Source organism: Malaya genurostris, chromosome 2 (genome assembly GCF_030247185.1).
Source record: "Malaya genurostris strain Urasoe2022 chromosome 2, Malgen_1.1, whole genome shotgun sequence".
Lineage (NCBI taxonomy): Eukaryota > Metazoa > Arthropoda > Insecta > Diptera > Culicidae > Malaya > Malaya genurostris.
In genome coordinates, this window is record NC_080571.1 from 295,693,492 (window position 1) to 296,179,175 (window position 485,684).

Consider the following 485,684-nt stretch of genomic DNA (forward strand, 5'->3'; position numbering starts at 1 on the left):
ATCTCATTATAACCGGTTCGCCCGCAGAGGGGGTGGCACTCAAATGCCATGTCAAAACTCGTAACAAAAATTTTTCCGACCAACTTTTCACTATTCATCGCTTCATTGTGTTCGCGTTTCAATTTCAGCTATCGGCTCGTGTTGCACCGACCGATGCCGCATCCTGTCGCAGCTTCCCACCCGGTCCGTACCGTGTTTCCGCATCCGACGAGGGCGCCAGAGAATGCCTCGGCGAATAGAATGCCTGCTCGCCTCGGTGGTTCCATCTGGAATTAATTCCCCGGTGGTGGTGCTTAGCCTGTCGCGGCTGCCGAACAGGGTTTCATTTCCGTCCATAATAGAATTCAATTATATTTTCACATTTATTCATTTCAGTTGCGTGTTATCTCACTGCGAACAGGATTTCCAATTAAACTGAAGTTGAGACTCTGTTGCCGATGGTCGAGGGGTGCACTGATGGTGCTGTTCACAGCAGTCAACGGGAATTTTAACATGGATCTTAACAGAATTCTTTTAATCGTTGAAATGGTGTATGTTTTTAAACCAGCCCGATGTGCCAAGCATTTTTTTGCTGATTACAGCTATTAACTTCTACACATTTGATATTTTATGGTATGACTAATTTGACACGTTGGGATGATAGATCCTCGTGTTACAAAATGCTCTTTATCCAATGTCTTTCGGGAATCAATCGGAACGACACTTGGTGAAGAGTTAGCCATTCTCTATACAATGAGCTGAATGGATTTCGTTGATCTACGCAGCTAATTTGACACACCGCTATGGAAATGTTAAGTAAAGAATATGTTATCAATACTATGCTTACGCTTGTTTAGGCTAGTCCTTTGAACTCTTGATAAAATTGGCCAATTTAAACTCGTCAGTTTTGATTTCCTTCGTACATTAATACAAGCTACTCGCCTGATAAGGTAGTAAAAGCAAAGCTTTGATATTATATTCCCTACTGACACTAGTAATTCTTACAGGTCGGGCCTCGAACATACGACAACTGGCTTGTAAGACCTGCCCACTCAACAAGCGGTTATATTTTGTTGGTCGTTGAACGTTTGTTGAATGGCATATTCCACGAAATAATCGTTCAGTTTGCTGGGATAGTTTATTGTTGTTTTTTCTCCTACAAAAATAGAGTAAAAATTAGTGTGTTACCTTAATATAGAAAGAAAATTTGTTGTTATTCTACGTGAAGTAGAAGTATTGTACAGGTATGTAGTGTTAGTTTAAACCAAATAAGTGGAAAAAACTTCGGGATTTCTCCAGTAAAACTAGTCCAACGGGGCTCCAACTCCTCATTTTAAGAATGGCACAACAACGAACCTCTGTCTGCCGAGTTTGTTGAAGGCAAAAAATGGCGCTCGGTTCAACGGTCTGTTTCAAAATCGGCAAACAAAGGTCCCGTGTTGGACTCCCGTTGAACAATTGATGGGACGTTCATTAGACCAACGATGCAACGAATTAGACCAACGAAGGACCACCGCTGAGCTTTTTTTTTTTTCTAAAAGGGCTGCTTTGAACCGCCAACCCGGGCAAAATATTTGAATAAAGTCAATTCCACGGTCATCAACACAATATTAGTGTGTGGAAAGCGTGTGTCAACAGCTACCAAATCTACGGATGGTGAGAAAATCGGAAGCCCCAAAATCTCGAGAAGTGTGCCAGAGTACTAGCGCGGAAATTGTATACGAAGATGTTGAGGAAGTTTGATGGCGTGGTGTAGAATTAAGAAACCAACTACAAGACTGACTTGCAACGGGCTTCAAGGGCGATAATATTATATCGAAACTGGTGGAAGCTAAGTGGCAGAGATTATCAAACAAATTAACACGTCGGTCAAAAAGTACTCGGTCTGACAAAAAATACATGTATTTTTGCCTTTCTCATATAGAAAGGCTATACAATCACTGTGAAAATCCACTTTTGAACCGAGGCCCGGAGGGCCGAATGTAATATACGTTTCGACTCTGGTCGATGAACTGAGCAAATGCCTGTGAGTGTGTGTATGTATGCATGTATGTGTGTATGTGACAAATAATGTCACTCGATTTTCTCAGAGATGGCTGAGCCGATTTTCACAAACTCAGATTCAAATGAAAGGTTTTATGGTTCCATAGACCCTTTTGAATTTTATCCCAATCTGACTTCCGGTTCCGGAATTACAGGGTGATATGCAGCAAAAAATGAAACAGACTGCTATTGATTTTTATCGCGATCCGACTTCTGGTTCCGGAATTACAGCGTGATATGTGCAAATCTATTACGAAATGCGCACTCAATTTTCTCGGAAATCTCGCAACCGATTTTTACAAACTTAGATGCAAATAAAAGTTTTTTTTATATCGTTTATTTATACCCGGCTTTAACACTAATAAAAGTTCATAATTTTTTTAAAAAGGGCTCGAAAAGTTGATCTAGATCCGACTTCTGGTTCCGGTATTACAGCGCGATTTTTCATTTTCATGAGTATCTTTTCACAAATGATGGCGAAACAAGGTGCGAATTTTTATAAAAAATTACTGGTAATATCATTTAGTTGGCAGATCTTTTCAGGTAGTGGTTATATAAACCTACTTTGGGAGTACTATCCCCGGTTTCCGTTTCCGAAAGCACCGGTAATAGTGAAGAAAAACTACAAAAACGAAACCCACTTCGAACGGTTAAACCGATTTTCACAAATCATGATTCAAATTAAAGCTTTCGTTGTCCCAAAAGATACTTGCAATTTTTTTCAGATTTAACTTCCGGCTCCGAAATTAGATGGCGGTGAGTGTCAAAACTTTCAATCTGTCATACAAAATTATGTAAAACCGGCCACGACCACCACCTAGCACACAGAGTGCTTTGTTCAATTTTGTATAGCGTGCAGGGTCTATATTAACTTGATATAACTGTTTACTAATTGAAAAGGTTATGGTAGCTTATACCCAAAGAAAGTTTTTGATTTTATTCAAGTTTGAAAGAAAAAATCTTGACAGGATCTTCTCGTGATGTTACTGAAAATATGAGTAGTATGAGAAAGGCATCATTACATCACTAGGTGGATTAAAATAGGTTTTAATGTAAGAAAGGCTGTAATCATTGTCTCACGTTTCAAAATGTTATTTTTCAACTCAACAGTTTACTTTACTTACTTCTGTCTGGTCGAAGTTTTCCTTCATACTTAACAGTAGGCCTATAAACTTGGTATAACTATTGATGGATTAGTAGATAGTAGATTCTTCAACACACAAAAATCTTTTACCGTTTATCGCATATCGACTCAAAACAGCACATGAAATTGATGAACACACTTGTTAAAACTTGAAATGATTTTACGACGATTTTGACGATTTTGACGATTTACGACGACCCTTGCTTTGCCTCGTACATTGAAATACAGTTTAGGGTGACAACTTTCACTATGACGTTTACTGTAATTTTTACCAACAATAGTTTCACGGAAAGGTTTGTTAAATTTAGCGATGTTGCAATTTTTAAACCTTACCACGTCGAATTCTCCTAACTTAATTTCCATCCTTCTGCAGCAATTCTCGTAAATTTTAACATTAAACAAGGAGCGCTTCCCAACCAAAAAACATTATTCAAACACTTCCAAACCCGACCGCTAAGAGCAGGGCCGTTGAAAGAAGTGGGTACGGTGGGTAACGAAAAATAATAGTAATATTAGTATCATTTATAACAATAAGAATAATTTTATTGTAACTGAGAATAATAAATAAAACCAGAATTATAAAATGCTAGTACTCAAGGTAAAGCAAGGATGTGAAGATATACAACAAAAAGGTGAGGCGTGACAATGGTCATTTGAGCAAGCAGAAATCTTTTAGTGACTTAACTTTTACCTCCAACCAAAGGGGTCGAGTTTAAGCATCTCATTCATGCAAATCACTCGAGTCTCTGATATGCCGGAAAGTACCGAAAAAGGTCTTTTACCATTTACTATACGAACCGGTAAAAGAAAAGTTATCAGTTTCTATTTGCAACAGCATTCTTATATACATTGAGTTCTTCACTGTATGGATATTTTTCTCAATCTCTATACAGCTAATTGAACATCAGAATGAAAGGTTTGTTCGAACTATTGCTTATGCCCTCAGAGTCACAAAGTGCTGGCTGTTTAGCCTAGGCTGTAAGCGGTATTCAGTAGCGCTGCACTCACCGCTACCTGATGGAAACCCCTCATGCTATTTTTACTTTTTCACTATTAGGAAAATAGTGAAGAATTAATTGTGTACGAGAATGCAGCCGCAAGTAGAAAGAAACAACTTCTGATAACTATTCTTTTGTCGGTTCGGATAGTAAGTGGTAAAAGACCTTTATCGGTACTTTCCGGCATACCAGAGACTCGAGTGATTTGCATAGATGAGATGCTTAAGTTCAACTCCTCTTGCGAAAATTAAGTTAGTAAAAGATATCAGTTTGCTAAAATCAACCTTGTCACATCTCGCCTTTCCATTTTTATCTACACATAAATGAAATCACTCAAAATCTTTTGACGTAGGATTGCGTCTTTGTTTTCTATACCGGGGTACAAATTCAAAATATAGAAGTAAAACCATATAGACAGTAGTTAGGTTTTGAAACCAAACACGAACAATGTCTCCAATGCTCTCCCTGTTTTTCAAACCATCGTCATTCCTCTAATTGATGTGACGGTTTCGTATAAATAAGTTCACGGTTTCCATATGATTTATGCTCTTCAATGAGTGCATCGCATTTGAGAAAATTACTCACAGAAAACCAAATTCAGTGTCGAATCGACTTGCACTCTGTGCGGTTCGATACTGCCGTAGAGAAGGTTGCTTCCACATCGTCCAAAAAGTTCAGGAACTACCTGGGAAAACAACATTTCTTGAGCAAAATTTCTTTATTTATTATCTAAATTTTTTATGTGATACTTATAGAATGATTTGTCCATGGCCTCAAAATAGGCTTCAGTTGCGGCGATGACTCTCTCAGATCATCAAATGACAAGTAGCAGCTGGGGCTAGGTTATTGAGAATATGGTGGGTGAAGAAACAGATCGGTGCCCAATACGTTCAATTTGGCCATTATATCATTGACTTGTGACACGGTGCATTGTCTTGGTTAAAGATGATTTTTTCTGCTTCATATGGCCGTTTTTTACGATTTCATACTTCAAACGCATTAATAACTCCTAACGCATTAATAACTAAAAACTTTTGTTGGTACTTCCTTTTCAAGATGATCGACGTTAATTATACCTCGAGCATCTATAAACTGACGCCATACTTGTTGCAGCTACCTGTTGCGTTTTCCCCGTCTAAATGTTGAAACAACTCCGGAGAATAAAGATAGATCCATGTTTTGTCCACTGTTTCATACCAACGCAAGAAATCCTTTTTATTGCGACTAAACAGTGCCGACCAGCTCTCTGGATTGTTGATGCGTTGTTGCTTTTGATAGATTGTGAGCGAACGATGCATCTATTTGGAAAAGATTTTTGTCATGCCCAGATTTTCGCATACGATCATAAAAGCACTTCCAGTTCAGTCGGACTTTGATTTTGTGTTCATCCATGACGATTATCAAAACTTGCTCACATTTTTTCGGATGATCGCTTAATTTGGTCACGTTAAAATCAGAATACCACAAATCTTTGTTTTTAATCTGAGTGCGGGTAACACTTTTTAAACCATTGCTGGATTGCCCGGTTTTTTTCTTATAGAAAGCAATGTTTTATCAATAAACGGAATTCGTTATTTTTAAGTTTTCGTAAATCAAAAAGTAACGTCACTTATATGTCGGTAAGTTTAGTGTTTGTGGTGCGATTGACGTGAAAATTTGACAGTTGTCTTCTGAACGATGATGATAGTTTGACATTACAAACGTCATCTCAGTCGGTTCCGGGACTTTTTTTTAACAATGTGCTATGCACATCAGCGGCTGGATTTGTTTTGTGCACCGTTCGATTCGCCCGGGTTTGCGGTTCAATGCATACGGCGCTGGTCTTATAAGCTAGTTGCCATATGTTCGAGCTCCGACGTAGAATGATTCATAGTGTCAGTAGGATCGTAGTACTTGCCATAAAATGATACTGTATGCTAAGAATAAGTCTGTTGAAACAGAAAGGCCAAATTCCACAGAAGGAATGTAGTGCCAAGACATTGCTTTCAATTCATGCGAGACATCTTTCACCATCAAACCCAACCAACTAAACGATCAGGGTAACCAAAATTCTCAAAAAAATTATTTCGAAAATTTGCAAACACAAATAAGTTTATACGGAACCTAAAAGACTGCTGACTTAATATTCCAAACAGATATTGGCAGAAATTTTGTAGTTTGATATTGTATTTAACCCTTAAATGCACAATTTTGTTTTACAACAAAATATCGAAAACGCTTCAAGCTTCGAATTTACGCGTCGCATGCAAAGTTATATCGAAACAAAATATTATTTAAAAATCGACTAAATAATCCTTCAAAATAGTGGGTCGTTCTCCCCGGTACGAATAATTACCCACCTGGGCTTAATATGTTTCACCGGCTCTGGCTAAGAGAGTTATTTTTACTAAAATCGAGGAAGATCCAGACAGCAGATTCAAAGCGACATTTGTTGTGATTTGAATAAGTTCAACTGTTCAGCAAATAGAATTGCTACATAACTAATAATGGAATAAATCAAAGTCTGTTTCGCTGGGGTCGATTTGCACGAAAACCGATTTTTGGGGTCATAAAAGATGCCAATATAAGAAGCGTATCATCAACACAGACGTGCTGTTTAACACTAGAAAGCCTGGAGTTTAGTATATACATATATTGTCCAAAAGCATTCAAAATAACTGAAAGAGAAAGGCCATGAAACTGTTATAGAATAACTAATACGTAAAGAAATTTATTTGAATAAACAAGTTATGTTCTACAAAAAGTTATAAAATTTTATGCAATTGTTTCATTGCGTACATATTGTTTTTCTAATTGGAATCGAAAAGCAGTCAAAATTACTTGCTTGTTCAATCTGCAAACTTTTACCAACATTGAAATGTTCAATCAAAGTAAGGAGAAGTTTTCAGATGCCAAGTTAACTGTACAGACCTTGTTTCAATTGGCAAGTGTTTTTTATCAATAGAAGGAAACCTTGGGATAGGATTTTCCCAATAATTTGGATATAGGATCTAAGATTTATTTTGAAAACGGGATCTCTAACACAAATAGTTATGGAATGTCTGATTTAATTTATGATTCAATCTGGTATAAGTTTTTTTCTCTTTCAGTTGATACTAAGGTCACTGTCTCATAAATCGGGTGTCAATATTTTTATTTACATACAACATATTACAGATTTTAATCAGATGATCATGAAAGTAATAATTCTTTAGTAAGTTTTTTATCATTTGATCATTACAATTGTTAGTATGGTGGAATAGTCAGAAAAATCGTTTCCTCAATCAGTAACAAATAAAACTCTGGCTCTGGCTCAAATAGCTTCTGCTACACGCTCATATTTTCTTAACTTCCATTGACTTTCCCCCCGGTACACAGTGCTAAACGTGTGAAGAAGATTCTGCGCTTATTTCCAGCTTTCCGGGATTTCATGTTTGTGGAAAGGGGAAACATTTCGCTTTTCTCATGCTATTTTTTCTTCATTCGTTAAAAACGATTGGCATTGGAATATATGGTTCAATATGGCTTTTTCCTGCCCAGACCACCAGCTCAGTCATCGAGCAATAATTGTCGAATTTCGGATAACACCAGGAACCTACATACAACCGACAAAGCGGATAAAGTGATTACACTCTATTAATTCGATGAAACACCAGTTCGCCAATGCTGAGTGCCGAGATTGCCTGATATTTATCCCTCCGAATGTCTGGTTGCATAAACCGTTTCTGTTGGATTCGGTAGAACTGTCAGAGCAACAGGGGAAGTGAAATCACCACAAACTATTTATTATTAGGGTAACAATTGCTTGTTGATATTTGATGTTTATTTATCACACTTAGCGCCGGTTCGGAAACTGACACGGGAAGTCATCGAATAGGGGGAAAGATTTTACCCAGAACGGCCGATGAGGATGAAAAGGGTCTTTTTACTGTTGGCAAAATTATTTAACTTCTGAGCAGTTTATCCGCCGATAATCTCTACACGAAGTGTTAAATGTCAAGAGACATCGTAGACAAACGAGTGGCTGAAGGCCGAGCGCGGGTGCGAAAGGCGGTACTGCGAAGAAGGCACTCTTGAACGGTACGTGGTACGGTCGGCTTACAACAAATTGAATCGTGATCCCAGTACGCTTGGATGATCGTTAGCGTTGGACATGGGACAGTGCTACTTGAAGTGGAATTAGGCAATCATTGGAATGACATGAGAAAATCTTGGATTTCAATTTGTTCGGTTCCCGACTCGGTAAAATATGACTTCATATTCATTCGGAATATGAAAAACTCTATGAATTAGATGATAGTACATCGCAGCATCAAGATAGATGGAATCATCTAAATATTGTGAATATGCGAAAAACTACATTTTAAAGTAGCTTTTGTAGCATTTCGTTAAAAATGTTTAACAAAAAACATAATTGATGGCAAACTGCAATATTCGATGGTTTCAAATTGATTAAATTATAGCTCAAATATTATGCCCCAAGAGAAATAGTCAATTATACTGCGAGTAATCTTTTCTTTCCCGCAAAAATTGCTGCACTCTTCTGATACAAAGTCTAACATGACAACACGCACAGCATGTCTGGTTGGAGTCTGCGTCCCGGCATATTTAATGGTATAAAGTTGCTCATAATTTGCTTCTATATCGTTTTGCACTCGCAAGACGTTCAATTATATGCTAATTATCATCCCACGAAAACAGACCAGTTTTTGCGTACCGTGCATCTTTTCGGCAGTTTCAAGTGGACATTCTGCCGAATAAAAGTACGGCTAAATCAAAGTAATTGGAATGCCTCGCGGCAGTCGTTTGTTTTTAACGCTCTTCAGCCGCACATGGGCTTAAGCTGAAATTTTAGCCGGAGTTTAGAAGTTAGCTTCCAGGCAAAGCCGTTTGGATGCGCTTCTTTCTGCATCATACAAAGGCGCGATTAAACGCAATCAGCCGCACCGCAACACTTTCGTACGATCGGCCCCTCGAACTGTTGGGACACCAATCATCAGATGCCGTAGCTGTCCACATCAGTTGCGGGAGGCAAACGAGGACACATCCTGCCGAACTGAAAACAAACGGCGTTCGAGACCCGCCAATTTACGCTATGCATTTCAAATCATGTTCGTGTGTTTTTAAGGGCCAAAGCTAAGGAAAAAGCTATCATCATGGTTTTACGGAATACCATCATCTAACGTTGCATGTAGTTGATAATACAAAATTCCAATTAATTCTTGTGCAGCAAATTGTTGGATTAGGGATAGACATTAGAAGGTAGAATGCGAAACATTTGTTTATAGCTGGGGGGAACAGGAAATTAGGTTAAAGTACTACGCTCGCTAAGTAGCTTAAATGCGAATAGTTCATTGAATTGTATGAACAAATTGAAATATGTTTTGAACAGTTTAAAACCTTAGATAGAATTTTTAATAAATTAATGGATTTCACAGCAGAAACAAAATATTCAAAATCAGATTTGTGGATTTCTATATACTCCATTATATTTTGATAACAGAATGTGTATCTCGAGCACAGAAATGTTTTTTTAACAAAACAAAATTTTTGTTTCATTTGCCTCAAAATACTTTCAAAAATTACTTTTTTGAGCGGTTAGTGGGATGAACTGAATCGATTTAAAAAGAAAAAAAAATCCATTTTTAATCCACCTTGCGGTGTAATGATGCCTTTCTTATATCTATCATTCTATCATATATAATACTGTGGTTAATTTTCTTCGATTCTTGGAGGATTAACCGGAATCGTTTTGTTTGCCCGTCTACTGATAGGGATTACCGATTGGAGCTGTTTTGATATCGATTTATATTTTTTCGTAGGTGTTTTGTTTCAGCCCTTTAAGTGATTGTAGAAAATTTTCAACACACTTTATCCTATAATTCCGAAACTGGAAGTCGGACCCAGATGAAATTCAGAAGTCTTGTATAGAATCATAAGACCATTATTTTAAATTTTAGTTTCTAAAAATCGGTCACAACATCTTTAAGAAAAGTTATTACGCTTATTTCCATTTGTTGCACATTTCACCCCATAACTCCGGAACCGGAAGTCCTGGCCAAACAAAATTTTTTATGAGATCACAAGACCTTTCATTTGAATCTAAGTTTGTGAAAATCTCTGAGAAAAGTTGGAGCACTTATTTTAACATTTTTTGGCACATTTTAACCCATATTTCCGGATGTCGGACCTAAATAATATTCAGAAATTTAGTATGGGATTACAAGACCTTTCATTCGAATTTGAATTTGTAAAAATCGGTTTCTCCGCTTCTAAGAAATTGGAGTGATTTCCGGTTTAAGGTACATGATCATTTTTTTTCGATACTTCCGGCGTTGTCAAAATCTGAAACGAAGATCCGGTTACTCAAAATCAATGTATTTGGTCATCAACTAACCAAAACTGTCCAATTCAAGAATTATGCGGCTATTAAATACATTCATTTGATTGAATTTTTCCATGTCATGTACACAAACACGCTTCTTTTTTTATACCTATCAGTTTGTAATTCCGGAACCGGAAGTCGAAATTTGATAGGATTATATGGAGTTGTAAGAACTTACATTCGATCTTACTTTTGCATGTGCCCATTCACCATAAACTTTGCTGTATATATGGGAGCGGGTCATTTCGCCGAAAGTCGTTTCGCCGAATGCTATTTTGCCGAATGGGTTGTTTCGTCGAAAGGGTTATTTCGCCGAAAAAACCATTTCGCCGAAAGGGTCATTTTTTTAGGATCAAAAATATTTCTTTGCTTTAAATCTCCGCATGTGGCGCAGCCACATAACCGAAGCCAAGATGGCTCGGCGGCACAAAGCCGCCGAGGCGACGCCAGCTGAGTTGGCCGCCGACCCGGAAGCGGCGGCATCTTGCATACAAACCTGTAACCGCCTCGTTTGCCCGGTCTACTCAAAGCTGTTTTGCCTTTCTCTATAGAATTAGGTATTAGAATTGCTGGAAAACCCGACTTTTGAATGGAGCCTCGGAGACCCATAGTGTTGTATACCATTCGACTCAATTCGACGAGATCTGAAAATGTCTGTGTGTGTACACTTTTCGAAGATATTTATACGCGCTCAATTTTCTCAGAGATGGCTGAACCGATTTTAACAAACTTATACTCGTTTGAAATCTACTGTCGGCCCATTGATCAAGTTCAAAGATCAAATGGCTGTGACTTTTGGTTCCGGAGATATGATTGTATAAGTGACGTAACCGACAAAACGCGTTGTATTTTTACGCGCTCGATTTTCTCAGAGATGTTTGAACCGACTTTAACAAACTTATGCTCGTTTGAAAGCTACTATTGGACCATTGATGAAGTTCGAAGACCAAATGGCTGTGACTTTTGGTTCCTGAGATATAATAGTATAAGTGACTTAACCGTTGTTTTTTACCGTTCTAATGTATATAAGAGTGTCAATATTTTGGGATGACCTCTAATTTCGTAAAGCGCTATTGTTCAAAAGTTTTAGCACCTTGAAAAAAGTCCTCATGGAAAATTTGAGCTAAATCGGACATGGGTGCTGCCCAGCGGTTAAAGTTTGACAATTTTCGATCTTGAAAAAGCACCATAGGGGGAGTACATGAAATTTCCGAAATCGAAATTTTTTTTGATGTCAAAAATCTTAAAATTGCATGAATTGTCGAGATTTAGTGTTATTTAAAAAAATCGAAAAACTCGACTTTCTGAGACTTAGAAAAATTTTGATATTTTGTTGTCCTAACTAAAAAGTCGATTTTTTCAAAAAAAAAAAATTTTTTTTCGGGATGACACTAAATTTCGAAATTTCACGCAATTATAAGGCTTTTGGCATCAAAATTTTTTTTTCGATTTTGAAAATTTCATGTATATATGAAAATTCCACCTAGTGGACTAAGAAGAGTTTTTTTAGATTAGCATCACTCTCCTCATACAAATAGGCAACGCAAATGTCAAGCACTAGGTTGGAAAAATGATGCCGACTGTGTGACATAATCACTGAAGAATGCTTTTGTGAACTACTCTAATCAATCTGAATCAATTGGTGTTAAAATTAGTGTCCGAAATTATTTAATAAAAGTATGAAATATATTTTCATGAGACTGTTATGAAAGAAGAGAAATGCATTATCACACCATTAAGACGGTTTTTTTTACTTCAGTTAGGTCCGAACGAGTGGTAGCGAGGTCGGATAGCATACGAATAAAACGATGTGGCGAAGCCGCATTAGATATTTTTCCATCTGCACTCAGTTATCGGAAAATTCCGCAAACAATTGCCTGATAGCTACACTAATAAAGTCAACAAGTTATTGAGGGAATTCCGTTCTGAACCTACAAAAATTATTCAAGTTTCTGGATCATATCAGAAGTACGATTGTAGGTCAACAAAACGGGAGTAAACATAATCATTTTTTATTTATCTTCTTTTATCAATTCCAATTGCGATATTAACACTAATGACGAATTCGGCAAAATTACCCTTTCGGTGAAATGGCTTTCGGAGAAATTACTCTTTCGGCGAAATGGCTTTCGGCGAAACGGCTTTCGGCGAAATGACCCTGATCCATATATGTGTAGTTTATAAATCGTTTATAGGAGCGATAAGAGAAAGTGTGTAGTTTATAAATCGTTTATAGGAGCGATAAGAGATAAGTAACCGTCGTTACAAATTCCGAATTGCTACCAGATTCCGGAACGCACACGACTGGCAACACCGATCTCAATGCGTATTGGATCATCCGCCAAAATTGGTAGGAGCGAGCTATAATGGGAAAGGTACAGCTAAAAAAAACCCACCGAGAAGATCAGAATCGATTACCGCAAAGGTCCCTTGGACCAAAGTGAAGACCGAAGTCAAGAAAAAAGGAGAATGGTCTAGTAAAACAGTGTTGATCATGCGGCGGGAATCGATTCTTTGGTGATACGCAACTCTCGGGTCCATCGTCTAAGGCCCAACACCCCAAAACCGATAAAGGACGAGAGTGAGTGCCCAGCCTCCGGTCGATGCAGGCGTGAAACGACTACCAACGTATAGGAACAGAAGCAGATAGGTGCCCCTGAGGTTAAGTTAAGTGTGTGCCCCTGAGGTTAGGTTAAGTAAGTCTCATTACGTTACATTACGCTTGTGAAATTTAGATTTCATTTTGCACATTTTACCCCGTAACTCACGAACCGGAAGTCGGATCCATATGAAATTCAATAGCAATATGTAGGATTATAATAACTTCAATTGGAATCTTCGTTGAGCAGAGTCGAGACCGCTCTGAGAAAATCGACTGCCCTTTTCCTCCTTCTTTTGTACATTTTGCCCCGTTACTCCCGAATCGGAAGTCCGATCTGGGTAAAATTTAATAGCAACGAGTAAAGTCTGACATCAAAATTAGAACACATTGAAAACTGATTATGATAGCAACATCAGAATGAAATCCTAATATGATATCGACTCATCAAATTTTCAATTAATATCATATTATGTTATCATTTTACTGTATAAAGGCAAATGTTTTGTGAAATTAAAAATATGGAAATATTAAAATCAACAACTTAGTGAATCCATTGAAATTAAGCAAATTTCAAATGAAAACACAAAAATACAAAAATAAGTTTCAATGGAAGAATCATTCCTTCAATACTATGTTGCCCTTTACAAAAATGCTTTGACATCCTGCCGAGATCCTGCAGTTGACCGCAACCATAACCGCGAAGAAATGAATTTTTTCAACATTTTTTTCTGTTTTACGCCTATAATACTTCTTCTTTTTAGCCACGGGAATATTGATGTACATCTGGGAAGCATTGGATAAATTGGCGATCATCGGTACGACGTTTGTTTGAAGGTCAATCTGAATAGTAGCTTTCGCATTCCCATCTCGCTGATCGTCTGAAGGAGCTTATTTCATAATTTGATATTAGAAATATATTTGACATCATCGATTTCCTTCTAGATACGTTAAGTATCCGGTCCTGTAACAATTTTTGCGTCGGGGACCTGGATGGCGAAAATAATATACTCACCAAACCCGTTCTGAAAATACCTTTATCCTTATTATTAACTTTTTATCCAACAGTATGGAAAAAATCATTGTTTACGAAGTTCGAACATCGAACATTGAATGTCTCAGGTTTCAAAATCTAGAGCTAATTCTTAATAATACTTCAGTGGCTTAGAGGAACCACCAAGAAAATATATGTGTTTAATTTGTATATTCTTAAGTAGTCCACAAACTGTCGAAGACACTCTTCAAAACAATTCTCATTCCTAGTTTTAAATGCTTAGAACTTCATATACTCACTAACGCTACACAGCAAAAAATTATGAAATTTACAGGTGACGTAAATACATATATGACGCAATTCAGAAGAAGGTAATTCGTAAAATGATTGAATTTCACAAGAATGATTTAAATGTACGTCAAACATACCCCACTTTTAAGGCAGACGTGTAATCTTACATGTTTCAGCAGTTAAAAATATATCGAAATGCATTAAACTTGTGTTCGATTACCTGTAAAATTGAGTCATTTATGATGCTCGAATATGTCGGTCTCAGAAGACGTAAATTTACACGATTTTTTCTAGGTGTGTAGATACTATGAAAAGAATTTTATCAATCATCTAATAGAACATCTAATGGAACTTTAATACACTTTTCTAAAGAAACCGTCTAACTGATGCTCGAAATTTATAAGTCTATACAAGAACTAAAAATTTACTGAAGAGATTCTAGTTCTATTTGTGGTCAGAAGCGAGATAATCGTTCATTGTCCCAATTAGTCGAAAAAACAAATGATCTGGGATATGTACCTTATTGCCGGATTCCTAATTCACGTTCCCTGTGTTGTAGAAGAATTCACTGTAAAACGTTCGGTCTTCAGAGCCTCTAGATTCGTATTTCAAAGTGATTACATGTTCGAGTTGTGTGAGATCAAGTAGATAACTCAATTTAATGTTATAATGTTTGAATGCCTCAGCTTTGGATATGAGAAGGACAAAGAGAACATTTCCATACTGTGCTCAAAAAGCCACACTGCTATTCAAGGTGGATGCGGGATGGAAGCGACGCAACGAGTGTGCATTGACAGAAACTACCTGCATACAACTTTGTGAAACAACACTACTTGTCATATGACCAAACATTTGCCATCTACTTACAGTTAGCGCTTACAGTCCATAGCAATCGCAAAAAGTTCGCAATCAAATCACCTAAGTTCGAAACCGGATTCTTTCCGCGTTAGTGTGGGGAGATTGCATGAAATCCTCTTTTTCTTGCTTGCGACTAATATGGAGAATGCATACAATTGTGAAGGTTCACAAAAGGGAAACATTGATCTGAATTGACGAACAAATCATACAATCAATGTGCATTTTTTCATGTAAATTGACAAAGCTGTCGACCCAAGTTGATGGAAATAAGCTTACGACAACATTTGTATTAACTGAATCGTTATTCTATAGTACGAGTGTAGTTATGATGATTTCATATTAAAATTTTTATAACGAAGAGGGAGTAGCAAGTGTTTCAACCATGGAAGCCTAAGGTATTGTAGATCGGATGTGACGAGGAACGTTAATTCAAATACCTAACAAGCACATTTGCTTTTTAAAACTCATAGGTTACTAAGAAGGTATTTATAGAGAGAAAGGTGTTTTAAATGTTCCTAGCAAAAGGAATCAAACTTAAAACTGACCCGATTCTTCGAGAATACCATGAAAATTATGATTATTGTGAAATGTACGTATTGTTCAATCGGGCTGCCGTTTACGTTGTATTTCACTACGATCTGAGTATTTCAATGGGCAGGACAATTTCTAGAATTTTTTTGCGGCCTTGCCTTCACGAAACATTTCTGAGCACCGCCGGGTAATTCAGCTAGTATTTATTACAGGTCTCAACTAGGAAACATCCATTTAACGAAAACTTTATCTAACAAGGTTTCAACCAACGAATTCGGTCTGTAATTTAGTAAATGCGTGTGAACGGCCAAGTGACAAATCCAATATTCACCCTCATTCTTGTTTACGTCCGTATCCGCAATACGACGAACGGGTACTTTCGAACGAATACGAATAAGCCATTCTTGTTTTCACTCGAATGAATTCGAATGCGACTCGTTTGCCACAAAATATTCAAATATCAGTAAACTTCTTAAAATAAATGCTAAGCCTTGATGTAATCAGTCCAATTCATGTGATTAACCATATGCGAAACGCTAGAATGTATGCCATTTTAGTTTCAAACGAAACGTGTATTCGAACATCATTCGTACGAACGAAATGTCTCATTCCCGTTTACGGACGAATAGACGAAATGCCGTGGTTTCGATTCGTCAGTTTAAAGTTGCGAATCAACCGTTCGAACACATTGAAAAAAGTTTAACCGATCTCTAACAAAATTATTTTCGAATCTAAAGGTGATTTGTAATCAAATCATAAGTTTGTGTTTTGCATAAATCATTTAGAAAGCATAGCAGTATAGTAAAATGCTGTTTTTTTCTGGGGAGCCTTTGAATATATGCGAGGTTCAAAGTTTTATACGCATCAATTTTGCATCTATTAAGTACCTTTTGGAAAATACGCCATGGGTAAACATGCTTTATTTTATATTAAATGCATGATTTTACCAATGAAATAAATATGTAGGCTATCGAAAACATGACAAAATTGCAAGAAAAATGCAACATATTTTACGCAGATACTACAGATCGGACTGCTATTTCAAATGCTTTTTTTACTTTGCACGAAGTTTAATTTTAAATTTCATTAACCGACTTGAATAAAATTGGTCCTGAGTACGATATTTATTTATTATGTAGCATTCGTCACTTCCTTGATGCTTGCAATCTTCCTTTAAAAACTACCTGCACTACCGATCCTTCTTTTGCACAGGAATCGCGTACGTACACGTTCGAGTGAAAACAAGAATGGCTTGTTCGCATTCGTTCGAAAGCATGTGTTCGTCGTATGGTCGATACGGACGTAAGCAAACATGATGATACAAAATCAGTGAAAAAAACAAGTCAAATAACAAATGATATCAAAGATTTTTATTTACAACTCAAATCTATACCAGAACTGATAGTTTAAAGTTGGATGGGCGTTGTTTTTATGCATGTACGATGTTTAAAAGTGTGATTGATTCGAACGTAAACGGGAATACGAATTTGCTTTACTTTCGAACGTATCGCATACGGCCGTAAACAAGAATGAGGGTGATTCTCTAATTGTCTCAACCCAAAAAGACACATTGATTGAAGAATACTGATTGATTGAATTATAATGCTAAAGTATTATAGAACTAGATATCTATTATCGAAGTAAAAACTTTTTTGGTAAACATCAGATTTAAGCAGTCGATGAAGCTCCAACTTAAGACTTTTGCGGCCACGAAATATTTTTGAGCACCGCCGGGTAATTCAGCTAGTATTTATTACATGTTCTAATTAGGAAATATACAACTTACGAAAACTCCATCTAACAAGGCTCCAACTAACGAAGTCCGGCTGTAATTTAGCACATGCGTTAAGTGAACGGCCAAGTGACATATTCAATATTTTCTAGTTGCCTCAACCCAAAAAGAAACATTGAAGGGCGCTTTTACAAAGCAATGTTATATTACGATCACCCTATTCAGTAAAATCATATTTTAAGGCTATTTTGATGACATTATTAATGTCGTTTTCGCTTGAGAAAACTGAAACTGACCCAGGGTAGTTCCATCAAACAAACACTTTTCACGAAACTGTGTTGATTTCGCACTTAGCAACGGGGCTTTGAGCAAACCTGATATAAAAACCAGGTTCGAAACTGATTCGATTTTCAGTTCCACAATGTTGAAACTAGGTTCGAAACTGGCTTCAAATAAACGGTTTGACAGCAGTTAGAGTTGGAACTGGGTTAGGTTTGGCATCAAGAGAAAACGACATAAGACAACATGTTTTACCTTTTTTATATATATATATAAAAAATAGGTACAGAATTCGCTCAAACTTTAGAAAATTCCTCCGAGGCCCGGAGGGCCGAGTGTCATATACCAATCGATTCAGCTCGACGAACTGAGCAAATGTCCGTGTGTGTGTGTGTGTGTGTGTGTGTGTGTGTGTGTGTGTGTGTGTGTGTGTGTGTGTGTGTGTGTGTCAACTAAGAGGTCGAGATCTCAGAGATGGCTGGACCGATTTTGATCAAACTAGTCGCAAATGAAAGGTCTCCCCGCCACCCAGAACGCTATTGAATGGTTTTGAGATCGGATGTTTACTTTTTGAGTTATACGAAGTTTTATGTCAAAATTTTTAGTTTTTTGACAGTATCCGTCACACTTGACCTTGAAAACAGAATATACTTAGATTCCACAAGGTAACAGCTATCCAACAAGTCATAGATTGTTAAAATCCATCCATTTTCAACGGAGATATCGACATTTTTGTATAAGCGACTTTTGCCCCTATTCCAGCAGTAGGAGTTTTGAGCGCTATATTATAAAGCAATGCTTGGGAGCAACGTGAAACGCGATTTTTTATACTGTTACATACAATTGTTTCTAAGTATCAAAAAGACTGTGTACAGCATCTTTTTTATGACATTTTGCCTCGGACCGATTTTGGCACGGTTCGTTTTTGGCAACATAATCGTTCGAATATGGCATATGTAAACCAGATGCTATCAACATTTTTGAGTTGAAAGTAATTCCATAATTATATTGATTTAATGTACTTACAGCAATAAATGCTGGAAGAACAAAACTTCCATATACCATACGACTCAGATCGTCGAGATCAGCAAATGCGTATATGACAAATAATTCCACTCAATTTTCTCGGAGATGGCTAAACCGTTTTCTACAAACTCAGACTCATATGAAAAGTAGTATACTCAAAAACTAAGTTCCTGAATTACGTTTGGATCCTACTTCTGATTGCGGAACCACAGGATGATATGTGAACCGAAATTAAAATAATGCAATTCACTGAACCGATCTTAAATTCAAATGAAATCTAAGAATCATGTATGATTCCAATGAGAGGTCTTTAAAACACATAAATTAATAAGGTTTATCGGGTTGGCAGATTTGGATAGTCGATTTCCAAATAAATTTAATTCAATTTAAGCGGTATTCGTTTTTGGATTCGGAATGTACCCCCAAATTTGAATTCGCACTACAATTTCTTAAAGATGTCTACACACTCCTCAGGTGAACTTAACTGATTTCGGCTACACCGATTTTAGAATTCAGGTTTCAGTATCGAATCGTTTCTCAAAGCTCAATCATTTTCTCAAAAAGGCCAAATCGAACATCAAAAACAAAAATTCAAATTAAAGGACTTAAGGTCCCATGCAAAATTGGTGAATTTTATCCTATTCTGGAATTACAGATGATGAGTTTTAAAAATTCATACCGATATATAAAATGTAAATTGTTTTGCATATTAATTTATGGCCATTCGAATCATTTTGGGTTATGCTAGTTCCAGCTCTGGAAGTACCATAAATAATGACGAAAAACTCTAAAGTAGAACTTACTTCGACATTTCATGGAATGTTCAATCGATTGTCACACGTTAAGGATGAAATTCGATACGATTTCGACATTACAGGGTAATGAGTGATTAAAATCTCAATTTGCCGCCTAAAACGATGATAATTAAAAAAATGAGAACTAAAACACCTAAGAATATCCATGCAAAAAACATATGCGGATTGATAAAAAAAGGTATCGTCTCACTGCTAGGTGGATTAATCACGTTTTTACTATATGGTTTACATAGTATTACCGTAGGAAAGTATTCATTATCATAATATCTCGAAAATTTCACGGAGTAATACAACGAAGATGAATCAAAATGCTAAAAATATTTTAGTATGTCCCAGTTGAAGTAAAACTAAAATCAGCAAACTATTTCTAAATTGTGAAATTGTTTTACCAATTGGTTTTCCTAGAGATAGATATCGAAATTTAGCAGTCGACGAAGCTCTAATTTAAGACTTGCGAAGCGAAGTAGGTAGGTGTGAAAAAATACCACAGAGGCAGAACTAGAACCGGCAACCTTTCCCAATTTTGTAAAATAAACTAGGGGAAAGCGGGAATTTTCGAACCACACTCTTTTTACCTTTTTTTATATATATAAAAAATAGGTATAGAATTCGCTCAAACTTTCGAAAATTTTTCCGAGGCCCGGAGGGCCGAATGACATATACCAATCGATTCAGCTCGACGAACTGAGCAAATGTCTGTGTGTGTGTGTGTGTGTGTGTGTGTGTGTGTGTGTGTGTGTGTGTGTGTGTGTGTGTGTGTGTGTGTGTGTGTGTGTGTGTGTGTGTATGTGTGTGTGTCTGTATGTGTGTTGTCAACTAAGAGGTCGAGATCTCAGAGATGGCTGGGCCGATTTTGATCAAACTAGTTGCAAATGAAAGGTCTCCCCGTCACCCAAAACGCTATTGAATGGTTTTGAGATCGGATATTTACGTTTTGAGTTATACGAAGTTTTATGTCAAAATTTTCAGTTTTTGACAGTATCTGTCACAATTGACCTTGAAAACAAAATATATTTTCAGACTTAGATTCAGCACGATAATACCTATCCAACAAGCCATAGATTGTTAAAATCCGTCCATTTTTAACGGAGATATCGAAATTTTTGTGTAAACGACTTTTCCCGCTATTCCAGCAGTAGGAGTTTTGAGCGCTGTATGACAAAGCAATGCTAGGGAGCAACGGAAAACACGATTTTTTATTCTGTTACATACAATTGTTTCTAAGTACCAAAAAGACTGTGTACAGCATCCTTTTCCATGACAATTTGCCTTGGACCGATTTTAGCACGGTTCGTTTTTGGCAACATAATCTTTCGAATATGACATACGTGAACCAGATGATGGCAGATTTTTTTTAATTATATTGTTTTAAACTACTTACAGCAATAAATGCTGGAAGAACATAACATCCATAAACCATTCGAATCAGTTCGTCGAGATCAGCAAATGCGTGTGTGACAAATAATTTCACTCAATTTTCTCGGAAAATTCCTTTTCTACAAATTCAGATTCATACGAAAAGCCGTATGCTCCCAAACAAAGTTCCTGAATTATGTTTGGTTCCGACCTCTGGTTCCGGAACTACAGGATGATATATGAAACGAAATCAAAATTGTGTAACTCATTCTACTCGTAGATGGCTGAACCGATCTAAGATTCAAATGAATTCTAAAAATCATCTAAGATTCAAATGAAAAGTTTCAAGATTTTATAAAACATTTTGCTCTTCAGCCAGATCCAACATCCGGTTTCGGGGATACAGGGTGATTGGTATAAAAATGTCTATTCCACATAAATTAATCAGGTTTATCGGGTTAGCAGATTTGGATAGCCGATAAAAAAAATTAACTTTTTGTCGATTCAGAAGGCACCTAAAAATTAAATTCGTGCTATGATTTCTTAAAGATGTCTTCACTGATTTTCAAATATTTTGAAACAAATGTAAACTATACAGCTATTCAGGTGAATTTATCTGACTTCGGCCATACCGATTTTAGAATTCCGGTTCCAGTATATAATCGTTTCTCAAAGCTCAATCGTTTTCTCAAAAAAAGCCTAATCAAATATCAGAAACAAAAATTCAAATTAAAATAAACTTATATACAAAATTAATTAATTTTATCCAATTATGACTTCCGGTTCTCGAATTACATGATGATGAATTTTTAAAATTCAAACCGATATAGAAGATGGGATTGAGCTTCAAAGTTGGACTCAAAACTGTTGTAATTTATTCGTCATATGGCCATACGAATCGGTTTGGGTTATGCTGGTTCCTGAATACCGGCTCTGGAAGTATCTTAAATTACCGTAAACTCTAAAGTGGAACTTACATATCATGGCATCTTTAATCGATTATCACACTTCTAGATTTAAATTCGATCCGATTTGCAGTTTCGACATTACAGAGTAATGAGTGATTAAAATCTCAAATTGTCGCCTAAAACGATGGTCATTAAAATAATGTCATGAAAACTTAAACACCGAAGAATATTCATGCAAAAAACACATGCATATTGGTAAAAAAGGTATCATCTCACTGCTAGGTGGATTAAACACGTTTTTATTATTAAACAACATAATCATTGAGGCACACTTTTCAAGCTCAAAAATGCCGAGGGCAGAAACCACACTTTGATCGTTCCCTTGAAAATTGTAATTTTTCAAAATTGGATAAATTGAAGTTAAACTAAAAGCAAAATGACACGTTTCAGGATTTTTATACTACAATTTAATTTCAAAGTTATAAGGATTATAAAACATATTTGATTCCGTCGTATTAAAAACTCAATTTTCGAACCGCTTCGTAATTTGAAACAATTTGAACAAATATTGATGTCAAAAAACATTTAATTAATAATAAAGACAAAAAGTTAGTTCGTTCACGAACTAACAGTAGCATTTAGGTGAACAACACCTAGAAATTCCGTTTTTGAGATGTAATATCTTTCAAAAAATGATTGCGAAAACTCAACCTCCTCTAATTTTTTTGTCATCCGTAGGTATCAACTGACTACTATATTTTAATAAATTTTTTTTTGTAAAAATTTCTATCAAATGTAATATCTTTGAAAAATCTTTCCGTAATAATTTAATGTGATGATATGAGAAAGACGAAAAAACAACAACAACCTGTTCCAACAAACTGAACGAGTATTTCATTCATGTCGTTTTCGCTTGAGAAAACTGAAACTGACCCTCGGTAGTTTAATCCATGAAACTGTGTTGATTTCGCAATTAGCAACGGGGGTTTTGGGAAAACCTTGTATAAAAACCAGGTTCGAAACTGACTCGATTTTCAGTTCAACAATGTTGAAACTAGTTTCTAAACTGGCTTCAAACAAACGGTTTGACATCAGTTAGAGTGGAAACTGGGTTAGGTTTGGCATCAAGCGAAGACGACATTAGTCAAACAAACGCTCAACATCGAACAAGATCTAATCGCTTTCTCAGCAACACGATTTAAAGCCGCTGATTGTGTTGGTCGCCACCTTTCCGACTATAGCGGCGGCGTTTTGCAAGCAAACCTGTAATCCACCCGTTTTCTCAGTCTACTCAACATTAAGAGCTATTCTGAGTTAAAAGCTAAGCCGCAGAAAAACGCTGTCCCGGCCGCGTAAAGCCGCCAAGGTGATGAAGTCCGAGTCAACCAAAGATCGATCGGGAGCGGCGGACTCTTGCATACCAACTTGTAATTGGCTCGTTTTCCCGGTCTACTAAAAGCTAGTTTCTATGCTATAGTTAGAAAAATGATTCGTATGTACCAATAAATCATTATTTCATGAACCGATTTAGTACCGTGGTCCCAGAATTAGGTTCAGCAGAACACGAATGCACAGAATTACAGGTTCACTGCTGATCCTTTGCACACCGTCACTTGCAGTGAAAAAACGCTGCATGAAATCTTGCCACCGAAAATCGGCTGGCGTGCATCACTTGGCCTCCTTTCCATATTTAGGATTCCCCTGCAGCCAAACGTCTGTAGTCTGACAGATCATTCTTCACTCGAGACGAATATTTCGTTGTATTACAAAAATAAGTAAATGAATGAACAATTGTTAAATGCCTACGGCAATGTTCAATTGTTACGGTATTCAAGAGCCGGGCGATATTTAGTAACGGGTTAAGAAGAGAAGGCGTTTTCCCAGTTTACTTGCGAGCGCTGATGGTTGGAAAACGCCTGAAACTATGTTCACGTTGTCACGCATCATTTTATGAGCAAGCGTGTACCGCTTAGCGTAAGTACACGGATGTTGAATTGCACTACTGGCTAGTTATTTGTTAAACGAGGTGAGTATGATGTATTGACAAGTGTAAAGGTCTAAATATCCACAAAAGAAAGTGAAATTCGATGATTTTCTACATACCTTCTGGTCCTAATGACATGACATTTGGAGCAGTAATTTTTCTTGAGACAAAAAACTGGAACACAAAATATACCGAACAGCAAGGACCAAATGAATTCGTTCTGGCACGAGAGTACAAAAAAAAACAGCAGATGAAATTATTAAAAGCAGTGTGCCCGATGGGACCGAATGAGCCAAAACATTAGGGACAAAGAGCATCAGGTAAAGTTGTTCCTTTCGGGTTACATTAGGATAATTGCTACGTTGTTGCAGCATTACCTGTGACTGCCAGAGACGGTTGATATCTTCCCTCAAACACTTTTTGTATTTTTGCTGTGTGTCGTTACACAGTCAAGAGAGGATCAATCAGCAGCAGAAATGCGAGTCAATGTTCTGTTTCTTCTGATTTCTAATAGAGTAGCCCAGTGAGAAAGAGACGGAGTCATTTCACAAAAGAAATCGTCGAATTAAATATTTATCACGTTGAATAATCGTGGATGAAAACTGTATCTAATTGGAAGATTTCCGGGAGTATGTTTCTTGCTTTCGACGTGGGTTTGTCATGCCTAATGGAAAAAGCCTGAACGGAAATGGAAAGACAACTCCCATTTAATGTGTAGCGGATTGGGAGGCTAAGCCATAAGCACAGGTGAAAAATTCGACACATGAAATTATCCAACCGTCAATCAAGTAGCATATCGATGCCTTTTGTACGCTTAGCAAAATACTGCCTCTGAAGAAGCTCCTGTTCACATTCAGTATATTGGCCTACTGCATCTATTCATAACTTAGTGGACAAGGTATCAAAATATCCAGCACTGAGGGAAAAACTTTTAAACTAGGAGTTGAAGATACATGAGCCCAATACAAATTGTTATCATTAGCTTTTTCACGAATAAACGCTTTCCATTGATACATTTGATGAGTTTCACATATTTTATCAAACTCGGGTAACCTTCCTCAGTCCTGGGGCTCTCCGCATTTGATTGTTAATAACTATTTCCCTGATTTTTTTCAGGAATGAAATAAATTTTCACATATGTGCCCAAAACGCACATGATAAAGTAAATCGTTGATTTAAAAGTGCAGAAATACCCTCACTCATTGGTTGTCCGCTTCCAGTAAATTGAAACAAATGGCTTTTTGTCAGGAAATTACAAGAAGCAAAACGTAAGTAACTGTACGTTGCACGTACAGTTTACTCGATGAAAGATGAAACAGTTTTAGTTTTTAAGTATGAAAATAAATTCATTTGACAGATATGGTTTATACCAATGAGGTTAGTAATGTTTTCTGAGTTACTGAATTATTATCAATTGGTTCACTAAAAATTTGCGAAACTGCCCGCATACGCATAGCTGTCAGACGGCTGACTAAAAGCTGCCAGCGACCAAAATATGGCTGGCAGCCCTTCTGGTGATCGACTGCTTCGCCACTGCCAGACATTTTACACATCGAAATCTTTGACATTTTCAGCGAAGGTGAAAAATGAAAACGCTCGGCTAACTAAGATACAGATGACTATGTTTTGTCAAATTGGATTTGACAACCGTCACTGAATCAATTTTGGTAGCCGTCTGGTGGCCATGGCTGCCCAGGTAGCCAAACGGCCGAGCGGGTGTTTCTGAATTGGGAAAAGCTAGTACATTTCAAAGCTCACGAATAGTGTTGTTAAAAAGGAGGATATAAAAATGTAAAACTATGCATTTTCTGGTTTTGTGTGTAAATTGACATATATCAAAATTAAACCTGCACACCAAAAAAATTTAAATTTACTGGTGACTTAATCCCTCATACGATGTAATTTATAAAGATCTAATTTGTCAAATGACGGAAAAGTTTATTTGTAATGAATTAGCAGATCATAACGGTGTTTTGTCTTTTTGATACTTGTTTCGTTATAAACGAGACCAGATAAATATCAGAATTAGCTACGATAATTACTTTCTGTTTTAAACTTGTTATTGGTTCGAGTTTTCGCATCGCTATAACAGCAGAATTGAACAATTTCCAAACTACTTTTTCTGTGGTATTGATTCTTAGAGCCGAGGCAAACATATTGTATACGATTTCATCACAATTCGTTGATTGAAAGTCGAATAATCGGTAAGATAACATGGTGAATCTACTAAAATATAAAGTCCAATCAGCTAGTTGAAGTTTCTGGACACAGCATGATATTTCACCTAAATAAATTATATGCTAACATGAATATAAAAGAGATATATAAACAGATATTTCTACTTATAGGACGAATGTTGTACACAGATAAAAATATTTTGTGATTTTACATTTATTTTCATGCATATATTTGGAGCAGGCAATTGAATGGAAATTTACATTACAAAACGAAGCGGTTTGTAAGTATATAGTCTTGTTCAATGAAAAAATAAATGAATTTTTTAATGTAATTTTACATCAATCATGAATTTTTAATGTAATTTTACATCAATTTTTAATGTAATTTTACATCAATTTAAATCAGATTTTCGTTTCAACTGATGTCTATTTCATAGTACATGTCGTGTAAGTTTCATCTTGTCTTTTTGTGTAGTATTTTTGGATATTTAATTCTTCATGGGTATGACAGATAAAATATGTCCTTGAAATCGCTCGTACTTTCTACTAATAAATTTGAATCAATTTCTAAAGCTACTGCATCCAGTACATTCGCGGAAGAGATAATAGAGATAGAAATCAAAATATAAGGGCGACCGGGACGAAAATGTCCACTCGCAATAATTCGAACACTAAATGTCATATTCCATAGGCCAAGTCCTCAATACGTGGGCCCGACCATTAGCTACAATTGGCTTAGATTTCCAATTATTTCACTTATACCGTTTTCGTATATTGATCAGAGCAGCCCGAGAGCTGACCCAGAGTCGCCAAAACAACTTTTGATGAGTTTGTTTTAGCAACCTGAGGTCGCTCTAGATCGGACTCCAATCGCGTAGTTTTGCTCTGAAAATTTTCTCGGGCCGCACCACGCATCCATGCGAGTTTGTTTATTTTTTCTTTTTTATATGAGTTGTTGTTTAGGGCGCGTACCACGTGTTCGTTTTACTCGGAGTCAGAGTCGCCCGCGTGTAGGCTCTAAAACGAAAACGGTATTAGTTATGCCTCAGTAATCGATGAGTGCGAAAGTGTCGATTTTTTCGTCAAAAATAAAAATTTTTAACTCTAGAGTTTTTGGACTATCGAATATATTTCATGAAACAAATCATAATTGGTAAGTGTTTTTAGCTAACTTTAATGCGCTGAATCGAATGTTAGTATATGTTTTTAAGATAGAAAATGACTACTTTTTGATGGGCATACTGACCATTAGACTCGGTCTGAGTCGTAATTCTATTGTTGTTTTTCGCAAAAACTTGCTGATCTTATGGATCTCAACATTATTTCGAGCACATACAAACACATCAGTCCAATAATTACCAAATTTCGTAATTTTAATTTTAAGATGAAATAATATGTTTCATGTACGAAACAATTGTTGGATAATAATAAGACCAAAAAAATCATTTACGCATAATATTTGGTCATGTCTGATTGTTTCCAGCGTCAAAATGTGACTGACCATTTTCGCCCCACCCATTTTGAGATTTTCGATTCCGAGATTGGTGCACTCCGAGCCAGATTGCACCTGTATAGGTAGGGATATGTACCTTAAACAAAATGTGTTTTTAACGGAAGGTTATTTCTTTCGAGTTAAAACTATTTTTTGTGCAACTTCTGAAAATTCTTCGGCGAACCGAACTTTTTGGCCTTTGTGAGTGTTTTCCTAAATTCATATAAGGTTAAAAACTAGAACAAACTGTTTCGCGCCCTCTCATTTTGCTACTAACGCAGAAGTCGGTAGTACTCAGATTGCGCCGTTCTGTTGATCAAAAGTCATTATAGAAACACGGGTTTCAACATGAGATAGGAATTCTTGTGCAATTAGTTCATTCAAAGGATATTTTTATTAGGGTACACTGCGTACCTAAGACTAGTGCCCTATGCACTTTCTTATAATTACTCAAAACTAGGACTTCTTATAATTACTCAAAACTAGGATAATGTGATCAATTATTATAAATATAAGTTTCAGCATATACACAGTAAATGTGGTCGGTGAGCTATCCCAGACAGCATTTTTGTTGAAACTTGTTATCGATTTGAGTGAGCCCTCAGTTATCTCAAGCTTTGACGGCCAGGAAAAGAGATGGTATGTCATGTGGAGCTTTAATTGTGGATAAAGTAATGTGTCATTAGCTACAGATGTGAGAATCTTCCCGGTCCAAACTATTTCGTATTTATTCTATGTTCCTAACAACTTTTCAATTTTAGTAATAGAAAATTTGGCTGGTGTTCCAAGAAATCATTGTGCAACCCAAGTAGCAAATGAAGCTTATTGAAATTCCAAGATGTTCTACAATTGATTTAGAATAAATTATGTAAATTATGCGCAGAAAGATTTTGGAGCATATTAAAATGGGTTGTGCATCTAACAAAATCAACGTAGTTTGCAATTGGTTAAAGTCGACGACATAAGATTTGGGAGAATACCTTGAAGGTGGCGTTCAGCAGAGTGATCGCGCGGTAATTGCAGCAATCCAGCTTGTCACCCTTTTTGTAGATGGGACACACGATTCCTTCCATCCATTCCTCCGGTAAAATCTCGTCCTCCCCGTGCAGTGCTTTCAATAGTGCATTACCACCATGTTTCAAAAGCTCGCTTGGGAGGACCGGCAGTCTATCGTCCTCCGCACGCGTTCCCAAGTTCGTTACCGCGCCGCCACTTTCGTATTCCGCCACATCGTCATTGAGGTACTTGTCGAAATACTGCCGCCACCTCTCGATCACCTCATAGTCGTTCGTGAGAAGATTCCAGTTGGTGCATGTCGGTCTGTGGCACATGGCCTCTGCGCGAACGGTGCACCTTCTCTTTTTTTTTTTTTTGTTTCGATTATAGAGGCTTTAACATTAATGTCATTCGCCTCTTCGGGCCAGAAAAACTTTCTGACCCTATGTGCGGGGTTGGGAATCGAACCCAGGCGGGCGGCGTGAAAGGCATCGACTTACCCATCACGCTATACCCGTCCCCTGTGGTGCACCTTCTCGTAGAACTTAATGTTGAAAACACATTAATTCAAAAGCGCTTGAAAAATTCACCATATGAATGCAGATCGTTGTCAATTTTCTTTTCACAAATAGAAGAACGATCAATACAATATTTAGAGTTATCATTTTTTTCATATATAAAATGTTTTTCATCGTTGATGTTCGTGAAATGAGCAGTTGTTTTGAAAGTCAAATGTGGAACAAATTTATTTTGAAATTATGTTTATGTTTTTGTAAGCATCAATGCATCTCTTGTTTACATTTTGTAGTAATTTTCTTGAGTTTCCAATAGGAAGCCGCTTGTAAAAACAGAAGAAACAAAGAGAAACTGTCACTTACTCTTACGGCCTTCTGAAGAATCAACCGAAAATTGTTTTGTCGTGAATACGACTTACTTTACTATGGAGCACCGTTTCAAAATATACCCTGGGAAAAAATTTCATCGTAAATATCTCTTGTTGTATTTGAGGACAACAACATAATTTTTTCACCATATCATCGGAAATATATTTCAATGGAAAATTTTCAGTACTATGAGATATCTAAAAATAAGTCAAAGTTGAAATTTCCTAAAATGTTTGGTATGAATTAGCATTAAGGTAAAGTTCAGTACAAAGAAAAGGCACCCAAAATTTCAAACACTTGACTTGAACGAATCATCGCACGAAGCGAATCGTGCAAAACCGACGCATAGAAATATGGAATATTTTCAGTATAGTAAAACACACACTAACTATGGATGGTCATAAATCAATTGTTTTATAAATGATTTTTCCGCCTTTAGCGAAATTGTTCATTCTTTGGCATATATTCTTCAAAATCTTTGGCATGAGCTGTGCACGGCTCATTCGCTTTATAAGCAAGAGATAGAATGCTGAGTGTTATACTTCTGATTGACTGATCACCTATACATCTATGTAGTTCCTTGAAAACTCTTCAATATTCAGATAAATGATAGGTCCCAGGCAATTTGAGTATTAAAAATTCGGCTATTCATAACAATACACTACAACTGTATGAGTTAACGAATCCGATCAGTTGTTATGAATCTCACAAAATGAAAATTTTCTTATGAATTTCAAATTTTTAAATTGAAAAAATCCAAAACGAAGTAAATTTTAAGATGAAGTTTTATTGAATACTCTTATTTTAAATTGATACTCATACATTGCTATATGTTTCAGATATAACAATTTACCAAACATGTTCCGATACTTCCCAAAAGGTGAACACACAAAAATACGAACATTTTGCGTTATAAACTGAAAATATTTGGTTTCATTTGATTTTTGAGCATTTTATTGATAGTATTGTGAAAAATACAATTATTTCAAATTTTTGGTAAGAGTCGGCATAAATGTATTTTTATTATGTTTGTTTACTTTTTTTTATAAAAAATAGGTATAGAATTCACTCAGACCAAAGAAAATTTTTCAGAAGTTTAGAAAATAATGTCTGTTTTATTCATATTCACGTCATCAAGTTACAGTTTGTTACATAAGAGCGTGGTCACTGTTGTGAGAAAATGAAAAGACTCAACACAAAAATACTTTTGAATATTGTTTTATTAGATCAAAAACTAACATGCAAATACATTAATAGCAAGTCCAATCTCTTTCAGCGTTAATAATGGCTTGACTCATTCGAGGCATACTTTGAGCAAGGTTTTGTGCGTATTCTCCAGAAAACGACCTACAAATTTTGTGAATTTGGCGAGCAAGCTGCTACAAATTGTGTGGTCGATTCTTCCCAAGCTCCATCTCCATTTGAGCCCAAACGTTCTCAATTGGATTGGCATCGGGTGGCTGAGAGGGCTTGGGTCCTTTTGGGACCTTTCGGGGCTGCTTCGAAGCGGGAAGCGTACGCGGTATTCATTTTGGAAAAATGCTGAGATCGAATTGTAAGCAATAGTCAGCTGATTTATTCTCGCGTTGCATTAAGGATACTACTACCCTCTGTTTTTTAAAAAAAACACACCATTCTACTTTACCGATCGCGAGTCATAGCGACCACGCTCTTATGTAACTGACTATAATCTCTGACATTACCCACCCGTTTTCTTTCGCTGATTTTATTACTGCATTGGTACTACATGAGAATTTCTTTAAAAAGTTTTATAATCGATTTTTTATACGGTCATATAACAATAAACGTAAAATGTTTTTGGAGATTATTTAAGAGAATTTTACAATTGATTTTCCAAGTAAACATGAACGTTTGTAAGACATATATATATATATATATATATATATATATATATATATATATATATATATATATATATATATATATATATATATATATATATATATATATATATATATATATATATACATATATATATATATATATATATATATATATATATATATATATATATATATATATATATATATTTCAACATAACTCATATACGAGGTCTGTTCAAAAAGTTCCCGAATTTTTTTAATTGCGCGCGTCTGGAGAGTCCGGTGGTCAAAATTTTTTTTTATTGTGTTGGTACATATATCCCTAATGTATGGTGAAATTTTCAGCTATATTCATTGTTTACATTCTGTCTTGTAGCGGCTGGTGTTGACGTGTTTTTTTAAGCTCGGCGATTTTTGTTAGTTTAAACAATGGAAGAATTGAAGAGTCAAAGAATTTGTATTAAATTTTGCGTCAAAAATGAAATAAAGTGTAACCAAGTGTGCGAAATGATACAGAGAGCCTACAGTGAGTCTGCTATGAAAAAAACGAGTGTTTACGAGTGGTATAAGCGTTTCCAAGATGGCCGCGAAGACTTTGAAGACGACGAACGCTCCGGTCGACCCAGCACGTCAATAATCGATGAAAATGTGGGAAAAGTGGAAAAAATGATTATGGATGATCGCCGAATCACTATTGGAGAAGTTGCTGATGAAGTTGGCATATCAGTTGGCTCATGCTATCATATTTTTTCAAATGTTTTGGGCATGAAACGAGTGGCAGCAAAATTCGTTCCAAAACTGCTGAATTTTGATAAAAAAAACAAGACTTTAATCATGCCCCAACCTCCTTATTCACCAGATATCGCTCCGTGTGATTTTTTCCTGTTCCCAAAGTTGAAGAGACCCATGAAAGGACAGCGTTTTTCATCGATTGAAGAGATAAAGGCAGAATCGCTGAGAGTGCTACAGAGCATTACAAAAAGTGACTATCAGGGGTGTTTCGAAGACTGGAAAAAACGCTGGCATAAGTGTATTATATCTAGGGGGGATTACTTTGAAGGGGACCATATAGATGTAGACGAATAAATAAATATTTTTTTAGAAAAATGAGAATTCCGGGTACTTTTTGAACAGACCTCGTAGTTGCATATTTAATTTCTCTCTAGCAAATATGACTAATTGTCGAACATACGAGATTGTTCATGATATAAGGCGAGCTACACAGTTGTTATTCGTAACAACGGAAGAACTTAAAGAAAAAGTGCACTTTTTGAATAATACAACAGTTACCCGAATAGTAATGTGAACTAATCAGTATAAAAATACAGGACAGCAACCTAACGTGCTACTTGGGAATCCTTAATGGCTCGATGAAAAGAAACTGTGTCACTTCATTACGAACGTCAATTTAAGTTTGATCAGTTGAAATAGAATATTTGGTCAAAGTATTATTATTGCGGTCATTTATTCCTACCAGCCACATCATAATCCAGTTCAAAACACACTCTCGGTTTGCGTATTTACACACCTTCAAACCATGACTGTATTTGAACTTTCGACGTCAATTGCAATCAGTTACCGGCTTAAATCGTTAATCCCAGCTTCACACTTGATCAAACTTACAACAGCTTTTGTTTTCCATACTATACACAAGCAGAAGCAAGAGAACCATCTCATCCCTGTATGCCAGAAGAAACTCACCATAGCAGTTGATGTGAATGAAACGGCACCAGTTCGGCTCGAAAGGCGGAGCGTAAAGTTGCTACACCAATAGCATGAACCGTGCGGTGCAGTGCGTGCTAACGCCGATGGTATAGGTGAAACGGTACGAAAGACGACAGAATGCATAACCTATAGCACGCGACATGGGCCTGGGGCTCTTGTTGCTTACGCTAACCGAAGCTGGAAGCGTTTCGTTTTCCGGAAGCAGGTCACGAGACTGAATACGTGCGCTTCGGTGGTGGAATGCCACTGTGCCACCCCTTGACACCACCGAAGCATTGTGAGACATAGTTAGTAACCCCGTTCATAGAGCTTAACCGTCACTGAAATGAGCACAATTAGTTCAGTAACAGTATTAATTTTTTTTATCGCTATGGGCATTATTTTTTTTGGAAACGCATGGGCATTCTTTTACTACCCATAGTGAAATACGATAAGACCGGTACCAATTTAAATATTATGTCCTTTGAATAGTGTTCTGTTTCACTGTGCTATTTCCAGCTAGGCAGAGAAGCTTCCTTCCGTTGAGAAATGATTATCCCGAAGGAGTTCAACCGTTGCTCCAAGAAGTAGAGCTTTAGCACATTTATGTTGTTTCAGTTGATGGTGATAATGATGACGACAATGACGCGATGGCGGCACCGATGCCTGCGGTCCTTGTCAATGTCGGTGAGTCGTTAAATTAATTTAGCGAGGGGGCTTTTATGGGTTGTGCTCGGTTGGGGAAAACGCTCAGTTAAAACCCGAAAATTGATTGCTTGGATGTGAACGAGAGATAAGAAGTTTTCATAGCTCTATTTAGGGAATGTTTTTGTGCGGGAGCAGATGAGTAATGCTTGATTGAAATATTTAATGGGTCTATCTGTAATAGTATGGTATGGAACTGTAGCAAAGTAGCTTGATAGGCATTTCAGGGTAAGTAGAAATATGAAATTCTTGAATAGGGGTTGTAAGTTGTGCTCCTTCATACTGTGGCTCGGATAGCTTAGCAGTGCTCCGTGACCTATTCTTACACATTTCATTTATTCGAAGATAATCTTCCTTGAGATGAATTGGAGCTCGCTAAGAAATTGTATATATTTCCGGAAGTATAGTTATCCAAGATCAGAATTAATATCACTCTGTAAAATAGACCTAGTGAATTAAAATTTATCATTAATTTTTCTCCTCGGTTTTAACCATTAGGTCTGGTGTGGGTTTGAGATTATTTAAGGCATTAAACAAAACGGCCCCAATTCATGGAACGAAAGTCCAAAGCACTTTCAGATTAGGGGAAAAACTCGATAATCTGTCAATATTGCATACCGAAAACGAAAACTGAATGAATAAAAGAATTTTACAGGAAGATAAAAAAAATAGAGACACGTTTGTCTAAAGTATGAATGATAACGAGTGTTATGATTCCCTTACTTAGGATGTGGTCGTCCTCAACCTTTTTGGCAAACAACGGGGCGTTGAGTATAGGCCTGCATTGGCCCCGTTTAGGTTAGGTTACAATGTAAGGTAAGCTGAGTTACAACATTTTTCACAGAAAAAAATATTTGAACCTCCCCACTGTGCCCCTTCCTACCTTGCTTACCTTGCCGACATTTGCAAATAAGTATGCATTATTTGATCACAAATTAATATAACAGTAAGGTTCTACGCTACATTGATTCAGTGAGGAGTGCACTTTGACACTATATAAATAGTTCAGGTGCAAAACACCAATGCGATTACTCACTTGTGTTTTAATAACTAGCAAAGCGGTTATTATAGGCTATGAATCTTGCTTAGTATTCCACAACTCTGTAATGCGTGATCAGAATGTACTGTAGCGTCTAAAATTATATCACGTCACTTTTTCAGCAAAAGCTCATGCTGCAGTAGCTCCCCACTTTGCCCCACATTCCCCTAAGTCTGAAACAAAAGTTGTGTTTCGTCAGTTGTGTTTCGTCTATCTTTTTCATTTTACCTCTATCTTTCGGCAAGTAGAGACATTTGATATTTTTAATTTTTAGAATCAGACACGAATACGAACTGTGCGCAAGTGTGACAGCTTGTTTTCGCATTTTTGAAAGCAAAGAATACGACGCTAATTGAAGACAATTTACTATTGCGTGATTCTACTAAAATGTAATAATAACTTGCTTTCCAAAATTAATAAATATTAAATTCCACTTCATGAATTTGTATGAGTTTATTTATTTCACTTTTACATATTATGAGTTGCTCATAAATAGTGCATCGCACGCAATTACGTGTAAAATTGTGTGGTATGGAAATGTTTTTGCTTGAAATCATATTGAACAAAAAAAAACTAAAATTGATACCGACCGCAACTTGATCCAAGAATTATTGAATCACAAAGTACGTCCGTTAATGGGTTGAGTCCCAGAGGCGTATATCTCCTACACAGAAAGAAATAATGAAATTTACACGAGATGTAAATCAATAGTAACATGGAATAGACATGGGTTGAATCGAAATTTTGATTGAAAACCTTCATCGATGCAAAACTAAATTGAATTGCATTGAATTTTCAATGAATATAACTGTATCTTCTAATTAACGCTTATTTTACGATTAAATTGTATTGCAACGTACAGAATTGTAAAGTAATTTTATGTTTAATTACCTGCTCCAAATATGTGCATGAAAATAGATGTAAATTCACAAAATACTTTTATCTGTGTAGATAGATAATTGGTACATTCATATAGTTAAAATTGCTAACCGAGTGCACAGTACAGTTGGTGCTTGTGACATTCGTTCGAATGAGACATACAGTAAAATTCATACATTCGTATGTGTCCATGCATCTGTGGTTCAGTCGGTTGGCGGACACAATTTCAGATCTAATGATTCTTGATTCTAGTCACGTACGCTTTGATATATTTTTAGATTTAATGTAATTGAAATTCGAGCCTCTTAATTTTACATGTACTTGAATATGAAATTTCTCAATCAATTTTCTCGAAAAAAGTATTTTTGTTTTATTTGTATTGATTTGTTAGATAATTGATGAAGTTTTTTCCACTATAGCTCAAGATGGAAAAAATAATGGACCAAGAAGTTGTATCCGTCAAGATAACTAAATTTTTGAAGATCTTTCAAATATTCAAAATCTTAAATTGTAAAGATGTTAAAAAAATGTTTTTAGCTGCTTCCGTTCTAAAGATACAGCGAATAATGTCTACAGAAAATCTAAAAATTTTGATCGTACTCTAATATGTTTTTTATTAACTTAGAAGCCTAAGCCTGAAAAAGTAGATAATTTTTTGATTTACTATAAAGTTACGACAATTTTTTACTTCAATGATTGTAATAACACTGTGATATAACAGAGTAACTTTTTGTGGTAAAATGTTGCGTAATGGAATATACATTGAAAGAAATTTTATCCGTTGTTTTAAAGTTTCAAATAAAAAAAATTTTCTCCAAAAATATTTCTGCGATTATTAGGTTAATTTGTATGGTGTAGCGCAAAACTAGGATTGTTTTTGCACACTTGGTCAAAATAAGAAAATTATGGATATTATAAGTTTACAAAACATTGAAATCACGAAATCATAGCAATCAAATAACGAATAGTTTATGAATAGACTTTAGATAATGCCATTCGATATTCAGATCGAAAATTAAAATTTAAGTTCAGCTGTAGGAGTATGGCGAATCCCAGTTGTCATACCTGTTGTTTTCTTCCAGTATGCATGCTAGTATATGTTTTGCGGTACGTCAGAAACGTACCAAAACTAATTTTAATAAATATTTGAAAGATTGCGATCAAAATAAAGATATTCTTTTTACAGTGTATACATTCCCTATGTAACATTGCCGAAGATACCAAATTAATCGAATATAACATTACCGAAGATACTTTATGAGATAAAGTTTTATTTTAGTTATGACGAACTGATGATGTAAATTGTGATTTCTGTTGAAACCGCTCATTACTTACCCTTATTACTGATGAAAACGCCCCCTTCCTTTTTCATGCATTATAGATTTTCTAAACAAAAGTTTTATCACTAACACTATTTTTTCCTACAATCTTTCTGCTATGCAAGTTTGGCAGTTGTCGTTTGCTGTAAAATATGAAAAAAATCTGAAAATATCATTAGTCGGCTTTTCGATGTTAGGTTTTGCTTCGACTAATTATCCATAATTTCTCTAATATACTAATTTTCTCAAAACAGTCATTTTACGGACATTTCAAGGGGCATAATGCATCATTGTTGTAGGCAGGGCCGGTGAAAGAGGTGGGTACGGTGGGTAGTACTACCCACCCGAAAATTCCTAAGGTGTGTAATTACCCACCTGCAGTTTCAAGCGAAAAACTATGGTAATATTTGTGTTGTTTATGCAAATAAGAATATTTTTATTGTAACTCGAAATAATAAATGAAATCAAAAATATAGAATGCTAGTACTCAAGGTAAAGTCAGGATTTGAAAATATACAACAGTAAGGTGAGACGTGACAAGGTTCATTTGAGCAAGCAGAAGTCGTTTAGTAACTTAACATCCACCTTCTAGTAGAGGAGCCAAGCTTGAGCATCTCATCAATGGAAATGAAACCGTACTCAACCATTTTTAACTGATTTTCGATATCATTATACATACTGCTTGGAAATGCATTAATATTGATATTATATAGATATAGAAACTTCAATTTTTTAACGAACCATGTCAATGTCCAGCTCTCTGGATCGTTGATGCGTTGTTACTTTTGTTGTATAGTGAGCGAACATGGCACCCATTTGTAAAAGACTATTTTGATGCCCAGATTTTCGCGTAAGATCGAAAAAGCATATTCTGTTGATGTGCTTGTTATCTCAGCATACCTAATCTCACGAGCTTTGATTTTGCGTTCATTACGATTAACAAAACTTGCCTAATTTTTTCCGGATGACAGAAATCTTTGTTTTTAATGGATCCGAGTGCGAGTAACACTTCTCAACTGATTGCTGAGTGCTGGACTTTCCCTTTAAGAAGAAATATTTTACCAATACAAGGATTTCGTTATTTCCATGTTTTCGTAAATTAAAAAATAACGTAACAAACGTAAAAGTAACTTATATTTAGGTAGGCTTAGTGTTTGTGGAACGATTGACGTAAACATTTAACACATGTCATCTGAAGGTTGCTACTTTCGAAAAATAAGGTTTGTTTGACATCACAAACGTCATCTTTAAGTCAGTCCCGGGACTCTTTGAACAATGTGTTATGTGATTTGTTTCGTGCGCCGCTCGATACGCACGGGACATATTTTGATCGAAAATCAGCTGTTTCTTCGTATCCGAGGAAATTCTCGATGGTTTCGATCATGGGTTGGCGGTTCAATGCATAGGGCGCTGGTCTTACAAGCCAATTGTCGTATGTTCGAGTCCCGACCTGGAAGGTTTCTCATGGCGTTTTGCATTGAAAAACACTGGTGGCCAGAGTTGCCAGTTTATTTTTTCAAAAATCTGTCTCTGATTCAAAAATTTATCTGCATTTGTCTGGATTTACAAAAAAAGGTCTCACCACCTATCGTGTAGAGGCCAAAAGCCGTAAAGAACTGGGAAATCTGACAAAATCTGGGAAAATCAGCAAAAGATCTGGTTAGTTAAAGTGTCTGGCTCTGGAATGTATAACCAAGGCATTACTTTTCGATTATAAAGTACTAAATGAACGAGCTCAGCACCTTCCATCAGTGATTTTGAAACTAGTTATGTAGTCCTACGTCAACAGCTCGAACAACCCGACATTAGTTTTATGTCGTATGCGCAATTTTGTTTCAAGACAAAATACCAAAAACGCTCCAGATTTCGAATTTTCGCGTCTCATGCAAAGTTCTACCGAAATAAAATTTTAATAAATTAATACTTCGAAATGTCGTTCCCCCCGGTACGAAAAATTACCCACCTGAGCTTAACATGTTTCACCGGCCCTGGTTGTAGGGTATAATTTCTCTGGTTGTGTGACGTACCACTGATTTGTTGTGAGGAATATTATACGACTACTGGGGTATTATGTCCAAGGCAAGCGAAAAAGCTGAGAATGTGGTCGTTTTGGAAAATATATGTTATATATGTTATATATGTTTATATCAATCAATCTTTATCACTTCTACCAGAATCATTGAACATTATGTTCCTCAGTCGTATTGCAATGAAATACTCACATTTCGAAGAATATATATTAACACGTTTAGAAATATCTAAATATTTACTTAAGGAGGAAATATTATAACACTTTACCTTAACCGAAAGTTCGGATATACACAGAAGAATGCAAACTCAGAAGTTCACGCGGAACTTGTTCTGTACTTTTAAGTTGTCAAAAGTTTCACGTGTACTTCAATACAGAGAAAAATTGTTCACGCGGATCTGAAGTTGAACTTCTTGTGAATTTGGTTTTTTCGTTGTGAAATTTTCAATTGTTTGGGTATAGACTTGAAGATCATCCATCTAACCAACTAACAAATTACCATGCTTCTTCATCGATTAAAGCAATGTGGCACGTGATTTATTTATAATGAAAATAAATGACAATGAATACAAACTTAATATTTATTCTTGAAAACATCATTCGAGTTTTTCAAAGAGTACATTGAAAGAATACTTATTCAGTCGGCTTGAATTGAATTAGTTGTGACCATCATTGATGGAGATTAAATGGAGACGCATAGTCGGTTCTTTAAAGAACCAAAGATATAGGGGAAAATGGGGTAAAGCGCATCCCCGAGGCAAAATGCACCTATAGATTTTCTCAGAATTTACCAATTTTTTTCACAATAGATTACTATAAAATTTTGGTAGTGATGGTTCAATCACATCTGCATAAATAACCAAAAAACTTTTAAGTCTCTGTTATAAGTAATTTTTTATGTTCGTTCCATAGTAATTTCATAGAGCGAGAAAGACGATTTTAATGAAGTAACCAGTGAACATCTTTGTCAATGCTTCGTTTTTCTATAATTAGTTCTAATAAAAACGATGTATTTGCAACTGTAAGGCCGAATCGTAAAAGTTATCGTCCCATGTTTTAAGGGCAAAATGACCCGAATTGTGTGGGGCAAAATGCTTAAGAATTCACTTACAAAAATTGTGTATAGGTTATCAATTTAATTAATAATAGTGAACAATCTTCCATCTGGCAAAAATTTCCGCCAAGGAAAGGCTGAAACTTTCTTTAAATAAGAAGATGTGATGGTGTCTTTTACCCCGATGTTATCATGAGGTTTGCTCCGTTTTTTATGGATGCTCACCCGTTAAGACCATCCTGCCTCTATGTTCAGATAACCGTAACTTCACGTAATTTAAAATGTATATTTTTCTTGTTTTCCACGATCGGGCGTCTTGCCCCGCATATATTTCAATGGACAATTTTCAAGTGTTTTGAAAAATAAGATGTGTTATGCATTTTTCAATCCATTCAGCGAGTATTTTTTCGTAATTATGAGAAATAATGGTGACGGAAGGTAGTCATGCATGGAACTCTCACGTGTTATTCTCTTTATTTAAGATATAGAACCATTTCCTTAGGGGGTGCATTTTACACCATTTAACTCTAATACACGAAATAAACAGTTTTTGATAGTCTCCCAATACACCCAATCATGCGCACATTAGGTTCGTTGCGATTATAAAATAAACGTCTTCGAGGCTAATTGCGAAATATCCAATTGTTTCGGAGGTTCTAAGTCTCATGTCGCATGGATAGGTACACATAGGTCCCGTACATAGGGTTAGAAACGAAGGGGATGACACTTAAAAACTTCACTTTAAACCCTAAAGGATAAATCGTCTTTTTTCTGTGGTGCATTTTCTTACTGCCGCTTGTTCATCTTTACTGTGCATAGTAACGGATGGTTCTGGATCGGTTGTCTTTTGCTGAGTTTTTTCGGGCTAGAAACATTACCGTGGTGATTTGTACGTTGTTTATAGTAATATTTACTTGTGTAAATTAAGCTTATTAGAAGAATCACGACTGGGCTGAATATTCACAGCTTAGGAAATATTAGCTAGAAACTTGATCCAATTTGGTTTATTTCAGATGAGCAGAGAGCAATATCCCAACATTGACATCGAGACAACGCTTTTGTTCAGTGCCTATAATTACACAGCTCATCTGGAAAAGTTACTCCAGATTACCAATGAGCTGGAAAATCGAACCAGTATCATATACAGCTTCAATTCCTGGCTTCTAGCATTTCAAGACTTTCATAATGAAGAGTTTAGAAAAGAGATACTTAACAATATATACTTCCGGCCTTATCAAAATTTCTTTTCAGTCATGCCACTATTAAATCAATTTCAAATTCGACACGAAATAAAAGTGAGGATCTCCGGTACCAAACATCACAGTCAGTACAATCGAATTTAAGTTGTGTCCAAACAGAGAACGATGAGAGCTCATTCCAGCTAAACATGCGGTGGAAAATATACTTGACGGTAACAATAAGTCTACCGGGAATTAGTACAACACCCTGGTGAACGGCCTAAATGTCAGAATTGAAATTGAATAAAATCAATACATAATTCAAACTCTCTGTGCGAAAAATGGGTTACCGACGAAACAATAAATATGAAAATCTACCGGAACATTGCCATTTCTATGATCGGTGTGATTATATGCTCAAACTAATCGTCAATATCGAAAATTTATCTAAAAATTTCAGAATAGCTCTTAAATCTTAAATGGATGATCTTCAAAAGGTCTAAAATCATTATAATAGAGTAACATTCATGCCATAAACTAATATAAGGCACTTTTGTTACATCTTCAAGCTCTTAGGAAATTTTGCGCTAAGGAACTTAAGATCATGACGGTTTCACCAATTCGAAACCAATATCAATTTACTCTCAGCAAATAGTTAAAAATAGTATGACCGTCAGAGGAACAGGGACAGAGATATAATTGGTTAAACTTTCAAAGGGTCACAATAAATTGAAAAATTAAATATTATCCATCTTCACGTTCCCAGCTACTGAATTCAACGTTTCATTTTTTTTCAATCTGCTGACGATTTTATGTTGACACTCAGTGATTGTCAAGAACAGTAACAAACACTTTTGAAGAGATCGCATGTTCTTTGACTTTCTTTTCCACGGTTAGCAACGCTTTCAAACGGATCGATATAGATGTTTGGTTATATGTAGTTTTTTGCGCTTTCCATTTACTTTTTGTGTTGTAATTGAAAAAACCAGATCTGTCGTCCTCCTAGGTTAGAAAGCTTTTCTGGCCCGAAGAGGCGAATGATCTAAAGGTTTCAACCTCTCTAATTGAAACAAAACAAAAAAAACTTCACTTGAACAGTAGACTATTGCAGACAAAAATGGTAAAAGTGAAACATTTGGTATTTAGAGATTTATAACTTAGTTCCTGTTAAATGGATAAATTGATATATCGACGGATGCTCAGTACTAGAAAAATCATTACGGAGACTGAGCACTACCAGAACCTTTTTCCTCGAGTAGTGCTCAACAGTTCATCCTGTTCTAGTTTTTTTACCATACTTCTTGATAATAATACCTAGTATTAAGAAAAGAGGGAGTATTCAAAAACTGATATTAATAACTCATGGGAAAGATAGTACCTAATATTATTGAGATCTCTGGTGACCAAATTCTGTGCGATGTTGAATACTTAATGAGGTTCCTATTGTTATTGTTTTTATAAAAATTGAGATTATTACAGGATGCACAATAAATGTGTTTCGACTGAAATAAGCCAAAAAACTCTTACAAAACGTTAGTATTCAAGGATTATAGTTTGGAATACAATTAGAATTAATGTTGGGAAGGAATCCTGAAAACAAAACGTTTCCTCCGTTTGAGACACCCAATCAAAACAAGTTCGAAATTCCCATGAAATTCACCGAAAAGCAAGTGGAAAAGATGCTACTCATATCGCCATGCTAATGATGCGAACCGATGTACCGATCGCAGCATAAACGCCGTCACACGTCGAACCTTCTATGCATGCTCGGAAGGGCTTGTAGAGTCATGCCCCGTCCCACAATCTACCACACGCCGGCACACTAGATCTCAAGCAAACCGAGGGGATGCAACTCTATTTGTCATGCTATAGGCCTATCGCGTCGTCTCGCTCCGGCGCCCGGTTGCACTCGTTCCGTTTCATCCAGCGTAGAGCATATAGCTGGCACGGTGTTCGGCTCGCGCGCTGCCTCTTTTGTGGTGTGTGGTTTCGCTTCGCCTACCGGTGCCCTGCCGCGCGCACTAACTGTGACTGTGCCCGCGCCTGGTGGGTGCCACCACCATGTGCTCTGTTCTCGGTCCGTACGCTTTCCAGTCGAGATTGTGAAACGGAACGTTTCGTTCGCTTGATGCCTTGCTGGTTTTGCGCTACCGTTGCGCTGTTTCGCTACTCCTTCCGATTCCCGACTGAGGAGGATTTACGTTTCAAGCGGGCACTGCTGAGTAGCGTTCCGGTGACGATAGATGTGCGTGTAGTGCTCATGTTTGTTTTCAATTAGCAATATCGGTGCGTCGGTGACTGTGACTGCTACCGGTGGACACTTTCATTGAAATTTGGAAAGCTGTGTACATGATTGCTGCGTTTAATCAAACAAACAGACAGTAAAATTGTTTAAGGAGATTTTGAACAAGGGATTGGAAAAAAATTCGTATGTGCCTATGCTAACAAAGCTAGTAGAAAAATGTTTTGCTGAAGAAGAAAAGCATACTGTTCTAACATGAGGATAATAGTTGCGCTGCAAATTTTACATGAACTGTGACTTGTGTTTGTGAATTATTAGTATAAAATCCAATTTTGTGATTCAGAATTATTCAGATTTGCTGGTAAGCATAACTTTTATATATTTTCCAAGAAAATCATCATCAATTACGTGAATTTTAGCTTAATGGATTTAGTGATAAATTGAAATATTAATTTCGTGCGAATATAATAACCGTAGTTCAATATTGAATTTTTTGGTACACAGAATGATTGTTATAGATGATTGATTCTATGAATTAGAAATACGAATCGTCATACACTATTGAACGTGAACTGAAATCCGTTTACTTGTTGTAATATAGAATAGTATCTGCATCGAGTAGTAGTTTTAGTTGATATAATCAACAATACCTCGTTATTTTATGACTCAAGCTTGAGTGGAAATATTCTACAATAGGCGTTTTACCTTACTTGACTAAATATTAATTTTCGTTGTACTTGTACTCATTTTGTAAAATCGATATTTCTTGGGAAAAATTGTGTGTCTAACTAATTTATGAACTTAAAGTTGCCCTGAAGATGAAGGAATAATCTTTGAAAAGTTGTCAGCTAACGAAAAATAAATGTTTGCCGCGAAATCGCAATCGATTAACTAGCTCTAAGTGGCACTAAGTGAAACGTAGAGCAACGCTTTTTCCACATTTACTAATGAATTCACATTTTGTCAAGCTATAATTCAAAATAAAGAATATATGGATATAACGAAGTCAATGTCCGTATGTATGTATTAATTGAAATACTTACACTTATTTCATTATTTGAATCTGTCCTCGGTTTCACAGAAACAGAAGTATGGTACATGCTTCACGTAAACTTGGAAAAGATGTTGTAATAGAGAAAAAAATCGGTTTTCACATTGATTGTACAACCTTTCTATGTGAGATTTCTGTATTTCTGTCTCTGCCTGGAGCGATTACAAGTGAAGCGAAGATAGGAGCAATTATTCAACAACCATGTTTTAAAATAACTCCTTAGAAAACAAACCGGATTCATTCAGTATTAGAACAGAAAACTTGTTTGAATGCACAAAATTACCGATGATTTCTTTATTTAATACACATCCATGAGTGTTACTGATATACTACTTCAATATTTTAAAACTGATTTAGATGAGAATACAAACCCAAATTGATTAAGGTTGGAAATGGGCAATTGTAATTAAAATTGCTACGCATCAGACGCTTCTATAAAGTTCGAAGGTGTTACAGTTTGAAAACATGGAAAAGCTATTTTAAAAGATTTCAAAAATATAGTCCTGGTGTCAATTGAAAGGTACTTGTATAGAAGTATAGATCTTATAAGATGCACCAAAACGGAGCGTCGTATTTCACACTATATTATGTTTAAGAATATGTGAAATTGTGTGATTTGAAACCAAATGAAATAAATACAAAAGATCGACAGCAACAACGCGACTGGAACCGAGAAATATTAGATCACGAAGCATGCCAGTTAATCAACAGAAGCACATATCAGTTTGATGGATAATTAATACATATAAATCCATACAGTGGCCCTTGGTTACCGAGTGTAAATTACATTCGGAGCCTGTAAAATACTGTACGAGTGGAATATTGCATCATTTGCTATTGAATTGTTATGAGTTGCATCGTTTGTAGAATTATGTCACCTGTAAAATTTATATTTTTTTCTGTGTAGGATCGTTAATTTTTGAACATATCGTTCAAAAAATTGGTTAAAAAATAAAAATGTTTTTCAAACAGCTCTTTTTAAGTGCATAAGAAACTATTTTTGCTGTTAATTTATTCCATAAAACACAGTTCATTCTCAAGTTCTTTGTTAAATTGCATCGATTACCGTCGGTAAATTTCAATGCAAATAGAATAGAACTGTTACAAATCTTCTTTTGTTAATTTTTTTGTTGTGTAAAACAAAGTAATGTAACTTTGCTTCGGTTACCTTATAGAATTTGTTATTTTAGCGGCTGCATTTCTTTTTTCGTAAAAGATTTTGTAACTGATCTTTCAAACGAAGTTGAAAATGTATAACTTTTTATTCTAAACCAGATGTCGGCAACTTGCGGCTCGCGAGCTACATACGACTTTTTGGAAATGATGCTATGACATAGGATAGTTCCAGGTGCAAATCTGCGAATGTACGCCAATCCTGCGTTTTTTCAAAGATTCTGTTCTAATACGGTTGATGTATTTGCAATCAAATAAAATAATCTTTAAATTTATCGTTTATTGTCTTATTTTGGCAAAATGCTTAGGACATCGCATCAAAAAATTATGTATGTCTTCAAATTAATGATTAATAATGAAACATCTTCTTCAGGAAAGTATTCTTTGCACGAATTGACTGAAACAATTTTTAAACTTGAAGGAGAAACTTATCGGGGGTGCGTTTAATCCCGTTGTTGGCAATCATTCTGTTTCTTTGTTCAAATATCTGTGAATTCACGTAATGTAAAACGTATATTTTTCATGTTTTTTTCATGATCGAGCGTTCTGCCTCGTATTTTGAAGAATAAGTATTTTATGTTTTATTTTTGGTTAACGTTTGATGAAAAAATGAGCTGCCGAGTGACAGTGGAATTTTACTTCAAGTTGCTAATGCATAGATGAGTCGAAGACGTAACGAGAACAATATTGAAATTGATGATGTGCTCTTGTCATAAACCTCTAAAAACTCACTATTCAATAATTCAAGACAAAAATTGAAATTGAAAAAAACGTAATTAATCTACCTAGAAGTGAGATGATTTCTTTATTTATTACATCGATTTATTTATTATATGGCATATGGCTGGCTTCAGCTTTTAGTGTTTTGAATAATTGATCAATTTCTTGTTACCGAATTCAAACAGTTCCAGCAATCTAAATCGGATGAGTTGTATTGCTTATTGTGTATAACTGTTATTTAATTAATTAACATGCCATATGAATACACTATAGTTGGAAAGCTTTCACATAGGGAAAGGAGCCCACCTTGAAAATAAAATCGAAAAATATTTACAAGACAAAAAATAAATCTAGCTACTCTGAAAGTAGGCTGGTATATAAATAAAATTGAAGTTGAAAAAACTTTAAATAAATAGATAAGTAAAAGCGGCCCGCAGTATAAGCAATTTACTTAAGGAAGTCGTTTAGTGTGATGGCCGTTCTCTAATGGTCATTTAGGTTTTGTGCTAGGACAGATAATCAATTTCATTGGCTTGGACGTGTCGAAGACAAAATGTTAAACCAATGAAATTTTTTATGTTCCCTAACATAAAACTAAGGAAAAACTTTGCTCTTCGGTGCAAACACTAAAAGTGTATTGCAATCAGAAAAAAATTACGTTAGCTTAGCGGGTTAAGTTGAGCTGCTGGATTACATAACAGTTCATCATGAACCGTTAGGCACTGACGAGTCGAAGACGAAACGTAAAGCCAATGACGTTTTCTAATCCTATTTTGAGGAATTTGTTTTCGAAAAATAATTGAAATAAAATAATTGTTAAATATATCTGTTTGGGATAAATTTAAACAAATTTGTGAAATTGTTTTAGGTTGTTACACAGCATTTTATCGGATGATTACAATCAAAACCAAAAAACCATATACAATTTAATTCGCGAGGCTTGAAACTCTGCACAGAATTAAAATAAGGAAACAATTTGATATATAATTAATTTTTAGGCTGCAGAAAAATTTTCGATTTCTCTCCTTTCTGGGGACTAAATGAGTGCAAAAAACTAACGAAGCAATCTTAATTCTTTAAATTCTACTTGAAGCTGTAAATGCGCAAAAGATACTGAAACAATGCGTTTAAGACTTGTTGCACATAATTTATCTACTTCGGTTCTCGCGTACCACTTCAAATCAGGAAAATTTTGTTTATTTAACCTACTTCTCGTATACATGTTTTAAACGTTATTCATGATTATAATATATTTTTATATTTTATTTATCTTTTTATTTGTATTGTCTTTTATTGAATTCATCACGTGAATGTGTATTTTTCGGAAAATGTTAAAAAGTCTGTTTTTACATTCCTTTTGTGGAATTTGTTCATTCTTTTTCAACAGACATCGCAGCCCCATCTTATCAAAGTTGTGTTCGCCATATGCCTAAGGATGGAACCAAGCTAAGAACCGCTGTCATTTGAAAGTTTCCAAGCTAAATTAAATTTGTCACAGCTATTTTCGAAAGTATGCTTTTACAAAATATGTGATAAAAAGTAACCTCAAGGTTAAAATTTCTATTATTGAAACAAACAAACAAAATCTGAATCGTACAATATTTTTAAAAATGTAAAAGTTCCTTAATAAGAAAAGACTCAAATTATCCTATATGAACAGTACTCGAAAATTGTAACCATCAATAATTCGTAGGACTGCTCAGGCATTGAGCTACACTGGAGGTGCGAATAAACACCTTTTCAGAAGCAAAACCATAGGAAAGGTTTCATTTTTAGTTCAATTTAGACAATTTCAATCTTGTATCCGTGGAAAATTCTTTCGAAACTGTGTGGTTGAATTTATCATTTGCAAATCGTAGAAAGTAAAAAAAAATATAAGTATGCATGGATTATTGCTTGATGAAATCAGGAGGATAATAGAACTAATGATAGACTCTTTTCGACACGAATCATATTCAAATTCTTTACCTGTGCGTCTGTATACTTACAGGCCGGTAGCTGTTAGTTTAGTTGATTATGTTGTTGTAAACAATGGTGAAAGTAGTTGTAAAAATAATCATAACAAAAAGTTCAATATTCAGTAAGTCTTTATTTTTTATACTGTGATGCCGTAATATAAGTATATTTCATTCACCATGGAAAAAAAAATCATGATCGAAACAACAGAAAAACAAAACGCAACTATGCAAAGAAAATTTAAAACTAATGCTCGTTCCACTGAGGTCGAAACATAAGCGCCGGCACTTCTAGCCGTCCGCGACTGACCGGACAGCGAGCAGAGCAATTTGCATAATTATGTACGTGTAAACAACCCTCCGTATTATATGCTAATCCAGACACTTTTCGGGTGGCTTTTTTCACTGCAGCCACGAAAGCATCTCTGTTGCATTCCTGGTAAACTTTGTTTGGTGCGTTTTCCACATATTACCCGTTGGCAAATCAGTTTTCTGTATGCCTCCCAACATTTTTGAAAACATGCACCGTAATTATTCTGGCAGTTATTACCAGCAGCACCCATGGCAGCACACTTTCCGGATTAGGCGTTCTAGCCTGAAATAAATCACAAGAAAGAATCATAATTTACTGCTTTTACTTAGAAATTGATGCATGGCGAGGTGTTGCTAATGAATCGATCCGCACCACCAAAGAAAGTCCCATTTGCTTAAACGCTACTCAAACTTAATGCCAGTCGATTTGCGTTGGGCACTGGAAATAAAAAAAAACTCGTTCAAGATCTTCTGATAAACACTCAAGTGACGATATAATATAGCAATATTCTCGAAAAGGGTGAATTCCTATGCTAAGCCGGTTCAATATTACGTATCAATAGTCATGATTTTACTACACGCGTCATGTACCGTGGGTTCCTTTCTGGGGATTGGCTGTGGCAGAAGGATTTGTTGTTCCCCAGATTTACCATGCCTTCGTATGCTACGGATTGTTGACGAAGTAAGGAATCGTTTATGCAAGAATTTGGAAAATCTGCATCAATAAGTGTGATTTATCGTGGAGAAAGTCGTAATGTTCGCTTGGGTTCGGTGTTATTTTATGGACTTTGTAAATCATGCCCCAGCGTCCTGGATTATAAATCGACAGGAACGTAGGTATGCAGCATTAGCATACAAAGAATAATATTTGTTCATTATTCGAAGAGCGCCGTGCTACCAAAACATAGATATCCGTTACGTGGATTTTTTGTTTCTATATAGAATAAATCAAATTGGAGGCACTGGACAGAAGACAAACTTTCAAATGTTCAACTATTTACTGGTATAAATTTTATAACTTAATCCACATCAAAGCTATGACATCATCCATGCTTTTCCGAATTGAGTCACCACTGGGTCAGTTTCATCGAGAAACAAAAAGCGATTTAAAAACAACGTCTGATTTGCACGCTACATGCTCAAACACATTGTTATTAGCAAGCGACGGTGGCGAATCATTTTCGTCACCTTTTTTTGCTGCACCGTTGCACAGTGGGGAAAAAACGATCAAAAACGCGACTTTGCTCAATAATTTTATAAAAACCTAAGCAAATATTTTCAAAGTAAGTATTTCTTATGCAAATTTTTCCGTAGAATCGATTTATGATAGTTAGAACATCCGCAAAATTCACTATCATGCCCGTTTTGCTCTAATTCCTCTTTTTTCTGACTTTACTTCGAAAACTAACTGTGAAACTCGGAAGGTATTCCTGATATGCTCATAAGTTATATAAATGGATTGATTTTAATAAGATTGACCACAAATAACTATATTCTGTTTTACCCCCAGTCATCTTCTTCCATGAATTTACAGAAAAAAAAGTTCTACTGATCGGTGTTTGGACTAATTATGGTTAAACAAGACAGTTATATGTTTCGCATATAATCTCAAATAATAATTAACATATAGTCTCCATGATCGCATGCGTCGTGCTATATCGTTTTACCCCAATTTTCCCACAAATATAATTTTATGTTGAATTCAGATTTACAATCCCGAAGCAGATCCAATATGACCTACCAATATTGGTTCATATCACGTACAAAACATCTGTAATCCAATCAAACACAATGGGAATGACAGTACTAGCCTGTTTACCCCGTTTTACCCCAATTTATTTCATAAGTCGTATTTCTGGTTAAACTTTCTTTCGCATACCGAAAGCAGGCTGATTGCGGTTGATAAAAATCGATTGATATTACGAAGAAAGCCCTAAAAATAAGATTACAGATGGATTCAATGGCCGCATGAATCTTGTTATACCGTTTTACCCCAATTTATCCTTTAACTGAGCCTTTTTATTTTGCTCCACATTTGGAAAATAGTTCGTAATATACATCGATTTTCATCAACCGCAATCATCCTGCTTTCGGTATGCGAAAGAAAGTTTAACCAGAAATACGACTTATGAAATAAATTGGGGTAAAACGGTATAACAAGATTCGTGCGGTCGTTGAATTCATTTGTAATCCTATTTTTAGGGCTTTCTTCGTAATATCAGTTGATTTTCAACAACCGCAATTATCCTGCTTTCGGTATGCGAAAGGAAGTTTAACCAGAAATACGACTTATGAAATAAATTGGGGTAAAACGGTATAACAAGATTCGTGCGGTCGTTGAATTCATTTGTAATCCTATTTTAAGGGCTTTCTTCGTAATATCAATTGATTTTTATCAACCGCAATCATCCTGCTTTCGGTATGCGAAAGGAAGTTTAACCAGAAATACGACTTATGAAATAAATGCGGTCGTTGAATTCATTTGTAATCCTATTTTAAGGGCTTTCTTCGTAATATCAATTGATTTTAATCAACCGCAATCATCCTGCTTTCGGCATGCGAAAGGAAGTTTAACCAGAAATACGACTTATGAAATAAATTGGGGTAAAACGGGGTAAACAGGCTAGTACTGTCATTCACATTATGTTTAATTGGATCACAGATGTTTTGCACGTAATATGAACCAATATTGATATATCGTATTGGATCTGCTTTTGGATTGTAGATCATATTTCAACTTAATATTATAACTAGAAAAGAATTGGGGTAAAACGGTACAATGAGTTTTCTGCTGTCAATAAAACTATATGCAATCGATTTGTTAGACTTTTTTACATCGGAAACACTCTATTGGCTCTTCTGCAAGTTCTTCGGTTTCATGTTATATAGTTAAGCTTGAATACGATGCAGTATAAAAAGGGAACTTGGGGTAAAATGAACATGATAGCGTTTCGTGCGGTCCTTCTAAATACATGGAATCGATTTTACTGACCATTTTACATCAAAAAAGTGCTTTGTGGTCAGCTGTATCATGCCTCCAAAAAAATCGTCGCGTTTTTGGTCCATTTTTCCCCACTGTGCGTTGGTTGTTTCTCGGTGTTTTAGGAGCGTCGCGTAATGAAGGGTGAATAAACAGGCGAGGAAATCCGTTGAAATCACTGAAAAGGCAACTCGAACATAAAGTTATTTTAATTAAGATAATTTCATATTTTATTCATGGTGAATGTTTGAATAAAATTTAGACACGTGCTAGAGGTGGAGTGGAAAAGTTGTGTGGGTTGTCATGCTAACAAAATGCAAGGATTGAACTTGTTTTCGAAAAATATTCGGTCCAATTTTTCTCAATAAATCTCATTTTTTACTATTGATAAAAATTGACGTTCACTAAAGAATCTTCAGAAATTAACAACATGCACTATGAACTTTGATGAACTCCAGGCAGTACTCAACAAAAAACAAATTGGAAAACGACTGGAGAGTAAAATAGCAAAATAGAAAACTGACGAGTATATACTTTCAACTCAAACTCGTAACCTTCTCCAATACATATAGTTATATCAATTTAGCTACAGTAAATGTGATGAATTATAAAAAAGTCTGCATTATCTGCTATTTTGTTCATCCATCATTTTCCAATCTGGCTTGGTTTTGATGACAGAAACTCTTTTCTGAAAGCAATTTTCTAACTTCACATTCAATGGCATCGGTGAGAATGTGGCGAAAGGCCGTGTCATTAGTCCACGGCTACATAGTGCTTGCTCAATCAAAATCTACTTCGTAAATTTGTTAGAAAATACAATCTTTTTGTGTTATCGTAATTGATTTGGATTCCGGAGGATGATGCAATTCATTACATGTTGGTTTTGTCGCATTCTAAAATACGCTCATGGTAAATTATTTTATTATGAATTCGGTTGAATATTTTCGTTTTTTGGGTTCGGATTTCATGATTAATTTCAACAAGAGAATCTGTTTTGAAAAAACTTTCTCACTATTCTTATCAGAAGGTTAAATAAATTACTAAGGGAGTTCTGACATATAAAATTCTTAAAGGGCTCTTGAATCTTACCTGAATATAGATATATGTATTTCTATTCTATTTTATATCACTTATTAAAATCGGATTTACAAAAAAAAAAACAAATATTCTGACTCTAAAGTCAGATTCTATATAAATTATTTGTTATAGCAGGGCGTCAAGTTTTAAGACTGTATCTCTTTTTCCGGCATGCAGGATTTTACAAAAAAATTGAAATCAACAGTCATTCCATTCGAAAAAGTTTCCATTTTCTTCGTGCTCATTGAGATATCTTGATATTTGGCGCCTGACTGTATTCATTCTACATTTTATGTGTGAATCTTTATAGTTCGGTTTAGCCCTCCGGTTTCTGAAGAGTTGGGCATTGGGTGCCCAACTTGTTTTAGAAATTGATGCATATTTTTCCAAATCACAAATTTAAAATTGTAACTGAATATTGAAGCTACACAGCGGTATAGATAACTGGGTTAAAAGAATGTTTTTCACAGTGTCCTGTTATGTCTCGGTTTCCCCTATCGAAAGTATCTGTTGTAGCATGAGAGGTATTATATTGGTGTTATTTGTGTTTATCATAATTTAGTGCTTCAGAAAATGGATATTATAGCCTCACTCACACTCATGAAATAGACAGCTTATTGGACAAAATATGACTTATTGGAGCATAATGATCGAAGATAGAGTGGATCATCAAATCCTCTGGTAATTTTGAACATAAAACCAAGTTGTCCGTGGGCTTTTTCTACTATCATAGACTGAAGGTATCGAAAAGACAGTTTTGAATCAAGTAAGATACCGAGATCTTTCACACATTCAAACCCTATCTAATACATAATTTCCGATGACGTAGTTGAAGGTGAAAACCTCTCGGCTTGTTTTACGATGGAATGAAATCACAACACATTTTTCGTTGTTCACTGTCATGTGGTTATCGGTACACCATTCGATAAATCGAGATAATCGCGATTGAAGCAGATAGCACTCTGCTAGACTCTCAACTACAACATATATTTTAAAATCCTCAGCATATAACAACGTACAACTTCCAGTAAAGATCGATGTGACATCATTGACGAAAGAAGCGAACAAAATGGATTCAAGATTACTACCTTGGGGTACATCGGAAAAATTACAGAATTTGTCTGAAAGTAAGTCGCCAATTTTCACTGCGGTCTTTGAGATATGATTCAAGACAACAACAAAATCTTGGGGGAAACCCGAGCTTGGCTAATGTCATGGTTAATTCGATCAAAACCTGCCTTCAAGTATGTGTAGATTGTATCAACTTGAAATCCTTTCGCAATGTTGTCAATGCAGAACGTCGCAAATACCATGAGGTTGGTTGAGACCGATCGACCAGAGATGAAACCGTGCTGTTTAGGAGAAATAAAGCTACGGAAGTTGAACATAATCGCTTCATTTACGATTAATTCAAATAATTTTGAAGCAGCGCAGAGCGATGTTATTCCACGATAGTTCACAATTTCACGTTCCTGTTCTTTTTACCATTTTTTTATAAATATAAAAAATAGGTATAGAATTCGCTCAAACTTTAGAAAAATTTTCCGAGGCCCGGATGGCCGAATGTCATATACCAATCGATTCAACTCGACGAACTCAGCAAATGTCAGTGTGTGTTTGTATGTGTGTTGTCAACTAAGAGGAAAAGCATCAGTATTTTTTATGTTTTTTTTTATTTGCTCACTACACTAGCCTTAGCGTTAAAAAAGAAACAAATATATACTGGCAAACATTATAATAGAAAAATAAAATTAATTTTAATACAAAGCCCTCTAGGATTCTATTTATTCTCGTTTTAAAGTGCAATTGATTATCAAGAATAAAGTGGTATCCAAGTGGAAGAGATTTCCTTTAAAGGGGCGGATAGGGTCTAACACTTTTGAAAAATCATTTATTTTTTTCTTAATATTTTCTTATAGTAAAACATTTCAAGAATATTCTGAAAAATTCGGAAAAAAACATTGCAAGTTATGGGCCTTTATCTTTGCTTATCTCATACTGCGAAGAAGTAAGAGCTCGGCACATAGACCCAAGACTTCTGCTTCGACCGACTTAAAAACTTGACAAAACATTCTTGAAATGTTTCATTATAACAAATTATAAAAGAAAAAATAAGATTTTTTTGGAAATATTAGACCCTAAGAGCTCTCTTGAGTAATAAATTATTTCCATAGATTTTAGAGACAAAAAACATTAAACGCTTTTTGCTCAAAAGCAGGGTTCGAAAGTCCGTGTCCATCTTCATTCAAAAACCACTGCACCAATTTTGTTCAAATTTTGCACACACTTTCTACATATAAAAAACCAGACCCCAACGTTTTCCTTTTCGTTGTTTGTTACTTTGGGGACATTTTACAGCATCAAAATGGTGGATTTTTTCGTGAAAAATCGTAGTTTTCACTTTGAACAACCACCAAAAATTCAAAAATTCAAACAAAAATCAAACAGAAACGTTGGGGTCTAATCTGACTATGATGCGTTCATTCTGACTATGATGCGTTCATTTGTTCACTTCAGATTAGTTTGTGCTGAGATACAGTGGACACCGCAAATCATGATTTTTCAGAAGCGTCTTCAAAAATACCTCTTCTCCGACTTATTTGTCAATATTTTTCCACGAAAAATTTACAAAATGTTGTTCGAATGATGCTTTTTGTCATGAAAAACATTTGAATTTATTTTGTTAAACGATAATTCTGAAAAAAATCGCAAAAATGATGATTTTTCATTACTTAGACCCTAGCGAAGACCTTTTCATCACCCCAATTCTGCACTTTGATCGAACTGGAATATTTTGACCGAAAGTAAAAATTTAAATTCTGTAATTCGATTGAGTGATGCTTTTGTATGAAAAACTCGAATTCGATCGAAATACAGTATCCAAATATCGTATCCGATTTAAATAATCCGATTCGAACGAAATACAGAGTCGGAGTGAATATAAACAGAAATCTGTGAATGGGAAAAAGTCTCAGTATGAGACTTAGATTAGTCTCCACACCTCGAAAAAATCTTGTGATTTTACATCTTATAAAGCAAAGTCTTGGCATTACATTCCTTTTGTGGAATTTGGCCTTTCTGTTTCAACAGACTTCGCAGCCGATTCTTAGTGTACAGAATCATTGCATGGCTAGTACTATGGATCCTACTGACACTAAGAATTCTTCCAGGTCGGGGCTCGAAGATACGACAACTGGTTTGTAAGACCAGCGTCCTATACATTGAACCGCCAACCTGGGTCAACATCTTTACATCTTATAAGATGCGCATAAATAGAGCGTTGCAGTTCACGTAAATTTACGTACAAGAACATGTACATGAAGTTCAATTAAATAGAAAAAAATACTGTTGGCGAAAACGTCGACTTGAACCGAGAATCATTGGATCACAAAGATCGTCCGTTAATCGACTCATCCACAGAAGGACACACCGGCTTGGCTGGTAAGTGGTGCATATAAATTCATGAAATTGCACTCGTAACCAGTAGAATTCAGTCTTATCTAACATTAAGTCATTGAATAAGGAAGTTTTCGTCATTTGACAAATTAGATTTTAATGAATTGCATCATATGCGAGATAAGGTCACTTGCAAAATGAATATTTTTAGAGTGTTAATAAAATAAAAACAAACATTTGTTATTTGAGAGTCTTGCTGGGGTTTATTTCGCGTATATTTCAATGGATGAACATTTTTTTTCAACATGTTGTCACGTTTTTTTTTTTATTCAATAATATAATATAATATTAAGGCACACTGCTTAAGCTCTAAGATGCCAAGGGTATTTACTAATCTTAATTATCGTCTAACTTAAAACTAGAGTAGTATCATTATGTAATATAGTATCTGGCGATCGGTAGTGGCCGGTGAATTGAATTTAGGATGAGATGATTCCAGATGGCGATGGTAATTTTCTATTTTGGCCGCATTCTTCGGTCCGTGTGGGTCCGCGGGAAACACCCCCAGGCTACGAAGGCCCGGCGGGTGGCCCGCATGCTGGTCATTGACTGGAGCGGTCTTCCGGTGATGGTGATGTTACGGAAGAGAATGAAAAAAAGAAGTAAATATTGTGGGAAACGGGGTAAAAAGGGGGTGTGGGAACAAAATGTTTGGAAACGACGAAGATCTAATTAGTTGCCATCGAGATGGAGAAGAAACAGGGAAGGGGGAACGAAAAAGTTAGTGACAAAAAAAAAGATCTTGTTAATTCCAATGAAGATGGTGAACAGGGACGGGGATCGAGAGCATCGGGCGGATGTTAGTGTCGAACCTGTAGGTGGAGATTATATTTTCTGAGCGAGGAATAACACATTACACTTGTATATCAATGTGTTTAAGGTACTGGTATATGAGAAGCATATATGAACTATCCCGACTCGCCAACACATCCCGAACCGGCACCTCAGGCGGTCTACCTCGGGCCCTGAGGGATTCCAGTAGCTTCGACCTGGCGTCACGATACTCTACGCACGACCACACGACATGCTCGATGTCCTGATAACCGTCGCCACAGGTGCAGAGCCCGTTCTCCACGATCCCGATACGCCGGAGATGTGCGTTGAATGTATAGTGATTTGACATGAGCCGTGACATAACGCGAATGAAATCACGACTCATGTTCATCCCCTTGAACCAAGGTTTCGTCGATACCTTAGGGATAATGGAGTGTAGCCATCGTCCCAGTTCGTCATTCGTCCATGAAGTTTGCCAACTTTCGAGAGTTTTCTGACGAGAAATACTGAAAAATTCATTGAAGCAGATTGGTCTTTCATAAATATCACCTTCCAATGCGCCCACTTTAGCCAATAAGTCTGCCTTTTCATTGCCCGGAATGGAACAATGCGAAGGGACCCAGACTAACGATATTAAATAAGACCGTTCAGATAAAGTTCTCAAATGTTCCCGTAATTTCTCCAAGAAATATGGGGGATACTTTCCTGGCTTCATTGCCCGGAGAGCTTCTATTGAACTTAGACTGTCCGTGACAATGAAGTAATGGTCTTTGGGCATGGTTTCAATGATCTCGAGGGTGTACTGAATAGCAGCTAATTCTGCGACGTAAACTGAAGCCGGATCACTGAGTTTGTAAGAAGCGGTGATGTTTTGATTGAAGATGCCGAAGCCTGTGGACTCGTTGATGTTTGATCCGTCAGTGTAAAACACCTTTTCACAGTTGACTGTTCTAAATTTATTATAAAAAATATTTGGGGCCACTTGAGGGCGCACGTGATCCGGAATTCCACGAATTTCTTCTCTCATGGATGTGTCGAAAAACACAGTAGAATCAGAAGTATCCAAGGAATGAGCACGGTTGGAAACAAACGAAGAAGGATTAATATTCTGAGCCATGTAATCAAAATACAAGGACATAAAACGGGTTTGAGAGTTAAGCTCAACTAACCTTTCGAAGTTTTCAATCACCAGAGGATTCAAAATGTCGCATCGAATGAGCAAACGATATGAGAGATCCCAGAACCGGTTTTTCAGTGGAAGAACGCCCGCCAGCACTTCGAGGCTCATCGTATGAGTCGATTGCATGCAACCCAAGGCAATACGCAAACAACGATACTGAATTCTTTCCAGCTTGATGAAATGAGTGTTCGCCACTGATCGGAAGCAGAAGCATCCATATTCCATAACGGACAATATCGTTGTTTGGTACAACCTGATCAGGTCTCCTGGGTGGGCACCCCACCATGATCCGGTTATTGTACGAAGAAAGTTGATTCTCTGCTGGCATTTTTGTTTCAGATACCTAATGTGACATCCCCAGGTGCCTTTGGAGTCGAACCAGACCCCGAGATATTTAAATGTGAAGGCCTGAGCTATCGTTTCACCCCCTAATTGAAGCTGTAATTGTGCTGGTTCTCGCTTCCTCGAAAATACAACCAGCTCAGTTTTCTCCGTAGAGAACTCGATACCCATTTGAAGAGCCCATGATGATAAGTTGTCGAGAGTATCTTGTAATGGTCCTTGGAGATCGGCAGCTTTGGGTCCTATAATAGACACAACGCTGTCGTCGGCAAGTTGTCTTAGCGTGCAAGATGTGTTGATACATTCATCGATATTACTTACGTAAAAATTGTATAAAAGGGGGCTTAAGCATGAGCCCTGAGGAAGACCCATGTAGCTGAATCGTATTGTCGACAAATCACCATGCGCAAAGTACATGTGTTTCTCAGACAATAGATTATGTAAAAAGTTGTTCAAAACTGGCGAAAGACCATGCTGATGCAACTTCTCAGATAGGATATTTATAGAAACTGAGTCAAAAGCCCCCTTGATGTCTAGGAAAACTGACGCCATTTGTTCTTTACGAGCAAATGCCATTTGAATTTCTGTTGAGAGCAACGCAAGACAATCGTTCGTTCCTTTGCCCCTGCGGAAACCAAATTGTGTATCTGAAAGTAAACCATTAGTTTCGACCCAATTGTCTAGACGAAACAGAATCATTTTTTCGAACAATTTCCGGATACAGGAAAGCATAGCAATCGGCCGATACGAATTGTGATCGGAGGCTGGTTTCCCTGGTTTTTGAATGGCGATAACTCTGACTTGTCTCCAGTCGTGTGGGACAATATTACCCGTGAGGAACTTGTTAAATAAATTCAGCAAGCGCCTTTTGGCGGGGTCAGGCAGATTTTTCAACAAGTTGAATTTTATTCTGTCTAATCCCGGGGCTTTATTGTTACATGACAAAAGTGCAAGTGAAAGCTCTACCATCGAAAACGGTGATTCGTTTGTATTTGGTGTCGCGGCGCGGGTGATCTTCTGTTCCGGAACAGAGTCTGGGCATACTTTTTTAGCGAAATCGAATATCCAGCGGTTGGAGTATTCCTCGCTTTCATTCGTGGTGTTATGATTGCGCATTCGTCGGGCTGTGTTCCAAAGAGTGCTCATAGATGTTTCTTTCGTTAAGCCGTCTATAAACCGACGCCAGTAACCGCGTTTCTTGGCTCTAATCAAGTTCTTAGTTTTAACGCCTAACGCCGCGTAATTCCGGTAATTATCAGGTGTTCCATTTTTTCTGAATTTTTTATACGCGGAGGCTCTCTCCGCGTTTAAATTTGTGCACTCTTTGTCCCACCACGGGTTGGGAGGACGGATGTTAGTTTTTGCGCCGGGTACACGTTTCGTCTGAGCTTGAATCGCAGTATCGAGAATCAAGCCAGCCAAAAACGTGTACTCTTCCTCCGGAGGAAGTTGTTGAGTTCTTTCCAGTTTCTCAGATATCGAAGTCGCATAGCTATTCCAATCAATATTTCGTGTGAGGTCATACGAAACATTGATTGTCTTCGATGGTTTTAAGCCGCTGGTGATTGATATTACGATCGGTAGATGATCACTACCGTGGGGGTCAGGAATTACCTCCCACGTGCAATCCAACCGTAGCGATGTCGAGCAAAGGGATAAATCCAGCGCACTTGGTCTTGCTGGTGGTGCAGGAATCCGTGTCATTTCTCCCGTATTCAAGATTGTCATATTGAAGTTGTCGCAAATATCATGGATCATAGCTGATCTGTTATCATCGTGAAGACAGCCCCATCCCGTACCGTGTGAGTTAAAGTCTCCTAAAACCAACGTCGATGCGGGAAGGAGCTCTATGATATTACTGAGCCGCCGATGCCCAACCAAGGCTCTAGGGGGAATGTAGATGGAAGCAATACAAAGGTCCTTACCTTTGATTGTAACATGACATGCGACAACTTCAATACCTGGTATCGAGGGGAGGTTAATTCGATAAAAAGAATAGCACTTTTTGATCCCTAAAAGTACTCCTCCATAGGGATCATCTCGATCCAGGCGAATAATGTTAAAATCGTGGAAGTTTAAGGATATTTCAGAAGTTAGCCAAGTTTCGCACAATGCAAATGCGTCACATTTCAGATTATTTACTAGAAATTTGAAAGAATCTATTTTTGGGATGATACTTCTGCAATTCCACTGTAAAACAGTGATTAGATCCGTGACCTCGGTGGATGATTTAGCCATCGAAGGATACAATCGCTGAGAGAAGGGGCCAACTTGCAGTCAACTGCTTCAAATATGTTTTTACTGTTGGCATGAAAGCAATTAAAATGCTTCTAAGAGGGTCTGAAATATTGAAAGTTGTAAAAATCCAGTCCACAACATCAGAGAACTTGATAAGTCCAGCACCTAGTTGGTTCTCTGGTAGATTTTCTGGAACGCTTGGGGATTTTTTAGTCCCTGGAAGTCGTGGGAATTCCATCTCGGAATTGAGTTTTCCGAGACCAGGAGCTTTTTGCTTCGGTGTTGTGTCCCGATTCCCGTTAGCTGTAACTTTTCGAAGCCCTTCGGAAGACACCTTCGAACCCTTACTAGGTAGCTTATGAGAGGATTTATTTATTCTTTTCCTACAGCTATGAGGGATCGCCGAAGATGGACCTTCCAAAGGGTCGTCAGAATCGCTCTCGTCAGTTGACAAGCAGGCATATGGGTTCGTTGTCTGTTTAGGAGGGGTGGCACTTTTAAGCATCTCTGCGAAAGAACGCTTGGAGTGCTCCTTTAGGGAACGCTTCATTCGATCACCTCGCAGTTTGTAAGCGGGACAATCAGAGAGGTCATGCGGACCCTCCTTACAGTAGAGACACTTTTCAGCATCCTTACCGCAAGAGCCGTCCGCATGAGCTTCCCCACAGTTAGCACAACGTGGCTTATTGCTGCAATGGGTAGCTGTATGCCCCAGTTGTTTGCAATTAGTACAGTTCATTACTCGGGGTACGAATAGGCGAACAGGCAAACGAACCCGGTCCAAGAGGATGTAGTTGGGCAAAGCAGAACCGGCGAAGGTCACACGATAAGAGTCTGATTGGGGATAGGACTTTGTTCCATCCCCGGCGATCGATACTGAATGCAATCGCTTGCAATCCAGTATCTTGACATTCTTAAGTGAGGGGTCTTTAAAACAACCCGCCCCGTACTTAAGAACGTCCTCGCAAGTCAAACTCGAATCGGTGACCACACCGTCGATTTCTACTTCGCGAGCTGGCACGTAGACGCGGTACTCCCGCGTAAAAGGATCATTTTGAACGAGCTCATTAGCCTGTTTTGAACTGGTAAACAGGACCCTGAGCTTGTCTGGACGTATCTTATCAAAACTTTTTATAGTATTGTATCGCGAGGACAGGTCCCGCGATATTTTTAAAATATTTAATTTTTTTTCTTTCGATTTGGTCCGGAAATAGACCGCATAAGGACCGGCCGGTAGTGCGAGCCCATCCGGATAGCTCTTTATGCGAGACTTTTTATAGTCAAGGGAAGTCTCCATTTGATCATCGGGAACGGGGGGGTCAGAATTTAGACTAGACATGTTGCGGAGCTACCTCCGCACAGAAATAAGTGAATCGGGGAGAAATAGAACAGTCGAATGCAGGAAGGAAAAAAAAAACTAAATAATGATACTTAACTTAAATCCAACGGGGGCCACCAAGGCCTAGCCCTCGTCGATCGGCGTATCGCCGCTGCGATGGTGTGCAAAAAACCTCCGAGAGGAAAAAGCACACTCTTTTTTAATCCGCACAGTGATATCACGTACACCGCTGGGCCTGTTTTGATCGATCGAACAATCACCGGCTAACGGTACTGTTTCGATCGTCCGCTCACAACAATACACTGCTTCAGTATATAATGTGCATAAAACCTCTCACAGGAAAAAGCACTATTGTCTATTACACAATAGCGATCTAGTTTTGATCGTCCGGTCACTTTATCACACACGGCACTGGTTTTCAACGCTTTCGCAGTAAACACAAAGCACGTCCGTTCACTCGGAAGGTTGAAACGGCAATGATATGTTGTCACGTTATCACTGAAGCATCACTTAAATATATATATTGGAGAAGCCAAGTGAAAGAAAAACTAACAGAAAAGATGAATTTTTGGAAAAAGATACGCTCAGAGACAGGACTCGAACCTGCGTTCTTATGCATTCCGTGCATACGCGCTACCATTTCGCCACTCTGATCTTGCTTTAGCCACACTAAAACTCACAGACATGGTTAGCAACGTACATCGAACATGGTCTACATCCTGGCCGTCACCCGACCGACACCTTATATCCAAACATCTTCTCTATCCATCAAACACTAGTCCTCTCGCTTTATACCTATTTCTCCGATCAAGCATTGAGTAGGAGAGTGTATTTATAATCGCTTGTCACCTTCTTTAATGGTGCCAGTCGCTGGCTGGACATCGTCAGCGACAGACCCATATGAAGGTTGTATTGATTGTCTGCCCTTTCCTACCAGAAGCAGATTGTTACGGAAAATCAAACCGCAATTGTTTTTAACGATTTATTAATTTTTAGTTTGACGTAAAGCCGCCATGACTATGTTCAGTTTTTGCAATGACTGAGCGGAAATATATATTGGAGAAGCCAAGTGAAAGAAAAACTAACAGAAAAGATGAATTTTTGGAAAAAGATACGCTCAGAGACAGGACTCGAACCTGCGTTCTTATGCATTCCGTGCATACGCGCTACCATTTCGCCAAAACTGAACATAGTCATGGCGGCTTTACGTCAAACTAAAAATTAATAAATCGTTAAAAACAATTGCGGTTTGATTTTCCGTAACAATCTGCTTCTGGTAGGAAAGGGCAGACAATCAATACAACCTTCATATGGGTCTGTCGCTGACGATGTCCAGCCAGCGACTGGCACCATTAAAGAAGGTGACAAGCGATTATAAATACACTCTCCTACTCAATGCTTGATCGGAGAAATAGGTATAAAGCGAGAGGACTAGTGTTTGATGGATAGAGAAGATGTTTGGATATAAGGTGTCGGTCGGGTGACGGCCAGGATGTAGACCATGTTCGATGTACGTTGCTAACCATGTCTGTGAGTTTTAGTGTGGCTAAAGCAAGATCAGAGTGGCGAAATGGTAGCGCGTATGCACGGAATGCATAAGAACGCAGGTTCGAGTCCTGTCTCTGAGCGTATCTTTTTCCAAAAATTCATCTTTTCTGTTAGTTTTTCTTTCACTTGGCTTCTCCAATATATATTTCCGCTCAGTCATTGCAAAAACTGAACACAGTCATGGCGGCTTTACGTCAAACTAAAAATTAATAAATCGACTCAAATATAGCTTAATTTGTCCTGAACACCACAATATGAAAAATAATAGAATGAATCATAACAATACAATACTGGAGCTTTTTGTCCGCAGGTGTAATTCGCTTGAAAAATCAGAATATTTCTGTTGAAGTTTTCAGCGAAATCGAATTTATATCTGTAGGGTATATCTCTCAAATTTTTGTTTTTATTTTATTTATTTTATATTGTTTTTTGACGCTGTGATGCTGCCGAACGGTAGTTTTCCGCTTACGGAAACATTTGAGGACACTGCACACGGTAGATTGAGCCAAATTCAACGAATTCACAATTTCTCATATTTATGCGCATTAGTAATCTGATTTTTGAACCGAATCAGTCTGTCGAGATAAAAAACTGTATGTAAACTTGTTGTGCACTCACTTATCCCAAAGATCGATTGATCGATTTCATTGAACTTATATTCAAATGAAAAGTCCTGTGGTCCCAAATCAAATTCATAAATTTTAGCCAAATCCGACTCCAGGTTCCAAAAATACTGAGTGATATGTATTAAAAAAACTATTCTTAAACCACCTAGTGGTGTAATGATGCCTTTCTAATATTAATCATACTATCATATATATTCTTTGAATTATGAAAGCCGTTTATAATGACCGATTGAAAGAGTTTTGATATCATTTTAGAAATTTTTTTTACGTTTTTAGTTTCGCCTCTTTAAATGATGGTAGACAATTTTTAACACACTCTACCCTATAATTTCGGAATCGGAAGTCGGATCCGGATGAAATTCGGGAATCCCGTATGGGACTACAGGACCTTTCATTTGAACCTAAATTTGTGAACCATCGCTGTGAACAGAGATAGAGAATAAAAAAAATATGGCCAATATTTCTGGTGCATACGGAATCAGAAACCGGGAACCATGTGAACCTGAATCGGTTTGTTTGGTTGTCTACTAATTGGATTACACACCTAGAAAAAATCGTGTGAATTTACGTCTTCTGAGACTGACATAAACGAGCATCAAAAATGACTCATTTTCATAGTAGATCCAATACATATTTAATGCATTCTGACATATTTTTAAGTGCTGAAGCATGTAAATTTACACGTCTGCTTCAAAAGTAGTGTGTGTTTGACACATATGTAAATCATACTTGTAAAATTCAGTCATTTTACAAATTACGTTCTTATGATTTGAGTCATATGCGGATTTACGTCACCGATAAATATCATAAATTTTTGCTGTATAGTTTTGAGACTGTTTAGTTTATTTTTCGTATTTTGTTTTGGCCCCTTAAAGTGATAGTATAAAATTTTTATCACATTTTCCGTTATAATTCCGGAATCGGAAACAAATAAAATTTAGAAGTTTTGTATAGGACGATAGAAGCATTCCGCCAACAGACATTTTACCATTGAAAGAGAAGAACTTCCTAAACAATTTACTGTCACCGTTGGAAACAATCCCTAGGAGCGCTGTAAAAAATAAGCAATGCGTCCAGATAGCTAGGGTTTGGAACTTTATGACGTTTTGTATCGATGGCAATATTGTTTAACTTTAATTCTCAGCAAAACGATTGAACGAATGAACAATGTAACAATTTTATACAAACGAAGATTGAAAAATCTTTAATATAGCCATTTTAATTCAGTTTAAAACTGAAAAGTGTTTCATGTAAAATTTCTCCATACAATTCATTAGTACGTGGACCGTATGGACGGGTGGTTTTGATCAAAACTAAGAAAACCGGATAATTATTCTGAAACAAAAAAATGCACTTTTACGTCACTCTTATTTTCGAATAAATTCGTAAAATCGTATTTTTGTGTTACTCGAAAATAAAAACAGCAACCCTAATGCCGATTTATTATCTCTTTGTGTGAGTTTCTTTTGACTTTATTGTTATAGGTTACATGAAAGGTGATGATCCCACTCATTGTGAATTGCCCGCTTCTATTGCAAATTGAAGTGCTTAGGGCACATAATCGTACTTACTTTTCTTTACGTTTCGTCTGTTATGCACTAACGAGTCTAAGACGAAACGTAAAGAAAAGTATTAAAATTTTAATGTTTATTGTTTTTTTAAACAACATTTTTATGAATAGGTTCAAGTGTCTCAAAACTGCGTTCAGTTTTGTTTAAACAAATTTTATGCTCACGCTCGCGTAAAATGTTGGAAGTTCTTAGATAACTTCTAACATTAATACAATTAACTGCACTAACTAGAAAATACTCTTGCGACTTTTGCTTTGTAGTGTTGAGTACAACAAAAAAACAGATAGGAAAGGTAATTAGTATTTGAAAGAATTGTATTTGACACTACTGACTCTCTGAATAAAACTTGAGCATTGAGTTGAAATCGGTTACGTGCAAGGCAACAATGTTTCCCAGCAACATTATTCCACACTCCCGTTTCTTTGTTGGATTCCAACCATATCGGCAATTTCGATCAAACCTCCCAAGCCTTGGACACGATGCACGCATGGGAAGACATTATTCACACCGGTGCATTTCGCGACAATTAGCGCCTACATCGGGTCGTTTGCTTAGCCGTTGTGACCATCAAATCGCGAACGTCGTCGTCCTCGTCGAGGAGACCTATTATATTTTCGCGCTGTGCTAATCGTGGACGCCATCACGTTTTCCCATCACCAGCGGTGAAGCCTTAACGGCTCCAGTCATGTTCTGGCGATGGTAGGCACCTAGCGACCGGTCAGCACTCAGTCCAGGTTGCAATGGAATCGCGCGCGCATATCGAAACGCAAAACAAGTGTTTATTACAAATCACTTTTTGAATACATTAATATTTATTAACAGCGTCGTTTGGTAAAGACCACTTTTTGCCGACTGCTGTTGCTGGTGCTGCCGTGGCGTAGCGAGAGTGTCCCTCCCCATGGGACGCTCGCTGCTGTGGACATGCACATGGTAGATTCACAAGGAAAGCGGACTCCAGTTGGGTCATGCTAGGTGCCGTCTAAGCGAGAGTCTCTCTCTCTCTCTCTCTCTCTCTCTCACGTGGATCATGAATTGGTTCATAATGCTATGCGCTTAGGACTTCCAGCATTCAACGGGGAGGGATTGCGGGTTGTATCGTGGTTGGTTTAGCACCTTATTAATCTGTAAAAGCAACGTATGAGCTGAAATCGTTCCAACATGATACCACCCCGATGTCTGGATGATGGTTACCGATCCGTATTTTTCGAAACATTTTATAAAACTTTATTGGCAGCGAGTAGTTACTGGCTCTATGTGTTACCGTAGTCTTCGGATAGCGACCATTGCGGAGAGTTTCAGTCGCTAGGAGTCTAACCAAGATCGTGACAATTAGATTGAAACGGTTTAATTGATTAAATTAAATGTCACTCCGATGGGCAGGCAAAGATTAGTTTGCCCGAGAAGGTAAACAGCTTACTGAGGTACGGTTGACGTCGCGAAAAGCTTTGCAGAAATTGCACATTGAAAGTTTTCGTTGCTGCCTCAAATAAGGGTGGCTGACAAAAATAAGTTCAACTGATTTATTGAATTAGATCATTAACTATGAGAATTTTACTTGCGTCGCCGTCGGTTCACCAGTGCGTCAGCAGCCACGCCACGGGTTAGATTTAAAAACATATTTAAATTTTAAAAATCAAGTGCAACGACGAATCAATGGACTAAAACGCGATAAGAGAGCCAATTAAGCAACAAGCTCTTTGCTTGGAGAAACAACAAAAATTTGCCCAAATTGTCTATTACAATCTAGTTGAGACACCATTTATGAAATATGTTTGTCTGGAGGAGGTATGCTTCTGCTTAATGAACTGGAAAAAGTTCAGTTTATATAGAACTCTCAGGTATCTGAAGTGAAAAAATCTATCGCTAGTTTCGTAATCATCGGTCCCAACAAATGCATGGAACATATTCAGACTCATACCTTTAAATTTATTTTGTAGAGTACGCAAACTGTAATTTTTTATCCACTAAAACTATACATTTACCTCAATTACACACATAATATTCGCTCTGTTCCGGTGAACCGAAACAGTAGCCCATCAGAAGGGGTCTGTTGCTTATTAATAAGCGCACCGCGGGTCGAACAGTATATTAAAATTAATTGAAAAGATCTCTGCCCAATTCTCGCCTGTCCGCTTCCCACCAGCTTTGCACGGTGTCGAAAATTTACCTTTCTTCGGGCATCTTCGGCTCCATCGTGCAGACACCCTTTCGCTTCTGCATACGGTAGTACGCTCGTCAGGAATCAATCGTTATCTGATTCCGTCGCATTAATTTCATTATTTATACATCCATCCTTTTTCTTTATTTTATTCACACAGACAACCCTCCCGGGCTCCCGGGTACGAGTTTTACGCTCTTCCGATGTGATCGAAAATATCTCGATTTTCTGAATGAAGCTGGAAGCAGATAGTCTGACAAAGACATGCCCATATCGCAAAATCGATTTCCCGGCGCTGCTGGACCTGATCATGCCACACAGTTTCGACTGGGATCCATCAATCCACGATACACGTTGGCAGTTCTGCACCGTTGGGTAGGGTTTGCGTGGATACAAAGGCTAATCGCCAACAGCGGAGCAGTGAGATATCGTCTTGTTAGGGGACCAAAAATTTGTCGTATATTTTTATAATGACCACACAAACTGAATTTCTCCTCTCTCGTGCCGAATTTACGATTGGATCCGAATCTGTCAGTGGACGGGTCGGATCGGGTTAGCAGTCTTCTTCTGTTTGTTTCGGATTCCGTTGACATTACGATTTAACAGTCGTTTTTGAAAGTGCCATTACTAATTGGGATGTGGTCAATTAAATAAGCTCCTGCGAGTCGTACGACTCATTTCGAAGAAGTCACCCGTTGTTGTCATCATTATAAGATCCAAGTTAGTGAGCTACACAACCCGTTTGGTTATCAAAAGAGTGATTATTCAAAAAATAGGCTTTCAGTTATCTAGGATTACAACACATGCATGAGTCCATCCTCACATTGAATGTACAGCTACGTTTCAGAGAAAACTCCGATATCAATGTATCTAGGGTTATTGTACCAATTGTTAGTTTTCCGCCTCGTTATTTTTCCAATTATTCGACTTTCAATCAATGAATTGTGAATAAATCGGTTACAATATCTTTGCTACAACTCTAAGAAGCGATACCGCCGAAAAAAAATGTTCAAAAATTTTGCGATACTGCTGTTAAGGCGACGAGGAATCTCGAAGCGAATGCAGTCATTTTCATCTTACTCTTCCCCTCACCCTAACCCTCAGAGACAGTAGATCTCACTCTAACTAATGGTTTTCGCATATGAAATGACTACTGAAGCTGAGATGAATGGGGGTACCGTTACCCTACGGTGTACAATTAACTGAAAAACTGTGTTCTTTGTTTAGTAGGTCCAGTGTAATATGATCTGTTTATTTTCATTTAAATCTAATGAAAACGGTTAATACAGAAGGAGTAAAATTAGGTCAGTTTTGACAATGCTACATTTTACATGATAAAATGATTCTTTACATCGTAGAAGCACTCGACTGGAAAGATCTACCCTATGTGGCGTATTCACCATATTTTGTTCCTTCTGATTGCCACTTGTTTGCGTTGATAGGTCACATGTCAATTGTTTCACAGAAAGTGATTGTGATTGAAACATTTGTTGAATATTGCACGAAATTTGTATTAGAAATTGTGTTCGGTTCTGATGTTGATAAAAAACTCATTATAACAAATCGGTTGCTCAGATTTGCTACTTAGTATTAGATTAGTATTTGACAACGCCGATGTGTTGCTACACAGAATAAAATTATGAATTTTAAGGAGTGTATCGAAAATATGCTATCCACAAATTTTTCTTTCAAATTCTGATAAAAAACGATATTTTATTCAAACTAAAAGTTGATCCTTTATTGTACGAGGTTAAACTTGAGCATAATGAAAACTGGATTTTCGAACTTTTGATCGAACGCTCTTCATCAAGTTTCGGACAAGTGTTGCTTTGCTTTTTTTAGACGCTTGAGCCCATTTTTTTTTGAACTACTGCATGTTCTTAGCTGCCTTACCAGTCTTCTTGAAGACCCTCTTCACGATTGCCTAGTAACGTTCGATGGGTCGAAGGCGAGGGCAATTTGGTGGATTGATATTTTTCTCAACGAAATTAATACCCTTTTCCACAAGCCAATTGAGAGTGGCTTTGGCATAGTGACTCGACGCTAAATTCGGCCAAAACAGTGGAGGTGTACTATGCTTCTTATATAAAGGCAGCAATCTCTTCTGGAGACACTCAGATCGATAGATTTCTGCATTTATAGTTCCGGTAGTGTAAAAAATGGTTGACTTCAAACCACAGGAACATATTACTTGCCATACCAGTACCTTTCGACCGCATTTCCCCACTTGAATCGACCTGTCCGCATCGCTCACACTCTCCCCAACCACGACAGTAAAATATTGTGGACCTGGAAGGGTTTTTGAATCCTCCTGTACATAATTTCTCATCGTCCATGTAAACGCATGCATCCGGATACTGCAAAAAACGCGAATACAATTTCCGGGCCCTTGTTGCTGCTCGCTTCTTCTGTTCTACACTTTGTTTCGAGATTTTCTTCTTCTTGTTGGTCTTCAGGTGATTTCGCCTCTTGATACGCTAGATAATTCCGACACTCGATCCTGCTTTTTTTGGCCAAACCACGTATTGACAATGATTTGTTCTTCATGATTAGAGATACCACTTTCTGGTCCAGTTTCGAGTGGGAAGAACCGGGTTTTCTGCCTCTTCCTGATAGCGCATCCAAACAATAGTGTTCCCCAAACTTATTAATGATGGTTTTAACACTGGCATGATGAATTCCAAACCGCTTCGCCAATTTTCGCATAGTAATATCCTTCTCACTTAGCCATATGTCCTGAACCTTATATTTCACTTCCTTTTCAATACGCGACATTTCAAAAAGCGTAATTTCCACCGCACAAACAAGTAAACAAACGAAAGCTGACAGCCAAACACACAGCATGCTGTGATCTGAGCATAAAAAACCATCACAAATACATGCGTACAACACAAATGTATGTGGATAGCTTGTTTTCGATACATTCCTTACAGGTGACATAATTCTACAAACGATAAAATTCATAACTACTTAACGTTCCAAATGACGCAGTATTACGCTCGTGCAGAATTTTATAAACTCCGAGTATAATTTCCACTCGGCTACCAAGTGCCGCTGTATGGATTTATATGTTTCGATTATCCACCAAGAAAATATGGACATCTGTGATTCAGACGATTAACCGACGTGCTTTGCGATCAAATGTTTCTCGGTTCAAGTTGCGTTGTTGCTATCGATTTTTAGTTTTTCCAGCCATGTAATTTTCAAATCACTTGATTATACATGTTCTTGAATATTAATTTATGTGAAAAACGACGCTCCATTTATGTGCATCTTAAAAAATGTAAAATCACAAGATTTTTTCGAACTGTGTACTTCGTTATTCAGAACCCAAAACTTATTGAATGAAGTAATGCGTATAAAAGGCGCTTTCTGACAGAAATATAAAATTATATAACATAACACGAATCGTGGGGTCATTGAACCTATCTGTTGTTTACTTTATAGAGTTTTTTTTTACATAAACGGGCTAAGTGCTCTAGTATTGTCATATCAATTGTGTGTACTTGGATCGCAAGAGTTATCAACGTAATTTGGACTAATCTCGATTTGAAATATTTGTCCTGCTTCAGAATTGTTGATCAACGTTCAACTGAATACTATAACAAGAGATAAAATGGGAAAGTAGGATACAAAAAGTTTGGTTTGGTCATTAAAGCTATCTGCAATCGATTTTTTTAAAATTTGAAACATACAAAAAAACTCCATTTGTTTCTGTAAGTATTTCGGTTTAATGTTGAACAGTGAAACTTAAATACAATCCAGCACAAAAAGAACACATGGAATCAATTTAACGTGCCATTTTACATGAAAATGCTTGTTTCTAAAAAACGTTTTTGGTGTACCACTGTGTACTGCATTTATTTTAATATTATGAAGAAAGTTATGCTAATGCTTAGACATATGGAGTGAAATATATTTGTGAACATGTAAGTGACCTAACGGCTGCAAAGTGATCTTTTTGACGTTACATACAAGAAACGCTTTTAAAGTCCGTTAATTTTTTATTACAAGCTGGTGTCTTTGCTGCATGAAAACCCGTGCCAAACACAATAACAGTTTCCAACATCTTGAGATGTGACACATCGAACAATTAGGAAATTTTTCTACCTTACTCGATCTGATGCTCAGATTTGGCACTATTCGAAATCAAAAGGACTAATAATTTTTTTCGGAAATTTTAGCACCCTTTTTCATGACGTTTCCATTTTAGCGTGGTTCGTTTTTGGCAACATACGCGTTCATATATAACATATGTATAAGAAAGATGGCAGTATTTTCAAATTTAAAAGAATTTCATACTTATATTGAATTATACTGCTTGCAACAATAATTGCTGAAAGAACACAACTTCTTACACCCTTATACCATTCGAAGAAGCTTCTACAAACTTAGACGCATATGAACGGTCCTATGCTCCCATATAAGGTTTCTGAATTTCATTTGGATCCGACTTCCGATTCCGGAACTACAGGAGGACATTTGTAATGAAATAAAAATAATGTCACTCATTTTGCTAGTAGATGGCTGAACCGATTTCGTCCATCTAACATTCAAATAAACGGTATTAAGACTACTTGTTTTTCAATCAGATTCGACTTCCGGTTCAGGGAATACAGGGTGATTGGTGTAAAAATTTCACAAAGATTTATCGGGTTTATCGAGTCCACAGATTTTGAGATACGACGACCAAATAAACTTATTTCAGTTTTAACGGTATTAGATTTTCGATCCCGGAAGGCACCAATAATTTAATGTGGAACGCAATACGATTTCTCTAAGATGGCTACACTGATTTTCAAAAAAATTCATCAAGATAAGGTTTGTATAATTTGACCAGAATCGATACTTTTTTAAGACCATAGAAACTCGGCAGTTCAATTTGAACCGCTAAGCAGACGTAAAGTTTTTTTTACCAAACTTGCGTCGTCGTCGAAAACACGTTTTCGTTCGGCACGTAAGGAAAGACATTGCACTCCGTTGCAAAACAAAAAGTGTTCTGTAAATAGCAGAAACTTTACGTCTGCTTAGCGGTTCAAATTGAACTGCCGAATTTAGCACTAAGCAGTTCAATTTGAACTGCTCTGCACTGATGAGTCAAAGACGAAACGTAGAAATAATAATAACGATTATGTGCCCCAGCACAAAATTTGGCTAACCCCTAAATGATTAACCATATATTAGATATGATTATATGGGGGGTGGATGTAGCAAGTGCCTTTAAAAAGGGTGGGTGTAATGTTTGTAACGGCATAACTCCGGACCTACTTAACGGATTTCTATCAAACCTAGCACATGTACTTCTTGCTCTTCAGAGATGGTCATAAGCGCATTTTTATGGGGGAGGGAGCCTAGCAAGGGTCATAAACAAGGAGGGGCATGAAAAAGTACATATAACTTGACGAAAATCGATATTTTTTAAGATCTTAGAAACATTTTGCATACAGTAGATATGATTTAATAAGGGATGGATGTAGCAAATGCCTTTAAAAAGGGGGGTGTAATGTTTGTAATTGCATAACTACTTAACGGATTTCTTAGATATGATTATAAGGATATTCTGTGGGGAGAGGGTGTAGTGAGTGCCTCTAAAAAAGGGAGTGTAATGTTCGTAACGGCATAACTCCGAAACTATTGCACGAATTGCTATAAATTTCTTGCTCTTCAGAAATAGTCATAAAGGTATTTTTATAGGGGAGGAGGAGTTTGACAAGAATCGATAATTTTTGAAAACGATGCAAATATTTTCTATACCTTTGATATGATATATTTGGGGGGTGGATGTAGCAAGTGCCTTTAAAAGGGGGATGTAACGGCATAACTCCGAAACTACTGAACGGATTGCTTTTTGCTCTTCAGAGATGATCATTAGAATATTTTCAGGGGGGAGAACGGTGAACGACCACAATGGTTATTATAAGTTATTCTATAGTACGAATGTAGTTACGATGTTGAACAGACTTTCGTTATAAAATAATCATTATCAGATGGAAAACTTTGAGGAATTACGTGGAAATAATGATTTCATAAAAATTCATTCAATCGGGTTGTCGTCTAAGTTGTGTTTCATTGCAATCAGAGTACCGATGGGGAGGACAATTTCTAGAATTTTTTTCGGCCTTGCCTTCACGAAACATTTCCGAGCAACGCCGGGTAAATCAGCTAGTGTTTTTATAACTTACTTTAAGTAAGTCACGTAGTATTCACAGTATAAACGAATTGCCTTTTTTTGTCGAAAATATTCCTATGAAAATTTTCCCAAGCCGCTAAACCGACTTTTTCAAATTTTATTTTTCAAGATAACATGTTGGCCGCTATGCAGATTCCTTTCTTATGGTATTCGCAAAATTATTTATGGACATGTCTCGAGTGCCCATAATATATCAATTCACTTAAACTGTGAAATATAATAATAGTTATCTAGAAAGCTTCTGATTTGGCAAGCAATTTGCAGCTATAAGCTATAAGCTCTACTTTACATCACGAATGAAAATATGAACTAGTGGCTTTACAAGAAAAAGTAACTAGAAAATCCATCCTCAAGTTACACAAAATCTCGCTTGGTTGACAAATATTGGGTAATTATAAAGCTGAATCTAAAGAATACTAAAAATGTGATGCAGGATTTATCAAATGTGCAAATAGTAATAAAATAAACTTAGAAACAGATTGTAATAGAGCAACATTTTTCTGTTCGGCTTTGAACATATTGCATAGCTCTATATTATTAAAAATCAACTACTAATCCCCACCCAATTCTCATCAGTCAAGTGTAGCAACACAAGTTCGTCATCTCTCGGTGTAAATCTTGCTTAAATGTTTCCTGTTTCATATTCGCATTTTACGGGGTTTTCTCGTGGCCTTCCCACCGTGTGTTTAATTTGAAGAAGATTTTCAGATTTCGATAACAGCTTTTCGTATGGAATCGGCGAAGCCTTATGCTGAGCTTTGCTTCGGTCGGGTTCTTATGAAACATTTACTTTTAAGCACTTCCATCGGTACTGGGATGAGATGGATAGATTATGAGATAGAGGCCTTGGTGCGAATATCTGACAAACGTCGAATCATTTACATTTCCGATACTTCGCAACCCTGATCGATGGCCTCGCTGAGTGCGATCGTGTGTGGGTACCGTATTTAACGAACGAATATTCCAGCTAAGTCATAATATTTTACGGGCTGACATGTTGTTTCCTCAAATCAATAAATTTCAGATAAATAAAACTTTATCTAATCTTTATTGTTCATCCTGTATGCTCATCGTTCTGGAAAACACTTGAAATCTCACAGTGGATTTTCTGCTCCTGCCTGTTACCAAAGCATACCTGCGAAGATTGAATGGCTTCTGATCTTTAATTTTACTCTCTTCCTCCTTTCATCATCGTTACGACGTTCTACTTTATTACGGAAAGAACTATGAAACCGGCTCTTATCGACCTCGCACTAATAGACAATAATTGTTTGTTTGGATTTACATACAGATCATTTATCATTGTGGGTCGGTTGGACCGCCTCGGAGGTACGCCGGTTTCACGCTGAGCTCTAATCATGGCCTCGAGATTGATCGGATGAATTAATGAAAGATGGATTAGGAGAGACATATATGGCGCTACTGGTCAGTAGACGGTTCCTGTGGACCCCCGGGTGCCGGTTGCATTACGTACGCATCGGGAGATCCGGTCCGATGGAGGGCGTTTGGATTTATGGGGACATGAGCCGTTTTAATTAATAATAATTGGATAATGCAATTTGTGGGAATGCATGGAAATTGGTTATGTTTTGAGTGGAAAGGAAATTGATTCAAATTATTTCACGTGACGTGCAAATGAAAAAATCGTTTTATTTAACTGTTGTTGTTTTTGACCATGACAACATCCCATTAGGCTTCTGGCGTAAACAGTTTATTTAAATTGCTCTTTTAGAAAACCAGCCAAAAGTACAAGCATGCCATTCTGATTTAATTTATTTAAATCGTCCATCGATAGTATGGCTGTCGGTTGTTTTTAATTGCTATACATTTTAACCCCAGTTCAATTGAAAGCCATTAAGGTTGTGACCAAATCGTAATGGTTGCTTTTATGCTCGGACTGGCTGGAAATTTAGATCTGAGCTCGGGATGAAGAGAATCGGTCGAGCTGTGGTAAATGAAGCCATTAGCAGTGTTTCGTAGTAATTATGGAAACCAAAAATTTGTTATGAAAAACACAAATGCCGAACCATGCAATCCATAGCTCTCTATAAAAATGGCAACTTGCAATTGTAATCTGATGTCGGAAGTGTTCAGTAGCCAGACGCTACAGACGGGAAGCTACTCATTATATCGTGTTTATGAAGTTATGTTGTATGTTAATATCATTAAAAGATAATTAAACCGATAAACAAGCAAGCCAAATAACATTTTCCAGTCACCGAACACCGCTCTTTGCAAGGCGTTGAGTGAATGGCGACCACTTGGCAAAAGTTACCTTGAATCGAACATGGAAATGATGTAAAACGTGCCAGTTTCAGCCGTAATAGTTATCCCAGGAACAAAAAGACATACTCCCAATGTCACAATGAAGATACCGCTTCAGGCATCCAGAATCAGACAAGAAGATAAACATTTACGATTTTCTACGCGTTTATATCATTTTATAAGCCCGCTTGTTAATTTCATCATTTGGTCAGAGTTTAACGTAGTTGGTTAGTTGATGATCATCCTTGCTCGTCGTTTCGGTACTACTCATCTTCTGTTTCCTGTTCGGTAAGCCCGGGTCTCAAACAATCTCCAACTCCAGAGACAGCTCCACATGCAATTCACCTTTAATTGTTTTTTGGTCTCCTGGTTTTGTTGTCTGGTGTGTAAGGTTCGTATACAGTTTATTTTCATTCATAAAATTAATGTTCGGGCTGTCGTCATTTCATTAAATGAAAAAGGAAGATTTGTTTTAACTTGATTTTTTTGTTTCGAGCTACTTTGAAACTTTTTACGAGCTCGAGCTGTGTCAACTTACATCTCCACTTGAGACGCTGTTGCTGCTGCTAGCCTGGCGTCCTGGTCTTGAATGAAATTTTATTTTACACTAATTCGAGGAAACAGATACAAGGTTATAGGATGGCAAAAACATCGAGATAGATACACCTGATACCAAGAGCACTAGCATCGGTCATAGCCCTGAGACTTGGCACTCATTCAGTTTCCTGTTAGAATTTTGTTTTCACCAGTAAAAGTGTGAACAATTGCTACTGCTTTACTCTTGCGGTGTTAGAGTTCAGATTTAACTGTCTTGCCGTCAACAGCAACATCATCTTTTACTTGTTCCGGTCAAAGGTTGACGAGGCTGTACTGAGACCACTTATATTTAAAGAAATAGCACTCATTATTAATGAGCTCCCAGATGTGAAATAACAAATATTGCGTTTAACTATCAGCTACTTTTTAAATTCGCTGACATGGGGACGGGTATAGCGTGATGGGTAAGTCGATGCCTTTCACGCAGCCCGCCTGGGTTCGATTCCCAACCCCGCACATAGGGTCAGAAAGTTTTTCTGGCCCGAAGAGGCGAATGACATTAATGTTAAAGCCTCTATAATTGAAACAAAAAAAAAAATTCGCTGACAAAAGAACAGTAGCAAATTAAGATGCTATTCCGCGTGAAAGATGTTATGTTATGTACGAATTAAGCTATTGTACAATAAATGACACAAAAGTGTGGTAAAGATTAGAATAATCACTGGGGAAGCAGGTAGAGAATATTGCACAACCGACCTCTCGCTAAAGGAATGTAGTGATCTAGACAATTTTTGTTACTATAGCTTATTTGTGACTAGTTTGTAACAAAAAAAAGTCATTGTTGCTTACATCTAATCACTTGCCTGACTCAAAAAGCACAGTTTTGACTAGTGACTAGCGATATATTGGAGACCGGTTAAAAGTTAGTTGTCGTTATATTGCAATGCCATGATTAAATGAATTATATATCCAAAAACATGAAAATAACTTGTTTCCAAAGAAAATAGTTGAATCTTAGTCATCAACGACATTGTAAACATGTTCCAGAATGCTTTTCTGTCCATGATAAAAAGCAGCATATTATTTGAAGTTACAAATTTGAGTTTTAATTACCAGTTTTTTGAAGCACCTTCTATTAAAATCTGTTTATAAAGACATGAAAAACTGACTTTGAAATAACCCTACTCTCCAAATGCTCAAAATTAATCCACGTACACTGATTTTTTATTAGTTAATATTTTAAATTCATATAAAATTAAAATTATTATATTGTCGCGATCGATGTGCAATCCATATAGGGGAATGTCGTCAGGGTTGGGCCATTGCTTTTTCTTTTATACGACACATGCTGCCATCAGTGTTATATCGTGCAAGTATTGTTCTCAATGGCAGCAAACTTTTCAGTGCATTGTTTGTCACGGAGAATGTTTTGTTAAAGTTTTGTACATTTTTCTTGTTTTCGGTTATCCTAAAAGTTTCGGAAAAACAGCGCTTGTTGTCTAGGCTGGGCAACTTGTGTAGTCAGGGTTGGGTCACATAACTTTTTTTTTCGTGTGATGTGATAGTAGTATTGAGACCATTTTCTGCTTGTTTTCAGAACTTTTCGCAATAAGCGTACATCTGAAATGGGTAAATTCAATGTGATCGACGTTTCTCGGGCTATCAAGTCTGTAATGTTGGAAAATGAATCCATGAGAGCTGCTGCAGAGCGGCACAATGTGTCACGTTCAACTTTGAGGTGAGAAATTGAGCGAACTGTTACAGAAGAGAATTCGCAACACTGTATTACAGTTTTGAATACCCACAGAGTTGACCCGAACGGGAAAGCAGCTTGTTCTACTGATACGCACGAAGAAGTAGCCAGTTCTTCTCTGCTTTCGACGTCTTCGTTTCATGATTCTACTTTTTCTACGATTAGGGGAAAGTCTTATAAAGCGCCCCTGCTAGCCAAAATGCCCCCTTTCCTTTCTTAAGCATTGAAGACTTTTCTGAACCAAAGTTTTATCATTAACACTATCTTTTCGTAGGATCTTTCTGCTATGCAAGTTTGGTGGTTGTCGTTTGCAGGAAAGTATGAAAAAACTAAAAAATTCATTTAGCAGCTTTTCGATGTAAAGTTTTGCTTCGACTAAAAATATATTTTATCCGCTATTTCTTTGACATACTGATTATCTCAAAACAGTAACTTTATGGACATTTCAAGAAGCATAATGCATCATTGTTGTAGGATAAAATGTCTTTTGTTGTGTGTCATGCCATTGATTTGTTGTGGACATATTTTACGGCTGCTGGGGCATTATGTCTGAGGCGAGCGAAAAAAACTAAGAATGTGGCCGTTTTGGAAAATGTGTTTATATCAATCAATTCTCATCTTTTCTATTGGAGTCATTGAAAATTATGTTCCTCATCCGTATTGCAATGAAATACATACATTCTCGAGGAAAATATATCAATACACTTGGAAATATCTCAATGTTTTCTTAAGGGGGGCATATTATAACACTTTACCCTATGTCATTGGTCGAACCTCTGCAAGCGACCGCGCCAACGCTTAAATCTAATCAGAGACGCCACCCGAAGAAGAGTTGCGTGAAAAACTATAAAAGTGCGACACCTGGAAGACGCCTCAAAAACAACAAACCTCTTTTGATGATTATGAGGATTAAGACTTATGAATCATTTGTTTGTAACCGATGCCCTAAAACTCTTATTGATAGCATATAAAAACTGTTTAATGTTCAATTAAAATAACAATAAATAGTTCCATATTTGTTCATTTAAAATGAGTGTAGTACATATTTCGTCCAGAATCACTAGTGGCCTAACCTAGACTGCATTAAAATTATTTCTTTTATTCTAATAAATATTTTTTATAATGCGCAGCAAGTCAATCTAATTAGAAGTTTTTTATGATAGTCCAAACTTTCAAAAAAGACATCAATATTGAGAATATATCAATATAAACAAAAGATACAGGGCATATTCAAAAAGTGGTCCAACCTAGACGACATTCCCCTATTGTATTCGCCATTTTTATGGCAGTGCATAAAGAAAAAGTAGTAGTAGCTTCGAAGAAAGTAACATTCTTGTTTTATTTTTGTTTTAAATATGTCTTGCGACTCCATTATGTATTCGCAATATTCAAGTAAACACAAAATGTTCTACGTTTCATTTTCGTTATATTTATGTTGTGAAAACCAACCGACAGCAGTCTGGATTAATGCATAAATTGTAGGTTGTAATCTTGTTACTGCTATATCAATTCACGGGGCTACTCCGTTTGGCATAAGGTCGTTTGGCATGAAGGGTGACGGCGGGTCTTCGGCCGTCTTCACTTGAATTATCCATGACGAACAGAATATTGTGCTTGCAGTTTTAAAAAAAACTTATAAAACCGATACGCTGAGGAAGGTGTAAATAACATTCCGAAATACGTATCTGTATTATAACGTTTGATGCACTTTTGTGGAAATAGTGACTGTGAAAATAGTGACTTTGTGAGAGTGTAATGAAGTTTTGGGCCTAAGTTAGAAGATTGTTTCATTTTTGCAATGCACCTTGTGATTCCGGAACCGGAAGTCAGATCCAGATAAAATTCAGAAATTCTATAAAGGACTGTTTCATTTAATTCTAAGTTTGAAAAAAGCGGTTGCGAAGAAATGTGAGTTAGTATAGTTTTGAAGATTTTGACCTTTTTGCTGGTAATACCGGCACCGGATTTGTGTGGTTTTCAGGTTAAAAGAGCTGTAAACTAGAAGAATTAATTTACTATTTTTGAAAAATTAGATAATTTTCACATATTTTTATATAAAGGCAAACCTTCTAATTTTTAGTTTTTTTCATTCATAACCCTGTAATTCCGGAACCAGGAGTCAAACCTAAACCAAAACTAAAATATTTTTATGAGACAATAGTACCTTTCATTTGAGCCCAAATTTGTTATAATCGGTACAGGCACTTCAGAGATAAGTGAGAGCATATTTTGAGCAAATTTTTCGCATATGTTCCATTGTCATTCTGGAACCGGAAGTCAGATCCATACCAAATTAAAAAAATCCTACTGTACAATTGGACCAACCTTTCATTTGAGTCTGAGTTTGTGAAAATCGGTTCAGCTATCTCGGAAAGAAGCGAGAGCATAATTTTCTCTCTCTCTCTTTCTCACACACACACGTACACATGTACACACACATATATACACATATACACACAAGCATTTTGCGTACTCGACGAACTGAGTCGAATGATATATGACAATCGGTCCTCTGGGCCTCAGGTAAAAAGTTGGTTTTTATAATGATTGGTATGCAATGCCTTTCTATATGAGAAAGGCGATAAATACTTTTTGGTAAGAGATCTTCCCCGATTGATTACACTAAGGTCTCATTTCATACGGTTTTTTTATACACGGCCTTTTTTACACGGATTCCAGAATTAACACGGTTTTCATTTACGCGGTTTTCGCAATCAACACGGTTCCTGATGTAAACTCGCACAACTATGTCGTTTTTTCAGAAAAAAAATTACAAATGGACAGGTATTCTGTAAGAAAACGATTATGGGAGCTAATTTAAAGTTTGAAAGTCAACTAAAATCATTCATTCAACAATTCACGGGAGTTTTGACTGTCGTTCCATAAAATTATGAATCAGTTTTCAGATCTTGAATCCCTGTCGTAAATAACACGACAACGTCTCCTCCGCCCAGTTGTGGTGTATGATATATAGTCAGCATGGTCTTTGATATTATCGAAAATTTCGTAGAGCTCAAGAACTTGTCGGATTTACTAGCCTCTTCAACTCTTCATCATATCGAGCAGAACAGAATTTTATACTAATTTGAATTATATAGCTCTAGCAGTAAAATGGTCTACGCCGATGGAATGAGTTACTTCAGCACGACTCATAGTAATACCTTTTCTAATTTGATCCGAATTCATCTCTATAGATTCTTCCCCTCCAATTCTGCGTACTCTTCATCCAATACCCATGTCTTCCCACTCAGCTTAGTTAAAAATGATTACACTGTGGTCTCTTTTTACGCGAGGGAGACGTACGTGAAACGTCCAGATCTAGTGTAATTTAAAAAAAATGTGAAAATCGACTTTGGGACATATAAAAATTTTGAGACTTCCAAAATCGAAATTTTTTTTAATGCCGAAAAAAAATCGCGTAACTCCGGAAATCCGCGTAAAAAGAAACCCTTAAAAAACCGCGTAAAAAGAGACCTTAGTGTAAGACCGTTAGTGTTTACTACACATCGCACCTTCGGAATTGAAAAGAACTTTTTCTCTTGCTTTATTTGTAGTGAAAGTGTTTATGGGTGGTATTACCAGTACTTTTTAGTAGAACGTTCTAATTTGTACCAACGTATTATCGTTTTTTTGAAAACTCGTAATTCATCATACAACAGGCATGAGCCATTTAGATTAATTTGCCTACCAGACAACGCGACTCTTAAGTTTTCTAATTTTAACTTGTCATTCGTGCTAAAAAAATAAAACAAAACCTTGTCATCCAATGTATTTTATCAAGAATGATAAGACCCTTTTCGTATCTTACGACTGGTTTTTAGATTTCAGTTTTTATTATGTAACATTTTATCAAAAACAAAACAAACAAATAATCAAATCTACGGTTTTTGGAATTATTACGTTAAGTTTTCCACGCGGTTTTTTGCACGGTTTCCGCAATCAACCCTTCCACGACCATAAGATGTGCAGGACGAAATATGTCAGTACGAGACAATATTTTTGCTATTGGGCGTGTAAATTAAGAGAATATCACCAGAAAAACATAGCAGGGTGCAAAAGTTTCCTATAATTTCATGGGAAATATTGTTCCCTATGATTCTTAGAAATAAATAAAAGAATAGTTGGGTTTATTATATCGTAATTTAGTTTATTGCTTTAATTGCTTTAATTATCAGAATGGTAAAATAAATAGTTAGTTATGGCATTCTGCGAAACGATTTTATGTACTTGTGGACGTTGCTCATAACACATTTATTATGTGTTCTATTTTTATACGTCATTTTGCACAAACTTTTTTAGTTCAATAAAGATTGATAGTTTTTTTTTACTTATTCGTTCAGAAACACATTTGTCGAATTGAAAATAAGTTTTCTTTAACATTCAGTACATGAAATTTCCGAAATAGAAAAAAATTTTGATGCCAAAAGGCTTAGAATTGCATGGAACGTCTAGGTTTAGTGTCATATCGAAAAAATTTTTTTTTGAAAAAATCGACTTTTTGGGACTATCATTTCAATTGATTTTTTCAAAAAAATTTTTTTTCGAGATAACACTAAATCTTGACGTTTCATGCAGTTTTGAGACTTTTGGAGCGAAGGAATGTAGAAAAATTCTCTCGCGGTTCATGCATTGAGAGACTCGAATTCTTGTAGCATCTTCTACCGGATTGAAAATGTTGTATACAATATAGATAGCAATATAGCAGCTTCTGTCAAATTTTCGGCAATCACCTACAGTGGATTTATTAGTAATTGAAGAATCTATAACGATTTTTTTAGAAGGGAAACATATTTCCCTTGAGCGTTAAGGGGTTAACACGGTTTTTGTACATGGTACGTGTAAAAAGAGACCTTAGTGTATTTTCGAATAAATTTGCATAAAGCAAGCATTTTGGAAAATTTTCTGGTACTTATCCTGTAATGTTCGGCTTAAACGCATTAATTAAAGTTACAGAGGTTTCGCATTCCATCGTGTTTGAGACCATCGAATTCTCTTTGAACTCATACTAACAAACCGATACAAACGGGAAGGAAGATTTGAGAATGGATTTATTAAAGGTTAAACAAGGGCTTTTCTAGGAAGGGTCAAATATCATGACTGATTTGAAAATCGAATGCGAATTCAAAGGGTTGGTTACGAGTGTTTTGAAATTTCAATATTGATCAAACTTATTTTGGAAACACTAATTTAAACCATTTGCACCACACTTTATCTCATGTTATCCGAACCACTCGCGAAATTCCTTTTCAATAGAAACGTTTGTCTTTTGTTTAGATTGTATTAAACGCACTTCGTGTCAAAATGTTCCAAAATCGATTTAGCATATTTTTTATGGACCAAACTATTTTTACCGTTTTCATTCAATTGAATATAATCGAGAAATGGTAAATCCTACTTTCATAAAGTCATATAAAACTATTGAAAATAATCCAAATTGACTTCTACACTGCAAAACCGATTTTAAAAGGAGATGAACTTCGTCTTCTTTGTCCACATGATACTTAGCAAAATTGATCGCTGCTGTGCATCGCTAATCAAGATGCTGCTGTAGAATTGATAACGTGACCGAACACATCGTGGATCAAACCTTACAATCATTCACTCACTAACCTGTAGTATAAACTTTTTGTACAGTTTTCAGTACAGTTTCCTACGCAAAGAAACCACCCCTCTGTGGTTGACAGTCTGAGCTGCTGTCAACACCGTGTTAGGACTACGATGACGGTTGCCAGAAGTATCATCCAACGTACGTACGGTAGCCCGACGATAGTTCTGACCGATCTAGAACGAATAGGTATGACATATAGCGATATGGCGTTTAAAAACGCAGCTCCCTTTTACAAAACACCTGATTATGCAACACGGGCAACCGAAAGGGCACTGTGAAAATATTATAATTCCGTTAATTAACGCCTTTTAAGGCGCATAAATTAACATAACTAACCGCACCGGCCGAGGGTGTCAAAACACATCGGCTTACGACTGACGGATTTAGGAGCTAAGGTTTCGTTCTTAATGTTCTAGAAAATATGCGTACCCGCTCATAAAAGGTGAGTGAGTTTCGTCATTTTGGGTGGCTTACCATATTTCTGTTTGCTATTTTGGTGTTGGAATGAAACGAACCATAGTTCACGATTTTGTACGCTTTAACGCTTCCAGCCGACACCTTTGCGAGGAATTAAGATTCTAGCTGAGAAAACGGTGCGTGTTTAGTTTTCGGCACGAGTAGAATTCTAATCAGGTCCTGGAGATTGTTGTTTGTTTTCTGTTTTGGAAGGTATACAACACCATGACCGTCAATATCGCAAAACCCTTCGCGAAAGAAGAACAGAAAGCATGACTCGACATCCTGAACTTGCTCCGGGCAAGAATCCTGTACAGTTTCTTGATCTCGGGGGCATTGGGTACGAGTAGTTTTAGTAATTACCGTGCTTGTCAGTTCAATTTCATTGGGGTGTTTGGTTGGTTCGCGGTGTGGAAATAATTTTATTATTAGCACCATGCGGAGTTCGCATTAGTGGTTCCGCTGTTACGCCCACACGAAGTGTACACAATTTCAACGGTCTTTTAGGGGCTCATTAACACAATTGCTGATTTTCCGCAACGTTATACTTGTGAAACGGTTCTGACGGCGACGTGTACGCAGATTTGGCTTACAAATTCGCAATTTAGCACGAATCGCACGCTCGTTTACGTGCTGCTCGATTCGGTTAGGTATAAAGAATGGGATTGTCTTAATTTTACTCATATTTCTTCGAACAAATATGCTGAAGCATGTCATAAACTGGATTGCTAGGTGAATATACGAACCTAATCAAGTTTTTTGTCAATAAAAGTTTGTTTGTTCAGCAGGATTAGGGCGCTAAGCTGGTGCCTATTAAATCAGCCGTATATGAAAATGTATACGAATTTCTTAGCGGTTCCGCCGAATGAAAACCTGAGCAAATAGCATTAATATACAGGAAAACCATAAAAACTGAAGCCTAGGCAAACCGCGTAAATCCTTTTTTCGGCTTTGACCAGATTAGGAAACCCATCAGCAAACAGTTTCAAGTTTCACCTTTTATGATTGATTTACTCTAATTAATCATGCACAGGTCAACTGACCCGTGAATGACGAACGAATGGTCACTGGGCCCGTTATTTGGTGCGTATTTAGATCAGGACATGGTTATGCAAATTGTCGTCGGCCTTTTACGGACCGCTGCACAAGCCGTGAGCCATTCGAAGGTGCTGCTGCCGAGTGTTCCACGGATATCACCGGCAAGGATATGGTTGTTGAACCTTGACTCTTCATTAATATTTATCACCCACTGGGATTTTCTAGCTTTATGCATATCGTGAGCCTAATCAAGACTGGGCCCAACTCGCCTGGAAAGGAAAATGCGTTTTCATGGTGACCGAAACTAAAAGGCGTACTTCTGGTGGTGTCGGAAATGTTTGTCGATCAACGCGCATTGAGTGATGCGAATGGAACTGAAATTTGAATTGAGCGCAGCGGTGGGTTGCTTCATTCGTTAGGATAAATTTTACTTAAAATAATAATCATATTACACTCATATAAAATATTAGAGAGAAATACATGCCTATATAAGATTTCATTAACGTCTCTTACAGCGTTTTCACCAGGCAATAATAACACTAAGTATATTGATTATTTGACTTTGAGCTTCACTGCAATGACAAGTCGAAGACGGAACGTAAAGAAAATTTTGCTAAACGAGCAATTCCGTTTCATACGATTTAGAATTGATCCTATTCTGTTCTCAATACCAGGCCACCGTTCGAACTCAGAATCACGGTACCACCAGGTGCGGCATAGTTCAAAACCCGCTCAGAGCGTTGAAAACCTAATGATACCCATCAAATATCCATTTGAATAAATTAAATCAATTTACCATGCGTCCCCTCCTCACTGTAGTTGTTCAAGTATTCTGATAATAATGTTTCCCTTACATTTTGCTGTTTTGTGCTTTTTTCTCTCTTTCAGATAACCCCCACCGACGGGTTTTTCGATTACAGCAAGTACCCCATAAGTACTCTCGGTGCAGCAGAAGAAATGCCACACACCGGTAAGTGAAAACGATCGTTAGATTATCATCATAATTTTACTGGGTTAACTTGGCGGTCTCGCTCGGTTGCTTCGTGATATCGATATCAGAGCCACAGTGCAAGGCCGGAATCCGAATGCCGAAACCAATGCCGGTGAAGCGATTCGATGGCAGAGTTCAAATTAACAACGCTTGGAGGCGAGCGCCATTTCTCGCCCTGCTGGCTCTACCGCGTTTACTCCTAATCTTTTTTTAGCGCGATCGCCTTCCTAGATTACAGACTGGGTCCATAAAGAATGCTTTTCTATGCCTTCCTTAATACGATTTTAATATTGGTTTAGTGAGTTTTCGATTTGGTCCTCTCTTGCTGGTGTCGGGGGAGCTTCTGGTCGCTGCCGATGGGAATCGACCATAGCGTTCTCATGGTATGATTACAATCAACACAGAAGTAAAAACGAGTGAGCGAGGACCTGCCAACTCGCAACTGACGACGCCGGTAACCACGCTACTGCCGGCAACGGTGATGATGGTCATCATAATTGTGAAGTGGCTGCCTTAAAGTGCGCTTAAAGTCCGTGGAGAAATATGTTGTTGTTTCACCTTGCTCGCGGTACGTGGTTCATTAGGGCTCGATTGGATTTGCACTATGGGCTAGTGAGCAGACGAAATTCAATTGGGGAATAATCTCAGTAATATTTTTCAGTGATTAAACTTTTTCCGAATTATTCACTTACTCGGAAACTAATTTGGAATGAATACAATATGCTATCATTAATGCAACAACAATGATTTCATTAATACCAAGAACTTAAAGAAATCATTAGCAATGATTTTATGCGTTGGAAAGCTACAACAATAACTAATAAAAATTGATAGAATAACATTTTTTACACCATTGAATTCTACTATAGGTATATCACGTAACTATACACATTCAGTATGTATCTCACAACACTTTTAATAAAAATTGGTTTTGAACGGTACCATTACCGACCACCGACAATAAAATAATTCTAAAATTGTTGTTGCACTTACTTAACGGAAGGACGACGACTCATTTGACTCTGCCATGAGTGTCGAGAGATTAGTGATTGATACCGTTAATTGATTTTAGATTTGCTTTATGCAAGCAATTCAACCATTGGGTCAGTTTTGTCGTTTGGTGTGATTTTAATCTTCGAGCACACAGGTAGTACGTGAAAAAGTCATGCAATGTCTAATATATTTGTTATATTTCCTGGTTTACTTCCATTTCCACCTAGCTTTTCGGTTCAAATGATGTTTCACGCAATCTAAAAATTCGAGTTAAACAATATTCCTCAACCGGTCCAGTGGAAAGAGCTTGAAGAATTAGTGTGTGTCTGATATATTTAATCAGAAAAATCTTCCCGATATAGAAGATTTCCTAATTGATTTGGGATGGTATGCCCGAAATATTCGTTATTTAAGAAGAGACAATGCCTGTTGGGGATCGGGTCATTCCGCCTAAAGTCGTTTCGCCGCATTAGATATTTTTTCATTTTCACTTAATAAACGGAAAATACGACATACATTTGCCTGGTAGATACACCTATGCAATTGCTTTGATGCTTAGTAGCTAATAGTCAACAAGTTTTCTTGGGAACTCCGTTCTTTATTTTAAATCAATTCTAATTACGGTTTTAAGACGATTTCAGGATTCGGCGAAATGACCCTTTCGGCGAAATAGCATTTGGCGAAGTGGATTTTGGCAAAATGACCATGATCCGCCTGTTGAATTAACCGTATCGTATATTTGTCGATTGGCTGGTTACGGGTAAAAATCTGTGGCCTGTACCATGATTTTTCAATCATGAAATCATAAACCATGTCTTCTCATGAAATTTCATGAGCAAAATGATTGATATCATGAAAATTTTCATTAAAGGTGTGTTATTGTTCATGATATCAATTGTTTTGATCATGAAATTATGACTTATTATTCATGATAGGCATGATTCATGATTTCATGATTTTTAATCATGGTTCCGGGAATAAATTTTTATCCGTGTACAATTGCTGTTTTTGGTAGGACTGAAATAAATATTATCCTTGCAAATTTTAGATGTAAATACGCTTTACTTTTCTATTAAGCATTTTCAAAATTCGTCCGGTACAAGAATGAGCAGAACCTAATCGTGAATATCTCGAGTTGAAATAAACGTAGCAACATAATTCTTTCTCCACGCAATCAGAAATGTGATCAGCAATTTGTAATTAAATTTTCAACAGTGTGAGATAGCCATTAGTAACTCAAAAATTTTATTTTCGTCAACTTTTGGAAATAATGAGGAAAATTCATCACGTTTGCTTGCCTTTCTCGTACCTGAGACGACGATTTTGAGGTAATCGGAACAATATCAGCCCCAATATTCTACTGGATGAGTAAAAAAGGTAAAATTTGATCGAAACTTGTTCATTTTTTCTGGTGCCTTAAACGGAACTGGAACCGATCTTCCGCCAACGTCAGTAACTCAGCAGTCGCCGTAAACCAGCAGCAGCAGCCCAAGTAGCAATTAAAACTTGTTAAAATTGACATGTTTCACAATTGCTACAGAACGGTTATTCATGTCAGATATGTTCGACAAATGATTTTACATTTTTTTGTAACAAATGTGAAAATCATTCATATTACTGCTTGTGAAACCAAATCAAAAACCTAAAAGGATTGAATTCCACATCAGTTTATTTAACTGATTCTACAATAAGTTCATTTGAGCAATTTCATTTTCGGTTTCTACTCAGCAAACATTACTGCTATGAAACATATCAAACAAGAAACTTGTTGCACATCATACAAGCAAACTGCGCTTTTTCAATCGCACAATCGTTGCGAGAAGAGTGAAGAAATACAATGCGAGACCAATGTTTGCTATTTGGGAGGGAACTGAATTTTTTATTAAATTCTAGATTTAAATTCAAAAACTGAATTCTGGTCCACCTGAAATCTGAACTTAATTTCAAGTTGAGAATTTGACTTCAGCTTCAGAATTCAGTTCCTGATTACAGGTTCAGAGCTTCAATTTTAGAATTCAGTTCTTGAACTAACATTCTGAAAGTCCTAAAAATGAGTTTACTTTCATAACTCTAGAACTTAATATTTATGACCTGCAATGGCTTTACAAAATTGTTAATAAGTGTTGGTTACAATGAAGAATACTACCGCTGATTAATTCCAGAAATTTAGTAAGGAAAACCGTTTATTCAGCACGGACGGAGAGACCTGTTCAACTTAAGATTGTTTTATTAAAGGTGGATGGATTTGTGTATGAATGATAGATTTTGCGTATCGGAAACTGTTAATTGTACAAGAACGGAGTCCAAGAAGAAGTTGTAAATCGAAGAAAAACAGCCAGAATATTTTGTTGAAAATTCGAAAATTAACTAAAATTTTATAATTTTATTTCAAATTTTTTTTTATTGGGTACCTAAACGAACCCAATCTTGCCGCTTTGTCAATCTCTGTAATTGATCTGCTATTTAGTTTAATCTGGCTTCGAGCACTGTTTCTCGATTTACCTAGGTTTATACGCAACATTTTGTAAACGTTTACTAAATCAATTAAGAGGATAACCGGTTTTGGCAAAGTGCAAATTCATGTTTTTACTTATGTTTACATTTCGTTTTCGACTCTCAGATCATTCACAGTTTGTGTCAAACTGCTAATGACACATCGCAGTTGAACATAAACCGCTGGGCAATCGTAAAGATAATGCTACTTGTGAAACACTTTAATTTTGTGTATAAGTACTATGTCTTTACTGATTTACCGAACGTAAACCAATGGTAACTTTCAGGTCGTCAACATCAAGCTGTTCGTATGCAAGTCAAAATGGATTATGGTCGAGGTCAGGTGACTTCATCTGTTCCCGAAGCATAGGAAAAAGGGGTCAAAAACGTCGGAATGAAACTCGCACTGATTTCTCAGATATTGCTTGACCTATTTCACGAACTTAAATTCAATTGATAGGTGTTATTATCCCGTATGACATTTAATTTCATAGAGATCCAACTTCTAGGTCCAAGGTACATGGTTATGAGTGTTAAAAATTTCAAACTAGAAGTAACGATGTTCAAAACTGTTTCAATTTCAGAATCTTGTTAGTTGCCTCGGTTCTGGAAGTAGCGGTCAAAAATTCCATTTCTTAACGTTTACTGCCATGCAATTTCTGTCACACATGTCTAGGGCCTTCTTAATTAACATTTATAGCGCACAACAATCCACTAGACTTGTGATGACAGATTTTGAGAGGTGGTCCAAGATAGTTTCCTTACTCTTGATTAGTGAAGAACAGGAAACATCTTCTAAATTTATAGGTCATATTAATTGATGACTATACAAATATTTATGCACGCTAATACTTGCTTTTCTCAATGATGTGTTTTAGTCTTGTTGAGACATAGAGCCACCTAAGCTAGTTTTGAATTTGATCAGTATCTAATGGGGAAAACAAATTGAAAATAAGACATGCGAATGTAACCAGTCACGTTCCCAGAGGCGAAGGGACGGGTGTGGGGGTCCGAGGGGCCCTGGCCACTCCCGAAATCAAAAACAGATATATAATTATTTAGAAGGTCTCAGACATGTGTTACTGAAATAACAAGACAGTAAACGTAACGAAAAGTAATACAATAGCAGTTCCGGTGAAAAAGTTTAAAATGCTTGTTAAAAACACGCGTAAAAGGCACACCGTGAATTAGGTACATCAGTAATCTTCAGTTAGATTATTCTTTTTATCTTTGGGCCCCTCCCGAAATGAAATCCTGGGCACGGGCCTGAATGTAACAATGTAATGAAAACCACGAAAGCGTTACCGCAGAGACGAGACTCGAATCCGTAGCTAGCTCCTAACCGGGGAAATGATTTTGCCAATTAAACTACCCTGGATATGAAAACACACGAAGAAATAGCATAATTGACTTACATTTCTGTTTTGAAGAAGTCCTCTCAGAGAGTACTATGACAATCTCAGAGAACAGACATCATGATCTTTCCGACCCATTGAGTCTCCTTTGAGGTACTTGTGCCGCTTGGAAGAACTCGTTCTAACTTCAGTCCATTGCCGGTTAATTCTGCTCCGGCGTATAATAATGGATCCAACCAAACATGTATTCGAAGTGCACTTGCGTTTGTTTTTTTTTTGTCTTGAACAAGTATGTGCGGGATCCAGAGTCAGGATATCTTTCTTATCTGCAGAATCTTCCTCAATTATGGCATACTAGCACACCTTTTTTCCGGTCATCTAGTACCAGTTTATGTATTTTTATTATTATTGTCGTTTATTGTACCCCCGGTTTTATTCTCCATTTTATGTAGTTTTGACACTATCAACTGCAGTGGAGTCTCGTCCATCGCGAAACTCTTAAAACCGCTGTCCAAACATTTTTATTTTTTCTGTTTCTGATTTCGGGAGAAACCAGGGCCCCTCGGGCCTCCCATCTGGGTACGTGCCTGAGTTTATCTATGAATTATGAGTTATTAGTTTTATGACGCCGTATTCTAATGCGATAATTTAGTGTAGAACTCGAATTCTGAAATCAGTATAATGAACTAAAACCTTAGAAATCATACTCTAATGAAAAGCACCGCAAATCGCTTTCAAAGAAATTATATTCAGCAAAATTACTGGACAGAGCCTACATGTTTTCAAAATTATGACATCTGAGTTCGCGTGCAGAAAACCTAGCCCGCATCGAAAAACGGTAATGTTCTGACACGATTTATCGAACAACCAACTGTTGGATATGTGATTCAACAATATGAAGATCAGAAAAATGTAAAAACGAACAATGAGATAGTGACCACGGACAAAATATCGCGTGGAAGCAAAAATAAGCGTTTCACGTTTTTTTAAATAAATTTAAAGATAATTACTTAAGCTGATTCAACGAGTTTTGTGCTAGAAGGTAATCAAAAAAGCAGTAGAAACACCTTGCCGAAAGTTGTATGAACTACATTTCAAATTACTTCAAAAAGTTCTGGAATCTTTCCAGAATCACAGTTACATACAAAAAAAAAGTTCTTGGTTCCGTCTTATTTAAACATGATGGACGAAGTGAAATCTAAAGAAATTCAATAGAGAAATGCTGAAGATCCTAAAATTTTGGTTTTAGTGACTAGTAGCTACAAAAAAAACGTTGACAAAAACTTCGTGCTAAGACTAAAGGATAGATTGAAAAGAAAAGTACACTCAGCAGCAGCTGAAACTGAATCTGAATAATTGAATACAGTATTGTGTAGTGAACAATAGACCTCGAAAATGAGTGAACCAAACGAACAAAAGCTACCGCCGACACGAAAGAATACAATTGTTGTTGACTTCAGGCACTGCAAAATTCGACCTTCGATACGAGAACTTGAAGGTTTGCTTAAGGAGCAAATGCAGCTGGACATCAAAAGTGTGCATTTACTTCAATGCAATAAGACGAATAATGTTGTTTACATCCAGTTTTATAAAGAGTTGGATGCAATTCAATTCGCAAAAGACAATAACAATGTGCACTATGTGGAACACGAGAACATTAGGTACAACATTCCAGTATATATGAGTGCTATAGAAGTGCGTGTGCATGATCTTCACTCGAGCGCCACCGATTATTATATTCGCAAAACTATGTCCCAATACGGAGAGATTCTCTCTATCGAAAAAGAAAAGTGGGAGAATTTTTTCCCCGGTATTCTAAATGGCGTACGTGTATTACGCATACACTTGAAGAAGCCTATACCTTCTTATGTGATTTTCGGTCAAGATACAAGAATTCCGTGCAAATCACTTGTTACCTATGACAATCAGATGGCCACATGTCAGTATTGTCAAAAAGCTGTTCACTACGGTAAGCCATGCGATAAACTGGACAAGGAGACAACTACACCAAAGGACAACAGTGCTTCCGTCACACCAACCCAAAGCAATCCCAGTACACCTGTGACAGTCACCAACAACAGTGAAGCATCCACTTCAACGAAACCATCCAACGTATCCCCTATAGAACAAAGTGCATTAACTGCAGTGAACAACTTACCATCCAACCAACCAGCAACTGCAAACAATGTACAACAAGGCTCATCTCCAGCAACTAGCAATGAAACCAACAACAATACCATCGATGTGGCAATGGATGACGGGACGAACCACGAACGAAGTGCCCCTCAATCCTCGCAGTAGGGAAATGGAAGCTCCTCTCCCCCAAGAAAAAGGGTGACAACGAGATCCAACTCAAAAAAAAATTTATTTAAAAAATCGGCTCAATCGGCCACGCAAATAGGCCTGAATAAAAAATATCTTTTAAATAAAAAAAAATTACGATAATTAAAATAAAATACATAAATGATTGCACAGTTAGTGCCACGCCAGATTAAAAATGTATTTTAATAAAAATACCTATAAAACTGATATCACTGTAAATGGAAATTTAGCCTTACCATGGTGACCGTTAATTTTCTGATAAATAACTATACTTCGTTGATATGGAAACTGATTTATTATGAATTCGTTGGGAAAAGGGGAAACTGCGAGTAGAGCGAGTAGAAGTATTCGGTCTAGTATGAAAATTTTAAATATTCTATCTAAGTTCAAAACTTGAAACACGTGTGTCTTACTTTGGTTACGACACCCTGTAGTCTTGGAATCATAAGCCGGACTAAATTCTATAACATGCCGTAAGATCGTATTAAAAATTCGGAGAAAATTTATCGTTTGACATTGACAAAACACACATTTACACACACACACACACATTTACTGATATCGATCAACTGAGTTGAACGGTATATGGGTTGTAAAGTCGTTTTTCACAGTAGTTTTCGAAAAAGTTTACCGAGATAGTACTAAAACCTGCATCATTTTTCTAACCCCTTTGTCAACTCAGCAACTCTGCTATTTTAGGAACACGTTTCAGAAAGCAATCCGATAAAATTTCACTGAACACGTCCATAATACCTTGCACGGCCGGCTAAAGCACAGCTTATATCACTTTTTTGTATCTGTTTTATTCATTGCATTTTTTTCAACTTTTACTGGTTGACCTCGCTTTACAAGCCACCATGAACAGGTATCATGAACCAAAAATTTTACTTCGCTAGAAACACATCAAGCTACCAATTGACATTTGTCATCAGTGAGCAGACGACCGACTACTATAAAGGTCTAATCAAACGGACTGACTTTTTTTGGTTTCCGTAATGATGTAGAGACAAAAGAGTTCATAACACAGTCCAGAATAGTGAGTGTAGCGTGATTTGTGAAATTAGGTCTGCCAGCTGGGAGTAAAATGGGTCGAACATGAGCAGATCATCGATTAGCAGAAGGTAATAGATTGGAGTTCTATCGAGGTGGTGTACTTAAGAAAAATCAGTTTCTCACTGTTTCATTCATCTACTATTTTCTCTCGATTTGTTTTTCGTTAGGTAGCAATAGAGTAGACTCTTTGCTGCAAACAGTAGTTGGAACAAAGTTCAGATAACGCAGCGTGATGAGCTATACCGCAAAAAAGGTGGGAAAATTCTTTAAATATATTCATTTTTGCCTTTTTCCATTGCATCCCACTGTTCAGCACTCGTGATTCCCACATTACCGTTTGCTAGTGGCCGTACGCAGTCTGCAACCGATCGATAATCGGTGCGATCCACGTCAGAGTAAGGCTATCATCAATATCAATTGCATTTCATGGCGCTTTGCCTAATACGTACGGGAGGTTTCCGAGTTATCTTTCTTGCATTATCCTTAATGTTATCCGCTAGCAGCAACCTGTGAGGTGAGCGAGCATATTAAAATGAGATTTCAATAACTTCCCGGCAACTTGCCGCTCCTCGTCCCGATTGTTTGATCTTGCAGTGAACTGGTTGAAATTAATAAATGATAGAGTAAAAGGCTATGATCGTTGAACCGCTTCTTTCTGTTGCTGGTGGACATCCGACACAGTTTTGTATCACAATGTTTAGTGTATCCATTACACAGGATAATAGACCCGAGCCAATAAAGTTTCATTTTGACCTCTCCACAAAGCCATATGGTCTTGAAACAACAAGCGGATAACAATTTCCAGCGAACGGGCGTTGAAATTACTCAGTTTAGTTGATCATAATATGAAACTCATTAAAAATGATCCAACCAGCAAGTACAGAAAGCGTTTGGAAGCTGTTACTGGATTGTTTCAGAGGACCAAAAAATTCCGGAGCTCGTTTTGCTTTTAATGTGGCATCAACAGTTTGTTCTGGGAGTTTGAGTCGTTTCGCTTCCATCTTAATTAGGGAAATAAACGATGTTGGGAATATTTGATTCCCGTGTTTCAGGTAATGAATAATTTAATTTGATTGCCGAAGCCCAAGGCTAGATATGGATTAACTGCCAATTACGCTACGCTTTCGGCTTGGGTTTCAAACTCTACGAGATTGGCCAGTTGGGAGATGGCATCTTTACACCTTCTCGAAACGGTTCCCACTTGATTGGGTTACTGCATGTCGATAGGGCGATTATTTTTATTTTGTGTGTGTTCGTTTTGTCTGTCGATTGAATTCGTCCGAACTGGAAGTGCTGTATGCGGTGCGGGTTCCATGATTAGTTGCAGCCATCTACGAACATAGCAAAAAGTTCACGATGAATTAATTCCCGGCTTCAATCACGCTGCTGGACATAAACTGACAAAACCACACCAGCACCATATCATTTGATTGGCATTTTTTGTTCCTAATTGCACGGGTTTACAATACAGTATTTCTCCAAGCTCCAAGCTAACAGTAGTCAGAAGAAAAATCCGTGAAGGTGAATTCCTTCGAGTTGTTGAAACATACCATCATTCCACGCAACTCTGATGACCGATTCGGATTGTTGGCCATTCCATTGGCTCACATACACATTCGTCATTTTCTCACCCAAACCAGCCAACGCCCATCGGTGCGTTGTGCATCAGTGGCAGCAACAGCGGCGTTGCATAAATCTATTTCCCAGTCAATTAATTGTCCGAGGTGGAAAAACTGGCAACCGAACGACTGTCGACGACGACGACGACAACCGGCGGAGAATGAAGAGTATTACTGGCCTGGCTTTGAAGGCGGCTGGGGGGAAGCAAAAAGATACGACCAGGTCCAAGATTTATATCGGGTGTAGGAATGAATAATGTTCCGTTTATAGTTTTTCGCTTCCACGCATTTTACCACCGCAAATGTTGCTGCTGATGTGCGCTGATGGCGCAGAACCGATGATACTGTTCAGTCGCTTAGGAAAAACCATCCAATTTAAAGTGATTTCTCATCACCTTCGCGACTCGACGCTGGATGCAACGGATCTTCGTGACGATCTCGCTGCCACGGCAGAATCTGCCAAACATTTCGATTGCTTTTTGTTCGCGCGCATAAAATTCTTGAAATTATTACAACTTGTATTATGAGACAGATAAAAAATTAACTAATCTGTAAATATAATTTTTATATTTTCGCCCCGTCTCGGTTGTGTTGGGAGTTGAGCTGGGGAAGCAGTGCGGCTGGTGATCGAACCGAAGCTATTCGGGGTACGTGAGCAACGGAACGGTCATGATCATCGCCAGGACTGCCAGTAGCGATCATAGCAAAAAGGTGACGAACTCGGAGAGCATGAAGAAACTGAATACGGGAGTTGTGCTCATCGGGAACCGGTATCGGCGAAATGCGGTTTGCCTGCAATAGGGTGGCTACTTCTGCACTTGCAACGGTACGTCAAATAACTGCATAATATATCTTATAGAGCTACACGGATGGGTTGTGCTTTGGTACCGAAAGAAGGTTACAGTTCTAGGATGTAACAATGGTTTCCAATTTGGTATTCATACGGAATGGAGATCCATGGCACGAAATTTTCTTATTAAATATGTTTTGCTTCTTCTGATAGTCACTTGGTAAATTGATAACAGTTTGCCAAATATTATTCTTAACTTACCACAAGATCCACCATCGGTGTTTGGCCGTTGGTTTCAAAACTTTGACCGAGAAAAACCTAATTTATTCATGCCGATCATAAAATAAAAACTCCCAACTGCATGAAGCACTTTAAGCCGAAGCTCATGGCAGACGAATAGACTGCAACAGTAGTCGGCTCAGGAAAACAACAAAGGACAACAATGCTCGCCATGGCTGTTGGCGTGGTGCGCTGGTCCACATTACATCCGAAAATGAAATAAGTGTCTTACCAAACCACCTCATCCGCATCAATCACGGGTATTTTTCTTACCGGCTGACAGTGCAGTGTTATTGGGGCAGTCCAGAAAGGAGAAAACAGGGGGAAAAAACGTTCTACTACTGACAAGATGCTGTGGAAAAATCGCCCTAATTGAATAATAATCGCAGAACCGGTACGAACAGCAATGTTAAAATCATGCTTCTTATTCTACCAAACTGACGTTATTTAGCAAAGATTCAGAATCATAACAGTGTCTTGTGAGAGGAAAAAAAACGCACTTATAAATGAAAGCGGAAAGCGATGGTGCTTAGTAAAGCCGAAAAATAAAAATGAAATCCCACAAACAAACCGACATTCGGATGAGTACAGTTTGCACAAAAAAAAGGTGGATGCATGAAATTGTTTCTCTGGAAAGTTTGTGAACCTGAAATCATCCGGTTCCTGTCTCACTGAAGAAAGCAGCCGGGAATTTATGGAATTAATTTTTATTGCTTCATTAGGTGAATTCGATGAACATTTATAATGACTTATTTATTTCTCGGTTCCTTGTTTCAGTTCAGTTGTTTGGTAATGAAGATTTTTAACAAGTGAGCAAATATTTCACCTGCTTTAGCTGTGGTGGCGATTCAATCAAGCTTCGAAGAAGAATGTTAAGTGTCATTTAGAAAATGTACTGATAAACTTATCAGTGCTAATAAAATACAATTTACATGAACGGCTAGATGTAAACGTTAAGATAACACGTTGATGAGTACTTGCAGCGAATGAGGATGGTAATTATTCTCAACACAGCTATTAATTATCTCTTATTACGTAGTCACGTGCCAACAAATTACCTTCCTTGGAGCAGACAAAATTATTGTTCTTGTACCACTGAATCCGGCTGCAACCAGCTGTCCTTCCATGCTTCGGCAACTGGAGCAACGTGCAATCCACGGTCGACTGTAGCCATTCCGCCAGAACACGTATATCTTCTTCGGTGCGCTTCTTCATTTAACAGACGCTCCCGACTCGGTATCAGTGGGTTTTTCAATGAACATTGCATTTGCGCAATGAGCGCACTGGGCGTGTGATAATTTGAAACCCCATTATGCCATTCTTCCCACCTTCCATCGTTCGTCACATTATTGGTTTGCCAGAGAAGAGCAGCAATGGTGCCACTGCCGGTGTCTGTCGGAGCTAACAAACACCGGTCTGGGAGTGGTAAACGAAAGCAAACAAAACCCACCCAGCAGCCGGTGCAGAGGAGATTTTTTCTCCCTTTCTAATTACGTGCCGACATGCGCCCTGGAAATCGATGGCGATGACAAGACAATGAGCATGCGGAAAGTGAATGACAAAAATCACCCGGGAAATTTGGCTTACCGCCCGAACGAGGTAATGGAGAAGATGCTTCTGGCGTTGGCCAAATTGAGTAATGAGTGAAGGTTTCTGAATGATTTTCTACGGGAAGTGTTGCAGACTTACTTTGAAATTTTCCAGCGATCTTCCAAAAATCTCTTGAGGTATATTTTCAATAATCTGTACGTCAAACCTGTTATTTCCTGCTTTTCAATTAAATACAAAATAATTTTAAATAGATAAACAACAGTTTTTGTCGCAACTTTTCTTTAATTTTGGATCAGAGAAGTTACGGGTTCGAGTCCCGTCTCTGCGGTAACCTTTTTCGCTAAATTTTCATATCGTTGCTGCATCCGTCAATCTTTTTTCCAACTTGTTCTCTTTGTTAGACCTTGATAAAATACATAAAGCTAGCTCAAGACGACTCGACGTCTGGACAGAAAACAAAACGTTGTTTTTATTTCTGAAGTACTTCACTTTATATTTGAGCAATCCACATCTTCAGATTGATTAAGAAAAACTGATTTAGGTTTGCGCGTACATTTACTTCGAAAGGAACATTTAAATATGACCAAATTAAACTCATATATGACTAGATTCACTCATTACGAATTTTCGATCGTACGCAAACCAGTAAAGAGTAGATCTTTGCATAGTAGACCCCATCATTCATGGGAAAGAATAAAGACTGTCTCAGGAAGTATGGACGCAACCAAAATCCGCTGCCATTTCGCAATGGTTCTGAATTTTTATGGCTGCGTCCTGTTGTTTACACTCTTCTCTAACCACTTCTGCAGTTGTTTATTCGTTTTCATTAGTTTGTTTCGAAATGCGTGGACATTCAGCAGAACAACGTCGAAAAATTGTGTACAAATGGTGCACAGAACGCGGACTGTCGCTGAGAAAGATAGCAAAAATGAAAGGAGTAAGTGAAAAAGCCGTGCGAAATGCAATCAGGAAGTTTGGTGAGGATAACAACAGAATATTTTTCTCAACATTTGCTACTTAGCCATTGTAGACTAGCTGGCGCACCTTCTTGCGAACGTTCCTCATTAAATTCCGTACAGACTTCTTGGCGACATGTTTTGACACTTTCTTCCAATCTTTTTCGAACTGTGGAATGGTTTCGGCTGCCGAGACATGTTTCCTTAGATGTGCCTTCGTTAATGCCCAAAATTCCTCAATTGGTCAAAGTTGTGGGCAATTTCATGGTGGATTCATGTCTTTTGGGACGAAAGTGACATTTTTGGTAGTATACCATTCTATCGTTGATTTCGAGTAGTGGCAAGAAGCAAGATCTGGCCAGAAGACAACATGATCCTTGCGGTTTCGAATCATGGATAGATGTCGTTTTTGTAAACATTCCTTGATGTATATTTCGCTGTTCATTGAAGCAGTGGTGATGAAGGGTTTCGAAATCTTACCGCAGCTACAAATTGCTTGCCATACCATAGCTTTCTTACCAAATTTTTCGACTTCAATCGATGTCTCGGACTGGTGTAACACTTGCCCTTCTCGCGCCGTATAATATTGTGGTCCCGGCAAGGATTTGTAATCGAGTTTCACGTAGGTTTCGTCGTCCATGATTATGCAGTTCAAATTTCCAGCAAGAATCGTATTGTACAGCTTTCGAACCCTCGGCCTGATCGATGCTTCTTGTTTCGGACTACGTTTTGGTTGTTTCTGCTTCTTAAAGGTTCGAATATTCAAACGTTCTTTAGCACGAAAAACATTTGACTTCGAAGTGCCCAATTTTTTGGTCACATCCCGAACTGAAACCTCCTTCTTTTGCTCGAACACCTTCAGTATACGTTTATCCAACTGAGAGTTAGCAGGACCTTTTTTCGGTTTATCCTCAAAGGTCTTATCCTCACCGATCTTCCTGATTGCATTTCGCACGGCTTTTTCACTTACTCCTTCCATATTTGCTATCTTTCTCAGTGACAGTACACAATATTTCGACGTTGTTCTGCTGAATATCCACGCATTTCGAAACAAACTAATGAAAACGAATAAACAACTTCACAAGTGGTTAGAGAAGAGTGTATGTAAACAACAGGGTGCAGCCATAAAAATTGACAGATTCTGAACCATTGCGAAATGGCAGCGGTTTTTGGTTGCGTCCATACTTTCTGGGACAGTCTTTAGCACGATTTTTAGTAAGGAGAAGTATAATAAGATTGTAAATAAGAAAAATGTGAAATATCTCTAAGGAACGATCTCACCAGTATCTCTCTTTTCCTAGTCGCAATGCTTTAAACAATGCGAGATAATACACAACTACCGAGAAAATGAAATGAAATAAATACTCTCGGATTGATTAGCTGCAGACCAATTTTAGATCTTCACCTTGAGTTACACAAATGACTTGTAAATTCCATATAAATCTGACACACATTCCATATAAATCTGATAACACAAATCTGATAACACCGACAATGATGTGATATGATGGCGCTACGATCGGTTGATGTGGTTTTATTTTGGGCAGTAAATTCGCATCGGCTGACATTTGGGCAGTAAATTCGCAGTTTCCGTCGCTTGAGCATTTTTTAAATTTTATTTTATTCAACAAATAACACTTTTAACACTTTTCACTAATCAACACACTTGCTACAACTGTACTATAACTCAAAATAACTGTTTTGATCAATTACTTTACAATAACTTGCCTTATGCACATTGAAATTAGACTTTTTTGAGGGCAACACCCAGGCAGCGCATTGCACTCCCAGTGATGCCAAGTCTTCTCCATACAATATACAATGACGGATTTTTCAAATAAATGGAAAATGAAATTATTATACAAACAAAAGTTCAAATAAAATGATTTGTGATTCCACAACCTGCCGTTGAATTATTAGTTCAAAAATTGTGCAGAAGAATGAACAAAGAGTACTCAGTGTTTTCAAAGTTGACTGAATCGATTTTCTCAAAAATCAAATATATTTCTATAAGGCTAAGAAGAAAAACATATATACTAGTCCCCAGCCCGATTTCACGAGCGCAGTTTTAGGCGTAACGACGAAAAGAGGTGCAAATTTCTGGAAACTGAACAACAATCTCTCTTTGTTTGAAGAATTATTATTAATAATTATTAAATGGTTATATTCGATCCCGTTCACATCGAAAGAAATGTGTAGCGGCCTAGCGAATGACAAAATGTGATGTACATATTATAGATTGCACATTTGGGTTCCTGCTAAATGATTCATTAAAATGAGATACTAAACCTATATATTTTACTTGAACAAACCATGTCAGTCCTAAACCATTAAATTGTAATGCATTATTATTGTTTGGTTAGAGAAAACAAGCTCTGGGTATGTTATATGAGATATCGAAATAACCTGTTTAATGACTTTTCATTAATGATATGTTCATTTCCAGTGTCCTATCAACAGCAGAAAATATCTATCTTTTTCTATATTTATGAGATTAAATGCACGAAATATTCAATAACGCACGGAGTGAAATGTTACATATTCTGGATCGCCGTAGCCAGGACTCTAAAAGTATTGCGAATATCGATTGAATGTATCATCATTATTTCAGAAATTATATTGTTAGTTCTAGTGTAAATTGAACCTTGCAGAATGTTCATCAAAAATAGACTTTCGGTTGATTCAATGAAGATATTGAGAGTAATTAAAAATATTTGATTACATCGAAAGAAAAACAAAAACTCATTTTTGCTCATTTGGTGACAGTGCAAATTTTTGGTTTCAAGATTTTTTATTATATGTGTCATATCAAGATATCAGCTCGACGAAGTGAGCAAATATCTTTGTATATGTGTGTGTGTGTGTGTGTGTGTGTGAATTTCATTTGGATCCGACTTCCGGTTCAAAAATTACAATTAAGATTCAAATTAAAGGTCTTATGGTCGAATACAAAGTTTCTGAATATCATTTGGATGCGATTTCCGGTTCCGAAATAACAGGGTGATATGCACCAAAAATGTGAAAATAATGTCACGCACTTCTCTCAGAGAAGACATAGTGCTTAGTGTAAAAATGTCTATTTCAAGATTATTTTTTTCATAAGCTACTTCTTGACATTGGCAAGTGATTTTCTTTAGTTTGCAGACCATGAGAGTTATTTAGTTACACTAAATAAACCATTGATAGTCCCATAAATAATTTGCTGAATTTTATCCAAGTTCGACTACCGGTACATTTTTTTTCCAAAATTCAAATCGTCATAGAGAATCGTAAATAAATTTGTAGTTCATATGAGTGTATGGTTGAATGAACCGATTGTCACTATGCCGATATCCAGCTTTTCGGTTCCGGAAGTACCGACAATAGTAATCAAATGTGATAAAATGGAGCTCACTTCACTTACTCACATATGATTGAACAGATTTTCACTTATTCAAATTCAAATGTAGTATATCAATGTAGTAGTATTATGCAATATAAATCTTCAAAACTTATTTAAATTTTAGTATTTCGGGCAATTTCTGCTGTGATATATAGGAGAAAATGAATAATATGAGACAGGCAGCATTACCCCACTAGGTGGATTGAAACAGGTTTACTTGCACGATATTATGCACCATAATTTACGATATTACTTCTAGAAAAAATATTTGTTAGCAACTGCACCAAATGAAACAATTATAAACTCACTCATGATAGTTGTCACCCAAGGCATCCGCCTTGGAGGTAGGGATGGTACTCGGAAGGCAAAGTATCGATACCTAGGGTATCGGGATACCGAAATTTTGGGAATCGATACAAGGTATCAAAAGGCAATAAAGTATCGATACCAGTAAGTATCAATTGATACTTGTACAGCAATCATTTCAAAATAAAATAAATGAATGAATTCGCGACTTTTGGTCCATGTCAAAGATTATCCGCATGCCACTTTGTGTTGGAGCCATGGTGATTTTACATTTCACATATCAACGATTTTGTTTTAGGCTTTGTTAAGACGTAAAGCCGTCTTGAGCTAGTTTTAATATGATCAGTATCTAACGGGGAAACAGATTGGAAAACCGACATGTGAACACAATGATGTAATGAAAACCGCGAAAATGTTACCGCAGAGACGGGACTCGAACCCGTAGCTAACTCCTAACCGGGGAAATTGTTTTACCAATTATCGTGCGGCAAGAACAGATGGGTAGAAATAGACTCGTGATCATTGTATGTGTTTCTGTTGAATTTGTTTCCGTCGATACGGGACTGTAAGTGAATACCGTAGTGGCTAAGTAGAGCGAAGCATGCTTAGTTTCGTCCAATCAATTGGACTTTCTCTTCATGTGTTTTCATATGCAGGGTAGTTTAATTGGTAAAACGATTTCCCCGGTTAGGAGTTAGCTACGGGTTCGAGTCCCGTCTCTGCGGTAACATTTTCGCGGTTTTCATTACATCATTGTGTTCACATGTCGGTTTTCCAATCTGTTTCCCCGTTAGATACTGATCATATTTCACATATTTTCGCAAAAATTTTCAAGTCATAACCTTTATGTCGATACATGAATACTACACTAAATGCCAATTCCTATTGCCATTACGACGGTACCGAGGACGGGCTGAACGGAAGCACCAGGCTCGCGCATATATTGGTATGACGTTGACTAGCCGTCGTTGGAATTAGTTCTCGACAATCTAGCGTCATCCCACAGGAGCACTGAAATAAAACGGCAACGAGTGTGAAAAATTGAAATGATTGAATCCTCAGTGAATATGGCCTTTATGAGCGTGTTTTCTCTCATTGCACTCGCTTTCAGTGCACCTGTGGGACGAAGCGAGATTGTCGGGAACGAATTTCAACGACGGCTAATCCACGTCATACCAATACATGCGCGAGCTTGGCGCTTCATCGAAGTCGAAAAAAAGAGAGGTGGGTTATGTCAGAAACATAACCGGATGGCATGAATACGAATAAAATGAATTCTGTACCTAAGTTCTGAAACTCAATTTAGATGCTAGATTCTGGGACTGAATTCTGAAGAATTGAATTCTGAAGAATTGAATTCTGAATCTCGATTGTTGAACTCATCACTGAAGCTGAGATCTGTAACTGAATTTGAGACAATTTTCAAAATCGGATCCAGAGTTTATCTTCGAAACTGAGTTGTATAATCCAGATCCGGAATATAGTTCAGAAATCTTCAGAATCTAGTCTCTGAATTTAGTTACACTTCTAGAATTGTAAAAGTGAGGTTTGGATCCTAATTCAAAGCCAGCATTCTCTAACTGACACCTGGTTCTGGAAAGCATTTTAGAAAAGAATTCTGGAAATAAATGAATTTTATTTCAAAATTCATATTCAAGTCCAAAAATTTCTTTTCCAAATTTTAACTCCAAAGTCTAGAACCAAGATCCTAATCTATGTTCCAGATTTCTGATCCATAAACCAGGCTTAGAATAAAATTCTTAAATTTAGTCCAAGTTCCAGAATTCTAGATTTCAATTCTGGCCTTGGATTCCGGACTAGGAACTAAATAATAGATCTGGATTATGAAAATGAAAAATAAAATCTGGTCTTGGATTTTGAAACCAAATTTCAGAACTGAACTCTAGAATTGGATTCTTGACCTGGACTCCGATCTGAACTGAATGAAACAACTACGCAGACTAGATTAAAAGAGGCATCAAATTTTTATCATTTTCACTTATATGAAATTTTAATTTCGAGTTATTTGTGGTTATATTACCGAAAATTTTATCACAAATTGCTGATCATATCTTCATCAAATTATGATGATACGTTGACTATAACACAGAAATATCCATGATAAAAATCACTCTTCCAGAGGGTAAATTTTGAAATGGCGCCCCATAGTAAAGTAAGACGTATTCACGTCAAAAAATATTCCATCGGTGACGGATATAGCGTGATGGGTTAGTCGATGCCTTTTACTCAGCCCACCTGGGTTCGATTCTCAACCCCGCACATAGGGTTAGAAAGTTTTTCTGACCCGAAGTGGCAAATGACCTTAAGGTTAAAGCCTCTATAATTGAAACCAAACAAATATTCTGTAGTAATGGGGATTGACTTCAATCTGTTGCGATACTGTAAGTATCGATATTAACAGTATCGCTCTGATGTAATATCGATACCAAAAATACCCGATTCTTGAAAGAAAGTATCTATACTTCAAAGTATCGACTCGGTACATTCCCTACTTGGAGGATGTCTTGGGTCAAATATCAACAAATTTTTTAGATAAATTTTAATGTATAAATTACAAAAGAATCTGTTTACAGAAATTTCATATTGAAGGTAAGAAAATATACTAAAATACCAGAGTGCAAAATTTTCAAATACCTCTTATTTACAGTTATAAAAACTGTCAAGTGAAATATGGCATCAAGACTTGCCCAAGATATACCGACTGTCCCCTACATGCTTTGTTATGCCACTCGTACTGCGTTAACCAACCGATATTGGGTAGGATGAATCGATCTTAATTCGATCGTCAGAAAGAGAACAACGGAGTTATCACTGAATTAGTTACGTTAGAAAAAAAACCTACCAACCTTCCATGTTAGGTTGCAAAAACTTGGCACAACATTCCGTGTAAACCGTGTCGGCTCGATTAGCCAAACGCACATCTTAGTCCCAAATAGGTCTGCCGTTTGAGTTTGCATTTTTTATGATTCCGGTGATACCACCGCCGACTGACGTATTCGTATACCGAAGGCGAACCGAAGAATGAATTCTTTCGCGCCAATAAAGCATTTTGAGTGTTTGGCTGAAACTGTTAAAACGTGTAATAGTTGTCAGCCTAAAAAAGCAAACATACGATTAATTAATATGCTCATTTGGCCGCAGTCGGCGTTTCCGAGCAGGGCTACTGCAGGCAAGGGGTCGATTGAGGTGCGGCTACCAGGCGAAGGTTTCGTGAGTGGATTTTTCAAAATGGTAAGAAATTAAAATTCGCCTTCGTGTTTTTTTTTTCGTTGTTTACGATCTCACTCGTAGGTTGACTGGATGGGGCGAAATATGGTGCGCGAGAAAAAAAGAGGTGTGTTTGGGCGTCCTCATCATTCCGAGCAGCGGAAAACGCGAAACCATGTATGAGTGTTTATACGGTCCACTTTTGAATGCTGGGTGCCATTAGTCATTTTTCTGCGGAAAGTAAGCATCGCCACACAGCAAAACCGCTCGGTAGTCAGTGGCGGTTCGCAAAGGCAGGTTTTACGCTTGCCATTATAGGTTTATGTCAGTCCTGTCGGAAACCTTTTCTTATGTTCATCTTTACGATCCGCCGGGTTTCGTGTGTTCCGATTGGTTACTTGGTCTTTGCTTTACGAGTTTGAATAGATACTTTACCAACCGATGCCTTTCTCGAGAACAGCTCAGCCGTTTAATTACTGCGTCGAATGCTCTCTTTACTACCCGAGATATCTTTTGATTTTCCAAATTGTCTTGGTACATCGGTCTGATTCCACCAAAAAATAATGAAGCTTGGAAAGCATGCAAATAAAATTCGGAAGCTGATTCCTGCTACGGCATAAATATATGTCGAATGGAAGACGGAGTTTGGAATGCACGGTTGGAGCAAATCGTCCGTAAAATCGTGAACCATTCATCAGACAGTATTTTTCGAAAAAAAAATTTTGTTCACTACCAAATGTGATGACCAAATTAAGGTATTTTTGATTCTGAATGTAATCTGTGGCATAGTATTTTTGCTTCATGCATCATCAATTTCATCTTAAAACTTCAAAATCTGTGTGGAACCGAACGTCGTCTTAGAGTCACGCTGACCTGGCACCGTGTAACAGTAAGCATTAGGGCAACGATTTGGCTCGAGACTTAGGAACCGAAAAGCTATGATTATCTTCTATTCCCTTTTTCGATTACACAACCTGCTCCCTATAATTTCGACTTGTGCTGGTCCCAGCCTGATTTCGCAGTCTTAGCATAACAGGAGTGCTTCGCCTAATGCACCTCAAAGAGAGCCGGTTCCAACGGCAAGTGTGGACAAACCTGCGTAGAAAAAGTTGACGGAATGCAACGTCGATGGCACACACGCGTCGTCCATATTCGATAGCCCCGTTGGCATCAATCCGTCTCATCCGTCTTCGGCGGAGGCTTCTCTACCGCAACTGAGCAATCAATTATTTCGGTTGATTGTGCCTCGAATGCATAGTTGCGTTCCCTGTTACTCGTGTCCATCAGCCGTCATCGGTGCGGAATGATATCCCGACAATCAAAGGCGAGATTAGACGTCTGATATATATATGTACACGTATGGAGCTAGGACCGCAATTATTCGATCCGAAAAGGACACAACGAAATTGCATCTGCCTCGGTTCGGTTCCGACTGCAGGGCATCACGCCGTCTAATGATATCGTCTCCGTTCGGTCGAATGGTTGTCGTCATTAGCCTACCGGCTATAAAGCGGTTATAAATTAGTATAAACGAACGCGAAAATGACGGCATGTGATGAAGCTTTTGTTGAGTTCTACGCAACCACAGTGCGAATACGTGAGGTATAGGCTGATGATGAGAGTCTTTTTATTGATGAACTATGTTTTTATTGACATGATAATAAATTGTCGATTTTTGTTGTGGCAAATCGATGGCATCCATAAAAGTATTGCGACGGTGTTTGAAAATGTTTTACAAAGTTGCTTGGCTAGTTATCCTTATGGATTCACATCAATAATTCTATATGAAGCTTATTTTATCTCTAAATTTTCCTAATCTGCTTATTTAGAATTGGGGATGGAGCATTACGAGTCATTGCCAATACTCTCCAAAACTAGAAACTCATTGGGAAGTAGGCGTTTCATTGAAAACAACCAGTGTAAGTTATTTATAGGTTTGGCTAATAGTTATTTTTGTGCTTTGGGCAACGTAACCGATTTCACTATTCTTTACGTTTCGTCTTCGACTTGTCAGTGCAGAGCAGGCCAAAATAAACTGCTTAATGCAAAAACTTAGACAGTTCAATTTGAACCGCTAAGCAGACGTAAAGTTAACGCTATTTGCGAAACACTTTTTTGTATTCCGCCGAAGCGCAATGTCTTTTCTGACGTTCCGACTGAAACGGATTGGTGACTGAACTCGTTTCCTTCGGGACGTCAGAAAAGACATCGCGCTTCGGCGCAATACAAAAAAGTGTCTAAGTTTTTATATTAAGCTGTTCAATTTGAACGGCCTAATGGTTCAACAAAATAAATTTCGAGAACACTTCTTAGATATCATGATTTGCGGTGTCCACTAGAGATGGGAAAAACAGAGTTCTATTAAAAGAACTGGTTCCCGAGAGCTGTTCGTTCGTTCTTTTCATAGTTTTCTAGATTTTTGAGAGACCAAAAAAGGCTCTTTGAACTAAAGAATTACCGTTCTCAAAAAAAGAACTATTGGTCATTTACCGAACCATTGGTTATTTTACCTTTCGCAACGAATTGCCCTTCTCCAGTACCACTCAGCGCAGACAAATCAGAAGTCAACAAATCAAAGCAGAATAGTTGAAGTAGATGTTTTCTAAACCCCAATTCCAAAACTTTTGGTGGTTATTTGAAGTCAAAGGTGCGATTTTTCACGAAAACAACCGCCATTTTGTAGTTGTAAAACCTCCCCAAAATAACAAAAAAAAACGAAAAAGAAAACATTGGGGTCTGGTATTTTACATGTAGAAAGTGTGTTCCAAATTTGAAAAAAAATTGTGAAGTAGTTTTCGAATAACGATGGAAACGGACCTTCAAAACCTGCTTTCAAGAAAAACCGCATTTATTGTAAATTTTCTCAGAGATGGCTGAACAGATTTTAACAAACTTATGCTCGTTTGAAAGCTACTGTCGGGCCATTGAACAAATTCAAAGATCAAATGGCTGTGACTTTTGGTTCCGGAGATATAATGGTATAAGTGACGTAACCGACAAAACACGTTGTTTTCTACCGCTCTAATGTATATAAGGGTGCCAATATTTTTTGATCACCTCTAATTTCGTAAAGCGCTTTTTTTCAAAAGTTTAAGCACCTCGAAAAAAGTCCTCATGCAAAATTTGAGCTAAATCGGACATGGGTAAGAGGTGCTGCCCAGCGGTTAAAGTTTGAAAATTTTCGAAATCGAAAATTTTTTTTTTGATGCCAAAAATCTTAAAATTGCATGAAACGTCGAGATTTAGTGTTATCTGAAAAAAAATTTTTTTTGAAAAAATCGACTTTCTGGGAAAAATTTTAATATTTTTACTAAGTCGATATTTTCGAAAAAATTGTTTTTCGAGATGACACTATATCTCGACGTTTCTTTCAATTCTAAGACTTTTGGCATCAAAAATTTTTTTTCGATTTCGAAAATTTCATGTGGTGATTTTTCAAGATATATGAAAATTTTACTAAGTGGACTAAGAAGGGTTTTATTAGATTAGCATCACTCTTCTCATACAAACAGGTTACGCAAATGTAAAGCACTAATTTGGAAAAATGATGCTGACTGTGTGACATACACACTGAAGCATGCTTTTGTGAACTACTCGAATCAATCTGAATCAATTGGTGTCAAAATTAGTATCCGAAATTATTTAGTAAAAGTATGAAATATATTTTCATGAGACTGTTATGAAAGAAGAGAATGGCATTATCATACCACTAGATGGATTAAGAAGGGGTTTTTTTCACATTTTATTGTAGTTTAACATTACAAAAATATTGTAAAAATATTCAGTGTAAGTTACCAAAAATATTTTTTTGCTTACTTTTTTAGAAAAAAAAATTAAATGCGTTTTTCAGAAAAAATTTTTTTTCGAAGCATGTGAACACGATCCTGCAAAATCTACTGAACCGATTCTTTTCAAACTTGTAACATACCTTCATGGTATAAAATGTCTCCCCCCACGTTTTTGAAATTTTTTCATTTTCATATTATGGTATTTTTGCCTTTCTCATATAAAAAGGTTATGCAATCACTGTGAAAACCGACTTTTGAACCGAGGCCCGGAGGGCCGAGTGTCATATACCATTCGACTCAGTTCGTCGAGTACGCAAAATGTCTGTGTGTATGTATGTGTGTGTGTGTGTGTGTGTGTGTGTGTGTGTGTGTGTGTGTGTGTGTGTGTGTGTGTGTGTGTGTGTGTGTGTGTGTGTTTATGTAACGTTGTTTTGCACTAACTTTTCTCAGAGATGGCTGAACCGATTTTCACAAACTTAGATTCAAACAAAAGGTCTTGAAATCCCATAAAAAAATCCTGAATATTATTTGGATCCGTCTTCCCGTTCGGGAGTTATGGGGTAAAATGTGCAAAAATAGAAAATATGTGTTCTAACTTTTCTCATAGATGGCGCGACCGATTTTCACAAACTTAGATTCAAATTTAAGATCCTGTAGTCCCATACGTAATTCCTGAATTTTATGCGGATCCGACTTCTGGATCCGGAAATATAGGGTAAAGTGGGTTAAAAATTGTATACCATCACTGAAAATGAGGAAAAACCTTTAAAAAAATCGACCTCAAATCTTTTCCAATTGATAGTTTTTATCAGTAGATGGTCAAATAAACCGATTTCAGTTATTCTTTTAAGAATCGAAGAGAATTATTTTGAAGAATACCACAGTATTATACATGATAGTATGATTGATATGAGAAAGGCATCATTACACCACTAGGTGGATTAAAACGGGTTTTCCATCTCAAAATTGGCGGAAAATCGCTTTTTTTGCTTAAATATGCCACGAACTGTAAAAAAATGAAATAATAACTTAAGAACGACGGTGCGGGGTGAAATAATTCGCTCTTTAAGGAAATTTAAGAACATTTTTAATTTCAGATAATTTCACGCCGAGTTATCGTGTTCACCGCGCAACGTGACTCTCAAAAGAGGTTTTGGGGTATGCTCTGTTACCGCCTTAATTTTCAATAATAATATACGGAAATTTAACTAAATATTCTTTAAATAAGGCTTTATATTGTAAAAAAAGTTTGAAAAAAATTGCTTAAGCTGTTTCTCCGTAAAAAAAAGTAAAAACAAAGTGTTTTTCGATTCAAATTATACCTTACATCCCCTTTAAAAATGTTCAACAACATGTATCTCAGAAAATGTTTGTCCGATCTTCGACAATGCTTTAGGTAATTAAGGAAAGAGTATCGACTGTAAACAAAGAACCATTGTTGTATAGTTATTGCATTTTGAAAATTGCACTTATTAATCATTATTTTCAAAACTGTCACGTTGAATTGTTTATATTTCTATATGTTGTAACTAACAACTGATTTAGTTTAGTGCATTATGGGCTATGACGAAGAAATTATAAGCAAAAAAGTTAGTGTTTTTCATGTAACGAAGAACTTTTGGTAACTGTTGAATTTTTTTTCGATTATTTTTCGACCCGATTATAAGAAGGAACGTCAAATCTTGATTGAAAAAGACTTACGAGAAACTTAGGAGTAAATTTTCTTGACAGAATAAATATATTGTGTCTGTCAGCTGAAAATTTTCATTTTATAAGGTTTTGTAAAAATGTATGTTGTGTAAAGTTTCATATTTTTTTTAAATTTTAGTAAGTAAACGTGCATGAGAAAATGTCATTAGTGTGTAAGCTCAAAAACATTTTACAAACTTGCTGTTTAGCATGCCATGACTATTGCGGTTGGCACCCCTGGCTGTTATTTTCTGAAGCTTACGTTTGTTGTCGCAATGCTCAGATTGTCTATAACCAGAGTGACGACAGTTGTTCGTCCGGAATGACGAGCAAACGAGCTGTCAAATACAATGCGAAGCTAACAAAACTGCCTACATTTCGGATTAAATATTTTGTATTGTTGCCAACATTACGGATGAGATATCTTCACTTTGGTTATAGGCACTCTAGTTGTGACGCCGTTGTTAAGAATAAATATATAATTTCTCGTAAAAAATAGGATTCATTAGGCGTATACGCAACATACGTACGCCGTTCTTGTACTTTGGTAACATCAAGTTTCATTTGATCTGCCGTGCCCATTGTTCTTGAAATGTAATTCTCACATCACTCAAAGATTTTGGAACAGTTGCAGTTATTATTGACACAGTAATGAAGTCTCAAGCAAATTTGAAGCTGTTTTAAAAATATTCCGTTAGGTTCAGACAACAGGTTCAAAGAATCATGCATTACCGTCCGAAATTGGTAATGAATCTTTCACCGTTGTTTTCTTCCGACGGATATGCTTCTTGAACACTCGGAGAAGTTTTTTTTCTCAATACCTTAATTGATTCTCACCAAGGATCTAAAACATGGGCACGCAAGGCAACGAAAAAATGTATCATAACCAGCTCACGTAAAACATCCTGAATTCTGCATCACGGCATCCTTCCAAATAACCACGCCAATGCAAGTGGCCAGTATTACCCAATCGGCATTCCTGCACAGTGTATCCCGTAAGGTTTGCAGAAGAACACTCGCACCGCATTCCGGGGAGCAACCATGCAAGTGACATAGTCGGTCAGACACGGTGATATTATGAAGCATAAACATATTTCCGAGCTAAAACATACGACCGTCTCGAATTCGATCGCGCCAGATCTCGTCGCCACCGACAGGCCATGAAGCGTTAAGCAAGACATCATAATTATACGTCCCATCAATCAATTCTCGCACAGCACACATTTTTATGATGAACGGAACCGGCTGCCTACTTCCCATTTTTTTTTGTCTGCACTCACCTGCTCCGGTATCTCGTGCTCCCTCTCTGCTTTTTATCTTGTGGATGTTCCGAATATGTTTTCATACTTTTATGCGACAAGATTTTCGTTCCCGTTCGATTATGACAAACAGTTTGGAGCACTCAACTCTTATCGAATCCGAATCGAAAATGTGTCGTTAAATTGATTTAAAAACCAGATCCGTTCCTTTGTTTGCTAATTTCTTAACAGTTTTTTGTCCTGAACACGGCTCTCGACGGTCCTTCTGCTTGCGTAGACCGCAAAGCATGTTATTACGAATCATTTGACGAGGGGTGATTTATAATGGCAGGCCCGGAACGAAGGACGCGTCAGCAGCATCACTTTCGGTCGTGACCAACGAGCGAAACGTATTAATGAGGTGCAGAAATGGTCGATGAGATTTTTCTTTTTTTTCACACAGAGGCTGCTATCGAATCGAATGATGACAGACATGTAATGTTTGCGGCGGTGTGCAAGTTGGATATCGAATGTAGGTGTGCTAATCGGAGTTAGTGATATGCCTTGAAATATAGATATGTAGAAGAAAAAGTACTGTAACGTTGACGTAAAAGAATTATTTTAGGAAAAATTCTTGCCCAAGTCTATTGCTCGATAATTTTTTTTAAATCAATTAATAATCCAAGGTTTACAAAAAATCAAGGGAAACAGTTCCAAATCTTGAATGAATTATAGAGCCCGCTGAAAGGCATTTATGATGAATATTATCAATAGAAACTTTTTCAGCAGATAGTTTTGAAACTATTTTACCTGCAGCAGATGCTTTCATTTTACTATTTAGAAAGGGTTAGTGTGCATTAAGTTCACTGGTCGTGTTTTCGTCGTCGCTGTCATTGTTGCCGGAAGTGATCTTATGAGTTTTTGTTTTTTTTTTCATTCGTTTCGTCTTTATAAATGTCAATCATAATGATGATTTAGGTGTTGAGAAAAATGTTTCGCTTCCACTTGTATGTATCTTTTTAAAACCAATTATTACCTGACTCTGATTCGGAATAGAAATTTTTAATAAACTTTTAGTAAAACCGTTAACCAACGCTTGAAAACAATAATGATTGATCGTACTCGTGTAAAATAGTGCCGGCAGCATAGTTCGATATTTTACTATTGTTCACATCACTACCCTATTTGAGGTGATGGCACGAACTGCAAACATGTATTATCACTCAGTTCGTGCTTGCATCTCACCTAACACAGTCGAAAATCGTTTGCGGTCGAAGCAAAAGAAACAAAGACAATACAGTGCAGTGAACAATAGAGTGTACGGAATGGTCAAATACGATTTAACAAAGCCTGAAACTTGGCCTGCTAGACCGAATTCAATTTGTATAGATTTCAGGCGTTGCAAAGTTAGACCAGCAGCAAATGAAATTGAAATCTTACTTAAAAAACGAATGCATCTAGACGCTAATAATGTAAGTGAGATTCAATTCAACAAGGCGTCTAACTGTGTGTATATTATTTTTAAACGTGAAAGCGATGCAATTGCATTCGCTTCGGTTAACAACGAGGTGCACAGCGTTGAGTGTGACAACATTAAATACAAAATTTCTGTGCACATGGTGGACAATGCCATACAAGTACGCGTGCATGACCTTCCCCCGCAGGCCACCGATCAGTCCGTTCGGGAGATCATGTCGCAGTACGGTGAAGTTCTCTCCATCGAAAGAGAAGTATGGCGGAATTTTTCCCCGGCATCCGGAATGGCGTGCGAATGGTACGTGTGCAACTACGTAAGGCAATTCCATCTTACATCATTTGTGGTCAAGGTGGGACACATCCATGTAAAACGCTGATTACCTATGAAAATCAGCTGGTTGCATGTCAGTTTTGTGAACAACCTGCACACTACGGTAAACCTTGCACTGAAACTGCGAAAAGAACATCTTCAACCAAAGACAAGGTCAACCGTTCAACAACGAAAACTAGTGAGCGTAGTACTCCTGTTTTACCATCAAACCAACAAACAACTGCAACCAATATACAACAAAGCGCTTCTACAGCAACTAGCAACGAGCTTAAGACTGCGAACAACAAGGAAAATGAATAGAAGACGGAAATCAACAACAAAACCACCGATGCGGCTGTGGAGGACGAGACGAGCCACGAACAAAGTGCCCCTCAACACTCGCAGGAGGGAAATGGAAGCTCTTCTCCTCCTAGAAAAAGAGTGACAACGAGATCCACTTATAAAAAAAATTATTTATTTAAAAATTCGGCTAATTCGGCTAGGTAAAGCGTGTAGGCCTGAATAAAAATATCTTTTGAATAAAAATGTATTATCACTGTTAAGTTAGTTATCATTCCATATTATATGTTTCGTACTGCTGTTTTCGTCATCACTAAACGAAAAAAAATAAATATGCGCCTTTGTTTTCCCCAGAAGCAAGGAAACTTGTAACTGTAAATCTTATCCATCACGTTAAACCGCTCTTTCATCGAGCTTCCCTGTAGAGGTGGAGATATCACATTTTGAAAGAGCCTAATTGAGGAAAGCGTCCATATACTTACATTTTGTGAAGTTCGTGAGGTTTTGATTTGATAATATTTTCAGTGTGTTCTAATATCGCAAGTAGTTTTTACATTTATAAACAGATGTTGGATTCAATTTCTTAGGTTACTTGCAATACCTAAACGGATAACCAGACTGAAAAAGTGAATGAATGACAATTCACAGAATGCATAAGATACACGGAATGAACAACAATGCCGGTTCAAATTTCTCCTTTGTACTTTAATTCAAAAAGTTTTTTTTTGTTTCGATTATAGAGGTTTTAACCATAATGTCATTTGCCTCTTCGGACCAGAAAAACTTACTGACCATATGTACGGGGTTGGAAATCGAACCCAGTCGGGCTGCGTGAAAGGTATCGACTTACCCATCACGCTATACCCTCTCCCGGCAAACAATGTGCTCTTTGGATGATTTTTTTGTCTCTGAAACTTTAATATTTGTAAATTGTTATTCGTTAGTTTTTTTCGGTAAAGCAAATTAAGTTAGTGTATGCCGATTGAAATAATCACATAATTTTCTCTCAGCAGCTCGTTAGGTAAAGACATTCGAGAGTTTTTGCTTCACTTCTACCGTATTTTTTGTTGAAATTTCAATATTCATTTTTATTTCGGCAATGCAATCGCTGTGAAAACCGAGCTTACAACCGAGTGTACTATACCATTTGACTCAGTTCACAAAATGTCAATCTCAATCAATTTTATCAGAGATGGCTAAACCGACTTTCACAAACTCACAAATAGAAGATCTTATGGTCCCATAAACTACTATTAAATGTTATCTCAATTCGACTTCCGGTTCCGAAATTACATGGTGATATGCGAAAAAAAAGGAAAAAAAATAGGCACTAACGTTTCTCAGAGATGGCTGAACCGATTTTCACAAATTTATTTTGAAATGAAAGGTCTTATGGCCCCTAACAAAGTTCCTGAATATCATTTTGATCCGACTTCTGGTTCCGGAATTACATGGTAATATGTGCAGATCTATGAGAAAATGCGTGCTCAATTTCCTCGGAAATTTCTCAACCGATTTGCACGAACCAAGATGAAAATAAAAGGTCCTGAATTTTTTTAAAAAGTCCCAGAAAAGTTGATCCAAAGCCGAACTTTGGTTCCGGTATTACAGTACAATTTGTTAAAAATTTCATGAGTATTTTTTCACAAGCGATAGCAAAACGTGGTGCACATATTCATAAAACTTACTGCTAAATCCATCTAGTTGGAAAATCTTGTTAGTTAGTGAATATAGAAAAAAATACCTTGGGACTATTAGTCTCCGTTTTCCGCTTCCGAATAGTGAAGAAAAGCTCCAAAAACGGAACTCACTTCGATTTCTCAGCAACGGTTAAGCCGATTTTCACAAAACATGATTTCAATTATAATTTAAATTAAGATGTAAAATCAATGGTATATTTTTTAGGGGTTATCGAGTTCCAATACTGTGTAATACAGCGCTATATTTATTATTAAATTTCTAAGAAACTACTCATGATTGTAGAAGCCATAAATGTCTGGTTTAACCTTTCTCATAAAGAAAGGATATTCGATTACTGTGAAAACCGACTTTTGAACCGAGGCCATATACCATTCGATTCATTTCGACGAACTGATCAAATTTCTGTATGACTAAAATATGCACTCAATTTTCTCCGTGATGGCTCAACTGATTTTTTAAGCTCGCTTTTCTCCGAGATGGCTCTACCGATTTACTCATACTTAGATTCTTTTTTTTTCTGATTGATTATGGACCTTTTAACCGACTGGTAAATCGGCCTCAATGTAGATTCAAATTAAAGATCTTACGTTTATTTACAAAGCTTCTCAATTTGGTGTAAAATAGGAAAACATTATTCTTAATTGGACTTAAAACTATTCCAATTTTTAAGTCAAGTCATGTTGTTTGCCATACAAACCGACTTCGACTTATCCGGTCTCCGAAAAGCGGCTTCGGAATTATCCAAAATTGGAATAAAAAAAGTGCAAAGTGCAAAAATATCCAAAACGGAGCTCACTCATTTTTCTCCAACATGGCTCAACCGACTTTCACAAACAAATATCCACAGGAATATTGCTGAGATTACAAGTCACATGAGAAAGGCATCATTACATCACTAGGTGGATTAAAACAGGTTTTTATATTAAAATGCCTGTATCTTAAATCAATAGAACTGTTACCGTGAGTAGCTTTTTGTGAGAAAAGCTTCGGAGTAGTAGCGTTTATGATTGTATCGAACGAGAAACGAGAGCAAAACAATAGTTTTACTTGCCATGTATTGGGTTTTTCCAAAGAAATCATACAACTAGTAAATATTCAGTCTGAACCATCTACCATCTGAACCATTTGGATCTATCATTTTTTTTCGAGACTTCCGTATCCGGGAACGAAGATTCGGTGTACTCAAAATCAATTTAGTTGGGCATCAATATAGTTTGGCATCAACTAATTAAACCTGTTAAATTGAAGCCATATACGGCTAGTTGAAAGAATTTTACCCGAAATTTTCAATGTCATGCATGAAAACACGCTCTTGAAAAGAAAATTTTCATACTTACCAGCCTGTAGTTCCGAATCCGAATGTAGCATTCGGATTAAATTTTATAGAGTTCTAAAGACTGTCTCAGAAAGTATGGACGCTACCAAAAACCGCTGCCATTTCGCAATGGTTCAAAATCTGTCAATTTTTATGGCTGCGTCCTGTTGTTTACACTCTTCTCTAACCACTTGTGCAGTTGTTTATTCGTTTTCATTAGTTTGTTTCGAAATGCGTGGACATTCAGCAGAACAACGTCAAAAAATTGTGTACAAATGGTGCACAGAACGCGGACTGTCACTGAGAAAGATAGCAAAAAATGGAAGGAGTAAGTGAAAAAGCCGTGCGAAATGCAATCAGGAAGTTTGGTGAGGATAACACCTTTGAGGATAAACCGAAAACGGGTCGAAGAAAAGGTCCTGCTAACCCTCAGTCGGATAAACGTATACTGAAGGCGTTCGAGCAAAAGAAGGAGGTTTCAGTTCGGGATGTGGCCAAAAAAGTGGTCACTTCGAAGTTAAATGTTCTTCGTGCTAAAGAACGTTTGAATCTTCGAACCTATGAGAAGCAGAAACAACCAAAACGTAGTCCGAAACAAGAAGCATCGATCAGGCCGAGGGTTCGAAAGCTGTACAATACGATTCTAGCTGTAAATTTGAACTGTATAATCATGGACGACGAAACCTACGTGAAACTCGATTACAAATCCTTGCGGGACCACAATATTATACGGTGCGAGAAGGGCAAGTGTTAAACCAGTCCGAGACGTCGATTGAAGTCGAAAAATTTGGTAAGAAAGCTATGGTCTGGCAAGCAATTTGTAACTGCGGTAAGATTTCGAAACCCTTCATCACCACTGCTTCAATGAACAGCGAAATATACATCGAGGAATGTTTACATAAACGACTTCTACTAATGATTCGAAGCCACAAGGATCCTGTTGTCTTCTGGCCAGATCTTGCTTTATATCACTACTCGAAATCAACGGTAGAATGGTATACTACCAAAAATGTCCCAAAAGACATGAATCCACCAAATTGCCCCCAACTTCGACTAATTGAGGAATTTTGGGCATTAACGAAGGCACATCTTAGGAAACATGTCTCGTCAGCCGAAACCATTCAACAGTTCGAAAAAGATTGGAAAAAAGTGCCCAAACTTGTCGCCAAGAAGTCTGTACGGAATTTAATGAGGAACATTCGCAAGAAGGTGCGCCAGCTAGTCTACAATGGCTAAGTAGCAAATGTTGAGAATAATATTCTGTTGTTGTTGTCTAATATTATCAGTATATGGAATAAAATTCGAATATCTAAGGTAACGGTTCCCTATTTCATCTGAGCTCCTATTTCCATCTCATCCCTTCACCTCATTACTTTGAATATGAATAATATTTTATAACGTAACTGAACCAAACTGTGAAATGTTTAAAAATGAATATTTAAGCTATTGTCACACTTTTCCTTTGGAAGAAATGGTTTTAAATTCTTCGGTGATCGTTTTTTTTTTCAATCAAAACAAACTCACTTTTCGATTTAGGACACATTTTCGTCTCAAAATTTACAGTTTACAGTTACTTTCTGAATATCGACTAAACGATTCGTCTCAAAACATGGTCAATGTTCCGCCCAATTACACTACTATTGAATGCTGGATGACTTTATAATTAGTAATGTTCACTTGCCACTTGTTTAATTAACGATTAAAAACTTCAAAAACTACCCGACAAGTAATAAAAGTCTTCAAAAATATGAGATGAAAGTTTTTCACTTAGTTTACTTGATTGCGCTTTCTTTTCGCAAAGTTGTCAAGTTTTCTCAAAATGTTACAAAACAAAAATTGATTTTCTTCTTCACATTATCATAAAAAAATATGTTTTTGGTATCCGTAACATTAGTTTAATTACATTATTGATATTAATATTTCGATAAAACTGTTTCGGCGTCGAATATTACCAGAAAAAGCGTGTTAAATACTAATCAAATAACCATAGTGGCAAATCTAGTAGCACTGGTTTCATTCCGCTATATGTCAACATAACGCTGTTAAGTGTGTGTGTTTCATCGGTTGTGCACAGAGATGCCAGATAATTTCATAGAAAATATGTCTTGCTTTGCATAAAAAGTCAAAACAAGTTTAAAATTTTAATATATAATTGTTTGTCAGTGTTCATCATCGATTTTCTGCTCAAAAGATTTCCATTTTAACATGTGATTTGTCCTTTGATTAATAAACTTTTAATGAATCACTGCAATCAAATACTAATAGATACTCAGAGAGAAAAGTCTATTTTTTTACTTCTCATTTTTTTTGAACCTATGCAAATCTGTATTAAATTTAGAAAATCTGTATAAAACCTGTACTTTGGTTTAAATCAGTATGCGAACGCAAAAATCTATTCAATAGAGATAAATCTGTGAAAATGGTATCTCTGGCTCTGCCTTTTTTTTTTAGAAGGGTTAATGTCTAAATATGTGTTGTCTCATAGTTGGCATTAGGCCGTTTTTAAGAAGAATTCTGGCATTTTGAACCTGCGAGTGTAATAGTGCAATATTTTGTTTTGATTGCTGTCGCCATTGCTAATTTATAGGATGAGTAAAGGATCAACGATAGGATGGATAAAAATCCATTGATATGAAATTAGGAGCGGAGTAGTGAACACATCATAAGTGTTTTTAGCTGTTATGAATATTAGTTGAATTTTGAAGAAATGTGGATCAATTCTCAATGTGGAGCAAGGCGAATGAAGCAGAAATATGAAATATTTATAGTGATTTTAGTAGCTAAATCGGGGTATTGAGGCAACGTCCTTACAAATGAGATGAAATAGGGAGCCCTTACCCTAACACTTGTGAATTATTCACAGCGAAATCAAAGTGCGTCCATACTTTTTGGGACCGTCTTTATGGGATTATAAGACCTTTCATTTGAACGTAGGCTTGTGAAAATTGGTTGAGTGGTCTTTGAATTAATCGAGTGCACTTCTTTTTACTTTTTTGCCCATTTTATCCCGTTACTCCGGAACCGGAAGCCGGATCAGGATGAAAGTCAATAGTATGTTATGGTATTTTTTAATCTAAATTGAAGGAAATCGGCTGAGCGGTCTTTGAGAAAATGGAGTGAACTTTTTTTCGTCTTTTCACACAACCATCTCCGAGAAAATCTAGTGCACATTTTTTTCCTTGTGCCTTGTGTCGTTATGGTTAACATTATTTCAAAATGAATACTTATTTTATAAAAGAACCGACACTTCGGACAATTTGCCAACTCGAACAACAAAGAACTTGGAACCGTGTTTCTACAAAAATTACCTCTAATATCTAATAACAACAAACTGATAAAACGTTTTATTAAACCATTATCTTCCTGGAATGATCTCGATAACAGAACACTGCAAAATGCATGTTTCTAAATTCAGGGTTGCTGCTCACTTATTTACTGACTCATTCTATAGGATACGGAAAAGGTTGAACAGTGAGATAGCCTTTGAATATATACAGAATTCAAAGCCTGGTCGCATCTGCACTACGTCTTTCATGATAGAAGTACGGTTTCCCTTTGGCGACAAGTCATTTCTCGGTGGCTCAAAAAATCAACCGCGATGCAGCAATTTTGAATTACCGCTGTCCTACCGGGATATAATTATGTGCGAGCCGTCTAATATGACGGGATGTTTGGATACTTCGGGGCTATTTTCTGTCAGCGCGGTCCGTGAAGGTTTGAGCACGAGTTTGCATCCATTATGAAGGTATCAATCGTAAGTCGGTTTGGTGGCGCGTGCAACGCATCAATCCACATATATTGACGCGTCTAATTATGGACTTCGTTGTTGATAAGTAGTATGTAGTTCCTTGCAGATTTCACAACCGATGTTCGGAGTCGTGAAAACTGCACACGTTGATCAACTCCAATATCGAGTTGGTGTAAATTGCAACGGGAAATCAATTAACCCGGACTTTTTCGATGCTAACTTTTCATTTAGGATAGGATATTATTATGGGAGTGAAAGAAGTACTTCTCGTGATTATAAGAATAAAATTGATCAAGATTGGCAACTAAAAGAGAATCCTCTCTTTAGGTATTTCATTTCATGTATTTCGTGTTGACCACTTCTACTAAGTATGTATTAAAAAACGTTTTGAGGCCGAATAATTTCATGGCATGGAACATCTCATAAATAATTTGAATTTCAAATTTTTGCATGGACAATTTTCTCACCGTTTGTTCCAGATTGATCGAAATGGCTACACAGAAACGTGTGCTAAAATCAGCTAATGTGTCCGAGTTTACTGTAGGATGCCGAACATATCGAACTGAAACGAAACTGAAAACATTCCGCAATGTATAAATGATATGAATTAAACATTGCCTCGTCGGATGGAGGATGAGAAAAAAATTTGATCATGTTTTCTTCTTGAGGAACTTGCTTGGCGTATGTTTGAGTCCTTTTGAACTTTGGCATCACCGTTTCAGTTCGCGTAGCAAACTGCAGAAAGTGTCACTAAAATGAGCACAAGAAGGCCACAGCCAAACAATTAGTTCCCAAACTGATTAATTTTTCTCGCTTATCATTAATTACCAGCCAATAAATGCCACTTAAATTGGCGAAGCGCTAATCGATGGACTCAGCGTTGAAATTCCATAACGAAAATTATCATTTTTTTCATTACAAAAAAAAAACGCCGACTTCGCAAACTGTTTCCTTTGCTGCACATGAAAGCATACAAACAAACAGAACGCTTTTAATTCCGAACTTGTACAAGCTAATTATTGACCACTTTGTTTCCTTCTGTTGCTCTCAATTTTCAGGTCAAGCAGGTGTCAATCAACTCGGAGGCGTTTTCGTCAACGGCAGACCCCTACCGGACATTGTTCGTCGGCGGATAGTGGAACTAGCACTGATGGGTGTTCGACCCTGTGACATTTCCCGACAGCTTCTGGTATCCCACGGTAAGTTCGAACGTTTGCTAATTCAGATCATCATCCACCATGAATAAATTTCTGACAGTACCCCCTGTTTACTCCCGCGGCATTTGCAGGTTGTGTATCAAAAATCCTCACCCGGTTCTACGAAACCGGCTCAATTCGACCGGGGTCGATTGGGGGCAGCAAAACTAAGGTAAGCACTAATTACTGAACGGTTCGAAAATAGGACCGCTTTGGCTATCGAATCAATGGAATCTTAATTAGTCCACTAATCATCGCCCTACCGGGCTTGAGGACGAGTGAAAACAACGGTGAACGTTTAATCAAAATATAAATTTCTAGCCTGGTACGGACCATTAATGAACTGTGAACAAAGCGCGAATGAAACGATGGGACGCATCATGCGACTGACAGCTTTCAGGGCTGCCACCCACCGAATATAGGCAACTGCCACTGTACCTGATGGAGAGGGTGAAATCTAATGTTCGAATGTACATACCACGATCTTTGCGTGCTGCAAACGATTTTGTCCAACCGAAAGTGGCCGGGGTGCGTGATCCGTTCAGTACGATCCGAATAGTGTTAAACGTATACAAAAGTATCGGTTCTTCTTTATGTTTGAGGTATCTAAACAGAAACGATTGTGTATGAGGGATCTAACGCTGGCGATAAGGAATATTGACTATAATTAGTTTTTACGCGACTCAATATGTCACTGTGAGGTTCAATTAAAGGTATGGGTGGGAGTAGGACAGAGATAGAGAAAGAGAGCAGTGAATGTTGCATGAGTTTGGATAATGGTTTATGGCAATCACTGGGCATTTCATTCCATAGCAGGTAACCGATTGTAGTTGGGAAAATTATGAGCGGAGAAATGCCAAAAGTTTTCTATAATATTCACAAGCAAATAAAAATAACAGAAGAAAATAGTGAATGAATAGAGTTTTGAGCAAGAATCGAGTTAAATTTTGAGATATTATTCTCTAAGGCAAAACAAATTTGAATTTTACATTTTTACATTACTCTAGCGGGTGAGACTGTATGAATTTAAATGCACCTTTTATCAACCAAGCAGATGTGTGCTTCTGTGGCTAAGTCGATTAACAGACGCACATTGTGAACCAATGATTCTCGGTTCAAGTCGCGGCGGTCGCTATCAGTATTCAATGTTTGAATTTCAATGAATTTCATATTATGTAATTTTAGACACAATATTAAATGTTATTCCACGTAAATTTGCGTGAACTGCGACGCTCCATTTATGTGCATCTAATAAGATGTAAAATTACAGAATTTTCTCGAAGTGTGCAAGAATAGTTTTCCAAATTGATTGCAATAAATTTGTTGAAAGACATAGTCAAAATTTTAGAAAACATTGCTCATTTTTATTTAAGATAATACAAGGTTCTTTACAAAGTGTGATAAAAAAGTTAATTTCGAGGCAATCTCGAACAAGATCATGGTGTCTTACGGTTCATTCATATTTACCAGGTGTGCCAGTGATAATGTGGGTTTTTTTTGGATGGAAATATATGTTGATTGTAAGTGATAGGCTCAAGATACTTACTGTCCGCTATTTGGTGAAACTTCTTTCTGTCATCCTCATAACTAGTGAAATGCAGCTCAGCAAGTGCGTGTGACACCCATGAAAACAAACGGTGGTCGGAAGGGGCCAGTTTCGGGAAGTATGGCCTGTGTGGTAAAATTTCCCTTCCGAATGACGTTTTTGGTCGCTTGTACAGTGCGTTCGGGAGCATTTCCGTGCTAAAAATAATTCTCTCGTGTTTTGTAGAACTCGTAGCAAAACCCTTTGGATCATGCAGAGAAAGCAAAATTTCGCTCACTGTTTTTCGCTTTTCTCTGCTGTCTATCATTCAGCTCATGTGGATGCCAATTTCCATTGACATGCAGACAATCTTGTCGACTAACGTTTGAACTGTCCGCCATTTCGTTTAACAATGCTTACAATTCGGCATCTTTGCCTTCCACACTGTGACTCCCACTTTGAAAACCCTTAAAGTAACATTCACAAATCACGACCTGTAGAGATTGCAGATCCAGCATTATTAACTGGCACATCTGGTTGTCACATGTTACAAATTTCAGCGCGATTTAGCCATGTGTTTTGTTTCTATAATCTTTTTGCCTTTCTCATATATAAAGGTTATGCAATCACTTTTGAACAGAGACCCGGAGGGCCGAGTGTCATACACCATTCGACTCAGTTCGTCGAGTACGCAAAATGTGTGTGTGTGTGTGTGTGTGTGTGTGTGTGTATGTGTGTGTGTATTTGGATCCAACTTCCGGTTCCGGAGTTATTGGGTAAAATGTGCAAAAAATTGAGAAAATAAGTGTTCTAACTTTTCTCATAGATGGCACGACCGATTTTCACAAACTTTGGTTCAAATGAAAGATCCTGTGGTCCCATGCGTAGTTCCTGAATTTTATGCGGATCCGACTTCCGGATCCGGAAATATAGGGTAAAGTGTGTTAAAAATTGTATACCATCACTGAAAATGGGGAAAAACCTTTAAAAAAAACCTAAATCGACCTCAAATCTTTTCCAATTGATAGTTTTTATCAGTAGACGGTCAAACAAACCGATTTCGGTTATTCTTTTAAAAATCGAAGAAAATTATTTTGAAGAATACTACAGTATTATATATGATAGTATGATTGATATGAGAAAGGCATCATTACATTATTAGGTTATTAATCTTTTTTTTTTGTTTATGAATTTTGAATAGTGCTGAGTATAGAATAACAAGAGTTCCGATATCTCATAAAAAATATATTTTGAGAGGCAAAACAGTGAAGGAAAAAATTGGCTAGTGTTGTTTCAGATTACACCGAATAATATTGGTTTATTGATGGCCGAAACTCCAAAAAGTAAAGTCTTGGCATTACATTCGTTTTGTGTAATTTGGCCTTTCTGTTTCAACAGACTTCTACGATTCTACTGACACCAAGAATCCTTTCGGGTCAGGGCTCGAACATACGACGACTGGTTTGTAAGACAAGTGTACTATACATTGAACCGTCAACCTGGGGCCCGTAACTCCAGTGCCCAATATTACTGTGCATTATTCGCAAAAAATTGCCTCCAATGAAGAGATGATCAAATTTTGTTTATACTAGACGATGAGCTGCCACACTAGAGCATCGCAATTATGGCTAAAATAAACGACCTATTACTTCTCCATTCATCATATTTGCTCGAGTTGGCTCCTTCTGATTATTAGTATTGCCCCTTGTAGTATTGTAACAGATTTAAAGATTTTTTTTTTCATTTTCGCATGACATTTTAGAACTCATTACATTGTCTTTTTTTCCCTTTATGGGCTACTCTAGCCGAGGGGGGTGGTTACAACGATCCGCACTTTCAATACCGGACGAACTAGGCTATGGTGCCCAAATGAACACTAGTAACGAAGGAGGAAATCCTCCAGCATGTAACCCAAGCGACAGATTCCTTTACGGCTATCAATTTGCAACTAAAGATACGAATATCTTCTATTGCAAGTTCACCAGAGAGTTTGTCACTTGGGCAGGAAGTGTGTGCTTCACCCTGTAACCAGTCAATCATTGAGTCGTGCGTCTGTATCGTATTGGTATTTTGTCATCCTACCAGCTGCTTCTGTGTCTTAAATGTCCTCGTCGATGAAACTTTGCAAAATTTCGCATTGTATCCGCTTCGGTCTTGGCCCTGCTTTTCTATATAGTCTTTTATGTCTAAAGCGGTACTTACGATTATTACTTTGAAGTTCCCTAATCAATGTAGATATGTTTGGTCTACTAACACTATCCAATCTAATCTATTCTGATTGTTTCTATCTTTGTCGAAGTTACGTTACATTTCCTTTTCCCAATTGCATCGCTTTTTTGACTATACCGGAGAAACCTGTTAATATCACAAGCTAATAGATTATCAAGAATAAAGGAATAATAATAATAATAATAATAATAATAATAATAATAATAATAATAATAATAATAATAATAATAATAATAATAATAATAATAATAATAATAATAATAATAATAATAATAATAATAATAATAATAATAATAATAATAATAATAATAATAATAATAATAATAATAATAATAATAATAATAATAATAATAATAATAATAATAATAGTAATAGTAATAATAATAATAATAATAATATTGATAATAATAAAAGTGATAGTAAAAATCGTAGTGCATTTTACTTACCAAAAGTTAGGTAATTACATAAAATATCTATTTTTCTTCATTTTCTTGAGAACATTCTAGGGTCTTTTTCTTGGTCTTAAATCTTCGATGATAATCCTTTACTTCAACAGGCTTGTTTTTCGTCAAGAAATTAAAAAATAAAAATAAAATACAATCAGGTGTTAGTAAGCTTGTTAAAAGTATATAATTTAAGGATGCGCATTTAACACTAGATTGCCCAGGAAAGTCACAATATGTAAACAATGGAAGGATTAAAATTCTGTGAACTTTTTTAATTCTTTATATAACGATGTATGCACTAAGGCACACTGCACTAGCTTTTATTTATTCTGTCACAGTTTTTTTTTTTTTTTTTTTTTTTTTTTTTTAATAACTATTTATTGGAATATGAGTTAAAATTAAATTATTAAGATTTAAATTGGGTGTTCAGCCACAAGTGGTGACTTTTCAGCCCTGTTATATATATATGATTTGGTTATTACCATGAAGACATCATTTGCTTCCGCAATTCTGAGATTTTTGTGTAGGGAAAATTCTAAACCTACTTGTATTGTGTAATGGGGAAAAGGAACTTATATACTAACTTACTAACTAATACAGAGAGCGAATCGATTCAATTGAAGATTGCATCGATTTTTGTCGGAATTTGCTTATAATATTATGTGACATTACATCTAATGGTTCTATATTTGTGAGTCTGTGTAACTCATTTGTACTAAACCAGGGAGGACGCTTCAGAATCATTTTCAGAATTTTATTCTGAATCCTTTGAAGCGTTTTCTTCCTGGTGGAACAACAGCTTGACCAAATTGGTACCGCATAAAGCATGGCTGGTCTGAAAATTTGTTTATAAATTAACAATTTGTTTTTTAGACAGAGCTTAGAATTTCTGTTTATAAGAGGATATAAACATTTAATATATTTATTACACTTTGCCTGGATTCCTTCAATGTGATCCTTGAAAGTGAGTTTTTTGTCATACGTTAAACCTAAGTATTTAGCTTGATCAGACCATGTCAATTCCAAGCCATTCAATTTGAGAATGTGATTATTGGTTGGTTTAAGAAAAGAAGCTCTTGGCTTGTGAGGAAAGATAATTAATTGCGTTTTTGCTGCATTTGGTTTAATTTTCCATTTTGACAGATAATCACTGAAAATATTTAAACTTCTTTGTAGGCGACTGCAAATCACTCTTAGATTTCTACCTGTGGCTAACAGACTTGTGTCGTCACAGAATAGCGATTTCTGACAACCAACGGGTAGATTTGGAAGATCAGAAGTGAAAATATTATACAAGATTGGAGCTACACTCGAACCCTGCGGAACACCGGCTCGTACGGGTAGCAATTCAGATTTACAATTCTGATAGCTAACCTGAAGAGTACGATCAGTTAAATAATTTTGAATCATTTTGATCAAATAAATAGGAAACTGGAAATCAGACATTTTTGCTATTAAACCTTTGTGCCAAACACTGTCGAATGCTTTTTCTATGTCTAGAAAAGCAACTCCAGTGGATAACCCAGAAGATTTATTTGATTTTATCATGTTCGTTACTCTGACAAGTTGATGAGTAGTTGAATGTTCATGACGAAATCCAAACTGCTCTGGTAAAAAAATTGAATTCTCATTTATATGAGTCATCATTCTTAACAAGATAATTTTTTCAAAAAGTTTACTGATAGAAGAAAGTAAGCTAATTGGGCGATAACTTGATGTTTCTGCTGGGTTTTTATCAGGTTTTAGGATAGGAATTACTTTAGCGTTTTTCCATCTTTTTGGGAAGTAAGCTAATGAAAAACACTTGTTGAAAATTTTAACCAGGAGTCTCAAGGCAACATCGGGAAGATTTTTAATAAGAATATTAAAAATTCCATCATTACCAGGAGCCTTCATGTTTTTGAGTTTCCTAATAATTGATTTAATTTCATCAAAATTCGTCTCAATAATGTCATCGTGTGATAACACTTGGGTTGAAATATGATCATACTTCAGTGAGACTTCATTTTCAATAGGACTCACAACGTTTAAATTAAAATTGTGGACACTCTCGAACTGCTGAGCAAGTTTTTGAGCTTTTTCACCATTTGTAAGAAGTATTTGATTTCCTTCCTTGAGAGCAGGAATTGGTTTCTGAGGTTTCTTAAGAACCTTAGAAAGTTTCCAGAAAGGTTTAGAATATGGTTTAATTTGTTCAACTTCTTTAGCGAAATTTTCATTTCGCAAAAGAGTAAATCTATGTTTAATTTCTTTTTGTAAATCCTTAACTATGTTTTTCATAGCAGGATCACGAGAACGTTGATATTGTCGTCGACGAACATTCTTCAACCGAATGAGCAGTTGAAGATTGTCATCGATGATAGGAGAATTTAATTTAGTTTGAGCTTTGGGAACTGAAAGATTTCTAGCTTCGATAATATAATGATTCAAATTATCAATTGCTGTGTCGATGTCCGCAGAATTTTCTAAAATAGTTTCATGATCCACATGATTTTCAATGTGAGATCTGTAATCCAACCAATTAGCTCTATGATAGTTGAAAATAGAACTAATTGGATTAATTATAGCTTCGTTGGAAAGTCTGAATGTTACAGGAAGATGATCTGAGTCAAAATCAGCATGAGTGATCGGTTCACTACAAATGTGACTTTGATCTGTTAGAACCAGATCAATTGTAGACGGGTTTTTCACGGAAGAGAAACAAGTAGGATTACTGGGATGAAGAACTGTAAAGTAACCAGCTGAGAGTTGATTATGAAGTATTTTACCATTACTGTTATTTTGCCTACAATTCCACTGGACATGCTTAGCATTTAAGTCCCCTATTACGAAAAATTTCGATCGATATCTTGTAAGTTTTTGCAAATCGCCTTTAAAGAAATTTAATTGTTCGCCGGTGCATTGGAATGGCAAATATGCTCCAGCGATGAAATAAATTCCATGAATGGTTTCAACTTCGATTCCCAAGCTTTCAATAACTTTAGTATTGAAAGAAGGTAAAATTCGATGTTTAATTTGCCGTTGGACAAAAATGGCAACTCCACCACCAATTCCAGTAAACCTGTCAAATCGATGAACCACATAATGTGGATTACTTTTCAATTTTACATTTGGTTTAAGAAAAGTTTCTGTCACAATGGCAATATGAATTTTGTGAACTTTGAGAAAATTATAAAATTCATCTTCACTCGATTTCAAAGATCGAGCATTCCAATTTAAAATATTCAAATAATTATTTAACATCACTGTTAAATTTTAAATTCATTATAATATTATTTGCAAATTTCCATCCGATTTGAAATGCTTCAAAAAGTGATGAAGTCGAATTCATTTGGATGATCATTTGAAAAAGTTGATCTTGTAGGTAGATCATTTTATTTTCAGTTATATCGCCTAAATCGACTTCATTTAAAGAAGCGAATGGCATTGAAGAAATATTTGTAGGTAGACTGCCATTAGAAGAAGATGATTTGGCCGGTCTACCTATTAATAAATTGTTTTCGTTAGAAGAAGAACTGCAAGGCGGTCCTGTGTTTTGATTATTTACATTAGAAGAAATAGGAGATAGATTTCTACCTAATATACCAGCATAACTGACATTAGAAGAAGATGATGACGAGGTCGATCTACCTGTCAATAAATTGTTTTCGTTAGAAGACGAATTGGCAGGTGCCTTAGAAGAATTTTCAGGTATATTCTGTAAATTTAAGGTCGTTGATTTGACTTGTTGTCTAAGCGAACGAGCGTTTAAAATTTTTTCCCTGACAGGACATTTCAAATAATTGGATTTATGATTTCCATTGCAATTTGAACATGAAAATTTATCAGTGGTTTCATTCGTTGGACAATCGTCTTTCGAATGCGATTTACCACAATTCAAACACCGTATATCCATATGACAATTTTTGGTTCCATGACCGAAGCCTTGGCAACGACGACATTGCGTTAAGTTTGCAATACGATTATGCCGTTTATAATGTTCCCAATGAATTTTGATGTGGGAAATGAAACGTACTTTTTCTAAAGTTTTCAAATTGTTTACATCACTTCGATTGAAGTGTATTAGGTAAAGTTCATGGGAAATTCCAGAGCGTGGTTTAGAAGTACCATTTGCTCTTTTTTTCATAAGTATTACTTGGGAAGGGGCAAAACCAAGCAATTCTTTTAGTTCATTTTTAATTTCATCAATACTTTGATCATTTGATAAGCCTTTCAAGACAGCCTTGAAGGGTCTGTCTGATTTTATATCATATGAATAAAATTTATGAAGTTTTTCGGACAAATATCGAATAAGACGTTCGTAATCTTCCAATCCATCCACCAAGACTCGACATTCTCCTCTTCGTCCGATTTGAAATGATACTTTTACTTCCGGGAGAAAAGTAGAAAGCTCAGTACGGAATGCTTTGAAGTCGGAAATCATCACCGTCACAGGTGGCATAGATTGATGTTTCTTCCCAGAACGACAAGCGTCCATTTTGGGAATTTTTGAAGAATTTTCTTCTATGTCGCTACAATCGGATTCAGGAAGAATCTCGTAAATATTGTTAGACGGCATAGGATCAACGGAAGGGCAATCCGTCCGTTGTCTTTTATTTTTACATTCAGATTCTATAAGATCGTGAATGTTATTAGAAAAATGTTGAATAACGGATTGTGATTTATTCCGTATTGAATTATTTTTAGCCTTAGGCTTGTTGCCTTTCCGGTTGGACGCAGGCATTTTTGAAATTAATGAAATTTTAAATTAAATTAACTAGGCTAAATTAGTCTTCGATTAGACTCCTAGCTAGCCTTAAAAAAGGCTGATTAATTTCTTAGTCACTCTAATATCACTCTTTGTATCACTTAGTCACTCTAATATCACTCTTTGTATCACTTAGTCACTTAGTTAGTGATTCAGGTAGCCTTGAAAAAGACTGAATCCTTGAATCAATGAAACTCTAGGTAGCCAGAAAAAAATTCCAGGAGCCAAGAGCTATACTCGTGCGGTGCGAACGACTGTTCAACACCGACTGAGTCACAGTTTTAATTATTGACTTTCTTTCTTCTAATAATTTTGACTGCTTTTTAGCAATTTAGGTCTAAACTAAGTTTTGGGCCTTTTAGTGTTGAGCACGCATCCAGGAAACAAGGACTATATGTATTTCGTGAAAAAATACATGGTGTGATTGTATGAAATGGTCCACGTGAACCGTTCTTTTCCAAAAACACACATCTCACACTCTCAGTTAGAAGGTGACATCTGTGTCCAAGTTGGAGAAATCTAAATACATTCAAACCTTTCCCAATTTGAGAGTGTATTTACACCTGATCAATCAGTTTCGCCGTCATTGCAACTTATAAACATTAGTACCGATACCGAACCGGATCGGAAAGGATTGAGAGTTCCTTAACGGTTCATAAGATGTCACTTTACTCCTATTCCTGATAACAATAGTCCTCCTTTTTGAATTAAATTCACCAGTTTAGGACGACTATTATATATTGATATTCATGCCAACTAGATCAAGCTAATTCAAATTGGTGACCAATTCCAGGCATAAGAATGCTCGAAACCATCCAATGACCTATTGTCAATTTCAAGCAGTATTAGTCCTGTCCACTCCGAGATCGATGCAGATAATAATAATAATTTTCATCTTTTTACTTTTATAAGCGAACGATCGATCGATCTCGGTATGGTCTGACTTTGTCAATACGAAGTATAAATTGACTCCCACCCCCATCCGCCAAAGGGGGGTACACGCCCTGTAGCTCATCATCCAAAGCCTACACTCTAAAAAAATTTGAATTTTACAGGTGACTTAATCCCTCATACGATGTAATTCATAAAGACCTAATTTGTCAAATGACGGAAAATTTTATTTGTAATGACTTAATGTTAGATGGTCTTGAATTTTACTGGTTTCGACTGTAACTTGCGTTCTACTAGCAAGTGCGACTGTATGAATTTAAATGCACTTTTTACCGGCCAAGCAGATGCATGCTTCTGTGGCTCAGTCGATTATCAGACGAACTTGCTATCCAATGATTCTCGGTTCAAGTCGCGGTGGGTTGCTAAAAAATTCTTTTTTTTTTTATTTCAATGAATTTCATGTCATGGAGTTTTAGACACAATATTAAATGTTCTTCCACGTAAAATTGCGTGAATTGCGACGCTCCATTTATGTGCATTTAATAAGATGTAAAAATTTTTAAGTGTGTAGGGTTTTTATAACTCATTACATTGTTATCGAAATTGAAATATAGGTTTATGAAACCGTTCATTTATGCCGATATTCCCGGAAGCGGAAGCACATAGGGAAAGTCATTTTTTTCTGGTCAACAACTAACAAGACATCTTAATTGTAGCAATTTTAGCACAATTTTGAAGAGTTCTGGTTCTCTTCTGGACAAATTACACCGAGTTTTAATGTATTTAGTTGCTCCTGCATAGTTCATTTCTAGTCCCTTAGGGTGTATGCAAAGGAACACGGCCTCGAAGCGTTTTGCATAAATCGCACTCATCGCGATTTTAATTTTTTTCCTGAGGGAGGATTGATTTTTTTGCTCCAATTTTTGCTCCAATTGATTTTCCGTACTTTAAAGTAAATAAAAACAAATTTCCAAAACGGAATTTATGGCCCTTTTAATTGATTACACTTCGAGTGCCATACTCTGCAAGTCTTTTGTTCGATGGAGGACTAATTCAGGGTTGGTATTCATAGCGAAAATTTTAAAAATATTCTTAATTATAGGTCGCGTAGAATCGGAAGAGCACCCATCGGGTTGCATACTTTCGTGTAGATGTGTAAATATGTCCAATATCGTAAAGCAATCCAATATTAGGTTTAAGTATCGAAGGAAGTTAAATATGTGATACGAACTAGTAAGTAGTGAGGCACATAAATTTTGCACAAAAGGCAACAAAACATCAAAGAATTCTCGAAAGTCCACTACTCAGATTATTATAATTAAAACAGTAGCTAATAAAGTACCCTTTTCTGTACTCAATTTTCGCTGCCATATTTCGTATGAAAATTATATAAAAATTTAGACAGTAAATCTTGGGTTGGTTCTACCGTAAATCAATGTGATGGAAACATCAAACCCAATCGTATGTTTTGTTATATGCAAAATTTAGTATTAATTACCTATCCTACTATGAAGTTATATGTGCTTCGTAAAAATGCTTTTTTTAACCATTAATGTTGGCCAAAGAACTAACGAAGTGAATTTCGTTTATGCTTCTCGAAATCCTCGACAGGCAGTGTAATGAAAACGCAATTCCCCGACCTTTTTCTACGCTACTGAGTTCAACTTTCCCATGCGGTTCTCAAGGCTTAGCCATCCATCGCAAACCACGGTGTCATTCGTTTACCGAGAGCGATTGTGCTTTTTTTTCCACCGCATTAAATGTTCGGTGCTTCCTTCCATTTGGCGGGTGAATTATGACCTATGTTCGTGCAAGATCATCTGGACAAGATACCGACCGACCTGCCAACCCCAAGTCAGTGAGATTGTTGGGAAAATTTTGTATTCCGCTAGTAGGTACTCGGAGCTGGGAGGAGTTACGGTTGTATTTGGTACTCTGAGTAATGGTCTCCGGTACTGAGACACACTGCTATACGCCCAACCCCACTTGCACGAGTAACCGACAGTAGCTCAGGGCAAGCGAGACGACACTAGTTTCGTGCGGAACATATGTAAAGGTCGTTAAACAGATAAACGATGATGTGTGCAACATAAATCATAGCTGCGCATAGGTCGTGTTGTGGTTTGTTGCTCCGCTCGACACAGGAAGTTGATGATCTCTTTTATTTTGAGGTATTCTTCGAACATGGAAAAGCTGACAAAACGGTTAGTAAATTTAAATTAAATTTTACGATGTTTATCTGGTCGCTGATCGGGGATCGGTGGCTCTTCGCCGGGACTTGACGCGCTCTGCCCGTGGGGTGGCATGGGCGCAGTCTTGGGGGTCAATGTGGTGTGAACATCGCTACAACCAGGGTGGTAAATGCAAATGAAGCGATGGATGAACGAGATTAGCATTGGTAACATTTGCATAAATTAGCGGGGTCCGGATCCTTGTGGCTGGATCGAATCTTTCGATATTTGTTCGTGTGTATGTATGTGTGTGTGTGTGTGTACGTGAGTCAGCGTTTTGGGTGCTACTGACGGTATTGTTCACAGCACAGTCATCGGCTAAATTCACCTGTTCTGCTCACGGGAAACAGGCTGTTTTTTTCATATGTTTTGTCTGGAAAATAATGATGCGAAATTAGAAGCCGTGGGGTCTCCTTTTTCGGAGTGCTAATCGGTTCTGGATGCGGTCGTTGGCAAACTGAGATAGATCAGAGATGAGTTACGGAGTATTTATCATTCTGTTCATTAATAGGTTGTTGATGGCATGGATTTTTTGTGCTTCGAGACATCTTTCGAGACAACAAGTGATTCGCACACTTGTTCGTTTTCAACACGTAAAACATTGGCCGTTTACCACAATCCTCTCCAAAACAAAACTAGTTATTACTGCAACGAGTAAAGTTTTTGAGACCTGCCGAGTTCAGAAAAACCGACCAGTGTAGAAAAACTAGGACAAAGTTTTTTCTCAAATTGCAAAAAAAAATCTTCAAGGTTTTTAGTTCCATTTACAATATCGGAAAATAACAATTGTTGAATAAAGGTAAACCTTTTTGCTCTACTACTGAAAAATAAAAGTGAATTTCATTTTTGAGCACAGAAATCGGTACTTCTGGAATCGGAAACTGGGAACCAGCATAGGCCAAGGCCATTAGCTAACAAGCCCCTATAAATTAGAACAGTTTTTGGCACCATTTTTGAAAGATTTTACGTATTTAGCATCGCCCCTTATGGTACATTATGCGTGATGACTAATTCAGAAAATGGTATTCAGGTTGGTAGATCACTCGTCTCATTGCATACTTCCGTGTGGACGTATAAAAACACACGAAGTGAAGCGATGCAAAGCGAAATTTGACAGATTGTGAGTAGTCCGCGACAAAGTTTCGTTCATTTGATTCCAGGTTAAAAATGACAGTCAGCGTAAGCACTATTTGATTAGTCACTAGTTGCTAGTTGCAATGCATAGTGTTTACTCGATTATACATGTCATTTTTTTACAGGAATCAAATGAGATCTGTCAAGTTTCGCATCCCATCACGTATCGCCTTCACTGTGTTTTTGCCAAGGGATGTCGAGTTTTTCGAATTACTCGATTATTCAGTAATCCAATGTAATTTTCAGAACCCATCGATTAAATTTTAAATGGATTATTTCGATTAAATTTTACATTTACGTTCGATTGTTATTATTGGGATTTTCGAATTTTTCGGTCATTCTTATAATCGAATATCATTTTTAAACTAATCGAATAAATTTCAACCGATGAATGGGGTTATAAATCGATTACTAAATGAATCGATCGATATTCCGACATTCCTAGTTTCGCCCTTAGGTTTTTGGCAGAAGGCAAACGTCACGTGGAGCGTCAAGACGCGCCTGACAGAGTGAACACGATACGCTAACAGTACTTCGTATTGAACGAAACAGCCGTGCATCGCTCCGCACTCTGCGCTTACTCTAGCAAATGTCTTAGGTTGCTGACAGAGTGGAAGAGTCACGCGAAGCGTCGAGACGCGCCTACGAGCTAGTTCCATTTGATGAAAGCAAACCTGTCAGAGTGAATGCGATGCGATAACAGTACATCGCATAGAATCGCTTCGTTTCGGTACGCATTCCGCGGTCACTCTGACATCAACCGGGACGCGGTACGTAACGCGAAAGATTTCCAATCCCGACCAAAATTATCGCGTAGATTTTTCTAGTTTTTCGTACCATTTTCATTTAAAAATTTATGAAAATTTAATAGACTCTTTTCATCGAGATAGCACGAAATATTATCAAAGCTCGTTTAATTCACTTTCATTGATTGTACTTGCCAGTAATTTCTAATGTTTTCCAAACCTCTTGGCAGCACTTGTTCACAAGAGCTCATTTCCGATAGTTGCGAGATTGTTGATCCCAAAGCGCATTTCGTTGCAAAACTGCAACGATTCGCGCTTATGAGCTTGTTTGATTCATTTAAAGCAAACATGTAAGGTTGCCGTCAGGGTGAACGCGATTTGCGAAGCGAAGTGGAGCGTTATGATGCGATGCATTGTTATCGCATCGCCTTTACTATGACATGTTTGCTTCGGTTTAATGTAAAAAGCTCGTACGCGCGTCTAGACGCTAGAGCACTCTGAGTGTGCATCGCATCAAAACCCTTCGCCTCGATTCGCAAATCGCATTCACTCTGACAGCAACCTTTCAATGCTGTCAAAATAAGCACAGAATACGAAACGAAATTAAGTTTTGCCTGGTTTTTGTACTCCGGAAGCAACCTTATTCTGCAGAACAGTTTTCGAAACCCAACACGCCTGAATTTGATTACGAAGTTCGTTCATATTTTTGATGAAAATTTGCGGCAATCAAATCAAAGAAATACGCAAATATTTGGTAAGTCCAATTTATTTCACAAAAAGTGCACATTAGAATTTTGTTGGTCAATCAGCAAAAACTTTTCTATTATCTCGAAAATAAATCATGAATGGCCGAGTTGTCAATAATTGATCGGAAAATGAATATTGCGCTTTTTGAAATTGTGAACACAAAAGCTAGAATTGAAAAGGTTGTTTTTTTTTGTTTAGATTATAGAGGTTTTAACCTTGAGGTCATTCGCCTCTTCGGGTGTGCGGGATTGGGAATCGAACCCAGGTGGGTTGCGTGAAAGGCATCGACTTACCCATCACGCTATATCGCGCACTTAGCCAAGAACGAGGTACGAGTGCTAAAGTTTAATAATACAGTTTATACAATTTTGTAGGAATATTAAACCCTACATTTTTTGGCAGTTGTGTTTTTCTGAGACTTGTTTAATTTCTTTCGTTGGCGTACGGGACAATTGTTAATAATTAGGTTTTCAAAAGCGGAGAAAAGTATCTGTAACTATTCAATCCTTTTAAAGCTTTTTCTCTACTTCTTAAAATTTTGGTGCGATCTAGCTCAACATCACCTTAAAATTTATTTAAATCTTTTTATGCTTTTATGACGCATAAAAACCATTGAAATATGATCTAGAATTAAATACAGTAATCACATTAGTAATTTTAAACATATTAAACTACTTTCAAACCTGATAATTGGAATAATAATTTAGACTTTAATTAAATTTAATTCCGAAAGATATTTTAATAGACATTATTGAACTTAATTATCTTAATTATCTGATTGCTGTACAATTTGATTAAAATGAAAGGTTCGTCATCAATAGCCAGTAGTAACTTGTAGGATAAACAGTGGGTTGCAAGCGCATACGTTTAATCAATACAGCAAACGACTTTGAATCTGTTATATAAAATACATAACATTCAATAGGTGGAATCCCTCGGCTGCAGGTAGAAAGTTTCTATGCAAAAATCAACACATTTGCTCTTAAAGCACCGGCTAAAATTATATCCGGTTATCCCAATCAATTTTTTTTGTCCGGATCTTGCACTAAAAGTAGCTTTAAAAGTTTTCTACTCTGGAAAGTTCAAGTCCGATTTTTACACATAACTTGTTAATTCGATTTTCGTACTTAAAACTACCTAGAAGGTTGCACTAATCAGCCGTTTATATAACGCTCAATCACATTTTTAAATCTGCTATTTTTTAAACAGTATCACACACAGAGATATTCTTTATAAAAAGCTTTGGAAATTAAGGTTTCATTCATATCCATTCATGTTAACCAGAATATGTGTATTAGGCCGCAAAAAACTTTTTTTGTTGTTGAGTCACGATGGAAAAATCTAAAATTGTAGTGGTCTAAAACTATAACCAAAATGGAACGGGTGTCGATCGATTTTCACGAACTTAGATTCAAAACAAAGTTATTATGATAGTAGCATTTGGCGCAGCGTTTGAATGGTGCGTTTCAATTGGCGTAGCTAAATCCCGCCCTCCTGTTACTTCTGTGTATGATATTTAAGGTAAATACGTTAATATTAATCAGCTGCATAGCGCGCTTTGTGATTGGACATGATTTTCTTATCATTATAATTGTTCTTCATCGCAGCATGTATGTTAATATTATAAGCTGATTTGCCTTTTTCATATAGAAAGGTTATGCAATCACTGTGAAAAACGACTTTTGATCCGAGGCCGAGGGCCGAGTTTTGTATACCACTCGACTCAGTTCGGCGAGTACGCAAAATGTGTGTGTGTAACGTTTTTTTGCACTAACTTTTCTCGGAGATGGCTGAACCGATTTTCACAAACTTAGATTCAAATGAAAGGCTTGGGGTCTCATATAAAATTCCTGAATATTATTTGGATTCGACTTCCGGTTCCGGAGTTATGGCGCGACAGATTTTCACAAACTCAAATGAAAGGTCCTGTGGTCCCATACGTAATTCCTGAATTTCATCCGGATCCGACTTCCGGGTTCGGAAATATAGGGTAAAGTGTGTTTAAAATTGTATACCATCACTGAAAAGAGCGAAAAACCGTAAAAAAATTTTGCCTGAACACGCATAAACAAGCTTTGTTTTGTTTACTTTTTGACAATTAACAATATTAGAAAAAATCTAAGTGGAACTCGATGCAATTTTATTGGGCCTTTTCAAAGTTAGTTTTAATTATTAAAAATCCGAAAACTTATCAAAAGTTCAACACATATTTAAAAAAATGATGTTTATAACTCTACCAGGAAAGAACAAATCTATGCATTACCTTCAACAGAATTATGGGATTTTATATTTTCTGCAATTATTCCAAACAAAGCATGCAAAAGAAAATATCTCGAAACAAGTTATGAATAAAAAACCGATTTTAAGAGAGTTGCCATGAAAACGCTTTGTATATCCGAAACAGTGCGACCTAGACTTTTGGTATATTTGACAAAGTAAATTATTTTCAATAGTTCTAAAACTTTGTAGAAGAAAAAAAAATTCGATCTCTCCAGAAATAAAAGTTATGGTTATATATTTTGTCAGGTAGGCCATGAATAATTAGGGATAGAATCAAATTACGCGGTATATATTTGTAAATAATTTCTTAAAAGCATCTATATGCATTAAAAGAACGGTTTGGCAGCTACTGATTCATGTTCACGTTTTTATTGATTCGAACCACTGTGCGACGTACGAAAAAACTCTCCTGACGAGCTTAAACTTAATGATATCGAATAAAAATGAGAGCTAATAAGTTTTGACATTTACGTCACTTATACCAATATATCACAGGAACCGTAAATGACAGCCATTTGATCTTCAAACCTGTTTAAAGAACACAGAGTAGCATTGTTGAAATATTGATTCCGAATCAGACAGTGATACTAATAACGTTAAAGACATTTTTAAATTCTAAGTAAAACCGAAATTTATCTTATCAAAAAACATTCGTTTCAAAATTCATTATAGTAGGAAATATGTGATACGAAAAGAAAATACTGACTATTTTTATTTACTGTGAATCAAAAAATTTGCTTGTTTTCACTCCTGGTCCAAATCGATATTAACTGAAGTGGGTTTGTGTTGTTTCATAATGAACTGCAATCATGCTTCAGCAGAGCTTGTTCGGTTATTCTATGGAGTAATTGGTTTTAAATGTGTTGTCAAATTTTGACCGAACATTCAGAACACATAACTAGTAACTGTAGTAAATTATTTGGTTTGTTTGGTTTATAGATTTAATCTGAATTTCGAATAAAATATTAGCCAAACAAAATTTTATAGGAGAAGGATGAGATTTTGACTAAAATATTATTTTTTTTAAACATACCACGTTTTTGTGTATGTACAATTACAGGTAGTGAATTATTAGGTGATACGTAATCATTATATAATATAGCTTATCATATAACAACTGGAAGAATGCTTCATCACTTCACGATAAAAAAAACATGTAAAATAGTATGGTATGGTAGAATATATGTTTATTACGTAAAATGATTGATGTTTAGACAAGTGCAATCGTTTGTACTGCCATCAAACAACAACAAAATCATGCGAAATCTTATCAGCATATTGAAATATATTGCTTTATACAGCATTACAGCTTTTCGATACGGCTCGTAAATGTGTTTATGTTCCCATAACTGGCGGCACGTAAATTACCCAGATTTCGTCCTGTTGTTGGCCACGCTTTCCACCGACGACAAACGTAGCCAGACAGTCTAGTTCGGCTGCCGCTTATTGATTGTACATGCAAAGCTAATAAACCTGGTTGAGCCCACCCCATCCGAAATTTGAATGCGAGCTGAATGAAGGAAAAAAAACTAACAAACCCGCAGGTGCAAAGTACCATAAAGGTGTGATAAAACCCCTGCTTTCGGTTGGAAACACAATGTAAATAAATCACGTCATACACGCGACGCTTGCTTCGGCAGAGGTTTCGGATCATGTAGTCGAGTTTATTTCGTTTAATCATCTAACCAGTGTAATGTAGTGAGCTGCACTTCGGGTGTAATGAATAATTTTCATATTTAGTTTAATGTCCACACTATTACGGTGACCATCAATCATTGTAGCTACCTGTGGGGCGGGAAGTCGACAAACAGCGAACCGCTGCTCGAAGTGTACCCTGCTTCAGATTGGTTCCGTGGCACAGCACACCGCGGGAGTATGCAACAGGCATGCACACGGGTGCCAAGCAATAACGCAGCATGTGTCTAACAATAATCGCACCAAGTAGGTAGTATTTCCACCATAGGCAGCCACCATAGGGTTGCTATAGTTGATAAGTGATAATTATGAGCTCTTGTTGGGGAGTTGATTTACAACGCTTACGGTAGCTTCCGTTTGTTTGTATCGAAGGGGGTTAAATTGGTAGTCGATATTGAGCCGCAAATATTTGAACAAGTGGGCTGAAATTGAGCCGATGTGTTGAGTATCCTCCTAGGAACAATCGTACAAAATTAGTTTTATGGATCGTAATCTCAACTTTCATCTGAAAAAATATATGGAAAAATTAACAAATTATTCACATACTTTGAAAAAATCGTGAAAGGTTACGTTCCGAAAAAGGAATAGAAATAAAATATGAGCATATTGCTCAAACCAAAAACTCCCGAAATGTAAAATAAAATCTTTTAACCATTTGTGATACTTGAAAAAATCTGTGTAAATTGTGGAAAATATGTCTAAATATATGAGAAGCGCAAAAGAATTGCTGATGATGTTCATTTGAACTGATTCTCCGCTAAATGTTGAAACAATAATATGCGATTCAGACGATCCGTCTTCTTCCGTAACCCTCTCCGGAAGGTCAGCGTCTGTCAAAATTAGTTCAATAATTTCTTTACCGGAACGTTCACACGTGCCGGCCGGCAAGCGGTTCCGCAACGGTGACGTTGTGTGTGAATGTCTCCTTAAGAATGTATTCAACTAATTTTTACGGTGACGGTAACGGATGTTGACTGTGACGGAAGGTGTCGGACCGTCTGAATCGTACGCAAAGTAGGCGGATTCGATGTGGTGAAATTCGGCGGAATGCGCGCTTTACGATTTTCACCAATCATTCAACAACTGGATCGATTTCCGAAAAATAAAAGAACACTCAATTTTATGTTATTACATTTAAAACATCTAAGTATGCTTGGAGTTTTTAATTTTTGCTTTGTGAAGCCGTAATTTGGTTACTGTTTCCTTACATGGAGATGTTTTAAAAATTGAGAAACAGTATTTAAAGCGAATTTTTACAAAATATATGATTTTGAGATTCAAAACTATAAAATTTCAGAAGAAATCGTTGTGATTCAAAACGAATTTGCAAAATTTTCGCCATTTTCTTTATGTCTCGAGTGCGCTGTTTCGTGCAGTACTGGTGTGGAAAATACACGGTGGGCTTACTGCTATATATCGTGAGCAAAATCACATGAGAAACAATGAATCGAAATAGTAGAAAATTGGGTTTTGTTATCGAAATGATAGCATAATGCATACAAAAAATTATAAAATGTTATTAAAAAATCAGTTTCCGCACTATTGTGGATTGCATTGTATTTGCGGAAATGTCAAAAAGTTTTATCTCGCGTCTTCCATTATAAGTAGAATTTCAAGACCTAAACCGACAGCAAAATGTAGCGTATATAAAATATACAAAAAGCATAAAGATGCTTTTTTAGTATGAGAATAATAATTCTGATGTTTTCATCTTTGTTAGTGTTAGTTACTGCAGTGCAAGAACTGAGAAGGACGTTAGAGTTAGTCCAAACAATGCTTGGTGTGTATGTGTAAATAGATGGTTTTCCATGGTTGTAAAAAGGAACACGTTCAAAAAACACAAACAGTTGAAAAATTAAAAAAAAAGGCACGCGAGGGCAGCCGACTCGTTTCAATAAGAGGCGCAAATTGGTTACAGTTCCATCCCCAAACCAATAGTAGCTTTCAAACAAGTCTAGGCTTGGTAAAATTGGTTAAGATACATTCGAGAAAATTAGGCGAAGGGAAAAATCTCTGAACAGTGCAGACACAGACATCAAATAATATCAAAAAATACGTATACTTATTTAGAATATATAGAAAAGCTTGTATCAAGTTTTGGAACAGTAATAATATAATATTATACATTATTAGTATATTATATTATATATATTATTAGAAGCAAAACGTATCGAAAGCCTATTGTGCTCAATCACCAAAAACTATTCCACTTTTATATGTGTCGGTTTTACTTCATCTGCTTCTTCATCTGTGTGAAGATTCGTTCAACTCTAGCGGCCAGTTTTTGGCGCGCAATCCCTGGTATTGAGTTTCATCTTGACGTTTGGATCCAAGCAAGCCATGTCAGACTTAAAAATTTTCGCAGGGCGGTTTGAAGAAGTCTGCGCACTTGAAATCAACTTTCTAAGTTCGGTTATCAGAGCAGTGGTCCAGACAATGATAAAAGTCTGTAGGTACTAATACATGTCAGTAAAACCTTCGAAAACTCGCAAAATATTAATAAAAAAGCAAAGGTCATGGAAATATCAGCAGTTCTCATAAGAAATCTGCAAATTTGCAGATAAATTTATAGATTTGGCTTTCCTGTTAGGAACTGAACTAGTAATAAGGACATGTTCGGGAGCGTTTCAGATATGACAGATATAGGGTAACGGCTCTCTATTTCATCTGAGCTCCTAATTCCATCTCATCACTTCATCTCATTACTTTAAACATGAATCACATGTTTCAACGTAACTGAACCAAAGTGTGAAATATATAAAAATGTTTATATAAGCTTTCGTCACACTTTCCCATTACAAAAATGGTTTAAAATCCTTCAGCGATAGTTTTTTTCACTGAAAAATAGACTCACTTTCCAATTTCGGAAACATTTGCGTCTCAAGTTTTACAGTTCGTCATGTTTCTGAATATTTACTTATTGATTCGTCGCAAAACGTGATCACTATTTTACATAATTACACCACTATTCGATGTTGTATGACTTCATAATTAGTAATGTTCACTTTTCATTTGTTTTATCAACGGTTGAAAACTTCTAAAATTACCCGCTAGACAATAAAAATCTTCAAAACTATGAGATGAAAGTTTGCACTTAATTCACTTGATTGCACTTTGTTTTCATCTCATTTCGTATCGCAAGATTGCCAAGTTTTCTCATGATGCTATGAAATTTTTTTTTCTTTTTTAGATTACCATCAGCAAGTGTTTTTGATATCCGTCACATTGGTTTAATTATATTTTTGATATTTATAGTTCAATAAAACTGTTTCGGCTTCGAATATTAGTAGAAAGTGCGTGTTAAATACCACTGAAATTACCAGCACAGACTAACAGACAGACCACTCAAACCAGATTCTTCCATCATTTTAATGGCCATTTCAAATATTCCTTTAGTTGGGACAGTACTCGCATATGTCATGATGGCGCCACGTTACCCTATCAAAAACATCCTGTCTGTCATTTAGACTGTGTTTATTTTTTTTATTTACCAACAGAGTTGCCATTCATACAGAATTACCTGTAATGTATTGATTTGTATACGTCCATGCAAATTTCATGCAGGATACAGATTTAATACATATTGCCAAAACTATATACAGAATTGTGCCTACTTCTCATCCTCCAACGCAATACAAAATCGAACTTGTTTTGTTACAATATTTACTTGCTTCTGGTCTTCCGCCACTTAATTTCAGGTGAAAACTACCAACACAATAAAAAAATAGTCTAGATGAACAACGTTGAGTCAATTAAAAGGTTACCTTCCAACATCGCGAAAATGTTAAATATATTATCAACGTAATCCAAAAATTTATTGTGACGATTAATTTTCAAATATTATGATGAAATTAGGCATCCCTGCAAGCAGCTGATCGGTGTTGACAAAACGAGGGGAAACCAACTAGTAAAAAAAAATTTCAGAACACAAGGGTTGTACCGATAGTAAATAGTTCGCGCAGTACAATATAGGTGGAACTAGTGCATCACGAAAAATTATTTTTATAAGAATTTACTCATACTGTCATGTCTGTTACCAGTATGACCAATCTAGTAGCACTGGTTTCATTCCAATATGTGTCAACATAACGCTGTTAAGTGTGTGTGTGTTTTATCGGCTGTGGATCTGATATTTTTATATTTTCAAAAGGAGCAATCCAGATTGAACTTTCAATAAAATTTTAAATGTAAAACGAAAGGAAACGAAAACGACCGAATAATTTTCGACTTTCTAAACTGGTTCTAAAAATATTGTTTGTTGTCTCACATTTAGAATTGGGTCCTTTTAAGAAGAATTCTAATATTTTGGATCTGAGAGTGTGATAGTGCATCATTTTGTTTCGATTGCTATCGCAATTTGCTACTTAGTAGGATGAATATAGGACCAAAGATAAGATGGATAAAAATCCATTGAGATGAAATTAGGAACAGAGTAGTGAATATTTCAGAAGTGTTTTCCGCTGGTTTTTGAAGATAAGTTTAATTTCTAAGAAATGTGAATCGATTCTCAATATGGAGCAAGGCAAATTAAGTAGAAATATGAAATAATCATAGTGATTTTAGTGGCTAAATCAGGTTTTTTAGGTAACGTCCTCACAAATGAGATGGAATAGGGAGCAGTTACCCTATTAAAAAGTTTATAAAATTTAAAATTATCAATATATTTCAATTCATTGTCATAATACTTTATTATTGATTTGCAATCATTTAAGCACATTTGATTGGTCGTCATTCACACCACTTAGCTTTTATTTGTTTCGTCTTTGCCTTATCAGTACATTAGCAGTTTATAATATACAAAAATGGAAGAACAAATGTTCATGGTGAAGAGCGAAGTGGAAGGTTCAGTACGCAATTCGATGAAATTGTTTCTGTGGTGAATCATAGAATGATACCTGATCACCGGTTGACGATAAGTACTCTAGCTGATGAATTTCATAACCTTAGATGCACTACAGTCAGAGCTGCAATTTGTCAGTCACGTCGAATGACTGTGATAAACTGACTGAAATCATCATTAACTGTAATCTGTACTGTAGAAGTGACTGTCAAATGAGATACACGATAGTTCTATGACCAAGTAGAATTATACTCAATCAAAGACATGCGACTTTTTTTTGTTTTTTCTCTCATTCTTTTATATCATGTTGAGGAGAAAAAATAAAAGAGAGTACTAATAAAAACATAAATTGATAAAGTTCATTATTTTTTGCAAAAAGTCATCGGCTTTAATGTTAATTGGAGTAAATATAAACATAGGTCACTTTTTATACTGCCCGTCAAGCAGTAACAGAAGAAATGAAGATAATGTCAAATGCTTCTGCCATTAATAATTGCAAGCGTCCTCACGAGTGGAATACCGAGAGAATTTTGGACTTGACATCCCGGCTCTCAGACACTCCATACAGGATGATTTTTAAAGCCTGGTTGGCAACAGTCCAATAACATAAGCTATCCAATCTTTATCGTACAATGTGGCTAGTTGATAGTGACAGATATCAGTTCTGACTACAGTCTAAACACTGTTGAAAACTGGTTCAACTTACTGGCGACGAGGTTCTCAGCAGTTGTACCGGTACAAGAATGCAAGGAAGCGGTCAGCGATTATGTGGTAAAATGTAATCTATTTGTAGAAATCTAAATGTTATAATCAAACCTATTTCATATGATTTTGTTCAACAAAGAAATAGCATTACTTCCCGAATTACTTGGATTAAATAAAATCAAAACCATTACTTCAATTAAATAAAGTCAAACTTGACTTGAGTATTCCAACAATTTCAATACAAAGTACAATAGTTGCTCAGGTTTCGCCAAGCAGCCAGATCGAAATCCGATTCGCTTGTATATTTTTCACTACTTCATTGTACCGATCATAATTGCATAAAATCAAATTACATCCCCCAATCAAAGGTGTTAATCTTTTTATAAAAAATAGAAAAAAAAACATGAAGAGAAAATGTTAACCATTACCATACCGAATGAAGGCAGTGATTGGGAATGGTTTGCTATTGCATTTGCCTTCTGGCCACAGTTGCTTTGCGAATCAGAGAACCCATATATATTTTACTTGCTAGTCGAAGGCAGTCTAGCAGGTATCCGACGGCAACGTATAATTATTATAATAAAATAATTTCCAGTGTTTTCCAGCGATTCGATTCAATATTTTCGTTCTGTGTCTCACCGCGAAGCATTGTAACTGACTGGAACAACTCCCCCTTCCTTTCGGAGTTGGCAAAGTTTATTCGAATGTGTCGAACAGTACCAGACCGACTGACGACCATAAAACTCGGTGGGAAGAGGTTGAATCTGAGAGCACTGTGTTGACGGGGTATCTAACCTTTTTTTTCTCTGGTCAAGTGCCATAAAACACAAAAGGATACAATTAAAATAATTTGTACGATGAATTTACATTCAGTATGGTTCATTTCGTGTGGAAAGGATGGAGTCCTATTCTGAACATGTTTGTCCCAATCGTAACTTATAACGACGACAACATGATCGTTTTAGGTGTCGCCTTTGTCGGTCAAACTGTCCAAGTGGTTAATTACAAGCAGTGCAACAACAGGCGATTGATCAATTAAACATTACTACAAGTACGACAGTACGACTTCAGAACGGTCCTCGGGGCAAACCTAGTCGTGGCGATTAAAATTATTATTTCCATTTAATTATACTTGTCACCTCGGTTGGGAATTGAACCTATTTTGGTGAACCTTGCCTTCCTTATCTGTGCTAGGAATTATTTCACGACCACTGGATTTATTGGAAGTCACATTATTGGGGTGTGATATCAGTTCAGAAACCGATAAGGCGTTTTATTGCTGCCCGTCATTGCTTGAAGCAGTTTTCCTGGTCAAAGTTCAGTCTACCATAGTACCGGGTCAGTCTATTCCTTACACAGTTTCCATTTAATTATGATAGCATTAAAAGCTTTCCCCAATTAAATGTATCCGTGAAAATTCTGCTATACTTTTAGGATCCTATTTCCAGATTAGAGATGGTAATTTCACGCAAGTGACTGGAGTCGCTTCCAATTGCGCCAGCTCTTTTTTGGAAAGCACTAATTTTTGCCGTCGAAAGTTGTTGCCGTTATTTTACAGCTACAAGTTACGATTTATGTCACCTCTTAGCATTCGAATTTCAATGGGATATATTAGACACGCAAGTTTCTTGTAGGCGCTGTACCTTTTGGCAATATACGACACGTGTTGGATCCATCATATGAGTGTTATGGTTTGTTAAATTTAATGTTATGTTATGTGTTTTAATTGTTTATTATAAAGGTGTAGGTTTTTACTTTTTTACGGAAAATTGTACAATTTAAAAAAAATGTTATTGTATTACTGAATCTCGTGGTTACCCTTTTCCTTGGGGGAGCGAATTAAGGGGGACAATGGTTCACTATTCACGTCCTTGTCCATTGGTTCAGTGTCACTGCTGTTAGTGGAATTATCATGGCGCTTTTCCCTATCTTATTGTTGTTAGTTGTCCTGACGTTGGGTTCGTTTAAAGCTGTAGAAGATGTACCTTGTTGTACATTAGTTGTAGATGATGGTTTCGTCGATGAGAGTGTTGTATTGTTTTAGATGACTGTTGCAGATTTACTGGTGTCAATGCGTTAAAACTGTTTGAAATGTATTGAGATCTGTTTCAAAGTATTAATAATGAAAACTGAAAGAGAACACAATTAATTTATGTTTATTTTGTAAATGATATTTCAGTTATCATGACTGGTGTACCTTTCATCCATTACTTACTTACTTTACTTTAATGGTGCGCATCCCGTTTTCGGAACATGACCGAACGAGTTGTAGCTTTCCAGAATACTAGATCTTCAGCCGCCGCTTTGTAATCCCGCTGTGTGTGCATCCTCTTCGATTGCGCACAGCCAGCGAGTGCGAGGTCTACCCCGCAGTCGACGACCTCTCTCAGGTTCATTCCTTTTTCGTTTTTCTTGGCGTTTATTTATTTTATTTCGGTATGCCGCCTTACCAGGGCTTCGATACCTAGTCTTATGATGGGGCTGCCACCTTTGTTATAGCTAACGAGACACCACATTTCATCTTCAGCCGTCCGGTCCGGGTCAGACGCTGTTTTGAGCCGCCGCTGACATGGGGAAATATACGTTTCATCTATTATCTTGAACCAATTCGAATGTTTACATTGAAAGCCACTCGCTCAATTGTAAGAGATATTTTATTTCAAGAGATCAGCTGATTGGAAAAGAAACGAATGAACAACTGAATGCTACCCGTTCTGTACGTCAGCGAAGATTGTGTGTTAGAATGTGAAGTTTACTGCAGTAGAGTGATCGTCAATGTGTGCCACATTCATTTTTAATTGAATTGAATGAAGTTTTACAGCACTGACTGTGGTTGTTTGGGTACGGTAGAGAGAACGTACCGTGGTTCTGAAGTGTAGATGACTTCTTGTTTAGTTTCTCGCCAACCTTCCGTAGTGAACATCTTTCTAACTATATTTACATGTAGCCAGCTGATGATCGTAGGTGGCAATTGATGTACATGGAAATCATGCGCCCTGATCGAAAATTTAGAAGGTATTGCTTTCTCCAAGTTCATGCGTAACAAACGTACATCAATGAGTATACATTTAACAGTTTTTATCGACTTTAAGGACTCGGTATGAATGCGGAGGAAGATTTGCTTTAGTTTAACAACATTTCTTTGACATTGAACTTTAAGAAAAAATCCATATCTTTAGAACAATTTATGAAATGTGGAGAATAATTTAATTTCAGTGCATTACAACGCATTCAATGGTAAATATCATGTTGAATTTGTTAGAATTTAGTATGTAATTTCGGAAACCGATTTTTTTATGCCAGATGTCTTGGAAATGCGTTACGTCGAGATTATCAGAAATAATATTATTTGCAAAAAATAGCTTGTGACTTGTGTGAAAACACTTTTCGATCTCGGAAATACGTACAGTGGAGTCTTATTCAACGCGGATTCCTTCTTCCCAGTATCTCATGTTGCCGGATCCCTCATTTTGCATTTATTGCTGCAGGAAATACTCATTTTGTAGCATTTGATTTTGGATTTTGAAACGAGTAAAATCATCATTTTTTGGACTCTTCAAACTTCTTTCGACTTAGTTTTTCAGAGCTTTTAGGGAGTATCGATAAACCGGAACTCACCATCTTGTATTAAAAACAGATTATTATGTTCGTTTTATTTTACCCCAGTTCTGATCTCCAAATAAACTAATTTCAGTTAAACTATTTCACGATCTCCAGTTCTAGGAATAGTCATTAAAAACTAGCAAATGAAACTCTCTCCGATTTTCCAAAGTTATTCGAACCGATTTCCACCAGATTTAAATAAAAGATCCTGCAGAACGTTGAATTGATCACCGCATCGTCATTCGTTTATTTTCTCCACTTCTCGAAATTTGTTCGAATATCTTTTTTTCGATGATCACTGGAATTCATTCTTCGCAACGCATTCTTCATACAACTATGGTACTAATACAGATGAAACCTCTTAATTTATTTGCTTCGAAGACAGCTCGAACGATAATCGCGAATTGAGATTTGACGATTATCACTGCATGAATATTCGTTCCTCCTTCACTTATAGTCATTCGGGGGTTTGTTTTATGTGAATATCAACTGTAAAGAATAAGCCATCATGCGAGTAGCGAAGCAGCGTCGGCTTCGTTCGCACTTGATTGTATGAACAAGCCCGAATATCAGAAACGAACGTAAGAACTGAAACTGTTTCAACTTGTAGTTCTCGTTACTTGATGGCAAAACATCGTAGTATTTATTGCCTTTCTCATATAGAAAGGTTATGCAATCACTGTGAAAACCGACTTTTGAACCGAGGCCCGGAGGGCCGAGTGTCATATACCATTCGACTCAGTTCGTCGAGTACGCAAAATGTCTGTGTGTGTATGTGTGTGTGTGTGTATGTGCGTCTGTGTGTATGTAACGTTTTTTTGCACTAACTTTTCTCGGAGATGGCTGAACCGATTTTAACAAACTTAGATTCAAATGAAAGGTCTTGAGGTCCCATAAAAAATTCCTGAATATTATTTGGATCCGATTTCCGGTTCGGGAGTTATGGGGCAAAATGTGCAAAAAAAAGAAAATATGTTTTCTAACTTTTCTCATAGATGGCGCGACCGATTTTCTCAAACTCAGGTTCAAATGAAAGGTCCTGTGGTACCCTGCGTAATTCCTGAATTTCATGCGGATCCGACTTGCGGATCTGGAAATATAGGGTAAAGTGGGTTAAAATTGTATACCATCTCTGAAAATGGGGAAAAATCTTAAACAATTTTCTAAATCGACCTCAAATCTTTTCCAATTGATAGTTTTTATCAGTAGACGGTCAAACAAACCGATTTCGGTTATTCTTTTAAGAATCGAAGAAAATTATTGTGAAGAATACCACAGTATTATATACGATAGTATGATTGATATGAGAAAGGCATCATTACACCACTAGGTGGATTAAAACAGGTTTTTTTTTGACGTGAAAACATCTTACTTTACTATGAGTGCACCTTTTCAAAATTAACCCTGTGGAAAAATGGATAGAATTTAATCGTGAATATTTCGAATTGTACTGAACGCCAAAGGCTTAGTTCTTTCTTCAGGCTATCATAAATGTGATCAATTTATGATAAAGTTTTGAATAGTGGAGATAACCATAAATATCTAAAAAATTATGCTTTCTCAAACTTTTGAAAATAATGAGGAAAATTCATCACACTTGCTTGCCTGTCTCGAACCCACGACGACGGCTTTGAGAGAGTCATGCACATCTCATTCTTGATACTCAACTGAACGAGTATAAAAGATAAACCATAATCTAAAAGCGATCATTTCTTCTTGTGCTTTGAGCGGAACTGGACGACGATAAGGACCTCAAACGCCTCAAACGTTCAGGTCGCGCTCTGCTCACGGACGTCGTGGCGAGCAGTCGCCTTCAACCAGAAACAACAAATTATCAGCAATCGCATTCAGCTTCTTGATACTGGATCAGGATGGATTCTGAATTTAATATCAGCTTTCGAATCTAGTTTCAGACTTCAGTTTCACAATTCAGTCCAGATTCAGAATTTAAAACTATGACTGTGAATCTGAATTCTATTTTAGAATTCAGGGTTAGTTTCTTGACTAGATTTTAGAGCTGAATTTAGATCCTTAAGGCTAGGCTCTTCTGGACAATTAAAAAAAATCGCAAAATTAATTTGCTAGAAAATACTTTTAAGAATGATATATAATTAGTCTCAAGTGTGTACGTGATCGTGAAATGGGTGAAAAAAATAGGGAAACGGTGCGTGACGATTAGTCGCGAATAAAAGCTTTGTTCCACTTTCTCTCAAAACAACATTTTTTTCAACTGGGTGTCATTCGTATTTAAAAACTATTGCACGTATCAAAACAAATCAATCGGCACTTTACTTGTTAGGTGTCTTTCTATGGTCGAAACCATAACCAAAAATATTAATGGTCATTTAAAAATGTTATTAACAATTAAAAGTGCAAAAAAAGGATCGATAATCGAAAAATGGCCGCCATTTTGTTTTTTCTCGGTGGACATTTTTTATTATAGTTCCGCCAATTAGATACATAAGATGAAATTGCTTTGCTTTTGGCTTTCTAATGATTGGTTTCCAAGAAATGATGACACCCACCAGCAAATAGAACGAGTTTGAACAGTTGTTTTCAGAACCGAAAAACTAGAAATCTGTACAAAATAATACTGTCCTTTCATCTGTGAAAAATTAGTAATTTAAAGTATACTTTTTAAATATTGTTTAAACAATAAGTAGAATTTAAAAAAAAACGTTTTGTTGGAAGTGCCTGGCCTTAACTATTATTCGGAATCCGCATCCAAAATTCTGTTTTAGGGTTTAAACTTTCAAATTCATGAATAAAATTCAGGATACGTATCTTACATCTGGACTCTGGAACTAAATGTTAGATCTGAACATCGAACCTGAACTGACTTCTGTAACCGAATTCAATTCCTGAATTCTGTTTCAGTAATCAATTCCTAGATTTAGTTTCAAAATTCATTTCCAGAATTCAGAATCTGCATTGGAACTAAATTCGGAACCTGGATTCTGGAAATGTGTTCAGTTCCATAACTCTAGAACTAGATCCATGACCTGAATTCTAGATCTGGATTCCGAATCTGAATTTTGCAACTGAATTCGGAGACTGTCCCGAATTGAGTTCTTGAATCCAATTCCAAGATTTTGTTATGGTCCAGAATGTTGGTGTAGATAAATGATAGCGAAAAGTACTCAACAGTTTTAAACATCGTATAAATTTCGCAAATCGGTTCATTTTAGAACCATAAATAAAATCCAAAAGGATTGTGCGAAGTTTTTTTTTGTATAATAAAACTTTTATTCTGGCCTTTTTGCGTAAAAGCTGGCTTACATTTTTTGTTACTTAAATTTTTTTTTGCTATTGGATCTCGTTGTCACCCTTTTTCGGGGGGGAGATGAGTTTCCATTTCCATCCAACGAGGATCGGGGGTCACTTCGTCTGCGGCTTATCTCATCATCCATTGCTTCATCGTCGGTGTTGTGTGTGATTTCCGTTTTCTTTTCGTTTTCCTTGTTGATCGTAGCCTTGGGCTCGTTGGGATTTGCTGTAGATGTGCCTTGTTGTACATTGGTTGCAGTTGCTGGTTGGTTGGAGGGTAAGTTGTTAACTGCAGCTGGTGTACTTTGTTCTATAGGGGATACTGATGGTTTCGTTGAAGGGGATGCTTCATTGTTGTTGGTGGCTGTCACAGGTGTACTGGGGTTGCTTGGGGTTGGTGTGAAGGAAGCACCGTTGTCCTTGGGTGTAGTTGTCTCCTTGTCCAGTTTATCACATGGCTTACCGTAGTGAATAGCTTTTTGGAAATATTGACATGTGGCCATCTGATTGTCATAGGTAACAAGTGATTTGCACGGAATTCTTGTATCTTGACCAAAAATCACATAAGAAGGTATAGGCTTCTTCAAGTGTATGCGCAATAAACGTACGCCATTTAGAATGCCGGGGAAAAAAATCTTCCACTTTTCTTTTTCGATAGAGAGAATCTCTCCGTATTGGGACATAGTATTGCGAACATAGGAATCGGTGACGCTTGAGGGAAGATCATGCACACGCACTTCTATAGCGCTATCCTCCATATATACTGGAATATTGTACTTAATGTTCTCGTGCTCCACATAGTGCACATTGTTATTGTCTTTAGCGAATTGAATTGCATCCAACTCTTTATAAAACTGGATGTAAACAACATTAACTTATTACATTGAAGTAAATGCACACGTTTAATGTCAAGATGCATTTGCTCCTTAAGCAAACCTTCAAGTTGTCGTATCGAAGGTCAAATTTTGCACTGCCTGAAGTCAACAACAATTGTATTCTTTCGTGTCGGCGGTAGCTTTTGTTCGTTTGGTTCACTCATGTCGAGGTCGTTCTATTGTTCACTACACAAAACTGTACTTGGTATCTTCTGTCCCGAACGTGAGCGGTTTTGTTATATCGACTGACTTGGATGAGATGTACGAGCGAACTGATTGTGCGAAGTTTTCCTCTACTGATTATCTAAATTTGAAACAAACTGTATTTGATTGTCAATAATCCTTACTTAAATATAGATCCTCCGTTACATTTTTGGAAGCGAAACAGTACAAGTTGCTAAATTCACACAATCTATTAATACGAATGATAATATATATTCGGAAGTGTGGAAGAAGCACGCGCAATTTTCTCAGGGATGGCTTACCCGATTTCAACCAGCTTAGGCTCGTTTGAAAGCTATTGTTAGGCTATTGATCAAGTTCGAAGTTCAAATGGCTGTAACTTTTGTTTCCGGAGATATGATTATATAAGTGACGTAACCGACAAAACGCGTTGTTTTTTTACTATGTAATTTTCTCAGAGATGTCTGAACCGATTTTATCAAGCTTAGGCCCGTTTGAAAGCTATTATTGAGTCATTCATCAGGTTTGAATATCAAATGACTGCGATGAGTATGATTAATGGTCGATAAAATTGTGTACACGAATCTTTTCGTGTCATTTTGCCGAAATCCAAATTTATCATTTAACTTAAAATATCGTACAAATAAAACGATTAAATTGTGGCTCTTCATCGAGTTATTTATTTGCTTTTATACCTCATCTCATAAACGCACCTACATGAACGAAGCCAAAATTACGTTGGCTGAATTGGCTGCCGATCATCCGTCGGAAGTATTGGCCTCTTGCATACAAATCCTATAACTGCCTTGTCGACCTGGCCTATTCAGAGCTTTCCTGAATATTGCATTCTAAGGATTAAATTTCAATTCCATGGTGTAATGCCAATTTGAAAACAACGTCAATTATCTGGCAAGATATCTCAAAGCTATATCATATCGAGTGTGCTAACATCAGCTTTGATGCGAAAAAGTAATTGTTTCACGTGTTAGACTTTAAAAAAATTATCAAATATAAAATCTGATATCACGATTTACACTCTTCGTAGAAGGTTGAATGTCATACTAATTACAATTTTAAAGCACATTTCGTTCTGGTAACATTGTTACGGAAATAAGAAGCATATTTATAGCTGCAATTTTCCAAACGAACCAACGGGACAAATTTAATGGAGTAGGCAAACCATCAAGCGGCCTTACTCGCAGTAACCACGCGATAAGGCTCGGTATTTATGATTGCTTTTCCCCGAAATCCACTAGCGGCCGGTGTACGAGAGGCGATGAATGATTACTCGCACGCTTGTTGGAAAATTTGTCGTTGCAAACCATAATTGAAAAGTGTCGAAACTGTACGATTAGCGTCTTTTGTACTGGCAAAACGGTCACGAACTGCAGATCCGCTTAGTGTATAGCGTGAGCTACGACCAGGATCCGGTCATAAATTTAACGGTTCATTTTTCTTCCAATCTCGTTTCAGCAAGTTGCCACCCCGACGGTAGTGAAGAAAATTCTACGTTTCAAACAGGAAAATCCGGGCATGTTTGCGTGGGAAATTCGCGACCAACTACTCGCCCAACGGATATGTGATCCCAACACGATACCGTCGGTTAGTTCCGTCAATCGGATACTCCGAAATGGTGGTCTCTGGACGGATGATATGACGTCAAATGGTGAGTTTCCAATTCTGATACAAGTACTCATTAGAGAGTAATTTGATTTTTTCGTCTTTAGCTGACTTTGAAATTGAAAGTTAACAAAGCGACAACCATTAAAGAATTCTAATTATATTTGCATAATTAATCATTTTTGTTGAGCTGTGGGGTGCTGGGAGCGGTATCGTGTCCAAAAGACTGTAATCTTCCGAGTGCACATTAGTGTCATCAGGTTGCAGTTTTTGCGTATTTTTTTCTGTCTCCTTTGGTTAGGTCAGTCAAAAAGGACGACTTCTCGTCGAGTCAGGCGCGATTCCAGCGACATGACCACACAAGTCTCACTTTGTCCGAAGGGGGCTGGATGTAGGATGTAATGAGTAATTGCACTCATATGTCTTACTTACACGTGCCTACCTGTGTCTGCTCTCCCAGCAACCCGACAAGATAATGAACATGTTTGCAGAAGCATATTTGCTCATTGTGTTGAGCATACACTTTCGGTACTGAGACCACGAGCTATTATCATCATCATGCCGGAGCCACCTTTAGGAGGCCAAACGGTGCAACTGGAGGGTAATTGTACAATCTGTTAATTGCTTTCCCGGCTGTAGAACGGAGCCGATGATTGGGAGTCACAAAAAATGAAAACTACTTCACACAGCAGGTCGTTTCCGTTCTTCCTGTTCATGCACCCGTTGCAGAGAATTCGACTTTGGCAGGATCAAAAAGGAAGAAAAGCTGATGATGGTGTGAAAAGAAGGTGCGAAATCGGCGTTCACAAGTCTTTCATCTTCGAGATATGTTATGCAAATTTTTGATTAATGGCTCACAAACATTAACAGAAGTTTTACGAAACAGGTGATGAAAAATCGGGGCATGTCTGAGTTTGCTATTTTTTGTTCCTTTAGTGGAGTAGTGTTTAGTACTAATGAATTACAAATGTGAGCGGATTGAAATTATTTCAGTCCGAGCCGAGGTGCCGAGATATCTGAGCTGACTTCCTGTTTCGATCCAGACTCTACACTTGCAACCTTTAATTTACAAATTTTGCTACTTCAAATTACTTCAAATCGTTTTTAATTCAGAAACCTATATTTGTACACAATTGTTGTTCAACAAAAATTTTTAGAAAATCGATTGGACACTCTAAACCAATCTTATACTGAAAAGAAGTTGGATGTTTTTCCAAGAATTAGAATTATAGGTTGTTTTTGAAAAAATAGAATAATAAAGAACATTTGATGTTATGTGATTTAGGGGATAACTATATTTTGTGCTAAGGGCTGATTTTAGTTATACACTGATGAGTCTAATGTCGTTTTTTCATTGAAACCACTCGTGGAGTGTTTTGCTCGATTTGGACACTTTTCGTGCATTCAGAAAAGGTGCATTATTTTTCAATGATTTGCACCGCACGTTTAAAATTCAGTTTCGGAAAAATTCGCGGGAAACTATTTTGCACCCGTTTCAGCGCGAAAAACTGGCAACGAGCAAGGCAAAACTGATTTCAACCAAACGACATAAGGTTGCAGATCAGAGTGCAAGCGTCACACGAAGCGTCAAGACGCGCGTGCGAGTTAGTTCCATTTCATCAAAGCAAACCTGTCAGACTAAACGCGATGCGGTAGAAGTGCATCTCATGAAAACGCTTCGTATCGCTTCACAAATTGCGTTCTCTCTGACAGCCAGATATGTAGGTAAAACTTTCAAATATCTTCAGGCAGGGTTGATAATGTCTGTAAACTCGAAAAAAAATCTGCGGACTTGAGTTCTCTATACAATAAACAGATGTACGGAATCGGTTAAACGAGAAAAAATAGTAAAGGCCGTGGCGTTATTTGAAAGTGTGTAAAGTTTGACGAACGTCTGCGAAAAGCATTATTTTCAAAAGTCTGCAGACCTGGCATCTCTGCTGGCAGTAATCTATCACTCAAAACAATAATCATGTTATAGTTACGTGAAAAGTTATGTGAATATTTTCCACCCTACTTTTCACGTAGGTTTTGATGGACTGGCATTTAAAAGCTATTTAATGCATAATCCAGTAAAAGCTACGTGTTTCATAGGTAAAATGTAGTGTACTGTTTACATCACATTTACTTATCAGTTCATATCAAATTTAGGTACCAGAGAATTACTATTTTATAAATTGGTTGAACTCAAAAGGGAAATATTTCAGATTTTTATATAAATCTAAGAAATGAGAAGTACAATGAAAAATAAATCATTTATTTCAGAAAATTAGCATAGAATTTCAATGGCTGAAAATAAAAAGCAACTAATAACGTCGTGAGATCTCGAATCGACAAGCCTCCAGAAATTGTTTTTGTTGTCACTGCCATCCAACCGAAGCCAAAGTCGAGATCCAAGAACTCCCACAACACTACCGATGCAGGTTGAGGTCCAGTGTCTCTAGCTTCATACCGATTTTGAACTTGTTTTTTGGTGGGCCAACAGCCTTTTTGAAGCATTCGGCAGGAGCGGGCACATTTCCGGACTCACGCAGGCAGTCGAACACATGGAAACTTCCACGTCACGTAAAATATTCAATTTGACATTTGAAATCATTTTACGTGATTTTTCAAGTGAATCGAACGTGAATTTTTATTTGACTGTAAAGTTACTGGCACACTCAAAAAAATCCACACGTTAACCTTATGTGAAAAAACACGTAGATTCCAAAAATGGCTTTGCCATCGGAGTTTACGTGATCTTCTTAACAACCAGCGGATCATGATTGAATATGAAATGAACCATATGTCAGAATTATTGCTGTTGTCAAATATATTTTATGTGTCACGCACTTACTTGAATTAATTTTGTCATGTTCATTTTGTGCTCGCAATATGGCGTCAGTTGAAAAACCTAGAACAAATAACATAGGCCAAATCCCTTTTAACCTTTTTTTTTAGGGTAAATAATTGCTCATTGATTTTATCGACAGTTATGAAGTCTAGCTAATTTTTATTATACTTTCAGATCTAATATTAGTACCAAGCAGAAGTATAATTTATAAGCGAATGTACCATTTAATGAGTTTACTAAATGGCTCTGCGAATCCAATCCTCAACAACTTATTTGCATGACCTATTGGTATTACGCGAATTCTGTTCTCCAAAAATACGAAACTGAAACACAGTTCAATTTTGTTTTTTTTTCTACAGCGGAGGCAATACCTCTAGATTGTGTTCCAGCACATCAATCACATCTTGAACTACTAGTTCCAGCTGAATGCATTCCTTAAAGGGAACTATGTTTGCTTCAGTTTAGCTGCTCCGGAAAAAGGATTTAGAACAATTCATTCTGTATTTTTGATATTTTTCGCAAGTGATTCAACAGAAACGAATTTAAAAGTAAAATTTTCAGAATACCTGCTTGCGAACAAAATTTATCGCAATGTTATGTCCAACAGACTATGTAATCTATTAGTTTTTAATACCAATATACATTATTAAGATTCAATATAGAACTTTATAGTAACAATTACATGAAAATAATGTGACTATTAAGTAAAAGTCTGTTAAAAAGTAAGTTCAGATGAAATAAATTTTACAGCACAATTTAAATGAGCTTTGTATAAATTTCACAAAAGTATTCTATAGAATCTACGAAAAAAGTGACGTAGATATTACGTGATACAATTGTGGACTAAGAGTTCATTAGTTCATTCTGTGCTATCTTTACTTCACATAAGTATTACAAGAAAAGTTCTATGGATAAAAATCACATACGTTTTCACGTAGCATTGAAGTGACAATTTTTCTGAGTGCAGAGTGCAAATGTCGAGACGCGCGAGCGAGCTACACGGAATCACAAAACTACCTATCTTTGAGTACTTTACACCCTAAGACACGTGACAACTGGCTTCTTATTCTTCCTTCCGAATCATCCTTCTCGTCATTTTCGCCCTGTAGAATAAATACCAACGTATCGGCTACAGTGTAGCCATATTTACAGATTTTTTAATAACTTTATGCTAAGAAAAAACTATTTATTAAATTTAATTTTTTAGACTCGGTTTTTGATTTGAAATAAACATGAGAAATGTGTTGGTGATTGCATTTTATTATTATATATTAATGCTTAAAAACAATTAATTGAGCTTTGATGACAAAACACGAATTATCTCATATTGAACGCAAAATTGAATCCATTGTTGACGTATTACCGGATCTTTTGAAAACCGGAAAAAGTCAAGTTTGGATAGAAATGCACAGTGTGACCACATTGTGAAACACAACAGCTCATTCTTCTCGTAAAACTAAACACACTTTCGAGTTTACACTAATTTAACAAATCTTTTTTGGTTACACTTTAATTCACCAAAAAGAAAAACGGCTTGATGCTGATTTTAATTACACAGTGCTGCCACTATAAACATTCATTACAAATGAGTTTGGAAAAAAGTGAAATATCCTCTGAAAATTTTCATTTTCATTGGTGAGCTAAAATTATACATTTTTATTAACTTGTTTTCTGATTTTCTTTATACTTGGCATCATTGCTCGTGTACCCTGCAAAAGTTTTTTCTTTTCTCAATGCGCGGGTAGCAACATCAAAATCAGCCAATCAGAAACTGGTCCATTTTGGAACAAAAGCAGCCCCCCCAGTTGTCAGGTCTTGTCTTAGTTTACACCTATTGTCGGGGATGGAGCGAGCAAATGGAAAAAATATAAAATCTTGGACCTTAGACTTTAGACGTTGCCGTTCTTGAGATTTTTTGAAATGTTATTTAAAGAACTCAGGTTTATGTAGAATTTTACCATTGTTTTTGAAATCGATGCTACTCTAGTTTAAGAGTAGCATCGATTGTACCAAAATGGTGTCTAAGTAGATGTTTTAGGAAATCAAATGAGTGCTTAAAAAATGTATAAAAAACTTTGTATAATACATATGAATATAAACGAACTTTATAAATTGAATGTACAAAATCGCATCTTTGAAATTTTTTGCAATATTTTTATTTTAAACATGATGCTAGAAGCAATTTAGTATTATTTTTGGAAGTGATTTTTTAGAATTTAAAATGTTGCCGATAAAACGATTTCGAGGCATTGAAAAATCGTTAAATTCTTTATGTTGAATAGTTATACAAACAATAAAATGCATAACAGTTCAACACGAATTGTTATGTACTGTCGAGTCGGAGACGAAAAATAAACTTTATAAATAAAATATTTGTTCAAAGCTGAGGAGTAATAAATTTGCTTATAATGAACTAGGAGTAATCATTTTCGAGATATCTAGACATGAAATTCATAGTACATAGATTTTTGATGAATTGTTCAATATTATCAAGTTATTGGTATTTGCCGATTAAATTTAGAATATGTGTGTTTGTAGACTTCGTAAAACGATGTATTTTTATGTCTAAATAAAATAACATGAAGGGCAAATTTATAGCTCTTGAGTTGGAGAATAGTGGAGAATATTTTACAACAAGAAGTTTCGCAAATACCAATAAATTGTTTCAGTAGAAACTTCATCAATTTAAAGAAGCACTTATCAATTTCACGTCGAATGTTGTGTTTAATGTTAGGTTCAATAAAAAAAATATAGCAATAAAAAAGATGAATATATGCGATGTTCGCTTCTATAATCCCACTGTTTCGTGTATCCCGAGATACAACTCATACATCGAATTAATTCACCCGTATCTTACCGTTATACGAGCGATGATCAAACAATTGATCAAGTGCGCCTTCTTGAAGGGTTATTATCACCATCGATGATAGGCAGAGATCAGTGCATGACTACCTACGATCGAAAGGACATCGCGTCCTATTTTACTGTGTTCTAGTTTAAGTTCAAATGTTTTAATATAAGTTGAAAGTTTAATATAAATTTACAGTAAATAAGTTTACGGTCTGCATGAAATAAATGTGTGTTAATACAAGCATGTTGTATTAAATTGCGAACTGTGAGTACAGCATCGCTCGCGTGCAGCGGCAGCTGGGTGTCATCGCTGCGATCGAGCAAACAATAGGTACGGCGCGAAGCATTTGTTGGTTGCCTGCCGGACAATTTGTCCATATCTCTCCTCGGCTATCGACATGGTCCTTCGAACCGGATAGACGTCAATAGGAATCATCCGTCTACCCGGCATATGCTTTTCGCATAACTCAAAATAGTATGGCGGACGCGCCATTGTAGAATAACAAGTACAAGGCATTCATAATGCCTCACTAAGGACTAAACTTCTTCTTCATCACGAGTCGCACTAAGAGCAATTTACATTAATTTGGGCTCACCATTCCTTTCGATCGAGCACACCATTTGTCGGCCATTTTGAAGGTTCTGGGCGTTTCGGAAGACGGATCTAATTCTTAAAAAACAACAGTTTATTCAAGGCATCCATTGGCCTCAATCAGGTAATTGAGGTTCCATTTTAACTATTTATTGTTTCGGTCTACGCGGTCTTTCGCTTGTAGGTGATTGTGCAACGAAATGTCGGCGATAGAACGCAAACTGCGTTCACTGAAAAATCGAAAACGCAGCATAATCACATCATTTACGGAAATCACTTCTTTCGTCACAAATTATCAAGAAGAGCGAGACACTGTAGAGGTATCGGTCCGGCTAGAAAATTTTGTTGCATTGTGGAATGAATTCAACCAGGTACAGGGCGAGTTAGAAGGCACGGAAGAAAACGAGGAAATCCTAGAAGCCTACTTGAAGGAACGTACAGAATTTGAAAAGGCGTACTATCGCGTTAAAGGCAAGCTTCTACTGTACAGCAAACCCAGCATGAACTCTCAAAACCCTCAACGATCGATGCCAGAACCAACCCATCAAATACCCCATGTTAAATTGCCCGACGTAAGATTACCCGTGTTTAGTGGAGACTTTGAAACATGGTTGAATTTTCATGATCTGTTCATATCACTTGTTCATTCCTCTACACACTTATCTACAATACAGAAGTTTTACTATTTGCGCTCTTCATTAACTGGTGAGGCGCTCAAACTAATACAAACAATTCCCATATGCAATGAACAATACCCAGTTGCGTGGAAAATGCTTGAGGAGCACTTTTCCAATCCTCGTCGTCTGAAGCGTACTTACTTGCAGTCTTTATTTGACTTTCCCTGCATGAAACGAGAAGCATCATTGGAGTTGCATTCCTTAATTGAAAAATTCGAGGCGAACGTAAAAATTCTGAAGCAGCTGGGCGAACGTACGGAACATTGGGATGTGTTGCTCATTCATTTTCTGAGCACTCGTTTGGATACAATTACAAGGCGAGATTGGGAGGAATATGCCGAGATGAATCAAACGACGAAATTCAGTCAGTTGATAGAATTTCTTCAACGTCGAGTCAATGTTCTGCAAACGGTGGTTCTCAAATCTGGAGACACGCTGTCACAAATAGTCACAAAAAAACTAACTTCACAACGCACTGGTTACCATGGAACTATACAAGGAAACATGCGTAATTGTCCAGTTTGTAGTGGATCGCATTCCATCTATCAATGTGAGACGTTTTCGCAGTATACAGCACATGAAAGGGAGCAGTTCGTTCGTCGCAACCAATTATGCAGAAACTGTTTACGCCGTGGACATATGGCGAGGGCTTGTTCCTCTGAAGGTAGCTGCCGCAAATGCCGCGGACGTCATCATACCCAATTATGCCCATCCCAAGGAATGGAAGGCAGTAGCCAAACAGCAACTATCACACCACAGCTCAACCAGTCGGATGCATCAAAACTTCCAAACCATCCTATTGGAGTTTCATCAACACCAGCTACTCATACAGGTGTGGTTAGCTGCAATGCAAGTAGTAATTTAAGAAACAGGATTCTGTTAGCAACAGCTATAATCATCCTTGTTGACGACAAGGGAAGCGAGTATCCAGTTAGAGCACTACTAGATTCGGGAAGTGAATGCTGCTTTGCTAGCGAAAGCATTTGTCAGCGAATGAGCGTTCGTCGAAGTAGGGTTGATCTCCCTATTGCAGGTATAGGACAATCATCTACATCAGTACAGTTTAAATTTAGATCGACGATAAAGTCCCGAATTTCAACATATTGCGATGTGATAGATTTGTTCGTGCTTCCCAAGGTGACAGTCGATCTACCGTCTCTAGCTATTGATGCCTCTAAATGGGTCATTCCGTCTGGAATTCAACTGGCGGATCCTTCCTTTTATGAACCAGGGACAGTTGACGTTGTGTTAGGTGCAGAAGTATTCTTCGATCTCTTCACTGTGGCAGGTCGAATTCCATTGGGTGAGACTTTGCCATGCCTTATAAATTCAGTCTTTGGCTGGGTCGTCACCGGAAGGATGGAAATTGTCGTCAATCATTCCCCCGTAGCTTGTAACGTTGCTACTCTGTCAGATATACATCGTGCAATGGAAAAATTTTGGATCATTGAAGATGACGCATCGCCAGCATACTCAATACAGGAAACGCTTTGCGAAAATCACTTTCGAGACACTGTTTCCCGCGACATCGATGGTCGATATTGCGTTCGTCTTCCACTGAAATGCGAAGAACTGAGCAAATTGGGAGATAATAAACAAACAGCATTTCATCGATTTCGTCTCATCGAGCGTCGATTAGGTCGCGATGCTAGGCTTGCTAGTCAATATCGCGAATTTATGGAGGAGTACATACGGCTCGGGCATATGAAGCGCATTAGTCCAGTACAAGCAGAAACAAAACCATCATTCTTCTTACCACACCATCCTGTAATTCGAGAAGCAAGCAGTACGACCAAGCTTCGGGTCGTGTTTGATGCATCATGCAAGAGTGAAACAGGACTATCACTTAACGACGTCATGCTAGTAGGACCAATTATTCAAGAAGATTTGCGTTCCATTATCATGCGATCTCGTATACATCCGATAATGCTGGTTGCAGATGTTGCAAAAATGTTTCGGCAAGTTCGACTGCATGAGGAAGATACGCCGTTACAAAGAATTTTCTGGCGTTCGTCACCGGCTGAATCAATCGAAATTTATGAGTTGAAAACGGTAACCTACGGAACCGCTGCTGCTCCGTACCTAGCAACACGAGTCCTTCAACAGCTGGCGAAGGATGAACAACTGAAGTATCCTATCGCAGCCAAAGCCACGTGTGAGGATTTTTATGTGGACGACTTTCTCTCAGGTGGAAAAAACGTCGAAGAGGCCATTGAACTGCGTACTCAAATGGAAGCAATGTTTGGTTCAGCTGGATTACAGCTTCGAAAGTGGGCCAGTAATTCTTTGGGCGCACTAGAAGGTATACCAGAAGATAATCGAGCGCTGAAACAGACTGTCGAGTTTAGCAAGGATCAGACCATTAAATCACTTGGATTACATTGGGAACCACAAGCAGATTGTCTGAAATATTATTTTGAAACGCCTTGCTTTGATTCTTCTACAGCTATTACCAAACGTACTACACTCTCCTGCATAGCGAAATTGTTCGACCCACTAGGTTTAGTGAGTCCGGTAATAGTAATTGCAAAAATCTTCATGCAGGCACTGTGGAGCTTGAAGAACGAAAACAGTAAATTGATCGATTGGGATCAAGAACTTCCAGAAAATATGAAAAATAAGTGGATCTCATATTGCTCTCAGTTACCCCTATTACTAGAACTACGCATCGAAAGGCTGATTGTACTTCCCAACACAACTATCTTCGAACTTCATATTTTTTCAGACGCTTCCGAGCTCGCATATGGCTCTTGTGCCTACATTCGTTCGATGAATGCAGCAGGAGAGATAAAAATAGCACTTCTAACATCGCGATCTCGAGTAGCACCTATTAAACAGCAGTCCATCCCACGTCTTGAGCTCTGTGGGGCTCTGCTATCTGCAGAATTGTACGAGAAGATTTCGAAGTCGTTGCGTACTACAGTGAGAACATATTTCTGGGTAGACTCAACAACAGTCCTAAGTTGGTTGAAATCTCCTCCATCGACGTGGTCAACGTTTGTCGCTAACCGAGTGTCGAAGATTCAGCATGCCACACAGAACTGCGAATGGAATCACGTAGCAGGAGCGGAAAATCCAGCGGATATCGTTTCCAGAGGGCTTCCGGCAGATGATAACTTGAAGTGTGAACTTTGGTGGCAAGGATCGCCGTGGCTTAAGAAGCATAAGGAATTTTGGCCTGTTCAAATCTTTGAAAGAGTAGACAGTTCAGATACTATGAACGAGGCGCGAAGATCCATGTTGGCAGCAACTTCTCTGTCAGTTTCATTCATTGAAGAGTATACCTCTCGATTTTCGGATTATCAGCGTCTTCTTCGTACAACAGCTTATTGTCAGCGTTTCGCTAAAAACCTTCGATCGGAAAAGAAGGAACGAATGTTTTCAACCCTCACGACATCGGAAATCAGAGACGCAGAGCTAACACTCGTTCGGCTGGTTCAACGGGATAGTTTCCCTGCAGAATGGAAGTCATTGCAGGAAACACAGACAGTAGCTTCAAATTCTCGTCTCCGTTGGTTTCATCCGATAATAGGAACAGATAACGTTATTCGTATCGGTGGGCGGCTGGATCGCGCCACCGTTTCGTTCGATTCCAAACATCAGATCCTGCTGCCAGGATCTCACCAATTCTCCAAGCTATTAATTTGTTGCTACCATCAACGTTTGCTGCACGCAGCTGTGCAGCTCTTGACAAACACCATTAGGCTTCGATTCTGGATTCTAGGAGGTCGTAGTGTAGTGCGTCGTATTATACACGCATGTGTAACCTGTTTTCGAGCCAAGCCGAAGTTAGTCGAGCAATTTATGTCCGAGCTTCCGTCTTCAAGAGTAACCGCATCAAGACCGTTCTCCACAGTTGGAATTGATTTTTGGGGACCTATACATCTCAAACCTAGACACCGACGTGATGCACCACCGAAGGCATATGTTGCAGTGTTTGTCTGCTTCTCCACGAAAGCCACTCATTTAGAGCTAGTCGTTGACCTTACTACAGTCAAGTTTCTGCAAGCCTTTCGTCGCTTCGTTTCAAGAAGAGGGTTATGTTCTGATGTTTGGACTGATAACGGAAGGAATTTCGTCGGTGCAGCCAACGACATCCGACGGTTGATTCGTGCGAAGGAATTTAAACATAGTATGGCCCGAGAATGTTCTGACTGCGGAATACGTTGGCATTTCAACCCTCCAAGAGGCTCTCACTTTGGCGGCCTCTGGGAGGCAGCCATAAACTCGGCTCAAAAACATTTTGTCCGAGTGCTGGGTGACAGGAAACTCGACTTTGACGATATGGAGACACTTTTAACGCAGATTGAATGTTGCCTTAATTCACGTCCTCTTACAAAACTTTACGAAGATCCATCAGATCTGCAGGCTCTAACACCTGGGCATTTTTTAATCGGAACTGCGCTCAATTCTGTTCCTGACAACAACTACGACTCAATTCCGTTTAATAGGCTACATCAATGGCAGCAAATTCAAAAAATTCTGCAAGACATCTGGAAGCGATGGCACGTTGAGTATCTTGCAACACTCCAACCACGCACAAAATGGTACAAACCACCTGTGAAACTACAAATCGATCAACTTGTCATTATTCTAGAAGAGAACCTTCCACCGATGCGTTGGCCAATGGCGCGTGTCCGTGAACTGCATCCTGGTAAAGACGGCGTTGTTCGCGTTGTGACACTCCAGACTGCAAATGGCATCATCACACGTCCCGCTGCAAAGATTTGCATTCTCCCGATCGAGACAACTGAATCAACATCATCAATGAAGACATCATGCTAACGCTCAAGCTAATTCATCATAGTCAACTACGACGGTTTCTGCGAGGCAGATCAACACTTCGATGTTTCCGAGGAACGGATCAACATAGCGTCAACCTACAACCACACGTCTTTCAACGGAAATCGACTAAATGTTCAAGGCCCTCCAAATATAGAGTCCACGCGGGATGAGCTACAGGAAGGCCATAGTCCACGATAAATTTACCATAACGAAGATGGATCCATACAACGTCAATAATCGGTTCAGAGATTGTTATTTCTGCGGGGGCAATATGTTCGCTTCTATAATCCCACTGTTTCGTGTATCCCGAGATACAACTCATACATCGAATTAATTCACCCGTATCTTACCGTTATACGAGCGATGATCAAACAATTGATCAAGTGCGCCTTCTTGAAGGGTTATTATCACCATCGATGATAGGCAGAGATCAGTGCATGACTACCTACGATCGAAAGGACATCGCGTCCTATTTTACTGTGTTCTAGTTTAAGTTCAAATGTTTTAATATAAGTTGAAAGTTTAATATAAATTTACAATAAATAAGTTTACGGTCTGCATGAAATAAATGTGTGTTAATACAAGCATGTTGTATTAAATTGCGAACTGTGAGTACAGCATCGCTCGCGTGCAGCGGCAGCTGGGTGTCATCGCTGCGATCGAGCAAACAATAGGTACGGCGCGAAGCATTTGTTGGTTGCCTGCCGGACAATTTCTCCATATCTCTCCTCGGCTATCGACATGCGATATTTTTAGAAATGGGAAAGTTTTACTATTCTTGAAAAATCTTAGATTTTTTTAACAGTATACAATTTTTAGAGCTCTCACCTGATTTCCTATTACATTTTCTCAAACAACATTTTGCTTATAATTATAGTTTTTGAACTACAATGATATTAAGAAAGTCCATACCAAAATACATGACTTCTTTTCAAAAGTAAGTCTTGAGTTAATTCTGTCTCTCCATCCGACCAGTTTCATCAAAATCTGACAACTTGTTACCCATTTTTGAAATAACTTATAAGTCACGGTTAGGGCCCATAGTGCAATAGCCGCAACTTTCCTTGCAGAAGAGCTCCTGACAGACCGTCATCGATGACAAGCTGTTAACTGTGCCTCTATAAGAGATGCATTTACGGCACAATGATACTGATTATCCAAAGTTTCACTAAACAGAAATCATATCTCGCAAGTTGCTTACGCAAGCTTCAATTTCCAACTACGGTAGTCCTTCTCTGTAACATAAATTGAAAACTTGTTTCTGGTCACAGTTATGAAAACCGTGAAAATTCAGTTCAAAAGTTTATCTTGTATTATGAAATCTGATCAAAACAGACGTGCACGAGGCATTACACGTGGTATATAAATCATTAAAGTTGAGTGTCAACAGCTTACTTACTGACTTACTTACTTACTTCATCATTGTTTTTTGTTATATACTATGAAATCAATAAATTTATCCGTTTTTTTGCAGAATATGTTAAAAAATAAAGGGTGTATTCGGTTAAAATTGCTTACTGAAAAACTTTTCTTACTTTAGAACCGTACCAGCTAAAAACCTGACAATCTGAGTAAATTTTACTCATAGGGTTGTTCGAAAACCGTCCAAACCTGTCAATTGGAGATATTGCTCGAATGTGTCAGTCGGTTTTGTCTTGAAAAAAGTAGGGTTACATGTTTACAGAGTGCAAAAAATCTCAAACAGAAATGAAAAGCAAAACATCGCTGCTAAAACCCATGCTTGGGAACTTTACTTGTAGTTGGTCGCCAAAGGGGCTGAGTATCATGAAGCTAATAAAATGATTAAACAAGTGCTTTCAGGCAGTTAATATCAACAAAATCCTCGTAAACCCAATCAATTGGGCAAAGGAGCCTGCAAGCGTTAGAAGTGATGTATTTTATGTGCTTCTTAACTGTCAATTAAACATCTAACGCTCCTTAATAGAAATCTGGAGATTTTTGCTCCAGAACAGTTTTTGGATGTATTATTATCGAATTTGACCGTCGAACGTTGGTGACTAAAACAGATATCCAATTTTGCAATACTAATTTTGCACTAGTTAGAAATAATGATCTTTAGCGACTACAAGAATTCGGAGACCTCGAGGTTTTCAGTTATGTCGAACAGGTTTAAAACATCCGCAAACGATAGCTTAATGCATTTTGTCGAGGGATTCTAGTCATTCAAACAAAAAAAAAAAAGAAGAAGAGGTCCTCGATAACCACCCGGAGAAGCTTTAGAACCGACAGCGAATGGTGATGTAATGCAGTCTCCAATCTCCACTATAATTTCTCACAGCCAGTTATGTACCAGTGAATTCAGTCATAAAAAGAGCCTGTAAATCAAAGTTTTTTTTTTTAAATTTTGATACCATCATTTGTTGGCTGATTTTTCTGAATAGTAATTCCAATTCCAGAAATTAACAACAGAAAGGGTGGCAAAATCATGATCGATTTTTTTCGATATACACGGAAAATCCAGCGATCGCAAAACAACTAAAATGTTAGTCGTTTTTCTAAATTTGATTGGCTAAAATTTGGTACAACAAAACGATTATTGTTTTAACTAAACTGTCATTTTTTATTTATCGTACTGGCAGTTTAGCAATGACATCCAGCAAAGACACGCACCACATACGAGTAATGAAACGTTACAATTGAGCATACCTACCTCATTGAAACGTTTCATTTTCCGTCTAGGGTGTATGTCCTAGACGGAAAATGAAACGTTTCAATGAGGTATCACTCGTGCAACTGAACAATGGAACACTCCCTGCAAAGTTACCTGAATGCATGAAAGCAAAACTTATCTCAGTTGTTTCAACCTTCAGTAATTTGAATTTAAGATGCCTATAGCAAAAAATATTTTTATATTGTTAGTCTCTTCGGGGGGCAGCTAATCGTTCACAATTTAAACTACGAAATTTGGCCTAAGTGGCTGCTGATAGTTTTAACATTAAACTCACATATGATATAGAAAGGCAGATTATAATTCCGAAGATGGCATTAACAAGCAAAGTATTCACAGGTAATAAAGTAATTTTTACTCCACTTGCAGGATGGCTCGTTGAAGAGCACACGGAGAACCATTCGATCATAAAATTGCGATATCGCAGTTTTTGATTTTTGCGATAGTTGATTTAACTAATTTCTTTTTGATTCAACCAATATGGTTTTTGATTTGCATATATTCAAGTAAATGAAAAATATGTTGTTTTGATTGCTGTCAAATGCCGGAGACAGTTAGTTGAAAGCAAAACAATAATCGCAATGCAAAACCAACAACTTTTTTAGTAGAAATCTGTTTGGTGAAATTGTGTCCATTCGATTTGAGAAATTTATGATTCCATAACAAGTGTTTATCTAACAGCGGTGTTGTGATAAAGTTAACCTTGTTTGAGATGAAAAAGATTTGGCGACAAATTAGAAAATGTTAATGAATGATAATCTCGTAATCTTTCAGGTATGCGCAAAAATTTTATGCTTCAAATTCGATCATTGATTTACTTCCAGCAGACTGTTTTACTTCCAGCTGTTTGATACCGATGATGATGTTCATGCAAATTTTCGCAAATCAATAACATTGTTCGAGTTGATTCAACTATTTACAATGTCTAAAACAAATAAAACCGTTATTTTTCAACTAACAGAATGTTGTTCCAATAACAACACCAGTTATTTCAACTAAAATATTTGTTGAAATTGAAAGGTATGTGTCCTCACTAAGTGACAGCATTTTTTTTTTCAAACAGTTAAGTTAGTTGTTTCAACCATCGTTTCTGCTAATCGAAAAACAAAAATGACAGTTTAGTTAAAACAACAATCGATTATTTGTACCAAATTTTAACCAATCGAATTCAGAAAATCAACTAATATTCTGGTTGAAATGGGATCGCGGGTGGTTCCGTGCATTGCTAAATCTCTTTTCAAGAATGTAGCTGATAAGCCAAATGCTAGAGGTGCACTTTCATGAAAAGGCAAATACTGTCGCTTCACTTCAGCAATAATTTTTAAGCGTTAAGCGTAGTTAATTACATTGACATGAACTGTCCGAAAACACATAACTCGCAAATGAAATTAAAACATTTATACTGTAGGAATATCTATCCAGCAGTGATGGCAGTTCACTAGAGTGATACACCAGTGTGTAAGTTTCATTTCTACACTGCACATGCATTCGGTGGGCTCCACACAAAAAGGAAAGCGCATTTCTTCTCAGTGTCCATTAGACAGACTTTGAGTGCGTGCTTGTGTTGAAAGAAGCTGGTGCGAGAGAACCACCTTCTCTTCTCATGAATCGCTCTCACGAGCTCTCGCCTTATTACACCCAAGTGATCACTGGCGCGTGATGGTGAGTGAGCACTTCTTTGAACTTCAATTAATAGAGAATAGATCTGACCTTGCTATGAAAAACTTGCAAGAAAAAACGAAAATTCAAGGATAATTTTTTTTTGCTGATTTTGCGTGCCCCACGCTTTTTCTACGCAAACCATACATCAGAGTGCTCACCGGCATGTACACCTCAGTGAAAATATCTGCGTCCACCTGAGAGAATTGAGCACTAGCACTTTGGTGCGTTTCAGTGCTGGAGGTAAAAGAAAATAAACACGAGCACTCATGATGCGTGTTATGGAAATCTACCGATAACCGATTTCGTTGCATTTTGACGATTTGGAAGCACTAAATGAAATACAAATTATTTCGCAACGATGGTAATTCAATCTATAAACGGCATAATGTTAGTTTTGTGAAGTCTTCTAAGTTTCACACATAATATGATCAACTTTGCAATGATCTGAAGAAAATCGGCTTCAGTTTGAATGTGTGTGATAATTGTGAAAGATCACAAAAACACTCATTTTGCAGAACTATTTTTGATAACACTTGCAAAATCCTCCGATTTTTTTAGGCAGTTTTGCCCTGCAGATAGATAAAAGTTTTTCAATGGTCTGTATATTTTTGGTTTTGGCAAATTTTTCAAATTTTCCATTGAAATTTTCCCAAAACCCCCCTTGCTCATGGTACTTGGACGATGGTCTTTAAGAACACAGTACTCAATAGATTTGCCTCAAAAAAGATACATTAGATCTTTAAGATATGTTTGTGTTGCTATTTTTTAGGAATTATTGTGGAACAAAGTAAGTTACTAGGGTTTCAGTCTTGTGTCGAATTGGAATTTCCAACCGGTCTGCCATATTGAAGACGTGCGCAAAGTTTAATCAAAATCGAAATACGGGAAGTTACCTATTTCTGAAATTTCTCATTAAATTCTTCCAGTTTATCGATTTCATTTGATGATGACAGAACAAATTCATATCGGTTCCCTGTTTCTGAAGGTTTACAAGATTGATGTGTGTCTTTTTAATACAATTTCTATATATGAGGAAGGTTTCAATAAACGAGTATATGAATTAATACATTCAGACAACAATTTTAAATCGTCTTAATTTCACCCAACCTTTTTCTCTCGTTTCAGAGCAAATGATGCGTGACTCATCCCACTCTTCATCTTACATGACGTCCAAATCAATGACACACCCGCTCTCGTACAGTCAAACTCTGGAGCAACACCATGCCCTGCTCACCCAGTACCGCTACAACATGGCATCGGCAGTGTCCCCCGGTGGCAAACCAATCCATCCCCATCCCTATCCGCCAAACCAGATGGGCGGAAACCCACCGGTTCAGAAAACGGCGGCCGTGAACATCATCCAACACGAAGGGATAACTCCAACCAAAACGGATCCTGCCAAACACCAGTTACCGGTGCAAGTTTCTCCCAAGGACGAATCGAAAAGCGAACCATCATCCTCGGCAAGCACACCAGCGACGCTATCGTCCCAGATGTCGTACCTGCCGAAGCACTGGATCTGGAATACCAGTTTGTTCTACGCGGCAAATCGAGGAGTGGTGGCTGGAGCTGACTCGACGGCAGCCGCTTTCCCGCATGGGTACTTCACCTATGCTAATCCTTTTGCCTCATCGGGAGGATTCAGCATTCAGCGGGACGGGTACAGAAATGATGGCACAAGTTCTAACACCAGTTCATCGCCAGTGCAAATCACCGACGTAAATTCGGATGACTCGTCGGATAATCATGACGATCTTAGAGTAAGCAACATTTTCCGTTCCTACTATTTTCCACAGTACTCATTGTTTGTTTTTTTTTTCAGTCAAGCATGTCGAAGAAGCGCAATCCGTACTCGATTGAAGAGTTGCTCAAAAAACCCGAAAAACGCCAAAAACTTGATTCAGTAACGATAACCTGTGTGTCGCAGCAGAACCGTGACGATTTCCACTCCCCATCGACTTCGCCCTCGAAATCGGCCTCACCTCCGTTGTCCCACTATCCCGTCGTTTCGACCGAGGGATGCCTGATCAAGTCCAAATCGGATAGCGTCAGCGAGAACAGTGTGAATATTGAAATATGTGATTAAGCAAGCTGTACATTCCCTTACTTGCCATCTAATCCTTAGTGTCTGTTAAACTAGTGTCGTACGTACTGTTATCTTAGGAGAATCTCTCTGTACATAGCGCTATCATTATCATTAGTCCTAATTGCCTAGAATAAGTCTAATTTATTAACAAAAATTCTTGAAGAAAACACTAAACGTACTGTTCATGAAGCGTCATCCTCTGAAAAGACTCGTCTAGAGATAGTAAGAAAAGAGTAGCAATCAGAAAAGAATGATTTGAAAGCAAACTAATTGTTCCAATAAACAGCCGAAGCGAATTACTGTAATAAATTACAAAGTAAATGTTTTCTTTTTTTTTCTCGTTCTTCCCTGCTCTTTGGAAGTCCATATCGATCGTCAGTCACACGGCAGCGTGTAATTATTGGCGAAAGGAAGGACCGGTTTGTGATCCGCTTCTACCTCGATGAGTCGTCGATGTTGATGATGATCTGGCTGTGATTATCTCGGTGCGATCTACGGCTCGGCTTCCAGGCCTATGCTCAGGCCGAAGAAAATGACCGCCGATATTTAATTAACCGGGACTGAACTTTACGATTTCGGGATCGATGTTTTATTGAATTGTGCGAAACGGATAACGTTTAAACGAATAAATTGTTCATCATTATCGGGTGCAGTTCGTTTGCTGCGAACAGCGTCGTTAATTGTGTTGTCGAGTAGGAATATCAGTTGTATTAATATTTCTTTTTCTAACGATCATCGAATCATCGAATGATGAATTGGCTAACACACTTTGTACTGGGCCAGTTTGCTAAGCTGTCTTAGATAATGGCTAAACATACTCATAACGGTTTTATTGAAATTAGGCATTAGTAAAAATATACTTGTTGTTGGGTGTTTGAGCTAGTTGCAAAACAATATGTTCAATATAGGATCTATGATTTTTTGTAGTCTGCAACCTATAATAACTTCAAAATTTGAATTTTTGAGTGGTTATGGAAATGAAACTAAGTAGTCTTAAGAAAAGAAATGATAGGTTCCTTTTGATTCCACAGCGAAAAAACTATTTCGTTATGATACTAACTAAATAGTAAACGACCAGATACCGGTATTTCGAAACGCTTTTTGCTTTCTTCATCAGTGTCTTTATAAATCTGTTGAAGAAAATTTACTGTGCTGTGTCTTGTGTAGTAATGTAGGTAGATCAATTTCGATCGTCTGAGCGAAGTGGTTGAAAAAGCCTTTGCACAAATGTATCTAGTCTCAACGAGGCTAACAGATTAAATAAGTTACTTTCGAAGTCTAAGGATTTTAATGTCAGCTTCTTAAGAACATCAGATGATGACTTCCGTGATTCGCAGCGATCTCTACGCTCGACGAGTCTACTTCAACCAAGATTTCATCGTACTACTTTCGGACTACATGAACCAATGACAGAATGTATACGTGAATTTTCCAAAGTTGAGCATCTGTTCGAATTTGGGGAACCATCGCATAAGTTTGCACAAAAGTTATCAAGTGTTTCTTTTTTATAAATTGACCGTTTGTACCTTTTTCCTTTCATTTAGACTATTATTTGGTGAGCACTTGTCTGATGAAGGTGATGTACACGGAGAACCCTTCGATCATAAAATTGCGATATCACAGTTTTTTATTTTTGCGATAGTTGATTTAACTAATTTCTTTTTGATTCAACCAATATGGTTTTTGATTTGCATATATTCAAGTAGTTGAAAAATATGTTGTTTTGAATGCTGTCAAATGCCGGAGACAGTTGAAAGCGAAACAATAATCGCAATGGAAAATCAACAACTTTTTTAGTTGAAATCTGTTCGCGTCGCTTCAAAATGTCAATGAACACAACATCGATGATTAAAGCGTTTGGTGAAATTGTGTCCATTCGATTTGAGAAATTTATGATTCCATAACAAGTGTTTATCTAACAGCGGTGTTGTGATACAGTTACCCTTGTTTAAGATGAAAAAGATTTGATGACAAATTAGAAAATGTTAATGAATGATCATCTCGTAATCTTTCAGGTATGGGCAAAAATTTTATGCTTCAAATTCGATCATTGATTTACTTCCAGCAGGCTGTTTTACTTCCAGCTGTTTGATACCGACGATGATGTTCATGCATTAGCAGTAAAACGCTTTTTGACATGAATTTAATTTATAAAAGTAACAGGAGCGAAGGGTTTCAAACACACAGAACGCGCTGCGATTGAATGACGCGTTTGAATTACCGTCGCAAAATTCTAATTCCCAGCGGTTAATGCACCCAAGCTTATATAAATTGACTAAAATTATCAGTGCATAACTTTAGTTCAACCGTTTGAAGGCATCATCTTTCAATACTCATTTTAGGCAAATTTAATAATTTCGCTAATTTACTCGCCCCATTGGGCACTCTTGCTGATTAAAAACGTTTTTTTACATCAATCATTTCCGATCGAATCAGAAGTATTGTTTTAGAATTTAGATCTTTACTGATCTCGACTTGACATGATCATGATCATACACAAATCAAAATCACTTAGAGATCAGATCAGTTCTGATTTCGTAATGATAATTTATTCCTTGGTTAAGATCACTTGAAATCAGCAGTGATCAGTGATTTTCCCAGCCCTAAGGATATTACATGTCAACATAAAATACGGTTTATATTTTAACAACGATATTTATTTCATGAATCTCAACATACCGAACTTATTTCAAAAAGATCATGACGTGTATCAGTAAGTATATTTGGATTATTTTCGTAAATCAATAACATTGTTCAAGTTTATTCAACTATTTGCAATGTCTAAAACAAATAAAACCTATTTATTTTTCAACTAACAGAATTTTGTTTCAATAACACCACCAGTTATTCAACTAAAATATTTGTTGAAATTGAAAGGTATGTGTCCTCACTAATTGACAGCAATTTTTTTTATCAAACAATTAAATTAGTTGTTTCAACCATCGTTTCTTCTAATCTAAAAACAAAAATGACAGTTTAGTCAAAACAACAATCGATTAGTTGTACCAAATTTTAACCAATCGAATTCAGAAAATCAACTAATATTCTGGTTGAAATGGGATCTCGGGTGGTTCCGTGTAAAGTCGGTTTCAACATCAATTATTTTTTACTGCAGGGTGTAAAGTTATCCGTGTTCTGAATCGGCAAGATGGTTCTCCGAATTCAAAAAAACTCTTCGACAGTTGTAATAGTGCGGATCATTGATGTAAACGGTTCGTAAAGTCAGACTACCTAGAACAGTTATCCAAGTAGAGATTTCAATTTGTGGAAGAAATTCAACGGTTATCTTAAAAACCAATAAACAAGTAGCAATTCTCCTATAGAGACGCTTCGGGCAGCCCAGTAATCCCTTATGGGTTCTTGCGTTCGAGCTTTCATACAATAGTAATTCATGCGTGCAAAGTCGTGCGCAACGGTGATTTTTAACGGATTTTCACTTGTATGATTTACACAGCTTTTTTGAAATTTTTTTTACTAGGTTGGATGTCTGTTCTCTGTGGTAGTACGATGGAAGCGAAGTACGAGGAAGGATCCATGACGCAGAAATCTGAATGGCACTCGGATGCATAACGATGACAGTAGATTAAGGAAAAATTGAAACCAACAGACAATCCATTCGAGCACGGTTTCATTTTTTTTGTGCTAATTAAGTTATGATATGCTCTACTGTATTAAATATTCATTTTTTGTATAAAACATTATAGTCCATTTTAGCCTCGCGGTTTTTAAATTTTGAGTTAGTCACTTCATCGTGATTTGGCACAAAAGCTAATGCATTTTTTCTTAGTCAGAAATTGGTATTTTGTAGCTGTAAGTTGAAGCTACATAACGGTATAGATAAATTGGGTTAAAATCTATGGGACTATGAGACCTTTTTTTTGAGCTCAAGTTTGTGAAAATCGATCAAGCCATCTCTGAGAAAAATGAGTGACATTATTTGACACACACATACACTTAGTACAAATTTTACAATGAACTGTCAACTATCGAGCAACATTCAAATTCAAACATTCAAGGGTTTTTGTCTGGTGCACAATTTTTTTTAATTTCTTCACTCTGCTATATAAATAGAATAAACTTTACATCTGCTGAGTTGTTTAAATTATATTGGGGGCTTAAGTTGTTTAAATTTGAACTACTTTAAGTACTGATGAACCGAAGGCGAAAGGAGAAGAAATCGATTGAAATTTATTTATTTTACATTTTGCAGAAAAAAATCATAAGCATTATGATTATGAACTGCTTATTTATTTATATTTAGTTTCATAAAGACAATATTTATATTGTTTTAATAATTTTGCATTTCACATACTGCTTCCTCCGTGTGCTATGTATTGTATGACTTTAGATTGCTTTTAACAAATCAACCTATTCGTAAAAATCTGTTAAATACTCAAGTAAGTTTTTTTGCTTGTAAGGTTAAACAGCAAAGGAATCAAAGTTTACAATAATCAAACAAGTTCAACGGATCTCCTGAAACCGTTCATCACGAAATATATTATTATTTTATGGCAAACAGTACCTAATTCCCTTAGCAGAGATGTCTATCTCTTCTGTGTGACGAAGAGCAAGCAAAATTTCTCCCCTCGCACTGACAACTTCAACGAGAGCTCTTCTCTTTCACATTTATACACCACTGTTGTGTAAAGTGTGCACGCATCATGAGTGCGTTTGTTTATTTCCTTTTACCTCTTCCACTGAATCGCACCAAAGTGCTAAATCAGCAAAATAAAACAATTTATTGTAAAATTTTCGGTTTTCCTTGCAAATTTTTCATAGCAAGGCCAGATCTACTCTCTATTAATTGAAGTTCACAGAAGTGTTCGCTCACCATCACGCGCCAGTGGTCACTTGGGTGTATTTAGCCGAGAGCGCGTGTGAGCGATTCATGCGAAGAGAATGTGTTTCACTCGCGCCAGCTGCTTTAACCACAAGCACACACTCAAATGCTGTCTATTCGACACTGAGAAGAAGTGCGCTTTCCTCTTTGTGCGGTGCTTCGTCTTTTTCATCCTCGGTTTGGCAAAAATCTGACTCTAGCGTGTATCACTCTGGTGAAATGCCATCTCTGTCCCTTAGTTAAACAAATATATGGTCTTGTTTAATCGTTCAATACTGTTCAGGTATTTTGAACTAAACGCTAATTATTATTGACCATTATTTACCGAGTAACAATTTTAATTTTAATAAATACTTGTTGCAGTCTTCAGTTTCATGTCATAAATTAATACACTGAGGTCTCTTTTTACGCGGGTGATGCGTACCGCATAAAAAAACCGCGTAACTTTGGAAATCCGCGTGAATAAAACCTCCAAACTAATGAAAAAAAAAAAATTATTGATGCCAAATATCTTAGAAATGTATGAAACATCCAGATCTAGTGTAATCTAAAAAAAACGGCGTAACTTTGGAAATCCGCGTAAAAAGTGATCCCAGTGTATTTTTTTTCCTATTTGCATTTTGAAATTTTGCATTTTGAAAATGAAATTGGTTTAATTAACAAGTTTATTAGCCAAAAACCCATGAGAAGTGTCAAAGCAAAACAATCCATTAAAAAGGACAGTCTTGTTGAAACTGCTTGCAAATTGTTTTGATGTGTTTCGCATGTGTTACGATATATCCATATAAAAATTTCTGATTCGATTTGTAAAAATGACGTAAACTCTTAGTGGAAAGTGTATTTATTCAGAATTTGTGCGCATTTGAAGCGATTGTGCGAAATAATGTTTTTACGCGGAACAATGAAGTGAGTTTCGAATGTTGCACTCTAATTGTATATGTCAAATGATGTTTTTTGTATCCTTCAACCTTCCGGGCTACGCCGTCCGGTGTGCTACTTGTATTCGGTTTTTGTTTTCCGAGTGCTCAAAGTTTTCAGTGAGAGAGTCGATTTCGCGAAGTCGAATGAAGAAAGCAGCGATTTAGAAAAAAAAATTTCAAAAAGAAGTTTATGTTTCGCTTATGTCTTTTTCTCCAATACAACATCGTATCAAAGACATCATATTAACAAGATATCCAGCTCTCACATTTCCCGAACAAATCATTGGCAACATCCTTTTTTGCGAGCATGGTGCCCTCAGGCGAGTTCGCATCGAATCTCGTACATAGAAGTAGGGGAGAGAAATGTCAAATTCGTGCGCGCCAAAACAGCAGCACTGCGCACCCATACAATTGACATGATATGTTGAATGAGATGCCGTACGATGGCGTTGCTGAACTGAATATTGAGATCGCTTTAAGCTGACAGGGTCTGATCGTATTTATACCTGTCAATATAGAAAAGACTACCGCGACTGAAATATTTTTCGGTAGTAGTGTACCATCTAGTGGCTAGTAGTCATTACGGTGTTAACGTTTTTTCGGTGACAGTGCGCCATATAGCTACAAATTGCAGAAGCCAATTCAACCATTTATGTTGGTTGAAAACAACGTTTTATCTCTCTAATTCAACTAAAAAATTAGTTGAATGGAAATGTAGTGTGCCTTAGCTAAGAAATGACAGCACGTTGAATTGGTGAATTCAACTAAAAAAAAAGACATTTCAACAAATATTTTATTATTATTAAGGGAATCAGAAATAAAAAATCTAAATTAGCAAAAGTAAAATATTTTTAGTTGTCTCAAAAAATAACTAGCTAAAATCAGAAAATCAACTAATTTTTTCGCCAAAATGCTGATTTCGGTCTTTCCGTGTTCCAATGAGGCATCGATTATTGCTATCATAAAACAAGTAGTCATTGCTGAATTAATTACAAAACCAAATAAGTACACGACGGCATAACGATGACGTTTCCAAAAAAACGAAGCGTCATGTGTGGCCTTTCTATTAAATTATTAATGAAAAATGGCTACATTCAAGAACCGTTTGATTAAAAGCTCAACTGCGGAGCAATCTCGTGTGCAAGAAATGTTGAAAGGAACTTAGCGAATGCGAGGATGCGAGTCCAGACTAAATTTGAGTTACTGAAGCGCTACTCAAGCGAGAAGTGGAGAGTAGCAGAATCATTGTAGTTTTATCTGTTTTGAACGCGTTTTTTGGAAAAATGCTTTATAGGCCATCTGCGCAGCTACGGAAGCGCCACCATGTGGCCCATAGCGTCTCCAGCGCGGTGCGCTGCATCGAGCGTATGAAATGTCCAACAAAGTGTGATAGCTTACAACGTTTACAATGGTCTTTATTTTCTTCATTTACATAAAAGCAACCTGAATTTTGAACACGTCTGTTCGCATTATCTGCAAAAACCAGATTTTTTTGGTGAGTTTTCACAATATTTTTGTAAATATAAAAAATTAGGTAAAGGATTCGCTCGAATTTTGGGAAAATTAGCCGATGCCCGAAAGGCCAACCGATTAAGCTCGACGAACTGAGCAAATGACCGTGTGTGTGGTTAGTTTTATGTTGTTCACAAAGAGGTCAAGATCTCAGAGATGGCGAGACTAGTCGCGAATGAAAGGTCTTCTCGTCAGCCAGTGCGCAACTGATTGGTTTTGCGATTTGATGTTTACTTTTTAAGTTATACATAGTTAGATGTCAAAATTTTCAGTTTTTTGTAATTGCAAGTTTCAACCCATAGATTGTAAAAATCCATTCACTTTTAACAGAGTGCTCAGTGGTCCCAACCACATCAAAATACGTTTTCTGTTTGAGTTTCAGAGGTTGATTTTAGGGCTTCATTGCATTCAAAAAAACTTTTGTCTGGTCTTTTGTCTTCTTCTTTGAATAAAATCAAAGTTTTCATTAATCCACTTAGAAGTGAGTTATAAGTTTTAATTTGCATACATTGCGTGGTAGTGAATTCAAACCTTTTTAAGAATGATAGAACATGTTACTACAAGAAAATATGCCGAACACATAGGCCCTCTAAAATGCATCGGTGTCGATATAAGGAGCATAATTGATATGAGGCTCCCAAAATGTAGTTTTTTCATCATAACTTTCCTAAACACACAGACGAAAAAGGGAATTGAGGGAACCACGTGGTCGATTCACAATTTATACGCGACCCACTGTGCCTTAAATAAATATGAAAATACACTTTTAGAAATGAGTGTCTCAAGATTCGTTACTAAACGTAGCACTCTAATATGCGTTAGTTGTTCCTTAGTTGTTCCCAAAACCTGGTGGGAGGTGTAAAAATGTTCCTTCATTATTTCTATCTGAAACAAACGATAAAGAACGAGTCTAAAAGAAAACAATCACTGGTAGATAAAAACTGACTCGTCATTTAAGTTACTTATATCATCATATCTCTGAAACTGGGAAACTGGTAAGGATAGCCACTTGATCTTCAAACTTCACCAATAACTCAATAGTAGCTCTCAAACGAATCTAAGTTTGTTTCAATTGGTTCAGCCTTCTACACACACAAACACACATACACACACAGAGAAACATTTTCTGATCTCGTCGAGCTGGTCGTCTGATCGAGCTCGACCAAAGTCATTTTTTCAGCAATTCTATTACCCTTTATTGAAGAAGGCAGAAACATTGATGGAAAAATATTCAAATGTATGTAGTGAGATTAAATGTGGTTAATCGTTTTTGTACACGAGTGTCCTTAATCGACAAGAAGTAAAAATGCCTATAAAACGGGATAATCCTAAATTTCGCGTTATAGCGAGCTATTGGTGCGCAAAACAGTTCCCTGGAGAAACCGGTTGTCATTTCGATCTTCCTTATTTTATTCCCTTCCTCAACGATTTATGACGAAAACTAGAAAATTTTACGGTTTGAATGAGATTTTCAATAACCGTGCTCATACTTCATCTGATTATGCAAATAATATTAATTAAAATAGTCGAGTTTTGCTTATAAAACCATGGTTAAAGATATTAAAGAGTACCGCGCTGACGACGCCATCCCTCACAAGGTGTCGCTTTAATCGCTATTTCGAGATATGCAGTTAGCCTATTGAACAATCCAATCAGCGAGGTCACCACGAGATAGCGTTATGGTGATTGTTTTGACATATCCCATGTATTTAGAACAATTTTTGACGAATTTTTCAATTTACTTGAGTTTGGAAGAATGCAGATGGCAAAACCTTACAAATATGGGTAAGAAAAACGATTATTCACGTGTTGTCATCAAACATATGATTTCAAATTGTCCTATACTCTTGACAATCTAGGATGAAATTTGAAATTTTCAGTTCACATACAGATTTGATTTAGATGATAAAACATGAGTAAATAGACTAGTCATAAAACTTTTGATCATAATTTATCAATTAAACTCAAAATCCAACCCAAAAAACAAAGAATATCCCAGATATGAAAACAGTACCCAACCTCACTTCTTCGAATTTGGTGTTTCATGTTACGATTTCTCCATAAATATCAATCACACATACCACGGAAAGTTACTGAATCATAATTGATCGATTTTTTTTACAAAATTTTTACACGTTTTTGTATGTTAGTATTCGATTCATAAGCAAAAATAATAAAAACCCTGCATTTTGTTCGAATCTTCAAGCAAAATCGGAAAATTATCACCATCGCTTAGTTCAAAGCTCGCCACTCGGGCAGCGTTGCGATCGCAAAAGAGTTGGTTGGATTCTTCAATACTTAGCGCTCGGATCCGTATTATTATATTTTATATTTTTGAACAGTATTTTCGACCTTAATACTGTGTACTGTTTTTTCCGCTAAAGTGCACAGTATTTTTGCATAGAAATATACTGTATTTTATAGCAACCAAAAATATTTACATAACTAGCAGTGTCGGAGAACTTCGTTCCTCAAAAAATCTGGATCATATTATTTCTTGCAATTGTGAATCCTGCCGAATTTAAGCGATATTCAGACTGTAGAATCATCAAAGGATCTAAGTTCAATCGTATATCAATCCGAATAGCTATAAAAATTGTTGAAATAACCGATGGATTCGCAGCAAAAGGCTGATGTCCAGATTATCAAACGATTCATTCCACATTCTTCTAAAATAATTACATCGATAACGTTGTTTTGAAGTCATTGTTTTATGTGGGGGCATCACAGTAATAAAAACTGGATCTCACTTCGATCTCTCAAACATGGCTGAACCAATTTTCGCAAGTTTAGATTCAAATACATCAGACCGATCCCGTAGGATCGGTTTTCGATGGAATCGTAAAAGAGGTCGATTTCTTCTGGGGTTCAAAATAAAGAGAAATGTTTTTACTCTGGAATATATCTCAGGAAGATAAGAAAAGTTTTTATTTCCGAAGTTCAATGCTTTGAATTGGAACATGAATTCAGTTTGTTTTGACCACTGGAATCTTACCTCTGAACTCAATACTCCATCGAACCCGCTTGAAAAGGAATTCCGGTCATCAATTTAAATCAAAACATCGAGAAATATTTTAATATTTCCATTTATTCTAACATTAAAATACACATATAACTTAAAATCATCAACAAACTTGGTCTGTTCAGCAAGAGTTTGAATATACTGGAAGCAATTGTCCATAAACCATAGGATCAACGTTCGGTATTCACCTACGCAAGTACCCGGCTAGTCCGGAGACCGAAAGGCAATTCGTTTCCGTGCACTTCTAGTTTATTCAAACTCTATTAGGACAAAGCTATTATTCTCCATTATTTTAACTGCGCAGAAAAAAATGTGCCATCCGTTATGGTTATGATTTCTATAGCCTTTCTTCTGGTTTGTTTTCATAAGTCAATTATTTCTTACAGCCGAACGGTTCAGCTGAACAGAGTTTCAGACAGTTATTTTTTGTTTCGTTCCTGTACGAAACATGGCACAACGTAACAATTTTAGTGTATATGCTTAATCTAGTTAATCACTAATCGCTACAATCGCTAGAATCTAGATTTTGAAAATTATTGTACAATCTGCTAACCTAGACAACCAACTGTATTGTTTGGAACGGATCAACCACTCCAAGAAGAGTTGACCAGTATTGCTTATTACTGCTTCTTCCGAAAAAAGAAAAACCACTAACAGTTGTTTTGTTTTTAAGTAGAGAATTGCTGTTGATTATGTACATTGTGCAGGCCGATTTTGCTTACATATTTACAGGAGTGTTACAATTTTTACGTCATATGAATAGTACGCGGTTCTTAATAACAGAAAACTAAAAATCCAACGAATCTTGCTGGTAATACATGCTTGATGAGGAGAGATTCCAAAAGTCGATATAAGTAGGCGAAGGGGCATACGTTTCTATTATGTTTTGAGAAGTAGGTCATAAAAATATTCGTTGTTTCATTGTCATTGTTAGTTTTTTTTTTCGTTTGAAATCGAGTAATTACCTAACGGCTATTCGCTATTGCCATTCTTTTGAACCGTAATCAGTGAAACATAAATGTTATACAAGATTTGACATTTAATTAAAGGTAATATCACAGGTCTTTTATGAAATATATAAAATAAAGACATTCTTTAAAATTTTGATCATGCAACTCTAAAATGCTGACTACACACAGCTGCTGTAAATGATTTTAAAATAAATTTCACATTGATATTCGTCTTACACTCTTCTTCTTCCGTTCGTATCCCGTAATTGAAACGTTTCGAAACCATTCGAACAGCCTACTAAGCCATAAAATAAGTACTACCTATCCGGTCACTAGCTAGCTATATCAGTTTAAATACCATCTCTGTTATATACGATTCACATTTATGTACAATTGACACGTGGTCACCTTAATTTTGCCATGGAATACTGCTACTGGAACCAGGAACAGTGACCAATTTTTCGTTATAGGCACATTTGATTTATCCACTATTGCTTACATATTTGATTTCTACAACTTTTCGTAATGAAGGCACTATTGATAGAAACACAATTTGAACTTTTGTAAATTAAAATTGCCAATGCTCGTTGGAATTTGCTCTGTTCGATGCATCCGCATTCTGTTGATTGGTTGATTATCTATTTCGCTAAAAGATAAGTCAGTTCTGTACAATTTGAACCGCTGCGTGGGATAGACCGGATCACCGTTACACGGTGGTTTCGTTTCGGTGCAATGGTAGCAATTCCCGCTGTAAATCGTTGTAGTACTCGTGCTCGGAGGTGGTCTCCGTTTCCGTCGGAGACAGCGGGATCCCAAGGGTTTGCGTTGGTGGCGCAGCATGAGGCTCGTGAAGCGTAGTGTGCTGCAATTGAATAGCTTCTGCTTTGTTGGCGTTGTTAACCACAGGGTTATTGTTGTTGTTGTTATTGTTGTTGTTTGCGTTGTTATTAATTGTCGTAGTGTTAGGATTGCTGGTGCCTATGTTAACGGTGCCGTTGATGCTTGGGGGTAAACTAGTAACAGGACTGGAGGGGATGATACAGATGCCACTGGCACTCGGGCCGACTGGCGGAGGAGTTGGAAGCCCGGTGCTCACGTTACTACCGGTTGATCCCATCAGGTACTCTGGATTGTCAATACTAGCGGGAACACCGATCAAATCCATATAACCGGGCACCGACGGTGCTTGACTTTGGCAAGTTGGCATCAGATAATCATCTTCGTCCAATGGCAGATTCAGTCGAATGCCTCCCACACCGACTTCACGGGCATTGCTGTCCGATTCTTCGTCCGGTTTGAGTGCATTTTTGCTGTAGCGCATGGCTTTCGGTTTCTCCTCGCTTGATTCCATCGACGTAGGAGGAAGCATCAGGACTGGTCTCGTCTTCGGTTGAAGGTATTCTTCAGCTTCGACGATCGTTCCCGGAAGATCTGCTGCCGGGGCAAGTGTGCGAATCAAGTCCTTCTCGTCCTGATTGGTGTACGATGGCAGTCTCATAAATTTATCTCCTGGGATCATAAGGTACCGGCCTGGATCCCTAGCCATTTCGGCAAATCCTTCAGCCAAACTTTTGAAAGTAGGTCGTGCGTCGGCATCCACCATCCAGCAAGCCAACAAGATACAATAGATATCCAGCGTACAGCCAGAAGGCTGTTGAAGCCTCTCGCCATTTTCGATCAGTTGAGGAACATTTTTCGCCGATACATTCTCCCATGGTCTGGCTCCGTACGTTAGCAATTCCCAGATAGTAACCCCGAACGACCAAACATCACTCTTGCTAGTGAACACGCGGTGTCGGATACTCTCCAGAGCAAGCCATTTGATGGGCATCTTTCCTCCGGCTGCACGGTACTCATCCGAGTCGTAATCCAACAGTTTAGCCAAACCAAAGTCAGTGATCTTCACGCAGGATGGATTGTGCACCAGAACATTACGAGCAGCCAGATCCCGATGAACCAGTCTTCGTTCCTCTAGATAAGCCATACCACGAGCAATTTGCGTCGACCAGTTTAGCAAAGCCTTCGAGCCAATTTTGTCCTTATTGTTCCGGACGTACTCGAGCAGACATCCCAAAGGCATAAGTTGCGTTATCAACATCAACTGTGAAGTCATGCAAACAGCCAACAGCTTCAACAAGTGCGGATGTTCGACCGATGCCATAATATAGGCCTCATCCAAAAATTCCTTACTCGATTCGGCTCCGGACATTTCAATCAGAATCTTGATCGCAACTGGCACCTTGACACTCTCACCTTCTGGCATCCAAACACCTTTGAAAACACGTCCGAAAGCTCCCATTCCTAGGACGCCTCCCCGACGAATCTCTGCCTCTTTGATGATTCTCAGTTTGGTCAAATTTGGACCAACATTAGTTGGTCGAAGAGGCTCGGAATCTTCACAGCCGGCTAAAGCCATTGTCATTTTGACAGCTTCCTTCTTGTTCTTCTGTTTGCAGTACAGGAAAAGCATACAGACTGTCAAAATCGACAGAACAACGATAATCAAAGCTACTAGCATATAAATTGGCGTAGTGGAAGCCTCGAGTCGGAACCCATTTTGGACCTGATCTGCCGAGCAGTACGGTACGGTCTTGCTCGGTTCCACCGGGAAGTGTTTGTATGGGTGACTAGCCGGGCAACTCGAGGTACAGTTAAATGCGGTCGAGTTATCGAACGGTTCACCGTCGTACAGTTTCAGATTGCGACAGTCATTGCACTGATCCTCTCCGGATCCCCGACAGCCCCGGCACTCGGAATGGCAGGGCAAACATTCACGGGTTTCCTCATTGACGTAGTGATCGATCGGACATTCGTCTTCGCACTGCTCGCCCCGTTTGTAGCTGGCACATTCCTGACAGACCTGTTCGTGGAAGCCATATTGGGTGCATTTCTTGCAGCGCGGGTGACACTTGCGACAAACCGACTTGCCGGACAGTTGCTTCAGTGGTCCTTCGTCCTGTTCGACTCGTTCGCTGTAGTAGCCGTCTGGAAAAAAAGAGGAAGAAAGAAGATACGGTTTAAACATTTGTTCGCTTGAATCGACGATTATACACAATGTGGAAGAACCAGCACTTTCATTTGCAAGTCAAGTTACATCAGAAACACCGTTACTTTAATCAATCTAGTTTTGCCTTTCTCTATAGAAAGGTATTAGAATTGCTGGAAAAACCGACTTTCGAACGGAGCCTCGGAGACCCATAGTGTTATATACCATTCGACTCAGTTCGACGAGATCGGAAAATGTCTGTGTGTATGTATGTACGTGTGTGTGTGTGTGTGTGTGTGTGTATGTATGTACGTGTGTGTGTGTGTGTGTGTGTGTGTGTGTGTGTGTGTGTGTGTGTGTGTGTGTGTGTGTGTGTGTGTGTGTGTGTGTGTGTGTGTGTGTGTGTGTGTGTGTGTGTGTGTGTGTGTGTGTGTGTGTGTGTGTGTGTGTGTGTGTGTGTGTGCACCTTTAGAAGATATTTGAACGCGCTCAATTTTCTCAGAGATGACTGAACCGATTTTAACAAACTTGGGCTCGTTTGAAAGCTACTGTCGGGCCATTGATCAAGTTCGAAGAAATGGCTGAGACTTTTGGTTCCGGAGATATGATTGTATAAGTGACGTAACCGACAAAACACGTTGATTTTTACCGCTCTTATATATATAAGGGTGCCAAAATTTTGAGATCACCTCTATTTTCGTTAAGTTCTAGTGCTCAAAAGTTTAAGCACCTCGTAAAAAGCCTTCATGCTAAATTTGAGCTAAATCGGACATGCTTAAGGGGTGCTGCCCGGTGGTAAAGGTTTGACAATTTTCGATCTTGAAAAAGCACCATAGGGGGGAGTACATGAAATTTCTAAAAATTTTTTTGATGCCTAAACTCTTAAAACTGTATAAAACATCGAAATGTAGTGTAATCTAAAAAAAAAATTTTAAAATATCAACTTTCTGGGATTTTGATATTTTTTCTAAGTCCCAAAAAGTCAATTTTTTCAAAAAATTTTTTTCGAGATGACACTAAATCTCGACGTTTCATGCAATTCTAAGCCTTTTGGCATCAAAATTTTTTTTTCGATTTCGAAAATTTCATGTACCCTATGGTGATTTTTCAAGATATATGAAAATTCCACTAAGTGGACTAAGAAGGCTTTTTTTAGATTAGCATCACTGTTCTCATACAAATAGGCAACGCAAATGTAAAGCACTAGTTTGGAAAATTGATGCTGACTGTGTGACATAAACACTGAAGCATGCTTTTGTGAACTACTTGAATCAATCTGAATCAATTGGTGTCAAATTATTGTCCGAAATTATTTAATAAAAGTATGAAATATATTTTCATGAGACTGTTATGAAAGAAGAGAAAGGCATTATCACACCACTAGGTGGATTAAGAAGGGTTTTTTTTATTGAAATAAAGCATGTGTAGTTTGTATTTAGGTTGCTACGCTAGCAAGCCATGAATTTCACACCACCTGTTTATACTTCATCATCGGGTTAATGGCAGTAAGCTCTGCTCTCTGAGAGCACCGGTTCAATATATCAATATAAATTAGAGATGGGAAAAATCGACAATAATCGGTTATCGATAATATCGATACTGTGCAGTCCGATATCGATATTATCGATAAATATCGATAATTTTGTCAGTCGAATGGTATGTAAAGAGCCGATTTTCAAAGTGATTACATAGACTTCATATATGAGAAAGGCAAAAACTCCTCTTCTTAATTTAACTAGTGATGTGATAATTCCTTTCTCTACACTGAAAATCATTTCTAACTATTGTTTGAGTAGAAATCACTCATTGTCGAGCTCTTCTATAAGCTACCCAAAATTAATTCACATCTTAAAATTAGCTTCCAAACAAGACTTAACTTGTTAAACTTGGTTATCATATCGACATACTTGAATATACATATATTTTCAGATCTCGTCGAGCAGAGTCGAATGGTATACAACACTTGGGGTCTCCACAGCTACGATCAGAAATCGGTTTTCCAGCAATTTTGTATATTGTAATTTTCACTGTCGGTTAGAAAAGATTGCGATGTCATTCGCATCGATTCAACCCCTTCGAGACCACGAGCCAGAAAAAAAATTCAAATAGACCGTTACAATGACAAATTCCTATTAGCAGAATAATTATTAAGTAAACTTCAATCATAATGAATTCATTTTGATAATACGTATGTGATCTACCATCGGCTAGAACTGGCCCGGATTTTTAAGCGTGTTTTATTTATTTGACATAATGATTATTCTGTGCTTAGTATGTTTCCTTTTCATTCATATTTTGTATTAATCTATGCCTTGATCTTCAAAACCTCGTTCTTTATTCGAAACATTGTCGATTTTAACTATAAAAATAAACTATTACAAAAAAATTGTAAATCTTCCACTCCAAAAAGTTGGTCGTCTTTGACAGATATATATTTGTTGATGCTTTCAATCAACAATGAAATAATACTGGTCGCTAAGGATTATTACCAGTTGAAACTGCAATTGACCTCGATTAATTTTTCTTGTGGCTCTAATGCTAGTTAATTTAAATACAACAGACAGCGAAGAGGTTAAAACAACTGTCCAATGCTCTGGCAGAGATGTCAGGTAAAATTTTGTACGTCCGCGTACTAGAAATGCTCCTATGCGAGCTCAAAATTTAAAATTATGACTAGAAAAACCAAACAAATACCCTACAGTAAAAGCCATTCAAATGGACGTATGTTTATAAAAACTTAGAAAATCTGCAAAAAGTCTGCTTGATTGCAAACTCTGCTAACAAACGAAATTGCAAATTTACATACCAATCTGCAAACCTGGCATCCATGGTTCTGACGCTCATTATTTCGCTATTCTGCGGCGATTCCATCGCATTCTATGTCCAGCTGAAAACTACTATATTTCAATAGAGAACGACAAACAATTGTTGTACTATCTCTAATTCTAACAGAACTATGATGTTTATTAACACATCGTGTTTACTCGTGTCAGTCACGTACCCAGAGGGGGGGCCCGAGGGGCCCGGGCTCCTCCCGAAATCAAAAACAGATATATAATTATTTAGAAGGTCTAAGACAAGTGTTGCAGAAATAACAAGACAGTGAACGTAAAGAAATGTAACACAATAACAGTTTCAGTGGAAAAGTTTAAAGTGTCTGTTAAAAACACCCGTAAAAGGCACACCGAGAATTAGGTGCATAAGCAAACTTCAGTAACATTAATTTTTATCTTTGGGCCCCTCCCGAAACGAAATCCTGGGTACGGGCCTGACTCGTGTACTTTTTATGGACACATGCCCAGGGAACACCAACATGTGTTCAAGCTTATTTTTATAGGGTCCCAAAAATTGTTGAACTTTCTTAAAAACGAGAGGAAAATCAGTTTGAGACTCCTTAAAATTAAATCGTTGCATTTTCCTCCCGTTTTAAGAAGGTTCCAAAAATATTTAGGGAACAAGATATCTCGAAAATGCGTAGGATTTTTCTTGTAGACGCTCTCGGATTACTCACTGTACCATCTTATACTCCGACTAAAATTGCTGGTTGCAATAATTCAGAGTTCGTACTAAATTTCACGTTTAGTACTGAATAAATTTTTTCGCCCATTCAGGTTTGATTCGGAATTAATATAATTAATTACATGCAGATTAGTTTTAGCATTTTATATACGATTCAGTGTCGACAGAATTCAGTGCACAGGTGCCAACATTCCTCCACACGTTTTAAGGTGTGATTTCACACTTGTGCTGCTCAGTACCGACACGAAACGGTGACAGATGTGGCGTGGAATCCATCCGTATACGGTTCCGAAACTGAACCGGATCGGAATGGTTTGAAAAGTCCTTAAACCAAGTAACGTAGAAAATACGAGCTTGGTTTCATCTTACTGTTCGATGTAGTTTTCACTGAATCAAAACATATCCGCTCTGTATGCACATTTAAATGTACCGAAGAAATTGTAAATAGTTCGTACAATTTTGATCATTAACTCCAATAAGCCATATCTGCAAGAATCGTTTAGCTTTAACTCATTAGCGGCTCTTACACGTGACAATATTATTGTCAATCCAAAGTATAGTCAATACCGTCAATCCAATTGGCTTCGTTCCTTGTGACTGCATTTTTCGAAAAAAATCTAGCGTTTAGAGCTTTAAATATTGCAACTGAATATTGAAATAAGAGTTCATTGCACATATTAAACAGTTTCCATATTGATGAGCAGCTTTGATTTGTTGACAATATTTTCATCAATCCGGTGAAGTTTCCCTAACAGGATCAAAAATATTGTCAAGACTCCTTGTATTGACTGTAGTGTGTGTCTCATGTAAGGGCCGCTATTGGTGTAACACGCTGGTGAAACAATTGAAATTCCGGAAATCGTAGCAAGCGATGATTGTTTCAACTGACTTTCAACAGCCTCCATTAAGTAATGTAATGTATCATATTACTCATATTCTCATATAATAAATATGATGCATTCTTCAAAATACTTTGCTTCGATTCTTGAATAAAAAAAGAATGTGTCATTGGTAATCAACTAGCATAAGCAAAAAAATTGAAACAGTTTTGAACAATGTAAACAGAAGTTTTTCGCATCGTCGCTCCAAATGATTTAATGGTTTTTAATTTTAAACACACTTGAACCCTGCAATTCTGGAACCGAAAGTTGGATCCGGGTGGGGTCTATAAGACCCTTTGCGCCTAAATTTGTGAGAATTGGCCTCTGATAAAATGAAGGGAGCTTCTTTTTGAAGCTTTTAAACACTATTCTTAGTACTTCCGGGATCGAGATCTGAGCACCGTTATATTGGAAATCGGTTCGTTCGATTATCAACTAACGTAATCTACAAAATGAATCAGTTTTGAGTTAGATTTAGCAGAATTTCTACGTATTTTGCATAGTCACTCCAAATGACATTCTTCAACTAGACGAACCGAGTCGAATGGTAAATGCTTTCAGCCGCATTTTAGGAAAACAATTTTTTTCAGTCGAATATCATTCTTTTCTATGAGTCTATAGACTTTCATCAATCAGAGAAAGGGAAAAAGAAAATCATAGAAAAAATACGCATAACTTTAAAAATTCTCATACAAAAACCGTAAAGTAATGAATAAATATTTTTTGTGCAGGTGTCATAGAAAATTCATGAAACATCGAGATCTTGAGAAAATATCCATCTTGAGTTTTTTTTTAAATCAACCCCTAAGTTGATTTAAAAAAAAAACTCAAGATAACTCCAGATTTTTAAAAAGAAAAAAGAAAACCGCATGCTTTATAAAATTCGCATTAAAAACCATATTAGAATCAACAGCATGAAAAGATACTCGAGTGTATAACCAAAATTTTGAACAGGCTTTTCAATGTAAAAAAATAGATTAAGATAAATGTGATAGAATGTGAATTTGTTCCATCCCAGGTCGATGTTTCAGAATATAAGATACTGATCTCGCGTGACAGCGGTTGTATGTCCAAACTTCGACTAGGCAGGTTTCTTAGTGTTAGTAAACTTGCAGTAGGCGGTCATGCAATTGGTGTGTACAACATTGAAGTGTAAAGTGCATTGAAACGTAAAGAAAAGAAAGCTCGAAATCGTAAAAGTCGTCGGAGAATCCCAACATGAATTTTCCAAAAACTCTGATTTGGCAAGAAATTTTCAATTGCTACAAAACCAAAGTTAATGTCGGAAGCAAAACTTTGAATATTAGAAAATAAGTTCTGATTTAATAGCATTCTGCTTATTAAGAAGTCATATAACAGGCCTGGCCAGGAATATAACAGCGAGGTGAATTGTGCAAAAAAAAAACATTTTCTTTCGCCAACTCGCAGGTAGTTCCGTCACAGGAAAAAATTGTAGGGTCATCATTTCATATTTTACCTAGGTTTATTTGTCGGATAGTAGCACTATGTAAATACAGTACACTCAAATGGCTTTGTCATCGGAGTTTACGTGATCTTCTTAACAACCAGCGGATCATGATTGAATATGAAATGAACCATATGTCAGAATTATTGCTGTTGTCACATATATTTTATGTGTCACGCACTTACTTGAATTCATTTTGTCATGTTTATTTTGTGCTCGCAATAGGGCGTCAGTTGAAAAACCTAGAACAAACAACATAAGCCAAATCCCTTTTGACCCTTCTACGGTATTTATCACAGTGATTTTAGGGTAAATAATTGCTCATTGATTTTATCGACAGTTATGAAGTCTAGCTAATTTTTATTATACTTTCAGATCTAATATTAGTACCAAGCAGAAGTATAATTAATAAGCGAATGTACCATTTAGTGAGTTTAGTACAACTTATTTGCATGACCAATTGGCATTGCGCGAATTCTGTGCTCTAAAAATACGAAACTGAAACACAATTTAATTTTGTTTTTTTTCTACAGCGGAGTTCAAAAGGCAAAACCTCTAGATTGTGTTCCAGCACATCAATCACATCTTGAACTACTAGTTCCATCTGAATGCATTCCTTAAAGGGAACAATTCTTGCTTCAGTTTAGCTGCTCCGGAGAAAGGATTCAGAACAATGCATTCTGTATTTTCGATATTTTTCGCAAGTGATTCAACAGAAACGAATTTAAAAGTAAAATTTTCAGAATATCTGCTTGCGAACAAAATTTATCGCAATGTTATGTCCAACAGACTATGTAATCCATTAGTTTTTAATACCAATATACATTCTTAAGATTCAATTGAGAACTTTATAGTAACAATTGTGACTATTAAGTAAAATTCTGGTAAAAAGTAAGTTCAAATGAAATATATTTTACAGCACAATTTAAATGAACTTTGCATAAATTTCACAAAAGTATTCTATAGAATCAACGAAAAAAGTTACGTAGATATTACGTGATACAAATGTGGACTAAGAGTTTATGAGTTCATTCTGTGCTATCTATACTTCACATAAGTATTACAAGAAAAGTTATATAGATAAAACTCACATACGTTTTCATGTAGCATTGAAGTGAGGATTTTCATGAGTGTAGAAATTATTTAATGTTAGCACTCAAATGAAGGGATGCATGAGCTCGCGTTTATTCCCTGTTGTGCTTTGACTTTTGGAATAGAGGCAATGTTTTCAAGCAGTTATTTCAAGAAAAAAGAAAACCATCCCTTACCTGGACATGGTTCATCCTTCATCAGACACCGTTCCACGGTTCCGTCACTACGCATAATCGCCCGATCACACGAGATACAACCGCCCGGAGCGATGGTGTCCCGCGGTCCGGTACATCCCAGACAGGTCTTGTGACATGCAACGCACGTTCCGTTCAGATTGTATTTGGTGCCAGAGCATTCCGAAACGCAAAACTTGCCATCCTTCACGTTCACACACGATCCACAGTTGTCGGCGTTTGGACCATAACAGGAATCCGAACACTCCTGGTGGCAATCGCCGCAGGTCTTGGAGTTGACTTGATAGATTCTGGAAATGAAATAAGAAATGTGTTAGCTTAATACTCGTGATTCGGATGCTATTTGAAATCTGGAACTTACTTCGGTAGACTCTTGCAGCTGTCGAGACATTTGCCCTTGTAGACGAAGTTTTTACATTCCAAACACTGTTCCGGTCCTTTTCCCCAACAACCAGCACTGGTGCACTGCTCATCGCAGAACATTCCTTCTTTTTCTGTTGGAGAAAGATACACACGTTATTCTGATATTTCAACCGATTAAAAACCAAAAAAAAAAAGAACTTACGACAAACGGTTTGGTTTCGATTGGACATGATCACACTTTCATGATCAGCAGACTTCTTGATCTTGGACCAGTCGATGCCCTGTGCATAGCACAGGTGATCGTTCTCCAGGATGACGATGGCTCCGGAATTGACTCGCTTGAGTGATTTCAGCTCCAGAGAACGAAGGGACGTCTGCAATCGAAGTCATTTTGTTAACACCATTGTTTGCTATTCAAATCACACGGCTGTCGAAATTACCTTCACAATATACACGGACGCGAACAGATTCTCCTTTAGCTGACGGCCACCGACAACCTCCAGATGTCTGAAGTAGGAAAGATTCTTGAAGTCCGGATGATATCCCTGAATGTTGATGAATCCACTGATTTCTTTCAACGTGGAAAACACCTCCAACCGATCCGGATGTATTTTGATGTAGCGCGGTCCGAAGGAGAAGTTCGAAAACACCTGCTGATACCCGTCGAATGTCTGGTCCAGGATTTCCAACGATCCCTCGATGATGGTGCAGTCTTTGTACTTATCGATATTTCCTGAGTGTACGATTCCTTCTCCCTGGCAGGTTTTCGGGCAAGCACCGCTGCATGGAACACACTCACCATTCTGGGCCATTTTGTTCGGCGGACAGGTCCGTACGCATGCTCCGTTATCCTTGAGCAGATGTTCCGGGCAGTTACGAACGCACGTTGCCCCGTAAGCATACTTGCCCTCTGGATTCGGTTCCCAGAGATAGTTGGTTGGGTTGTATCTGAAAATGGGGAGGGGTGAAACCGTTTAGCGAATTCCATTGAGAGAGCCTCGTCGTCTATGACCTACCTTTGCATGGGTGGGCATTCCTGTTTGCATACACCATCGTCATAGAAATTCTTACAAGCTAAGCAGTCTTTTTGGGTAGGACCAGTGCAGCCACCGGCACAGAATAGATGGCAGCACTCGCGGGGTTTCGATCCGAAGCAACGACCCTGGGAACACTGAGGAGAACAGTTCAATTTGCTAAACTTTTGACAGTTGTGAGCTCCCTCGCCCCAACATCCAGCTTCGCAGCTGTGGTGGCACGACGGGCAGTCCCGTTCGGGCGAGGTGAAGTTGTACGTGTACCGGTACTGGGCTTTCGAGTCTGATGAAGAAAAAAAACCCGATTAGGTGATGACAATTTTCCCAACTGTTTCGCTGTCACTCACCCGATAGAACCTCATCCCAGTTGATGGTTTTCACGTGACAAAGATTGTAGTTGTTGAAGATTCCCGCCGACCCACTCAGTATATCCCGCAGTGCCGGCATCTCCAGGGTGTTCATCTGTGAAAACGACACAAACAGACCGAACTCATCCTCCCACTTGTTCAGCTTGAACGTCGTCCGGCCACGGATGATCTGCAGCCGGGGTAGGATAACTTGCGGAATGTCCACGTGACTGATCAGCACGTAGCCGGTTACCTCCCGGATGTGCTGCAAGAAGCCCAGATCGTACGAGGTGTTCTGGATCCAGGTGATCTCCAGGTTCCCATCCACGTAGGTACAGTTGGTGTACCGATCGCGCAGGTTCTTGTAGTGGTACTCGCGATTCGACGGAACCGACATGCGACCGTTCGTTCCGATGCAGACTGAAAAAAGATGGAGGATGAAGAAACATGTAATAAAGATTGCTTCTAAATACTAGATGGATTTCTCAACAAACAGTTATTGACGCATTTGCATACGCAATTAGTAACTCTACCGAACGATCGCCCTCGGGAGAAAAGCTGGCTTACGTTCGATTTAAAGAATGTGGCATTTAATTATTGGTAATTATTCGCTTACGCCCGCCAGCCAAGTTGATCGTTTTATTTTTCGCGAACGAACGATATTTTCTTTTCGTTTTCAACAACAACTTGCGAATGTACTAAGAGTTAATCGATTGCCGCGGTATAGTTGTGGTTTGTTTTTCGAACTGAAATGAAATTTCGTATACAAATATTTTACTTGCGCAACGAAGCGTCGCGTTTCGGAATGACATTTCGATGTTGAAGTCGAAGTTATGTTAATGAGTAATGGCGCGGATGATCAATAAAATCAGAGGGAACGCCTGCGGCTAACCAGTGCGGCTAGCCGAACAAACAGCGAGGGTCATTTTTGATGGAAAAGATAATGTTGCTTCCATCAAATCGATGGACACTGATGAGGTTCATGCCGAGGCGGAGGTTGTGGGTAGTGAACGAATTATGATTGTGATTAGAAACGCATCGTTTGCTATGATCGAGAGCCCGAGTGGGAGGATCTAATGAAGGCGAACAGAAACTGCCATCGGTAATTGGAATCATTTCCGCGAAATACTGGTCTATTCTGCTGCTTCTCAAACGTTTCGAGCAAATAATTTACGCCTTTCACCAACGGAATCAACCATTTCGTCGAAAATCGAACGTTAATCACAAACAAAAACGAAGGAGAAAACGATAATCCTAGCACACGAACTCCAGAAGCCAAACGTCGAACGGAACCAAACGAAAGAGACTCCGAGAAAAAACACTTAACCAAAAGTTAAGATTCGGAATCAATCATGAGCAAATCTAAAGAAGGTCAAATTATATGGCTATGAACGTGCGTCGATCGATTCCGTTGGAGGTTCTTTCCCTCCTACCCGTGAACTCAAGAAAGAAACAAAATCAGACTCGATGGCACGAAAGGTGAAGTGAAGGAAGAGAGAGAGAGAGAGAAAATTTAAACATTTCGCCTAATTCGTATCCCGTCTCAAAGTTTGCATGCAGCAGCCGGAGGTGATCGGTGGTCAGTCAGTCAGTCAGTAGTCGCGGTGGAAAGATTTGTTCCCGGCATTTGACCGCCCGATGGCTTGGGAAGGTCCACCGAGACGTAGAAGCGAATCGACAGCAACCCTATCATTATTGTTTATCGAGAACCAGAGTGCCAGAGCTACCAGCAGTGGGCAGCTTCTGAAAGCGTGTAATTAAATTAAAATATATCTAAGCGAACTTGCCACTCGAAGGACGCGCACGAGAATGATAAGCACTTATGGGTAGGTTCCCGAAAAGCGCGGATCCTAACCATTTCCCGGTAATTGATGACTGACTAAACGTAGCACGTCGGGTGCCCTCAAAGAAGTAGAGTTACCAATTTCGAGGCGTTAAGTGCTTCTGTAGTTGCACCTACTAGTTTGACTAGCCTGGTGACGTTTCAACCAAGGGGGGTTGGTCACTAAACGAAGTGATTGTTCAGTGCAAACGAAAGCTGTCAAAGTTTTCGGAGCCTTGAAAACGTTTCGGTTCTAATTTTCATTGTCCAACAGCACAAAGCACCGAATCAATCGTCGCAGTTGAGTTCAAGCCTGAGGGTGTGGCAATTAACTGAAAGGAAATCAATCGATTAAATTGGGGGTTGTTCGCATGAGTCTTGAAGTTGAATGTGGACTTGATCATTATGGGGTTTTTTGAATACAAACTAACAGTTCTGTGCCAAATGTACAAAGTCATGCATTTTTCATTTCATTTTTCAAGCTAGTTTTCATCACTCCAGTGAATAGCAGGTCAAATTGTACTAGTTGTGCAACTTAGCAGTGCAACCTAAATCAATGCGAATACGCTAATTGCTCTTTAGTGCCATAACGAAGGAGAAATCAAATAACATTTTCTAATTTGTAGTCAAATAGGAAAAAAAACTTTTACGTTTTTTCAGCGGTTCATGATGGACTACTAAGTGGCAAAAAAATTGCTGTTAGATCATTCCAAGGTGCATTTCTCGTTTCATTTAATTGTGCATAATTAGTCATCTTAAAATTTATTACAGTAACTTAATTAGGCTGCATGAAGAAACTACGAACTTTTGAGTTTACTCCAACCATTAGAGTCTGTACAGACTTCTCTGCAACCGATTAAGCAATCAATTTTTACCTATTTTTATAAATATAAAAAATAGGTATAGAATTCGCTCAAACTTTAGAAAAATTTCCCGAAATTTCGATTCAGCTCGACGAACTGAACAAATGTCCGTGTGTGTGTGTGTGTGTGTGCGTGGGAGTGTATGTGTGTGTGTGTCTGTATGTGTGTTGTCAACTAAGAGGTCGAGATCTCAGAGACGGCTGAACCGATTTTGATCAAACTAGTCGTAAATGAAAGGTCTCCCCGTCACCCAGAACGCTATTGAATGGTTTAGAGATCGGATGTTTAATTTTTGAGTTATACGAAGTTTTATGTCGAAATTTTCAGTTTTTTGACAGTATCTGTCACAATTGACCTTGAAAACAGAATATGTTTTCAGACATAGATTCCGCACGCTAATAGCTATCCAACAAGCCATAGATTGTTAAAATCCGTCCATTCTTAACGGAGATATCGAAATTTTTGTGCAAGCGACTTTTTCCCCTATTCCAGCAGTAGAAGTTTTGAGCGCTGTCTGGCAAAAAAATTATTGGAAGCAATATAAAACACGATTTTTTATACTGTTACATACATTTGTTTCTAAGTACCCAAAAGACTGTGTACAGCATCCTTTTTCATGACAATTTGCCTCGGAACGATTTTAGCACGGTTCGTTTTTGGCAACATAATCATTCGAATATGCCATATGTAAACCAGATTATGGCAGAATTTTCGAATTGAAAGTAATTCCATAATTATATTTGTTTAAACTTCTTACAGCAATAAATGCTGGAAGAACATAACTTCCATATACCATACGACTCAGTTCGTCGAGATTAGCAAATGCGTGTGTGACAAATAATTTCACTCAATTTTATCGGTGATGACTAAACCGTTTTCTAAAACCTAAGATTCATATGAAAAGTCGCATTCTCCCAAAAAACGCTCCTGAATTATGTTTGGATCCGACTTCTGATTGCGGAACCACAGAATGATATGTGAAACGAAATTAAAATAATTAGAATTCATTTTTCTCGTAGATGGCTGAACCGATCTAAGATTCAAATGAAATCAAAAAATCATCTATGATTCAAATGAGAGATCTTAAAACCCTATAAAACATCTTACTTTTTAGTCAAATCCGACTTCTGGTTTAGGAGATACAGGGTGATGGGTGATGTAAAAAAATGTCCATTTCACATAAATTAATCATTATTATTATTATATCGTTTATTTAAATTAATCAGGTTTATCGGGTTTGCAGATTTGGATAGTCGATTACCAAATAAATTTATTTCAGTTTAAGCGGTATTCGTTTTTTTGATTCGGAATGTACCCCCAAATTATAATTCTACAATTTCTCAAAGATATCTACACACTTCTCAGGTGAATTTAACTAATTTCGGCTACAGAATTCCGGTTCCAGTATCGAATCGTTTCTCAAAGCTCAATCATTTTCTCAAAAAGGCCAAATCGAACTTCAAAAACAAAAATTCAAATTAAAGGACTTAAGGTCCCATACAAAATTGATGAATTTTATCTTATTCTGGAATTACAGGATGATGAGTTTTTAAAATTCATACCGATATAGAAGATGTAAATTGTTTGGCGTATTAATTTATGGCCATACGAATTATTTTGGGTTATGCTAGTTCCTGAATACCGGCTCTGGAAGTACCATAAATAGTGACGAAAAACTCTAAAGTGGAACTTACTTCGACATCTCATGGAATGTTCAATCGATTGTCACACGTTAAGATTGAAATTCGATACGATTTGCAGCTTTGACATTACAGGGTAATGAGTGATTGAAATCTCAATTTGTCGTTTAAAACGACGATAATTAAAATAATGTCATGAGAACTAAAACACCGAAGAATATCCTTGCAAAAAACACATGCAGATTGAAAAAAAAGGTATCATCTCACTGCTAGGTGGATTAATCACGTTTTTTTATAGTTGTAGACACTTCGGGCAGTTAGGTGGATTCGCCTCTGTCGGTATAAACTGGACTCCATTAGCTTTAAACCATTCCAAATTTTTTTGGCGTAGATGCCAAAGCATGCCAGAATAGCGAGGAAGCGTCATGGTTGCGTAGGAATGTAAATAATCACTTCTTTATGCATTTTTCATAACCCGGGTTGGCGGTTCAATGCATGGGGCGCTGGTCTTACAAGCTAGTGGTCGTATGTTCCAGTCCCGACCTGGAAGGATTCTTATTGTCAGTAGGATTCAATGATCCTGTACGCTATAATTCGGCTACGAAGTCTTTTGAAACAGAAAGGCCAAATTCCACAAAAGGAATGTAATGCCAAGACTTTGTTAGATACTTTTCACGGTATATTACCTTGATTTTAGTTTCAGTAGTGCTAAAGTTTTTACTTGAACGACCACACCTGCATTGCATATTGCTTATCAAACCAAATATTTTTTGGGAAGCATGAATTTTTTTTCATCCTGAAATGCTTCTCTACTCCGTTCCGTTGCATGGCAGTTTAAAAAGCCATTCAGGGAAACTACTGAAAGTCTTGCAGCACATAAGTATCATTGCCCATTATCATACAGGAATACTTGGTCAAATATTCGCGATACAACTTGCGAGTCCGGATTTTAGCCGTCACAATCTGTTTATCATTACGGTTCGGTACAGTTTTCACCTTGAACGAATTCATACCTTACAGGTGCTTGGAAGTAGGCACGAAAAAAATCTTGTATCATCTACAATATTTGCTCATGCTCATGCTCATGCTCATGCCCATGCGGCTCTTCAGTGCTTAAAGCAGTTCAAACTGAACTGCCATCTGCTATTGAACTTCTTTAAGCACTGACGAGCCAAAGGTGAAACGCGATCAAATAGAAATAAAATATGTGCTTTTTGCACAAACCAACAAAAACCCCTAAATGTTCTAGATGTTTTTTCTAAGGGAGGGCTTAGACTCGACTCTGACCAGCCCCTGAGTCGCCTGAGCCTGTTGAAGCAATGGAGAAGATTATCTTCGAAATTGCAACAAATGTAAATGTTCATGATATTTTCAGCAAAGTTAGACCCTTTCGACGAAGCGACCAATACGATAAAAATGACTTGAACGGGCTTTCAGCGAAACGACGAATATTTAAGAACTTTTTCTGAAGCAGTGAAGCGATTTTCTGACTGTCCGCCTGAAATAGATCTAGATTTTTTTTTAATGTAGAGATGATGAGAGCAAAATATTCCTTAATTTTCTTGAGCGACTCCTTTGCGAATGCGAACAGATTCGGGCAAATGATTCTAGTTTTGTTTAATGATTCCACAGATTCAGCAGCTTTTAAGTCAATAGTGGAATAAAACTAATATTTTTGTCGATTAATTAAATGTTAGTTGGTTTGACGTAAAGTTCCCATAACTAAGGTCAGTTTTTGCAATGACTGAGTGGAAGCATATATTGGAGAAGCCAAATGAATGAAAAATTTATAGAAAAGATGATTTTTGGAAAAAGATACGCTCAGACACAGGACTCGAACCTGCGTTCTTATGCATTCCGTGCATACGCGCTACCATTTCGCCACCCTAAGCCTTGTGATAGAAACAGTTCCAACACAAGATTAGGCATGATAAAGCGTACATCGAACATGGTCTACATCCTAGCCGTCTCACGACCGGTACCATACATCCAAACATCTTATTTGTTCATCAAGCACTAGTCTTCTTGCGCTATATTCATTTTCCGCTCAAGCACTGACTAGGAGAGTTGCTTGTCACCGTTTTTATTGGTGCCAATATTTTTGTTTAAGCATTTAACTTTTCGACGCTATTGGTATGCGTCTTCCTCAGGAGAATCCTTCTTTTTCCTGAACAAGACGCTGAATAACTCAACATTTGAAGAAAAAATGCAGTCGGAAGATCTTCAAATGGTATTCAAAGAAAGATGATTGTAATTGACTGAACAGTTTGTAATTGTGAAGGCTAACAAAATTGAAGGAGTAGCCTGTTCCTTTACAAAACCAACTAACTATAATTATGAGAACTATGAAAGTTTTTACATAATGGGGACGGGTATAGTATGATAGGTAAGTCGATGCCTTTCACGTAGCCCATCTGGGTTCAATTCCCAACCCCATCAGAAAGTTTTTCTAACCCGAAGAGGCGAATGACCTTAATGTTTAAACCGCTATAATCGAAACAAATAAAAACCGCTTTGAACCGCTTCTGCATGTTTGCTCAGCGAGAGCATGTTCACTGTATACTTCCACTAAAATATGATGACTTTCTGCAATTCTTTTCTTCATGTTAAAGTAATAAAGTAACACACCTCGCTAAAATGACTTTTCAAACACAAGCATAAACATGCTTTATATACAAACAAATCAACAAATGATACGAAAACAATATAGAAATATCATTAACTGGTAAAGATGCGCTATGAGAGCAGGTTTTGAGCTAACGCCATCTTTCGTGAAACACTACGAATGAATTCCAACACCGGATAGTGTGCATAATTCGTAATTTATCGTACATTAGGTGAAATAAGTATCAAATTTTTCGAAAGATTTTGTCAATAACTCACAAATGAACTTTCATCGGTTAGTCAAAATTCCGATTGTTTATCAACTTCTGATTTCGGGCATAACCTCTACCTAACGATGTGTTGATGACAAATCGTACTGAATCCGAGCGAATCAAATTCATCCCAATCGAAACGGAACCTATCGCCATCGATCGCCAAACAAAGCCATCCTCGAAACCAAGTCGACGTTTCCCAAACGAAAACGAGTGTTTAATTTCTGGAGTACCATCTCAATGCCGCTCGGTTCCAATTTAGTGCTTTGTTTACGACCTCATTTGGTCAACAAGCGGTCCTTGTGTGTGTGTGTGTCTGAGCGTACCCCGCACGACTGTCAGTTCACACCGACAGGAACCCGTGATCGCACTTCCCCACGTCTGCGCCTTTTGAAGAGTTTCGCTATGATGATGCATGCGGGGATCGGTCAGGCATTCGCGTGGCGTCTGTCAAAACTTCACAGAACGGCTCATTTGCTGAGACACCACCCCTGCGATAGCGATGACGACGACGACGACAACGGCACGAGTGGGTGGGTGAGTGAATGTGGGCAGCCAAATTTTACCATAGTCCTCTCAAGCACGAAACGGCGATGCGTAGGATTTCCTCGATCTGGGCGGAACAAGCCTCGCGCAAGTTTGGGGCCCACGTGTAGCACCAAAATGCTTTTACCACCTTGCGAGATTTGACTTCGATACTACCGGAGGAGGGCGCCACCATCTGGTCAATCGGGCTGCGTGAATTCGAGAGCACCCGTCGAATTGTCTCAAGATTGATGATTAAGGCGATTACCGGAATCGGAGCGGCCGGGGAAGTGCCACGGCCATCGTCACTGTCGCTTAACCGATATGCAGAAGTAAGTGGATGAAACGAAAAATTTAGTCCACTTTGCTGCACCGATCGCGACCACTTCGATTAGGTGATTAATATTAATTTATGTAATCTTGCCATGAAAGACACTTCGCACCAAGTCCGACTGAACCCGCGCGGCCATTATCTTAGGACTCCGTACTCAACCGTCACCCCCTAAGCCGACGTGTGAAAAGGAGAAAGGAGCAAAAGTGCAATTTATCAGAAATTTATATAAAAATCAAACCACTTTACCGTCGGTGGCGGAGGACAGTTGAAAAGTTGATTGCTTTTCTTGCTGCTGCTGCTGCTGCTGTGCTGCCATTAACGGGTTTTAAAGCTGGATTCCGCAAAAGACGGCACGCGATTGCGGAAAAACTCGACTAGAATAGTAATAAAAAGGCACGTGCCATGTGCTGAATTAGCCTTTTTTGAGATGTATCTTGAATCTGTAATCAATTCGGTTAAATCGGTGAGTAGATAATGTGGCGATGTTTCAGGAATCCAAACGTGAAAATCGAATCACGGAACCAATGACTTAAATGCGCACAAACGACGAACCCGGGAGCCATTTTTCTGTAAAAGATCTTATCTGCGACTAGATTATGTCGCCGCGTTTTTTCTATACTATCGCACAAGCGCCCTCTTAGCGTGTCTCACGAACAGCTATTTTTTTTTTCTCTTGTTTTTCCTCAAGTACTCAAGTAGCGCAATCACTGAAGGACGTCAATTCTGCCATTAATTATCGAATCGGTCGCACACGCGGCCGATGTCTTAGCAACCAATCGTCACCGCAGCTGGCCTACTCGGACCGTCGTCGTCTTGTGGAGTCTGTAGCTATCGGGGAGAGCTTGTGGTTCATAATCGAATGCGACACGTGCGATGACGATGACGGCTTCCTAGTTGCAAGCCGCCATCTGGGAACAAACTGTCCCCAGGGAACACTTCGCGGACAAGCTAATCGTTTTTGCATTTAACGCACGGATGGATCCAATTGATTTGACTACTGCCTTCAAAAATCGCCGATCAAATCGACAGCGTAAGCGGAATGAAATGTGAAGTTCGTACGTCATAACGTTTAAGCAACGCCGTAACGAGATATTCAACAGCAACTCGCTCGCTGATGGCACACGGCCTTTCTTCTCTGCACTCGAGAAGAGAAAGCGATTTATCATCGTGTCAGTTGGACAACAATCCCCGCGTACATTCTTCTGCACAACGACGGCCGCTTGTTCGATTCTCGTTAAATGTTTTATTTATCTAAACTAACCAGGCACTACCGTGTGCTTTGGACCTACGAAGCACTGAACAGTAACACACCGGCCACAGTGCCACAGTACAAAATGTATAACTTAATAACTAGCTTTTTTTTCTCTAGCTTTTCGTTGGTTGGGTTCGATCGAGGCTGTCTATCAACTCCGGTACGCACAACACGTCTGTTATATGAATTTATAATGAGTGCTACATGGGATGAGAGGTGAATATCAATTCCCGGCAGACCCAGCAGAGTGCAGCCTACCGGTAGCTTGCCGACTGCCGATCGGTTGGGCTAGAAATTTCGGGCCATGTAAGGATCGATGTTTAGCGAAATAATGGCAACTGATTTGGTATGTAACACACATGTCCGCTGGTGTAACATTGATGGATCTCATTCCGCTACTGATGACGGTTTATTACACGTGAAACGTGAGAGGGATCGGTTGATTAGATTTTTGACACCTGCTGTGTTTTTTTTTTGAGGGTTTTCTTCCGCGGAATGGGGCCGTCAGCCCATGGTGGAATGTGTATTTGAGTTGGTTTTCACGGGTTATTTGACGTGGATTTGCTGATGATCTGAACATGTAAACTGTTTTTTTGGTGACCGCCATGTTACCAAAATTGGAAATAATAATAATAATAATAATTGTCAAACGAATTCATTCCTATCTTAAAATTATATGCAGTGTTGGTGATTGCGGAAAATTTCACAGAAACTGCTATATTGCTATCTATATTGTATACAACATTTTCAATCCGGTAGAAGATGCTACAAGAACTCGAATCTCTCAATGCATGAACCGCGAGAGAATTTTTCTACATTCCTTCGCTCCACTTCATACTCTGAGTATTTCTCGGCCCTTAAAAAAAATTACAGTCTGATAATGATCGTTGCTGTGTGGAATTTCCCAAGAGACAATCGCAAGTTGACAATTATTGCAGAAAATCGAATCGATGATTCAACTTGACGATTTTCATACTAGGTTGCAATATTTCAAAACCCTTGTGTGGAGCATTCACATACATTTTCATAGACACAACTTATACAAAGATTATATGCACATAGTTAGAATATGCGGCAATAGTAAAATGATTCTATCGCAATTATCAACTGCCTGTATAGAATCGGATCGCGAAACGATAATAAGCGACCGTTTGTTGCTTCAGAGGAGATCCCCACAGCGGCGTGCAAACCTTTGATTCTCAGAAATGTCATCGAGAGAAATTTGCTCTCGCACTGGTGTCGATTCTATGTTAAATGAGCCATGCCGGGTTTTTGTTGTTGCGATGATTTCGAACTCTCTTTTATGGCACTGATTCAATCGTTGAAGAGTTGCCAAAGAACGTTCTTTGATACGATAAAAGCCATCCTTGATTATATGTTCGTTTTGAGTTGAATTATTGAATATTTTCATAGTGCATTTAGCAATCTCTAGTATGAAAAAGCACACAAAACCCTACACACAGCACATAACTAACAGCATATAACACAAAAACACAAAAACACAAAAACACAAAAACACAAAAACACAAAAACACAAAAACACAAAAACACAAAAACACAAAAACACAAAAACACAAAAACACAAAAACACAAAAACACAAAAACACAAAAACACAAAAACACAAAAACACAAAAACACAAAAACACAAAAACACAAAAACACAAAAACACAAAAACACAAAAACACAAAAACACAAAAACACAAAAACACAAAAACACAAAAACACCAAAACACAAAAACACAAAAACACAAAAACACAAAAACACAAAAATACAAAAACACAAAAACACGAAAATACAAAAACATGACACAAAAAAGTTTTTCCAATTTCATTAAGTTCAATTAATCCAGTAGTTCTATCGTCAAATAATATACTGTTAAATAAACTGCATCAGAATCAGACAAGATAGATTCATATGATATTATTCTAACCTGAATGTTTGAATATCAAATAGCTGAAAAATTCGTCTTCAATAAATATTTAGTTCTCGCTTTGATATTACAATGTCAGAATTTTATATTTCGTTGTTATTTTCTCATGCAGACTTTGTTATGATTTTTGATATTTTACCTTTTATTTCAAATTAAACAATGTTAACTTCTACCCAAGGATGGCTTTTATCGTATCAAAGAACGCTCTCTAGCACAACTCTTCACACGGTTCAATCAGTGCCATCAAAGAGAGACGGATATCATCGCAGCAACAAAAAAAAACGGCATGTTTCATTTATCATAGAATGAATACCAGTGCGAGAGCGAATTTTTTCTCGATGACCTGTCTGACAATCAAAGGCTCCCACGCTGCTGTTGGTATTCTATCTGAAGCAACAAACGGTCGCTTAAGGAGTGTATCGAAAAGTAGTTAGATTATTGAATAAAAAAGCGAAAAAAAAACATTTTGACATCAGTTTTCGATATATTGTAGAAAAATTACATTTTTATGCATTTCACTGATTATATTGAAGAAAATCCTAGTTTCTGTGAAACGCTCGCACTTTGGACTTGACATTCTTCATTAAATTCTGCACAGTTACTTTTGTGACTTTCCTGGTGGCAGCTGTCCAGTTTTTTTTAACTCATGCATGTTTTGGGACACTGTTCCTTCCTTCCGAAAGTGCCGCTTGACAATTGCCCAATACCTTTCAATTGGCCGAAGATCCGGGCAGTTCGGTGGGTTGATGTCCTTTTCCGCGAATTGTATATTATTTTTTTAAAAATCACTTTAGAACAGAGTTGGCGTAGTTGGCTGAAGCCAAATCCAGCCAGAAGAGAGGAGGAGCCTTATGCTTTCTGTACAGTGGCAGCATTCTCTTCTTCAAACATTCTCCCTCGTACACCTTGGCGTTAATTGTGCCCTTCGTGAAGAAAATCGACGACCGCAAACCACAGGTACAAATCGCTTGCCAGACCAACACTTTCTGCCCAAACTTTTCCATCGCCACCGTGGTGTTAGCGTCGTCCAGGTCCTGGTACACCGATTTCGTATAATATTGCGGTCCGGGCAGCGCTCGAGAGTTTTCCTTGGCGTAGGTTTCGTCGTCGATCAGGATGCATCCGTCTTTATTCTGTAGAATCCGGTTATACAGTTTTCGCGCTCTTGTTTTGGCCTGAACTTGCTGTACCAGGGACTTTTTCGGCACCTTCTGTTTCTTGTACGTTTTCAGGGAGTTCCGAACTTTGATCCGTTGAATCATCCCGATGCTGGTGTTGAACTTCTTGGCCCAATCCCGCGTCGACGCCGATGGGGTTTTTCTGATGTACTCAACCACTTTTAAGTCCCGGCCGGGCTGGCTGGCCAATCGATTGCGCAGCTGTTATTGACATGTGAACAAACATGTCATCGCAAAACACGCTGCAAAAAATTAAGCCATTTCAGAGTAATAACTGTTTGAATGTTGCTAATTACTTATCGATACACTCCTTATTCTCGTTTCGCGATCCGATTCTATACAGGCAGTTGATAATTGCGATAGAATCATTTTACTATTTCCGCTTATTCTAATTATGTGCATATAACCTTTGTATAAGTTGTGTCTATGAAAATGTATGTGAATGCTCCACACAAGGGTTTTGAAATATTGCAACCTAGTATGAGAATCATCAAGTCGAATCATCGATTCGATTTTCTGCGATAATTGTCAACTTGCCATTTTCTCTTGGTAAATTCCACACAGCACCGATCATTATCAGACTGTACATTTTTTCAAGGGCCGTAAAATACTCAGAGTATGAAGTGGAGCGAAGAAATGTAGAAAAATTCTGTCACGATCCATGCATTGAGAGACACGAGTTCTTATAGCATCTTCTACCGGATTGAAAATGTTGTATACAATATAGATAAATATCGAGCAGCTTCTGTCAAATTATCAGCAAACACCAACACTGCTTCTACCATTAAGATGTTCAGAGAATATCCCTTAATTGTAGCTCCGCATACATAGACTCAACCATGTATGGAGAACCAAAAACCATAATCTTCATAATAGACTGAGCAATTTTTGTGACGACATCAAACAACTCAAATCAACCTTTATAGCATAATAAAAGAAAGCAAAATCATATTACCACCACTAGCAGCAGTGATGCTAGATGTAGATATTAAGGAATGAGCTATTGTTTGGATTTTGTGTCGGTTTTCCTTTGATAACGTTTTCTACAAATGTCGGATTGTTTTGCGGTCTTTGAAGGTTTTCCTCCTCGATAAATTTCCTACGAAAACCACACATGCACTGATTTTCAGAGCTTATAGGTTGATCTCCAGCCGATTTTTTTTAAGTGAATTTCTCCATACTAAATCCCATTACAAACTCGGGCGCGAAAATATAGTTTCTTAGATCAAGCTAAAATTTTGCATGGTGCTTATGGGACCCAAAAGGAACAGGAAAAGTTTGGTGGGCCTGAAATCAATATTTTGTCCCACCCTACTGTCCAAGTTTTCATGGCAACGTTCTATTGTTTACACTTTACACTTTTCTCTCACCACCTGTGTAGCCGTTTATTTGTTTCTATCAATTTGTTTCAAAATGTATCAAAAGAACAATGTAAAAATGTTGAGCACAAATGGTGTACAGAGCCCGGACTATCATTGAGAAAGATTGCAAAACTGAAAGTGAAGATAATACAGTGGAAGATAAGTCGAAAATGGGTATAAAATGGTTGTTCTCGTATGGATATCCCCATACTAAAGGCGCTCAAAATAGAAGAAAGAGGTTTTGGTGCGGGATGTAACTATGAAAGTTGGCACATTTAAGTCAAATGTTCTTTGTGTCTAAAAACATTTAAATCTTCGAGCCCATAGAAAGCCGAAGCTGTTAAAACTCAGTCCGAAACAAGAAGCATCGATTTGGTCCAGAGTTTGAAAGTTGTACGATGCGATATTTGCAGGAATTTTCGAACTATATAATCATGGTCGGCGAAGCCTACGTAAAATTCGAATACAAATCATCGCCGAGGCCACAAGATTTTAGAGCAAGTATTGAACCAACGCGAGACGTTTATTCAAATTGAAACTTTGGCTAGGAACGTTATTCTCTGGCAAGATATTTGCGGCTGCGGTAAGATCTTTCAACTCTTCATCACAATTGTTTCGATACAAGGTGATTCGACAAAGAAAAAATTCGATTGTCTTCTGGCCAGATTTTGCTTCCTTCCACTACACGAAATTAATGGTAGAATGGAATGGAGCTTCCCTTTCAAGCCTATGCCTACTACAATTTGAGTACAAAAATCTAATCAAATGTTGGAATCTTAAAGAAGAAAATCCTGAGACAAGATATTGAAATAACGCCATAAACGTTCCGCAGAACCGGAACCCACAGACGGAGACAAAATATGATTAGTTTCTCAGAACGTCGTGAATTCCGGATGAAGCGACAAAAGCGACCATAAACCTCAAAAAAACATTACTATATTTTGCACTCATGATGGTGACGGTTATTTTTTACTCCTTTCTAGTATCGTCACGTCACGTCTCCGCCAGCCGGTATTGAGGCATGGTTTAACGGCAACCGCGAATCGGTCATCCCGAGTCAGGGCAATAAATTCCATAAAACGAAACATCAACCACGTTCACCATCTGCCATCGATCATGTCGGGATGAGTAAGTGAGTCAGTGAGTGAGTGAGTGTTGTTTGCTGGTTTGGTTCTGTGTTTTGCGTTTCGAGGCTTCCGAACCTTCTACCGAGAGCGCTTTACATCCAATCTATCATTCCTGACGCTTTACGCTGGCCTGTTCTGGAAATTCCTCCGGCTGCTGCTGCTGCTGCTGGTGAGGACTCGAGGTAACACATAAACGGAACTGTTTCTAGTTTTGCCTTCGCACAAGTGCCTTTGCTGATGTTGACTGGAGAAGCCTCAAGCGCGTTCGCGGTTCGAAGCTCCAGTCGACTAGTTTTATCCTAATAGCGGAACGAAGACAGAAAAAAAATCATAACCAATCTTTCGGCTTGGCAGCCGAAATAACTTCTTTAGAGAAGCTGCTTTTATCATTAGTTTCTTTTTTGTTTGGCCTGAATAGGCAGGGAATTTTGTATGGAACCCGCTTGGATTATTCTTCGGTCACCGCTCCCCACACCACTGGGTTGGCAGGCGGGGGGAGAAAAAGAGTAAGATAGAGGGATCTCTTAATAGCAGCACCACTAGCGCTTGCTACCCGTCATGCGAGCCATTTTCGGACCGACCGACCGACCGACCTTCGATGATAAATGAATACGATTATATTGGAACTGAATTTTGAACGGTGAAAATTTTCGGGCCCCTTTCGCACCCGATCTCACACCGTTCGGGGGTTTCGTCGTACTCCATTTGAAGAGGGGGTGCGAAATAATTTATCATTATAAGGCTCACATTTGAGTTTATGAATCTCATTGTTAGGAGATGTGTTTTGTAATTTGTTATGGCTCGGCTGTGAGTGCATTAACACCTTCGATATCCGGGAGGAATGATTTAATTGGTTTTTGATTGTTGTCAAGCCTTTTGATTCTATCCACACCAAGAAACGAAATTGCTTGATTTTATTTGGAAAAAAAATCCACCAAATTGAATAAATATTCTTTAACGACGGTGGCGGCCACGTTCTGGCTTCTCCGGTGACATGAAACCAACATTCCATGGATAATATTTTCCTACACGTGTGATAAAAATCTCCATCGACTGGACCACAGCCGCTTCCAGCAACGGCTCCAGGAAAGATCATTTTACAGCAACAGCAGCCCACATTTGTCACGTCTCCGTGGCTCGTTTAGCCCATCCTTCGTTCGCTTGAAATGGCTCTTTTTATAGTACGATTTCCAAGAATTCTTTCCCACTGGTTCGAGTTTCTACGTTTACGGCGCGAGGAACTTTTCGACTAATTAAAAATTGTCTTTTTTTCGGTGCGGAAAGCAACGAAAATGAATTCTGGAACGGGTGGAGGTAGAAAAAAGAAACTCATTTGTATGAATTTTATGCGCCATGAGCTATTAGGATAAAGTGGCATTAGTTATAATTAATTCTTTATAAATATTTCGTTTCGGTTCTGCGCGAGGAACTGGTTCCAAACTTTGGAGCTTCGATAAGAGAAACTGGCAGTGGACCCACCGCCCGTCCAATAAACAAACAGCCACGGCCAACTTCGATTGAGATTAAAATATTCCGAGGAACGTTTTGTTTTCGCCCCTCGCCTCGGCAGCCAGCCGCAAGACAGGCCAGTGACTAATTTTGTTTTATTGACATTTTAATTTTTTGCTCTAAACGGGCGGCGACATTAGGCATTTGGGCATCATGGAAAAAATAATCAAACATCTTACACATCTGTGCGGTTGGGCCGGTTTTGTTGTTGCTCACGTGAAACGATGAACTTCAAGGAGGACTATTAATCACGTCCGGATGATTGTGACGAGCCTAATGCGACACGTCAGGATGGACAAATGCCTGCCCGATGGTGACGATTCAACGACTTGCACGGGTGACATGCCAACACAACTCTGTAATGGGCACAAGCTGCCGAACCCGCCCCGCCTGAAGACCATGTGCCGTTGAGTTATTTTGTGTGATTATACATTCTAGTTTTTTTTCTCTGGTGGCCACACACTGTACCTTGACGAAAGTCAATGGATTTTATTTGCTTAGTAATTTGTTTAAATTAAATCGATAGATTGACGCGTGAGTGTATGTAATTTTTTTTGTTACTGCTGATCTTCTCCATTGGACCAGTAATCGGGACAGGAGAAATAGGCATGCAGACGCGCGAAGGCATTTATTCAAATCATGTCCATTGAACGAAGCAAAACCTGCCTCCGGTAAAAAAATAAAGTGTTCGAAATAACTGTTCATTATGGTTTGGGAATAGTTTGGTACAGTCAAGCTGTGAAAACGAGGACAAACAATAAGGATGCTTTGTTCTGTTGTCAGCAACATCGATAGGTAGTTGGTAGCAACATCGTGTGAAATCAGCATGGCCTACTTGAAACTGTAGGACCAAACTCAGTTTGGTTTCCAACAAGTTTTTATGCGAAATAGAACATTTTTTATTCATAGGACTTAAATACGATTCAGACGGTTCGTTACTTTATTTCCTACCAATTTCTAGGACGATTGAAAACCAACTCTTCGCAGCAGACGATACCCAAATCTTAAACTCAGTTCATAAAAATGGGGACCTTTTGCCGCACGTGTCGTACTCCATAGACTGGGTCCCTCTCGACTATTATTTGTTTTCATCGATGTTTCGCGCACTTGCTGAAGAAGTAAAAAATTGCTGAATGACTGGATCGCTTCTACAGATCAACAGATCTTTTCACGTGGTACTCGTGAGTCTGTGGAAAGACGTAAAACTTGCATACCTTTCGAAGTCAACTTTGAATGAAGTATGTTGAATCTATTACTTCTAATAAACATCTAACCTTATTTAAAAATCCCCGCATTAAGGTCTGAGGACAGAGGGTCGCGTGTTGAGTTTTAAATCGACCGCGTGGCTCGCTCAATTTCCTTTGCGCATCGTATTTCTCTTGTACTCTCTCGTATATGAGCAAACTGTACCGGGTTGCCAGCAAACATTGTATTATTTTGATGAGAAGTTTTATCACATTAATCTATCGTATGGATTGGACATTGCATGATTCCAATAAACAATGAAAAAATATTCAACTTTCACAAAAATTGAATGTCTGTGTGTTTGGCAGCTTTGTCGAGCCAATTTTATTTCTCTCTCCTTTGTCAGAATGCTATCAGGAAACCAAAGCAAAAAAATGACGGATGCATTGAAACTGACTTTATTTCACAGAAAAATACAAGGCTTTGTTTTTATCGCGATAACATATATGTTTTTATGTACTAATCGCATCTAAACTAAATTATCTAGACTTTGTCACGGTAGATTTATGATACAAGCCTTCAAAGCCGAGATATTCGATGAACAAGTAGAGGTATGCATTTCCGAGCGTTCTATTTATCTGCAGTTCTTCAGTCAGAAAAAAATACAACACGACCGCTAAACTCAATGAATCATTCTGAAAATTTCACAGAATATTCTCAACTTAATTTCGAAGACATTGTCAGGTGGGTTTTTCTATATTCTGCACCGTTTCCAAGAAAATTTAATTTAAAACGGGAAAATAGCAAAAAACCTACCACTTTACGGTTCTGTCCTCAGCCCTTAAGGTCTGAGGCCAGTGTGTTTTAAAGTGTTTTAGACGGCTATGTTCACACTCCAAATCTGATTTTCTCAAAAACGGTGACGAACCCAACCCAAAACCCAACTGAAAAGCTTTTAGAAAATTAGTTTAGATTATTCTGTGAAAATCTGAATATCTCGCCTTCAAAGGCATGCATCAAAAATCTATCCTTACAATGTCTTGATAATTTAATTTAGATGAGATTAGTGCATAAAAACATATATGTTGTCGCGATAATAATGAAGTGAATGTTAGTTGTGTGAAGGTAAGTCGATTTCTATGCACGCGCCATTTTTTCTGCTCCAGTGTCCTGGTAACGTAACGAAAAATGAGAGAGAAATAAAATCGGCTCAGCAAGGCTGCCAAACAAGCGGTAGCTTTATTGGATGGAGACACATTTTATGCTCATATATGTCAATACCATTCGACCGATTGATGTAGTAAAACTTGAAACCGAAAATATCGAATTTTTTCTGACCACCCGGCCAATCGAGAGTCATTTTGCACATATGCGAGAGAGCATGGAGAGAAATGTAATACGCAGAGCGAGACATGTGGTCGATTCAAAACTTATACGCGAACTACTGGCCTTAATTTGAAACAGTTGGTGTTTTAATAAATTTATTGATACCAGTGATTGAAAAAGTTGCATTCGATATATTTATTTTGGATTTGTTTCATAAAGCGTAAAAATTTTGTTGGTACAAAATACAAACGATAAAAAAGTTTTGTCGTGAATACGACTTACTTTACTATGGGGTGCCTTTTCAAAAATTACCCTATGAGAGAGTGACAGGTTTTTGATCGTGAATATCTCTTGTTGTATCTAACGAATCAACATAATTTTTGCTACATGTCATCGGAAATATGATCACAATTTTATGATAAAATTTTCAGTTGTGTGACATAATCTCAAATAGGTAAAAATTAAACTGTTTTGAAATGTTTGGTATAACCGAGTATCAAAGCGAATAATTCATAAGGCGCGTTTGCCTTTCGCGTATTTTTAAAGCTCATAGCTCAGTGATCTGTGAGAGAATTTATATAATTTAACTACTAATAGAAACGAAATTTTTCAACTTAAACGTGTATAGCAAAATCATTGAAGTATTTCAATAGCACACTATTGAAAAACCTGTCTCATTTGACCCATGTCAACACAAGCCAATCCGAACGCGTTCTGAGGAAGAGAACAAAATATCTGCTGCTGTACAACAAATCGTTCGAGAAAAATGTTCCGAACAGTGCTTAATATCGTAGTGAGTTCCACAAGTTGGTCCTTCTGAAAGGCAGGAATGAATCCCGTACAGCATCCTGATAGTTTCATTCAATGAAATGCAAATCCAAAATTAAATAATCGACATTAAAATTCTATATGCTGCTATTTTTATAGCCGTTAGAACCGCCCATTATTGAAAAAGTTACAAACGAAATCACGTAAAAAGAAACCTCTTAATAAAAATTGGATCAGTTTGGATTCTGTCGCCACTGCGAGCAAATGTATGGTTCGTTTGCAAAGCCAGTTTCGCTTCCGACAAGAGCGATGACGTCACAGCTGCCAGTCATTTGCATTGGTGAAAAAAACAACGGTGGAGAGCATCACACAAAATCAGCCTTTCTAATAGGTCTAAAAGTTTTCTAAAGAACTATTAGGATTTGTTGTTCGCAAATCGAAGGTAAATATCCTCAGTTTAGTGCAAATCTATAACAGTTTGGTTAGATTTGCGCACTTTTCACTGAAATTCACAGTAATCGAGATCAAGTGAAGCCTTCTTTGTTTTTGAGAAAAATGTAAAAAAGGGGAGTGCTTGCATAATTCATACAATTGATCAACTAATTGATATTCGGAAGTGTTAAAAAACATGTCAGTTGTTTTCGTATTCACGACATCCAATTATGTCTCTGACATTACCCACCCGCCTTTTATGACTACGGGTGATTGTATTAGTTTCAGCTCCAGCAGACATTTGTGTAGTATTCCCGGGTTGGCGGTTCAATGCACAGGACGCTGGCCTTACAAGCCAGTTGTCGTATGTTTGAGCCCCGACCTGGAAGGATTTTTAGTGTCAGTAGGATCCATAGTATTAGCCAGGCAATGATTCTGTACACTAAGAATCGACTGCGAACTCTGTTGAAACAGAAAGGCTAAATTTCACAAAAGGAATGTTTGCCTGTGTAGTATTCGTTTGGGAGCAGGGAACAGACCCATGAGATATTTTGGATACTGTTAAAAAGGCGATTAACAAAAGTTCCTATGAAAAATACACTAGAAAAATATGAATTTAACTGTTGATCTAATAGATTATAATGCCATAAAAATTTGTCATATTACTGGATGTCACAAGATTAACAAATTGACTTTGTGATAAAATCATTCCAGGTTCAAGTCTCCTCTGTCGCCATAATTTCAGAGAATTTCATGTCATTGAATTTTCTAAACATACAATAATACATTTTCAGCAGCAGAAGATTACACACATATATCTTATTAGAATACAAACTTTACAGATATTTTTACTGTACGCATAGATGGGAAAACGATTGCGGAAATAAACAAAGGAAAGTGTGTTCTCGAGACTGCAAACCGTGACGTCAGAATTTTCTACAAATTTGCGAGACCTGAGTAACGAAATAAGTCAACTCAGCCAGCTATCACTTGACACAGCAACCTGTTTACCTAACAATCCGAATTCTATGGTCGAGTTGGACATTCTAGAGGAGTTGAAGTCTTTATCAACAAATATTGCTGGAATCCAAATTGCTGTATCATCATCATCATCGACACCTGACTCATGCCCCAGTTTGGATGACGAATTGAACTGTAAAAAACCCGACTATTCTGGATGGCGTTTATTAGGCACCAAAAAAGTATGGAAAGCAGATTGGAGTGAGTACGACGCACGCCAATCTAGGTTCCGACGTCAGCAAAATGAGGCTGACAAGTCAAGAAGGCGCAAAAAGCGAAATTCAACAAAAAATTACAATAACAGATCCAATATTCTTTCAACGCATCATTCATCTACAAAACGATATTGTAATAACATTATTAGTCACAACATGAATAATAATAGCAATAACAATAATAACAACAACTATAATAACAACAACTACAACAACAGCCGAAATAATCTTCCACCTGATAGAATACTTCTTGCTGCAGCTAAGGATCGATTTTCGGGACCACCAACAAATTACAGACCTACAATTAATTTTCAAAGAGGACCGACGATTAATCCTTATCGAGAGCACAACCTGCAACTAACGATGCCGAATCAAATGTCTGCTGAATGTTCGTCAACTGATACGTGCGTGGCGTGTCGTGCTCAACATTCGTGTTTTCGACAATTTTGACGCATTACCCAGAAGAAGAGAATAATGACAATATTATCATAAGTCAACAATCATGTTCAATAAGATCTCCTCATCTAGCGTCGTCGACAGAAATCGTAGCATATTGTCAAAATTTTAACCGTATGAAGAGCGCACTTAAGATTAATGAAATCCATAAAAATATTTTAGGATGTTCGTATGGAATTATTCTAGCAACCGAAACTAGTTGGGATGATAGCGTTAACAGCACGGAAGTCTTCGGAAACATTTACAACGTTTTTAGAAACGATCGTGAGCTCCATACATCTGATAAAAAATCGGGGGGAGGTGTTCTCATTGCTGTTTTAGCAGAATTTGACGCCGAAATGATAACCACTACGAAATTTAAAGAATTTGAACACGTATGGGTAAGAATTCATTTAGCAGGTGAAACACATATTTTTGTTTCAGTATATTTTCCTCCTAACAATGCCCAAAAAGCCACATATGAAAAGTTTTTGCATGTTGCTGATGAAATAATTACTAAGCTTCCATCGGAAGTTAAAGTTCATATATATGGAGACTTTAATCAGCGCAATATCGACTTTATTCAAGACGCTGAAAATGATAACATTTTACTACCTCTCGTTGGGGAGAATGAAACACTTCATTACTTATTCGACAAAATATCTGGTTTAGGTCTTAATCAAATTAATCATGTAAAAAATCAGCAGAACTGTTATTTAGATTTTTTATTTACTAATATTCACGATGATTTTTGTGTAATAGAATCACCAACTCCATTGTGGAAAAATGAAGTTTTTCATACAGCAATCGAATTCTCAATATTTATACATCAGATTAATAGACCCGACGACTACGAGTATGAGAAGATTTTCGATTACCACTCAGCAAATTATGATAGTATTAGTCGTAAGCTACGAGAAATAGATTGGCAAGAACTCCTTAGAAACGAAGGAAATGTCGAAATTTCAGTCGATATTTTCTACGCACGGCTGTACGACATAATAAATGAACATGTCCCATTAAAGAAAATTAGGCGACAAAATAATTCAAAGTATCCTGTTTGGTATAACGAGCATATTAGAAATTTAAGAAATCGAAAACAAAAAGCTCATAAAAAGTACAAAAGAGAAAATAATAGTGCTAATTTATCGAATTACATACACATCTGTGACCAACTAAGTTTAGCAATTGATACTGCATTCAAAGAGTATAACTCAAGAACTGAACAGGAAATAAAGTCTTGCCCAAAAAAATTCTTTAGTTATGTTAGAAACAAATTGAAATCAGAAAACTTTCCGTCAAGAATGTATTTACAGGAAAACATTGGTAATAACTCACAAGAAATTTGTAATCTTTTCGCTAAATTTTTTCAACAAATCTATACGAAGTTTTCTGAAGATGACCGCGATCGTGAATATTTTAATTTCTTTCCAGAGTTTACTGATGATATTAATGTAAATCAAATCGAAGTGCTAGACATAATAGATGCCCTAAACAAATTGGATGTCTCTAAAAGTGCCGGACCTGATGGGATTCCACCCATATTTATGAAAAAATTAGCATTAGATCTTGCAACCCCTTTGTGCTGGCTTTTTAATAATTCGCTTCAGTCTGGAGTTTTTCCAGATACGTGGAAAAACTCTTTTCTTATACCAATTTTCAAAAATGGGAAAAAAGCAGACATATACAACTATCGCGGGATTGCTATTCTTTCTTGCATTCCGAAGCTCTTTGAAGCGATCGTTAATGACAAACTGTTTAGTCAAATAAAAAATAGAATTACTCACATGCAACATGGATTTTTCAAAGGACGTTCCACTACTACTAATTTGCTTGAATTCGTCCACTATACCCTGACCGCTATGGACAAGGGAAATTACATTGAAGCTCTTTATACAGATTTCAGCAAAGCATTCGATCGTGTTGACATACCCATGCTTATGTTCAAATTACAGAAATTGGGAATCTTACCAGGTCTTCTTAAATGGTTGGAATCTTATCTAACAAATCGTCAACAAATTGTAAAATTTAAGGGTAAAAAGTCGAGCCCCATTCACGTCAGTTCCGGGGTCCCCCAGGGATCTCATTTAGGTCCTCTTTTATTTATCTTGTTTGTAAACGACATTTCCTTTCTTTTAAAAAAAATTAAAATTCTAATATACGCAGACGATATAAAACTATTTTTAGAAATAGAGAAAAGTGAGGATGCCAAGGTTTATCGAGAAGAAATTCTTTCTTTTTATACATGGTGTAACAAAAGTCTTCTTCAACTAAATGTGAAAAAATGCAGTAGAATAACATTCAGTAAAAAACGAAATACACCTGACTTGATACTTACTCTTGGAAGTCAAACAGTTCAAAAATGCGAAAGAATTAGGGACTACTAGGGAATAATACTAGATTCTAAAATGACTTTTGTTGACCATTATAATACAATCATAAACAGAGCCAATAACATGCTAGGATTCATAAAACGATTTTGTTACTGTTTTCACGATCCGTATACAATTAAAACATTATACATTGCCTATGTTCGGTCAGTACTAGAATACTGTAGCTTAGTTTGGTCACCTTGCTTAATCACATGGGAAGATCGAATTGAATCAGTTCAAAAACAATTTTTGTTATTTGCACTTCGTAAATTAGGTTGGACAAGACTTCCTCTTCCATCCTATAAAGCTCGCTGTATGCTGATCAGTATTCAAACATTAAAAGAACGCAGAGAATTTTCAATGGTCTCATTTGTAAATGACATTGTCTCGAATCGCGTAGATTCCAGTCAACTCCTGTCCAAACTAAATTTTTACATACCATCTCGGCCTTTAAGAAATCGAAATATTTTTATTACAAACCACCAGCGAACAAACTATGCAAAAAATGGGCCAATAAATCAATTGATGGCTGTATACAACAAGCATTCAGAAGCAGTCGATTTCACTATGTCAAAAAACAAACTAAAGCAATATTTCAGTTCTATTCGGTAAGCCAATTATAATTATTTAACTCATAATAAATTATACATTATTTAGTGATCTATTTAAAATAGTTTACTAATTTAAAACGATTATTGTAATTATCCTTATGGTCTACTTTTGATTGACGACAAATAAATAAATAAATAAATAAATAAATAAATAAAAACAACATCTACAATAGCAGCATGAGCTTAGCATGTACTGAATATTCACATGTTTGTGTATGTTACGGCTTGTTGATTTTGAATACTAACGCGAGCGACTCTTATGTTTCGAACATGGGACATTCTTTTACAAACCGTACGTCCGAAACAAGTTCACATTCACGCGAAAGACCGCAACTAGGTTAAAGCCAGGTGTAAATAAAGCAATATCAATAATAATTACAAGTTCAATTTTGAAATTCAGTGCACGCTTGTTGGAACGCTTGTTTGAAGGCGTCCATGTTTAGTAACGTTCCAACAATCGCGCGCCGAATGTTCAATTTGCAGAAATATGTCATTTTAGTTGACAAATCAACGTATACAACTGTATTTTTTCAATTTTTTTCGTTGAGGTTTTTTTCGTTAAGGTTATTTAAAAAAAAATTAAAAAATAAATCATAATAACAAAAAAGTTTGTGTAAAAAAAATGGGACGGGTATAGCTTGATGTACTAGTCGATGCCTTTCATGCAGCCCACTTGGGTTCGATTCCCAACCCTGCAGCGAATGATCTTAAGATTGAAACCTCTATAATCGAAACAAAAAAAAAGATAATAAATTTCAAAGACAAAGTATTCTTGAATTTTATCAAAACTTTAGGAAATTATTGCGACGAAGAAATGCCTTTTTATCGGAAATTCTGATACACGTGTCAACGAAATTTATGTGAAGATGCTACAAAAAAAATTGATGAGATTTTAAAATTCAAATAGTATGTTTCCTCGAAACCCGTACAATTTGTAAAAAAATGTCCCATATGTGTCATTTTATACAAATTTATGATTGAAATATGCGAAATATTTGTATTTTTTTTGACTGAATGAAGTTTTTGATACACGGTTGTTTTCAACTATGTTCTGTTCATATACGGTGTCTTCAATAAACCTCCCTCAGGCATTGCTAATAATGTATAGTTCTTTTGCACTAGAATTTATGATAACTTCAGTTGTTTTGTTTATTTTTAAGTTTTAAAAATTAAAAGTGGGTTTAGTGTGCTGGGCGGAACGCTGGTTAGTTGAATTAGATTTTATTTTCCACCTTCCCTTACAAAGTCAAAAGGTTTCACTGATTATCAACATTTGAATATGATAATTTTTTTGTTTAATAACGCAAAATCTTTGCTTAGTTTTATTTTTTAGAAATACCAATTAAAAAATAGAGCTTGAATTTGACCGACCAGCCCTGGTTGCATCTCCGTTACTGATCGGGATCAGCTGATATTTTATAGAGAATTTTTAAATGATCATTCCTGGGGTTGACAAATCATCCCTCATGATTTGTGCAAATTATAGTCTAGAAGGACGAGAAATAACGTAAAATGATTTTTACGATTCGTCTTTGACTCATCAGTGCAGAGCAGTTCAAATTGAACTGCTTAGTGCTGAACTTTACGTCTGCTTAGCGGTTCAAATGGAACTCCCGAGTTTAGCACTAAGCAGTTCAATTTGAACTGCTCTGCACTGATGAGTCGAAGACGAAACGTAAAAATAATAAAAACGGTTATGTGCCCTAGCACAAAATTTGGCTAACCCCTAAATGTACGTAAAATGAGAAAATGAATCTTGCAAAATCAGAAAGAATTGTTTTCGAAAAATTTAGAATTAATATTAGAACAAAATGTTGGTTAAACGAAGTTATGGTTTAGTACAAAAATCTCAAGAATTGAAATAATGAAAGAATCTGGTAATCGAATGTAGAAAAAGAGAAACGACATGGAAGCTTTGTGGAAATATCATTTAAAAAACGGAGAGTATAATGATAAATAGATGAAGTTGTCAAAAAAAAAAATCTTGCGAAATGATGAAGCACAGGGAACTCCTTTGTTTTATAGGGTGTTACGATCAAACATTGGTCAACCTAATCTTGACATCACACCGAAAAAAATTTTAATAACACAGGTGACTTAATTCCTCATACGATGTAATTCATAAAGACCTAATTTTTCAAAGGACGGAAAATTTCATTTGTAATGAGTTAATGTTCGATTAGCTTGAACTTTCATGGTTTCGACTGTAACTTGCATTCCGCTAGCAGGTGCGACTGTATGAATTTAAATGCACATTTTACCACACATTTAGAAAAATTTACATCTTATTAGATGCACATGAAAGGAGCGTCACGATTAACTTACATTTACAATTCAAAGCATGTAAAGATAAGTCATATCATTAACTGCACAGTTAATTCAGCTCAATCTTATATTGATACAGACGCAAAATTTATTTTTACATGCTAGTAGATGTAATATTGTGTCATTACCGAAGAAAGCATAAATTTCATTTTTTCTAATTTGAGATGAATAATTCTATGCTTCAAGTTTGAGATGAATAAAAGTCAGTACTAGAATATGGTTCTATAGATCAAAAGCAATATTTCTATTCTAAAAGCAATAAATTTATTTATTCTACAGAAAATCTCGAAATATTTCAGTTGGGATTCGATGAATTCAGGTTTCTGTCTAATTGCGTTGTTTCAATGATTTCGTTTAAAATAACTATTTTTGTATGAGTAAAAAAACGTTTTACTTTCCTAAAAATTATAGAATCCAAGTGTAGCCACATGATAAAAAACACGCTTCTGGAAGTATTCTTTCAGTTTTTGTAACAAATACCACTGATCAGAGTCGAGACAAACCTTGAGCAATATTGGAAATCGGGACTATGGCACAGCCGTAGTCCAATCCTAGAACTCCAACACCCCGGAATCGTGATTAGTTCTAGCAAAACACGCGTCAATCTCATTTTGCAAAGAGTTCGAATTTGTATGCACCATAAACAAACTAGCCTCGGTCATGACGCAGTGAATAAGCGAACGATTTCAATGCTGGCCTGCGAAAGAAACCCCTCCCGCATTGGCGGCAGTAACAACCTCCTAATGACCACCCACTTTCTGGATCGCTGCACAGCGGTTGTCTCGTTCCAAGCTAGCGCGCCCCGCTGATGGCAGTGGCAAAGTGTGATTTAATAACCGAATTTAAAACTATTCACCATCCAAACAAGTCGGATCCTATCGGAGCTTGCTGAGCTGTGCAGAAAAGAGGTTCCAAATTGAATTATTATTGTACTGCTTGACAGCCATGATGCGAGCCACGCTAGAGCCGGTGCCAGGTCGGCCGGTCAGCTCCAATGATTGCTGCGATGTGCTTCACCCAGTTTCGAAGTGGGCGATTTTTTCCCCTTAAACAAATCCACCATCACTTTTCCGCTTGTCTTGCAGCGTTAAGCTGATTTGGAGAGGTCTATTCGAAATCATTTTAGCGGCCAAAACGGACAGTGAGTGAGGGCCATTTCTGGAGTTGTTTTATATTTCGGTGAAATTGATACGACGTGCCGTTCCATCGTTACACGCTAAATGTCATCAAAAGTAGCGGAAAAGTAGATTTTCTCGAGTACCCCCATCTCATCAGTAGACATACAAGAAACTGGCTAGGTAATCCGATTAGTTCGTTTATTTATTACCGTTTCATTTAAGCTGGTTCAAAGATCCGCAACAATCCGGAGCCCACTTCCAATTATGATCAATTGTGCGTGTGCAACGGAATGTTTGATAAAACTCCCCCTTTCTTCAGCTATCTACCGCTACTACCACAAGACGAGTCATAAATCTCAAACCGACTTGTTTTAAATTCCCTCCGGAAAGCCAGGAGAAAAACGATACTTATGTAAATTATATTATCGAAATGGGATTTTGAGAGTTCGATAAGCGTCTCGAATGCACCATAAATCACGACTGAAATTAGAGGAGATGATAGCCGGCCACCCAAAGTCGATTGTCATTTGAGCAGCAGCACTCATCTGCTACACGGCGGATGAACATTTTCAAAAAAATAAAAATTAAACATTTCGCAAAACGAATCGATCATCACGGCTGGAAACGTTCCACCATTGTTTCAGGGGGGCTTCAAGAAGGCCGCCCATTCGCCAGAGACAGCGAGCCCCCATATGTGCTGGCCGGGAAGCGAATACTTTCACTTGCTGCTGCGCAGATTATCGAGCGAACGTTTTTTTTTTCTTGTTTTTCTCACCCGAGTTAGTTATGGCCACCAGGTCATCAAGTGAGTATATCAAACAGCACAAATTGTCTGTTTTCTCATGGTACTCTTCGGATGACCTCCGGTGGTTTCATTGAAAAAAAAAAGCGGAAAAAAACAAAATCGTGATGTGCAATACTGGACAATTACTTAATCACTATAAAGCTGTTTTTTTACTTCATGGCACATGTAAAGTTGGGGTAGAAGTAAAAGTTTGTGAGAGAATAAGAAATATTTTTTACATATTATAGTAAACCATTCGAGGAAAATAGTTCGACTTATAATTAAAAATCAATTGATTTCGCATCATAAACTAATGGAACTTAGATGAATGTTTCACCTCAGCATGATTGAACTACCTTGCATATGAAAACACATGAAGAGAAAGTCTAATTGACTAGTAGAACCAAGCATGCTTCGCTGTACTTGGCCACTCACAGTGTATACATGCATGTTTGTTAATTTTCTTATGAAAAATCATTTTTGAAGTAAATTTGGCTTTCAAAAAGCAGAAACTAAAAAAAACTACTATTTACATATTCCTATAAAATTAAACTCAACATTAAACGTTCACGCATAAAATAAAATGAATTGTGATATTTTGCATGCTGCAAAATAACATAGTTTGGTGGTAGAACATACTCACATTGTAAGCATAACATTTTTTGTTATAATTCATAACGATGAGAGATGATTAGTACGACCGAACAAACATTTTGCATTAATTATGGTTTCGGCTTTAGCGGTCTGTTAAATAAGAACGGCTGTTATATACTGCCCGACGTTTCGACCACTGGTTATGGTCTTTTTCAAGGGAATTTGTTGGGCATACGATTTTAGACGAGGAACGATAAGATGTTTCCCTTGAAAAAGACCATAACCAGTGGTCGAAACGTCGGGCGGTATATAACAGCCGTTCTTATTTAACAGACCCCTAAAGACGAAACCATAATTAATGCATTCATAACGATCATTTTCCTCAAAATTCTAAATATCTGGATTCACTACATAATAAAAAATAAATCTGGATACAACACACATTGGAATATGCAAAATATGAAAAAAATCTTTTCTTTGCACAAATTATTTCTACTCTACACATGGACCGAAATGATGACAGCACCAAGAGAAAAAATATTGATATAATAGTTTATTCGTTGAAGCTATATTTCACGAAAAGTAGAATGTAGCCAAAAAGCAACAGTATGCATTTAGGGGTTAATTATTCGGTCTAGTTATGAGCCAATGTATCGATCTAACAAAACTTGTTACATTTTTGTATTCTACCTCTGAAATGGGAAACTTTTTTCATTGATATTCTGCATTCAACATTGTTATACATCGAGAAAACTCCAATAGTCGGTTCTTTTCGAGACCAACAAATCGTTTCCAAACAACAAATTATTAAGTCTCAGTTCGGTTTTACATCTCATCCAAGTCAGTCGATAAAACAAAACCGCTTTCGTTCGGGACGGAAGAAACCAAGTACAGTATTGTGTAGTGAACAATAGAACGACCTCGAAATGAGTGAGCCAAACGAACAAAAGCTACCGCCGACACGAAAGAATACAATTGTTGTTGACTTCAGGCAGTGCAAAATTCGACCTTCGATACGAGAACTTGAAGGTTTGCTTAGGGAGCAAATGCATCTTGACATTAAACGTGTGCATTTACTTCAATGAAATAAGACGAATGTTGTTTACATCCAGTTTTATAAAGAGTTGGATGCAATTCAATTCGCAAAAGATAATAACAATGTGCACTATGTGGAGCACGAAAACATTAGGTACAACATTCCAGTATATATCGATGATAGTGCTATTGAAGCGCGTGTGCATGATCTTCACTCAAGCGTCACCGATTCTTATATTCGCAAAGTATAGATAAAAATCATAGAAAGTAGTAATACTAAACAACAACACACTTGGAAAATATCGTAAAGATAGGCCGGAGTTATGAATCTGGGCATACGCGATACAATTGGATCATTCTAAACCGTGCATAAAATACGTAAGAACAACACAAGTTTCGCAATATATAGCGAAAACGTTGAAATTTTTACTTAGTCTGAGCAGTTCTGCAAAAATATAAACACACCGATGATTTTAGAGAAAAACGCTGACGAATTTTCGAGTGAAATTATTACCAATGTCTTTGAGATATTATTACTTTTAACCAGCGTTGCCATTATTCCAGATTTATCTGGCAAATGATTTTTTTCGTTTCGACAGACACTCTAACAAACCAGATCTTTTGCTAGATTTTACAAATTTTACCCGATTTTGTTGGATCTCACCCTAGATCGATACTCTTTAGGCCTCTAGACGATAGGTGGTGAGACCTTTTGTTTGCTCACTGAAAATGAAGCCCGGTCAAAATTTCCTTGTATAGACAAATCCAGATAAAACAAAGACAAATCAGATTTTTGAAAAAACATGGCAACACTGCTTTTTTCCCTGGTTTCAATTATTTGGTAATTTGTCGGAGTGTGTTTTATCAATGCTCAGGCGGGAACATGAATTGAGATTACGTATAGAACGAAAGAAAACGAAAAATACTTGTACAATGGTCTGTTGCATTCTATTAAATGCATGGATTCCATTAGAATCTAGGTTCAAGTCCAACATCGGAACATTTTTTTTCCAAAATAAACATTTCTATTCGTTTTCATTCATTCATTTTCAGTCTCTGTCATTTCTCGGAACTGCTAGTAATTTAATTACAGTAAATATTTTTTTCCTGATTAAATCTGGATTAGCCTACTGAGATTACTGATTTTTTCACATTTTCCCATGAATTGTTTTTGTTTACTCTTTCGAAGTTCTATGATTTCACTCATCTATGATAATCATACCGTTTGAAATCATTTCTTTTTGGGCGTCATCCGCTAGGGTGGATTTGAACAACTATCATAGATGCCTAAGGTGTTGAGTATGGAAATACTAATCGATTAAATCGATAGGAATTTGGTTGCAATTGGTGGATGATTATTTCTAATATAATTGATATTGTTATAACTACACAAAATGACTTTTTATTTATATTACTTATCGATTCCAATTTACTGAATAACTGCATCCGATTGAAATATTTGTGATCCTTACCTGTAAAGAAAAAAAACGAAAGAATACGTTAGAATGGTTTCAATATACTGAAAATTAAATACTAAAAATTTTAAAACTGCTTCATAAATTCATAGATATTTTCTCGACTCATTCTACAATCAGTAACATTGCGTACAGTTGAGATACATTCAAAAATGTGAGTTCTTACTTGGATCATGGGCCTGAATTGATTGAGCTGACTTGTCACGTAGAGAATGATTGTTTCTACAGTTAATTGTAACATGAAAAACCAACCGGGATTGGATCACATTGATTTATTTGGTAGATTGAAGAAGTCCAAAAATTAATAACCAATTAGTTATTCTGCCAATCATAATCGTCCACGGTAAGCATGGAAACGAACAAAGAGAGATAAAGGGGACTTACACCCGATTCTGGTTATTCAGAGTCAGTATAACGTCGGGAATTCGTCCGGAGCAATCAATGTAACTATTGAACCATACAATGATAATGAGATAAGAATTTTCTTTTTTTTCATAATAAACTTTGAACAGCCGGTTGCCAAGACTGGTCGACATGACTTCTGAATAGTCGCTAGATTGAGGAATGAAGATATTTTTTGTTGACAGTACGGATAGCGTTCACTAGCAGAACTCCGCATTGGTCTCGTGGGTTCTCGTTTCTCGATATTACAACTGGCAACATACCCTACTAGCGATTAAGAGAACGCATGTTCAAATCCCGCTCGAGTGTATATATTTTATCTCAACGTCTTCCTAACATTATTAGGAAGTTTTTTAGCCATCAATGTTGCACAAGAAGAAGTGGAAATTTACGCTAACAACTTAGTAGTTAAAGTTTGGACAGACTTATAAGACACTGATGATGATATCTGTATTATGTGTAGAGTTCATAACGAAATAGTTTTTTCATAGTGGAATCCAAAAGGAACCTATCATTCTTTTTCAAGACGGTTTTATTCCGTAGTATTAAGCAAATTAGCTACAGATTTTTCCAGCGATGTCAGTGAAAATAGAAAACTATGCAACAGATTCAGTCGCCACTTTGGAGTACCTCAAAGAAGTAATTCTGGATCATTTACTTTTTCACTTTACCTCAAAGATCTGAAATTTTTGGTGAAATATTCCGAACTATCGTTCATCAATTCTTTCAAATCATTCAAATCTGATGAAAAACAGACAGCATCTGCAAACCAGGTAACTTTTTGTCATATCTAGATGGAGCGGGAACATCTGTCCTTTCTTCCTAGGTAGCGCTGGATGGGATGCGAATAATCCTTAAAAAATCCGTTATTACCGATTTTACGAGAAAAACGACTATTTGTTTCCCATGTTAGAGACGGCTTCTAACGGTGTCTAACTCGAAACGGGCGACAGAAAAAAAACTTCATCGCTAGATTCGAAATCGTATTTTTGGTAAAGCACGACTATTATGGGTAAGTGAAGTCTTTTTCTTCGTTCATAGAGATTTGAATCTTGAGGTTATTTACCTTCCGGTTCAGGAAAATGTACTTCTTTTTGGCAAATTGTTTTATACGAGTTACCCTATCTTACCTTTGCTAAGACGACAGATATCAAAATTGTGTAAGATTTGATGCCTGCAATCCGAATTGACGTACGACGAAATTGAAAGATAATTAACATTTTTTGACAAAAATTAGTCGGAATGGAGGTGTTTTTTTGTTTGTTTTTCAATTATAGAGGTTTTGACCTTGAGGAGTTGCTAATCGAACCCTGGTCAGGGAATGAAGGTGTTTTATTGTTTTCTTTTTTCATATCACTAATTTTTGCGAAAGTTTCTGGAGCTCATCCGAACATCGTCGAAATGATGCAGAAGAATGATGTTAGCACATTAGTGGCAGTTTGCCAAATCCATACCTAAATACCACTGGATCATGGCAACCGTTAAAAAAACACGATTATCCAGATGATCTTTTTTTACAACAACACGGTTATCCAGATGATCTTTTTAAATAACTTCGTAACGTCGTGTTCTTGTCAAGTGGCGGGATATTATACTCTTTGGTATAATCTTGTTCATAAATCAAGATACCGGAAAAAATCCATCCACTTATTCTTTTAGACAAAAAAAAACCGTATTCCGACGGGCATTTTCCATATGCTCAACACTCAATAGATCATTATTTTCTGCAACGAATCTAATTTCTTCCGCATCGCTCTGGACAAGGAACTGTTAACCTTGTTCAATTCGATTTCATGTATTTTACTTATATCAGGGTGGCAAGTGAATTAGCGATTTCAATTTCCCGGATTTTTCCCGGTTTTCCCGGTGCGCAAGACTAAAAATTCCCGGTTTTTTTTACATGTCCAAGAAACATCGAGAGTTGAGAAATAAGTATTTTTCGGGTATTTCCTTGGAACTACGATTAAAACTCTCATCCACAGTTTGTCCAAACGTTAATCTTCTGAACTAACAGTACCATCCAGTCCAATGTATTCCATCTTTATTTTGTCTTTTACTTCGCCAGTAACTTCGATGTAGCAATAGTATTCAAACAAGAAACATATCTCTCCGACGGTGATGAAAATGATTAGTCTTGCATTTCATGAAGGAATGAAGCATCAAAATTCTTGCAATTTTCTTGAAAAATCAACACAATTTCTTTAAACTTCTTCGAAGATTATTGCTGGTGTTTTGTAGTTTTCCAGAAATATCATCAGTTATTTGAAAGCCTAATGATGAAAAATTAAATTTAAAGTCTTACAATTAAAACTAAAATAATTATTTTTCGAACTATTCAATCTTTTTCAAGACTACCACTGAATCAGTCTTTTAAAGACTATCTGGAAAATCAGTCCTTCTTAAAACTTATGCAAGTTAGGAGTGAATTCTAGAAATCGGCAAAACCGTTCATTTCAAAGAACTATTGAAAACTTGATAGTTGTACCGAAAGAATTAGTTCTATTGAACCGTTCTTTCGTTTTTCTGAAACTTTGTATGTTTTTTCGAAAATAATATGAGAGCTACAAATTATATTTTGTAGTAGACAGATTCAATAATAATGAAGTCTTTTAGCATGTGTTCTACCAATAATCATTCTCTTTTGTATACATTTTTAAAGTTCGCGAACTTCTACCAGATTCCTCAAACCAGCAAACGTTTCGAAAGAATATTCTATTGAGAAGAATAGAGAGCTATCATTCTTCAGTAAAGAACTCCAGTTTACTCAACCTTCGAGGAGAGCTAGTTCTTTTGGACCGGTCGCGGACTGACCATCTCTAGTGTATTCCTTTTTTAGTCTGGTATAGTAAAAGGTTAGAAATTAAAAATGAATGAACTAAAGCACAACACTCCTCCCGCAAACCCGATTCATTCTAACAACCAGTGACGTCTCGTGACTAAATTTACGGGTTGTGCACTGCTTATATGGTATGATATCAGAACCGTTACGACGTTGCAACTGAGACAGCAATTTGTTTTCAACTACCATAAGCATAAGCCACTGAAGTCTCTCCTGAATGTGCACATACAAGTTCTCACAGAGTTGACAGTTTGACCAGTTGTGCAGAGCACGAGGTGCACATGAGGACCTTTGCTAGCAACATATACGATATCCTTTCAGAGTTGGGTTTTGGCGAGAGAACAAAATCCTTCTAGAATTCTTAAAATGTACGCTTGTCAAAAAAAAAATGTTACTTTTACCATTATGCAAATGACAGTTCCTCTTTATTTCGATTATTACGGTCCTATAGGCAATCCTTCTATCTTACACTTTGCATAGAATAACGACTGAAACTATCAACTTTCGATTTTGCACTTGGAATCTTTTTTTATTTGTCAAGATTTAATACAAATCCAGCAGAAGCTTCCAAATTATCCTTATTTTTCATTATGAGCATTCATTGTGCTGTTACTGATGGCAACTAAGAAAGCTCTTATTGATTTAAAATTGCTGAGGTGTTGGCTCAATTTTCAATGGATTGTGCATCATTGAACCTGTGAGGGACAATAAGAAGTTTCAAAACTTGTACTGAACTCCTAGTTCAAACACAAAATGGCTTTTATCTTTTCTTTTGTTGTATCAGGAAAGTCATGATGCTGAAAATCGTTACTAAGATTAGGACTAGTAAATTTTTTTCCTGATTTGCACTAAAATTCCCGACTTTTTCCCGGTTTTCCCGATTTTCCCGGTCACTTGCCACCCTGTTATATGCAGGTGCATTCGTTTATGTAGTTAAACTTCGCTTTCTTTTACTGTTGGTCAAATTCAGCAACGCTTGAAATCAATCGTGATCGTCAAATCCTCCACGTCGGTGCCCTCTGTCTTTTAAAAATGCTTGCCTTATCTTGTTATTTTGGTCTGCCATTCCGACCGTAAGCGAATGATGACTGTATCGAACTAGATTCGGAAGTGAACTGACTGTTTTTAACATTTTTACGTTCTTTATTGGACAACATGACAATGAATTCGCTCTGTTTAATCTCAGTTTTCAGACTTAATTCTAAACCAATACCGGCAAAAGCACGGAGAAAACAACAGTTTTCCCAATCCCATCCGAAAAAAAACTTGCTCAAGTCCATTCAACATAGAATGTGACTGATTTGCCGATTTGCTCCGAAAAAGTGGCAATTATTTTCATTAATACTCAACAGTAAAAGCTTCCTAATCTCGTTTGAAATCAGAGAAATTGAACAACTTGGATCTCGAAAGGACCAGATAACGATTCCAAAGAATAAGTTTTATGTGAAAAATGCATACATTAGTGCACGGTTTCAAATTCCAGAAGAGAACCGAAACAGTGGTATTTTACATATTTCCGGCAATCGACCAACTAATTAGAGTAATTATTTACGCTCGTAACTAGGAAGTAATTGTGTCATTTTTATTCGTATCCGCGTCATCCAGCTATGCCCTTGACACTACCCACCAACCTTTTCTGGTCAATTTGAATAAAACCATTCTGAACATTCGCTGCGTAGTAGACCATGACTATTACAATTACACCGACGCCTGGAAGATGCCGCCATTATACGATTACGGGACAGGGAAAGAGCTCGTTCGTTTCACCGAAAATCTGACGAAAACAAGTACGACACTCGAGCCAATACCCGCCGTTAGTTCATTGCCCAAAATAGAACAGTTCGACAGGTCTGTGGCGCGGAAAATTTAATCCAGTTCGACAAAACATCGAACTCAAGCGGCGCACATAAAATCAAATCCGTCCAAGCCGTCGATTCACCTACCTGCTCGGTCGCGTACTAAACAAATGAGCCTGCCGGGACTTAAAAATAATCTACTTAAATGAAACCCGATACAACCCGAATAGCGGGCACCCAGCGCGATGTTCGGCTTGTGGGGCTTAAACTTATTGTTTCTCTTCGTTTTGCTGCCACAACCGTTTGCTGGGTAAGGGTTCTCTTGGCGATAAATTTGGGCCGAATCCGGATATTTTTGGTGGCAGATAAAAATATCAACTGCCCGAACGAACGAACGACCGAGTGGACTGAGTCGGCCGCCGGGTGGCTTTGCATATTAAATATTGCTGCTAAGTTTTGTGCGTACCATTTCGATAAAATATATTCAGATGAAATTCTTTAACAGTGTTCCGGAAGTCACTTTTGTCATTAACCTACTTGAAGGTCGAAATATATATATATATATATATATATATATATATATATATATATATATATATATATATATATATATATATATATATATATATATATATATATATATATATATATATATATATATATATATATATATATATATATATATATATATATATATATATATATATATATATATATATATATATATATATATATATATGTACGCCATAGCGTTACGATGGGTACTCAGGAAGTTTCGATGACCATTTCAATGGGCCGTGATAAGAGCATGTTCGTTTTTTTTTGTTTTCATGCTCCTTCTGTGACCCATCGTAAAACCGAAAACATTCATACTTCCGATAAAATCCGAAAACAAGACGCCGCCAGTTTAGTGTGTCCTAAGTGGTTGTCGGTTCCAGTGAAATTAAAAAGAAAAAAAAACGAAAAATGAAACCAGCACGTTGTAATTTGAAAGCAAAAAAAAAGGAAATGAAACACATCCTTTTGGACTCGGTCCGGCGGGCGGGGTTCGTCGCATGTGTTTGCCTGGGTAACGGTTATTGATAAAACGAAAATCGGTGCAGGTCGGTTGATTGTGACAGGAACTGGCACAAACTACTACTCTAATTGTAGAAGCAATTGGCACGGTGGAACCCACGGGGTGTGGTTTCCTGTTTCCTTTCCCGTTCGGTCCGGAATGTCGATTCGATCGGTAGCCGATAATGATGTAAAGAGACGAGATCGGTTCAATTGTAGAGATATGACAGATCCGTATGATTGTGCAAAACAGACGAGAGACGGCACGCGGCAGGTAACCTTCACATATCGATAATGACAACTGGCAACTGACAGTTGTGTATTATTATTTATATCCGGAGTCGGAGCCGGAGCCGAAGCGCGTGGACGATGGGAGATCGATTGCCAGTCGCTTGGAAGTGGTTCGACGACAAGACCGGGCCTAGGAACGCGAGCCGCCACGTCTTCTGCCTTGTCGGGAGGTGGGCACCCAGCGTAAACCTGCTGGCCAAATGGGTGGCAAAATAATTAACCAACCCCGTCGACTGGTTCTAGCATGCGAACCAGATTGAGCCGTAATTACATCAATTTGAAATATTACTCCGGCTTTGCAGTGAAAAGGCTTCGAGTGGAATGTAAATTGCAGTTGCCAAATGGGCTCAGCTTGAGAGGACTGCGGGTGCCACATGCGATGTCTGTGTGTGTATGCATTTACTTATTAATAACATTTTTTTTATTTGCTATTTCACTAACAAATGGCAACCAACCGATGTGAAAAGATTTACTAGTGACGGCTGCTGCGAATGCTGCTGCTACTGACGCAGTCGATTCCAAGGCTCAAGAAATGCAAAATCACTTTCCGAGCAAAAAAAAACAGCAACCTCCAATCACTTAAAACTCCGGTAGCTCGCGCCATCATGACGGAACCGAAGTGGCGTTTTGTGGTTGCGGAATGCGATGTTTTGCCGATTTTGTGAAACTTTTAAGCTGAAGTTTCGCTACTCTCTGGGGCGATTTCAAGTGCGCTATCGGTGTTTGCTACTAGCAGCAAGTGTTTTTCTCGAGGACCTCTTCTCGTCGATCGGCAATGGCGTCCATATTGTCTGCCTGCTGTTATTTTGTTTCAAGCTATTCTAGGAATTCCGATGATGATGAACAACGTGTCAGAATGGAAAATGAGGTAAGACAAATGGACGATCCAATCCGACACCCTTGCCTGTGTCAATTTAATTTGCATATTTACTCACTCGTACCACTCGTCAGCAGCAAAGGTTGGCACGGTAGTGACACAACACAAAGGACGGTATCTTCTCGGTTTGCTCTCGTGATGCTAGTGGAGGTGTTAACTTCTGGAAACCGATACTGATAGATGTTACGAAATTACTCCAACTGATTCAAGTGGTGCCTAGTGGGTAATTCGTAATAACGTGGCAATGTTTTGAGAGCTGTTTTGAGATGAGTGAGAAGATGAGGTTGGCACACCATAAAACCGTTCAGCTATCACGACCGACTCAATGAAAAAAAACAATCTTCCAAACCTGCTAATCACCGTCAATAAAACTGTCCCGACAACAATAATAACAATAATTTGCGATAAAACATGTCGAACGTTTTTCATCGAAACCAAAACCAGATCGAAATGCCCATCGCCCAGACGAGGGCACTATTAAATTTGGTCGCTGACTTCAAAGTTTTCCGACCGAACCGGGTGGTGGTGGTGCTGGTGGCCTTCGATTGCAACTTCGGCAGAACACGAATCAATGCAATGTCGGTTCCCTGATGGGACCCACAAATCGCACGACGAGTACCGCGGAAAAATCAATAAATTCCTTTCGGTACTTTTTCTTGCTTTTCCCCTGACGATCGTCATGCGGAGGGGAGGGAACTCCCGTCCCGAAAGCTTGGGAAGATCATTTGGAAGCAATGTTTAAATGATGTTAATCGTTTTTATTTCTCTCTGTGTGTGCTTAGCCTTCCGCACCGTGGCATTCCACAGCTGCACCGATGCCGTCCGAACTGAGGCGGTTTTGGTGCGATTGAAAGTGGAATTTTTCTTCAGTTTTTTTTTCGTTTTCCAAACGTTCAGCAAAACCCAGAATCTTTCTATGATTGTTTCACCGAAATTGTACCAAACTCTCATCAAAAATTCTTAAAATTAAACCATATTTTTCGGCTGGCATCAGATTTCCACAGCAGTTTTTTTTCTGTTTTTGTATTTCTTCCATTTCTTCCGTGCCACCCCGGATCGGTATCTCTTTCCAATTAATATCGATCCGAAGAACCCTTCTTCTGCAAAAGCACAAACAACCGCATTTATTGTCCACTTGTCATTTTGGGTTTGACTCTTGTCGAAACGAAACGGCCGGCGGAACGATGATAATCGGCTTGGAAAGTTATTTGGTTACACGACAAACGAAGGAAAGGAACGATTGAACCAGGAGAAGAAAAAAAAAGCGATTGTCCACTTTGTGGGTGATTCGAGAATCGGTGCAAAGTGGAATTATTTGGAAGCCGGTGTTTAATTTTTTGTTTCAAAGAAACTAATCACCTCTTTGTGCATTTACCGAACGAAACGACTAATGAGGAGGGCCCGGTTTTGCCGCAATTCGGTGTCCTCTCAGGCAACGAAACAACTCTGGAGCACAGCCCAAAAACTGGTGACAAGTAGAAAGGGTCGGATTAAAATTGATTCCGAACGCTAAAAGCATCCTTCCCATTCCTTCCCTTCTGCGAGCTCAAGCTCAAGTAAACCTTAAATGGTTGGTCACGATTTTTTTTTGAAGGTAAACTACGACAAAGGAAGAATGGCACTGGTTTGGCAATTGCGCACAGTTGTTTGTGAGTTGCGGAAACATAGAGAGTTGGGAACGGTGTCATCAAAAACACAGAATTGATTATTTAGAGCAGACGAAAAGAAACATGATGTCGTTATGATTACAGAACCACGAAAAAACTTGTTGCGGCATCTCATGAAATTATGAATACAATTCGTGATCTTCGAAGTCAAATGTTCTTCGTGCTAAAGAACGTTTGAATCTTCGAACCTATAAAAAGCAGAAACAACCAAAACGTAGTCCGAAACAAGAAGCATCGATCAGGCCGAGGGTACGAAAGCTGTACAATACGATTCTTGCTGGAAATTTGAACTGCATAATCATGGACGACGAAACCTACGTGAAACTCGCTTACAAATCCTTGCCGGGACCACAATATTATACGGTGCGAGAAGGGCAAGTGTTAAACCAGTCCGAGACATCGTTCGAAGTCGAAAAATTTGGTAAGAAAGCTATGGTCTGGCAGGCAATTTGTAGCTGCGGTAAGATTTCGAAACCCTTCATCACCACTGCTTCAATGAACAGCGAAATATAGATCAAGGAATGTTTACAAAAACGACTTCTACCCATGATTCGAAGCCACAAGGATCCTGTTATCTTCTGGCCAGATCTTACTTCTTGCCACTACTCGAAATCAACGGTAGAATGGTATACTACCAAAAATGTCACTTTCGTCCCAAAAGACATGAATCCACCAAATTGCCCACAACTTCGACCAATTGAGGAATTTTGGGCATTAACGAAGGCACATCTTAGGAAACATGTCTCGGCAGCCGAAACCATTCAACAGTTCGAAAAAGATTGGAAAAAAGTGTCAAAACTTGTCGTCAAGAAGTCTGTACGGAATTTAATGAGTAACGTTCGCAAGAAGGTGCGCCAGCTAGTCTAAAATGGCTAAGTAGCAAATGTTGAGAATAATATTCTGTTGTTGTAGTCTAATATTATCAGTATATCGAATAAAATTTGAATATCTAACACTTGTGAATTATTTACAGCGAAATCAAAGTGCGTCCATACTTTCTGGGACAGTCTTTAGTTTACACCAGAGAAAGTTTTTGATTCTATTCAAGTTTGAAAATAAATCTTGATAGAATCTTCTAGTGATGTTTTCGAAAATATAGGTAATTTGAGAAAGGCATCATTACACCACTAGGTGAATTAAGACAGGTTTTGTCAATTGAACTACTCTGAGTGTGATGAAATACAACTCAGAAAGCAACCTAATAGTGCAGAGCTTCGTGCATTTCCGAACTTTTTACGACAAGTGCATGATTCAATTTTCAGTATCTTTTTTAGTGTCTTTTGAGAGCACCAGCTTCCTTATCAACGTTATGATTAAGGTTGATATGCAATAGTAACGCTGACGATTGTGATCTCGGTACAATATTTATGGTAAATCATTCTGCTTAGGGTGACTTAATTTTAATTCTGTCTGGAAAATTAGTTTACTCGACTAGTTACAAGCATTAGACAGTTGCCTCGGGTTGGCGGTTCAATGCATATGGCGCTGGTTTAACAACCAGTTGTCATATTTTCGAGCCCCGACCTGGAAGGATTTGTAGTGTCAATAAAATAGTTGCACTAGCCGCGCCATGGCTCTCTAGACTAAGAACCGGCTGCGAGGTACGTCGAAACAAAAGGTATGTAATACCAAGACTTTGCTTGGATTAGTTAGAGAAGCAAACCGCCTGCGCTTGTTCTGTTTTAGTTCGCAGTTTTTGGGTAAACCGGATAAACGAATAAATCTCAACAGATATGAGGTCAACGTGTCGAATCAAAAATAAAAAGTCGAATAAAAAAAGTTGAATTTCAATCTTAGGACACTTTAAAGTTGCTTACTTGTTCTTCGGGACACATCAGAAAGCAACCTCGAAATTGTATAATTAAATCATTCCAATTCCTCAAAGTATAAGTGGTCACTAATTACAACCCATAAGCAACGCCTCGCTCCCATAAGCAACGCTTTGCGCTCGCTAGTAATAAACTGTGGAGGCGCTTGGTTCGATACAATAAACCACTCCATTTGTTTTGCCATTGGCTGTTTTGAAACGCAAATTCTTCTGTGCACTTAAAGAAAATAATTCAGCGAAGTAGCTCATATGTGATTGTGTTATGAAACGCAATTCTGTGGTGTTTCCATGCAACATAAAATGCATATGTGACTCTCTAATGGAAGTGTTAGGATAGCCATAAAAATCATATGTTTAGCATACATTTTTTTTTTTGAATTTTACTACACGTTTTACCTGAGTGTATGACGTTCGCACAAAGCAATCATACTCTCATTCAGTTCGATTGATTGACACCCCCTCGTGCTCATTAATACATCACATTAGTTCATTGTCAAAGAAGCGTGACACTCATATTCACACTCGCAGACGGTTGGGTGGGAAGACGACAAACAAACTTTCAGTGGTCAATCTACGATTGCCGATCTTATATAATTCAACCGCAAAGCTGGGACACCCGCAGGGAACTCGGGCAGCCTCAATACGCAGAGCACTGGGATTACCGCACTGCCGTACATGGGTAACTGATTTCCATAATATATAAGCCAAACACTATCATTACCATCCATTGAATTGGCTGGGGTGGGGCTGTGAGAAACGGGGTGCTGCAGCAGCGGCATCAATAATAGCAAGCGGTAGTACGAGTGAAAACTCCCACGCTTTCGCTAGTTCTGCTCTACCGGTATTGAGGTATTGTGTATGGAAAAGCCAACATATGCTTGGCAATTTTTCCTACTACCACAAACAGCTAATGCTGCGAGACAGTGAGTGAGTGAAGACACACAATAACAGCAGTTTGCTTGCCCGTTCTGAGCCATGATTCCACCATCGAAAACAAAAGCAATAAAATATTAAATATTCTACTCGCGTCAGTCCACAACAACAGAGCAGACCAGGGGGCCGGGAGGCAGTCAGTCAGTCAGTCAATCGTTCCAGTACCAGATGGCGACATCATTCTGCAATCGACAATCGAACCGCCGCCCGCGATGAATTGCTTCACCAGCGCGACAAGTGAATGGTTTCCTAACTTCGGAAGACCGAATAAGGAAAGGATTCGTTCCTGTTTTTTTTTTCTGTGGCAGTTGATTTGCATTTCTGGTGACATCGAGCGTGTGATAAGCGACGAACCTCCGACGAATTCAATCGTCGTCGCGGTTCACGCAGTAGGCGCACTGCGGTCGCCTGTGACATCTTTGTTTACCATGCGAGATAACCCACGACAGCCGCCACTCTCTGCGGATCGCGTTGCGTGCGTGGGCGATTGTTTGGAGTTTCGCTTTCCGCTAGCAGCGTAAAATCGACGGTGAAGTTGTTTTGCTCGCGTGCCACCCAATCCACAAAACACCCACATCCGTATGCGAACGATGCTTGCTTGCCTGCTTGCGCCTCTGTGTACCCGCTTAGCCGACCCGCGCCAGGATTGAACCATGGGAGACAATAGTGTGAAGTACGATGTTGGAGCCCGCTATGCGCTGCAGCGCGCTCACCGAACTCCACAGATGGGAGTTCCGTCTGATGACGAAAAGGGGTGTTTGACTAATGTTCAGGGGTGTAATCATGGCATGTTGACGGTCGAATAAACTTAAACCAGTTCTACAAAGCAGAACCAACTACACTCCAGAACCGCAATCACAATGCACTCTTGTTTGTCACTGTTTTCTGTGTTTCATTTTCACTTCCAACATGAAAAAGGTTCGAGATTATTAATTTTACCTCAATAGAAGAACTACACGAAAGCCCAGGAAACAAGGCTGTTGTCTGCGCCCACAAAACGCCAAATACCAAATACTCCGCCATGGAACGCACCTGGAGACCTAAAATGACACGAAGACCATTGAATCAAAACGTACACATGATTCGATTAAGCCAGGGAAAGCAAAGCACAACCATTAGTCCGACATCTGCGGCGCGTGGCCTTCTGGAAACCATAAGCAGCCATCAGAAGGAAATCAATTGCCAATTGCACACCACAGATGTTGCTTGTGCTAACTAAGGTAAAATATCGAAATTAGCCCATCGCTTAAATCACGATTCTTCGGTACTGCGCGTTTGCTTCCACTAGTCATAGTTGGGCACTGCCTCTCGAAGATAATTAACGATCCAATTGATTTGTTTTCCAGCAACCACTAAAAACTGTTTTCCAATTTAGACCACGGCATGCTTCGATGCTGCCAGTAAATTTGTGAGATTTTAATTTTCTCCCGTGCGTCTGTTTCTCTCCGTCTTTTTTTTTTCTTCAACCAGGACCGAAAGCATCGTTATAATAATTTGAACGTTAACTGACCACGGCTCCATCCCGTGCCCGCGCGGTGACGGTGCTGAATAGACCCTAGCTAGCTTTGGGACATGGGAATAAAAAAAAAGACATTTGAATATTTCACCTCTAGCTGTGAGAGCGAGCAGTTTACCGATGGGATCAATTATGTATTTAAATTAAATTATGCGTTTGATTCTTGTTTTCAGGTCTTACGACTTGAGCGTTTCTTATTTTTTTCCCTTTCTCCTCTATGCGAATGAATCGACTGATGACATGGCAGCTGCTGGCCATTCTTTTGTGACTGTCCCAGCGAGAGTTTCTTGTCCCGCATCTACGAACGAACTAATCAACCGAATTCCAGCAGGTTTGACGAACGGTGGATTCTTTTTCCGGGTGGGGTGGGCGTTTTTATTGGGCGCATCCCAATCGCAGTTTGCGGTATAATTGTTCGACACTAGTGGGCGGAGGCAATATTGACACTCTTTGAAATAGGAAACATATTTTCACTTACGGAATTTACGAGGCTTTGTTGAGCCCCAAATTGAAGTTTGGTCGAATAGTTTTAGCATAAAATTTTGGAAGTTATTAGAAGTTATATATTTTTGTTGATTGAAAGACAATAGTTTGGTTAGGACAAACTTCTTTCTATTTTCTCGTAGTCGTTGACATCTTTGCTCAATCTAGTACCATAAATCGAATAAACATATGGCGTTTTCGTTTTTAATTTGCACTACACCGGTGCAGTGCTACACTGAGGCATGAATAAACGAACAAAAATGACGAAAACATAAACAGTAACCATTGACTACAATAAACGATTCCATTGCACAGAGCTACACCAAACTTTTGATGAGTGCTACACCAGTGGCATCGGTGCAGAAAAAGTGTAGCACTGGTGTAGTGCAATTGGTAAAAACGAACGGTTTCAGTGCAGCTTTCGCTACACCAGTGTAGTGCAATTTAAAAACGAAAACGACAATAGATTTCTCACTGTACGGTGACACTAACAGCACCTCTAGTGAGAAACGGGTGTACTTTTTTCCATTAGCTACTGTGGTTGTGTTAAATGCGCAGGCAACTTTATGCATGCATTTTAGGAGCATTTACGCACCCATTCTCCACCAGACGGTGCTTTTACTGTCACGGATTGCTCAACTACATTAGTATTACACTGGGAAATCTATGTTTATTTGATTTATGATTAGAGGTAACATTTTTATCATTTTGTGTGTTATAAAGCTAGAAAATGTTTCTTTTCAGTTTCCTTCAATGACGCAAGACAGTTGGTATAACTCACTGCATACTATACAGAATCCTGAATAGTTGAAAATTTGGTAGTAGTTTTTCAATTTACCTGCCATTAAAAGTATCTGGAATCATTTCCATGGACAGTGATGGAACTGGTAAGCGAACAAAATTATCATTGCATTTGATTTTTTTCTTGCGAAGCATTTCTCTTTCAGCATAGTATTAATTACGGATCATTGAATACAAGAATATTTCGTTTCAGTAACACCGGAGCTTTCACTTCCATTGTAATTTTGACTCAAATTGTTGAAAAGCATTAGTCGAATGATTGGTTATCTTGTTAACAATTGTAAATACAGCGAGTAATAACAAGTGACCCGCAGGTCAGGGTCATTTCGCCTATGACCGCTTCACCGAATGTCGTTTCCCCGCATAATTCAAAAATCTTAAAATTCAGCCAGCTAGGTCGTAGAATATAGCTTTGGGTGAACTGGGCAAAACGAGCAAATATGTTCAGATGTGATTTGATTTCGGCGAGTTTGACGATAAGACATTGTCTGCGAATGGTTGTCTTGCCTTAAAAAAGCTCTCGATGAAATGGCATTTGGCGAAATGATTTTCGCCAAAATGGCTTTCGGATAATTGGTTTGCGGGTTATATTTCAAATCCTTGCAGGGTGTCTTTAGAGCCAGTGCCGTAGTTGTTCAAATTTCATTGGTTAGTCGCTGACTTTGTGGATGGGGCGCCTTGATTTCCGTGGTACAGGGGCGCATTGCAATTGACTGAAGTTAGATTTGTATAACGGGGTTTGTTGTTTCTTCACCTTCGTATTTTTATATACAACAGTTATATAGTTCTAATATCAGACTTATTTGTTGCGAGCGGGGCGCCGTATTTTCCTCAACAACTCCTTTTTAACTCTTTTGTAAGTTTCCTAAAGCTCTATAATTGCCACACAAATCAACCATGAAGACTCATTTGCAACAGACATAAACGTTATCATAATCTGAATGTTAATGTTTCTAAGTACCCAGGTGTCGAGATTTCCACTTTCTGTATTTATCATTCTTTCAAATGATTGGAACAATCATTTGTGTGGTTTTGAGATAGAGTTCAAAATCTACTTCTTCAAAACTGAGTCTTTTTATATATCCAGGCTTTTGATTACATTGAAAACATCTTGCTGCGCAAGTTACGAAATTTCTATTGATGATTTCCATATAGAAAAGAAAAAGTATCTGTCACGATCAGTTCCAGTTTGTGTCATGTGTGCGTTTGAGATATTCATGTTATTTCAATGTAACTTAATTTAGTTACCGCGCGTGTTTGACGTGAATCATCAAAAAATGTACTGAAACCAATTGCCAATTGGACTAAACCTATGCTACACTTTTTGCACCGATACCACTTCGTAGTTTGAAAGAAACCTGTAAATTGAATTGTATCAGATGGTTAACAAGTATCCCTCAGAAATAACTTAAAAATGTTCGTGTGATTTGAAAAAAATGATGCAAGAAATTAATCGAAATAAAAAAGATAAGCTCGATTGATAACAACTAGGATTTTAACTAAGAACCATTTGATTACAGAACGTCCGCCTATTCATTAAGCCACAGAAACACATATCTGCAGGTCAGGTAAATCGTTTATATAACTTCACACAGTCTTACTAGTTGCTCGTGTGGAAACGATAAGTGAAATTTACGCGCTAAACATGTTGATTTCAATCAATCATGATGGAAAATACAGCTGATAGAAAGAAAAATGAGAATTATCTATTTTAAGGTTTATTCTGCATAAATTAAAAGACAATAAATTTTATACTAATATGCGAATAGATTTTTTGAAATTTATGTTACATTTAATGGAAAATTGTCTAAGGCAGATTTCCGTTGTCACTGTTTGTGAAATTCCACTTTATTAACACAGAAAGAAATTGTAAATGCTACGCTGTATGCGTTTAGAGGTATCAATTATTCACTAAGCAGATATGTGCTTCTGTGGCTCGGTCGATTATCTGGCGCGCTTTGAGATCTGATGCTTGTTTGTTCAAGTCGGCGGAGTTGCTATCGATATTTTGTTTTTTATTTCATTCGTTTTCAAATCACATAATTCTACATGTTCTTGCATATAAATTTGATTGAAACATGACGTTTCATTTATGTGCATCTTATAAGATGTAAAATCACAAGATTTTTTTTGAACTGAGAAATTTTCAGATATTTTTACTGTATAAATAACGCAAAAATATTTTAAAATTCATAAAATCGAAGAATACGGCTTTTGGTTTGTGGATATTCTTTCAACTCGCTATACAATTTGTATTTTCGAAACAAGTTAGACAAGTAAGTTATTGTAATTAATGTCATATTAATCTCGTGTGGTCTACCGTAAAATTTTACCGTTACAATTATGCAAGTAACGCATTGAAATCGTAGAGCGACCACAATCGAAAACAACAATTTAAATTTATGTTAACCTGACATAACTGTTCACAAATTGAAAAGTTGGTAGTTTATACCGAAGAAAGTTTTTGATTTTACTCAAGTTAAAAAAAACGAAACTTGCTAGAATTTTCTAGTAATGTTTTGGAAAATATAAGTAATATGAAAAAGGCATCATAACACCACTAGGTTTTTCTTCAATTTTCACATATTATCCTCTAACTCCGGAACCGAAATTCAGTTCCGGATGAAATTCAATAACAAGCTAAGGGACCATAAGATCTTTCATTTGAATCTAAGTTGGTGAAAATCGGTTCAGCCATCTCTGAAAAAGTGATTGCGGTGATGACGATACCTCAAACCTGTTTTAATCCACCTAGTGGTGTAATGATGCCTTTCTCATACCAATCATACTAGCATATATAATTCTGCAGTATTCTTCAAAATAATTTTCTTCAATTCTTGAAAGAATAACCAAATACGGTTTGTTTGACCGTCTACTGATAAAACTATCAATTGGAGAAAATTTGAGGTAGATTTAGAAATATGTTTACGGTTTTTCGCCCTTTTTTCAGTGATTGTATACAATTTTTAACATACTTTACCATATATTTCCGGATCCGGAAGTCTTCTTGGTAAGGCAATTTATCAGAAACCAAAGAATAAAGAACGCAACAGCTGTTTCAACGAATTGTATTTAGCCATGAACTAACAAGACCTGCAAATTGATTTTGCGTATCTTTGCACTGTCACTTTCAATTAAAATATTCATGGAAATTGAAATATTTTATCCCGAAATCCGTCGTTAGATTCAGATAAAATTCAATTGAAATTTCAGTTAAACTGTTATAATACTTTTCGTTTGAATAGAAATTTATGCAAATTAGCCAAGGAATTATTATGAAAAATTATTCAAATATTTTGACACACACCTACACGAACATTTTGCCATCTAGACTAATTCAAATGATATGGGGCAGTTGAGCCAATAGTCGTCTCATTAGTAAGGACATCACAGTATTTATCCGATTACTCAGTCTTCAGCACACATATGATGCATTCGAAGCCAATATTTTCGCCAATGCAGCCATAATAGCTTCACTCCTAGCTGCAGTAGTACTTTTCTAAAAAAAACTTGATCCTGCTGCTGCACGCTAAACGAACCAATCACACAGATAGGTGAAACTATTCTCCAATTAGTCATTATCCGCTCCTAACGCTAAGATTTCGTCCCGCGATAGGCACCCGCGTAATATTCCTGCGTTCGACCGAGCGATCTGGCAGCTGCATCAGCAAACAACAGTCCCGGCCATTTCTCCACTGGTCGTTTAATGACTGACATTCGTGGAATTCCACTGGCCGATCCGATCTCAGCAATCAGCCTGTCAGCAATCCGAAAAAAAATCAACCTTCCACGGAGTCGCAATCGGAACAGCTTCATCTAGTTCGGTGGCGGCTGCCACGATTCAAAGTTCCCGCCCCGTCCGCGAGATCAGATCAGACCGGTCCCGTGGTGGCAGCATTACCGCAGCAGGAAAATTACTATCATTACACTTTTCCATGGTGCATGGCATGAAATTGCATCGATTCCAATCTGTTCCGACTACCGATGACGGTGTGGTGATCTACCGCTTTCTGCAGTCATGAAGTGTGCGCAGAACCGACAGAATGCACTGCCACCAAATGGTTCTAATTACGCGACTCAGAGCATAATCTTTGTTTGAAACTTTTTTTTTTACGCTGGCGCTCGATCAGGCAGACAGCGAGAACCGATCACCGGTTTTTTTTTGGATTCAGACCATAACGACCATAAGTCGTCCATAAGATCCGCCGTTACCTAGCTGCTGCACAGGAGTTATGGCGTCCGTGAGGAGCTGACCTCGTGCGAGAAATTTAACGACCTAGTGTTAAATCTCGAGCGAGTCAGCAATTAGGCGAAGGCATTCGCATCACATTCACACATTTTACTATGCTCCGCTGTACCAGCTCTGGGTGTCTTCGGGGTTTAATCAGCCGTTACTCTCCGAGCGGGGAACTGTATAATTTTCAAAACATACAGTCTTCTTCTGCTGCCACTTTTTTTTTTCTAGCCAAACCTAAAAGTCAAGAGTCTGCTTCGTAGAAACCAGACATAAAAAGGTAACATTTACCTTTTATTCTATTTCTTTTAGCCTTTTTTTTCGTTCGGATAGATCTCTGGCTCTGGAGGAGTTCGACCAGAAAAACAAAAAAACATAACGAAGAAAACCGATCGCGACTAAAAAGACTATAGACCAGAGAGGGTCCGGAGCCCGTCCACTTGGCACCAACACCGTGTCAGCGCTTGCAAGCCAGTGGGGAACCTGTCCTCTCGAAAGCTTACCTGGTGCGGCGGCGGCGGCGACGGCAGCGGCATCGGCATCCGAAGTGTACTGCTATGTGCACCAACACCACCAACACCAAGGGAAGCTTCAATCGAATCGGACGATTACATGCAAGTTTGGGTTCAAAACAAAACCTCGATCCCGTACTGGTATGGGTTGCATGCTCGTGTGGATGAAGTGCAGGCGAAAATATGCTGCGTATACAACAATAGCGCTACCCAACGGGCCTCGGGCAGGCTGGTTGGAAGCCCGACCGAAGAACACGATGATGCTGCAGAAACCGAAAACGAACTAGATGAACAGATCATCAGAAATGATTTTAATATTCCGAACATTATATTTATGTTTTAAAAGCATTTACACGCAAGAAGCGAATAGATCGACCCACCTCCCGCTGACCCACAGGCCTTTTCTGGAGTTTTTTCTACCAAAGGTCGGTGGCAGCCGAAGTGATTCTGTTTTTCTTTTTTTTTTTTGACTCTCACTCTCCGGTTGTAGGATGATGTTTCTGGGATGAGATTTGGCATTTCTTCTGATTTGAATCGAAGCGATGAGTTGGCGGTGGAACTGACCGCAATCAGAGGATAAACTTTGCCTTTTGGGTAGTCATTTTCGTGTGCGAATTTTACATATAATAGAACGTTGCAAATAAAGTGTGCACAGCAAACCATCCGGCTAAGCTAAGTCAATGACCACCGCGACCAAGGCAGCAAAAAGGTCCAACAACATCCATTAAACAGCAAGATTTACTGCACAATCTCGCAACTTCATCGTGATACTTGAGACTCGAAAACTCTCCCTCATAGCCCCGAGCGAGACGCGCCATCCAACGCCAACCTTTCCCCCCGACTGAATTTGTTTCTGTCTGTCTGTTTTTTTTGCTATCCTGGCCACTTCGTGCTTGAGGCTGGAGGTGTCTTATGCCTTTCTTGTGTAGCAGCAGCAGCAGCAGCAACAACAGCACCGCATAATGACCACAATATGCAGAGCCCAATGTCTCCTTGACCGGTGGTACTCCCGGACGAGTTCTCGGAAAGTCAAGATGCACGCCCGATAATGCATAAAAATTAATGAGCGTTCCCCGCCGTTGCTCTTCCCGGCGGTTCCCCGTGTGTTTCCGTAGTAAATAATTATAATTATCACCCCACTTAATGCTACATTTCGCCATTATTAATTACCGATGACGATGACATTGAGGACCCCGAAAAATCCGGAGAAAGAGCAGAGCGTGATTTGCTGCATAGCAACGAGTCGCAGTAGCCCGCAACCTGGTCGCCCTGGAGAGCTCGTGCCGGTTTTAATCAATTCAGATCGCGACGCGCGTAATTGTCATCGGCAAAGCAGTCAGGCGCCAGGAACGAGTTTAGTTTTTTTCCCCCTCTGTTCATCATATTCACTCGGCAAACCTGCCAGTAGTAAGATTTTCCTGGTGTGGCGCAGCTGTTCCAGCGGTATCGGCGTTTATCGGCGAATCGGTGCAACAGCATCGGGAAGAGGTACCACCGGAGCGACGGATGCGTCCAGTTGAGGAAGATAAAATATGTAATTGTTATTTACTTGCTCGTTTGAAAAGCAATTACCTTCATGAACAGAACGCTACTTTTCCAATCGTCATCCAATCGCGCCAATCCCGTGTGCTTGCAGCAGACGTGAGGAATTGGCGAATTCAATGGAGCTAGTCAAGGTCTGTGTGCTGTTTGACTTGGACGATTATGTTCAGAACCTTTTGTTCCTAGTCCAGTCGTGCCAGCAGTTGCTTTCTCATCGAAAATCTTTCCAATGGAGCTGGTCAGAGAGTGTCCATCGGTAAATCACGTTTTTGAGGGGGAAATTTGACAGCTTTCAATCAACGGTGACCTCGGAGATGCGCACCCGGCATAAACAGTGGAATGGAGATGAAGGACCGATCGATCGAAGGTAAGCAAGCTAGACCGTGAAATCTGCCGGACCGGCAGGATGGATCCGACGAAGGGAAAGTCGTGAGTTCGTGATCGGCCCTGAATAGTCGACTACGTCAACATGCAATTAGGCGGTTTGGTAGGGGCTTAAAGTCCGACTAGCGTCTAGCGCACTAGTTGGTGGAGATTTTACCAAGTTCTTTTTATTTTTTTTTGTTTCGTTCCTTTCGTCAGGTACCCTGCCATTAGCTGTTGGGTTGATTGATAATTGAATACTAGTTTTACATGGCACTAGCCGAGCGGAGCATTTTCGAGTACAGCAGCAAGCATCTCTGCTCTACTTCGGTGTTGCTTGACTCACGACTTCTCGAGACCGGTTCGTACAAAGTAAACAGTGTGCAATCGGTTTCCTGGTTTCTCCACGAACTGAGTTGATTTCTAATCACGATTACAAAGTTTCGGGATCATGTCAAGCTCGTTGGTCAAGATTTTGTTTCGGAAAAATTACGCCGACCAAGATTTCAGTAATCCGTAAAACAAAATAGCAATTTTGTTTTGCTGAAATTGCTTCCCTTGACAAATACTTTTGGCACAGTAATAAAAATCACTACTGAAAAATACTACGCAGACCACAGTGGATGTATAAATAATTGTACCAATAGTCATCTCATTATTAGAGTCGCAATATTATTTTTCCGATTACTCGACTTTCTATCAACACATTGTGACAAAATCGAATACAATATCATAGCTTCGACTCTAAGAATCAATACCAAAGAAAAAATAGTGCGAAAATTGTTCAATAATGTTGTCATTATGACGCGATCTTACCCTTAAGGTCAATCTATCGAACAGAGACAGCAGATCTCACTGTAACTAATGGTTTTCGTATAGGAAATGACTACTGGAGCCGTTATCCTATTCGAATGGCAAGAAAAGAGGAGGAAGATAGGAATTGTTGATACTTCACCTACTTCCCGGAAGGACGACGACTCATAAACCACAAATGATTTCGGTGTCACTATAAGGAAATGTTCACCTCTCGAGTGACCAACTTTGCATGATATGGACCTCATAAGTTTGTTACATAATTTATCTATCGAAAATAGAGAGAACATGATAAAATTTTCAACAGGAGAAATAGAAACACTTCTTTTCACGTTCATTCATATCCGTATCATATCTCTGAGTGAGGCAAACAGGTTACCTAAAGAACAGCATGAACGATTTATAAAAATGTTATATCGAATTAAAGCTTATTAAATGTTAAATAAAACACCGTTTTTTTTGCCACTTAAGAATTGCAAACTTTGTTGTTTTTCTAAAAATCATTAAAATAAACGGCGAATTCAAAAACAATATAAAAACATTCAATATTATTTGTTCCAGAACCAATTCCTGACGCTCGACAATGTTGTTTGAGTTTATGTATGGGGCAACAATATGCACTCAATTATTTTGGAAATGTTTGGATCGATTTCAACAAACTTAGATAAAAAGTTTTATGGAATGAAAGGTTTAAGCGAGAAACATAAAATTGTTAATATTATTTTAATCCGATTTTCGATTCCGTAAGTACAAAGTTCGAACAAGTTTCAAGAATATTTCTATATGAGTTGTCATCTGGAAGAAAGCAAATTCGTCTATATAGGTTTGTAGATTTTTTTAGTTTTCAAATCTTCCAAGTTGATGATAAAATAAACGGATCCGAAAATATTGGAAATAGCAGTCGAAGATTTGAGTTCTTGAAGAAAGCTGCCCGTAAAAAAAATAAACCATTGATTTTACAGCATAAACAATTGATTCACTACCACTTCTATGGGTTCCAATACAAGATTACCCGTAAAAAAATAAACCATTAATTTTACAGCATAAACAATTGGTTCACAATTAGATCTATGGTTTACTATACATTTTATTGTATCTTGACATGATTTCCAACCATTCAATATATTGTTTCTACGATTCACAATTGAATTTATTGTACACGTGGTGGTTCAAACAGTATACAAACTGTACATTTTATTGTTTTCCAAGAAAACATGTATGAGAAAATTTTATGATTTGCATTGTTACGATACTTAACAACCTATACATTCTATTGTAAAAAGCATGTTCACAGTTAATTGAATAGTGTATAATAATATATGAAAATATTTTTCAATGATCAAAGCAAAATTGTGGAAGTTTTAGTAACAACAAATCGTATTGTTTTTCTACAATATGTTTTATTCGGGTATTTTCATTTCCAACGATTCAATATATCGTTTCAACGATTCCACAATTGAATTTATTGTACACGTGGTGTTTAAAATAATATGCAAATTGTACACTTTATTGTTTTCCAAGAAAACATGTATGAGAAAATTTTATGATTTGCATTGCTACGATACTTAACAACCTATAAATTCTATTGTAAAAAGCATGTTCACAATTGATTGAATAGTGTATAACAATACATTAAAATCTTTTTCTTTTGTCAAAGCAAAATTGTGACAGGTTTTGTAACAGCAAATCGTATTGTTTTTCTACAATATTTTTATTCGGGTGAACCGAAGTTCAATAGCCTAAATTCAAACGAAAGGTCTTATACCCGAATAAAAAATATTGTAGAAAAACAATACGACAACAATACAATACAAATGAAAATATCTTTTAAACTCTCCCAATGCATGTTGGTTGATGGCAATATAAACTTACAACGACTATACCCATTCCGGAGTTTAGTTCCGGAAATATCAGAAGTAATAGTCTAAGATTTTCATATAAACTTGTTTGGGGTTTGAGCAATTAGTGGACAGACTTCTAAACTGATACACTGAGGATGAATGCAAATAACATTTTAAATACTGGTATCTATCTGTCACTATTACGATATTAATCTTCGATATTTCCAATCCAACACGAAAACCTTCTTGTCTCGACTAAGTCCAATAATGATAAAGATGCAGATGTCAAATGTAGCAAACGATTGCTGTGATGGAAATGCACTGATTGCTAATGCCCCGTTTACACTTCTGCTGGCTGCCAGCATGCTGGTGTCAGTTTACTTCCCTCTTAGGAAAAAAACGTTCAACGGTGGTCCTTCGTTGGTCTAATACTTTGGATCATTGGACCACAGTTGAACGTTTTTTCCTAAGAGGGCAGTACACTGACACCAGCATGCTGGCAGCCAGCAGAAGTGTAAACGGGACATAAACGAGGCGAAACGTGGTAAGTAAGTTGTGGTCTAGAACCACACATCCTTCATCATCTCCAAATAAAGTAGACGTCGCGGCTCATGTCCAAATTTTTTTCTCGGCGGTCGTCCCGATCCGCACTAGAACTCCTCACGGCCGTCCCGATCCGCACTAGAACTCCTCACGGCCGTCCCGGTCCGCGTCCAAATTTTTCTCAGTGGTCGTCCCGATCCGCACTAAAACTCCTAACAACCGTCCCGATCCGCACTAGAACTCCTCACGGCCGTCCCGGTCCGCGTCCACATTTTTTTCAGCGGTTGTCCCGATCCGCACTAAACCTCCTTCCGAATCGTGGCCGCGTTTTCCCACGTATAAATTAGGTTGCATTCATTTGTTTACCTATTCTCTTTTTGTGCTTTTCTTGAGAAAAAATTCATCCGTCAACTTGCTATGACGAACAAACTAACTGTTGTCTCCTGGCAGGATCGCCATTATGTGATTTCTGAATTCCTGAAATCTTCGATATTTCCAATCCAACACGAAAACCTTCTTGTCTCTACTAAATCCAATAATGATAATGATGCAGATGTCAAATGTAGCAAACGGTTGCTGTGATGGAAATGCACTGATTGCTAATTGTCACGGAAACGAGGTGAAACGTGGTAACTAAGTTGTGGTCTAGAACCACACAAGTATTATAACGAAATAGTTGAAAAATCTTCATAGTGGAGAGTTCAAGGAAACTTTCGATTTGTTTGCAAAACCGGTTCAGACAGACATGATTATTCAACTAAATAGATTAAAACAAGTTTTGTTTTGCATTTTTTTTTCAGATCGTTTATTTGATATGGCACATAGCTTTAGCTCAGAGATGCCAAAGTCTGTATTGTATTTTTTCGTACAATATAATTACAATTATTATTTTACATATATACATACACATACAAGGTTGGTGGGAGAGTTAAAGAGTGGGGAATACAATTATGGTTAAACTATAGAAAATTTAAGGTTGTTTTGCATTTGTTGGTGTTAATTGTTTGAATAGTTTAAAAAAATCTAGCTCTGTGTGAGTTCCGCCTGAATTAAAGAGTCGTTGTCATTGCGTCAAGTAGATGAAGCATCAACATATTCTCTCTTCTTTATCCTTCTCTATAAACGATGAAAATGTAAGCGGCCGATGAATACGCTGTTCAGATGTTCAATCTGAGTTGGAATGGTATCAATTCCAAAATTACATGAGCAATTAAAATTGATTAGTTAAAAAAAGTATGTATGCGAAAGATCGAAAAGATCGAATGGTTATTGTAGGATCCATTGACCCATGTTGCTATCACCGAAAGCGTTTCTACGTTTTCTCATCATGCTGCATCTTGGGAAAGGAAAGCTTCTCAACAATAGTCCGATATATATTATCGTGTATTTAATGCTCTGGGCAGCCAGCTACCGAGAATATTTTCAAGTGTTATCAGTTTTATCGATTTTTATTCTTCTAGTTTTCTGACATGACAATGCATCAACGACCGCACGATGGAGCTCGAAATTTATTGATTAAGGGCTGAGGCCAGTGTGTTTTAGGGCGTTTTAAGGGACTATTTTCACGCTTTAAATCTGATTTTCTCAGAAACGGTGACGAATATCAAAAAACCCAACTGACAATCTCTTAGAAAATTAGTTTAGATTATTCTGTGAAAATTTTAGAATGATTGTTTGAGTTTAGTGATCGGGAAAGTCTTTTTTCTGAAGGAAGAATTGCATAGCTGAAAACGGCAACTTTTAACTTGTTCATTGAATATCTCACTTTCAAATGCATGGATCAAAAATCTATCCTGACAATGTCTAGATAATTTAATTTAGATGCGATTAGTGCATAAAAACTTATATGTTGTCGCGATGAAAATGAAGTGAATGTTATTTTTGTAATGGTAAGTCCATTTCTATGGCGGCACCATTTTAGTTCCCTGGTAACGTGACGAAACATGAGAGAGAAATAAAATTGGCTCAAAAAGGCTGCCAAACAAGCGGCAGCTTTCCTGGATTTTATGTGATGTAGTCAAACTTGTAACCGAAAATATCAAAACTTTCTTGGCCACCCGGCCACATCGAAAGTCATTTTGCACATTTGCGAGAGCTTTCTTGGATTTTATGTGATGTAGTCAAACTTGTAACCGAAAACATCAAAACTTTCTTGGCCACCCGGCCACATCAAGAGTCATTTTGCACATTTGCGAGAGAGCATGGAGAGAAATGTAATACGCACAGCGAGCCACGTGGTTTTACGCGACCTACTAGCCTCAGCCCTTAAATATGTGCATCAACTGAACAATCTCACGCTTCATCAAAATTAAATAAAACATCAACATTTAGTGGAAAAGAGTTTATTCTGCGATTAAAAGTAGTTATTCCGCATTAATATTATACAGAAAAAGCATGGACCAATTACCACATAAGTTACTAAACCAGAACAGTCTCTCTATGTCAGTTCGCTTTCGTGTCTCGCTCGATGCAATCATAAGTCGTGTATGATGACGATATAATGACAGTTTTTCGATAAGCAATTCTAGCGAACAAAAAACAATGGTACTGCAATTAAAATAAATCACCATTGATTTCAAGTATTGTTGCGTTCGTCCTATGGTAAAAGAGATCGATGTTTTGATAGAAGAGAAAATACCACCTAATGTAAAGAAGTTTTGAGAAATTCAACAAAACAGATTTAGCTGGGCAAAGATAGTGCAGAAAAATGCAAGCGAAAAATATTACTTGAAAAAGCTTAACGAATAATTGGTATGACTCTTATCATTATTATTGCATTCGTTGAACCGAATCCCCTTAAATTACATTTGCAGTAAATAAAATGAAGATTATATGTACACAAATAGAAATAATCATGTTAATGAAATAATTTACGGCTTTTGGGACCGACATAAATGAGCATCCAAAATAACTCTACTTTAAAGGAAATATAACTTATATTTAATTCATTCTGACATACTTTTAAGTGCTAAAGCATGTAAATTTACACATATGTTTGAAATGCGGGGTATGTTCGACGTATATTGATATCATTATTGTGAAATTCAGTCGTTTCACGGATTACGTTGTATGAATTGTGTCATATGTAGATTTGCGTCACCTTTATATTTTATAATTTTTTGCTGTGTAACATATTATAGCAAAAATAAGGACAAAATGTATGTAATGACGTATTGGTTTTTCGATTGAATATGGTTCGGTCGAATCCTAGTTACACACTTAAAAAAAACCCTGTGATTTTACATCTTATTAGATGCACATAAATGTAGTGTCACAGTTCACGCAAATTTACGTCGAAGAACATTTAATATTGTGTCCAAAACTCGCCGCGACTTGAACCGAGAATCATTGGATCGCAAGTACGTCTGTTAATCGACTGAGCCACAGAAGCATACATCTGCTTGGTTGGTAAAAGGTACAGTTAAATTCATACAGTCGCACCTGCTAACAGAATGCAAGTTACAGTCGGAACCACTAAAATTCAACTTATTCTAACATTAAGTCATTACAAATAAAATTTGACAAATTAGATCTTTATGAATTACATCGTATGAGGAATTAAGTCACCTGTAAAATTCAAAATTTATTGGAGTGTATCTTTGATTTTGCTAGCGTTATTGGGAATACGAATGGAGTACGATCGAAAAAATGATATGTCGTTATTCAGAATAAGGGTGAATGTCTCTTGTCAATAGGATCTTGGGCTAGCCAATCAATGGTTCTGTATGCTAAGAATAGGCTGCGAAAACTATCGAAATAGATTGGTCAAATTCATTAAATAGAATGTAATAGCAAAATTTTACTTTGCTTTCCTTGCAGATTCTTTACCCTTTACTTTTTACGGTTTATTTTTTCAACCAACAAATTTAGTGCTTACAAACGAAAATCATTCTCACTACTAAGTGGTAAAATCAGTTTAATTGAAACTGCCATGAAGAAATTGGATGGTTGTTTGAAATATTACTGCTTCATCGAACTCCGTTCCGTTACTTCTCCATATCATTTGAAATTTTGATGCAGTTGAAGATAATTCAGTTTAGTCGGATAATGAAACAAGTTGCATTCGCAGCTCAATTGATACTGGTAGGCAGTAATACGTCGAAGACGAAGAGTACGAAAAAAAGCCGATGGGGGTTATTCAAAGCAATCGAAGTGTTCTGATGCTTATCAAGGTTCCAGTTCTTTTTTCAGATAACGATTCAGTCATAATTGAATGCTCATAAGTTGATCGATTTAAGTTGATTATGATACACCCTCTGGAATCTGGCACTCAATATCACAGAAAGTTAAACAAAAATGTTATTTGTTGATCAAACCGGTTCGTTCGATTTTTAGGAGGGGATCGAATATTCTGTCTCCAACATTTTCGTTTATTTGTATGAAATAGTTCTTGATCAATCTATTAGATAAAATTTAACTAATTTTAACCTTTTAAGCGCAAATGTATTCAATGTGTGTCGTTCATTTATTCCACACTACGCACAACCGAAATGGTTACGACACAGAGATAAGACATGATTAATTGCTACGCTTCATGTTGATAAATGTCAAACCACTCGGAAGCAGCCCGAGTGTCTGGCCGCTCAATACTAATCTACCGATTGCAGCAAAACCACAATCAAATGGACACCATAAAAAGCTTCAGATATGATGTTTTTTTAAATTATTTTTCTCACGTTTATTCAGCGGTCGGTTTTTATCATTCCTAACGGGATATTTGAAGGGATAACGCAAAAGTGGAACCCTGATTTTAAAAATACATGCCACCACCAAATTACCATTTATGGCAATAGCGCCAGCAGATGCTGATTAGCATTCTAAATTGCTCGAACCATTAGCATAATTTGTTTTTAACATTTTACAACCCTCATAAATGGCCGTATCGGCTGCGGAGAGTGGGGGATAAATCCGGGTTCTTTCGTTTGTGCAAAAGCCGGTGCTGCAGCGTGGAAACTCTCGCAACGGTGTCCGATATCGGCACTTGGGAATCATCCTCGCAGCCATCTTCCATATTGTGTCCATCCCAGTTGCAATGAAGATTGACTCCCTGCAACCAACCAGCAGAGGAATGAGAAAGGCAAAAAATATGCTTATCCGAAAACACAATGAGCCACTTTTTCCCGGAACCCTTTGTTTTTACTCCAATTTATATCATTAATCTAGAGTGAAGCACGATCAACCCGGTCGAAAGTTCGGCTCGGAGCAAAGTTGCACCGAACCGAACCTCGCTAGAATTATAGAGTTCGCACGCAATCCGTCCATGGACCGCCGAACGAAGTCTGACTCTCAAAGCCCCTAGAGCCCAGGCATAACATCACGGTCCCTATAATTTATCTGGCATCTTGAAGCCCATTCCCATTGCCATCGCTTTCCGCCCTGCCGCTGAGTCGTCGCGGCAGCTCTAATCGAAAAGGAGAGAGAGTAAAAAACACACAAAAATTCGCGAGCGAGCGAGCGAACCAACCAGGGCACCCAAGGAAACCTGCCTTTCGAATAAAACACAAACTTTACGATTAAACACGATTCGCACGTATTGGAGAGCGCGAATCGGGCGGCGAGCTGAGCAGCCTCGGTCATGCAAAACAATGATCGAAGGATCGAAGGTGGACGAAGCGGGAATCTTTGAAAATAGCTATCGGGCAAGCGTGATCTTTGATGCTCGCCCAGGACCCCAGAACGTTCCCCGGAGGCTGCCGAAACGAAGGAAGGACGCCACCATTCGCCACAATAATAGCTTTTGTTTGGGTTTCTTTGTCTTACGAGTGGTGTGAGCTTGGTGCGCTACATCTCTGGATATTGGAACCTGTGTGCAAGTCCCCCCCCCCCCCCGCCGGCTTCATTTGGGTGCTGCCAAAGTCTCATTACTGTTAGCTGAATCTAGATACCGTTCGGTTTTCATTTTTTTCGTTGCTGTTGTGGAAATCTCCTCTTCGTGACCGCAGGCAGTCACAGTGTACTTGACGATGGTAGTGTAGTTTCAGGTACCGGCACGAAGAAGTTCCAAGTTCCAAAAGGCCCGCCTCTGAACTGAACTGAAGGTCCCGGCAAAGCAGCCTGCATATCGATCCCGTTTTCCGGGACGAGGAAAGTAATAAAAAGAGAGTGGGATCAGCTTCGGTTACAGGTTAATAAGTTGATCTTATTGGTTTTTGTATCGGCCTCAGTTGGACAATTTGAACTGAAGCCACTTACGAAACCGGTAAATTCTACGGACGCAGGATTTCTCGTTTCAGATAAACATCAAGATGAAAACCCTGGGCACCAATCGCGGTCTGCCCATTGGAGCTAGACAATATCCAGCTCGGGTCCGTGATCAGGGGCAGCGCAAATTCGTCATCCTCCAACATTTCCAACCAACAGCGCAACGGTCATCAAATGCACAAACAGGCGATACACGGTGCCTTACGCGGATTTTGCGTCGCACGCTCGTTTGCAAACAGCAAATCCAAAACCGGCCACTGGATTGCTGCTGACCTCGGAATGCCGTTTCTTCGAATCATGCTTTTTTTTTTATTTTTTTTTGTTTGTTTCGTCGCTTTGGTCATCGTCATCGTTGAATTTTGCTGCTACGGCTGCTGCGGCTGTTGTTGTTGTTGTTGTTGTGGTTGTTATTGTTGTTATGGTCCACAGTACGTTTCCCGTTCAGCATCACACAGATGCTCAAGTTGCGGTATGAGGATCTGTTTTATTTTTCTCACAAAATACCTTAACTCACACATATGTGACCGGATCGGAACCCTCGAAACCGCAAACCGAGACGATTCAAACGGTTGTTTTGGTTTTCTCGCATTAGGACGACGTGGTGAGCAATCGAAGCAAGCGAGCTGTGGGGAATTTGACGTTTCTGGAGGTTCTCTCCTTCGCTCACTCGCCAGGAGCACAACAAATCCAAGACAGTCGCTGTGATGATTAATGCCAAATGAATTAACCTTTCGGCGAGGTGCGGAGTGTATCTGGTCTGGTGAGTCAAATCGTAAAAAAGGTGAAGCCGTTGTAAGATTTTGCGAATAATGTTTGATTGATGCTGATGGTGTGGTGTGTCTGGAGAATCAGAAAAGGTGTCATTTCGCGAGAAATCGTGGCATGAATCATTAAAATGGGCAGCTTACGAAGAGATTGATATTAGTGGTGGTGGCCGAACAGCGACCTAGAGCTGAAATCAGTGTTCCGTGAGAGTAATAAAAATTTGACGACCCTTGAGAAAAGTCATCTGAAGGTCCAGACAGCCGAAATGTTTAATGGGCGAGGCACGACGAGAAAAGTCCGGAGTTGCTTCCTTGTTTCTTGGATTACTGAGAAATATATTTCATTGTTATTGAAAATAACATTATGTATTTTTCAATCTTTCAGATACTGGACAGGTTTAGCTGGATGAATTGTGATTATGTGAGCCACTTTGACGTGATTGCCTTGTGGGTGAACCCATGGAAAATAAACTTTGGGTTTGCTTGCCGGCTCAAGTTTGATTGACAATAATTTTAAAATGTGGACCCAAATTCCGACCGATTGGATTGTGTTTGTGGAAATGTTGCTCTGTCGAACCGATTCCTTCATACATAGTGGTGCGACAAGGCAGTCCATGTATGTACTACAACAGGCAAGTGACGTACGAAAGTATGCTGGCCGCATGTCGCTTCACATGAAAAAATCCATTCACTGTGGACATCTTTCTAAATAGATAGTTTCCCAAGTAGCATACTTTGTTTGTGTATTGTACGTTGAAATTTATGTGAAACAAGTTTTGCTTATTATTTTTACGTTTCGTTTTTGACTCATCAGTGCAGAGCAGTTCAAATTGAACTGCTCTGCACTGATGAGTCAAAGACGAAACGTAAAAATAATAAAAACGGTTATGTGCCTTAGCACAAAATTTGGCTAACCCCTAAATGAAGTTTTGCTTGCTGAAAAAACATGTATTGATCCTTTTGTATGACCGAAAAAGCGCAGTTTAACGTTTGATGTAGAACAAGTTCCTCAGTTTGTTACTAGTTCTTAAACATTTCCCAAGAACATTTATTTAGGTTGACAAAACTTGATTCAACACGTATTTAGGATGTTTTGAATGATGAAATAAACGATTTTATCTGAATGTGACCGATTTTGACTTTTAAAGTTGAAGATGTTTCTGAAGTAGTTCGGAATGCTAAAATCCAATTACAAACATCAGAAAAACCTGGTATCTGGTGGTGAAACCTGGTACCGACAATCAAAACACGTTTTGATTTTCAAGACATGTTTTTTTCTAGTAGAATTGACAATATATCAATGGTAATCAAATGGTGAGGTAACCAAGTGTTTACAAGCTTTTCTTCATAGTTAGTTAAAATTTACTCAGACTCTTCGCTTTCGATTTGATTTGTTACAAGGTTTCTTCTATAACATTCCTGGCATTATTCATAAAAGCTACGAGCGAGTTCCAAAAAATATTTTCTTTATCACATCCTAGAATGATTAAATATCTAAAAATCTTACAAAGCACGATCCTTTGAGTAAAAATAATCTTCAAAGTACAAATTAGTTCAGACGGTTACCAATAGATGAGCTTTGGCTGTTATGAATATTTAACAGCAACAGCTGATATCGATAGTTTCAAGAGATTATACATCTGTCATTAATATTTACATTATATTGTTTCCAGTTTTTTTAAACTTGTTTTTCACAGTGTTAATTATGAGCAATTTTGTGTTAACCAAACAGCATGTTCGTTGCACTTCGGTGCAAATGAAAAAAAGTGTTCAGTAAGTAACAGAAACTTTATGTCTGTCTAGCAGTTTATTTTGAACTGCTAGGTTCAACATAAACTGTTATGTACTGACGAGTCGAAGATGAAAGTTTTCTATTTTAATTGAAAAAAATGTGCAGCTGAAGCGCATCAAATGCTTGTGGATGTTTATGGTGGTAGTGCTCCAACTGATAAATTGTGCAAGTAATGGTTTTTTTTTAGATTTCAGTGTTGAAGACAGGCCTCGCTCTGGACCACAAAAAAATCGAAGACAAACATGTAATGTTTGAATCCATTTGATGCAAACATTGCATTAAGGCGGGGCTGATCGATGGAACGATGGCTTCGGTGAACAGATTTCTTTGTACACGAAATTGGTTGAAACTCGTTGAGTCGAGTTTTAACGAAATATATGGAATCTTTTTTTTCTGTAAACCGCTGCTAGGCAGTGGAGCTTGAGATAGGTTGAACACATCGAACTTTTCTTTGCGAAATCGTATTAACGGTCGGCTACCATTTCAGATGCTGGCCCTTATTACCGTTCTCACTTCCACTTTCACCTTCACTTCACTTACATGTCACTTCACTTGATTTTCCCTATTACCAGTATCACGCATTGTGAAGTGATCACTGCAGTGGAAAAACTCATTTTTTCAACGAAATGTTGGTGGCGTGATGTTCATAATGACATCAAGTTCATTCAAATAATGACTTTTGTCTTTGAAGCGATTTCCGTGCTAAGGACCTACATTCACTTCACTCGATTTTCACCGTGAAGTGATACCGATAATAAGGGTCCCAGCACTTCACTTGGTTTTCATCGTGTAGTGATACCCGAAATAAGGGCCGCTGTTTTTGTTTTGATAGTAGAGATTTTACCATTGTAGTCATTGGACTATCAGACTAAAAAAAAATGCCTGGCCTTATGTGCGGAGTTTTGGTTTGAACCAGTGATGTCCGAGCTCAGCACACGAGCTGCTCTATACCTGCACTGTGTGCCTATTAAGCTCGTGTGCTGTGCTTTTCAAACCAGACTCATGAGCGTGTGCTATTCGTGTAGTCCACCTGCTGACAAGAGACAATACAAGAGCGGACACTGTGTGCTTAAAATTTATATTATATTATTAAATAAAGAAAAAAAACCAACACTCAAGTCAGCACATGAGCCAGCTCACGAGCTAGCTCCCCATTCCAGCTCATGAGCCAGCATAGCGAGCTGGTTCTTCGAAGTATTCGACTCTCGATCTAGTAGCAACACGGCACACGAGCGTGTGCTTCAAACTTCGTGTGCGTGTTTTTGGAAAGGTACAGCACACGGACTGTAAGCGAGCTGGCTCGTGTGCTGGGCCATCACTGGTTTGAACCCAAGTAGGTTGCGTGAAAGTCGATTGTCTTACCCATCACACTATGCTCGACCCCCAATGCAGTTGCTCATTTACCTTACTGTTGCTAGAAACTTCCAAGAGAGCATATTTCATAAGAGTAATGGTAAAGCGAGGCAAACATTTGGATGACTATCTTGAAATAACCCTGTTTGGGTCTGCATGAAACTTTTTACAAAAAAAATTTGCATTAGCCTTTACACGATCCGAAGATGTTTACAAGATCCCAGCTGCTAGAAGTTCGAAACCTCTGCTTAGTGCAAATACCATTTTTCAGGTGAAGTAACTTTGCGAGTGTGAGTACCAGTGAAGCGTGCCTGGTTGGGAAACAGTACCGATTTCAATAAGTTAATATTTGCGGAGTGCCTTTTAGAGCAGAGATTGACGCAGAATTCGAATGCAACGAAAATACTCGAAATTTTCCAAAAGAAGTCATAAGGCTCGCTTGATTTTAACCTGATAACAGAAATGGGTCCATGAAGGAGACAAAGACTCGAAACATCGGTACCGCCTCCGTAGTGCCATACAATCTTAAAATCGAAAAAAAGGTAAAACTACTACCATCACAATTGTTTCATTTCGATCAATATTGAAAATGCAAGTTCTACCAAACTCTCTTATGTAGATTTCTAGTAAAAAAGATCCATCATTATTTATTTTCGTTTGGATTAAGGTTGTCGTAATTAATTTTAGATTTCAAATCAAGATTTAAAACAATAAAAAGACGAATATTTATAGTATTTAACTGTCTTCTCATTAGTCGAACCACCGCAATGTTCTGCTGATTGAAGTATGCGCACAGTAAATACTAGCCATAGTTTTCAGATAACATTTTTTTGTTAATGTAAAGATATTATCAACACGACTAAGATAATTTTATTGGGTGCGTCATCGTGCGGTTTGCTTATTGGTACCATGAATTTTAAACCGAATTGCATCGTTGAAAAGTCGAAAATTGTTTTAAGGCCAAAAAGTTTTCGTAGTTCTCAGGAAAAAAAAACATGATTTGGCAAGCTATTCGCAGTCGCAGTGTGAAGAGCAAAATCTTCATAACCACATATACTATAGTTAATCAGCAGATTTATGTTAATTAATGTTTTCAAAAAAAAAAAAAGGCTAGTGCCAGCACAGGCGCCTGTTTGTGTGTCTTGCCATTATAATGAAGAAAGGGTATGCAGGAAACAACAGCAACATTGTACCAAATGACTGCAATCTTCCGAACACTCCACAAATTCATCCAACAGAAAGATATTGAGCCATTGTGAAACGAATCCTTGGGAAATCGAAACCCAAGTAGCAAACACTGTTTTTGTAAAAAAAAATCCTGTATATTTAGGTCCTCTGAGAGCTGTGCACAAAATGACACATTTTTACAGTAGATTTCACACAAGTTTCATGCTTTCTGATATATTTTTAGGTTCTGAAACGCACTTGCGCGAAATGCGATATATGTTAATATTTTGGTTGTTCTAATAAAATTCAGCCATTTGACGTTCTTTTGAATTGTGTCGTATGGAGATATCTGTTACCTGTATATTGAATACCTTTTTGCTGTATATTTCCCGTAACTTTTGCGCAATTGGAAAAGCGCAATTTGTTTATGTGATGTACTAAATTTCTGGCTTTTTAAATATTTCCAGAAAAAAAACTGTGCAACCTACCAAGTGCCATTAAAAGTTTTGTATATTTAAAGTTGTAATATTTGCTAATGTCGGGAGGTTGGTTAGAAAACCCGATTTAGAACATAACCTATTTAGGTTTTGGGATAATCTCAACAAGCAGTGAATGAATACGAATGGTAAGCCTTATAAACTTATCATCATAGATTTTATAACTTAAATCTTGGACAATCGGAAACGTCGAAGACTAAAAAATTATCGCAGTTTAGCGATAAGGAATTTTGAATTATAAATCAATTGCACTTTGATACGATGCCAACTGAACAACTCGTCCTCGTCCCGCTCTGTCGAAAGGAAGAACTGTGAATCCACACGTTACACACGGTAGTTCCAAGCTGCTTGACGGGTAAAATATGCAGCCCAACTACTGTGGATCAAGATCACAATATTAACGCTATCGATTGTATTGGAATTTTTAACGATTTTACGAGTTGCGCGAAGCGAGTTCCCGCCACAGAATGTTTACCATCTCATCGTACGTGCGTCCGCTGTTGGCCAATGGAAAACCACGGCAACGACGACGACTACGTAGATGACAAACGATGGTAACCAAAAAGGGGAAAGCGCGTATGTTTACCTGATAAAATATATATGCTTTTGTTTACCTTCAGTGATACGTAAGTTTTCTGGACAAACAGCTTAACTGAACTCTGCTGGGACAGTATAAATCTACCGAAATTGACGCGTCGATAGGCTGTTTCACGAATGGAACAAGACGGGGCCAGAGGTGGATTTAGAGGACATACAGGTTTCGCGCCGTGATAAGACGGGTTTTTTATTTACACAAGTTTTTTTTATTTTTCTTGTAAAAAAATATACTCCGATTGTGCAAACAACGAAATGTCTTGTTTGTTCGTTTTACTGTTTTGATAAAAAATGTATCCTTTTCCAGCAAAAAAAAAACAGACTTACTTTTGCCTTTGACGAACTCCGAGTTCTTTTCCTCCAGTCGTTTGAGTTGAGCTTCGCGTTCCATCTGTAGCCGCTGCTGCCGATTCCGGTAGGCTTCGTAGCCAGGTGTCCGTTCCCGGGCATGGGATATAGTGGCTAGCACACTAATGACCAGAACCGTTGGCAGCAGCAAACCCGCTGCTAAACTCGTGTTGTATCCTTTCATACTGTCCGCATCACCACCGACTCACCGCAGGAACTGTTCTAGGAACTGGTTCCCCGAGACCGCATTATTAACTATTGCTAATTCCTTGCCGAAGACTAACTCAGACACGCGGAAAAATCGTGAACTATCACTTCCGCGAATTAACACTTGTATGACGCAATGAAGCTCTTCTTGGCTGATTTCTTTTCTGCACACTGACTTTGGAACGAAATATCACGAATCATTTGCACATTCTCTATGTTTTGACCAGCACTCGACGATGCCGCACTCTTCCCAGTAACCACTGAAGCGTTGAACGGGGCAAATGCTAACATAAACATCCAATTGGTCACAGAATGACCGTAGCACACTGCCGACCACCGGTTAACTGGTGCCACTCGTTGATCCCCGGGTTCAGAACTTTACCCTTCCACAGCAACTGCCCGTATGCGTTCCTTGCTGTTGCTACTGCAAAGGGCAGCCCCACCAAAACGTGTCACACGAGCGATTCTGATTTTACGACTTATTTTAATTTCCACACAAGCACGATCAACAACTGCCACTGGCGAGCTGTTCGATTATTCCGTTCGGTACAAGCACTTATTCGATAATACACGTTCCTAATCGCGATCAGTTGTTCCGTTTGGTTCCAGTAGATTCCTTATGATTCGTTTTATTTTCGCGAAACGAATTATCACCTATGTAACAATAATTTTACTCTCAGATTTTCCAAGCCTCCCAAGAAACGACGTAGATTTACCAAAACAATATTTTGTTCTACAACTCTAACGGTTCGGCGCGAAAATTTTTACGATCACTTCTACGCATCACCCACAAACGGAAGCAATACAAAAACAATAGAACAATCAGAAACGTAGCGAAAATCCGGACGCGCCTGCGCACCTTCTAGCATTGTAACTCGTACTAAAAGCTAAACAGCGCTAAATGTTCGCGCAAACTACTCTCGTGGGTCTCTCCAGCAACTTCGAGAAGAAAAAGACTATTTTGCTGTGGCAGTAATATGAAAAAAAAATAACACCAATACACCGGCGTCGTCATCGTTCTTGGGTTGGTCGTTGTCGTGAGTCGATCAGGAGCCCACTCTCCGCCAAGATCACGACGAAAGAAAACCTAAGAAGGTGTTCTTCCTGTACCAGTATTAGTCGAAGTCGATCCAGTTACGCAGGTGAGCGAGAGAGAGAGAGAGAGAGTGTGTGTGTGTGCATGCGGGCGGTCGGACAGGTCAGGCTGTGCAAGTAGCTGGGACGGGTGTGGAGAATGAGGCAAGGTGTAATAAGATACGAACTGGAAATGAAAAGCACACGTTGAAAAATACCTTTCGGGACCCCGTGTGTCGTGTTTTTGTGGATCACGAAGGATGAAAGAGTGGAGAGGAAAAGGTATGAGGCGCACAACGAGTGAAGCCGACTGTGGCTGTGGCTATCGGCTGAAGAGATTTCTGGTTGCGTACAGGGTGCAGCGGAAAAGACGTCGTCGGTTTTTAAAAGTGATCGTGATTGATTCTCACACAAATGTTACCAATGCCTGCAAGAAGCATTTCACGTGAGAGTATTTCATGAATCAATTAATATTCAAAAATATTCTCAATTTTTTTCATATAAATATATTTCAACATAATCGGATAATTTAAAGGCAATTGTAAAACACTTGACAGCTCAAATATTATTAGAACTATGCTTCTAGTAGAGTTAAATAACTGACAATGGTTTTAAATAAATTCGTACTACGATTTCGGTTTTCAATCAATTTTACAGTCTTGCATGATTGAGAATGTCTCAGCGTTCTCTTTTTTTAAATTTATGGAGAAGACAATAAAATGTTCCAATTTGAAAAACTCATGAATCCATTGATGCAAATATGGTTTTTTGGCGGGGCCGTCCGAATTAAACGAAAAATGTAAAGCTTAATTGTGAAATAATGTTTAAAACTTTTCTATTGTATCGGAAACTAGAAATTTCTTCCATCTATATAGATGTTTATTAACTGCAAGGAACGGATATAGCCGCATAAAAAAAACCGCATAACTCTGAAAATTCGCATAATAAAACCGCATAACTCTGAAACTTCGCATAAAAAAACCGCATTACTCTGAAGCTTCGCATAAAAAAACCGCAGAAGGGGAACCGCATAACTCTGAAAATTCGCATAAAAAAAACCACATAATTCTGAAACTTCGCATAAAAAAACCGCATAACTCTGAAAATCCGCATAAAAAAAGTCGCGTAAAAAAACCGCATAAAAAAGACCTCAGTGTATATGCGTTTCATGCGGTCCACCTAGGTTTGATTGCTAATCCCGAAAAAAAGTATCAGAAAGTTTCTCTGGTCCGAAGAGGCGAATGACCTCAAGGTTAAAACCTCTATACTCGAAGCAAAACAAAAAATACCAACTAGAATGAAGCATAAGAGTGTTTTGCATCGACCGGAACAACTGGTTGACGAGACAGAATTACTGATAAATTAGTATCCCAAGTAGTTTTAGTCATTGCCACAACATGCAGCCGAACATTGTCGTGATGGAAAATTACGATCCCGATTTTGATCGCATACACCTAACTCGATTTCCTTTTCCAAAAAATTAGACAAGGTTTGTCTAGTGCAATGTCTGAACTGAAGTGTCGTATGTAAATATACATATAACATATAGAATATATATCGGTATATACTGGCCGATTCCAGTAATGGTTCTTTATAAGATAGCACAAATTACCCATCTTAATATAATTTATGTTACATTTTCGATACGTGTATGCACTTCAGTGTAAACTCATAAAGCGTTCTGCTAGTAGCAGAAACTTCATACCATAGAAACAATAAAAACGGTTATGTGCCCTAGCACAAAATTTGGCTAACCCCTAAATGTTCATACCTGCTTAAAGGTTTATGTAGCTCTGCTGAGTGGCATACCAGTTTAACATAAGCTGTTATGCACTGACGATTCGAAGATGAAAAAATACAATTTATCAAAATGGTTATGTGACCTGTGCACAAAAATTGTTTAACCTGAATATTGTTTGCGTTTCGTCATAGACTCATCAGTGCATGCTTAATGCAAAACTCGGCAGTTCAATTTGAACCACTAAGCAGACGTAAAGTTTCTGATAATTGTAGAATACTTTTTGTTTAGCACCGAAGTGTCATGTCTAAACTGACGTGCCGAACGAAAACGGATTAGCGACGTCAACTGGCCGATTTAGGTTTGATCATTCAGGGCTAATTTTGTGCTTAGGGCACATAACCGTTTTGAATATTGTTCACGTTTCGTCTTAGACTCATCAGTGCATAGCAGGTCAATTTGACCTATAAATGACCTTTTATAATCATTCTTAAAAAGGAACTTAAATTATCGTTAAATGTTAATACTTATTTTAAAAACGTGCTTAAACCACCTATCAGTGAGATGATACCTTTTTTTATCAATTCGCATAGGTGTTTTTCATGAATATTCTTCGGTTTTCATGATATTATTTTAATGACCATCGTTTTAAGCTCCAATTTGACATTTTAATCACTCATTACTCTATCTAAAAAGGTTACAATCGATTAAACTTTTCATGATATGTCGAAGTGAGTTCCACTTTAGAATTTACGGTAATTTAAGGTACTTCCAGAGCCGGTATTCAGGAACCAGCATAAACCAAACCGATTCGAATGGCCATATGACGAATAAATTGCAATAGTTTTGAGTCCAACTTTCAAGCTTTTCGGGATTATCATCTTGTATATCGGTTTGAATTTTAAAAATTCATCCTCCTGTAATTCCAGAATCGGAAGTCAGCATTGAATAAAATTAATTAATTTTGTGTGGGACTATAAGTTTATTTTAATTTGATTTTTTTTCTGAAATTCGATTTGGCTTTATTTGAGAAAACGATTGAGCTTTGAGAAACGATTCGATACTGGAGCCGGAATTCGAAAATCGGTGTAGCCGAAGTCAGACAAATTCACCTGATCAGTTTACATTTGTTTCAATATCTTTGAGAAATCGTAGTACGAGTTAAATTGTTGGGTGCCTTCCGAATCGAAAACTGAATACCACTAAAACTGAAATAAGTTTATTTGGTGGTCGACTATTCAAATCAGCAAATCTTAGATGATTCTTAGATATCATTTGAATCTTAGATCGGTTCAGCCATCTACGAGGAAAATAAGTTACACAATTTTAATTTCGTTTCACATATACAAGGTGAGATGAAAAAACTGCAACCAACTTCAGACTGCTGTCATTTCTAAACCGCTCGTCCCACAGCTGTCAGATTTATTCTAGTGACAGCTCATTATATTATTTACAAGCGCACAAAAGCATTTTGGTGGGAATTTTTCAGAAAAAAAGTTATTTGTGATGGAATTCAAGTGTGATAGTGTGATTGCTTTGCATTTGGCTGGAAAACCACAAGTGGCTATTGTTAGAGCCCTCCAGCATTTAAAAGTGAATAAATCTTTTGTGTCTCGTACCATCGCTCGTTACCGTGATACTGGTAGCGTAGCCCGACGTCAAGGAAGTGGACGAAAAAAAACAGCAACATCGGCAGAAATGGTTCGAAAAGTGAAGAAGCGAATTGAACGAAATCCGCGTCGCAGTGGCCGAAAAATGGCTCGTGAGCTGAACATATCGCAATATGCCATTCGGCAAATATTGAAAAATGAGCTTGGACTGAAGCCATTGAAGTTCCAAAAAGTGCAAGATCTTACTGATGCGCAAAAAAAAGTTAGACTCGAAAAAGCTAAAGAGTTGCTTCGCTTGGCCGAAAGTGGTGAACTGCCGAATTTGGTTTTCTCCGATGAGAAACCATTCGTTATCCAGCAGTTTGTAAACAAACAAAATGATCGTGTTTACTTGCCAGAGAGGTCAGCTGAAAATTTGCAACTTCGGTTGGCCACCAGAACTCAAAAGCCGGCCATGGTGATGGTGTGGGCCGCCATAACAGCCGATGGTCGCTCGCCGCTCGTATTCATCGACCGTGGGGTCAAAATAAATGCGCAAATCTATCGCGAAAATATTTTGGAGGGAGTTCTGAAGCCCTGGGCACGCAAACATTTCGGCCGCAGACCTTGGACATTCCAACAGGACTCAGCACCATCGCACTCAGCACGCGCCACCCAAGAATGGTTAAGAAATGAGGTTCCTCGCTTCATTTCCACCGCACAATGGCCACCAAAATCTCCGGATGCCAATCCGTTGGACTATTGTGCCTGGGGTATTTTGGAAAGCAAGGTTGGCACTAAAAAATACCAAAGTGTCGATCATCTCAAGCAAGCGCTTCGCCGAGAATGGGACAAAATACCGCAGAGCCACTTTCGGGCAGCGTGTGATGGTTTCATTGGCCGTTTGAAGGCCATAGTTCGTGCCAAAGGTGGCCAATTCGAACAAATCTAAACCGATTCTCAAATTTGATGTTATTTCCGACATTTTTTGCTTTCATTCAATAAAATTTAAAAAAAAATGAAAAAATTATGGCGTTTTACTTTGTTGCAGTTTTTTCATCTCACCTTGTAATCCTGTAGTTCCGGAACCAGAAGTCGGATCCAAACATAATTCAGGAACCTTGTTTAGGAGCATACGAATTTTCATATGAATCTGAGTTTGTAGAAAACGGTTGAGTCATCTTCGAAAATAAGGTAAAAAATTGAGTGAAATTATTTGTCACATATGCATTTGCTGATCTCGACGAACTGATTTAAATTGTATATAGGTGTTTTGTTCTTCCAGCATTTATTGCTGTAAGCAGTTTAAATCAATATAATTATGAAATTGTTTAGAATTCGGAAGTACTGCCATCTTTCCAATATGTCATATTCGAACGATTATGTTGCCAAAAACGAACCGTGCTAAAATTGGTCCGAGGCAAAATGTCATGAAAAATAATGCTGTTCACAGTCTTTTTGGTACTTAGAAACTATTGTATGTAACAGTATAAAAAATCGTGTTTTACGTTGCTCTCAAGCCTTTCTTTGCCATACAGCGCTCAGAACTTCTACTGCTGGAATATGGGGGAAAAGTCGCTTACACAAAAAATTCGAGATCTCCGTTAAAAATGGACGGATTTTAACAATCTATGGCTTGTTGGATAGCTATTACCGTGCGGAATCTAAGTCTGAAAACTTATTCTGTTTTCAAGGTCAATTGTGACAGATACTGTCAAAAAACTGAAAATTTTGACATAAAACTTCGTATAACTCAAAAAGTAAACATCCGATCTCAAAACCATACAATAGCGTTCTGGGTGACGGGGAGACCTTTCATTTGCGACTAGTTTGATCAAAATCGGTCCAGCCATCTCTGAGATCTCGACCTCTTAGTTGACAACACACATACAGACACACACACATACACACACAGATATTTGCTCTGTTCGTCGAGCTGAATTGATTGGTATATGACATTCGGCCCTCCGGGCCTCGGAAAATTTTTCGAAAGTTTGAGCGAATTCTATAGCTATTTTTTATATATATAAAAAAAGGTAAAAACTGTATAAATTGAAGATCATTTAAAAATTTTATTTTTCGTCGCGAGTCGAATCGGTGTCTCTTTTCGTAGGCAATTACTCTTTTGCCATACTGAAGACGTGGCCAAAGTTCCATCCAAATCGTTCGTGATTTTTCCTCTATTGTTGCTGTTAATTTCAGGAACTGCTTTGTTGCAAAACGAAAAAGCAGTTTTCTCCTCTGTCGTCGATTAGAATTTGGAATAAAAAATTATCAATCGATTTTGAAGGTTTTTATGAACCAAATGGTAAGGAAAAGGAAAAAATTCCAAGCGGTCGCGAAGAAAAGTGTTTGTGCGGATTTTCCATAATGGCTATTTTTGTATTGACCGTAAGTAGAATCTTAAAAAGGAAAGCTGCGAAAATATTAGGAATACAAATATGTTTCGGGGCGATTTTTTCCAAAATTTGAAGCTGACAAATAATGATTACAAATTCATTATTATATATGGGGCATTTCACGCAAAATCAGCCACCCAAAATTTTTTTTTCATCTAACTATTTTTTTCAGTAAAGTACTCGAAAATATTCGACACGTATTTTTTTATTTCAATATGGCACGTGAATTTTAGAGATATGATTTTTTTTAAATTTCGCCTTTAAAAAGAGCCTTTTTTCAACAGCCTATACTTTAAAATCTAATAAAGATACAAAAATTCGTCCAAGACATGAAATGTGCGTCTTTTCCTTAGCTTTCAAATAAGCGATTCCATAAAACAACCTTTAAAGTAAATAGAATGAAAAAAAGTTAATAATTAATAAACATAAATTTCAAACTTGGGCCTAATTTTTTTTGTTGAAAAAAGAAGCCTTAGAGACTTAATTCAATCTTGACAAAGTTTCAGAGTGTAAAGATCAATACTTTCGGAGCAGTGAATTTCTCAATTACGACCCGCACGTGCGGAGCGTACCGCAGCGCAATTCGCTCGGATACGGGCTTAACTTGTCGACACATGTCGCGCCACAGATCGAATCCTAACTTTGTCAGTTTATTGTTAGCAACGTTTCAGGCAAAAAGCGAGTAAAATTGGGACAAAGGATTTACGTGAGTAATAAAATAATGGCACCAATATCCCAAATGTATGCAATTATATGTTGGTACATACTTGCGATACGGATTTTGATATTAAAGCATACATTCTCTTCGCCAAGCTTGTGTTCAAGTTTTGTATGCAAGTAGTTATATTTATAGCGTTAAGTTTCTCTACCATTCTGCGATTTCGGTTGAAGCGATAAACTATTTCTCATTATTAATCGAGTTTATATTATATAAATTAGAAATTATTCTTACGCACTCGAAATTTACCCTGAGGTAGTTGTCAATTTCTCAGGCGAAACGACATAACATGGAATTTCATCCGAGCTTGCATGACACAAGATCAGAGCATATCAATTAAAGCCTCAAATCGTTTTATGGCACTTTTTGCTCTGCTGTCTAGCAACAACCTACCTCTAGTATGCTACGCGTAGGACTGAAACGTTAGCTATAATTTCGCTTCTATTTATAGATTCGCGTGCTTCCAGCAGCTTCGCTTTTGCATCAATTGACCAATCAGAGCGATGCTTTCCCTTTGATATATCGCTTACTCCTTCAAAACCGTCGTATATGGCAGGGAAATCCGATATGCCGGAGATTTTTAGCTGACAAAATAGGACACTGCTCGCTACTAATCAAAATTTCAATCATTTATAATTGAAAATACGTGGCTTCATACATTCAACTCGAATCTTAGAAATATTTCCAATCAAATAATGACATAATATTAATAATTGATACAAAATATACTGAGCTGTAAGTGTTTAAAACCAGACCACATTTCTACGTGTATTTTTCCTTGAGTTTCTAATTTGCACCCCTATATAGAAAATAAAGATGTGTTCCACATCAAAAATATTGTTGTTTACGCTTCAGCTGAACGAGACATATTGATTCTGAAACTGTATGACAGGAGCTTTCCAACCCACATAGAAGTGATTTGCAAATCAAAACAAATTTTGATATTAAAATCAAACATCTCAATGGTAGAAACTAGCATTATTTAGTTCGAAATAAGAGTTAAAAATAATTTTAGTATCAAAGCCAGAACAAAACAAGCAAAACGAATTTTTGGGTTATTTGATATTTTAGAACACAATAATATAATAAGCATTTATCTTGTTTATCTTATAACTAACTTTGATGCTAAACAAATATTGTACAATTTCGCGATTCATTTGATGAAATATCAAGAAAATATCAAGTATCGCGATGACAGCACAGAAAAATCAAGACGTGATATGATGGCGAAATTTGTTATTGTTTTGATCTTTGTTTGCCATTTACATCCACCCGGGAATGCATATTGCATATGCATGTCAATCACTGGAGTAAAAATGGAGTAACACCATCTGTTAGAAAACGGCACCTACTAGGATTGACAACAACGCTGCGATGACAATGGCCATGTACGCAGATAAAGAAAAAATCTATGTTAATGGTATTAGATCCGAGGTGAAATCGGAGGAGATATAATTGACGAGCTTTTATAATTTGGGATATTGACTGTAAATACAAATACAGATGTTCTTGAGTTAGCGTAACCTTATGAAAATCGTTGAAAGTACCTGATGCTTCGTCCGGCTATGAATCGACTGATGCAGTGAAGAAATTTGTATGAATATTGCACTGTTAGCTCTGTTCAGTTGGAATTCAGATGCTTTCATTCTGCCGAGATTTAGTTTTCATTCAGCAAAACATCAATTTAGGCTGTGAACCATTTCGTGGTTAATTTTAACTTTTGGTTGAAATCTGACACTCGAGTGGTTATTTTGATGTTGTTCAAAAATAACCCTGCTCGAAATCATGGTTATTTTCGACAGATCGATGGTTATTTTCCGTCACTGAATAAAATCTTACAAAGAAAATTCTAATATTAATTCTTTAGTCATCTTTCCATTCGTCAAATTTTTAAATGGGCAACAGTCTTAGTTAAATTGAACTACTCGACACAAAATAACCACTCAAGTGTCAGATGTTAACCAAAAGTTAAAATTAACCGCGAAATGATTCACAGCCTTAATGTACTGTTGGTCGAAATCGGCTACGCTTGAAACTTGGTTGTTTTTTTTTGTCAATTCGCCATTTTCGATATTGTACAGTTATTTACACCACTAGCTGGTTCGTAGGTAAAGTCTTGGTATTACATTCCTTTTGTGGCATTTTACCAATCTGCGTTAATAAACTTCGCAGTCGATTATCAGTGTACAGAATCATTGCATGATTCGTGCTACGATCCTATTTACAAAATCCTTCCAGCACGAGGTTCGAACATACGACAAACTAGCTTGTAAAACCAGACACCTATGCATTGAGCTGTCATACTCTAGCTTGTTTGAGGTAATTGAATTTCGATTTTGCATTTAGCCAAGAACGAGGTACGAGTGCTCCAGTTCAATAACATTTATACAATTTGTAATAATATTAAACCTTACCCTGTTTTCTGAAACTTGTTTAATTACTTTCCTTGGCGAACGGCACAATTGTTAATAATCAGGTTTTCAAAAGCGGGAAAAAGTATCTGTGACTATTCAATCATTCTAAAGCTTTTTGCCTTTCTCATATAGAAAGGTTATGCAATCACTGTGAAAACCGACTTTTGAACCGAGACCCGGAGAACCGAATGTCATATACCATTCGACTCAGTTCGTCGAGTACGCAAAATGTCTGTGTGTGTTTATGTGGGTATGTGTGTATGTAACGTTTTTTTGCACTAACTTTTCTCGGAGATGGCTGAACCGATTTTCACAAACTTATGTTCAAATGAAAGGTCTTGTGGTCCCATACAAAATTCCTAAATATTATTTGAATCCGACTTCCGGTTCCGGAGTTATGGGGTAAAATGTGCAAAAAAATGAAAATATGTTTTCTAGCTTTTCTCATAGATGGCGCGACCGATTTTCATAAACTTAGGTTCAAATGAAAGGTCCTTCATCCTTATCCGACTTCCGGATCCGGAAATATAAGGTAAAGTGTGTTAAAAATTGTATACCATCACTAAAAAGGGCGAAAAATCGTAAAAAGTTTTCTAAATCGATCTCAAATCTTCTCCAATTAATAGTTTTTATCAGTAGATGGTCAAACAAACCGATTTCGGTTATTCTTTTTAGGAATCGAAGAAAACTTGATTGATATGAGAAAGGCATCATTACACCACTAGGTGGATTAAAACAGGTTTTTATCTTAACATCATCTTAAGATTCATTTAAAATTGTTTGCGTGGTCATACATAAAAACTATTCAAATACTATCTAGAATTAAATATAGTTATCTCGTTAGTAATTTTAATTATATTAAACTACTTTTCGAACCTAATAATATCGATAATTGGTGTAAATTTTTACACTTGAATGAATTTTGATTCCGAAAAATATTTAAATAGATATATATTATCGAACCTAATTCGTCAAGATAAAAATATTTAATTTTTATACAATTAGATTTAATGAAAGGTTCGTCATCAATATCCAGTATTCAAAAATCTTTTAGATCTCAAAGAACTTGTAGGTTAAATAGTGGGTTGAAATCTGTTAGATAAAATACATAAAATTCAAAATGTGGAATGAATCCCGCAGCCGAGGGAAACACGTAGAAAGTTTCCATTCAAAAATCAACACATTTGCTCTGAAAGTACCGGCTAAGATTTTATCCGGTTATACCATTCAAAGTTTTTTCCCGGTTGTTGCATTGAAAATGACTTTAAACGTTTTCTGCTCTGGAAAGTTCTAGTCCGTTTTTGGCACACAAAATATAAATTAGGTTTTCGTATTCAAAACTACTTAAAGGGGCCGGTCCGGCGAACGACCAAAATTAGGATAAAACCGGGTATAAATACATGATATAAAAAAACTTGAAGGGTTTTAACGATAAGTTGCACTTATTAGCTATTCATATTACGCTCTGCTATGTTTCAAACAGTATCACACACAGGGTTTTTTTGAAAAAAAGCTTTAAAAATAAAAGTTTCATTCATGTCTATTCATGTTAACTTGAATATGTTATGTGTATTAGGCCGAAGAAAACTTTTTTGTTGTTGTCCCTCATTTGAATCAAGATTTAAAAAAATAAAATTATAGTGGGCTATACTTCCAAAATGGAACTGGTAACGATCGATTTTCACGAACTTAGATTCAAAGTTTGAATGGTGCGTTTGATTTAATGTAGCGAAATCCTGCACTCCTGTTACTTCTGTGTATGATATTCAAGCTAAATAGGGTAATATTGATCAGCTGCATCGCACGCACAAAGATTGGACATGTTTTTCTTATTATTATAATTATTATACATCGCAGCATGTTTCAGCTGTTTTTTTTTTATGATATTACTCCACTACAACGGTATTGCTGAAAAAAAATTCAAATACATCACAACGCATGGAATTTCGATGAGACCGACGAAATAAACTTACCCAACGAGCCCAAAATTATTGATATCGGATAATCCATATCCGATAAAATTGAGTGATATTCAGCTTTGACGTTTACGTCACTTATACCATTATACCATCGGAGTGACAGGCATTTTAACTTCAAACTTGTTTAATGAACACAGAGTAGTAATTAAACGAGCCTAACTTTGTTGAAATGTTGATTCCGAACTAGACAGTAATACTGATAACGATGAAGTTATTTTTAAATTCTAAATAATACCAAAATTTATCTTATTAAAAATAATTCGTTTCAAAATTTATTATAAAATCTACAATAAATATGTGATATGAAAAAATAATACTGACTTTTTTTTTATTTACTGTGAATCAAAAAATTAGCTTATTTCCACCCTTGAATTGAACTGTAGTTAGAATACAAACATGCTAACATCGAGAAGTTGATTAAAGATGGCAAGCTGAGGTGGGCTGGACATGTAGTGCGAACGGTGAAACGGATGCTGGTGGTTGATGGAGGCTTTAGTCGTCGGATTAATCGATTATCAAAGATTTATTTTGCTAATATCAAGTTTTCTAAATGCGAAACATAAATTCATCTTCATATTCTAAAATATTGCACAATGAGATAAATTAGATTGATTATATAAGAATGTTTCAATTTAAAAAACGCAGTGTTTCTTTCGCACCCTGTTCTAGCGTTCCGAGTCATGAGGAAATATTTGTACGGCTTAACCCCACGAAGAAAAAAAAAGCCAAACAGCTTATACTCGATCAGCGTTACGAAAACCACCGCTCGGCGCTGTACAGCGTAGACACGCGGGCCCAGCCGCATCATACCAGGTAAATATGATGCCTCGTGCGGTTCTTCACCACAACACTCGTTGCACTCGAAGCTTTTTTTATTTGGGATCGTTTGCGTTGTATGCGTCAAACGAAACGCTCACAACCACAACGCAACCCATACATTGAACCACCATCCAGCTATAGTCAACCTATAAGCTACACCAAAAAAGCACAGTAGCAGCATGATGGCCGGCTAGCTTAAGATTACACAGCATTCCCACACAGCTGCACTTGGAGGTCCTCGATCATCTTGAACGGAACGGCGATGTTGTGAACGAGCGCGGGTTTCGAGAGATCGCATGATCTCTTGCGTTTAACTCTCCCAAAACGAGCTTTCGTGTGTAAACCACTCGGCTTAAGTTGATTTTTTTTCTCTCTTAAGAATAGGTTAAATTGCAAACAGCCAACTTCAATTCATTAGCCTAAAATCGTATTTATATGAAATTAAGCAATCAACTAGAACACAAAACCTCGCGGATAGTGCGTGATTCGATCCCATTACGACACAAGCGCTCTCGAGCTTTTCGGATCATTTTGCGAGACAACACATGATCTACCTCCCTCCCACCGCACAGGTCACAAGACCCATTAACCGGAGCATATGTGTACGAGCGGGGTCTCTTGTTTTTATGATGTTTTGCTTTTGTTTTCCGTGCAGCCTTTTACCTTCTTGTTCCATTTTGCACTCTTCTGGAGTTGATGGCCGTTGGCTGCCAGCGAACCGAGCAGCAGAAGCAGCATCATGTACGAGTATCGTACAACACAGTAAAGTAAGTACATTGGCTCGTGTGCGCGCTCGCTGGATTACTCTGTCCCATCATCATCGCCATCATTATCATCAGCATCATTACCGTCGAGGCAGTTCCAGTTCCAAGCGGCGGAGGTGGACGCAGGGTATAGCGTTTTTCGTCCGGTTCGGAATGCAACCATCGGACAGGAGAGGAGCTTCGAATAGTAGAATAGACCAAGGAGAAAAGGTTTAATTTTTGCACAAAGATGAAACGTGCAAGCGCAGAAGATAGCGATCGGAATTTCGGAGCAAACATAAATGCCCCGAAAACGACTTTCCTTCTGCTTGGAAGCGCAGTTGATTTTGATTTTTTTTCGTTAGCTCTGAACAATTAATCCTACGAGTTGTTCCACGAGTTTTCAAGCCAATCCCATATTTACCATCGACTGTAAGTCCGTCTATTTGCAGAGCAACGGAAATATTTGCTTACCGCTGCTGAAGCTTGGCGACAGTTTTTGCATGGTTTAGCAGAAACGGTCACAATATTTGCGAAACGTTAAGCTAGACAGTGCAATTGCAATGCACAGTTCTGCGAAATCGAATACGGCACAGTAGAAACAGCTTGTTGTAGAAGTTCAGCGGAACTTGGTTGCAAATGAAATTTGCAATAACCGAAGAAAAAGTGCGAAATAAAAAGTGCTATGAACATGGAGGGTACGTTGATTTTTTACTATAGGGCTGAATAATCGAATATCAATTTTAAACAAAGTTAATACAATTTCGAAACATGATTACTAATTATAAAGTCGCTTGTTGAAAGTTATTCATTTTAAAATTGACTTCAATATTTAAAGTAAAGAGTTTTCATGATACAATTTTTTGAGATTGGTGAGGCGGGGTGCGGATATAGCCCAACGAGCCTGCCATGGATGAAAAACGCTATCCTTTCTGTACTATAATACAATGATTTTGATTCAAAACTAGACGAGATAGCGCTATGTGTTTTTTTAACTCTTGGCTTAGGACTTCTCCAATATTGTCAAAATCCGATTTTTGTTTCGAATATTTAGGTAGCATTTGTCAGTATTCCACATAAACCTAACTGTGTCTACGCGCAATATGTTTTCGGAAATTATTCACAAATTAAACATCTTGCGCACTGTTTCTTGATAGACTGTTTTTGCTGCTTCATTGATCATTTTAACTGAAATAAAAATCGTTATCGATTCTTTGTGAATTACTCGTAGATTCTCAAAGAAATCGATTTATTGCATTTCTCTGATTATCAACAATGTTAATGACATGTTCCTCAAATTCAGAAGAGGAATTCTTGTTGACTGGAAGAAGCTCTGTTCAAATAGTAGCGTCTATGCTATGCGAAAGGGAGCAGCTCATGGCGCCGAAAGTCGTTTTGCCGAATGCTATTTTACCGAAAGTCTTCTGCCCAAAGGGTAATTTTGACTGGTCTACTCAAAGCTCTTTGCTTTAGTTAGGTTCGAGCGAGCGGTAGCAAACAAAAACGAAACGAAGCCGCATTAGATATTTTTTCATTTGCACTCAATTAACGGAAAATACTGAAAAAACTTGCCTGGTAATAGATAGACCAAAGCAAATTCTTTGATGCTTAGTAGCCAATAAAATCAACAAGTTTTTTTCTTTGGAAATTCCGTTCTGAGGATCATGAATTAATCTATAAAATTTAATTAACACTCCTAATACCAAGCCTCAAAAAGTTACGCGAAGCACCAAGCCTCAAAAAAAGTTGGAACGGTTACTTTGAGCTGTCATAGCTCAGCTGTTTTTCAACGGATCTCAATAAATTTTACACCCTCGAATTTTGTACAGTTCGCAGATTATTTGAAGTATGACAATCGGTTAGGAAAAATCAATGAAAATGTGATTTTTCCCGTTCCAAGCTTTTTTTCACGAACAAAATATGCCCTATCTGCATTTATGCGGCACCAGCATTGTGAATAGAATTTTGAGAACTTCAACTTTCTCGCGTCATATTTTTGTTGTTAATCAACCGATCTTCGAAATTTGTTCACCATTGGAATGGTACTAGTTTCAGAAATAAAATGCACTGAAACATACGTAAAATAAAGTTGTCTACCCAAAGTTAAAGAGAAAACTGTAAACAGAAGACCACAAAAAGATATGATTTTTTACAATGATCGTAAATATCTCTGAATTCAAAGCGATGACCTATATGTTTTTATACATTATTCGATTGATAGTCAACCCAGCTACAATTTATGCTAAGCTGACGTTTTTGCACCATCAAAAACAACCTGAAAATATACAGTGTAAATGTGAATATTGACAAATATTACAACAAAATTATTTTTAACATAGTTATAAATCAGATTGTTTTGATGAATAAAATTATATATTCTCTCAAAAAAACTAAAAAAATTGGTAGAAATACATTCAATTTCTATCAGCGGAAATATATTGCCTAAAAATTTCAAGCCAGAACAGTTACGTTATTGACTAATATAATTTATTATTTTTTATATTTTGAAATCAATTTATTTACAATTTACTCAAAAATGGAGGCTTCGATTTTTTTTTGATTTTTGTGCTGTACTAAAGAATGAACACATAAATCTAAATAATTTTTATGTACATATAAAATAAACTCAATTGATATCTACTACAATTTTGAACTTGTCCAACATTTTCGTAGAATCTAAAAAAACAGTGCAGGATCGGAAATTTTAAAATTTCTGTTATGCCTTCAACGTTCCAGTATACACTCTAACTTCAATTTACGCGCAAAGTCGTGAGTGCGTAAATTAAATTTCGCGTAAATTGAGATTTTATTGTATCAAAATATGTTTTCATACTTCTATCGTTTGCAATCAATAGAAACTATAATTCTTAGAGACTCATAATTTGAATTTCACCAATCGAAGTCGGTTCGAGAAAAGTGACTGGGATATTTTAATAATCTTCACCCTGTAATTCCGCAACCGTCAAACAATCCATATCTGAGGAAAGTGAGTGAGATCCATTTTGGAATAAATGAACACTTTGAATTCATGAATTTATTTGAACCTAATTTTGGTAAAATCTGCCACGCCATTCTGAGCAAAGTAATGAAATAATTTGAAATTGTAATTTTTATACTAATCACCTTGTAATTCCGGAACCGGAAGTTGAATCGAAATGAAATTCAGGAACTTTGTATAAGACATTTAAACCTTCCATTTGAATCCAAGTTTTTGAAAATCGGTTCAGCCATCTCTGAGAAAAGTGAGTACAAAAAATGTTACATACATACATACACACACACACATACACACACATACACACATACAGACATTTTGCGTACTCGAGGAACTGAGTCGAATGGAATATGACACTCGGCCCTCCGGGTCTCGGTTCAAAAGTTGGTTTTCACAGTGGTTGCATAACCTTTCCATATGAGAAAGGCAAAAAGTTTTTAAAATTTCTGTATTTATGCCGTTTGTTTTTAGATTCTCCTTAAGAACATTGAGTTTAATTTGTTATAAATAATCGTGAGTATTAATAACAATAATTAAGTGAATGAAAAGTGTATGTCACCGCTTTAATTTCTAAGCATTTTGTAAAAATAAGTAAAATTTGAAATTTTTTTTGTTTGTCATTTATTTCTAGATGCTTTTAAATATTTAAAAAACTGCAATTTTAGCCCTATTTGTAACTGGTTTTATTAGCAATCCAATTATGTATGAAAACATATAGGTCGTCACTTTGAATTCAGAGATATTTACGACCATTGTAAAAAATCCCATCTTTTTTGTGGTCTTCTGTTTACAGTTTTCTCTATAACTTTAGGTAGGCAACTCTATTTTACGTATGTTTTAGTGCGTTTTATTTCTGAAACTAGTACCATTCCAATGGTGAACAAATTTCGAAGATCGGTTGACTAACAACAAAGTTATGACGCGAGAAAGTTGAAGTTCTCAATATTCAGTCGCGACGTTGATGCCAAAGGAAACAAAATTAGATAGCAGATAGGGCATTTTATGCGCCTGGAAAAAACTGGAACGGGAAAAATCGCATTTTCATTGATTTTTCCTAACCGATTGTCAATAATGATATACTTAAAATAATCTACGAACTGCACAAAATTTATTGAGATCCGTTGAAAAACAGCTTAGCTATGACAGCTCAAAGTTACCGTTCCAACTTTTTTTCGAGCTTGGTATTTGAAGTATTAAGATAGTATTCTGGATTGAACGTGGGAAAATGGACCAATCCGTTCTTTTTAATATGAGATATTTCAGAAGTTCGATTGTAGGTTAACAAAACGGGTGTGAACACTATCAACTTTCATATGTCGAAATGTTCTATTCGGTGAAATGGCGAAATGCAAAGTGAACTCATGTATGCGAAACTGTCGTCTCTGTTAGGAAAAGCCATGATAACCAAAATAAATTCGTTTAACGTGTACGCGATTCACCAATAATACAATTTGGATCATCCGAAAATTCTGTATGCTAGAATGCAAGCGTCACGGAATTTAGCTTGGAAAGAATACAGAATGAGAAATAAAAAGTGAATTCTTTTTTAATGCAAGACTTCAAAGGATTCACCAACGACCCAATAAATAAACAACAACAGCTGATTAAAAATTGTAATCATTAAAAATAATTCTAAAAAGCGGTGCACATCAATATATAGTAAATAGCTGAACTTTTATTTATGTGACATAGTACTGCGTGTAGCAGCTAAAATCATGGAATCCTTCTCCTTTCTCGAACAAATATGGTGTTCCTCAGGGTAGTAACCTGGGTCATATGTTGTTTGTGTTGTTCTACAACGACACTATTTTGTTTCGTGGTGCTGGATGTAGATTGGGTTAGGCTGAAGATCACTAGAATGACGTTTGGAATCTCTAAAATGGCGTAGAAAAATTCAACAAGGTTTACTTTTAGCTATTGCTATCAATAACAGTATTAATTTCCCAAAGATTTCGTTATTTCTTGTCTTTCATACATCTTAACTATCTCTTTCCTCAGCCAATCTACTTCAACCAAGGTTTCACCGAACTACAATCGGATTAAGTGATCGTTAAACATTTTAATAAGGGTGATCTTTTTGGCAACACTGTTTTTGACAGATCATGAATCGACTTACAACGTCTAACATTTGGTGAATGGGAGCTGGCAAATTTGGAGGAAGATCCACTTTTTTATAGAAAAATTGTTTTTAGCGACGAAGCTCATTTCTGGTTAAATGGACATGTCAACAAGCCAAATTGCCGCATCTGGAGTGAAAGCCAACCAAAAGCATTGGTAGAGCTACCAATGCATCACAAAAAAGTCACTGTTTGGTGTGGATTATGGACCGGTGACATCATTGGACTTCACTTCTTCAAAGGCGACGATGGGCGGAACTTTACTGTGAATGGTGAGCGCTACTGTTTGATTATTGACGATTTTCGTTGCCCAAATGGAAGAATTGGACATGCATGACATATGGTTTCAACAAGACGGTGCCACATCACATATGGCACGCGAAACGATGACCAAATTGAGAGCCGCTTTCGGTGATCGATTTATCTCACGTTTTGGGCCCGTCAATTGGCCGCCTAGGTCTTGTGGTTTTACACCTTTGAATTATTTCTTGTGGGGTCATGTCGAAGCCCATGTCTACAAGGATAACCCAGCAACGATTGACCCACTGGAAGCCAATATTGAAGCATTTAGGGGTAGATGGGGTAAAATGCACTCCCTAAGGAAGTGTAGCTATATCTTAACTATAGAGAATAACACGGAAGAGTTTCATGCATGACTATCTTCCGTAATCATTATTTCTCAAAATTACGTACAAATACTCGTTGAATACATTGCAAAATACATGAAATATCTTATTTTCTAAACCCCTTTAAAATGGGTTATTGAAATATATGCAGGGCATGACGCCGATCGTGGAAAACATGAAAAATACACATTCTAAATTACGCGAAGTGACGATTATCTGAACATAGAGGCAGGATGATCTTAAACAACGAGTAAACATCCATCAAAACAACAGATTAAAGTTCATGACAACCACGGGGCAATATGCACCCTCATAAAGCTTCTTCCTCTTCTTTAAAAAAAAGTTTTAAACTTTTCGTTGATGAAATATTTGCCAAGTGGAAGATTGTTCACTATTATTCATTAAATTGATAACTTATGGATAATTGTTGTAAGCGAATTCTTGAGCATTTTGCCTCACACAATTCGGGTCGTTTTGCCTTCAAAAATATGAGATGATAAATTTGACGATTTTTCTAAAAAATATCAAATACATCGTCTGTATTAGAACTAATTTTAGAAACCCGAATGATTGACAAAGAAGTTCACTGGTTACAAAATTAAAATCGTCTTCCTCACCCTAGAAAATTACTATGGAACGAACATCAAAAATTACTTATAACAGAGATATAATAGTTTTTTTTAAAGTTCTCCAAATATGATTGAACCATCGCTACCAAAAGTTTATTGTAATCTGTTGTTATGGCGGACTTTCAGTTTGATTAAAATTTCAGTGAAAACAATTGGTAACTTTTGAGAAAAGCAAAAGGTGCATTATGGATCGGGGATTCGTTTTACCCCATCTTCCCCTATTCGTAAAATACCGGCCGATATGTTGGAAAGTGTGTGACAAAATTGGATCTTGCGCATTGGACATCTAAAGCGGAGCCGAGTGCCACATTTTCATGAAATCATCTTCAAACATTAAATTGTATTGATCGTTCTCAGTGGCGTCTCGTGACAAAATTCACGGGTTGTGCACTGAATTTGTGGTATAATACGGATATAACAGTTCGTTGTAATTGAAAACTAAAGATTGAGAAATGGATATTCGCTTGTATATTGCGATATAATGAAATAACTATATACTTCTGAATGGGAACTTATTCCGTAACATCGATACATAAGGAGAATTCGGTTCTCTGTATGTCGAACAAATCTGTCAATAACTTCATCAATAAAGCCGCTGCGACGTTGCAACTGAAACAGCAATTTGTTTTCAACTGCTATAAGCATAAGGTGTGCACACAAGTTCGCACTGAGCCAAAAGTGGCAGAGAGAGCAACAAATCTCAGAGCTGAGCTGAGTGATTCCTTTCCTTCTGTGCAGTAACTTATGTGCACGAAAAAGACACTAACGCTGCGACAAGAGATACTAATTTTAATTTGGATGTATATGAAATCTATGTAAATACACGCAGCTTCGGTGCTGTCAAAGTACTCGAATTCAGAAAGAATGTGTGCATATTGTGCTGTGGAAAAAAATCGCGACCTGATTTCATCGAATAAATAGAGAATCTAAAATATAATTGAATGCGGATGGGAATACAGTTAATTCATTCAATTTGATCGGTTGTACAGTGCACGAGGTGCACATGAGGACAAGACGCCACTGATCGTTCTATAGATTCCTACAAATATTTCAGCAAGTTTATCAAATTTTGTGTTTTTTTAATTAAATCCTATACCTCCTAAAAATCACCCTTTAATATTAGAATACCTTCCAAAGTTGAGCATTGAATGTTTGCACAGAAATGATCAGCTGTGTTTATAAATCTGAAGCTTTCAAACGTAACTTTCAACATCGAAGCCACATTTGAATATAATTTCATAACTACCTAGCTCACAAGTCCCATAATAAGTCTAGTAATGATGGGAAAAAGCCATATCATAAATATCCACATATAATCGGCAATAGCATCAATATCAATCACATTAATCGAGCTACTCTGAAATAAATAATAGACCGTTTCAACTAAAACGGCACGGAATTGGTTAATTTAATCAAACGCTCTATGTATTTTGTTTTACAAGTAAAGTAGATTTGAATTGAAATATTTCCGTTGTGCAAAAGCGACGTGCTTGTGTTGGTCACGCAATGTCAATCATGAAATATTCTGTATTTTGTCTGCGATTACCGAAGAGTTCCACTATGAGACCGATTCCCTAGACCGCAAACAGAAATAGTAATATTCAACGGACCCAAATTACCTCGCGGTAATTTTTCTGTTGAACAAGCAGATATGATATCACTCTTCAAAATAATTAATAAAGATCAGCAAACTGATTTATTCATTGGATCGATTCCACGAGTTACCATGGTCAGTAATTTTCAGAATACTAAATGAACTCAAACAACACTTAAATGAAGGCGATTTGATTCAATCTGTTTTTGGTGAACACCATAATCCATCCAAGCCGGCTTTGCTTTTTTACACTGGAATAAATAATTGGATAGCGTGTTTACTTATCCTATCGGGCCGCAAATCGCACCAAAAAATTTTGTTTTGCCCTAGTCTCGCTGCTGATCGCTAGAGCTAAGAAGCTAAAATTTCCGTACAGTGAGAAACATTAATCCGTGGCGTAAATATTACGACAAACAGTATGCAACTGCGGGGCCTACGACGATAGCGCAAACTGTCGTGAGCCGTTCGCCGGCATCGCCGCTTCACCCCCTCCAACCCGAGTCACCTTTAACAAACAGTCTTTCGTCGAACATTGTGTCACTTAATTGAACCGTTTCGCGCGCTCGGTTGTTTGAGGTTCGTAGGAATATACGTAAATCCACTATGCAAATATTTGTGATTTATTTCTGCTATTTTTTTACGACTGTAACAGTCGACATTTTCTTGAAAAAAAGATTCAATATTGATAAAAAAACACGCACTTTGGGTTCTCCTTCGGTTCGGGGATCTACGCTGGAAGCAATCGCAAACGAAACGAGATTGGAGAGTGCCGCTTTTGCGAATTATTGCTCAGACCGCGGGGAACTACGTGTGGAATAAATATGCTACGGATTTTTCTTAACTCTCATTATTGATCAATCGAAATAAAAAAAGTCACCGACAAAGATTGCAATTTTGTCCATTTTGAAGAGACGAATATATTAGAATGTGTTGATCAGTTGGAATTAGTGGATTAAGTTGTAGTGATGTGCTGAAAAAGCAGTTTAATTTTGAACTGTTATGCACTGATTAATCGAGCATGAGACGTAGAAAACGTAGTTTCTGTTAAGAACCAACATAACAGATAAATCGGTTGAATTCTTAACAATTTTATTTATAAACGTAGGAAGTTGAATGATCATTCAAATTTTGGTTCGAATATGCATTAAATTTTTTTCCGACAGATTAGTCTGACCGAGGAAAATATTGTTTGAATATTTATATAGTTTGCAATCATTGCTATAATCAACTTGTTCGTTTTTTTAAATCTGGTTGCCCAAATTAATCGAAAGCTTTTCTTTCAAATTACGGGAGATAAATTCTATCCGATTCCAAATCTAAAAGTTGCCCTAAAGATATCTCTACTATCGATACGACTAAAGGCTTTTATAAAGAGGTACAAAAGCCAGTTTCCAAAATAACCTTAACGGTAACCAGACTTTTAGTTGCTTGTGAGTATTCAAAGTTTTGTCCTTTAAAAAGTACACGTTCTTTTTAATATTTACTGAACTCTGTATGACAAAAACGGTGTTTTTTTTTTTATTTCAGCTCAAAAACAACAATCAAATTAATTTTCGATTCCCTTCACTGAAACCAGGACAGTGATCTGCCAAGTGCAAGTAGTAGTCAGATGGCTCCAATCCTGGATAATAGGACAAATGAGGAAGAATTTGCCATACACTTTCATTTAGTTAGGTCTTCATCGAAGCAGCATCAAATGACCGAGCGTAGTCGTCATGGAGAATTACGGTCCGTTGTCATATTTCGATCATTTTTATTTCTATGTTCGTTTTGAAAGGTTTAACATATCTCAATTTCAGTTCTTGTGGCGTCCAGTTTTGAAGCATTAATCAATCTAAATCAATCTAATCAATTCATAATTCCGATACTTTCAGGAGTAGGGAAGGGGCTACGACGCTCCTATCATGTTGCACGTTCTTTTTCCGAGTGACGTAGATCTTCATTCCGAGACCTTTTGTCTTTTGAAATTATCAAATACCAGAGCACCCAAAACCATCTCATAGAATGCTAATTCGCCGAAACTCGTTTCACCCGAAAGTCACTTCATCGAACGCCGTTTATCGAAAGGTCCATTTCGTGGAATCATAAAATTGTTTAGAAATCCGTATTTAAATTAACTCGATTTTCTAGGAGATGATTGGACCAATTTTCACTCATAGCCTACTAATAAATTTGGTTCAGAACGAACTTCCGGTTCCGGAGTAAGGAAGCAAAATGTGCAAAAAGAATTTTAAAAAAATCTGCACTTAATTTTCTCAAAGGTTATCGAATTGATTTTTACAAGGTTAATTTAAAATGATAGGCCCTACAGTCCCATAATATAACCTATTGATTTTTTGGATCCGGATTTCGGTTCCAGAGTGACGAGTGTGCAAAACGATCCACAATCTTGGGCCCATAGAAATCCAAGAATAGAACGCTCTTGGATTTTAACTAGATACGACTCTTGGTGCCGGAATTACAGACTGATAAGCCAAAAAAATTAGGTTCAAGAATGTGTTTCTATACATGATGCTGAAAACTGAACAAGCCGTATAATTTTTTAATTGTACAGGTGTGGATAGTTGATAACCAATAAATTTGATCTCGGGTATCTCGGGCCTGTGTTCCCGATTCCAGAAAAAGAGTTCAAAAACTCCTAAACGTAACTCACTTCATTTTCTCAGAAATGGCTAAAACGATTTTCACCAACTTAGACACAAGTTTTATGGTCCCCTAGGTTACCATTGAATTTTATCCGGATCAAACTTCCGGTTCCGGAATTACAGTGAAGTTTATTTAAAATTAGGTTTGGAACTGTTTTAATTTGTTGGTAATGCTAGTTGCCGACTAAATGAAGCGACTTTGAGTCTACCGGATACAAGTTATCAGTTCCGGGAGTGAGTTGAACCGAACTTGAACGCAAATGGAAGCTCTTATGGTCCCATGAGTAGCTATTGAAGTTTGTTTGGATCCAATTACCTTTAGAGTGACGATGCGAACTAAAAACGTAAGAATCATTTTAAATTTAGTGCAAAACGATGTCATTTCATAAGAAGTATTTTTTTGCTTTTGTTCAAGAGTCACTGATAATAGTTTTGAAGAGTCCCTTAGTGATACGAGAAAGGTATCTTTATAAGGAGTGTATAGAAAACAAGCTATCCACATACATTTGTGTTGTACGCATGTATTTGTGGTGATTTTTTTCTATGCTCAGATCACAGCATTCTGTGCGTTTGGCTGTCAGCTTTCGTTGGTTTATTTGTTCCATCAGTGCCATTTCGCAATGGTTCAGAATCTGTCAATTTTTATTGCTGCCTTCTGTTGTTTACACTCTTCTCTAACCACTTGTGCAGTTGTTTATCCGTTTTCATTAGTTTGTTTCGAAATGCGTGGACTTTCAGCAGAACAACGTCGCAAAATTGTGTACAAATGGTGCACAGAACGCGGACTGTCACTGAGAAAGATAACAAAAATGGAAGAAGTAAGTGAAAAAGCCGTGCGGAATGCAATCAGGAAGTTCGGTGAGGATAACACCTTTAAGGATAAACCGAAAACAGGTCGAAAAAAAGATTCTGCTAACCCTCAGTTGGATAAACGTATACTGAAGGCGTTCGAGCAAAAGAAGGAGGTTTCAGTTCGGAATGTGGCCAAAAAAGTGGGCACTTCGAAGTCAAATGTTCTTCGTGCTAAAGAACGTTTGAATCTTCGAACCTTTAAGAAGCAGGAACAACCAAAACGTAGTCCGAAACAAGAAGCATCGATCAGGCCGAGGGTTTGAAAGCTGTACAATACGATTCTTGCTGGAAATTTGAACTGCATAATCATGGATGACGAAACCTACGTGAAACTCGATTATAAATCCTTGCCGGGACCACACTATTATACAGTGCGAGAAGAGCAAGTGTTAAACCAGTCCGAGACATCGATTAAAGTCGATAAATTTGGTAAGAAAGCTATGGTCTGGCAAGCAATTTGTAGCTACGGAAAGATTTCGAAACCCTTCATCACCACTGCTTTAAAGAACAGTGAAATATACATCAAGGAATGTTTACAAAAACGACTTCCAGCCATGATTCGAAGCCACAAGGATTGTGTTGTGTTCTGGACAGATCTTGCTTCTTGCCACTACTCGAAATCAACGGTAGAATGGTATACTACCAAAAATGTCACTTTCGTTCCAAAAGACATGAATCCACCAAATTGCCCACAACTTCGACCAATTGAGGAATTTTGGGCATTAACGAAGGCACATCTTAGGAAACATGTTTCGGTAGCCGAAACCATTCAACAGTTCGAAAAAGATTGGAAAAAAGTGTCAAAACTTGTCGCCAAGAAGTCTGTACCGAATTCAGTGAGGAACGTTCGCAAGAAGGTGCGCCAGCTAGTCTACAATGGCTAAGTAGCAAATGTTGAGAATAATATTCTGTTGTTGTAGTCTAATATTATCAGTATAACGAATTAAATTTGAATATCCAACACTTGTGAATTATTTACAGCGAAATCAAAGTGCGTCCATACTTTCTGGATGAGTCTTTATGAAAGAAAAAATTGTGGATAGCTTATTTTCGATACACTCCTTATATGCGCGGCTGGGAATCGAATCCAGGTGGGTTGCGTGAAAGGCATCGACTTACCCATCACGCTATACCGGTCCCCTAAATGTCACGATTTAAACAATTACGCCGGAACGCAATGTCGTTTCTGACGGCTAGGACTGAAACAAAACTTTGTGAAAATCACTCATACAATACTTTTTTGCAGGATTTGTCATTATTCAACTTCGGCGACTTCGGATCATTGTTTTCTTGGTGGACCCAATTTCCGTAATATGATCAAAAACAACAGAACAGGGCTTTCCGACAAAGCTAATCAGACTGATTCGTGCGACGCTCGATAGATCGGAATCAAGCGTCAAGATAGCTGATACGACAGCCGATGCCTTCATGACGTTAGATGGATTGAAGCATGGCGATGCGCTCTCAAATCTGTTGTTCAATGTAGCGCTCGAGGGTGCCATACGTAGATCCGGCGTGCAAAGAAACGGAACCATCATCAATAAGTCTCACATGCTTCTTGGTTTTGCGGACGACATTATTATTATTGGTGTGGATCGTAGAGCTGTGGAAGAGGCTTTTGTGCCCTTCAAGCAAGAAGCTGCGGGAATATGGTTGACGATAAACTCTATCAAGACTAAGTACATGGTGGCTGGTAGAGGACGAGGCAGCCCAAACGGTGTAGGACCTGAGATGGAGATTGAAGGGGTACTATACAAGTTTGTTGACGAGTTCAGGTATATCTTGGAACACCAGTGACATGCGATAATAATATTCGCCGCGAGGTAAAAAGGCGTGTTGCAGCTGCTAATAGTGCTTTCCAGGGGCTCCGTAACCATCTGAAGTCTCGCAGCTTGCAAACACGCACAAAGCTTGCTTTATACAAGGCGTTGATACCGCCTGTTGTCCTATACGGCCACGAAGCATGGTCGTTGAAGGACACAGATGTTAGAGTACTCGGCGTCAAAAAAGAGAATGGAGAATAGCGCAGACGCATGAAACATGAGCTGTACCAAGTATATAAAGATGCGGACATTGGAAGGCTAATAAAACACGGCAGATTACAGTAGGCTGGACATGTAGCAACAATGCCAGACGAGATAATGGCCTACGTAATGTTCATCAGAGAACCTGGGAGAGGTCGTCCACTGCAGGGTACACCTCGGACTAGCTGGCTGTGCGCAATCGAAGAGGATGCACGCGCAGCGGGAGTACAGAGCGACTGGAGAACGGCGGCTCAAGATCGAGTATCCTGGAAAGCTACAATTCGTTCGGTCATGTTCCGAAGACGGGATGTACACTATTAAAGTAAAGTGAGTAAGTACGATCAACATATCTTCTAGGCCGACTTTATAAGGATTTTACCGGATTTGCGCCAGTGCACCGAACGAAAACGGTACTGTTTCCTAACCAGACCCGGTTCATTCGAACCCACTACCAAATCAATGTTTCTTTATCCGGAGAATTTCAATTTGGTTGTTTTCAATCGATTGATATTCTTATACTATTGAGGTATTTTTCCATATCCACCGGCTGCGCTAAGGAGAGGTTCCTGGCTTGGGAAACGTTATTACGTGATACATCATTAGGGCTAAACTTTTTGATTGTTCATTTGATTTCTGTATGAAATTCTAGTCTACTAGGTTTCTGTTTCCTTTTCTGTGGGATTAAGATTCAAACCCAATCGGGCTACGTTCAAAACGTTTGTTTTATTGCTAACGTATTTCGTATTGGATATTGGATTTCGCCTGAATGGTTCATTCGAACAAATGACCGTTCCAACTTGCTACAAAACGCCTATCGAAAGAATGATCCACCAGATTGAGATTTTTGGAACATATTTTTTAAATACAACTTAACGACGACTTTTTATAGGGTTTGCATAATTTTTACACTAGCTAATAAAGTGAAAATTGAAAAAAATACTACAAGCATTATGTGAGCTTAGCGCAGGACCGCACAGAACAAAAAAGTAGACCTTCCCAGACCGCCATCCGGAACACGGCCTCTATGCAAAACGGAGGATCAACTCGAGCTGCGAAACCTTTTTAGCATATGTTTAAGCCGTTGGATGTTTTCCGCACGAGGAGTGTAAAATTCGATTGAACCAGCGGGATAGCTTGCTCGAAGCGACCCCCGATTCCCCCGGACGGTGCCAGTGCGAAAGGTAATTAAAATTCTTGGCGGAATTTATTTCAACACTTTAATAAAATAAAACTTTTATTATATGAAAGCCGCGGCTGATTAAATACGTCACGGTTCCCAGAAGGGGTGGGGGGGAGGTGAAAGCACGAGCTTTGAGGCGAAAGAGAAAAAAAAACACTTCGCATCTCCACGACGTTTGAGTTGAGAGTGGAAACTGCTGTCGGTGGAATCTGCCGGCTGCTAACACACACATTAATTCATTAGGCCGAACGACGAGGCCGGCAGTAAAGTATCGAAATTAATATTAGCAGACGCTGGTTTTTTGCAGCTCTGCCACGGGTGGAAACCGCACAAGAACTCCGACCACATCCAGAAAGGCTGCAAAGAAGCAAGCACCTTTGCCTGAATCATCATCGTCGTGTGTGCGCCCGGCCCCGTTCACGACCTCATATCGTGATGCGCCGGCTGTCGGCGATCCAAAAGGTTTAAATAACGATTCCTCGCTAAATGTTACGTTTGTCAATTTGTGACCAAAACGAGACGCGACAACGGGCTTGGCTGGCTGCCGGGAAGGACTAAATGTTTACAGGGTATTTTTTGCTGTTGTTGCTGTCGGTACGAGGGGCTTTGGCATAAGACTGAAATCTGATTTCAGTAAGGTTTAAAAAAAATAATTAGAAGAAAGCTTCATAGCTTTCCTCAAGTTGTTAGGTTTAAAAGAAGAAATGCTACGGATTTATGAAAAAAACTTAACGTTGTCTGAAATTGGGCCCCTTGCCCCTTGAAAAGTTGTTCTTATGCCAAAATATGGAACATGGTTCGATCTAACGAATCAGAAGCCGTAAGTCACGCAGAATACCCGCCCATGAATATGCTCTACGCTAGAAAGTACAAACCGTGCCGTGTCTAACGAGCAAACAAAACAACATCAGAAGTGATGGAGCGGATGGATGAATTTATAATTAAGTTTTGTAGTTTTGCTAAGACGCGAGTCGCAACTTTTTTTTTCTTCACTTTTTGACAGAAATGGCGATATTTACCTAAAAGAAATACGATTATTGGCGATTCGTTGCCGGATCACTCGCCAGGCCGCTCCGGTGGTGGTATCGAATGACAAACGAGATTCTTTTTTTCATTATCCTTTTACTGCAATGCGGTGAATTTTCAGCGTTTGTTTATTCGGCTAATTAAAATTTTATCAATAAAGCTTGAATTTCACAGTTGTCAGATCATCGACATTTTAATAGGCAAGTTTTTAAAATATATGCAAAACCATGCGGAGATGCCTGATGGCATAACCTTTTCGTTTTGTTGAAGAAGTGTCCTTTATAATCGTTGCACGGAAATTGTGTTATACTCACGATGCATTTATTTTGAAGAATATTTCTGGTTTTGATAGAAAAACACTTCTTTTGCAATCTATCACAGAAGTCGATTAACGGCAGCTGTATCGGTTTTCATTTTATTAATGAAGGTACCATAAAATTTTAGTGGTTGGTCAACCTACAAATGATGAACCGCGGTTTGGATTCCAAATTCTTTGGCTGTTTGCAAAAACTTAAATCAAACGTACCGATTTTTATCCTTTCCTTTCTCACCTTCATTCCAATCAATGTTTTTTTTTATTTCTAAACAGGAAAGCCAAGCCGAAGAAGGGTGCGGTTACCCTATTACCATAAGACATTATCCACGGAATTAGCACAACAATCCGCAGACAGAGCTACAAAAGCGATGAATAAGCCATTATCACCTTCTTGGATCGAATATGTCATCTTCGAATTCATGTGTTTTCGGTATGCCCGCTCTCATCTGTGGTCTCCCGCTGTTTCCATGAATGTTGGACTTGGCGTCATATAAAAACAATAAAACATAGTTCACCGGCTGGATTTGGGTGCTACACTCTTCTGTAATGCTGCTCAGTTTCTTCAAATGAGCTGTGACGCACAAAAACCCATATACCAGATATATGAAGATCAGTGTTCACTAGATGGCGCCGAATAATTGATGTTGTGCTGTTGCAGGTCTGTCACATATACTTTTCTTCTATTGTTTTGACATCTGTCGAGTATTTCGCAAGAAAGAATGGATTTGCAGCCGTACTTTGACGATTCGACGCAGCCACACAGCGAGATTTTCGCTTGTAGTCAAGTGAAAATAAAGTCCATTGGACTATAAACGAAAATTAACTGGCAATATAGCCTTAGTTGCTGTGCCATCAATTCGGCGTCATCTCAAGTGAGGTGACGCCAACCAGAAAAGAAGAAGAAGAAGAAGAAGAAGACATCTGTCAACAATATCAATTGGTCTAAATATGATCAATTTTGTGCCAAATAACAATGTTGATTTTGTGTTATCATTTGAAGAAATCCGCTACCTAATCTCATCGAATGCTAGAGAAGGCTTCCGATTCTCATGCTTTTTCGGAAGCAACGAGCAAATGATGGTTTCGACTCTTCTAAAGTAAAGGTTTTGATGTGAGGAACGAGGAACGTGTAAAAACTGCAAACAATTGGCTGATGCATAATGTAGCGGATGATGTGGGAAACTGAGAGCCCCATGAATTCAACGAAAGACAGTAAGAAAACCGTCGAACCATATGTGAAATGCTACCTAAAAGGCATAAAAGGAAGTCGTTTTTACATTGGATGAAAAATGGATCTATTCTAAGAATCCTCAGTGCAAAATATCATGCGTTTACTCCATGTGAAGCATCAAAATCGACTGTAAAACCGACTGAGTAATCGAAAAATGCTCTCTTTCTCTCTTATAGTTTGGAACTAACATTCGATTGTTAAACTATTCGAATAATTCGGAAAATCCACTACTAATAATCGAATGATTAATCGAACAATACATTGATGAAATTAAATTAATTCTATGAAACTAACTATCCACGATATAGCATTCAACTAAAAACTATCCCAGAAAGTATGGACGCACTTTGATTTCACTGTAAATAATTCACAATAAAACACACCAAAAAAAATTGAATAATACAGATGACTTAATTCCTCATACGATGTAATTCACGAAGACCTAATTCGTCAAATGACGGAAAAATTCATTGGTATTGACTTAATGTTAGATTAGTTTGAATTTTACTGGTTGCGACTGTTACTTGCATTATTCTAGCAGGGGCGACTGTATGAATTTGAATGCAGCTTTTACCAACCAAGCAGATGTATGCTTCTGTGGCTCAGTCGATTAACAGACGTACAAGCGATCCAATGATTCTCGGTTCAAATCGCGGCGGTTGCTATCAGTGTTCTTTTTTTATTTCAACGAATTTCATGTCATGGAGTTTTAGACACAATATTAAATGTTCTTCCACATGAATTTGCGTGAACTGCTACGCTCCATTTATGTGCATCTAATAAGATGTAAAATCACAGGGATTTTTTTAAGTGTGTACTGTTGGATTAAAGGTGGGGCATAATGTCCGCAGAGTGACTGTTATGAGAAAATTCATATATCAAAGAAATGTCTTTCTTTCCCTGGGGTTTTTATAGTAGTTTTGTAGAAAAGTCTTGAATACTTAAGAAAGGAAGGGTGTTTTGGCCAGTAGAGGCGCTTTTTAACACTTTCCCTTACATTTGGAAATATCACAACATTTTCTTAAGGGGGCATATTATAACACTTTACCCTATTAATTTTAATACTATAAAGAATACGCATTTTGCTTATTTTTTAACTTTTTTCATGTTGATTATAATTCATCACATTCAATGCTTTTCATTCCAAGAAAGTGGCTCCTCCTGAAGAACGATTGAATTATAAACAGTTCCATAAATTTAACAGTTTTGACTTTCTTTAGTGTTAGCTAATCTCCGATCCGGTAATTCTTCAACACAGTCTGATGCAATTCTGTACAACATTATTCGTTTACTTACGTATCATTTCTTGCTTTTGACAACAGACCAGACAAAAACAACGATTTTGGAAAGATTCCTGTAGAATTATTTACCTGAAATGAAATAAGAAAACACAAATTAGATGATGTCTTCTGAGACCGACGTATATGAGCGTCAGAAATGACTCAAATTCACTTCGTTTCTAACTTATATTTTATGCATTCTGACATGTTTTTCAATGCTAAAACGTGTGAATTAATACGTCTGCATGAAAGGCAGGGTATTGACGTATATTTGTATTATTCTTGTAAAATTAAGTCATATCACGAATTACGTTCTTATGAAATGTGTCATATGTGGATTTGTGTCACCTATAAATTTCATAACTATTAGAAAAGTTTACATCCTAACAGATTCACATAGAAGGAACGTCGCGATTCACTTACATTCACAATTCCAATTCAAAACATGTCATGATAAGTCATATCTTCAACTGCACAGTTAATTTAGCTGAAGCTTACATCGATACAGACGCAAAGTTTATTTTTACATGTTAGAAGATGTAATATTATGTCATCACCGTAGGAATTACGGCATACTTGAATTTCCGTCATGTGTAAATTTCATTTTTTTTTCTTAGAGTGTAACTAATCTTTATTCCGAAACATATAATCAATAAAAATTGATAATTTAATGATGAACAGAGGTTAGGTAAAGTGGGGTGAGACGCCGCAAAATTAATATAAAAAGAACGGGAAATATCGAACTAAATTTTGTTAAAACACTACAATAAAATGTTCTATTTTTGTTATTCATTTACCATTTTCACATAATGTAGGATCAAAAAAAGAAAATAAATAAAAATGACTTCTGTCCTTCATTGACTCATTTCATGGCTGTTTCTAATCTTTCGGCTGACCACATATTTCACAAAATATCAGCCTTCCTTTTATATTGGGTTTGCATTCTGCATGCTGAAAATAAGAAATATAACAAGCATTTTACGTCACGCCTTTCTTATTGAAAAGAGCGGCATATCTCCCATAGCAGATAGAAAATAAATCGCTATACCTTTTGTTATTGTCTCACAAGGTGAATCCAGATTGACGCAAACAGCTCTAGAGCCCACTTCTATACATTCTTAGACAAAACGCTTGACGTAAATTCAAATATGCTGTAATTTCTTCGATGATGACACAATATAATGGATATATTAACATGTAAAATATGTAATAATTTCTGTATCTGTATCGATGTAAACTTCAGTTAGATTAACTGTGAAGTTAAACATAAGACTTATCTTTACATGCTTTGAATTGTGAATGTATGTGAATCATTACGTGCATCTATTAAGATGTAAATTTTTCTAAGTATGTACCTACAAACTCGAAAAAATAACTGTGATTTCGAAAATATTTGTGTAGTCCTACGTCAACAGTTTGAGCAACCCCGTATGAATGTCCCTTGCAATAAAAAAAAAACATAATTTTAAACATTTGGTTGCGGTTAATTATCACGTATTTCCACTGTGCCGTTTTTATTTGATAGTTCGATTTGATACACACATACAAACATATGCACAAATTAAAACGGTACTCGACATAAGTTGAGAGCCTGCTATTGTGATTTAGACAAGACAGCAGATGTCATTTGGATTGTTTGTTGTTTTTGGCTCGGTTTTGGCTACACTGTCGAGTGAGCCAGCAACATGGTAGAAGATAATAATAGAGTAATTGAGCAGTAAAATTTATACTTTGTACGAAACAGGTGATTTTATTACGGGAGACAAATGTGGGAGATGCAAATTTTTCCCAACTTCACAAAAGCTGTCTAACAAAGAATTCGGAAATTCGAGGAATAACTTGGAAGAGGGTCCATAAAGTTATACGACTCGGGTGGAAGAGCATCAGGTGACGTGAAAACTTTCGAAGACAGCACCAGCCAGAAGAATCGGAGAAGAAGAAGCTAATAAAAAAAGGCATCATGTTTTCTGTTGGCGACTTCTTCGATGCCACGACACCAATCGACCTGAGCTGCCAGTAAGGGCTGGGTGCTGCGGCAATTACGAAAAGTTTGTGTGTGTGTGCCGTAAACACTTGCCTGAGACTAATTAGCAACGAACGGAGCAGGTAAATTATACGATTCCGAAAGGATTTAGTTCATGCCTCTGATAACAGGCACTTTTTCGTGCAGAATCTCAGGTAACAGGTGTCTGAAGAAACCGAGCAAACACACTCAGATCGAAGTCTTGCATTGGAACGCGCCGCACAAACCGAGCACGAGGCAGTAGCAAAGTTGGCAATTTTTCAAGCAAAAAATAATAACAAGCCGCGCCGGATGTTATGAAAGGTTGTCAGCACTCGGCGTGCGCACCTGACAATTACTATTGGCGAACTTTTACGACACCGCGATTCGAATTTGCTTTGCTAAACAACCGGCGGTGGACACAGCAAGTTTCAGCATAAAATCGGTGCAATCGCGCAATTATTGAAGTCCCGTTACTCCACCCGAATCGGGTTCGGAAATTTGCGACTTTGTCGATTGCACATCATACATCACTCAGCAGGACACCAGACACGGTCAGAGATTCTGAATATTCTCGGTTCCTTGGTTTCAGTTTCGAGGGAACATAATGATAAATTTTCACTCTTTTTGCGGCCCCTTTCCGAACGGAAGGTAATTCGAGCCTCACGCGCGCGATTTAATTTTCGCCACAAGCAAAATTCCGAAACCGAAAGAAAAATAACACTCTTCGATAGCAGCAACTTTAATTAAAACTGGACTCTTATCTTTCAATCTGCACCACTTTTTTTCCTGCTAATATTTTAAAAGGCCCCGCACCATCCGTTCATGCTTTGGGGCTATGGAATCAGTTTTGGTGTTCTCTAGACCAGCAAATGATGTTTTCACGCTTCAGATTAATGATTCGATTGAGTGAAATAGTGTGTTAGGAAGGGAGCCCCATCTTTCGGGACTTTTGCACACTGCATGGCATGATGGACTTGCGCCGATTTAATGGTCATAGATGGTAGGTCGAGGATGAAAGATGATGCTTCGGATGACCTCATCGAAAAGCTGTTGGAGTCAATCACTGCTTTTGTTTGCCGATCTTGGAGAAACGTTGCTGTTATTGAAAGGTTTTTTTTTGTTGTTGGTGGAATAACGATGGTAGCCGATTGTTTGGTTTTGTAGGACAATGATTTTCCAAATTTGTCGGATTGTTTGGTAGGTTGGTTGGTTGGTTGGTCTACGGACATTAACCTAACCTTTGATTGTGAAGAGTGACCAGATATTTCACGGAAAATTTACCATTCATTAGGAACTACATGAATCTATACTAACAGGTGTAAGGGAATTTACAGCCTACTACTGCAGCTTCCTTATAAAATAAAAAAAATTCTTTTGAGCTTCTTAGTTGATGAACGGTGAGATACATTTCGTAGATAGTAGTTATTTTTTTTATTCAATAATATAAGTTTAAAGACACACTGCCAATTTTGCGAAACTTAGGTTCAAATGAAAGGTCTTGTGGTCCCCTGCAGAATTTCTGAATTTCATTGGGATCTGACTCCCGGTTCCGACATTATAGGGTAAAGTGTGTTGAACATTTTACACCATCACTTAAAGGGGCAAAACAAAAAACGTGAAAATTTTTCTAAAATGTCCTAAAAACTACACCAATCAGTAGTTATTATCAGTGCATTAGTAGTCTATGTTGAACTGTTATGCCACCTAGCAGTTAAAGACTTGAAGTTAATGCTACTCGCAATACACTGTTTATATTTGCAACGATGTGCAATGTCTTTCATGACGTGCCGAACGAAAACATTAGTTTCGATTTCCGAAGTTATGCGATTTTTGTATGCGGATTATTTCAAGAATTGTCAAGATAATTTGTAATTTACGGATCTTGAAAGTAAGTTAAGGCCATCGTCCAGGTACCATGCGCGCGGGTGGTTTTAGAAAATTTTTAATGGAAATTTTGAAAACATTTGCCAAAACCAAAAACATACAGACCTTTGAAAAGCTTTTATCTATCTGCATCTATTTTTTTCGGAGGATTTTCCGAGTCTTATCAGAAATAGCTTTGAAAAATGAGTGTTTTTGTGATCTTTCACAATTATCAAAAATAATGCGATGATATTATTTTTTTTTTCATTTAGAACCCGACTGGTAGATATGTATGTCGGATTCGAGTATGATACGGGTGCCGATTTTTTTTATTGTCAATTGTACGTGTTAAAAAATTGTTTCGGGAGTTTTTCTCGGGTTCGGATAAAGATCTTAATTTTTTTATTGGATACGGGTCGGGTTCGGGTCCCGTACATGTAAAAGTTTTTAATTTTCGATTGTCTGACCACAGCTGCATATTGCATGCCAAACAAATTATTTTGGGGACACTTGGCTTTTTCCTTCATCCTTGTGCTTCTCTATGCCGTTCCGTTGCATGGCAGTATGAAAACGCCTTCCGAAAAGCTACTTGAGCTATTCCAGCTCATACGGTTTTTTTCATACTGCAGGAAAACTTTGGTAAATGTTCATGATACAACTTGCGAACTCGGGTTATAGTCGTCAAAACAAAGCCTTGAGTTGAGCAAAGCAAACCGGTTTGAGCCGACACATTCTGTTTAACATTACGGTTCGGTGCAGTTTTCACCTTGAACGACTTCATGTCTAGCCGGTGCTAGAAAGTATGCACGAAAGTTGGAGAAATTTTTGTTTTTCTAGCCACAGTACGTACCAAAAGACGTGGCCTGTTCTGCAAGAATTATTTCATCTTCGCGCTCTTCTGGTGATTCATGAGATTCGTTTTTGTCCCGCTTCTTGGTTGTGTCAAACGTGCATCGAAAGATTTACGAACGTTATGGACAGTGTTTGCAAGAAAACCAAGCTTTTTTGCAAGTTTTCTTTCCGACAAATCCGGAATTTCATTGCGTCCACATTCAATTGCTTTCCGCACTTGTTTTTCTTCCGACGCCATCTTCGATCTAAAAGCCAAATATTTATTTTACATGAATGAACAAACATACGTTCGTCAGTGTGAGAAATATTTCACACGGTGATGAAATATTTCCAGATATATAAATATTTAGGGGTGTCCAAATTTTGTCACGAATTCGTGATTTTAATGTTTTATATACTTATAGTATTTTTGTCCATTTCATGTTTTTCTAATTACATGTGAAAGCGAACACAGATAAAAATATTTTGTGAATTTATATCTATTTTCATGCACATATTTGGAGCTGGTAATTAAACATAAAGTTACTTGACAATTCCGTAGGTTTCAATATAATTTAATCGCAAAACTAAGCGTTAATTTTAAGATACAGTTATATTCATTGAAAATTCAATGCAATCCAATTTATTTCTGCATCGATGAAGGTTTTCAATCAAAATTTCGATTCAACCCATGTCTATTCCATGTTACTATTGATTTACATGCCGTGTAAATTTCATTATTTCTTTCTGTGAAGTTACATACTTCTGTTTTTTTCTTTCTGTTTAACGATCCTTCTTCGATTCATCAGTGCATTGGCAGTTTTTGTAGAAATGCGACAACTTTTCCGGACTTTCTTTACATGACCTTTTCAATACTCTACTTGACAACTTCAGCGGTCATTTTCATCCACAATTTATGAAAAATTCTGGGTTACTGTTCTAATCAATCACAGTTTCTGCTTAACAATTGCCCAATATTTCTTTATAATTTATAATAGGAAATTGAGTGAATTGTGGCACCTCCCGATGAATTCCACCCTGTTGTCACAGCGCCTTTGCGGTGTCTCTTGGCTGTAGTGGCAGTTAGCCAAATCTTACCGAGGTTCTTGAAAATCTCAGTTTCCTTGGTAGAAGGTCTCTGAATGGTACAATTTCGTTAGTTATGCATTAAAACTTGTTGAGCTTCGAACTTGTAGATTTGTAGGTAACGAAAACTTGAGTTTTTGCACGCAGCTACAGATTGCTTGCCCGATTATATATTTTCTCAGTAACTAATCAGTAACAACAATTTTATAACTGTTGGTGACATTTCCTCAAGCCGTGGTAACATAGAAGTTTTTTTTTCTGGCAATCGAATATTACTTACCGAACATTTTGGCACAAAATTCTCATATTTTCGTGTTTTCGTTTCTACGCAAATATACAATAGATTTTTTCACTAATCATACACAATCGTCGACCACTTTTTTCCTACTATCATTACTCGAGTAGAGATATTTGAGATTTTCGTTTTGTTCCATTTTGACGCTTGATACAGTATGAAAGTCAAATTTGTTGCATTATCTTCCATTCAAGCTTTTCTGAAACCTTCTGAGTCTAATCAATGTAAGTTGCTTCGTTGTTTTGTTTAATCAACAACAGACGTATCTGAAAATAAGCTACACATATCTTTAAAATCTAATCGCAGTTCGTACGCTTAATCAAATGTAGTGCGGCAACTACCAAATCAGCTTTCCATATCGAGCTCGTTCCGAATGCCAAATATGGCACAGGTAAGCAGTAATAATTACTCCGAAAACATCACTGCCAAACAAATAAACAAGGATTTAAACAACGAATCACACAACTCCGCATTGTCAGAGTCAGAGCGAGTCCGAATGTTTATGGGAAGTAGAAATTACAACAACAACGCCATCAAGTCGAAAAAAATTTAATAGAAAACGATTAAAGACTATTAATAACTCAACCGAAAGGCTGCCAGCAGAAGAAAACTAATAGAAAAAAAAACACACTGAAACACTCATAATCACAGCATCCCGCGTCCAGAATGGAGTGGCCGTGCGGGAAAAAATCTGCGTTCCAAGACAACGATAAAAGCTCTTGATTCGCAACCCGGTGCCAGCATTATTAGCAAACACACTACCACAGCTCACGACGACTCGCTCGACGGGGAACCGGTTTTTGTGGTTCTTCGCCACAATATTGACAACCAACAGCAACAACAACAACAACAACAACGACAATAGAGCAAACAGCAGAATCAGTAGAAGGTCTTAGTGTGCGGCACGGTTTTAGTAAAAGCTTCGATTTGCGAGAGAAGCATGCGAAACTTGCTTTCCCAACCCAATCGGTCGGATACTTCACGCACTGTTGGTATTCGCGCGACCCGATCTTCGTTGTCGTCGTAGTTTTCGGTATTCGTTTGGTTATCCAAAGCAGCCGTGTGCCGACCTGAATTTGCTGGTTGTTTTTTTTTTCGTTCATTTTCTATGGCTCCAAACTAGATTCAATGCGAACGCTTGGTACATCGCATCGGAGGCACCGGGAACCGGGAACGGCGCAGCATTCTCCAGCATCTTGTCGTGGGTCACGAATTCTGTGCGCAGTCTGACTGAGGTTTAAACAAATCGTGATAAGCCGGTCACTTCTAGACCCGCTCCATGGTCCGGTTCAACCTCTTCATGTAACGAGCGAAAGAGTCATACGGATAAGAGATTAATGGGAAAAGATAAAAGTTTAAGAAATATTTTTTCGTGTCTCGTTTTGCTCTGCCCGTTTGCCTCTTAGTCGGACCAGATTGGCCCGACCCCTGGACCTGGTGCCGGAGAATCTCCGGACCCACAGAGACCGAGGGATGCCAGGCAAGCGTGATTCGACCGAGCGAAAGCCAGGTAAAAGTAGCAAAAGCGTTGAAAAGGTCGCGTTCGGAAAAAGGTATCTCGGACCTGGCTTGGCTGCTGCACGAGAAACAAAGAAAAGATGAAAATATTTCTTGGGTCGTTCCAGCTAGGAACTGGCTTTCGACTTACAGCCCGGGCCCTCTGGATGAGGTAGGCTCTATCGTAAAACGATACACGAAAGCATGTTTCCTAGATGAATGTTCTTCTCGGTGGGTGAAGAACGCCCGGGTGCGGAAGGGATGGAACGACCGGAGGACAGGAGGGGTTGAATGTTGGGAAGCAATATAAATCACTGAACTGGGAAGAGATCTTGGCGAGCGGGTTCTGAAATGAGGCAATAAATTCAACACCACTGTCAAGTGCGACTGTGCTCTCCTCACATAGGCATAGGAACTAGGCTTGCGGTTTATGTTGGCTCGGTCAAGAACTCGAGGAATGATTTTATTTCTAGCTTGAAACAGAGAATATGGCAGAGGAATACAAATTCGATGGAATCAACTTGGCTCGTCTAGTGCACCGTGAGTGTGTAGCTCTTCGCGGAGTTGCTTCCAATATATTCATATTTTCATTTCTATTATAAATTTGTGGGCGAATGATGGTTTTTGTAGAAGTGATTTTATTTACTTTACTTAGATCCACTTACAACTAAACGAAATAATTAGATCAGCTACAATTTGATCTCCATTTTTCTTACTTCGAGCCTATGAAAATTTTACGTTCGACTTTCAACTGAAAATGCTTTTTTGTAACTCTTAGAAGACAATTCTCCTATGTTTTAGGCTCTTTTACATGAAATATTTAGAGTGTCTACGATCAGACATTGGAGTTGTTTTTCATTTGAAATAAAACATTTGTTTTATATTTTCGATTTGAAATATCATGCATGCCGGGGGATAAATAAAGGATAAAATAAAAACAATGAATAAAATAATTGAATCATTAAACGATTAATATAATCTCGACTGTCTGCTAAATTAAAAAATGACGAAAACCCATATAGGACTGATATGCAATTACGCGACCCATATAGGACTGATATGCAATTATGCGAATTTTTTTTATTCATACTTTTATTTTATGCAGGTCAAGATCCTAAAGCCATTTGAGCCTATTTGTTCTGATTCCTGAAGCTTTATTCTCGGGGGAGAGTTACTCTCGTTCCTATCCACCATAGGTTGAGGAGCCATTGGCTCGTGAGTCGCATCTTCATCCATTTTCCCGTCGTCGTCGCTACTGTTATTTTTAAAGCACTAAAACTAGGCAGGCAATATTTTGGTGCGTCTCTTGAACATTCGTAGTACTGTCCGCATCGATGTTAGTTGAAGTGGGTTTGTGTTGTTTCACAATGGTTGCAGTTGACGCTTTCTGCAGGGCAAGCTTGTTCGGATATTGCAACATTTTGGTTTGTTAAACCAATAGTACTGGACTCGCAAGATACCCGTGCTGAACGGTTCCCGTTGGTTGAAGATGTCTTTTTCGCAGTTTCAGTGGAGGGCTTGTCGTAGTGAGCAGGTTGTTCGCAAAACTGATCAGCTGATTTCCGTAGGTAACCAGCGATTTACAAGAATGCCTTACACCCTGACCACAAATTTCATAAGATGGAATCGCCTTTTGCAGTCGCATATGTAATACTAGCACGCCATTCCGGATACCGGAGAAAAAATTCCGGCATACTTCTCTTTCGAGGGAAAAAATTTCTCCGTATTGCGATATATTTTCTTGAACGAAATGATCTCTGGTCTGTGAGGAAAGGTCATGTACACGTACTTCTTTGGCATCGTCCACCAGGTACACAGGAATTTTATATTTAACATTGTCATACTCGACACTGTGTACCTCGTTGCTAATTAAAGCGAATGCAATTGCATCTCTTTCACGTTTAAACATAATGAACACAAAGTTAGACGCCTTGTGGAATTGAATCACATTTACATCATTAACGTCGAGATGCCTTCGTTCTTTTAGCAAGATTTCAACTTCGTTTGCTGTTGGTCAAACTTTGCAGCGTTTGAAATCAGTGCAAATTGAATTTACCGCCTCTATAGCCCGGGTTGGCGGTTCAATGCATAGGACGCTGGTCTTTACAAGCCAGTTGTCGGATGTCCGAGCCCCGACCTGGAAGGATTTTTAGTGTCAGTAGGATCCATAGTACTAGCCATGCAATGATTCTGTACACTAAGGATCGGCTGCGAAGTCTGTTGAAACAGAAAGGCCAAATTCCACAAAAGGAATGTAATGCCAAAACTATGCTTTGCTTTTCCTCCATAGCGAATCATTTACTGCCTGATGCACAGAGGCCTCTGAGCTGTATGAAGCGCTGGTAAGTAACATTCTCAGACAACGGAATGAGACTATCTATTGAGCAGTGAAGACATTTCACTAGAGTGATACACCAGTGTGTAAGTCTCGTTTCTACACTGCGGATGCATTCGGTAGGCTCCACACAAAAAGAGAAGCACACTTCTTCTCAGTGTCCATTAGACAGACTTTGAGTGCGTGCTTGTGTTGAAAGAAGCTGGTGCGAGAGAACCACATTCTCTTCGCATGAATCGCTCTCACGTGCTCTCGCATTGATATACCAAAGTGATCACTGGCGCGTGGTTTTGTGAACTTCAATAATTAGATAGTAGATCTAATGGCCTTGCTGTGAAAATCTTGCAAGGAAAAACAAACATTCAACGATAAATTGTTTTTTTTTGTTGATTTCGCGTACCCCAGGCTTCTTCTACGCAAATCATACACCAGAGTGCTCACCGGCATGTGCTCCTCAGTGAAAATATTTGCGTCCACCTCAGAGAATTTGAGAGCTCTGCTCTAGCACTTTGGTGCGTTTAAGTGCTAGAGGTAAAAGAATATAAACATGCGCACTCATGCGTGCACACTTTATGCAACAGTGGTGTATGCATGTAGAAGCGAACGAGCTCTCGTTGAAATTGTCAGTGCGAGGGGAGAAATTTTGCTTGCTCTTCACACAGAGGAGATGGGTATCTCTGCTATTGAGTATTACGAAAACATGTTATAATATTTCTTTTTTTTTTTAGAAATTTTAACTTTATTTTTATTAGCTTCCGGATCAGGAAAGCTAACTCTGTTCACAGGGTTGAGAACCAAAATCAGGTACGCTGCATGAAAGACAATCATTTCTACCATGCTATGCTCTGGCAATCGTTTTGCGTAGTCGCGTAACCTTTTTGTGTCATAATTTTGAACGTTAATAACTCGGTCATTTGTTGCTGGATTGTTATAATTTAACAACCAATCGATTCGGAAACTTTTAACTTAGACATGTATGACGACGTCGTTTTAGTATTTCAATAGCATACTACTGAAAAAATGGCTGGAATCGACCTATGTTTTCATACACCAATCCCAGTTGTACAAAATGACGTCAACTTCTTGTTCGGCATAGGAGGCTTTGCGTCATGCTTAAAAAACACCGTATCGTTATGCGTAGTATGAAGAGAAATCTATAAATATAGGCTGCACAATATTTCTTTGCCTAGTTGATGTTTAATTGTGAATGAAACAAGTAGCTCGTCCAGTGAGGCGATGACTGGGTTGTACAGTATATGCAGTGTTGGTGCAATTTTATGCTGTCTGCTGCACACCGTGTTCGCTGAGCAACTTATATCTAGTATGTTATTTAGATATTGAAGAACCAAATCAGCGTAGTCACCGATTCCTTTGAAACATTACGTGTATTTAGTTAATTTTCGATCATTCTCTTCAGCTTACTTGAGTTCTAACGAATGCAGGTAGTGAATCCTCACAAATTTGGATAACAAAATGATTATTTATGTGTTGTCATCAAACGTATGATTTAAAACTGTCCTATATACTCGAATGAAAATTTTCAGTTCACGTACAGATTTCATTTAGGTGGTAAAATATTCACATATAGACGTATAAAATCAATTTCGTTTATGAAGACTGTCCCAGAAAGTATGGACGCAACCAAAAACCGCTGCCATTTCGCAATGGTTCAGAATCTGTCAATTTTTATGGCTGCGTCTTGTTGTTTTAACTCTTCTCTAACCACTTGTGCAGTTGTTTATTCGTTTTCTTTAGTTTGTTTCGAAATGCGTGGACTTTCAGCACAACAACGTCGAAAAATTGTGTACAAATGGTGCACAGAACGCGGACTGTCACTGAGAAAGATAGCAAAAATGGAAGGAGTAAGTGAAAAAGCCGTGCGAAAAGCAATCAGGAAGTTCGGTGAGGATAACACCTTGGAGGATAAACCGAAAACGGGTCGAAAAAAGGTCCTGCTAAACCTCAGTTGGATAAACGTATACTGAAGGCGTTCGAGCAAAAGAAGGAGGTTTTAGTTCGGGATGTGGCCAAAAAAGTGGGCACTTCGAAGTCAAATGTTCTTCGTGCTACAGAACGTTTGAATCTTCGAACCTTTAAGAAGCAGAAACAACCAAAACGTAGTCCGAAACAAGAAGCATCGATCAGGCCGAGGGTTCGAAAGCTGTACAATACGATTCTTGCTGGAAATTTGAACTGCATATACATGGACGACGAAACCTACGTGAAATTCGATTACAAATCCTTGCCGGGACCACAATATTTTACGGTGCGAGAAGGGCAAGTGTTAAACCAGTCCGAGACATCGATTGAAGTCGAAAAATTTGGTAAGAAAGCTATGGTCTGGCAAGCAGTTTGTAGCTGCGGTAAGATTTCGAAACCCTTAATCACCACTACTTCAATGAACAGCGAAATATACATCGAGGAATGTTTACAAAAACGACTTCTACCCATGATTCGAAGCCACAAGGATCCTGTTGTCTTCTGGCGAGATCTTGCTTCTTGCCACTACTCGAAATCAACGGTAGAATGGTGTACTACCAAAAATGTCACTTCCGTCCCAAAAGACATGAATCCACCAAATTGCCCACAACTTCGACCAATTGAGGAATTTTGGGCATTAACGAAGGCACATCTTAGGAAACATGTCTCGGCAGCCGAAACCATTCAACAGTTCGAAAAAGATTGGAAAAAAGTGTCAAAACTTGTCACCAAGAAGTCTGTACGGAATTTAACGAGGAACGTTCGCAAGAAGGTGCACCAGCTAGTCTACAATGGCTAAGTAGCAAATGTTGAGAATAATATTCTGTTGTTGTAGTCTAATATTATCAGTATATCGAATAAAATTGGAATATAACAGTTAGTGAAGTATTTACGGCGAAATCAAAGTGCGTGCATACTTTCTGGGGCAGATGTTTAGAGTTGGGGATCGAACCCAGGTGGGTTACATCGCATCGACTAATCCCTCGCGCTATACCCGTTTCCGCGTGATTTTAACTTCAGTTTTATGTGTTTTGATAAGTTTCGAAATATTGAAATATATTTATACTTTTTTATACTTTGTTTATCATTTTTTGAGCAAAATGGGTTTCTTACAATTTTTTTTTTCGGGCATCATTTGCTTACCGTTTTTGAATTACAACAATTTGAAGACGAGTGCATGCAAAAAATCCTTTTTTGAAAATTAGTTTTGAGTCGAAGGGGTACACTATTATCGTGTACGAAGTTTCATCTAAATCGGATAAAATTAATTCTAGATTCGCCACCTTTTTTTAATTTCTTGGGTTCCTCTTGTATCCTAGTTAGTTGAAATGTCTCTATTCCGATCCCGATTAATCCTACAGTAGAAATTAATACCGAGCTTCGTAGTTAACAATCATTGCGTTTTTTGCCGAATTATTCTAACTAAAGTTCATGTGTTCAGAGCAATAAAATCTGTTTCTTTTGTTGTCCACCATTAAATACATTCTAAAGACGCGGCGCACTGTTCCAGTGTGGGGCCTCGTCGACCCGAAAAGCACTCCAAACCAAAACCGCTCATTTGTTTGCAGTATTAAAATATTGCCTCGACCGTGTGGAGCATGATCAAAGTTCCGCATTAATGGGAAACTGGTTAGAAATAGATGCAAGCAATGACTTGGCTATTGGTTTAAGGTCGACCGTCGTCGTCGTCGTCGTTGTTGCCATTGCAGTAGATTCCGTTTGTTCCATCCGAGCAGACGCCAAAGCCTGCCGCTGGACCGGGAGACTGTAACCCTCAAAGAAAGCATTAATCTCTAGTTGACTCGTTGTCTCATCTTTGCTCTTTGTTCGCCCCACAGGCCCCTCAGGGCATCGTTCTTAGCTTTTTGTTTTATCGTAATGTCAAAGCAAATATTGATACATTCAATATTTGTCCCCGTTATTAGAAGTGCTGTTTGTGGTGATTTTTTGTGCTTTCGGAACGAGCATGAAAAATTCCATAACTCTTTCGTCACACTTGCGCCGTACCACTGTGTTAATTAGTGTTGATCAGTCCTACTAATGGAGCAGACCAGAAACAATATCCTCTGCGTCGTGGCATTGCGTTGATTTTATTTCAGCTAAACCAGCCTCGATCAGAACGCGAAACCAATGCTTACTCCATGGATCACCGACGTTTGGTTGGAAGACTTGTGGTTGTTAGTCAGCGCAAAAAGAGGTCAATTAGAAAAAAAAAAGGTCCCACCGAATCGCTTGCTTTTCGCGTCACGAGTTTAATCCATTAGTTTCGGTTTATGGTCCTGTCATGGAGCCTGCGCTTGGCACTTTTCAGAGGCGCCGATTTTTCAGCCTTTCACTCACGCGGGGGTGTTGACGGCTGATGTGATGGCTTTGTGCAAGTGAGAAGTTTTGATTATCGCTTGAATTTTTTTGGTATGAGAAAAAAAAACTAAAAACTCCTATAACAAATAAGAAACTGTTACGTTACCAACTAAGTACAGCTGAATCAACTGCAGCAATACAACCGACGCAGATTCAACTGCTTATTTAAATGCAAAAAAAAACAAATTAAATCGCTATCGGATCTTTTAGTTACACTTATTAGCCATTGTTTCCGCAACTCCACCAGTCGGATTTAAATCCGTTCATTTTGTTTCGAGATTGAAATACTTCCACCAACCAGATCCTGTGTTGCAGTGGCCTGGAATGCTTTTGTTTCTCGTTCCGATCGCTCGCACGATTGGATTGGATTGGAATTCGAGTTGGGTTCGCCACCAGTCCTGCCCGAATGCATAGTTCAATAGCCAACGAAGAGAGCATACTGAGAAGCCCAAAATAATCATGGAACTATAAATTAACTGGTTCGATTTCTGCTTCTCCCTTTCCCGCTAGCGGCAACCTCCCGATCGCAGCGGGATGATGATCAACGATCGGAGTGGAAAACACTCGGTACGGTGTAGGGTTCCTTTTGTTTAGCCTCGTAATTAAAAGCTTTTAATTTATTTTCCAAAGATTGTTTCATTTGATTGGCAATCATCTTTGGGGCCCGCTGCTGGTCTAGCGCGCTCTAGCTAGCTTCGGTTGTGGTTGGCCGGTTGACTGACACGCGTATGGATGCGGCCCGGAGGATTTCGGAGCTAGTAGATAGGATAGGATTGCTTTTTTTTAGGCATCTGACCCTCCCGCTGCTCGTCCGTTTTTGATGGATGTCAGATCGGGTGGAGAATGTTCTAGAAAGGTCGTGGATTTCCAACGAAGATTAATGGGGAGAGATATGACGGACTGACAGCCCGGTTGAAGTCAGCTCGGAACGAGTAATATGCATGAAATTATTACAAATTCATTTCGAGATAGGTTTCTGATCGACATGATCGATAGTTAAATGAGCGGATTAGTTGTATGTATTCAGAACTCGGTATGCGTTCAGTTTGGCATTCACCTAAAGCAGGGATTTTTGTTTTCATGGAATGCATTCTACCTTCTTTATACCATGGGCGCCTGGATAAGAATTTTGGTCGGAAAGTACGAGTTTTTATTTGTGTGGGGTGAACACATTAATACAGAATCTAGTAGGCGCTGTTTAAAACTAGCAAAATTGGTTACACTCAGACAATATGACCTTCGAAAGTCATACGAACGAATTATGATTTTCAGACTATAAATGTACATCATAAGTTTGTCTCATGCACAAACTCCCTGTAAAATTTCGTAGTCTTTGGCTTCAGGTTTTTTAAGCTAGTCTTATGAAATTCACAAACAAACAAACAAACAAACAAATGGTTTCGTAGGTTTCGTTTTATGATAATCACCAGGTAGTACTGTAAGTTTTCTTTGTATAATTAGATTCTAAGAATGAATGTAAAAGATAAAATCATGAGATAATCATAGAAAAAAATTATAAAACAAAACATTATAGAATGCATAGAGCACAAGTAAAAAAATCATTAATCGAATTGAGTTTCACGTAACTGATAAGCTCCAAGCTGAAGGAACTGTTAGGCGCTCTTTCCTCAGTTCAGTTTTTATTAGGAAATCTACCGTGGAGAGATTCTGTAAGCTTGCCATCATATCCGGACAGATGCCAATAATTGGGAATCGATACATTACAGCGCCGAACAAAAATTCACCAAGCATTGACTATTGCGAAATTGTTAAATGGAGAGATTTATGTTCCCGAACTGCGCAGCGAAATTAAATTTCGAGTATCAAACAGATCATTGCGAAATACGACTCTACTTCAAAACGAATATCAAAAAGAAATTGATTTGGAATAAAGAAACCTATAACCTTCCCGTCGCTTCGCAGACAGAATGAAACGAACCGCATTATAATGACAACTTTTATGTGTTAATTCGTTTTACTAGACTCAAGACGTATTATAATTATTATCTGTTTTGTTTTTGTTGTTCAAGAGAAAGTGACTTTGGGTCTTGTAAATTGTACAACTAATATGAGCTTTTTCCTACTCTGTTAATTCATTTAGACATTTTTATTATTTTAATCAATTAAAAGTATGTCAGACTGCATAGAATATATGTTAAATCAACTGTAAAAATGAGTCATTTTAACGCTATATATTGGTCTCAGAAGACGGCGTCGCACAGTGCACAGTGGGGAAAAAGGGACCAAAAAACGCGACGATACAGCTGACTACAAAGCACTTTTTTGGTGTAAAAAGGTCAGTAAAATCGATTCCATGTATTTAGAAGGACCGCACGAAACGCTATCATGTTCATTTTACCCCAAGTTCCGTTTTTATATTGCATTGTATTCAAGCTTAACTATATAACATGAAACCGAAGAACTTGCATTAGAGCGAATAGAGTGTTTCCGATGTAAAAACGTGCTTAATCCACCTAGCAGTGAGATGATATCTTTTTTTTATCAATCCGCATGTGTTTTTTGCATGAATATTCTTCGGTGTTTCAGTTTTCATGACATTATTCTAATGTGACGGACATTTAAGTGGCAATTTGAGATTTTAATCACTCATTACTCTGTAATGTCGAAACTGCAAATCAGATCGAATTTGAATCTAAAAGTGTAACAATCGATTAAACATTCCATGATATGTCGGAGTAATTTTCACTTTAGAGTTTAGAGTAATTCAAACTACTTCCAGAGCCGATATTCAGGAACCAGCATAACCCAAACCGATTCGTATGAGGAATAATTAGCAATATTTTTGAGTCCAACTTTAAAGCTTTTCGGCATTTAAGGTGAAATGTAGCGGAAAGCGAAAATCGCGTTTTTGATCAATTATTTAAAAACTAGACCGATTTTCGAAAAACCAAAAACACTTAAGTTTTCGAAATCAAATTTAGCGTAACTAAGTATTCTTAGAATTTTGAAATTTTGCTTTGCCGAGCCGTAATTGGTTTTTGAAATGTATAAACGGTTACTGTTCCGTTCCACGGGGATGATTTTAGAACTGAAAAGTAGTGTTTGTAGCAGAATTTCACAAAGAATCTGAAAATGCAACTCAAAATTATAAAATATTAGCTAAAACAACCGAAACTTGAAAGAGTTTATATAAACTATTCCGCATTTTCGCGCGCTGCTGTTTCGTATTGAGGTGGTGTGAGAAATACACGGTGGGCACGGTGGCATTATATCGTGAGCAAAAATTACATATAAAATAATGACGCGAATTTATGCAGCATTGGATTTTGTGTTGAAATAAAAACGAGTTGAATACAATAAAATGGGTATTGTAAGAAATCGTTTATTTTCTAAGTAACTGTCATTTATATTGCTAATAATGTCCAATTCTGTTGAGTTCAATGCATTGATGTTGCTGAAGCAATAAAGCTTGGCTGCGTGATATCGTATAACAGGTATTATTTTAGATTGTAGCAATTTTTATAGCAAAACTATAACTTCATCATTGACAAGCTACTGAATGAAATGAATACAAGCCAAGTATTATCGTTTATTAAACTGTGATACAAACAACGTGATAAAAATTGAGAGTCAGCTTCGAGCCAGTCAGCATGGAAAACTTATTGGAATTCATTGGTTTTTCAATTATTATGAATACAATGAATCAACGTTTGATTTTCCTTTCAAAATCGATTGAATAATAATGAACTACGAAATAACTTTATATTTAATTTCGTGCCCCAAATATGTGCTTGAGAAAAGATTCACTAAATAATTTTAACTGTATGATAAGATAAACTCATGCGAGTCAAATAAATACTTTTACGTATATTCTATCTCATCGGCGGGAAGGGCCTGGTGAACTACTGGCAAAGATATCGAAAATACTTGAATGTTCTCTTGTCTTCAATCGTTCTTTTGAAGAAGAATCCATGCTTGCTACTAAGCTCAGGCATATACATGGTTAGCAAGTTATTCAATACATATACATATAACCTCATGTTAGTCATTCATAATTACTCATGATTTATAGCTCTAGTGTAAGAGTAATCACTAACAATAACGATTGAATTAGCATATATTGAAAGTGTGAAGGATTTAAAAATCCATTACGTTCAGTCTTTTTTACAAGACAATATAACGAGAGGTAAACCCACTGCGCTCAATCATTGAAAAAAGTTCTTGTTTCTATGTGTCCGTTTTTCTTGGTATGCTTTGTGCGACGGTTCATTCAACTGAAGCGGATAAAATTTTGCGCGCATTTTATTACGCTACATTTCACCTTAAAGCATCTTCTATATCGCTCTGAATTATAAAAATTCATCTTCCTACAATTCCAGAATCGGAAGTCAGAATTGGATAAAATTGGATTTATTTTAATTTGAACTTTTGTTTCAGAAATTCTATTTTGCTTTTCTTGAGAAAACGATTGAGCTTTGAGAAACAATTCGATACTGGAACCGGAATTCGAAATTCGGTGTAGCCGAAGTCAGACAAATTCACCTGAGTAGCTGTATAGTTTATATTTGTTTCAAAATGTTTGAAAATCAATGCAGACATCTTTGAGGAATCGTAGTACGAATTAAATTTTTGGGTGCCTTCCGAAACGAAAACTGAATACAACCAAAAATGAAATAAGTTTATTTGGTTATCGACTATCCAAATCTGCTAACCCGATAAACCTGATTAATTTATGTGAAATAGACATTTTTATACTAATCACCATGTATCTCCGAAACCGGAAGTTGGATTTGACTGGAAAGCAAGATGTTTTATAGAATCTCAAAACTTTTCATTTGAATGTTAGATCGGTTCATCCATTTACAAGAAAAATGAGTTACACAGTTTTAATTTCGTTTCACATATCATCCTGTAGTTCCAGAACCAGAGGTCGGAACCAAACATAATTCAGGAACCTTGTTTGGAAGTATACGACTTTTAATATGAATCTGTGTTTGTAGAAAACGGTTGGGTCATCTCCGAAAAAAATTTAGTGAAATTATTTGTCACACACGCATTTGCTAATCTCGACGAACTGATGCGAATGGTATATGAGTGTTATGTTCTTCCAGCAATTATTGCTGTAAGTAGTTTAAATCAATATAATTAAGAAACTGCTTTCAACTCGAAAATTCTGCCATCATCTGGTTTACATATGGCATATTCGAACGATTATGTTGCCAAAAACGAACCGTGCTAAAATCGGTCCGAGGCAAAATATCATGCTGTACACAGTCTTTTTGGTATTTAGAAACAAATGTATGTAACAGTATTAAAAATCGTGTTTTATGTTGCTCCCAAGCATTCCTTTGCCAGACAACGCTCAAAACTTCTACTGCTGGAATAGGGGAAAAGTCGCTTACACAAAAATTCCGATATCTCCGTTAAAAATGGACGGATTTTAATAATTTATGGCTTGTTGGATAGGTATTACCGTGCGAAATCTAAGCCTAAAAATATATTCTGTTTTCAAGGTCAATTGTGACAGATACTGTCAAAAAACTGAAAATTTTGACATAAAACTTCGTGTAACTCAAAAAGTAAACATCCGATCTCAAAACCATTCAATAGCGTTCTGGGTGACGGGGAGACCTTTCAATTGCGACTAGTTTGATCAAAATCGGTCCAGCCATCTCTGAGATCTCGACCTCTTAGTTGACAACACACATACAGACACACGGACATTTGCTCAGTTCGTCGAGCTGAATCGATTGGTACATGACATTCGGCCCTCCGGGCCTCGGAAAATTTTTCTAAAGTTTGAGCGAATTCTATACCTATTTTTTATATTTATAAAAAAAGGTAAAAAGTCTAACAAATCGATTGCATATAGTTTTATTGACAGCAGAAAACTCGTTGCACCGTTTTACCCCATTTCTTTTCTAGTTATAATATTCAGTTGAAATATGATCTAAAATCCAAAAGCAGATCCAATACGATCTATCAATATTGGTTCATAATACGTGCAAAACATCTGTGATTCAATTAAACACAATGGGAAAGACAGTACTAGCCTGTTTAACCCGTTTTACCCCAATTTATATCAAAAGTCGTATTTCTAGTTAAACTTTCTCTCGCATACCGAAAGCACGCTGATTTCGGTTGATGAAAATCGATTGATATTACGAAGAAAGACCTGAAAATAGGATTACAAATGAATTCAATGACCACACGAATCTTGTTATACCGTTTTACCCCAATTTTTCCTTTAACTGAGTCTTAAGATTTTGCTCCACATTGAATTCATTTGTAATCCAATTTTCAGGTCTTTCTTCGTAATATCAATCGATTTTCATCAACCGAATTCAGCCTGCTTTCGGTATGTGAAAGAAAGTTTAACCAGAAATACGACTTATGAAATAAATTGGGGTAAAACAACTGTAGTACTGTCATTCCCATTGTGTTTAATTGGATCACAGATGTTTTGCACGTAATATGATCCAATATTGGTAGGTCATACTGGATCTGCTTCGGGATTGTAAATCTGAATTCAACATAAAATATAAAATATAATTGGGGTAAAACGATGTAGCACGAAGCATGCGATCATGAACACTATCTGTAAATTATTATTTGAGGTTATATGCGAAACATAGAACTGTCTTGTTTAACCAAAATTAGTCAAAACACCGATCAGAAGAACTTTTTTTCTGTAAATTCACGGAAGAAGATGACGGGGGGTAAAACAGAATACAGTTGTTTGCGGTCAATCTTATTAAAAACAGTCCATTCATCTAACCTATGAGCATGTCAGGAATACCTTTCGATTGGTGGAATTGAATTTTTTCACAGTTAGTTTTCAAAGTAAAGTCAGAAAAAAATGGAATTGGAGCAAAACGGGCATGATAGTGAATTTTTAGGGTCTTCTAACTATCATAAATCGATTCTACAGAAAAATTTGCATAAGAAATTCTAATTTTGAAAATATTTGCTTATGTTTTTATAAAATTATTGAGCAAAGTCGCGTTTTTGATAGTTTTTTCCCCACTGTGCAGTGGTTTGAATCGACAAAAACGTGAACTTAATTCTCTAGCTGTTAAACTGTTGATCCGATATACTTATATAGTTCCTTTGGAGAACTCATTTACAAAAATATTCTTCGTTATTTGAACACAATAAAAAATGTGCAAAGCCTACTACGATAAAAGTTCATTTCAATAACTTTTTTCCCTTAAGAGATATAAAAATGACGTCTTCTGCAAAATTTTAGAACTTCTAACGAGAAAAACCTTTGCCGAAGAAGCTATAGGTCTAACGTAAAAAGTTTCGGATATATGAAGCATTTTCGTTTGAAATCACTTAAAATCAATTTTTTGTACATAACTTTTTTCGCAATTATTTTCAGTGTCTACTTTGTTCGACACAATTACTGAAAACGTAAAATTACACATTTTTGTTGAAGACTGTGCACGGTTTGGCTTTTTCCTTAATAATTTATTTAACATTTAAACTTTTATATACACTAACTATAGCTACTAATAGGAAGCAGGGTCGCAGACCAAAAGGCACATACATACACTTTTTGGAAAGCTTAAATGAAGTAATATAAAGTTACGAAGTGTGTAGCGTGGCCCTTTTAAATTGTGTGAATGAGGCAACAAAATATAGAGTGCTTTTTTGACCATTTCCTTAACAAAAACATTTACTAAAGTTACTGCAAATTCGGGACTCGAACCAGTAACTCTCTTTTATGCGGAGAAATTGTTTGGACAAAAAACAGTAAAATCTACGAAAAATTTCTCGAGGTTTCGACTTGTGATGCGATAAGTATAATGATTGCTGGGGGGCTACCACGTTTGGCATAAAGCCGTTTGGCATAACGACATTTGGCATAATGGTCATTTGGTATAACAGTCATTTGGCATAACAGATGCTGCTTAATAGAAATTGTTCTAATTTACTGCAATTTTAAAGATCTAATGCGGCTACGTCTCATCGTTTTTAATGACCTGCTGTCCGACCTCGCTGCCGCTCGTTCGGACTTCACTAAGAGATAACTCCTAGCTTTGGGTAATCCGGGCAATCGCCCGCAACTAGACAGAGGTGATTTCTGCGAGGGCGCTGCCCCGCCGCAGTGGCCGGCGCTTCCGACCTGAATCATCTATGACGAACAGAATATTGTGCTAGCACTAAGTGAGTTGCTTGTATAAAATGACAGTGTGCTATTTACTAAAGAATTTTAAATATAAAAATATGTAATAATGCTATTTCACCTAATATTATCGAAATATTTGGACCGAATATAAAATTCACATATTTCGTTCGAGTTTTCCTTGCACAACATAACTCGATCGAAACGCAAACGAAAACTTACAAATCCTATTATTATTATGACAAATGGCATTATGCCAAATGAGCATTATGCCAAAATACCATTATGCCAAATAACCGTTATGCCAAATAACCATTATGCCAAATAGCGTTAGGCCAAACGACCTTATGCCAAATGACCTTATGCCAAACGGGTCGCCCCCTAAATAAAGTGGTGCTCAATTGGAATATTGCTAGGTGATAAAATCATACGAAAACATTCTATTTTTGCATTCAGGAGTTTTGCTACCTCGTGGGTAATCAGATTGTACAAAGTGCACATGAATTATTTAATTTTTTGTTATATTTTCGCTGATGAATCGATAACGAAACGTAAAAAATATGACTTGATTTTATTTTGAAATTTGTCAATATCTTGACTGTAGAAAATTAATCGAACTCTGAAAACTCTTTCCAATTTTCTATTTTTGCCTTTCTCATATAGAAAGGTAATGCAATCACAGTGAAAAACAAATTTTGAAACGGGGCCCGGAGGGCCCAGTGTCATGTATCATTCAACTGAGTCGAGTACGCAATATGACTGTGTGTATGTATGTGGATCTGTGTGTGTGTGTGTGTGTGTGTGTGTGCACTAACTTTTCTCGGAGATGGCTAAATCGATTTTCACAAACTTAGATTCAAATGAAAGATCTTATAGTTCTATACAAAATTCCTGAATATAATTTCGATCCGACTTCCGGTTCCAGAGTTATGGGGTAAAATGTGCAAAAAATGGAAATATGTTTTTTAACTTTTCTCATAGATGGCGCGACCGATTTTTACAAATGAAAGGTCCTATGGTCTCATATGTAATTCCTGAATTTCATCCGGATATGACTTCCGGAACCGGAAATATAGGGTAAAGTGTGTTAAAAGTTTTATACCTTCACTGAAAGGCTGAAAACCCGTAAAAAAAATCTAAATCGACCTCAAATATTCTCCAATTGATAGTTTTTATCAGTAGACGGTCAAACAATTTCGGTTATTTATTTAGGATTCGAAGAAACTTATTTTGTAGAATACCTCAGTATTATATATGATAGTATGATTGATATGAGAAAGGCATCATTACACCACTAGTTGGATTAAAAAAGGTTTTATAATTTATTGGATTGAACAGGTTTTATAATTTATAATTTATTTCATCTGGCTTGCTTTAGTTGAAATAATAGTCTACTGTACTATTTAAATCTTAGCAATAACTGATCGGTCAACGAAAACCAATTGGCCTATAAACCAGGCTATAAAAAGCTATAAGACTGAGTGACAAAAATGTTGGGTCCATAGTGGGCCTGACTCTAATTTGATCTGTCCCTTGAGTTCGTAGCTTCCTGGTTGAAGATTACTATAAACTGATCGGTCGGCATCATTAATATTTGTTATTAATATTTCCTAAGTATCTACTTATCAAAGATTAACCTGTTGCCATTTATCACAATCCAAACATTGAAATCGACAAAACCAATTATTTTGCCTACAACGGTCTTAAAAATCAATCGTGAGGCTGTTCGGCATCAAAGCCACCGAAAAATATTCAAACCGAATGCCTCATTATTGATCCTTTTGTTACAACTTTATTGCGCTATCCAGCCTCACGATTCTTGGAGTTTGGATGACTTTCAACTCTAGGCTAGCTCGCCAAACCGAACCGATCCTCACGGCGTACTTCGGCACCTAGCACCCAGAGTTGATCAAACTTTCGAGTGGAATTCTCTTTTTATTTTCCACCGCGTTCCAGCTCAGTTTGCATCCACCCTACCGCCCCGCGAACGAGAGCGTTGATTAAGATAAGCGCGTGATGCTCTCTCATATTCTTCTTATATGCTTTTAATTTCCCACTTAATAATAAATGGTTTTCAAAACAGTTCGACCTGGGGAACCGTGCGGCAGTAATCAGCGCGGCAGGTCAAGTCTTTTCACAGATTTCGACCACTCATGCATGCCTCGTTGCCAGCATCGGGCTAGGGTGCTTATTTTGAAAAGGTCGGCGGCTGTCAATTTGTACCGTTTTATGGAATCGAGCAATAATGGCGGGTTTGGACACAAAAGGAAAGGATTTCCAATCAACGCTTCACGGAACGATCGCAGATAAGGTTCGTCTTTGTTTCGCTTGGCAACGATCCCGATCCGGGACTCTGGGTCCGACCTGACGAGCCTGTTTAGCTAAGCAAATGAAATGGTAACGCCTACCCACTTGAGCAGAGCGGCCTTCTGGATTGGACCGTAAAACAGTGACGACTACTCACAAATTGCATTACAGCTACGACCCAGCACTGGCCGATGATCCCAGCATCGAGAAAGCGCCTCTTGGGTTGATCGTAAATTTTTGAACGTGTTAACAAAAAAAAAATGTTTTTACCTTCGAGTGTGTACCTGAGGGGCGGAAAAGTATTGACCTTTTTCACATCTCCGTCGTCCATAATGATCGGCCAACGAGCCACTTGAGGGTCGACCGATATGCGCAAGGTCCAGCGGTCTGTTGGAAAACAAAAAGGCCAAATTTCTCACCCAATGCCGATACTCAAGCTGAGTTCCGAGCGCTTACTGTTGCCGTTGGTGCGTCTGATCTAGTTGATAAACTGGGTAGCGTAAAGTAAGCGAAAGGTGCACCGTCCCATCCCTTCATGGCGCATCTCTGTTTGGTACCGGTACAGCAATTAATCCTTCACGCAGACTGCAGGGGACGCCTCCTGCAGGTACACGAATGGTGGACATTTTATGTGCCCTTAGAGGGTGATGAATTGATTTTTGTGTGGCAATATGTCGTAGAGTGGAAACGAAACTGGACGATGGACTGTGCCTCTTCAGGTTCGTCACTGGCACCACCGAGAAGCCTGTTTGGTAACAGGTTTGCAGTTACAAAGCTCTGGTTGTCACACGGCATCACATTCATCTTATCATGTCAGTTGTATGGGTACGCAGTGCTGCTATTTTGGCGCGCACGAATTTGACATTTCTCTCCTCTACTTCTATATAGGAGATTCGATGCGGACTCACCTGAGGGCGCTCTGCTCGCAAAAAAGGATGTTGCCAAATATTTGTTCGGAAAATGCGAGAGCTGGATATCTTGTTAATATGATGTCTTTGCTTTCGCCTAAATCGCATTCGACCAATGTGCCTGTCTGGAAAGAAGCTCTTGGTGAAATGAACCTGTCCCATATAATATAACTTTGGGAAAACCAGCGAAACCTGTAAACCATGACATATGTGATATCTACGAGAGACTGCGTTCCCGCAGTGATCATGGGCGACAACAAAGTTCAACGATAGTCAACTTACGTACCAGCAATCGGGGCTACCACGTTTGGCATGAAGCCATTTGGCATAATACCGTTTTGCATAACGACATTTGGCATAATGGTCATTTGGTATAACAGTCATTTGGCATAACAGATGCTGCTTAATAGAAATTGTTCTAATTTACTGCAATTTTAAAGATTTAATGCGGCTACGCCTCATCGTTTTTAATGACCTGCTGTCCGACCTCGCTGCCGCTCGTTCGGACTTAACTAAGGGATAGCTCATAGCTTTGGGTAATCCGGGCAAACGCCCGCAACTAGACAGAGGTGATTTCTGCGGGGGAGCTGCCCCCCCGCAGTGGCCGGCGCTTCCGACCTGAATCATCTATGACGAACAGAATATTGTGCTAGCACTAAGTGAGTTGCTTGTATAAAATGACAGTGTGCAATTTACTACAGAACTTTAAATATAAAAAATATGTAATAATGCTATTTCACCTAATATTCTCGAAATATTTGGACCGAATATAAAATTCACATATTTCGTTCGAGTTTTCCTTGCACAACATAACTCGATCGAAACGCAAACGAAAATTTACAAATCCAATTATTTTTATGACCAAATGACCATTATGCCAAAAGACCATTATGCCAAATAATCGTTATGCCAAATAACCATTATGCCAAATAACGTTATGCCAAACGGTATTATGCCAAATGACCTTATGCCAAACGGGCCGCCCCCGTTTTACCGCACAATTATCATCATAATATTCATCGGCTGAATTTTCTCGCAGATGACACAACGAATTTCGATAAATTTATTTGAAAGCTAAGGAACGGTTACGGCGAATGTTTTCGGTTCGAGAGATGTAATGTTAGATGTGACGTAACCGACAAATTTCAGTGTTTTTCAATGCAACAAAATCTCGGAAATGAAAGAATTAGTTTCAAGAAACATAGACTCTTTTGAAACCTACTACAGGGTGGGCCATTTAAAGTGTAAACATTTGATTCTAAACAAGCCTTAAGCCTTAAGTACAATTTGTGTCGGCGTTCTCCATCGTTTTAGCAAATGTTTCGGTCGATATGGCGGAAAATTCACGTCGTATGTTGTCTTTGAGTTATGCTATGTTTCTTGGCTTATCAGATTATACTTTGGATTCCAAATAGCCCCACTAAAAAAAGGTTGATGGCGTCAAATCGGGTGATCTCGAGGGCCAGTCAAAATCACCGTTTCTCGATATGACTCGTTCGAGGTGACAATGGTCGTAACAAATCAATTTTTAGTCGTGCTGTATGGCATGTTGCACCGTCCTGTTGAAACAATTTTCACGAACAATGGGCATCACAAAGTCTTTTATCATGGCTCGATCACGATCACCATTAACAGTTTTCGTTGCTTCATCATCGTCTTGGAAAAAAGTAGGGATCAATCACCATATCCGCACAAACACCGCACAAAACTTTTAACTTTTTGGTCATATAGAGGCTGTTCCTCAATTAATTGAGGATTTTCAGTGACATAGAACCGACAATTTTGATTGTTAACGCATCCATTTAACGTTTGGTTTGGTTTGACTTGTTCAAAATTTCAGTTGCAATTTTCGAAATTTTATCTTTTTCCCCGACACTTAAACGAAGAACTATTTTGTTGCATATTTTACCTCGATTACAACTTTGTGGTCGTTCCCAGTGTTGGTGATTGCTGAAAATTTGACAGAAGCTGCTCGATTTTTATCTATATTGTATACAACATTTTCAATCCGGTAGAAGATGCTACAAGAATTCGAGTCTCTCAATGCATGAACCTCGAGAGAATTTTTCTACATTTCTTCGCTCCACTTCATACTCTGAGTATTTCATGGCCCTTAAAAAAAATTTCAGTCTGATAATGATCGCCGCTGTGTGGAATTTACCAAGAGAGAATCGCAAGTTGACAATTATCGCAGAAAATCGAATCGATGATTCGACTTGATGATTCTCATACTAGGTTGCAATATTTAAAAACCCTTGTGTGGAGCATTCACATACATTTTCATAGACACGAATTATACAAAGGTTATAAACACATAGTTAGAATAAGCGGCAATAGTAAAATGATTCTATCGCAATTATCCACTGCCCATACAGAATCGGATCGCGAAACGAGAATAAGCGACCGTTTGTTGCTTCAGAGAGAATCCCCACAGCAGCGTGCTAGCCGTTGATTCTCAGACGGTTCACCGAGAGAAATTCGCTCTCGCACTAGTGTCTATTCTATGTTAAATGTACCATGCCGGTTTTTTTGTTGTTACGATGATTTCCGATTCTCTTTGATGGCACCGATTTCATCGTGGAAGAGTTGCGAGTGAGCATTCTTTGATACGATAAAAGCCATCCTTGGTCGTTCCTCAAGGGAGAGTAAATAATGTTATATTTCCCTGACATTGGCTTGTTATTAATTGGCTCACCGGTCGTGCTTTCGACTAGTGATTCGTTATCGCTGCTATTGCTTTAGTTTTCGTTATTGGAAGTATTATTGTGGGATTTCCTTGTTTTAGTTTTGCGTTGTTCATTCTTTGGATTTGATGATTTACTATAGTTTTACCGATCGAGATAAAATTTTTCATAGTTCCTCTGGGGCCCAAAAAGAGCACGAAACATTCAGTTAAATAAGAAAATTTATTCAACCCTAATGTTCAGTTGATTGTCGTAGGTTACCAGCAATTTACGTGGGTACTTGATGTTCTAACCAAAAAACATTTACGAAGAAATCGGTTGCTTTAAGCGTAACACACGAACCCTCTTTGACAAGAACTCTCCCATGGTCATATCTTTACGGCCTCAGCTATTTAAAGAAGTTTCAATTTACGATTAGATATAACTAATTTGTGGACTTTTTTCTGTTTCTCTCAATTGGACGACCAGAACGTTCACCATCATCGGTGACTGTACGACCACGTTTAAATTCAGCAAACCAATGACAAATGGTTCTTTTCGATGAAGCAGAGTCCAAGTAGCACTTTTGAAGCCATTGCAGACAGTGTTTTTGTTTTCATCGAGAAGTTCATAATTACTAACAAACAAAAGTGTTTTGAATCCATTGTTTTGAAAATGACGAAAGTAGTTTCGCTCAATGATTTCTTCTGACTAATCGAAATGTCATGAATTTTCACACATAGTCTTTTGAAAATTGATACCTCATAAACTTCATATGGATTTGACAATGATAACGGAATCAGTGTGTCAGTCACGCGACTTATTGAATGGTGTGTTTTTGCATATCATCACTTATTAACGTCTCGCGTAAGTTTCAATATTTTTTTCAGTGCAGTTTGAGGCAGTTGAAGTCGAAGTGCGAGGATTTTACTTTGAGTAATTAGTAATTCCATTCTGATGTCCCGGGTGACCCAGGTTATGTTTACTCACACTATAATGGAAAGATTTCTGCAATGACTAAAAAGCCTCACGAATCGATTTCTTACGGCCTAACATCGAGAGTGATTTCACATGGATTCAAAACACTCTCTACCGAAAGAAAACTTTTCATCATTATCAGTTAATGGGTTTTACTCGATCAATTCTTTTAGGCACTCGGAGAGTGGGCGCGAAAATAACCAACAATAATGCAAACCCTCATCAGCCGAGCCGTTCTGATATGAAGCCAACAGCACGCGCAATGAATCGATTAATAACGAAGCCTTCATTTTCTCCCATCTTTCCCGCTGGATCCCAGCTCCCCCCACCCCCTCCTCTTTCCTTCGTCAAAGGGTGTTGTCCTGCCCGAACCGAAAGTAAGATCTCCAGTACTTCTCCTCCGATGGCCAGCAGTCCAACAATGGTCGCAAGAAATTAGAACTTGAGAGCTTCATTGTGTCCCGATATTTCCAATCAAGCTGCCTCTTCTTCTCGTTTTGGGTTCAAAAGAGCAGCTTTCCATTTTAGATCGTGGAATAGTTTCTCAAACAGGGCGCCCGTTGCTTGGGATTCAGTTTTTTACTCGAACGGACAAAAAAAGAATAAGAGAACCATGAAAAGATTGATATTCCTCGAACGAACATATTTTGGGTCTCAGTTCCAGCTATTGATGGATTATTTTGGACATCACCATCGGTCAGGAAAAAGTTTCCCCTCGTCGGTCGCTTGGCCCCTCACTTCGGGGCGTGAGATTTCGAACGCACAGTGATTTCGCACAAAACGCAAGGAGTCTTGTTAAACCTTTATCGCGAACGATTCTGCTCCGGCACGGTACGGTTGAGTAATGGTTTTCTTTTCGGTTTCACTAATATTTCCGTCTCGTATTCGATCGTCATCAAAAATTGAGTTCTGCTGCTTCTTGGTTACAACCAACCGAAGTCAAGCTGTTCTCGGCTATTATCTTCCAGTCAAGGATCACACCAGGACTCAGGTGTCAGCGTTTACGGGGATGATCCTGTGCGGATCGTGGGTTCGTGGGAGGAAGAATCCGTGTAGATCGTGTAGCATGACGAACATAAAGAAAAACCTTTATGATAGGGCTATTATTATCGGAATGTTGCAGCGCTTTCTACGTTTGTTCGCTTGACTGTGTTCTAATCCTCATCGACACTTTTTGTGTATCTTTTGTTAGGAGAAAATGAGATCTTTTGTTGAACTTTGTTTTCTTCTTTTCAACAGTTAGTTTGATGATCGAACTGAAAATAGTCATTTTCTACAAAGTTTGAGGGTGAAACCGATAATTTTGAGCGATGCTTGAATTTGTTCGAGTTGTTTTATTGACCGATTTTGAATGGAGAAATTTTTTCGAGAGTAATTGATTAAAGATGTGATCGATTTTTTTCTTTCTCACAGTGCTGCCGCGATCGCAATACAACTAGAATATTAGTTGAATTTGATTGGTAAAAATTGCGTCATTTTTTATTTTGAATCAACACAGCTAGCGTTTGAAGTAACTAATAATCTAGTTCTATTTTCTTTGTTTGCAATTTAGCGAAAACGAACATAAATAAATGAAGTAATTAACTGGGTTGAAATAACTAATGAAAATTTTGATTTTTAAAGTTTTTATAAATTCTGCGTCATGATGTTCATTATTGACTAAATATAAAGGCAAGTTAGAATAAATTATTATGGACATTATTTGAAACACAGGGAACAGACACTGAAGTAGAGTTTTCAATGTGTGTAAGAAATTTAACGGTTGTTTGGCAAAGTGATCATCAAGTAGCAATCAGCCTATAGAGGCGCTTTTAGCAACCAAGCAATCGCTTATGGGCACTTGCGTTCGAGCTTTCATGCAATGGTATTTCATGCTTGCAAAGTCGTGCGCAATGATGACTTTTAACAGATTTTCACTTGTATGCTTTACACAGCTTTTTTGAAAATTTGTATACTAGTTTGGATGTCTGTTCTCTGTGCTTGAAGTACGCTGGATGGAAAAATCTAAAAATAATTTTAAAATGTCTGCGAGACCAGGAGCAAAAAATAAAATTGTTTTCAGTTTTCCCACGAACATCGGTACGCTTGCAATTGTTCACGAAATTTCAAGCACATATCCAACCTCAAATTTACTATGAGTCAATGTTCAAGTTCATTACGAGCACCGTATACGAACGACCACTGTACGTCATATTGGTTTACGTGCGCGTACATCGTATATGTACACTGGGAACATGCTAGGTACGGTTGAACCAGTGATAGAGCAAAGAGAGAACAAAGCAAAAACCAACAAGTTCGGAAGTAATCAGAGAAGAGTGAGTATAATAGGAGCGAAACAGAACTGAGGATGTAAGTGTTGTCGTTTATTTACATTTATTTGATAAAGAAGGGAATCCAACAATAGTGTTTCGATGTTTATTTAATATTAGTTCTGGGTACCGTGTTCTTCGATTTTCTCGATCTTGTAAGAATAATCCAAAGTTAAATTAATGTGGCCCATATGCAATAAATCGTTCATAACGGAACCAGCAGAGAGTTAATATTGTACGACTCAAACACAATAATGCAATTTTTTTATATTTTCATATTTTTTTTCAGGAAAATATCAGCAGTTTTACAGAACATATTTAAAAATTTAAAAAAAATTATTAAGTCGTTCTAAAGTTATGGTATTATTTATTCAAATAAAAATTTAAAAACATACGACGTCCTCTATTTACAAACCATGAAAACAGTTAAAAACGTATACAATTGACGTTATCAACCACAAAATTCCAACTTTATCTATTTACGCATTTTTCCTATAAACTCTACATTTGTGCACAACCCATCCAAAAGTTTAAAAAATCGGTTCAGTGGTTATCAAGTTATGAATTAAAAAAAAAGAACGGGTGTGTAATGTCAGAGACATAACTGGATGTCGTGAATACGAATAAAACTAACACGATTTCTTTATACTTTCGAATTCGAATTGATAGCTGATCGATTGTGTGAATTGTGAAACTTTCGACGTCGATTATCTCATTTCGGATTTGCATATTTCATTGAAAAAATCTATCAAGGTGCTGTACAGGATTCATTTATACCTTTTAGAAGGAGCAAATTGTGGAATTCTTTACGATATTTACCACAGTTTGAAACATTTTTCTCGAACGATCTTCGCACAGTGAAAAGTGCACGAAGCAAACCAAATTATTTAGGATTTTTACTAAACTGATGATTTTTACTTTCGATTTGCAAATAAGTTATCTTAATAGTTCTTGAGATAACATTTAGAGCCATCAGAACGGTTGATTTTATATAATGTTGTCCATTTTTCGTTTTGTTTTCCTCAATGCAAACGACCAGAAGCTCTGTTGTATGATGCAATCGCTCTTGTTTGTGTTGAAACCAGCTTTGCGTATAAACCGCAACACATCCGCTCGCAGTGCCAAATCATGCGAAACTGGTTTAATGCGTCTTCTCGCCTTGGCGACCGGAAGGCAAATGAGAACTACGACCTGCGCGTTTGAGGTTTTTAACCACGCAGAAGGTGCGCTCTCCGATGCCGCTGTTTGAATGCGTCTTCTCGCCCCGACGTCTGCTTCCACCCAACGCACAAAAGGAAATGATCGATCTTCGACCATGGTTCCCCTTTTATGACGTTCAGTTGAAGATATGTGCCTGACTACCTCAAAATCGTCGTCCTTGCGCGAAAAGCCCAAGCGAAAGCAAAGAGTTTTCCGCGTTGTGTTCAAATTTTGAGTAAACCCAATTTTTTAGTTGTTTGTGGTTATCTCACACTGTTCAAAATATTATCCAAAATTCCTGATCATATTTTTGATGAAATAGTGAAAGAATTGTGTTGCTGCCATTAACACAACTCGAGATATTCACGATTAAGTTCTGCCCATTCTTCCATGTGGCTAATTATTGGCCCCATAGTAAAGTAATATCGATTTTTTTTATCCATTCCAACATGAAAATGGTTACCCTAAAGGCAAAATGAAAAGAGGGGTTTAATAGTTTTCGATGGAGAGCGATTGTATCAAATATTACGAATTTCTGAGAGGTAGTATATCTTATTCTCATGGAACTGCTTGAATTTTTTTTTGGTTATTAACATTCGTTTGTTGGAAATTATCCATTTTATATTTGTATACGCGCCTGGCGGTCGCAATTTACATCCGGATCTGTCAATAAGTAAGCTTGGTTTTTCTGCATGCGTCCATAACGTATTTAAATCTTTCGATACACGTTTGGCAAGATCCGGGAAGGGGAACAAAAACAGATTTGGCTTGGCAGGCAATATGCAGCTGTGGTCGAGTAAGCCAAAGTCTCATCGCTACTGGAATGGTAAACAAGGAAATATTTCGCGAGGAATGCTTCATGAAGCGATTGTTTCCATTCCTACGCAGCCATGACGGTCCCTCGCTATTCTGGTTGGATTTGGCATCTTGTCACTACACCAAAAATGAAGTGCGAGCTGTGTGATGTTTTTGATGAATTTATTTGTTTCGACTTCATATCTCATAAGTGCAGCAACTATATGTCTGAAATTCAACACCGATTTATGCCTAAACGGTCAACATCTATATTAGGACACATTTTTTATCATTCGATCCATGCTATCGCGTCTACAGGTAGACGCTATATAAACTGATTTCTCGGCGTCATTTGATAGAATAAATCATCAAATAACTATTGCTAAATTTGACAGACCTGGTATTGGTGGCACTTTACCGGATTGGTTATATTCATATTTTGCGATGTCGGTAAAAATAAGAAATTAGTTCTGCAGACCCTCAAGGAAGCCATTTAGGACCGTTTCTACTTTTACTCTATCTCAATGATCTGCACTTCTTACTGAAATGTTTCAAGCTATTGTTTGCCGATGACTTTAAACTCTACCAGCACCACTTACTCATATCCGATTTAGCTTCAATTGTACTCATGAATTTTTAGAGGGCGCCTTATCCAACGCTATATGAAATAAGAGCTGACCCTGCTGTGGTAAAGGAAAGTGAAACAAAATATCTCAGTTCTAGGTAGTTAGTCAGTAGTAGTGAGTCATCCTGAAAATAAAATAAATTATATAATAAAACACAGAAATTGACTGAATAACATCAATATAATATGAATCAATGTACACACCAAAAAAATTGAATTTTACTGGTGACCTAATCCCTCATACGATGTAATTCATAAAGACCTAATTTGTCAAATGACGGAAAATCTCATTTGTAATGACTTAATGTTAGATGAGCTTGAATTTTACTGGTTTCGACTGTAACTTCCGTTTTGATAGCAGGTGCGAGTGTATGAATTTAAATGCACCTTTTACCAGCCAAGCAAATGCATGCTTCTGTGGCTCAGTTGATTAACAGACGTACTTGTGTTCCAATGATTCTCGGTTCAAGTCGCGACGGTTGCTATTAGTATTTTATTTTTTTATTTCAATGAATGTCATGTATGGAGTTTTAGACACAATATTCAATGTTCTTCCACGTAAATTTGCGTGAGCTTCGACGCTCCATTTATGTGCATCTAATAAGATGCACATAAACACAGGGTTTTTTAAGTGTGTAAATGATTAAAAATAAAAAAAGATATCGCAATAGATGTTATGTTTCTCAACAAATGTTGCGATGCATAGGTCATTTTGCAGTACTTGCTCCGACATATTAAGTTTTTAGAATTGGCCAATGCTCAAATTCAAGTCAGTAATAGTCTACATTAGTCTAAACCTGCATAGCTTTTACGTAATAATTGGCCCGGGGGCAAAATTTATTTGGGTGCCATTAACAAACTGCATGACCTGTTTATTTTTTTTGTTCACTGAGTCCCGTTAATAACCCCCTGAAACCGTTGGCCCTGGGGCACGTGTCCCCGCTGTCAATCTGTAAAAGCGGTTCTCGTCTAAACACTCCAAAAAATCCATTGATACCAAAAAAGTATTATTCTTTCCACTCTAAAACTTTCCGAGAATTGAGTCAAACCCCTAAAGGCTACTTTTTTCAACTAAAAAAAAAGAACAAAAATATAGGAACAAATTTAAAATTTTTTTATTTGATTTTGAATATTTAACTTTTTACGTTAAACAAACAAAACGGTTTTTTGCAATTGCTTATTTGAAAGCAAAAGAAACGAATCACATTTCATGTCTTGGATGAGTTTTGGTACTTTTATTAGATTTTTTAGTTGTTTTTAGCTGTTGAAAAAAGGTTTTTTTTTGTTAAAACGAATTACACGGATGATATTGAAATAAAAAAATGTATCGAATATTTTTGAGTTCTAAACCTAAAAAAATAGTTAGATAGGAAAAAAATTTTGGTGACTGATGGCCTTGTGATAACTGTCCCAACAGCGTTATCCTGATTTGTAGTAATATATTACATAAGACCTATTGAAATGTTTATCGAGAATCGACAGTATGTGAAAAAAAACAATTACTTTTTCAACTATCTGATAACGAGTAAATATAGAGCAACGTTAGTTAAAACAACCGAGGCAAGAAGCAACAGTTGAAATATTGCATTTTTGTGAAAGATGGATTTTCCGTTCCCGAATTTGGAGAGATCAGTTTAAATTCAACGTATTCAAAAAAAATTGCAGTGATAGCTATATATGCCTCTGAAGTTTTGTTATATATGGTAATCTAACTTTAACTAGAATACATTTGGAATTCATACTTAAGCTATAAAAAAATCTAACATCGTTTCTTTGATCAAGCCCCGATTGCCTAAGCGATGATGGCTATAGCAAATTATGCGGACAGAACGTGCATAGCATCATCATCATCATTGTACATACTAGCTTGATGCTACTTTTTTCACGACTTAGAATCGCATCAATATTGTTAGTCAATAACTAACACACTTCTCGAGCACTTGGTGAGCGGATGGTTTCTTGGCCAACTCTCAAGTGGTAATTCCATAAGCAAACTACATTCCCTTCTCCGCCAGCTTCAGCAAATTGCACAGGTGATTAATTATGTTTCTACCGCTCCCCGCACTTAAACTCACGATTCGATGGATGGATGGAAGAAAGGAACAACAGCGTTTGCTGACATAATCAATCGGTGATTGTACGGTGCCTGCTTCATGCTCATACATCCTAGGAGAGCCCGAATGCTTGGTGCTGCCGCATCTGCGCATCCTCCGCATCCAGTACCTGTCATCGCGGTGAGCTCAACATCCCATCAGACAACGAACCCCATTCTCCGCACCGCAGAAACGACCGGCATCACACGGAAAGCTCGCTGAAATAGTGTCCATTTTGGCGCGATAGACAGCCACTTCACCTGTCAGGGTGGATGGTTTCTTCTTTTTTTTTCATGCCGAAAAGCATCGCGGTAATTATTGATGAATCACGCTTTTTAAAATCCTTCACTTTTCTCGACCCGCATCAACCTGCCAGCCCCACCCGTGGCCCACAGGACCGTACGGCAAGAGCCGTTTAATGTTTCCCACTCTGGGCAGAAATTCACTTCATTTGATAAATCAGATTTCAACATCCCATCAATTTGATTACGCTCGAATGGGTCGCGCTCGAAAGCCGCTTTGGTTGCTTGCTTGCTACGGACGGATAAAGCCAAAAAGTTGAACCTGTCGAAAGCAATATTTTAGTCGATTCTGACTGAGTGCCCCGCCGATCGGAGGCATTTTTTTTTCTCCTTCGCCGACCCGCCGCTGCACGGTGGAACCGTGCGAGAAGCCACAAATGTCAAAAGGATCAACGTCAGTACAAATTTATTGCAAAATATTTATGCGAATTGGGCACTCTTTTACGCCTTCTTCGTGCCGAGATATCGGGTCTTTCATCGGTGGATGGCAGTCAGGTCCGTGACAGTTTGCAAACCATCAGGATCGATCGACTTGGGACTCGCAAGGTGTGGGACGGGTCACGGGTGGAGAACCGAATCGAGCCAGTAAACATAAGAGCGAAATCAAGAACGAGCAACCGCAACCGGTCGCGGTGTCCGATTTGGTTTGCGTTCGAGCTGTCGAACTGAGAAACTGCAGAATTCCAGGAAACGGCAGGACGCGAGACTCGAGCAGGACGGTGGCAGTGGCATAGCCTTTCGTGGCCTTTCTTTTTCGCATAGTTGTTCCTGAAATGTTCGACAAGGCGAAGAACATTTGTGTGCCGAGTGTCGGGCGGTTGGGGGGCGACGACAAGTGCTCCGAGGAGGTGTGCAGTAAGGATTGTTCGTTTGAAGGGTTTGACATTTATGTTGAGACACGACTCTCGGCGAGGGGCTGCTGTTTCGAGAGATGGCAGAATGGTCGGGTGGATCAACAGTGGATGGCGCTAAAGACTGACAAACAGTTTTCTGTGATTCAAAAGGCAGTGTTTGGACAAGGTTCCATGACAATGTCGGGAGGGATCCGAGTTGGAAGATGATAATGTAAATAATTGAATTAGATGTCATATCAGCGAAAGTGCGGTGATATGATGTAAACATTTGCTTTATTATGATTGCTTTGTTAAAAAGTTACAAGAAGGTAATCAGTTCTCAAATTCTAGGAGTCAACTAACGAAATAACGAAATAACGAAATAACGAAATAACGAAATAACGAAATAACGAAATAACGAAATAACGAAATAACGAAATAACGAAATAACGAAATAACGAAATAACGAAATAACGAAATAACGAAATAACGAAATAACGAAATAACGAAATAACGAAATAACGAAATAACGAAATAAAGAAATAACGAAATAACCAAATAACGAAATAACGAATTAACGAAATAACGAAATAACGAAATTACGAAATAACGAAATTACGAAATTACGAAATTACGAAATAACGAAATAACGAAATAACGAAATAACGAAATAACGAAATAACGAAATAACGAAATAACGAAATAACGAAATAACGAAATAACGAAATAACGAAATAACGAAATAACGAAATAACGAAATAACGAAATAACGAAATAACGAAATAACGAAATAACGAAATAACGAAATAACGAAATAACGAAATAACGAAATAACGAAATAACGAAATAACGAAATAACGAAATAACGAAATAACGAAAAAACGAAATAACGAAATAACGAATTAACGAAATAACGAAATAACGAAATAACGAAATAACGAAATAACGAAATAACGAAATAACGAAATAACGAAATAACGAAATAAAGAAATAACGAAATAATGAAATAACGAAATAACGAAATAACGAAATAACGAAATAACGAAATAACGAAATAACGAAATAACGAAATAACGAAATAACGAAATAACGAAATAACGAAATAACGAAATAACGAAACAACGAAATAACGAAATAACGAAATAACGAAATAACGAAATAACGAAATAACGAAATAACGAAATAACGAAATAAAGAAATAACGAAATAACGAAATAACGAAATAACGAAATAACGAAATAACGAAATAACGAAATAACGAAATAACGAAATAACGAATTAACGAAATAACGAAATAACGAAATTACGAAATAACGAAATTACGAAATTACGAAATTACGAAATAACGAAATAACGAAATAACGAAATAACGAAATAACGAAATAACGAAATAACGAAATAACGAAATAACGAAATACTCCGGGCAAACGCCCGCAACTAGACAGAGGTGATTTCTGCGGGAGCGCGGGCGTACTCCATGTCTCCGGCCGTCTCGACCTGAATCATCTATGACGAACAGAAGATTGTGCTAGCACTTAGTGAGTTGCTTATATAAAATGACAGTGTGCTATTTACTACAGAATTTTAAAAATAAAAAATAATAATGCTATTTCACGTAATATTATCGAAATACTCGAACCGAATAAAAAATTCACACATTTCGTTCGAGTTTTCCTTGCAAAACATCACTTGATCGAAGAATAAACGAAAATTTACATTAGATTAAAATATTACGAATCCAATTATTATTATGACAAGTGTCATTACGCCAAACGACCATTATGCCAAATGGCCATTATGCCAAATAACTGTTATGCCAAATATCCATTATGCCAAACGGCGTTATGCCAAACGATATTATGCCAAATGACCTTATGCCATAAGGGCCGCCCCCATTTTATTCATACGACCCATTGTTTAATGTATCTTCAACTTTTTTATAATCACTCTCTACTCTCTCCGTTTGCTTTATAAAGACATTTTTTTTTGTTAAATAAAATGATGTATGATAATTTTTTTGGCTCCCCCTCGATATTTTTTGCCCCTGTTTCTGATCATAATTTATCCAACACTACTTGTATCTATTTCAAATCACTAGACTTTACGAATGAGTTCTATTATATGCACAAAACTGAACGTTGAGCTTTTTTCAGTTTGATCTGAGTTCCGATAGGTTTCGGTTTTAAAAGCGATAAGGAAAAGCTACGATATTTTCGAGTAGAGCGTTACAAGCACCACGAATAAGCGTTTGAGTAACGCCGTTTTGTTAACAAACAGAGATGTTTGAGTAGTGAATTCAATCAATTATAGAACCAAATTTACGATAATTTTTGCAGATATAGAATGTAATACGATGTATCACCAACCTTTTACGAATGGATTATCACATTTAATTCGATATTTAAACAACAATAATAGATCATCATGAAACACCCCGACTTCGTTACTGAAATCGAGCAGCCTAAGCTTGTAGCAAAGACAACAACCCGAAAGCTTCAATCTACTCGAAACCAATAAGCTCACTGCGCAAGAGAGCTGCAATGAACCGTCGTCTCATAATGAAAACTCTCCCATTCTCTCATTCATTATCACTTTGTCGGAGGCATCAAGTTTCTCTTTACTCTCGAGATCCAATTTTGCTCATGCAGACGCTTGACTCAAGTCGTAGTACCATATGCTAACCGTCACCTAACATCAGCATTGATGGCTCAGCATAAAAAAAGTCACATTTCGAATTATGCGCTGGCCAGTGTGAGTGTGTGCATGACAAGTGACTTACATTCCGATACCTATTTGTATGTCACTGCTAGGTCGGTTGGTTAACTCAATCCGTAGTGACGAAGTTTTTTTCTCCGAGTCAGCACATCGATCGATTGGCTGCTGCTGGATTGCATTAATATGAACGAGCAAATTATTGTTTTCGCATTAAGTAACCTGTAGGAAAGGTTTCAACAAGTACCGCTTACTAATCGATTGCTGGTTAGTAAATGAATATTCCTAGCGAGATTTTACATAGGAATGCCATCCGCTCAGGCTCGTATCATACCTTGAGACTGATTGCCGAGACCCAGAATGGAACGTATGTGTCTCCGACACGATCAATCACAGAACCTGTTCGAAGCAAAGTCTCAAAACGAAGGGAAGAAAACAATTATCTCTATGTGGTACAGGCCCCGGATCGCAGTGATATCAGAGATGACTGACATGTCAATACATAGTCAATGCCATTCTACAAAAAGGGGCTCAGCAGAGTGAGTTGCAACTGGAAGCGGGGAGCAACAAATTGCCGTACGATTCGATCGATTAGGTAATGACAAATCACAAATCACTGCACCGGCACTCAGATCGAACATGTCACGAATCCTCCGAGACGGAACCTGTTTTCGCCCGGCGAAGCCGCCGACTTCGACCGAAAGCTCCCACGCACTAATTAAGCAGCTCCCCGAGATAGACATAAATCCAGAAAGCTGTCAAACCGACCCAGTCGGCCATAATTCTAATCCTTCTTCTCCACCAACCACCATCCGGATATGTGAATAACGTGTCAATGCGAGTTCTTTGTGGCAGTTTGTTTAAAAAAATTCTAAGCGGTCGGGCTGACATAGAAAAAATACAAATGTACGTTTTTTTCTTTTCTTTTCCTCAACTCCACAATCCTACCCCTTTGCAAACCGGAGTGCCACCCCCAGCCCAAACAACAAACAGGAGTCGTAAACGCATTCCTGTATTAATCGGTTCTTCTTATAAAGTTTGGATTGTGCATTTTGGTCACGTTCCCAACCAAGCTGCGAGGCTAGTCGGAGTCCCCGAAGCTGGACGATCGATCTTGTTTTCCACAGCGATTTCGGTTTGGTAAAGGCTTTTGCGATCGGTTCCACCGGCAAGTTGCAAGTTTGGTGGTGTGTGTGTGTGTGTGTGTGTGTGTGTGTTCGGCTCAAACGGCTGTTCGAGATTGTGACTTAGGTTTCGGAACGATACCAGCTAGTGCATGTAGGACACGTGATTTTGATGATGCAGCCAAGAAGCATAAAAACAATTACAATCGGTCGTAAATATGTTAATGACCCGAAAGGGGATTGGTGTTCGGATACATTTGACATATTTTCCTTTGATCAAATTTTGCTGCGATAGTTCGGCTTATGATCATAAAAGTATTGTCCAAGATACGATGTTTTGAACGGATTTTAATTTAAAAGAGGCATTCCTATCACGTACTGTCGTAAAAGTGTACGATTCAGTAGATCAAAATGTTACAAGCCTTTCCAGTTGTGTCATTAAAGTCACATAAAGAAAGAGAACGTTGAAAAATGCATGTGCATTATATGAGCTCAGAAGTATCAACAATGGCACCACTAGTATATTTCGGTCAGAAATGTCAGATTTGATGTATCATATTGAAAGTTTGGACATCTGTCAACAACATTGTATGATGAAACTCGAACCTTTCCATTTTTTTGCATTTATTTCGATGACAATTATGACAAGTTTTTAAGCCTACTAAGCGTAGTTTGTGGGAAACGAAACTTTTCCTTACCATGAAGCAAAGTTAGCCTCAGAGAATATATAAGACAGAATGCGTTGTTAAAACGACTTTTCACAAATGGTTCAACAAGCTCAATTTTTTTTTTGAAATACCGACACTTTTGAAAGAGTACAGTCTTGAAATTTCATCGGCGTGTATCATTGAAAGACACTGGTGGCGTGACTTGCTCTGGTTTTCCACTTCCGAGCTGAAGTACAACCCTTTTAAGGTGTTTTATTGTTAATTCTGCTGTACAGTGCAAAACCACAGCAATCCACGTTTTTTTTTCAATGAAAAATACCATTAGATATTTAAAATAAGAGCAATTCCAAAAAAGAGTAGCAAGTCACCATACTTGATATTCTTCGATTTGGATTAAACTTTGACCTCGTTTTTAGTATGACATACCATTTTCTGCACGGAGAGACCAATAGTTGATTTTTTTTGGAGACATTTTGTCGAAGGTTTGTCAAGAGAAACCTCAATGAGCACTCTTTGGAACACGGCCAGACGAATGAGGAATCGTAACGTGGGCAATGAGAGTGATGAATACTCGAACCGATGGATATTTGACTTTGCTAGGAAAGTTTGCCCAGATTCTGTTCCTACGCAGAGCATTATGCGGGAATCTCCTCCAAATAATGGTTTTATCAATAACCCCTTTTCAATGATGGAATTTTCTATAGCACTCTTGTCTTGTAACAATATCGCTCCTGGGCTGGACAGAATTAAATTCAACTTGGTGAAGAATCTGCCCGACCTCGCAAAAAAACGTTTGTTGGAATTGTTCAACAAGTTTCTTGAGCAAAACATTGTTCCACCTGACTGGAGGCAAGTGAAAGTTATTGCCATTCAAAAGCCGGGGAAACCAGCTTCCAATCACAACTCATATAGACCCATTGCAATGTTGTCCTGCATCAGAAAATTGTTCGAAAAAAATATTCTACGACGTCTCGACACTTGGGTCGAGACGAACGGCTTGTTGTCAGATACTCAGTTTGGTTTCCGTAGAAATAAAGGGACGAATGATTGCCTTGCATTACTTTCGTCTGACAGCTCGAAAACAACAAATGGCCTCTGTATTTTTAGACATTTAATGGAGCATTTGATTCAGTATCCATTGATGTTCTTTCAGACAAGCTCCATCAACATGGACTTCCAGCGGTTATAAATAATTATTTGCACAACCTTTTGACAGAAAAGCACATGCACTTTCAGTTTCTGCTATTTACAGAACACTTTTTGTTTTGCAACGGAATGCAATGCTCTGCACTGATGAGTCGAAGGCGAAACGTAAAAATAATAAAAACAGTGATGTGCCCTAGCACAAAATTTGGCTAACCCCTAAATGACTTAAAGTTAATGGTATTTGCAGTTGAACCGTCAGGTCGAAGGTAGCAGTTCAACATAAACTACTACGCACTGATGAGTCTAAGACAAAACGTAAAATCAAGCAACATTTTTAGTTCCGGAGATATAATCTTATAAGTGACAAACCACTCTTGCTTTTATTATAATTTTCCAGGAAACACGTAAATTTCGATGATCATAGACTCTTTCGAAAGCTACTAGAGTTAGTTGAAATGGCTCATATCGAACACTACCGATTTCGAAAACATTATCGTATAAGTGTCGTAACCGACGAACCGTACTTTTTTCTATCCTTGAAACTTTTTCATGGATTGTTGAACCAAGTTGGACACAATAACCATAACTTGGAGGCTACACATCAAGTTCAAAAGGATTTTTTCGGTTTCGGAGATATAATCGTAAAAGATCAAAACCAACACCACTTTTTCAGAGATGTCCCATCCAATTTCGACAAGCTTGAGCTCGCTTGAAAGCTATAATATTATCTTAGAACATTATTTCTCAGAAAACAACTTCCATATTGTAGGTCATTTTAGTTGCTGACCGTACAAACAGGCTTCGGGTATACCGGTCGCTGGAATCCGGATCCGGAAGTACCGGAAGTTGTAGCCAAAAATTACAAAACTGGACACCAAGGATGGCTTTTATCGTATTAAAGAACGGTCTCTACCAACTCTTCACACGATTCAATCAGTGTCATCAAAGAGAGACGGATATCATCTCAGTAACAAAAAACCGGCATGATTCAATTAACATAGAATGGACACCAGTGCAAGAGCGAATTTCTCTTGATGACCTGTCTGAGCATCACTAGCTAGCATGCTGCTGTGGGGATTCTCTCTGAAGCAACAAACGGTCGCTTATTCTCGTTTCGCGATTGTATATAATCAACTTCATTTAAAGAAGCGAATGGCATTGAAGGAATATTTGTAGGTAGACTGCCATTAGAACTGCTATTAGAAGAAGATGATATGGCCGATCTACCTATTAATAAATTGTTTTCGTTAGTAGATGAACTGTAAGGCGGTCCTGTGTTTTGATTATTTACATTAGAAGAATTAAGTGGTAGATTTCTACCTGTTATACTAGCATAACTGACATTAGAGGAAGATGATGACGAAGTCGATCTACCTGTCAATAAATTGTTTTCGTTAAAAGACGAATTGGAAGGCGTACCTGTTTTTTGTTTTAAATTCGAAGAATAAGTGCCTTAGAAGAATTAGGCGTGGCATTTGTAACGGTTTTTTGATTTTCAGGTATGTTCTGTAAATTTAAGGTCGTTGATTTGACTCGATGTCTAAGCGAACGAGCGTTTAAAATTTTTTCCCTGTCGGGACATTTCAAATAATTGGATGTATGATTTCCATCGCAATTTGAACATGAAAATTTATCAGTGGTTTCATTCATTGGACAATCGTCTTTCGAATGCGATTTACCACAATTCAAACACCGTATATCCATATGACATATGATTGAAGTGTATTAGGTAAAGTTCATGGGAAATTCCAGAGCGTGGTGTAGAAGTACCATTCGCTCTTTTTCTTCATAAGTATTACTTGGGAAGGGGCAAAACCAAGCAATTCTTTTAGTTCAGTTTTTATTTCATCAGTACTTTGATCATTTGATAAGCCTTTCAAGACAGCCTTGAAGGGTCTGTCTGATTTTCTATCATATGAATAAAATTTATGAAGTTTCTCGGACAAATATCGAATAAGACGTTCGTAATCTTCCAATCCATCAACCAAGACTCGACATTCTCCTCTTCGTCCGATTTGAAATGAGACTTTTTACTTCCGGGTGAAAAGTAGAAAGCTCGGTACGGAATTAGACTCCTAGTTTGGAAAAGTATTGATAAAGACTGATTTTGTGATAGTCTTAATAAAGACTGATTAGTTCAAAGAATAGTTCTTTGAATAGCAAGCCTTAAAAAAGACTGATTAATTTCTTAGTCACTCCAATATCACTCTTTGTATAGCCTTGAGAAAGGCTGACTAATTGTTAGTCTTTAAAAAGACCGTTACTGATTCAGATAGTCTCGAAAATGACTGAAGCCTTGAATCAATGAAACTCTAGGTAGCCAGAGAAATTTCCTGGAGCCAAGAGCTATACGCGTGCGGTGCGAACGACTGTTCAACACCGACTGATTTATTGAACCGAATGATGCCTTAAAAAAGGGAACAAAAAAAAACTTGAGATTATGAAAATAAATCATCTGATAATTATTTGCTTTTAACAGATTGAAAAATGATTTGCGAATACAACTATGTTATGAAAACCGCGAAAAAGCTATCGCAGAGACAGGATTCGAACCACCAGCAGACTAATTGAGGGCTGAAACAGCTGGCGGAGGGGTTGCTATAGAGATATGACTACAATTGAACGGTGTGGCACCCGAGCACAGCTGATCATGCTCGGTTCTTCTATTCAATTAAGCTGTTTCACATGCAGGATAGTTTAAGGTCTGGTTCCTCAAAAACATGTTTTTTTTTCTAAATTAAACTTATTGTTTAAACTATATTTCAAAATTATACTGTTTACAGATAAAAGTACATATATTAAACTCCATAAAAATTAATTTCTTATTATTTTTTTTTTAATTTGGCGGCTCTTTTTTAGAGACCAATCGTCTAAAAGCAAAAATCAAAACGTAAATCAACTTCTTATTCTGTATCGAAATTGGTATGGTCTGAACTGGAATAAAAAATCTAAACAGAAAAAAATTCTGGCCATTTTTTAAATTTTCGACCACTTTTTGCCCTTTTGTTCGTTAATAACTTTTTTTAAATAACAATGTATATTTTTGATTGTAGTTTCGACCATAGCGAGACATCTAGCGAGTAAAATTCCGCTTAATTCGTGTTGATACGTGCCATATTTTTTGAACACGAGTGACACACAGTTTAAAAACCCTTCTTAATCCACCTAGTGGTGTGATAATGCCTTTCTCTTCTTTCAGTCTCATGAAAATATATTTCATATTTTTATTAAATAATTTCGGATACTAATTTTGACACCAATTGATTCAGATTGATTCGAGTAGTTCACAAAAGGATGCTTCAGTGTTTATGTCACACAGTCCGCATCATTTTTCCAAACTAGTGCTTGACATGTGCGTTGCCTATTTGTATGAGAAGAGTGATGCTAATCTAAAAAAACCCTTCTTTGTCCATTTAGTGGAATTTTCATATATATTGAAAAATCACCATAAGAGAGGGGGGTGTAAAAATCAACGTGTTTTGTCGGTTACGTCATTTATACCATCATATCTCTGGAACCAAAAGTCACAACCATTTGATCTGTGAACTTGATCAATAGCCCGACAGCAGCTTTAAAACGAGCCCAAGTTTGTTAAAATCGGTTCAGCCATCTCTGAGAAAATTGAGCACGTTCAAATATCTTCGAAAAGTGCACGCACACACACACACATACACATACACATACACAGAGAGAGAGAGAGATTTTTCGATCTCGTCGAACTGAGTCGAATGGTATCAGAACAAATTGGCTCAAATGGCACGTTCCAAAAGGCAAAAACATGATGTCAAGAAAAAGTCCACCAAAGTTTATTCGTGACTAATCGTAGCTGGGCGCGCATCATCCCCTCTTTTTCTTCAAACTTTTCGGTCGCGTGTGCCTTTGCGACTAATTCTATATCATCATTTTTAAGAATATTTTCTAGTAATTCAAATTTTTTTCTATTTTTTAAATTGTTTGGAGGAATCTGGCCTTGATTGGCGAAACGATTTCTCCGAATAGGAGCTCGCTGCGGGTTCGAGTCCCGTCTCGGTGGTCGTTTTTTCTCGGTTTTTCGGTCCTAAAAATTCATGAATCGTCGAGATTTGTGTTAGCTAGATTTTTTTATTGTCCACTTCGAGGTTTGAGATATTGAGATTTCCAAAATCGTAACTCTCAAAATAAAAAATCTCAGAGAGAGGACCAAAATTATTTTCAAGGAGATAACACCAGATCGTGCATTTCTAAAACTAAATAAGAAAATAGGCTGTCCTGTAGGGTAACCGTGTTTTTGGGGAAATTTTGGGACCATCCGATTTTTTTTTGCACCATAGAAATAGTAGTTATTATTTTTTGTTGTGATTCTGAGCGTTCAGTTTTGGCGGAATTTGGCATCCTGTCATTACAGAATGAGGTTATGGAGTGCGGCGTTCTGCGGCAAGAAAAGTATACAAAGGAGCTGTGCAAAATTGGATGTCTCGAGTCAACCGAAAGGGTCGGCAGATCTAAATCACCATAAACAAAGCTTGCGTGAATATTTTTACCTAATTTTGTGAAAATTGAACTTGAAATTAACCAACTAACGAAAATCGCTCAACTACCGAAGACAGTAAGCATGGTACAGTCAACAAACTGTTAGTAAACTACGAAAGCCAAGCCAACATTGTGAGTTCCGGAAACCTCGGTTGGTTTGTGGAACGAAAAAAAAAGTTTTAATTTTCAAATCATAACGATTGAATAGCGATTACCACGAGTTCGTTCAGTAGAACGCATTAGCGCAGCCAAAAAGTCGACTTCACTCAATCGAAATGAAGCCCGCCCCTGGGAGGATGGGGCAGAAACCATATCCATCTTCCGCGTCCAGTTCGGGAAGCAAGAAAAGCGTGGAAGCCTTTAATTGTACGTTGCTCGAGCCTGTCTGTACACATGGAATGGATCGAGCCGGGTATTCTGACACAAGCGAGAAAATCGTTCAACGTCAAAAAAAAAACGAAGGGCAACAGAAGCAGCAGCGTCGAAAAATATTTTATTCAATTTAGCGATCTTTATGGGCACGAATTATGGATCTCTCGACAACCATCTTCCCGGTTCGGTAGTTGGGCGCACATGCAAGCACTAATTGAAGGGTATCCGCGGCTTTATCTCTAGCGAGGAACTCAGAAGAACTGGCGTCAGTCCCGCTCTCCAGAACGGCGGCTTGCCCGCGTGGTATTTTGTGGACGAATTAAAACTTTCAACTTTCGGCCCAGTTGCCGCTTGGAGAACGCTTCGAATTAAGACGTTAATGGTGAGATTGTTTCAACAACTGTAGGGAATAAGACACACACAGAAAGACGGAGAGGAAAGGGAAGGAAAGTGTCTAGAATTGGACAGTAGTTGTGTATGGTTTTAATTACGGTCCAGTCAAGAGGTTAACTAAAACACACTCCGGACGGCTTGTGTGACGGAACGCTGCCCCAGAACGGACGGTTCTAATCAGATGGATGGATAGCCGCTCGGGGTGCGATTTTACGAAACGACCAGCGTTACGTGTTTTGCCCTGAGAATGGATTTTATCGCTGGCGATTGATGTCAAACTGCGATAACGTGTCAGTTTCAATTAGAGAACTTTCTGGGCCTTCAATCATTCTGAGATGGTGTCCATGTCTTGAACAAAATCTTACCGTTTCCTTACTAGTTTAGCAGCGTTCTCTGATAAATTGATTAATTTCATTCAACTGCTTAGTTCACATTCCAATCCAGTTTACAGATGTAATTACACGGAAATGCTCACATACCTGAAATGAAACAAGAGAAAAAAATATTATACTCATGTTAATGTGTTGAAACAAAATCGACGATAAGTTTAAACAATTGTGAAATTAGTTTCAAGCATAGAAAAACTGCCCAATCAACACTCTCTGAACAAAGACGGGTTCCTCTTCTTCTAGATTTGAAACCCCCGAAGTGGGAAGGCCTTCAGGGCCTTCAACTGCGGAAAATTGGCAAATTGTGTAATCACCCCGCCCGGTCGTTCTTCGTTCCGCGGTTTAAGTGCATGGAGAATTTGCTTTTAATTGAACCAGCTAAGCAGCAATAAATCTTTTTCCGCTAAATACCAAGCTTTCCGCTAAATACCAAGCTAACCAAAAGAGTGGATAACGAATCTTCGAACAAGAAAAAAAAACCGGGAAAGAATACGTTAATTAGATTATTCACACATAAAATAATAGATACTTAGAAGACCATGTTTTCACACTTGACTCACCACTGCTCCGGGGTGCTCGGGCCATGCGGGTCGGCAATCGGCAGACTGGGCTGGTTTGGTGCGGGCACAGCACCCGAAAGCAGCATTTCGATTTATGATCGAGTGACAGAAAACAGTTAAAACTAGAAGATGCCGTTGGTGTTTCGCTGGTCGTACCGCGAGCTGTCTACTTTTCCATTGACGCCCAACCAACCAACCAACCAACTAACCAACCGGCACCCAAATTGATATTGATAAGCTGGCAGTGGCCCGACGGGTGCGTGAGGACATAAATTCTCATCCAAGCACGCTAGACACGGAGATGCGGTGGTCCTGCTTGCTGGGAAGGGATCACCGGTGGTCGGCACGAAGGGGAACCACAATTGATTCGATCGAAATCGATTGTCGTCTACTCGAGACATGCCATCGCTCAGCTCTGACTCAGAGTACGCGCCCGATTCTAGGTCGATGCTGCCCGAGAAAAGACACGAAGCATGTTTTGATTACTTTTAATTGAAATCAATTTGAGGTTCGCATTTTTCTCGGCGCTTGTTCGAGTGGTTGAAAAACGCGGCTCTCCGGGGCTCGGTGCGTGAAGTGAATTCGCAAGATGCAATTGTCTTATTTTTTTTCGTCATTTGCTTCGATAACTGGGAAGGTTTTTTTTAATCTCTCGGTTGTTTCGAGTTGCAAGCGTAAAAGTGCACAAGATGGTGAAAGGGTCAACGGAAAAATGTTCGAGTCATGGTAAATAAGACGATAGATTAGATGGAATGCTTTGGTGAGTTACGAGCAAAGGGATAGACTTGATTTGTCGCATCTTTCGAAGATCAGTGGTTTGACACTCGTAAAACTTTCGCAACTTTAACGTTTCGTTTTAGACTCATCAGTGCATAGCAGTTCAAATTGAACTGCTTAAATGCAAAAACTCGGCAGTTCAATTTGAAAAGCTAAGCAGACGTAGAGTTTCTGCTATTTGCAGAACACTTTTTGTTTGGCACCCAAGTGTCATGTCTAAGCTGACGTGCCAAACGAAAACGGATTTTCGACTCTATCTGGCCGATTCAGGTTTGGTCAGGGTAAGCCTAATTTTGTGCTTAGGGCACATAACCGGTTTGGATTTTGTATACGTTTCGTCTTAGACTAACGCACGTATATTTTTTTGAACGAAAAACAGTACATTTGTCGTAAAAATCAAGAAAATGCAGTGCATCAACTTAAAAAAAAAACAGTGCGCATTTTTCTAAAAATAGCGAATTAAAAACAGAGCAAATTAAGTTGATCAGCATCTTAGAGGAAAACAAATTGAAAATATGACATGCGAATACAACTATGTGATGAAAACCGCGAAAAAGCCGCCGCAGAGACGGGATTTTTTTTATTTAAAAGGTATTTTTATTCAGGCCTATTTGCGTACAAGCTTTACGTGGCCGAATTAGTCGATTTTTTAAATAATAAATTTTTCGAAGTGGATCTCGTTGTCACTCTATTTCTAGGAGGAGAGGAGCTTCCATTTCCCTCCTGCGAGGGTTGAGGGGCACTTTGTTCGTGACTCGTCTCGTCATCCATTGCCGCATTGTTGTTGATTTCCGTCTTCTTTTCGTTTTCCTTGATGTTCGCAGTCTTGAGCTCGTTGCTAGTTGCTGTAGATGCGCCTTGTTGTACATTGGTTGCAGTTGCTGGTTGGTTTGATGGCGAAACAGGAGTACTGCGCTCACTAGTTTTCGTTGTTGAACGGTTGACCTTGCCTTTGGTTTAAGATGTTCTTTTCGCAGTTTCTGTGCAAGGTTTACCGTAGTGTGCTGGTTGTTCACAAAACTGACATGAAACTGAGCTGATTTTCATAGGTAATCAGCGTTTTACACGGATGTGTCCCACCTTGACCACAAATGATGTAAGATGGAATTGCCTTACGTAGTTGCATATGTACCACTCGCACGCCATACCGGATGCCGGGAAAAAATTTCGCCATACTTCCCTTTCGATGGAAAGGATTTCACCATACTGCGACATATTATCCTGAACGAACTTATCGCTGGCCTGCGAAGAAAGGTGCACGCGTACTTCTATGGCATTGTCCACCATGTGCACAGGGATTTTGTATTTAATGTTATCACACTCAACGCTGTGCACCTCATTGTTAACCGAAGCGAATGCAATTGCATCTCTTTTACGTTTAAACATAATGTACATACAGTTAGACGCTTTGTTAAATTGAATCTTATTTACATTATTAGCGTCTAGATGCATTCGTTCTTTAAGTAAGATTTCAATTTCATTTGCTGCTGGTCTAACTTTCCAACGCTTGAAATCTATACAAATTGAATTTGGTCTTGTAGGCCAAGATTCCAGCTTTGTTAAATCGTATTTAACCATTCCGTACACTTTATTGTTCTCTGTACTGTATTGTCTTTGTTTCTGTTGTTTCGACCGTAAATGATTTGCAACCGTAAATGATTTTCGACTATGTCGTGTGAGATGCGAGCACGAACTGAGAGACGGGACTTGAACCGGTAGTTAGCTCCGGGTAAATCGTTTTGCCAATTAAACTATTAAAGACAAATAATGAACAAATTTATTTTCATAAACTTATTTTTTTCCTTTTTAGGGCACTTTTAAGTTCGACATAAACTAAAAAATGCACGAATTATTCATCAAGCATTTCTTGAGAAGCGTATGATTCTTCTTGGTTGAGATATTTTTCTTTTTTTTTAATCATCAAAATTTCGCTAAATTGTTGTGACACGCTCTGAACAAGAACGCGGTAAAGATTTAAAATTCTGCATTAGTTTTTAGTGTGAAAAATACAGTACATTTCAATGTGAAAATACAGTACAAATTAAAATACAGTACATCTGAAGGTAAATAACAGTACGCAGTGTTTGGATCGAAAATACAGTACGGATTCAAGCGTTATCTTATGTCGTTTTCGTTTTAAAATTCCACTACACTGGTGTAGCGAAAGCTGCACTGAAACCGTTCGTTTTTACCAATTGCACTACATCAGTGCTACACTTTTTCTGCACCGATGCCACTGGTGTAGCACTCATCAAAAGTTTGGTGTAGCTCTATGCAATGAAATCGTTTATTGTAGTCAATGGTTACTGTTTATGTTTTCGTCATTTTTGTTCGTTTATTCATGCCTCAGTGTAGCACTGCACCGGTGTAGTGCAAATTAAAAACGAAACCGTTATTAGACTCATCAATAAAAATTTAAAATTTATTGACGAAAAACGGTTACAAAAACAATCCACTTTTGAACAATGCAAACCACTTCCGAAACGTTCGCTTAGCTAGAGCATGCTCACCATATAAAGGGCGATTTTTTTTTGTTGATACCATTCTGGCAACACTGATAGATATGTGCTCCTGTGGCCTAGTCGATTAACTGGAGTGCTTTGTGATCTAATGTGTCTCGGTTCATGTCGCGCTGTTGGTATTTATGTGAAATATGACGCTTCATTTATGTGCATCTTGTAGAATGTAAAATCACAGGAATTTTCGAACTGTGTAGGAAATATTCAAAAAACAGGTAACTAGAAAGATACTTCGAACAATCAGGTTACGTTACTCAAATAATAATACAATGGTTCTCTATTCGATCAACATATCGTATCTGAACTGTTTTTCGTCTTGTTACATTTTAGAATATTTGTTATTTATAGTTATTATTAACGAAACCACTTACGAATCAATTGTAAGGCCTGCACCCAAAATTTGCTGTGCTTAGAAAAACGTCAGAATAGATTAAAAGCAATGTTACGATACATTTCAGTTTTTCTGTATTGCATTTTCTAAGCACAAAAAACTAGATCGTTTAGATGTTGTTTTCTTCCAATGTTACAGTCCTTATTAACGTACTGAAACGATCAGAGAATTTTGGAAGATTTTAGGAAATTTGAGCAGAATTGAACTAATTTCAGGATTTCAAAAGAAATTCCAGAAATCTAAGGTATTTCGGAATATGGGATGAAACCCTCAAGTCATCCAGGAAGAAATGACTGTTTCTATTTTTTGTTCATGTGTTGATAATTTGATTCTATTTCATCATGCAAATGACTTTTACTAAAACACTGAAAACATTAAATTTTTTTTTCAAAAGTTATTGTGAAATGAAGTTATTGTCATTTAACTCGAATGAAACTTTCACAGATATTTCCAAAAAAAAAATATACAACTAGTGAAAACATTTTTGGTTTTTCTGACAACGGATTTAGATTCTATGATGTTTTATTATTGTTTTCAAAATTTGTACAATATTATAATGAAAATTTTTGTTTAATTTGAAAGTGTGTTATCTGCGAAAATTTAATTCAAATATAATTATTTGTTAAAGGATGGTATGATTTTGTTAAGGGCGGGTAGGGTCGAACACTTTTGAAAAATTAACTATTTTTTCCTTGCATTTCGCACAGTAAAATATTTCAAGAAAGTTTTGTCAAATTTTCAAGCCTATCGGAACAAAATTCTGGAAGTTATGGGTATTTATCGGATCGGATGTCATACTGCGAAGAGACAAGAGCTCAGCGCACAGGCGCAAGAGTTTTACTTCGAGTGACTTGAAATTTCGACAAAATATTCTTGAAATACCTTATTATAATCAAATACAAATAAAAAATATGATTTGTCGAAAGTGTAAGACCCTACCAACCCCTAGAATTTTAAATTGTTTCCTTCGGTTTTATAAACGCCAAACACATTTTTCTCGAAAGCACCTTTTAAAAGTTCGTGTCCATCGTTATTTAAAAACTACTTCAACAATTATTTTGAAATCAATTTTGAGTTTCAGAAGTATTTAAACACTTTTTCCGATGCTTCCGGAATCGGAAATCGGGAACCAGGACTGCCGGAATAAGTTTAATAGGCCGTCTACTAACAATGAATGTAACAACTTATTTTTTCAGTCAGTTTTATGGGATTTGTACTTGTGTTTGCCATAGTTTATGGAAAAAACACATGAATTTGAAAATTTTCCACTCAAGTTCCGAAACCAAAAGTCGGATCCGGATGAAATGTTCAAGAAAATTGTTAATAATTTTAAAACCTTTCGTTTGAAACTAAGTTCGTAAAAATCGGTCAAACTATTTCCGAGAAAATCCAGTGCATACTTAATTTTCACTTATTACTCTATAACTCCGGTGCCGGAAGTCGGATCGAAATGAAACTCGACAGCAGGCTATGGGACTATCAGACCTTTTATTTGAATCTAAGTTTGTGAAAATCGGATCAACCATCTCTGAAAAAAGTGAGTGCATATATTTGCCACATTTTTGGTGCATATTACCCTGTATCTCCGGAACCGGAAGTCGTATCAGGATGATGTTCGATAGCAGGCTATGGGACCATAAGACCTTTCATTTGAATCTAAGTTTGTGGAAATACACACATACACACACAGATATTTGCTCAGTTCGTTGAGCTGAGTCGAATAGTATATGACATTCGGCCCTCCGGGCTTCGGTTAAAAAGTCGGTTTTCACAGTGATTGCATAACCTTTCCATATGAGAAAGGCAAAAAACGTAAGGAAGAACCTTATGAATAATTTTCTTCGATTGTTGAAAGGATAACCGGAATCACTTTGTTCGGCCGTCTACTGATAATGACTACCGATTGGAGCAGTTTTGATGTCGATTTAGAATTTTTTTAAGTAGTTTGTTTCGCCCCTCTAAGTGATGGTATAACATTTTAACACTCTTTACCCTACAATTCCTAAACCCGGAAGTCGGATACAGACGAAATTTAGAAGCTTTGTAAGAAATCATAAGACCATTCATTTAAATTTTAGTTTGTAAAAATCGGTCACGCCATCTTTGAGCAAAATTAGTTTCGCTAATTTCCATTTTTTGCATATTTTACCCCATAACTCAGGAACCGGAAGGCACATCCAAACAAAATTCTGAAATTTTGTACAGGATTACAAGACCTTTCATTTTAATCTAAGCTTGTGGAAATCGATTTAGCCATCTCTTAGAAAAGTTGATGCACTTATTTTAACAATTTTTTTCACATTTGATCCCATATTTCCGGAATTATATTCAGGAATTCATATTATATTCAGGAATTCGGTATAAGACTACAAGACCTTTCGTTTGAATCTGAGTTTGTGAGTTTGTAATTTGAGTCATTTCACGATCACTTTTTCGATACTTTCGGAATCTGAAAAGAAGATCCGGTGTACCCAAAATCAATGTATTTGGTCATCAACTAATCAAATCTGTCCAATTCATGAATTATACGGCTATTTGCATGAATTTTATTGAATTTTTCCGTGTCTGGTATAAAAACACGCCCTTGAAAATTAAATTTTTACACCTATCAGTCCGTAATTACGGACCCGGAGGTCGTATCCGGATGAAATTTGATAGGATTATATGAGGTTATAGGGTCCTATTTCATTTTTTAAGCTTGTGGAAATTGAATGAGCGGTTTCTGAAAAAATCGATGAAACGTTTCTAGTTCATTTTGTTCATTTTACCCCGCAACTCCTCAATCGGAAGTCCATCCAGATGAAAATCAATAGCAACCTATGGGACCATAAGATCTTTAATTTGAATCTTTGTTGAATAGAATCGGTTCAACGGTCTCTGAGAAAATCGAGTACACTTTTTCTTAATTTTTTTGCACATTTTACACCCGAAGCGGAAATTCAATAGCAACCAATGGGACCAAGAGACCTTTCATTTAAATCTAAGTTTGTGTAAATCTGTCTGGCCATCTTCGAGAAAAGCGAATGGACAGTTTTGTTGCATACACACATACATTTACTCAGTTCGTCGAGCTAAGCCGAATGGTATATGCAGGTCCGGTGAAACATGTTATGTCCAGGTGGGTAATATTTCGTACCAAGGGAACGACCCACTATTTTGAATTTTTGAAATGATATTTATCCCTTAAAAGTGTAAGATCGGTTTTTATAATGTTTTGTTTCGATATACATAAAATACGTAAATTTGAAGTTTGAAGCGTCTTCGGAGTTTTGTTTCGAAACAAATTTGCGTATTTATGGGCTAAATACGACATAAAACTATTGTGGGGTTTTTTGAACGGTTGAGGTTTTTGAGCTAGTTTCAAAATCATTGACAATATTGTTTTGAATACTAAGGCAGCAGTCTTTTCTATTTCGTATAATATTAATTGTGTCTGCGAATTTTTAAACATATGAGACTTTTGGTTACCCTGACCGTTTAGTGAAATTGATGATGAAGGGTGCTGAACTCGTTCATCCAGTACTCCATGATCGAGATCATCCTGCATTTCCTTGAATACGAAGAAACAGCCGATTTTCGATTAAAATGTGTCTCGCGAAAGTTGAACGGCGCACAAAACAAATCCACAAACAGTCCAACCGCTGATGTCCATAACACATTGTCGCACCACAAACACTAATCCTACCGACATATAAGTGACGTTAATTATTCATTTTTGGAAACAAAAATGGAGATTACGAACTCCGTGTGTTGATAAAATATTGCTTTTTAAAAGGAGAAACCCACGCAAGGTTTAATAAATGTTACCCGGATCCGTTAGAAACAAAGATTTGTGGTAGTCTGATTTTAAACGTGACCAAATGAAGCATTCTTCCGGAAAAAATACAGCAAGTTCTGAACATCATGATAGATGAACGCCAAATCAAAGTTCATGGGATTAGATGAGCTAAGATGAATAGACTTTCGCGAATATCTGGGCATGAAAATCTTGTTCAAATGGATGTCTCGTTCGCTCACGACCAAGTCTATAGTCAATATAGACAGTATATTTTTTTCTATTAGAGATTGTGAAGAACTCATTGTGTATGAGAAAGCTGCCGCAAGTAGAAAGTAACAACTTCTGGTATTAACTTTCCGGCATACCCGAGACTCGAGTGATTTGCATTGATGTGATCATCAGTGGTGGTAGAGCATCGATTCCGAACACGCAAAACATGTTCGCTCCGAACCAAAAAGCGAACCACCATCGCGAGTATAAATTTGCCGATACCATCGTTCGAGCAAGCATCGCCGAACCAAGAAGCGATGCTGATGGTGAAAGAACCGATGCTTTAGTTTGTGAGCCTATCGTTACTAGTATGTTCATGAACATCCGATTCGAGTACTAAAGGCTGTTGCTTCGGATGAACCGAACTTTGTCAGCTGCGGCTGGACGTTTCAGTGTTTGGGTAGCTTAGCAGTGTATGGTGATTTTGTACATTCCCAGCGAGCGTAGGGTGGCTCAATATGATAAATTGAAAATGTTTTAACATCTGCAAATTCGATATTGAATAAATTGGTGAGTCAACAGCAATTAAAATGGAGTAATTTTTGGCATTTCCAACGAGCGTAGGGTGCCTGTATATGGAAAATAGATTTTTTTTTACAAATCTAATATCGATGCTATGTTGATTGGTGAATCAATAGTAGTTCGAATTGGATAATTTTTTACGTTTTCAGCGAGCGTAGGATGGCGCCGTATGAAAATTTGTAAATATTTTGACTTTTACTAATATCATGTTTTATTAAACCTTGAATCAAAAGCAATTAAAATTTAACAATTTTGGACATTTTCAGCGACCGTAGGGTGGTTCTATTTGAAAAATTTACGAAAATTGAATCTTAGACTAATTCGATGGTCTGTTGATCCTGGAAATAATATCAGTTCAAATTGGATAATGTTTTACATTTTCATCGAGCATAGGGTGGCGCAATATGAAAATTTGTATATATTTTGACTTCTGCTGTTTTCATTTTCCATTTAATAGTGAATCAAGAGCAATTAAAATTCGATCATTTTGGACATTTTCGACGACGGTAGGGTGGTGCTATTTGGAAAATTTTAAAATTTTTGTCTAATGTCGATTAGCCAGCCAATTTTTGACTAATGTCGATTAGCAGCCAGCTTAGCAGCAGTACTGAATCAATAGCAGTTCCAATAGGATTTCCAATTTCCAGCGAGCGTAGTGTGGTCCTATTTGAAAAATGTTAGTATTGGAATTTGCGCATCCGATTGGTGATTGATTGGTGAATGAACTAAATTCGAATAGGATAATTTTGAACATTTTCAGTGGGCGTAGAGTGGCTTAATATAAAAATATGGGAATATTTTACCTTTTTCTAATTCAATGTTTAATCGATAGCAATTGTAATATTAGATTTTTAAGCATTTTGTTCGGTGGTAACGCAGCTTTATATGAGAAATTGTGAACTATTTTTCCAATTCGGATGCTGTATTGATTAATATATAAATAGTAGTGGTGGTGAAACATCGGATTTAAACAGGAAAATCGTCGAAGGGCCTGTGATTTTGACTGTAATTTTTAACGCGCTATTGCTTTGGTCATTAACTGAAATAGAATTTAGTTTTGATGCTGTAGGTAGGCATTTCATCGAACCATAAATAATAAAACTACGAATCGAAGAGAGCTCAACTGACCTTCACCGATGGTCTGCCAACTGAATGGTTTGGTAAATATTGCTCCGCTGAACAGCAAGCGAACTTTACCATAAACCGAATGAACAGCTTTTGCATATTTTTGCTAGGAAAATATTTCTAAACAAATATGTACAAAGCATTGGTGTTCGGTTCCCGCTTTACCACTGGCTTGGAATTGTAAGTAATTTGAAAAATACAATTTTCTATATTAAGCCATCCAGCGCTCGCTGAGAATATCCCAAATTAACAAACGTCGCTCGCTCGCGGAAAAACGTCCAAAATCATCCAATTCTACCTGCTACTCAATTAAACATTAAAATAGCAAAAATCAAAATATTTTCAAAATTTTATATTAAACCCCCCTACGATTGCTGAAAATGTTCAATATCATCTTATTTGAACTGCTATTGATTCATCAATCAATAGAGCATCGAATTGACATTAGTCAAAAACTTTATAATTTTACCGGTAGAACCATCCTATGGTCCCTGAATATGTAAAAAATGAGAAATTTGTAATTGTTATTAATTCACTATTAAATGAAACATTTTATCAGCAAAAGTCAAAATATTTACAAGTTTTCATATTTCGCCATCCTACACTCACCGAAAATGCCCAAAATTATTCTATTCGACCTGCTATTGATACAACAACCAACAAACCATCGAATTGGTAATAGTCAAAAATTTTACAATTTTTCGAATAGAAAAACCCTACGGTGGCAGAGAATTTCCAAAAAATTTTTTACTATTTAATAAATCATCAAACTAGTAAAAAAAATCCGAATTTTCAAATTGCGCCAGCTCTCTGAAAATGTCTAAAATTATCCAAGTTGAACTGATATTGATTCAACAATCAATAGAACATCAAATTTAACTACGCTTGTTGAAAATACCTAAAATTACTCAATTTCCTTTGCTATTGACTCACCAGTTTATTAAACATCTAATTTGCAAGAGTAAAAAAAAATTCCTTTTTCATATTGAGCCACTCTACACGGAAAAGCCAGCGATCGCAAAACAACTAAAATATTAGTTGTTTTTCTGTATTTGATTGGTTAAAATTTGGTACAACTAATCGACTGTTGTTTTAACTAATCTGTCATTTTTTATTTATCGTGCTGGCAGCTTAGCAACGACACCTAACAAGTAATGGAACGTTTCAGTTGAGCAATGCCAAACACCCTGAGCGAACAATGAAACGTTTCAATGAGATGTCACTCGTGCAATTGAGCAAAGACACAATCCCAGCAAAGTTACTTGTATGCATGAAAGCTAAAAAATGTCTCAGTTGTTTCAACCAATTATTCAGTTATTTGAACTTAAAACGCCAATTGCAATAAATATTTTTTACTGTTAGCCTCTTCGGGGGCAGCTAATCGTTCACTGCTTGAACAACGTAATTTTACCTAATTAACTGCTTATATCTTTATCACTAAACTCACAAAGGTTATGGAAATGAACCAAAAGATTACAATTCTCAAAAAGGAACTCACCAGAAAAATGGTCACAGGGAATTAGGAAATGTTTCCTTCACTTGCAGAATGGCTCGCTGGTAAACCTAATGCTACAGATACACTTTCAAGACAATACAAATTGTACCACTTCACTTTAGCAGCAAATTTTTAAGCGTTAAGCGGTTTTAATAACATTGACATGAACTGTTCTAGAATACATTATTCTCAGATGAAATTAAAACATTTATACTGTAGGAATATCTATTTAACACATGGAAAACTTGTTTTACAATTAACTGTTATATTCTTCTGCATACGTTCACTTACATAAAACGACCACTACGTAACTAACATAAATGACGTTCATTTACCATTGAAAATTTTCAATATGAAACGCTTCTGGTGAAATGAAGAGGTTTTTTGTTCTGCGTTTTGCTGTCTTCGTTCTCCGCCAAGTGACAGCATTTGAATACAACAATTTCGGTTACCTGAATGGTTATGTCAAAATCAACAGATATGTTAGGCAAATCAACAACATTTTAGTTGAAACAACCAGGGCGTGAAACAACAATTGCAATATTGTAATTTTGTGATCCGCGGGTTCTCCGTGTACGTTTGCTGAAAATGTCCAAATTATAGTCAAAAAGTTTACAAATTTTTGAACCACCTAGCTGTTCCAAACTATTCAATTCTTATATTATAGTTTTCGAACCTATCGCATGCTTGCGCTCGGTGAACATTTTTGAATAAATTTGCAGAAGCATCGGCGTTCGGTTCGCAATTTACCACCACTGGTGATCATTTAGGTGTTAGCCAAATTTTGTGCTAGGGCACATAACCGTTTTTATTATTTTTTACGTTTCGTCTTTGACTCATCAGTGCAGAGCAGTTTAAATTGAACTGCTTAGTGCTAAACTCGGCAGTTCAATTTGAACTGCTAAGCAGACGTAAAGTTTCTGCTACTTACAGAACACTTTTTGTTTTGCAACGGAGTGCAATGTCTTTTCTGACGTGCCGAACGAAAACGTGTTTTTTGCCGAGTTTAGCACTAAGCAGTTCAATTTAAACTGCTCTGCACTGATGAGTCAAAGACGAAACGTAAAAAAAATAAGAAAATAATAATAATAATAATAATAATAATTGATATGATGCTTAAGCTAGACACCTCTGATTGAAGGTTGCTAGAGAGATTTTTGCTTGCTCGAATAACCCTTGCCACGTCTATCCTTTCTGTTGTATATCTTCACATCCTAGTAATCGATAATTTTAATTTTATTTATTACTCCTAGTTACAATAAAAATATTCTTGATCTTATAAATAATAACAATATTACTATTGTTTTTCGTTCGAATATTCAGGTGGGTAATTACCCACCATACCCACCTCTTTCACCGGCCCTGGGTATATGACATTCGGCCCTCCGGGCCTCGGTCCAAAAGTCGGTTTTCACAGTGATTGCATAACCTTTCTATATGAGAAAGTAAAAAAATTTAGGAAGTTTCAGTAAATTCCAGTAGTTTTCATACGGCATAAGGGAATCAAATGAACTTTTATCAATAGATTAAAAATACGTTTTCACTGCTCGGAATCTATAATCTTTCTCCCGAAAAACAACAACGAAACGTAAAATCAAAACCAATAATCATCCTCTTATTGTACACGATCATCACCATCAGCGACTAGCATTCCGTGCACGCTGTTAGTACCGACTCCATGGCTAATGCAGTTACAGGTGCTGGCGGCTGCAGTACAAACAGCAATCATTATGCAACTCGACCTTTCCCGAACCTCTCGCACTAGCTGCTGCGCTTAGTGATGTTCCACGCGCTCACAGACACAATGCAGCGCAGTACAGGTAGCTAATTAGCTAAGTGATGGTGAAATAATCTGTGGATCAATTAGAGATTCCAACCGTTCACAACCCGCTCTGACAAACAAGTCACGAGTTTAGTGTTTTTCAATCAGTTTCCAAGACCTTCGGCGTTGCAAAAGCGTCAAGCATAGCTACGAACACCCTCGACACGAATCAGGTCTCAATCATCGGTCGGGCTTAATTGCCGATCCGAAATCAATCGGAATGGGATTCATGAAATCCATGGAATCCATAACTCATATTCCGACATACCTTCGATGGCGCGTTGGCGTTGACGGATTTCTCGAGTGTTTTTCAACACCACAAAATAACAAAAAAACACTCTGCTTTACGATCGGATCGGAAGGAAAATGCGTCTCTTCACCTATCGAGTGCGGATAAAAGGTTCAAACAACCGAGAAACATGAAATCCGGGCCTCCTCCTCAAAATCCGAATGTTTATGTTTGTTTGTAAATAAACCATTTCGGGTTTTCTTTTTTTTCATTAACATAAGCGATGGGTTCCAGTAAAAGGTGCCGGCCGGAGGGCATGGGAAAATCGATGACCGGAATGTGAACCCGCGTGAACGAGGAAGGAACCAATTCTCATCAGAACGGGGTGATCGAAGACGCCACCCACATGTTGGAAATTCACACTTAACTCGCTAAATTGGGCGGTTTTCCACCGCCGCGGCCGGATGACGGATCTTCGTTGGTGGGTGTAAGTGGAAATGAGGAACCGGTTTGTTTACTGTTTTTTTTTTGTCCATCTCGGCTGTAATGCTACGAAGAAACAGTTTCACGCGTTGTGGTGATGAGACCAAAAGGATTGCATCTCATCATTTCAGGTTGTTTTTTTTTTTCAATATGTATAAAACAGCCAATTCAAGTCGGTCGGACTGAACGAGTGCCGAGTTTGGTGGAACCGGGAGATACCGGAGTTGATGGGACGGTTAAACAAATCCAGTAGAATATGATGTGGTTATGATATATTTTCATAAATGCGTTAGACGACTGGTGCCAGGAACAACATAAAGGAGATCTTTGATCAGTTGGCAGCCTGAACTCGATTGAGACAGCCGGAATGCATACATACGGCGGTGCAGTCAGAGCTGTCAGAGAATCGGGATCGAGTGACGCCTGTTTTCTTAGTTTTTTTTGCAAATGTCGAATCGAAGCGGAGTGAAATTATGCTTTATGCTACCCTCATGTGTAAGCGTATCTCCGGTTTTTTTTTTTTCTTCCTTTAAATTACGATCGGGTAAACAAAGAAGTAATTGTTTTAATATAGGCACCAATTTTGATATCCGATAGATCCCACATTTGGAAGAACGATGATGGTTTGAGCTGTGATTATCTGCAGCAGCAAGCTCGATACGGTTTCTGATCTCAGCTTTCCAAAACAAAAGAAAAACTGTATCTTCCAGAGTGAAGGGCTGATATCCGTGCATAATCCATTCCCCATCTGAATGTGTGGCAGCATGTGGATCCAACATCCAACATCGACCGGCACACAGGCCCTTCTCGGTTACTCCGATCAATGCGCTGACCTCCCGGTTAACCACGCACAATTGAGCATAATTACAGTTTCGAAGGAGCGGAACTCGAAGATCCCACGGGTAAAAGGGGTACAATCATCATCCGACGCTGTTGTTGTACAAAACGGTCTACTCGGGCGGCTAAATGCGTTTGCAGCTCCGTTCCCGAACGAGATGTTCTTGTTCTTGGCGCGCTCGTTGTTGGACGCCGTGTTTACAACGCGTAACGTTTTTAAGCCGGGTCCTGCGGCCTGTATTTATTTGTAAAGTGCATCAGCAACAGCATTTTGTTGTTTTTTTTTTTGTATTTTGTATTTCGTGCAACCCATTCGCAACGAGTATTTATTTTTATACAAACACGAACCATTCCAGGGAACCTCTAGCGCATCCTCTAGCGCGAAGGCATTTATCAAACCAGAAGGAAAACAAGCACCATATTGTGGTGGATTTTCGGTTTTATCGTTTATTGTTTCACTGTTCGAACGAGCATTTGTTTACAATCTTTTGAATAATTTATGCTTTACGGGAAGTGGCTTTGCATGGATGAATTGAAAAGTGGTAAGATTCTGTTAAAACTTTCGTGCCGGATTCCTTCGAAGCCCTCGTGACTCCTTTCAAGTGGGCGTCGAACTTCACGTAATCTTCCATTCACGAGCTTTGCGCAGCCATCGCTCCAGCTGCGTTCAATTATGTACGGTAAAATACAGAGAAAAATAAAACTTGCATGTAAACGTTTAACGATCGTATGACATGCAAATACTCCCAATTACCAACAATTTCCATATCAAGCGAGCCATTATTCAGGAGCTTAAGTCTGCCTGCTGCCGTGAGTGGCGAGATCCCTGAACAATCCAGTCATGGCAGAATGACCATTTTTAGTGTGGTGAAACATTTAGCAAAATGTCATCACCGTCATAAATACACCTTTTTTATGTGGACTTCAAGGCGCTCCTAGTGCCAGGTTAAACTGGTGGTTCTATCAGAGCCAGTGAATCCGGGAATCGTTCTAACCGCAGCGGGTTCCGATTGTTGTCGGTCGGTCGAAATTTCCTGTCCCATTCAAGACCTATGACCTGCGAGGAATTTCAACCTATAACCGCAGTCCCCAGCTCTCCGGACGGTATGTAAGCAGGAGAAAGCGGGAGCCAATAATTGAATCAATTTTCCTCGGTGGTCAAGTCACGCCGACTTGAGTCGGTGGCTCCACCAGGTTCTCGTTAGTTGGCTTCGATGATCGGCTCCTCGCCGCAAGCCAATTGTAGCCTTATTTCCAACTAATTTTTATGAATGAAATTGTGGTCAGTCAAACTGGTTTCTGCATAAACACGCCATCCGAATATCTGGCCGAGCCAAGGCGCATTCATAAAATCGTGGATTGTCTGGAGAAGATGAAAGGGGAAAACATTGTAGCACAGCATCACAGCATTTTTTTTCTCTGTTGTTTTCATCTTTCCTGTTAATTTTCGTACTCATCGAGGTGAGCAGGTTCAGGGTCCTTCGGCACGAACGACACCTCAATCAGATGCCACGATGTTGCCGCCGGAGATTGTGAGGTCGAACTGTTATCTGGTTTTGTGGTTCCACATCCGTTCGAAGATAATTCTTCGATTTTGTACCGCGCGGGGATCAACGGGGGGTGAATCGATTCGTGTCGGTCGCCTCGACCGAGGAATTCCGGGAGAATGCTATTGAGAAGTAAAATAACTCCGAATATCAAGGATCATGTCATGGCTTGGAGTTTAAAGATATGTCACAAACACGAAGCTTTCCATTATTTATGCTTGGACTTTTGATAACGAATTTTTATTAGTTATGATTATTTGATGACGATCACAGTTCATATTGTGTCATTTTGAATCATAAAGCTTTCAATATATGGTAACCAGTGTTGGTGATTGCCGAAAATTTGACATAAGCTGCTATATTGCTATCTATATTGTATACAACATTTTCAATCCGGTAGAAGATGTTACAAGTAATCGTGACTCTCAAGGCATGAACCGTGAGAGAATTTTGCTACATTTCTTCGCTCCACTTCATACTCTGAGTATTTCACGCCCTTAAAAAAATTTACAGTCTGATAATGATCGTTGCTGTGTGGAATTTCCCAAGAGAGAATCGCAAGTTGACAATTATCGCAGAAAATCGAATCGATGATTCAACTTGATGATTCTCATACTAGGTTGCAATATTTCAAAACCCTTTTGTGGAGCATTCACATACATTTTCATAGACACAACTTATACAAAAGTTATATGCACATAGTTAGAATAAACGGCAATAGTAAAATGATTCTATCGCAATTGTCAACTGCCTGTATAGAATCGGATCGCGAAACGAGAATAAGCGACCGTTTGTTGCTTCAGAGAGGATCCCCACAGCAGCGTACTAACCTTTGTTTCTCAGAAATGTCATCGAGAGAAATTCGCACTCGCACTGATGTCGATTCTATGTTAAATGAGCCATGCCGGGTTTTTGTTGTTGCGATGATTTCCGTCTCTCTTTGATGGCACTGATTAAATCGTGTGAAGAGTTGCCAGTGAACGTTCTTTGATACGATAAAAGCCATCCTTGATGGTAACTAACGGCTGAAATATGACCAGTCAAAGTAAGCGTTTCCCCTTTTTTCAAAAGCCTTTGGTTTACATTTTTTTTCTGCTAACTTTGGGTAGACAACTCTATTAATAAGTGTAACGCTTAGTATAAATTCATTTTTGATCAGGGCCACCGGTGAAACAAGCTAAGCCCAGGTGGGTTATTTGGCGTATCGGGGGGAACGTCCCATTATTTTTAAGTAATCCTTAATTCTAATGGAAATGTAATTTATCCCTTAAAAGCGCAAGGTCGACTTTCTAATAATACTTCGATAGGATATAACTTTACACGAAACGCGTAAATTCAAAGCTTGAAACATTTCGACTATATGCGCATTTTAGCGTTAAATAACACATAAAACTACTATGGAGTTCAATGATTTGTTCTAGTTTTGTTGTGATGTAAAGCTGATCTGAGCTGGTTTTAAATTTGATCAGTAACTAATGGGAAAAACATATTAGAAAAATGACATGCGAATACAATTATGTAATGAAAACCGTGAAAAAGCTACCACAGAGACGGACTCGATCCCGTAGCTAGCTCCTATCCGGGGAAATTGTTTTGTCCATTAATCTACCCTGCATATGAAAACACATGAAGAGAAAGCCTAATTTTACGAGAAGAAGAACGTCGAAACCTGGTGTACTCTCAAACAACTTTAGGACTTTGAGACCGCGCAACTTCGGAAATCCGAATAGAAAAAAAACCTTTTTTTTATCCACCTAGTGGTGTAATGATGCATTTCTCATATTACTAATATTTTCAAAAATATCACTAGAAGATTCTGTGGAGAAATTTTTTTTTCAATAAAATAAGAAACTTTCTTTGGATATAAACTAACATAACCTTTTTAATTTGTAAGCAGTTATGTCAAGTTAATAAGAATTTTGGTTTATTTTGCATCGTCGCACTAAATAATTAAAAACACTTTACAGTATAGTTCTGGAACCGGAAATTGGATTCTGATCAAATTAATCAACAACCTATGAGACCATAGGAACTTTTATATGAGCCTGTTTGTGGAAATCGATCAAATCATCTCTGAGAAAATTGAGTTAGGCTCATTTTAAACTTTTTGACCACTGTTTCCGGTACTTCTGGAACCGGGAACTTGGAACCAGTATAGTCGAAGTCGGTTCGTTTAGTAAGTAAGTTTTAAGTCAAATCTAGAAGAATTTTACCCTTTTTTGCATCGTCGCTCTAAATGACGGCGTGAAATTCAATAGCAACCTATGGTAAGACTACGAGATTTTTTATTTTATGAGTGACAATATTTGACACATACTCACACACATACACACAGACACATACATTGCTCAGCTCGATGAACTAGTTTCATTTTTTCACTAGTCATTTTTTCTAGTGATTACAAAAACTTTCTATATCAGAAAGGTAATAAGTGTACGTTTATTAAGAAGCATCGTTATCATGATCTTGTAATACCACTAACAAGTAGATACAAATTGAATAAAAGAATTAGGAATTTACATTTTTTCCCCTGAAAAATATCAATTTTGATTTGGCAACCCTGCACGCTATACGAAATTGAACAAAGCACGCTGCGAACGGAGCAAAGCCGCACGTACCGTCGTGTACTAGTTTTGCATCGTTATTTTGAATGTTTTGGCACTCATCGCCCTAAACTTTCGGAACCGAAAGTCGGATCAGGATGAAATTGCACAGTATATTTAAAGACAATAAGAGCTTTAATTTGAATCATGATTCGTGGAAATCGGCTTAACCGTTGCTGAGAAATCGAAGTGAGTTCCGTTTTTGGAGATTTTCATCACTACTATCGGTGCTTTCGGAAGCGGAAACCGGGGACTAGTAGTCCCCAAAAAAATTATATATTTACTAACTAACAAGATCTGCCAACTATCTAATGAATTTACCAGTGAGCTTTATAAAAAGGTGCACCTCGTTTCGCCATCGCTTGAGAAAAAATACTCATGAAATTGAAAATTTCCACTAATCGCACTATAATACCGGAACCGGAAGTCGGATTAGGATCAACTTTCCGGGAACTTTCAAAATAATATTAAGACCTTTTATTTGTTTCTTAGTTTGTGAAAATCGGTTAGGAAATTTCTGAGAAAATTGAGTGCGCATTATTTAATAAATTTGCACATATTTCCTTGTAATTCCGGGACCGGAAGTCGGATCCAAATGAAATTCAAGAAAATTGTGTGAGGCCATAAGACCTTTCATTTGAATCTCAGTTTGTGAAAACCGGTTCTGCCATCTCTGAGAAAATTTAGTGACATTATTTGTCACACATACACATACATACATACACACATATACTTACACACAGACATTTTGTGATCTCGACGAACTGAGTCGAATGGTATATGACACTCGGCACTCCGTGCCTTGGTTGTAAAGTCGGTTTGCACAGCGATTGCATAGCCTTTCTATATCAGATAGACTGAACCTAGAATGACGAATAGAACCACTTTCGATAGTAAAAAAGAAAAATTAGGCATGCAACGAGAACACGTTGCAGATTCATTTCGAATTCAATTCCTGATTATTTGTTGTATGGTAAACGTTTTTTCATATATTTCTTAAGTAACATTCAATACTGAGCAGTATGTCTGAATCCGCTTCCATCACTTCCACAAATTAATTAGTTTGGTGGACGAAAATTAAAAATTACCAACCACTGGATGATTGATAGTGCGCAGAACAAATTTGGTACTGTTTCCTAATCAGACACGCTTCACTCGAACTTTCAAAACGATACTTCTTCCGAGAGAATCGTTTTCGACCAATCGCGTTCGTTATGCCGCTTGGCGCAGCTCGTATGGTTTCGAGCATGTAGGAAAGTATTGCAGCATGTTTTATGTAGATGTCGGCTGGCCATGTTGACACTAATATGATCTTTATTTCGGGTAAATGAACTCTTGCCTTCACGTAGACGTAGAGTAGGTTGGATGCCAAACATTTTATCGAGCTTTCTGGATGTCACTCTTATTTTCCCATGTTCAAGAAAGTTTAGCTATGACCTACATACTGGACACCGACAAAGGTCATAAATAGTGATCGAAATACGTATCTGAAATTCGTCCATAGCAACCAGTATTGTTATTTTACACTGACGTGACCGTCTACAAATAATGTAGTAGTAGAAGATAAGCATTATTAATTAATTTAAATTAATTAAACCGTCTTAAAAAAAAGAAACGATAGGTTCTTTTGGATTCCACTATGAAAAAAACTATTTCGTTACGATACTAACGTAATAGTGAGCGATCCGATACCGGTCTTTCGAAACGCTTTTTGCGTTTTTCATCAGTGTTTTTATAAGTCTGTTAAATGAGTTATTAAGTATAAATAAAATAAAACAAATTTTCATTCCTTTGCTATTTCATTTAAATACATAAATCGAGAATTCATCCCAACGACCCAAGGCTCACGAAACATCCATTGACCCCTTATTTCACAGCACCGAATGATCGACGGATGCCAAAATTTAAGGGAATCATTTGACTTTCGTGCATGTCAAAATTGAACAAACCGTCTCGCCAGTCCAGACAGAGCAACCAAATGTTATATTGTTACTTTTTCTCCGTCCAACGATTGGTATTATAGTTATTAGCTGATAATCTGGCGTAAGTAATTTGTTTACGAAAATCGAATAATTCAAATTTGCCTTAAAATACTGCCCATCTCGTCTTTGGCGACTGATGGAGTACCTTACGTGTGGTAAAACATTCATTTACTGATTGATGGCTTCGGACAGTTTTCGGATGCGCACACTCGAAAAACCGGGAAGGTAAAACGGAATGAATAGAATTGTATCGTGAAAAGAAAATCGACGAATCAATTTCTCTTAAAATTACATTTATTAGCAGTGGCAGTTATTCATCAACATCCACAACATACTACATGAATGAATGTGCCGGACATCGAGAGCATATTTCTCATTGGAACCACGGGAAAAGTCGACCTCAATGGCAACTACTGATTTTGTTATATTTTATATTTTATTATATTTTTATATTCTTTTTCCAAGTTGTTTCTTTACACCGAACTCCGATTGTCTGTGATGCAACCACATTTCAAGCCGAGCAATTTTCAGATCAGTAACCCAGGTTTAAAAAAGCGTGCAATTTAATCAACCATGCGAACGATGGTTTCCATTTGATGATGGTTTTGCCATCCCTCATATCAAGGCTGCTGTCATCACTCTAATTGCACTAGTAAGGCTTCATCGATCTGACGATCGGCTATGACGAGTTTCCAGTCCGCTCTGTCTTTGGTAGTTAGGATGAATGACAGATAAAACTACGGATTTGAAGATATGATTACTGGGCCGTTTGTTACACCCCACAGATTGTACAGATTTGTTCAGCTTATCGGGCGCATTATTGTGAAAAGCCCAGTGCATTTTTTCCCTTTCTGAAGAACCAGAAACATTGCTGTTGAATCTAGCGGCATAAGACGGAACTGGGTTGCTTTGATTGTTTTCATTCGTACTGTCGGTGCGGTTTTGCTTGTTCATGTTGAAGCTACAGCGGCATATCTAATGACTTCATTAATTGAAGCGGTGGAAAATTATGTATGAATTTTTACTTGAGTTGATCAAACAAGGGGCGGTCTGTATGCGGAACGCGTAAGTGCAAGGTGTGATTCATTCGCATTTGATATGAATGGTTACAAATCTACCTTAGAAACATGTTCCGGTGAGAACCATGTGGAGTTTTACTCCGGATTCTAGGGATGCCACTTCGAATGTCTTTTTCGCACGGCAGCGATTATTTTCAATGGGGGCACTATATGATTTTTTTTAGTTTATAATGTCAATCTGTGGAGTGAGATATATTTGAGTTTTCTTGCGCTCACACTTTGAAACGCCTAAATTTTCAAGCGCATTTTCTCAAAACGCTCGCACGACAAAAAAATCTGTTGAATCAATCGACACGAATCTTTTTTTAACATTTGTGTGGCACGAACTTCCGAAACGTACAAAACTCGAACTTCCGAAACGTACAAAACTGTATGTTTTGCTGTGTTTAACATTGTTAAATATTACTTTTATAGAGATATTAAAAAAATACAATAATCAAATAATTTCACAATCATTTTTAAATAAAAAACTAAAAAAAATCTTGCAAAGCAAAGTCCTGGCATTACATTTCTTTTGTGGAATTTGGCCTTTCTGTTTCAACAGACTTCGCAGCCAATTCTTAGTGTACAGAATCATTGCATGGCTAGTACTATGGATCCTACTGACACTAAGAATCCTTTCAGGTCGGGGCTCGAACATACGACAACTGGCTTGTAAAGACAAGCGTCAAAATTATATATGAACTGAATATTTATATCTCATTATGTTATGAATATGATTCCAAATCAAAAGCAAGCATTCAGATTTGTGCTAATGTGACCAATGAGCAATTATGTTGATCATCAACCATAAAAACTTGCTATTTGAATCGATATTATATACACTTCTTCTGATTTTTCATTGTCTTTCAAACGAATTTTTATTCTAATCTAAATTCACGAAAATCGATTCATCCATCTCCAAGAAAATTAAGTGCACATTTTAATCAAATATACCCGGCAATCGACACACACGTACAGATAATTCACTACTTCAACTGAACAAGCGAACTGATTCGAATGATATTTGAAAGTCTCTTGGTACTAAGAAGAAAAAATGTATGTTGGCAACTCAAAACTTCCCGGTTCGGAACCAGTCTCTAAGCTATGAATGACTTTTTTATGGCAAATCAAATCGCCTAAAGGTATGCAATTTCATCTTACTTCGCGAAATCTATTTTTAGATTTGCACGGTAAAGCCTTTCCCCTCAAAAATGGGTAAAAACAGCTGAAAAGTCATGCAAATTTAGATATAATATTGATATTTACATATCAAGGTTTGTGACAATTTTTTTATCACCTAGGTTGAATTGAGTTCTAATTTTTGTTATTTTAACTATTAACGAGGCCAAGATTATGACTAATTTAGATAGAAAAACGTGTTTAATCCACCTAGCAGTGAGATAATACCTTTTTTTTATCAATCCGCATGTGTTTTTTGCATGAATATTCTTCGGTGTTTAAGTTTTAATGACATTATTTTAACCCTTTGCGGACGAGCGGCGGATATATCCGCCCAAGCCTTTTTACCGTTGCGGACGAGCGGCGGATATATCCGCCCAAGCCTTTTTACCGTTGCGGACGAGCGGCGGATATATCCGCCCAAGCCTTTTTACCGTTGCGGACGAGTGTCGGATATATCCGCCCAACTCTCGCGCTGCGGCTAGCGTACGTCTGCCGTCGTAGGCGATAAGATACACATGGGTATACTAGCCTAAGACGTCAAGTGGCCTCTCAATGAAATTAGAGACTTTTGAACGATGAAGTCTTATCACAGACTAACAGACAGGACACTCAAATTAGATTCTTCAATCATTTTAACGGTCATTTCGAATATTCCTTTATTTGGGACAGTACTCACATGTGTCATAATGGCGCCACGTTACCCTATCAAAAACACAGGTGTCATTAGTTCATCCAGTGGAAGTGAAATCCTTGCAACAAGCAATGCACCCAGGCGCTTCAATGTGGGCAGTGATAGCAGCAGTAATGAAGACATGATTATTCAGGAAAATGATGGCCGTAGTGATAATGAATGGACGAATGTTACAAATCACGATATCATTCCGCAAAAAATACAGTTTAGTTCTGGATCACGAACCCCTGGTTCACAACTACAATCAACTTATAAGGAACCGTTAGATTTCTTCAACTCGTTCTTTACGGAAGAGTTGATCAAGAAAATAGTTGAGGAGACTAATCGGTACGCAAATGATACGATACAAAGAAAACATGTAAAAAAGCGGTCCACATGGCGTACATGGACTAATGTCACACTAAAAGAAATGCGAGCATTTCTCGGGATAATATTGCTTATGGGAACAATGCCACTTCCGAGCCTGAAGGATTATTGGAGCACCGACAGGAAATGCAGGATCCCGTACTTTGCCGAAGTATTCAGGAGGGATCGATTTCTACAAGTATTCTGGATGCTTCATACAAATGAAAATACTGAAGGTAGACAAAACATGACAACAAGGACGCAGAAAATTAGCAATTTTTTGGATTACATTGATAGTAGATGTCGAGAAAATTTTGTACCCGGGGTGCAATTATCAGTGGATGAATCCATCGTCAAATTCAAAGGGCGAATAACTTTTATTACGTACAACCCACAGAAACCAACCAAGTGGGGTATCCGCGTTTACGTTCTTGCAGACGCTAATACTGGTTATATACAGACTATTTTACCATATTATGGCAGTTTTACTACAGAGAAATTACTTAGACCAGATCTGCCAATAAGTACAAGAATAGTCTTACAACTATACCACAATTTCTTGCAATCCAATCCTGGCGCTGTAGGATACCATATTTTCAACGACCGATATTTCACAAGCATTCCCTTGGCAGATGCACTACTAGAACTGAAATGTCATCTGACTGGAACTATCCAGACAAATAGGAAATTTATTCCAGATGAAATAAAGAATCCAAAGATCGCGAAAAATGAGATGGTTGCCTACAGACGGAAAGATTTATTATTATTGGCTTGGAGAGACAAGCGTATTGTGACCATGCTCAGCACCTGTGCTACCTCATCTTCAACAACCGTCACTAAAAGGTCAAGGAAAGAAGGAGTAACTGATACTGTGAAGCCAGATGTGGTTTTGAATTATAATAAATACATGGGCGGGGTCGACAAAGCAGACCAGTACACAGGCACGTACTGTTTTATGAGAAAGTCCCAAAAATGGTGGCGAAAATTATTTTTTTGGGGATTGGACGTTTCTGTGATAAATTCCTATTTATTGTATCAGGAACATCACAAGAAACACAACTTAAAAAAGTTAAGCCATTTGGAATTTGTACGTCGCTTGGTAGATCAATTGGTTGGAGATTTTCGAGATACTGATCCCAAGCCTCCTTCGACTTCTACAACAGCGGAAAGGCTCAACGGCCTTCTACATATTATTCGGCGAAACGAGACAGGAAGAAGCAAAGATTGTGTCGTATGCTCGAATCGGAAGGTAAAGCATGGAAGGAGAGAATCGATGTACTATTGTGCTACTTGTTCAGCTAAGCCGACCTTGCACATAGGTGATTGTTTTGAGCGATACCACACAAAGGAACAATATAAAACGTATAATATGTAAACACAACTACATTTGTTTGTTTATGGTTTTGTTAGATTTTCATAAAAAAAGTTATTTGTTAGTAAATTTGTTTGTTTATAATTTTTACGATTTTTTGGATAATTTATTTGAATAAAGCCTTAATTTGTAAAACGCAAATATGCGACGTGAAAATTTTCTTTACTGCACGCTCCAATACCTGTCGTCCACAGCGACGCTCGCCCGTCGAGCGTCTCCGTCCGCAAAGGGTTAATGACCGTCGTTTTAAGCTGCAATTTGACATTTAAATCACTCATTACTCTATCTAAAAGTGGGACAATCGATTAAACATTCCATGATATGTCGAAGTAATTTCCACTTTAGAGTTTAGGGTAATTTAAGGTACTTCCAGAGCCGGTATTCAGGAACCAGCATAACCCAAACCGATTCGTATGGCCATGTGACGAATAAATTACAACAGTTTTGAGTCCAACTTTGAAGCTTTTCGGGATTGGCATCTTCTAAATCGGTTTGAATTTTAAAAATTCATCATTATGTAATTCGAGAATCGGAAGTCATAATTGGATAAAATTAATTAATTTTTGTATATAAGTTTATTTTAATTTGAATTTTTGTTTCTGAAATTTGATTAGGCTTTTTTTAAGAAAAAGATTGAGTTTTGAGAAACGATTTTATGCTGGAACCGGAATTCTAAAATCGGTATGTCCGAATTCAGATAAATTCACCTGAGTAGCTGTGCAGTTTACATTTGTTTCAAAATATTTGAAAATCAGTAAAGACATCTTTGAGAAATCATAGAACGAATTAAATTTTTAGGTGCCTTCTGAATCGAAAACTGAATACCACTAAAACTGAAAAAAGTTTTTTTTATCGACTATCCAAATCTGCTAACCGATAAACGATAAACCTGATTAATTTATGTAGAACAGACATTTTTATACCAATCATCCTGTATCCCCAAAACCGGAAGTTGGATCTGACTGAAGAGCAAGATGTTTTATAGAATCTTGAAACTTTTCATTTGAATTTTAGATGATTCTTAGATGTCATTTGAATCTTAGATCGGTTCAGCCATCTACGAGAAGAATGAGTTACACAATTTTGATTTCGTTTCACATATCATCCTGTAGTTCCAGAACCAGAGGTCGGAATCAAACATAATGCAAGAACTTTGTTTGGGAGCATACGACTTTTCGTATGAATCTGAATTTGTAGAAAAGAAATTTTCCGAGAAAATTGAGTGAATTTTTTTGTCACACACGCATTTGCTGATCTCGACGAACTGATTCGAATGGTATATGGATGTTATGTTCTTCCAACATTTATTGCTGTAAGTAGTTTAAAACAATACAATTAAAAAAAAATCTGCCATCATCTGGTTTACATATGCCATGTTCGAAAGATTATGTTGCCAAAAATGAACCGTGCTAAAATTGGTCCGAGGCAAATTGTCATAAAAAAGGATGCTGTACACAGTGTTTTTGGTACTTAGAAACAATTGTATGTAACAGTATAAAAAATCGTGTTTCATGTTGCTCCCAAGCATTGCTTTTTCATACAGCGCTCAGAATTCCTTCTACTGGATTAAGGCTTACACAAAAATATCGATATCTCCGTTAAAAATGGACGGATTTTAACAATCTATGGCTTGTTGGATAGGTATTGCCGAGCGAAATCTAAGTCTGGAAACATATTCTGTTTTCAAGGTCAAATGTGACAGATACTGTCAAAAAACTGAAAGTTTTGACATAAAACTTCGTATAACTCAAAAAGTAAACATCCGATCTCAAAACCATTCAATAGCGTTCTGGGTGACGGGGAGACCTTTCATTTGCGACTAGTTTGATCAAAATCGGTCCAGCCATCTCTGAGATCTCGACCTCTTAGTTGACAACACACATACAGACACACACACATACACACACACACACACACAGACATTTGCTCAGTTCGTCGAGCTGAATCGATTGGTATATGACATTCGGCCCTCCGGGCCTCGGAAAATTTTTCGAAAGTTTGAGCGAATTCTATACCTATTTTTTATATATATAAAAAAAAGGTAAAAACGAAACAATCCCAGATACAATTATGTTCTCCCTTGTTGATCGGGACACTACACGGAAAGAAATCCGTTACTGCTGTTATAATTAGAAAATCATGAAACCAATCATTTTAACTTATCATGAAATCATGAGTAATAACTCTTCTCCTATAAAAATTAATCATGATTCGAAAATGCGTTACTTAAAGAATGCATTTCTTTTAAAGCTCGTCTAATTTTCTACCCGTATATCACTTTGAACCCTCTACCTCAAGAGATGTGGTAGATTGCTTAATAGATTAATGGTAAAGCAAAAAGCAGACATTGAAAAGCAAGACCTACTGAAAATATTTACTTGATCTTGAAGCATGTTCATTTAATAATTTACCCACCGGCTGATAGAGAATTAAACATAACATAAAAATAAAGATAATGAACCGAAAATTGACATAATAAGAGACTAAGCATGGCTACGCTTTTCATTTGACAAACAACAATGTTACATTTTGTTCGAATGTATTCTTACATATTTGATGCGATCGTTGTTGCTAGAATAATATTCCGAGAGCTAGCGTTTAATTCGATTGTGAATTTGGAACACCATCTAACGAAAATCAGAAAAATATTTTGTTCAGCCACTTTGTTTAATTTGTTTCATAGATAGCTGTATTGATGTGCCTGAATATTATGAATAAGGCGATTTTTTTTGCAAGAATTCAAAACTTCAGTAATGAACGCAAGTAAACACGTTATCTTTTGCGTCGTCGTTTTTCAAAAACAGAATATTTTCATTTTAAAAGAAGTTCGTCGTGCTTTTCACTGAATTTATATTGCAAAAAATTACCATCGTTGCAAAAATCACACATAACGCCTGAATTTATGTTGCAAAAATTACCATCGTAGCAGAAACACGCCTGAAGTTATACCCAACAGCTTCAAGTGCGTTACGTTTAAATTTCATAGAAATCCGTCCGAATGGATCATGATCCGAGAAATTTCAATCATGGTGTATTATCATAACAAGAAAATATATCATTTTCCCCAAATTTGCCGGTGTAGAGAATTCCACAATTTGGTCCTCCTAAAAGGCAGAAAAGAATCCTGTACAGCATCTTGATAATTTCTTTTAATGAAACAGGCAAATCCGAAATGAGATAATCGACGTCAGAAATCGTTTAAAATTTTAGTAGTAAAAAAGGGAAAAGTTTCATATTTCACACCATAGATCAACTATCAATTCGAATTCGAAAGTGTAAAGAAATCGTGTCCGTTTTATTCGTATTCACGACATCCAGTTATGTCTCTGACATTACACACCCGTACATTTTTTTGTTGTTTTAAACAACCGAGATTTTCTGCGTGTATCGGAACTACTTCAACCAACACTGGCAGGCAAGCCAAAAGTAACGGATCTCTTCGCAGGATGGCCAGCAATCACAAATTACACACTCCAGCGACATCTCGCACTAAGTTACCCACTGCTGCCTACAGATATATCATGAACATCTCGGAACGTGTGCGCGTCCAGTCAGCACTCGCAGCCGATTCTCGCCTCTCGACGGTAGCTACTATGTACACCGGTAATTAATTCCTTCTGCTCTCGGATGCCGATCCCATTTTCATCCGTGTTACAATGATCGACCCGTTCCATAACTGGCGGCACTTGGTGGCTACTCCTCATCGTCTCGTCGCCCCTCGTCGTCGCAAATCGTCGTGGCCTGGAAGCCGAAGACATTAATTCAATTATTACATTCCTGACCATGATGGCACGATACGGGATCACGGGATGCGGGACAGCCTACTGGCCATCACGACAGAACATTTACGCTACCGCTGTTTTTTTCTTCTCTTAATTCTATACAAGGAACGAAGTCGTTGAACTCATACTACCGTCGCCGTCAGCTGAGGAACTCTACTACCGGCATGCAGGCGGTAATCCTTCTTTTGTAATTTTGGACAGGCTGCGCGTCTTTCGCTTCTAATGTATCAATTTCCATAAATGATCACCATTTTCCGGAGCATGCAGCAGAATAAGCGTTAAATTTCCGAGGAAGCTGTGATCTGCTGGCCCCTTCTTCTTGTTCTGAGATGCCGGAACGGAAGAAAAAGATCCGTAGACTTTCGGCATTGTTCGCTTTTGATCTCGACTGCGTCACGATCAGTGCCGATTCGAGATCCGAGAAACGGGGTACTAATTGAAATGTTTGAAGACGTAACAATACACTGTTTATCCCGCTTTCTACTTTACGAATGCCGGTGCCAGTTGGAACAATAAGCGAGGGCTGAGATTAACTAGCTTCCGCTATTACGATGCGGCGAGTTTTGGGTGTTGAATAGAATTTTCCTCCCCTCCAAAAGGCTTCCGTTTGACACCTTCCGAACAAACTCGATCCAGCTAGAGAACGCAGTAAGGTGATAATTGGCCTGATCATTACCGTTAGTCTTTGCCGTGAGGATGCCTCGCGTAATTTATTGAACCTGTGGGATCGCATTACGGGTGGCGGGAAGAATACGATCTCTAACGTTCCGCTAGATCCTAGTTTTCTTACTCAAAAACCAGTATTTTCGTTGGATGATTGGATAACGTAATACGAGTTTTTATATCATAAATTGAGTAGTGACACATATTCAAATTCAACATCTTATGCTGAATACATTTACTCTTGCACCAAAAGAATAGAACTAATTCATTCCACCCGCTGCAAGCACCAACCCCATCCGGTAGATGGCCGTTTTACAAATCACATCCGTCAAAGTTCATTCGTTTTGTTTTGTATACTCAAATATAATTTATACGTAATTTATTAAAAGATGGTTTTTTGGTCCAATATTGCTTTAGAGATTATAATTTTACGTTAGAGACCGACGTTTCGAAGCATCTCTATCTTCAGACCAAAAACGACTGAATGCTCAATCTATGTTGATGAGTGTGAGAAGTGTCTACTTTACAAAAACCGTACCCATTTTAGATCATTTTCTATGAAACAACCTGTTTAACGATAACAGGAACTGAGTTTTTTACCAGAACTCTGGAACTGAATTCTGCTCCTAAGCTCTCAATCTGAATATTCTGATCTCGATTCAGGAACTAAGTTCTAAAACTGAATTTTTAAGTTGAATTATAGATTTGAGTTCAGAGCATGAATTTACATTCTGGTCCTGGAATTAAGAAAATAAATTCTTACTACTGAACCTGAATACTGGACCGACCGTAATGTTTGGGAAACTCTAAATTTTAGTAACTCATGGTTATCTCAAACTACTGGAAATTTTATCATAAATTGCTAGTATACGTTTTAGTACAACAATAAGAACCATAACAAATAGTTTGTAAACATACAACTTGTTACCAGGAATCCTTCTTCAAAACTACAAAAATGATCGAAACCTTTCTACTGAGCATAAGTTTTTAAAAAACAGTTCGCTTCAATTGATTAGGCTTCTGAAGTCTTATAATCAATATGTAGTTGAATAGACTAGTGCAAACATTTCTGGATAAGATAAAGATATGAGACACATGTGTCACAGTTGGGTCTAAATAAACGATATATAATAATAATGAGATAAAGACTGTCCCAGAAAGTATCATTGTCACTGAGAAAGATAGCAAAAATGGAAGGAGTAAGTGAAAAAGCCGTGCGAAATGCAATCAAGAAATTCGGTGAGGATAACACCTTTGAGGATAAACCGAAAACGGGACGAAAAAAAGGTCCTGCTAACCCTCAGTTGGATAAACGTATACTGAAAACGTTCGAGCAAAAGAAGGAGGTTCCAGTTCGGGATGTGGCCAAAACAGTGGTCACTTCGAAGTCAAATGTTCTTCGTGCTAAAGAACGTTTGAATCTTTGAACCTATAAGAAGCAGAAACAACCAAAACGTAGTCCGAAACAAGAAGCATCGATCAGGCCGAGGGTTCGAAAGCTGTACAATACGATTCTTGCTGGAAATTTGAACTGCATAATCATGGACGACGAAACCTACGTGAAACTCGATTACAAATCCTTGCCGGGACCACAATATTATACGGTGCGAGAAGGGCAAGTGTTAAACCAGTCCGAGACATCGATTGAAGCCGAAAAATTTGGTAAGAAAGCTATGGTCTGGCAAGCAATTTGTAGCTGCTGTAAGATTTCGAAACCCTTCATCACCACTGCTTCAATGAACAGCGAAATATACATCAAGGAATGTTTACAAAAGCGACTTCTACCCATGATTCGAAGCCACAAGGATCCTGTTGTTTTCTGACCAGATCTTGCTTCTTGTCACTACTCGAAATCAACGGTAGAATGATATACTACCAAAAATGTCACTTTCGTCCCAAAAGACATGAATCCACCAAATTGCCCACAACTTCGATTAGTTGAGGAATTTTGGGCATTAACGAATGCACATCTTAGGAAACATGTCTCGGCAGCCGAAACCATTCAACAGTTCGAAAAAGATGGGAAAAAACTGTCAAAACTTGTCGACAAGAAGTCTGCGCCAGCTAGTCTACAATGGCTAAGTAGCAAATGTTGAGAATAATATTCTGTTGTTGTAGTCCAATATTATCAGTATATCGGTATTTAAATTATATATCGGTAATAAAATTTTAATATCTAACACATGTGAATTATTTACAGCGAAATGAAAGTGCGTTCATACTTTCTGGGACAATCTTTACATGGAAGAATGCTTGAATATTGAACGCCTTCAAGCAATTTTTGAAGTTTTTGAACTTTTCGGAAGTTTACGATTTGTAGGAAACCTATGATATAAATAATGTCTCAGTACCAACCAACTGCAATCCCGAACATTTGGCGGGTGGTCATCGGAAACAATAGCGGCAATTAACGTTAAACGTTTCCATATAGGACACGAATTACAACCATCAATCCGCAGACAATTAACATCCGACCGATTGAGCAATCAACCCAATTAAAGCCAAACAATTTTAATAGCCACGGATCGCCCTGGGGTCCCCTGGGGGTTCAGTGTGTCGCCCGCATACACCGTGTTTTACATAATTCAAATCGGTTGCATTCTCTGCATTCATAATCTCGATCCTCGGCGAAAACCGACGATCAACGAGTGGCTAAACAAACAGTCGGGCGGCTAGTTCGCATGCTGAGCCGAACGATCGGCAGCAAAACAATGGCGCTACACTCGAGTTAGTGTTTGTCCGGTACGAATCAATATGCACGGTGCGCCAACGAAGAACCAGGCAGACGGGCCCGTCCATACCTCACACTCCGTTCGGGTGGTTGGGGTAAAACAAATATATTCTCCGATAGTGGCACCAATCCCAAATTGATCTCGAACCTTAAACGTTTTACCCCTGATGTACCTTAGGCACAAAATGATCGCTGCTAACAACTATCACTATTAAACCAACAACGACTCATCACCGGAACGGTGGCGACGATTGTACAGGTGCCACAGCCGAGTGCCCGCGTGTATACAACAATCAACACCTCATGTGAATCACTTCAAGATGCATTCAGACAATAGCGTGGACTCAGTGTACCGTCGACTGGCCTAGTGACGTGATCGATTCGAGCGAAGAACACTGTTAGATGCATGGGACACACACACACAAAATGCAATGAATTTATCAAGACTTGAAACGCAACTTCTATAAAGCTAACCAACGGTCGGCCAGTTTAGTACTCGACCCTGCATCTGATAGTCCCCCCTTGTTATGGTTGTTATCGAAAGAGTTGAATCATTTTGCATATCTAAGGAGAAAGTGGTCATATCATTAAAAGATGCTTATTCCTTCGGTCGTGAAGTGGGAAGCAGAGTGCGTGAAATTATGGGAGATTGTTATCAATCGAACGCAACGGATAGTCACAGAAGAACACTCCCCGGAGAAGCCGAACAAGGGCACTTTTTATTTTCCCACAGCAATGCTCCGCGATGGGATGGGAATTTTCGACCGGGTAACGATTTTGTTTTGTCTGATTTGGGAACTTGGGCTTCCGATGGCCTGTTCATTCGAAAAGGTTATTGGTACACTCCAAAAAATATTGAATTTTACAGGTGACTTAATCCCTCATACGATGTAATTCATGAAGACCTAATTTGTCAAATGACGGCAAATTTTATATGTAATGACTTAATGTTAGATGAGCTTGAGTTTTACTGGTTTCAACTGTAACTTGCGTTCTGCTAGCAGGTGCGCCTGTAGGAATTTAAATGTACCTTTTACCAGGCAAGCAGATGCATGCTTCTGTGGCTCGGTCGATAAACAGACGTACTTGCGATCCAATGATTCTCGGTTCAAGTCGCGGTGGTTGCTATCAGTATTCTTTTTTTATTGCCTTTCTCATATAGAAAGGTTATGCAATCACTGTGAAAACCGACTTTTGAACCGAGGCCCGGAGGGCCGAGTGTCATATACCATTCGACTCAGTTCGTCGAGTACGCAAAATGTCTGTGTGTGTATGTATGTGTGTGTGTGTGTGTGTGTGTGTGTGTGTGTGTGTGTGTGTGTGTGTGTGTGTGTGTGTGTGTGTGTGTATGTGTGTGTGTGTGTGTGTGTGTGTGTGTGTGTGTGTGTGTGTGTGTGTGTGTGTGTGTGTGTGTGTGTGTGTGTGTGTGTGTGTGTGTGTATGTGTATGTGTGTGTGTGTATGTAACGTTTTTTTGCACTAACTTTATGGGGTAAAATGTGCAAAAAAATGAAAATATGTGTTCTAACTTTTTTCATAGATGGCGCGACCGATTTTCACTAACTTAGGTTCAAATGAAAGGTCCTGTGGTTCCATACGAAATTCCTGATTTTCATCCGGATCCGACTTCCGGATCCGGAAATATAGGGTAAAGTGTGTTAAAAATTTTATACCATCACTGAAAAGAGCGAAAAACCGTAAAAAGTTTTCTAAATCGACCTCAAATCTTTTACAATTGATAGTTTTTATCAGTAGACAGTCAAACAAATCTATTTCGATTATTCTTTTAAGAATCGAAGAAAAATAATTTTGAAGAATACCACAGTATTATATAGGTATGATAGTATGATTGATATGAGAAAGGCATCATTACACCACTAGGTGGATTAAAACAGGTTTTTCAATGAATTTTATGTCATGAAGCTTTAGACACAATTTTAAATGTTCTTCCACGTGAATTTGCGTGAACTGCGACGCTCAATTTATGTGCATCTAATAAGATGTAAAATTTTTTAAGTGTGTAGTATTAAACAGATCAAGTAAAATGTCAGTTTGGAGCCTGGTTGTTGAAATTCTACTGAATAGATTTCATGCAGTGAGTCTTTAGAAGTTGAATATATTTTTCAAACTGGTATAAGTCAGAGCAAAACAAGAAATATAGACAAAAGTATTGGACAAATTTGACAGCTAGGTAGCAATGACAACACCTCTACTCCAAGGAGATGGGTAATGAAAAGATCCAGTAAAACTGCTTTTTATAGAAATAAATAGGAATGATAGGATAAACCGACTTAGTTTAGCTTTTAAAGACTGTCCCAGAAAGTATGGACGCAACCAAAAACCGCTGCCATTTCGCAATGGTTCAGAATCTGTCAATTTTTATGGCTGCGTCCTGTTGTTTACACTCTTCTCTAACCACTTGGGCAGTTGTTTATTCGTTTTCATTAGTTTGTTTCGAAATGCGTGGACTTTTAGCACAAAAACGTCAAAAAATTGTGTACAAATGGTGCACAGAACGCGGACTGTCACTGAGAAAGATAGCAAAAAATGAAAGGAGTAAGTGAAAAAGTCGTGCGAAATGCAATCAAGAAATTCGGTGAGGATAAACCGAAAACGGGACGAAAAAAAGGTCCTGCTAACCCTCAGTTGGATAAACGTATACTGAAGGCGTTCGAGCAAAGGAAGGAGGTTTCAGTTCGGGATGTGGCCAGTGGACACTACGAAGTCAAATGTTCTTCGTGTTAAAGAACATTAGAATCTTCGAACCCATAAGAAGCAGAAACAATCAAAACGTAGTCCGAAACAAGAAGCATCGATCAGGCCGAGGGTTCGAAAGCTGTACAATACGATTCTTGCTGGAAATTTGAACTGCATAATCATGGACGACGAAACCTACGTGAAACTCGATTACAAATCCTTGCCGGGACCACAATATTATACGGTGCGAGAAGGGCAAGTGTTAAACCAGTCCGAGACATCGATTGAAGTCGAAAAATGTGGTAAGAAAGCTATGGTCTGGCAAGCAATTTATAGCTGCGGTAAGATTTCGAAACCCTTCATCACCACTGCTTCAATGAACAGCGAAATATACATCAAGGAAAGTTTACAAAAGCGACTTCTACCCATGATTCAAGGCCACAAGGATGCTGTTGTTTTCTGGTTAGATATTATCAGTATATCGAATAAAAATTGAATATCTAACACTTGTGAATTATTTACAGCGAAATCAAAGTGTCTTGCACTGGCCCTTAATGTTTTCTCTACGTCAATTATTCAGTTTTGTAATTGTTCTGACGCATTAATATTGAAGGTGATTCGAAGTATTCTCATCAAAGTTCATTTTTCCGGCTTACCCAAAGCTAGGTGCTATGGCTTAAGAGAAACAACTCCTGTAAAGGGAGTTTTTAGTTTCTTCATTTCGATCGTGGATTAAAAAGAACTATGGATTGCATAATCTGCACTTTTTGTGTAGCTATTATTTAAATCAAAATTTTATGTAAAAATATCGAGTTCTTCCTGAGATATGGTGGGTTATGTTATTTCCGCACATGTAAATGGTGTGCAATGTGGTGTCTTTAGTTTTTGTCTGGTTTTTTTAGTTTGTTTTACAGTTTTACAGATTTGTACCAAAACTACAATAAAAGTAGACAAAATTTTCATAGTTCTTCTTCAAATTTGTTTGAGGTAAAGTTTTTTTTTGCAATTTTTCGATTCGAACCGCGTTAATCCGATACAAAAGTTGTTGAAATCGGCCAAGCTGTTTTTAGTTATCGTGCATACCAGTTTGAAAAACATGCCCCACTTTGAGCAAACATATCTCCGATATTTTTACATAAAATTCATACTGTATCAGTCTCCAGTAAAGAATAATAATTACATAAAAATTAAAGTTCATGCAACCAAGTGCAAGTTTTTTTAATCCACGCTTAAAATAAAGGAAATAAAAATAAAGTTTACAGAAAAATCTCACCTTAATGGAATCAGAACGAGCGGAAGCAAAATGGTCGCTTCACTGAAGTCCGATTCAAATGAATTATCATGTTTCGAAAAATATCGAGAACAACTTTTTTTTATGGGCAGGAAGATATTAAAACCAACATTGACCTGCTCCGATTTTGGATGAAACGTTGCACATATCTTCAGTATGGCGAATGTGTTTAGAAAGAGCGATAGTATTTTTGCGAACACTAGTTTCGAAACCGGACTTGGGGAATTTTAATTGTATGAAAACAGGTTGTAGGAAATCAATTGGGCACTCTAAAAATACACACTGAAATTTAGTGTTAGTGTTGGTTATTTTCATTAATATTACCTGCAAATTGTCTCAGCTTGAGCATATCTATTTTTGAGATAGACAGTAATCGCATTGACTTCAATAGTTTGTTATAATCACAAGACTCTTATTATACACCCAAACCTCCGTTTACGAACACTTTTTATACGTTACCTTTTTTTACGTAACTCTTTTTACAAACCAAATCTCAAATAACGCAATCTTTTTTTGCGAACCAAATCCCAAATAACGCTACTTCCGGTCAATAGACGGAAGTGATCATCTTGGATTCAGAACGATCACAAACATCGTTTTTATGGCACCACATCAAATCCATTTCGAAAATACCCATACTGCAAGGGTTTTCAAGGAATACCAAGAAACCAAAAGCCGTCATTTTAAATTTCAGAACCACCTCGAACATCGTTTTCCGACATCTGCTTATCAATCTCGTTCTTTTTATAATTTTTTCGTGATATTAACAGTTTCCGGCCCACACGATTCGAAAAAAGTGGCGCAATTCAACAAAATTCTTTGAAAAAAATGTCTAAATGTTCCCAAAAAGGGCTAAATCTAGGGCAAATTTATTGCTTTGGAAATTTCGCAAATGCACGTAAATTAAGTCAGAAGTCACTTCTACATGTTTGAAAAAGCTCTTATGATATTTGAGTTACTTATTGGTGTTAACAATAAGTTAAAAATTTACAATTAATTTAAGTTTGCTAGACAATAGAGTCACCTAAAGAAAAGTTTTTTTTTAATTAATATCAGTACCTAGCGAGAAAACAGAAATAAACGGGACACGTATATGTGACTTCTATCATCAATTAAACTACACTGAATCTGTGCTGTGTTTTGTTGTCTTGTTGGTAGAACGACTTCCCCGGATAGAGACAGCTTCATTTTTACAAATGTATTGATTTAACCATTTATTTCGTCAAGTAAATGTAAACTACACATAAATTAAATGTCAAACTACTTCTCTACCACATATTAGATAATCTACTACGACAAAGCTGCGATTTAATTTGATTTTTGGACATAATAAAGTCTAGTTGTTCGCAGTATTGATTTTAATGATGCATTATTCGGTTGACAGAATTAGTTTTTGAATTATTAGCTATAACATATTATTATTAAAATAATTTTTGGACTCGTAAATCACAGATGTGTTATTCAAAGTATTGTCCGTCGCTAGTGACAACTTTCTCCCATCTTTTCGGCAATTTTCGGATCTCGGTTCGAAAAAAGGAGTCCTCTTTTGACGCTATCCATGAAGCAATCCATCTTTCCAACTCTTCGAAGGATTGAAAATGTTTATCTGCCAGGCCGTGTGCCATCGAACGGAATAGGTGGAAGTCAGAAGGAGCGACATCAGGGGAATACGGCTAGTGGGGCAAGACTTCCCATTTCAGCGTTTCCTGGTACTTTTTGACCACTTTGGCGACGTGAGGCCGAGCATTGTCGTGAGGTGGAGGATGACTTTGTCATGTCGCTCTTGATATTGTGGCCGCTTTTCTTTCAGCGCGCGACTAAGGCGCATCAGTTGCGTTCGGTAGCGATCTCCTGTGATGGTTTCACCCGGTTTTAAGAGCTCGTAGTAAATCACACCGAGCTGATCCCACCAAATACAAATCATAACCTTGGCGCCGTGAATATTCGGTTTTGCCTTCGACGAAGTAGCATGCCCGGGCTTTTCTCATGATTTTCTGCGTTTAGGATTATCGTATCGAACCCACTTTTTATCACCGGTTACGATTCGATGTAAAAACCCCTTACGATTTTGTCTTTGAAGCAGCTGCTAACATACAAATAGACGGCGCTCGATGTCCCTCGGTTTCAACTCGTACGTCACCCAGTTTCCTTCTTTCTGAATCATGCCCAGGGCCTTGAGACGTTTTGAAATGGCTTGCTGATCCATTCCCAATCACAATAATTTTTCGAACTGTGTGTTTTCTTGTTATGAATTTCTAATACTAAAAGAAATTAGAGTGACGGTTTTAAGTTTCCTTTTTTCGGTAAATTTTCTGAACATTGAACCGAAACTTTTTTTCAGTGTGTATAATACCAATTCGATTTCCTACAACTTCTCAGTGCCCTCGGCATCGTAGAACGAAAGTAATATGCCTTAATAAATATATCTTAAAACAAAAAAATTCTTCACTTGCAAGCAAAAATATAACCACCTTTCCTAAGAATTAGTTTCGAGTCAAGTTCGTATGGTTAAGAATGGTTAAGAATGAGTCAAGTTCGTCTCTGCATCCGTGCAAAAAAAAAAATGTTTGCTACACAGAAAATGTGCGCCAATTTTTTTCCGAATCGAAGCGTATGAAGCCTGACGATTTTCTACTCATTTATGAAATTATTTTAAATAAAAAAAAAACTATTTTATTGCGCAACAAACTAGGGCTTTAAGCAGAAGTTTGTCTACATAGATGAAAATAGTTTGTGAATTTACATCAATTTTCATGCACATATTTGGAGCAGGCAATTGAATAGAAAGTTATTTTACAGCTCTAAGCGTTTCTTTAAATATACTTGTCTTGTTTAGTTTTACATCGATCTTGGGTTTAAATCGAATTTTCGATTCAACTTATGTCTATTTGATCATACTATTGATTTACATGTCGTGACAATTTTAATATTTTTTCTGTGTAGGTTTTTCTCGATTTTCCGGACTTTCCCAAACCTATTTTAAAGTATGACAAGTCTTTTCGCTATTTGGTCGGAAAAATACTCTTGGCAAATTGAAATTCGGCAAACTACAAAACTGCTTTCGACAAAACTACTCTCGGTCAAATTACTTACGGAAAAAATACTTTCGCTAAAATTATCAGGTGTACAACTTTGCTTCCGCCGTTTTCCGATAGGTGGTGTGTACAGTGCCTAACGAATTGTCATCGCCGTTTCAGCGATAGTTGTTCTTGTTTTCGTATTATTCACGCTCGAAAATGTCTGATTATGTGCCCAATTCTCGCCATTTGCGGGAACTTTTACTTTTCTGTTACAATTCGAAAAAATGCAACTGAAGCGCATCGAATGCTTTCAGAAACTTACGGTGATGCTGCTATGAGTAAAAGAACGTGTCGGGAATGATTTCAACGTTTTAAAAATGGTGATTTCGATGTCGAAGACAAACATGGTGGTGGAAGAGAAAAAACCTTCAAAGATGAATAACAATTTACTACGAGCTCTTAAAACCGGGTGAAACCATCAACATTTTCAATCCTTCGAAGAGTTGGAAAAATGGATTGCTTCATGGATAGCATCAAAAAAGGACTCCTTTTTTCGAGCCGAGATCCGAAAATTTCCGGAAAGATGGGACAAAGTTGTCGCTAGCGACGGACAATACTTTGAATAATACATCTGTAAGCACTTTTTCGCAATAAAGCATTAAATTTTGGAAAAAAAACGGCGGAAGCAAAGTTGTACACCTAATACTTTCAGCGAAGTTGCAATTGGTGGAATGACTTTCTGTACGAGCCAATTTCAGGAGGCACTATATTGATAATCGAATTTTATATACTGCTTTAATTGGTAGATATATTTTCTGATAAATTAATTGAAAGTTCCGAAAACGAACATCGAATGCTTTCGGAGATAAAGTTCTTTGTATTTGAAGCGCATTTTCTAGATATTTTATAGAGAAGAGAGTGAACCTCCAAAGTACACAAAAAGTTTTTTTTTACATTTTATATTCAATATAAATAAAAAAACCGACTATTATTTTCTATTTTGGTTTTATAAAAACTGTTTTCCTTATCTTCAAACATATAGCTACAGATACTTCAAAAGTATTGTTCCTATCTGTTTCGGTTGCTGTACGATAAAATGAAGCAAATGGAAAACGTGCTGTTTGAGTCATTAGAATCAGTAACCTGAGTGTAGTCTACTTCAGTCATTCTATCAACGACTAGGTGCTTCAGAATGTTTTGAAACTTAAAAAAAACAAATGGTTTTAATATATTCTGTTTTCTTCATTGGCCTTATATTTCTATATCATAACGTTTCCAGCAGAGATACAACTTGATACGTAAATGAACAAGCCTATGATTTATGGCTCGCATAACGTATCTGATTAAAAAGAATAACATAACAAACGGCTACCCTAAGGTGTGCATAATCATAAATCATCTGTCTAAAACATTTCCTCCTACTTTGCAATGGTTCTGGTAAAACCACGTGGAGATGCTATCCCACCGGGAAAAAAATTCCACGGCGAAAGATTTCACCGTAAGATGGCAATTCGTTTCTTTTTTTCTATCTCCCATTCACGAATGGATTACTTCCGATCTTCCGGTGCGATCAGAGGGCTCCGGTTTTTTTTCTACTGGTGCTTCGACACACTCTTTAACCCTTCGGCTGTGCTCCTTTCGTAAACTAAACATTAGCTTAACCATTTAGCTCAGAAAAAAAACGTGAAAAAATGATGATCCACTCGGCTCAGAAGAGCCGACTCATCTTGAGGCCTGCACCGAACTCCCTCTGGTCTTACAGAGCACTTACGTGTGTTAGTGACCAATTTCCGCTCCATAAGCTCCAATCAGAAGGTGAACCATCGCAGTGTGGACTAGAAGGTGATCGACCAGCAGCCGTGCAGCAGGAAAAAAAAGCGTAAGCTCTCCATCAATGATTAATATTCATCACTAATAAATCAACAGCGGTCGAAAGAGCCAGAACATCCTTCGGAATGAAATTGACGACCGGTCGAAGTTTACTGATTCATTCATAAATTGTCGTGGAGCGCGCGAGCCACAAATGAGTTAACCAAGAGCCCCCGAAGAAACATAGCTCAAACCAAAAAAAAAACCCTTTTCGCAGATCGGATCTTGGAGATATCACGTGAGATTGTTGCGGATGAAGCAAAAAAAAAACACACTTTGGTTCACCTTGGACCGTACAATTATGTACTAGTCTTCGAGTGTATGTGGTCGAAGGTGTATGTCTGTTGCATCGTCGTTTAGAGCTGGGCTACAATTTCTGGGAACGAAGATCGGTGAGGTTGATTCCGCTTTCGTCGGCCAACCAAGCAGGCAAAAAAAACGGAACGAAAAAAAAACACGAAGATCGATGATGGTATTCTGGATCTTCTAAACTTTTCGAGTAGGTCCATTAATCTTCGCTTTAGCCATTTCGGGAGCGTTCGAACTGGCAGATTGGGTGTAGGCTTTCAGGGTGATATGCAGTGGGAGATGGATAGTAGTGGGCTCTATTTTGTGGGAGAATGTGTTCACCAGGAAAGCGAGGAAGGTGAACTTGCTGAAATTTATTTTGTTGTTTCGAGACTAATTCTACACATGTAAAACAACATTACCATACGCTGGTAACTGTTAGAGAACTCCATGACCACATCCACCGCTGGTGAAACGGTTGATAAGCTCTAAAAATAATACTGGAATTAGAAGTATAAAAAACCAATGCTTGAAAGTATCGTGTCCGACCTTCAAACACAACAATCATTCTCCAGTTAGCGAATACCGTCCCGATCGTGATCTTTGCTTTGACTGGGACCTTCTGCTCAGCATCCGTCTTTTCTTTGCATCTATTTTTTATATCTCCCTCTTGAGAATCTACTTATTTGTTCGGGGAAGTATCTCTCCGAACCTACAGACAAGCGGCTTAAAAGATGTACGCACGAAGATCGGTTTTTGTGTGTCCCTTCCCAGTCTGTAGCCGTTTTTGTGCTGTATTTTCTTTCATCTTTGGAACCTTCATGCGCCATATGCTGTTCCTGCCGAGACCCGGTAAGTGTATATCTTGTTAAATGGTCGATGTGAGTTCTTCTTTCCAAAAAAAAATAAAAAATAACAACATCGGATCAAATTCTACAGAACTGGATGATTTTAGTTGGGAACAATTAGACTGATTTCATCAACGAAAAAAGTGTAAACTCGATCAACTCGCGATTCAATTGCACCGTCCTACGCAGCAATCGAAACTCGATCCCGAATTCTATCGAGCGGGAGACAGACGGCGTGGCCGACCGCGGAACAATCGAAACCCTTCTTCTCTGCGACGAACGGGAGCGATTAAAATTCACACTTGTTTGTTTATTTACAATCCAGCCGGGTTGATGCCGACATGCCCGCCCGGCACTGATGATCGACGACGGGCCGCGGCGATAGGGAAATTAAAACAAACACAGTTGGATCCATACGGATCAGCACATTCCGTCTGTTTGCCCTGTGAAGCCGATTACTGCTGCCTGCCGTCGATCGCTCGGGCTCATCCAATTCCAGTAGATGCAATGCACATGTGACACATGAAAAAGTGGGATTCAGATTTTAATAAAATGCCAATTTGTTTGAATCTGCTACGATTATTTGCTGCCATAGCTAGCAGTAATCGTTGGCACTTTGTTCTAGCTCTTCTTTAACAAGTTTTGTTTTTTTTTGCTAGCCTTCCCAGTTCTGTTCGCGTTGCCACATGCGGGATCTGACATTATCGAAATAGATAAAGATGCGCCAGTTGTTCTTGCCATTAGTGCCGAAAGTTGCCCCGGCCCTAGCAGCTGTCGGTGAACGATGTTGCCGACAACCAATCTAAGACATGAATTATTACTGATGAAGTGATTCAAATGCTCGGTGGTAAATCACAGCAATTATGAGTGCACTATTCTTGTGATTGCGTTCATCGTCCATGGATCCGCAATAATTATAACGGATAGTGAAGTTACAAAAAAGTATTAGTTAGTGTTGGGCTTCGAATAAGGTTTCGAGTGATTTTCGAAAGATGGCGTCAGTACCCAATTAGCAAATGTAACTTATTGAAATTTAATGAGGTTCTACAATTGTTTTAGAATTGATTTTTTATGTTTGATATGTTCAGAAAGATTTTTTAATATATTAAAACCTGATAAGTTTTACAATATTACCGAACAAATTACTATAGAAGTACATCTAAAACAATTGTGCAGCAAATCACCAACTTGCCCAAGTTGCACTAGCAGTTATAGAAGCTCTGCAAAAATTTTCACATCGTCATGTAAAAACAAAGCAACAAAAACAATTGTTCAACTTATCAAAAAATTTCCAAATGACTGTTATAATTGTATCGGAATCAATATATGCCTAAATGGCTCTATATCTCGAGTGAAGAAAAAAAAGTGAATTTATGCTCTCCGCAAGACAAAACATGATAAGCCGAATTGAAAACCACGCAATTACTCGTATAGTTTCGGCTGCATCATAAAATTTTAGGTCAGTGTGTGCATTTTTCTTCATTTTTAGAGAAACAATTCGAAACTTGTAAATAAGTTGTACCAGATTTATCTGCTTGAAATGAAAGTAAAACTTACCGACATGAGAATATTATCATAAAAGTTTCAGAAATACAGCATTACATACGCATTGAAAACAAAAATCAAATCAAATAGTTTGTATTCGGTTTTCATCTCGCGAAAAAACGAACAGACCTGACATCACTTTTCAAATATATTAAACAAAATGTTAGGTTCATCATAGTTATATATTACCGCTTGAGCAACTTGTTATTGCAACTAAAGCACATGGGCTCACCAAAATAATACCCACAGTGCGTATCACAAATGTCGGGTTCACGAAGATGAATGACTATACCGTATTGTTGTTTAAGTCAACTAGTTTGATAAAAATAAAAACAAAAATTTCTCTTTTCAATATTTACATGTTTATATTTCCTTTTATTCAGGCAAAATATATTATTACGTTGGGTGAACCATTTTCTTTTCAACACACTGTTACCCTCGATGCCATATTGGAAGTATTGAAGAAAAATTCATTTAAAGATTTTTCAGATTAATTGAAACATCAATATGATTAAAATCATCTGAAAAGGTGTATGAATGTTTAATAACTTTTTTATATGCAAAATTTAAATTTTAAATAAATTTCTTTATTATCGCCTTCAAAGTACTCTCCTCCTGCGGCAATACATGCATGCCAACGCTTGATCCAATTTTCCATACAAGTTTTATAGGCCGCCGAAGGTATGGTTTTTAGTTCACGTAGCGAATTCTCTTTCATGGTCTCTATGGTCTCAAAACGCGTTCCCCGCAATGGCAATTTGAGTCTGGGGAAGAGGAAAAAGTCACACGGGGCCATATCTGGAGAGTACGGTGTTTGGTTGATGATATTGGTCACTATCTGCGTTGGAAATCATCTCTTTGGCCACATCAACACGACGCTGTTTTTGAATGAAATTCAGCTTTTTTGGCACCAGCCGAGAAGCGACGCGTTTCAAACCCAAAAACATCTGTTAAAATGTGTTCGGCTGATCCATAAGAGATGCCCAACAACACAGCAATCTCTCTAATCGGTACAGAACGATTTTGCAACACGATTTGATTCGCCGATTCAATGTTTTCTTCATTAACAGATGTTGTTGGGCGGCAAGTGATCTCATCATGATCCAAGCTTCTACGACCACCTTTGAAGCGTTTATACCACTCGTATGCCTGTGTTTTTCCTAGACACGATTCACCAAAGGCCTTTTCTAACATTTTCAACGTTTCGGAACACTTAAATCAATTTGCAACACAAAATTTGATGCACGCACGTTGTTCTAAATTTTCATCCATTATAAAAATCGCCACACGAAAATTTTTCAACTTCTTTGTATAGACGCCAAACAAAAACTAATCGTACGAGATGCATCAAAATTTGACAGAATGTGTATAAAAGTGTTGCCAACGTTGAGAGAATAAAAAAGAGAAACCGATTGGACACGCACGGGAATTTTAAAATGAAAATTCCGGTTCTTTTTTGATCATAAGGTACATATTTTAAACACTCTCTCGATCATATTCATTGAAAAGAATAGATTGTTGTTTTTACAGAAATTGATGTGCAATCATCAATACACGTATATTTCAAAGGCGCTTGAAAATTTCAGGTGTACGAAGACATGTTACACCATAAAAATGCAGTTCGTTGTTGATTTTCTATTTACTAAAACATAAAAGATCAATTCTACAATATGTAGTATTATCATTTATTTATGTGCAGAATATTTTTAAAGTTCTATGTGTGTGTTACGAGCAGTTGTATAGAAAATCACATGTGAAACTTATCCATTTGAAATTATGTTTGCTATGTTTTTGTTAAAATCAATTCAATTCTTGTTTAAATTACGTAGTAGTCCATGAGTTTCACTGTTGTTTTTTCGCTGTTTTAATTGCTGCATTTGTAATGGGATCGATGCATAAGTTTTTGCATCAGTTACACAACAATTGTGAATAAATGTTCGTAACAACAGAAGAACTAAAAGATATGTTGAACAACAAAGAAAAATTGCGATTTTTCCCATAACATAACAGTTACTAGAATAGTAATATAAACTGATTTGATAAATTGCAAAATCAGTAGAAAAATACAGGACAGCAATTTAACGTGCTACTTGGGTAGTGGGATTGAAAACCTGTTTTAATCCACCTAGTGGTGGTATGATATCTTTCTCATATAATTCATGTTTTCATTGATTTTCAAGCCTTTTCAATTTTAACCAGTTTTAACTCAAGTTAATTCTCCGTTTTTTTTGCATTTTCGCTCTGAACACGTCTCACTCTGTTGTTCCAGAACCGGAAGTCAGATCCGAACAAAAGACAAAAGCGGTGTATTTTTATAGACGCAGGCCCTTTCATTTAAGCCTAAGTATGTGAAAATCGACTCAGCTGTCTCTGAGAAAATGGAGAGAGTTCCGTTTTTGACCACTATTTCCAGTACTTCCGGAATTGGGAGCTGGGAACCTGTATTGCTTAAATCAGTTTGTTTCGTCAGCAACATTTATATGTGAAACAATTTTGGGCGAAATTTTGAATGTTTCTATATTTTTTTACTATCGCTCTTTATGGCAGGTTGCAATTTCAAACACACTACCCTGTATTTCCGGAACCGGAAACCGGGTCTGGAAAAAATTCTACATCAACTTATGGAAATATAATACTTTCCATTTGAATCTGAGTTGGCGAGAATTGGTCTGAGAAATTAAAATGATTTCCGGTTCGGAGCACACTAGCACTTTTCAGGAACCAGGAACCATCAACTGTGTGCCCAAAATCGTGGTATTTGCTCATCAACTAACCAGACCTATCCAACTGAAGAAATATATGGTATAATTGAAAGTATTTGGCTAGATTTTTTAGTGTCATGCGTAAAAACACTCTCCTGAAAACCGAATTTTTATACTTATCAGCCTATAATTCCGGAACCGGAAGTCGTATCTAGATGAAATTCGGTAGGGTTATGAAATATTGTAAAACCTTTCATTTGAACCTAAGCTTGTGAAAATTGATCGTGCGGTCTTTGAGAACATTGAGTGCACTTTTTTAATTCATTTTGCACATTTTACCACGTAACTCCGAAACTGGAAGTCCGATTCAGATGAAATTCAATCGCGGGTTCTAGGACTATGAGACCTTTAATTCGAATCTGAGTTGATGAAAATCGGTTATGCGATTCGTGAGAAAATTGAGTGCATTTTTTGCACATTTTACGGCGTTACTCCCGAACCGGAAGTTCAATCCGGGTAAAATTCAATAGTAGGACCAAGAGACCATTTCATTTGAATCTTAGTTTGTTTACATACACGGACATTTGCTCAGTTCGTCGGGCTTCGGTTGAAAAGACAGTTATTTTTTATTTTTACCTTTCTCATATAGAAAGGTTATGCAATCACTTGAAAAATCAAGGAGGGCCAAATGTCATATACCATTCGACTCAGTTCATCGAGCTGAGCAATGTCTCTGTGTGTATGTATGTGTGTATGTGTATGTGTCAAACAACAACAATGTACTTTTTGTATAGCATGAAAACATTAGCATGCCAGTTTAGAAATTCATTCCATCGAAGGGAAATACGAACGAATTTCCATTAGTTCTAAATTTTCCGGTATTCTAGATCTTGGGTTCAAAACACCGAACAATTTTTTGCATATTCTGAAATAGCATACTTTCGAAAATATTTGTGCGATATATCATCCAGAACGGAACACTACTGAGCAAACATTATGAATGTTACTAGTGATATGAGATATGAGTCAAACATACATCAGCTTTCAAGCAGACGTGTAAATTTACATCTTGCAGCATTTAAAAATATGCCAGAATGCGTTAAACAGGACATTTTTTATAGCTGTTAATGAAATGTATTTAAAAATTCCGCACTTTGGCATTTTAGTATCCCTCGATATCTTCATTGTGATTTTTTGTAAACAGATTCTTTTTCAATTTATACATAAAAATTGAAAAACCCTTTGGTCCGAATTATCATTAACTATCATAGTTGCATTTATAATTATTGCGATTGATAAAACTTTGAATAAAACTGATCCTTGTAAAGAACCAAATATTAAGATGGTATTTGCTTACAAATAAATATTTTTCCTAGAAATAATATCGTAAATTATAATGTATAAAGACATGCAAGTAAAAATGAAGAACATTTTATATTTGAAGCGAAATCGGTTTCCACATTGATCTTCAAGGCTTCAAGTTTTCCCATTAGGATCGATATTTTCGACAACAAGTCACAAGCTCCATTTTCTACCGAAATCATCTTTAACGATAAACACCGACGACGACGAAGAGCCCCAGTATTATAGAGCAAGAAAAAAGTATGCGCTAGGCAAGTTATGCTCAGCAAAATAAATAAAATGAGCGAACTGGCATTTGACAAAATGCCTGTTTTGGGTAAATTGATTCATTCGGTGAAATGAGCCAATGCCGTTGGAGAATACCTGAAGAGAAATGGTATTTTCCAAAGAGGAAATGATTTCTTTGATGAAGTTGTAATCGAACAAAACAAGGATAAATGAAGAATAATCTTTACTTTTATTCCTAAAATAGGAATCTTTGGTGTTTTTTTATTTTGCATGGATAGTTCAAACATACACATTCACTTTTTTGGGATATCGGATTGATTTGCAACGCCCTATGTTTAAGCTGATGATTTCGCCTCTATAAGGAAAAAAAGTAATTAATCTTGTAAATATAAATGAACATTGAGATAAGACAGTTCGGTCCCTATTATTTATGCACGGTTGCGAACAGAATGAAACCAACTAACAAGTATAAATCTGTCGATCTTCTGAAAAGATAAAATTTGTTCAACGCCCCAACCTACCATCGTTGAACGCTCAGTCGAACCAGACGGTATCCCTTTTGATTCCGTAAATATTCTGCCTAATTAGCATTTTTATAGCTTCATACGAGCGATGCATTGAGTCTTAAAATTTGAAGTATGCTAACGCATCCATATTTCAAGAAGCCACTATTCGGGCCGTTTTTAAAACTCCCCAACCAAGAAGGCATCCCATTATTTTGTTATTCATATTTAAATAAGCCACTCGTTTGGACAGCAGCCGCACGGCACCTTTCCATTCAATTCGTTTCCTACGTTTATGACTTTTGCGCACGTTAATGCGCTTCAATCTATGGGAGCTTACCACTTCTACTTCCTGAATGCCACTGCGTTGGGCCCCCAAAAACTGGCACGTCGTTCGCGCGGATATGAGCAGTAATTAAAGTAACGCCTCACTCACCTGGAAAGATACACAATAAAAAAGAATTAGACTTTTAGTTGAAAGTGTAGAAACTGTGCAATGGCACCTATAGTATACCTATCTTATATTAAGAAAATTCAGAAATAAATTTCAAGCTTCGCGCACACCCCAAACCCCATCACGACCGAAAACGCAAATAAGGTGCTAGTTTGATGGCATTTCCCTGTTTCATAACGGTACGCGAAATTATGGGTACTCGGTGAACAAAAACGAAAAGAGCCAACAATCCAGAAGACTGAAATTAGTGATCGTATTTAAATAGCCATTAATCATTAGGCTGCTGTTGCTACTGGATTCAACGATGCCCTGCATGTCAAGCAGGATGCTCACGGTACCCGTTTATGGTCGAACGGGTCCCTAACACAGGGACAGGCGCTCCAGAAAAGGCACAAGAACCTGTTGGTGCTGCTGCTTCAACTGGTGCTGAGGATGATGATGATGACAACAACGATGATGATGGTGATGATGGTGATGGAGATATGTGAGCCCAAGCTACCAAAAACGGCAAGAATCGATCTCTCCTTTCGCCCGGTTAGTGGCAGACTGAACCCGATGAACCGAACATTAAATTTGCCATATAACTGGTTGTTGTTACACCGAGCAGCGGGGACCAATATGGGCAAAATGAAAGGAACTCTCTTGGATAATGCTCGGCGATAGCGGTTTTGGCGGTTGCTTTTTGCCGCTCGCTTGGGGCTATCTTGTTGCGACCTGGCTGTCTCGTCCGATTCGGGCTGATTGAGGACATAACGTATTTATAAGGAATGAAATATGAGCGGTTTGCAACGCAGGATTTCGTCGAAATTGGCTTCAACTTCAACTTCAACTGTGGTTTTCGAGAATTTAACATTTAAGCTCAAGTTTGGTGGATGTTTACACCGCCGGTTCGTCGTTTAATGTACACACAAAAGCCATTGGGTGTCACATTTCGGATGGTTTTAATCGGAATTGTTTCTGATCTGATCGAGGTCGATTGACAAAATGGAAACATTCGTTTGAAAACGGGACCGCAAATCATCTCGGGTTGCCATCTGCACGCAGGCCCACCCGGCAGTGTCGCAGCTACAAGAAGCTGCCGGACCGCAGTACGGGTCACGATTCTTGACTATGCCTATGATTTAATTCGCTATGACTCAAAATACGCATTAGCTTAGCTTTACATTTAATCCATACCCAAGGAAAGTCAGGTTGATACTCGGTAGATGTAAAGATACACAGTAAAAACCTGTTTTAATCCACCTAGTGGTGTAATGATGCCTTTCTCATGTATATAATATTGTGGTATTCTATTCAAAATTTTTCTTTTCGATTTTTGAAAGAAACCAATAGGTTGTTTGTGTATAACATACAAGATAAAACAGAATGATTGCGTAGGTCATCCTTAAGAAAACGAATTGGGCTCCGGAACCGGAAGTTGAATCCGAATGAAATTCAGTAATTCCGTATGGGACCACAAGACCTTTCATTTCAATCTAAGTTTGTGGAAATCGGTCCAACCATCGCTGAGAAAAGTGAGTGAGATACATTTTTATATATTTGACCACTAGCCATCTCCGAGAAAACCTAGTGAGATTAATTGACACATACACACACACACACACATTGCTCAGCTCGAAGAACTGAGTCGAATGGTATATGACACTTTTCGATAGTCGGTTTTTCAAGTGATTGGATAACCTTTCTATATGAGAAATGCAAAAATATAAAAGTTACTGGTGACGCAAATCTACATATGACACAAGTCATTATCACGTAATCCGTAAAATGACTGATTTTTACAAGAATGATTAAGGTAAACTGAAGTCTTTTTATGCGAATTTACGTACCGCATAAAAAAACCGCATAGCTCTGAAAATTCGCATGAAAAAACCCATAAAAAAAGACTTTAGTGTATGTGTCAAACTTAACCCACATTTCAAGCAGACGCGTGAATTTGTATGTTTTTGCCTTAAAAATATGACAGAATGAATTAAATATGTGTTAAATCGACTGTAGAAATGAGTCATTGATGATGCTCGTAATTTCTTAATTTAACGGTCTCAGAGCACGTAAATTTACACGATATTTTTCTAGGTGTGTAGGATTGCGGAAAAAGAACATGTTTTATGCAGAAACATTTTAATCTTACTTAACATTTTTCATACACCGCAAGCCAACATCCACAAGCTACACGCAAAATTTGATATATTTTCGTTTCTATCGTTCGCCCGGTAAAGACATATGACATCATTTTTTTTTTTTTTTTGTTTCAATTATAGAGGCTTTAACATTAATGTCATTCGCCTCTTCGGGCCAGAAAAACTTTCTGACCCTATGTGCGGGGTTGGGAATCGAACCCAGGCGGGCTGCGTGAAAGGCATCGACTTACCCATCACGCTATACCCGTCCCCATATGACATCATGAAATCTGTGCTTTTAGCCTTTGCTAACAGCACCCTCCCCAGATTTATGCAGAATGTGGATCAGCATCCTGCTCTCGAGGGATCGACCAGTTGGATGACGAGGTCGGTCTAGTGATGCCGGCTGGAGGGTAACTTCCGGTTCACTGGCGCATCGACGACCCAAAACTGATGCTACGTCGCGGAACTACTCGACTACTCACCGCCAAAAGATCTAGTCTACACCGACGGAGGGTTCCCCGACGAGGGAAGTCCTCCCAAACCGACGCTTACGGTACGCATCTACGACCCGACCGAGAGGATGGCTAAGTCGATCCAATGATTCCGTTTGGAGCGTGACTTCCGGTTCACTGGCGCTCAGACGATCCTAGCAGTACCACGCGACGATCTACTCATCTAGCTTCTAGTTGTTAGCTGCAGCTGGTGTACCTTGTTCTATACGGGATACTGATGGTTTCGTTGAGGAGGATGCTTCATTGTTGTTGATGACTGTCACCGATGTGCTGAGTATGTTTGAGGTTGGTTAGAAGGAAGTACCGTTGTCCTTTGGTGTAATGTCTTTTTGTCCAGTTTATCACAAGACTTTTTTGACAATATTGACATGTAGCCATCAGATTGTCATAGATAGAAAGTGATTTGCACGGAACCCTTGTATTCTGGCCGAAAATCACATAAGAAAGTATAGCCTTTTCCAAGCGCATGCGTAACAAACGTACGACATTAAGATTACCGGGGAAAAAGTTCTTCCATACTTCCTTTTCGGTGGAAAAAATCTCTACGTACTGGGAAAAAATTTCGCGAATAAAAGGATCGGAGACGCTTTAGGGTAGATCATGTACACGCACTTCTATAGCACTATCTTCCATATAAACTGGTATGTTGTGTTTGATGTTTTCATGCTCCATATAGTGCACGTTTTTAATTGCATCCAACTCTTCATAAAACTGGATGTAAACAACATTATTTGTCTTATTGCATTGAATTAAAGGCACACGTTTAATATCAAAATTCATTTGATAACTTGCTTCTTCAAGTTCTCGTATCGAAGGTCGAATTTTGCACTGACTGAAGTCAAAAACAATTGTATTCTTTCGTATTGGCTGCGGTAGCTTTTGTTCGTTTGGTTCACTCATTTCGAGATCGTTCTCTTGTTCACTACACAATACTGTACTTGGTTTCTGCTGTTCCGAACGTAAGCGGTTTTATTTTCATCGACTGACTTGGATGAGATGTGAAAGCGAACTGATAACGAGCTTATGATGATGATAACCAGAAAGTATTCACATGTCTGTTCGTACGGCATTTCAGGAAAGACATTAATAAGTGTTTTGCAAGTAGCATTAGCTTTACGTCTGTTTAGCGATTTTTGTGGAACCACAAGGTGTCATTTGCAGTTTCACATAAACTGTTAATGCACTGTTGTGTCGAAAAATAAACGTGAGTATATGGTACTAAAAGCTCCTAAATGACAACAAAATAAAAAATATTGAAAAATAGTCAGACATGAAGTTTAGTTTCCCATTTATAATTTTTTAAATAAAATAGTTCTTTCTTACATGCCTATAGTTATTACGTCTAGTTTTCTGTTCTCAAATTCACAGGCACTGAAAATTAATCGTGTTTCGTATCACATCATCAATGTAGTGTGTTGTTACGCCGAAGCTCATCTGACAGTGTTTCAAGTACTAAGAGTGCCAGTTTTGATCAAGAATGTCACTACACACAAGGATTAATTCACCATAATAAAAATACTGCGTCTTTTTGGTTGTAACATCACGTTTCAAAAAACCATTGCTATTATGTAAATTTGCAAACAAGCGTCGTTAAGCATTTAGTTAAGTTAACAGGTCGAAATTCATGCCAATTAAAGAGGGTTTGCTCATGGCGTTGACACTGTTGACTCATCACTTTGATTGAAAAAAGTGCTACTGAATCCTATTGAATTCTTATTGAAGTGTATCCATTGGTCGAGAGAACGATTATTCAAACTATCTAAAAAATAAGGGCTGTAAAGAACGCACAGGTTTATCAAAAAATTCGAAGAAGTCCAATTCCAAAGATTTTTGAATGAAAACAATGCCCAATCTCAAAATACAAATGGCAGAAAAGTTTAACGTTATTCGCCAAGCTTTTTCTGATCATCTACGCGATATGATTCTGAAGGTAGGAAATGGGTTCTTCGTGAGCTGAATGATAGACATCATGAAAAGCGAAAAACGGTGAGCAAAATTTTGCTTTCTCGGCAAAAGGTGACGGCATGAGTCGGATCATGACGGAAGATAAAAAATAATAAAACATAGTACGAATTTTTTGCTTTAATCAGTACTCAAGTACGACTGCAGCGTGAGATATTAAATCACAATTATTATATGGCATTTCTGCTATCGCATCACAATGATCACAATTTCCGACATATCACGGAAAGATATCTCTATTCAATTGCAGCTGGGCGAGAGATGCATCCGAGGTGGTAACCCTAAAATCAACACACCCGGAGCTCGGTTATGGTCGGTCGGACAAGTGAAGAACAAATTCAGCTGGTCAGCGTTATGTATGCCAATTGTTTGTCATTCGAATCAAACAAAAACTATCGATTCCAAGCTCACCTCAGATAAGGCGTATAGGCAAATAGCGGCCAGCTAGTTTCCAACTTGATCGAATACAACACCACTGGTTGGTTCCCACCGCATTCTCGAAGTCCCCGAACACCACAAACAGTCAACCGCACAAGTGATAATTACAACTAACTTCCGTTTTTCGTCATTACCGATCAGTGTCAATGGTCGAGGTGTTCAAATCATAGCCCTCATTGCGGCTGTGGCTGCATCGCAGCAACCATTGCCATGAGCACAAACAACGAAGTATGACAGCCACATCCCGAATGAGTGCGTTTCTTTCAGCAGGCACAGACAACCTCAAGCATCGATCCATCATCCGACGCTGTGAGAATTAAAAAAAATATCCATCATACTCCACTATTACATTGGTAGGTATTATTGTTTTTTCTTCTGTCTACGACTGCCAGTAGAGCAACCCAACAACATCCTTCCGGTTACAGCAGTAGCAAACAGGATCTCCTTAATGAACAACACGCACCCCTTCCGGACTATTCAAATGAGCTCTTCGGCAGCCCTTCAGTGTCAAGCACATGACAGCACAGATGAATCGGAAATTAATTGAGCAACTCAATTCATAGGAGGATCCACCATAGAAAAACTTCTGATCAATCCATCAAAATTTGTTCCTCTTTAGCATCCGAAAGTACACAAACCACTCCAGCAACCCTTCTTGTTTGTTATAATAATTCATGTTCCTTTTGTCAATGATCCACCCCTTTTTCTCGGAACCACTCGAAAAGCGGAGCGAAAAAAAAATTCACTGCACTGTTCTTCAGAGGGAATAAATCACCGTCACTTCTCAGCGAGTATGCTGCCATCTTCCAGCCAGAGTGTCATTCCACGAAGGCAGCTTGAAACAGCGATGAAGCAATTTCTACGGAGGGATCTGCCGACGAAAGTAGCCAAATATCCTGCTAACCATCCTTCTCAACCGCATCAGCCGTCTTGAAAGAATCATTAAAAATCGTATATAAAAATGATGTCGCCGATGCGGACAAGTTTCTCACAGTCGCCGTCGCTCTGCCGAGCGGGAGCTGGGACATCATCGGAAGGCTGCAGTAATTTTAATTGTCTCAATTATGACGAAAGTTATGAGCTGGGAACGTGTGGTACGATGGGAACCGCGCTTGGAGACCCGGAGCTAGCTGATTGAATGCCAGGCTGGAGCAATCGTTTTTCGGACAGATCGATTGGAGCTGGGATTCTTTTCAATATTTGTTTCATTTTTTTTCCGTTTTGGCTTCGATCTCGGAAGCGAAGGCAATCAATCGCTCTTATTGGCTGCTACTCGTTGTTGCCGCCCATTATAGTGAACCCCTGGCGGAATCGGCCTGGATTGGACAATAAATCAGATATGCCTTTTGCAACCAAACGCTGGTGATAAATTTGTCTCGAGTTGCGATCGTTTCAGTTTGATTAAGGGGTTAGTTTGCCGTGTCAGGTTTAACAGTAGCACTGATTGGTAGATTAAATAAGTCGCATTTGCGCTATCATCCGGAGTTTAATTTCATCTTAAAACTTCAATATACGGAACAGATTATGAAAATACAACTTTAATTATCTGATTTGTATTTATAACAACGATCGCAAAATCAAAGATAGCTAGGATTCGAGCGAATCACATCCGATCGAAAAAAAACCAAACAATTCTTTTTATTTTTATAAACACAGTTCGAAAAAATCTTGTGATTTTACATCTTATAAAATGTACATAAATGAAGACCATACAAATTTTCATTGTCCTAGCTTCGGCTGGACATATACTAAAATTGGAACGATACAGAGAAGATTAGCATGGCCCCTGCGCAAGGAAATAAATTTTCATTCAAGAACATGTAAAATTTTGTGATTTGAAAATTACATGGCTTGAATTCGAACGAAATAAAAAACAAAAGATCGATAGCAACTGCGCGATTTGAACCGAGAAACATTAGATCACCAAGTAAGTCAGTTTATTCGACTGAACCACTGAAGCACATACCTGCTTGGCTGGTAAACGGTGCATACAAATTCAAACAGTCGCACTTGCTAGCTCAGAGCTTGTAAAATTCTGTGCGAATGGAATATTGCATAATTTGAAAAATTAAGTAGTTGTGAATTGTATCGTTTGTAGAATTCTGCCACCTGTAAAATTCATGTTTTTTCTATAATTTTAATACATTTTTTGGAAGCATCATCATACAGTTGGATAAAAAAGTGAAGTTATCGTGGGACGCAAATTTTTTTTCAATAGAATTGTGGTGTTCGTAAAACTGCTAACCATCGTAACCTTCCCTCCCCCTTAATGATTTTGCCAAACTCGTTGACTGAACTAATTGACGAGTGGAACGTTTCTATCAATTCATTTTGCGTTCTACTGATTGATCAAGATGCTTGTTTCTATTTGATACGGCACTTTAATTAAGAAATATTAGTAGTTAGGTTCAGCGGTCATGCGCATGAAACTTGGAATGGGACCTCATTTGGTTACTTCCAGATTTTCGTTATGCTCTAAGACACTGTTTCCAGATAAATTAGAACGGCTGCAATCAGTATTGATCGACTTTCACGCAATGCGTGGTTATTTTTTCTTTGTTGCTACGCATTAGCTGTGTAAGAGCTCCGGCAACTTATAAACCTCAACCTTCGATGATCATTAGTAGAGATTAAAGAAAGAAATTCTCAATCTGGTTACTGCAATCGAAGGCCATTCAACCGAAAAGAGTAATTTACCGAATGGATTGTTTCGCAGAATGAGGTAATCGTTTTGATGAATCAAGTAATAATTTAAAAGCTCAGATCGCGACAAATACTTTCCGTCAAATGGTGAAAGTGGTATACATATATACAATTATCAGGTGTACAATTTTGCTTCCGCCGTTTTTTCCAAAATTAAAAGCTATATTGCGAAAAAGTGCTTACAGATGTATTACAGGGTCCGGCACTCGAAGTGTAACCAATTAAAAAGGCCATAACTTCAGTTTGGAAAATTACTTTTACTTAATTCAAAGTACAAAATGTGTAAAAATAATACAACATTCAGAATCAATTCACTTTTGCTCGATATGACCACCTTTTGCCTTGACTTGATGACTTGAGAGAACGAAGGAGTTGCTTCGTTTGGCCGAAAGCGGTCAATTTCCGAACATTGTATTTTCTGACGAGAAAATTTTACCAATTGAGCAATTCGTAAACTCTCAAAACGATAGGGTTTACTTGACCGACCGTTCATACGAGAATTTGAGTCATCGATTGGCCACCGGGAGGCAGCACCCGCAACAGATAATGGTTTGGGCCGCTGTAACCGCAGATGGGCGCTCTCCAATCGTTTTCATCGAGCCTGGCGTCAAGGTAAATGCGACATATTATCGGGAAAGTATTCTGGAGGTTGCTTTGAAGCCGTGGGCAGACAAACATCTCGGTGGCAGACCATGGACGTTTCAGCAGGACTCGGCACAGTCTCACAAAGCTCGAGTGAAGCAAGAATGGCTGAAAAACAACGTTCCGAACTTCATCACGTCCATACAATGGCTCTCGAATTCACCAGATGCGAATCCAATGGATTATTCTCTTTGGGCCATTTTGGAGAGCAAAGTCCGAACTAAAAGATACACCAGTCTCGAGGCGCTGAAAAAAGTTATTGTCCGCGAGTGGGCCAAAATACCTGCAAGTCACATTCGGGCAGCTTGCGATTCGTTTTTTGACCGTCTCAAGGCCATAGTCAAGGCAAAAGGTGATCATATCGAGCAAAAGTGAATTGATTCTGAATTTTGTATTATTTTTACACATTTTGTACTTTGAATTAAGTAAAAGTAATTTTCCAAACTGAATTTATGGCCTTTTTAATTGGTTACACTTCGAGTGCCGGACCCTGTATTCAAAGTACTGTCCGTAGCTAGCGACAACTTTCTCCCATCTTTTCGGCAATTTTCGGATCCCGGCTCGAAAACAAGGAGTCCTCTTTTGATGCTATCCATGAAGCAATCCATTTTCCAACTCTTCGAAGGATTGAAAATGTTGATCTGCCCGGCCGTGTGCCATCGAACGGAATAGGTGGAAGTCAGAAGGAGCGACATCTGGGGAATACGGCGGGTGGGGTAAGACTTCCCATTTCACCGTTTCCAGGTACTTTTTGACCACTTTTGAGACGTGAGGCCGAGCATTGTCATGTTGAAGGATGACTTTGCCATGTCGCTCTAGATACTGTGGCCGCTTTTCTTTTAGCGCGGGACTAAGGCGCATCAGTTGCGTTCGGTAGCGATCTTCTGTGATGGTTTCACCCGGTTTTAAGAGCTCGTAGTAAATTGTTATTCATCTTTGAAGGTTTTTTCTCTTCCACCATCATGTTTGTCTTCGACATCGAAATCACCATTTTTAAAACGTTGAAACCACTCCCGACACACTCTTTTACTCAGAGCAGCATCACCGTAAGTTTCTGAAAGCATTCGATGCGCTTCAGCTGCATTTTTTTTTTTCGAATTGTAACAGAAAAGTAAAACTTCCCGCAAATGGCGAAAATTGGGCACACAAACAGACATTTTCGAGCCTGAATAATACGAAAACAAGAACAACTGTCACTGGAATGGCGATGACAATTCGTTAGGCACTGTACACACTCATTTTAAAGGCATTATCATCTTGTTATTTTGACCAGCCTCAGCCGGTACAGCCACCTATCGGGAAATGGCGGAAGCAAACATGTACACCTGATACATAAAGCTATTCCTTCTTACGTGACATTTGGACAGAGCGTAGGGTTTGCTTCTGAATCCGGCTGGTTACTTACGAGAGTTAGCTGATCACAGTTCAAACCTGTGTACAACCTGTTCACTACGGTAAACCTTACGCTGACACTGCGAAAAATGCATCTTCAACCGGAATACAATTGAAACTGCTCTTCACCAATAACTTGTGACTTCTCATATTACGCATATTTCCAAAAACATCACTAGAAGATTCTGGCAAGATTTTTTCTTTCAAACTTTCTTTGGGTATAAACTACCATAACCTTTTCAATTTGTAAACAGTCATATCAAGTGGATAAAGATTTCTAAGTGACAACTATACACGCTATACAAAATTGAACAAAGCACACTGTGTGCTAGGCGGTGGTATTTTCTTCTTCCGTACCAGCACGTACCGATGCGTACCGGTTTTTGCATAAGGAGTGTATCGATAAATAGTTAGCAACATTCAAACAGTTATTACTCTGAAATGGCTTAATTTTTTGCAGCGTGTTTTGCGGTGACATGTTTGTTTACATGTCAATAACAGCTGCGCAATCGATTGGTTTCGGTACGGTTTATCGTTTCAATGATGAGTCGAATTGTTCCGGAAACGCGAAAGTAAATTCTGCACACTTGGTGCTCAGAAAGTGGTGTCACGTACAACGAAATTGCAAAACGGGTGAAAGTGCACCACACCAATGTCAAAAATATTATCGAGAAGTTCGGAAGACCCTTTCCATGAAGGTTTGGCCCGATCTGGTAGGAAAACGGGTCCCAGCAAGCCCGGCCGCGACTTAAAAGTGGTTGAATACATCAGGAAAAACCCATCGGCGTCGACGCGGGATTTAGCCAAGCAGTTCAACACCAGCATCGGGATGATTCAACGGATCAAAGTTCGGAACTCCCTGAAAACGTACAAGAAACAGAAGGTGCCGAAAAAGTCCCTGGTACAGCAAGTTCAGGACAAAACAAGAGCGCGAAAACTGTATAACCGGATTCTACAGCATACAGACGGATGCATCCTGATCGACGACGAAACCTACGCCAAGGAAGACCCTCGAGCGCTGCCCGGACCGCAATATTATACGAAATCGGTGTACCAGGACCTGGACGACACTGACACCACGGTGGCGATAAAAAAGTTTGGGCAGAAGGTGTTGGTCTTGCAAGCAATTTGTACCTGTGGTTTGCGGTCGTCGATTTTCTTCACGAAGGGCACAATAAACGCCGAGGTGTACGAGGAAGAATGTTTGAAGAAGAGAATGCTGCCACTGTACAGAAAGCATAAGGCTCCTCCTCTATTCTGGCCGGATTTGGCTTCAGCCCACTACGCCAACTCCGTTCTACAGTGGTTGTCAAATAATAATGTACAATTCGTGGAAAAGGACATCAACCCACCGAACTGCCCGGATCTTCGGCCAATTGAAAGGTATTGGGCAATTGCCAAGCGGCACTTTCGGAAGGAAGGTACAGTGTCCCAAAACATGCAGGAGTACAAAAAAAAACTGGACATCTGCCACCAGGAAAGTCACAAAAGTAACTGTGCAGAATTTAATGAAGAATGTCTAGTCCAAAGTGCGAGCGTTTCACAGAAACTAGGATCAGGATTGTAGGGCGATAAGTATCAAGAGTTTCAAACTGTCATACAAAATTAAGGAGTGTATCGAAAAGTAGTTAGTAACAATGATTATTGAATAAAAAAGCGAAAAAAAACATATTTTGACATCAGTTTTTGACATATTGTAGAAAAATTACATTGTTATGCAATTCACTGATTATATTGAAAAAAAATCAGTGAAATGCATAAAAATGTAATTTTTCTACAATATGTCAAAAACTGATGTCAAAATATGTTTTTTTTTCGCATTTTTATTCAATAATCAATGTTGCTAACTACTTTTCGATACACTCCTTAATTTTGTATGACAGTTTGAAACTCTTGATACTTATCGCCCTACAATTTCGGAACCGGATCTGGATGAAATTGCACAGTATCTTTTAAGACACTAATAGCTTCAATTTCAAATCGATGTAACCGATGTCGAGAAATCGAAGTCAGTTCCGTTTATGAAGCTTTTCTTCATTATTACCGGTGCGTTCGGAAGTGGAAACCGGGGACTAACAGTTCGACTGAAAAGTTCGTATCGTTTAATAGAAACACACATTTTTTTGCCAGAATTCGTTTTTATTATTCAACATATTTGCCATCAGAGGCGATACAGCGATTATAGCGATCTTCCAACTTTTCGATACCATTTTTGTAGTACGATTTGTCTTTTGCCTCAAAATAGGCCTCAGATCATGCGATTACCTCTTCATTGCTTCTAAATTTTTTACCAGCGAGCATTCTCTTGAGATCTGAGAACAGGAAAAAGTCTCTGGGGGCCAAATCTGGAGAATACGGTGGATGAGGGAGCAATTCGAAGCCCAATTCGTTCAATTTCAGCATGGTTTTCATCGACTTGTGACACGGTGCATTGTCTTGATGAAACAAAACTTTTTTCTTCTTCAAATGAGGCCGTTTTTTTTAAATTTCGTCCTTCAAACGCTCTAATAACGCTATATAATAGTCACTGTTGATGGTTTTTCCCTTTTCAAGGTAGTCGATGAAAATTATACCATGCGAATCCCAAAATACAGACGCCATAACCTTACCGGCCGATTGTTGAGTCTTTTCACGCTTTGAGTTCGGTTCATCGCGTGCAGTCCACTCAGCTGACTGTCGATTGGACTCCGGAGTGAAGTGATGGAGCCATGTTTCGTCCATTGTTATATATCGACGAAAAAAATCGGTTTTATTTCGATATAACAGCTCCAAACACTGCTCAGAATCATCAATTCGTTGTTGTTTTTGATCGATTGTGAGCTCACGCGGCACCCATTTTGCACAAAGCTTTCTCATATCCAAATATTCGTGAATAATATGTCCAACACGTTCCTTTGATATCTTTAGGGTGTCAGCTATCTCGATCAACTTCACTTTACGGTCATTGAAAAACATTTTGTGGATTTTTTTCACGTTTTCATCGGTAACAGCCTCTTTTGGACGTCCACTGCGTTCATCGTCTTCGGTGCTCATATGACCAGTACGAAATTTTGCAAACCACTTACGAATTGTTGCTTCACCCGGTGCAGAGTCTTGATAACACTCATCAAGCCATTTTTTGGTATCGGCGGCACTTTTTTTCATCAAAAAGTAGTATTTCATCAACACACGAAATTCCTTTTTTTTTCAATTTTTTTCACAATAAAAAAAGTAGCTTCACTCAAAATGCAATATCTCACAAACTAATAATCAGACAGCTGTCAAATTTATACACGTATCTTTTGAAGGTTGGTACTAACTGAAAATGGTATGGATTTAATTCTAGTGGCGCCCTCTCATAGAAACGATACGAATTTTTCAGCCGATCTGTTAGTAGTACCAAAGTAAAATTGTATATCCACTAACTAACAAGGTCTAACTAGATGAATTTACCAGTAAATTTGATAAAAATCTGCACCTCGTGATGGCTAAAACTTTAGAAAAAATCCTTTTCACTTATCGCGTTGTAATATCGGAACCAAAAACCGGATCTGGATCAATTTTTCGTGGCCTTTTTAAGAATTTCAAGACCTTTCATTTGCATCTTAGTTTGTGCAAATCTGTTAGGAAATTTCCGGAAAATTGAGCTTGCATTTTCTCATGGATTTGCACATATTGCTTTGTAATTTCGGAACCGGAAATCGGATGAGGATAAAATTCCATACCGAATTGATTGCATTGAATTTTCAATGAATATAACATTATATTTCAACTAAAGCTTAGCTTTGCGATAAAATTATATTGAAACGTACAAAATTGTTTTACAATTCTAATTATCTGTTTAATTATCTGCTCAAAATATGTGCATGAAAATAGATGTAAATTAACAAAATATTTTCATCAGTGTATTACTATGTATGAGCCATTTGTTTTCAAACATTACCAAAGTCCTTTGGAACTAAGCTATCATTGAAATTTTCCACTCTGTCTTCAGTATGTAAAAAAACGTTCTCATCTTTTGTATCAACAAGTTGAAATTTTTTGGATGAAATACTTCTGAATACATTTTCCATTGAAGAAACAGATGTTTTTCGGATGGAATAATATTGATTACGGCTTGTACTCGATGTGAACATAGTTAATATTTCGAAACGACGACTGTGAATAAATTCGAAGTCTAGTGTATTTAAATGTCTCTGCTTGGAAACATCTTTTCCGACAAACGATAGATCGATATTATTATTTTAATTAGTTTGAATACAAATTTTTAAATAACGGTTATATGAAAGCATTGAAATCGAAACAATCGAGAAATATTGCGAATTTATTCAACTTTAACTAAGGCTAGATTAAAATCTTTGGCAATCGACAGTTTTGTATACTTTGAACTTTTTTCCATATTGTTTAGATACAGTAAAAATATGAACGGTCCGAGCTGACTACCTTGAGGAACTTAGAAACTGAAGTCATGTGATGATTTAATGGCACCTATTGCCATTGATCTGACTAAATTTTCAATAAATTTTAAATATAAGATAGATAATTCCAAAAGGATAAATTATTAGTGGTAGTGGTAATGGTAGTGAGCGGCAATCAAAATTTGTTCGCTTTTTTTTCACACGCAAGAATTGAAAAAAAAATTGCTACTGATAACCTGTCTGTGAAAATAATATGTTTATCCTGCCATTCTGGGAAACATGAGAAGAAAGTTCATTAAAAGATAACCAGAGGAAAGCAAAAAATAATGATAGCTCAGCCCATTTTCGCTGATTCATTTACAGTCTTTCTCCCACAGAATACAGGTTCTACATCGACCGGCCAAAACAACAATTGAACTTAACCTATTATCAAAAAAAATCAACTTTCTCGAATCGGTCAAGAACCGCGCAACTCAGAAAGTGTCCCGGGCAGCGTCGTTTCAGGGTTAACCGAGGTGGCAGCTGCAGCTCGGCGAAGGAAGTGCAAACCGTAGGGTGATCCGCGATGCCAATTATCGGAAACAAGGTGTAGTAGAGGTGCATTTTTAAAAGCTAATTACCAGTGCACCGGACAGTGTCGTCCATGTAGCATTTTTCCACGGTTGTCGTAAATTTCCCTGGGTCATCCTGGGCTATTTATTGACATGAGAAAACCGTGGGCACAGAAAAGAAAGTACATACATTCATGTCATGTTTATGATTGGGTCAGTGACTGGTTTACGCGCAACGAGATCGACAACGATCATTCATGAATGGTGACACCGTGCAGTGATGGTTCCATCGTACCATCAAGGTGCAGCGATTCATTAAATCCCTCGGTGGCAGAGCGCGAAGATCGTAAAATCGATTCACGTGAAAGGTGCCGAATATGATCGTACCGGTCGACATTAGATTTAATTATAATGGCACAGCTTCAAAGTTCGAGAACCCATCGGAAACGGTAATTAAGCAACGTTCCAAGCAAAACTTCCGTTTATCGGCCGGTGGCCGGTCCGTGCGAGACCGCACATTGGGAACAGCGCCATTAGACGGAAATGCCGTGAGCTTTCGAGAGCCATGATTTCAATCGTTCAGAAGCGGCATGACCAACCGACGAGACGTTTTCGATTTCAATGTTAAATCGCCTTGGGATAGGAAGCTGCAAGAGAATGTCATGCGAAATGTTAAATGTCGTTTATGGATTTTAACAGTCCCCTCGTAAATCATAAATTTCCAAACGAGTGGTGAATCGATGAACCCATTTTTTTGTTGTTGTTGGAATTGTCTTAACAATTAAGGACCAAACAAAAAACCTTGAAAACTGAAATCTCCCACAAACGACAACTGCCTAAAACAACTGCCGATTGACATTCCCTTCCCGGCAGAAGCATAAAAATACACACCAATGTGCCTACATATGGTAAAACAAGCAAGTGCACTCATCGACAAGGCACATATCCGAGAAGAAAGCGGCCAACATTCGCGGCATCCTTCCGCATCTTCCCGGGTCAAAACCGAGCAAAGCATCATCAGCGAACAAGTCGGTAGCAACAGCAGCAGCATCATCTGCGGAAGATGCATTTCCCACGACCGCCTATGTTCGCTAATAGGCGCGTCGCGGCCATCATCCCGTTTCTCATCGTTTTTCCTCACTGCTCGTACGCACAGTATGAGCCCAGCATCGAACCTTACTAGCACCGATCGTAGCTTACTCCCAATCCCAGCTTCCAGTTCTTCCTCGAGTGAACGAACGAACGACAAATGTTGCATCTTGATTTTCCACTGAATTCTGGAACCCAGATCGGGAATCGAGATTTCACATGACGACGGACGGCGTGCACTGCTGTCACAAACGTTGTCGCAACGGTGTGGACTGGGAGAGGGAGCGGTTGGGATGGCTGGGATGGAATGAAAGAGTGCAGAAACTCGAGGACAAAATAGGAGCGAAAAATGGTTCCAGTTCTTGTGGGTATAATTTATGATTTCTTTTTTCGTTTTTCCATAAGGAGCACAACAGAGCCCGGTTCGATCGAAGGCGAATATGAGTGCACATCGTTGGAGGCGAGGAGGCAGCGGTAGAGGCAGCATGAGGTAGAGATACGGTTCGTTGAACAGGTACCTTCTATCTTCTCGGAAGCCGTTCGAAGTGCGTTGACAGACAGAGAATATGAACGGTTAGTTGCGTTGTTTTCTTTTTTTGGATCCGTGTTGTACGCCATGAATATGGAACCGACTGACAAAGCGATGCAGAGGCGTCATTTTTGGAGCGGGGCCGGTCAGTCGGTAGCGTTCTTTGCTCTTTGCGAGTTCACTGATCGTCCGAATTCGGAACCAGAGAGAACGGAACGGCGACAAATGGGACATATATCGATGGGATCCGATTTGTTTAATCGGGACGATGATTACGAACAAATTGATATACATTCGAATATGCATAAACTTCGTATTTCAGAACATGTTAGGAATTTCAATTAGTAAATCGGAAGAATTTTTAGTGTCAATAAAATCATGTACTTCGAATAAAAGACTTAAGCTGGTAAGATCCAGTCACCAGCAATGGAACCGCCACAAAGGAATCAACGACGATAGAGACGACGGCTGTAAGCGGAGTAGATCTGAACCAAATTTTTATTCACACCCAATCGAAAGTTATCTACAGAGAAACCAGAGCTGGAAGCATGATCCCGCTCAACTTTAGCATAGCCCAGGTTTTGACGTTCAAATACCCCGGGGTCTGATTTGGTTCTCGATGCAGGTGGGAGAAGCTCCCTTTCCATTTCCCGTTCTGCGGTTTCAGAAGGTACGAAGTATAGATGCTAAAAACTACGTATATTTCTCAGGTATTGCTAGACCGATTTTCACGAACTTAGATTTAAATGAAAGATTTTATGGTTCCATAAACTGCTCTTAAACAAATAAGTCTTAAAACGTCTATACTACCATTCACAGAGGCGATGCAAAACACGTAGAAAATCTTCTAAACTGCTTTTCAAAATGCTCCAATTAGTAGTTGATGACGAAGCGAATCGACTTTGGTCATACCGGTTTCCGGTTCCGGAAGTACTGGAAAAATGGCAAAAAACTCCAAAATCGAGCATGCAACGTTTTCTGATTTAAGCAGTGAAAGAGAAAAACCTGTGTCAATACACCTGGTGATGTTATGATACCTTTCTCATATAACTCATGTTATCATAAACATTTTCAGTACTTTCGGAACCTGGAACCGCTATAGCTGAAATCGGTTCGTTTGCCTAGTAACTAGCATAACATGTAACTATAAATTGAAACAGTTTGTAATCAAATTTAAATGAATTTTTACTGTTTTGCCTTTCTCATATAGAAAGACTATGCAATCACTGTGAAAATCGGATTTTTTAACCGAGGCCCGGAGGGCCGAATGTCATATACCATTCGATTCAGCTCGACGAACTGAGCAAATGTCTGTGTGTGTGTGTATGTGTGTGTGTATGTAACAAAAATATGCACTCACTTTTCTAAGAGATGGCTAAACCGATTTTCACAAACAAAGATTCAAATAAAAGGTCTCATAGTCCCATAGCCTGCTATTGAATTTCATTCTGATCCGACTTCCGGTTCCGAAGATATAGGATGATATGTACCAAAAAACAATGAAAAAAATATGCACTTACTTTTTCAGAGATGGCTGAACCGATTTCCACAAACTAAGCATTAAATAAAAAGTAATAAAGTCCCATAGCTTGCTATTGAATTTCATTTGAATGTGACTCCCGGTTCCGGAGTTATATGGTAATATGTGAAAATTTGAGAAAAAGTTCACACTCAATTATCTCTGGAACAACTCAACCGATTTTCGCAAACTAAGATTCAAATGAAAGGTCTTACAATATCCTAAAAATCTGTAGAACATTTTATCTCGATCCGACTTCCGGTTCCGGAACTAAAGCATTATAAGTGGAAAATTACCAATTTTATTAGTATTTTTCCACGAACGATGGTTAAAAACAGGTATAAATCCCATAAAACTGTCTGATAAATTCTTCTAGTTTGCAGAGCTTGTTAGTTTGTGGGTATGAAAACTTAATTCGGCACTACTGGTCCCCTCTTTTCCTGTTCCGAGAGCACCGAAAGTGGAGAATAAAAACTCCTAAAACTAAATTCACTTCGATTTCTCTGCGATGTTTGAACCGATTTTCTTAAATCTTGATTTGAATTAAAGATCATACTGTCTTTAAAGCTACTGTGAAATTTCACCCGGATCCGACTGCCGGTTCCGCAGTTACAGGGCGATAAGTGTCAAAGTTTTCAAATCGCCATATGTACAACACCGAAAGAAGAAAACACAAAACGAACAAGGCGTGCTTTGTTCTATTTCGTACACGTTGTGTAGTGATGTCAATAATAATAATAAAAATAAAATTAATCATAATAATAATAATAATAACAGTAATAATAATAATAATCCTACTACATGTTTTATGCTGCTGATTCATACTGTTTAGCGTGACTTACATATGCAGAAGTAACAGAAACGCCGTTTCGTTTCGTTTGTTACATTTCGTTAAATTGGTTTAATAATTTCGTTAAGTATAGGTTGAACTACGTTCAAAACTGTTCTAATTTGTAGGTCATATTTGTTGGTAGTAAACGAACCAACTTCGGCTATTCAGTTTATCAGAATCCGGTTTCGGAAAAATTGGAAATAGTGATTAAAAACTGCAAAAAGGATCTCACTCACTTTTCTTGGAGATGGCTAAATCGATCAACCCGTGGACAACTTGACAGCTCCCATACATCGTGAAAATAAGTAAAAGTTTTGGTTCTCTGGTTCCACAATGACGTCGTAAATAGAATAACATTTGAAAATAACGTATCTGTTTTTCGACAATCTGCAGTTTGAATTTTTATATTTAAATAAGTAAAATAAATTTTGCTAGCCTTTCTTTACATTTATAATATAATTATGATGATTAGTTACTATGGTTTAGTATAAGTATAATTTTTTTCTTTTCATCAATAGAAGGTTCAAAAGTAGGTCATCACATTTTAATGAACAATGAACGTAAAGTAAGGTATTCTACTGAATCAATAATATTAATTTGCAAATCAAGATTAAATCTATGTTTCTCTTATCTTTATCCGAGTCGTTAGAAGATCTTCCAATGATACCAAATACTCCTACAAATGCTACTAATTCCTTGCATTTTCATTGATACGACTAAATACGTTAGGTACTCTTTAGTCACACACCACATTTAAAAAAACACTTCATTTCTAACTCTATCAATTACTATCAATGGTTATCTTTTTAGACCAAAGTGAAGACGTTGGGCAGGGTCAATTAAAAGATAGAAAGATTACAAAATACGCATGTTTGGAGATTTATGACGTGTGTTATTGATAAGTTTGTTGCTATGCAGCGCTGTTAGAAAAATTCGCAATGTTTTGATTTCATTCAGGAGTTCTTGCGTGAGTCACAATATGAAAATTACGCTCCTTTTAAATATATTGCTGGACGCATACACAGTGACCGGAAATAACGTAATGAAGTACTGGTTTCTCTCGTAATCTTTTTGTTTCGTGATTCATTGCACCCCTATTGTTTAGGTGCACTAGCGCCGTTCTGAATTCAGTGGAACACATATGAAACAGGCTCATTTCTGACAGGTTGTGTATGGGTTGAAATCGATTTTCACAAACTTATAGGTTCAAAAGAAAAGTCTTACAGTTTCATACGGAATTCCTTAATTTGTTGTGGATACTACTTTCGGTTTCGGAACTACAGGTTAAACAGGATTTGTAGAGTTTGTGAGATTAGGTCCGAACAATTTTTCCTATTTCTATTCAATAAACAGTTGTTTTTGCGAATTCCACAGTAATATTTATGATGTTATGAGTAATATGAGAAAGGCATCATTACATCCCTAGGTGGATTGAAATAGGTTTTTTTTGTATTATCGCTCTACATGACAGGTTGAAATTTCATACATACTACCCTGTATTTCCGGAACCGGAAATTAAATCTGGATAAAATTCTGCATCAGCTTATGGAAACATAATACTTTTAAATCGGTGTGGCCGTTTCGGAGAAATTGGAATGATTTCCAGTTTGGAGCACACGAACACTACTCACAGTACTTTCGGAGCCAGGAACGATGATACAGTATACCAAAAAACGACGTATTTGGGTGATTAACTAACCATACCTGTCTGATTGAAGAATTATACGACTATTTGAATGTATTTGTTTTGATTTTTTCTTGTCTTGTGATATACGCTCCAAAAAAATGAAATTTTTATAATTATCAGTCCGTAATTCGGGACCCCGGAAGCCGTGTCCAAATGAAATTCGGAAGAAATATAAAGGGTTGTAAGACCTTTCATTTGAACCTAAGCTTGTAAAAATCAAATGAGCCGTCTTTGAGAAAATCGAGTTCACTTTTTCAGTTAATGTTGCACATTCTACCCCGTAACTCCGGAACCGGTAGTTGGATCCAGATGAAATTCAATAGCAGGCTGTGGGACTATACACAGACCATATTCACAGATTTTCTGTAATACCATAGTTTTTTTTTTTTATTTTGCAACACAGATTATGTGTCACAGATCATAGATTTGATAAAAATTCACAAATTTCTACTGGTTTTTATGAACATTTCATCGAAATGGCAGATTTTTAAAATGTTTCTCAAAGATTTTCACAGATTATGATCGACAATAGGCAACAAAGATGGTAGCACGAAATAGAATGGAATGCTTCTGTAAACCATAATGTGCATAGTGTCGAGCAGAAAGGTGTTACACTTGAGATTCCAGTTCACGTAAAATATTGTGTAATAGAAGTGCTAGTGACAACATCCGAAAATGCATAAATGTTACGTTCAAAATATTTTACATCTATTGCACCGCGGGTTGGTGACCGAACGCCCCGGTTTGACGTCTCGCAAGCCAATTGAATATTGCTATATTTTAAGGAGTGTTTCGAAAATAAGCTATCCACATACATTTGTGTTGTACGCATGTATTTGTGATGGGTTTTTATACTCAGATCACAGCATGCTGTGCGTTTGGCTGTCAGCTTTCGTTTATTTACTTGTTTGTGCGTTTGAAATTCTGCGTTTTCAAAATGTCGCGTATTGAAAAGGAAGTGAAAATTAAGGTTCTGGACACATGGCTAAGTGAGAAGGGTATTACTATGCGAAAATTGACGAAGCGGTTTGGAATTCATCAAGTCAGTGTTAAAACCATCATTAATAAGTTTGGGCAACACTATTCTTTGGATGAGCTACCAGGAAGAGGCAGAAAACCCGGCTCTTCCAACCCGAAACTGGACCAGAAAGTGGTATCTCTAATCATGAAAAACAAATCAATGTCAATACGTGATTTGGGCAAAAAAGCAGGAACAAGTGTCGGAATGATCCAGCGAATCAAGAAGCGAAATCACCTGAAGACCTACAAGAAGCAGAAAATCTCGAAACAAAGTGTAGAACAGAAGAAGCGAGCAGCAACAAGGGCCCGGAAATTGTATTCGCGTCTTTTGCAGTGTCCGGATACATGCGTTTTGATGGACGATGAGACTTATGTAAAGGAGGACTCAAAAAGCCTTCCAGGTCCACATATACTTTACTGTCGTCGTTGGGGAGGATGTGAGCGATGCGGACAGGTCGATTCAAGTGAAGAAATTCGGTCGAAATGTACTGGAATAGCAAGCAATATGTTCCTGTGGTTTGAAGTCAACCATTTTTTACATTACCGGAACTGTAAATGTAGAAATCTATCGATCTGAGTGTCTTCAGAAGAGATTGCTGCCTTTATATAAGAAGCATAGTACACCTTCACTGTTTTGGCCGGATTAGTAGTCCCAAAGTAGGTTTATATATTCACTAACTAACATAATCTGCTAACTAGATGAATTTATCAGTTAGTTTCACGAAAATTTGCACCTCGTTTCGCCATCGCTTGTGAAAAAAGTACTCATGAAATTGCAAATTCTCCACTTATCGCACTGTAATACCGGAAGGCGGATCGGGATCAACTGTTTGGGGACTTTTTTAAAAATTTCAAGACTTTTTATTTGCATATTAGTTTTTGAAAATCGGTTGAGAAATTTTCGAGAAAATCGAGTGTGCATTTTCTCATAGATTTTCTCTTATTACCTTGTAATTCCGCAACCGGAAGTCGGGTAGAGGTAAAATTCAACCTTTCATTTAAATTTGAGTTTGTGAAAATGTGTTGAGCCATCTCTGAGAAAATGGAGTGACATTGTTTGTCACATACACACAGACATTTTGTGATCTCGGCGAACTGAGTCGAATGGTATATGACACTCGGCTTTCCGGGCCTCCGTTCAAAAGTCGGTTTTCACAGTGATTGCATAACTTTTCTATATGAGAAAGGCAAAAACCATATATTTTCAAGTTTTGCAGAAGCAAAACTTCCATATCGAAGCAAGTCGATCCTGATTATGCCACATTTGGTGCTGTTAATATCTGAAATCGCTTATTGATGATTGGGTGTGAAGTGTTCTGTGCTTAGCTATGGAATAAGTTCACAGGAACGAGACTGAAAATTGAACTACACCGGTCGGACTAATTATGAACATTTAATGAGTTCTTGTTGAAAATAGTTGACTGTTTTTGTTATGTTTCATCACATCCAGAGTAGTTTAATTGACAGAACAGGTTTTTACGAGTTGTAAATAGTTGCGAGAGCGAGTTCAGCCTCTGATTTTTTTTTTAATTTTACGTTTTTGATGTTTCAAGAATCTATTATTTTTACGCCCAGTAATCCAATTGCTCTTGGAATAATGATGAGAACATTTAAGCCGTTGAAATTATGTTTATTTAATTCTAAATTTTTTGAAGCACAAATTTGTCCCGGAAATGAAAAGGTCTATAAAAGTACTGACAAAAAAACCATTACTGATTTCAAAGCTTTTTGTAGAAACCAGATCAACCACTCAACCACGGATCATTTGTGAGCGTAGATCTAATTACATGCTTTCGGTAATAACAGTCCGCCACATTCCACTACAACAGCGCAATGCAACAAGCTGCCCTTCAACAAGGAAAAAAAACTAATCCAATACCTTCTATCAGCATACACAGTAGATCCAACAAAGGGGTAATCCAAGAAAAACTCCTACTACACTAGATGAAGACAAAATCAAGCAGAAATTATCTCCGGGTCACGATAGTTCTTCGCACTTTTTCTATCATCGTTTCCAAGCAGGCAACATCCGCTCCCGCGGCCTAACCCACAGGGAAAAGGCAGGGCAGCCACATTCGTATACAGGCAGCGAACAACGGGTTCATTAGAAAGCACGGTTCTCTGGTGCCCGCTCCACAAGTCCTGACTTTTCGCGGCGATACCACAGGAAACCGAACCGGATAGTTTACAGTGTAGCTCGTTCCCGGAACCTACCCGATCCAGTCCGTTCATGGTAGGCTACTACTGGTAGCCCCTGATAGCAACAAAACAGCAAAGTCGATGATAGTGTAGATTCGATCTGGCATTTGTAACCCGCTTGACAGGAGATTGAAAAAAGCAACCTAAAAAGGGTTTGGCCATTTTATTCTACTTGGCAGTGCATAGTTGTGACGACGTTTAGTGCTGCAGAGAAAATCTATTTCAGGCCTCCTCTTCGGATGCGTACGGCAAACCAGCAACCGAGATGGTCATGGTTGTTTTTCTCTTAACCCATTCTTCACGCTGGTTGCCGTTGGTTGTTAGCAGGAGACACACAGCGAAAGAAAAATGCAGTTGTGTAGGATGAGTTATTTTACTTTTTTTTTTGTTTGTTTTGGTGCAATCCAGATGCAGGTTTTTTTTTATTTCGCTAACACCGAAGCCGGTTTCGATACTTTTTTGGTCGGTAATCTTGAGTTCTACTAGCGGACAGGTTCTTCTTCTGGGGCTTCACGGTTGCCGGGCTCAGTAGTGACCACCAAGACTGAAACGACGGCGATGATGATTTGATTTTAATTACCAACTATGCGGTAATGTGTTGCGAGTGATTGTGGGCAGCCGTTAAGAACTTATGGGAAATGCTTCGGGCACTGCACGTACCAAGACAAATCGGTTCGTGCTTTATTAACTGTAGTATAACTTAGAAAATAAACTGTAGAACGCAATCATTAAATCCAAGCAAGAAAACAACTTGAACCATCCAACTATGTCAAATGGCAAATTTTACGACCAATGTCACTGATATCCATCATCGAGATTTGTTTCAGTCGCAACAATTTCTGTCTTTTTCATGCTTCAAAAAAATACTCCAAAGATCTAGCCAGTAGGCAACGGGTTTTCCCAGCATCCGGAAGCGACTGCTGCATTCTCGGGGAATCTTGCAGTTGGGTTCGATCGTCTCCATGGAATCCCATTTGGCTTCCCACCATCTGAGAGTGACTCAATCAGACGATTCGCCTACAATTGGTTCAATTGATTGTGTTCAACAAGTTGGGCCAAGGCAAAAATGTCTCATCTTGACTTGCATTCACTACCCGTGCGGGGAAGGGAAGGAGACACCCAAGTCCAAGTCCTAGCTGTTTGCTTGCTTGCACTTTACTTCACTTTTCTTTGCTGAGGGGTGGTAGGCGGCTTGTGATCAACTGCACACTTGTCGCCGCTGTATTGATGATCTTCGAGTTACGATTCTCGGTGGAACAAATGGAAACCATTTGTGGGTACCACTCGGCTGGGAATTGGATATGAGCAATTGATGATGGTGTAGCATTTAACGATGATCGCACTGTTCACATCTATGAGAGTGTTGAAGTTAACCACCATTCAGTGCAGTGCGGAGTGTACTTTACAGCAACACTTAATTTCTCGCGCAACGCATTTTACTGCTGCACGCCGAGAAAAGAAATTAAAAGTAAAGCAATTAATTTAGATCGTTCCCTCTTCATCTCGTTTTTGTTCTTTTTTTTTATATATACACTTTATTTATCCCTTGTGCGTGTCTTGGGTTCTAGAATTGCTTCATCAAGTTGATTTCGTGTTTCATTAGTTTTAGTGGTTTTACGAGATTGAAAATAGAAGATTTTTTTTATCTGTTGGTTGCCTTTCGTGGCTCATTCACCCAAGACAACAATTTCATCAGTCTCTCTCTCGGCTCCCCACACCAGGTAAGCTTAGCTGTTTATTTTTTTTCTTCTATTCGTCTTGTTCCTGGGTTGAAATTCTCTCATCCCAGGCCCCCAGGGCAAATGATCTCAAGCGCGCGCCCTGAATGAAGTTTAGAGAATGGGATAAACGTAGGAATTAGGGAAGAAAAAGAAAAGAGCTTGATGAGTCCGCGAAGTTTGGGCGAGGGACAAGTGAATGGGTGGGAGACGGGACCACGATCTTGCTGTGAATGAAAGACTACGGCCGAGGAAGAGCTTAGCAATGATTTTAGGAGAATTATATGCTACTACGTAGTTTGGTTGGAATTTAATTCCAGAGGAAGTTACTGCAGCGGTGGGTGAGGTATCGCCGGAGATCGGTTGTGGTCAGCCTCCAACTCAATGGACCAGCGCAGCACGAAATCAATGGCTCTCCGATGGCTCACGGAAAGATCGTTGAACTTCTGCGTTTTGGGAGACGGTTGTCGGTGATTATGTATGGCGAAGTAACGTACCTTCGCTGGGGATTTGTTTTTGTTTTGGGAAGGTGGTTTTTCACATTTCATAATTTGATCGAAACGGTAATTTTGGTCAAATTGTAAAAAAAGTTAATGCAAATAAAGGATAAGTGGGTAAGTACCAATAGAACTCACGAACCTCCTAGAGTTTTCCTAGGAGCACTTTATTACGCTTCGGTGCGCTCTGCGCTTGAATATGCTACAGTTCTCTGGTCACCTTATTACCAAAACGATATCTAATCTGAGCTGTAGTTGCACTTCGTGATTGACCGAATGAGTGGAAATGTACAATGAAGGAATGTTAGTCCGATGCTCGTTGTTTCTAGAGACAGCGGGTACCACTGTATCTCCACGAGCATCACGGGATAGGAGATTTGTTAGTAGGGAGGGAAATAGATTCGGATATGTTTTGGCAAACAATATGATCTCAACAAAACCTGATTTTCAATATTCAGGAAAAATGTAAGTAAGAAAAATATAAAATATCTCCTAGGAACGATCTCACCAGTATCCCTTTTCTCCAGATGAAACACGACCACTGAAAGAATAAAATAAAAACACTCGCGAATGGGCCCGCTGCAGTCCAACCTTAGACATTTAGTCTGAATGACACGATCGACTTCTAAACTTTCACACATTTCATAGAAATCCGACAACACCGACAATGACATGCAGACGGCGCTTCGATCGGTAAACAGCTTAACATCGTTGAATTTTGGGGCGGCAAATTCTCAGTTTCCGCCGCTTGAGCATCTTTTGTTTCGCGGATCAATATTATTCAATAAATAGCACTCTCACTACTAAACACACACTTACCACACCAGCACTGTCACTTAAAATAACTATTTCAACCAAATGTTTAATTATACGTATCGAACAACACATTGAAATTATACTTTTTTGAGAGCGACACCAGGACACCGCATCGCACTTCCAGTGATGCCAATTCTCTCCTCCATCACGATGTTTGTAAAGCTGTAGAAAATCACGCGCCGATTGCCCTGAGCTCTTACAACTGCTACAAATAGACATTCATCGTCGTACACGCTTAGAAAAAGTTACTTAGAGTTTGAGTACTAGTTACTCATTTTCAAATGATACATGGAAACGTCAAAAATTGAGTAGTTACCATCAATAATAATGAGTAACTCTTACTCTAAATTTGAGTTTATCGCAAAAACTCGTTTTTATGTTACTATACGCAAGATCAGTCTAAAAGTTGTAATAACCATTTGTTGCAACAGGTTCTATTTTTGTTAGTGAGATCGCGTATATCAAGAGTGAGTCGCTTAACACAAACGGTGTTGTGTCTGCAAAAACCACAATTTCTAGACTGTCCTCTTGGTTGTGCCATCGACGCAGTTATTGTGTCCAGAAGAGATCCGTACTGTGCTTCAGAATGGAAACAAATATGCTCACGTGTGTCATTTATGAGGAACAAGTGTCTGATTGGTGTCTGAGCAGTACTGACATGTGTGTTAAGCTACGATTGACACACTACTCCAAGCGATCGCCACTTCATATGATATCTCGAAGTTAGAAATCAATTGGAAACGGAATAATAAATAAACACAGTATGATTATTTTATGTATTGCTTGTCAATTACTTAATATTTTAATACAATACAATTAAAAAAAGGAGCAATTTTACGCAAATTTTGTATATGTGGAATAAAATTTCATTCAGAATTTAACTGATTACTCTATTTTTGGCACATAGCAAATAAAGCATTACTCAGTATATGAGTAGTTTTTACCCAAAAATCGTGGAAGTGGAAGAACTCAAATTTGAGTAACTAAGGAGTTACTCTAAATTAGAGTTGTTCCACTTTTTCTACAGATGAGTGAGATCTTACTCATTTTTGAGTAACTATTTTTAAGCGTGTAATCTATTCATGAGTTGCGAGTTCAATCACTGTTTCAGTTCAACAGATCGGCTGAAAAGTTCGTATCGTTTCTATGAGAGGGCGCCACTAGAATTAAATCCATACCATTTTCAGTTAGTACCAACCTTCAAAAGATACGTGTATAAATTTGACAGCTGTCTGATTATTAGTTTGTGAGATATTGCATTTTGAGTGTAGCTACTTTTGTTATTGTGAAAAAAAATGGAAAAAAAGGAATTTCGTGTGTTGATGAAATACTACTTTTTGATGAAAAAAGTGCCGCCGATACCAAAAAATGGCTTGATGAGTGTTATCCAGACTCTGCACCGGGCGAAGGAACAATTCGTAAGTGGTTTGCAAAATTTCGTACTGGTCATATGAGCACCGAAGACGATGAACGCAGTGGACGTCCAAAAGAGGCTGTTACCGATGAAAACGTGAAAAAAATCCACGAAATGATTTTCAATGACCGTAAAGTGAAGTTGATCGAGATAGCTGACACCCTAAAGATATCAAAGGAATGTGTTGGACATATTATTCACGAATATTTGGATATGAGAAAGCTTTGTGCAAAATGGGTGCCGCGTGAGCTCACAATCGATCAAAAACAACAACGAAAAACCATGCTGAAATTGAACGAATTGGGCTTCGAATTGCTCCCTCATCCACCGTATTCTCCAGATTTGGCCCCCGTGACTTTTTCCTGTTCTCAGACCTCAAGAGAATGCTCGCTGGTAAAAAAATTTAGAAGCAATGAAGAGGTAACCGCTGAAACTGAGGCCTATTTTGAGGCAAAGGACAAATCGTACTACAAAAATGGTATCGAAAAGTTGGAAGATCGCTATAATCGCTGTATCGCCTCTGATGGCAATTATGTTGAATAATAAAAACGAATTTTGACAAAAAAATGTGTGTTTCTATTAAACGATACGAACTTTTCAGCCGAACTGTTATTTGATTTTCATCTAATAACACGTGACGTTATTAAGAAATTGTTTCTCAAATCACTGTCTAATTTTTTATTGTTAGTTTTAGTATAATTAGTAGGGGGAGGTGTTCGGTTGCCGGCACCCCACCGTAACTTTTGGCGGTAACCGACGTAACTTTTGGCGGTAACCCATTTTTTTCGACAAATCGTGAAAAATTGTCCGTGATATGCAGACTTCTGTCTAGACAAACATCTAGCTCCTCATACAGCAAATGCTCCGGCTAAGAAAAAATGTTGAAGACCGGCCAAATTAACACCGAAGACGCCACCATCCAAGTATTCGACCAAGAAAGCCAAGGCGAAGTCACAATCAGACAATGAAGACTTTTGTTAAAAACGCTTCCAAAAAGAATAAATTCTGTTTTTTCTTTGAAAAGCTGCAGTCTTTACTTATATTTTTCCATTTTTAGCGAAATTTCTTGGGGTGGCGCTGGGGGTTATCGCTTTACTAAATTGATAACAATTTTTTTTTTCAATCAAATGAATCAACTAATTTTCTTAATCAGTTGTTAGTCAGGGACTTTAGCTTTCCATTGATGTATAGATGTCCGCATAATGTGCACTAAGTTAGAAGTTATGAGCTAAAAAGAAAAGTGTGCCGGTAACCGAACACTCTCCCTTAATAATGTAGAAAAATTAGGTATAAAGAAATGTGCTTTTTGAATGATTGCAATCTTTTGATATGAAAAAAATTAGGAGGTTTTATGCCTGTTGTAAAGCAAACTTGACAGAAACTAATTCCAGTAGGCTTTTTCCTGCTCCTAAATATATACACACCTAGACAAAATCATGCGAATTTACCTATTCCGAGACCGACATAATCGAGCGTAAAACCGACTCATTTTTATAGTTGGTCTAACACATGTTTAATGAATTCTAACATAATTTTAAGTGCTGAAACATGTGAGTACACATGCTTAAAAGGCGGAGTAACCATAACGGTGACTTATTTGGCCCAAAATAGGTAGCTTGATGAAACACCATTTAGATTTTCGGTCTAACAAAATTGAAAACTCGAGAAAACGACTGACTTCTTAGAATGCGTACATTTCTACTGTTCTTCGCAGTGCAAATCATTAAAAAATGATCAGTGCAATCCATTAAATTAAGAATGTGCGATGTTTTCTTATCGTGATGGATCAGCCAATCTAATGACTAAGCTCAATATCCTCTTGAAGTACCCAGTCTCAATTATAATATTTAAATATCTTCTTAATAAGCCTGGGAAATTGTTCACAGCCCATGCCCATCCATCTTTTAAGAAATGATTGCAGTTGTTTCTATTTCATTGTTTTACAACATAATCTACATAATAAATTTTAAAGCCACTTTCAAATTACCAAAGACCAAAGAATTTTGCTCATAAATCTTTCGTGTTTACGGTCTTTACTGTTTGAGTTTGGTTTTTTTTATTAATTTTGAATGGTATTTCGACTTACAACTAAAAAAATTGTGTAGTTGAAAAATTTTTCGTCGTTAAATTGGATTGAGTAAAAACAAGCTAAAAGTTGAGTAAACATCAAGTACTTTTTAAACAATAACAAGGTAAAAGAATTTTTATTCAACATGAACTCAAAGATAACTTCGATTTCAGGGTTCGAGTGGGCACCATAGCCTACACTCTTAGAAAAAATGAAATTTACGCTTGACGTAAATTCAAGTATGCCGTAATTTCTTCGGTGATGACACAATATCACATCTACTAAAATGTAAACATAAATTTTGCGTCTGTATCGATGTGAGTTTCAGCTAAAACAACTGTGAAGTTGATGATATGACTTATCTTTAAATGCTTTGTATTGTGAATGAAAGTAAATCGCGACGCTCCATAAAAGGATAACATAAAGATGTAACATTTTTTAAGTGTGTAGTTCATTTTGTATGAAACGCATGTTATTCGTAAGGCACTAACTTTAAATGGATTATACTATTATTATTATATCGTTTATTTTGATCCGGCTTTAATCTAATTAAAGGATTGTGTAAAGCGTTTCGCTTCCAAAGAATTAGGCTTCAGACACGAAAGAGGCGGCTACTGATGCTACTGGTCAACTTCTTTTTTGAAGAACCCAAACTCAGTTATCAGTGTAAGAATCTGAGAATCACGAAATCACCAAACATACCCACTTTTATCTTGACAGATGCAAACGATTTCGGGTAGTAAATTGTAAACGACTTTTGTCTTTACTTTCTGACATATCAGAGACTCGGATGATTCGTATCGCTAAGATGCCTAAGTACGAATCCTCTAGTAGAAGGTAAAAGTTTCCATACGAGAAGTCCTAAATAACCCTTGCCACGTCTCACTTTTCCGCACTCTACCCTCACATCCTTGCTCTTCCTTGAGTACTATGGCTCTGTAATTTCATATTCTTTCTTCTTTTATAATTCCTAGTTAGTTTGATATTGTTAATAACCGAAAAAGTAAAAATTACTGACTGACCAGAAGTCTTAATAAAAAAATGTAAACAATCTGCAAACAGGTAAAGAACTGTAACATTAAAAATTTTTTTGAGTTTTGTGACAAAATTAGTTTATAAAAGTTCAAATTTATAAAATAATTTCAAACAATTTATCCTTAACAAAATATTGAAGTCCTCTTTAAACTGCACTTATCTGTTTTATTTTTTCCGTTTCTTTCTTATAAACGAAAAATGCAATTCATAATAATTTGCCTTCTTATTTCACTACTTCAAAATAGTCTATGACTATTTCGATGAGATCACAGCACAAAAATAAAATTTTGAAATTTTACCCTTTTTCCTTGTTTACTTTTCATTCGGTATGGTCTTTTCAGTAAAGAAGTTTGAGTTTCAGTTTGAGTTTAAGACTGGGACAAAAATATATTAAAATCAATGCTCGTCATATAAAATTTCAGTTTTGTGAACAGCTAGTGATCGCCCGGAAACCGTAGAGGTGGTTGGATTGCCGTCATTAAGGAGTCACTTATTATGTTGTAGAATTTTTGAACTTCTTTGGTACACCGAAACCTCCATTTACGAACTAAACGGGGGTTCGTAAAAAGAGGAAGTTCGTAAAAAAAGTTTATGTTATTTGGAATTTACTTCGTAAAAAAAGTTTTGTGTGATTATTGTGGAAACCGCGCATCATATGTTTATTTTCGGAACGGATGTGAAGAGTAAGTGCAAGAAAATGATGTTTGGGCTCGTTTCAAAATCCAAGATGGCGGCTGCCGGTTTTTTATATTCCTTGAAAACCCTTACAATATGGGTATTTTCGGAACGGGATTTATGAGTAGTTGTCAGAAAACGATGTTTGAGGTGGTTCTTAAATTTAAGATGGTAACTTCCGATTTGTTGATATTCCTTGAAACCCCTTACAATATGGGTACTTTCGGAAAGAGATTTAAAAGTAGACGTCGGAAAATTATATCTGAGGTGGTTTTGAAATGCAAAACAGTGACTTCTGGTTTATTAGTATTTTTTGAAAGTTTTTGCCATTTTTCTTTAACTTGGTATTCCTTTAAAACACTATACCGTTCCGAAAATATTCATATTGTATGGGTTTTCAAGAAATATCAACAAACCGGAAGTCGCCATCTTGGATTTCAGAACCACTTCAAACATCATTTTCCGACATCTACTCATCCATTCCATTCCGAAAATACCCATATTGTATGGGTTTTCAAGAAATATCAACAAACCGGAAGTCGCCATCTTGGATTTCCAAAATACCTCAAACATCATTTTCCGGAATCTACTTTTTAAGCCCGTTCCAAAAATACCCATATTGTAGTAGTTTCCATGGAGTCGGAAATCGCTTTCGATGAATGACAAAACCTCGTTTTACGAAGTAGGTTCGTAAAAAAAGTTTACGTTATTTGGGGTTTGGTTCGTAAAAAAAGATTACGTTATTTGGGATTTGGTTCGTAAAAAGAGGTAACGTATAAAAAGTGTTCGTAAACGGAGGTTTGGGTGTACACAATAGTGTTTCTCGTAAATCTAGCATTTGTCATTTACTACGGAGTAGAAACACCCGAGTAGTTTCTAATTCCAATGCTAATCCAAAATATGCCATGAATTCAATATGGCCCATCCATACATTAGAAACAAAATAACACGCACCCTAACACCACGGATATAACTCAGGAGCGTTGGTCTTTGATCGATTTAGCTTCCGTTTGAATGTCAGTGACAAGTAATGCGATAAGATGTCTGTTGAAATTGCCTAGAAAAACTGCATCAGACAACAAGTCACATAGGCCGATAGAATGCATTGCGTCTTTGCTTTCGGAAAGGTTTAGAAGTGGACTCTTTTGTTTTGGTTCGATTATGGAGGTTTCAAACTTGTGATCATCGCCAGTCGGGTCGAAAAAAGCTATGTGCGTGGTGTTGGGAATCGAGCCCTGATAACAGATCGACTGAAAAGTTCGTATCGTTTCTATGAGAGGGCGCCACTAGAATTAAATCCATACCATTTTCAGTTAGTACCAACCTTCAAAAGATACGTGTATAAATTTGACAGCTGTCTGATTATTAGTTTGTGAGATATTGCATTTTGAGTGAAGCTACTTTTGTTATTGTGAAAAAAATGGAAAAAAAGGAATTTCGTGTGTTGATGAAACACTACTTTTTGATGATGATGCCGATACCAAAAAATGGCTTGATGAGTGTTATCCAGACTCTGCACCGGGCGAAGCAACAATTCGTAAGTGGTTTGCAAAATTTCGTACTGGTCATATGAGCACCGAAGACGATGAACGCAGTGGACGTCCAAAAGAGGCTGTTACCGATGAAAACGTGAAAAAAATAAAATGATTTTCAATGACCGTAAAGTGAAGTTGATCGAGATAGCTGACACCCTAAAGATATCAAAGGAACGTGTTGGACATATTATTCACGAATATTTGGATATGAGAAAGCTTTGTGCAAAATGGGTGCCGCATGAGCTCACAATCGATCAAAAACAACAACGAATTGATGATTCTGAGCAGTGTTTGGAGCTGTTATATCGAAATAAAACCGATTTTTTCGTCGATATATAACAATGGACGAAACATGGCTCCATCACTTCACTCCGGAGTCCAATCGACAGTCAGCTGAGTGGACTGCACGCGATGAACCGAACCCAAAGCGTGGAAAGACTCAACAATCAGCCGGTAAGGTTATGGCGTCTGTATTTTGGGATTCGCATGGTATAATTTTCATCGACTACCTTGAAAAGGGAAAAACCATCAACAGTAACTATTATATAGCGTTATTAGAGCGTTTGAAGAACGAAATTAAAAAAAACGGCCTCATTTGAAGAAGAAAACAGTTTTGTTTCATCAAGACAATGCACCGTGTCACAAGTTGATGAAAACCATGCTGAAATTGAACGAATTGGGCTTCGAATTGCTCCCTCATCCACCGTATTCTCCAGATTTGGCCCCCAGTGACTTTTTCCTGTTCTCAGACCTCAAGAGAATGCTCGCTGGTAAAAAATTTAGAAGCAATGAAGAGGTAATCGCTGAAACTGAGGCCTATTTTGAGGCAAAGGACAAATCGTACTACAAAAATGGTATCGAAAAGTTGGAAGATCGCTATAATCGCTGTATCGCCTCTGATGGCAATTATGTTGAATAATAAAAACGAATTTTGGCAAAAAAATGTGTGTTTCTATTAAACGATACGAACTTTTCTGCCGAACTGTTATATAGCATTAGAGTAGATCGTCTAATCCGTCACATTTAGTTCGCTCCCAAAATGAAATTGATAAACCGATACAAATTTTTGGATTCCTTCTAGATCTAACTTCCGGAAGGAAGAAAGTTCGAGCAACAGCCTCGTAAAGCTTACAATATTTTTTTTCTTGTTTCAAATCGATCTTTCGAAGTAAACAAATACCTGTTGAATTAGGTAGCTACTTTCGTGTATTGACAGGATGCAGATTTAATTAAATGTGAAATTATTATTCTCACTTTGATAACTCGTTCGGTTCACTCTTTTACTATGGACATGAGGTGGAACGAACTGGACCTATAAGATTTTATGTAAGAAAAACATCCGCACCTCGTACCTTCAACCGTTAATTCGATTTATCAGATTCAGAGGGACAACCACCGTCGAAGAATATATCATCAAATTTCGCAGCACGCTACCGAAGACCACCGGCTGATGGCTACCCTTCGATGATTCTCATATGTTCCTTGAGCTTGAATCTATTTTTTTTGTTGTTGTTGTCTTTTCTCAGACCTGCTGGTATTTTGAATTCGTCGTACAACAGCAGTGTGAAACTGGAAAACAGAAAACCAAAACGACTGAAAGTAACTTGATCGGTTTGGCTTGGCTGTCTGTCTGTACCAAATTGTCACACTGCTCCGATCGTAAACCCTTAGGGTCGCATTTTTTACAGCTGTTTATCATTGGACCTTTCATTCGAACTGGAATGTTTCAACGAATTTCCTAAAAATTATGCATCAAGTAAGCCATTTATTATTTTAGCCATGCAACAAAGTTTCTCAGTTTTGTGTAAGGCTGCGAATCAAACGATTAGTCGGTAAGCATACGAGCATTCGAATCGTATCGGTCAAACAACGAACCACCAGCATCGAGAATTTGTCTCAATGTAGTTGCTAACTTGCCCCATAGACGCGTGCTTTCGCGGGGAAGTGGGCCCTCAATGTCAACTCTCCGTCTTCGTGCCGTCGGAGATCGGCTCGGCTCGGCTCGGCTGTTGCGACTGACTGAATAGCGCTTGTAAAACCTGCTTTGCAACAAAATGCCGAGTCTGAACTCGGGCTAGAGGCTGAGCTTGCGTGAATAAAATATTTTGTAATCGCGCATACCCTCTACTAGTAGTTGGCAGGCAGTACTCCCACGCGCAAAACAGAAATGTTAAATGAGCGACTCAGCGAGGGCACCCAAGCAATGCCCAGCAGACCGGTCGGTGGCGAGGGGTACAATGGTAGGGATTTGATTAATGTGATTAATAATGATTTTCAGCTTAGTTTACAGCAGTTTCTTTGCCAATTCCGCTTAGCTGCCGATACACAAATACATTGGCGCAATGTTACTTGTTTGTTGTGGTTCAATTTCAGTGCTTGTTACAGTGTCAGTGTTAGTCTCTCTAAATGCTGGGATTAGTTCTAAATCCTACTGATCACCACTATTCGCATGAACGAACCCCATCAAAACTAACGGACTACAACTAATTCAGTTTATCGTCACCCAATCTCGAATCAATTTTCTACTAAGGGGCAATTATAAATATTATGCTCAGCAACAGCCCACGGACTTCAGTGGTCCATGATTGGGAACCCGACGACACACCGGAAGATGCGATCGATTTAACGGCGTTTTCGTTTATTTTGGACCACGTCGACCCACCTTTCTCCCTTCGCAATCAACCGTTTGGCGAGAGGGCATGGAATTAAAATGTACGAACATAACAAGTCCATAAACGGGTCTGTCCGGCAAAGGTGCCGATTCGAAACTGTCCACTTTCATCGATTCCATCGAATGTTATGACCCCGTAGAGCGCAGGAAATTTGTATAATTACGCCCAGCGTGGACGCGGCTGCGAAAATTATGTCAAAATTCTACTCGTTTCTTCCCATGGAAACGTGAATCGCAACAGCTGGTTCAATTTTGATTCTGCTTTTCGCGTCGTTTGTTTACGCGAAAATCGGAATCCTTACTGCTTCGGAGCAGCAGATTCGCTGGACGATTTATGGCTTGCAGCAACTAACTTGCATATGCATCTTGAGCGCAAAGAACAAACCTGTTGCTGGCGGTTGAATGGCGCAATAACATAGGTTGGTTGTATGTTCTCGTGGTTGGAAACCTGCTCCCGCGGGTTGCTGATCTCATCGCGATCCTGTCCTCGTTGTATTCAACCAGACAGCGGAAAACATGAATGAATCGAGTACGAGTCGAACTGAATGAAGTTTGTGGCAGGTTTTGGCATCCGAAAGGAGTGATGTGGTTTCACAGTGTTACCTTTCGATGTATTACTACAAACAGAATATTCAGTCGGAAGTTTGGATTCTCGCTATATTTCTCCCAAATAAGCATAAAATCTTCTCATTTACATTTTCGATAAAATTATCGCAAATATCACTTACACCTCAAAATTGCTAATAGGAGAACAAAAATGCCAATTATAAAAGTCAAAATCTTTTCATGATCACCATTGTTAATGAAGAAGCTTTTCACTTGGGCACTACCACCTTTAGCAATAGTAGCAAAATGAAAGGTCAAGAGTGGTTTCACGTGACATATACCAACTTTTAACGCGGTTTCGGTTGAGTGTTCGCCACATAAGTAAAGAAGTACGATTTGTGATTGCAATTTCTAGATATATTTGAAATGCTCAAGTCATTATCGTAAAAAAAAACCTGCTTTAATGCACCTAGTGGTGTAATGATGCTTTTCTCATATAACTTATGTTTTTATTAATATTCCTAAGGGATTCCTCGAAAAACTTTTCTTTATTTTTTTGAATATTAAATAATAAAAAAAAGTTTGCTTAGGGTTACAATACGATAAGCTTTTCAGTCTTTAACAGTTTTGACACAAGTGAATAGGAATTTTTCATTTTTTTACATTTTCCCTCTAAATGTCGGTTTGTAAAAACCGACCTAGCTGTTTCTGAGAAAAGTTTTCGTTTTTTACTTCCGGAACCGGGAACTGGAAACCGGTATAGCTGAAATTGGTTCGTTTGGTCAACAACTAGCCTAACCTATAAATTGAAATAGTTTTCAACCAAATTTTTACGATTTTTGCATTATTACTCTATATGACTAATTGCAACTTCATACACACTACCCCGTATTTCAGAAACCGGAAACAAGATTTGAATAAAATTCTACATTAACCTATGGAAACAAAGCACTTTTCATTTGAATCTGAGTTTGCAAAGATCGGTTTAACCGTTTCTGAGAAATCAGAGTGATTTCAGATTGTGCTCCAAACCACTTTCCCAAAATCAACGTATTTATTCATAAGCTAACCTTATCTGTCTAATTGAAGAACTATACGGCTATTAGAGTTATTTGATTTGATTTTTCCATGTCATGTACAAAAACACACTCTAGAAAATTATATTTTTATAATTTCTAGCCTATTATTCCGGAACCGTTTGCACATTTTACCCCAATACCAATTTTAACACCAGAACCGGAAGTCGGACCAATATGCAATTCAATAACAGGTTTTGAGGCTGTAAGGTTGCATTTTTTTACTTTTTTCACACACCCTGTTACTCCTAAACCGGAAGTTCGATCCGGGTAAATTTCAGTAATAATATATGGGACCAAGAGTCTTTTTATTTGAAATTTGTGAAAATCGGTCCAGCCATCTCCGAGAAAATCGAATGCACATTTTTGTTACATACATACACCCAAATAGAACGATTATTTTATCCATTTCTTTAGAATAATAAGGATATATTTTCCCCGGATTTAATTTGGCACGGGATCATCAAATGGTGAATCGCCACTCACAAGTCCCTATCTCATGCCTCCAGGTGTGTCTTATGATGACCGGCGTCGACTGAATGCTACCGCCATTCGCGGTAGTAGCAGAATGAGAGGGTGCGAGCTAGCAAGTGCGCGATAACCCTACCGTAAGCAGAGTTAAATGCCTGTGACGACACAAGTCTGTTAGCCACTGGTAGAAATCTAAGAGTGATCTGCAATCGCCTAAAAAAACGCATAAATCACAAACCAAGTGCTCCTTTTCTCAAACCAAATAATAATCACATTATAAAATTGAATGGCTTGAAATTGACATGGTCTGATCAAGCCAAATACTTCGATTTAACGTATGACAAAAAACTCACTTTCAAGGATCACATTGAAGGAATTCAGACAAAGTGTAATAAATATATTAAATGTTTATATTCTCTTATAAACAGAAATTCTAAGCTCTATCTAAAGAACTAATGATTAATTTATAAACAAAATTTCCGACCAGTCATGCTTTATGCAGTACCAATTTGGTCAAGTCGCTTCAAAAGACTCAGAATAAAATTCTGAAAATGATTTTGAAGTGTCCTCCCTGGTTCAGTACAAATAAGTTACACAGACTCACAAGTATAAAGGGTGATTTTTTAAGAGCTTGAGAACTTTTTTAAACAATAAAACGCATAAAATTTGCAAAATCTCATCGGTTCTTTATTTTAAACGTTAGATTGGTACATGACATTTACTTTTTGAAGATAATTTCATTTAAATGTTGACCGCGGCTGCGTCTTAGGTGGTCCATTCGGAAAATCCGCTTTTTTATCGACAAATTTTGTTCAGCGATGAGGCTCATTTCTGGTTGAATGGCTACGTAAATAAGCAAAATTGCCGCATTTGGAGTGAAGAGCAACCAGAAGCCGTTCAAGAACTGCCCATGCATCCCGAAAAATGCACTGTTTGGTGTGGTTTGTACGCTGGTGGAATCATTGGACCGTATTTTTTCAAAGATGCTGTTGGACGCAACGTTACAGTGAATGGCGATCGCTATCGTTCGATGCTAACAAACTTTTTGTTGCCAAAAATGGAAGAACTGAACTTGGTTGACATGTGGTTTCAACAAGATGGCGCTACATGCCACACAGCTCGCGATTCTATGGCCATTTTGAGGGAAAACTTCGGAGAACAATTCATCTCAAGAAATGGACCGGTAAGTTGGCCACCAAGATCATGCGATTTGACGCCTTTAGTCTATTTTTTGTGGGGCTACGTCAAGTCTAAAGTCTACAGAAATAAGCCAGTAACTATTCCAGCTTTGGAAGACAACATTTCCGAAGAAATTCGGGCTATTCCGGCCGAAATGCTCGAAAAAGTTGCCCAAAATTGGACTTTCCGAATGGACCACCTAAGACGCAGCCGCGGTCAACATTTAAATGAAATTATCTTCAAAAAGTAAATGTCATGTACCAATCTAACGTTTAAAATAAAGAACCGATGAGATTTTGCAAATTTTATGCGTTTTATTGTTTAAAAAAGTTCTCAAGCTCTTAAAAAATCACCCTTTAGAACCATTAGATGTAAGTCACCACTTGAGGCTCGACACCCAATTTAAATCTTAATAATTTAATTTTAACTCATATTACAATATATAATGTCCCTAGGTTTTGGATGATGAGCTACAGGGCGCGTACCCCCCTTTGGCGGTAGGGGGTGGGAGTCAATTTATACTTCGCGTATTGACAAAGTCGGACCATACCGAGATCGATCGTTCGCTTATAAATGTAAAAAGATGAAAATTATTATGTTATCTGGATCGATCACGGAGTGGACAGGACTAATACTGCTTGAAATTAACAATAGTCAGGAATTGGTCACCAATTTGAATTATCTTGATCTAGTTGGGATGAATATTAATATATAATAGTCGTCCTGAACTGGTGAATTTAATTCAAAAAGGAGGACTATTGTTATCAGGAATAGGAGTAAATTGATATCTTATGAACCGTGTAGGAACTTTCAAACCTTTCCGATCCGGTTCGGTATCGGTACTAATGTTTACAAATTGCAATGACGACGAAACTGATTGATCAGGTGTAAACTCACTCTCAAATCGGGAAAGGTTTGAGTGTACCTAGATTTCTCCAACTTTGACACAGATGTCACTTTCTAACTGAGAGTGTGAGATGTGTGTTTCTGGAAGAGAACGGTTCACGTGGACCATTTCATACCATCACACCTAGTATTTCTTCACGAAATACATGTATTTTTTTCATAAATACGTTTATTTCTTAAGACAGTTTACATAAGTTTTTCTTCGCCGTAGTATCACTTTTACATGAAATTCTTATTCTAATTTAATTCTAACATAGTCACAACGATTTGAATTTATTAAAACATATTCCTCTTATTACTTAAACATCATCTTAGGTAACTCTTCATTAATTATGAAATCTACTCGGAAATATTATTTGAACCAAACGATTAACTTCTATAAATTATAAAATAAGCTGTTATTTTCAGACATTTTGTTGATAATTTCATAAACTGTTTCGAGTTTGTTTGTATCATTACATAATTTTTATTCTAAATTAGCTATTGGTTGAACTCATGGACGCAGCTGGAATCAGAACTAAGTCTTAAAAGAGGCCTTTATTAAATTGAAACTCCAGTTTTCTTTATGAAATGATAAATAAGTTTCATGTATGAAAGGTCACGACAAGCAAGAATGTCTCGAACTGGGACATTGGATAGTCTACCTTGGGTACGCAAAGAATTTATTAGTTGAGATCTGACATCACGATACTCCACGCATGTCCAAACGACAGGATCAATATCTCGATAACCTCCGCAAGCACAATGATTAGTCTCGGAGAGCCCAATTCGAAGGAGATGTGCATCTAACGTGTAGTGATTGGACATGAGTCTGGACATCACACGAATGAAATCCCTACTCACATCCAGTCCCCTGAACCATGCCTTTGTCGATATTTTCGGAATAATTGAGTGCATCCACCGATCCAGATCATCTTTATCCCAAGAAGCTTGCCAGCTGGCAAGTGTTCTTTGGCTAGACGAGCGGTAGAATTCGTTAAAAGCAATCGGTCTCTCATAAATTTCACCCTCAATAGCACCACGTTTGGCTAAAATATCGGCTCTTTCATTGCCAGGAATGGAGCAATGAGCCGGGACCCAGACTATAGTGATTAGATAATTATTGTTCAATATGTCGTTCAGGCACTGTTTTATTTTGCCCAGGAAAAACGGTTCAGTCTTGCCAGTCATGTTTGAGCGAATGGTTTCAATTGCACTCAGACTATCTGTGAAGAGGAAATAATGGTTTGGAGATAATGTGACGATTACACTCAAACTATAATGAACTGCTGCTAGCTCTGCTATATAAACAGATGCAGGTTCTTGAAGCCTAAATGAGGCCGAAACATTATTGTTGAACATACCAAACCCTGTCGCTTCTTCAATTCAAACTTTTGGTAAGTAAAATGCACTACGATATTCACTATCACTTTTGTTATTATTATTATTATTGTTATTAATATTATTATTATTATTATTGTTATTATTACTATTATTATTATTATCTTTTTTTTTTATTTTATTCGGTATAGTAAAAAAGCAATGCAATGGGGCCAAAGGAAACGTAACGTAACTTCGACAAAGATAGAAACAATCAGAATAGATTAGATTGGATAGTGTTAGTAGACCAAACATATCTACATTGATTTAGGAACTTTAAAGTAATAATCGTAAGTACCGCTTCAGACATAAAAGACTATATAGGAAAGCAGGGCCAAGACCGAAGCGGATACAATGCGAAATTTTCCAAAGTTTAATCGACGAAGACATTTAAGACACAGAAGCAGTTGGTAGGATGACAAAATACCAATACGATACAGACGCACGACTCAATGATTGACTGGTTACAGGGTGAAGTACACACTTCCTGCCCAAGTGACAAACTCTCTGGTGAACTTGCAACAGAAGATATTCGTATCTTTCGTTGCAAATTGATAACAGTAAAGGAATCTGTCGCTTGGGTTACATGCTGGAGGGAACCTATCAATTATAGGTCGGTTTCTTCCTTCGTTACTAGTGTTCATTTGGGCACCATAGCCTAGTTCGTCCGGTATGGAAAGTGCGGATCGTTGTAACCACCCCCCTCGGCCAGAGTAGCCCATAAAGGAAAAAAAATAATATTACAATATATAATGCATTTAAAAAAATGTCTGTCGCAGGTGTTAGCTATGTGGAGGTGGCAGACAACATAGAAACCCCCATGATGGCCCTTCAGCGATACAGGGGATTGGGATCTATATATTGTTTTATTGAGGATATCAACTTAACTCTTTCTATTTCTAAAAAGAAGGTTTGATTCTTCTGAGACACAGAGGAACCAATGCAATTTGCACAGCATTTTTAAAAACAATTCTCGGAAATTTATACAGGCTTTTATTTTTCTAACTTCAATCAAACCTGAAAACATCAGGAACATACCAATCACGCAAATTCGCTTCAATTCCGGATGTTGCACTCAACATTTTTGTAGACTCTTATTGTTGTTGTTGTTCTTACCTAAAATTGAATGAAGAAAAAAAACAATCCGGTTTAATATTTTTATAGCGCATATTTATAGTAGACTGAAAGTAGTGAAAATGGATAGAATCATGTGTGATATTCCTTATATTATTTTCTTAGCTACATTTCCCATTTTTTTCGAATTAGCCTTTTATTCAATCGTCCCAAAGGCTACAGTAGAACAATTCCAGAAGTAAACAGTAGAAAAGGTGGAAAAATCCGGTTTATCTTGCTCCGATTTGGATGAAACTTTGACCAAGTTGAACGTATTTCAATAAAACAAAAAAACAAATTGTATTGCGCAATTCAATAAAAACCTGAGTGTTCTGAATTCCATGTCTAAACATCTAGAGAATAATTGGTCTCTCAATCCGTTCAAGACAAATAGTTTGTCATACTCAAGACTTGTGCAAAGCTTCGAGCAAATTGAAACATGTGATTGTTGATGACTTGCTGTACATTTCTGCACTGCATAAATTTTATTTTCGATTTAAGATAAACAAAGTTTTCCAAGAGAAATGATACTAATGAAACTAGAATAAGGATAGACTTTCAATCGCAAAAAAGGATGCAGCTACATATTTGGTCCTTGAGAAACCATTGGAGAAAAAAGATCACTCTTTTAAGTTTAGCGAGATTCCTTTTATTGAACATGCTCGTCGTCGAATGCTCAATGAAAGCCCGGTGATGGCACTAATACTTAGCAAGCCATCATTTATTTATCCGTCGGGCGCCACTTTATCGCAAAGCGTGTTCAGTTTTATGGGCCGTTTACGAAAGATCACCTCTCCTTTTATGGTCGACTCACGTTTGCACTTAGTAGCAAGCACTGCCAGCTCGTACGACTGAGATAAGCTCATGGTTTACTTTGATTTTTTCTCCAATATGAATACAGCATTATTTAAGTTATCTTCTGGAAAGTGATTTAATGACCACCCGAATCTGGTTTTGCTTTTCCCCTCAAGTGGCTGATGAAATGGTTTGAGGTGCATTTCTTCTGACAATGTTTGTTGCACGGTGCTCTCCCGTGATATGGGCCAATAGCCGACTCAAGTGGATTCAGATGGTCGTCTCTCATGTTGGTTCTGCTAAGAAGAAATAACAACAACAACAACCACGACTGCGAGATGAGATCATGAACGGGCGCAGTTCGGTTTGATCGCTTAGATGCTGCTGGTCAAGTCTCAAACGCGGCAATGAATCATCAAAATCATGAATTTGACATTGAATCATATTTGTTCCGGGAATTTTTTTCTTTTGCGGAAGAAATATATCGAGAATAGATTGGTTAAGTCATGATTATTCAGAGCAAGCAAATTAACAGGCTATCGTTTAAGTCATTAACAAACAGAATCCCGAAGAAACATGCAAAATATCAGACAATGTTCCAATTTAGAAAAAAAAAACATCGCCAACGCAACAGTTTTCAGAAATCGTTCCAGACCATCAACACCATTCGGACCCGACTAGCGAATTCGGAATGGATCGGAATCGACACGATTCCCCAATCATCATCTCCAGCTGATTAATTTCGAGATCAACATTTTGATTAGATTGGCTGAATTGCTAACCCGCTGAGAACACGCCTCACCCACGCAGCACGCAAGCGGTCATATTTTTCCTCGTTTCGAGTTCCCGGAACGTGACTTGCCGCAAAACAGTGTCCGCCACAGCCGAAGATGGTGATGATGATGATGATGATAGAATCTACCAAAATCCGACAGTTGATGGAGAGATCGCGTGAACTCAGTTCCCGCATGGGGATAAAAGGAAAATAACACCACCAGAAAAAAAGTATCTAAATCAATCGGAATCGCGGACGTTCCCGCAAATGAGAGAAATTATTTGCCTGCTCATCATATGTGTTTTCTATTTTTTGGTTTCTTAACTCCAGAGACTGATTGCGACTGAGACCAGACAATAGTCTGGGACAACGAGCACGAGTCTCTACAGATTAACGGTTTCGAGAAGATTCTTCAAAGAAGATGAACACTTCGAGTTTCATTGTTTCGATTAGAAAGAAACTCTAGTTCTTCCGAAATTTCATCCGAACGTCATTATTTGCCTACCAGTGCGAAGGATACCAGCAATGGGAAAAGCGAGAAATGGTAAAACAGGACACAATATGAAAGCGTAAGCACTTGACTGTGTGTGCACAGTGTCGTAAATTAATAAAGTGCTTGTACTGCTGGGTGCTGCGACGATGGATGTATGTGAGTGTTTTTATTTATCTCAGTCCTAGCGAGTCCAGCCGAGGTTTCAGAAATATCAAATTACAAACGAACTGTTCGCTAGGAAACTTGTCTCCGATGGTTATCCCATGAGATTGCTCCTGAACAGCAGCTGAAAATGGTCGGGTTCGGCTCAGGTAGAATATATCTGTTTTCTCAACTAGGTTTGGACCTAGTTTTGGACTGAATCTAAAAACAATATTTTTTAAAGCATAAATAGAAATTTTGTTTTGTGAGCAATGCTCTGATAAAATGACGTTGTTAAAAAATGTCTGATTAGTCTACATTTAAAACTGTAATCAACGTTCACGGAATTTACGATGATCTACGATTTCCCCAGAGATGAATAAAACAGTTTATTTCAACGAACTGTTCAGAACTTGATAGTTCTAGCGAAGTAATCAGTTCCCTTGAACCGCTTGTTCGTTCTTCAAAATTTTTAAATGTTTCTGCAAAAACCGTGCGAGTGCAAATTATTATACTTCGTTGGTCTTTAATTAAATGACAATAACTTTTTTGCATGTATTTAAAGTAGCAATCAAACACTTTTGCGCACTTTTTCAGAGGCTACGCTACACAATTTCTACAGCATTCTCAAAACCTGTTTTAATCCAGCTAGTGGTGTAATGATGTCTTTCTCATATCAATCATATTCTATAGGTACACTATTATAGGTACTTCCGGCACCGGAGCCCGAGAACAAGTATAATCGAAGTCGTTTCGTATGACCCTCATCTAACGTCACGTACAAATTCTACTAGTATTTAATCAAACTTTGAAGTACGATTTCGATATCGTACTTTAAACGACGGTGTAAATTTTTGTTGAATCTAAAAACTATGCACAAGTTTTGGTAATAGCATAAAATCTTTCATTTGAATCTAAGATTTGGAAATCGTTTCTGACATCTCTGAGAAAAGTGATTGAGATCCATTTTTGAGTGTATGACTATTATTTCCCATCGTTAATCGAAAACATGGAATCGGAATTTGTTTGGCTGCTTACTGATCAGCTACCGATTAATATAGTTTTGTGGCCAATTTAGAGTTTTTTTTTACGATTTTTGTTTTGCCGCTTTAATTTCAACACACTTTACCCTATAATTCCGAATCCGGATAAAACTCAGGAATTCCGTATGAAACCACGAGACCTTTCATTTGAATCTAAGTTTGTTAAGGCCATCGTCCAAGTACCATGTGCGCGGGTGGTTTTAGGAAATTTTCGATGGAAATTTTGAAAAATTTACCAAAACCAATAACATACAGACCTTTGCAAAACTTTTATCTATCTGCAGAGCAAAAATGGCTGAAAAATTCGGAGGATTTTTCGAGTGTTATAAAAAATAGCCCTGAAAAATGAGTGGTTTTGTGATCATTCACAATTATTACACACATTAAAACGGAAGCAGATTTTCTTCAGTTCATTGCAAAACTGATTTTATTCAGTGGGAAACCTAGAAAACTTTACAAAACTGACATTATTCCGTTTATAAACTGAATTAGCATCGTTGCGAAATAATTTGTATTTCATTTAGTACTTCTAAATCGTCAAAATACAATGAAATCGGTTATATGATATTCGGTGATTTTCCATGAACAGCATGAAAAGCTTTTCCAAAAACGCGTCTGCATGCAATACTTGTGGCCAGAAAAAGGTTTATTCGAAATAAAATTATCATATCCTCGCATTATTTATCCAAAGAATTGTGAAAGATCACAAAAACACTCATTTTTCTGAGCTATTTTTGATAACACTCGAAAAATTATACGAATTTTTCAGCCTTTTTCACCCTACAGATAGATAAAAGTTTTTCGAAGGTCTCTATGTTTTTGGTTTTGGCAAATTTTTAGCCGGTTCAACCTTCTTCGAGAAAACCTAGTGAGATTATTTAACACGACACAAACATGGCTCAGCTCGATGAACTAAGTCGAATGCAATACGGCACTTAGCCCACTTCTTACTAGTCGGTCTTTCAAGTGATTGCATAACATTTCTATATGAGAAAGGCTAAACTTTGAGCGTTTTGTAATATACAGTGATTAATACACTTTCTTATAGAATTCAATCACTTATATTTTATTTGCAAAAAGTAGATAAAAAAAATAGATAACTATCGTTCTTCAACAAAAAGCTGCTGTACACTCATTCTACCAGAAGTAATAGTTATTTTTTTTTAACCGCGAATGGATTGCCCATCTCTATTTTGTAGCTGAAAACCCCTGAAGTTAGTTTTTTGATGAATTATAGCCGCTGATTTTTTCCCCAGGGTGGTAAAAAATAAGAAAACGCTTATACAACAATAGTAAACAATTCAAGTTAATAATCCTAAGAATAGCAACAAAACAATCCGATTTAATATCCAGGTAATTGTTTGCTATCCGCCTTGGTTGAGCTCGCTAACATTTAGGTAACACATGAATCCAACATACATTTAAAATTTTTTTTCTTTATCTAAAAATAGTTGAAGAGTATTCATAATATACTACAAAATAATAAATTCTTTGGCATATTAATCTTCGTCAAAATGATTAGCTCAACAAATTGACCCATGTAGCGACATGACACTTTCAGTGAAATGACATTCATCAAATAGGGCTATTGTTCCAGTTGAGTAGTTGAGTCACTGATTACTCGACTTTTGATCAACGAATTATGATAAAATCGAATACAATATCTTTGCTTCGGCTCTAAGAAGCAGAACGAAAAAAAAGTTGGAAAATTATTCAATTCCGCTGTTATATCTTCGCGAAAACTCAAAGCGAATGCTTTTGAAGTCAATCAATCGAGCTGAGACCATAGATCTCACTCTAACTTATGGTTTTCTAATATGAGATGGCTACTGGAGCTGGAATGAATGGGTGTACCATTACCTTAATAATAATAATGAATTCTTGAAATGAATGAGAAAAATAAAGTGGTAATGTTTAAACAGTCTGGACTTGATTACCCGTTCAAAAGCGACACAACGTGCTGCTAAACGTTTCGATGTGATGCAACTTTTTTAAGCGATATGTAATCTGGTTTACTGCCATGCCTGTTTTGTGTTCACCCGAAACCCTAATATAAAGGTTTTTTGAGTCTCTATAGAGGTAACACCTGGAACCCGATACGGTCCAATAATCTCAAACAACACCACGGCCGTTACACCGGATAGAACATTTTACCAAAAGCCGTATTGTCAAATAAATCTTTTAACCGAATGATGTTTCACCAAATGGAAATCATTTTGTCGAAAGCGCAGTTTCGCAGGAACGATCATTTCGCCGAAAGGGTCCTTTCTCCTAAAGCTATTCCGCCTTACTACTGGAAATATCGTTCACACCATACAAATTTATTATAAAAACTCTTAAACAGCAAAAAGTCCGTTGACCATAAATGCCACTGACGATTTGCGATCGGTAATCTTGTTAGTCTAAGTTTATTCGTTTAATCCGTTCCATCGAAGTTTTAAGGCTAGGTTAGCTCGTTGTAGAAGTTGATTTATTAAAGTAAATCAAAAGATTAATGTCTTAAAGGCATTGTGCGCTGCTACGAAAACAAAAAGGTATTCAAGAAAACATCAAAATTTTCCACCATTTGAAAGTCATAAACCTAAATCTATGGTTTTGTAATAGAGTCTAGAAATAAATTTATTGGCAAATCATGATAACTTTTAAAGGTTTAATCAGCAATTACAACAATTTATATTGCTAGTTTTTCAAAGTCCGAGTGCGACTGCTTAGATATGCGATATTGTGCCCTACACGCTTTATGGTAAAAAAACTCTGCGCCATCCGACTACTTTTTTGATGTGGAACACATCTTTATTTTCTATATAGGGGTGCAAATCAGAAACTCGAGGAAAAACATACGTAGAAATGTGGTCAGGTTTCAAATACTTACAGCTCAATCTATTTTGTATCAATTATTAATATTATTTCATAATTTGATTGGAAATATTTCTACGATTCGATTTGAATGTATCAAGTCACGTATTTTCAATTATAAATGATTGAAATTAGTAGCGACCAGTGTCCTATTTTGTCTGCTAAAAATCTCCGGCATATCGGATTTCCCTGCCATAGACGATGGTTTTAAAGGAGTAAGCAGTATATCAAAGAGAAAGCATCGCTCTGATTGGTCATTCGATGAAAACAACACTTGAACACAAGCTTGGTGAAGAGAAGCTTAAATATCGAAATCCGTATTGCGAGTATGTACAAAGATATAATTGCATACATTTGGGATATTGGTGTAATTTCGTCGGCTATAAAACAAATACAAATCAAGATCAGTGTTAGTTCCTAATCAAGATCAATCTAAGCAGACTTTCGTGCAATTGCGGATTCAAAAGTGTGACGATTTAATGAACTGTTTGATTGTATATCATTAAAAATTTTGGTTGCCTTGTTCCACATCAATGGCTCGAACAACCCCATGGGTCTGATCCTTGTAGTTTTTTTCGACCAAGTTCGAACGCTCAAAAATTCCATTTAGAAATTGAAACCGAAATTCATTAATTACCTCAAAATGAAAAAAAAGTTTTAATTTCCAATGGACTTTGACTTCACTACAAACCCTCAAATTTTGATTCAAATTAAGCGGTGTCCAACAGCTCTTCACCTTTTTCCAAAATCTGTGAAAGACACTTTTTTCAGGTCATGCGAATCATAATTCTTATTTATTAGTAGAGACAGGCGCGTATACAAGAGAGGTTTAGTGGTTAAGAACTTAAGAAACTCAAGAAATTATTAGGGGAGACAGGGGTTAGACCAACCATGTGGTTAAACCGGAGAGCCTAAATAACATGCCATTATTTCGATCCATAGATTGACTTTATAAACGCGCTTGAAGACGACTTGGGCAAAAACTCAGCTTTAATGGAGATTTTTTTTGTCGTGAATATGACTTACTTTACTATGAGGCGCCTTTTCAAATTTATCCTCTGAGAGAGTGATAAGTTTTTGATCGTCAATATCTCTTGTTGTGTCTAACGAATCAACATAATTTTTGCTACATGCCATCGGAAATATGATCACAATTTTATGATAAAACTTTCAGTTGTGTGACATAATCTCAAGTAATTCAAAATTAACTTTTCTGGAATGTTTGATATAAACGAGTACCAAAGAGGATAATTCATAAGGCGCGTTTGTCTTGCTCGTATTTTTAAAGCTCATAGCTCAGTGATCTGTGAGAGGATTTATATAATCTAACTACCAATAGAACCGAAATTTTTCAACTCAAACGTGTATAGCAACAGCATTGAAGTATTTCAATAGTACACCATTGAAAAACCTGTCTCATTTGATCCATGTCAACACCAGCCAATCAGAACGCGTTCTGAGGAAGAGACCAAGAGATCTGCTGCTGTACAACAAATCGTTCAAGAAAAATGTTTCAAACAGTGCTTAATATCGTAGTGAGTTCCATAATTTGGTCCTTCTGAAAGGCAGGAATGAATCCTGTACAGCATCCTGATAGTTTCTTTCAATGAATTGTGCAAATCCAAAATGAAAAAATCGACAAAAAAAATCTATATTTTGCTATTTTTATAGTCGTTAGGACCACCCATTAGTGAAAAAGCTACAAACGAAATCACGAAAAAAGAAACCTTTTAACAAAAATTGGATCAGTTTGGATTCTATCGCTACTGCGAGCAGATGTATTTTGTGTCGTTTGCAAAGCTATTTTCGCTTCCGACAGGAGCGATTACGTCGCAGCTGCCAGTCGTTTGAGTGGGTGGAAAAACAACGAAAAGGGGACAACGGGGTAGAGCATCACACAAAATCAGCCGTTCTAATGGCTGTAAAAGTTTTCTAAAGAACTATTAGGATTTCTTCTTCGCAAATCGAAGGTAAATAACTGAGTTTAGTGCAAATCTAGAACAGTTTGATTAGATTTGTGCACTTTTCACTGTGTGAAATTCACAGTAATCGAGATCAAGTGAAGCCTTCTTTGTTTTTGCGAAAAATGTGAAAAATGGGAATGCTTGCGTAATTCATACAATTGATCAACTAATTGATATTCGGAAGTGTTAAGAAACATGTCAGTTGTTTTCGTATTCACGACATCCAGTTATGATCTGACATTACCCACCCGCCTTTTTTAATTTCTAAAAAGTGTCCTAATTTTTTTTCTAGTGTTCTAAATTTTTGTTCTAGGTATGCGCCTGAGTATAAATATTCTGCAAAAATGAGGTGTATCTCACTATTTCCCATACGATTTTTGTTGAATCTGTTTTGAACGGATTTTCTTGGTCATTCCTTTTTTCCGTCCCACTGCAAAAGACTCAATATGAATTTCGCAACAAATCGAATAAATGTTGGCAGAGTTTAATGAACTTTCTGGACATGTACGCTTTGTCACAAAAAGCCACTTTGCATGCTTTGTTTTTCCAAAATTGATCTAGCCTGTTTTTTGAAAAGTGCCAAACTCTTTTAACTTATTCGTGAATATCACTAACACCACAAATTGAGAGATTTGTCATAGTTCAACCATAGTTTTTTTGTTGAAAATCGGTAAAAAGAAGTCTAGCCTATTTCAAAAGACAGTCGAGATCAGTTTTGGAAAAACTTTATCAAAATGGAGTTTACAATTTGTAAAGCCAATTTTTTCAGTGTAGGACTCGATAAGGATTTGTTCAGTATTTTTATTCTATAATTCGATTGATTTTATGAAAATCACCGGTGTGACGCTGTTTTGTAAGATTTGTCATTTTTCCACAACAACTATTTGTTTAAATTATCCCTTTTCCAAAAAAAAAGTTTAAAAAGTTTAACTTTTTCCAACAGACAGTTGAGATCAATTTTGGAATAACAAAGTATGCAAAGTGGCTTTTTGTTACAAAGTCTTCATGTCCCGAAAGTTACATTTAAATCTGAGAGAATGTTTTCAACTACTAATACGATTTGACGAGAAATTCGTCTCAAGCAGTATTTATTCAAGCAGTTTTTATGTCTTCTTCACAAGGTACGCAGGTCATCTCGTCTCCAATACTGAGAGCATATAAATATTGTAATGTATAAAAATATTGTAATGTATTCGGATGTAATTAAATGTACACAGTTCGAAGAAAACTTGTGATTTTACATCTTATAAGATGCACATAAATGAAGCGTCGTATTTCACAAAAATTTATATTCAAGAACATGTGAAACTGTGTGATTTGAAAATAACATGGCTTGAAATCGAATGAATTAAAATCGATGAAACAGCGCGGCTTGAACTGAGAAACATTAGAACACAAAACATGTCCCCGGTCAATGACCAAAATGGTTAAAGCCGGGGTAAAATAAATGATATAAAAAAAAAATTACGTCAGTTAATCGACTGAACCACAGAAGCCATATAAATCGATACAGCGGCACTTGGTAGCTGAATGTAAATTACATTCGGAGCCTGTAAAATTTTGTACGAGTGGAATATTGCGTCATTCAAAAAGTTAAGAAGTTATGAATTGTATCGTTTGTACAATTATGTCACCTGAAAAATTCATTATTTTTTAACGCAGTAAAAATTTCCGAAACATCAAATTACGTATTAATACGGATATCAACTAAACTACTGATACTGATAAACTAAACTACCATTTAAAAACATACACAAAGATTGTCTTAGAGACATTGGAAAAAATAACCCGAACAGCAGAGATCGCATTAGATTATCGCATAAGAACCTTGCAGGATTTCTTTTTTTTCATAAAGCTCTCAGATGACCTTAGTTCACAAGTATGTGCTCAACTTAAACTTGCTCTCATATCATTTATTACTAAATTATTTCTCAACTAGGAAATTTAGTCCAACTCTCGGCTGGAGACGTAATTACCCTTACGATAAACATAAACCCTATTGGTTTGCGATGCTCAATATATTTGGGTAAACGGACAATAATAACATCCATTTTTCATTATAATGCACCCTAAAATTCCAATTAATCGTCATGAAATGACAGTAAGAGTTCTGCATTATTGATCATACAATTCGATGATTATCTTAACGAGGGTAGTAGCTCCTATCATATGCTCGACGACAAAGTTTGAAAATGGTGAAAAACGGTATGGCTCAAGTCAAAAAGAGATGGCGATATAATCAGCAGCAAATACCCTACAACGAGAAACACTTTACGTAACGGAACCTTGAAGTGTTACCAACGACCACGCAAAATCATTGCCCTCAAGCCCGGAATCCATTAATTCTGCCGAACGGCTAGCCATTAGTTATTCCCTACGGGCGATTAATAGGTGTCCCCATACATGGCACATCATCTCTCCTTTTACTCGTGTTATTTTTCCTCTGCGCTGTGGCTTGACCTAACAGTCTCCCACCAACACCAGGTTCATCCGAAAGGCTGGGACCTCTTCATCACCGTAATCACCGGTTTTCAACCAACAACCCACGCTCCCGGGTTATTCGGAATCGAGACGGAAAATAAATCGCAAATGTGGTAGCTTTCTTAGGCCTCTTCCGAAATTGGAAAATTTGGACGAATTAAATGTACCCTCTCCTCCCCGCCATCGATTTACGGCACCGGCTCTCTCTAATTAAAGCTGCATGGAAATTATTGCTGCTGCTTCTTCACGCGCGTCCACAATACCATAATTAATTTCTACAATTGATGGCTCGTTTTGAACACCGCCGCAAGATCTTCTTCAATCAGTGGGTGCCGAAAGTGACCGTCGAAATGCAAATGCGTCGAAAGTGATGCGACCCCACGGTTGTGTGAGGCATAACCCCTAGGTTAGATGTCAAAATATCAAGAAAATCGGAAAACTAACTGGAAGCCTAATCTGGACCCCAGAGCTCTAACGGGTAATGGCAACAAACAGCTGGGTTTGTACGATGACAAAGCTCTTTGATCACTACTCCGTATTGGAAAAAAAACCATTCAAGCATCACTTCGCCTTTAGTACATGTCGGCCGTCGAAGAGTGTAATTATCCGGAACAAACGAATGAGTGTACGGTTGGATGAAATCAGAGTGAAGTAGAATTTGTTTCTTGTTGGTCGAAAAGGGAATTGAACGATACTCTTCCCGGGCAGTGAACGGTCGTAAATTTTAAATTTCAAATTTAAACGCATGCAATTCTAACACATCGTTCCAGATGCAATTACTCCAAATAAATGAATCACAATTAGCTCGGGACTCATCGGCTCGGGACCCGAATTAGGAATTCCTATCGCGATTCGTGTGAAACTGCCCCATAATTCTTCCACGTCGGGACAGTTAACTGCGGTCATAAATCAAACCATCAAAAAAATTTACTACTGCACCCAGCATACCTTATGAACTGGACGGCGCTGTTCGCCAATGCTAACTAGATTCGCAATCGCTTTGACGGTTGGAGAATACACCGAATACAAATCGGACAGACAGCCGTATCAAACGGCCATCAGCCTCAGTGTTTTCAGTCGGTTTTCAGTTCAAGGCTGCCCATCCGCCGTGGAAGAAACTCGAAACCGCAATTCCACACGGCAATCAGTCAGTCTAGTCTGTCCGGGTGCGCTGTTTTAAGAGGAATCATTTGGTTCCAAACAAAAAAAAAACACAATACGACGCCAACATGCAGGTCGTCCCGGGTTACGACGAGAGGCTACCGGACCGGGGCTGAAGGGGTCATCTGCAAGCTGTTTGCTTGAAATCCACCCACCCACGAAACGAAACGAAACTCTCTACCGGTCACCGGCACACAGAATGCAACAATGTGCGACCGGTTAGAATTATGCGGCGAACAACGGAGACACGACCTGCCGGACACTACGGAAGGAAGTGCAACAGGTTGGTTTTGTGTTTTGTTGTACTTTTTTTTGCTGCCATTTCACTGTACTGTGGCTGATCAGCATGCCCTACATAATTCCACAGAGGGTTCGTTCAGGTTGTTGACTATATGATCCGGACAATTGAAGACAAAGCGAAGAATCAGTTTAACTGTAACCGGCCAATGATGAAGGGTGGCCGTGGGGCGGATCGGACTGATTTCGGTAGTATGACTCTAGGATTTGTTTTCTTCGGTAGCTAGCATTCAAACTGGGCTGAATTTTGCACTCAATATAAATTTATTGCTTTGTGACGAGAGACTCTTGATTCTTTAAACTGCCCACCAAAAAAAAAAACAATAAAAAATTCAAAAAAAAAACAATAAAAACCTGTTATAATCTACCTAGTGGTGTAATAATGCCTTTCTCATATCTCACATATTCTTATAGGGCAACCTATTTCATCTGAGCTCCTATTTCCATCTCATCCCTTCACCTCATAACTTTGAACATGAATAATATTTTACAACCTACCGGAAGCAAACTGTGAAATGTTTTAAAATGATTTGAAAAGCTATTGTCACACTTTCCTATTGAAAGAAATGGTTTTAAATTCTTCGGTGATCGTTTTTTTTTTCATATAAAATAAACTCACTTTTCAATTTAGGACACATTTTCGTCTCAAGATTTACAGTTCGTCATGTTTCTGAATATCTACTAATCGATTCGTCTCAAAACATGAACACTATTTCGCACAATTACACTACCATTGAATGCTGGATGCCTTCATAATTAGTTATGTTCACTTGCCACTTGTTTAGTTAACGATTAAAAACTTCAAAAATTACCCGACAAGCAATAAAAGTCTTCAAAAATATGAGATGAAAGTTTTTCACTTCGTTCACTTGATTGCGCTTTGTTTTCATCTCATTTGGTTTCGCAAAGTTGCCAAATTATCTCATAATGTTACAAAACAAAAATTGTTTATCTTCTTCAAATTATCATCAAAAAGAATGTTTTTGGTATCCATGACATTAGTTTCATTATATTATTGATATTAATATTTCAATAAAACTGTTTCAGCTTCGAATATTACCAGAAGGAACGTGTTAAAAACTAATGAAATAATCATTGTGGCAAATCTAGTAGCACTGGTTTCATTCCGCTATACGCCAACATAACGCTGTGAAGTGTGTGTGTGTTTCATCGGCTGTGCACAGAGATGCCAGATATTTTCATAGAAAATATGTATTACTTTGCATAGCAAGTCTACATCTGTTCTATCTGTTTTTACTAATAAAATGATGTTAAAAGATAGTTCTTTAGATCTCCGTAAGCCATTGCCCCATTAATTAGATAATTCAACGTGTAAATTTTTTACTAATAATAATAATGTGGAAAAATCCTGGTGGGTACGGTTGTATCGTTTGAGTTGTATATCTGGCAGCGGTGAGGCAGTCGGTCACCAGAATGTCTGCCCAGCCATATTTTTCCAGCTGGCAGCGTTTAGTCAGCTATCTGGCAGCCATGCGTATGCGGGTGAGAGTGTAATAGTGGAATATTTTATTTTGATTGCTGTCGCCATTGCTAATTTATAGGATGAATAAAAGATCAACGATAGGATGGATAAAAATCCATTGAGATGAAATTAGGAGCAGAGTAGTGAAAACATCATAAGTGTTTTAGCTGTTTTATAAATATTAGTTGAATTTTCAAGAAATGTGAATCAATTCTCAACGTGGAGCAAGGCGAATGAAGCAGTAATATGAAATAGTTACAGTGATTTTAGTGGCTAAATCGGGGTTTGAAGGCGACGTCCTTACAAATGAGATGAAATAGGGAGCCCTTACCCTATATAAATGTGTGGTATTCTTCAAAATAATTTTCTTTTATTCTTACAAACAAAAAGGTTTGTCCATAAACTAGAATAACCTACAGAGTGAAACAGTACTCAGGTCAGTTAGGCCATCTCTGAGGAAACGAAAAGAGGTACTTCCGAAACCGGTATAATCGAAGTTGGATCGAGAAAAGTGACTGGGATCCATTGTTGAGTCTATGGCTACAATCTTCGGTTATTCATCAAAAACCCAAGAACAAGGGAAGCCAAATTATTGTTTGGCCGTCTACTGTCTATGACTACCGATTGGAATAGTTTTGAGACAAGTTTAGAAATCAGTTCGCTTTCACATCTCATCCAAGTCAGTCGATATAACAAAACCGTTTACGTTCGGGACGGAAGAATCCAAGTACAGTATTGTGTAGCGAACAATAGAACGACCTCGACATGAGTGAAGATAACGAACAAAAGCTACCGCCGACACAAAAGGATACAATTGTTGTTGACTTCAGGCAGTGCAAAATTCGACCTTCGATACGACAACTTGAAGGTTTGCTTAAGGAGCAAATGCATCTTGGCATTAAACGTGTGCATTTACTTCAATGTAATAAGTTAATGTTGTTTACATCCAGTTTTATAAAGAGTTGGATGCAATTCAATTCGCAAAAGACAATAACAATGTGCACTATGTGGAGCACGAAAACATTAAGTACAACATTCCAGTATATATGGAAGATAGTGCTATAGAAGTGCGTGTACATGATCTTCCCTCACGCGTCACCGATTCTTATATTCGCAAAACTATGTCTCAATACGGAGAGATTCTCTCTATCGAAAAAGAAAAGTGGAAGAATTTTTGCCCCGGTATTCTTAATGGCGTACGTTTATTACGCATACACTTGAAGAGGCCTATATCTTCTTATGTGATTTTCGGTCAAGATACAAGAATTCCGTGCAAATCACTTGTTACCTATGACAATCAGATGGCCACATTCCAATATTGCCAAACAGCTGTTCACTACGGTAAGCCAAGTGATAAACTGGACAAGGAGACAACTACACCAAAGGACAACGGTGCTTCCTTCACACCAACCCCAAGCAATCCCAATACATCTGTGACAGCCACCAACAAAAATGAAGCATCCCCTTCAACGAAACCATCAGTATCCCCTATAGAACAAACTACACCATCTGCAGTTAACAACTTATCCTCCAACCAACCAGTAACTGCAACCAATGCACAACAAGGCGCATCTACAGCAACTCTCAACGATCAACAAGGACAACGAAAAGAAAACGGAAATCACACACAACACCGACGATGAAGCAATGGATGATGAGATAAGCCGCGGACGAAGTGACCCCCGATCCTCGTTGGATGGAAATGGAAACTCATCTCCCCCTAGAAAAAGGGTGACAACGAGATCCAATAGCAAAAAAAAAATTAAGTAACAAAAATGAAAGCAAATCGGCCACGTAAAGCTTTTACGCAAAAAGGCCAGAATAAAAATTTTATTACAAAAAAAAAACAAGTTTAGAAATAATTTTACTTTTTATTTCCGGTGCTTCCGGAGTCAGAAACCGAGAACCAGCATAGCCGGAATCGGGTTGTTTGGTTGTCTATTGACAATGGCTACCGATTAAATAGTTTCGAGACCAGTTTAGATTTTTTTTACGAATTTGGTTCGCCGTTTCACGTGACGGTATCCAATTTTTCACACCGAATGAAATTTGGAAGTTTTGTATGAGACCATGAAACCTTTTATTTGAATCTAAGTTTGTAGAAATCGATCACGTCATCTCTGAGAAAAGTGAGGAAGTAATAAGAAACAAAATTTTAAGACACTGTAACTCCTGTAAGAAAAGACACTGTAACTCCGAAATCGGAAGTCGGATCAAAATAAAACTCAGGAACTTTGTAAAGGACAATTGTACCTTTCATTTAAATCTAAGTTTGTAAGAATCGGTTACGTCGTCTCTGTGAAAAGTAAGTGCACTTATTTTTTTTTTTTGCACATATCACCCTGTAATTCCGGAACCGGAAGTCGGATTCGAATAAAATTCAGGAACTTTGTGTTACAAGACCATTCATTTAAATCTAAGTTCATGGTTCAGCCATCTCCGAGAAAAGTGAGTGCAAAAAAATGTTACATACATACATACACATACACACACACATACACACACACACACACACACACACACACACACACACACACACACACACACACACACACACACACACACACACACACACACACACACACACACACACACACACACACACGCATACATTTTGAGTACTTTTTTTGAGTTGGATGACATATGACACTCGGTCCTCCGGTCCTCGATTCAAAAGTCGGTTTTCACAGTGATTGAATAACCTTTCTATATGATAAAGGCAAAAATCCTATGTCAATCGATTTAGCAATTTTACAGCTAACTTGAGTTTAAAATGTAACATAGAGAGAACTGTCTCTACCGATCGAATCTCCCTTTGATTCTTCGAGCGGGGAGTGATGTGGGATTGCCTGATTGAGTATGTATTGTCTTCTATTTTCCGTATCCAATGCTTGCTTGATAAGATTTTTAAACGATAAAGATTTTAAAACTCATATTTTAACCTGCTAGGATTGTGAAGAAAAAGTATGTTGATTTAAATTCTTATCGAGCAAATAGTGGATAAGAAAAATAGACGGAAAAATAGAGACTCAATCAGGCAATCTCATATCATTCCCCAGTCGAAGAACCAATGGGAGATTCGATTGGTAGGGACAGTGACATACCTAGGAAAATGAGTTCTCACCCAAAAGCAACTTTTCGAAACATCTATAGTTTTGGTTTTACTTCGTGTGTGAGAGAAAAAATAAAAACATTTGAGATCAATCAGTCTATTTGGGATGAAATTAAGACATAAGTAGTATGGTGAAGAATGCACCGGATAGAGTCTATAAATTTACAAAAAAAATTATGTAGTGCTGAAAAGTGCCGGTTTCGGACAAATCTTCCATTCCGGTGTTATAACTAACTATATAGAGATGAGAAAATATCATCACAATGAAACACATTGTGTGAGAAACCGTCGTGGGCAGAATGTGACAACTTCTCGTAACTTTACTTTTGCCGGTTCGGATAGTAAATGGCAAACGACCTTTGCCTTTAATTTCTGACATATCAGAGATTCGGATGACTCGTATCGCTAAGATGCCTAAGTTCGACTCCTCTGGTAGAAGGTAAAAGTTTAGATACGAGAAGCCTTCTACTTACCCTTGTCACGCCTCACTTTTCCGCACTTTATTCTTCACATTCTTGCTCTTCCTTGAGTACTATGGCTCTATAATTTCATATTCTTTCTCTTCTTATAATCTCTAGTTAGTTTGATATCGTTAAAAACAGAAAAAAAGTAAAAATTACTGACTGACCAGAAGTCATAAATAAAAAAGTATTTTTCAATATTTCATACATCTCAATATTTGAGTGAAAGTGAAAGAAATTATTAAAATGCTGTACGGGATTCACTTCCGTCTTTTAGAAGGGAATTGTGGAATTCTTTACGATATTAAACACTGTTCGGAACATTTTTCTCGAATGCAGCCAAATGCTAGTTTTATTTGCGCTTGTTTGGTGCGAATTTCGTACAGTGAAAAGTGCACAAACCTATTTGCGTACAAGCTTTACGTGGCCGATTGAGCCGATTTTTTAAATAAAAAATTTTACTTAGTGTTGGATCCCGTTGTCACCCTTTTGCTAGGGGGAGGAAGTTTCCATTTCCCTTCTTCGAGGATTGAGGGGCGCTTGATTTCCGTCTTGAGTTCGTTGCTAGTTGTTGTAGATGCGCCTTGTTGTATATTGGTTTCAGTTACTGGTTGGTTGGAGGGTAAGCTGTTAACTGCAGCTGGTGTACTTTGTTCTACAGGGGATACTGATGGTTTCGTTGAAGGGGCTGCTTCATTGTTGTTGGTAGCGGTCACAGGTGTACTGGGGTTGCTTGGGGTTGGTGTGAAGGAAGCACCATTGTTCTTTGGTGTAATTGTCTCCTTGTCCAGTTTATCACATGGCTTACCGCAGTGAACAGCTTTTCGGAAATATTGACATGTGGCCATCTGATTGTCATAGGTAACAAGTGATTTGCACAGGATACTTGTATCCTGACCGAAAGTCACATAAGAAGGTATAGGCCTCGTCAAGCGCATGCGTAACAAACGTACGCCATTTAGAATACCGAGGAAAAAGTTCTTGCACTTTTATTTTTCGATAGAGACAATTTCTCCATATTGGGACATAGTTTTGCGAATATAAGTATCGATGACGCTTGAGAGAAGATCATGCACACGCACTTCTATAGCACTATCTTCCATATATACTGGAATGTTGTACTTAATGTTTTCGTGCTCCACATAGTGCACATTGTTATTGTCTTTTGCGAATTAAATCACATCCAACTCTTTATAAAACTGGATGTAAACAACATTATTTGTTTTATTGCATTGAAGTAAATGCATTTGCTCTTTTAGCAAACCTTCAAGTTCTCGTATCGAAGGTCGAATTTTACACTGCCTGAAGTCAATAATAATTGTATTCTTTCGTACCGGCGGTTTGGTTGTTCGTGGGAGTTCGGTTGGTTCACTCATTTCGAGATCGTTCTATTGTTCACTACACAATATTGTACTTGGTTTCTTCCGTCCCGAACGTAAGTGGTTTTGTTTTATTGATTGACTTGGATGAGATGTGAAAGCGAACTGAATGCACTAAACTGTTGATTTTTACCTTCGATTTGCAAGGGAGTAATCTTAATAGTTCCTTAAATAACATTTAGATTGGCTGACATTGTAAAATGTTCCCCATCATTGTCCACTTTTCGTGTTTTTTTCTATGATGAAAGCGACCAGTAGCTGAATGACGCAATCGCTCTTGTTTGATGTGAAACTCACACTGCAAAAGTGCTTTTATATGCTCACAGAAGAACTAGCTGTTGTTTTCTCTGCGTTTAGGTTTAAGAAACGGAACCTCATATTCGTCATTGACTGAAGCACCAGTTGAATAATGCCGAGTGTAGTTCCAAGCCTGCGCACTCGATCATGGATTATCATAGACTAGCTTCAGTGCAACAAGGTCGGTTGATTTTAATGTTTCGTGTTCGGACCTATCTTTTCACTATAAAAAACGTGATTAATCCACCTAGTAGTGAGATGATACCTTTTTTTATCAATACGCATGTGTTTTTGCATGGATATTCTTAGGTGGTTTAGTTCTCATGACATTATTTTAATTATCGTCGTTTTAAACGGCAAATTGAGATTTTAATCACTCATTACCCTGTAATACCGAAACTGTAAAACATATCGAATTTCAATCTTAGCGTGTGACAATCGATTGAACATTCCATGAGATGTCAAAGTAAGTTCCACTTTAGAGTTTTTCGTCATTATTTATGGTACTTCCAGAGCCGGTATTCAGGAATTAGCATAGCCCAAAATGATTCGAATGGCCATAAATTATTACGCCAAACAATTTACATGAAATTTATAAACTCATCATCTGTAATTCCAGAATCGGATAAAATTCACCAATTTTGTATGGGACCTTAAGTCCTGTAATATTTGTTTTTGAAGTTCGATTTGGTCTTTTTTGAGAAAATGATTGAGCTTTGAGAATCGATTCGATACTGGAACCGGAATTCTAAAATCGGTGTAGCCGAAATCTGTTAAATTCACCTGAGGAGTTTGTAGACATCTTTGAGAAATTGTAGTGCGAATTAAAATTTGGGGGTACATTCCGAATCCAAAAACGAATACCGCTCAAACTGAAATAAATTTATTTGGTAATCGACTATCCAAATCTGCAAACCCGATAAACCTGATTAATTTATGTGAAATGGACATTTTTATACTAATCACCCTGCATTTTCTAAACCAGAAGTCGGATCTGACTAAAAAGTAAGAGGTTTTATAAGATTTTAAGACGTCTCATTTGAATCATAGATGATTCTTAGATTTCATTTGAATCTTAGATCGGTTCAGCCATCTACGAGAAAAATTAATTGCATTATTTTAATTTCGTTGCACATATCATCCTGTGGTTCCGCAATCAGAAGTCGGATCCAAACGTAATTCAGGAACCTTGTTTGGGAGTGTACGACTTTTCATATGAATCTGAGTTTGTAGAAAACGGTTTAACCATCTCCGAGAAAATTGAGTGAAATTATTTGTCACACACGCATTTGCTGATCTCGACGAACTGAGTCGTATGGTATATGGAAGTCATGTTCTTCCAGCATTTATTGCAGTAAATAGTTTAAATCAATATAATTATGGAATTACTTCCAACTCGATAATGCTGGTATCATCTGGTTTACATATGCCATATTCGAAAGATTATGTTGCCAAAAATGAACCGTGCTAAAATTGGTCCGAGGCAAATTGTCATAAAAAAGGATGCTGTACACAGTCTTTTTGGTACTTAGAAACAATTATATGTAACAGTATAAAAAATCGTGTTTCATGTTGCTCCCAAGCATTGCTTTTTCATAATTCCTTCTACTGGAATAAGGCTTACACAAAAATATCGATATCTCCGTTAAAAATGGACGGATTTTAACAATCTATGGCTTGTTGGATAGGTATTACCGAGCGAAATCTAAGTCTGGAAACATATTCTGTTTTCAAGGTCAAATGTGACAGATACTGTCAAAAAACTGAAAATTTTGACATAAAACTTCGTATAACTCAAAAAGTAAACATCCGATCTCAAAACCATTCAATAGCGTTCTGGGTGACGGGGAGACCTTTCATTTGCGACTAGTTTGATCAAAATCGATCCAGCCATCTCTGAGATCTCGACCTCTTAGTTGACAACACACATACACACACTCACACACGGACATTTGCTCAGTTCGTCGAGCTGAATCGATTGGTATATGACATTCGGCCCTCCGGGCCTTGGAAAATTTTTCGAAAGTTCGAGCGAATTCTATACCTATTTTTTATATATATAAAAAAAGGTAAAACAATGTTTTCGTAATAAACGTGATAATTAGGGGGGGGGGCTGCGCTTTAGGGTCTATGCGAATTTTTTCCAGAACTATCGTTCCACAAAATAAATTCAAATGTTTTGCATGATAAAAAGCATCATTCGAACAACATTTTATAAATTTTTCATAAAAAAATATTGAGAAAAAAGTCGGTGAAGAGATATTCTTGAGGACACTTCTTAAAAATCATGATTTGCGGTGTCCACTGTATCTCAGCGCAGACTAATAAGAAGTGAACAAATGAACGCAGCATAGTTAGAAAAGAAGTTTTTCTAGACTCCAACGTTTCTGTTTGATTTTTTTTAATTTTTGGTGGTTGTTTAAAGTGAAATCTACGATTTTTCACGAAAAAAATCGCCATTTTGTAGCTGTTAAACCTTCCCAAAGTAACAAACAACGAAAAGGAAAACGTTGGGGTCTGGTTTTTTATATGTAGAAAGTGTGTGCAAAATTTGAAAAAAAAATGGTGCAATAGTTTTTGAATGACGATGAACACGGACTTTCAAAACCTGCTTTCGAGCAAAATGCGTTTAAAGTTTTTTGTCTATAAATTTAATTGTAACAATTGATTACTCCAGTGAGCCTATAGGGTCTACAATTAACAAAAAATCATTTCAAGAATGTTTTGTCAAGTTTTGAAGTCAATCGAAGTAGAAATCTTGGGCCTGTGCGACGAGCTCTTGCTTCTCCGCAGAATGAGATAGCTAAAGATAAAGGTTCATATCTGCCAGAGTTTCGTTCCAATAGGCTTGAAAATTTCACAGAATATTCTTGAAATGTTTCACTATAAGACAATATAAAGAAAATAATAAATGATTTTTCAAAAGTGTTAGACCCTACCCGCCCCTTAACAACAATCTTACACTTTCTTTCATTCGTTTCGTAAAAGAATTAGAGAAAATGCTCAAACAGGGAAAAGTTAATTACAAATAAAATGTCGCTACACTTTCGTGTTGTGAAATTTTGAAAATAAATCCAGGTGAGCATAGTAAAGAAAGACGTAGTCCTTCGTCAAAATGTTAAGTTCTCCTACCCAGTAATAATAAAGCGATTTTTCGGAAGAACTGCTAAATGAGTGCAGTATTCCCGAAGGTCAATCTCACATTGCGCTTAAGCTTCAAACGTTTGCATGTGAAGCTAAATATTTTTGACCTAATTAAATTGATCGCTTCTCAATTGCAAGCTGACTGTATTGAAATTAGAGGACACATTTGTTGAGTACGCATTCGACCTCAACAAGCATCGTACCTACTGTTTGACTTTGATAATTACTTCTCGGTTGGGACAATGGCAACGAAGCAAACGTAGCGACCCGTCAAAATTTTGCTTTTGCTCTGCAAAAATCCATACTACTCGCTCGCAAAATTGTCGAAATTGGATAATTTTGCCAAATTAACTGTTACTAAAGTAATGAAGGTATTCGGAGATCGACAGCCAGCAAAAACGGCGAAAACTGTTATAAGCGGATCACGCATCGAACTAAAAATCTAGCGATTTACAAGAATGTGTTGACTCTGAATCATGCGATAAGGAAATCAAGTCGGTCGTTCACGCAAACAGCTAATAAAGTTGGATTGCAGGGTAAAGGGTGATAAAATCTACATTCAGGCTTGCAGATTTCAAGCAGCTTCCTAAACATTTCCTATTTTGCGGTTACTAGCAGAGAGGTTTAACGTCAAAAAGAAGTGTATTAAGTTGCAGGAAGCACCTGAAGATGATAAAAAATAGCTTGCAAAATGGGTGCAAGGTTTTCAGACAGCTGATCAAAAAGACTTATCGTGACGAAGGCTGAATTCCATGAATTGAAATTCGAGTTGTTTCTTCATCCACCATATTTGCCAGTTTTAACCCCTAACGACTATTTTATGTTCAAAAGATTAGAAAAATAACTTTTCTGGGAAGAGATTTGCCTCGAAAAAAGTGGTGTAGGTATGAAAGTAGTGTAGAAATGTTGGAACGTAGTTGGAACAATTGGAATTTGGAAAAAAGTGTGGTTTTCTTTGCCAGACCGACGCATTATATCTTCTGATTTGAGCGAAGAGTGATTTCTTTTGATTTGAGCAAAGAGTTTTCGATTATTCCAAGAAATGTGAAAATGAGTTCATATGATTTTTTTCCTGAAGCCATTGTTCATGAACTAGTTATATCACTTAGCACTTGTGAAGGAAATAGTAAATCTTTTTTTACAACAATCCTCGCAAGAGCTATAGCTGTTCACAAATCAAAACATTCGTTTTGGCCTGATTTGGCATCATATCAGTATATCAAAACCATGATGGGATAGCATACAGCGGTTCAAGTTAAAATCATACCATAAATCATCAATAAATCCAAGTGATATATCGCTGTCAATAAATGTATGTTTGTGGAATGCATCTGAAGGTCGAAAATGCCAAGCAATTCCAATAAGTCGAAACAAAAAAAGGAGATTTTCATCGAAGTAATTTTATTTACGCTCTCGGTGTCCGGGTTTTTGCAGATACATGCAGTAATACTCAACTCACTGTAAGAAAATTTGTCCTCGTTTCTCGGATAAATAACAAGTTGTGCTGTAACGAAGACGTCTTATCATTTGTTTACCTTCGGCACTTTGTGCAATGCGATACGACAAGCTCACATCGATATCAGCAGCATCGTCAGCTATGTTTTCTTATCATGGTTTGAAGTGCTCGCACTGTCCAAAGGTAATCATAACATCGAGGTGTGCTCTCTTGCTAAATTTTAACGTTTAATTTGATCGGCCAAATAAACCAGCAGTTCGCAATCGTTTCCCACCATATTTTTTTTGATTGACACGTTGATGAATACGGCATTCAGATTACAGATTGGTGGTGGAAGTTACAGCAACAACAATAGCGCAAGGTGCCCAAATTAGAATCAAAATCGTGAGAACTAAGTCATTCTGGATCTTTCGAATTCTACCCAGTAGGTGGTCTCGATATGAGTTCGGGTTTTTCGGTTAGTATTAACAAACACCTGCAAAACTGCCCATTCTAAGAAGAAGAATTATCATAGAACCGAGCAGCAGCATCCCAAGGGAAAACGACTCAAACTTTTCCTATCATTATATCGCCTGGACCGAACCGAGCCAGGGAGAATCCAGAGAACGGATGCAAAGCAACAACCGAAGATAATTTCGGACGATGTAAAATGGAAAACAAAATGTGAATAGACCAAAAGAGGTAAACAGCACACGCCATTAAGCATTGGTACGATTTAGGTCCAATAGGCTTCGAAAAGCTCCACCTCTTCCCAATGGTCAATGGCGGGAATAAAAATCAAGGCTCAGAGTTTGATCAGTTTCTTCGATTGGTTGGAATGTGCGTGAAATGATTCGGAATTCTAGCTGGCCTGAGCGATCGCGTTTTGTCTCGCGTTCCAAAAACTGCGTGATGTCTAGTCTGATTGTTAAACCACATCTGCCAGAGCGCGAATGATAGTCTTCCCACACACGAACTTGAGCTCTCGACACATTCGGGAACAGTTGGTTGGATCTAGATTTTTCTTTTCCCCCGAATCGTTCTAGCAACGACGAGTGAGGCAGGAAAACGCCTGAAAGCTATAATCATTTGCCCATTTGCGTCGGGGTAATGTCCAAGTAAATCCATTTCATTGTGAAACAATCCCTTAGGCTTCGGTTGCCAGAAGGGGCCACGCTACGGAATCTGCCCATGGGAAACAAGCGGGAAGAGAAGTAAAACGAAAGTGCATCGGTTCGGTGAAATTGCATCGCCTCAGTGATTGGCGTGAATGCGGAACCAGCCGACAGCGCAGATCTCAGCAGTCCAGCTCTCCGGAAAGGTATTAATTATGCAATGAATATGTAAGCCTACTACGTTCGCCAGAACGAAGGCACCTTTGACTGTTTTATTCCACGATCAATCCGAACGCAAGCGGATTTGCAAAAACTCTGACCAAAGGGAGAACAAAGAACGGGAAAATCGTGGTCCTTTTCGGTGTGCACGACGAAGGAACATGTGTAAGGCGGATAAAAAGGAGCGCTGGCCGGATTTCTGATTTCACTACAGGTAAGGTAGATTTCGAACAGGTAAGTCTTGCAACCTGTGGGATTTGATTTGCTGCTCACATGTTTTGAGATTTCTTTTTTTTTTCGTCTGCTTTCAGGTTTGATGCAGTATTATGTTGTGTGTGTGTGTTTTTTTTTTTTTTTTTTTGAACAGCTGGAGAAAAGGCGTGACCATTTCCTTTGCGAAGGATGCAGTTTGTAGGTGTATGCTACCTTTAAAATTATAACGATGAGATGATAGTTCACCTTGTGATTTCGGTGGAAGAATCTTTGATTTTTAACTATGATGTTTCTACACTTTAGAAAAAAATAAACTTACACTTGACGTAAATTCAAGTATGCCATAATTGCAGGGGTGATGACAGAATATTAACATGCGAAAATAAATTTTGTGGCTGTTTCGAGGTCAACTTCTCCTAAATTAGCTGTGAAGTTAATGTTATGATTCATTTTAACATGCTTTGAATAGTAGATTTGAGTAAATTGGGGCGCTCTTTTTATGTGCAGACGTAAATTTACACGGTGTGTAAATTTTCAGTAGACTATTTTCAACGTAAGTTAAATGTATCCAACCGATTGCTCCTGAGTTTCTCGATTTGATCAAATTTTTTAAAGCAGTTGAATCAAAATCGAAAATTGATTACTGATTTATATAGATTTATATTTATTACTTACTTTATATAGAAGTTTGAGTCTACTTAAGTGAATCAAGTTGAACTACCAAGTTACAGTGATAGTTAAATTTGAACTGATTCGCTAATGCTATAGCAATATATTACTTATGCAATATATTACACAACACAATTTAAGGTCTTGAAACTGAATTTAATTGTAAGTAGCTTCGACTACATGTTTTAGATTCTATTAAAAAAACGTGATTAATCCACCTAGCAGTGAGATGATACCTTTTTTTATCAATCCGCATGTGTTTTTTGCATGAATATTCTTCGGTGTTTAAGTTTTCATTACATTATTTTAATGACCGTCGTTTTAAGCGACAATTTGAGATTGTAATCACTCATTGCTCTGTAATGTCGAAACTGCAAATACAATCGAATTTAAATCTAGAAGTGTGATAATCGATTAAACATGCCATGATATGTAAGTTTCACTTTAGAGTTTACGGTACTTTAAGGTACTTCCAGAGCCGGTATTCAGGAACCAACATAACCCAAACCGATTCGTATGGCCATATGACGAATAAATTACAGTTTTGAGTACAACTTTTAAGCTTAATTGGATAAAATTCATTAATTTTTGTATGTATGTATAAAACTAATAAATTTTGTATATAAGTTTAATTCAATTTGAATTTTTGTTTCTGAAATTTGATTAGGCTTTTTTGAGAAAACGATTGAGCTTTGAGAAACGATTTTATACTGGAACCGGAATTCTAAAATCGGTATGGCCGAAGTCAGATAAATTCACCTGAATAGCTGTATAGTTTACATTTGTTTCAAAATATTTGAAAATCAGTGAAGACATCTTTGAGAAATCATAGCACGAATTAAATTTTTAGGTGCCTTCTGAATCGACAACTGAATACCACTAAAACTGAAAAAAGTTAATATTTTTTATCGACTATCCAAATCTGCTAACCCGATAAACCTGATTAATTTATGTGAAATAGACATTTTTATACTAATCACCCTGTATCTCCAAAACCGGAAGTTGGATTTGACTGAAAAACAAGATGTTTTATAGAATCTTAGAACTTTTCATTTGAATCTTAGATGATTCTTAGATTTCATTTGAATCTTAGATCGGTTCAGCCATCTACGAGAAGAATGAGTTACACAATTTTGATTTCGTTTCACATATCATCCTGTAGTTCCGAAACCAGAGGTCGGAACCAAACATAATTCAGGAACTTTGTTTGGGAGCATACGAATTTTCGTATGAATCTGAATTTGCAGAAAAGAAATTTTCCGAGAAAATTGAGTAAAATTATTTGTCACACACGCATTTGCTGATCTCGACGAACTGATTCGAATGGTATGTGGATGTTATGTTCTTCCAGCATTTATTGCTGTAAGTAGTTTAAAACAATATAATTAAAAAAAAATCTGCCATCATCTGGTTCATATATGTCATATTCGAACGATTATGTTGCCAAAAACGAGCCGTGCTAAAATCGGTCCGAGGCAAATTGTCATGAAAAAGGATGCTGTACACAGTCTTTTTGGTACTTAGAAACAATTGTATGTAACAGAATAAAAAATCGTGTTTTCCGTTGCTCCCAAGCACTTCTTTGTCGTACAGCGTTCAAAACTCGTACTGCTGGAATAGGGGGAAAAGTCGTTTACACAAAAATTTCGATATCTCCGTTAAAAATGGACGGATTTTAACAATCTATGGCTTGTTGAATAGGTATTATCGTGCGGAATCTAAGTCTGAAAACATATTCTGTTTTCAAGGTCAATTGTGACAGATACTGTCAAAAAACTGAAAATTTTGACATAAAACTTCGAATAACTCAAAAAGTAAACATCCGATCTCAAAACCATTCAATAGCGTTCTGGGTGACGGGGAGACCTTTCATTTGCGACTAGTTTGATCAAAATCGGTCCAGCCATCTCTGAGATCTCGACCTCTTAGTTGACAACACACATACGGACACACACACATACACACACACACACACACACACACACACACACACACACACACACACACACACACACACACACACACACACACAGACATTTGCTCAGTTCGTCGAGCTGAATCGATTGGTATACATCACTCGGCCCTCCGGGCCTCGGAAAATTTTTCGAAAGTTTGAGCGAATTCTATACCTATTTTTTATACTTATAAAAAAAGGTAAAATCACAACTCTATATATTAAAAACTAGAATCCTCTTGAATAAAATAAACTATCACAATCTTGAGCTTAAATGCCGGAGTGTGCAAGCATTTTAATGAGCTCTTGTAAATATTTGCATGTGGAGTAGAGAATTTCTAAAGTCTAGGCAAAACATGAATATTAAAATCATTTAAAGGATTGAAATCAAATCAAGCTTACAACACAGAGTAGAGTCTAGAGTCTAGATTCCACAGTCCACATTCCAGAGTCCAGAGTCCAGAGTCCAGAGTCCAGAGTCCAGAGTCCAGAGTCCAGAGTCCAGAGTCCAGAGTCCAGAGTCCAGAGTCCAGAGTCCAGAGTCCAGAGTCCAGAGTCCAGAGTCCAGAGTCCAGAGTCCAGAGTCCAGAGTCCAGAGTCCAGAGTCCAGAGTCCAGAGTCCAGAGTCCAGAGTCCAGAGTCCAGAGCCTAGAGTCCAAAGCTAGGACTCTTCTCCTGGCAGAGACGATAACTTTCCACCAGAAAGAAAATTCGAAATTTTTCCGTAAAAATTTCAGCTGTGGTTTTAGGCCGAAGTTTGATGGAGATTTTAGTTCGCTGTAAACCTAAGTCCATTAAATTGTTATTGAGATTTAATGCATAATACACTCAGCTTCTTGGTTAGGACAAAAACTGTCATTGATGTCATTCGCTATCTGCCAAACGTTTTTCTTATTATAGCAGTGATCGGTGACGGACCGGTATATAATATGTGTCAATCGATAATCAAATTTACGGTATCACACTCTAAAAGATTCATTTTCAATTCGTAAAATTAAAATAAATCAGTAAAATTTTTTACAATTGTACTCTCCAACTCGTGTGCATCGAAAATACCACCTGTGAAGAGAAGTCATAAATCTATCTCCGAGAATTATTTGATACATACTCACACACATACATACATACACACATGTACACACAGACATTGCTCAGATCGATGAACTATGCCGAATGGTATAGAACACTTAGCCCTCCGGGCCTATTTTCACTAGTCAATTTTTCAAGTGATTACATTATCTTTCTATATAAGAAAGGCGAAAAATATACTTTTGTATAATAGAATCGTTATCATGATTTTGTGTTAATACTAACAAGTGGCTACAAATTTAATGAAAGACAATACCAAGGATGGTAAACACTGCAAATGGTCTCAAAAAAGAAAACACCATCGCCTTAGTGAACGAAGCACACAGCGTGATTTGAACCGCTTCAAAGTTGCAACTGAGACAGCAATTTGTTTTCAACTACCATAAGCATAAACTACTGAAACCTCTCCTGAATATGTGCATACAAGTTCTCACGGAGCCAAACGTGACAGGGAACATCAAATCTTAGAGCTGAATTGAGTAATTTATTCTCTTTTTGAATCTATGCAGTAACTCATGTACACGGCAAAGACACTAACACAGCGACAGGAGATACTTTAAATTTTCGAGTTAGATGTAAATGAGATGTGTGTAAATACACGCAATTTCGGTTCACAAGACAAAGTACTCGAGTTCAGAGCGCCGTACTGGCAAAGTTGTTCATTAACAGTTCGGCTGAAAAGTTCGTATCGTTTAATAGAAACACACATTTTTTTGCCAAAATTCGTTTTTATTATTCAACATTATTGCCATCAGAGGCGATACAGCGATTATAGCGATCTTCCAACTTTTCGATACCATTTTTGTAGTACGATTTGTCCTTTGCCTCAAAATAGGCCTCAGTTTCAGCGATTACCTCTTCATTGCTTCTATATTTTTTACCAGCGAGCATTCTCTTGAGGTCTGAGAACAGGAAAAAGTCACTGGGAGCCAAATCTGGAGAATACGGTGGATGAGGGAGCAATTCGAAGCCCAATTCGTTCAATTTCAGCATGGTTTTCATCGACTTGTGACACGGTGCATTGTCTTGATGAAACAACGCTATATAATAGTCACTGTTGATGGTTTTTCCCTTTTCAAGGTAGTCGATGAAAATTATACCATGCGAATCCCAAAATACAGACGCCATAACCTTACCGGCCGATTGTTGAGTCTTTCCACGCTTTGGGTTCGGTTCATCGCGTGCAGTCCACTCAGCTGACTGTCGATTGGACTCCGGAGTGAAGTGATGGAGCCATGTTTCGTCCATTGTTATATATCGACGAAAAAATCGGTTTTATTTCGATATAACAGCTCCAAACACTGCTCAGAATCATCAATTCGTTGTTGTTTTTGATCGATTGTGAGCTCACGCGGCACCCATTTTGCACAAAGCTTTCTCATATCCAAATATTCGTGAATAATATGTCCAACACGTTCCTTTGATATCTTTAGGGTGTCAGCTATCTCGATCAACTTCACTTTACGGTCATTGAAAATCATTTTGTGGATTTTTTCACGTTTTCATCGGTAACAGCCTCTTTTGGACGTCCACTGCGTTCATCGTCTTCGGTGCTCATATGACCAGTACGAAATTTTGCAAATCACTTACGAATTGTTGCTTCGCCCGGTGCAGAGTCTGGATAACACTCATCAAGCCATTTTTTGGTATCGGCGGCACTTTTTTCATAAAAAATTAGTGTTTCATCAACACACGAAATCCCTTTTTTTTCTTCACTAGCTTCACTCAAAATGCAATATCTCACAAACTAATAATCAGACAGCTGTCAAATTTATACACGTATCTTTTGAAAGTTGGTACTAACTGAAAATGGTATGGATTTAATTCTAGTGGCGCCCTCTCATAGAAACGATACGAACTTTTTAGCCGATCTGTTATTTTATATTGGTACCATCCAAACAGGTTTCATTGAACAAATGGAGAATCTAAAAAGTAATTGAGTGCAGCTGGGGATGCAGTCAATTTCATCGATTTGCCCGATTGTCCAGTGCACGAGGTGCACATGAGGAAGAGACGCCACTGCATGAAATATCTTATTTTTCAAAACCCTGTAAAATTGTCCATTGAAATATATGTCCATTGAAATTCTCAAGCATTTTGCCTTACACAATTTGGGTCATTTTGCCCCTAAAAATATGAAACGATAAATTTGACGATTTTTCTATAAAATTTCAAATACATCGTCTGTATTAAAACTAATTTTGGAAAAACGAAACATTGACAAATATGTTCACTGGTTACATAATTAAAATCGTCTCCCTCATTCTAGAACATTACTATTGAACGAACATCGAAAATTACATATAACAGAGACATAATGGGTTTTGGGTTATTTTTCCAGATATGATTGAACCATCACTATCAAAATTTTATGGTAGTCTGTTGTCATGTCAGACTGTCAATTTCATGTAAATTTCAGTGAAAAAAAATTGGTAACTTCTGAGAAAAGTAAAAGGTGCAGTTTGTCTCAGGGATACTTTTTACCCCATCTTCCCCTAAATCTATACTTTCAGGAGAACAATCTATTAATTAATACAGAATTTCGATCTCCCGATACAGATTTACAGATTTTTATCCTGAAAAATATAGATTTAAATGTGACAACGCTGCACGTTAAACGAAATTGATCAAAGCACGCTGAGTGCTTCGTTCGCAAAGGCGGTGGTGTTTTCTTCATCCGTACCAGCACGTACCGATGCGTACCGGTTTTTAGCATCGTCATTTTGTATGATGGTTCGCAAGTATTGACACTCATCACCATATAATCTTGAAACCGGGCATCGGATCTGGGTGAAATTGCACAGTATCTTTTAAGACAACGAGAACTCAATCAAGATTTGTGTAAATCGGTTCAACCGTTGCTGAGAAATCGAAGTCGATGGAGCTTTTCTTCACTTCTATCGGTGCTTTCGGAAAAGGAAATCGAGGACTAATAGTCCAATATTAGGTTTATATTTCCACCAACTTAAAGGATCTGAAAACTAGATGAATTTACTAGTAATTTTTATACAAATTTGCCCACCGTTTCGCACTTGTGAAATTGAAAAGTTTTTACTTATCGCGCTGTAATTCCGGAACCGGAAGTTGGAACCCGATAGATTTTTCGGAGACTTTTTTAAGAATTTCAAGTTTATTTGCATCTTAGTTTGTGAAAATCGATGAGAAAATAGAGTGCGCGTTTTCTCATATTTCGCACATATCACCATGAAATTCCGGAACCGAAAGTCGGATAAAAAAGAATGAGAGAGATTTTTTTCCATTTTTGTGGTGCATATCAACATGTTATTCCGGAACCGGAAGTCGGATCCGGGTAAAATTTAATATCAGCCTATGAGACCGTAAGACCCTTCATTTGAATCTAAGATTGTGAAAATCATTTCAGCCATCTCGGAAGAAATTGAGTGACATTATTTGTCATACACACAGACATTTTAGGCTCCCGACGAATTGTTTCGAATGGTACATAACAATATGGGTCTCCGAGACTCCGTTCGAAAGTCGATTTTTCCAGCAATTTTAATGCTTTTCTATAGAACAAGGCAAAACGATCGAGATTATGAAAATAACTCCTCTGCTATATAATTATTTTCTTTTGTATTTATTACCTAAATATTTTACTAAATTATTCTTAAATAAAATTTGAAAATGTTTTTCATCAAAAAATATTTGAGAATTACGAATAAATGAAAAAAAAGTATTGAGCCGATATTTTCATTTTTAGGATTGGATCTATAACAGTATAGGTCTGATACATTTTTTTGTTTACTTATTCAAATGCCAAAAATCAAAACTTTATTTCAATACATACTAACTAGAGACGATTTTCGGCCTAACAGTGAACTCAACGAATGATAACCGAATACTACTAAATTGAAGGAATTCATCCTGATTGACAACATTAATTATTTTCACCATCACCTCCAAAAGCTGTCACATCAACTTGTGTGAAGGTAAGATCCAAAAATGACAACTCTTTGTTCCCCTGCATTTACGCTACTGCCACGGATGAAACCATCGAACCAGTCGTACACGAAAAAAAAACGAAAAGAAACATAAATCCTACAAAATACACACGAGTCAGCAGAACTTTATACATTATTTATAAAGCCTTTTATTTTATTGCTTCGGCACTCTCTGGACTCGCGGAACTGACTTCTATATAAAACCCGTACCTTGTTAAAGCTGGTTGTTGGAACGAATCGCTCCTCCACACCCCGCCCGCCGCGTTACACAACTCCCACCCTGAGCAGTGGTTGAGTTTTTCTTCTGCTGCTCTCCGGGGCCTAGTATGCAATGTACGTAACGCCAGTTTTCGAGTAGGTGGCATCAACCTTGGCCAAATATCAAAACGCTCTCCGAGCCCCCAAACACCGCCGGAGTCGTAGGTCGTTCGTCATTCGTCGCAGTATGTACTGGTTTGTATTAAGGCAATGGAGTTGTTTGTTGTGCATTTGCCGCACAGCACCCGAACCGTAGCGTGTTCGGCGACGCGAAACTCGAAACTCGACGACGACTGCCGAACGAGGTGTTGAAGTTAAAAAGTTTGTCCGGTTGTTGCTGTTGAGTGGATTATTTTAGGTGATGCACTCGCTTCCAGGTTGTTTAGTTGAAATTCGTTATTTTTCTAACAAACTCAATGGGGATTTTTTTTTGGTTCATTGACAGATAATTTCTTGGTCTTCAATGAACAAAAATAGACAAAAGCCGGTTGATTGTGGAATAACATAAACATGTAAACTCGCAAACGAAGATAAGAATGAGGATCCCGCAACGACGATAACTGATAAATAGATTAACAAATAGGATTACTTTTTATCTAATTGTGCAATGAAACCCACTGCATCGATTAGGCAAATGACGTCTAGGATTGAGTGTACCGGACTAGGAAATAGAACAAAAAAACTGCACCAAGCGTCCTTATCAAGCACGTTCTCTTTTTTTTCTGTCCCCTTCCCTCTTTATCATGATCGATCGTGAATTGAATTCTGAATCATGTAGCTACTCAAACTGTTTCATCGACCGAGTGATATTGTGACTAATCGTTTTGCAAATACAGAACACAAGCAAATCTAGCAAACGGAACCTTTGTATGCATTATTGCATATTTGTTTGATGGAATATGGTGAAAGCTATTGCCTCTTTGTTACACGAAAAAGCAGTTTGTTTGTAATGACCTCAAGTGCTCTTGTTTTGGAGGAAAAAAACGTGGGTGACGTGTTTCAATTCTGAAGTAGATAGCAATACGGTTACATTTGAACTTTTCCATTGTTTCAATTAGGAGTGTACCGATAAGTAGTTAGCAACATTCAAACAGTTATTACTCTGAAATGGCTTAATTTTTTGCAGCGTGTTTCGTGGTGACATGTTTGTTTACATGCCAATAACAGCTGCGCAATCGATTGGTTTCGGTACGGTTTATCGTTTATATGATAAGTCGAATTGATCCGGAAATGCGAAAGAAAATTCTGCACACTTGGTGCTCAGAAAGTGGTGTCACGTACAACGAAATTGCAAAACGGGTGAAAGTGCACCACACCAGTGTCAAAAATATTATCGAGAAGTTCGGTAAGACCCTTTCCATGAAGGATTTGCCCGATACAGTAAGAAAACGGGTCCCAGCCAGCCCGGCCGGGACTTAAAAGTGGTTGAGTACATCAGGAAAAACCCATCGGCGTCGACGCGGGATTTGGCCAAGCAGTTCAACACCAGCGTCGGGATGATTCAATGGATCAAAGTTCGGAACTCCCTGAAAACGTGCAAGAAACAGAAGGTGCCGAAAAAGTCCCTTGTACAGCAAGTTCAGGCCAAAACAAGAGCGCGAAAACTGTATAAGCGGATTCTACAGAATAAAGACGGATGCATCCTGATCGACGACGAAACCTACGCCAAGGAAGACACTCGAGCCCTGCCCGGACCGCATTATTATACGAACACGGTGTACCAGGCCCTGGACGACGCTGACACCACGGTGACGATGGAAAAGTTTGGGCAGAAGGTCTGGCAAGCAATTTGTACCTGTGGTTTGCGGTCGTCGATTTTCTTCACGAAGGGCACAATTAACGCCAAGGTGTACGAGGAAGAATGTTTGAAGAAGAGAATGCTGCCACTGTACAGAAAGCATTAGGCTCCTCCTCTCTTCTGGCCGGATTTGGCTTCAGCCCACTACGCCAACTCCGTTCTGCAGTGGTTGTCAAAAAATAATGTACAATTCGTGGAAAAGGACATCAACCCACCGAACTGCCCGGATCTTCGGCCAATTGAAAGGTATTGGGCAATTGTCAAGCGCCACTTTCGGAAGGAAGGTACAGTGTCCGAAAACATGCAGGAGTTAAAAAAAACTGGACAGCTGCCACCAGGAAAGTCACAAAAGTAACTGTGCAGAATTTAACGAAGAATGAAGGATTTTCTTCAATATAATCAGTGAAATGCATAAAAATGTAATTTTTCTACAATATATCGAAAACTGATGTCAAAATATGTTTTTTTTTTTCGCTTCTTTATTCAATAATCAATGTTTCTAACTACTTTTCGATACACTCCTTAATGTTTTCTATACGTGAATGAAAATAAATTTGCAATTTTCTGTAACAAAAAAAGAAACACTATTTCACAATCTAAATACGTTTAAAACACTATGAAGCATGTTTTTCTCGAGAAAACTCGAAGATTAAGGTGACGTTCTTCGGATGAATTCGCGAACTTACTGAATCTTTAGTTCAATAGTCTTTCAGTCATACTCGAGCGCTTGGACAGAATTGCAGGAAATTGGTGGGATTATTAGTCTTATCTAAAACAAAGTGGTATCATTGAAGTAACATCGATCCAGCAATTTCAACACAAATAGTAACAATACCTGTCACAACAATAACAATAATATGTCATTACAATATACCTTACCCTTGGACAAAGACTTACTAGCAGCTGCACGGGTTCAAATCTCCGGGCATCCAGGTGCAGATATTGCCTCAATATTCATAAATTTTCAAAAAGGTGAAACAATCAACCCTTACAAAGGAACAAGAAGTATTCAAAACAACACTACTCCGGTCTTAGGAAGTAATGACATCAAAGCTGCACCATCCACTAACTATGTGAACACATCTTCAATATCACAGAACATAAATACATCTGCAATATCACAGGACATGAATACAGACAGCCAATTCGAAATTGATCCAATGCGTTCACCAATTGTACGTCTTATACCGTTTTCGTTTTTGAACCTAGACGCAGGCTACTCTGACTCCGAGTAAAACGAACACGTGGTACGCGCCCTAAACAACAACTCATGAAAAAAAGAAAAAATAAACAAACTCGGCTGGATGCGTGGTGTGACCCGAGAAAATTTTCAGAGCGAAACTACGCGATTGGAGTCCGATCTAGAGCGACATCAGGTTGCTAAAACAAACATATCAAACGTTGTTTTGGCGACTCTGGGTCAGCTTTCGGGCTGCTCTGATCAATAAACGAAAACGGTATTACTTCACAATCTGCAAATGGCGACCAACGCTTCTTAAAAGCAAGGCTTCGTGACCCGAAAATAATGCACGTCGTCCGTCTGTATTTGTCATACATGAAAAATCAACAACCTACAGTATGCATCGAGGGTATGACACCAACTAGTATAAAAATGCTATTAGCATCAGAAGGCCTTCCAACAACACCTGACCACCTCCTACGTATCTTCATCGAAGTGCATCAGGAATATGGAATGAAACCTAAGGAAGCGCTGGCCGACCTGGACTCTTATGGGAAATTATTGACAAGTGAACATATCCGCCGACTCCAACTAATCCGGGAAGCCGAACACAATTCTACAAGGTCGAATTTTCGGAAATAACGACGCCCTTTGACGAAGGAATAGGCACAGAAATTAGTAATGTAAGTATTCCAGAATTCTCAAAAACTTCTTCGCTTCACAGACAAAATGTGACTGAAATTTTGGTCTATTGCCAAAATTTCAACCGCATGAAAAGTCCGGCCAAAATGATAGAAATTCATCAAAATTTAATAACCTCTTCTTTCGACGTAATCCTTGGAACTGAAAGCAGCTGGGATGAAAGTGTAAGAAGCGAAGAAGTATTTGGAAATATTTTTAACGTATTTCGGCACGACCGAAATTTATCTCTCTGTCAGAAAAAATCTGGAGGTGGAGTCCTCATAGCCATTAACTCTTGCTTTACTTCTGAAGAAATTATTACTCCTAAATATAAAGAATTTGAGCATGTATGGGTCAAAGTCTCAATATTGGGAGAAGAACATATTTTATAAAAATCGCCACACGAAAATTTGTCAACTTCTTTGTATAGACGCCAAACAAAAACTAATCGTACGATATGCGTCAAAATTTGACAGAATGTGTATAACAGTGTTGCCAACGTTGAGAGAATAAAAGTTTACCGATTGGACAAGCGCGGGAATTTTAAAATGAAAATTCCGGTTCTTTTTTGATCATAAGGTATGTGTCACTAGTCAGTTTCTAGTGTCACCGTACTTTTGTTTTTGTAAATCAGTTGATCTATTCTAACTGCCGTATCAACCTCAGAACAAAGATAAACTGAAGATTACAATGTCCCATACGATCCATTGAAAAATGTTGTGTCAGTAATCGTGAACCAGTTGGCTCTGTAATAATGTACTTTTATTGACCCTTCGTTATAAGGCGGCAAAATGCCATGGAAACAATACAAGTTAGGAAGGAAGCAAACATATGTTTACATTCAGCACATAATGATTTCTTGCTTCAATTGACTTTAATGCTTCGTGGGATGAGGCAGTAGCAAACTAAAGAAATTCCAAGCAATAGTTTTATGTAGTTTTTCCCTTCTTATTTCAAGAGTCACTGAATATACAATACAATACTAGAAACGCATCTGATGCTAGAACACCAAGCTTTTTGTTAGCCAGATCGCAAAACTCATTATTGTACAAGGGAATAAGTTTTTTTAATCCGATGCCAAGAGAAATTAAACGCGCAACGACATTGGTGGAGTTCTAAAAGTTATGTATTTCACACTTAAAGTCCGCTTTGTAAGCAAATATTTGGTTAGTTAGTTCAAATTTGTTAGATTTTTGATTTTTTTACGTATTACGAAGATTGTATGTTTTTTGTTCTTATATTTTATTGCGAGACGTATTAAGTTACTATGTTCGGTATGATGATGATGGATTTTTAGTTTGTTTGGGAGTTAAAAATAATGAGCAGTCTACAAACGTTTGATCCTCGCGCGCGAAGCAGGTAGTGACTATTTGGAAAGCGAATAGGACTGGCCGAAGAGCCTTAGCATTCAGTGTGTTAAGTTTGCTCTTGACATTGATCGCAAGGTTTGATTAATAAATTAAGGAATAGATTCGGGAAACTAATTAGGATCAACAGTTGTTGATGGAATTGGGCTTGGCTCTGCTCATCCGCAGTCTCGTTATTCCATCGTAGCTGATGTGTGTAGCGATGAACTGGTCCGGCGGGAAGGGCCAGGTTCGATTTCTGATGTGATCAAGGATCTTCCCGGGTTGGAAATTTTCTTGATTAACCCTGGATAGTAAGTCCGAAATATTTAAATGTTATTTTGTGGTCAGTCGTTCTTTTGAAGAAGAATCTATACCTGCTAGATTAATCAGATCGTTTAAGATATGTGCAAAAATATTAATTATCATTATTAACTCGTTCTGCTCACACCTTTGTAGGGGTATGAGATGAAACCATCATCATCATCATCATCATCATCATCATTATCACTGAATATGAAGTAAAATTGCTCAATATCGTTCGTAGTGTACCATGATATTGTTTCAAACATAAACAATCATTGCCATAGTTACGACGTATGTAGCGATCAGACGCTTGTTATTTTGCTTCAAATACTGCTGAAATTGACGGTGAACCGAGCTCGTCGAGGGGTCCTTCTCAAATGATACCTGAGAAATCTCAGATCACTTATATCTTGAGTTTATCTTTGCTCAGAACCTCTCTTTGTTTTGTCACAGTTGCGAAGTTTCAATATGTGTCACTATAATACAGTTGTACTTTACGTCTGCAAATGGAGCTATTAAGTTGCTCTTGTGTCTCAACGGAAGCTGCCATGCACTGACGAAGACGAAATGCCAAAAAATTAGAAAAAAGTGATGTAAACTAACAAAAAACTGGAGACAATTTTTACCTACTTTCATGTAATTGTTTATTCTCATTTTAAACCGTTCTTCGTAAGAATCTGGCGAATATCTAAAACGATTATTGATGGCTCATCTTTATCAAGTAGAGAATATTTTGCAAGACCATTCCGAACTTCGAAATGCAACCAAGTTTTTTTTAGGAATAATACTCGTAGATTTGATAAGAACAGAGTACTTGCAATAAGTGACTGTTCCAGTCCCAGTGTGCATTAGCTGATAACAGTCCCCTCCATCTTACCTCTCATTTCGTTATCCTCCTGCTTGTGGATGTAATCCTTCAGATAGCAGTCTCCCTGTCCGAGAAGTCCGGTTACAATCAGTAGCGAAATCGCAAACAGTTTCCACCGCCACTGTTCCATCTTGTTTCCCATGCTTTTCGTGGGTCACCAAACACAGACACCCACAAACACACAAACACAAACACCGATCCACGCACGGTGAGCCGATTTTCGATTGTTGTCACTGAGTACCCAACTCACACGGTGTGCTTTTGCGCCAAATCTTAATCAAAAATTACCCCTTTCGGACCTGCACAGGTGACAGAGATCCGTCACCGTTTTGATGGGATATAATATAAAACAATCAAAATTTCAAGAACACGAGCTTCGTTTCATTTTCCATTTCACGGTTGGTTCCTCCCCACTTAATTGGCGCACACCACGAAATGTTTCCCGAAAAGACACTCAATTGTGTTATTGTTTTCTACTATTTTCGTTATAAATTCCGTTTTTTCTTTATTGCTGCTCCATGGGACTCGCAGAAGAATTTCTGCCACGGTCACGCATTAATTAATCTACTCCGAAACTTCGAAACGGCGTTCCTCTCTGCTTTGGACTCGACCACAAAACGAGGGAACTGGTCTTTTGGTCTTTTATCAGCTCGTTTACCACAGTGCAATCTCGAAAAAAAACTTCGCAATTGAATTACTAATTAGCCGTGAGCTCTAAATACATTGTATAATAGAAATGAACCACTCGGTTATTGTGTTTGCTGTTTTTTTTTTCAACCGCCTGTTGCTTGGTTAGGGTCACATGCGACGGAGAGGCTCTGTTTTTAGTGTTGTCGTTGCGATCTCGCGATCTCGCGATTCTCCACCGTAGATCGTCGAATCGACTCTTTATGAATGAAAATCAGGTTTCGCTTCACGCTCCATTCAAATCATATCTACCACATCTAACCTGCTCCTTGGCGAGTTACGCAAACGCATGCGCCACACAAGCGGGTCACTTGTTGATTCGATAGTTTGTTCCCGTTTAAAGTTTCAGCAATAATTGATCACACTTCAAGCTTCAGGTTGATCTTCGTATCGGCCATTCCGTGGCACATGTCATTTTGTTTGATCACCTTTGAGCGATCGAGCCTTCTTCGATCAACAGCCCCAATTAAAACGCAATCGCTTTCTGATCTTCTAAAACACTCGATAGTTATTCACTTGAACATTCACCATATAAGCGGCTCGGTTGGATAAATAATTACATGTGTACTGTCGACGGAAATCGAACAGCAAGAGGCACAACCGTCCAAGAAGAAACCAAAACGCTCCACACACACCTTAACGGCTGAGACCGAGCCCCGAAGAGATCTTACTCGTACAAGCCGTGTCGTAGATGAATGGAAAAGAACAGGTAAGTATGATCTTTATTCCTTCTTTGCCCTCACTTCTTTCCCGTAGATAGTACTGTGAGGCACGGCATACTACTATTCACACTGCACCAACACACTTTAAGCGAACGAAAAACTTCAACGCGCGAACGTCAAAAAAAAGCTGATCCAAACTGTTGGGCTTCAACCAAAGAAGCAATGCAGTGGCAAAAACAAAACAACGCCAAAAAACACACTCAAATGCTGGAACCGGCAAGTAAACTCCAACCTGGAAGCCGTCCGATGCTAAACTGAAGTGAACTAAGAAAAAGCTGAGCGCAGATCGATCGTATTGTGGCGTACGTAGGCTGAGCAAGCGTCATTTTTGTTTCTCATTCTCTCGTTTCGAACTATCTCTCGTTTTCGCTCTCACGCATCAGCGAATCAACTTTTACGCGAGACCAACAACAAACCCATTCTTTGGCCAGGACGTGGTCGTATCGTAGCTGGTTTTTCTCGGTCAGAGTTGAATGAAGCATGCGATCGAGGAAAATCGTGCCAAAACAAAGCCCGAGAAAAAGCATGCGAAAGAGAGGAACACACACAGAGAGAGAGAGAGAATGAACGACAAACTTTCAAAGAGACTCTGATAGGAAATGCACAACATAGCGGCTTTCGTCGAAGGTCAGCTATAGAGTGTTTCAACAAAAATGGTGATTAGTTTTTATTCGGCTTACAGCCAAAATTTGAAAATTTTGAATTGATAATAAGAGTAACTATTGTTTATAAGTATAAACCGTGCTTAATCCACCTAGCAGTGAGATGATACCTTTTTTTATCAAACCGCATGAGTTTTTTGCGTGACTATTCTTTCGTTGTTTCTGTTCTGATGACATTATTTTAATGACCGTCGTTTTAAGCGGCAATTTGTAATGTCAATACCCTGTAATGTCGAAGCTGCAAATCGGATCGAATTTGAATCTAAACATGTGACAATCGATTGAACATTCCATGAGATGTCGAAGTAAGCTCTAGTTTAGAGTTTACGGTTATTTACGGTATTTATTGAGCCGGTATTCAGGAACCAGCATAGCCCAAAACGATTCGTATGGCCAAAAACCAGTTTTAATCCACCTAGTGGTGTAATGATGCCTTTCTCATATCAATCATACTATCATATATAATACTGTGGTATTCTTCAAAATAGTTTTCTTCGATTCTTAAAATAATAACCGAAATCGGTTTGTTTGACCGTTTACTGATGAAAACTATCAATTGGAAAAGATTTGAGGTCGATTAAGAAATTTTTCTAAAGTTTTTCCCCATTTTAAGTGATGGTATACAATTTTTAACACACTTTACTCTATATTTCCGGATCCGGAAGTCGGATCCGCATGAAATTCAGGAATTACGATTGGGACAACAGGACCTTTCATTTGAACCTAAATTCGGTTGAAAATCGGTCGCGCCATCTATGAGAAAATTTAGAACACATATTTTCTTTTTTTTTGTACATTTTACCCCATAACTCCCGAACCGGAAATCGGATCCAAATAATATTCAGGAAATTTTTATGGGACCTCAAGACCTTTCATTTGAATCTAAGTTTGTAAAAATCGGTTCAGACATCTCTGAAAAAAGTTAGTGCACTTATTTTCACAATTTACGCACATACACACACACACACACACACACAGACATTTTGCGTACTCGACGAACTGAGTCGAATGGCATATGACACTCGGCCCTCCGGGCCTCAGTTCAAAAGTCGGATTTCACAGTGATTGCATAACCTTTCTATATGAGAAAGGCAAAAATAAATATGACGAAATTGCAATGGGAGAGTCGCTTAACACAATCTATATTGTGCCTCTAAAAAAACACGTGATATACTGTGAGTCTAATACCGTTTTCGTTTTTGAACCTAGACGCGGGCGACTCTGACTCCGATTAAAACGAACACGTGGTACGCGCCCTAAACAACAACTCATGAAAAAAGAAAAAATAAACAAACTTGCATGGATGCGTGGTGCGACCCGAGAAAATTTTCAGAGCGAAACTACGCGATTGGAGTCCGATCTAGAGCGACCGCAGGTTGCTAAAACAAACATATCAAACGTTGTTTGGGCGACTCTGGGTCAGCTTTCGGACTGCTCTGATCAATAAACGAAAACGGTATAAGTGTGCCACGCTGTTCCCCATGAAACAGCTACTTGTCAAAACTGAGCCCTTTGTGTGCCGCAACTGTGCAACTGTATGAAAACGAAAGTGCCAATATTGATAAATGCGCCAACGCATTGTGTTTATGTGTGATTGGCACATTGTTCTAAGCGTCCTCCCCTTGCGAAATTGCCATAGTTTTCAGTCCAATTTGAAGCTTTTTGGAATTGTCATCTTCTATACCGGCTTGAATTTCAAAAACTCACCACCCTGTAACTCCAGAATCGGATAAAATTCATTAATTTTGCATAGGTAAATCCTTTAATTTGAATTTTAGTTTTTGAAATTCGATATGGACTTTTTTGAGAAAACGATTGTGCTTTAAGAAACGAATCGATACTGGAACCGGAGTTCGAAAATCAGTGTAGCAGTGTTAAATTCACCTGATGAGTTGTATAGTTTACATTTGATTAAAAATGTTCGAAAATCAGTGCCTTAGACATCATTGAGAAATGGCGAATTAAATTTCCGAATCAAAAACTGTATATCGCTGAAACTGAGACTGAAACCGAAAGTTGGATCTGACTAAAAAGCAAGATGTTTTAAAGAATCTTAAGACCTTTCATTTGAATCTCAGATGGTTCTTAGATTACATTTGAATCTTAGATCGGTCTATGAGAAAAATGAGTTACACTATTTTGATATCGTTTGACATATCATCCAGTAGCTCAGGAACCAGACGTCGAATCCAGACGTAATTCAGGAACTTTGCTTCGGAGCATATGTCTTTTCGTATGAATCTGAGAAAATTGAGTGAAATTATTTTCCACACACACATTTGCTGATCTCGACGAACTGATTCGAATGGTATATGGTTGTTATGGTCTCTCAGCATTCATTACTGTCAGTAGTTTAAATTAATATAATTATGCAATTGTTTTCAACTCGAAAATGCTGCCATCTTTGCCATCGTCTGATTTACATATGTCATATTCGAACGATTATGTTGCCAAAAAGAACTGTGCTAAAAATCGGTCCGAGGCAAAATGCCATGAAAAAAAACGCTGTACACAGTCTTTTTGGTATTTAGAAACAAATGTATGTAGCAGTATAAAAAATCGTGCTTCACGTAGCTCCCAAGCATTGCTTTGTCATACAACGCTCAAAACTCCTACTACTGGAATAAGGCGAAAAATCGCTTACACAAAAATATCGATATCTCCGTTAAAAAATGAACGGCTTTCAACAATATATGGCTTGATGGATAGATATTACCGTGCGGAATCCAAGTCTAAAAACATATTCTGTTTTCAAGGTCAATTGTGACAGACATTGTCAAAAAACTATAAATTTTGACATAAAACTTCGTATGACTCTAAAAGTAAACATCCGATCTCAAAACCATTCAATAGCGTTCAGGGTGCGACTAGTTTGATTCTTTCATTTGCGACTAGTTTGATCGAAATCGGTCCAGCCATCTCTGAGATCTCGACCTCTTAGTTGACAACACACATACACACACTCACACACGGACATTTGCTCAGTTCGTCGAGCTGAATCGATTGGTATATGACACTCGGCCTTTTTCTAAAGTTTGAGCGAATTCTATACCAATTTTTTTTTAATAGAAAAAAAGGTAAAAATTGACACTTATTCATGTTTTCATTATCGAAGTTGGTATTCAAAATATTCATAAAATAAAGAAAACATATAAGAAGTTGACACAATAAACTATTATTATTATTATTATTATTATTATTATTATTATTATTATTATTATTATTATTATTATTATTATTATTATTATTATTATTATTATTATTATTATTATTATTATTATTATTATTATTATTATTATTATTATTATTATTATTATTATTATTATTATTATTATTATTATTATTATTATTATTATTATTATTATTATTATTATTATTATTATTATTATTATTATTATTTTTATTATTATTATTATTATTATTAT

At 37.7% G+C, this 485,684-nt stretch overlaps 2 protein-coding genes, 1 long non-coding RNA gene and 1 other non-coding gene across 5 annotated transcripts; 3 read left to right on the plus strand and 1 right to left on the minus strand.

Moving 5' to 3' along the window:
- The first annotated feature begins 43,315 nt into the window (after positions 1 to 43,315).
- On the plus strand, positions 43,316 to 176,098 carry LOC131430654 (paired box pox-neuro protein). Its single transcript, XM_058595778.1, has 7 exons — positions 43,316 to 43,804; positions 86,679 to 86,760; positions 123,732 to 123,872; positions 123,962 to 124,041; positions 157,487 to 157,679; positions 174,847 to 175,481; positions 175,544 to 176,098. The coding sequence occupies exons 2-7, from the start codon at positions 86,748 to 86,750 to the stop codon at positions 175,805 to 175,807; spliced, it is 1,326 nt and encodes a 441-aa protein (XP_058451761.1). The 5' UTR covers positions 43,316 to 43,804; positions 86,679 to 86,747; the 3' UTR covers positions 175,808 to 176,098.
- A 10,051-nt stretch (positions 176,099 to 186,149) lies between these two features.
- LOC131430655 (epidermal growth factor receptor) lies at positions 186,150 to 481,837 on the minus strand. 2 transcript variants are annotated; one of them, XM_058595780.1, is made up of 8 exons: positions 480,198 to 481,837; positions 198,933 to 199,352; positions 198,568 to 198,868; positions 197,992 to 198,499; positions 197,754 to 197,925; positions 197,550 to 197,682; positions 197,171 to 197,478; positions 186,150 to 190,036 (listed from the first exon to the last, which is right to left on the minus strand). In XM_058595780.1, the coding sequence occupies exons 1-8, from the start codon at positions 480,328 to 480,330 to the stop codon at positions 187,758 to 187,760; spliced, it is 4,254 nt and encodes a 1,417-aa protein (XP_058451763.1). In that variant the 5' UTR covers positions 480,331 to 481,837; the 3' UTR covers positions 186,150 to 187,757. The 2 variants fall into 2 exon arrangements, with proteins under 2 accessions (XP_058451763.1, XP_058451762.1); XM_058595779.1 differs by lacking the exon at positions 480,198 to 481,837 and adding an exon at positions 268,080 to 269,171.
- On the plus strand, positions 403,772 to 404,568 carry LOC131430656 (uncharacterized). The gene is made up of 3 exons (XR_009229550.1): positions 403,772 to 403,927; positions 404,000 to 404,202; positions 404,300 to 404,568. It is a non-coding gene; the product is annotated as an uncharacterized LOC131430656 (long non-coding RNA).
- On the plus strand, positions 405,299 to 405,406 carry LOC131433393 (U6 spliceosomal RNA). The gene has a single exon (XR_009230194.1). It is a non-coding gene; the product is annotated as a U6 spliceosomal RNA (small nuclear RNA).
- Positions 481,838 to 485,684: the final 3,847 nt, after the last annotated feature.

Excerpts from the sequence above, each read along its gene's own strand:
- LOC131430655 (XM_058595779.1), bottom strand. The coding sequence starts at position 268,284 with ATGAAAGGATACAACACGAGTTTAGCAGCGGGTTTGCTGCTGCCAACG. Across the intron at positions 198,869-198,932 it reads CTGGGATGAGGTTCTATCGG|ACTCGAAAGCCCAGTACCGG; the intron begins GTGAGTGACAGC and ends TTTCTTCATCAG. Across the intron at positions 197,479-197,549 it reads AGCTGCAAGAGTCTACCGAA|AATCTATCAAGTCAACTCCA; the intron begins GTAAGTTCCAGA and ends TTTCATTTCCAG.
- LOC131430654 (XM_058595778.1), top strand. Across the intron at positions 123,873-123,961 it reads ACAGCTTCTGGTATCCCACG|GTTGTGTATCAAAAATCCTC; the intron begins GTAAGTTCGAAC and ends CGGCATTTGCAG. Across the intron at positions 157,680-174,846 it reads GGATGATATGACGTCAAATG|AGCAAATGATGCGTGACTCA; the intron begins GTGAGTTTCCAA and ends CTCTCGTTTCAG.